General features: G+C 41.3%; 11 protein-coding genes and 1 long non-coding RNA gene across 34 annotated transcripts in view; 5 read left to right on the top strand and 7 right to left on the bottom strand.

Moving 5' to 3' along the window:
* Positions 1 to 10,916: 10,916 nt before the first annotated feature.
* Positions 10,917 to 19,245, bottom strand: LOC129157124 (uncharacterized). The gene is made up of 3 exons (XR_008560477.2): positions 18,126 to 19,245; positions 11,187 to 11,291; positions 10,917 to 11,053 (listed from the first exon to the last, which is right to left on the bottom strand). It is a non-coding gene; the product is annotated as an uncharacterized lncRNA (long non-coding RNA).
* A 4,754-nt stretch (positions 19,246 to 23,999) lies between these two features.
* On the top strand, positions 24,000 to 43,963 carry igsf8 (immunoglobulin superfamily, member 8). Its single transcript, XM_054736045.2, is given in 8 exon segments — positions 24,000 to 24,115; positions 24,219 to 24,387; positions 29,211 to 29,591; positions 31,709 to 32,161; positions 37,759 to 37,934; positions 38,011 to 38,263; positions 39,055 to 39,495; positions 41,905 to 43,963. Coding segments are annotated over 7 exon segments (1,887 nt in total). The 5' UTR covers positions 24,000 to 24,115; positions 24,219 to 24,332; the 3' UTR covers positions 42,033 to 43,963.
* On the bottom strand, positions 42,971 to 62,758 carry soat2 (sterol O-acyltransferase 2). Of its 3 annotated transcripts, XR_008560401.2 has the most exons (17): positions 62,299 to 62,758; positions 56,738 to 56,857; positions 56,344 to 56,402; positions 56,071 to 56,210; positions 55,928 to 55,981; positions 54,974 to 55,081; positions 53,740 to 54,022; positions 53,506 to 53,581; positions 52,749 to 52,833; positions 52,330 to 52,375; positions 50,860 to 50,989; positions 50,091 to 50,188; positions 47,708 to 47,806; positions 47,502 to 47,637; positions 46,951 to 47,096; positions 45,893 to 46,013; positions 42,971 to 43,359 (listed from the first exon to the last, which is right to left on the bottom strand). XR_008560401.2 is itself a non-coding variant. In XM_015959134.3 (16 exons), exons 2-16 carry the CDS (start codon positions 56,814 to 56,816, stop codon positions 45,954 to 45,956), a joined length of 1,599 nt encoding a protein of 532 aa, XP_015814620.3. In that variant the 5' UTR covers positions 56,817 to 56,857; positions 62,299 to 62,758; the 3' UTR covers positions 43,497 to 45,953. The 3 variants fall into 3 exon arrangements, 2 of the variants coding, with proteins under 2 accessions (XP_015814620.3, XP_015814621.3); XM_015959134.3 differs by lacking the exon at positions 42,971 to 43,359 and having other exon boundaries at positions 43,497 to 46,013; XM_015959135.3 differs by lacking the exon at positions 42,971 to 43,359 and having other exon boundaries at positions 43,497 to 46,010.
* Positions 62,759 to 64,063: 1,305 nt separating this feature from the next.
* kif5ab (kinesin family member 5A, b) lies at positions 64,064 to 150,941 on the bottom strand. Of its 4 annotated transcripts, none has more exons than XM_015959136.3 (29): positions 150,480 to 150,940; positions 114,152 to 114,239; positions 110,338 to 110,411; positions 110,019 to 110,123; positions 109,635 to 109,683; positions 108,602 to 108,657; positions 105,393 to 105,480; positions 105,142 to 105,266; positions 103,648 to 103,752; positions 100,479 to 100,627; positions 99,051 to 99,199; positions 94,692 to 94,918; positions 93,612 to 93,680; positions 92,612 to 92,818; positions 90,445 to 90,591; positions 89,917 to 90,105; positions 89,367 to 89,484; positions 88,044 to 88,108; positions 87,556 to 87,665; positions 85,752 to 85,853; positions 85,198 to 85,258; positions 85,025 to 85,096; positions 84,806 to 84,910; positions 80,708 to 80,924; positions 78,343 to 78,595; positions 74,394 to 74,455; positions 71,421 to 71,448; positions 71,086 to 71,198; positions 64,064 to 69,497 (listed from the first exon to the last, which is right to left on the bottom strand). In XM_015959136.3, the coding sequence occupies exons 1-28, from the start codon at positions 150,606 to 150,608 to the stop codon at positions 71,099 to 71,101; spliced, it is 3,249 nt and encodes a 1,082-aa protein (XP_015814622.3). In that variant the 5' UTR covers positions 150,609 to 150,940; the 3' UTR covers positions 64,064 to 69,497; positions 71,086 to 71,098. The 4 variants fall into 4 exon arrangements, 2 of the variants coding, with proteins under 2 accessions (XP_015814622.3, XP_015814623.3); XM_015959137.3 differs by having other exon boundaries at positions 71,086 to 71,168; XR_011520123.1 differs by lacking the exons at positions 64,064 to 69,497; positions 78,343 to 78,595 and having other exon boundaries at positions 71,086 to 71,168; positions 150,480 to 150,941.
* A 1,120-nt stretch (positions 150,942 to 152,061) lies between these two features.
* dctn2 (dynactin 2 (p50)) lies at positions 152,062 to 169,769 on the top strand. The gene is made up of 14 exons (XM_015959139.3): positions 152,062 to 152,254; positions 152,511 to 152,579; positions 154,857 to 154,953; positions 157,522 to 157,583; positions 157,724 to 157,822; positions 159,772 to 159,932; positions 162,757 to 162,910; positions 163,109 to 163,174; positions 163,380 to 163,418; positions 163,549 to 163,626; positions 164,343 to 164,414; positions 165,869 to 165,971; positions 166,820 to 166,911; positions 168,976 to 169,769. Exons 1-14 carry the CDS (start codon positions 152,219 to 152,221, stop codon positions 169,057 to 169,059), a joined length of 1,212 nt encoding a protein of 403 aa, XP_015814625.1. The 5' UTR covers positions 152,062 to 152,218; the 3' UTR covers positions 169,060 to 169,769.
* Positions 169,770 to 175,730: 5,961 nt separating this feature from the next.
* ddit3 (DNA-damage-inducible transcript 3) lies at positions 175,731 to 179,466 on the top strand. The gene is made up of 4 exons (XM_015959142.3): positions 175,731 to 175,864; positions 177,024 to 177,085; positions 177,460 to 177,668; positions 177,787 to 179,466. The coding sequence occupies exons 3-4, from the start codon at positions 177,513 to 177,515 to the stop codon at positions 178,549 to 178,551; spliced, it is 921 nt and encodes a 306-aa protein (XP_015814628.1). The 5' UTR covers positions 175,731 to 175,864; positions 177,024 to 177,085; positions 177,460 to 177,512; the 3' UTR covers positions 178,552 to 179,466.
* Positions 179,464 to 194,017, bottom strand: mars1 (methionyl-tRNA synthetase 1). Of its 2 annotated transcripts, XM_015959140.3 has the most exons (22): positions 193,780 to 194,017; positions 192,165 to 192,255; positions 191,586 to 191,664; positions 191,152 to 191,283; positions 190,994 to 191,069; positions 190,653 to 190,828; positions 190,238 to 190,347; positions 189,933 to 190,049; positions 188,548 to 188,751; positions 186,688 to 186,889; positions 185,727 to 185,801; positions 185,330 to 185,500; positions 184,324 to 184,419; positions 183,684 to 183,801; positions 183,297 to 183,510; positions 182,324 to 182,455; positions 182,121 to 182,225; positions 181,761 to 181,956; positions 181,141 to 181,212; positions 180,844 to 180,870; positions 180,462 to 180,575; positions 179,464 to 180,076 (listed from the first exon to the last, which is right to left on the bottom strand). In XM_015959140.3, exons 1-22 carry the CDS (start codon positions 193,880 to 193,882, stop codon positions 179,924 to 179,926), a joined length of 2,763 nt encoding a protein of 920 aa, XP_015814626.3. In that variant the 5' UTR covers positions 193,883 to 194,017; the 3' UTR covers positions 179,464 to 179,923. The 2 variants fall into 2 exon arrangements, with proteins under 2 accessions (XP_015814626.3, XP_015814627.3); XM_015959141.3 differs by lacking the exon at positions 180,844 to 180,870.
* Positions 194,018 to 194,387: 370 nt separating this feature from the next.
* On the top strand, positions 194,388 to 256,095 carry arhgap9 (Rho GTPase activating protein 9). 6 transcript variants are annotated; one of them, XM_054752264.2, is made up of 23 exons: positions 194,489 to 194,601; positions 197,946 to 198,009; positions 204,862 to 204,944; positions 207,254 to 207,579; positions 208,702 to 208,900; positions 208,983 to 209,377; positions 213,288 to 213,560; positions 214,490 to 214,579; positions 224,491 to 224,556; positions 227,392 to 227,538; positions 227,718 to 227,810; positions 229,158 to 229,219; positions 229,454 to 229,541; positions 230,001 to 230,096; positions 230,405 to 230,503; positions 243,541 to 243,646; positions 243,994 to 244,113; positions 246,525 to 246,623; positions 247,905 to 247,982; positions 248,261 to 248,314; positions 249,040 to 249,177; positions 250,530 to 250,635; positions 255,292 to 256,095. In XM_054752264.2, exons 4-23 carry the CDS (start codon positions 207,364 to 207,366, stop codon positions 255,476 to 255,478), a joined length of 2,712 nt encoding a protein of 903 aa, XP_054608239.2. In that variant the 5' UTR covers positions 194,489 to 194,601; positions 197,946 to 198,009; positions 204,862 to 204,944; positions 207,254 to 207,363; the 3' UTR covers positions 255,479 to 256,095. The 6 variants fall into 6 exon arrangements, with proteins under 6 accessions (XP_015814629.3, XP_015814633.3, XP_015814632.3 ...); XM_015959143.3 differs by lacking the exon at positions 197,946 to 198,009 and having other exon boundaries at positions 194,388 to 194,601; XM_015959147.3 differs by lacking the exons at positions 197,946 to 198,009; positions 227,392 to 227,538 and having other exon boundaries at positions 194,388 to 194,601.
* A 4,887-nt stretch (positions 256,096 to 260,982) lies between these two features.
* On the bottom strand, positions 260,983 to 295,237 carry LOC107385334 (zinc finger E-box-binding homeobox protein zag-1). Of its 2 annotated transcripts, XM_015959149.3 has the most exons (8): positions 294,995 to 295,237; positions 272,214 to 272,486; positions 270,307 to 270,516; positions 265,109 to 265,305; positions 264,429 to 264,540; positions 262,708 to 264,170; positions 262,419 to 262,602; positions 260,983 to 261,729 (listed from the first exon to the last, which is right to left on the bottom strand). In XM_015959149.3, exons 1-8 carry the CDS (start codon positions 295,050 to 295,052, stop codon positions 261,128 to 261,130), a joined length of 3,099 nt encoding a protein of 1,032 aa, XP_015814635.3. In that variant the 5' UTR covers positions 295,053 to 295,237; the 3' UTR covers positions 260,983 to 261,127. The 2 variants fall into 2 exon arrangements, with proteins under 2 accessions (XP_015814635.3, XP_070405474.1); XM_070549373.1 differs by lacking the exon at positions 294,995 to 295,237 and having other exon boundaries at positions 272,214 to 272,683.
* Positions 295,238 to 300,944: 5,707 nt separating this feature from the next.
* On the bottom strand, positions 300,945 to 355,789 carry gli1 (GLI family zinc finger 1). The gene is made up of 13 exons (XM_015959150.3): positions 355,648 to 355,789; positions 316,200 to 316,311; positions 311,685 to 311,923; positions 311,277 to 311,378; positions 310,983 to 311,181; positions 310,733 to 310,901; positions 310,537 to 310,644; positions 310,259 to 310,399; positions 305,764 to 305,913; positions 305,172 to 305,336; positions 304,084 to 304,326; positions 303,701 to 304,001; positions 300,945 to 303,607 (listed from the first exon to the last, which is right to left on the bottom strand). The coding sequence occupies exons 2-13, from the start codon at positions 316,268 to 316,270 to the stop codon at positions 301,083 to 301,085; spliced, it is 4,413 nt and encodes a 1,470-aa protein (XP_015814636.3). The 5' UTR covers positions 316,271 to 316,311; positions 355,648 to 355,789; the 3' UTR covers positions 300,945 to 301,082.
* Positions 355,790 to 377,206: 21,417 nt separating this feature from the next.
* LOC107385337 (inhibin beta B chain) lies at positions 377,207 to 381,512 on the bottom strand. Its single transcript, XM_015959152.3, has 2 exons — positions 381,023 to 381,512; positions 377,207 to 380,256 (listed from the first exon to the last, which is right to left on the bottom strand). Exons 1-2 carry the CDS (start codon positions 381,390 to 381,392, stop codon positions 379,475 to 379,477), a joined length of 1,152 nt encoding a protein of 383 aa, XP_015814638.3. The 5' UTR covers positions 381,393 to 381,512; the 3' UTR covers positions 377,207 to 379,474.
* A 3,966-nt stretch (positions 381,513 to 385,478) lies between these two features.
* The window catches only part of LOC107385338 (R3H domain-containing protein 2), an 80,953-nt gene continuing 58,931 nt past the window's right edge, over positions 385,479 to 407,500 (top strand). For 9 of the 11 annotated variants that reach the window (XM_054752235.2, XM_054752216.2, XM_054752226.2 and 6 more), the window contains exon 1: positions 385,479 to 385,749. The gene's annotated coding sequence lies outside the window, so the exon portion shown is untranslated. The other 2 variants (XM_054752192.2, XM_054752196.2) reach the window with 2 other exon arrangements.

Here is a 407,500-nt window from a genome sequence, read left to right as displayed (position 1 = left end):
AGACCACTTCTACCCTCACTAGCTTCTACACCAGTGCCCCCAGACCCTGACAGCAGCTGTTGCTGAGGTTTGGGTGGGAGCTCATTACTCCTTGGTGGAGCCCCGCCAAAAAAAGAAGGAAGAGATTTTTTTAAAAGGGAGTAAATTGAGGTTTTCTCTATTGGGTTTCTTTATTTTGCACGGGGCAAACCTGACTCCACGCGTCGTGTGATCTGTTCCATGTGTCGCGTGTGTGCCACTAGCAGTCAGCTCAGGCTCCTCGTCACCCTGGAAATCACTTCCGTTCACTCAATTTAATAAAGTTACCTCCTTGTCACGCTGAATTAGCCACACAATTCTTAATAAAATAGAGAATCAAACGTTTAGGATTTATTTTAGTGACTTGTGAACTCTTGATTGTTTCTGCCTGTGTTGAATTTTTATTTCTCCCGCAGAGATCCACTCCAGCTCTGTGGTCTGCCGCTCACAAGACAAAGCCTCCATCTTTCCAGCTCCTTTACTCCTAACAGAGGATTGTTCAAAGCTTTACATTCGATTTTTTTTTGGTGCCATAACGATGTGGTTTAGAAGGCTGGAACAATTGCTTATTTATGACAGACATATTGCACTGCAGGAGAGGGAAATTATCTTCAAGTGGGTCAAAAGAGTACATTTGTCTCCATGTTTGAGTCTGGTGACCGCGAGTATCAGATGTCCACGTCTTCTGAGTGGTTGTGTTGAACAGCAGTGAAGGATCCTTTTCCTCCTCTGTTGAAAAGGAGTTCGATTTGGGGGCTTAATGATGATATTTATCAATAGGAGAAAGAGGGATCGAAATAAGCTAACAGAGAAGACAAGGAGTCTTGGGATGAATCTGCCTTTGAGGCCGAGTCAAAACCAAAAGCTCCAAGTTTCAACGTGAAGCGTTAAAACAGTGAAAGTCTGGAAATGAATGCTGAAAAATGTGAGGAGAACATACAGAAATAGAATCGCATTATAGGTAAAATAAGCAGGTCGGACCTACACTTTCTTATAACCTAAAAACCCCTGAAATGAAAACAAAAAGGCCAAGCCGCACCATATGTGTGCAAGAGGAAGCTGGAGTCTTCTCTGCTTCAGACCACCCAATGCTTCACCCACATGCTCCTCTGAAAACCCCTGAGACTGAGCAGGACTGTATAAATCAACCTTCACTTATTTCACAAAGTATTGGAGCTAACTTTCATACTTTCAGTTCACATATTCTTTATGATTGGGAAAAAGACCAAACCGCACAAGTACAACAGACAAATTAAGGGGGGAGGGGGGGATTTCTTCTGACTGAGTTGTGCCCGGCTGCTAAACAAAGCATCTGACTTTAATGATTTAGTTGTTGTTTTGTTCAAGTAAATTCAAGAGATAAACAGTTGTTCCACTGACTTCTTCTGCTGGAGAGAAAATGTAGGAATTCTCCCAAAGCCCAAGGCGCTTCGACTGAAAATAAAGAAGAAACCTTCCTTCCCCCACTTGCCTGAAGCCACAGCATGTGGTCTACTCTGCTGCTGCTCTAAAAATGGAAGGCGGGCGGCCTCGGGAGAAGCCCAGAACAGCCTACACCGTAATGGCCGTGTGGGTGTGGCCCCTCGTACATGGCTTTTGAGGGGGCCCCTCCCGGACGCCCGCACCCCTTGCCAGCACCCAAGGGCTCCAGGCTGCCTGACCAGAGACACCGCGATGTGGCCCACGCTGAACCCAGGCCGAGCTGGGCTAGAGTGGGCTGGGCTAGCCCTGGGGACAAGGACATTCTCCACGGCCGCTCGGTGACAGGTCCCTGCACTCCTGCCCTCTGCTGGGTCAGAGGGGAACAAGGAACGTTTGTCAGGATCAAAATCAGCAGAAAGGTGGAAGAAAATATGAAGTGATGCTAAAATAAACACAATAAAACATGGTCACATGAGTAATGGTAAAAATTTAAAGTGAAAATTCAGTTATAAGAAGCAACTTATTATTTCCATGATCAGCTGATATGTTCATTTTAATAAAACCCCATTTTGATAGACTTTTACATTTCGAACACACTTTATATTTTTTACATTTATACATTTTTACATTGGCATTTTATATTATGTTAAGTTTATAGTTCATTTTATAGTTTTAACCTGTCTAATTAACATGCCTACATTTCTACTTTTGAATATTTTTTGCACCTTAAACTGGTTGTGTGTGTACGAAAGATGTGTGTGTGTGTGTGTGTGTGTGTGTGTGTGTGTGTGTGTGTGTGAGAGAGAGAGAGAGAGAGCGAGAGAGAGAGAGCGTGTGTGTGGCATCTATTTTAGCCTTGTTATTTTATTTTACTTATATTTTACTACCTCCTTACGTGAGCAGTTTTTTACGAGCACAAAGTCAGTTTCATTGAACAACCTGTGGAATAAATAAAATGATCTTGAATCATTAGTGTGTCATGCTGCATGTTACACACACGGCAAACTAAAAAGTGTTAATTTTCTGGTGTTGGTCCAATTTAACACCAAGAATAGTTCATTTAACACTAAAACGAGTTATATATTTGATATGTAACACTGACATGAGAGTTAAAACCCAGAGTTAAAAAGGAGTGTTTCCTAATCAACTCTGTAGGTGTCATTTTGGACAAAATAACTCCTGAAAATCTAACTCTGAACGCCCACAGCAGCTGTAACACCTGCAGAGTTCATTTGTAGAGCCCACCCTTTTATTCTAAAAGTTGGACTGGTAGTGACCGATTGGCTGCAGAGAGTTGCAGGAGCTGCAGTGGGCGAGGTGCATTGTGGGTAGTCATGTTGTTAGTTAGTTTGTTCTATTTTTGGGTGTTTATGCATGTTTATTTTGCGGAGATGTGTTGTTCTTAGTTAGCACTTTGTTAACTGTCGCAAATGCGGTTTTGCTTGTTAAGTCATGTTTGTACCATAAGTGAGGAGACCGGTCAAAAGAATGGGACTGTTGTGTGTTCCACTGTCACAATAAAATTGGGATGAGAGATTAATGCTATTAGCCCATGACTCTACTTCCCGTTATTAGTGATGGGAATTCCAGTTCTTTTTAGAGAGCGGATTCTTTTGGCTCAGCTCACTAAAAAGAGTTGGCTCATTTGGCTCCCAAGTGGGTCCTCAGATTATCTGTTGCGTAGAGTACATTTATAACCAAAATAATGCTAAACTATATGTAAAATGATTTACTAATGTAAAAAATTGCAATATATAAAATATTTATCATTTCTATGGATTTAATAACTGAACACTTTAAGAAATCTCCACTTTCCGACTGCTGGCGCTCATTTTATCACCATCTTCGTCGCACTCATCTCTCTCTCGCTCGCCTTTTTTCTCCTCATTCCCTCTCGTCTCCCTCCTCCCACATGTGCTCTGCTGTGTGTCTGAGTCTGATCCTCCCTCTTCCCCGCCCCTACTGCTCTGTGTGTGGACAGTCTGGACACGCAGTTACACATGTTGACCAATCGCCTGTAGCTTTCACCAAAGCAGGAGGGGAGGGGATGGCTCCCAATGATGAGCCGGCTCCCGTTGTTCACTTCAAAGAGCCGGCTCATAGAGCCGGTTCGTTCACGACCGACACATCACTACTTGTGATCCTCTCCCACTGAATGATTGCAATCATGAGGTGTAAAAGGCATGAGTTTGTCAGTGTAGCTCGTAGCTTCCTGGCATGGCACACTGAAAAGTATTAAAATTCATGATATCATGGTGGAGATTAATAACTTGAACATAAAGTGACTCTGAAAACTACACTGGTTGTAGTGTACACAACAAATTCAACATGCTCAAAATAACTCTATCAGAGCTCTTTTTTGAAGAGTTGGTACTTTAACTCTGATTTAGTGTTAGATACTTAACTCTAGAGGAGTTGGTTTTTAACAGCCATCCATTTCCTGAACCCGCTTTGTCCATGCAGGGTCGTGGGGTCTGGTGCCTATCTCCAGCGGTCAACGGGCAATCAGGCGGGGTACACCCTGGACAGAGAGCCAGTCCATCATAGGGCAACACAGAAACACAGGACAAACAATCATGCGCACACACACACACACACACACACACACACACACACACACACACACACACCTAAGGACAATTTAGACAGACCAATCAACCTAACATCATGTTTTTGGACTGTGGGAGGAAGCCATAGTACCCAGAGAGATCCCACGCATGCACAGGGAGAACACGCAGACTCCATGCAGAAAGATCCCTGGCTGGGAAGCGAACCCAGAACCTTCTTGCTGCAAGGCAACAGCTCTAACCACTGCGCCACTGCACAGCCTTGGTTTTTAACACTAAATCAGAATTTAAGTACCAACTCTTCAAAAAGTGTTAAATCAACACTTACTGGGGTGGACCCATCTAGACACATTAAAAGTGTTGAAATCAACTCTGACAGAGTCATTTTGACCATGCTGAATTTGCTGTGCAGGATCTGAACAAGCTACATGCAACAATGATAAAAAATAAAACACAGACAGATCATGCAGTCAAAAGTAGGAGCCTGACGCCAAAAAATGAGAGAATGGAATGAGCCGTTGCTCGTTCTACCCTTTCCACTGTTTTAATGTGGTTAAGAAAAGGCTTTAATCCTCAAAAAGATCTTTGGCAGGTCAAACAAACAGTACAATCCCGTGTACACATCCTGTTGAGCAGCAGTCTGTCATTGACAGAAACAGACGGCAACAAAGGCTAAGGAACCCTGTCCATTTAACGTCAGTTAATACTCCTGTAATACACAAAAAACTCACATGCTGAACAAATATAACACTTATTGATTTGGACTGCTCCTCAGTTGCTGACCGGGTTCATTTTTGAACATTTTACATCCGAATATCATTTTATTTTATGAGAATACCACATTTGTGTAGTTTTACTTTGTGTTTTCCATACTTTCTAACTAAAATACTTCTATAAATCAGTGCAACAGACAAACAAATGTCTTACAGACACCATTGTTTCATTTCAAATGTGCACATGTGATGGTAACCCGGCCTGAGCAGTGACAGAGCGATCTGGTGAAGCAAGCCAGCCAGCCAAGCTCTGGTTTGAATAAGCAGAACGGGACGGTAGGGGCTTGCTCTCGGTAGGTCAGCTTTTATTGCTTCTCCCCTTTGGTTTTAAACAGATCTGCCTGTTTGTGGAAGTGTGGCTGGCGGTCGGCTCCTCAGCTGGCAAGGCAGCGGCGTTTAAATGCTCTTTGTTGTGGTGGGTGGGGGGGTGGAAAGGCCCTGTGGTTGCCGCTGCACAATGATGCCTTGGCCTGCCAGCACACACACTCCCACACTAACACACACGCACTTCATAGACACTGAGACACACACTGATGTGCATGCATCCACACCTACACATGTTCTAATCCGCATGGATGCACATGTGTTCCCAAATGGGAACATTTCCCCCCGATGTGTCCTGGTTTCTGAAGGTGGAATAACGACTGCCTAATGGTGTAATAGCTCTGGTTTATAATGAATTAACTATAAGTGTTGGAGGAAATAAAGGGAGGATAAACAGAAGCAGCATGGCTTTGTATATTTGTGCTGTTGTAAGAATGAGCAAGTGTATAATTATCACATTTGGAGGGAAGAGCTTCTGAATAACAGGTCAGAGCGAGTTTAAAACGGGACGATGGATTCTCCACCTACTCCTAATCAGTGCAACAAATCACATTTTATCTAAAAAAAAAGGTGCTTAAGGTTTTCACCCTGTTTACTCTCCTGCTGCTTCTGCACGTGTGTTTATCCAAATCTATTCTCTCTTTTTTCTTGTGCTCACTGTCACGGTGGCTTTTGTGCTCAGCTGCGGTGAGTTTTGTATATTTTTGTGTAATTTACTCCTACAATTGGAGGAATGATGTGACCCCCCCCCCCCCACACACACACACACACACCACCCCTCCTCTCCCTCCTCCCCTTTCCCTCCCAGCGAGGCTCTTTTCCATTGATGCACTTACTGTAAAGCGCTCCCTCTGCCTCCATCGCTGACCACATCAACTTGGCCAATCACTGATGACTCATTATGCACGCATAAACAGAACAAAGCACAAACAGTCATCACAGAGTTGCAGCGTACGTTTGCACATGCAGTGCAGCTCAGCGTCTCTCCTCCAACCCCGTTTATCCCATTTTTCTTTCACCGTCTCTCTCTCTCTCTGTGTCAGCGTGCCTCTGTAACATGCACGCCGTGTGCATGCACACAGAGCGAACAGGACGCCACTGCAATTTTTGGAAATGAAATGGAAACTGGCACCAATTAGGGAAACCAATAAAGTAACCTCAGTTGTGTACGCCTGCCAAGTGGTAGAGGGGTTTCAACTGGAGAATATACAGTTACTTCCACGAGGCCCATGAAGGTTATCGTCCTGATTGCATCATCCCATTCGTTGGCCTCCTCTGTCTGCTTGAGCAGCATATAAAACATTTCATAATAAGATGGGATTAACTTGTTGTCAACTGATTTAAATCATATTTAGCTGACCTTTCACACTTTTTTCTTCCAAAAAGATCAGATTCAGCTGGTTCTATAATCTTTGATTAGATGTAATAAACATTTACATTCACAGGCAATGCACCCGCCAGCAGAGTTAATGACTCACTGCAACCTTTGGGGATGCTGAGATTAATTGGGTTTTGCAGAATGCTGCACCGAAAACAAGAAGAAGGAAAGGGAGCAGATGGGGCAGTAGGTTTAATCCTGCCTCTGGTGAAGAGACACAGTAATGGGGTAATGATGCAGCGGCCCTCTGGCGCTGATGTGGTGTTGAAAGACAGAAAAAGAGAAAGGAAAGAGAGACGGAGACCTGAGCTTCGGGTGAACCACTAAATGCTGCCACATTCATCCACAGCAGTGACGCCATGCCACACGCCAGTCACTCACAGGCACGTACAGTACACACTCACTTCATCCAGCCTTCTTCCTGTTTTTTTTCAAGAGGGCATGAAAATAGTTGCCTACAAAAACACCCATATGGCTGGTGGCTGGGATGCTTGTTGAAGCTCAGTTTTAGCACCTTGAAAACGAATAAAATGGCGGCCAAACAAGAAAATTCACAGCATCCAGAAGTGTTCCAAAGGGGAAATGTGTTGTATAACATAGAATAAACTAAATATGCAAACTAAAGGAAATCCATTAGACATCATTGTTCTCTGAACTGGTGATGTTTTTACACCTCAGATCTAAAGTTAAAAATTGAAATGTTTGCTAAAAGCGTTTGCTAACCAGGATAGATTCATTCTTATAATGTAAAGTGATGCTGAACTCAAGCTAAGTCAGGAAGAACTGGCATTTTTAAAGTAGCGTCAGCATTGCTTTTTTTTTCCCTTCCATTCCGCTTCACCAGCAACTCTTTCCGTTTTATGAATGCCAGTTGTTTGGTGACATCTGCTGATGTCACTTCCTACTGAAATAGAACCAATCAGCACAAGTTAATCACAGGTCCCTCCCAGCATCTCTGCCAGGGCTTTCTGGTACATTCCCCAGTTCATGCACTCATTTGGTGTCTGAAACGGCCTGGAAAGTGCTTGTTTTGGGTCAAGCCGTGAAATGAAGAGTTGCACATGCCGCGAAGATCCAGTAAAATTACCTGAAAGGTTCGATAGTGGATATATATCTCCAGGCTGGTCTGGGCACCGCTTTAGGTTCTATCAAATGAGCTGGTGAAAGTGGTTGAGGAGGGAAAGGACTCTAGGTTTCCCTAGTTGGACTTCTTTACCTGCACTCAAAACCCAGCTAGGATTAGACAAGCCTTACAGATCTGCGTCACACTGTCACTAAACATTCATCCTGACTCAGGACGGGGAAGGCTGTTGTTGGTTTAGGTTTAGCGTCCAAGAAAACAGCAGAGAACGTCTGCTGGTAGTAGCTGGTAGAAGGTAACCGTTAGCATTAGCAACACAACCACAAACTTGGGTTATTTGTGGAGAAAAACATCCCGGTTGCAAGTCAGTGGTAGTTGTGCTGCAGTTATCCAATCCGAGGCGAGGTGTCCAAATATGATGAAATAAAACTTCAAATCCTGCCATCTGAAGCTGTGACGTGGCTCACTGCTAGTTCTTAAAAATGGTGCACCAGTGTTTTTCTTCCCCAGAGTACAACTTACAAGGCATTCATTCCTACTAGAGATCACTGCAAATGTATTGGTGTGTTCAACAATTTTAAAACCTAATTTTGACTGGGTTTTAGTAACCTGTAGTTACATTTTAAAAAAGTATTAATATTTTCACAGTGACGTAAAACTTTTTTCCCCCCTAAACAGGTTTAGAGCTGGAGTCTTTTGTTTAAACACAACATTTTGTTTTATTTGTTCTCTAATTTTATCATAATTTTTAAGTCAAAATATGTTTTGGGACTTCGCAAGAAAACAGTTCAATATTTCTGACTTTGTTGAGATCGTCCCTCAACAAACACATTTACGTACAAAGTAAATCCACTTGAAACCAAACATTTTATTTGAACAAGCAATAGTTCAATTTTTGTAGCTTATTCTAAATAAAAATATTTTGAAAGATACATTAAAACTAGGTGTCCCTGATTAATAATTACAGATCTAAAATGGACAAAATAAAATAAATATTATAGCACAAAATAGATCAAGACCTTGGGAGGATCTAGACCTGTGCAACGTTTTACACCATATCTAAAAGCTAAACTTTTGGATGACATTTTAAAGCAATCTTGATTCGTATTAAAATAACTTTTAAAGTTTTTATCATTTTTGGGGTTTTTGCTGCTTTTTGACTCTTGACAGTGTTGCAGAAATAACAAACATATTTTACTGTAACATTAAATAGAAACCAATGTGTAAACCCTTTACCACCTTTTACCACAAGTCATTCCTGTATCTGCATCATTGCAGGTCTATGCACACACACACACACACACACACACACACACACACACACACACACACACACACACAGGAAACAACACAAAATGTGCAAACACCCAGCTGACAGTGGTTCTGTTCATTGAGTTGTAAATATATGCACCGTCACAAACATCTGCATGAGCATTCTTTTTATGATTACTACCTCCTCACACCGGCTCATGCATCCACACAAGTACAGTATTTTTGTATTATAGGAGGAGGAGTGTACTGGGTTGTTGTTGTTGGGTTTTGTGTGTGTGTGTGTGTGTGTGTGGGGGGGGGGGGGGGGGGGGGCTCTGTGTCCTCATGTTTGTTTCTCCAGCTCTTTTCACTCCCCTGTCCTGTCAAACCTCCTCCGTTCATCCTGTTCTAGAAAATCTAATGCTTCCTCTCTCTCTCTCTCTTTCTTCCCCTCCTTCCTCTTTCTCAGTTCTCTTTCCTTGTCCCTGCCACCCCCTCTGTCTCCCTCCGACAGTCTTTCTGGCCTCTCTGTCTCCTTCTCCTCACAGTTGGACTCATGTGGGACTGATTGAGCTTAAGGATCGAGCCCTCATCAAAGGCAGAGTGTGGTTGAATGCTAGCAAGCCACAGAGGCTCCGATCTCTCGATGGTTAATCAGCCTCCCTTTTCTCCCTTTCTTCCTCCTCCTCCCCTTCTTCACTCTGCAGCCCGGCATCACTCCAGCAGCATGCTCATGCAACACAGCCACCCTCTTCCTTTTCTGTTTTACTCTTCTTCCTTCCTCCAGCCTCTACACACATCAGTATTATGCTTCTTTTACTGCTGCCCTTTTCTTCCCATTCATCTCATTTAGTGCTAGCGCACTTCTTCATGTCCTCCATCATTCATTTCAGTCATTCACAAATGCTCTTTCCTCTTCCTCAGTCCCTCTTCAGGCTCAGCTCCAAGCCAAGAGGCTGTGGTTCGACTCCCCTCTTCATCTTCTTGCTTTTCTACCAATCACCATCCTCAAATAACTAATGACACAATAACTCACTCACTCCCTTTGAACAGGTGTTCAAACACTTTTCAAACTTGTTCAGGTGTAAAAACAGCACACTGATGTGAAAGAATTTACTAATTTGTGCACAAAATGTTGATTTTGAGTTTTTTTAAGGTTTTTGACCATTTCCATGAAAACCTAAACCATCATAAAACAATGAACTACTTTTTTGGTATTTTTTAACTTATAAAACGTAGATTAAATAAATAAAAAATGATTAACATTTTCCACATTCAGTCTGTAAAGAGTTAAAGATATCGGCCAGAGGCAAAATTCCTTTGAATGGCAGATGAAAAAGGTTTTTGGATTTTCGCGGCTGGAATTTTAAGAAAATCTGATGTTTGTTACTGGCGCGGGAAAAACAGAAACTAACTTCCGGTCTGGTGACGTTTCAGAAGGAGATCTGCTAAAACAGCGATAGTAAACGACCCCCGACTCTGGCGTTTCTGCGTTGTCACACTTGTTCTTTACCGGAGTTAACACGGTTAGTGCTGCGACAGTCATGCTAACGGGACTCGTCTGGATCCCAGAAGTGTGGTTCTAAATGTATTTATGGATGTAGGTTATTATTTTTTGATCAAGCCTATTTTAGTTAAAAATACGTGTAGGACACGGACATATGGCTCAGACCTTTAGCTGCAGCTGTAAACGCAATTTTCTGTTTTAATTAGGAACACGATAGTAAACAAAATACAGTGATTTACCATGCTAGCAACTGCAGCTACCTAGTATGACGTGTGTGAGTGACGTATGCAAAACACTTCTTCACTGCCTGGAGGTGAGGATTTTGATTTTCTGTAATGATTTATGACTAAATTCCTTAACAAAATGAAAAACTGAATCCAGTTCATATGTATATCGACGGTAAAGTTGTCATGTCTCGTGGAATGTGTTTAACCCAAGACATGCAGTAATCTGACTCGACGAGCAGGTAGGATGAAATTAAAGTCTTTATTTACCAACTGGAACAAAAGGTGCACAGGGAAGTCCTGTGGAGAGGGTGAGCAGTAGCTTGAGTCCATAAATGTTCGGGGAGAACGAGGTGAGGAAGCCGAGGTGAGCTCAAGTCAGTCCAGGGGTGATCAGGAAACAGGTTAGACAGCGGAAGGGATCCAACCAAGCACAGCGGAGGAGGATGGGACGTGGTGTGAATGCCCAGTCAGCAAAACAGCAGGTTGAGGCAGGTTGAATAGAATTCTGGAGAGAACAAACAACATCCAGATTTCAGGGTAATCCAAAGAGTAATCAGAGCGGTCCAAGTTCAATAATCCTTAATATCCATTATTCGAGTGACGAGTTCACAAAAACAAGAACGAGTGGCTGGAACTACCTATACAGGAGCAATCATCCGGCGTAATGAGATGTCACCATCCTCCTTTTATACCCGCGTCCCTGATTGGAGATGTTCTGCAGCTGCGGCCCCCTCCACTGTCACCTGTGGAAGATCAGTCAGATAGAGTGAGATGGGGTGATGTCACTCACCTCGGCTCAGGAACATCACAAAAGTGTAGTTATACTGTATTTCTACAATTTTAATGCGGAGTCTGGCCACTACCTTTAAAAGAACTGAGATTTTTTTCAATATTTGAATTGATAAAGTTATTTTAATTCTACTTCTAAGCTTGTCTACTAATAAATTATTTTCTTGAGCTTCCCAGATTGGTGGCTGGAGGTGCAGCAGTTGGTGTAAAGGGAGAAGAGCAGAGGGGAGAGGACGCAGCCTTGGGGGACGCCCATGTTAATGGTCAGAGTGTCTGAGACATACCGTCCCAGCTTCACGTGCTGTCTCCTATCTGTCAGGAAGTGGGTGACAGCTTGTCCCTGAGGAGAGCTGGGTAAGCTGTGAAGGAAATCCATGAACAGGATCCTAGCATGGGCTCCTGGTAAGTCCAGGTGTGCAGGATCAAATGAAGGGTTAGGTTGGTTGCTTCATCTACAGATCTATTGGTTCTGTTGGCAAACTGCAGGGGGTACAGTAGGTCATTATAATATATCCAATGACATTCCCAGAATAGAGAGGATGTTTAATTCTTCAACAAGTTCTAAGTTTGTTTCTAAAGGATTGGGACTAAAATACCTTAAAAGGAATCCATCCAGAAAGCATCCAATCTGATCTCCAAACCATTCCAGCTGATTTATTTCAATGAGGACGAGCAGTGACTGCACTCTGACCTTCTTTAAGATGATGCAACGGAAAGCAGAGCTCTGGGTTTTTCATTTGTCCAAATAACCAGGAGAAAAATCTTTGGGTTGTTAGTTGAATCTGTGGTTTGTAGGTGTTGCCTGACAGTCTGGACCGACATCACTGCTGGATGGTTTTACAGCGTGTGTCTGCTGCAGCAAGAATATTAAACTTTACATTCAATAGTGTGACACATGCTACTATAAAGATTCACAAATAGTGTAGTATGTAATATTTAATATTATGAACATTTTCTTTTCAGAGATTTGTTTCTTTTCTCTGATCTTTTGTTTATGAAAGAGGAATAAAAAATGAAAAGTTTCTGAAAATCAACAAACTTTTTTACGTTAAAGCAGGGGTCTGTAGCATATGTACAATCTTTCAGTTAATAATAATAATATGTTTCATTTAAAAAGCACCTTTCTGATCACTCAAGGACTCTGTACAGAATAAAAACACAAATCACTCACAAAAGTAGACATAAGTATAACATAAGCAAAACAAATAAACAAAGATAACTAACAAGGCACTCTAAAATTCAAGGTTGTTATATGGTTATGAAGAGGTGAGTTTTGAGTTGTTTTTTGAATTCTGTGAATGAGTTAATGTTCTTGATGTGAGGGGGAAGGGAGTTCCAGAGTTTGGGAGCGGTGCAGCTGAAGGCTCTACTCCCCATGGTGCTGAGACTGAAGGAGGGCACAGAGAGATGAGTGGAGGAGGAGGACCTGAGGGAACGGGATGAGGTGACGATGTGAACGAGATCTGTGAGGTAGTGAGGGGCGAGATTATAGATGGCCTTGAAGGTGAGAAGGAGAATCTTGAAGTCAATCCTGGTGTGCACTGGAAGCCAATGGAGCTAAATCCCTTTTCAATTTTTCTGAATGAACTTTGACTCCTGCACACAGCATATTCGTAGAAGAGTAGACGCCGCACCAACTGCTACTGCCTATGTTTGGCCGCATTTCGGGTTCTACTTTCTATAAACTCTATGGTTAACAGGATGTTTAAGCTAGGCTTTAACTCCGGAAACGCTCCATGGAAATCTGGAGCTAGAACGGCGAAAGAACGCGTTCATAAATCCGTTCACGCACGCCAGGACGAATACACTCACTTTTACATTCGTCAGGCAAAATACGAACGAGTTCAGTTCACGTTCACGAAAAAACGAACAAATTCACGAACGACAGTTCAATGAATGCGTTCGGGCACAACACTGCCCAGACTCCTCTGGACACGTCCAAACCGTCTCATGATTACTTAGGTAAAAGGCTGCTGAGGTTGGGACCACCAAGTAAGAAACTGAGGAGGACCAAAAGGGAGGTGAAAGAGGACTTTAGTTAGTTGATGTGAGGGTAGAGGATGCAGAAGGCAGGACAAAATGGAGACAGAAGATTGGCCGTGGCGACTCCTGAAGGGACAAGCCCAAAGAGAAAAGACATCACACATTCACTGATTTAGATCTGGAAATTAAGTTGTTAAAAAAAGTCTTAAATATATTTATTATACATTAAGTTTAGTTAAACGCAAATACATTCTAGGTCAAAGTTGGTGCACATGACATAACCTAGTGTATCAAATTGGTAGCCCTTCTTGTGGCTCAATAATTGGGAAGTAACTCTCAGCTTCGCAAAGGTTGAAGAGCCCTGGGCTAAAACATGTCTGATGTAGCGTAAGGTTGAACGCTACACTAATCACTTAGCTCCAAAACATAAAAGATAATTCCTTTTCGTTCCCTCTCCCCTCTTCCACAGTTAAAGCTTGAAGTTTACACTGACATTAATTCAATGCAGGTCGAGTTAGCATTCAAGCTAGGTTAGTGTGCTAAGCTGACTGTAGGTGAGTGCATCACCCCAGAGTGCATGCTGGGAAGCGGAAACATTCTTGTTGATCGACAGCTCCCTCTTGTGGCTACTCACTAGTCAACGCTCTAGGGTCACGTAATCATTCGTTTTGCTATAGAGGTCAGGTGATGGACTTCAAAGAACAGAGTCAGATAGTAAATTTAAGCATTTTTTTAGTTACTGCAAGTATTTTAGAACTACACACGCCAGCTTTAAATTTTATTTGCATTATAAAAGAAACATAAAAAAAACAATCCTCCCTTTATTCCTACGGTTGTATGAAATATCAAACATAAATAGTTTTAGTGGTTATGGTTTAAAATGCAGTTCACCATCCTGGATGCTACCCGTCTGTCTCGGCCTGTTTACCATATTGTGTGCCTAAAAGGATGTGTCATGATGAAGCCTAACCAAAGATTGATGTGTCATCCTTATGTTTGGCTGTGGTTCTTTTATTGTTGAAGAGAAATATCTTTGACTCATGACCTTGCTGGCTGGCTGGTTTTGGGCAGCAAAGCCACGGACTCCAGTCTGGTTTGACTTTCATTTGGGGACTATATTTGGCAGAGCAGGACGATGAGCTACGACTGCTAAGAGGGATTTCTTTAGAGTATCAAACTTAAGATCCTACTGACGAAATGAGAGGTGTCGATTTCTGATGTCATCTGGAAAGTTGTGCAGGTTGTCTTAAATATCCCAGATGCTCACATTTTTTTTTCTCAAAAACAAAACAAATATTACATTTTACAGGGAAAACATTATGGTATGTAATAAAATGTCTCTTGTTCAGGCTTGTTAAATTATACAGATGTGTCTTTCTGCTGCCAGATGTAGAATTTTAAAACAAACATGATTCCTGTTTGGTTTTGTGCTAGCGTTGGCATTTATAAACATAAATCACTCAGAGCATAAACTCAATCCGTAATGCAGCAAACCCCATGTAGGAATCTGCACATGTTTATCCTCCCGGTTGTCATTTCTCCTCTGCTCATGTATCATTACCTTCACACTCAGCCACGCACCATATCTGGCCCGTGTCCTGTCTTTGTTGTGTGAGGTTGTCTGAATCCACCAGATGGGGGGGGTGCGGGGGGGGGGGGGGGGGGGGGGTGACCAGGACTCAGACCACCGCACATGTTTCTAATTCCCCCTCTCAGACCTCGCCTCTCCTCTTTTGGCCTCCTCTTGCCCTTCCATCTGTCTTCCACTTCTTTTCCATCTTTGTTTCTCTTCATGTCCACCAAATTACCCATTGGACCTACTGTTTGTCTATCTGCAGCCATGCCTGTCTGTGTTGGCTGAAACCACCCCCTAGTCTGAGCCAACACCATGGGAGACCACTTCTGACATTTTACCCTGCAGAGTCTCCTTTTTGCTCATGTACACGGACAATTTGTTGTCATAATGGAACATGCATGCATGAATGCTTCACTTCTTTAATGCTCCATCAAATAATAACAATAATAAAAGTGAAGTGAAAAGGTGCAGTGTTTTTTAAAGGATGTACTTTCAACTTATTTATACTTAAACGTTTTGTTTTTATAATTTTTTTCAGGGACAATGAGTCATCTGTTCTCAGCTAAACTGACTGATCAGCTTCACATGTTTCCAGACAATGCGGTCAAAAGCTAAACATTGTTGTTGCATTCTGTAATAAAGAGAGGAAACCTAGAAAACCAAAAGCCCTCTGAGGAAAAGTTGTTAATATCCCATCGGCAGTAAATTAACTGAACATACTCGCTCTTTTATTTATTTATTTATTTCTTGTCTAGTAATGATCTTTTCACCACCACTGAAGCAGTGAGACATCGTGGTCATAAAACTGCTGACAGGAACGTTAAAGAAAACACACACTACACATTGTACATGTGCTTGGCTTGTGCTCGGCTTTGGGGTGATCTATGACCTGTAGGTGGATGTATTTATACATGTATGTATCTATAGGTGAGAGAAATAAACCCAGGAAGCGTTCGAGTCGTGCTCAGAAACTGTGGTTTCGCAGGAGACATGTTGAAATGATGGAAATGTGGAGAGAGAAACAAACACCAGGAGACAGAAGCCATGACTCACTTCACCAGTGAAAATAATCTCAGAGCAGAATTAACAAACCAAATGGACAAAAGGTGAGAATCTTTGTATATATGTCCGGTCTGAGCCAGCGCCACACACAGACTCATGATGAGGTCCCGGCGATGACAGGGGAGCAGTGACTGCACTAAAGTAATTAGAGACGGTCTGCACAGAGTCACAGTTTAGTCTATAGTGGCCTTAAGAGAGACAGAGTGGGAGTGAGTGCTCAAAGATGAAGGTCAGAAGGAGAAGAACGTAATAAAGATTCTCTCAACAACGCTCTGTGATTGGGTCTGTTTACAACTTTTAAAGGAGACATCTTATAACTTCTTTTCTTAAGTTATAATAGATCTATGGTCTATACAAAACATGTTTATGCGTTCTGTAAAGATGAAATGTAATGTTTCTTTGCACAAAATCCCTCTCACACAAAGTGATCTCAGAGATTTTTGGTCTTCACATTTTCAGTACCTTCCAAAATGAGCCGTTTCAGGGCTCTGTCACTTTAAAGGGGTGGAACAATGAAAAATCATTTTTTAATGATTATTTCTGATATAATCGGCCATTGAGTTTTTCATGCAGGCTGAACATGAAAATAGTCTCCGACAGTGTTGGGAGTAACGCCGTTTAAGTATAACGGCGTTTCTAACGGCGTTCTTTTATAGGTAACGGAATAATCTAATTAATTACTTTTCCTGCCGTTACAACGCCGTTACCGTTACTGGGGACGGAAGGTTGTGCGTTACTATGTGCTTGTCGAACGTTGAGCAACAGGCTTTCTGACCGCCACACTTCAGCTGCAGCCAGGGAGAGAGAGGTGTCGGCGCGCTAGGATGATGTCGACGCCAAAACAACCAAAACAAAGTGGAGACTCACCTCTCACATCAGGAAGAATCTGCGTGTTTCGAGCGTTATCCGTTCTTTCATAATCCGTTGTTGAATTGTGATCGGCAGGAGCTTTCCCAGTTCGCGCCTCACTTTTTACAGCAGCGGCCCACGTCAAGATGTCGTTTCTGTTACCGATAAGGAAATGCGTGCGTGCGTTAAGCAGCGCGGTGTAAGCTGTCATCAGCTGATCAGGAGCTAAGGAGGCAGATGTTTTCATCCAAGAGCCTCACGGCCCGTGAAGAACGAGGAAGACGTGATGAATATCTACGGCTGCAGACTCCCCGCAGATTCGCTGCTGCAGGTGGGAATCTGCAGCAGCGAATCTGCGGGTCTGCAGCCGTGCCCTTCTTGGCGTGACAGCGGGACGTCCCGAAGGTCCGCTCACCTGTTCACCGCTCAGACGTCCTGACCTTCTACCTTCCTAGATCATCCAGCTGTAACCTGTTTCTGATCATGTCTTTAGTCCCGCTGTAACACTGATGCATCAGTCTCACACGTCATGGAGCTCAGGTGTTATCAGAACTACCTGTGTGTGTTTACCACCCAGCTTCAGCTCTTCTGTGGTTGGGTCTGACCCAAGTTAGTAAATAAGTCCTCCATCAGGCTTGTGCCTCTTCTAGTGTCATTTTAAAGGATTTTATTTATTTATTTATTTAACCATTACTAGATTACCAGCAACAGAAATGCTGCTAAAAACACACAATTATGTGAAGCTGGAAAAATTAGAATACTGTGCAAAATTACATTTATTTCTGTAATTTAACTAGACTGAGAGACCGTTTAAAGGCTCGGGAACCTTTACAGGTGTTTCTATTTGCAATTTTAAATTTTAGCTGATTGGGGTCTTGTTAAATATCACACAGTGACCTTTTAATAGTCTAGATTAGTGTAATGTTCCTATTTGTAGTTCCTCCTGTTAAGTGCTTATTTATTGAAATTATTCAGGTTTATAAAAAACATTTGGACATACATTTTATTATGTTCCAGTCATTAGTCATTTATATTTCACTATTGTAGTAATTCTTGCATTCTTTAATGAAAAAAGTAACTAAGTAGTTACTTTTGTTGGTAATTAGTTACTTTTATGATGTTGTAACTCAGTTAGTAACTGAGTTACTTTTTTGACAAAGTAATCAGTAACTATAACTAATTACTTTTTTAAAGTAACGTTCCCAACACTGGTCTCCGACATCTATCTCCTGCTTTAGCTTCTGATAGAAAACAGACCTAGGATTAGAAAATCCTGACAGCGCTATGTCATACTGTCACTTAACACTCATGGACTCACCCATCTTGGCTCACGACAGGAAAGGCTGTTGTTTTAGCGTCCAGAAAATAGCAGAGAACATCTCGGCTAGTAAGAGCTAACTGTTAGCGTTAGCAACTCCACCTCACAGCAGAGCTTCTTCAGGTTTGTCTTCTTTGTGGAGATAAAACTTCAGTGTTGAAAAGCAAACTGACTTAGAAGAAGAGTCACATTTTTGTTATCCAATCTGAGGAGAGATGTCCAAATATCAGGATATAAATCTCCAAATCTTGTCGTGTACCACGCTCAGGGGTGGACTGGCCTATCTGGCATTCTGGCACTATCCCTGTGGGCTGCTTAGCCAAGTGGGCTGCTTGCCCAGCTTAGGCCGACACTACTCCACAGTTGGTGATCTGCAGAACATTAGCTACATGGAATCCTGAAGCCAACAGAGTTTTTCCAGGCATTTTTAGCAAGAAATGTGCAGTAGAGCGATGATGTAGGAGTTGTTTTACCGTGTTAGCATGTAGCTAATGTCCTGCTGATCTGGAAGGCCAGGGCTCCCGGTCGCAGCGGTCTGGCCCTGCTTGTAATTTAACAGTCCCAGTCCATAGATCTCACATTCGGCCTAGAGACGAGTCCGCGGGCGGCAACACACCCCACCCCCACCACTCTCCTAATGGGGAGGGCCGACTGAGGGCCAGCGATTCGTAAAAATGCCAGGGCCGAAATTTGGTCCCAGTCCACCTCTGACCACGCTCTCCTCCGGCTGACTCCTCCATGCTGATTCAGGTTCAGATTTTCATTATCAAAATCAACTAAATAAACATTTGAAATATATGTTGATTGAGGCAATAGAGGCCCACATGGCAGCACAAGAAATGGATTGTATTTTGATGCCCATTAAGAAGAAAAGTTTAGATAACAGTTGACCAAGTCTGCAAAACCAAACCAAAAACACAAACACAAAAAAACATTTATTTTCTGAAGTTCCTGCTTTGCTCCCATTTGAGTTTATTTTCAGCAGCTTTTCTGCAAAGGTATAAAATGAACCACCTTTATGTTTTCTGTTCACAACCAAAACAACATCAGATCATTTCATGAGATAATGGAGGAAAGCTCAGAACTAATCATTTGGACTTAAATAGATTGGATGGCTGTGTTTAAGTTGCCAATGTTTGTTTTAAAATAATAAAGTTTGAGTAGATACATTAAGTTAAACAAAAATAAGCTGTGGTAAATCCTGAGATATTAGCAATTTATCATTTGTTTTTGAGGCACCAGTAAAAAATGATTGTATTTTTTTAAGCTCCTCATTCCAATTCCTCTCCAACCAACATGTGTCCTTTTGCTTAAAACAATCTAAAGATTCAGGTTAGTATGTCAGATTTGGTAGTTTTACTTGGTTCTGCTGCACTCTAGAGGTCAGAAATTCACTGCACGAATAGACTGATAGAATTATGGATGAAAAGTCTTCTAAAATCTAGAAATACCAACAAATAAACCAAAACATGAATGAATTTATTGTGTGTTGTACAAATAATTAGTTCTTCACAAGCTGACAGCAAAAGCAAAATTAAACATTAAAGTTTTCTACCTTTTTCTTAAACTTAAACTGTCATAATTTGTTGATCCAAGAAAAAATGGTTTATCGCTGATGCTTAAATAAACATTCATTTAAAGATCATTGAAAAAAAACCTTATAAAAAAGCTTTCCTTAGGTAATGACGTAGTTAAAAGTAGCCAACCAGCTACAAAATGTCCCGTACTACAATGTAATATAACTCTTGAGTTGTAGAGTTTTAGAAAAACAAGAAATAATAAATAATTCATGTTGTGGGTTTGACATAATGGAGTAGAAAACCGCTTTTTTAAACAGAAATCTAAAATAATAGCAATCATGTTTGATGAGATATAATCTAAAACTGTACAAAGTGGAGAAAACAGCCTCATCAGACATCTGGCTCGCCTTTTTTTGTGTTTTTCCTGCAGCACAGAAAGCAGATCAGAGTAGATTTGGGGGTTTAGGTTCTCTGGATGTGGATCACACTACATCATGTTGAGTTGCATGTTCTAGCTGTCCAACTTGGTTAACGTTGTAATATATTAGAAACCATTAAACTGAGGAAGTTTACTCTGCATGAGTGCCATCCCACCATGCTCTTGCTGAAGTCTGCACATCCTGCTTGTTAATCCAGAATACCCTAATGACTTCTTCTGTGTAGCTGCTTAGCCATGCTGTGAGGTCATCCACGTTTTCACATGCAGCCTGACAAGGGGTGAAAAGTAAGGAGGAAATATAAACTAGATGGGTTGGAAGAGCCTGCAAAGAGTAATGAATCGTGGATCGTCCTTTAACCCTCCCACTGTCCTAATGCGTGTGACCCCGTGAGGAAAGTTGACCACTGAGCAGGGTTGATGGTTTATCCCTTGGGTCCATGTGACAGGGTAAGGAGTGAGCACCACCTCACCCCTGCCACATGGACCTCAAGGGATAAACCATCAATCCTGCTCAACGATCAACTTTCCTCACGGGGTCACCCATAAAGACAGTGGGAGGGTTAAATTCAATTCAATTCAAAGATACTTTATTAATCCCAGAGGGAAATTAGAGTTTCAGTACACACAATTCTGAGATCAGACATACATAGGCAAGACACATGAAAAGAATTGGTGACTGTGGTCATTCTCAACCCGAGTCGCGCAGCCTTAATAGAGAACAGAGGGGTTACATGAGAATTTGGTCAGGTGGAGGAAAAAAAGGCACTTCAGAGTTACCCTCCACAGCGAGGGCAGCTTTGCTATGCAAAAAAACACCTCAGACAGAAATGCAACACACTTCAGGCATTACACAACACAAGTGTCCACTTGGTGGGGTGGTAGGGTTTCGGGACTCTCCTCACGTCAGTGCATGCAGCCACAATAAGCAGCGCTCTTCACCTCAGTCTGGAAAGGGGTGGGAGGTTGTTGTGTTTACAGAGCACAGTGACTCCTGGAACGACTCCGTAGCATTCACAGCTCGCAGTCCCGCCCAGGCCGGGATAGGGAGACAGAGTTGCCATGGCGACGGCAGCATTCCACATTTATTCGGGGGGGGGGGGGGGTATATTCTTTTCAGCCTCACAGGCTCAAGGGCACCAGATTCAGATAAGAAATTGTTTTGGGGCCAGACAGAGATAATTTCTTCTCTGTCAGAGTTCCGCTGGCCCTCAACCTCTCAAAATCCAATAATGGCGTAAATTAATCTATCCCAATCCGTGCTGATTGATCCACTCGCTCCTTGATCGCATCCATCTTTTGTGCCAGAGCCTGAATCTCGGCCAAAGTTCCAAGCTTACGACTCATCTGGACAATTATATGAGTATGTGAATTCACAGTACGGTGCAATCCATCTCTGAGCTCCGGGAGAGAGCCAATATTCCTCGACAAGTCAGGTAACCTCCAAGGCCAAAGAGCAGGAAACCTGACACCAACACCACAAATGTCCAGACGTCTTCAGAATCCTCTACAAACAGCTGGAATAGGCAAATCAGGGGTCACTGTTTCCAGGAGTCCATAATATGCCCAACTGGATCTGTCCCAGAGGGGCACCTGGGAGCCCCTTCTCCCATTCTTATCGTTGAGAAAATTTTGTCAATCGCGTTGAGAGACCAGCTGACCAGGTCCATTTTTAATAATTTCCAGTTTCCAGAAAAAATGTAGAAGCTCCGTACACCCAAAGACAGACAAAGAGCCTTGGGATAAGAAGGGAGGAGGAAAAAAGTGTCTGTACTCTCCAAGAGCCGGAAGAAGAAACATAAGGAAACTGAACTTTAAGTGTCTAATAAACACATTTGTTTTGATAAACCTTGAAAGTTGTCTTTGCAAGTTTGTCTTTTTTACATCTCTGCTAATTCTAGGGGAAATGCCAAGTAAAGTAACGGTAATAATAAATATGAATGCTGTTTTGGGGTCTTGGATTAAATGCAAAAAAGAAACACATGAGATAAGTTTGGTTCAGACCACAGAGGCAATATCTGGGCTTTATCAACAGGCAGCTTTAAAAATAAATGCTGCACAGCCACCACACATGGATTATTTATGTTTTAAGTGCAATGATTCAAAACCTCACAAGGTGGGAGTGTGTACATGTGTGCATGTGTTTTATTTATAAATGATCACTAATAATAATATTTCTGTCATTATTCCATTTATTTATACACAGCCCCTGCTGTCTTATTTTTGTTGGGAGTATGGTACCAGGCTCTCTGATACGGGCTGATAGGTACCTGTATGTCCGGTGTCAGAGCTTGGTCTGCATTGCTGGCTGTAAGTCGAGCTCATTCCCATTGAGAGTTGGACTCTGCCAAGGCTGCCCTTTGACACTGATTCTGTTCATAAATTTTATGGACAGAATTGGCAGAGCCAAGGTGTTAAGGGGATCCGTTTTGGTGGCCTGAGGATCAAGTCTTTGCATTTTGCAGATGATGTGGTTGGCTTCGTCAGAATGTGATCTCCAGCTCCCACTGGAGCAGTTCACAGCAGAGTGTGAAGCAGCTGGGATGAGAATCAACTCCTCTAAATCTAAGACCATGGTCTTGAAACGGAAAAGGGTAGAATGCCTTCTCCAGGTCAGGGATGAGGTCCGGCCTCAAGCGGAGGAGTCTAAGCATCTTCGGGTCTTGTTCATGAGTGAAGGAAAGATGGAGCTCAAGATCAACAGGTGGATTGGTGCCACGTCTGCAGTGATGCGAGCATTGTGCCGATCTGTTGTGGTGAAGAGAGATCTGAGCCAGAGGGCGAAGCTCTCGATTTACCAGTCGATTTACGTTCCTACCCTCACCTATGGTCATTAGGGTTAGGGTTTGGGTAGTGACCAAAAACAGGGATTGTGGATATAAGCAGCCAAAATGAGTTTTCTCCACAGGGTGTCTGGGCTCTCCGTTAGACATAGTGCAAGAAGCCTGGCGAGGATCTCGGAGTAGACCCGCTGCTCTTCCATATTGAGAGGAGCCAGTTGAGGTGGCTCGGGCATCTGGTCAAGATGCCTCCTGGACTCCTCCCTGGTAAGGCTTTCCAGGCACATCCATGCGTGAGAAGACCTAAAGGAAGACCAAGGACATGCTGGAGAGACTATGTCTCTCAGGTGGCCAGGGAACGCCTCAGGATTCCCCCAAAGGAACTGGCCCAAGTGGCTGGGGGGAGGGCCTCCCTACTTAGGCTGCTGCTCCCGTGACCAGACCCGGCCGTACATAAATGGATAGATGGATGGATTAATTACAAATAATGATTTCACATTAACACCTTTATCTCACACGTAAGAAATTTTATTTATTTTCTTCAATTTTGACAAAGTGGAAATTTGTCAAACATAATCCGTCTAGTTATCTGTCAAAGTGTTAAAATCCTATTTATGCATTTCCACCCCTTCCCTTTGAAAACCACAATGTGTCAGCACGTTACCTGTTTAAAAAGCACACATGAATGATAATGTGATAAATAATTAGAAAATTATTTCTAAATAAAACAATAAAATGTCTACATTTGGCAGCAATGATAAAGGAAAAATCACTTCAACAGAAACATGTTAGGCTTATGTTTACAAAGATAATGAGAAAATATTAAATCACCCAAATACAACAATAAATGTTTAATTCACAAGGTCAAGAATATTTTCTTTCTTTGGTCAAAAGAGAAATGTGAAACATCTGAAGATGCTTTTATCACGTTTGAATCATTCAGTTTATCTAGTTGTGCTTGTCGCACCCGTGTGGCTATATTTGGTAACGCGCGTGTTTTCAAATCCGGTTCCTAAACTCGATTGTGATTGGTTCAAAATGTCATCGTCTATCTTGTGACTAGTGACGCCGGCTGGACTCTATTTTCTGAGCCTGATTTTACATGCAGGCCCCTCCCCTTTTTTTGCTACCAACCCTCCCCCTGTCGTCCTCCTCATCCACTAACCGCCCGAGATGTCTGCAGCTCTCCCACGGTTGGAATGGACGACAGCGTGTTTCTGCTCTAAAAACCCATCTGTTTATGGAGATGCGATGGTGCGTGAAAACGGTGCATGAAACCCGCAGTTTTGCGCGTTTCCTATTCGTTCATTTGCACTCAGCGCTGCCTCCCTCTCTCTCTTTCTCCACATCATTGCAGCTGATCTATTATTCTGCTCGTCCCCAGAAATAATCAGGCGGTGTGAGCTATGATCAGAGCCGAGGAGCAGGGCGAGAGAAATCTGGATCAGAACTATCCATCTGGGGGAGGAAGATGAGGATCATAATGAAGGCTCTGATGAAAACAGCGTTAGTGTTTGTTCACTGGGGTGAGTTCACGTTCATCTATCCCATCATGGACATGATGGTTTACTCAGTAACACCATTTGTTTACATCTTCTTACCACAGCTTTATTATACCGCTGCATTCTGCTGTCTTTTATGAATTATTAACTCACCTGAGGGAAACGGTATCACTCCCCAGAGCCATAAATCATTTTTATTACTTACCGTAACAAGCCCAGAACTGGGAGGATATTCCACAGCCTAGAAGTGTTTATTATTATTCAGGAAAACTCAGCAAATGAATGTTACTTCCACATAAGATGTGGTTTATTGAATCACTCTGCTGTAAAGTTCAGTATTTTACTATTTAATAAGTTTATTTTTACCATTTTAAAATAGAAGTTTCTGTTTTTACTTCTTGTTTTGTTTTTTGAAATGCATTTGTTCTATAATCAGCATGTCTCTTGTTTGTCATGTGGTCCTTCCTGAAGCTGTTTTAACCTGGATCAGAGTTTATAAACACTTAAAGCTTCAGAACCTACACAAATAATGACAGCAAAGACTTGCAACCCTAATATTACTGGTTGAGCTTTCCAAGTGTTGCTAAAAGGTCAAATAAATAGGAATTAAAGGAACAATCGGCTTTAACTTAAATAAAAATTATACAACTGATATTGTATTTTTTTATTGCCGATACTGATGCCGATATGAAGGAGACATGGTCGGCCAATGGCCCATACATATGGTCTTCCCCTAAATACATCACTAACGTTTTAACTTTTAAAATTTTTTAGTGACGTTTGGATCTTAGAAATGACCCACAGCGGAGACCTGACCCCAACTTTACCAACCATTGCTCTAGATCAGGGGTGTCAAACATGCCGCCCGCGGGCCGGATCCGGCCCGCAAGCGGGTTAAGTCCGGCCCGCGAGATGGTTGTGTAAACTTTATTTTCATACTTTACAATGTAGAGTGAAAATAAACTTAGCTTTGTGAGCAAGTTTTCTCTGTAATGAGTATAAATAAAACAAAGCTGCGCTCAAGGCTCACACAAGAACTTGAATCACATCCTGAAGTTGGCTGCCACTCAGGATGTGACTTCTGATGTTGATGTGCTGGTGAAAGCTAAAAGATGTAAAGTAAAATGAGTCAAATATACTTTAAGTGCTGCATGTAACTGATCTAGCCATGTGATCTGTAAGCTCTTTGAATCACTAAGGAATATTTTTTATTTATTGAATTTTTAGTTTTTTCAAATTTTCAAGTACACTTCAGGTGTTGTACTGTTTTGGATACACTGTCCTCAGGCTCCAGCTTTGTTTTATATTGATTGTATTAAAACAAAGAAAACAATTTGAAGTTGTTTTTAATTTACCGGTCCAGCCCACTTGGGACTAGATTTCCCTCAATGTGGCCCCTGAGCTAAAATGAGTTTGACACCCCTGCGCTAGATTGAACAGAATTTGGCTAATTTAATACCAACCTGAGCGGGTGATTGGATCCTCATATGGGCCATTCCCATCTGTACCTGGTCGGCCCTGCCCGGATAGCTCCAGTCGGCTCCAGCCTGGCCCAGTTGATTCCACACATCCTTGCTTAGGTATGCAAGGAATGCAGTCAGAGACATTTTCAGCTTCTAGGTAATCAGCATGATAATGAATTGAGCATGCCTTAAGCCCATGTGGGCTGATTCGACCCACCAATCAGAGGCTTGCTGTAATGGAAGGTGTGAATTTGCTGTCAGCAGTGGGTGTGTTGGCCCTGGTCAGCCTGAAGCAGACCCCCTCAGAAAGAGGGCTGAAAAACAGTCTTGTTGCACCCTGAAAAAAGGCAGGCCACCAAGATATGTAAGCAAGCTATGCTATCCGGGCCGGGCCGACCAGGTACAGATGGGAATGGCCCATTAGTCTGAAACTCAAAAATCGTATTTCTTTATCCAGTCTGTGAATGCATCATTGCTAATGGGCTGCATGGTGGTGCAGTGGTTAGCACTGTTGCCTCGCAGCACGAAGGTCGCAGGTTGGAAACTCGGCTGCAGCCTTTCTGCGTGGAGTTGCGTGTTCTCCCCATGCATGCGTGGGTTTCCTCCGGGTACTCCGGTTTCCCCCACAGATCACAACATGCCCTATAGGTTATAAATTGTAAGTCGCTTTCGATAAAAGCGTCTGCTAAATAAATAAACATAAACATAATGGTCCATTCACACTAACAGGTCTTTCATGTAGAGACCTTTACTTCCGGAATAACAATTTTCAAATTAATCAGAGATTAAAACTGGATTCTCTGAGATAAATAAAAACTGAAACAAAATGGGTATCGGCAGCTCAGAGCTGCAGAATAATCGGTGCACATCTTTCATCCAAAAGGAGGGTATCAGTGCAGGAAAGGACCAGTCATAATCAGCAGCTACCTCTCTGTGTTTTTAATTCAAGAAATACCCCCCCCCCCCCCCCCCCCCCCCCCCCCACACACACCCCATGCTGCGCCGTGTCTAATCCATACAGTATTGAGCATTGTGACTGCAGCGGCGGGCTTCTGCCCTATCAGTTCAGACTGAACCCAGCATTAATTAGGACTTGATCCGCTTAAGCCTGCCTCTAGTCTCCCATGTCATTATCTATGAGGGCGTTGTCATGGGGCTGCGTCTCTGCTTGTGTGAAAGCTCCAGTTGTTTCAGCGTATCGCGCCTCGTGCACAACACCCGCATGCACTTCTCTCTGGGTGTCTGAACAGTCTCGCCTCGTTTTTCTAGTTGTTCCGGTAGGAATCGGCTTTAGAGAGTTAAAGGTTTGGTCACCTATAGGACAGAATGTTATGGGTTAGCAGCTGAGTAACAAGCAGGTCATCAGCAGGTTTTACCTTGCTTTGCAAGTGTCAGTGGCTCCATCTCCATATTCAACAGATCAAATGATCTGAAACCAGAATTATTTTAGGCAGGATTTAGAGGAAGTGAAGCTAAAAAAAAGGATGCCCAGCAGTGGACAGTGAGTCTGGTGGCTCATTACAGCCCTCAGGCGCTCACTCACTATGTCTGCTTGTATCCAGAGAGGCGAAAACCTGCCATTTTGCTCGAATTCACTAAACATTAAGGCTGCACGAAAAGGGTTCATTTCATTTTCTCCCTTTCAGCATAAGTAAACTCATCTCACTCAGCGGTGTTAAACTTTTCAGCAGAAAAAACCCACCACTCGCAGCTCATTGAGTTGTGTCTCAGTCACTTGCTGCTCCGCAGATGTTGTGGTGAACTTTTCACGAGGAAGCCATACACGTCCAGGCAAATGATCATTATTGTGCAACATTTAGTAGCTTGTCTGCTTGTTGTTCAGAACACCTTTATGTATTTTATAGTTAGTTGCTCAGATTTGTGACCTGTTGTAGATCTAACTTGTGAATTTTACATGCTCATGTCAAAAAAATAAACTAGTGATATTTGATATTGGCTTTTTAAAATGATAACCAATATCCCGATGTAGTCTAATCCCCAATCCACAATGGGTGTGTCTGCGGTGCATCACAGCAGCAGCTCGTTTTTTTTTTTTACAGGAAGCAGCATCCTGATCATTCACAAGCTTGCAGTCTCTGTCACTTTTGACTCATTTAGTTGTTATTGTTGCATGTCAGCACCCACGCAGACAGAGAAGTATAAATCAGGCTTTATTTGTTTTCTATAGCCATAAGAAAACCATTAATCATTGAGGTAAACCGGGAAAAGAGAGGTCTTCAATTTGCTATGGAAATTGATATAAAGATATATCAATTAAAGATTGGCCTCTGGAGCAATGGAAGAAGGTTACATGGCCTGATGAGTCCAGATGGACCCTGTTCCGGAGTGATGGTGCATCAGGGTAAGAAGAGAGGCAGAGGAAGTGATGCACACATCATGCCTAGGGCCTACTGTACAAGCCTGTGGGGGCAGTGCTATGATCTGGGGTTACTGCAGTTGGTCAGATCTAGGTTCAGCAACAGGATGTGCTCCAAGAATGAGGTCAGCTGACTACATGATTATCCTGAATGACCAGGTTTTTCCATTTTCCCTGATGGCATGGTCATCTTCCAAGATGACAATGCCAGGAATTGGGCTCTAATAGTGAAAGAGTGGTTCAGGGAGCATGAGACATAATTTTCACACATAGATTGGCCACCACAGAGTCCAGACCTTAACCCCGGAGAAGGCTTTGTGCAGAGGTCAGACTCTACCATCATCAATAGAAGATGTTGGTGAAAAACGAATGCAACACTGGATGGAAATAAATCTTGTGACATTGCAGAAGCTTATAGAAACAATGCCAAAGCAAATACGGACCATAATCAAAGCTAAAGGCGTGTGACTTTTTTTTTTTTTTAATTTTTTGGGTGGCAACTGTTTTTTTTGGCCAGGCAGTGTATATATATTAATAAACAGCGTAATATGAGAATAATCTTTGTAAAACTTTGCATTTTAGCTTTGTTGGTCAGCTAGGAGAGCATGTTCATGAACGAGGGGAGCTGCTGTCGGTTGTAATTACAGAAGTGTCAAGAATAGCTTTAAAATGTGATTCCTGTTTAAGCCTCTAGAGGGTGTCGTCAGATAAAGAAATTCCTGATTTAAACTTTAATTACTATTTTGTCCGATAATTTCGTACATTGCAAAAAAGAATCAAACTACAGCTATTACAGGACTATGTTTTTTTGTTGTTGTGTATAATATTTACCAGGAAGTGCCCTCTTCAACTAAAGTGCAGTTCCTTTAAACGTCCCTCCTGACCCTGAACAAGAACAGTTTATGAGTTCCCTGCTGACTACTTACTAGCTAAAGCTTATTGATTAGTGAGTCCATGCACCATGTAATCCTTCTGATTTCATTTGCCCCTATGCATTTATCACACAGCGCTCCAGTATGCTGTTTGCCGTGATGTGACTCTTCCCACTGGACCTCTCTTCCGTGTGGCCGGGTTCCCCCTATCACTCCCTTGTCAGGTGTTTGCATACGAAGGTTCACGGACGCAGGACTTCGAATGGTTCCTGTACAGAGACAACGCCGGCGGAATGCAGATGGGCGTAGTGTCCACCAGGGACCCAGGGCTTTCGTACGCACCGTTTAGTTCCAGAGTGAGGAACGGGGAGGTGAGGGTGGAGAGGGACTCAGGGGACAAGGTGCGACTGGTGATCCAGAGGCTTCGGGCTGAGGACCAGGGGAAATATGAATGTTACACCCCAAGCACAGACAGCAAATATCTGGGGAATTACAGCGCTTCAGTCACTGTCAAAGGTGAGAAATGTTAACGTAAACTGCTATGAGTGTAAAAATGCTGCCTAATATGTTTTGTTTATTAATGTCTGATTATAGCCCCAATAGAAGCTGCCACTATTTAACATAAAGTCATAAAAATAGGTTTAATGTCATTCACTAAACCTGCAGACCATAGCAAATTTTTGAGATGTTACTAAACATTAAAAATTACTAAAATATCTTAATGACATACTTGTGCTGATGTGACCAACCTGTGTTGTTCCGGAAGTGCAGTTGAGGGCCCTAAAATACCACTTTGAGGACTGAAACTGGCCCACGAACCGAACGTTGATCACACTTGCTTTCAAATACCAGAAAATGTAATTTAAGTGGAAGAGTAAGTTTTCAGCAGGATCAGCATCCCTCCTTAAGGTTTTGGTTTTAAACAACAGGGGTCTTATTCATCAAGCTTGCTTACGCACAAAACGGGTCGGAAAAATGCGTAAGCAACTTTCCACGCAAGCTTTGGGATTCATGAAAGAAAACTTAGCGGAAAAATGTGCGCAACTTTCAGTTGACTAAGGACCTGGCTTACGCACATGTTGGACATGGAGAGCACCTGCACTGCTGCTGAGGACGATAAAATTATGAAATCCTGCAGCATTATCACTTGTACTGCTTCGTTTTCGCACAGAACAAGACCCCCCCCCCCCCCCCCCCCCCCACACACACACACACACGCGTGTACACACACACACACAGCCTGAAGCGCAGAATACGGAATGCAGAATATCAGCAGGGGGACAGATTGAGACAGAATGTCATGCGTCTGTGACAGTGTGTGTCCCGTCACTGTGACCTGATTGATCATGCGCCCTGCCTACTTGGACAAGGGAGATCTCTGTTTGGCTGACTGGTTAGCGCGTGTGATTTTTATCCGGGAGTCTGGAGATCGAATCCTGATTGGACCATTTATTTTTATATCCGCCACTGATCTCTCTGAAGAATTCACAACATTGACGGCTTCAGCAACGCTGTGCCACTCCGTGGATTTTCTCTTATTTGTTTTGCAAAAGCACTTCTATTCATTTCTCCACACCTACAAATACCTTAATTTCTGCTTGTGAAATAGGCTTCCTTGTTCTGCCTTGATCTACGGTTGCCATGTCATTGGCGGAGCGCTGCAACAGCCGGCTTATGTATATGCATGAGATCCACAAGGCACTTTGCATTGACTATTTATGGCAGTAAGTGGGCTTGGTGAGGCTGAGATGTGACTAAAATACAGCTGAGAAACATTCTCGTTAGTCTCTGATTAATGAAGCGGAGATTGCGTGCAGCTGTGCCTACTCCATGTTTGATAGATCACAAACCTACTTGGCGTAAGTAAATTTTTTTTGCTGAGCTTAAGTACGGTTTTAGTTAGGATTCTACGCAATGTTTGATAAATGAGACCCCTGCTCTTTTTTCCCCCTCATTTACAACTCGGCTCATAAGATTCTGAATATGTGGTTATTTTGGTAGAAAACCTCCTTTAAAGCAAACTGAAACAGCAGAGTGCTTTAACTTCCACAGAATTTCAAATGATGCCCAGCTTCTGTTGCAAAGAGATAATAAGGTTTCATTATAGTGTAAAAAGTAATGGAAACACATCATGGTGCTGTCTTATCAGCAACTCTACATGACGTCAACCAGACGAATGTTTTAGTGAGTAATCAGACCGTGTTTGACTTGGTACAAGTATCTCATTCCTGGTGCATGAGGAAGTTCATAGGATAAATGTCTGTTTTATATACAATTACTACAAAAATATATATATATACACACACACACACACACACACACACACACATATATATATATATATATATATATATATATATATATATATATATATATATATAATCACTCTACCACTGACCCACGACCTCTGGGTGTTAGTTTTGATGTTGAGCATCATGACAAACCTTTTAATATTCTTTCCTTTTGACCAAACCAGTGCTCAGATCCTGGTGAAAATGCCTGAAGTCACTAAAAGCGCTCTGTAAACACTGAAACAACTATAACAGTAAGAGAGGCAGGGGTTAAGTTAGTCATCTTTCCCCTCCTGTCTGGCTTTTGTAATTGTGTGTCTCTGTTTCCCTGTGAGCTTCCAGTAATTCCAGACACACTCCAGATCAGCTAGAAGCGCTCGCTGACGGGCCAACCCGTACCAGAGGGGGCTGAATTAACCCTGACCTGCTTGGCCAGCATCCAGTCAGAGCAGCTCACCCACCTGTCCATCACATTTGGGAAGCGAGACGGCGAAGATGCTTCGGGGGATGGAACCAAAGGTGAGGTTAGAGAGATCATCTCTATCGACAAGCTTCTGGGGGTCATTCCCGGGCAGCTCTACAAGACTCGCTATGATGATGGAGAGATCACGCTGGAGAAGAGAAACGGAGAGGGTGGGCAGGGGGTGTACGTGATGAAGATGATGGCGGTGCAGCCTGAAGACTCAGGCTCGTACTTCTGCGAGGCTTCGCAGTGGATTCGGGACCCAGATCGGTCGTGGCAGAAGATCGCTCAGAGGACGCTGGATATCGGCAACCTGACTGTTCAGCAGCTAGGTGAGCGTGAGAAACTATTCCTGTATTTGCTCTGAAATCTGGGTTTGATGATAACGTAAATCCACGAGGAAGCACGAATAAAAAATAAATAAATAAATAAAACAGTACTCATGGAAGCCCCAATCTGTGGAAGTGCATTACCGTCAATGTAAGGAAAAAATATAGACGTAGTATCTCGTAAAAAGAATGTTTCTCATTATAAAGTGATACAAATCTTGTTTTTACGAGAAAGTTTCTCGAATTAACATTTTTAATATCTTGTAATAAAGAAATAGCTCATAACGGTAAAACGCTGACATCTCGTGGATGTGTGAGTTTTGTCCAGAAGAAACAATATGGAGTCAGAGGGAGCCCCTTTATGCCTCTTTAAAGGCACATTTGGTCATTTTTGCTGGCTTTTTAGCACGCCCTAGAGTCCGTTATTAATTCACTGTCATAAAACCGAAACTGAAACTCCTCCTCGCTGTATGTTTGTTTTTTTAAAACTTTAATCTAACTGCTGAAATGATAATGATAAATGACCCGCACTTGTATAAGTGCCTCTCAGAGTAAGAACTCCAAAGCGCTTTACACTACAGTTTAGGGCTGGACAGTAAATCGAAAATGTATCGTTATCGAAATTTCTGACTCTTATCGTGATAATTTTTCCCATGTCAATAAATCTGATAATAAAAAAAATGAAAAGATGTGTGTAGGTTGGTAGCGTTCATGTCCCTTTAAGAAGCTGTACCAAATGTGACTCAACGCGATACACGTGACAGCCCCATCTAGTGGACAACTTTTGTTTCTGTGCATGCCTGTAGTTATCGTCCATTTATCGTTATCGCGGTGAAATCCTCAATTTATTGTGATAATAATTTTAGGCCATATCGCCCAGCCCTACTACAGTGTGTCATTCATCCATTCACACACACTGATGGTGATGAGCTACGATGTAGCCACAGCTGCCCTGGGGTGCACTGACAGAGACGAGGCTGCCAAGCACAGGCGCCACCGGTCCCTCCGACCACCACCAGCAGGCAAGGCGGGTTAAGTATCTTGCCCAAGGACACAACAGCAGAATTCTCTGTCCAGAGCCGGGATCGAACCTGCAACCTTCTGATTACTGGGCAACCCGCTCAACCTGTTGCTGCTCCAAATGTCTCCTCAGCCTTTATTAGTTTGTACAGGAGTGGTTCTTCACCAAATAGTTTTTATATGTTGTTATTTCAAAAAGGTCTCTTAGATTTCTTCCACATTATAATAAAAAGCGTTCTTGTGAATATGAGAAACTGCTATTATATTTTTTCCTCACACTGGCAGTAATATACCTCTGTACCTCGGGGCTCATAGTAAACCGTGCCAAAACTTACATGATCAGTGGATTTCAAGAAAGTATTTAAAACAAGTAAACTTACATGACATCTAGCAAACAATACACGAAGACTATGTTTTTGAAACACTGAAAAACTTAAATCTGGATGTAATGAAAAAAAAAAGAGCAACTAATTTACTATTAATCCACCCAAGGGATGAGAGATGAAACAGACATTAGAAATAAAGTAAGCTTGTCTTTTTACAAAAACAGAAACCTGGGAATAATCAGCGAGGCTCAGAAGGAATAAATGTCAATAACAGAGGGCTGGTTTTAGCTTCAGCTCTTCTGTTGTTGCCAGAGGAGTTCAGTCTGGACTGGTGGTGCTGCAGAGTTCATTGGACTCCATCCAGAGTTTCAGCTTCTGGATGTTTGTGTTGTTAACACGTGAACTCCAGCTGGCTGCCTGACCTTTCAGGATGAGTTGCTGTTTAAATAATTGAAGTATTTAAAATCAACTCAACTGAATCACAACAACCTAAGTTTATGAAGTTAAATGAGTGGCTTGTGAGTAGTTTTAGACAAAAATAATATGAAAAATCTTACAAAAGACAGACTTTTTTGTTATTTTACTGTCTTCTGTTTCCCCTGATCTATTATTTTCCTCCGGGCGTTTGTTCTAAACGTGTCTCTCTGTGATACTAAAGAAAGGCACCCACTGACAAGAGAAAGACGCCATCCTCTTGTTTCTTATCCAGCTGGATTTAATAAGTCGATAGCCAACCGGCTGCATGGCTGGATAACAGTCTGTGGCTTTGCAGCAAACCTGAATGATTATTTAATCTTTTTATTTTCTCACCTTGACTTCTTGTAGCCTACAAAGAAGATTGCTTTTTTCATGTCAGATTGACAGATTCGTTACAGCCATGCTGCTGTGTAATAATCCTACTTTAAACCAACCGTTAACCTGCAGATATGAGAAGCTAAATCATTGCACATTTATTATATATTTTTCTTTTAAAATATTTCAGCCGTTAGTGGGAAAACACACATTTTTTTGTCTATGCATTCTGCATTTTGGGTGATATTCTTCCTGTTTTTGTATAAAAATCAGGTCGATATTTAAGCATGCCTTGTTTTGGTTTCTTATAGACACTCAGTGAAGGTGCACTTTGACCCCCGTTGTCTGACTCAAACAATAGTCTAGTTTGTTTTGACAAATAACCGGTCTTTTACTACGAGGCATCTGTCCACACACAATGGATTAGTGTTGGTGTGTTATTAGTTTACCAGGCTATTATCAGGTTACATGTATGTTTGTGCACACGCAAGCTTAGAGGGAGAAGATGGATTTATGTGTGCTGGATGATTTAGTTTAAGTTCATGAACCATGTTTATTTGTCTGTTCTTGAGTAATTGTGATTATGTGGATGGGATAACTGTATTTACAGCAGATTGATCTGTGTTCTGGGTGTATACCATCCTAGTTCTACTGGCTTAAGATTAGATATTATCTACACAATAATAGTTATGTAGGAAATCTGATATTCCTAGAAATTAACTAAGATAAAAAGATTAAATAGTTAAGAAGAATTCATAATTCTGCATTGAAATTGTTTCTTTTCATCACAATCTTCCACTGATTTGCTCAGTTAATGATATTTTATATATCGATGTTTGATATTATTATTCCTTCTGAGATGATTACTGGGGATGTAGGAAAATATTGATATATTTCTTATGATACTGTATTGTATCATAAGTTCTAGGATGCCCCCTGGACCCTGTGGAGGTGGTGAGTGACAGGAGAATGACAGTTAAACTGTCATCCCTGTTGGATAATATCTCCCATCCCATGCAGGTGACTTTGACAGCTATGAGCAGCTCCTTTAGTGGGAGACTGCGGCACCCAAGGTGTGTGACAGAGAGATTCCGGAGGTCTTTCCTCCCCACTGCTGTCAGACTTTACAACAAATCTGTTGGATGAAGTTTTATTCTATTTCTAAGCTGTATATAGTATGGTTTTTATTATTATTATTATTTTTAACCCATTCTTAAGGTATAAATTGTCTATTGTATTGAGTTTATTTTATCTCATTACGATTGAACTTATTGTATTTTAGTGTTTTCTCCCTCTGCTGCATAACTTTTACCTTACTTTTACGTGGCTGTAAACGAAACAAATTTCCCACTTGTAGGACTAATAAAGGTTATCTTGTCTTATCTTATCTTATTGATATTTAAAATCAGTGTATCCACCTTTTTCCTGGGCCAACTCATGTAGAAACGATGATGCGAGCAACATCCGGTGAGGTACCGAAAGTAGAGCATATTGATGTTCATGGTGCGGTTTTGTTTCTCGTTGCAGTTTATTTGAACATTTCAACAATTTTCTAAAAACTATTTCCTTCCAGTAAATGTACTTGTGCAGCTCAGGAACATGTTGCGCTGTGAAAGTAAAATTTGTGGCTACAAGAGAGATGTTTGGAACGTGCGCCTCAGACTAAGAGAGAATGTGGCTGTGCAGTGCATGAGGACCCGGTCTTTCCCTCTCTCACTGCATTCTCAAACTGAATTAAAATTAATAAAAATTTAAAAATATATATACACAGACTGTAGACCCTAAAAATAGTGCTACTGTGTTAGCTTTGGCGAGACATATCATCCTCCCACTCTTCTATTGTAGTAGGCTGAGGGATCGTAACGGTGAGCTTTGACAGCTGGCGTTTCCACATATTTTACATTTCTAAAAAGGCCATAAAATGTGGATTAGTGCAAACGAATGACATCATCAATCCATGTAAACAAATGCTGGACTGGAAGTTGGTCACATATTTCATGCAAGGGCTCCTGGGGATGGGAATAAGGTGTTTACATAGATTTTATTGAGAATGCAAACATTTACTGTATTTCTTTTGTGTGGTGCAATTCAAACTCCACCTGCTAGATGACCGAACAACAAGATCTTGCGATAACACTGGATGTGTCTTGGAAGCATTTGACCAGTTTTCTTATAAAATTAAGTCTTAACGTAACACTGATTAGTTTCCTGCTCATCTGCCCTGTCATGAACAACCCAGCTGCAGCACGCTGTAGCTTGTTCTAACATGAGCCAACTAATACAAAAATAAACCACAACGTAAAAAGATCCACACGAAAATGTTATTACTTACAAGTCCAGTAGCAACAAAGCCAGGTCATTATCAGCCCATGATTTTGTAGCCTCCTTTAGCTCCCTCAAACTAGTGTAGGCCGCACCAATGTTCACTCTGGTTTTGGCTCTTTACTTTGCCTCCAAAGACATTGCTCTTACTTTTGCTTCCAGGCTCCGCCATGATGCCAACAGAAAAAGCAAACTCCCTCTTTTTCTTGTCCTTTTTATTGATGATTGGTGAACCAAAAAACCTAACTGTTAGCATAACAGCTAACAGTCGTAAGGCAGTTAAATAGCTCCCCCTATAGGTCACCTACACACTTCACAAAACTGTTGAGTGTAGTATCTGTCTGGTCATGGACGTAATTTGTTTTGGGGGGGGGGGGGGGTGACCCCCCCCCCCACTTTTTCCAAAGTCAAGTTTTGACCCCTGCACTTTTTACCATCCAAAAACAGTCTTACGCTATATTAAATTGACACTGGTTGAGCTCTAGGACCAGGCGGAAAACAACTGCTTGTGTTGAAGCCTGTTTCCCATTAGAGCATACTGTAAAGATACCCCCGTCCTCCCCACTTCTAAAGTGAAAATTACGTCCATGTGTCTAGTCAAATATGGAACTGATCAACAATCACTGAGATCAATGTTAAAGCTCTAGCTTAAAGTTTGAAAAAACTTTAAAAATTGCAAATATCCTCTTCCCTGTATTGTGATGTATTGCCATACCACTAATGACCAAGCAACAACTGCATGGCCAACCCCCTTCCCTCCCGAATATAAACAAATGGCAACTAGATGGAAATTAACATTGTTTGTTAATATCTGCCCGGTATTACTTTTTGAACCGATATAGATATGTTAAAAATGATTAGCATCAGCCAATACCAATTTTGATGCTGACCATGTATCCCTACTGTTTATTATAGTCAGTTTTCACTGAAAATTATCATTTTGGTTGTTTCAGTCATTTTTCTTGCTCTATGCTGTATGTCACTGTGAATGATGCACAGGAGAAGCCGCTTTGCCTTTCCCATTACTGCTGCATTATCTAACTTCCTGTAATGATTTTTACCATCATAGTCTGAGTGCCGTTTAGTGGTTTTTACACCCAGAAGGCTCAGATCTTTCCATGTATCTATTTCTCTCTACAGCAAAGTCTCTGAGTGTGACATCTTCACCCCAAGGGAACGTGACCCTCCAGATCGGTTCTCCTCTCATCCTGACCTGTGAGGTGTTGGGTCTGCCATCTGAAGTCAGCTCGGGTCTGCAGGTCCAGTGGATGAAAAGGGGATCTATAAGCAGCGATACACTTGGCAATGGAGTTGAGGTATCAAGAGCTGTATTCTGCTAAATTAAGAGATTTTATTTTGAGAATTGCAGCTCACACTGTGTGTGCTGTAAAGGTTGAGGTGGCCCGGATGAGACCAGATGGGATTGTTAGCTGGGGGGATGATCTCAGCAGAGCCAGTGGTGGCTCCATGGAGAAAGTGGCAGAGAGAAAATACTCTCTCAAGCTGTTCTCGGCCCGGCCCCTTGACTCAGGGGTGTATCGGTGTGTGGTGAGTGTGTACGCTAGCAGGAACTACCTTAATCCCTCAATGCCGGCAATGCTCACCCAGAGGTCAGAGGACGTCACCGTCAACCTGAAGACAAAAGGTGAGCCTGTGTTTTTCTACTTTCTCTTGGAAACTTCTGAACATCTGACCTCCTTCATATCTGGTCTTGTTATTTCTAATTTTTAACAACATGGAGTGTTCTGCTTGCCTGGCCTGCCAGACTAGTCCTCTGTTTAACTCTGCACAGAGAACCAGTCTGGTTACTCACAGGCAGCGAGGCACATGAGGGGCGGGACTAGCCAGCCCAAAAATAACCAATCAGAAAAAGGGTGGAAATGCCAGCTGTACCGTGCGACCCTGTCGTTTTTTAGCTGTAGTCAAAAATGGCATCTTGCGATGGCGCAAACATCTTTCTTTAGAAGAAAGGCTTTTAGCACTTCTACTTGTTGTGGTTTTAACGACATGTTCAAGCCAATTAGAACAGAGGAAAGAGCCACAGCGAACTCCGCCTCAGACGCCATGTCTATGAGAAACTTAGCATTGTGCTGATTGGCTCGGTTAGAATTCTCAGGGGGTGGGGTTATTTGAATAGAAGACTTCCCAGCCCCATGCTTCTGGCTGGTCAGGCTAGAGTTCAGCTGCTGCTGTGTTTTGATATGAGTTGGATATTTTGGATTGTTTGGTTACCGGTGTGTATTACCAGTAAGAATCCATGGTAGTTAAAAATCATGTTGAATTTCTGATACGGTATTGGAATCAGTTTTCTCCAACAGTTTGACCGGAAACATTTGAAGCTTGATTTTCTGAACATGTATCTAAATGAACTTCATCCATAGTCAGTCCATTGGTTTCATATTAAAACCTTCATAAACCATCCTCTTTTTACTGCAGATGTCTTTGTTTCGGCTGTAGCTGAGCTTCCCCGCGGCCCTCTGTTGAAACCTGGCAGCACCATCTCCTTAATCTGCAACACCACCATCAAGACCACAGGTCCCACTCAGGCTCAGGTCCAATGGTTTCGTTGGCCACTCCCTAAGCTGGTTACCAAAGCGCATGTAGACCCACTAGACCCTCCAGGTGAAAAGGATCCCACGCTCATTGCCGCTCTAATGTACAGCGGCATTGTGAACATCTACGTCAACAACAGCGAGATCAGCGTGGACCGGCTGTCAGCTGACAGCTACAGACTGAGGGTGCACATGGCATCGATAGAGGACCAGGGCCTGTACGTATGTCACAGTGAGGCCTGGGGGCAGGACCCACATGGAGGCTGGTACAACACCGGGTCCAAAGCACAGTCAAATGCAGTGACTGTTTACCTGTATTCCAGAGGTAAGAGCCTTTCTTTGCATGTGTTGGGTTATTTACTCTGAACCATGACCATAAACATGAGGGATTGTGTTTAAACAGAGCATTTATCAAACTTTTTGTTTTTTACAAACTGTATTTATTTGTTGTCCCACCAACCTATAACTGGGCGCTGTTTGATAAATCTAGTGCCTGTTAAGCAGTGCCGCTGTAGCTTTTAGGTTACCAGGCCAAGTGTTTTTCACATGATTCATCTTAGGTTTTCAAGACCAAACTAATGGATCAAAGACAAGGTCAAACTGAAAGTGTTTGGTTCAGCGTTGGCCCTCAGCCAGTTTAAATTCCAAGTACTGACCTTGAGCAACAACTACACATTCTGCCTCCATTGATTCCACTCTTGCCCCCCACCCCCACCCCACCCCCCAACACACACACACAGAGCAAATGGCAAACCTGTATACTTACACTATCTGTATAAATATAGTTTATAGTCTTTAGTCAGTCGGGGGCTTATTATTCATAAAATGTTTCTTTTTCTTCTACAATTGTTTAACTAAGTAGGTTATTACTTCTTTGGTGCTACAGTTTGAAAAGCGTGGATGCACAGTGGACCTGATCTCTTTGGTTTGGAGCAAAATGTGTTGATTTTTTTCTTAATATTTGGCCGAACACGATGCAGATCAGTAGCCTAGAAATCTAGACAAACCATAGAAGTAGAACTTTATTTGCTCTGCTGGTTGGTCTAGACTTGCTCCATTGTAGCCCCAGCAGGTTTATCATAGGCCAGGCCAATCATTGCACTATATGTTTGTAAAGAGATTTTGTTGGGCAGCCTTAGCACCATTATGACAGAGCTTTTTTTGTTTTGTTTTGTTTTCACGATGATGGTAGAGCTGCATCAAAGCAAAGCAATAAAGATGGTGCCGGTTCAAAAACAACACTAGTTTGAAATGACTTTGGACATCCTCAGGTACCAGACATCAGACCATGGAGAAAAGAATAAAAATACACCAGGTTTCAGTAAAAAAAGCCATCAGACGTCTGACTAAATAGTGTCACGTTCTGCCCCTGCCCTCCTGACTGTGTCTCTCTCCTGCCCTGATTAGTCCGTATTGTTCTCACCTGTCCCTCGTTAACCTGCCCATGTTTCCCTAATTAGCCTTCTGTATTTATACCACCTGTTTTGCTCCTGTCCTTTGTCAGATCATTGTTGCTTGTAGTCCTTGTGTTTTGTTCCTGTCGTTCCCAGTCCTCCATTAAAACCATTTTACTTTTACTGAAGCCTGCATTTTTTACCTCCTGGTCAGCTCTGCCACACATGGTCCGCCGTCATCCACATCCACATCGTGACAAATAGTATCAAACAAAAAGTTCTCCAAAAAAGTATCTTTCTGGCTAAAAGGTTTCAGGAAAAAGTGTCAGTGTTGCTGATGTGTTTTCTCCTGAAATACTTTTTCCTGAGATGTTTGCGTCTGATGGCATTTAGTGATGAGTCTTATGGTTTTTTAATGAAACCTGATTATTTTTCCCCTGACACCTTAGACCTGAGGATGTCCTAAAATGTACACCATAGGCATGAGAAGATAGGTACTTAAGTCCTTCATTTGGAAAAAGCATTGACTAATTTCCGTCACTATGAATGTGTCATGATGTTCATTGCTCTGATTGGTCCCAGCATTATCCAATAGCACGCAGAGACAGTTTTGAAAGACAACCGTAGATTCCTCCCCACGACTGGGCGCTGTCTATGAGTCGTGGCCAGACTGCATATTCACATAAATAGGATGACTTTCCTGACTAGCTGATCAGTAATTTTGTAAAAGATGAAATTACCACAACATTTGTTTAATCATAATTGTTAAGTTCCACTTGCAACAAAACAACCTAAAATCATGACAGTACCTCTGCCGTGCCAAGCAGTTGTGGGCTGGACTCCCTCACATTTACTTTTCAGTAGCCACAGCAAACTCTTGTGATTGGTGTGCTCATCTGTTAAATTGATGGTGAAGGATTTCTCTCAGACAGTCTGAGTTCTCGTTTTTATTAGTGAATTTTCCACAGGTCAGAAAAACAAATCCCTTTTAGATCACAGGCTTAATGTACGTTTGGGTCTCTGAAGCTAAATCCAAAGAGAAATGTATTAAAGATAGATTCCACAGGCCTCTTTTTGGATTTGACTCCAGAACATCTCTGACTTTATTGGATTTCCATTTACAAATCATCTAATTGTTCATGAAGTGCTGGGACTGGCATAGCCAGATGCCACCCTCATCAGCGGGCATCTTTAGAGAAACCCTTGTAGCTGGCAAACTAGAAGACCTAAAAAATCCAATCCAGATATTTTGATTAGATTTATTCTCTATGCCATGACGAATCCTGACTTTAGTGCTCATTGCCTTAATACAAATGTCTCCTCTCTTGTCTTCTGTTTAGCTACCGATCTCCTCCTCATCCCCCTGGTGGTCGGAGTCTCATCAGCTTTGTTTGTGGGCATCGTCATCATCGCAGCTGTGACCTGCTGCTTCATGAAGCGGCTGGCGAGACAGCGCACTCAGAAATAAAAAAAAGTGTCTAAACTGCCACCGGCCATCTGGAAACTGATGGGGGGTTTTTTCAACTGAAAAAGGAATTGCAGAAGACATAATGAAAGAGGAAAAAGTACCAGGAGAAAGGACTTGAGGACAAAATGAAGCGAGAAGCGACTTTGTGTTTAGGTTTAGACGTTTCACAGTAAACGCCAAAAAAGGTCTTTTTTAATTGTTTCAACAATGTTAGATGGTTTGCGATTCACCGATGGCACAGGTTTTGTCTCAGCTTGAGGTTTCAGGTGGAAAAGAAATATTTTTGTTACTTGTTTTTCATGTAATCCCTAACCACACGTCCCGTAATCCCTCCCTCCATTTTGTTAATGTGACTTTTCTATACAGCCGACTATTTTCTTAAATGTTACATGTTGATGCTTTATTTCCATACAAAGCTGGAGGTGTAGGCCACTAAAAAGGTACCACTGGTGCAGGTTCCCTTCTGCAGTCACACTTCTGTTTCACAGTTGCTCCTTCCTCGAATCGCGTGTTATTTAGGTGAAAACAGTGAAGTGCATGGTGTTTGTCACCCAGACTCAGACTCAAACACCCCCCCTCCTGCAGGCTGGTGCAGCTCTGCATGTTAACTCTGTCTGAGTTAATGAGGAAGAGGTTGGGATCCCTTTAGAACAAATGTTCATTTTATGCATTTCTCACCATTGTTGCTTCATTTTACTTACAGATGATGTTTTTTTAGAGGAAAAATTGCACTGAGCAGTAAAATCTTCAGACCTGATTTATTTTCTTTTGCATTGTAAGTGCTCTAGCACCATTTAGTTTGTCTAACTTGTGTTTAACATTCTGCTGCAGTCTCTGCTCCTTTTTTAACACTTGGACCAAAAAAGGCAAACTGGGATCCAGAGAAAGCCCTTTGGTGTCCTTTTACGTGGTTATCCATCTGAAAATTCATTCTTTGGTTGTTTTTTTTTTTTTTTTGTTCTTGTTTGTTGGATTAAAGCTTCCTCTGGTGCTGTCTAGTGACGACGATAAAAAGGCAGCTCTGTGACAAACATCTTGTTAATGCACTAAACATAAACATGCACTGACAAACAGGACTGTGTTGTTTCATGTTTGTGTTGTTTAATGGAAATGTGTCCCAGAAGTCAGGCTTTGTTTTCCTGCTGCACCCATATGCATGGACGTGTTAGTGAGGTCTCTTTATGGTCATCATCATCATCATCCTGTGGTTCAGGCTTCTTACTGATGCTGCCAGGACTTGTTATGACTAGAGCTCCCTCTGGAAGCCCACAGAACTCGGTTGGAGAGATCTGTGCACTTAAGCTGGATGAAATATATCCTCCTCTTCCTGTTGAAAGAAAATTTCAGGGTTCATCCACGGACTTTCTGTCTCTCTTTCTCTCATTTGGAGTCCTCCTAAATCTCCCCATCCTCTTTAGTTATGCTCTCAAACCCTGATTATCCCAGACTTTTGTTGTTTTCTAGCTTTTCTTGCTTTTTGAGCATCATTTCCCACACACACACACATGCACTCTGCAGCTGCAGAAGCAGCCGCTACAGGCTGGAATTTCAGATAACGGTGAGCGAGTATCTGCATGTTCATCTCTAATCCGTGTTTATGGCTGCACAGAATCCCGCAGCCCTTCCCCCACCTTGTATGTGGCTCACATACAATTCATTTCCATCTTAGAGAATTACATCAGTGAACGGTTTAGGCAAACTGCATGCAGAATATTAAAAATAATCATGTTTGTACCACAAGGGGATACCCTTTCACCAAAGTGTTTGGTTTTTTTGGATTGTTTACTTGATCTAAAGAACTGTTGTTCCTGAATGCATCATACTGCCACTGAAAAATCTTCATTAGAGCAGGTTGTTGCTCAGTTTTGTTACTTATGGTGCTTCAACAAACCTGCCGGCTGATAAAACCAATAAACCACTCTGGAGTTTTATTGTCACGTTGCATTTTTTTTCCTCCCTGGAGTGTGTTTTCAGAAAAGCTTTAGGGGCAACCATCTGAGTTATTGCAGAGCATTCTGTAGGGAAAATAATCCAGCTTTTTCCCATTTTCCCTTGTTAAGAAAAAATCCAAAACATTTCTTGTGGTTTCTGGAAGTTTCCATGTTGGAATCAGCGATGCAGAGGCTTGTGTTTCAGATCAAGATGCTTTAGTTTTTTGTGATGCAGACAAACCAGTATTTTAGCTGAAAATATTACTAAAGATGCTTTTCATTTATAATTTTTTTTTACTACAAATACTCATATTTAGAAAATATCTTACAGCAATAATTTCATTTTAGCCAGACATTCTGCATTCTGCTGTGATTTTAAAGATTGTTTCTGTACAAATCTAGATCCCTTTGGCTTCTTTACTGATAAATATGTTCTTGGACGTCAGAAAGTCTCTCTGAGTCAGAATTGCAACTTTTTACCAGCTCCAGCGTTCAACATGGCTACATAAATAGTTGCGGTAATCAGCACTTTACAGGGTTTGTGCATCAGTAATAACACACATTGAGTTTAAGTGTTTGAATGCAGTGTGATCTGTTGTTCTTGCCTGTCTTTCTGGTCTGATCACTAAGCAAATTTAGCTAATTGGTTTCTGAGCTTCTACTGGAATATGACCAACTTCAAAATGGCCAAAATATCTCATTACGGCCCACACATTTTGCAAATTTGAAAGCAAACTTCTGTCTCAATAACAAAGGTTTTGGCACATAAAATTAGAGCTAAGATACAGGCTTCCAGATCAGCTACAACACTGTTAGGATTTCTTGAGGTATAAAAAAAGTGAACAAATCATCTAAATGACTTCGTAGAAATGATCTGAGCTCATTTGCTTTGCCCTTGTGGATAAACAAATGTTTCAAAAGATTTGTTTGAATGCATAGTTTCTGTTTTAGTCTGCATTTACAACAAATGTGCAGACATTGAGTCTCACAATGGGAACTACATTAATATAAAAATTTTACACTAAATACCATAAACTGATCTAAAACTACCCTGGTTCTGTGTCTCTGTACTCTATCCATTCACAGAGCATTACATCACTAATGCAAATTCAGTACCAGTGTTAATCCTCCCGGACTTCCTGTATGATGTTGCAGACAGAGACTTTAGTCACGAGCTGATAAGACTGCAGGCTGGTTGGTTCACTCTGCCGGCCAATCCCTGATGATTACACATTAACCAAGTCTGAAATAAACATGTACTTTCTGCTGGCTGGGCTCTGTCTTTACACACACACACACACACACACACATAGTTAAATATATTGTTATAAATATATATATATATATATATATATATATATATATATATATATATATATATATATATATATATACATAACATGTGGGCATAATAAAATGATTTGTGCAGATTTTGAAAACACTTAATATAAAAACAGTAGAAATAAAACTGCAATGAGACATTTTGTCACAAGGACAATTGCTCTCGGGTGCTCACAACAATTACTTAACAAAATTTCAAGGATTACATTCAATATGAATGTAATTTATGCATTAAACAACTTTTAGCATGAAACAAATAGTTCTTTGGGTCTATGATAAATTATTCTGTAGATTATAAGTCAAAGAGGAGCTGGTCTGGCTCTATGCACGTCTATTACAAAAACTACCAGCACTTTAAAAGTAGTTTTAGCCTGTACAGGAGCAGTACACCAACTTTTCACCCTTAGTCTCTGACAATGTTCTGTTTCTTTCTGACCACTTAAACAATTTTCAAAACAAGGTTTTACTGTTTTCAAGTAACAAAAAATACATCTAAGTCTATTCGTGCAAATAAAAACAGAGTTATCCTGGAAAAATACAATAAAACAGAAAACTACTTGATGGTGCAAAAATACTTGCTGGCAGCACCTGTTTGCATGTATTATTGTCATCCTACTCAGTACTCCCGTATAATCAGTCCAACGTGACTTCATGTCTGGTAGCTGCAGGACCAAGATCGAGGCATCACCAACTCCCAGAATCCATCCTGCTAATGAAAAGGAGAAGAATTATTAAAGATGCAAAGCTCCTTCTCATCTTTCTATAATCAGAGTAATTCAGAAAGTCCCTGGCTTTTGAGGATTTCTGCAGGGAGACACTAAGCTGCAGAGGTTCATGGTAGAGCTAAGAGTGTTAAGTTCATGTGAGCCCATCTGTGATGCTAATCCTCTTTATCAAACATCTGGTACAAGAACGGGACATTCTAAGGGTTGAATTCACACCAGTCGTTTCTACTCACTATTAGTTTGTGAGCTTATTTGTGATCATTAAAGGTTGATGTCTTTTATTTATGGGGGAACATTTATGGGAATATAATTAGTGTGGAAGTTAAGATAACAAATAAGGGTCATTTCCCTATCTGATGATTGTGAATCATTAAAACATTCGTTATTCCTTTAGCTAACATTCATAGTCACTAATCTGCTGGTCTAGTTTTTGTACTTAAGTAATAAGTGTCCCGCTTGTCCCCCTACTGGTTAAAAGTGGAATTACAGCTCTCGTAAACAACTCTGTCATCAGGCTGTGCTGATGTTAACTCTGGTTTAGCTCTTTGCTTCACCTCTAAAGACATTACTCTCGGCTCAGCCATGCTACATGCAACGATGACGGGGCGAGCACCTAACTCCTGTGCCACCGTCGTCCCATTATGTTACGGTGCTTTAACAGACGTGGGACCCCATAACACTATCACAGCTTCGAAAATAAGCATAATAGATGATAATATGATGCTAGAACTTAAAAAATTAACCAATATTTTAAGGTGTAAAAGTTGCAGAATGTGTCTTTAACACTAGCACAGTAAAAAGAATTATTGCCTATTTCTTGAAAAGCTGATGTTTCTTTTTGTGCATCCACCTTAGATAATCTGAGGCCACCTTGTGGGGCACAAAATGTGAATCTGTCTTACATTCAGATGGAGTACCTACCCCGGTGCGGGGGCAGTGGATCTGGGCGTACCACTCCTGGCAGTACAGACACACCTGGACGCCCTGACCGAGGAAAAGACACGCCCACATGATGACGTTGAACACGGGGCTCTGACGTTTGTCATTCATGGTGAAGTTGAATGCCACTATGGAGAAGAACATGAAGGTGATAGGTTTATCAGTAATGTTTTGTTTGTGTTGTGGCTGGGAAGAAGAGAGGTCAACTAAGGCGTGGAAATAACTAAATAAGCAGAAACACAAAGGACAGAATATCCAAATCTGTATCAGACTGGGCTGTCTGGAAGAAGCTGAATAAGGATCTGAGATATTTTCATTCTGAAGGGTAAAATGGATTTATGGATTTAATTAACCAGCAATGAACAAAAGAGCTTTAAAATGTATCAGTTGTAATGATGCAGCCATAAAATATCCCAATATTTTCTCTTCTTGATTAACAAAAAAAGCCTTATTATATTCTCCCAAGAGCACAAAATAATTTAAATTGCTTCGGCGATGAAGATCATTCCATGAATAATAAGCACATCCCTCACCTCCAAAGACCGCAAAGAGGAGAAACATGACGGGGTAGAAGAAGCCAAAGCCCATGGCCAAGGCGTACTCATGCACAACGGCAGAAACGATGAATACGGAGAGCATGGCTGCTGCTCTGAATCTCCTGTTGGACAGCTGCAAGGATCAGAGGTCAGAGGTCAAAAGTTGTTCATCATCACAGGACATGTGATTTCATGGTGCTCACCCAGAGGAAGTCTCTGTAGCCGTAGTAATACAGCCAGTCATGAACCACCACGTTCCAGGTCCGGTAGTAGTTAGCAAAAGATGTGGAGTTCCACCAGTCCTGGGAAACAAAAGCCAAGGAGGCATTAATTCAGTATGACTGGATCAGAAGTAGAATTCATTCATTAATGCCTCAATAACTCACACATCTGCAATTAATCATTCACACTCACACACAAATGATTTCGATTCTGGTCGGTTTCAGGTGAAGAGGCAAAGCTCTTTGATTTTGCAGAAGCTACACGAGCATTACAAATCAATTACAGCCAGGTTTGAAGGTCAGGCTTTGGGCCAAAGACCTGGCTGTGGATGAGGAGATGAAACAAATAAAAACAAGTCCAAAGTAGGAGTCTTCTGTAAAATGTGTTGATTATGCGTGTTTCATAACATCTGAAGACAGAAATTAAACATTTTAGGAGATGGAAAATTGATTTTCATTTCAAAACCTGCAACTTAAAGGCCAAAAACCAAGAAACACACAGATCATCAAGCTAGATGTTTTGGATTACTGGTCCTCTGTAGTGGAAATGATCAACTCTCATCTTACCCTAACAGAGTTCCTGAACATACTCCTCTCTAACAAGGAATAAATTTAAAAAATCCAAGGAAGTTCATGAAAAGTTTTGCAAGACCTGTGTAACGGAATGAAATGACTGTTTTCCATCTAAAAGTCATCCCCCCCCCCCCCCCTCTCCTCAGCAAGAACTAATCTGCATGAGATATTGCTCAAGGTCTCATGCATCTGCTCATAAACTGTTTTCCTTTCAAGCCCAAGAGAAGAATGAAGACAAAGGACTCTCTTTTTAATAAATCAAAGAACTCTTTTTTAATGAGATAATCAAACAAAGTGTTAATCAATAATAAAATGTGAACCAATTTGTGAAAAGAAAATATTAATTTCTTTATTATAATCCTACAGAATATAATAAGTAATATAAATTTAAATGTTTCCACTAGAGACTGATCACACGTAGCGTTAAAACATGACACATTGCTTTTACTGATCCAATCAGAATCTGCCAGATCTGACGGAGGCGTGGTTTTGGTGGTGTTTGGTAAATCTGTCATCTTTTCATTCGACCATAGACCAAAACATCCAAAGTATAAAACTATGCCCACGTCATCACTAACTCCAGTTCAAAGCGTTCTAGAGAAGTTGACAAAGTGGCCAATCCGTAACTTTCCTCTTCAGCCAAAAGAACCAATGACAAGCTGGATAAAACCTGTTGCATTTTACCAGCCAAGCAATGGTTCTTTTCAGAATGAAAGCTGAACTCACTGACCCTCCGGGTCCATCTGACGCTGTCGACCAACTGTCGCTTTTTACCTGGAGACAATCCAAAGACTAGTATGTCGTACTGCTGACGCTGTTTCATTGGCTCCGGTACCGAAGAGGGGTTCGAGGACCTGGTATTCTGGATCTGTACGGAGGTCTCATTCTAAGGTTATGTGTGGAGCGACAAAAATGGCTTCTTATGTGTTTATGAATCTCCAAATCAAAGCTTAGCGCGAAGACATCACCTTCACTCCCATCAGAATCGTTTCTCCGGATTTGCTGGTTCTGAACAACATTCCACACTACACCATTCTCCGTCTCATTCACCTTAGTTACACCATACATTTAGTATTAAAGTTAGTCTAGTTTGATTTGTTTAGTAATAAATCTTTAAACCTTTAAAATTCGACTCTCTCTTCTGTTGTCTCAGTCAATACGAAGTGTTACATAATCCCTGTAATAAAAAGTTCCAATCTTCTGGTTAAGCTCCATCAGATTGATTTCATATTTTCTATGGAATCTCATGTCTCATGGTTCATTAAATAACATGTAAATTAACCCTTCACCTGCAAACAAATATAAAAAGATTAACCGCAGCAAAAATCTGCCTCTTCAATATGAAAATAAACCAAATATTGAATATTTACATATTTATCCAGTTCACCGAGTCACTTTTTTTTGTTTTTATCAGCTTCTAAATAAAAATGATGTTTATTCTAATTCTTTATTTACCTGGAGTCAGTAGATGTGATTAGCATAAGGACGTATTGTGCAGTTTCTGCATTAAAATGTGCTAATCAGGGTTTGCATCCAAGGTTTGTTAGCTAAACAAACAATAGTGGAGTTACTAACTCAACATGTCAGCTTCACAGTTTACAGGCCAACATCTAAGTATTGTTTCTGTAAGAAGTCATAAAAATACATTTATCAGCATGCAAGTTGGAAGATGCAACACTACAGCTATTGTTTTGGTCAGCTATGCAATCCCCCCCATCCCAAAAACAAAATAAATGCTGCCAATGATGCGTGCACAGGTGAGTTACCGTGACAGAAAATCAACATGTATCACCTTGTAGAACATCCTGTCAGCGAAACGAAGCAGCTCCCCGAAGAGGTTCAGCCAGCAGTGCAGGAAAGCGAAGAAACACAGCAGGAGGAGCATTATTCCTGATGCACAAAGACGAAGAACGTAAGTAAGTAAGTACTTCAAGTACATTTTATTTATATAGCACTTATCACAGACATAGAATCACAAAGTGCTTCACATAGATCAAAACAAAGTAAAACAAAGTCATAAAATCATAAATAGATTAACTTCATAAAATCAAAATGCTCTCAAAACAGAATTAGATTAACATCAGAAAAAATAAAGTCATAAAATTATTAATGTTCATAAACAGATGAAAGATAAAAAATTTGAGTTAAAAATAACAAATAAAAGATTTAGTTAAAAGAAGCTTCAAATAAAAGGGTCTTTAGCTGTTTTTTAAGTGTCCAGACTGTCAAAGCTGCGTAAGGATAATCCCAGAGTCACATGGAACATTTTCACATCCTTCCCAGGTTTCTATCAAGAGCTGCAACCCAACACCACCGGCATTTACTCTAAAAGCCCTTCACTTTACTATAGTAACAAACCTGCCAGACTTTAATGACCTTTATCTGATTTCATAACAGCATCTTCAATCTTATCAGATACTGTCAGAAACTGCAGTTAATAGGATGTAACATGTTTGTCAATGGTAACCCACTGGAGAAAAGAAAAGTAGTACAAATAGAAATGATGTCAGAGATTCACTTTAACAATCTAGTGTCTAGATTTTTATTTTTTGTTAGTATACCTGGTAATATGGAGTGGAACACGGCTAGAACCATCGTTCGTTTACTGAAAGGCTGATTGGTCTCGGGTCTGAAGACAGGAATGCAGAGACGGACCAGGATGAAGTAACCATAGAACAGACATGCCAGAATCTACAAATAAAGCATTCAAATTAAAATTGTTTGTTCCCATTTTATTTCCTTGGAAAATCTTATGAAACAGTTAAAACTCTCGTTCAATCATTATGTCAATAAATATGCAGAGGTCTCTAGTATGAATAGTTGTCTGTGAAAAAAAGTTCTGGCGCTCCTGTTTCAGCACATAGAAGGAGAGGAGTCAGAAAGCTGCGGACTTTGGAGTCTAAAGCCACATTCACACCAAATGCTGAACGGTACAGTCCGGTTTCTGAATGGACAGCCATTTACACCGACTGCGATTAGTGTGCTGAACATCATCCTAAATCTGCTAAACAACATTAACCTCACGTCGCTGTCATTAATAATTAAAAAAGCTGGCAAAATAATGTACCGAATGTTCCTAGCTGTTCCACATCTCACTTCCTGTCTGGCTCATGTTATTTATGTGACTGACAATGCTCTTGCGGTGTCTGGAAAACATAGACTTCATGCTGAAACTTTCCAGAGCTATGCATCTGGAACTGAACTGCAGTTGGAGTGAATGCTCTGACTGGAATCAATGCGGAAGTCGTGTGGAAAACGGACTGCATCCGTTCCGGATTTGGTATGAAGCTTTACTCATTAGCGTTCATGATATTTGTGTATCTCGTCTCTGATTGGGTAACAGCAATGCAACTCTTCCACTGCCTCTGTTTGTCCTGGAATGTTGGTGTTTTATCTCCACAAATAATACGAGCCTGAAGGAGGGTTACTGTGTTGTGGAGTTGCTAATTCTAACAGTTAGCTTCTACTAGCCAAGACGTGCTCTGCTCTCTCCTGGACACAAAATAAACAACAGCCTTCTTCATCATGAGCCAAGATGGATGAGTCCATCCATCCACTTTTGTAACCCACTTTTCCATGCAGGGTCACGGGGGGGGGGACTGGTGCCTATCTCCAGCTGTCATTGGGCAAACAGGTGGGGTACACCCTGGACAGGTTGCCAGTCCATCACAGGGCAACACAGAAACACACAGGACAAACAACCATCCACACACACACTCACACCTAAGGACAACTGAGAGAGACCAATCAACCCGACAGTCGTGTTTTTGGGTTTTGGAAGGAAGCCGGACCGGAGTATGGATGAATCCATTGATCCTAATTTACAGTGTGACATTGATCTGTGTGGCTTTGTCCAACCTGAGAGTTTCCTCGTCTATTTTCTATCGCCAGCTAATGCTGGAAATGGGGTACTAGATGTTAGCCTGCATGTGAAACTCAGAGTGGCCTACCATACTTCAAAAACAAGTAAAAAAAGATTTCTAAAAAAACTTGCTTTTTGACTACTTTGACTACAGTGGGAGACAACTTACCTTGCCAAGGGTAATGGCAACATATCTCCATCGGATCTGGTTGTTTCTGAGAGGAAAAGGCAGAATGGTAGACACAAAAACATCTATGTGCTGATTGCTCCAGTAAAAACCTCAGACAGCTTGTCTTGGGCTCTTTGAGCCATTACTAATCCCTTTTTTGCTGTTTTCCTTCTGATGGTGCAGCTACAATTATGTGGAAGGATTGATTGGGCTGTTAACGTTTTTAAGGTGGAACAATGTCAAAATTATTTTTAAATGAACACCAGAATAAATCTCTTTTGTGCAACAAATGACAACTTTTCATTTATGTTATGTCAATTCTAAGGTTCTGTCATTCTATAAATTCAATCTAATAACTATATGTGAATTAAAACTTGCAATATGAGTAAAAATACCGTTTCTCAGTCAGCATGACTTACCGAGGGTACGATTCCCGGTAGATAAGTGTTGGACAGAAAAGGAAGTACAGATAGCTGGAAAATGTAGGAAACCTGAGATTTTCCCCTGAAATATAGAAAAAGTTCAGTTTTTATCTCTAAAACACATAAAATTCAACCTGGGCTGCAAAATCTTTAATCAAGGATTACACCCCTACTGAATTACAAAAGTTAAAAATAATATTATAGAGAAGTGCTCCATTAATGCTTCTGATTTATGGGTTTTGCTTCATTGCCCACCATCAGGTGTCTGCTTTAAATAACAGTGCTGCTTAATTTATATTTACTGCATTATTAATCAGGATGTTTCCCTTAATCAAACTTCTGTGGTTTAAACTTCTTGTAAAAGCCTCATTTTGGATTAAAAACATTTGTGAGGCAAATAATCCAACAGCAAATATTTTTGCGTGACAAAAACATGTACACTGTCCATCCTTTCAATCCCATTTAATCTGAAAGGATTATGGAATTATGGCCAGCGGATTGTTGAGGGTTTGATGGCAACTTGCTTTTTATTACCTACAGTAACTTTAAAAGCCCATTAGGACAAGTTCATGAAACATTTATCTATTGTGTGTTTTCTTGTTATTGTTGGGATTAATATCAGCATAAATCATTTTCTATTTAAACCGCCTGAGTTTGGTTTTAATTGTTTTTTAGCCCGTGACTCTAGCAGTGTGAGTACTGATAGTGCTGGCGGAGTAAATATGCCTGACATCAAAGCTGCATGGTTTGTTACCTTTCTTTGGTGTGTTCTTTATAATGACTGGAGCCGTTTCTCTAATGAATGAGTAGGTTTTCATCATGAATCGAATCTGGGGAAGTTACAGCGTCAGCAAACTATGTATTATAAAACAATTTTCATTAAAAAAACACATTTTACAAAAACCATGGCTTGTTTCTGCTATTAAATGACAAATAAGCAGCCATGAGGCCACGAAAGAGTCTTAATTAGACCAACGTCCACACAAACCTGCTCCAGAATCACGATGAAGCGAGAGGCCGGTGGAAGCTGGTGATGCACGATGGTGTGGATTGGGTACAGTCCCAGAACGCAGGTCTGAATGACACACAGGATGAACCCCGTACCCAGAGACAGAGCCAGTTTCCAGGGAATTTGGTGATATAAAGAACTCCAAAGCTCCAGGGCGTAGTAGGGAACAAACAGGGTGTACACAAACATAATAACCCAGGCAATAGTGACAGTCCCCAGATTTCCAAAGGAGTAGGACAGCAGGTCAAACTCCAAGACCAACCTGGAAGAGCAAAAAAAATTACAAAAAAAACAACAACAAAAAACCAACAAATTTTTGTTTTATTCTGAACAAAAGTTGCCTAGCTTTTCAGATAAATGCATGAGCATGAAACAAAAAGACACTTTAAAAATTATTTTGAACAACCTTCTTGAGTCTAAAGCTGCTAAATGGACTGAATACATTTATTTAAAAGACCCTTTCAGGTTATAATAACAAAAGCTTTATCATAACGTTCACTCACTTCTGCAGAAACCAGTGCTATTCTTACTTCTGCTGCACACTTGTTAAAATGCATGTAAACTGAGAGTAAAAATGTCAGATAGCTTGCACACAGAGGAGCTGATCCTTCTTTGTTTGTTCTCAGATGAAACAAAACTATTTGAAACTGCAAACAGCAAACTAAATCGTTACTGAGCAGCCCGGAGTAAGAGGAGCAATTCCCAGAAGGATTGATTACGTTATCTTCTGCTGCCAGATGAGGAGCAGCGAGGAAGAAGCACAGTGTGGAGAAACAGGAAAAAAGAGTTGAGGAGAAAAGAAAAGTTTATTTTTTACAGGCTTTGGGCCATAATTGAGTTTCTTTAGATCCTAGAGTTGAAGAGGGGACTTCATCATGGCCATGAACATCTTAAGATGTGACAAACTCTAGGGAAAGCCTGAATGTTTTACAGCTGCGGTGAAGAGACGAGGCGTCGCTGTTGGACCGTATGGGACAACGACTGTCCTCACAGAGCAAGACGATTGCAAATCAATACAAATAAGTTGAGATTTATCACCTTTATCCTGTTATAAGAAGCTTTTATTGTGATGGATTGAATCCTTTTTCAGTTTGCTCCCTGACATATAACTTCTTCATATTTTGCTTCCTCAGATTTAAACATTTTTTTTATCTTAGTGTTTTTTTATTATTTTTATTTATCACCTCCCCATTCATTCTTTGGTGAGACTGACCTGCCCTGGTCGATGTAATCCACAGCCAGCGTGCTCAAACAGAAGATGAGGAGAACAGCGATGAACATGTGGTAGATGGTCCTGATGTGGCTGATCTCAAACAGCTCACTGAAGAAGAGAAGAAAAAAGAAAAATATAAATAAATTAAATCTTGTACACAACAAAACAATGAAACAAACAAACACACACAAAAAACATGAATTCAGTCGTTTTAACCTTGACATTTTCAGTACCTTCCAGAATGAGCCATCACTATGCCGTCACTTTAAGAAAACAAGCTGTTGCCGGCCACGCCCACCCATCTCCTGCTCAGGCTATTATAAGCTGAGAAGCTCTGATATTCAGGAGGGGCTAAGAGTAGAGCCACTGCTCCTTTAGCAGCAGCTCTCTCTTGTGTGTGAACGGTAGTTCTGTATTAATTTCCCCAATTGTGATGCCACAAATGGAGACTTTTTGAAACTGTGTGAAGCCAGTTGAGGTGGCTCAGGCATCTGGTTAGGATGCCTCCTGGATGCTTTCTTGGTGAGGTTTTCCAGACACGTCCAACTGGGAGGAGACCTAAAGGAAGACCCAGAGCACCCTGGAGGGACTATGCCTCTCGGCTGGCCGGGGACACCTTGGGATTCCCCTGGAGGAGCTGGCCCAAGTGGCTGGGGAGAGGGAAGATTAGGCCTTTCTGCTGCCCCTGTGACCCAACCCGGATAAGTGGACAATAATGGATGGATGGATGGGTTTTTTTTTTTTTTTGCGTTTCAAGTGTATATGGGGCAGTAGAGACCCACATGGCAGCAATAAAGTATGCAAATAATGAATTTTGCATATGTCCCTTTTAAATGTAATGAAAAGTAAAATTCGGTGTAGTTATAGACTGTAATTCTGATAAAGTGCAGAGGAGAGTATTTTTATTTGCAGATTTGGACATGGATTTGGTTTTGCTCCATCTTTAATACTCACTCCAACAGAGAAGGCCGTTCCATGAACACTTTCCCACCATTCATCCTCTGAGATCTGAGAGAAATCACACAGAAAATCAATCAAACATCAGATAATCCAGACTAACAAATTAAAAGATGAGATAAACTGTGCATCTCTCTCACCTGGATGATTGATTTTTGCTTGTTTTTCCATTTAACATTGACTTAAGGTGGGAGGGGGGCTCCATGGACTCACACAGAGCTTTTTCGAGAATTTCCTCCAGCTGATCCTGGACCTGCTTCAAGACTTTCATCTTTAGCTTCTAATCCAGAGAGGGAAAAGTTAAAAGTTCAGCTTTTCCGTTTTCTGAACGTCTCTGTCTTGTTTTTGATTTTTCCGCTCTTTGCTTGTTTCTCTGCAGAGACACTAATTAAATCTTGCAAAATGTAATTTACCTGTATAGATTTGTGCCATTGCCTCAGATCTTCCTCCTGCTTGTGTTCTTGGTTCCCAACTGCCAAAAAAAAAAAAAAAAAACAAGGAACAAGGAACAAGATCAAATTAACCACCAAGTCTCATAATTTGTATCATCCCCAGAAATGGTATGATGTTGAAGAACATGATCAAGATGAATCCTGCGTTTAGCATATTTTTACACTAAATTGACATGCTGCAATTTAAGGAAACGTGCAACGTTTAGGTTTGTCTGTGAAGGTTCTCAGTTTAGGTTTAAAAAAGATTTGAAAACCCCAAAACAGACAAAGCTTCCCACCAGTCCCTTCTGATCCTCTCATGACTTGTTGTTTTCTTTTCATTAGACAGAAATCAGAACACAGAGCTGGTCTGTACCGTGACTGGAGGCTTCATCTGATTGACAAGCTTTGGAGTTCCGATGCCGCGGCTCGTTTGTTGGCTCATCTGTCGTCATGGTTACGGCTGACGAAGTTCACAATGGGGCTCAGGTGGATTCTGCATAACAAAGATGCGTTTTAGTCTCACAGATGTGTTGTTTTCCACGGAGGCAAAAACTGAACCAGACTTTCATGTCACACTGAAGCCCTGATGGCTTCATGATTGTTTACAATATGGCAAGCCGAATGAGCATTTATTCTGATATCCGGATATCAGGCAGAATTTTCATGAACATGTAAGCCATTTCTGTCCACTAGTTAACTAGTGAGCCATTATTGTGTCAACTAGTTAACTAGTGACAGTCTAAATGTTACCTAGTTAACTAGTAAGGCCCAACTAGTAAGGCTCTAGTTAACTAGTTTAAATGTTTCATATCATATTAATTAACTAGTGTTGCTCAGCATGTTCACTAGTTAACTAGTGGAAAATTCAATGACCACTAGTTAACTAGTTCAACACGTTTATTTTTTACTAATCAACTAGTAACGTACAAAAATTGGTACTAGCTGACTACTGTCTGAATGTCAAAATCCCACTTGTTAACTTTGCCCAATGTGGCCAGTCGCTTGAGCATTTATTCTGACCCCGGCTTTCCACAGCAGCCGTCAGCAGCACGTTACTGCAGCAGCATGTCATAGCTGCTGATAGGAACGGCTGTGGTCAACAGAACCTTTTCCACTGGAGCCGTCGGCAGCCGTCAGCAGCGCGAGTCGGACGCGTCTCAGGAGCAGCATGTCGCGGCCTTTACGCGCCGGTTCTATTTCCTACGCGCGACGCCTCTGAAACGGGTCAAGTTCGACATTTTTGGGGAAGGAAAGACAGGAAATCGGACGCGGAAATGGCGAGAAGCTCCCGAGATTTTCAGAATAAAGAACGTACTGCCTTCCGGTCGCTTTACTTTAAAAAAGGTTACTAACTGTGCGGCCCCGTGAGAAGTTATCACCTAGCTAGCGGTCTCCTTTGTTTTTCAGGTCCGTATTGGCGATTATAAAACGGACAGAACATAAAAACACAAACATTTTGGAGCCATGTTGTAGTTTTCTCCTGCTTGTTGTTGTGTTTACTGACGAAGTCACTCGTGAGACTTCGTGCTCTGTCGGTGACAGCTGCTCCCCTGCTGATTCGCGTCTCGTGGGAAGGGCCAAGCAGCAGCTTACGCGAGCAAGACGTGCTGCTGCAGTAACGTGCTGCTGACGGCTCCCGTGGAAACCCAGGGTGATATCTTATCAACAGGCCACTAGTTAACTAGTGAGGGTAAAAATGTGCACACTAGTTAACTAGTGACAGCAAAAATACCCACTAGTTAACTAGTGAACACGTTATGACCCTTACTAGTTAACTAGTTGACACAAAAAATGGCTCACTAGTTAACTAGTGACAGCAAAAATACCCACTAGTTAACTAGTGAACACATTATGACCCTCACTAGTTAACTAGGTGACACAAAAAATGGCTCACTAGTTAACTAGTAAAGGCCAAAATGCATACCAGTCAGCTAGTTGAAGGTATTTGTGTCTCACTACTTAACTAGTGACGGTCAAAATGTACACACTAGTTAACTATTGGGAGACAGAAATGCTCACTAGCTAACTAATGGACACATTTTGGCTTTACTGGTTAACTAGGTGACACAAAAATGGCTCACTAGTTAACTAGTGAGCAAATCTGCTCTTCACTAGTTAACTAGTTGGCGTTTTGGGGCCCACTAGTTAATTAGTGAGCATATCTGCACCAAACTAATTAACTAGTGAGCAAATCACGCCTCACTAGTTAACTAGTGAGCAAATCCGCAACTCACTAGTTAACTAGTTGGTGTTTTGGGGCCCACTAGTTAACTAGTGAGCATATCTGCACCTCACTCGTTAACTAGTGATGCATTTTTGCACCTCACTATTTAACTAGTGGGCGTTTTGGGGCACACTAGTTAACTAGTGAGCAATTCTGCACCTCATTAGTTAACTAGTGAGTATATCTGCATCTCACCAGTTAACTTGTGGGCATTTTGGGGCCCACTATTGAACTAGTGACACTTACTTTGCACCTCACTAGCTAACTAGTGGGCATTCATACCCTCACTCAGGGGCGCCGTAAAGCGATGAAAGATTAGGAAGATTCTAAGGGCCCACAGCTGTCAGGGTCCCAAAAAAGTTTCAAAGTTGAATAAAAAACATAAAGTTTAAAAATCACAAGTACTTTACTTTGCAGTATTTTTTCTCATTTTAGACAGTAAACAAACAATCTTTTAGTCTTTATGAAACATATATTTATTCAGAGGTCCCTACTTTATTTTGACTAATTAATTTGAACCCTCCCCCCAACGGCATAAAATGGTACAGTCCACAAGGCCGGGGGGCGCGTAGCAGGCGAGGCGAGGCCAGCAAACGCAGCAGTCACTCAGACAGCAGAGTGCGCCAAGGCTGCAGTAAAAATTTGTCTGCAAAAACAAAGTCTGGGTCACAGAAAAGGAAAGAAAGAAAGGAGAAAGGACAGGCAGAAGAGAGGGTGTCAGTATGTCACACAGTTTTTCTCAAAGAAAGGTGACTTTAGTTAGTGAGTGGTTAAATTCAACCTGTTTGCTAGCTTTGATATCCACAGTGAGAGGAACTATGTTTCATCTAATGATGGTAAATGGGTTGTTGTCCTTGTCCCTACCAGAATCAGCAGCTGGTGATATGTCAGCAGGTGTCCCCTCACAACCCAATGAACCTCAAGAAGGTGAGCAATGTAGCATGCTAGCTAGCAGCCTCATTTAAGGGGGTCTGTGGGAATCACTTAAGGCTCTCTTCTCTATCAGTACTATTACAAAGGAATATAAAAAGGCTATTTTGGGTGATAAACACATTGTTTTTCCACATAAAGATAATTATAAATATCAATCAGTAAAAATGTATAGATTGTTTTGGATGCTGGGTAGGTTGAAGCATTGTTATTTAGTCTGTTAATGTAACATAAATTACTGTGAGATTATTACTGTGAAGCACCTTTTTGAAGGCACCATACAAGAAAAAACAAACCTCTTCATCTACTAAATACATTGAAATGAAATGTTTTGAATCTGACTGAATTATGGGAGGTTTTACAAGATGTAATTTGTTTATGTAGCTTTTACAATACAAACCAAAAATCAGCAATTTCCAAATAATTCATCAGAGATCAAAACTGAAACAAAAGCTATTAATAATTGTAATAAATAAACTTAATATAACACTGAACACAATAAAATATGACATCTAGTATTGATGATGGAGAACTACAGCTAATATCCTGCAGTAGTCTGTGCTGCATTTTCCCTGTTGTGCATTAATTTTAAAGACTGTTGTAACTTGGATAAAGATTTTGTCACAAATGATGGCCTATATTGTAACACATATATCAATGTCATTATGTACAGAGCCTGGACCCTCCCATTGTCAGGTTTGGTCAGGACAAAGAGTGGAAGTGAAGGAAGAAGGGAGAAAGTGTGACAGCTCAGAAAATGGAGAGACCCAAAGTCAGCTGAATAAATGTGATAGGGATTCCACCAAAGCAGGGTTTGAGTCCCATGACCCAGGTTTGTGGCCACCAAATTTAAAGGATGATGAAATAGAGAGTATTGTAAGAAATTTGGCCAAGAGACATGAAGATCAGAACATGCCAAATGATTCAGAGGCAAAGCCATTTTCTGACGAGCCCCCAGGGGGCCCAACTTGATAAATTTTCATTGGGCCCAAAATCTCTGGCAGCCCCCCTGCCCTCACTAGTTAACTAGTGAGCAGTTCTGCCTTCACAAGTTTACATGTAAGTGTCACACTGAAGTCACTAGTTCACTAGCTGAGGTTCCTTTGGCCAGCATGTTAACTTGTGTGCCACATGCAAATGTTTGGGGTGGGATTTTGTGAAATTCTGCACTGTGATTGGTTGTCATATTTTATTTGGACATAGGGAGCCAATAGAAAGCCTCATTTTGAGAAATTCTCCGCCTGCTAATTAGAATTCTGTGGAACTAGCTAACTAGTGTGAATGTAGGCTTGAACTAGTTTACTAGTATACATTTATGTCCTCACTAGTTAACTAGTTTGGTCAAAGGATGCACCAACTACAGTAGCTGAGAGGATTTTAAAGATCTGAGTGATCAACGGCCTCACATCCAGACATGAGAAGGTGTATATCTCTTATGCTCAATGCTGAAACATCTGCAATAAATGACATAGGTCCTTTTCTGTTTTCCTGATCTTGAAGTGCAGTGACATCACTGCAACAGGGCGGCACAAGAACACACTTACATGGATTCAGCCTTTGTAGTTTAATAATCAACATGAAACGATTAGGTCACTGGTTTATAGCCGACAGGTGCAGGAATCCATAAATCACGAGTTCTAAATGACAGTGACCCTTTAAACAATTCTCCATTATCATAGAAGCAGTCCCTGTGTAGTTCAAGCTTATCTGTGTGTGCGGATGATAAGGCTTCCTCTACAGATGAGGTGAACTGGCCTCAGGAGAGGGGTGAAAGACACACAGTAACCTCGTCCTTGTTAATCCATGCTGTTTGATCACTCCTCGTGAGAAATGCCAATTTAGCCGATAATCTTCAAACAGAGCCTGTTTGATTTCTCCCGCTCGCTCAGATGCACTCAGTGTGTTGGAGAATAACATAAATAACATCCCTACGCGCGGTTGTCAATGTCTATGATGCATCACTTGTAAGTGGCTTTGGACAAAAGCATAAACATAAACATCTCATTTCATCTAAAAAAAAAGCTTTTTGTGTTGTTCTGTTGTCACATTTAGACATTTGAGCAGAACTTAAAAATAAAAACCTGTATATGAGATGATTCTTATTCTGGTGGTTAGGGTTTGACGCTGGACTAACCTTTGAACCCACCAACTACACGCCAGCATTTGAGTGTGGTTGCTAAGTGAGGGAGTCTTACAAACTGTGTGGGTGTGTTTGCTTCTTCGTTTTTTTTCTATCTGTGTTTCAATAGATGCTGAAAAAACTGTAAGATGTGCTTCTCTCGGTCTTTTTGATCAGACTAGTGATTGTAAAAATGGGCTAAACTGGTGATTTGTGACCACGTATAGGACAATATCTCCTTTATTATAAGACAAGAAACGTGCTAAAAATGATAAATAATTTTACTTAGATTGAATTATATTTTGTACAGTTGTTTTAAAACAATTAGAATAAGAATCAGATCAAACATCTATTTTTACTCTGACTTTTGTAGCTCTATCAAAAGAACAAAATGTTAATAAAGTACTATTCTGCTTTACTCATAAAACCAAGAATAATGCAGAAAATCATCTGAACAAAATCCTTTCTGTATGAGCTTCTAGCCTTATTTTCTGTGTCTGACTTGTTCACAATTGTAGAACATGGATGACAGTTTCAGATGTTATCTTTAAATGAGTGAACCACTTCTGTTGCATCTAAAACAACGGCTCTATGACAACTGCAGAGCATGAATGACTAAAGTGACAGATGTCACCCTGCAGTGTCTCAGGTTTGTACTCACAGTCTGCAGGTAGAAGTCCTCAAGATAGAAGTCTCGTTTTCGGCTGATGAGTGCCTCTGAGAGGGACCTGCTGGCGTTCCGAATCTGTTGTGATTCCTGTCCTCTCCCTTTTCTCTCTTCTGATACTTTGAACTTTGGCCCCTTGGATCCTGGCCCTCTGCAGGCCACATCCTCTGCTGCCCATCCCCACATCTCCTTTGTTGGATGTTTAACGTCATGCAGGTGAACATTTCAGCTCATCCTGAAGTTTTGGTTATTCTAGAGGATCTTTTTCTGAAAATAACATTCTCAAGCTTGAACATATTTTACTTTTATGTGACAGATTCTGAACTGAAGCATGAAGGATTAATTATATTAAGTAGAATAAACAAAAAGTGAATACATTTGCTCATGAATTCATAATAGTTCTTTGCACTAAATCCTGCTCAAATGAAACAGTTCAGCAGTTTTATTCTTGACATTTTCATTACCTTCCAGAATGAGCCGTTTCAGGGCTCTGTCACTTTAAGAAAACAAGCATGGAGCTGGCCCCGCCCACCCATCCCCTTAGGCTGCTATAAGCTCAGAAGCTCTGATATAGGGAGGGGCTCAGAGTGGAGCCACTGATCCTCCAGCAGCAAGCTCACTCTAGTTAAAAGCTGTTGTGAGAAAATTTCTCAATTTGTGACATCACAAATGGGGAGTTTTTGAAATAGCTTGTTTTAGGCACATAATTCCTAAACAAACACTGACAAAAACACTTTTATCTCACTCTGAGTGTTTGGAGAAGCAGTACAGAGCCACATGGCAGCACAAAACGTGAGTTTCGCATAGTATATTCCTTTTAATTATTATTCTGAAAGACAACTGAGTAATTTTAACAAACTGCAGATGGTTATCACAACAGATCTGCCTCTGCATTTTAACATTTTTAACCCACTTTAACACAAATGTAAACAAGAAGATGCCTCAGTGTAATTGATTATTATTTGCTTAATTTTATTTTGCTGATCTCATCACACTGATTACATAAAATCACCTGCTGATCAGAGCAGTTATTTTATAATTGTAAAATCACCTGTATTACATGTTAGTAACAATCAATAATCAATATTTCAGAGCATAAATAACTTTTTTTTCTGCGTTTAATCCTGAATTTCTGTTTGATGACCTACTTTTTCTGCTATTTGGGGTTCATGGGACCTCTCAAACATAAAAACATATATGTTTGATTAAAAAGTAAATACATTTCCCATGAATAAGTTTAATAAAATAAAATGCCGTATTGCAGCAAACCCAGTGACCATTCATGAGCACACAAGGTTTAGACTGGGTTTAAAAGACACTGTGACATTTCATTTAAAAAAACATGCTAAGCAACATGATCAAAATAGAAAGTTTTATACAATATGTTTGTTTTCTGTCCAGATTTTCAGCTATTTAAATATTTCACTTGCACCAAAACTAAACTAAACAAACTTCATCTCCAAAATTAAACCCCATAAAAGGAGTGTAACATTCATCCTTGAGATAAAAGTTAATCTGGGGTGAAAAAAACACCAAACTGATGCAAGTTTCATTAGAATTGATAAAAAGTTTGTGTTTTTCCTGCTGATTTTCTTTTCTAAAGCAGGAATCGACTGCATTTGTTGTTGTTTATGAAGCAGTTTTATTGTTTTCTATTATCAGCAGCGTGTTTGTTTAACAGTTCAAATCTAGCTGCAGTCATACGACGTCACAAAGCATTTTATACAACTCACTCACAACAGCAATGAATAAGACAGAGTTTATGGCCACAGGATCGCATTTATTGAAATGGGATAACAAAGCTGCTTTTCAGCAGCTACAGAAAAGAGTACTCCATGCACTAAACCACACGCTATAAACAAACAAACAAACAAACAAACAAACCAAGCAACACACAACTTCACAAATTGACATTCTGCCCCCATTCTTTTTTTAAAGCACTCCACATTTCCTGCCGTGCCACTTCTGTATATTCGGTATCACAAAGAATTTACCTGGCCAGGTTGTTTTAAAATTGGTTATAATTACTGCGGAAGAATCAGACCAGTCGGACATAAAACAAAATAAAAATGTACATTTATTCATCCCAACACTTACAGCTAAATAAGAAGCCATAGTGCACATCAGGTAACCGCTTTTCACTGACAGCAGACTGATGGTTAACATTCAGTACGTGTTTCTGTAGGTAAACGTGACTGACTTAAAGTTCAATGACCTTTTGAAAAAAGTGAAACCCAACAATTGCAATGTTAAATAATCAGGAATAAAATAAAACACAAAAATATCTTTTATTAATTTTTTTTTTATTTCAGTAATCAGATGTGGAAAATATTCTAATGAAGGTATGTTTTGTAAAATTAATAATAAAAAAATATGGTCAAATGGACCAACTTACTAAAATGTTTTAACCCTCTGCAGGTGTTGCAGATTTGCACCGTTAAAACCTACCTACCTGGTTACTCCACGTACGTATTTCATGAGCATTTTTTAACTCAGAAGTTCCCCTGAAGGACTTAGTTGTTCGTCCTTTTATCAAAACTTATTTTGAGCCTGAGAGGGTGAAAACACAAAATTGCAGACAAAATAAACACAAAACCTGACCTGTGAGTCTCAGCAATCCTGCTGAGTCTGCAACTGTTTACACTGACTTCCACTTTGGGTTAGTAGGTAAAAGGTCTTGAGCTGTGGGACTGCGTGGAGCAGGTTGTAATTTGCCAAAATAAGCTCTAGACTTTCCAACAACTCCATGAAAAACAATGTTTTTTTCATAAGGTCCCCAAAATCCCCTGTCATGTTCTCCTGTTGGGTATTATTTTAATATTAGTAAGCAGCAGCAGCGGCACCTGTTATTCTTACTGGAGTTATGTTTGAAAAGATTTCCCATCTAAGTATTTAAATGAACAGTTGTAAAATGACTACAATTCCAAAACAATCATCCTTTTCTCTTCTCCATTACAGCAGTTTTACAGTATATTATCAAATGTACACATACATTGGACTACTCAAACCTACCCTGTACATCTTTCTACCTATAAGATCAATTGCAGTCCATAATTTCAAATTTTGGCCTTATTCATGTTTTATTTTGAAATTGATTTGTTTTCCAGCTTGCGCCTCATCGAATCATCCGCTCAAAGTGTCATTCTCAGTTCCACCAGTAGGTGGTGCTGATGTAAAAAAATGAATTAGATATCCTGTCTTGAACATTATAGTCACGTAAAATAAAAACAGATAAACACATTTTACTGCAACAGGTGCAGGTATGGTATCAGAGAGAGAGGGGAAAGGAGATCCAGCACCTTCTAGCATGTTAGCTAGCTATTTCCTGTAGCAAGAGCGACATCTCCCAGTGCCCCAGAGACAATAAATTCAGTGATGCTGATTGGCCAAAATGACTCCCTAGCAAACAAATGTGATTGGCTGTTTAGCTGTCATTCAGGGGCAATTTTACCAACACCCCAAGAGTGAAACTAGAGAATCTGTTTGAGGAAATTCACTGATTAATGAGAGACAGCTGGTTACATGTTGTGTAGATGAATCAGATAGCATGTAGGGAAATACAATTAAGAAAAACCGACACATTTATAAGTATGACTGACACCTGAGTAATAATTCTTGTACATCTAAGACATGCTGCATGAGCATCTCCACCCAACTGGTTGACATTCAGCAAGTGAGTAATGGATGTGACCAGCCAGACTGGTGTGAAGTATGAAGAGTATGGACATTCTACATGCTACTGCGACCCCTGAGAGCATAAAGTAAAGTGTAAAAGGGCCCACATCTGTTCTCTTTTTGTGTCCTTTTTAAGAACAATGCAATCTTCCAGTCCACCAAAACGAGGACTTCCTGTCAAGGTCCCTACAATCTTCAAAAATCTGTAGAAAAGCTGCCTTTAGCCAACTAGCTGGTTGCTATAACAAATCAACAGTCACTCATCTCAACTGGGTTTAATATGAAACCCAAGGGGACTAAAGGTCTGTGAGTAAGGGAGGCCAACAGACACCCTGGATCAGGGACCTTTGGGACCAACAACACCAACAGGAGACAATTGCAAGAGATTTTGAAACATTTTGGGATACTGCCCACATGGTTAGCTCTGTTGCTTCGTCCACAGATGCATAATTCTTGCAAAATGTACCTTAATCTAAAAGTGTCTGAGTTTTCCATGTGTATAAAATAAAACAACGTTTGGTATTATTAGAGATCAACGAAAAATAATGTTTTCAAACATTTTTCAAGGAGTTGAAACTAGAGCTTAAGTAATACACTGCAGAGAAGAGTTAGCTCAGTTAAACTTTACTGTTTTATTTTGGTCCCTGACTAACAGAAATGCATTGAATGTTTCTATGTGCACCTTTCTGATTTCCACTGTCATTTTCCAGTGTGCAGCTAGTGGTCATTGTTGAATTTGAGATGAGGGATAACAGAAACTCAAAAATTATTTGTAAAAACTGCATTAGAGACCTCCTTGGTCTTCACCGACGCTTACACACTCGTCTCATCCTGACTATCTGATCAGGAGGTCGACTGAGAGAGTTGGAAGTGATGTTTGTTACCAGAAGCACTTATCTGCTCAGAAATCTCCGACTGCACCCACTGGGGCCTTTAACTTATCTGCATTCTCAAAGGTCAAAAATAAAAACCGACTGGTTGATGAGATGGCATATCTCAGAGAGTGTGTGTGAGACAGAGCGTTATCAGCATATGATAACCTGCAGTAACCTCTGCGTCATATGTCCAAGGGAGCTTTTAGGTTAGAAGGTTATTGCAGAGCAAGATCCAAGCTTCAGTTTCACTCGCAAGCAAAAAATAAAAAAATAAAAATTAACCATATATCCAGAATTAGTCATCATCTTTAAAAAAAACACACACATCAGCAGCCACACACGTTCACTCACAAAACAGTGGAAGTCAGAGCAGTTATTCAAAGGAATGCATGTTAAAAGTACATTTAAACTTAACACAATCATTCACATTCAGCAACAGGTAGAGACAAAAAATATATATCAATTGCAAATAAATAACATTTCATCTAGAGCAGCTGATAATATAGGTTTATCTTTCTAACTAAATATAGCAGTATAAAAATAGTTGCTACATATTATTTTTTCCACACTTTCATGCTTTTGGATGAAATGTTTAACGTTGCACTCATAGTCCTCGGCAGGCTGTTTTCTGGAGATAACATTCAGCATGAAAGTCTCTTCTCAGCTCAAACAATCCGTCTGCTTCGCTCCTCAAGCTTCCTTTTAGCAAATGATTCAAAGTCTGACTGCTGTGACAACTTGTGCCGACCACAGAATACTTGAGTTCAGTACTTTTATCAACGTTCTGATCGACTTTGTTGTTCGGGTACATGGTCTCGCCCAAAAGGGCTGTGTCAAGCTGTACTGTAGACACGGGCTGGATAAATGCATTGATTTGTTGTACTTTCATAATAATACACATCAACTGTGAGAAAGTATCTCATATAAAGGTGTCAAGACAGGTTTTAGCTCTATCAGGAGCATGGACGTAGTTTTGACTTTAGAAGTGGGGGACACACAACCGGCATGAGGACCGGGGGGTGGGGGGGATGTCTTCACAGTAAGTATACAAAATGATGTATAAAACTAAACTACAGCCTATAGAGGCTCTTTTATGTAATGTCAGGATTGCAGAACTGTGAAGTACACAGATGGCAGGAAAACAAAAAAACTAATACTATCGATTCAACTTTGTTTTTCACCTTGTTAGTCATTTTCATTCCTACTCATTGTCACCATTTGACACTTGTTTTTTGAAAATCTGATCAATAGAGCTCATTTACATCAGATTCTAGCTGAACTTTTGGTCCGAGTGCTCAACTAGTGTATTTAATAAAGCATAATGGTAAAAAATTGCAGGGGACAAAAATCTACTTTGGAAACGGCATGCCCGGAAGTTATACTTATGTCCTAATCGATAAGTTTGTCTAAAATCTACTTTAAAGGGAGATTATTGTGTATTTTCTTAAGTTTCTGTCCTAGTTGTCACAGTGTCGACTGATGTGAAGGCTCTGGGTATGAGTTTCTAACAAAAAGAGCCTTGGACATTACTGTTAGACACGATTCATTTAGATGTAACCGATCTATTTAAATGCTGAAAAAACACTCTGTAACTTTTTCTTTTTATGTTTTAGTCGGCTTTAGCTGCATCCAGGTAAACAAAAGAAGCGCACACACAATAAACTGGTGACAAAAATGCTAAATATAATCACAAAAACACCTGCTTAGGTCAAAAATAGTTATTCAGTTCATGTTAAAAAACAATCAAACAACATTCTCAACTATAAACAACTTTTTCAGACTTTGAAACGTAATGAAACCATTATTTTGCATAAAATAACTTTGTAACATCATTGTTGCATTTGAACATAAATTAAATAAAAATAAACTTTAAACTACGATTGAAATTTCTTTTTTTTTTCCTAAAAATACATTTTAAAATAAAACCGTACATTCACAGCCTGCTCTGGTGAATGGGACTGAAAGACGGGACTTTAAATAGAACTTGGTCACGTTAATCTACACATTTCTTTCTGTTCTTTCTGTTAGACTCCTATACGAAGCTTATTTAGTTGCTGTGGAGATTTACACATTTCATGGTAACGTTACCTCACCAGGGCAACTCTTATTTGTGTAATTAAAAAAAATACTGAAGGAAAACATAAAAATGATCATGCAATAAAAATATAATTATCAATAAAGTGAGTGCTGTTCTTTTTCACTTTTTTTTTTTTTTTTTTGCACATTCTCACTCTTTGTTTTCAGATAAGTCACGTGTTTACTAAAGTTGATAAAGTTTTTGATGTGTCACTGCAGACTGCACTGGTTTCATGTCCCTCATGCTGAACAGCACTTCCAAGTGGGAGCCTGTCGTGCTCTATTTTTGGTCCCTTTTGTATTTCAAGTCATGGGGTACAGAGAGCAGCAGCAGGTGCTGGCTGCCAGGTATTTAAGATGCAGTGCTTGCCAAACTGTTACCCACAAACACCCAACAAACCGAGGAAAGAAGGGAAATCAAGGAATAGCAAGCAGAGGCTTGAAAATAGACACAGGAGGACTGTTTACAACAGGTGAGGATGGGAAAAAAGTTTTTTCTTCTTTTAGAGACGACAGAGATCATCTGCATGCAGATTTAAAGAGAAGGCTTCAGACAAAGTCGCCTGCCTGCAGAAACAGAGCAAAAGAGTGGCAGTCATTTTGAGAAAAACACATGAAGCAAAGCATGATAGAAAGGAAGAGACAGCTGCCTGTGACTCATGCTAGCAGCGCCAGAAGGAACATGTCATTCATGTCCTGTATTTTTACTGGAAGTTTGGGAACCGCACAAGCTCAACTCTGCAACCAGATTTAGCCTTTTGCTGCAAAAATCCTGTAGCAGATTTAAAATACAGTTTACAAATTAAACCTAAAATTAGCATCTGAGATCACATCAAAAAAACTGTGCCAAATATGAAAAGTTTCACTGCACAAAAAGTAATTTGATCCACATCCTTTAAAATGGCAGAAGGTTTTAACTGGACAGGGACTCTGAGGTCATTTAAAAAGTGTTGAGGTCAGGCGGATACTTTTTGTGAGATGATTTTGGCGAAAGCGTCTCAGTGTACACCAAGTTCATATAATTGCCCTTTTTTTTGTTGTTTCACTCAGGCAGCAGGCAGAGGTCCAGCTGGAGACTCTCCGATTATCTAAAACAGCGTCGGTTTTAAAACCGGCTCACATTCTGATGTTTCACCCAGCAGCACCATCAATGCTGCAATGGCAAATCCGGAAAACAAACTAGCTTCAAACGTTTTTCTCATGTCTCTTAACAACCTTCTAACATAGCTGTAAATATATTGCGAACTTTAAAAATATTTTTAAAATCGCTTTTTTCCAAAAGCCTCAGCCAATAGCATGGCTTGGACCAAACACAACCATTGGACCATCCGGTTGTCAGTCTCGCCGAACCGCTGCACTGCCGCATGTCCCTGGGTCCTCCATTCATTACACACTCACATATTTAGCAACAGGACACCACTGGTGTCAGAGGTTATCTGCTCAATAACATCAGAGAAGGAGAGACAGCTGGCTGCTACTACTTCAACTTTAGCACAAACTACCAGAGTCCATAAAAGAAAAACACCATTTGAAGTCACAAACAACAAAAGACGTTTGAGCCTAGAGAACGGTGACTGGTGTTTAGTAGGTTCTGGTGTCAAGTGGACATGGCCTGGGGATGATAGCCAACAGGAGGGGTGAATTTTCTGTCACTGTGTGTTTAAAGCTAGCTTGTTTTGTAGATTTTGCTACTGCAGCTTTAACCTCTGCTAAACTTTAATGCAGGAAATAAAGGTTGAGCCTACCTTCATTTTCTGCCTGCATCTAAATCTCAGTGACTGATCATAAGTTTTCTCAGTAAACTTGGCTTTAGGACAGAAACATTGTGCTTCCGTTGGTGACGTTAGATCCAGCCTGCATTTAGCAGATACCATTTCCTTTTCAGCACCAAATTGTAATGAATACCCAGGAACATCAGACTGTTTGGTAGAGTTTGGAAAAACATTTTCATTGAAAATGACTAAATTCTAAACAGATAGCCAACGATATGTAAAATTCATTAAATCCATTTGCATATTTGAGTAGACGTAACCTGTAAAGATTATGTGTTTCTAACCATTCATCTCCATCAAGGCTGTTCTCGATTTGTGATTCATCACATTGCAGAGAAAACAGACACCCATTAAAGATTACCGCTCTGTTTCCATTGTCTTACCTGCTCAGGCCCATTAGCTGGCTGAGCCTTCAGGCTTCAGCTTGTAGAGGTTGGCTGCTTCCTGATTGTCACAGACATCAGTTCTGGACACAGAATTCACATTCAGACACATGCTAACCATCAGGGTTGTTGCAGCAGGAGCAGCAGCAAGGCGGCAGCAGCAAGGGGGCAGCAGAGAGACACAGCAGTGAGGAAGGCTAATTGAGGCTTTTTCTGTATCCTAATGCCACCAGGGTGAACTTTTTAAAAATAATGACTGCCGACAAGTGATAAACAAAGATGCATTGATGTACTGATTATTACTGTTATTCCAAACTGTGAGATGCACGTCTTACCTGTTGTCATTGATATCTGTGGTGTTTCCTGTGAATGAAAAGAGTGTGTGAGGACACAGAAAGGTGCACAGTGGTTGGTGCAAAACAGTAGGGTGTGTGTGAGTGAGTGTGTGTGTGTGTGTGTGTGTGTGTGTGGGGGGGGGGGGGGTACAAAATACACCCATATATGGGTTTAATTATTGAGTGGTCGATGGGTTATGAACCAGCACCTGCATGGAAAATTTTTGTCATTGGATCAACTTGACAGTAAATCTATTATTTAGGTTCAAATAATTACAGGTTTTAACTTAGCAAGTAAGAAAAACTTCAATGTTGACTGACTGAGAAAATAATGGCCATCATCTGCCTCTCTTAAAAGATATACCGTATTTTGTTAAAGGGAAAGATAGTTTTCATTGAAACTATGAAATCTGAATTGTTTTAAACTCATTAAATTGTTAAACCTTTTTGTCACAATCCAGATGACTTAACACAATACTCTGACACTGCAGGTTATCACCACATTTTACATATTTAAACCATGTTAATTTCTATGTTAATTTGGCAAAAAATAAATAAAATAGACATCAAATGAATAAGTATTTTATTGAAAATTCCAATAAAGCACATCATTATTTGAGCAGAATTAAATTATTTCTTTAATCATTAGAAAATCACGGCTAAATATTTCAGTAAGAAGTGATTTTTAGATTTAGTCTGGAGTCTTGTCTCAAAGCTTAGAGCCAAACCTCTAACAGGATTAGTATGTTCATCCTAAAGCCCAGCCATGTCTTAGTAATGACATTTCTATTAGTTTCTTAATTTTAACGTATTGTTAATATAAATTGTTCAATAATTGTTAAAATAAACATGTTATGACTTTTTTCTTAAGTTATAATAGTTCTATAATCTATAAAACATGCTCATGAAGTTATCTGCTCAAAATCCCTCTAGCATAAAACAATTTCAACAGTTTTATTCTTGACTTTTTCAGTACCTTCCAGAAAGAGGCATTTCAGGGCTCTGTTACTTAAGAAAACAAGCTAGAGCTGGCCACACCCCCTCATGCCTCGCTCAGGCTTCTAAAGGCTGAGAAACTCTGATAGCTGCTCTTCCATTAGCAGCTGCTCGGTTCCATGTGAGAGGGGGTTATAAAGTAATTTACCCATTAGTGACGTCACAAATGGGAACTTTTTGAAACCGTTTGTTTTAGGCACATAATTCCAATACTGACTTTTTGCTTTTTGAGTGTTTATAGAGGCAGTAGAGACTCAAAAAAAAAAAACGTGCCAAGCCAAGTGAATCTGTATAAGTACTGCCTCGCTGCTGCCTTTATTTATATTCACACATCAAATATAAAAACTAAATGGACCACAAGCTTTAAAAGCTCCCATTTATTGAATATTTATTTTTAATATTCATTAAAAGCTGCCATTACAGGCATGTTTTTGTAGCAGAACAGCACTTTAGCAGAAAATCTGAGCTTGGTTGTTTTTTATTTTTTATTTCCTGCACCATATTTACATTCTGTGCAGCGTGTTGAGCTGAATTCATTCCCCAGGTTCCTGCGAGTCCTGGCAGCCATGTGTCACGGCTACACTCGGAGGCAAAGATTTATTTCACGAACTATTGGTGGGGGCCTTTTGTCTGACAAACTTATTGACAGCAAGATATAACAAAGAGCTTCAGCTGTTGTTTGATTCCCTGAAAGTCTGTGAGAAATGTGTTTGTTGTCGTGCGCAAAGGCGAGTTAATGTGATTTGTGTGTGATTTGATGAGATTGCATGCTTGACAGGGACTGCTCAATTTCATGGAGGAAAAAAACAAAACACACACACAAAAACCATTGTGACAGTTAATAAAAATCTTGCACTGTCAGGGGAATGCCGCTTGTCAAGGCTCCATCGAACAGACCGAGAACAAAAAGTCAAAACAAAATTTGGGCCCGAGCCTGGCAGATCCATTTGGCTTTGAGAAGTATATTTTCCCACAAGCTCTTATTGAAATTCATGACACTCAGTACAAGAGTGGAAATTGCTCAAGAGGAACGAGGAATTGTGGCCTCAGAGTTTTGACCTGGTAAATAAATTGAACTGAACACAAACTACTCCGGTAACAACAGGACAAACATTTAGGAATATAAACAGGATCCGCACAGCTGCTTGTGCTAAGAGCAACTTTATGAAAAATGTAGATCCGGCCTGATTAGACCCTAAAGGTGCTTTCAGGATAATGCAGTCATATCTGATGTTTAATAATGGCCACATACACTCGCAGCATATAATGATAAATTGGTTCCAACCCCTTTTGTGACTTTTATTGATATTCCTGGTGAATCAAAGAGGTGTGATGTTGTTGCACGATTCAACTATTGGGTCAGAGGCTGAGATGGGCCTCTAGCCTGTCTGCGTAATGATACCGCAGGTCTAATCTATCTCCTCCAGAGTTTGCTGCTGATAACACACACACACACACACACACACACACACACACACACACACACACACACACACACACACACACACACACACACACACACACACACACACACACACACACACACACAATCTGGAGATGTTTGACAAAATCTCCCAGCAGCAGGAGAATACCACAGTCGGCTGCACACATCCTTAGTGAAACATCTTGAAGCATATAAGTATATGGAAACTTTATGCAAAGAGGGCTGACCTACATTGAAACTGTCCACATTCGATGCCAATCTTTAAATCCAGCAAAATCGAGCCAGTTTCTTGATAAAAGTTTAAATAAGAGAAGGAAACAGGATTGTAATAATAGTGACAGGGCAGCTGTAAACGGTTGCAGCAGCCTGCTCTCGGAATGCTACATAAAACAACATCTAAACATAATGGCAGGTATGAGGGCGTAATGGGTGTCATTAAATTACACTCATAAAAGTAAGTAAATTCACCCCAGATGGTCAGGGTTGTAACATCACTCGTTATTTCAAACAGGCTTTGTCTGCAAGAGGCTCACCGTTTTCTGAATCGAGCATCTCTGAGGACTTCACCGACTTGCTCGCTGGTTCAGCTGGAAGCCTGAGGACAAAAAATAAATAAATAAAACTTAAATTAGTGTTGCTAATGGAGTTGTGTTTCAAAATCAATGCATTTATTCTGGTGTTTGGATTTATCAGCACAGCAGATGATTTAGGTGACATCAGCACCATTGGTAATTTTGTTGCTGAACAAAAAAAAAAAAGGCAACAAACAGAAACAGCTCTTCTTAGGGTCTCTAATGACCTTCTGACTCACAGTGATGCAGGGGACTGTTCTGTTCTGGTCCTGCTGGACCTGACTGCAGCCTTTGACACTGTTGACCATCACCTGCTACTGGAGAGGCTCAGAGACTGGGTAGGCCTATCAGGATCTGCTCTGGAGTGGTTCTCCTCTTATCTCTCTGAGCGCTCCTTTTCTGTGGCCGTCTCCAAGTTTAGGTCCTCCACCACCTCCCTTACCCATGGTGTCCCACAAGGTTCTGTGCTGGGGCCTCTGCTCTTCCTCCTCTATCTGCTTCCTCTTCAGCACATCCTGAGCTCCTTCAAAGGAATATCCTACCATCTTTATGCAGATGACATCCAACTGTACATCTCCTTCAAGCCCCATGAGATGTCTAAGCTGCCGCTGTTACACACCTGCTTAGACTCTATCAAAACCTGGATGGCTGGGAGCTTTCTACAGCTGAATGAAGATAAGACTGAGATCCTCATCTGTGCCCCAGACAAGCTGGTTCCCAAAGTCAGAGACTCTCTTGGTCAGCTTGCTTCTCACACCAAACCTTCCGTCAGGAATCTTGGCGTGACCTTTGACCCAGCTCTCACCCTGGATTCTCATGTCAGTTCTGTTGTTCGCTCTTCCTGCTTCCATCTCAGGAACATTGCTAAGCTGAGTCCCATTCTGTCTCGCTCTGAACTTGAGACAGTTATCCACGCCTTCATCTCCTCACGCTTAGACTACTGTAACTCTCTTTTCACGTGTCTGAGCAGAACCTCCCTGAACCGTCTACAGGTGGTTCAGAATGCCTGAGCTCGGCTTCTGACCAAGTCCTCCAAACACACCCACATCATCCCGCCTCTCCTCCAGCTTCATTGGCTGCCAGTCAACTTCAGGGTTCATTTTAAGATCCTGGTTCTGGTCTATAGGGCCTTACATGGACAAGCACCATCTTACATGGGTGATCTTCTTAGTCCCTACACCCCCAGCAGGTCCCTGAGGTCCAGTGATCAAAGCCTACTGGTTGTGCAGCGCACCAGGCTAAAGACCAAAGGTGACAGATCATTTGCTGCTGTGGCCGCCAGACTCTGGAACTCTCTCCCCCTGAGCCTGAGATCAGTGGACTCAGTGGTCTCCTTTAAAAAGCAGCTGAAGTCTCACTTGTTCAAGCTGGCTTTTGTATGACCTTCTTCATCACTCTCTTTATTCTGCTCTCCCCACCAATTCCACCTTCCTCAGGATCCACTGATTTCCCTCTTTCCTGTTAACTCTCTCTTTCTTAACATTTTTTAAATCACAATTGCCTATTTTTGCTCATTTTAAATATATTTTTAAATATTTTCTAGGTGCTTTTTTGTATTTTTGCATTTTTTGTTTTTGTGAAGCGCCTCGTGATTTTTATCTTGAGAGGCGCTATAGAAATGATATTTTCTTCTTCTTCTTCTAATGCTGAATGCATATTTTAGGGACGACAGAGATTGACTGCATGCATATTTAAAGATTCATTGCATGGGGATTTATGGGACGGGGGCAAACTTAGGAAAACAACCCTATATCGCAGTACAAGGTAAGAAAATCACTTGCATGGATTTCTGAAAACAAAAACAGAAAAAATCAAACATAAGTCCCAATTGCTGCTTTAGTGGTGCTAGAAGCCCAACAAAGCTAAAGGATCATTTATGAGCTAATTTCTCACAACCAGGATGGGTGTTTCTCAATCCCAAGGAACCTTGCCTTGATGCCTTGGTCCTGCCCAGTTGCCTAGGAGATACAGGAACTGCCAAGGTGTGTTCCAATGTTCATGTTCTAGGCATCTGTTCTCCGTTTGTTAGCCGTTTAGCCAGCTGAGTAAGGATACACGGGAGGTGCCTTGTGGCCTGGCCTTGGTCAAAAATTTCCCAGAATGCACCACAGTATTTTCAAAATGATGGCGAATCAGAAGCCGGCAGCTACTTCGGGGTTAAATTTCAAATAAGTTAACTAATTGTAGCTATCGGGCTGATATCTAAAAAATTATTTTTAATTTATGGTTGGCTAGTTGCTTAGTAGTTGCAGCTTTGGTGGCTAGAAGGTAGTAACTTGTTTACATATTTAATTTAACCAATACAATACACAAGGACAGTGTCATCGTGAGCAAGGCGTCTGGCCCCACAAGACGCCTTGACATTGAGAAACACCCGATGACTTTGTTTCCTTAGGATGAAGGTAATTTAAAATCTACCCATTTCTTCTGTTGAAGTTTAAAGGGGAACTACGCAGTTTTGGCTTGCTGTTAGAACCCCCTTAGTGTCCATTTGTAGAACCAAAAGCAAAACCTATTTCCTTGCTGTGCGTTCGTCTTTTTAACACCTTAATCTAAAAAGCTGTAATGTCTCCCCAGCCTTCATTAGTGTCTACAGGAGTGATTCATCACTAAATTAAACAAATCAGCTGTGTTCATGATGCAGGAAATGTGCTGGAACCAAACTGCAGCGCCAGGTATGTCAGCTCAATATTTTCTAAGTCCCAACAGAGCAGCTCACCAGTCTGAAGTTGCAAGTGGAATATTCTGGCCACAGAGGACGATAGAGGCTGGGTGGCCTTCCATTACCCTGTAAAGGGTAATTTTAGCCCATTTTAGCACACTCAAGAAAATTATTTAAAAATATGAAAAAGTTGAAAAGTGTGCCTTTAACAGGTGCTTCAGAAAGTTGGGTTTTACTTTTAAGCATGAACACATCAGAATGTCATCTGCAAAGAAGTGGAACTAAACCTTTTTTCTCAGAATGGACCCAGAAGGAAGCATGCATCATGAGAACAAGACAGGGCCCGGGGATCATCAAGAAAGCCTGTTTGCTGTGCTTTTATAAAATAAAAACCGATACCAAAATATTGGTTTACTTCCATTCACTCTTCTTTCTCCTCCAACCCCCATAAAACTCTGTTTGTCCTCCTTCAACTAGCAAGCTTCAAGGACAACAGACATCAGTAACGGTCTCTGGGACTTCCAGGTTTTCAGGCTCGAAGGTCGGACATGTTCCATATTTTTGATCCAGTGTGTTGCTACCACACACAGTGTGAGAACCTGACTTGGATTCTTTGCCCTGTATGGAAGTTGTACGGATTGAGATGGAGCTGAATACAATGACCGAAAAAGTTGCATGGTGTTCCCAATGTTAAAACTGATGCATTCATGTACAAACTCCCAGATTTCAATGTACGTTCAGATAAATGTAAGATTTTACTAATGAAAAAAAAAATCTGATTAAAAACCTAAACTCAAAGCCAGTCTATTCACTTTTTTCTCTCTCCAGGGAATCAGAAACTTGTCTTCATCACTGAAGGGTTGCCATGACAACCTCACAACTGTATACTGAGGATGAAGACTCTAGAAAGTGTGAAATTGAACCCTGAGTTCTAATTATCCTGTCAAAGCACCAAGTCAGGAAAGTGGTTAAAGGTTCTGAGTTGAGTTAAACTCATGAACCACTTTTCAACAATTACAGCAGGCAGCAGTTTGTTAAAAAGATTCATGAACAAAGGAAGCAGATCTAATTCTTGTTGTCTAAACCAGCTCACATTTAGCTAGTATCACATTTAGCTAGTATCTGAACCCTGAGGAAAAAGCGTTTAGTCAACGTATCAGATTATAAAATCATAGCGTTCAGATGCATTTCAAATTACAAACGTGTGAATCTGTAAAGATGAAGAAGTTAAAACATCATGAAGCGTACATGTTGTTCTGATCGTCGCTGTCACGTGAGTCGCTGTCTTGTGGGTCGAGCGGCTCTGCAGGGCCGTTCTGGTGTGAGCTGACTTCGGATAATCTGTCGTCTGTATCCGGAGGTGGTGGAGAAGCTGCTCGCTGGCCGTTTTTGTTCTGGAAAATGGCGTGGCAGAAAGGAATGGGGCTATCGTTGTATCCTCGGATGAGGAAGGGGCTGATAGGGGAGCAGAGGGGGTAGTGACCTGGACGAACGGGCTTGGCTGTGAGAGAAAACAGGAGAGAGATGCTCTGATCTGAGCATTTCATCTACAAATGACAGACACTCATTTTTTCCCAAAAGAATGGTGTTCCACATTGTAAAATTTATGACAAATGGTACTAATAAATGAACATATTCATTTACAACACAGTCCCCCTGTTATATTTAATTGCATTTGTATAATCCCCTAATGAAAACCATCATTTCCAAAACCCTCACATAAATCAATATCTCATTTTCTCTTTGCAGCAGCAAATGTGCCGCTCATTTCTTCACAGCAATTATCTCTAGTTGAACCAGTAATGGTAGGAGCTTTGATCAAAACAGATCCTTTTTCTGAGAATTTATATTCATCTACATCTGTGCTGGAGAGAAACTCCTTTCAAGCATTTATGTTGTCTTTTGTTTAGCTATCACTGCATCTTTCTGCACAGGTAACGACAAAAGCTGCATTTGCATGTGGTATTTCTACTCCTCGACTACAGGACAAGAACTGCTATCAGCGGAAATCGCTGCATCGTGCTCAGTCAACAAAAAGGAAGAGAGATGAGTGGAGGTGAATAGTACTGGGGATGCTGCTAGAGAGAAAGTCACAGCAGGACCATAAAACGAATGGCTGCATCATGGTGAGACATTCCTCACAGTGTGATGAAGAGGAGGGAGATGAAGTGTTACAACCATAAAGACACAAATGTTTACAAGTAAACAAAGACATATGAAAGAAGTTTAAATTTAGTCTCAAGTCTTCCGATAACAGCTGATCTGAATAGTATGCGGTAATTACTTGGTTCCTTAGCTTTGTTCATCCTTTTTTTTTTGTTTTGTTTTGTTTTTAATGTCCCGGAAAAACTATTCTATCCTCAGAGGTGTATTAAATCTGCTAAAAACTTATTTATTTTACATTTTCAAGTGTGTTTCTACGTAGAAATAAAGCGTTAGCCACCTCCTCAACAGCCTCTGTTTGAGGAAATAGAGATCACATCCTTAAAGACTGATTGGCTATTGCTGTCATCCTAAAAAAGGTCCAGACTCCAAAAGGTTGATAGCATTTCATATAAAACTGTTTATACTTATGTTTCTTCCCAGACAACCGACTAAGTATTTATAAATGAGCATTTGACAAAGAAACATGATTCAAAATGCTAAAACGTTGACCAAATGAATTCATGATGTTTATTTACAAATAACTGAGGGGAATTAGTATATGTGCTGCTGTTCAACAAACCTTATAGCTGTTTGAATGAAACAGAATTTTACTAAATATTTAAAGATCTGATAGCTGCAGATGATCATCAACTACTTAAGAATCAATAAATAATTTTCTAAGCTCAGTCTGTCACGTTGAGGGGAAGGTTAGGACCCAAAGTGCAGATTACCCAGACGACAAGAGGCTGGAGATGATGTAAAGTAAATATGCTTTATTTTGCAGGACGGACAAAAATAAATCCAAAGGCAGCGAGCCAAAAGTCCAAAAATCCAAAAACCCTGTTAACAAGAACAAAAGCTCACTGAGAGCACCAAAACCTGGAGACAAAAGCTCACATAGAGCACGAAACAATGCTGACAAACATACAATGGACCGACACAAAACAGAGACAAGACAGGGCTTAAATGCACAGGAAGGAGTAATTAGGGAAACAGGCAGCAGGTGTGTGGCGTGAGGGCTGGAGAAAGGCAGGTGACACAAATTATCTAAATGGGGAAACAGAACCAGTGAAGGGCAGATAAACCTAAACATAAAACTAAACCTAAGACTGAGGGAAGGACTCACACACACACATACACACACTGACACATACATGCACTCAATCACACATGTACTGAGCTGGGGAACAAGAGGCTGGAGATACAATTGGAAGGGCTGGGGATGACTAAACACTGGACCTGAGGGAATGATATGAAGGCCTACAAACAGAAGACACATAAATGAGATGGAGACAAAGGACACATGAGGGCGCTTATGAGACCCAAAATGGGAACCTAGAGGAAGGAGAAGACATGAGGGAAGACACAGACGCAGACCATGACACAGTCGTGCAAGCCAGTCAGATAACTTTGAAAGAAACCGGTGATGTAATCCCGAGGCCGTATCTGGCAAGTATTATTATGTTACCTATCTGTGCAGCGTGAGGACGGCGGAACGGATTGCGAGTCCTCATCACGTCCTTGATTCGCTCTACTTCCTGCTCGTAGCGCTGGCGGTCCTTCATGGCTCCCTCCTTTGCTTCCTTCAGCGCGCCCTCCAGGGCCTTAACCCGCTCAGCTGTAGAGCGAAGACGTTTCTCCAGTTTTGGAAGCTCACAGCGAAGATCTGCATTGTCACGTACCAGCTGTAGCACAGGTGGAGAGTAAAAATAGACCCAATCAAATCTCACAAGAAAAGAAATCAGTGGAGCTGGCAGGAAATCCTTAGCAATCACGTGCTTTACATATAAAGAAGTCTGGGAAAACATTCTGATATTAATCTAAGTGTAAAGCAACACATCGGTGCACTATTTCCAGGAACTAGAAGTGAACCACATCACAGCCGAGCTTCAGACAACAGGTTTTTGAACTCTTATTTTCTGATATTTGCTCACCTCAGACTGGATAACAGTAGCACAGCTCTACCACTGACTTGCAACGTGGATGTTTTATCTCCATAAATAACACAAGCCTGAAGGAGTTCAGCCGTGTGGTGGAGTTGCTAATTGTAATGTCCAGAAATGGTCAATTTTCTCCTACAGATTGACCTACATGCCACTGGTCATCAGCAGACATACGTCCCATCCTCTAAGGTGGATTTTACACTCTATCTTCCTAAAAGCCCAGAAGGATACTGCAACCTTGTTAACATTTCAGGAGGAACACGTTGTAAGCCTGTGTTCCCAAACAAAGCCTTCTCTGATAACACCGCAGGAGTGCCCACTCTCTCAATAAAGTGAAAGTTTTCAAGAAATGAAAATTGACAATTGTTATATGGATAATAATAATGTTTCGTTAATCTGTGCTTAAACCAATAAGGTTGATTGATCTGTGCTTGAATTACTGAAACATTGAATGTTATACATATATATATATATATATATATATATATATAGCAATCAGTATCCGGTATCTCAAGAAGGCGTGATGTCTGAGGTTTTCTTGGTAATATCCCTTAACATGGCATGCTCCGATTGGCCAAGCTGCATTCCAGCTTCCCATCATCCAGCATTCAGTCATGGAGAGCGCTTCGGAACGGCCGTCTGGAGCAACACCTTTAAACCTTGAGCATTTTTGGCAAGCTGCCAAAACCCTGCTAAAAGCTGCCTACCACTGACACAGCAAACTGTTCCTGCAGAACAAAGCTGATATTGTTCATGCATCCTGGCTCGCGACGGGGATGGCTGTTGTTGATTCAGTGTCCAGGAGAGAGCAGAGAAAGTCTTGGCTAGTAGAAGCTAACCGTTAGCATTAACAACACAAAACAAACACCAACATTGCAGAGCAAATGGAGCCAGGGGTCAAGTTGCATCACTGTTAGCCAGTCAGAGTCATAACATCTGATTACCAGGAAATACAACATCAAAACCTGCTATCTGTAGCTCACGTCTCCTCTGGCTCTCCTCTACCTCCTGAAACAGGAGCGCCAGAGCTTTTTTCGCAGAGAGATTGGCTCATCTGTTACTCATTTAACTAGAGACCACCACAAGTGCAGGGCTGACAACTCTCACTCACTGTGTGTGAGATACATGCAACTGACGACTGCCTCTACATGCTCTGACCAACCCCCACCCTCCCTTTTGGAGGGACGCAGTATGAGCGACAGGAGCGTGCACCCCTCCACACACTCTCAAAAACAACAGAGGGACACAACATGATTCTTTTAAAGCAAAAGAAATGTTGTGCAGAGAGTGGGTGTACTCATTTTATGCCCCATCAAGTAAAATCTGTGTGAACATTTTCTGAACTTTCTACGCATCGCTTGTAAGAGGAAATGGTAACGAGCAAGCACGTTCTGCTGCGACATGATCGTGCAAACTAATCTATATCCTGCAGAGATCCTGAACAGTTGAACGGACAGTTTTACACACAGGCAAATTTATCTAACCAGCAAAACATTCATGAATTCAATAAATCAACCCGAAACCCAGCAGCACCAGTTTATTGTTTGATAGTGAATCATTCTGGAAGAAGGGGGAAAAAAAAACAAGGATGGAGGAAAGACTCCCAAAAGAGATGAGTGAGATTATAGGAGTGTTGTGTGAGTGAGTACAGAAAGGTGGATGGACAGGTGATTAAATCTGTGCAACTTTTAGTTGTGCTGCTCTGTGCTGTCTCTTTGAAAGTCTCATCATGTTCCTTTGGGAGCTTGCTGATTTCCGACTGTAGCTTTTTTTTCAAATTCTTACAGTATCAGTGAGTTGTGGATGAGACTGAGACCCCTTTAGGATTGGTCTTCAGCCTGACGAACTGCTGCAGTCTGCAAGCATTTGGCACATTTAAAGTTAAGGTAAGTAGTTTAAAAAATTGAAAGTAACTTTAAAAATACTTAAATGCAATTATCTGATCCTGTTCTATGATATAAAAGGCAATCTTTCATTATTTTTATTTCCCCAAAGTCCCTTCCTTGGCCTCTACAGCAAAAAGTTGTTTACACGAGCCTAGATCGTTTATCCAATAGCGTTGCGCTTCCACAAGAGGGAGCTGTCAATCAGCAAGAATGTTACCCAGTTCCCCGCATGCTCTTCTGGGTGTCAGGATGTCAATTTAGTGCACCAACCCAGCTTAAATGCTAACTCGACCAGCACTGAAATAATGTCAGTCTGTAAACTTCAAGCTAACTTTGGGGAGGAAAATAAAAAGGGATTTATCTTTAGTGTAATGGAGCTAAGTGATAAGCGTAGCGATCAACCTTACTCTACATTAGACTATTGTTTTAGCGTGTTGTAGCATTAGCAGTGATCACAAGTGCCTGTTTCTTGACAGTTGTAGATGTTTCCCTGCTCGAACCTTGCAGATTTGATTAAAATGAGTGTTTAGCAGCTCCTGCAGAACCCGATGAAGGCTAATGCAGCAGTTAGAAGCTGGTGTGTCTGAGCGGGGCCACATTGGATTTCAGCAGGCCCAACGCTGTTGGGAGCTATAGCCATTCTAAATCTCCTCCTCCTCTCATTGATTCAATGGGCCACAGCTTTAAATTTGTGGAAACAGTCCATACAGGAAAATAAATGGTCTGAGCACAATCGTGTTGCTCAGAGATTCTGTTGTCAATCTTTGTACAAAAGGGGGAAATCCAACTTTTTTAATCAATACATTTGCAGTGGACTCTGACAGGAATGGATGCCTTTCAAGCCAAACTCAGGGTAAAAAAAAGCCCAGAATTGCTTGAATTAGCATGCACAAGTCTGCTGCAGAGAGTTCAACATGGCAGAATTTGGAGTCTTGTTTCCTGATATTTGGACATCTTGCCTCAGATGGATAACAGCAACACAATCTACCACTGACTTGCAACGTTCATGTTCTTTCTTCACAAATAAAACAAGTCTGGAGGAGCTTTTTTGTGTGGTGGTGTTGCTAATGCTAACGGTTAGCTTCTACTAGTCGGGACGTTGTCTGCTGATTCCTGAACATTAACCCAACAACAGCCTTCCCTGTTGTGAGTCAAGATGGGTAAATCCATGAATGTTAAGTGACAGTGTGACGTAGATCTGTCAGGATTTTCAAATCCTAGAGTTTCACATCTATTTTCTATCAGAAGCTAATGCAGGAGGCAGGTGTTGGAGACTATTTTCATGTTTGTCCTGCATGAGAAGCTCAGTGACCGATTATAATCAGAAACAATCATTAAAAAAATTTTTTTCAGTCTTCCACACCTTTAGGCTGTTTGTTGTGCCTGCTTAAGGAGGATTTCCTTTGTTTTCACCAGGAACAAGAATCTGCAACGTGGCTTCTTTTTCCTGATAGTATTATGGTTTACCACTTCCTGCTGTGCTGCTTTCAAGGAGACATTCATAAAGTTGAGGCCATAAGATTGATGCTGCTGGTGTGGCTTACACCCACTGGACAGCAGAGACAAATTATGCATCCTACAGCGCATTATAATTTGATTTTATCATCCTTGCACATCAAATTTTGCTCAGCCACTTCTCATTTACAGCCAAACATATAAATATGGTCCACTTATTAAGAGAAAAGAGGAAGACAGGTTCACATTTGGGTGCTTTCTCATATCTGCTGCTTGTGTTACCTGTTTGTGAACCTTTGTAAGCTGCTCCAAGTTGTTTTCAAGAAAAGAAATCTTTTGTTTTTGTGTGAGAAATCCTCCAGTATCATTAAGCTCCATGCATGCGCTCTGTCAACAGAAAACCAGATTGTCAGAAATGTGTTAGAAATGGTTTAGGAAAAGGATTAATGTAGCTCTTCCAAAAAAACACTTTCAGATGTTCTCTGGTTGAGTTTGACTTACTTTCCTAACTCGAGTTGTGAGGTCTTGAACAAAAAGTTTGCGTAGATTGTGAAGCGTGTGGAGCTCACGAGCCTGCAGAAGGTAGGAAATAGCAAAAGCAATTATTTAGCAGAGTATTTTGTGGATCGATAGCTAGGGACTGTGATGAACAGAGACAGTAAATGATGACTTACGACGGTCTCCTCTAGACCTTTGAGGTCCTGCTTTGACTGCTCGTGCCGCTCACAGAGAAATCTGCCGATAGATAACCAGACGGAAAGATTGAAATCTGAACCTCTCTGTGCCCAGATTATTAATTCATTCACAGCAGAATAATTCATGTCTAAAGAACAAAGGCAGAGTAGCCCGGCCACCCCGCCTGTGGGGCTGTTACCCCATGTGCCGTCTGATGCAATATGCTGCAAAGGTCAGTGCAGAAGAGGGACCTTAACAGCCAGCTGCTACCTTATTAAGAGAATGTCTAATGGTGACGCAAAACAAACCAGACAGGAAGAAGCGGACCATGAAGCAAAACTGACCAAAATACAGCCACAGTAAAAAAAATAAATAAAAAAGCACACAGTAAGAGACTGACAAAGCTTAAGCATGAGTGGATGATAAATGGAGGAAAGGAAGACAAATGACTGAGAATAAAAGGGAGACGTGAATCTAAGGAGGCAGCTTGCCTCCAGTCCTCCATATGGCGAGGTGTTTGAACGACGGCCAGGACCGTAAAGACGAGACTCACGTCAGTTCCTCCAGCTGCCGGCTCTTGTGATGCTCCTGAGTTCTGAGGCGTTCAAAGTCACCGTGCAGTTGCTCCAACTCCAATCGCTGCTTCTGGTTACAACTGAAAAACGACGTAATAATGTTACGATTATGCATTTATGGCACTTTTCTCAACAAAGCTGCAAAAAAAGTGATTTGTCACGACGGACAAGACGAGTTTTGTTGTTCATTATAGTCACAATGAATGACTGAGTAACATCACACACTACTGAAAGCTCTCAGTTTAGTTTTGAAAGCAGATAAAGGCGTCTGTGAATCACAATGGTCTGGGAGTCAACATGTCTGAGGTGTATTTAGGGGTCAAGGCCACTTAGGGCGTCGGAGGTGAGATGTAAGATTTTTAAATCAATACGGATTCTAAGCCAGAGCAGGAACACCAGCATGGAGGAAGTGTTTTCACGCCTTTTTGTCACAGTAATGAGTCGCGTTGCTCTGAACCAGCTGGAGTTGATGGAGGGAGCTGTTTATTTATATTTAAAATAGAAAACAACCAAATCTTTTGTCCCTCGAGAGTTTTGGCTGAGTAGAAATTTGAGAGACAAAGAAAATCCTTGAAATCAGTATCGCTTTAAAACAAATGGTCATTTTTCATTATCATGTTATTTATTCTGTTTGACTTGATGTGATGGCGGCAAACTAAAATGTTTGTTAAACTCCTCTGCTGGAAAGTACAAAAAAATCAGCCAGACAAATAAATGCTCTGTCCCTGAGTCTGAGGCAAATGGCTCCAGCTCAGTGCAGCAGAAATGATGAACAAGCACAATTTCTAAATGCAGGGTAGGAAATTTCCCCCCTGTATTTTCACATCAGCTGTGTGTGAGCCAGACGAGCCTCCTGGCATAGAACAGGGCTACTTGACTGGCCTAAAGGTATAATTAAGCCCCAACTAAAGCACTGACATTCCCTATAAGTCCACATTTTTGCAGCGCTTCACTAAATAGAGTATTCTCCACACCTGCTCATATTACTGTGTACATCCTAATCTTTCATATAAAAAAACATTCAATCTGCTTCAAGTTGTCATATTTCTGTAAAATGATCTGATCTCTGCTTCTGTTTCACATCCGTTCTACCTCACTGACATCCATCCATCCGTTTTCAAGCAGCTTATTCAATTCAAATTGTGCACACAGGATTAGCAGAGCTGCTCCAAATGAGTATTCTCACAAGAAATTCCTCACATCTGTTCCTCTACTGCTAACAAGCTTTCCCAGGCCAGATGGGGGATGTATTTCTATCCCCTGAGGGGGTCTGCAGTCTACCAAGTGGTCTTCCAGACCATCATGCTTGGTGCATTACGCCGTCACATGAAAAGACGGGCGTTTTCACTTAGTCTGAATCAGGCCAAAGCCTCCTTGTGCTGAGGTTCAGCAGCAGCTCTAAAGTCCTCCTACGCAGAAGCTTCCTCACCATAAAAGCCCCCCACAGGTATTCATCCCAACCACTCTAGAAGCTCTTCTTACAGCTCAGACGGTTTTTAAAATTCAGCTGTGAGGACCACTTTAATGATTCTTTCCATCTATTACAGCATTTTATTAACTAGTTCACCACAGACAGACGTAGCAATGTTCATTTGGTGCATTAAAGCTACAGTAGCAAATTTCTTAAATGACATGCTTTTTTCATAATTCTTACAACTGTACAGTGATAATAGGTTTAATAAATCTTCATCTCATATTTTTGGTAAATAACTGAACATAAATTATTTTCTTTCACAGCATGAAGGGTTTTCTGTATCAGAGAAACTGAAGTAGGACACTGACTCGGTTAAGTCGTCAATGATCTTCTGCTTCTCATTGATCTCGTCTCGAAGATGGTTGAGCTGCTTGCTGTGCATCTCTCGGTGCGACTGCATCTGCTCCTCCAGAGCTGTCTGAAACAAGAAGAAAAGTAAAGTGATTGCAAACCAGAGGAAGCAACATAAAGTAGGAAGGAAAGGTCAAACAAAACGGCTACTTAATCCAGAACTTTACGCACTAGATGCAGATCTGAAACTAGAGAACGATGCTCAGACACACACACTCATGAATGTTGGTGATATAAACTATTTCTGCCAGACGTTTGCAGCTGGATCTGTTTGCTTTAGTCAACCAGTTTATGAAATGGACATTTTAGTAACTGTAATCCAGTAAACCTGAATCGCAAAGCAGAGGCACGACCACAGAAGGGGACAAAAACATGTACACCTGCAGTTAGCTAAAGGTTGAGGCGGTGTACTGAAAAGCTAAGCTGTCACTGTCGTCATGGTTACCTTAATATCGCAGGAATTCTGGTGAGATGTGTGAGTCTCCTCACTGGTCATCTGAGACATGCTTTCTGAAACAAACATTTCCACGAGACGAGAACGAGAGTTAATGAGACGGCCAGGTGTAGCGCGACAGGAAGGTGACTTTGACCCCATGTGGCAAAAACAAAAGCTCTTCTTGTTGAAGTAGGTCAGACTGATCCAAGTCACGCTTTGGACAAGATAATCGTTAGTTGCAAATTACATCTTTTGTGTCACGCTAACCTGTTAGCAACTCACCGTTTGATGATGAAACACCTCTGAGCTCTGCAGAGCGTCAGGCAGCGTGATCAACATTGAAGCTGCAGACTTGTTCAAAGACAGCCTGGAGTAAAGTTAATTTATTGAAAACGTTTTTTAATCCACCAGCTAATCAATCTATTTCTCTGTGGCACCACAGAAGGAATAAGTTACTTTGCCTCTGGCCTGGTTTGTGAACTGTGTCAGTGCACTGGGAGCATCCGCAGTCGGCTGCACAAACGTTAAATGTGCCATCAATCTTTTTGTGCTGGTTCTGTGAAATGTTTATTTGTCTTTTTTGTTTCTTTTTTTCTGTCCTTGACAGGATATTGAGATCTGTGGTGCAGATCAAAGCAAAGCAAAACTAAATAGTTTTAATTAGGAAGTCCCTTTGTCTTTAGGGTCACCTTGGTGGTGTTACAACGCTGGAAAATTATCATCTGCTCATAAATTATTTTGATGAAACATTCTTTTTTCAGGGTGCTGACCTTTGTTTTAACTTCTGCAGCTGAAGTCAAATTTATAATCATTTGCATCTGAGTGGCGACCACTGTTTTTCACCATGTCACACAGTGTGATTGATCATTGCTCTAAAAGCTAAGGCTCAAAGCCTTAAAAAAGTAATAACTGGGATAAAGGCATACTTTTAAAATGACCTTATTTTAATTAATACATTAAAGAGCCTTAATTGGGTTGATTGACAACCCACGACTGGTTAAACCTCATGTTTAGACCCATTTTGTTAAATAAGTAACTTTTAGTTACTTTTCCCAACAAATAAAAAAAGGCAAAATTTCCCCATAAATTTGGAATTTGAGGACTGGCCCATCGTTTTGATTTTAATATCTCAAAATAATTATCCAAAACTCCTGAACCTGCCACAAAAACAACTCAGGCTGAACTAAAAAGATAAAAGTGCATGCTAATGTGCTAAAATTTTTAGCGCACCAACTTTTGCATTCACTGGGTCCAGACTCACAGATCTGCAGGATTGTATTCATGCTTTATTTTCTGAAATACATGTGGGACTCCGGGTTTCCTCTGCCGTACCTTGAGCCTGGAGTTTAGCCAGCTCCTCGGTCAGAGAATCGTAGCCGTCCTCCAGCTGCCTCTTCTTCATCTCCACGTTCTGCGTGTACTCTGTCAGAGAGCGAATCTTTGCCTCGTGCTGAAAGTCACAACATCAAGGATGCAGAAAGTGTAGGGATGAGCAAAAACCTCCACCCAGTAGAGAGCTGCACCAGGGACGAAGAACTGAATGAATCGGCTTTTTGTATTAAACATTCATGATAAGCAGTCATTAGGGGATTTAGTTTAAACGCCGATTGTAAAATTTACATTATTATTGCTTCGGGCAACCTGGTTCACAGACAGAATATTAATCACTTCATACTTTGAGAATCTGAACAGTGGGCAAAGAAAAAAGGGTTTATTATGTGAAAAATCTCAACAAAAACAAAGCAAGAGATTAATGAAGCTATGCTAGATAATAAATAAACCAACAGAGAAACAGCAGTGTTTCCATGTGGACTTTACTTCTCCATGTCTGTTTGTTTTATCCAGAACCTACAACAGCTGACTCATCAGGATGAATCTTCACCTGTGCGATGACGAGTTGACACGATGACAGCTCTCTACTCGTCTCCTCCATCTTGCGTTGACAATCCATCTGGAGGTTCTCCAGGTAGCGGCACCGCTTCACCATCGACTTCACCTCCGATTTTATCTTACTGATGTAGAGACGAGCAACCGTAAACTCCTCCTCGATCGCGCCGGTGATCTCCGCTGGCTGAAGATGAGCAGAGGAGAAAAGAGTCAATGTCTGATCTAGACTGAGCAGACTGAGTTGGAAGATTTTTAGAGTTTTAAAGACGGCTGGAAAATTAAAGAAGGGGGGAAATCTGAAGATGTTGTGTGCATAAACATGAGATTAACAGCATCGTTTAACAGATGCTCTGAACTGAGAGGTGGAGGATGACAGAGATTTACACATCAATCTAAATTTAACACATAAAGTGCAACTAACTGAGGGAATAATTGAATTTTAGATGTTCTCTCATCTGTAGTTAAAGCTTTTTCCTTCAGAATCTCATTTTTTTAAGTGTTTTTCTTCAGCAGCTTCACTCACCAGCTTGATTTCCCTGTTTCCCACTATGGTGCTGAACTCACGCAGGTCCCTCGTCAGCCCGTTGAGAACTTCAGCAATCCGTTTCCTTTGGTGGCCGCTCACTTCCTGGATACGTGACAGCTCTGCTTCCAAGGCCAGGAGGTGAGTCTGTGAGAGGGAGAGGGAGGCAAAAAATGGGGAGAGGGGACAGGAGGGGAGAAGAAATGTATGTGAAATAAAATGTACAATAAAACAATAACAGAGGAAGAGTGTAGCCCCCCCACCCAGTCACATAAATAAAACCACAGCTTTAAAAAAATCCTTAAATTTGAGATTTTCTACTTAGACTAAAATCCTGTTTTGATTTCCTAAGACCTTCGGTCTTTCATTGTTCAAATTCAGTTCAAGCCTGCCTTTTACTTCTTTGTTTCTAGTTTCCAGTGGTTTAGTTGTAAATAAACATTCAAGTGTTATAAAATATTGCATTTCATTTTAAGTCCCATTTCCCCTTTAAAGGGGATATTTTTTTTCATCTTCTGCTGTTTTCGTTTCACCTTCATCTTTAATTATCTTAAAACTTTGTTGTCATTTTTATGGCTTCTCCAGTTAAAAAATTAACTCAAGTGCTGCTGTAAAGCATCAGCTACAACGAATTTCTTTATTAACAAGTAAAAGGAGACAAGGTCAATAAAAATGTTCTGTTTAGATGATCTGAGATTTATGGAGACGTACTCAAGAGAAGACCTGATGAATGAAACAAATATAGTAAATCAAAAGATGGGTGAAGCGTGAGAGGGAGCAGATGAATGGCAGGGACAGTGACTGACGGCGTTGTCTCCTGCAGAACAGCAGAGCACCCTTTAAAAAGAAAAAAAAGAAGAAAACTGAAAAGAAAAACAAAGAGCTGAAAGGGCAGTTCAATGATAAATCTGCTCTGTGGCACCATATTTCTAAGCCAGAGCTGCAAATTGAAGATGATCAGAACTGTTGGGATGCAGAACTGGTTCTGATGATAAAGGATGAAGCTGATAAAAAGAGCGGAGAGGCTGGAGTAATATGATTACTGCTGCATCACTTTTCTTGTATCGACTTTTAGTGGATCCGTGTCTGTATTTGGTTTCCCGGCCTGTCAGGCTGCCAGGTGGCATCGCTGAAAACAACCCTGTCAGGTACGAGATGCATCGGAAAGGCCTGAAAAGCACGAGTGTTAAGTGGAGTGATCGAGGAAAAATCTGGGTGCTCTGGCTGAGTTTAGCAAATCAAATGGTGTGGTAAGTTGTTTTATTGTCAGCTCCTTTAATCAGTTTTGGGTCCATTTCTGAGTAAGATGGAGGTGGTGGGGGCCTGGCTTACTGTAAAACACGGAGTGAATTACAGACCAGGATTCCTCTCCTTCAGAACCAAACCACTTATTTCTCAGCAGGGTTTTAGGGAGCTGGTCTAACTCCAAAGGTCACTGGGTGAGAGGCGGGGGACACCCTGCACAGTTCACCAGTCCATCACAGGAGGTGATACACTCACTCACACCTAGGAACAATTTTGAGTCTCCAGTTAACCTAACATGCATGTTTCTGGTCTGTTGGAGGAAGACGGCGTATCGAGACAAAACCCATGTATGAATGGGAAAAATGTACAAACTATAAAGGCTAAAGTTGGAATTCAAACCAGCTGATTTGTTTTAAAAAAGCCATTGTAGACTTGCCTGTCCAAAAAGTCCTGAAAAGAAAGACTAGTTTAAAAGACATATTGTTCCGTCTTACACTGATGAACACGAATGACTTGTATAATAGTTTTTGTGTGTAACGCCACTGTTCGTCTGCAGCAGATTTTTAAGTGTAAAGTAGCAAAGGCATGATTACTAATTTATCCCAAACAGTTTTATTAGCTGACAGTTAAACTTTGGACAGTGTTGACATCTTCTATTACACAACAGAGCTGTCAAGTCCTCTGTGGTCACCTGCAGATGCCTCCTCTGAGGTTTGGAACTGGTGCCCCACAGATCTGATCACAGTTGCTTTTGGTGCAGTTTAGAGCTTGTTTTGCATTCTACAAATCTCTACTTGCATCACAGACCTGTAGGTCTACACAATATTTTCAAAATGCAACTAAATCTCTCTCAAATTCTGAGAATTTCTGCCACAGCAGAGAGTTACACGCTCACAACAAGCTTCTTGAAACTCTGACTCACCATCTTTTTAGCAAGTTCTTCTGCCAGGAGCTTGTTCTGCATGCTTTTCTCCTCAACCTCCAAGCTCTTCTGGTCGTAGTTCACCGCCAGTTCCTCCAGCGCCTGAAGCACCTCCTTCACCTCGGCTTTAGAGGACTCGTTCTCGGTCTGCAGCCTGCAGAGCTCAGACTGCACCCTCTCGCTGTCTCCCCTGGATGAGGCTAAAAGCTGAGAGACGCAGAGATTCAGCTGAATAGAAACTGTATGAGAGATTTGTTGTCGGAGCAACAAGTCAGCTGCAATGGACCACAGATTTTCAGGAGCTATGAGGGAGCTGGTTTTATTTTAGCACCACAGTGTTTGCTCTTCTGCTGCAGCCCACTGAGGGTCATTTCCCTGAATGAGTGCCATTAAACGCAGATGCAGCTCCTCCTGGGGTTCCTTCATATTCACCCTGTCACACAGTTTGCATGTGAACAAATGAATGGTGCTACACAACGATCTGTGCTCTGGTTATTATCATGTCGGCTCAACCCACAGCAGGAGCATTATGGGATATGAAAAGACATAGACATTAGTCTGAAGTTATAAACATTCACACTCAAATGATTCAAGAGTTGATTTTCTTCCTAAAAGGCATCTAATAAGTTTGTTTGCATAATCTCAAATCACAGGAGACAAGAGCCAAGATGTGGCTTTGAATGAATGTTAACTGGAGGTTGTGCAGTTGTGTTTATTTTATTATTCTGTGAGAAATCAACAACTGAGGAGCTGGTCTAATCTATTCTATTTGATACCGATGTTAATACAAACACATCTACAAATAAGAGAAAACAAATCCTTTACTCAAGTGCTTTTTGACACCTAAGAGTTTTTTTCCCGTCTCATTTGTCTCAAGGTCAAGAAAGCAAACCTCTCTAGTTGACTTCTATTTAAACTGTTGGCACACTCGCAGGAACTGCAGCCCACTGCGAGCCATTTAACCAAACCAATGAAAGCATGTAAAATCAAGATATTTTACCTCCTCCTGGTCGAGCATCTGCTCCTTCAGCTTCTCCACCATCTGGCTCTGGTGGTTGATCTCGTCATCCTTTAGTGGGACAGAGGAGCATGGAAAAGACAGTTAGCTTGCATTTAGTTGTGTGCACTTATACTGGTTCAGCTCCTCAGATTAGCATCTCATGAGTTTCGTGTCTGATCAAAACTTCCCAGGTTACCGCAGAAATGGGAAAACTCAGAAATAATTTAATGATTTAAATATGTGAGCATCAAAAAGAGAAGCAATGTTTATCAAATATGTTAAATGCACCAGTTTGCTGATCAAGGTTAAACATGCTAAGTCAATCACGGATAAATCAATGAAAAAGCTACTACTTCTACCCCAGTGCTAACACTTACTATCATTTCTACTGCAGCAGGCATTTGAAGAAGAAAAATTGTACATTTATGCACCATGGTGGATAGGAGGTCTCTCACTTGGGTTTTATTTATTTTAGTTTTTTTTTATAAATATTACTGTCATATTATAGTCTTCTTCTTTACCTAAAATATCAATATATGTATCCTGATTTTGCTTCTGCATGTTCAATCAGCAATCAGTGATTAAATAAATATATTTGGAGTGTCATAAAATGATAAAGCATAAAGAAAATGTGTGGAAATTAATTCAAGGTTTGCTGCATTCTAGTTTCTGAAGCGAGGACAGGGTCACGGTGGGGGGTGTTACCAATCGCCTTACCATGTTTGATTTTTGTTTGGCAAGAGGAAACTACAGAAAACCCATCATGCACAACAGAGATGATGCAAACGTCACATAGAAGAGCCCAAGCTGGGAGTCAAGCCTGCAGCTGTTTTGCAGTATAGGAAGATGCTAACCAACTGTGCCACAGTGCAGCCCAGTTTTCAAAATAAAACACTTGTTTTCCCCAATGGCGTTCTTTCCTGAAGAGTGCTGGTGTGCATTCATCACTTACTAAATGATGCTATGAATAATACATGTGTAATAAACTCTTTGTATTCATGTGTGCAATCTGAATTCCCAGCCACGGTGTGTAATCAGCTCTGCATCCATTCACAGACGATCCTCAGCTGCATCCATCACCTTATCGTCCATCTGCTTGTAAAGCTTGCGGATCTCCTCCTCGTACTTTTGTCGCTCTTCATGTGAGATGTGGACCACGATGGAGGATGCGATGGAGCAGGGGCTGCAGGGAGTGCATGGGGTGGAGGGGCTGCATAATTCGAGGGACGACTCCACCGGTTCTGGTGGCACAAAGAGGGAATCCTCTTCTCCTTCCCTCAGCTGCCCCAGCATGAGAGCATTCTCCCCTAGAAAGAGGTGACAAATTATATTTATATATTTTGTCAACGTGTTGCCCTTGACTTAATGCACCCCTAAGGATTGTTCCATAAAAGGGGTGCATCTGCAGCATGTCCTCTGCCTACTCCTGAACACATTGCATTATCAGGTTGGAGACATTTCTGTGCCATGAAGGAACACTACATAATATTATTACTGAAAGTCAGCTATGCTCTTTTTACATTCCAGTGTGCACGGTCAGGATGTGCTTGTTTATGGAAGAATCCCCCTAAGAAGATGTAACGGAATGAAATGATTGTTTTCCACCTAAAAGTCATGTCCCCCTCTCCTCAGCAAGAACTAATCTGCATGAGATATTGTTCAAGGTCTCATGCTCTGCTTCTAAACCGTTTCTCCTTTCCAGCCCAAGAGAAGAATGAAGACAAAGGACTCTTTCTTTTTAATAAATCAAAGAACTCTATTTTTGATAAAGCTAATCAAACAAAGTGTTAGTCAATAATAAAATGTGAACCAATTTGTGAAATGAAAATATTAATTACTTGATATTATAATCCTACAGAATATAATAAGTAATATAACTTTAAATGTTTCCACTAGACGCTGATTACACGTAAGGTTACGCCACATCACACATTGCTTTTACTGATCCATTATGAATCTGCCAGATCTGACGGAGGCGTGGCATTTGTGGTGCTTGGTAAATCTGTCATCTTTTCATTCAACCATAAATCAAAACATCCAAATTATAAAACTATGCCCACGTCATCACTAACTCCAGTTCAAAGCGTTCTAGAGAAGTTGTCGGAGAGGCCAATCCGTAACTTTCCTCTTCAGCCGAAAGAACCAACGACAAGCTGGATAAAATCTGTGCTGTTCCACCTGCTGCAACAGTTCCTTTCAGAATAAAAGCTGGACCATCACGACCCCGTTTTGGGTCTTGTTAGATGCCAATAAAACTGTCGTGACCTGGAAGTATCTCAAGACTGGTTTGAGTCAGCAACCGCTGCTTTTCCTACCGGCTTCGGTTCCAGAGAGGGTCAGGCTGGACCTCGACATTCCTGATCTAACGGGGACTTCCGAAAGGATACGTAGGCCGACAGAATGGCGTCTTAATGTGTGTTATGAATCTCCAAATCAAAGCTTAGAGCGAAGACATCACCTTCACTCCCAACAGAACTAATCGTTTCTCCGGATTTGCTGGTTCTGAACAACATTCCACACTACACCATTCTCCATCTCACTTCACCTTAGTTACACCATACATTTAGTGTTTAAAGTTAGTCTAGTTTTAATTTGTTTAGTAATAAATCTTTAAACTTTTAAAACTTGACTCTCTTTTGTCTCTGAGTTAATACGAAGTGTTACATAATCCCTGCAATAAAAAGTTCCAATCTTCTGGTTTAAGTTATCCACAGATCCATACGATTGATTTCATATTTTCTATGGAATCTCATGTCTTATGGTTCATTAAATAATATGTAAATTTAATCATTACAGAAGACTTAGATGTGGTTTGGTATTATCCTAAATGAGAAAGCTCCATGGATTAGAAGAGAAACATCTAAAAAATTCAAAGTCCAAATTTCAGTTCAAACTTATTAGGATTACCACGCCGTAGAAAAAAACACAGATAAAAGGGTAGAATTGACATCAACGTTATTAGGAAATCCCTCATGTTTAGCATTTAAGTGTTAATCTTTCCAGAAGAATGCTGTTAAAGACTCTTACAGATACGTAAATGTAGATATATGCAGCTTTTGGGAAGTTAACAAGTTGTGAGTCTCATTACATCTGAAATAAAACTAACTCTAACTAGGGGTGATGATTAAGCACCCATCCTGTAATCAGAGGGTTACAGGTTCATGCCCATCTCAGTTTGTTGCTGCTGTTGTGTCCTTGAGCATGTCTTGACCCTCCTTGCCTGCTGGTGGTGGTCGGAGGGACCGGTGGAGCCAGCATTCTGCAGCCTCGCCACCGTCAGTGTGCCCCAGGGAAGCTGGGGCTACGGTGGTCTTCACCACCAGCGTGTTAATGTGAGCATGCAGGGGTGGAACACTGATTGTGTTATAAAGTGCCTTGGGGGGGGGGGGGGGGGGGGGGGGCTATGTAAACACAGATTATTTACACTTACCACTGCATTTCAGAAAAAAACACCAACGGTCAAACACGGTGGTGGTAGTGTGATAGTCTGGGGGGTCTCTATAACTGATAAAACCATTAATCCACTAATTCACTAAATCCTGAGGAACCGTTTTTGACATTTTGACTTCAGATTGGCCGTTCATGCTGGACTTGTTTTATCTTAAACCAGATTCTTTAAGGCAGCTTTTAACATCTGTCAGATGGGGGTGGGGATTCCCTCACTAAATGGCATTATAACATCTATTGACATTATATTGATTGTACATATCAAAACAGACTTTGCTTGCCTATAGTAATTGGTGTTTAATTGCATATTTCAAAGTAGCAGATAAAAACACAAATGGAGCAGAATTGCCTGCATGAAACAGTTGCTACTGTCCCCAGGCCACGTAGACGAGAGCTTTTGGTAATTAAGTGCAAAGTGGAGGTCAACAGCATCAACCTGAGGGACTTTCTGACCACAGATGAACAGCAATGAAGAAATGACAGAGAGGAGAAATTGGGGCAAAGCTGCCATGAAAAGTGAGAAGCACTCAATTCTGAGAGGGGGACGTTCCACAGTAAAGGCATATGATGAAGCAATAAAGGAAATGATTTCCACCGATGGATGTTCAATAAAGATGCGTTAAAGGGTGTTTAAATGCAGGTCAACTGTTGAGGGAGTTGTCTCGAAGAGAGCAAATTTGATTCATGCCTTGAATGTCAGCTTATCTCGACCTCTGAGAGCACCGACATTTGAAAAGTCCAACTGGTGAAATTAGATGTCGGCCCATGTGGGCGTACATGTGATGAACAACAAAAACACTCATCAGAGGCACGCTGACACAAAACCACTTTGACTTATGACGTTTCTGGAGATCTGATGAGTCCATGTTGGTCTAAAGTGTATTAAAACATAAAGATGAAACATAAATTCAGCTTATTTTTGTACAAAGTGGTGGGAAATCCAATTATACAAAGTGTTAAATGTGTGCTAAAAAGGGTGAAGCCAGAAAGCTGCGTTTATGTGTTTTAGGCACGACTCCAACAAATCCGTCTGGCTGCCTTTTCCCCCGTATCGCCACTGACTGTCATGATCATGCCCTGATGTCTGTGTTTTCCTGTCTCCCTACAGCAGCAGTAATCTAAGCTGATTAATTCCACCTGTGCTGCTCCCTATTTAAGCACCTGGCTCCTGCCTATTGCCCGACCACGGAACCCGCCTATTGCCTTAGTCCCTGTCTGGACCGGAGCAATCATCTTTATCGGCAGCCTTCACCACCGAATGCTGCTGCTGTTTTCAGGAGGTCAATCACTCTTCTAATAAGTCATCTGAATCATCTCCCTCGCTGACTGTGTTCTGTCTCCCAGGACACGCTGTAGCAGACTCCAGTGGGTCCAGATCGCTGTATCAAGTCCTTAAATAAACATTTTAAAACTTTCTCTGTAGTATGGGTGTTGGATCCAGCTGATTGAAACTAGGTCTGACCATGACACTGACAGGTATTCAGATTACATCAAACAAGGGTAAGTCTGCACTGGCGTGGAATCTAAAGTAATGTCTGCAGGCTGAATTCATTCATGTTATTGAAAACTCCTCCATGCATAAAGAAGGCTGTGCAGACAACGCTTTCTCCAAACTGCCCTCTGCACCTAGATCTTCGACAAGAGCTGAGCTGTTCTATCATTATTTAACTTTTGATTTGTTTCTCTAAGCCATCTTAAATCCTCCTCTTGCGATGAGAGTTGAGGACAATCACTGTTTAACATTTATTAAGTGTTGGGGGGTTAAAGCCTCAGAGAGAAACAAGCTGTAACTGTTCAGCCCCTGAGCCGAGGCATCCATCTGCTGCAAGGGCATCACACTGCAGCTAGAACTCAACTTTGACCTGATAGTTCCCAACATATTCAGAAATAAATTGTGGCTTACGTGACTGTTTCAGTTTCACTGTGACTGATATTTAGCACACATGCCTGCTAGAACATAATTACATTCCACGTGCGGCAGCCAAGCATTACCATTCCTCCAGCAGTTCAGCTCAGCTTCAAGTCGCTGGATAGTCTCCTTCATTGACCTGTTCTTCTCCTTCTCCTTTTCGTACTTCTTCTTCCACTGCTCTGCTGTGAGCTCCAGATTCACCGTTACCGTGTTCCTAATGGTCTTGGCTCTAATTGGAGGGATGCAGTGGAGAGAAGAAAATGTGATGGAAGGGGACAGAAAGGTGGTGACGAGGGAAAGATGCAGGGGTAAAAAGGAGAGTAGGAAAAAAAAGTTAGGCGCTGGAACGGTGGCGGCTCATTGAAAATGGTCCAGCATCGCGTTAGTTGGTATGCAAATTAGATTTCTGCATCCATGGTGCAGAGGAGGAGGAGAGTCCATCAAACAGCTCCAAATATTCACATTCAGGTTAAACTTTTAGACAAACGTGAAGGAGGGGGGTGTTTTTCAGCTGGTAGCACAAATAAGTGGCAACACGGAGAGGAAGCGCGGTAATGAATTCACATTGTTTAGGACCTTTTACTTAATTTCACACTCCAGTGAGGGAACACTCTTGTCTCTCCATGAGTAAATCCTGATTTTTTGCAAGATCAACAATCTTATCTGAAAACTTCTTGTCAAACACAAAATAATGTTTGTTCAACGAAACTATGGTAATCTAAAAAAAAATGTTTTCATGCAATTGTTTTAAGCTCGCAATTACTCATTTGAACAAATCTGCTCTGGTCTCCAGCATGAATGAAGGTCTCGTTCTCTGTGGGAAAAAAGCTCTAGTGCTCCTGTTTGAGGAAGTAGAGGTTAGCCAGAGGAGCGGGGTCAGAAAACAGCAATATTTACAATATTCAAACATCTTACCCCTGACTGGCTAACAGCAACATGACTCTCCACAAATAACACAAGCCTGAAGGTGTGATGCTGTGTGGTGGATTTGAAAATGCTAACAGTTAGCTTCTACTAGCCAAGACAGTCCTCTGTTGTGAGTCAAGACGAGTCCATGAGTGATCATTTAGAGTGACGTAGATCTCTGCGGCTTTTCCTCGTCTAGTTTCTACCTGAAGCTAATGCAGGAAATACGGGTAAAAGACTATTTTCACGTTCAGCCTGCATGTGACACTCAGAGTGGCCGATCATATACTAAAATAACAAGTAAAAACGATTTCTCAGTAGCCTTGCTCTTTCAATCAGGAACAAGTCCGCTTCAATCAATAAGAAAGGGTCAAAGCAGGAAATGAGTAAGCAAGCAATTTTTATCGACTTTCTGTGAGTCCCTTTCAGCAAAAAGACGGAAAGAAATTGTAATTAGATTTAAAGAAAAAACACCAAATTTAGGTTTTAGATCCATTTGATTTTGTTTTTGCTTTTATGGGCTCATGCTGGCACTTTCTTCTGCAAAGAAAGTTCCCAACGGACACATGAAGTGATTTTTGATCTGACCAATGACGCATTACCTTTGGCCAAACATCAACGTGGATTTGGTCTCCACATCGTTGTAGCTGGAGGGAGAGCAACAGATAAACATGGTGGTGCGACAGTTCCCACCCAGAGAGTCCTGGAGAATGCGAGTCATCTTGCTGTCACGATACGGCACGTGGGATTTCTGTAAAAACGACAACGAGAATTCAAAAGGGGAAAGAAAAGGCAGAGGCGAGTATTGCAAAGACCGTCTGAGCTGCTGCGCCACGCTGTCTTTTTTGGCGTCAGCAGAGAGGAATAAAAAGAAAATATCGCTCAGTTTATGCCGCATTATTCTCAGTATTACACGTTTCACCTCTTAACGTGTGCGTCCTTGCTCAGTGAATGAAGAATAAATGCCGGCATATTTCTAACAGGTTGGTGAAGAATTTAAAGCTTTTCTATTCGAGTTTTCTGAGCGTTATCAAACAGGAGAAAGGGAATGCTCTAATTACACAAAGTTCCAAAAACGTGTAGGTCGGAGGGATTATATTACACACAAATATTAATGAAGGGGACAGAAATACAGCTGGCATGTCACCACATCAGAGTGCTAGGGACAAAAATGACAAACGTTGAAGTTATGTTAAAGTTTATTTAGAATTTCACCATTTAAATAAAAATAAAATAAGGCTGTGTTTAATGAAACATCTCTTGTTCAGTCTGAGCTGTTGAGTTTGTAATCTTGGTAACAAATAAATCAAGACTTGACATAAATGATGTTTAACGTCATTCTAAGCTTCCATCTTAAACCAATACACCTATGGAGTTTGGAGGTGATGTAAGTAGACACAAGGAACAAAAACTCTTGTGAGGAGATAATAGCTGCAACCACACCGTTTTTATTCACGCCAGTTTTTGTGTTTACCACACCTGACTAGTGCACAACACTACCTGGTGCACACATTCTCCTGAGCCCGTGAAACCAGTTTTTATTTGTCCTCCAGTGTCTCCCTTATGTGTGATGGTATATTAGGGTCACCAAAAGGAAAAACAACAAGGAAGTTTTCAAGCTAAAGTCAAAATGCTGAGAAAATAGTCCAAATGTTTACGTAAAAATTAGTATTTCAAGAATTAAGTTGTTATTTTGAGACAATACCCATAATGTCTTGTGTAAATAAACTATTGTGACTTTACTTGAGTGGGTTTTAATAAAATTAAAATTGTTTTTATCTCATATTAAAGGCTGATGCAAACATCTTCAACCCTAAACACCCTTCTCAACCACCAAGTGCTCCTTCACTACCCTCTTTGTACTTCAAAACCTGTGTTACAAGCCTGGGGGTTAAACTACACTCTGGCTTGACTTTGTCGCCTCTGGGTGACGCTACCATGAGATCCTGCTGAAAGTGATTCTAAAGAAACCCCATCTAGAGTCGGTCATCCATGCTGATTGACACAGACACATTAGCCAGTCTGCACTGGATTCCAGTACACCACAGGTTCCATTAAAGATCCTAACCTTGACCTACAATGCTCTGAATGGCTCTTCCCCTCTTTATCTTCATGAGTTGCTTAAGCCATCCCAGCATGCTCACTCCGGTCCTCCATCTGGTGGTGCCAAGTAGCCCTTTTAAATCCCAAGGGAAGAAAGCGTTTTCTCACGCAACTATGGAACGCTCTACCTCTTCACATCAGAATGGCGCAGTCACTAAATGAGTTTAATTCATGCCTAAAAACCCACAATTTTAGCACTGCATTCGGCCCTTGACACTACCACATTCCCCCTTTTCTCTAAGGCTTTTATAATCATAGGCTTTTCTATTTTTAGTTCTGCTTTTATGGATGGATGGATGGATGGATGGATGGATGGATGGATGGACAGATGAATGGATAGATGGATGGATGAACAGATAGATAAATAGATGAGGGACGGATGGACGGACAGACAGATGGATGGATAGATGGACTGACGGATGGACAGATGAATGGATAGATGGATGGATGGATGAACAGATAGATAAATAGATGGAGGGACGGATGGACGGACGGACAGATGGATGGATGGACAGACGAACGGACGGACGGATGGATGGAGGGATGGACGGACGGATGGATGGATGGAGGGAGGGAGGGACGGACGGATGGAGGGACGGACGGACGGAGGGAGGGAGGGACAGACGGATGGACGGACGGACGGACAGAGGGAGGGAGGGAGGGAGGGAGGGACGGACGGATGGATGGATGGATGGATGGATGGACGGACGGACAGATGGAGGGAGGGAGTGAGGGAGGGAGGGAGGGAGGGAGGGAGGGAGGGAGGGACGGATGGACGGACGGATGGAGGGACGGACGGATGGACGGACGGAGGGAGGGAGGGAGTGAGGGAGGGAGGGAGGGAGGGAGGGAGGGAGGGAGGGAGGGACGGACGGATGGACGGACGGAGGGAGGGACGGACGGATGGACGGACGGAGGGAGGGAGGGACGGACGGATGGATGGATGGACGGACGAACAGATGGAGGGATGGAGGGAGGGAGGGAGGGAGGGAGGGAGGGACGGACGGATGGATATTTAGTATTGAGCAAAACAAGGTTTGTGAAAGATTAAAGGACATTCTTAACATCTGGCACACACACCAAGTCTTCTTCTGTATCTTCTTCACTAAGGTCCTATCTTTTGTGCACAAGAAGCCAATCTGTATTTATTCCTCCATCCATGTCCTTTAAGGGCCGGTGGTGTCAAAGTCAAGTCCTCCCGGGCCACTACCTTAAATGTTTTAGTTGTTTTCCTGCACAAACACACTTCCTCAACACATCCTCAAGTGTTGTAGGAAACTGTCCACCTTCTCTTGACATATGGGGTGGTGGACTCCAACCAATGGAGTTTTCATGATCTGTGGGGGCTTAGTAACGATGTAACATTTGCAGAAATGAGACCAGAACTTTCCTCTAACTCCTTCCAATAAGGTCATCGTTAGACCTAAATGGTACATTTTTCTCAAACATCAATGAGTTGACATTTGAGGGCTTTGGTTTTTCCTTTAGTCATAGATAAATGTACGGTGCTGCTCGCAGCATTTGGATTGTTTTAGTCTGATACTTTCGACTCACTTATTGCAGCCAGAACAAGTACGATCTGTCTGCTGAACACCAACGACTGAAAGGCAAAAGCCTGAGGCAGCTACTGACAGATTTAAAGGACTACAGAAGATTTTTCCACCGCACCGTTCCTTCTGCCAACGCTGAGATGACGTTCCCCAGAGCCGACAGGGACTTGTTGATGTTCTTGGCCTCATCCAGCACCGCTCCCTCTGCACCCGTCTTACTGACCTGACACAAATACACAGAAATGAGACAAATGACTTCATTATTAATCAGAATTGTCTTTTATTCTGACGTTAAGGCTCAGGTGTGAAGAGGAAAACACAAACATTTCTTCTTCCAGATAAGTTGATGCAGGTTTATAAAATAAGAAGGAATGAATGACTATAGTTACAAATTTCAGCTTTAGTAAGGGCTAAATTAGTAGTTTCCACTTGGACTACTGATGTAACAAAGCTTAGTTAAAGAAGGTCATTCAGGTTCCTCAAATGAGAATTGATGCTGTAATTACTTGGTGAATAAGGCCATGAAACAGAGAATGAAGCCAAAATATTCACTAAAATCCATCTCCAATTTACTGATAATATTTATTCAGTCTATTTAGCTTTCTGTTTAATATACATTTTAGCTATTAAAACTTTTTTAATTGATTGAAGAAGTGAAATTCTGTTTAGTTTCCTGGTAATACTTCCATGTGCTGACTTAAACAAATGTATACGTAAGTCATAAAGTTAAGTGTAAAAGACATGTTAAATAAATGGCTGCAGTATGAATATTTAAAAGCAGAAGATGAGCAACGCAGTTAGATTACTCCCAGAGAGTCGTTTTGATAGAAAAAGACGAACCATTCGTGCAGTGTCAAAATTGTCATGGGATCCAATTACAGCAAGATTAAAAGGAAATTAATTATAGAAGAAAGAGAGCCGTCTCATCAAAGTATTTTCTGAAGCATGCAGCATTTTCCTGTTTACTCTGAGATATTTTGTACCAAATCATGATAAGAAAAAGAACCACATCTTCATCGTCCCCCTGGATTGACCAAGGGTCCTTACAGATGCACCCTCAGCACTCAGTAGCAACAAAGCACAGCCGTCAGCATGTGTGCAGACAACACAGGCCATTGCTGCTTCTAGTGAGCACTGTTCTATATTTTCTATTAGGGCTGTCAACTCAGGAGTGTACCCAGGAGCAAAAGTCCAGGTTCAGCAGCGTCTCTAATGTGTTTTCAGATTTCACTCTGGAATACTTTGATTTTTTTAAACTGTCTTGTCTGCAGCATTCCTTAAATTCTAAAGTTAAAGTCCCATTAGTCGTCACACACTGATGAAATCACAACTCTGCATTTGACCCATCCCTGTGGGGAGCGGTGAGCTGCAGCAGTGACTGCGCTGGGGAACTATTTGGTGGTTTAACACCCTAATCCAACCCCTTTTAGCTGAATGTCAAGCAGGGAGGCATTGGGTCCCATTTTTTAAGTCTTTGATGTGACTCGACTGGGATTTGAACCCTGATCTCCCAGTCCAGCGGAACTCCTTTCCAAGATGACGCATCTAGTTCTAGAACGTTATTAGCCTCAAATATGGTGTCCTAGTAGTGTTTGTTGTAGTTGTTTCTTACCTTCTCACTGCCAGCTAAATCAACCAGATACAGCTTCCCGCTCAGCTTCTGCTCCGTCTCCACATTTTCCTGTTTGATGTTAATCAGGAAAATGCTGTGACTGCGGGAACTGTGCTCATTCATGTCTGTTGAGGAATATAAAAAAGTTCATCAACTCTTACTCTAAATAATATTCTCCTAGAACAATTCTGACATGAAGTATCTGACAGTTTGAGTGTCGGACCATCAGGAAGATCAATGATGCGACTCACTGGTGACAGCAACGTGACGGTTGGCCTTCCCCTCATCTATCACATCCATCACTTCCTCTGGACTGGTCACAAAGCGCTCACTGCAGCCCTTAGCACATTGCAATAATACAGTTTATTAACATGGAGGGTGGTATAAAGACAGCTTATATGCAAATGAATGGTGCCTCAGTTATCACTGATGTGAAACTACAACTTTTCTGAGCTCTCAACAGGCCATCATGTGTGGTGTGGAATTATATTTAAAGTAGCATGGTAGGGATGAGTTGATATGGTAGGGGACCGCAGTAGCTCAGGAGGTAGAGCGGGTTGTACCTTTACATGTTGCAACAGTGTGTTAAACTAAATAAAAACCTTGATCTGTTGTTATTAAAGTGAAAAAATGTAAATTACTGAACAGGTGATTCAACCACCGAATCGTGTTGGTGCAGAGAAGCATTATTACTCTTTAGATCCTGTTTAATGGTAAATGGCCTGTTTTAGTATAGCACCTTAGGGTTCTAAACAACCCCCACCCCCCAAGGCACTTCACAGTCATTCACACACACACACACACACGCGTGCACACACACACACATTCACGTGCTGGTGGTAATGAGCTGCCGCATAGCCACAGCTTCCCTGGGGCACACTGATGAAACAACGTTGGCAAACACTGACACTATCAGCCCCTCTGACCACCTCGATAGGCATTGTGGATTAAGAGCCTCATGATTTTTTTCTTGAGAGGCGCTAACAAAAAGATCGTTTTCTTTTCTTTTCTTTTTTCTTTCTGTAGTGTCTTGCCCAAGGACACAATGTCTGCTACAGACTAAGCAGGAATTGATCTTGCAACCCTCCAGTTACGAGACGGGTCCTTACCTCCTCTCTCGCACCTGAAGCGGCTAAAACTGACGATGGGTGTTTGTTTGTTTTTTGTTTGGAGCTCCCAACGCGTCAGAAACAAACACTTGGTCACCTATCGTCAGTTGTAGCTGCTTCGGGTGTGAGAATGTGTTGCAATGATGTAAATCAACCACGAGTGGTAATTAGCTGAAATATTAAACAAATTTAATGACACACAGACGATTGAACTGATCTTATAAATACAGTATGATGATGTGGTGTGTGCTATTCCCATCCATCCATCCATCCATCCATCCGTCCGTCCGTCCATCCATCCATCCATCCATTTTCATCCGCTTATCCGGAGTCGGGTCGTGGGGGCAGTAGCCTAAAGCGAGAGGCCCAGACTTCCCTCTCCCCAGCCACTTGGGCCAGCTCCTCCGGGGGAATCCCAAGGCGTTCCCTGGCCAGGTGAGAGACATAGTCCCTCCTCCGTGTCCTGGGTCTACCTTTAGGTCTCCTCCTGGTTGGACGTGCCCAGAAAACCTCATCAGGGAGGCGTCCAGGAGGCATCCTGACCAGATGCCTGAGCCACATCAACTGGCTCCTCTCGATGTGGAGGAGCAGCGGTTCTACTCCAAGCCCCTCTCGAATGACCAAGCTTCACACCTTATCTCTAAGGGAGAGCCCGGCCACTCTTAGGAGAAAACTCATTTCGGCCGCTTGTATCCGTGATCTCGTTCTTTCGGTCACTACCCAAAGCTCATGACCATAGGTGAGGGTAGGAAGGTAGATCAACCAGTAAATCGAGAGCTTCGCCTTCTGACTCAGCTCTCTCTTCACCACGACAGACCGGTACAACGCCCGCATCACTGCAGATGCAGCACCAATCCACCTATCGATCTCACGCTACAGTTTTCTCTCACTTGTGAACAAGACCTCGAGATATTTAAACTCCACTTGGGGCAGGACCTCATCCCATTTCAGTAAACATATTAATGGTTGGATTATGGCAAAATTTATGCTATTCTTAAACAAAAATAAATCTTCGTCTTCGTCTTCCTCCGCTTATCCGGGTCCGGGTCGCGGGGGCAGCATCCCAATTAGGGAGCTCCAGGCCGTCCTCTCCCCGGCCTTGTCCACCAGCTCCTCCGGCAGGACCCCAAGGCGTTCCCGGACCAGATTGGAGATGTAATCTCTCCAACGTGTCCTGGGTCGACCCGGGGGCCTTCTGCCGGCAGGACATGCTCGAAACACCTCCCCGGGGAGGCGTCCAGGAGGCATCCTGACCAGATGCCCAAACCACCTCAACTGGCTCCTTTCGATCCGGAGGAGCAGCGGTTCTACTCCGAGTCCATCCCGAATGTCCGAGCTCCTCACCCTATCTCTAAGGCTGAGCCCGGCCACCCTACGGAGGAAACTCATTTCGGGCCGCTTGTATCCGCGATCTCGTTCTTTCGGTCATTACCCAAAGCTCATGACCATAGGTGAGGATTGGGACGTAGATCGACCGGTAAATCGAGAGCCTGGCTTTCTGGCTCAGCTCCCTCTTCCCCACGACAGATCGGCTCAGCGTCCGCATCACTGCAGACGCCGAACCAATCCGCCTGTCGATCTCCCGATCCCTCCTACCCTCACTCGTGAACAAGACCCCGAGATACTTAAACTCCTCCACTTGAGGTAGGACCTCTCCCCCGACCCGGAGGTGGCAAGCCACCCTTTTCCGGTCGAGAACCATGGTCTCAGATTTGGAGGTGCTGATCCTCATCCCAGCCGCTTCACATTCGGCCGCGAACCTACCCAGCAAGAGCTGAAGGTCAGAGCTGGATGAAGCTAGGAGGACCACATCATCCGCAAAAAGCAGAGACGAGATTCTCCTGCCACCAAACTCGACACACTCCACACCACGGCTGCGTCTAGAAATTCTGTCCATAAAAGTCACCCACTCCATACTCCTGGAGCGTCCCCCACAGGGTGCCCCTGGGGACACGGTCATAAGCCTTCTCCAAATCCACAAAGCACATGTGGATTGGTTGGGCAAACTCCCATGCCCCCTCCATCACCCTTGCAAGGGTATAGAGCTGGTCCACAGTTCCACGGCCAGGACGAAAACCACATTGCTCCTCCTCTATCTGAGATTCAACTATCGATCGGACCCTCCTCTGATTCCATTAATGTCAGTCTCGGGCCTGCCTTATCTGACCTTTTACCTTTGGGAGGACAGGACTGAATAAAACAAAGACAGATCATTTTTATGATCATAAAGCTTTATGGGATGTTAAGTGTCAGTTCCCTTTGTTGATTTATTTTCTTTTAACATGCACATGTCCCAGAAACCACATTACAACATGTGCTGCCAGCCTGAATCACATCTACAGTTGACTCACCTTCACATAGGGAACTCTGTATTTGTCTTCATGCACTGACAGGTTGTTTTTTGTCACTGTGATGGCATGAGGGAAACAACAAGAGAGGACACGGCTTTACTTGAAGCATTACACATTCATGAGTGCGTATGTGTGTGTGTCTGCATGTCTCAGCACAATTCTGTGACCTCCTGATCTTCCCTTCACATTTGCGAGTCAATTTTGTTCATGCACTGTGAAATAGCAGAGAACCAGTGGACATCTTCTGATGTTAATTAAGCTATATTTTTGCCACTGTGAGGTTAAGCTAAGACATATAGATTTTTAGCAAAGGCATTTATTTGTCTTCTTTAGAAGTCTGATTATGTTGTTAATAATTAAATTTCAAAGAGTTGCAGAGGAGATGTTTCCTCTGAGAGTTTGGGGGTGTTTTATAAACCCTATGATATTATTTTCCACACACAACTTCCTCCCTGGGGTGTTGTTCACATTGTTGCTTTAAATCATTCTACTCATTGTTGACTTTTTTGTGGCTCATAGTTTAAATGTTCCTCAGGCTCGATGAACGTTCATGCAGAGGTTTTGACCATTGTCTTTGCAGCCATAAAACATGTGACCCTAGGAATGTTACACATCCAGAGCCGTTCATTTACACTGGAGGTCATGTTTTTAGGTGATGCAACTTGATGACCTCCAGAGAAAATCTGACTGGAAGATTGAGCAAAAATATTAGACATGACCCAAGGCTGATCACTCTAAAAACTAAAGGAATGTAATGAGGAGTTTTGTGCATCAATAGCCTATTTCATGCATGAAAAATGAAATCAGAAGCCTAGTTTTAGCATTATTTTTGTCTGAATCTAAATAAAAACAAAATGAGGACAGACTCAAGCATCCACTGGTGTTTGTTTGCAGTCTGACTCGTCACACGTTGCCCCTGACGCTTTTGGGTAAAACTGTGACGTTTTTTCAGTTTTTTTTTCTTTGGTAATCCCATCGGTCTACTGTAGGATGTTATGGGTTATGTTTTCATATCTTAGGTGCATGAACATACCATCCAGTAGGTCCCTGATTTTTTCCATGTAGATCTCAAAATAGGAGACCTGCAAAAGAAAGCCCAAAAGCATCAAGGAACTTTTGTTTTTTAGCAAAGAGACAAATAGAAATCCAATTTGATAAATGAGAGGAAATAAATAGATGCCTAGTGTATCACACAAGATGCTACAGCGCTGTTCTGCAGTGAATTATTATCATTATTCTCTAATGTGTGCAAGGGGACAACACATTAAGATTCTGGTGTATTTATGATAGATTTTTCTTCTTTTCTTTTAGGGTTCTCAAAGGAAATCCCCACAAAATACGCCATAACATCACAATGTGTGTGCATGTGTACCTTTGTTGGCTGCATACAAGAACACACACAAGATCATTCACAAACCTTTATGTGAAACTCTAAGTTTTCATCCATGGCAAATATATGTTCAAAAATGTCCTGGGCGATCCGAGGCATGATTCCCATCGCCTGGGGATCGTGGAGGTTACCCTGAATGAAAAGCATGATAAGTCCTGACACATTAGGTAACAATCAATACTCTTAAGAAGTTAGTTTGCACACACAGTGTGGCTGAATTTCAAAAACTAATAACGAACGCATCGTGGTGGAGAGGCTAGGGAAGAGATGACAACGCTAAAGGAGAAATGCATGTGTGTGCCACAACAAAAGCTCTTCCTTTTTGAATTATTTAGCAGCGCAGTACCTCCATGGTGTGTGTCTTTCCCGAAGAGGTCTGCCCGTAGGCAAAGATGGTCCCATTGTATCCCCCAAGAACATCTGACATGATGAGAAAAGAACAAAATGCATGCGTTAGGGAGTGAAAAGAAAGAGGTTATAGTGAAAGACTGGCGTCTGGAGCATCTGAGTACAACAAGACGAGTCATACTCAGAGAAAGACGAATACATTTGACCTTTGATCCAAACTGAGACTCATAAAAATTTGCACTGAAAAGGGAACAGTATTTAAGCCCGAATGGCTGCTGAACAGCCTTAGTGAGTGCACACAGTTAACAACAACTACCTGAAGCTTTTAGCATCACTGGGAGCCGCTCAGTGGAGCTCCAAGCAGATATAGACGCATTATTCTCTCCATCCATTTGGAGCCAACATAAAAGGAAAAATACAACAAATGTACCAGCTGAAGTAATAAAAAAACACATTGTTAAATGTCATACTGCCGACACAGCCCGATAAACCTGAGCAGTAAGAGTCAAACAGGGCAAGAAAAACACATCATGTTGAAGGGCCGGTTGCCACGGGTGATTTGACCACAAACAAATCAGGAAATCTCTGAGCTGAAACCAGGCAGAACCCGGCTCCTCCTCTCTTCGCTGCCTGTCGGCCATCACAGCTCTCAGATCGGCAGCTTGTCTTGTTCTGCTGCCATGCTGCTTGAGATAAGACCAACGAGAGAGAGGTGGAAAATAAAACAAACAAAAAAGAATCTAACAAACATGAGTCTTCAAAGTGATGAAAAAAAGGGAGACTGGGACATCAGATTTTGGGAAGAGAGGAAAGCACCACAGATGGAGGAGACAAGAAAACATAAGAGATGAAGCGGAAAAGAAGTGAGAAACGGCATAAAGCAGAGACCAGTTCTCCCTCCGAGCTTCTGCTGACAACTCTCAGATCTCATCCTTCCACTTTACTAAATGCTCATCTTGAACTTTCTCAACCTGGAGCTGCAGCCCATCTTGCCTTTTTTATTTCATCTCCCCTCAGCCTCCTTAGTAATCTCTCCCTCTGTGAGTAATCTCGCATACCAGATCAATCATTTTCATGCTCCATCTAAAACTCCTGCAATGGAGTTTTGTGCTTTTAGGGCGGAAATAAAACGAAACGCTAACAAGAAACAAAAAAATAAATAAATAAAAAAAGAGAGAAAAGAGAGAGAGAAAAAAAGATGAAAGTTGAGAATAAGTCTTGAGCTTTAGGTTGCTTGCTGGTTTAATTGGACTTGAAGCCTTCAGGGTGTGCATTGTGTTAAAATAATTATTATGCATGAAGGATTTCTAGGGATTAATTTCATTGTTGGACAAATAAAATTATTTCAAAACCCACAGCCAAAGTTGTATTTCTCTGCAGGAAATATTATTATTCTCTTGCACAATAGTTCAAAATGAAGAATTTCTTTTCATTTGTTAATTCAGAATTTTCACAATAGTGATGAAAAAAAAACAAACATTATTAGTTTCCATAGAAATAACCTATTTAATGCTCCGTAGCAGCCTGCTAATATCACATGCCTCTGCATGTTTGTTGACATTTCTGCTAGACCTTACAAGGAAAGCATGGATGAAAAAAACCTGAGGTTTATGTTCAAATCAAAAAAATATTTTGACTGTATAAGAAGAAGAACGGTCAAAGCTATCGCAGCACTGAATATGTAGGACTCAAACAGCCCCCATTCAAACCATACACATCTCTGCATCTTTAAGGTCATTCATAAACAAAGAATCATCATAAAACTGTAAATTCAGGAACTATTCCCTGCTTTTTACTCAAATCTGTCACCACAATCTGCAATAAAAACATTTTTTTATTATTTGCTAACTCCAATCAATCATTCTTGTTTTTGATTTTATTTTTTTTCCTTTTAGTTTGCTATTGTTTGCATCCTGTTATTGAAGGTTTCTCCATTAACTCTTCCAGACTTAGTATTTCCAGTCAGTTGGGAGATTGTTTTACTGTCGACTTTCCCATGCAGCTGCAGTTGCCACAGCCTCCCAAATAGAGCTGAATTATTTTTCCTTATTGAGCAAATCCCATTTGAGAAGTTCCAGATGTTTTCTACAGGATTTGAGTCATGATGGGGAAAGTACTACATCATTATCAGGTCATTTAAGGCCCCAACTAGCTCATTATGAATAATTGCAGGCTATAATATTCTTACTCAGCCATTATTGTGGCTATTATATTCTGTTCATTATCCAGCACAGGTCTATCCACCTGCATGCTTAAAGTTTTATTTTATTTCTAACAAATATAATGCTTTAGAAATATGTTCCTATGGTATTAATTAGCCAGATTTTTGTGTTTTATCTTGAAAAAATAATTGTGTAATATTTTTATTTCACCTTTCTGTACATTCATGATGTTTCCAATTGCTTTCACTTTGAAACAAATCAAATTAATTTGTTTCAAAATAATATTAAGACTGCGCAGTGGCGCAGTGGTTGGAGCTGTTGTCTTGCAGCAAGAAGGTCCTGGGTTCGCTTCCCGGCCTGGGATCTTTCTGCATGGAGTTTGCATGTTCTCCCTGTGCATGCATGGGTTCTCTCAGGCTTCCTCCCACAGTCCAAAAACTTGACTGTTAGGTTGTTGGTCTGTCTAAATTGTCCTTAGGTGAGTGTGTGTGTGCATGATTGTTTGTCCTGTGTGTCTCTGTGTTGCCCTGCGATGGACTGGCTCTCTGTCCAGGCTGTACCCCGCCTGATTGCCCGTTGACCGCTGGAGATAGGCACCAGCCCACCGCGACCCTACGTGGACAAGCGGGTTCAGAAAATGGAAAAAAATAATATTAGGGGGACTTTTTATAATAGTCCTACGGTTGATACAAAACATGTTCATGAAGTTTGTTGCACTAAACCCCTCTCACACGAAGCAATTTCAGCAGTTTTATTCTTGACAGCTTCAGTACCTTCCAGGATGAGCCATTTCAGAGCTCTGTCACTTTAGAAAAAACAAGCTGGAGCTGGCCACGCCCACCCATCCCCGCCTCAGGCTGCTATAAGCTAAGATGCTCCGATATCCGGGAGGAGCTCTGAATAGAGACGCTTCCCCTCCAGCAACTTTCTTTTGCACATAAGAGGTAGTTCTGTTCTTATTTCCCTACTTGTGACATCACAAATGGGGACTTTCTGAAACTGTTTGTGTTAGACACATATTTCCTAAAACCAAACACTGACAGAAAACAGATGGATGGGTTAAGGCAGTAGAGACCCACGTAGCAGCACAAAAAGATGCAAAAGGGGAGTGTTATATGTCTCCTTTGAAAAAAAAATTCCCAAAAAATGTGGAATAGAGCAATGAAAAAACCTTGCTGTTTTTGACCATTAAATTCTGACACATGAGTAATCAATCCATTAGCAGCTTGTTCTCAGCTATTAATCACTTTAAGACACGCCCACCCTCATCATAAAAAATGTCATCCAACTGGAAAAACTATTAAATTCAATAACTGTTCAAGGTTAAACCATTCACAGTAGGACATGTGAGAAGGTCAGAAAACTCATAATATCATGCAAGCAGTGTACCGCCACAGCATGTATCCACTTAATGTATTCTTCTCCATCCATTTCACACCCAGACTTGTAGAAGGTGAGAACATCATGTTATGGAAACAGGTTTTCTGCAGCCTGCAAGGAGCAGCTACTGCATGCAGCAGTGAATGCGTTGTGAACTGACAAAGTCAACACAAAGATTGTACAGAAAATGATAACGCAAGGTCTGTCTCTTTATCTGTCACGGTGTTTGTGTCATTTGTGCATCTTGGCAAAAAGAGGCTCGTCGCTCACCTTTGACAATCTGTTTGGCACAGGTGTTGTAGACTTGTTCCTGTGTGGTGTTAGTCGGGAAGACCTGGTCAAACACATATGCCTTCCCCTGTGGAAACCAAAACAAACATGGTCAGCCACAGCAGAGACCGCTTGCAGAGTGTTTTAGATTACTGTCTGCACCCCGGCGTCTCCTGTGACTCGCTGTAAAATCTATCGTAGAAGGTTTGCACAGGAGAGGGTAGCTTTTCACATCATTTTTTTATTACCAACAGTAAAATGTAAACCTACGGCTGCACAATAGAGAGGAGGCACATCCTTATTTCCTTCACATGTTTGTTTTATAGATGCTGTGTTCATGTGAGCATTAGCTGTACAGTTCAAACAGCACAATAAGAGTCCTGATTTAAAAGCTACAGCGTGTGTCTAAGTGTGTTTTATGCTGCTGAGAAGCAGCATGTTTTAGTGCTGCAGCATTAAACTTTACATAGAAGACGGTTTGATCCCAAGAGAGACAGACAGCGCATTCCCTCTGAGCTGAAGCCATTAGAGGCCTCGGTCAGGGGCTTCGGTGCATCGGAGAGAAGAAATGGATTGCAGGAGGAGAGCAGAGGATAGAAAATGCAGAGAGGGCAGAAGAAAACAGATGACCTACTAAAACCAGCACCTGCATGGGTGAAAGGCAGCACAAAAAACAAAACCCATGAAAGACTTTTTCAATTATTTAAGTTTCTCAAGCAGAAACTCAGCCAGCTTGTTGGTGAGGCACTCTATTTTTTACTTAAGCGCTGGATTATCACTCAGTTTTATTTACAGCTGAATGTAATCATTCAACATGTTGACCAATGTTAACATGAACAGCAGCCAACTGATTTGTTAACAATCTGAGTTCAGCAGTCTGTTGAGGTCTGAGCAGCCTCGTCTGGTTAGGAGGGACGACTGGAACCGGTTTGGATGATGTGAAAAATAGAAAGTGGCTTTAGGCGATCTCTTATCAGGTTTTACTGCTCATGTTAGAAGTCAGTATTTGTGCTGACAGAAACAAACAGGGAGAGAAATTACAAAAGGAATAGACGTTGCATCCTCCAACCATGAAACATCTGAATAATTCTGTCACAAATGTCAGTTCTGTTTGCTTTTCTAGAGTGTTCTGCTGTCTTCATGCAGACAGTTTTTGCCCAAGAATGCCAACTACAAGTGCTGGCCAGTAAATTAGAATATCATCAAAAGGTTGAAAATATTTCAGTAATTCCATTCAAAACGTGAAACTTGTACATTATATTCATGCAATGCACACAGACCAATGTATTTCCGATGTTTATTACGTTTAATTTTGATATTTATAGGTGACAACCAATGAAAACATCAAATCTGGTATCTCAGAAAATTAGAATATTCTAAAGGCCAATGAAAAAATGTTTGTTTCTCTAATGTTGGCCAACTGAAAAGAATGAACATGAAAAGAATGTGCATGTATAGCACTCAATACTTAGTCGGGGCTCCTTTTGCCTCAATAACTGCAGTAATGCGGCGTGGCATGGACTCGATCAGTCTGTGGCACTGCTCAGGTGTTATGAGAGCCCAGGTTGCTCTGATAGTCGTCTTCAGCTCCTCTGCATTGTTGGGTCTAGCGTATTGCATCCTCCGCTTCACAATACCCCATAGATTTTCTATGGGGTTAAGGTCAGGCGAGTTTGCTGGCCAATCAAGGACAGGGATACCATGGTCCTTGAACCAGGTGCTGGTGGTTTTGGCACTGTGTGCAGGTGCCAAGTCCTGTTGAAAGGTGAAGTCTGCATCCCCATAAAGTTGGTCAGCAGCAGGAAGCATGAAGTGCTCTAAAACTTCCTGGTAGACGGCTGCATTGACCCTGGACCTCAGGAAACAGAGTGGGCCAACACCGGCAGATGACATGGCACCCCACACCATCACTGACGGTGGAAACTTTACACTGGACCTCATGCAACGTGGATTCTGTGCTTCTCCGCTCTTCCTCTAGACTCTGGGTCCTTGATTTCCAAAGGAAATGCAGAACTTGCTTTCATCAGAAAACATAACTTTGGACCACTCAGCATCAGTCCAGTCCTTTTTGTCCTTGGCCCAGGCGAGACGCTTCTTGCGCTGTTTCTTGTTCAAGAGTGGCTTGACACACGGAATGCGACACCTGAATCCCATGTCTTTCATGAGTCTCCTCGTGGTGGTTCTTGAAGCGCTGACTCCAGCTGCAGTCCACTCTTTGTGGATCTCCCCCACATTTTTGAATGGGTTTGTCGTCACAATTCTCTGCAGGGTGCGGTTATCCCTAGAGCTTGTACACTTTTTTCTACCACATTTTTTTCCGTCCCTTCGCCTGTCTGTTAATGTGCTTGGACACAGAGCTCTGCGAACAGCCAGCTTCTTTAGCAATCACCTTTTATGTCTTGCCCTCCTTGTGCAAGGTGTCAATGATTGTCTTTTGGACAGCTGTTAAGTCAGAAGTCTTCCCCATGATTGTGGTGCCTTCAAAACAAGACTGAGGGACCTTTTAAAGGCCTTTGCAGGTGTTTTGAGTAAATCAGCTGATTAGAGTGGCAGCAGGTGTCTTCTATATTCAGCCTTTTCAGAATATTCTAATTTTTTGAGATACCAAATTTGGAGTTTTCATTAGTTGTCACTTATGAATATCAAATTTAAATGTAATGAACATTGGAAATACATTGGTCTGTGTGCATTGCATGAATATAATGTACAAGTTTCACGTTTTGAATGGAATTACTGAAATATTTTCAACCTTTTGATGATATTCTAATTTACTGGCCAGCACTTGTATATTGTAACTTGTTATTCTCAGAAAAATTAAAAGAAGGGAAAGCTCTTTAATAAAGTTGCAGAAAGATAAAGGTTTCTGGTTCAATAAGCAGTGTTTAACTGCTTTAGAGATGTTCAAGCGAATCTTGTCCTAACGTAGAAGTGGTCGCAGCCGGCTGTTTCTCCTTCTCTGAAATAATTGAGCGGAGAACCTCTTACATCAGTAGTGTTCTGTTGAGGACACAAGTGTGTAACGAGTGGAGGACTCAGGGGAGTGCGGCGGTTCAGCGAGACCGACGTATGGTCCAGTAGTCGCGTTTGGTCTCCAACGTGTTATTAGCGGAGGTTTTTGGACAAATGCGAGAGAACCACTTTATTTTTTTTTAAATATTCGCAAAATATATGATATAAACTATATGATAAAAAGCATGAAAAATGTTGTGAGCTAATTTGCTTTCCAGATTTGCTATTGCAGCTTTAAATTAAACTCATTAGACCCTCCTGAAAACAAATGGTTGCCAAATGTTGATTAAAACAAGCTTTAGGAAAATTATAAAATTACTGGCTTTTCTACAAATTTATAAACTAACTGGCCCTTTTTCACTGCAGACATTTAGACTTACAAGAGTAGAGAAAGCCCACGCGTATTACCTGCTGCTGTGCATGCTGGGTGTTCTGTAAAGCTGTTAACGATCAGAACCAACCTAAACTTGTTAATGCAGCCATGTTTATTCCTCATTCTTGTGATTCAAAATGTCAGCCATGAAGTAGACCTGAGATGTGCTGCACCTAGACATTAGCTGTGAGCTCCTCTGCTTCACGGGTGTATCTAAATAACAAGCTAAACATGAAATAACCAAGTAAACGCTGTTTCGAGTTTGGATAAGGCACCAAGAGTCTCAGTGCAGACGTGTCTGCTTTCAGGGTTTGTTTAGAAGCAAAGATTTTATAAACTTGCCATTGAGATGAATCATGAATCTTTTCTCCCATTGTGCATTCAATGGTGGACTGTTTCACCTTCATTGTGCATTGTTATCCTCTCAGTAACATACTGAGGCAGAACAGAAAATTAAAGTTAATGCACCTGTGCAGGCATCGATGGTGCTGCAGAGCAGAAACCACTTGAGAGGGAGCGAGAGGACTCTGCTTTGAGAAATAATAACACTGTTGTCTGAAGACACACTGATACGGCTCTAAACCAGCTCAGTTTAGTCAGCGTGAGCTGACAGAGCATCAACAGTCCTGTCTTTTTGTGCCAACACAGCATGACCACAGTGTGAAAGTGGCAACTGAGAATAAAATACCTGCTTCCTAAACAAAAAAACCTACCGTTACACTCAGATGTGCAAGAATTTACTGTTTCTGCTCGTCAGCAACCTGATGCGTTTGCTGAAACTATTGCAGTTATAGGATGTTTGGGCTAAAACAATTCCACAGGTTGATTTTTTTTACTGAAACTTACTTTTTCAGAATGCATGAAAAGTTTACAAATCTGCACCAAGTTTCACACCAAGTTTTACTTTGCATGAAATAATTTGTTCTAATTCAACTGTATGACAAAACTCAAGCTTAATTTTCCTGCATTTCTACTTTCTTCTTAATGAGCAGAGTTGTTCAACGGCTGCATTCACGTGGTGTAATCACAGATGCAGGTAGAAACAAGCTCCCCATCAGATGCGATTAGGACGACTCTTTCCTTTGTGAGCTAATTGTACTACAACGCAGAGCACACACACACACACACACACACACACACTCACAGACACACACACACAAACCAGGTCAGATAACAGAGATGGAGGAGGGGGGGACATGAGACGATTTGGTCTGCAGTGGATGGAGGAAAAGGAGTGAGTTATATAAGCTGTGTAAAAATCAACCCCCTCGACAATAATTTGTTTTCCTGGCTCCACCATTAAACCACTAATCTGATCTGAATAAATACGATAATAGCTTCCACGTATCAGACACAGTGTAAGCTCACCATTTGCATGTCCATCCCCTGCATAGCTGGTCAGGTAGGAGCACATTTGATTGTTTGTTTTGTATAATTACACAGATGTCCCTTCTTCTATTTGGCCGGATGCTGACGGCCAGGGAGCGCGGAACAGGAAGCAAAGAGTCCTCAAACGTGAGTGTGTAAATGTGTTTGTGTGCTCATCCAAGTGAGTAAATATTACATTGATTTATGCCGGTACATGCAGACATTGTTCATGGCCCTCAGCATTGCGCTGTGTGTCCAACACCCACATGGCCCGTCCAGCCAGCAGTCTGCTGCTGTCTGCCAGAAAACAAAGAGCCAGGGGGGGAAGGAGCGAGACCACAGCTCCAGCAAGCTGCAATAACAAACACCAACTCTAAAGGACAAAAAAAAAACAGCCAATTAAAGGCAAAACTCAGCCAGTAAGGAGGAAAAAAAATCTGAAACAAGTGAGAGAATTAGAAGAAAAATGAATAATTAGGAAGAATGGGAACCATAATCAATATAGATGGGAACCAGGTGAGATAAACTGGAGTATAAGGTGTTAAATAGGAGCTCAATGGAAGATCCCCCCTCCCCCAGCAGAGAAACCTCTACAATAATCAAATAGTATCATCTTGGGGGGGATTACCTACATTCTCAGATGAGAATCAGCTCACAGCACACACACACATGTGTAAGGAGTCATTTGGGAGACAAAAGAAGCTGACTCCTAGTCATAAAACAGTAAGGGTCATGATTTCTTTGTGCAGGTAGAGCCCAAAGTGTGGGTAAGGAAGGCAGAAGTAACAAAATACCTAAGGAAAACAAAAGGCTGACAATGCAACAACAAAAACGTACAGCTGATAACGGCATGCAGGGAACAGAGAACAGAGAGGAGATACTGGATCTGCGGGGAGGAAACTGAAGACTATGTGTAATGGGAGGGGGGATAACTGCATGGCAAACAGCCCGAGTGATTGACAGGTGCAGGGGAGACAATGAGCAACACACACAAATAGACTAACTCCTGCTCCACACTGGAAGCATCAGCAGAGCGGAACATCAGTGGAACGGTTTACTAACGACTTTCGCTGCGTGCTTCTCTGCCATACTCCTCGCTGGACTCGCGAGATCACCAAATCCCTCGAGTTTATGCCATACGCCATTAAATCTAGAATAAGGAAATCACATTTGTTATCACTGTTTGATGTCATATCTTGATGTTCCTCTCCACTGCTAGGAAAACACATCGCTGCACTTCTGGAAGGATGCTGGGAGTAAATAAGCCATTAGGTCATTTATGTAATCTAAACAGATATGAAATCACATTGCTGCAACAGTCTTTTATTTTAAAAATTGCCAGGGATTTTACACTGAAACCTTGTGTGATTTCCTGTCTAGCCAAATGTTAACTGCAGAAATTGTCGTGTCCCAGAAGCGGCTCGCAGCAAAAACAGAACCCAATCCTACCATTAGGTGACGCTTCTGAGACACGCCTAAAAACCTCACGGCTGGTTTGAATCACCCCAATGGATTCTAATTTAAAGCACTGGCGTTCGGCTGCACTTCCAGGCCGCTGATGCTTCAGTTGTGAAACAGGGGTAACACTAACTTAACATTAGAACTAATATAAAAATACAAACTCCAGAAAACGTTAACCCATACCCTAACACCGTGGCAGAGAGATCTGGATTTTGAGATCAAAATGAGTAAAAAAATAAAATAACAAAGATTTGCAAAAGCATTACTGTAAGACCCGAATTGTAACACAATGTCAAATATTAAAATAGTTGATGGAGCATTTTTGTTGTCATTATGTCTCATTTTAACCACTAACCAAAATATTGGTTTTCAGAGCTTAGACAGATGGAAAAGAAAGATGGAGGTTATTCAAAATTCACTTGTAAAGGAGGAATAGTTTCAGGATGTTGATTAGAGCTTTAAGATTAAGTGGCCATTTTTTTCAACTGCCTTTCCTCTCTCCCTTTCATTATCTTTCTACTACAGTTTTATATTAACCTTGTTGAGGCTATGGAGCAGGCCTGCTGCTGGCAGCGGATGTTTGTAAAGAGCTACAAAGATATTTGCTGACTCTGGCGATGCAAGTGTAATTATTTCAATTTTGCAACAGGTGTTTGTATTTAAAAACAATAAAATCAAAAAACTTATCGTGCCACACTCAACCAGCCACAATTCCGCAGACATACTACATTAGCAAAAAGCAATTAATGATGCATTTGGCTGCCAAAAATCAATTAATGCGCCAACTTTATTTAAATTAGTGAGTTATTGTTACTCATGCACAGCCAAACTGTGTTTTAGCAGATTTGTTTTATCTGACTCGGTACTGATTTATTGTTTCTGCATTCAACAAATAAAATGTTCCTAATCATTCGAAGATTTCTGGAAAAGTGGCAAAGCAGCTACAGCCTGAATTTCCAACATCATATTGGACCATACAGCTGTTGGTCTCATGGAACTGTATTCTAGAGTCGTTAACCCCCCAAGGCACTTTACAACACAATGATTTCTTCACACATTCACACCCTGGTGGTGATGTAGCCACAGCTACCCTAGGGTTCACTGATGGAGGTGAGGCAACCGAGCGCCGGCCCAACTGGTCCCTCCGACCACCACCAGCAGGCAACATGGGCAATGTCTTGCCCAAAGACAGCGACATCGACAGACTGAGCAGGGCTCGAATCTGCAACTTTCCAATTATAGGGCAGAAGGATGCCATCGTTGCTCATTTTTTATTCATTATATTTGTTCTCTACTCAATAACATCAGAAAAGGAGAAACAGCTGGCTGCTACCACTTAATCTTTAAGACAAACTAACAGAGTCCCAAAAAGAAAAACACTAGATGAAGTCACGGACAACAAAAAATGTTTAGACCCAGAAAACAGTGACTGGTGTTTTGCACTCTCTTGTTTCATCTGGTAATGTGGGTTTCCGGTTCAGGCAGAAGCGTCTTAGGAAAGACACCCGAGGTGAGGGGTGAGTGTTCCATGACAGAGTTCACATTCAAAACTTAGTTTGTTCTGCAGATTCACTCTAGCAACTTTTATTAGGGGATATACTCTGAAAGGCTGGTAGAGTTGCTTAATGGTACTTGTAGTTAACTCGTGCTGATTGGTTGTAAGTAAGTAGAAAATGACATCAGCAGACATCACTAAACAACTGGCACCAGTAGAGTAGAAGGAAAAGAAAGTATGTAACATTGATGCTGCTTTGAAATCCCTGTTTCTGAAGTGCCAACTCTGAGAAATGTGTCGGAAATCCCCCTGGTTTCCTTTGCAGAGCCCCGTAAAAACAAAATTTCTTCTGATCATTGAACACAGATTTTAATGTTACACAGCTGCTTTCCCTGTCCCCAAAACGGATTCATTTAGAGACAATCTTTTAAAGAGGTCCTTCGCTGATATTTGAATAAACTTGCAGTGGTCTAGTTGGAAAGAATGCCTTGTGTACGCCTGTTTCAGCATGGAAAATTCAGCCAGAAAAGAAAGCAGCTTCAGAAGGCAGGATTTGGGGTCTTATTTCCTGATATTTGGATGTCTTGTCTCAGATTGGCTAACAGCAACGCGACTCTACCACGGACTCTGTTTGCTCTGCAACGTGGGTGTTTTATCTCCACCAATAACAGAAGCTTGGAGGGGTTCTGTCATGTGGTGGAATAGCTAATGCTAACAGTTAGCTTCTACTAGCCAAGGCATTCTCTGGTCTTCTTAGCAAAGTCCTGAAAGGGACGATTTTGTATGGAGACACAACATCTGACAGGACCGAGTCATCGTATCTCCCAGAGATTTTTCCTTCCCAGAATTTCCTGTAACTTCTTCAGTGGAAACACGGCTGTGGGCTATGGGGAAATGAGTTATTTATTACATGATTTTATGATGTTTTATGTGTTGGAAATATGCCGACTTTTATTTCTTTTCAACCCTAAACTTATAACCACATATTTCATAGATAAGTAAAATAAGGCCGCATGATATTTTAACTTAACCACTCAGTTGTTTCTCAGGATCAACTGCAGCGAAGGTTCCAACAAATCCGCTTTTGCATCAACGTGAACCTCTTCAGGTGGCTGAACAAAGACAAAAACAGCCTTTTCCATGTGTCAGAGTCACCTGCTTCATTTCACTCTGCCTTTCATCCACCCTAACCTTTTCTCTTCGAGGGTTTCCAGCTCTGCAATTACCTTATACCACATCCTGCCAGATAACTCACATTACTCTTACGGCCACACGAGGGCATTTGCCAGGAAATTGTTTTAGTGTTTGATCAGTTGGCCGAGCTGCTTTGTGTTTCTGCAGAGGACAGCTTTAAAAAATACATAAAAACATTGCATGAGGTGAATTTCTAGTAGCTGAAAGGAAACGAATCAAGCACTTGACCATTTATCACCTTTTTAGAGAGGACTCAATCTCTGTCGCATCCTTTCTCTCATTGAGTTTTCCTCTAATGTGCCCCTCCCACTAACACAGATGAATATGTTGAGAAAAGAGCTAGACAAGCTGAAAAGTATGATTGTCTTCCTTGAATAGACTAGTGACCTTAAAGAGAGGATTTTGGAAACATTTCCATTATTTTTTCATTTAGACTATTACTGGTTTTGAGTTACCAGGAGAGGAGTGGTTTTACACTCCCTAATCAAAGGCTAGGTGTGTCTTAATCAGCCTTTATATCTTCATTACAAACTCATTAATTCTTCTCTTTGCACACACAGACACACACGCACACACGTATATAAATGCACATATAAGCATGGTGAGACTGACAGGGCTGAGAGGACTTCAGGCAGCTAGTGTCTGCCTCATCCGTCAGGCTAATCAGGCTCCGAGCAGCTGATAGAATCATTAGCGGTTCTCTCGACAACACAAACCCCTCCACAACTGCAGAGACTCCAGCCGCACATTATTACCAAACATTATTGAATTTCCTGTACACTCTGCCGACAAGTCTAAGCAAAGACAACTGGCGCTGTGCCTTTAGGGCAAAGCGGCTCAAAGCCTCAGATTTACAGTGTTTAAGTCTGAACGCAGAGACCCAGCTGTGGTTTATTGTACAGATTTCTCTTAGTTAATTGTGTTTTTATCAGGGAATTTAGCACTTTTTTCACTCAGTCACAAGGGAGCCAAGAAGTAATACTTAAACAGTCGTCTAATATTTTGCTTCATCTCCTAGTCTTGTTGTTTGTGAAAAATGTGCACTAAACTGGAGGGGTTAGCTGCAGTTAATAGTAAAATCTTCAACGTTACCCGTCTCCATCAGTGGAGAAACATGAGACGGAGGATTAAAGAACAACAGAGATTCCTTTCATTTCTCTGCCTTGTGCCTTTCTCCACCATCCTCTTCCCTGTGGCCTGAAAATCAATTTCTGAGCCACATATTGAAGAAAGTTTTAATTACAGTAAAGAAGCTGGAAGAGAGATATTCTTGCAGCAAATATTTCACATTTACACCCACATTTTAGGTAAACGTCTACTTTTGTCACAGATGCAAAATGCAGCGATGAGAAATTAGGAATATTTATAAAGGTGCTGCAGCTCAAATTAAAGACTGACTTTAATGTGTGTGTTAGAAAAATCTTGTGAATTTATGAAGGAAGAAATTTAAAAAATGAAAAGAGGAAATGTCTGATTTTTAAGAAAATAAATCACGTGAACCAGAATTTCACCATCAAACTGTAAAATGTTAAAAAAAAGGATCTCTTGTTTGATCAATGCCTTTCCAGTGATCACTAGTAGGAATGACTGCCTTGTCCTTTGTACTGGGGGTAAAAAGCACTGGTGCACTATTTCCAGGAACTTGAAGACCGCTACATCACAGCTGAGCTTCAGACCATAGACATACATACGTAAATGCCCCATTGAGTGCTGAACAATGTAACAACGTCACCGCCATATTGGAGGGGCTCCTCACTCTCCAAACCCAGCGCGGCTAATGCAGGAGATAGGTGTAGGAGACTATTTTCATGTTCAGTTTGCACGAGGTGCTCACCCCGTAATCAGAAGGTTGCAGGTTCAAGCCCCGCTCAGTCTGTCACTGTTGCTGTTCCCTTGGGCAAGACACTTAACCCACCTTGCCTGCTGGTGGTGTTCGGAGGGACCGGTGGCACCTGAGTACAGCAGACTCACCTCTGTCTGTGCCCCCCAGGGCAGCTGTAGCTACAGTGTAGCTCATCACCACCAGGCTGTGAATGTGTGTGTGAATGGGTGAATGACTGTGTTGTAAAGGGGGGGGGGGGGGGGGGGGTTCCAGGACTCCAGAGGGTGCTATATAAAATACAGACTATTTCCCATTTTAAAATGAAATTCATGCTTATTATTGTATAGTTGGGGTACAGATCAGTTTATTTACTCTCTATGGAAGCCCTAAGTGGACATTCAAGCAGTTACTGGGTGAGAGGAGGGGAACATCCGGGACTAGTGGTTGCACATACAACCAGTCACACACTTTCTCACACCTAGGGGCAATTCGGGGTTGCTAGTTAACCTGACATGCATGTTTTTGGTCTGTGGGAGGAATCTGGAGCATTCAGACAAAACCCACATATGATTAAAATCTGCAACCTTCTCACTGCAAGGCAACAGTGCTACCAAGTGTGCTGAGTGTGTGCGTGCATGTGCGTGTGCGTGTGCGTGCGTGTGTGTGTGTGTGTGTGTGTGTGTGTGTGTGTGTGTGTGTGTGTGTGTGTGTGTGTGTGTGTGTGTGTGTGTGTGTGTGTGTGTGTGTGTGTGTGTGTGTGTGTGTGTGTGTGTGTGCAACAGAATAGCGAGTGACTGGACAAGGAGAGGAGAAAAGAACTGACAGGCTTTAAAAAAATCTAGAGCAGACAAAATAATATCTGACGGGGATTTCCTTAAGGAACTGAAGGACCTGCAGATGGCCTATTTTTCAGTTGATCCATTAACTCAATGCCAATGTTTAGCTAAATCTCTCTGAAAAAACCATGTTGTAGCAAATATACTATTTTATGCATGTCAAACCGTGTTAGGGTGACAATTTGTGCAAATGAAGACAAGAAAAAATACTGTTTTTGTGACAAGTTGTTTGATACAAAATATGTTTTACTACATTTTTATTATGTGCACACAGTTTTGATTTGGCCAATCAAATTCCTAGTTCAGTGGCTTAAACATTAAAACTGGTACAGACTCAAAATGAGATTTCGTTGGAGATTTTTACACATATCTACATTTTTATTTAAAGTGTGTAAAAATATAATAAATTGAAGTTGTCTTTCTTTTTTAAATGCACTTAAAGGAAAAATCAGACGCAATGGAGCCAGCAGGAGGGAACTGTGACAGCACGAAGAAAATGATACCTGACTCAAACAGAGAGGAAATGCAGAAACCACTGAGAGGCTGAGGATAAAAAAGAAGGAAGGAGAGAAGGAGGAAATGATAAAAACACTTGTTAGAGGTGACAGTTCTCCCTAATTAGCATTTGCCGTTCAGTGACTTCTGATGTGACGCTTTAGATTTATGTTAGAGAATTACCGAAATCCCACAGACGACCAAACTGAAACGAGTTATCCAACATGAGCTGAGTGATTTCTGCCTGAAGGAAAGAGCTTCACAACCTGAGACAGTCTGAGAGCTCCACTAAAAGCCGTCCTTCCACACCGTGGGAATATCCCATGTCAAAGGAAATATCCAAGGTCTTGGTGACCCAAGAGCCGCAGCCACCGGCTTTAACGCTCACAGCTTCAGCTCAACCTCCCAATAAAGAAACAAAGTCAAAATTAATTAACACAAGTTAGGACTTTCCCAGCAGCTATGTCTCTGATCAGTTCAACTCAGACAGCATGGAATGATTTCATCGGCATTTAGAGGCACATAGAAAAATCACATCACTACTTTCCTTATAATATTTAAGTCAGGTTAAGAAACCCTTAACCGAGTATTTAGGCTAGTTTCCACTATCGGAGCGTCTGGGTAATTTTACTGGACCACCGCAGTATACAAGTGTCTCCGTTTCACCAGGCCGGCCCAAAAGGACCGTTTGCTGGGCCTTTTCAGGAACCAGTGGAACACCTGAATGAGGTACTTGAAAAGCTCCGGTGGAGTCACTGGGCGGGACTTATGTATAACTCATGCTGACTGTGGTTAACTCAGTAGGAAATGACATCGGCAGAAGTTGCCAAAAAAACGACATTTGTAAAACTGAAAGAGTTGCTGGTAAAGCAAAAAAGAAGGTGTTGAAGCTGAAATCACCATTTCTAAACTCCCAACACCCAAAAATCCAGTGGAGCTCCCCCCACAACCCCACAGAGCGCTTCTCCTGGTCATGTAACACTGCTGCTCTCCCCGCCCTCGAGCTTAAAATTTGGCATACTGCGATGGACTAAAAATGTTAACATTATTAACGTACGTGAACACCTTTTAGCACTGAGCAGTGACGCTGCTCGCCGCTGAAGCAGTGGTGAAATGCTGACTTCCCTGATTGGGCTGATTTTGTGTGACTGAGAGGCATCGTGTCTCCTGATCACTTTTCTCCCTCCCAGAAATGACCTGGAACTGCCGTAGTGGAAACTCGGCTAGTAAGATCTCTGCACTCTTATTCAATTACTAAAGAACCCCTCAAGCCAAACGCATCGACTGATTAGAAGTCTGAATTAATGCTTGAAAATAAAAGTAATGCAGTAAAGTCATAAATTAACTGCAGACATTTTTAACTTCCTGCCAAATTAAAATAGAGATGTGTTTTAACTGATCTTTGTTACACACTGTATTTCAAATTAGATCTAAATTCAAGGTCCTTGACACCATTATGATTCCCAAAAGACCCAGAAACACCAACTGGTCCAGCAGTTGTTCCAGTGACCCTAACCATTAGTGGGAGCTGTGTTAATGAACGCATGTAACAGAGGAAATAATAAATCAGATCAGGAAAGAGAGGAGAGATTAACACAAACCACATTTTTACTATGTAGTGCTCGCTGGATGCAATTACCAAGTCCAGTAAATGTGAGATGTGGAGGGAATTTAAGGGTTAAAAGTAAAGAAACCAAAATGAGTACCAATTTGAATTTCCTTTATAAATCAGCATCATGGTTAGGAGATCCTCCCTGGTAAGGACTATTCAGGGGTTCTAAAGAGAAGGGTCTGCCGGATAGTTGAACCTCGGATTCAGGAGGAGCCATGTGGTTTTTGTTCTGGCTGTGGATCACTGGATCAGCTCCATACCCTAAAAGCAGGGTCCTGCAGGGTGCGTTGGAGTTTGCCCAGTCTACATGTGTTTTGTGGATTTGGAGAAGGCGTTCGACCATCTCCCTTAGGAAGCCCTGTGGGGGGTCTCCTGGAGTATGAGGTACCTGGCTCCTGTGATAGGGCTGTTGGGTCCCTGCATGGTGTGTGTCTGAGCTTGGTTCGCAGGGCAGTAAGTTGGACTCGTTCCTGTTGAGAGTTGGACTCCACCCAAAATGCTCTTTGTCACCGATTTTGTTCATAACTTTTATGAAAAGGATTTCTAGGTGCAGCCAAGGTGTTATTGGAGTCTGTTTTGGTGGTCTAAGGAGTGAGTCTCTGCTTTTTGCAGATAATGTCTGGTTAGGCTGCTGCCCCCACAATCTGGTGCCAGGTAAGCGGAGGAGAATGGATGGATGGATGGATGGATAGGATAATGCTTTTTTTTCATCAAATTCATCGCAAGTGCCATAGTAAGCAAACTTCTTTAGACTTAAAAGTCAGGACCAGTTCTTAGCCACAAAAATGGTAAACGGTAAATGGCCTGTATTTGATATAGCGCCTTCTAAAGTCTTGAAACCCCCCAAGGCACTTTACAACACAATCAGTCATTCACCCATTCACACACACATTCACACACTGGTGGGGATGAGCTACAATGTAGCCACAGCTGCCCTGGGGTGCACTGACAGAGGCGAGGCTGCCGAGCACTGGCGCCACCGGTCCCTCCGACCACCACCAGCAGGCAACGTGGGTTAAGTGTCTTGCCCAAGTACACAACGACAGCGACAGACTGAGCGGGGCTCGAACCTGCAACCTTCTGATTACGGAGCGAGCACTTAACTCCTGTGCCACCGTCGCCCCTAAAAGACCTAAATACTATATATCTGAATTGGTGTGCACCAAGATGTTCCAAATCTCTGTTGTCTGATGTTCATCAGCTGGTTAATACAATCAAATCAGATTTTAAAATATGTTTTTTATGTTTTAAGAGCTTTTTAGCTTTATTGAAGTATTTTGTGTGTAATAAATAGAAATCACTAGTTGTTTCCTTGGTTCCTTAGCTTTTAAGACACAAAAGACTGATGAGCTAACTGCCAGTATGAGTGCAACCAAGACTAAAGTATGTTGCTGCTGTATTTTTGTTGATTTATTTTATAAACTTGTACACTGTCCTCAGTTGTTTTTTTTTTTATTTAATGCACGCAGAAGCAAGGTCAGGCAGGAATATTTAATATTTATGCCAGACTAACCGTCTAATGTCAAACTGACAAATAAGTACAGATTAATAAAATAACATTTGCATAAACCACCATAAAATTTAGGAGATTTGAGCTGTTTTGAGAAGCAATCCACTTTCAACGTGGATCTATTTGGATTAGCCATGATCAAGTATTAATTATTTATAACTTTTACATAGAAAATCACTTCAAAATGGCCCAAAAATATCATTTTAAGTCACTGTTTTAAAGCATGGTTCTCTAGGGGGGGAAGGCGGGATTTGGAGTAAAAATCTAACACACAGTCAGTTCAAAGAGCTGAACTGTAAATAATTAAAGCCAGCAGAAGTCCTTGGCATGGAGCATCCCAAAGATTAAGATACTCCATTAATTTACAGAGGATTTTCATTATACAACCAAACTAATTTAAAAAAAACCAACTGCTAGCGGGTCTGGAGATGTGCAAACACGTGTTAGAGCATGAGCCGTCAGATACGATGTGTTGCCCACAGATGCTGAGGGCGAGCACGAGGATCAGGCAGCATCCAGGGGCAGGGCCACGACTAATGGGAGGAGGATGGGCCATGACACTCTCCGGAGATAAAAGCTTGCTGCAGTCACAGTTCCTTCATAAAAGGGTAGAAATGTGAAGGAAACGTGTTGACACACCAGGATCTATTAGAGCAAAAATAAAAAGAGCAGCCAGCTAGCATCCTGTCTCTAAATAGGTGTCAGATGAACCTTAAAAGGATTTTTTAAATAGGTCCATCTAAGGAGATTAGAATGAAAACTTCTGTGTTCAAGAAAACTTTTCAATTTTGCATCCTTGTGATGTAAACTTCACCAAAGTTCCTTGATCCTTTAAAATTTCTGTCTCCTGACTGGTGAACGATTTCCCCAAATGTCGATAAAACCTGTTTGAAGCCTTCATCAAAATTAACAGGATGAACGAGCCCGAGCTTCCGCTTCAACATCGCTCCAAAACTGATGCTGAGTCATTAAGATATAAGCAGCAGAGTCACTGCTGGGAAACGCAGCTTTGCACAGAGAAAAATACACTGTTTAAGAGGAAGAGAATCATAAAAAGGGGCAAGAATGGAGGAGAAGAGACGGTCTGATCCCAAGAGGCAAGCAGCTCCGATTCTGGAAACAAAAAGAGGGAAGGAGTGCAGATCTCGACCTGACACTGCAATCTCCTTTACATTCCTATCTGGATAGGGTGCATGCACGGGAGTTATAAAATTAGAGCTCTAAAGTGTGCACAGGGGCAGGAGAGCAGGGGAGCCCTTAGACCTCCGTTTAAGATTTGATTTTACGTTTGTTCTGCAGACTGTTAAAGCTGTTGCAACGACACATCCTAGAGGAGAAATGACTCCAGTGGAACTATAAATAACAGGACGAATGAGACAGGTAGATGATATTATGCCATTCCCGACATTCCGCTGTCAACAGTTTGTTTCTACAGCAGCTGTTTCCCCCACCTACTTTCTGCCTCAGCATGTGACAGCAAATGAAACAGAAAATCATCTCTCAGCTGAAGATGACAAGAAAACACCACAGCCCATCAGAAATGATTGTTGTCTTGGCAACTAAGTAACTAAGTGGTTGCTAATGAATGATCATGTCTGTTTGTAACCAAATTACATGCCTGCAATAGCGTGCCATATAACTCAATTTCACTATTAAAGCTGACAATTTAGAGTAAAAGCATTACACCTTACAAGACAGTTAATCCTCAGCCTTGGACCTGCCTGACTTGTAAGCATGAACAGATAATCCATAGAGTTATAAACAGGGTGCAGAATATAGGAGAATCAATAATTCATTATTGTGCACATTTCAAATGGGTTCATGAACACAAGTGGGTGGAGCTAAATGGTTGTGTTTAATCATCTGTCATGGTCAACAAAAACAAATCGAGCAATTTGCTGATGGCAGGAGGGTCAGTGGGGTCAGCTTTTATAGTACAGTAGAAACCATAACCGGTTCATCATCATTTATGTGTGATTCCAAACAAGTAATCCAGAGCTTTATTCACTGAATGGCTCATTAAAATGTAGCTACAGCCTTAAAACCAATGATCCATGATAGACGGGTCACAAATGTTTAAAGACAAATTAACTCGCTGTTTAAAAGGCACTGGAGATTTCACCTTCTATTGACTTTAAATTGCTTTTTTCAGTCATTTTAGCTGGTGTTTCAGTGTAAATGGTAAAAATAATCACTTTAACTCCTGTTAGAGAGATTTTGAGCAGCTTCTGTTTGAAGAAACGGACATCAGGACCAAAGAAAGTAATTGTGCTTCCACATCGGCCCAATCCAGTCCGGGCTGGATGACATCGGGTCCGGGTCCAGCACCGGTAGGGTTTGTTCACACACACACTTCTCAGGAACATGCACCTCTGAGCAAGTGGACGGGGCAAAATATGTGTGGAGAAGTCCGTGGTGTCCCCCACAGTCCCTGTGCAACCTCTGATGATCTGTGCTCAAATTTTAACTGAGAGAAGCTCCTGGAGCACTGTATCGCTCCATTTTATCATCTCAGCAGGTTCTGTTAACAAAAGCAAAACTTACGGCCCATGTTTACTTTCATTTTCAACAAGTCAGATCCAACATTAACTCATTCATTCATCTTCTATAACCACTTCTCCTGAGTAGGGTCACAGGGAGCTGGATCTATCTCCAGCTGCCACTGTCTCTTAGTAGACGCACCCTCTTGAGCTAATACAATCATGTATATGTGTACATGTGTTAGTGTGTGTGTGTGTGTGCGTGCGTGTGCGCGCGCGCGTGTGTGTAATGGCCGCCACTGTTTTGTGCTGCTGTGATGCATGTTAAGCGCTTCCCTATGCAGCACCTTGGACAGCTGCTTTGCGAAGGGACCAGCTCTGATCCAGGACCATGGACAGCACCAGAGCTGGGGTCATTTCCAGCTGGGCCGTATTCCCCTAATGAGCCTCCTCCTCAAAAACAGTCAGCTGTAGTTAGTCAGGGGAGACGAGAACTGTTTGGTGGTTAGAGCAGTAACTTGTGCTCGCTTTGTCCCCTTTGGTTCTTGGCTTTGGTCTGAGACTGTGACAGCTTTTGATCTTAAAACTCAGTTCAGTTTAGTGTTTTGTAGTCTTTTAGTTGTTTGAAATAACTTCTGGTAATTTGGTAAATCCAGGTTGTTTGGCGTTTAGAGAAGCCTTGTTACATTACCTTTTTAGAACAGCCCCCCTTTTTTTATCCAGAGTCCTAAAAAGGTATATCCTTTGTCTACACCAGAGGGAGCGTGGTTATTTTGGGGTTATTTGTCTGACTTGTGAAAACCCCAGTGCTAAGGATAATTTGGTTTTGCCTCTGCTCTTTCGGCATTTGAACTTAGGCCTAGTCCACACGTAGCCGTATTTTTTTTTTTAACGAATATCCGCCCCTCCAAAAACTTGCATCCACACCCACTCGTTTTAAAAAAAAACTGTCCACACGTACCCGGATAAATACGTTGTTATGGACATGCCAGACCTGTAGGCGGCAGTACTTCCCCCGTTCTTAACCTCGTCCTTCGTCTGTGGTCCTCTGCAAGGAGCAGTAATTCCGCTTGCAAAAACAAACAAGCAAAAGGCGCTTGGACAATTGATAAAGCGAGCGCAGCTCTGAGGCCATCCATGCTGTCGGTTAGTGTAAACACAGGTCGCACACGTGATGTCAGCATTTTTTTGTCGCGGAAAGTGACGTTGCGGACCTTAAAACTCCGGTTTTGTCTGTCCACACGCAGACACCCAAAACAGAGAAAACGCTGATCTTCACTTTGGCCGGAGTTTTTAAAAAGATCTGTTTTCGTGTGAAAAAACTCCGTTTTCGTGTGGATGACAGGCCAAAACGTAGAAAAATATCTATGTTTTGGCAGAGCCCCGGCTACGTGTGGACAGGGCCTTAGTTTGGTTCTTTTGTTTTGATTATAATCTTTTCCCCCGTTTTGGGTAAATTTCAGTTGAGGGTTAGTATATTCAGATTTAGTTCAGGCTTTTAAGAAAAGCCTCACCTTTAGTTCCCCTTCTTTCTCTCTTAGGTTAAATGTACAACCCACAAATAAACCTTTTGCTAATTTAACATCTGACTCATCCCTCTTATGTTACCTCCTCCTCGTCTTCCGGGGAGGTGTAACAACATCTCTCTCTCTCTCTCTCTCTCTCTCTCTCTCTCTCTCTCTCTCTCTATATATATATATATATATATATATATATATATATATATATATATATATATATATACCAAATTCCAACAGGTGGTCATCGGGGCACTCGGGTCAGTAACCACCAAACTGGAGGAGTGGCTAAAGCAGATCCCAGGAAACACATTAGACATCTCCGTCCAGAAGAGTGCAGTTCTGGGAACAGCTAAGATACTGCGCAGAACCCTCAAACTCCCAGGCTGTAGGAGGCTTTGAAGGATGAGACCACCTGCAGAGGGTGGGATTGGAATTTTTTTAAACATAAATATGCACCATATACTAATTTTTCAAGTTTCACCTGTATTTATGATTGAGGGGGGAAAACATTCCTTGTAAATTACTTTATTGCAGAAATTAATAAAGGTGTAAAGGTTTAAAATAAGCATTTAGGAAGAAATGCAAATAAATTTAGGATATGAAGATGTCTTTGGATGGCATTGGCAGCAATAGACATTTGGCTGCACTGAGACTAGTAGTTAGCTCATCGATCTTAACAGAAATCAATTGCCACTTGTATATAGAAAAAACTTTTAAATTGTCTAAAAATCCTCTTATATACTTTGAAAATAAAGAAAGATATGACAGCTAGTTTGGTCATTCTCACGTTTAACAGGGCTTCAACTACTACTACTAAGGACAGTCTTCAACAACAAAACAGACGGTTTGCTTTTGTTTGCATGCATGAGAAGCAATGACAGTGGTTCTGTTTGTCATCCAGAGCCCTGGTGAGGCTCTAAAGACTGCAGATTAAGGTGCGTTACTGCACAAGGAATAAGGCATGATTAACAAACATATGACAGGAAAGATACATAATTCAGATTCATAAGCTATATTTCTAATATTATGCAGCTACTAATATGATGCATATAAAATACATTCTATTTTAATGAGCTTAGCCTGCAGACAGCTCATATGGAAACATGTGTAATATGTAGATTACATAAAACGGTGAAAGAAAAATTATGTTGCTTCAACCATGGCCAGAATGTGATCGTTAATTTATTTATAGAAACGAAAGCATGATTCATTGTGGCGGCCGTTTTAGTGTGCCGGCAGATTAGGAGAGACAATCTGGACCTTGTGACACTGCGTAATCGCAGACAGTGAAATACTAGAGACAGCTGTGTCACTCCAAACATAAAGGTTGTGCCTCAGAGCGCTACAGACTGAACAATTATTACTGTCACACACGCCACAGAGCCCCATGGGGCTCCACAGGTGGGTGTGCATGTGATGATAGAAAACCCCTGAGGAAAAAGAAAAAAAATAAACAGATTTACATTACAAGTAAGATAACTTCCGCTCTTGTCCGAGTTTGAAAGGCAGCAAAATAAGGATGATGAGAATTTCTGAAAATGCCTCAAGGATCAATAGCAGAAACGTGACCGCCACTGTATGATCTGCAGTTCTGTTAAGCACAGAGCCGAGAGCTGCTTGAGTCTTTAATTAGAAAATCACTCTGTTGCAGATGAGTTTCTGTTCTAGCAGGGAACTCATCTAATGGAAGGTTTAAGTAAAGTCACTGGCAATAGGTGGCATTTACCCAACCGGCTCCAAATGGCAGACGGATTCAGTCGGCCATTATCAGAAGCACTTGGAGACAATTAGAGCTGAGGAGTTGGTGGACACCAACCACTGGAGCCTCATCGTGTGATCAGAAAGATGGCTCATACTGAATACTGACACTGATTTATGTCTGAAACAAGCAAGCCTCGAATCAGAAATCAGCTTTAAACTAAACAGCATTAATGAAAATTAAAGCATTCACTACTTAAAATTTGCATTAGCGACCTTTGTGCCTAAAACAATCTTTGTAATTAATTCTGCATAGAAAACACAGTGTAAGCAGTAGAGCAGAAGGCTTTTGCTTCAGCTTCTTTCCTTCCAGATATAATGTTTATACACCTGTGTGTGTGTGTGTGTGTGTGTGTGTGTGTGTGTGTGTGTGTGTGTGTGTGTGTGTGTGTGTGTGTGTGTGTGTGTGTGTGTGTGTGTGTGTGTGTGTGTGTGTGTGTGTGTGTGTGTGTGTGTGTGTGTGTGTGTGTGTGTAGCAGACTATCTCATGAAGCTCTGACTAGAAGTTTGACTCTTTAGCACCATTCAGTTCAGAATAGGTTTTGCAACTACGGTAGCCCACACACATCAAAAAGGCAATATGTCATCGACAAGGGGCATACTCCGGCTGCCAAACATGAAGCCAACACAGAAGTGACAAAAACTGCAGTTCTTCTTTCATCCGCTAGGGGCTGGCTCCAGAAAGGAGCAAGTTCCCATTGACTTCCATGTTAAAAATGCTAACTTCACAGCAGAATTAAACAAGTTTACGGCCTGGTTTAAAAAATCATTTTAGTTTTAATATGTTGGTAAGTTTACCATCGTGACAGCTCTGAGGGGGTGACTTTTTTGTAACTTATCCATTAAGATGTAATTAGTAGGGATGTTTCCTTTTGATTGATAGGTGTCAGATGAGCTTTCAGTGCTAGCAGCTTGCCTCCTGCTTGTCCCATGGAAGGCCTCATGTTTAGAGTATCAGTCTACAGGGCAGAGGGTAGCAGAGTCACTCAAATGTGGTTTTCTGGCTAAAAGCACCCGCTAACATCTGTTAGCTGCGGTTAGCTCATAGCTACATCGGCTCAGAATTTGATGGTCTCAATCTTCTACCCCCAAGCTCACAGATTCACTCTCAGCTCCATCTTTGTATTTTCCAGGAATGACAAGATGCGTTACACAGCCAAGATAATGGTGGAACTACCCACTGGGCTTCAATTCAGCTCTTCAGAAACCGACGGGTAACGGTGCGGAGGATCCATCCATTGACGGATTTTAATGAAATTCTCTTAGATTAATTCATGGATTTTCACCTGCAGGTGATTCCCTTCTAGAGTCAATCTCAGCACCACAGCTGATCAGCATCAGCAACAGAAACATATGGCAAGCCAAATGAGCATTTATTCTGATATCAGGATATCAGCCAGAATTGTCATGAACATGTAAGCCATTTCTGTCCACTAGTTAACTAGTTAGCCATGTTTGTGTCAACTAGTTAAATAGTGACAGCCTAAATGTCAACTAGTTAACTAGTAAGGCCTAAATTCTCTCTAGTTAACTAGTTAAAATGTTTCATATCTTACTAGTTAACTAGTATTGCTCAGTGTGTTCACTAGTTAACTAGTGGACAGATCAATGTCCACTAGTTAACTAGTTAAAACACATTTAGTTTTTACTAGTCAACTAGTAAGGTACAAAAACTCGTACTAGCTGACTACTGAATGTAAAAATCCCACTTGTTAACTTTGCCCAATTTGGCCAGCCGCTTGAGCATTAATTCTGATATCTTGTCAACAGGTCAACTAGTTAACTAGTGAGGGTCAAACTGTACACGCTAGTTAACTAGTGAACACATTTTGACCTTCACTAGTTAACTAGTTGACACAAAAATGGCTCATTAGTTAACTAGTAAAGGCCAAAATGCATACCAGTCAGCTAGTTGAAGGTATTTGTGTCTCACTAGTTAACTAGTCAGGGTCAAAATGAGCCCACCAGTTAACTAGTGGGAGACGGAAATGTTCACTAGTTAACTAGTGAACACATTTTGGCTTCACTAGTTAACTAGGTGACACAAAATGGCTCACTAGTTAACTAGTAAAGGCCAAAATGCATACCAGTCAGCTAGTTGAAGGTTTTTGTGTCTCACTAGTTAACTAGTGATGGCCAAAATGTGCACACCAGTTAACTAGTGACAGAAGAAATGCCCACTAGTTGACTAGTGAACACATTTTGGCTTCCTAGTTAACTAGGTGACACAAAAATGGCTCACTAGTTAACTAGTAAGGGCTAAAATGCATACCAGTCAGCTAGTTGAAGGTTTTTGTGTCTCACTAGTTAACTAGTGACAGTTCAAAATGTCCACATGTTCACTAGTGAAGGCAAAACTCCTAACTAGTTAAGTAGTTGGAGTAGGGCAGTGCCACTAGTTAACTAGTGAACCATTAATGACTCACTAGCTAGCTAGTTGATTGTAGCAGGCTCACTAGTTACCTAGTTGATGCATCCATTGTCCAAACTAGTTAACTAGTGAGGACATAAATGTATACTAGTAAACTAGTTCAAGCCTACATTCACACTAGCTAGCTAGTTGCACAGAATTCTAATTAGGAGGCAGAGAATTTCTCAAATTGAGGCTTTCTATTGGCTCACTATGTTAAAATAAAATATGACAACCAATCACAGTGCGGAATTTTGCAAAATCCCACCCCAAACATTTGCATGCGGCACACAAGTTAACATGCTGGCCAGAGGAACCTCAGCTAGTAAACTAGTAGTGGCTTCAGTGTGACACTTACATGTAAACTTGTGAAGGCGGAACTGCTCACTAGTTAACTAGAGAGGGTACAAATGTCCACTAGTTAACTAGTGAGGTGCAAAATAAGTGTCACTAGTTCACTAGTGGGCCCCAAAACGCCCACAAGTTAACTAGTAAGGTGTGGATATGCTCACTAGTTAACTAGTGAGGTGCAGATTTGCTCACTAGTTAACTAGTGCACCCTTAAGCGCCCACTAGTTAACTAGTAAGGTGCAACAAAGCATCACTAGTTAACTAGTAAGGTGCAGATATGCTCACTAGTTAACTAGTGGGCCCCAAAACGCCAACTAGTTAACTAGTAGGGTGCAGATTTGCTCACTAGTTAACTAGTGAGGCGCAGATATGCTCACTAGTTAACTAGTGACGTGCAGATTTGCTTACTAGTTAACTAGTGAGGCGCAGATATGCTCACTAGTTAACTAGTGAGGTGCGGATTTGCTCACTAGTTAACTAGTGAGGTGCGGATTTGCTCACTAGTTAACTAGTGAGGTGCAGATTTGCTCACTAGTTAACTAGTGAGGTGCGGATTTGCTCACTAGTTAACTAGTGAGGTGCGGATTTGCTCACTAGTTAACTAGTGAGGTGCAGATATGCTCACTAGTTAACTAGTGAGCATATCTGCACCTCACTAGTACCTCACTAGTTAACTAGTGAGCATATCTGCACCTCACTAGTTAACTAGTTGCATCTAAAAACACATACAAGCTGACCATTTTTGTCCACTAGTTAACTAGTGGAACAATAGAAATTTCACCAGTTTACATGTGTGGCAGTGCAGCAGCTCACTAGTTAACTAGTGCCTGAAACACAAATTATGCATATTCTAATGAGAAGGCGGGCAGAAGACTCCTGTTGGGTATAAGAATCCCACCCAGTCTAAAACGTATGTGCTGTGGCCTCACAATCTGATGGGTGTCCCTGAGCGCCAAGGCTTGCACTCATTAGTCATGGTTTGACACCTACTGGTTGGTCGTTGCGGCGGGTTCGAATCCCGCAGATGGCATTCCGCAATTGCTGTAACATTATTTATTTTCTCTTTGTGTTGTAATGTTCAAAGTTTTATTGTTTTACTGCTTTTATTCCCCCCTCCCAAATCAAGTAAAGCACCTCGTTTGGTGTCGTGTAAGGGAGATCAGTTGGCGAGTTCAAGTCCCATTGAGGAGAATTGGAATTTAGTGTGCCAGTAATTTTATTGTAGTTCATTTTTGTTTGGTATTGAAAGTTTGGTATTGAAAAAGGCTATATTAAAAATAATTATTGATATATATATATATATATATATATATATATATATATATATATATATATATATATATATATATATATATATATATATATCCATCCATCCATCCATCCATCCATCCATCTTCCCAAGAAATAGATCAAATGACACTGAGGGAAAAAACTGTGGTTATTTTGGAGAGGGTGCTGGCTGCAAAACCACAAAGGCGGAGCTGCACCCCGCCCATTCACGCAAACTCAGCCTAGCCCACTGACTTCCGTTTTTGTTTTCAACTTTATCGCAAACTGACCTGACCCACATGAATTACGGCTGTTACTAGTTTACAGTCGTTAATGCTATGTTCTATACTCCAATTAAACAAGATAAATATAACTTGCTACATGACAAAGACTGAATATATCTCGAAATGAAAAGGTTTCTTTTAGCGAATATCTGCCTACAGCTGGTCTAATAAAAGTGGTTTACAACAGCACTTCAATCTATTAAACAGCCTCTGGTAGTCTAGTGGTAAAATCGTCTGAGTTGGTTTTTGCTTTCCCCTCAGCTGATGCTGGTTCGATTCTCGGTGGGGTCATCAGCAGTCTATTTAGCCACATTCAATTTGTTTATATTTTAGTTGTAATGTTTCTTTTCAGCAAAATATTTATGTCGCTAAAAGTTCTTTGAATTTGGTCGTTCCTAAACAGCATTTTAGTTGAAACTCTGCTCACAAATGGACTCACACTGGCTAAATAAACGAATAAATAAATAAATAAACACATTATATGTTAAACGGTATACCAGTAAATTGTTGTAAACATAGTACTGGCAAGTGTAGCTAGAAATGAAGAAAAGAGGTTGTAAACTACCTAAAACTTACACTACTGGGAGGCGAAACAGCATGTCAACCTGACTCCATAACCACTACACCACCACATCTGTTATAAATCAAGTGGCGTTACATGTAATTGTGCTGCCCAGTGTGTCTCTGAGATGGGATGTATGGTTTATTGGCGGTGTCTCAGTAGAAGTCATTTCAGAAATAATTTGTCAGAAAATTCACAGAATATCCAGATTTGAGAACCAAGACCAGACCCGCTTCGGGGGAGGAGACCAAATTGAAGCTGAGATGGGAGGAAAATGCATGAATGAGGCTAAAAATGGCTTTGGCGTGTTTCTTATGAGGAAATGACAATATAACATGATTAAAAGTTCCAAAAGTTAGATTTTTAATTATATGGAACCTTTACAAAAACTGTTCAATTAACTTCTCAACTCCGTCCTCAATCTCGCATTTTTTAGCTACAACACCCTCTTTGGTTCCAGAATGCTATCAAGTCTGACAACTGGAAGGAATTAGACTGACTCTAATGGAATGGGCGGGGCTGATTCTGGAATGGGCGGGGCTGACTCTGGTGCAGCTCCACCTTCTGGTGCAGCTCCGCCTTTGTGGTTCTGCAGCGAGCACCACTTGTTATTTTGAGCTAGTACCAGAAGACAGTGTAACCTTTTTTAGTTCTCTCCAGTCAAAACAAAACTTTAGACTTTTTTCTTTTTTAAATTTAACAGGGAACAGCAATCAATTGAACAGGGAACTGCAACCAGTAGTCACACAACAAAATAAAATCACACAAACAAAATAAAGTTACTCTCCTTTTTTCTTGGTGTCTGAAAAGGGCAGGGAAAACCATCAGACTCCAGTCACCCATCGAATGGACTCTTCACCCTCCTGCCCTCTGGGAAGCGCTACAGGAGCCTATGGACTAAGACTACCAGGTCCCGAAACAGTTTCTTCCCCACAGCTGTCAGACTCCTAAACTCTGCCTGCTGACATAACACCCCAAACCAGCAGCACCCTACATAAACTCTGTAGAAACAAGAAAGCCCTGGAAATTGATGCAGAGCGTCGCGGGATATGCCTGACTGGTCATATATATTACCTCTCATGACACTGACCTCTGACCCTATGAACTTGTGTATGTGATGAGTTTATTTACCTTTGATAGGGAGTTATGACCTCTGATTTTGTCAAAATCCTTCAACCCGTTCAGGAGATATTGCACACAAAAGCCAAATTTTCATATATACGGCCTCACACAACCTTGACCTTTGACCCTATGAGGTTTTGTACCTCATGAGTTTATTTACCTTAGATAGAGAGTTCTCACCTGCGATTTGGTCAAAGTATTTCAACCTGTTCAGAAGATATTGCACACAAACACCAATTTTTCATATATACGGCCTCACACGACCTTTACCTTTGACCCTATGAGGTTGTGACCTGATCAGTTTATCTACCTTTGATAGGGAGCTATCACCTCTGATTTGGTCAAAATCATTCAACCCGTTCAGGCAATTTTTGATATATATATGACCTCACACAACCTTGACCTTTGACCCTATGACATTGTGTTCCTAATCAGTTCATGTACCCTTCATAGTAATAAAATACACAGGCGAGGGTCAGACTCTCTGGAGGACGCCATGTTGGATTCTATGTTTATTTAGCTGTATTTATGGTTTTGCTGGTGGTTTTTGACTCCTTTGAAAACTGTGCAACAACACTCTTCTTCTTCTTTTTCTCGTGTGTTATTTGGCGGATGGCACTCAACATAAAAAGATGCATTTCTCAAACAATTAATGTATTGGAGCGTGAACCTGAGTCATTAATCTCATATCCTAATTTGAGAGTTACAGCTAGAGTCCAGAGGGTTTTGTTGGCTTTATGAGCATTAGTTAGTAAGGTCCTCACTTGAACAAAAAATACAGCTTGTTTGCAGTGACTTTGGTATTTACTACCCCCTATTGCCAGAAATCTACACACTTTCCCTTTAAGCGCGTTGTCTCTTTAAGACTGGTCCTGGGTGACATTGGAGTTTACAGCGAGGCCGTAGAAATTCTCTGTCTGGATATTTATTGTGGAGATTAATGGACTAAAATGGGTTGCTGCACCGTGACTGTCTTCTCCTTTTTTTGGAGAGTAAAAACTATATTTTGGTTTTTAAATGCTGCCGCTGCACCGTGTTAAGAAATCATATTACTGGTTGGTTCGAAATGGGTTGAAATGTTCACATTTCTTCTTTGCTTTACATGCTGATCACTAAAGCGTGCTTTAATTAATATTGCGTTTTCGTAAAACGTAAGAGCAAACAAGGGGGATTTTAATTGACAAAAATAATAAAATCAGCACATTTCCAAGCCAACTGCCGTTAACATTGGCACGTCGGCTTGAAAAATATCTCCTTTTTGCCGTAAATAACACACATTTCATAGCTGTTGTGGGTTATGTATGTGTTCATCAGTGCTTGAGAACTGTAACTTTGGGGAGCGGGTCGTAATTGTGGGCTTTTAATGCGGTGCTGTCTGTGGCGAGGTGTTGGTAGGGTCTGATCGGAGCTGCAGCCAGAGCGTTTCTCCCGACCAGCGGCTGCTGGGAGCTGGTCCACGGTGAAGCAGCCCACGCAGCCGAACGAGGGCTTCCCGGCTAAGAGCTGACCGCAGCGGCCCCGACGACCGCGGGCCAGCGACCCGAGAAATAACATGGGGAGTCCTGCTGCTGCCTGCTGTTGTTTGTTTTCCGTAGTAAATACCTGAATATGCAGAGACTCAACAGGTCATTCAGTTGTGTGGTATCATTCAGATGATCAAATGAAATGTTGCAACATTAATATCAGTTTACCTGATCTTGATCAATAATCACATTGATGAATTGGTGCATGAATAACTACAGACCCTGCTTCCTGCAGCAGCTTTTTCTGCTCTAGATTTATGATCTGCTATTTGTATATTTCAACGAAAAAGACGGAAATGGCATTAATTATTTAGATTTATTTGTGGATTTTTTTGTCGATGTTAACCCTGTTGTGTCTCAGTTCATGAAGCTGTTTTCAATGTTTCCCGCGATGCGAGCAGCTGATTGTGCAGCAGATGGCCGCGGACATGATCAATTTCGAAGTGCTAGTTCTGGATCAAGAGAAAGCCTGCTGTGCTGTGCCGATGATTTTATTTTGCGAGGATGGATTGAGGAAGGGGGACACACATGCTTAAATATCGACTGTCGGCAATAATCAGATTCATACTCATAAAATACTTGTTTACATGTTTGTGTGTGTGAGTGTGTGTGTGTGTGTGTGTGTGTGTGTGTGTGTGTGTGTGTGTGTGTGTGTGTGTGTGTGTGTGTGTGTGTGTGTGTGTGTGTGTGTGTGACTCTGCCCACTAATCCGTTACGTATTTTGTTTCTTGTTGACATAAATACAAAAATTATGCAAAAGAAAAGAAGTGAAATAATGTACAAAACTAAAGTGTATGATCGAGTATCGAACCCGCGACCTTCACCATTGCAGGCGAACGCGTTAGTCACTAGACCACCAACACTAGGTGCTACATCTCCTTGCAAATTTATACCTTTAAAACACTATGAGTGCTGGCAGGCTTTACAGCAACGTATGTAAAATAGAGCCTTTTTTATTATTATAAACTTGTCGCTTCCGTACAAATGTGAAACAATATATCTGACGGAGATTTCTGCGGAGTTTCTGCACTTTCCTGTCAACAGAAACAGACATGCTGTCTGCCGCTGCCTTCCGCCTCCAGGCTTTTTCAGACTAATAACTGAAAACTAAAGACTGCACACGTTAACTGAACAAAGATTACAGCAATACACCACAACTTTCTCGCTACAAATATCGTCAAAACATATTTATGTGCTCAAACGATCTTAGTTTATCAAATTTTCTCTTAGAACAGCCTGAACAGAGTCCGCCATACTTTCTCTGTTTCTCAGTCCTACATGGACCAATCACATAGCTGTTCTGCATTTCTTCATTTGCATGTAAAGGCCGGATTTGCTCACTAGCTAACTAGTGAGCAGTACAGCGGTCGAACTAGTTAACATGTTACACAGAATGCCAGCCAAGTGTGTATTTATTCAAATTCCACAAATTTACTAGTTTTAGGGGCATTTTTCTGCAGCTAGTTAACTAGTGACAGTGTTTTGTGTTCACTACTTAACATGTAAGGCTCAGTTTGCCCTCTATAAGCTAGTGAGAAAAAATTATAATGCAGATATGCTCACTAGTTAACTAGTGAGTGCTTCCTGTCCCATTACAAGTGAACTAGAAAGGCCAAATATGTCATCTAGTTAACTAGTGAAGGTAAATTTGTCACTAGTTAACTAGTAAGAACACATTTTTACATAACAAGTAAACTAGATTGCTCCAAAAACAGCAACTAGTGTGCGTCTTGTGCGCACTAGTTAACTAGTGAGCATATCTGCACCTCACTAGTTAACTAGTGAGCATATCTGCACCTCACTAGTTAACTAGTGAGCAAATCCGCACCTCACTAGTTAACTAGTGAGCAAATCCGCACCTCACTAGTTAACTAGTGAGCAAATCCGCACTTCACTAGTTAACTAGTGAGCAAATCCGCGCCTCACTAGTTAGCTAGTAAGCAAATCCGCACTTCACTAGTTAACTAGTGAGCATATCTGTGCCTCATTAGTTAACTAGTGAGCAAATCCGCACCCTACTAGTTAACTAGTTGGCGTTTTGGGGCCCACTAGTTAACTAGTGAGCATATCTGCACTTTACAAGTTAACTAGTGATGCTTTTTTGCACCTTACTAGTTAACTAGTGGGTGCTTTAGGGCACACTAGTTAACTAGTGAGCAAATCTGCACCTCACTAGTTAACTAGTGAGCAAATCCGCACATCACTAGTTAACTAGTGAGCATATCTGTGCCTCACTAGTTAACTAGTGAGCAAATCCGCACCCTACTAGTTAACTTGTTGACATTTTGGGGCCCACTAGTTAACTAGTGAGCATATCTGCACTTTACAAGTTAACTAGTGATGCTTTTTTGCACCTTACTAGTTAACTAGTGGGCGCTTTAGGGCGCACTAGTTAACTAGTGAGCAAATCTGCACCTCACTTGTTAACTAGTGAGCATATCCGCACCTTACTAGTTAACTTGTGGGCGATTTGGGGCCCACTAGTGAACTAGTGACACTTATTTTGCACCTCACTAGTTAACTAGTGGACATTTGTACCCTCTCTAGTTAACTAGTGAGCAGTTCTGCCTTCACAAGTTTACATGTAAGTGTCACACTGAAGCCACTACTAGTTCACTAGCTGAGGTTCCTCTGGCCAGCATGTTAACTTGTGTGCCGCATGCAAATGTTTGGGGTGGGATTTTACAAAATTCCGCACTGTGATTGGTTGTCATATTTTATTTTGACACAGGGAGCCAATAGAGAGTCTTAATTTGAGAAATTCTCCACCTCCTAATTAGAATTCTGCGCAACTAGCTAGCTAGTGTGAATGTAGACTTGAACTAGTTTACTAGTATACATTTATGTCCTCACTAGTTAACTAGTTTGGACAATGGATGCATCAACTAGGTAACTAGTGAGCCTGCTGCCATCAACTAGCTAGCTAGTGAGCCATTAATGGTTCACTAGTTAACTAGTGGCACTGACCTACTCCAACTAGTTAACTAGTTAGGAGTTAAGCCTTCACTAGTTAACTAGTGTGCACATTTTGGCCATCAATAGTTAACTAGTGAGACACAAAAAACCTTCAACTAGCTGACTGGTATGCACTTTGGCCTTTACTAGTTAACTAGTGAGCCATTTATGTGACAACTAGTTAACTAGTGAAGCCAAAATGTGTTCACTAGTTAACTAGTGCACATTTATGTCTACCACAAGTTAACTAGTGTGCACATTTTGGCCATCACTAGTTAACTAGTGAGACACAAAAACCTTCAACTAGCTGACTGGTATGCATTTTGGTCTTTACTAGTTAACTAGTGAGCCATTTATGTGTCAACTAGTTAACTAGTGAAGCCAAAATATGTTCACTAGTTAACTAGTGCGCATTTATGTCTACCACAAGTTAACTAGTGTGCACATTTTGACCCTCACTAGTTAACTAGTGAGACAAATACCTTCAAGTAGCTGACTGCTATGCATTTCTGCTTTTACTAGTTAACTAGTGAGCAGTTTTTGTGTCAACTAGTTAACTACTGAAGCCTAAATGTGTTCACTAGTTAACTAGTGCGCATTTCTCCTGTCACTAGTTAACTAGTGGGCACATTTTCACCCTCGATATTTAACTAGTTGACACAAACATGTCTAACTAGTTAACTAGTGGACAGAAATGGCTTACATGTTCATGACAATTCTGGCTGATATCCTGATATCAGAATAAATGCTCATTTGGCTTGCCATAGAACATGGTTAAAATCCACAGGTTTACAGATGTTGAGCTAAATTTAGCTGTTCTGTCATAGCTGAGTGATTTACAACAAACACACAGACACACCACGCACGTACACAGAATGCTAGACTGCACATGATTCAGCGCTCCTCAGGCTTGAATTCGTCCTTTATTTCTATCCCAAATGTTTCCCTGCAGCAAAAACATAATTATCAATAAAAACATATATTTCACAACATGTTTTAAAAATGGTATTCATTTAAAGTCAAGAAGCAGTGATCTGACAGCTCTGTTTGCAAGTTTTGAAGGCAGTTTGATCCAAAGTCAAAATTATATCTTTTTTTTCTGCTGTTCACAAATAGTCCTTGGTTTCCCGATGCAGACTGAATTCCCATTCTTTCTCTCTGAATTTTTCTTATTTTTATCTTTTTTTAAATCTCCCAGCATCACCTGAAGGCTTGTCATTGATGATTATGAGATCACGCTTGAATAGACAAAAAATAGGCTTACTTTGAAAACATTGATCTGACTGAACCTTATCTTGGCTTCCCGCTCACATTGGAAGTTTGCATTCTGTAAATCGCTGCATGAATTTGTACAAATTGTTGTGATTGGTTCATCAGTTCAGAGAATTTAAAATATCTGTTTGTTTATTTTCTCATGATGCAGCTCTCATTGTTCTTATAACCAGATGCTTTTGCTCAAAAGTTTAATTTCTAAGAATTTAAAGTAACAAAGAGCAATTTCCTCCACCCTACTGGTTGGAAGTGGAATTACGGCTGTCATAAACAACCCTGTTGTAGCTAGCGCTAGCAATGAGATGACACTAACACAAGCCAACTAATAGGGAGCCTAAATCTCCTCTCTTTCCGGTCGGCTCATGGATCAACGGGGCTTAAAGAGCTATTTTCTAATTCGCTTTACTTTATGCCCGGAATCGCACATCGCATACATGTCGTACTTCAATTTAAATGAAGTATAATGATATGTGTTTCGACCACGCCAGTCACACACTTAAAGATTTATCAGTTTGTAAAAATTTGTAATTAGCATGACTACAAATCAGACGACGATATATCGCATATATGACATCACCACAGATACTCCTCTCCCCTAGCGTAGCTGCAAGTTACCACATGGCCAGATTTATGGTGTTTTTTTCCTCCTGAAGGAAGGATTTGAAGTTTGTTGAACTTACAGCCATTTTTCTCAGCTTTTATTCGTGTCTGGTTTGATGATGTCAACTTGGTGCAGCGCAATTGTTTTGTACATAAAACCTAAAAAGACTTTTGCCACTGTTTGAAAATAAGTGCATTCTTGGCATCAGTATGTCTTTAAAATTCACAGACATCATATGTGAAATCCGTGGCATATAACAAACGGGATTAGAAAATAGAGTTTTTAGCCCCATTGACTTAAATTCGTTTTTTTGTTCTTCCGGGGAGCCATGGTCCGTAAGTAGATGGACGTGATTTAGGCTCCCTATACTAAAATAAACCATGAAGTAAAAAGATCCACACTGTTGGGCAAAAATTATTATTACTTACAAGTCATGTAACAACAAAGCCAGGTCACAATCAGTCTGTGATTTTAGCCTCCTTTAGCTCCCTCAAACTAGCATAGGCCGCGCTGATGTTCACTCCTGTTTTGCTTCACCTCCAAAGACACTTTTTTTCCACTCCAGGCTCCACCATGATGCTAACAGAAAAAGCAAACTTTTTTCCTTCTTGTACTTTTGATTGATGAACAGAAAATGCTGACTGCTAGCATTACAGCTAACAGCCATAAAGCATGTAAAGAGCGCCCCCTAGGGCACCTACCTGCTCCAGAAAACTATCAAGTGTGTCTTTAGGTCAGCAGAGGGCTGCAGAGTGGTGTCAAATATGAAACTGGTTAGTTTCTAATTCAACGATCACTTAGATCAATGTTAAAGCTGTAGTTAAACTATATTGCTACTTTAATTTCTTTCATATTTTATGATGCATTTTTGGAGTTGAAGTAAATCCCCACCACTTTTGTACTAATAAGCCTTTAAAGCCTTTACGGAGATAATTTCAGACCACAGCATCATATACTTTTCTGTAATCTTTAATCTCTTCAAGTCTCCTCCTGACTACCACCGAGCCAAGCCATCACTCAACAAGTCAAATCAGCGCCACTGTCTGTTATCGAGTCCTGCAAGGAATGTGGGCCATCAGCACAGCCCAGACTGGAAGTGTTTATATCAGCCTTCACCATGTCAGCATTAACTTGCTCCTATTGGGTCCTCAGAGTGTGGCTGCTTGCCTGTTGGCCAGATTTTTTTTAAATCCTTATCAAATGTGACATTTTAAATCTCAGGAGGCACATTCTTTCACAATTTTCTGAGACTCTGCTGAAGGAAATACAGAAATACAAACTCTGAAATACACTTACACGTCTAGATCATTTCACATGCATCACATGACTCTATTCATGAAATGTAAATCACCCTCCTGCTGTTATATTTACATTCATCTGAATAGAGGAACATCTGAGAGATGCTTAGAAGGTGAAATGACTTATAATTTAGTGGAACAGTTTGTATTTCCAGAGTTTTTAAGCCCTCTGCAGACAAAAACTCTAAAAGGAAACAAATATGTTATTTTCAGAGGAATTTTTGACAACAACTTCAAAAGGGGAATATGAAGCGTCTGAAACGATTCGCTAAATCGGTTCAACCTGTTTTTTAAAGTTAAAAAAATAAGCAGCATAATCCTAAGAACATTTTCTGCAATTTTGTAAAACTTCTGCTCTCTGCCAAGATTCTCAGAACACGTTGGAATACAACAGCTGAGACTGATGCAAAAATTAATCATTTCAAGTCGTTACCTCAAACTGTCATCCTCCAAAATCCTTTGAATAGTGTGATAATTCACACACAGCTCAATTAAATTTCATCAGCTGGAAAGACCCTGCTGCTAGAATATGAGATATGCAAGTCAATCATGTAGAAAGGTGTGTGTGTGTGTGTGTGTGTGTGTGTGTGTGTGTGTGTGTGTGTGTGTGTGTGTGTGTGTGTGTGAAAACCGATAGGGGTTTCTGTGTCCCAATCATCACTGCAAGTCAGCCTTCAAACCAAAAGGGTGTGGATTTCTTTCTCTCTCTCTCTCTCTCTCTCTCTCTCTCTCTCTCTCTCTCTCTCTCTCTCTCTCTCTCTCTCTCTCTCTCTCTCTCTCTCTCTCTCTCTCTCTCTCTCTCTCTCTCTCTCTCTCTCTCTCTCTCTCTCTCTCTCTCTCTCTCTCTCTCTCTGTATGTGAGTAAGTGTGTGTGCACAATTATAGTGAAATGCTGGCGATTTGATGAGTTGGAAAACCATCTCTATGCACATTTATGCATGCATGCCCATTTCTGCACAGTATGTGCAGAAAATTATAGCCTTGACTTCAGATGTTCAACATTTGCATTTAGAGCGCTGCAATCCTCCTCCCTCCCTCCATAGCTTCAATTAATTTTGCTTAAATGTCAGTGGTGCTGGATCACAATCGCACTGTTAACCTCAACCTCAGGTGCTCATCCATCAACCAAACAAACATCTTCAGCCTGGTTAATTTCCATCACCAGCACTGATAGTAATCATCAGCCTCTGTTCAGTTTGTCTGAAGCAAAGCCAAAATCCATTCACTGATCTGTAGCAACCCACAGAGCATAATTATGACTCGAGTTAGATGTGCATCACATGATAATTCACCGGCACATTAAAGAATTAAGGGAATCAATAGCCCAGTGGTACTATCTGAGATGAGTAGCAACAAAATCCAGAAGATCAATGAAGAAGAGGAGGAAATAACGAACCAGAGGATCAAAAAAGGTGGGGTCCATATAGATTCAAGAGATTAATCTTTTTTTCTATTTTTATGCACAAATAGAGACATGTGACCAGAAAATAATTATGAATATGCAAACACGCTTATTTTTGGCTTATTTTAAAGGGCTTTCCCCTCTACAAACCTGATTTAATGTCAGATTTTTAGCCTCCAGCTGCAGCACACTGTTGCAGCCTGCCAGTCATACCGATGAAGACTATAGTTAGTTTGACTCTTGTCAGAAACCTTTTTTCCTCCTTCCCGTCCAGCAGCAGCTGATGGTGAGTGTGGAGCGCGGCGTCATGAAAACGCTGGTAGAGAAATGATGAGAAACAACTCACCCCGAAGATGACAGTGTCTTCTCCTTGGAATATCGGGATGAACTTGTCTCCGCGGACAATTTCCGACTCGTTGAGCGGACGAAATCGACACAACACCTTGATGTTGCATTCAGCGTTGGTATCAGCCATTGTGGAAGGAGAATAGTAAATGCGATTCCAGATAAACGGGAGCTTTATATTTTTTATGATAATATTAAATAATACCCCTTTGCAAATCGTTTTTCTATTGAAGCAGCCGAATATGCCCACATGCAATGAGTTTTGGGATGCAAAAAGAAAAATAATTGAATTAATATGAAACTAAAACAAAACAATTTGCATGCTGCGGTGTTTTCTTGCCCTCAGATCAAAATCGTGCCGCTGAGTGGTGGAGAACACCTGGAGACTTGTGAATCAGGAGCGCATACTCCAAAGGGGTCCGGCGTGTCTGCAGGCTTCTAGCATGCCTTGCATCACTGCCCTCTCCGTGGGGGCGGGGCCTGTTGGAGTAGCGACTCATATCCGCTCTCATCAGCATCACTAGAGAGCAGCGAGATGACGTTATCTCTACTCACTGAAAAGTTCCTAAACATACTTTTCTATTTGTCTGGGTTCCTTGGGTTGCAGCTCGCCCCCCAAAACTTGATTGATGCGGCCAGCATCTCCTTTTCCCACTGATAACACTGGCATGGCATGGCAGTGCAGTCATGTGTGAACTAAAGGCTCAAGTTGTTTCTGCAAGAGATTCAAAGGGACTTGATGCATTGCACTAAGATGAAACCACTGCTTAGGATGAATGTTGCAGACTTGGGTCGACATTTGAAGATAATGTATTACATTTTCTGTCTCAAGTTTATGACTGGCCTATATGTTTGAGGAATTCAGGAAACAAACTCAGTCTTATTTGTGATTAGTCAAACACTAACTACTGTATCTTACTGTTCGACTAAGATTTTCCCTAATTAAATAAATTATTAACCCTAAAATCGGCATTTTATCTCTTAGCAAATTTATAGAATATAGGTATTTATTGTTACATTCTTTTTTTAATTGTACCGTTTGCTAAACAATGTTGTATAGCAATGAAAGAAATAAAATTATAAGGCGCAATTGTAATTTACTGACTATCTTTAAACAAAGATAAAAGTATTATTAAAATACATTACATTATTTTTTACACAACTGCCTTCCTTTAAAATTCTTGTTTATATTCCACAACAATCATCTTCTTGAATTTACAATCTTTGTTCAATTGATTTAAGTTTTTCACGCGTATTTTTGGCGCCACCATGTGACTTGAGTGGTTAAAATTCAAAACAAGACTTTTCAAACCTAAAACAAACTAGAAAAAAAATGTTGTTGTTGTACGTTTTTATACTTTGTTCAAGCTATTTTGTTTCTGAACAAAACCAAAAACAATCCAACGTCCCATTGAAAAAGAAAAGTATGCGCGATGACGTTGAAACACGTTTGTGGGAGCGTTGGTTTAATCTGTTTTGTTCAACCCGTCATGCTTTCAACCATGAACAAAGATTTAAACACCGCCCACGTGACAACCAAGTGAACTAAATCGAGCACACACACGCTGTCAAATCAAGCTAGTGACATCAAGCCTGCAACTCTCCACCGGCTTACTGCTGGCTCATCCAACGTTAGCCTTTGTCTTAAATCCAGACGGTGTATCGGTAATTTGAACGAATTAGGGACCGTAGTTGTATTTTATTGTGGTTTTCTGATCAAATTATATCTTCCTGTTGACAATGGCTGATCCCAAATACGCAAACCTACCAGGAATTGTAAGTGGCCAACGCTAGCATCATAAGATGGTGATGTTGGCTAGCGTTGTTAGCAACTATCACTGTTGTTATCCCCCTTATTGTCTAGGATTGTGCATTTATCATTAACAAATTAGTTTTTGTTGGGATTTTTCTGTTTATGTGTTGTCTTGTTATGTGACCAAATAACGGTGCTAGCGTTAGCAGAGCTGTGTTGACGAGTGGGCCAGGGCGTTGGCCAGGCTAACAAAAAGTCTAATCACATTTTGTTTTATAGGCTTTTAACGAACCCGACGTGTACGAGACCGGTGACCTTCCAGAGGATGACCAGGCTCAGTTTGAGTCGGTAAGTGCGTAAACTCATAGTAGGTCTAGTTTGCTGCTAGCTAACAGGCTAACCAGTGTATAATAGACCCCCTAGTATTTATTGTGTTTGCTTCTATGAAGGACACAATCTTATAATTATATATTTTTTTCCTTTGTATTCAGATCAAATAGTTTTCAAGTTTAAACTATATGTATTTTGTGCATGAATTATTTTAAACAACCATTAGAGAACAACAATGGTCCTCATTGTTGGAGCCTTAATGGTAACATGTTAAACCTAAGGTGAATCATAAAATATTTTTTTTCATCCTAATTGGCTCTATCTATCTATCTATCTATCTATCTATCTATCTATCTATCTATCTATCTATCTATCTATCTATCTTCTGATCATTAAAAATTCATGCACAAGAGACATTAGACATTTGATTCTAATGAGCTTTCGAGGAATATTGGCTCAATCCCGGAGCTCAGGGATGGATTACACCGTGCTGTGAACGCACAAACTCATATAATTGTCGAGGTGAGTCGTAAGCTTGGAACTTTGGCTGAGATTCAGGCTCTGGCACAGAAGGTGGATTCGATCAAAGAGAGAGTTAATGGGACAGCACGGTTGGGAATAGATTAATTTACACCATTATTGGATTGAGAGGGGTTGGAGATCAACAGAATTTTAAGACAGAGAGGAAGTTCTCTGTCTGACCCCAAAAACAAGTTCTTATCTGAATCTGGTGCCCTTGAGCCTGTGAGGCTGAAACGAATACTCCCCCTCAGAAGAAATGTGGAATACTGCCGTCGCCATGGCAACTCTGTCTCCCTATCTCAGCCTGGGCGGGACTGTGACCGGTGAAGGCTGTGGAACCATTTCCAGGAGTCACTGTGCTTTCTAACCCAATTACCTCCCTCCCCTGTCCAAACGGAGGTGATGAGCGCTGCTCATTGCGGCTGCATGCACTGATGTGAGGAGAGTCCCAAACCCTGCCTCCCCACCTAGTGGACACTTATGTTGTATAATGTCTGAAGTCTGTTGCATTTCTGTCTGAGGTGTTTTTTGCATAGCAAAGCTGCCCTCCCTGTGGAGGGTAACTCTAATGTGCCTTTTTTCCCTCCACCTTATTCAATCCTCATGTAAACCCTCTGATCTCTATTACGGTAGCGCGACTCGGGTTGTGAATGACCACTGTCACCAATTCTTGTCATGTGTCTATGTCTATGTATGCATGTCTGATCTCAGAATTGTGTGTACTGAAACTCTAATTTCCCTCTGGGATTAATAAGTATCTTTGAATTAAATTGAATTTTAATCTAAATTATTTTTGAATATCATGATTCACATAATTTTGTCCTGTCAGTTGTTTTTAAAATGACCCAAATCACATGATGAACTAGAATTTGGCATCCAAAGAGGGTGACTACATTTTTCTGTGAACCATCTTGCCACCCCGAATGAGCGAAGAAGGAAAGAAATTGTCTCCAGGGTTTGTAGCTGGAACTCTGAGAACACTGCTTTCTTTCTTCTCTTCCTCAAACTCCGGCCTGGTGTTCCTGTTGTGTGCATGGCATATGATAACCACATTAATCCGTGTTGTTTCTCTCTCTCCCATCTACTTTTTCTCCCTCTCCGCTCTTCTGTTATTGTCTTTAACTCTTTGGAAACTCAAGGAGCTGGTAAGACCCTAACTAACTCTCCCCCTCCTCGACTTCTGTGCTACTGTGTGTTTGTCTCTTCTTATCCAAACCTATGTGCACAATCATGTCACTTACTTGTGTCGGTGGTGTTTTAATCCCATGTTTAGCCTCTAGTTCACAGTAACTGATCACTAGAAACATTTGATCAGATTTTGCTCCCTAAAATCATCACATAGTTGTGATTTAGAGAGCGTAAGTTGTGCTTCTTCCCATTCATTTAAAATGATTTTACCATATTAGAGTAAAAGCTACATGTTAAAGGATTGTACCACCAGGTAAAGCTTTTGCAGTTGTACACATATTTCATGCCTTTTTCTCTAAATTATGTTCAAATCATTGATTACAAAGCAAACCACAATGCTTGGGAAGGTTTTCTAATGTAATTCCTGAAGCCTTCTAGCTTTAATATACTAATATCTGTCTCTTATTTGGGGCATTAATCAAGCGATTGTTCCCGTTTTATCAGCGTGTATTTGAAGTGGCTTTGGACATTTTGCCTTACTGGTTCAGCAGTCTGAGTTTTGTTTAATTTTCTTTAATTTGTGGTCTCAGTAGTTTTTTTATCCTGTCTTCATGAGTGACGCTGTTTGTGACTAACCTGTGACAGGAGGAGCTCTGCAGCGACAGTGTGGAGAGGATCGTGGTCAACCCGAACGCTGCGTATGACAAGTTCAAAGACAAACATGTCAGCACCAAAGGACTTGGTCAGTTTGTGTGAGATCATTATTATTGTTATGGTATTACAATATTTTAACTTAAATCATGAACATTTTCTGTGTTTTTATAAGAATTGAACTCTTAAGTAGGTGATTGTCTGTTTTAAGCTAGGGGGGATGGGTGTTGCTAAAGGTTTTCTAATATTTCTGTGGTTAATGCCTTAAATAATTTGAGCTACTGTGTAATTTAAAGCTCCCTATAATACATTTCTGTTGAAAAAACATGTTTTACATGACTATATATATGGAAATCTTATATAAATCTAACAAAGTGAATCATTAAGGTCATATCGTTTATAGAGCACCTTCCACAACCTTAGCAGCAGCCCAAGGTGCTGAACACATCCATAATAGGCACAGTAATCAACAGTAATATAAATCAATAAAAAGTTTTAAAAACACAATAAAAATAGAGGTGTTAGTCTTCACTTGTCTCCCGATGCGATTACAATTATTGGGTCAACGATTCAATTTGATTCTGCATCCCGATGCATCACGATTATTTCATATTGATTTGTTTTGATCGATGAATAGACGATGTCAGATAATTGCTTTTTATTTATTTATTTTTTTAATCAAAAACGTAATTGACACAACCTGCCATCCCTCAAAAGCTCTCCATTCACAACAGGTTAGGACAAAACATTTTAAACGTTTAAGAAGATTTAACAAAGTAAAACAATCTGTTTCCTCGTTCAACACCACGCCTCAGGCTGAGAAAAACACGCTTTGCAAAAACTCACAAAATCTGAAAAAGTACTGAAAACCTATAGGACACATAATGTAATAATAAAATACATAATGGGTTCATATATGAGTGTTTAATGTCTCTGAGCAGCTTCAAATATTTATGCCACAGTTCAAGTCTGTCAGAAATAACACCAAATGAAATGTTTGACTTAGTTTATTTTATTTGAACCCAGTGGTTCATTTCTGAATTGTTGGAGAATGAATCAAGTTCTGTTTGATGCAGAAAATAATAAAACATAAAACTAATTCTACACTTCCAATAATATTTCAGATGTGTGTTTTATTCTTGCTGATAATAACACCAGCAGAAGGCTGTGGGCTGGATTAGGATTAAATTACCCAGCTGATGGATGTCCTTCACTAACCAGCTAACTACAAACCTTTCCACTAACCTGTCCTGTGGGTCCCTCACCATGTAACCCTCATGTCCATGCTGTCTCTGGAGGAGCAGATAGGAGACAAGATCTCCTGTAACCTAAAATGAACCAAAGCTTCCTCCCAGTTTCTCTTTAAGCTGAATTTAAATATCATGAAACAGAAGAATAAAGTGGAACAAAAACTTCTATCTTCTATTACTCTCTCCTTTTAACTTCACCATGTCCCTAAATAAAAGAGACGGACGATCACGCTGCAGCCGCCGTCATTGACCCCGCCCCCTCCCCAAGACCGGATCTTCTGACATCACAACACTCGGTCTGACTGAGCGCTTCCAGGAGAAATAATAATTAAATTATGAAAATAATAACGCGTATTTGGAGAAGCGTCCTCCGATCCTCTCTTGTGTGAGCAGACAGTGTCGCTCTCTCTCTCTCTCTCGCTCTCAGTTGCTGTGAGAGCGAGCGGAGCGCGCCACACGACAATCCGCTCAATTAACATAATTCACGGTCCAAATCCAACAGAACCGGTCGGGCTGTTTTGGTTCCGTTTCGGTCTCAGGTTACAACTCTAGCGCTCAGCCCTGCAGTACCACATTAAGGCGGAACCACTTGGTAAATGTGGAGGACGCTCACTCTGACAGATTTGGATGCGGCGCTGGTGCCGCCGTTAAAAAAACAAAACTACGTTCCACTATAATCGATTATGGCGTACTCTTCTACGATGCAGAATCGTTTATGTCCGCATCCCGATGCATCGATTATTTGATTATTTCTCAGCTCTAAATAAAAATAGCATAAAAAACAAGTAAAAATTATAACAGTTAAAATCAAGGCAGTGTTGCAGTTCCCAGTGCTGAAAGTCAGCAACAGGGCAACACTGCACACAAAAGTTTCCCAAAACAAGAAAAATACAAATTCACAGGAGACGGGCAGCGTGCCACATTCACCAAATTCACCAGCTCTGAATGAGACATTTTTTTGTTTTGCTTTTTTAACTTTTATATCAAAACATTCATGTATTCATCAGCCTTTTTATGAATGTTTCCTTTGCTGCACCTTCTGCACTGTAACTGCTCACCATTTAGCTTTTTTCTGATTCCTAAATCTGAAATTATTTTATGCATTTCAATCATGCTGGTCTTTGATTTTAATGTCCATGCCTTTCTCGCTAATTGAATTGCCTCTGTTTAAATTAAAGCTGCCTTGCCTAAATTATCACTTACTTTCTTACTTGAGTTGTTTCTGACATAATGTGGGTTTCTGAGTCTGATTTTTAGTGTTTTGCCTTTTTCTATTTTAAAATCAAGGCAATAATTCACTTCCATTTGATAAATTCTCAATAATGTAACTTATAAAATCAGCATATTTATCCCTTTACAGCATTTACTCATCCTTGTTTTCTTCACAAGCTTTGTCTGTTTCGTTGCAGACTTCTCAGACAGAATCAGTAAAAGCAGAAGAATCGGTTACGAGTCAGGAGAGTTTGAAATTGTGAGTACACTCTGTCATCTCCACTAAGGTGATGTCATTCGTGAATGTTTTTTAGTTATGCACGTCTCAGGGCAGCGGTTTTTCACCTTTTTACTGTTGTTTAACCTTCACCCCTCGTGTCTCTCTAATTTCTTCATTAGCTGGGAGAGGGCTGCGGAGTGAAGGAGACGCCTCAGCAGAAGTATCAGCGTCTGGTTAATGAGATTCAGGAACTGATGCAGGACGTGGACACCATCCAGGTAGCGTACCGACACATTATGGCTAAAATAGCAGTAGAAATGGCAGTCTCATCTAATCTGGTCCTAAATCTTAATATCTACGTTTAGGTTTGTAGGCACTTCACCTCTAGACCTTCCTCCACATAAATGTGAGGCCCTGTAATCATGTATTTAAAGAAAAAGCAGCTTTTCCTTTGATTCTCAGCCAAACCTGAAACCCGACAGTTTCATCCCACGTGGTTGATGACGCTTCTGGTTCATGTTTAAATTAAGTTTTGATAAAAACTAATTGAGTTTGTTTTTGGACTAACAAAGTCACCATCAAGAAGACCGTAATTAACCTTTGCTTGACGTTCATTTTGTCGCACACACTGCAGTGTCTGGTTGTTCAGGCTTCCAGAGAATAATTACAATTCAGGCGGTGTTCTGATTGTTTTAAAATGTCCTTTTGATCAGAGGCCATGCAGATCAAAATGCACACAGCAAGAACACAGCAGTTTGTGACCTTAATGTAAAAGTAATAAAACACTGTAGGAGGAGGCAACATTCTCCATTAAGAGTCCAGTTTAATATTACATTCTGTTCCAGAATATAACAAATGTGACCTTATTTGTCATTAAAGCTGCAATGGCAAATTTAGAAAACTAATTGCCTTAAACCATTTGTTTCATGCCTCATAACAACGTTCCAACTTTGTATAGTTATAATTATATTGTGGAGGGAAAAATGAATGAAGTGGTTCTCTTGCATTTGTCTAAAAACCTCCACCAATAACACGTTCATTCTGAAAGCAACTACCGGATAGCCTGGTAAGCAATCCTATACGTGCAAATATAATCTGGCCACAGCCCATTGACGGCTATCAGTCATTGGGCGGGGTTTACGAATGTCTTTCACACGGTCTCTGCATGCTATTGGATAAAAAAACATGTTTTACTCACCGCTACAGATGTCAGTCAACGAGGCGGTCCATCATACTTCATCATAGAAGATGCAAATACATCCTTTTTCTAAATAAAGTTAAGTACGTCTGTCTGCTCTTGACTCAAAAAAAAAAAGAGCCCAAGTTTACATTGTCCGAAGTTGATGCCAAAGCCATCAAACAAGCCATCGCCAGTACTATCTCGCCCACCTGGCTGATAGAGCTCTGTGATTGGCCCACCAAACAGATGAGGTGCTTTTGGGGGCAGCAGTAGATGAACAGGTAGAGCAGGTTGTCCAGTAATCGGAAGGTTGCAGGTTCGTTCCCGGCTCTGGACAGAGCTTCTACACACCTGATTGAAATGAATGAGTAATTAACAGGCCTGTGCAGAGTTGAGGAGAGGATTAAATTCCTCCATTCGGGTGTGGCAAAGCGGGAAACACTGAAACCTAATAGGATGGTAGCCCTCAAGAACACCTGGTCTAGATTCTAGGCCAACTATTGGACCATTTGGTTGTCGGTCTCTTTGGACCACTGCACTTCCGCTCTTCTCTGGGTCCTCAAGTCATTAAGCACTCATGTATTTAGCAACAGAACACCACTGGTGTGGGAGGTTCTCCACTCAGTAATATCAAAAGAAGAAACCGCTGTCTGCTACCACTTCAACTTTAGTTCAAACTACCAGAGTCTCAAATATAAAAACACCAAGAAGTTACGGACAACTAAAGACGTTTAGACATTAAAAATGGCGACTGGTGTTTAGCCCCATTCTCATTTGATCTGGCATTGCGATTTTCCGGTTCTTGCAGAAGCGTCTCATGGAAGATACCAGAGTGAGTTTTCCATGACCATGTTTGCGTTCCAAACCTAGCTTGTTCTGTATATTCTCTAAAGCATCTTTAATTATCTACTTGTAGATTTTTAGAGGCTTTACTTAGTTTTTACTAGAATGTAAAGAAGCAGAAGTCCAGTACAAAACAAAAACACCAACTTTGTTTTATAATGTATAATCCATTTGTTTTCTTTTGTCCTTGACTTTATTTTTCAGGCTACAGCGAAGGAAAGTTCGACAGAAGAGCGCCTCACCCCAGTGGTACTCGTCCAGCAGGCGGCACAGCTCAAACAGCTTCTGGTCACTGCTCATCTGGACTCGCTGCTTGGACCGCAGGCTCACATCAACCTGGCTGATCCCGATGGAGCTCTTGCCAGGTTAGTTCAAAGTAAACTTTGAAAACCGAAAACCTACAAGAGGAAGCTCCATGTTCAAAACCACATGAGCTTGGTTTACTTGTTCAATCAAATACAAACTATTACAAATATGAATGAAACCAGATCACTAACCTGTGGATAAAAGGATGTTTTTGTTTAAAAAAAAAAAAAAGAAAGAAAAGAAAACCCAAACAGATTATAAAGAAAATCAGTTTTGGAAAGAGTTGTTATTGTTAGTGTGGTTATGTTATTGTGTTACAAGTGTGAGCTGATGCTTCTTGAGCCAGGTTACCCATAATAAGAGACTCGACTTGATCCTAAACAGAAATTTTAAAGATTATTAAAGGTCTCATTCTCTGAGAAACCATGTAACACTTTTTCTTTTTGAAATACGGTCGGTCACTCTGAGTTTCACCATCATGCAGAACCTGAAACTGTTCTTTAACCCCAATTGCCTATTCTAGAAATCTAGACAAACCGTAGCAGTAGCTAAAGATTTAGCTCTGTGTAGGGCTGTAGCGAAGCGTCAATGACATCGACTGCTCGATTCTATAAATTAGTCGACGTCAGATCTGGTAGTCGACGCACCACGCCCACTTGTTGCATCCCCAGGAGTTTGTAAATAGAGGTGGAATCTGCCTGTTTTTCCTCTAGTTCACCCTCTTCTCCGCCTTCACTAACATCTCCACCAAATACCGAAGACCCGGAACAAAGTCCGTCCACTACTAGATTCCTTTCCTGTTTTGCCCGCCTTCGTCCCCCGGCAACGGACAACTTCCAGGGTCAGATGCGCTGCTCCGTCTCTATCGCAGATGTAGAACATCACCGGGAGCGTTTCTCCCTTCATAAAGGAGCTTCTTCAGACGTTACGAGAGCTGTTTTTGTTGTAGCAGTCTCTCCTCCGTGCTGGTCTGTTTGCTGCTGGGTATTTTTGGTTTATTTAAACTTGGTAACTTGAACTAAAGCTACTGTTAGCATCTTCGCTAACAGCTTCTTGCGTTTGGATAAGCTGTTATGTTTTGGTTTGGAGTTAATCTTTTTTGTGGTGCAGATCTCTCTTTTATTACATTTAGAGTGTTGTGGGTTTTCGGTTTAGTTTAAAATATCACCTTGAGTTTGGTTTAACCTCCCAGTTTAGAGTTTGGACCTTTGGAGATCCTTATTTTGGTCCGGAACTCCATAATCTTTGCCCAGCGGGACATCCCTACTTTTTTGTACTTTTGTTTTAATTCCCCACAGGCAGAATTAGTTTTATTATTCCCAACCTGTGGATGGAAAGATTTATGTTTTTTTGTAGTTGTAAATAAACCTGATCATCATTTTAACTTTTAAATCCCTTCCTTTTTGTACACGAGCCAAACTCCCCAGGAAGAGTCGTAACACCACTGGCCTCACACACATAAGTGACCAAAACAAAGCAGCATGGAGACAGTCCGTCTCCAACCACCTCTCAGGCAGCAGCCTGCACTCCCAAGTTCTACATGACACCAGAACATAAACAACCGCAACACAATAAAAGCAGTGTTATACAAAATGGAAGGCCTGTAGCGTTTATTCTCGTACAGTACCAATTGATCACATTTTTTGAGGAATTTATTTGAGATTTTCTGTTTTTTATTACTTGTGCAATAGAAAAATACTAATAATTAGATTAATCGTCTAAATAGTCATTAGAATAGTCGACTATTCGAAAAAATAACTGTCAGAATTATCGTTTTAAAACTAATCGTTTACCCCCAGCCCTAGCTCTGTGTAGGCCACGCTCCAAATGAAGAGTAGATCTAGCATTGGCCCGAACAATTTTGTTTCTAGTCAATCACAGTGCTCTACATTTGCAGAGGGGCATATAGCGGGCTTAGCACCAGAGCTACAATGGACGAAAATGAAAACGTGTGCTCAAGAACGGCGCTCGTTTGAATCAACTTTGGACGATTTAGACTTGGCTTTTCTCTGAGAGATGAGCATATAGAGGTACTGGGTCCTTTATTTCAAAAAGGATGTATTTGTGTTTTCTTCTTTGACGATCTATTGCCGAGTGCCCCTTTGACTGGTTTCCATAGTGATGAATGTCAAGTTGCTCATTGCTCTCACTGGTCCCAGTGCTGTCCAATTGCGTCTGAAGACTGTTTGAAAAACAACCACAGAATCCGCCCCACGACGGGGGTCGTGGCTAAACTAGATGTTTACATAAATGGGATGGCTCGCCGGGGTAATGTCACCAAAATTAGCTGCAGGAAGGAAATAAACAGAAAAACGGTCTGTCAGAAAAAGCTATGTTGCAGGGCTGTGTTGGTTTAGCGGCCATGAGACACCAGAGTGGGCAAGTGGAAGCTAACCATTAGCATTAGCAACTCCACAACATGGCCGAACTCCTTCAGGCTTGTGTTATTTGTGGAGATTAAAACATCAACACTGAATTTTTTTTTACCCACGAAAGATGAGCAAACGGAGGTAGCAGAAGAGTTGTGTTGATGTTAGCCAATCAGAGACCAGATGTAAGCACATTATGAATATTAACGAGCAAGACTCAAAATGTCATTTTCAGCAAAAGAGCTGGGAAACATGCCAGCACTCGGCTTGGGACAAACCAGAAGAGGGCTAGAGTGATGGAATAGAAGCATTCTACACTGACTCAGAAAATAAAAGAGCACTAACATGTTTTATTTTATTTTTTCTTTTAAAGCAGCTCATTCTCTCCGGTTTGTAGTTGGGACACTGTTCTTAGACTAAGATGAAGACCGACTCCAGACAACGCATAAGGCTGATGACTATGTTGAGCGTTCTGTATAATTATTTTGTTTCCTCCTCTCTCTCCTTCCTGCAGGCGTCTGCTCACCCAGCTGGAGGTGGCTAAGGGCAGCCGTGGCAGCTCTGCAGGAGACTCCAAAGCCACTTCTGCAACAAAAGGTCCAGATGGAGTGGTGCTCTACGAGCTGCACAGCAGACCGGAGCAGGAAAAATTCAACGAGTCTGCCAAGGTGATGTGGAGGTGGAGATAGCAGAGCCTGTTTGGATGAATAAATGTAGTCATTTCAGCTGCCCAGTGTGGGTTTTTCTGTTCCTCGTGAGTCGATGTCAGAATAATTCATGACGATAAACAGGATAGGAAATAAGAAGCAAAGTGCGAGCCTTGTGGGATGCTGTGTTCACCGAGTCTGCCTGTTCCTTCCCTGTAGATGGCAGTGCTGGAGAAGCGTCTGGCTCAGTTGGAAATGGCTGTTGGCTCAGGATCAGACAAGCAGGTACACACCGAGCTGCTCGCAGTGCCTACACACTTCCTCCGAAATGCTTGTCACAGTTCCTCCCTACAATATCCGTTTCTCTGCTTTCAAACCACAAACCTTTTGGGTCTTTTTCCACAAAGTGAACGTGAAATAAAGTTGATTGTTTTACGGAAAGGCTTCATTTTGCTGTGGTGAATTTATTTTCCCCTTGTTTATATTGTAGGGACCACTGAATGCTGGTGTGCAGGGAGGCAGTTTGATGGTGAGAAACTTTTTTTTTGATGAAGTAAACTCTGTTCTACAAGAAAACTGGGTTAGACGTTGAAGACGTCACCCGATGTAGAAACAGATTTGAGGCTTATTTATGTAACGTGTGCTTATCTTCGTTTCAGGACACCATTGAGCTCCTGCAGGCAAGAGTCAGCGCCCTGGATTCTGCTACTCTGGATCAAGTGGAGGCGAGACTGCAGGTGACCACTCCCAACAGAGCACGCAGCCATGAGATTGTAGAAACTGTTCTCGTTTCTCCTTGCATCATTTGTTGTTTCACTTAAAACTTAATGATTAGAATTGGTCACTCATGCAGGCTGAACATGAAAATAGTCTCCTACACCCTACATCTCCTGTTTTAGCTTCTGATAGAAAATAGACAGTGAAACGCTAGGATTTAAAAGGCCTGACAGATCTACGTCACACTGTTGCGTAACATTCACACACTCAAGGCAGAGAAATATTTTTCTTCCATTGTCAAACATCTATTTGATCATTTTTGCTCAACAGAGATCAGACGGAGGTGTTGAAAGACACGAGTCCTCTAACGTACGCAGCTCTCAGTCTGCTGTGGCTCCATGAAAATTATTCTCATCACATTTAAGACTCATATTGTTATATTGTTTCACCAGCTGTAGTCTGTTGACTGCTACGAGAGGATAGCAGACTACATTCCTCTATCTGCACGTTGCAGCCCACATTTCTGTAGTAAATGACCTCCCAGCTGCGTTTTGCTCGCTAAAAACGTTGCGTTTGGATAAACATTTGGATCGGATCTACAAATAATGTTGACGGTGAATGCTCCCTACATGGGTGTCGATGTTAACCCGGAGCCATCACTTATGTTTTCTTTCTTTACCCGCCGGCCTGAAAACGATGCCTTTTATGTCATTTATCCTTCTCTCTTCTCTTCTAGAGCGTCCTTGGGAAGATGAATGAGATTGCTAAGCACAAGGCAGCGATTGAAGATGCTGAAACACAGAACAAGGTTGGTAATCTAGCATGAATCCGTGGTAAGTAAATGTTTGGTTAATAAAAAATGACTTGTGGAGCTGTCGGTGTGTCTTTTTGAAAAGAATCACCAAATCTGTGACATCTTTTATTGCAAAGCATCTACATCTCTATTGATTCAGAAAAGGTTTCCTCTTCTAGACTGTTACATGAAACCGCCCAGTAGGGAGCAGCCTATGTTCCCAGAATCCCACCCTGATTTCCTGTTAGTAAACTGGTCTAGTTTTTACATTCCCAAATGATTGTAACATTCAAAGAAGAGTCACAGGCACGTTCTGGAAGTCTCTAACATGAGACTGGAGAGTCATTTTTAACGCAGGGACGTTGTTTGTGGCCATAAAATGAAATGGCAAACTGTAATTTAACAGCTGCTTAAACTTTCTGTTTTGTTCATCCTGCCGTTTAGACTGAGTGAACAGATGTAGAAAGCACATAACATTTAACTCTCAGGCAGCCTGAGCAGCATGTCCTGCATAGAAATTGTTTAATAATTTTTTTTTTCTAAAATAAAGAAAACCTGAAATGCCCAAAGTCATTTGAAATGTATACAGTTAAACAGGAGTGGAGCAAACGGAGCAGAAGCTGTTCCCAGGCGTATGACCGTGACCCCAAAGGCCCTCTGTGGGGGAGACGTGGGGACTAAAGGGTGGATGGCCCTCTGGTAAGGGGGCCATCCACCCAGATAACTACTAAAAACCTCATTCTAACCTAAACATTCAGCTTTTCATGAGTTAAATAGAAAATAAACCAGTAAAAGGTTCCTCTGTGTGAGTGTTGCTGAGCTCAGCCTGGCTTGATCACACATTACTCTTCTACACCATTTTAATGTTTGGGTTTGAGGAAACTTGGATACTTTTCTAGTTCTTACACCACATATGACCCTAATTAGGTTGGAAATAATAATGGAAGGAAGTCTTCACATGATGATGCTCCATTTAGTCCAGTAGCACATATTCGCATGAACCAGTTACATTTATCATTGAACAGGAAGACTAACAGGCACAAGTTAGTCTAAACAAGCATCAATTATGCACAATGCAGTCTGCATGAGACGACAAACAAAACTAAACAGGATAACACCATTTAAACATAAAATATAATGGAACTTACTACTTCACTCATAGAACACACACAGGATAATAATAAAGGTACGTATCTGTCGTATTTCAGCAGATATCAGCGTAGAAACACAGCCAGAGTGAGCACTAGTTCCAGCAATGATGCATTCAGGGACATTCAGACATACAGCAGTTTGCATAAAGGCTTTTGTACAGGATTGATTCTGAATCTTTAAAAACAAGAATCGTGATTCAGACATGAATTGTTTGTTTTAAAGGCATCTGTGGCATACCACACAGGTGCATCTCATTCTTTTAACACGAATAAATCTGATTGTTTCTACATTTGTGCTTCTGTACTTCTACCCGTCAGGTGTCACAGCTGTATGACGTGGTGCAGAAGTGGGATGCCGTGTCCACTTCCATACCTCAGGTGGTGCAGAGGCTTGTTGCTGTGAAGGAACTGCATGAGCAAGGTAAGACGCATCAGATGAATCCATCTGTCCATTGTCGGTACCTGCTTGTCCATGCAGGGTAGTGGGGGGCTGGCGCCCATCTCCAGCGGTCTCTGGGCTAGCGGGTGGGGTACACCCTGGACAGGTTACCAGTCCGTCGCAGGTCAGCATCAGATAATTAATTGAGTCGAGTTGCTTTAGCTGTAGTTCTTTTATTTCATGAGGAAGAAAAAAATCGTTAACTGAGAGAGAAAAAAAATAACCTTGAAATGACGCCCATGAGGGTTCAAGGGGAGCATGTATGTAGGATAGTGGGGGAGGAGTTGGGGTAGTTTCGATTCCCCACAGATCAAAACAGGGAGTGAACTCTGATCACGTTTCAGGCTGCATCTGATATGTCCTGGTTTGAAGGATTTGCATCCACTGTGGAAATTTCTGTGTGAAACAAAAGATTAAAACAAAGAGGAAATGAGATTCAAAGAGATAATGGAGTCTTACCAAACCATGTCTGTCAAAAAATAATAACAGAGCAGAAAAATCAGAACAGAATGAAACCAAATCTTTACCAACATTTAAAAGAATTGCTTTCGGAGAGATGGAGATGTCTGATTCTTGATATCACATTTTTATTATTTAGCTCATAAAAGCATAACTTTATCAATAGATTATTTTGAGGATGATTTTCTGGGAGCAGAATGAGGTCCTTTATCATTCTGCTCGTCTCTGCAACGATCCGTCACAGTTTGAAGCAAAAGTTTTCTTCTCTCTGGTGAATTTAGACAAACAGTTTTCTCCTCTACCAAAGATGGAAGTACTTTTCAGCCATCATTTATTTAATGCTGGAATTAAACGTTTCATCCATTTGACAGCCATGCAGTTTGGCCAGCTGCTGACTCACCTGGACACGACTCAGCAGATGATCAACAACTCTCTGAAGGACAACAACACCCTGCTAACACAGGTAGGACTATCACATTGCTGGTGTGTTTGTAAGACAACTACTGAGTGAATCTACATTTAAAGTCTCAACAGCATCCTGTGTGGCTTTCCTATCAGCTCCTTTCAGACCACAGATGAAACTCGAGCCCTAACTCTGATTCTGTAGCCGTTTTGTAGCTGCAGCTTCAGAAGCTATCCACAACGGGGGGGGGGGGGGGGGAGTTCTTCTCCTTTCCAAAAACAATCACAAGAGGGATGTAGTCTGTGTTTACAGGGAGTCGGTCTGAATCTGCGCCGAGGTAACACTACACCTGTGTGTGTGTGTGTGTGTGTGTGTGTGTGTTTGTTTTTGTGGCTGAGATGGTAGCAGATTCCCAGCCTGAATCATTGTCTCAGTCTGTCCCTGAACTTTAAAAGCATTCAGCTAGCAGTTAGCATTTTAGTTGTACTTACCTCTTTGGCCTATCCATTGGGTGGTCATTGTGTTATGGAGTCAGTTTGAAGAAGTAATCCGTCTGAAATCTCATTTCAGCAGTGGCGGAAGTTTAAGCAGTCTGTGAAGTCATGATCACATTCTGGCTCGTTTTTCAGAACTCCTGACGATAAGATCCAACTATTTCTGTCGATTCTTCAGTAAGACTGGAGAGGGATCCTGTTCCTCTTGCAGACAAAAGTCTGTGTTTGGGTTCTAGGCTTTATTTAAAGCGTAAGAAATAAATCACTTCATAACTGTAGAGATTAAACTCCCCACTAGCTACATGGAGAGACTGAGCATTAGTGTTTACAGTCCAGTGGAGGGGGGCTCCAGATTTGAGATTACCTAGATGGGGAGGAGCGGGGCATGGTTACGCAATAAAAACCCATCCAGTTGAACTGAGCCTGCTGGGCACAACAGATAGGATTTGCAGTTGAGGCAGGAAAATGCATGCATGAAGCCAAAAGCCACTATAGGCATGTTTTGCATGAGGAAATAAAGAAGAAAAAAAACTATGTGGTCACAAACTCCAAAACATGGCTGCTCGATTATGGAAAAAAAAAAAGGTGATTATTTGGACTGAAATTGAGATCTCGATTATTTCACATGATCTTTAATGTTAACAACACAAATAGTCAAAATAAGTCAAGCGAGATATACGGTGCAAACATTTGCAATATAAAAATTAAGAGAAAAAATGGAAACTTCTTTGTTGTAGTGAACTTCCACAATCTGCTGCATAATAATTTAGTCCTGTCCAACGGTGCCATCGGGAGTGTGTACAGTAGCACCATGAAACGTGTCGCTCACATAGAGGAACTATTTACCAGCATGAGAAACTGGAGGTGTGGCGAGAGAACGTATGAAGACAGTCAAGTGTGTGTCTCGCGCTCATCACGTGAAACTTTACTGCCCTGATAAAATATAAATCCACTTCAGACATGATGTGTGTCTCGAATTAATTTTGCTTCTAAAACAAATGATTTTGTGAGTAAGTAAGATCCGCGATAAGGGTCAGTTGATGTGACGTGATAATGCGCAAAGCATTCCCTTTCCTAATATCTAGGACACAGGCTGGGTGTTTGGCTAACCTGCAGAGAATATTGACGACAGAGTTGGAGAGAAAAAAGCTAAGGGTCATCAGAAATGCTGATTGTTCGCTAGGCACTTTGGGAGAATAAGTCACAAATGGGGTCTTAAAAGTTGTTAGAAATAGTGAGAAACTTGCTAAGTTGGTGACACTGTGTGGGAGGAGCGCTTGATTTGCAACTTGAGGCAGCGTGTTAGTAAACTGCGAGAGGAGAAATTATCTACGCATTTTGCTTTTATGATCTGAAGCATTTGTGTCTCAGACCAGTCGCTAAAGCTTAGCACTAAACTTTAATAACAAACAAAATAAACAAATAAATCCTCCTGAGCGGTTAAGTAATTGATCTAGTTTAAATAGCTGGAACTTCTGTTTGTGCACATGCTAAGTGGCTAAATCCAAATCTGTCTTAGCCTGTTTAACTGCAAAGCTCAAGCTTGGTGTGTTTTCTTCTTCTGACACATCTTGTTGTCCTCACTGTCTTCCTTCGTCTTCTCATTCCTATTGCCTTGCTGTCTCCTCAGGTCCAGCAGACGATGAAGGAGAATCTGGTGGCTATCGAGGAGAACTTTGCAGCACTTGACCAGAGGATGAAGGTTTTTAAGTAAACGATGGCAGAACGTGACTCGGTCCAGGAGAGACTACAACATGGACAATGAATATTTGGTTAGAGAGCACAGCTGGGAGGGGTGTGGGGTGTAGTGCTGTCCTCTCTCCCGCCCTTGGCTTCTGCCTCAGCCTTTTTTCACTAAGTGGGACGTTCTCTAGATGGAATAACAAGAAGGAGACCAAATGTCCACCCTCATGTCCTCTTCCTTTCACTTGCATCCGGCTGACATCATTTGAAACTGTTTGTAAATTTGAAACATGACTGCAGTGCTGCTGTTTTCGACCCCCTGTTGTGACGTTTTAGACTGGATTGCTTTTATCTGTACCCATATGGAAGATTCTTTCTGTCCTTACAGAAATTCACACTAAAGGATGTTTTCTGTAACTTTACCTTAACTTAATGAGTCACATTTGGGTTGTTGGAGGATGCAATATTGAGAAACTGTTAACTGTAGTAGCGGGGATACGGTGTGAGTTTCAGACTCCTGCTGTGGAAGGAAAGCTTGTAAATACGCCCGACTCATTGTTTCCTCTCACTCGGTCGCCTGTAACTATATTACTATGACTGAGACCAAACGCCACAGACGAACTTTTACTCTGTTTGCCCGTTGCAGCTTTACTGTTTATCTGTGGTCACCGATGCCCATCAATAAATCAGTAATACACCAGGCTCCTGTTGAACATTATCTAATAAAATAGTTCAAAGCGGCCCGTCTGTGACGTCTATGGGTTACAATTAAACCCGATAGTTTTTCATTTACAAAAATGACCCAAATAAGATTAAATAAGAGCAGGTGGTGGTGGTTATACGTTTGTAGCTTATAAATAAGAAAGTTTAGCTGTCTTAATTATTTATGACCACTGGGTGGCAGCATAGTACCAACTAAAAGGCCTTTAACTCTTGGAATTGTTGTTTTGTGACCACAATAAAATGTGTTGCAACAAAAATCAACTCCTCAGCCAGTTGTATATTTATATGCAACAACATTTTAGTTCTATAAATTTATTTTAAATGGGGTTAGAATGATCAGTATTTGCTCTGGAAGCACAACCCAGAAATATTGAGTAGACTTTAGAAGACAGTGCTCCATATCCTGGTGTCATTGTTTACGGTTTTGTCGTCGTAAACAAACACTGTTTGACTTCCTATCGGCTTAAACCCATGAAAGGAGAATATTCTCTTTTCAATGGAGAGAATGCTCTGATCCGCCGCCTCAGTCGATTATTGAGACGTTCTTCGTTGTTTCTGAGGTCAGGCTCAAATATCCCGTTTGCATTATCAGGTTTATAAAAAGCAATAAAACAAAAAGCTGGCTCATGTTTGATGTCAGGTGATGGTATTAGTGACCAAGGCCGGTGGATAACGGCAGCAGGGTGAGGATCAGGTTGCCGGGGCGTGTTATCCAGACACCACAGCACCTGAGAGTTGAGGAACGCTGCGGCAAGTTGATCAATCACTGAGCTTCCTTTTGCTATTGATCTTAATTTAGGACTAAAGTAGAAATAAAATACTTTTTATTGAAAGTGCCAAGATCTCATTCATCTTTTATTGCTGTGGAATGCTGAGTCAGGGCGTTAGCTTTCCTCAGCATGTGGCTCAGAGACGACTGTCCTGCTGAAAAAGATTAATGTAAATCACAAGGAATCAGATCCATGGGAAAGCCCCGTCGGATCATTTAACGTATAACGTTATAAATATTTTAGGAGCAGAGGACTGGGTCAGCACCGCTCCATCTGTTAAAGCTCATTTAGACACAAAAGCAGACCTAAAAGACAAACACTTTAAAAAGGTCTTAGTCTGAAAATAATTATAATGTATTTTTAATTTAAAAAAAATGTTGAATTAACTGACATGTAGAACCACCAACCTATTACTCAGGACAAAGAAAATATCTAACATGGCTGATGAGACAGAGCTCTAAAATGAGTTTGTGCTGATGAAACGAGGAAAACTAAAAAAGGCAAAATGTTGGAGTAAGAACCGGGATTGTGTGTATGTGTGTTTTTCACTGCCAGGATACACACCCGCTCAGACAGGTATTTAATGTTTAACTGTGTATTGTCTTCATGTTTTTACCTCTGACACACAGCAGAATGAAGAAATCACACCACTTTCACGTAACATTTCGTGATGCGCTGAAGGATTTTTATTATAAAGCACAAAATCTAAACACAACTGCCTGTCGAAATAATTTTAGGAGAAAATTAAAGCTTGGAAAATGTAAGACATCTTGAGATTTCAATTATATAAGTTAAAAACGATAATAGTTGCAACAAGGGGAACGAAATTCTTGTCGCAAATCTGGAACTTAAAAACAAAAGCGGGAAAAATAATAAAATAAATAAGAGCTGATGTCAGATATGTGAAATCACAGAAAGGACCTCTGCATCAGTTCCGTCAGTCAGATTTTCCTGAATGGGTTCAGACGGGTGAGGAGCCTGTTGTGAGGCAGAGAGGTGGGCAGGCGTAAGCAGGGTGAGCGGCCCAGAGTCGCGGGGCAGAATCAGGCTGGTAGCGAATGAAAAGAGGGAAGATAGAGCAGGCAGGGCGAAGATACGTGAGGCTCAGCGCTAAACTGGCTTTAACTAATTAACAAGATTGTCCGTAAAGTCGTCCCAAAGCTTCAAACACAAGGTCAACAACTTAGTTGTTAAACCTGTAAGGTGTGACTGGTTGGATGGGTTCTCGCTGGTCTGATGTCATTTAGAACTTGCTAAAAAAGTTGATCTGGATGTCTCAAAAATAAAGATGACAGGAGGTGAAAGCCCACAAAAACAAATCACTGGTGGTAAAATCTGTCTGCAAAACGTCCCATTTGTGTTGCCCTAAATTCTCTGAGAGCACCGTCTCGGGACCACGGCTTCTAAAAACGACGTTTCAACAAAAAATCTGTGGATTTTACGGAGTCTGCGGCACGACAACAAGAGTTTAAGTCAACATGAAGCTGAAGGGACAAAAACAAGATGGATTTAATGTATCGCTTACAGCTGCATCAGTTGGTCTCAGTTCAGAGAAGGATTCCGACAGCTGGTGTGTGTGTGTGTGTGTACGTGCGTGTGTGAGTGAGTGTGTGAGAGAGAGAGAGAGAGAGAGAGAGAGAGAGTGTGTGTGTGTGTGTGTGTGTGTGTGTGTGTGTGTGTGTGTGTGTGTGTGTGTGTGTGTGTGTGTGTGTGTGTGTGTGTGTGTGTGTGTGTGTGTGTGTGTGTGTGTGTGTGTGTGTGTGTGTGTGTGTGTGTGAGAGAGAGAGAGAGAGAGAGAGAGAGAGAGCGAGTGAGTGTGAGAGAGAGAGAGAACTGGGTGTGGAGCCTTGACCAAGGACACTGGGTAGAAAACGGGGATGTGATGCTGTGGCTGGAAATTCCCCAGACTCTTTCTGTCTGTAAAACAAAAGAAATCAATAATCAGGATCTGATTTTTTAAAGGCTCATCTCTTCAAATATCAACTCACATTTTTTAAATTGTTGAAATATAGAATTTCTACTAAAATCCTGTTTTAAAGTCACAGCATGTAAAACACAAAGTGGATGGGAAGAGAAATCCCAGCAACTGAAGTCAGATTTGTTTTCTTCCTTTATTTTATTACTAATATAAATGAACACAATATTATGTTGTGTCTGATTAACGTATCTACTATTATCAGGCTGTTTCATCACTAAGCCTCCATTGTGTGGTGATCATGACAGGGAAATAGTAAAAACAGTGAAAGACAAACACATGAGGAACATATAGCATTGTGTTCAACCACATGCTGTTTCACACGGACAGGATAGTTAGGAACACTTGTTTACATTACCTGAGAGGGAAATATGTGTGATTAAATAATAAAATAACACAAAATAAATACGATATCTATTTAAAAACTAATATTCTTTTACATGACACGTTTTAGGGGGTAGAAACAAATAAATTAGAACCGAGTTGCCCATGAGCAAGTTTTAAAGTACAGGAAGCATCCATGTGGGGTTTTCTAATGACACTTCGAAGACAACGGGACTGACAAAACAAACAGACGGCCGGGGCGGAGAGGGAGGGCTGTGGAGAAAGTATGCTGAGCTACTCGGCAACAGCCACTCAAATCGTGACGTGTTCGCGGTGCTTCCTGCAGCGCTTTAACCCGGGTCCTAGAGACAGTATTTGAGCTTTCTATTCGCTACTTGACGCTGTTGCTATGGGGCTGTGCGTGTTGAGCCGCGCACGTTCTACTGTGCGTAGAAAAAAAAATAACTGCGCGTGTGTGTGTGTGTGCGCGCGCTGAGTTTGGGATTAGGGCAGAAAGTGTCAAGAGCGGGCTGAAGAGCCACCCATCAAACGTGTAACATGATGAAACTTGATTTTATTCTGTCACTTTCTTGTTTACCTCTAACAGCTTGACTGTCTATGGATATTAATTGTGTGTGTGTGTGTGTGTGTGTGTGTGTGTGTGTGTGTGTGTGTGTGTGTGTGTGTGTGTGTGTGTGTGTGTGTGTGTGTGTGTGTGAGAGAGAGAGAGAGAGATAGTGACCTTGTTGAACTTTGTGGTTTAACCCTAGGTCCTGCTTTGATTCATAGTAATTATAAAACTCATTTATGTTTAGATAAGTTATCATAAACCCATACAAACTAAGTGGTAAGTGTAAATTAATCTGCTTTAAACAACTATTATAATGAATAAACAAAAAATGTAGATGGACAGTGATGTTTGATTTCATGTGTGTGTATGTATATATATATATATATATATATATATATATATATATATATATATATACATATATATATAGACATACATACATACATACATACATACGTGTGTGTGTGTGTGTGTGTGTATACATACATGCATACATACATACCTACATACATACATACATATATTTTAAGGCATCCTATAGGCGGTAGTGCTTGTTTTATTTATGAAAATGTTAGAAACTATAGATTTTTTTAGGCTGATAATTTTCACAAACATTCATCAGAAAATGGATAAACATTTCGATCATTACTGCTAAAGTAACCGTCGTGTAAGTCGGAGAAATATTGAATAAAAGTTTCTATCACTGGGTAATGAATTCTTCTAAGTTTCATCATCATCCGCTGAAAATAAAAGCATCGCACTAAAGAGAAGGGGGCAAGCTCCGGCTCGCGCCAGACTGGGCGTGTGTTTTGATGTCTCGCGGAGCTGCAGTGATAGAGCGCGCGGTATGAAATGTTTGAGACCGAAATCACGCACGCTTGTGAACGTCTGAGACATATTATAGACACTACTTACCAATAAAACGACACAACTATAGAAACGCGTTGTTTTAAAGCGGGAATTAAAAGTAGTTGCTGTATGGAAAGCCGATTTATCATATAACAGTTAGAAAGGAAATTTTCTAAATAAATATTTTAAACTTATTATTCCTAGTCACGATTTGAGCTTACCTTAATTTAATTTAGTTCCATCTAGCAAATGTCAATTTTCCTAAGATAACTTATGTTGCGTTTCTTTTGACAGCTACAGATATCCAGGTACATTGTGGAAATCCAAAATGTTTTTTTGCGTGGAAGAAAACTTTTCTGAAGATACAATACACTCATTTTGAATATTAAAACAATATTTGTTAACATTAATGGATATATGCTGTGTAAATGGCCACATAAAATGTAAGATATCAGTCAATGTCATTTATTGTCATTTCTACCACATGTGCAAGACATACAGAGAAACGAAATTAGAGTTTCAGTACACACAATTCAGAGATCAGACATACATGGGCAAGACACATGACAAGAATTGGTGACTGCGGTCATTCGCAACACGAGTCGCGCTACCTTAATAGATGGAAAGGGAATTACATGAGGATACATTTAGCATATATTAATGTAAAACTTGAAATGAAGCTTTTAACTTTTACGTTATTAACACATCAATTTTATTTTTTCAAGCTAGAATCCAGTGTCGAATAAAATTGTTTTAGTTAATGTTACTTAAAAGTGTTGTTCTGTTATATGTTACAACGGCCTACCATACTTTGTTTCCTTTCTCTCCGAATGTCGCGCTTTGATAAACCCGTGTGTAATGCTTCATTGTGACAAACTTTAGGAAAACATCTTGAACAAAAGTCAAGCAAAAACAAGATGGGGATGGCAACATAATTAATAAACACGTCACGACCATGTGTGCGCTAAATTGATTGGCCATATCACTTTTGTTTTCCTAACATTTAAAAAAAAAATTAGTGAAAAAATCGATTCAGCTTTTCTGTTCCGGAAAACAAAACAATTCTTCGACATTAGATATCCATGCATATATGTATATTTTTAGATTTTTGTTAGAGCCAACAGTGTTTAATAAAACATGTTCTGATTCTGCTGGTGTTATCCCCAGCTAGAAATTGGTTGCCAAGCATTGCATCATTCCTTTCATGTGACTCCCATACGCCCCAAATTCGTCCTGGCCGTCTTACGACTGCATCACAACTGCTGCTCGTACAAACTATACAGGCTGGAGTAACAACCAGCTGTTTTTACTTTAAACTCCGCCCACTAGTCATTCTCAGCCAGCTAATTGGATGTCGCCAAGGAAAAGATCTTAACTCCACTCTTTTGATTGGACCAGGTCAACGTCACTCGTTCTCACTCAACGTAGGTTGTAGTAAAACCGACTTCTCATGCATAGTTAGGTTGGCCTGTTCCTCCATATAAACACCGCCGGGAGTTTCCGAAAAATCACATTCAGCTGTCAAGACAGAACAATGGTTAACATGAGCTATCATCAATTTTTACTAAAATATTTATATTCAACTTCAAGACAGTCGAGAAGGCGAGCGAATAAAAGAAAAAGGGTAAGCGAGTGTTAATGTGAACCTTTGTGGGTGTGAGTGGCTCGATGTTTTTCGGTGTTTTGTGAACTTCGTTGGTCTCGGCGGAAAGAAAAAGCTCGTGCAAGTTTTTGGCCGGTGTCCCAGCACCGTTTTTAGAACAGCAGTTGTTTAAATCAATCACAATCCACGCGATGCTGTTTTTATGAGCTGTCTGCGTTGTTTGTCTTAGAAGTTGTGTTGGCTTTTGACCAAGAAAAGGCTCCGTCAGATACTGAAAATAATACTTTCCAGGCATAGTTGGACTATTAAAAATCATACGCAGTTAACATCAGGCTGTAATAATGATTAATAACCAGAAAAGTATTGGGTGTTCTTTTTTTTTTGTCTGCTGTTTTGTGTAACTCGTAACGCGTTTGAGCTGACCATTCATTGTAGTTTTTCCCAGTCCACTCTCTCCTTTTCCTTGTTTCGCCCATTCCTCCTGCTGGACTCGCATTTCCATGACGTAATTGTGTTGGCTTACAGTTCTCAACTAAACTCGGAGAAAATAAAAATCATATTTTGGAATTTTTTTTTATTTATGTGTGTTGAATCTTAACACTCCAGATAAGTTTAACAAATCTGATAACAATAAGGACTTTTTTCGTTATATCAGAAATAAAAACGTCCCAAATGTTTATCAATTATGTTTGTTTTACTTCCAAATCAAATCAGAAACTAAAACTTTCCCACTTTCATGCCAGTTTTTTGTGTTGCTGAGGCTGCTGATGTTTTCCAGTCTGAGTAAAGGGAGATGGAAACAAACAAAAAGGCAGACCATCACGGATTCATGTTTCTCGTCTTTTAACCACTTGTTTATCGAGCTGAAACCTGTCTTTGTGAGCCGTAAAAAGCAGGGGGCGCAATGGAGAGCAGTCTGCCCTTTGTTTACAATAATTATGTTGCGGGAATTAATTTCTTCCGTTATTTATCTTAAAATATTTTGTAAATACCCTAAACAACATTTTTCTTCTATTCTCTCAGACAGACAATTTCAAGCATCTTCCACTTTCTGTCCAAGCTTGCTCAGTTTGCTCAAATCATCAGTTTCCATTCTGAAACATCAGCATATTTCCCTTTTCTCATTTAACAATGAAAACATTATTTTATAATTGTTGTTAACCTGTTTTTTTTCTTTCAGAACTATTGGGACACTCTATCTCCAACAAATTGTCAGACTTGATTAACGGAGACTTCCTGAAGGTAATTTTTTTTATATACTTGGATCATTTTTAGTGATTTCATTTAGTTTTGTACATAAACGCTTTTGTCTAGTTGAGACTTTATAATTTGTGTATTATGTTATACTTTAGTGCCACTCTTTTGCCATGTAACAATTAGAATTGCACAACAATTGCCCTAAAATAAATCAACTTGATATAAATGACAATTGTAAATAATATATTTGTACTTTCAGCTTTTCTAATCAAACCAGTTGCAGGGCAGTGATTAGATTGGAAGAGGTGGAGCTCTTTTTGACATGTCTGTTATATATATCGTGCAGCTGCTTTGCTCTTTCTTTTCATCCGTTTTGATTCCTAACCCCCTCTGGTTCTGATGACTGCTCCCGCCCTCAGGTGCAGTTTAAACTGTGTGGCCGAGTGTCTGTGTGTTGCGACTGACTGGCGAGATGACTGCCGAGTGGCTACACCTGCCCCCGCCGTACCCCCCTGGAGTAGGGCCGTTATATGGTGCAGAGTTGGAGGCGTGGTATGAGGACCTGCAGGATATTCTGGGCTCTGATTCGGGAGGGGCAAAACTGGCACGTGCCCCCACATGCACCGAGGTCAGTAGTTGGAATCTAAATTGATCCAAACCCTGTGATTATTTTATTTTACTTGGAGGTTAAAACTAACTAGCAACAGTTGAGGGTAATAATTGACACTTCGTCTTTGTGCTTTTAGAAGGAGCCCGAGTTTCTGGATGTTCTGGAGAGTTGTTCTCTGACGTGGCTGACTGATGGAAACCAGACATGGACTGAAGGTGTCCAGAGGACAACAGAGGCACTCCACACCGCCCAGTATCACTCTTCCTCCTCATCATCGTCCTCTTCATCATCCTCCTCCTGCATGAGTCCAGCTGTTGCAGAGGAGAGGCAGGTGGAGGCTGAGAGAAGTGGGGGTAGTTCGACAGGAGGTGGCAGCGACTTGCTGCCTCCTGAATTCTTTGAGTTGCTGAGTGAAGGAGGGGTAGGAATGGTGGATCAAAGCGGAGCAGTAATCAGCGGTAGCTATTATTATCATCAGCACCATCACTCCAACAACGTCCATCCTGCTTCTCCTTCAGCCAGTGAGGAGGAACTGCCCTGTGTCCCAGATTCACCCTCCGGCTCCTCTTCAGCTTCCCAGTCTCCATCTCAAAATTGTTCTCCTCCCTCCTCACCCGTCTCCTCTCCCTCTGTTTATTCCTCTTCCTTTTTGGGAAAGCGTAAGAGGAGCACCAGCGAGAGGGCTAACAGTGCCTTGTCCTCATTCTCCACCTCCACACAGCGCACACAATACTCCTCTACCAAAAAGAGTCGCAAAGAACGAGAACAGGAGAACGAAAGGAAAGTCCAAGAGTTGACCGAGCAGAATGAGCGCCTGAAAGCAGAGATTGAAAGGCTGGGAGAAGAGGTTCAGAGGACACGGAGAGCTCTGATTGAGAGGCTGGTTAACACCAGGAAATGATTAGGACGGGATGGGAATTAAAAGAAAACGGGTCCTACAGAATTGGAATATGCAGTGGTGGGAAAGTCAAATGCAGTGGTCATGAAATGCATCATAAAAAATGGAAACCAAAGATATTTTTTTTTAATATATGGGAGGGTTTTAGGAAGAGAAGAGAAGGCACAAAGGAAGCGATGAAAGTCAAGACAAGAAAAGGTTCAGAGACAGAAGGGCTGCTACAGCAGTGCGGCAGATAAAAGGACACAGCATGTGTGAAGAAGAGAAGAAAGCTTGAAATGCAAATGGTGCAGCAGATTTAATGAATGTCATTTAGTGGAATGAAAAATGGATTCAAACGAGCTGGAGAACACAAACGTGTGTGTATGTCACGTGTGTGTCACAAAGGAGCTGTAGTTAGAAAACTCACTGTATTTCCACCATTTTGCAATAAATTGTAACTCCTTCCTTAAGGGCTACAATCTGGCTAGCAGAGATTATTTGCCCCAATTTCTGGAGAGTTGTGGAGCTCAGGACATGTTTGAAAGTGCCCAGTCCAGTGTTGAGTACGAGCGATTTTATTTTTTTTTTACTTTTAAAAACAAATCCTGCCTTTAAGTTTTCTATAACCCTTGGCTTGTGTGTTTGTAATTAGAAAAAGTAATCCGGCTAAACTTTTGAAGCTGACCTTTTCTATTTTCTGGAATCTGTGGCAGAATTATTTCTACCCCGATTTACTATTTTTGTATTGTGTATATACAGTTGTACTGTAAAGGTTTGTACTGTAAGATCCTTGCATACTGTTATTTTATCATTGTAGTTTTTTTGTCAAATATAATGCATGGCTTTTATTGATGGCATCCAAATCATGTATTTTACCATTTTCATTGTATTCATCGCTATTAAAACTTTGCAATAAAACGCTGTATCAAAGCATAAGTTGTCTGTATATTTTATTGGAAAAAGCAGGATTCAAAGTAAGCGAGGTGGAAGACAGTATATAGATCCAAAAAGGGTATTAAAGCAAAACGGCGGCTACAAAAACCACCTTTAGATGTGGAACACATCTTCCAACGCTAATATCGTATGCTGACTTTATCACAGGGAGAGTATAAAATCAGTTTCTTTTGGTGTGGGGATTTGGAAAAATCCCTCCATTCTGTAGCTGCATTCATTTGACTGTCTCTTTGTGTGTTTTCATTTCCCCGTCGGCCAATCCAGCATTTCATTAGTCCTTGGTGCCAACACCGCATTGTCTTGGATCCTGTCACGGCTTTGCCTTGAGCTAATACCCTCATCTCCTCGTGTACATCTTGTTCCCGTTCTCTGTCGTCAAACCTCAAACCGTCCTTCCCCTGACTAACCTGAACTTTTGCTTTCCCTCTCTGTTCCTGCCTCACTTCTTCTTCTTGCCCGTCTGAGGTGCAGGTGCAGCGTTCTTCCCCTCAGCAAGAGCCAGGTGTTTCTTAAGCTCCAGAAGTTTGGACACCTCGGCTGCGATCACGTCCTTCTCTGCCTTCTGGGCTTTAAGAGCTCGAACCTTTTCTCCCTGTGGGGGGAGACATTGGTGTTGAATTAAAAGACTAGGTGTGTAATCCATTATGAAATACCAAATCATTCGCTAAGCTGGAAATATGTGGGTGTTTAAATAAGAATTTCCGGCTACATTTGTGAAAAATTAGTCATAAAAAAACAAAAACGTTTTAATTAAATATTTTTCTATCCATTAAATGTAAACCAACACAAAACGGTTTTCCAAACTGAAGTTCTGTCGTAGAGTTTAAATGTAATCATAGTTGACTGTGCATGGTCGGTTATATAAAAACGTTATTTTATTTTTCTATAAGATTTTATGATAAAAAACTAATTTCATTGTGCGGCTATATTTCAATTTAAAGGATCAGTGGTGTGTCGGTGCCAGCGAGCGCTCAAACCTGCTCAGCCACAGCTTTAGTCAGCTGCTCGGCTTTCTCCGGGTCCACTCCACCCACCACCTTCACCTCAGCACCAGGAGCAGCAGGAGCGCTGACGGAGCTCTGAGCTGGTTTCTGAAGGAGTACAGGAATGAAAAACCTCATCAAGCCTTTGGACGGTTAACTCGACTTGCTTTGTTTTAGACAATTACACTCAAAATTCAAAACATCAACTAGAATTTATGAATCAGTACATGTGAATGAACGAGTCACGCTGGGATGAGTGAAAATCCAACATATATAGATGTAAAACAGGCTGCGAGTGTTAGTGAGGGCGTTGGGTAATCAACACTGACAGCAGTATGAGCGTGGACCTACTCTTCAAACAAACGTCACTCAATACCTTCTCATTAGACGCTTCGTCTTCAGGCTGGAGGCAAGGAGGTTTAGAGAGGGATTATTTTTATTTATCTGACGGATGCTTCATGCATTATTTACACATCTGCCTTTTGCTCAGTATCATGTAAAAGAACTGACACTTGAGTCTGAAGCTAATTTTAATGCATGATGACAGTCTGAGCCCTGTGACCAGTGATGTATTATAATCTTTATTTTACTCTTCATAAACGGTGGATTTACATCCTTACATGACCCGACTGAAGTCATGTGCACACCATTAGGGATCATGAACATCAAATACCTGCTGTCCACCAAATCTCTTCTTCAAAGCTTCAATCTGGTCCGTCTCCAGTTTCTGGAATAATGGACTGACCTGGAAATAAAAAGGAAATTAAAGTGAAAAATTTTAGATATATGTAAGAATGACTGAAACTAATCTAAACATCTCTGATATACCCGGGTAAAATCAACGACTAAAGGTTAAAATTTTGCTCAAATGCTAAAGATTATGAAAATAATGATGACAAATGTGAAAGTTTTGGTCACTATCATAAAAAACATGAAGAACTACAGCTCTCTGGTGCATGAGCTTTGTAAGACTTTTACTGATGGCGTGTCCTGCTTCTTGTCTACAGCCTGCAGATGCCAGTCCAGCTGTTTGAATGCAGTGCAGACAAGTCACCACAATTAGACCTGAAGGGACAAGTGGCCTGAGAGAAACTCGCTGTTGGCTGGAAGGCTGAGACCTCCTCACACTGCCTATCTCGTCATTCGTGTGTGTGTGTGTGTGTCTTCAGAGAACCTTCCACCGTACTGAAACACTGTTGCATTCTCGTTGTATCACCCAGCTTCCAAATACCGGTAGTTTGTGTGTCTGTACAGGTACGACTTATGCATGTTAGATGTGGAGGTCGTACTCACAGTGCCGATGCGATGACCGGCACTCAGAGCACACACAAAGGTGCCGGTGCCTTGCAACATGGTGCCGATACAAGACTGAGGAGCGTTGAGTTGATCTCTGATGGTCTGGCTGACCAAAGGCATGTAAGGAAAGAGCATCACCGACAGCAAGCAGGCGATGTTTACAGAAACACCCGTCACAGTGCCAGCACGCCGCCTGGAAACAACAAATAAGTCACCTCGGCTGTCAGACGTCGTGAATGTAAAGTGTTTGTCTTCTTAAAGATAAATGATGGTGAAGAAACGAGGACTTCTAGCGAAGTGCTACAGATCTACCCACATTCACCTACAGATAGTGGAAACTGTTTGAGCGTGTCTCACCTGTCCGACTCTCCTCCTTTAATCTTCTTCCAGGGTTCATTCACCTGAATGTACTGGTTGCCATGACGAGAAATGTTCAGGATGTGTTTCAGAGCATCACGAATTCTAAAATAATAAAATTAGAAGTGATAAATTAACAGAAAAGCTGTGTGAAAACTAAACCAAGCTACGTTTCCATCTCTGCGGGTGTCGCTGGCTCTTACCGGACTTTGTCCATAAGCTGGATGTACTGCTGCAGCTCCCAGCCCACCACAGCCAGGAGCTTCTTCTCCTCTCGCTGCAGATCCATCTCTGGCACACATCCCTCAAAGAACTTGGTAACAAACATTCCGGCTCTGGAAGGGAAAACATAGCTTGTTTGAACAAGTTCAAAACAAAAAAAAAATTATACATTTTGTTCATATATTATTAACAATAGTATGATGCAAACTAACACGTGTGTATGGAGTCACATCCCACAGTATATGTTGCCAAACTGTCACCTGAAGATTTTCACTACATAGCCATAAGAGGAAACAGTTGCTCTAAAATCAACCATAAAATATGAATTTGTTGTCACAGATAAAGTTCTGAATCAGAAACTGTATCCAGGGGAGGTCAGGATTTCTTTTCTGAAGCAGAATTGTTTCCACCTAAGGCAGAATGCAATTTACAAGATATTTTTGAACCAATTAGGCATCAGCGTCGCTGCCCGAGACCAATTTTTGAAGATCAAGGTACTGTGGAGGGAAAAAAGCCGCTCAGAAACATCTTTGAAGTGGGATTTAATCCTGATCTTTTAAAAATCATTTGAGGCAATGTAATTGGGGCTAAATTACACCATCCCAAACAAATTTAGAAATCTGGGGTGAGCATCTTGTAATAGCTAGTGCTGCAACTGACTTTTTCCAAGGAGTACGACAATTTGAGAACTAAGTTGTTAATTAGACTTGATGACAGTGTTGCCTTACGTTGGGAGTGAAAACAGGAAGAAAGTGTGAGCAACACCAGGTGGATTGTGCAACACTTCATTCCTCTGATGATTGTGTAGAACGAGTAGAATAAAACCCACCGAGTCATAAATCAAGGAACAAAAATAAGTTGGGTTACGCAGTCAAAATGAGGGATCGGTTCAGTTATTCTAGTTTTACTGAGGAAACTCGTATTCTGACTTAATAAACGAAGACTAGCACTGACCTGTTGATGAAGTTTCCCAGATTATTGAGCAGCTCCGAGTTGTTCTTTAGAGCCATGTCAGCCCAGGAGAAAGCTGAATCTTGTCCCTCTGGACGGACATACAGCAGGTAGAACCGCCACACGTCTGACGGGATGCCCGTGTCTTTCGCCATGTCACCAAACACACCCACGCCACGGCTCTTGGAGAACTTTGTGTCCTCGTAATTCAGATATTCTGAATGGAAAATTTACAGATCAGGCCAAAACGCTCACCAAGAATACACTTTCATCAACTCAAGATACAAATCATTCATCTTTCTCTTATTTTAAACCCAATCAAGCATCTAAAATGAACCCCCAGACCCAGCTAAATGAGGGATCACCCTTGTGTTCATAACAAGTGCTAACCGGTGGCAACCAGGTGATTGACCAGAGTGTAGTTGTCCTGGGCTCCCAGTAGGGAGCAGGGGAACACCACGCTGTGAAATGGCACGTTGTCTTTGGCCATAAAGTTGTACAGCTCCACCTGGTGGCAGAAACACAACATAGCACCGTCAGATGACATCATATTAGATCATCATGAGATCATCCAGTTCAAAGAGGCTTTATCCCCCCCCACACACACACACACACACTTTTTCTCCCTGCAAACACGCGGCATCACACACTCATAAGAGGGGCTCAATCCTGGGGTTTTACACGGAGGGGGATGAGACGAGTCAGTGAGGATTATGAAAGAGCAAATCAGACTTCTGAGCCATCAGGTTTCAGGTCAGTTGACTTGTTATGTGTACACAATCATGCTTGACAATTAGCAGCTGCTTCCTGTTTGCTGTGGGTGAGCGGCGTACTTAAAATACCAAGCTCAAGTCTGAATGACAAATGTCAAACCAGTCCTCTATTTAAGTAAAGCTGGAAATAGCTTCACAAATAAAAACGATCTTTAAAAATAAGCTGACATCTGTGTAACATTTCAAAACCTAATCAGATGTGTTATTTATGAAAAAGGAGGTTAAAGACCTGACGTTTTGTGTGTGGAGTCTGGTACCTGCTGAGGATTCTTCCACCACTTGTCCCATTCATTGGTGTAGCTGGCAGTAATGGACAGATAACCAATGGGGGCATCAAACCACACATAGAAGACCTGCAGGGGGAAAAAGGCCAAACTGATGTGTTTTATTACAGAAATGAACCGTATGTTACATTACAAAGGAAACATTCGGTGAATCCTACAGGCATGAAACGACCTAAATATCAAGTTAGACTTTAGGGAAACTGTTTCTGAGCTGTGTGCTGAAGTCTTGAGTCCTCTAATGCCACCAATTAGCAGCAAAGCTAAGCTGGCACCTGGGAGCCTTAGGTCGTTTTAAGTGGTCAGACTGTGGCGGTAATGTGGAGCAATCGTGTCCTTTTCATAAAAGATTACATGATGGCGGTAAACCGGAGGTATGGGGCAGGTCTCTGCACATCAGACTTCCCTTTAACTTGAACTTGCGTTTTATTGCAATTGAAGCTGCGCTCTATGTTTTCTCACAAGCCGCTCCTAAAGGCGTCTGTCCTCTACAGTCCCAGGGAGCTGTCAGATGATCTGAACTTCAGATTGAACAAAGAGAAGCTCTTGGAGCTCTGCATCGCTCCAGTTTATCATCTCCGATGGTTCTGTCAACAAAAGCAAAACTTATGCCCGTGTTTACTTTCATTTTCAATCATTTAGCCGGCCGAAGCTCGGCAGTAACTCCCCACGTGATCATGACACCACCATGCTGTTGTGCCAAGGCGTAATATGCATTCACAAGTCAGGCATTGTGGCACTATTACTATCAAGTTAGGGTGGAACAAATGGCTCAAAATTCCTGCACTGCCATGGCGCTTTCATAAGACACATCGTGGCGGCAGTTTTATGCTGATTTGTTGACATGATGTGTCTTATTAAAAAGCCTCGAGTTTAAGAAGCAACAACAAAAATCTGTTCATTGTGCTATGCAGAAAAGAAACCAAGAAAATGCAACAGATGCAGAGTCTGTAGTGCATGTGCATAAGAAACCAGTTCAGACCTTCTCCTTAAAGTCAGGGTGAGGTACCGGCGTGCCCCACTGCAGGTCCCTGGTGATGCAGCGCGGTTTGAGTCCATCTCTTATCCAGGACCGAGTGATCTGTTTGGCGTTTGCTGTCCAGTCTCCTGTGCTGGTTGATTTCTCCAACCACTGCTCCAACTGTCTTTCTAGCTGCACAAGAGAAAGGGAAAAAAAACTGAGTAATTTACTTGCAAAAACAACTATTCACTGAAGAACATCTTTAGAAAGAGTAAGGCCATCTATAAAACAACACTGCCAAAGAGAATTCTGCCTTCAAGCAGCTCTCTGTGAATGCAAACTTAAACTTATAAAGGAATTACTTAGTCGTCAAACGAGCGCCCAATAGTTGCAGAGCAGACAAAGAAGGCACGCTTACCTTTGGCAGGTCCAGGAAAAGATGTTTGGAGGAGCGGATTATTGGAGTCTGCCTGCAGACCTTACACTGAGGTTCCTGCAGGCAACAGCAGCAAATATAATCATCATTTAGATAATGGAACAACTATAATACTGTTGACATCTTCTATTTGAACTGCCACCATACCGGGGCAGAGTTTAGTACCCTTATAATCATAGGAGCTATATTGTCTGGTGCACCTTGCTCCTGGTAGCATCTCCTATGGTTATTTGGTTCGAGGCAAAGGGCAAAGAAGAGCAGTTCAGAAGAACTGCGATGGACAATGAGAGATAGTACCTGGCCTGGGTGGTTTCCAGAGTCCCAACATGCAGCCAGGCCAGGAAATGGCTCAAGGGACCAAGGCCGTGTTAACCTGGTCGGCTGGGATGAGGTTCATGACCCCCAAATATGACAACAGAAAAAAAAAGGTTGATTCAACTCTGGGTCAGAGGAGAGGTCCTACCACCAGTGCAGGTGTTAAAGTGTGTCAGGGTCTTCAAGAGGAAAGAAGATCAAGAGACCGACTGGTGGATCGGACCAGCGTCTGCTGTGGTGCGGACAACAAACTGGTCTGTTGTGGTGAAGAGGGAGCTAAGCAAGAAAGCAAAGCTCTCACTTTACTGGGTGATCAGCATTCCAACCTCCACCTATGATCGACTGGGTAACGATAAAGAATGAGATCGCCAGTACAAGCCCCTGAAATCCGTTTCCTCTGCAGGGTGGCCAGATTCAACCGTAGAGATAGGACGAGGAGCTCAAACAAGCAGGAGGGACTTGGAGTAGAAACCCGGATAAGCAGATGACGAGGAGGACGGGGTTGACGTACTATACCAATAACATAAACGATAAAAAAGATAAACCACCCTGTTTAGTTTAAAGGACTCAGAGACCTGATTTTGACTCTAAAGTCTCCAAAAAGAACAATGCGCTCCACCTCACTCACCCTGAGCTCCACAGCATTAATGAGGCGCCCACACTTGTCACATTGATCTCCACGAGCTTCGGGATAGCTGCAGTGGGGACACGTGCCCTCCACGAAGCGATCTGCCAGGAAACGCTGACAGTTCTCACAGCGTAGTTGCTCTACTGTGTCTTCTACCAGGAACCCATTTTTATGGAGTCGCCAGAAGATGTCCTGAGCTATTCTGAAAATGGACAAAAAGAGGTGGGTGTGAGAGTACAAAGGACATTTGAAAGAGTCTGGCTCCATGTTAAAAACTGTGCCAGTACAATAACAGCTGACTGATTTGTGGATTACTCAGTCATTATAATAACCACAGTTTAGTCTTTCAGCTCAGTATTGTGTCACTACCATTACTTCCTGTTGTTGATAAGAAAATTAGGCAAATGCTCCAGGTGAATTCAAAAGAATACACAGCAGTGTACTCGGGGAGAACAGCTCCAACTATTGATTGTGGCAAAAACACAAAAAGTATTTTAAAAAAAAGTTGTTCGCTATTAAATCTAAAATCTAAGACCTAAACCACGACACTCTTCTCCTGAATCAGGTTTAAAGTCTTTCATCTAACGGCTGCTTTTATTTCTCAAAGAACCTGGTGTTGCAGTTTGCTGTTTGATGCTTTTTAAGTTGCCCTATATCAAAGCAAAGGCCCCAAAACAAGAGTCTGAATCCCTGAAATCATTTTCAACACACAAGCAGGAGGATTTAGAGCTAATCTTTACCAAAGAACAACTTCCCATTTGAGTGCCATATTTCTGTTACCTAAATACTCAAACAACTTAATAAGAAAAAATAATTAGTACAATTGCGAAACTGTTAAATTAGTTACATATCTGAATTATTATGTCATTTTGCAAAGAATAGACTAGTTCTTACTTTTTTCTATATTTAATTAGAAACTCTCAAACGTCTTACCGTTTAAAAATTGATGCTACTTTTTGAGTACTTTATTTCCTAACATGTTGCTACTTAATTACTTATTAAAATAAATCAATAAACGCTTTAAAGGGGAACTAAACCACCAAATAGTTCCCCAGCATGGCCGTGTCTGCAGCTCACCGCCCCCTCGAGGATGGGTCAAATGCGGAGGACAATTTTCACAACACCACACCAGTGTGCGTAACAACTATGGGACTTTAATCTTTAGGCAGTTTTGGCTTGCTTTTAGCATTTCCTAGAGTCCGTTAGTAGAATTGAAAGAAAAACCCATCTCCTTGCTGTGCGTTTGTCGTTTTAACACCTTAATCTCACAGCTGAAACGTCTCCCCAGTCTTCCTTAGTGTCTACAGGAGTGATTCATCATTAAATTAAACACATCAGTTGTGTTCATGATGTAAAACATGCAGGAAACACACTGGAACAATACTGCAGCTCCAGGCAAGACCCAATAGAGCAGCCCGCCAGGCTGAAGTTGCAAGTGGAGGCGACAGGACTGGGTGGTCTATCATTAACCTCGTAAAGGGTCATTTTAGCACATACTGGCTTAAGAAAATGAAATAGTTTGAAAGTGTCCCTTTAAACTGAGCAGTGGTGAGTAACCTACATCCAACATTAACACTGAGATTAATACAAGTGTATTTCCCTGGTTGAGAAGCAAGATTACACTAATCCTGCTTTATGTTATGTAATTTTGTAATAAGTGAGTAAGAATCACATGGAAATATGTTGATCCTTTCAGACCAAAACCAACTCATGTAAGCACCAGACCTCTAAAAGAACGTTTGTATTAGAGTTCTCTTTTTAAAGAGTTGTTGATGGAAGAAAAGGCTTGACTAGAATTCCTAAAACAACAACAATTACATTTTTCATCATTGACGGCCTTTAAGAAATCCGCTCACTCACTCGGTCTGTTTCTCTGTGGTGGTTCTGCCGAAAAAGTCAAAGTCGATCTGGAACCATTTGTAGATGCTAGAGTGAACAGCGTGGTACTTGTCGCAGATCTGTTGAGGTGTCAGGCCCTCCTCTCTGGCTTTGTTCTCTGTGGCCGTGCCGTATTCGTCTGTGCCACACACAAACAGCAGGTTCCAGCCTCGCAGGCGGCCATACCTACAAGAGGTGAGGTTGTTTTTGTGGCAGAAACATGAATGAGGATTGAGAAAAGCTGCTTTGGTTTCAGGTGGTGTGTGTGTGTGTTTAATCAATACATTTGCAGTGGTGTCTAGTTGGGAGGGGGGTCAGATTCACTTGTTTCAGGAAGTACAAGTCAACAGAAAGTGGCTTCAGACGACAGGATTTGGAGTCTTTTTTTCCTGATATTGGGACATCTCACCTCTGATTGGCTAACAGCAACATGACTCTACCACTGACTCCGTTTACTTTGAAACATTGATGTTTTATCTCTACAATTGACACAAGCCTGGAGGAGTTCTGCTGTGCGGTGGAGTTGCTAATGCCAACAGTTTGACTTTACTAGCCGAGATGTTCTCTGCTGTTTCCTGGACCCTAAACCAACGACAGCCTTCCTGTCGTGTGTCAAGGTGGGCGAGTCCATGAATGTTAAGTGACAGTGTGACGTAGATCTGTCAGGATTTTCTAATCCTAGAGTTTCATCGTCTATTTTCTATCAGAAGCTAAAGTAGGAGATAGGTGTAGGAGACTATTTACATGTTCAGCCTGCATGAAAAACTCAAGAGTGACCAATTATAATCAGAAATAATTAAAAAAAATTCAGTGAACTACACCTTTAATATTTAGCGAACATCTTGTGTATGATTGGCTAACAGCAACAAACCACTTCTGCTGCCTTCTCTTTGCTCTTTTTTATGGGCAAATAAACGCAACGCTGATGCTTTACCTCCACAAATACCACAAGCCTAAAGGAGTTATGCCATGTTGTGGAGTTGCTAATGCTAACGGTTAGCTTCTACTAGCTGAGAAACACTCAGCTTCTGCAGGCGTGAGCCAAGATGGGTGAGTCCATGAAAGCTAATTTACAGTGAGACGTAGATCTGTGTGTCTTTTCTAACCCGATAGTTTCCTTGTTAATTTTGTTTTTACGACTAATGCAGGAAAAAAGGGTAGAAGACCTTCAGCATGTATGTGACACGTAGAGTGACCAATCGTATTTCAAAAATAAATATTACATGTTTCTCAGTGAGCTTTAAGATACTGCGTGTTATATTATGGGTGTGTGTATTTTCATTAAATAATTGATTTTATTTATTGTTTTTCCAGCACCATTTACAGAAAAAAATAAAAATAAAACAATTACAAGACAGATTTCATACCTGGAGAAGACATCAGCACTGAGAACACAGCCAATGATATTACCCAGGTGTGGGACATTGTTGACATAAGGCAAAGCGCTCGTCAAAAGGATGTTTCTTTTGCCCTCTTCTGGCAAACTGATGGACAAAAGAGTTAAATTTGACATTGCTTCATTTTCTGTAGAATATATAAACTTCAGATTTCTGTAAATCTGTCCTTTATACTGTATGTAGCCAGGTGTTGACGAAACAATGCCAACGTGTTGTGTACAATAATGCATAGAGAATGTCAAACAGAGTAGTTAATAAAGGTATAAAATACTCACAGAGGGTGTTGTCTTTCTGTGGCCAAAGAGCAGGAGGTCAGACCTTTTCTCCAGGTGAGAGTAGCTGCTTCCATTTCCTCCTCTGAGACGGCGCGCTCACCTTCCTCACTCTAACAGACATTGGTTTAAAAAAATTGGAACCACGAGTTTATGAATTCAGTAATTGTCAAATCATAGTAATGCATTTCATCTCAGATCCATCAAACATTCTTATTAAAAACTATATTTAAAGGAATAAGTGATGTGCTGTCTGCATGTTCTACATCCAAATTAAGTCACAAATTAGGATTTTTGCTTTCATTTAGCCTTGGAGAATGCGCCTGAGATGAATGTAAGCCTTGTTTGGGTTTGGATCATTTACTGTTCTGTAAGAAAGCATGAAGTCCAACAGTTTCAGTGATGATCTGGAAGATACCTCAGCAGGGCTGCTGTTGCTTGGCTGTGTGTCTCTGCACTGGAAGCTCTGGGGCACAGACTGCTTCTGCATGTAGTTCTTCATGGCCTTTCCCTGCAACACTTTCTGAGCAGCAGACTGACAACTGTGCATAGCAGCCAAATGGTCAAACCAAGCCCTGACAAACTTATGTTCACCTGAAAAAGTGTGTGTGTGTGTGTGTGTGTGTGTGGGGGGGGGGGGGGGGGGGGGGGGGGGACAAAGAGGGAGAGGTGAAGGGTTGTAAAAAATTGTAATTTAAAAGTATGAGAAAGTGAAGCTAATCCATAAAACATCACACAGAAGTAATCATTAGCGCTTACCCAGTGCTAAAGAAGAGTCAGATAAAACGGGGTATAGAGCCGCCCACAGGATGACATCAGCAACTGAGACAGACTCCTGAAACACATCACAGCTGACTTAGCTTTAATCATTCAGGATAAATGCTGCAGCACCAACACGATATGGTTTAATACTGTACCCCAGTTAAATGTGGCATGCTCCCTTTGCTCAGGCTTTGATCCAGGAAGTTTAGGGGACTCTGAAGGACCCTAGACACCTCCGATCCTTTTCCCTGTACCACGGCCATGTGAAGAGCCTGATGCAGAACAGGCTGTGCAATTGAAAAGTAATTTAAATAATGTTAGGTGCAACTATAAACCAAATATATGTGACAGAAGTAAAAAGGAACAACATTATTTTAGTTCATCAGTCAGATTCACACCGTTTCTATTTTTTTATGCATTAATCAGTTTTAATCATTTAGCTGCATGCATTTACGGTGTCTGCCTTGCTAGCATCGCGAGACCTGATAAGAGGATTTTGTACGATGCATCTGTTGAAATACATTTCAAAAACACATCTATTGTTGTCTACAGACAGCCTGTTAAGTCAGGTTGTTTAGTTAGAGTTCACCTGAAGAACTATGGTCTCCCATTCCAGCCACTGGTTGCTGACGTCGTTGGACTCTTGTCCATTCACTTCAAAGAAGTATCTAAAAGAGAAGGACACATTTGGGTCATGCAGCTATAACATATAAATGTAAATATTTTCCATGAATCAGAACTGGGAGAAATGGAAGAGAGTTTTAAAAGGAGCGTGCATTACAGAAAGACAACGACCTAGTTGAGACAATGTGACAAAAATGCACCCAAAAATTTGCCTGAAATGACGTATCATCTCCTTCATGACCCAGTCACTTATCGAACATGTTACTAAAAGGTCGTACGTAGCAACTCAGTGCAACTGTAGTTTAAAATCTGCATATTTTCTGACAATTTTGAATCCCCAGCCAGTCGCGTACAATCACAGCCCAGACAGATTCTGGATTTATGCTCTGACAAATCAGGGTAGAAATTATTTTATTCATTTGCTTTTGAATAGAATTTTTACATCTTAGAGATGTTTCACAGAAGAAGACATAAACAGTCCCACGAGTCAACAAATGATGCTGAAGCAGCAGAACTAAACCAACTAACAACCCATAACACTGACCTGCATATAGCATTAGAGCTAAAAAGGTGTTGTCCACTGGGCAGGAGAAGAGCTGGAAACGATGGACGGCTGAGAAAAGGGACCACTTTCTCTGGAAAAGTGAGAAAAAAATACTTATTTCACTTTGTGGTTGATATTGTAAAACTAGTTAAACTGTATTTTGTTATTAGTAATGCTAGGTTATGTGTTTTTCTCTAGGAAAGTATGTATGGATACATAGTTAAAGTGGAACTATGCAGTTTTGGCTTGCCTTTGGCACCCCCATTGTCTGTTTAGTAAAATTAAAAGCAAAACATTTCCTTGCTGTGCGATTTGTCTTTTTAACACCTTAAACTAACTGAAGTGAAACATAGAAAACATGGAAGAAAAGCACAAACACATATCAAGCAAGGCAGTGATGATCTGAGGTTGTTTTACAGGACATCACAACAAACTTTCTCCACAATAAAGACAAAGCCTCTGAGTCATACAAATGACAATTATCTTTGGTTATTAAAAATAAACATGGTTCAATTCGAGCTAGAGTCATTATTCCACATTCATACATACGTTATTGCTACATAATCATGTAGCAATATGTGTTTTAAGATCTGATCTACAAAATCTTATGACCGAGCCATTTTAATTCAGTTTATTTATCAGTGCTCTGTGGTGACTGGTCATATATCACACTGTGTTTGTTCTTTATTTGTCTGATCCAGATATATCAGGGCCAAGTGAGTTATCCTTATGCTTGTTTTTCCAGTAATAGTCACTTAAGTATTGCTTTGATGGTGGTGTTCCTTTAACTAAATTTACACCAATAAGGATAAATATCAACATATTTAATTCCCTTTTTAAGCAACCAAGAATATTTGACCCAGGGTGTTGGTCATCAAGTTTGTTTGGATCCAGCGTGACCTGCATGGTGACAAAAAATGACCATATGGAAAGTCAGATCATTTGTTTACTTAAAGCTGCTGATAGGTTCAAGTCCACTTAACTTATTTTGAATTAACATTTTCACCAAGAGCAAGCGTTGTTTAATGACAACTAGTTTAAAAACGTGTTCTTAAGATGAAAAAAGTGTGTGCTGTAACCATGTTTATGTCGATGGTTGTAACAAGAGTCTTCACTGTTTTCAGCTATTTTAGGGGTTATCTTTGAATTATACAGGATGACATTTTTGAATATTTCTACTAATTAAAATGACTGGACCTTCCAGCGTTTTAAAACAAACCACTGATCATTAAAATGTGGACAATTCTCGTTTAAAAACCACCACAGTTTTTTCTACTTTTAATTTAATCTATTTCAGTCTAGCCTACCCAAAAGGCAAAGTCATGAAAGCTAAACAAAGCTTAAATGAAACGATACAAACAAAGCGAACACAGCAGTTTTGTACAGCAAGGAGTCGTTTCCAGTCGTTTCTCATATTTACAAGAATGACACTGATAGACAACCAATGAAAGCTACTTATCCAGCTAGCTCACCGCTACTGTGTTAGAAAGGGCATTCAAAATACACGTTCTGATGAAATTACGAACAATGTCTAGCCAGCATTGTGTTTCCTAAACGATACACGTAATTAAACGTACAGTTAAATTCACAGAAATATGCTAACTAGCTTTCCTACCTTCGTGGCTGATGTACTGAACGCCGCAGTGAACTCCTGTCACTTCCAGAGCAGCTAACACCTTCAGGCAGTGCGGGTTGCCTTCGCTAACAAACAGCTTCATCGGACCGGTGGCAGCTTCTCTGTTACAAAACTGGACGCGGGCTTTATTCTTTGTGCTTTTTCTCTTTCGGATGAAAATGACAAGTGGCTTTGACTGGTGGTAACTTTACCGGCTAGTGGTGTCCACGCTGATGCAATAAACAACGTTCGAGCTGTTAAAAATGGTGGAAATGTAGTTTTTACGGCTGTTTCTGTTTGTTATAACAAACGGCACCTTTATTGTTCTTGGACTACATTGTCCACAAACTCTTTCCAGTTATGTGTCGTAAATTTTTAAAGGGTTGTTTGTTTTAATTAAATATTACTAATTTTAGTGGGCGGCTCGAGCAATCCTTCGTGTGCGTAAATTACCGGACGACGCTGTAGATTTAAACGCGCCCACCGCAGTTTTGCATCTCCAGTCTTCTGATTGGTTTATAACTCAGCACCGTAGCCAATCATGTGCCATCAAAGCCCACACAGGGCAAGCCATTTTTTTATCCGCTTAAAGAGCAGGAGGGGTCTGTCATCATGGGACGGAAAAATAACTAGTTCCTACGAGTTACTGTTTATTTGAAAAAGTACACATTGGAGTTGTGTACTTTCGCTACAAATGACCAAATTATATGAAATTGATAATATTAAGGAGAAAAGGGAAGCAAACTTCGGACGCTATCGCAAATTTCTCCATAGTTCACACCAAAAACACAACTGAGCTGTCAACACGCACGTCGCTGCAAGGTGAGTAATTCTGTGCATCCCATGGGATAGAAATATGCGGGTGCTTAGATTGGAAAATTATTTTCTGAAAACTCAATTTTGCAAAAATTGACCTCAGTGATGCTCATCCCCGGTTTTGTCGTGTAATTGCAAATCAAATATTATAAATACTGTTGTTTATTTTAAAACATCTTACACATTACATCAAACGTTTCTGGGCTCCATTTAAAATACATGCTTTAAAGCAGGCTGCGTTTCAATAATGCAATACATGCTTTTGGTATTTATTCAGTTTTTATTCATAACTTTCAGTATTTGTGTAAAGTTGACTCAATTCCCCTAATTGTTAGATTGAGTAATTGTGGAACAGCCAACCTGTAAGTTTAATCCCCAAACCGTTTTCTGAATAAGAGTTGTGTGAGCTTTTTGTTGAGGGCTCATAAGCTATAAGGGCCAGCAGCAAATTCATTTGTTCCAAAACAAGTTGTTTTTTTTCCACTCCACAGTTTCGAAACCTCTTCAGGCCTCATATCATAACTGCTCACACTTTGAAAAAGAGCCACAGAGGAGTGCGTTACCTTCAGACACTTCCTGTGGAGGAGTGAACAGTTTCCTGTTTATCAACCCTTCCTTATAAATGCACCTCTTTCAAAATTCGACACACTAATTCTTCTAAAGCCTTCGGATTAGGCTCTGCACTTCCCCACAAGACCAAGGACACAATGAACTCCATTCATTGTCATCTTTCATAATGTTGCACTGATATGATACATTTTACATGTACCACATTTTGTGCATAAATATTTGCATGCATCTGCCTGCAAGTTAGCCCATACATCTGTATGGACAGGTTAACCACATGGTGTGATGGAAATGGGTTGAGTGATGCATTGCATTTCTGCTGTTCCATAATCATCCTTAAGTTTGTGCAAAGCTGATTTTCTCTCATTTTTTGCCAGCTCGTGACGACACAAGCTTGAAAGATTATCCCAATTTGCAACCTTTGTGATTAAAAGTGCCCTGTACCTCGAGTGGCATTATGAGTTACAAGTCCACTATAATCACTAGTTTGCCTCACCCACTTCTGTGTGCTCATTGTGTGCCTGACACTGTGGTGCTTTGTGGGGTGAGATTGGTTAGTTTGTAGTCTCCGTTGTGAGGGAAGATTTTAGATAACGTGTGACAAACAGCGCTGGGCTTTGCATGATTCAGACCAGGAGATGGCCACAAAAGAAGTGAGCCTGTTTACAGTTGGTGAATTTAATGGAGCCTGTTTAATTTCAGCTTGAACGCTGGTCTTTTTTTTATTTGATGGACTTTGCAAAACGCTTGAGGCAGAATTGGTGTATTTATTTTTGGTTCTAAAGAAACAGAAAAGGTTTATATATAGTCAAACTAGCAACAGTTTTCCAAGTTTTCTGATGCTTTATTTTGACATTACCTGCACTTCATTATCATCTGTCCATAGAGCCATCCACCCTCATAAGCCCTCTCTTTAACTACTTCCACTCGCTCCTCTGCTGGGACCCAAAGGCATTCCGAAGCTAGCCTGGATATGAAACTTCTCAGGTGTGTCCTGGGATGATCAAAGGACCTCCTGCAAGCACGACATACCCCCCAAAAAAACATTCTTGGCTGGGAGTCATCCAGGAGACACCCTAACTAAATGCCTGAATTAGGGGTAGACTGATATATCAGTCGGCTGATATTTGCTGTATTTTTATGCATCGGCTGATATTAGTGAAGCCAATTTAAAGTCAGTTGCATCCTTGGGCAGCCAGGTGCTGTTGCAGAATTTAATGTAAATATATGTATATGTTCACTAATAACATCTGCATAATAGATACTCTAAATTAACTTTATTTAGCTGTCTGACTTTAACACTGAGCAGTGCACAAAGTTAAGATTTAGCAGTTAGTTAAATTCAGAGATCAAATATTTATTCAGCTTCAGAAACTGTGCAACAACTATGTTGATAATGGCAGTTTGCATAAAAATAAGGCGGAAAATATCTCGATAGGTCATGAAAATCAGCCCATAAAAATTGGCAGCGCATGTCTCCTGCATATCAACCTCCAGCCTGAACTTTCTCAGCTGGCTCCCTTGACCATTTTTAATCATCAAACATTCACCAGCCAACTTTAGAGATGAATCAGTGTCTTTCCACCATTGAGAATGAGGTCTGTTCAATTGATCAGATTTTTTTATCTGACTCTACAGAAAACATTTTTATTGGCACAGTTTTACCAGTGAAGAAAAGTAGTTTTTCCTTCAAAAGGCATTTGTCAAAGAGCTTTTTTAGAGAACTTAGCCCAAATCTGCATGATGTGCTAAGTGACGTTCAAAAATTGAAGGGAGCTAAAAAAAGTGCACAGCAAAAGGATAATTAGAAAACCTTCTACATCTGAGTCACCTTCTTATGAAAAAAAAAAAAGATTCCTGCAAAGACCTGACGAGGACCTTACAGATCTGTTGGGCCCTTTTTGATCGATGGCTCATCAAGATTTCAGCCACCAAACAGGAAGTGACGTCTGAGGAAGAGTAAAAGAGAAACACCGAGGTTTACTGGAATACTCAGAGATGGGCAGAAATTCAGTGGTCTTATGAAGTGGTCACTTATTTTTTGCTTGTTTGTTTGTTGTCAGAATGAAGGGGTCAGGAGAAAAGTGTCATCTTTGAAGTATGGTTGAGTTTTATCGTGTTTTTGTTCAGTTATCTTTAAAAAAAAAGGGGGGGGGGGATAAGCACTGTCATTTTGGCTTTTGGCACTAAGGAATACTTAGTTTGAAATTTCTATAAAACTGGACACAACTAATTGAATATATATCTGAAGAACATTAAGGTTGAACAAGTAGAAATCCTGATTGTCTTTTGATTTTTGAACAAATATAATTCTCACGTCTCTAGAAACAAAAGTATTTGTCATTAAAAAAAGGGCAGAAATAAACTTAACAGCAGTTTGTCTTCATACACAGTGACATCATTTGAATTTATAAATTGATCTTAGAACTGGAACAATTTATTTATTAAATGTACAGAACACTTGTTTAATCAACACATTTGCAGTGATTCCTTGTAGGAATTAATGCCTTGTAAGTTCTACTCGGGGGGCAAAAAACACGGTGCACCATTTTCAGGAACAAGAGGTGAGCCACATAACAGCTGAGCTTCAGACGCAGATTTTAGTCTTATTTCCTGACATTTGGATATCTCGCCTCTGATTGGCTAACAGCAACGTGACTTTACCACTGAACTACATTTTCTTTGCAATGCTCATGTTTTACCTCGACAAAGAACACAAGTCAAGAGGAGTTCTGACATGTGGTGGAGTTGCTCATGCTAACAGTTAGCTTCTTCTTGTCCAGACGTTCACTGCTGTTTCCTGGACTCTAAACCTCAAACAGCCTTCCCCTTCGTGAGTCAAGATGGGTGAGTCCATGAATGATAAGTGACAGTGTGACGTAGATCTGCCAGGCTTGTCTAATCCTAGAGTTTCACCATCTATTTTCTACCAAAAGCTAATGCAGAAGATAGGTGTAGGAGACTATTTTCATGTTCAGCCTGTGTGGAAAAACTCAGTGACCAATTAGAATCAGAAATAATCATTAAAAAATGTTTCTCAGTATGCCACACCTTTAAATGACTATTAAGACTTCAGAAAATAAAATATCATTATGAAATCACTTTTTTAGAAGAAAAATATAAAATTTTAAGTTTTTGTTGACAATCTTCCACATTTTTTTAACCGTATCACTTTAGGCCTCATTCATTCCAGAAAAACAATAGTTTTCATATAATTAAACAAACAGACTGGCAGGTTCCAGGGGCAGCGCTTCAGCTGAGTTTTAATGTTTGACATGTTGTAACCCTTGTTGCTATTTGTGTAATATTGCTTTATTGAATAAATATCCCCCCCCCCCCCCCCCCCCCCCAACCCTCTGGAGGAATCAAAGCTGCGTCTGTGTATTTAGACCTCTCCTCTTTGGAGGTTCAGCTCTTTTTTTCCTTGTGCCTCGGCTTCACGCTCACTTCGGCTGCACATCGCTGAAAGTGGGTCTTCGACTTGCCTGATAGCTTTTGACAGCTCACTCTTATCCCTGGTGGATCAATGGAGCTCAGCGCTCTTCATTAGAAACATCAATGTAGTGCACATTCCCACAGGCTCAGCAACAACCCACCAGCTCAGTCAGGGAAAATGAATACATTTTTTATTCTGTAAAGGATCGGTCTTGACTTACGTGCTGCTTTTTTTGTTGTTTCATTTGGGTAGAGACAAGAGAAATCTACTAATTTAATCATGAGCTTGTGTTCGTTATTACAGTTTTAGTGACAGTTGCTGTTTAGGCATAAACTTTCAAATTACGATTAATGCACGTTGAATAGGAGATTGTTTTGCGCATTACAATTAATTTGTTTTTCACTCAAACACAAACACACACATACACACACTTGTGCAAAGTTTCCTTTGCCTGCATTTTTCATTTTTCTATTTTAAATTGACTTGGTCAAATAAGTAAATGCAGCTTCAACAACTTTGATTTTATTTTCCGTTCACGATTACACAAAATATTTTTCTTCATATCTATTAGTGTCAAAACTCATTCTTCTATTAATTTTTCAATAAAAGCAACTAAAAATGGAGATGATCTGTTTTTTCTCAACATTTCAAGCACAAAATACCCTGGCTAAAAAATAAAGAAAAATCTGGAAATTGACATTTTTTGACCAAAACAACAGATTTTAAAATCATTTCATTTTTTTAAGTTTCACATTTTTAAAAATTAAAGATGTCATTACATTATGATAATAACTTAATCAAGTTATTTAATTGGCATAAAATTCTGATGATAATAATAATTCAGCACAGTTTTTGCATCAAATTCAAGTTGAGATAAAATATTGTATTGCTTTTTTTGCTGTGATGATAAGGAAAAGTCATTTGATCTTACTGAAATGTGGTTATCACTTTTTCAGCACACAGGCCGTGTTTTTAATCCCTGTAAAATTCATCAGCTAATTTAAAAAATGTAACGCTTAAATCAATTCTTTCAAGAGATTAAAATGCCTCCTGGACAATCCCGCTGTATTTTGCCTGAAGCTTGAAACATGGGTCCTTCTGGTTGTTTTTGGTTTAAAATGATGAGGGAAACGGGAACTTGAGTGTTATTGAAGCGAACTGCCATGCGTCGATGGCAGCTCCAGGGTTCATTGTAAACACAAGTATTGCGTCAGCGATCGCTTGAAATGATGGCATCACACATGTGAAATATTAGTATGTGCACCAAGAAAAAAAAAACATACTGGAGTCACTGGTGATTGCAGCTGGTCACAGAGGTTGTTGTCACGATGGCAGTAATGAGTCTGAGCCAATGGCTGCCTCGCTGTCATCATCTGCTTTTTGATTGGCTCTTTGACAGTTTACTCAGCTAATCATGGGAAGAATCCATCCCACCTGTTTGGTAACATGTACACACACACACACACATTCTCACACACACTCAGGAGCCCAGACTTTCTTGCTTTTGCCAGCCCACACTAGGAAACAGTGTGTGTGTCTGTGTGTCTCTCTGGTCCTATCATCAATAATGCACGGCTTTGGGAGGATGAAAGGCTGTTTTGGCTTGAGGCATGTGCCTCATATGTGTGTGTGTGTGTATATATATATATATATATATATATATATATATATATATATATATATATATATATATATATAATGGAGAGAGAGAGAGAGAGAGAGAGATAATCGCGAGTTGTTCCAACTGTGCATCCACAGACAAATGAATGCTCCGTCACACAGCTTCCAGCGATGAGGCTGCTCGTCGCTCTGAGAGTGGCCATTTTGAAATATCCCGTATGTCATTAATGCCCACCATGAGAGTGTGGTGAAGTTTTTGTCTGCGTGAGCATTTGTTTGTTGGCAGATATGTGAAAAACCGAAGAATGGATTTAGAATGCTGAAAACATCGTCATTAGAAGTGTGGCTGAGATCCTTTTGGAGTCATCTTGAGCCGAGATAGCGGCCACAAATAACAAAAATGGCTTCAACTCTTGAGATTAAATTTGACGTGGCAGTAGCTGATAGTCTTTCTATCAGACACACGCTAAGTGCTGCCAGATTGTGTGCAATTTTATGATATTAAGGGGGGTTATGCATAATTTCTATGAAGTATATCAGGTAGGGATGTAAGAAAATATCTATATGGCAACATATTGTGATATTTTTTCAGCACTATTATATCGATATTCAAAAGCAGTGTATCGAATTTTTGGAAGAATTTACATGCAAGCATTTGTGTATTTTCTTTTCTTTTGGTGCAGTTCAAACATCGACTGCTAGTTGACAGCAGTGTTCAATGGGTTTTGTTTTAATCATTGAAATGTAAGTCCCTCTATCATTGTTTAGATACGTCATTGGGCTGCATGGTGGTGCAGTTGTTAGCACTGTTGCCTCGCAGCACGAAGGTTGCAGGTTTGAAACTCGGCTGCGGCCTTTCTGCGTGGAGTTGCGTGTTCTCCCCATGCATGCGTGGGTTTCCTCCGGGTACTCCGGTTTCCCCCACAGATCACAACATGCCCTATAGGTTATAAATTGTAAGTCGCTTTGGATAAAAACGTCTGCCACATAAATAAACATAAACATCATGTTAAACATGTTAAGTATCAGTTTGCACTGTTTATTAAATTTTCAAATAATTAATTTAGTCCAAAAATGTCGCTAATATCTTCTGACTGAATGTTTCGCAATATATCATGAAATATTGTTTCGTCTATGATGATATGTATCGTGTTGCCAGAATTTTGACAATACACTTCCCTAATGTCAGGTATTAATCTCTCTTTGATTGCAAATCCAATTCATAGAGTCCACACAAACCCATTGATTTATTACCAAACTGCCCTCAGGTGTTCTATGTCCATGTCCTGGCTAGTCAGAGTTGTATTTTGTTGCTGGTAAAGGGTGACAGGTGAGAACCTGCACCTTTTGTGCATCTGTTCTTCTAATTCTTTTATTAATTCTGAAACCCTAGATAGGAAAGTTTCAAAACTAGACATCAATATTGGTAATTATCTGTTTAGCCTTTTACTCTTTAAAAGTAAAAATTTGTATTTTGTTCAACTTTAAGCTAGAGCTTTAACATTGATCTCAGGGATTGTTGAGTTAGAAACTTGACCAGTTTCATATTTGACACCACTCTGCATCCCTCTTAGCTTTTCCATTGCCTAATTTAAAGTAATTGCCATATTTTGCACAGATAAGTAGACAACATAAGAGATGTGTGATGTGCAGTTGGTACTACTCACAATGATACCCGATGTTGTATCACTTGGTATTGCCACATCAACCACAACGGCTGTCTTCTGCTGTTTGTCCACCACCACAATGTCCGGTTGGTTGGCCATCGCCATTTTGTCGGTCTGGATCTGGAAGTCCCACAGGAGCTTGGCTCGTCGTTCTCAACCACCTTGGGGGTGTTTCCCACTTTGACCTTGGGACTTCCAGTCCATACTCTGCACAGATGTTTCTGTACATGATGCCAGCCACTTGGTTGTGGCGTTCCATGTTTGCCTTCCCTGCCAGCATCTTCCACCCTGCAGTTATGTGGTGTTTATTTTTTAAAATGATCAAATTTATTATTGACATGGGAAAAACAGTATCGATTAGAGTCAGAAATTTCGATAACGATAATATTCGATATTACCCAGCCTTACTCCTGGGTAATAAGAAGCCTTTATAGGCCATGAATTTGGACTAAAGCAGCTGATATCAATTAGTACTGATGTATTTCAGGTGATCTCCTGGTTTTTGATGCACCTCATCTTCATGTGTGTAATGCTTTTTCCCCAGCGTCTTATCACTTTATTACGCATAACTCAATTTACGGACTTAAATGTTTAGAGTCTTTACATGAATTAAATCCTTGAGTTGATGTTGACGTATGATGGAAATGCTGTGTTAATCATCCCCTTAGAAATAGCCTTAGTGATGAAAATGCTGATGTGTCAAATCCTTTTTTCCCTCGCTCTATATATATCATGGGTAAGAAGGACAATCTGGAACATTTCTAGTCTTAACTCCTCTTAACCCTTTGATGCATGAATTATGAAATCTTCAACCATGATTTTTTTTAACAACTTTTTTCATTCATAGTTAGGTGTGAATGAAACAAATTTCAACAAATATTTTTGGTAAAATTTTATAATTTACAAATAGTTTATTACATGTCCACCTCAGTGGACAGCGTGCATTCTGAACATGAAATATGTTGGCTTGGCTTACTGAAGTCCAAATGGAGGGGCTCAAATGCAATAAAGTCTTCAACAGCTGTGCTTAATAGCAAAAACAAATTAATAACAATTTTGAGTACCTGTCCACTGTAGTGACCATTATGCATCAAAGGGTTAAAATAATTTTTTTGCTTTAGTTTAGGCTAAAATCATGTAAAATATACTGACGTTGATACTGATATGCCACTGTGTTGTGGTTTTTTCTACACGTACTGTATGAGGTGATGCAACGCTGAATGTCACAAGCATCACCCCGCTACAAGACGGGGTTAAAAAGCCAGTTTAGCGGGCAAATTGGGATGTTTGTTTGTGTATAGTAATCAGTCACGAGCAGGATTCTTCACGCCACCGAGAGGAACTCAGGCAGTTGTTTCTCCCACACAATCATTCAGTCCTCCCCAAACTTAAAAGGAATCACTTTTTACTTATTGTTGTGGCAATTAACCGAATACTGAAGAGTCTGTCTTAAGTGCTGCAAGTTTTCCCCTTATTTTCCTGTGATGCCTTTGGTTATAGACATTCAAATGTAAATACAGTACGGCATTCATGCATATGAGTGTGTGTCTGCCCTGTATATTTGAGAGAGTGTGCAATAACCCTTTGAAGTTGCTCATACACTCTATATTCCTCCTCTTCCCATGTCTCATGTCTCTTTGAACACCATGTAGGCATGATTATTAAAGCCGCTCTCTTTCGACTTCAAACATATGGGATGAATATGGATGCGATTTGACACCAAACCCTCTACCAACACTTCGCCCGCGCTCCTTCTCCTGCCGCGCCATAAAGGGTGATAGGCCCAGAACGAAACAACCTCTGTGGGAGTTAGAGCTGTCATTCATGGGCTTGTCTTTAAGCAGGTTGAAGCAGTCGTTATGTAGCTTATCTAGAAAGACGTGAAGCTTTAGGGAAGATTTGAACATTGAATGTTATACTTGTATAGCTGTGTGTTTTCTGGTGTCGTCTCAGGTGATGTCTGGTTGTCTCATCTGCTTAAAGATGCACTCATGACATTAATAAGATAACCAGATGGCTGCCTTCAGGTGGTTTTGCATGCACACCGAAGTCCGTAAACTACATGCTTATATATCAAAATTCTGCTTTTCCTCTCTAGAGGATATAAAATATTGTTATGCCTTTCTCTGATGTCACAGGAACCTTTAAAACCAGAAATAAAAATTTCTCTCAGTATGAGGCGCTCATTTGATTCTGTTTAGATGTTCATCTTTTTATGTGGAGGCAGGCACAGGCAGCAGAGGAACTCCATCCAACCAGCAGCATAAATAGTGCATGGTTTATAATCCACAACATGCTTAATCCTTGGAATTTTTCACATTGTTCATTTTGTGGAAACATGCTGCACCACCTTTGTGCTGCTGATCTTTCTATTTTCTGATCAATGCACAGATTTAAACACAGAAAATCAGACAAAACTTGTAAAGTTAACATATAATATATGACGGATTTCATGATCCATCCATCTATTCTCTAATGTTCAGTAGCTCAGTTTAACAGCCACCTCTGTGGTTGGATCAATATTCCAATCAATCAGCTGGATAGCTGGTTTGGTCAGCACACTGCAGGTTTTAATGCTGTATTTCTCTCCATTGCTTGTTTTGTGAAATTCATAATTTATTTGCATGAATGAATCACGAAAGTCCTCCTGGGTTGTCAGCTCCGTCTTCTTCTGTTATAGGGAAAATATTACATTATTAAAGTTAAAGGGAAAATACTGGCTAAATGAGTGAAAGTAGGGTCAGGGAGGGTTTACCCAGTAGAGGCAGAGTAATATGTCTGTGTAGGATTATCTGTGTTATTGCATGCATGCAGAAGGAGTGACTGCAATTTGGTTCCAGCAGAAGGAACTGCTGCTAGCTTTTTTCGCCTTACCTTCTCCCAGAACCCAATTAAACAGAGCTAATCCTGTGTGTGTGTGTGTGTGTGTGTGTGTGTGTGTGTGTGTGTGTGTGTGTGTGTGTGTGTTTTGGTTAGGACTCATCAAAAAGAAGCTTCAGACTGCAGACTAAACGGGTCACCTCGCTGACGTAGACACCCTCCCTCACTTCAGGACCATGGTGAGTTGCTTCTGCTCTCTTGCATGCATGCATGCGTGCACAAATTCCATACTTTTCATTTCTGCAAGCCAGTCTTGACACATGTGGGCAAACTCAAAGCTCTCCAACAAAGACAGACAAGCACATGCAGAACTCATTCTGAGTTTTCCCCCTCCTCACTATGTTTTTTTTCTGCTACATTACCTAATAGTGCAGCTGACACCCCGTCATAAGCTTCATGCCCTCACTCCCTCCCATATGCTACCATTGCCGCTCATCAGTCATTACAGGGTGCCTCTCTCTCTCTGTCTGTGTGTGTGTGTGTGTGTGTGTGTGTGTGTGTGTGTGTGTGTGTGTGTGTGTGTGTGTGTGTGGCACCATATGGCCTGCTCTGTAGTGTCGCGGTGTGTGAAAACACTCAGCTGCTATGAGTTCTGCAAATAGAAACACTGTGTTGCCTTATTTCTTCTGTTGTGTTTCTGCGCCACACTTGGGCTCTTAAATTGATTCTATATTAGACATTAAAGATATGAAGTGTTTTTAAAAGAAGCCATTATGGTAAAAGTGTTTTAAGCATTTTGTCAAACACCACATACTGTAGTGAATCAAACAAAACATACTATAATTAAAATCTTTAGTCACAGAATGACGAGGGCATGCACCATTCAACCCAAACGTAACAGTTTGGATATTTTGAATTCATCCACAACAAGACATGCTCCTTGGTGTCTGTAGCAGTTTTATGTCATGTTTTGGTACGTGCTTTTTTTTGGCAGGAAGATTTATTAGTTTCTTTTACTGAAGAAAGACAGGAAAAGGCAAACAGGTGTGCATGAGCTTCATTAAACCTCTTCCTGTTTGTGCAAGAAGATGAGCTCAAGATGGACAGAGATAAAAAAAAGTGGCTATTTTTGCCAAACTAACTGGAAAAACGTGTAGCCGATCTGACTAAATAATGACAAAAATACATCTTGTTAAGTGCAGCATGGTTGTTTGATCATTAAAGTATAAGTCGGTGTTTGCTTCAGCCATGTTTGCTCACAAGTGAGTGATCATCGACATATAATAGCTGTGCATGCAGCAGAAGGGATCCTCTTTTAGCTTACATAGACTGTAAATAAACTGGCGTTACGCCATTTCAAATGGCAAGATGGAGAGGATGTCACCATAACTATTGAATCTTCGAATGTATTTTCGGTTTCCTGTGTTCTTCTAGCTCAGATTCTCTGTCCCTCGTGTGTTTAAAGAGTTGCAGAAACCAGGAAGATTGTGCGGTGCTTATGTGGTCTTTTAGATTTTATTTGAGTCCTGCGTTAACCTTTTTTAGCTGACACTCTTGTGTTTTGTGCATCAGGTTTTTTTATCGCTCTTCCTTTTGCGTCACGATGACGTCCAGGTGAGGACGGAGTTGAATGAAAACCACCAGCATCAGCAGCTTCATCACAAGCCTTCACTAGTTTCTGGGTTTTTTGTTTTTTTTTCAATAAATTACACCGAGTTCTTTTCAGTATCTTTTGTTGTTGCTGAATTGTATGTATTCTATTTTTGAAACATATTTTTAAAACTGTTTCAGCATGGCTTGGCAGTGAGCCAAGTGTTGTCCTGCCGTTCGAGCACACATACGCCCCCTCTCTTCATGCGCTGCTGTGGAGGGGGTTTACAGTAATTCTCTGTAGCGATGGGGGTTAAAGATTCGTCCCTGGCCTTTAATAACAGTGAGATTATCAAGCTTCAGCCAGCTATCTCTGCCCTGCCCTCCATCAGCTCACAGCTTCATCCCGCTCCATTCATTCCTCAATACTCTTTTTTTTTGTCTCTAGTTTCACTTTTTCTTCTCTTGTCCAGCATTTTGCTGCTCCTGACATGGGATGACTGTTGTGAGGTATTGAGATGATCCCATTTCTGAAGGTGTGTGTGATTTAGTTTTTGCAGAATTGCGTGGGTGCACAGTGTGCAGCTGTATTTCTGTATGTCTGGCAGAAAGTTAAACGCTCTGTTCTTATGTAAGCGGGTCTTGGCTGGGTAAAAGCATGGCTGTAAGACTGAAGGATGCTGGCTCAGGTGCAGAGAGGGAAACGAGTGCTATTTTAGGAATTCTGCTCGCTTCCATCTAAACACACGAGTTATTCACTCACATGGGCCTCTTGGTTCTGAGGGGATAAAAGACAACAGAAAAGAGGTGTTGCCCTTCGTGCTCTGCTGTCAGGCGTACTAAAATTAGAACAACACATTTTAATTCAGTTTCTTGACAGTTATTGCAAAAGTAGTGTTAACTGCATTTTCCACCTGCCATGATAATACTCTGTATTTCTTCTCCCTTCCTGTTTCAGAGCATGGCACTGGCCTGGTTCCAGTCTCACCTGTCCGGCACAATCTCAAACTCCTACATTCTTCAGCGTTCCCCCGGCAAATCCAGCAGAACAGGACTGTGAGGAGAGCCATGCTGTCTGGTACGTGGCGTCGCTCTGTGGGTCAGGCGCAACCTGCCAACATGGTGAACCCCGGCGGCGTGACGGTATGCGGGGTCCCCAGTGGTACTGTGGTACTCGAGGCTCAGTATGACTACAGCTATCGTGGAGCAGATGGACGACAAGTTTGCATACGAGAGGGCGAACGATTTATTCTCCTGAAGAAGACAAATGCAGACTGGTGGCAGGTGGGACAACATTTTGTTTCTCTTATGCCAGTAAAACCCAAAGATGAAACAAATACATGCATTTGGTAAATGAACACGTCATTGTTCTGACGTTTACTGCACTTGGCTTAGAAGCTTTCATGACTCATAATGAGACTCTGGTTTGTGAATGGCACCATGCAAAAGGAGGTTAAATATAGTAAAGGGGAAACTGACTTCACTTGTTTAACAGAAACTTCCCTTTTCTGACCTTTTAGCAAACAAACTCTAACTTGTGCATCCACCAGTACTGAGAATCTAAATCAGGTGCATCACTAAGAAATGTATATCTACCACAACTCATTTAGCTGCTTTGTCTCTTTTTACTTACTGTATGTGGGTCCTTCACACTACGGTCAGCTCCATCTGGCCCTGTTAAGGTCATTGCATTTACATTGGCGTTGTCCGTGCAAAGTCAACTGCTTTTTTCAGCCCTGCTTCCCGTGTGGATCATTTCATGCTGATTGAATTTTTTAAAGAAATACAAGCACATTAAAAAAGATTTAAACCTGTGATTGGAAAGTCAGCTAGAGTATCTGGAAAATACACTAAATGACAGAGAGGAATAGAAGGCCATCCCAAATCTGTGCAGGATATTTGTTTCCTTATTTAACACCGAGCCAGACCCATAATCTACCCACATCTCAAAGAAAATCTTTCAGATCAGTAGCATGTACGTTCCAGACAGAGAAGGTTTGAGTGAAGAAGTCATCAATGTTAAACAGGAAAAACGACGTCTAACAGAGAAGGTGGCGTTTGGTTCCACCTTTCCCATGATGCAACGCAGCCTTGAAGCTCCTCTCCGTGTGGTTTCACAACCGTTCACAACTTGAGGGAAATGACCCAAACTCCAAAGTGACAATGACCTAAATGACTCAGAGCAGACAGGTATAGCAGTGCGATCGTCTCTAACGCTCTTGATCGGAACTCAGGTCTTTTTTTGATAAGTGAAGACGTCCCCTCGATTCCAGCACTCAGGATCATGTTGCCTTTGAGATTCCTGCTCTGACATCAGCACTCTTCTGGGTTTACTGCTGCTTTGTTGGACTAAGTGGATTAAAAAAAAAACATTCAAAGATCTTTTTTATGTATTTATTCTGACAGGTACGTAGGATTGGAGCAGCCAGTAAAACAAAGCCACTGTACGTCCCTGCTACTTATGTGACGGAGGTGCCTATCACGCCGATGCCCTTGCCCCAGCGCCTGGTCACATCTGACTATTTGAACTCCAACATCAGGATATTTCCTCGAGTTTCACCCTCCCCAAGTCTCACAGAGACGGGCAGTAATGTGCATCACCAAGGTAACCCATTAAACACAACAAAGTAGACCTAGAAACATCCCGGGTTATGCTTGATTACTGATTTTGTTTGTGCTCCTCTCAGTAAACAAACCCATCTATCACTCCATGGAGAACCTGAACTCCAGCAGTGCCTTCAGGAGGTCTGAAAAGAACACCAACATGGGTGGAAACCGATTCCCCACCCTTCCCCTCTCTGGTTTCACATTTACTCCCAGTTCTTCCAGCTCCCAGTCATGCCACCTCACAGTCCCTGTGTCCCACACATCATCCATGGCTCAAACAGCACCACCAAATCCCAGGGTGGTCCCTACCATCACCCGGAGCCAGAGCTCCAGCAACCTCCTTGAAAACATGATGGAGAATCCCTACGATGAGGTGGGGGGAGGCCTCGGCAGTCACATCAACCACAAGGTGCCCAAGAAATCCTGCAGCCAGTGGGACATGGTGGGGACTTCGGGCCAGAACAACCTGCTGCAGGTACGGTTCTCAGATTCACGAAGATACTCAGGGATCATGCAGCAATAGCTAAAAGGGTTAAAGTTCTTTAGTGTTGCTTTATCAGAGACACTTACTCCTACTTCACTCTGGAAGCATCCGAGGAGCAGAACGGTGTACTCACGACTTTTGTGGAGAAGCTCCTCTGACGTGCTCCTCGCTGGTCTGGCGAGATCACAAAATCCCTCGAGACTTCAAAGGTCACAGTTTGTTTATGCTATCTGCCATTAAACCAAAAAGAAGAAGATCAGGTTTGATATCACTGATGATGATATTGTTCCTCTCCACTGCCAGGATTAAAGCCATGAAAAACACCTTGCTGCACTTAGGTCACTTGTATTAACGTAATCTACATAGATATGAAATAATATAGTTTCTTTTAGTCTTTTATTTTGAAAATTACCAGTGGATTTACACTGAAACCATGTGTGATTTCCTGTCTAGCCCTATGTTAACTGCTGAAATTGTCATGTCCCAGAAGCCGCTCGTGGGAAAATAAGAATCCGGTCCCATCTTCAGCTGAGCGGCGCAGCGTGCCGCTTCTGGAATGCGCCAAAAAATGTCCGCGTTGCAACTGGTTTGAATCACCCCCATACACTATAATGGATTCAATTTGAAGCAGCAACGTTCTGCTGCCGTTCCGCGTGACTGATGCTTCCTGTGTGAAGTAGGTTAGAGACAAACAACTAGTCACATTCTCACTCTCACATAGGAAATATTTTGGGTTCCAATCAACTTAAAATGCATGTTTCTGGTCTGTAGGAGAAGTTCAGAGTACCTAGATAAAACCCATTCATGCATGAGGAGAGCATGCTATCTCCATGCAGAAGAGACTGCAGCCAGGATTTGAACCTGCAACCTTACTGTGAAACAACAGTGCTACCGACTGTGCCACCATGCAGCCCACAAAATATTATTTTCATTATAAATCCAGAATAACAGAGTAAACAAGTGTAAAAATAGAAACAAAATCCGGTGTGTTTGGGTTTAATTCTGCCCCGTGGCTGAGGTCAGAGCTGGCAAAGGAGGATGGATTTGATTTACACTTGTAGTTGTCTTTAATAATCCTCCTACAGCAGCAATCAAGTTAGTATTGTGGTGACGCTAGAGCCTCTCCACGTTACATAAGAGGGGATTACACAAGCAGAGAAATACTCAAGGTTTCGCTGCTGCCAGCAGAGGGAAACTCCCTCCATTGAGTGTCCAAAGCGTCTCTCCAAATAGAGTTTCATTTCCACCGAGCTGTGTGTGACTTCCCTCTGTAGGGAGGTCAGTGGTAATGACAGCGCTCCTTTTCATGATCACTCACTCACTTCCTCGCTGTTGCTTTGTGCCTTCCTTTCACTTGCTTCCTACTTGAATGTTTGAGCCTTTAATACCAGAAACCAGGATTAATTCAGCCACATTCATAACTCCATGTTTTGCAAATAGAAACCGTTTCTTGATGGTAGAAAGTTGCAGATGTTTCTGCTGCTTCTGCTCTGATGACATATTATAGAGTAGATTTAATCCGAGTCTTCAAGGAGGGATTATCCTCTGAATTTAAGGAGATGAACTGATTTGTAGATTCCACCCATCCATTGTCCACACTAATCCTCGCAGGGTTGTGGGAGGCTGGTGTCGATCTCCAGCAATCTCTGTTCAAACAGGCGGGGTACACCCTGGCCAGGTCCCCGGTCCAACCATCGACATATATACTGGACAATTCATTTCCATAGACTCCAATAACACGTTTTTGAGGCTAAATGGGAGGTGGCCACCACCGCCATTTTGACCGTGTCACAGGTTCCGTCAAGCCCAGACAATTCCACAAAAGGGAAGAGAGGTGGAGCTGAGGGTGTGGCTGTAAGGCTGGGATCAACTGACGACACCCGGTCGAACTAGCTACAAGCTAACCTGAAGCTAACGCGGAGGTGGGAGCTAAGCTAACGGAGGTAGCAACCTAGCTATAACCGGAGTTAACTGTGCACAACACCAGAGCTTCTGAGTCAGAGATACGCTGGGCTGACCGCTGGGTAAAACCGGGTGGAACACAGAGGTCTCCCGAAAGCTGCTGAAAGCCGGCAGCCCGCGCAGCAGACAGAAGCCGCGATCAGACAGAGATGCACCGAGCTGCGGGGAGGGGAGAATCGGGTGGAAAACATCGGTCTCCCGAGAGCTCCACAAGCCGATAGTCGGAACCCAGCTCCACCAACATGTTATATTTCAACCCATTTTCTAAAGTGCAGCATTATGTTAAATGCACTGGGTTTTACCCTATTACATTTAAATTTCATGGTTAAACAGTACATGTTAAAATCTAAGCTCAGCTCGGCAGTGACCTAAAATACATAAATATAATTTTACTTACCGAAAAAAATGAAGTGGAGACTCCTTGGACGCTCTATTAGTGCAATTAATGCCACAGCAAGTCATTTTGTCCAACAATTGCACAAAAAATATCCAAAAAAGAATACACAAACACAGAGACTCAAAATCCCGGAACAGTTTCCAAGCCAGACAGAGGCTCTACTGAGGCCTTTCCACGGAGCTAGCTCTGTGGTCATGTGGGTCTGATGCTCATTAATTATACAGAATTTTAGGCTTTTAATACACTTAAACGAAGAGTGAGAAAAAAATTCACCCCCCTCAGAGTTGTCATGAGTGTAAACTAGATCATTTAAACAAAAAAACATGTTTTGGTACCAGGCTGTAAACATGTTTATTTCTGCTGTGAAATTGGTATTTTTAACATGGGAGTCAATGAGGATTTGCTCGCTTCTGACACCAGCCCCCAGCGGATGAGGGTGGAACTGCAATTTTTGGTATTCCTGGGTTGGCTACAATTTTTGAGCCACATTGTGGGGGCTTGGGTCCAACACAGGGCAACACAGAGACACACAGGACAAACAACCAAGAACACACACACCTAAGGACAATTAATATAAACTATGGATGGACAATATATCGGCATCAATATCGGTTATCAGCCATAACACTGATTAATATCGGATATCGGTATCGGCCTTAAAATGTCATATCGGTGCATCACTAATAGAAACAGACATGTTTTTCGATTGTGGGAGGAAGTCACAGTTTAGTTTAGTTTAATCTCCCCTGACATGTTTTCACATATTTCACTAAAGATAATCTAGTCAAAGTAATTTTGTGTTCTTCTTGTGGATGAAAATATAAACCTAGTCTAGGTAGGAAAAGAAGGAAAATCAAGTCTGTTGTGGAGAGAAAAAGTTAAAGTAGCTCATTATTCTTTTACTTTATTATTAAAATTAAGTTTAAAATAAAACACAAAGCACTTTTCAGGCCTTCATTTCAATGAGACATGGCCTCATTTGACCCCGAGAATGAGGTTCATGTTATCAGGGAGATAATTACAAGAAAGGTGTTGATCAGAGGAGTGAAAGATGCAGCACTGCCACTTGGAGTAAATGGAGTAAAGAATGTTTACACACGTGTGGAACACGGACATCTTTGTTCTTAAAGGCATACTATGCAAAATTTTCCGAGTTTTAAATCATTTTCTTGAGCCAGCATGTGCTAAAATGAACCTTTACAGGGTTAATGAAATGTTACTCAGACCACTACTGCCCTCTGTGGCCAGAAAACTGCATTTGCAATTTCAGAGTGCCGTTCTGGTCTGTTGGGCTTATAAAAAAAATGGAGCTGCCATACCTGTTGCTGCAGTCTGCTTCCAGCATGTTTCCTGCATGTTTTAAATCTTTGATTTGATTTGTTTAATTTAGGGATGAACCACTCATGTAAGCACTAATGAAGGCTGAGGAGACACGTAAGCGGTTAGATTAAGGTGTCAAACAGACAAATGCACAGCGAGGAGATAAGTTTTGCTTTTGGAGACCTCCTAAACCTTTTTTGGGCATCTCTTTCTACATTCAAGGTCCCAACAGAAGCCTATATGTCCCAGCTGTCGTGGCAAGACTCTCCTATTTACACCGAAATGCAGCCAGAGAGGCGTCAATCCCAGTCTGAACCACCCTGCCCCGCTCCGGGTCAGCAGCCCGTGCAGGTCATGGAGCCATGGGAGCAGTACTCTGACCTAGCCACAGGTAGATGCTATTACGTCAATAGCATTACCAAAGAGAGATCATGGAAACCTCCTCGGCGAGCCCGTGCTCAAATCCCCAACAAGATAAAGAATCCAACACAGCAGGTATTGATTCACTGCTCCTCCTGAACCCCTGTGCGGCCTCTTACTATCGAAACCGTCTTATAATGTGGTTATCAGTGTGTGAGCCGGATGAAAGGTGGGAAGGTTGGCAGGGTCAGGACTCTTACATGCTTGTGTGATTTGTCTGCATCAGCACCAATGGGGACATTTGCACAGAAGTCTCCACAGAAAAGCCTGGATGGTATTCTCTCTTTGTAGTGAGACGTGTCAGACAGGCTAATCTCAGGCTAATCGTAGTCCACGAGGAGTGGAGGATCAATATATTCATATATTGGAAAAATGTTGACACATATTAAAAATGTCTCTGATTCCAATAATTAAGATAAATGCATTCTATCTAGGAAAAAACATTTTGTGACACTTTTTACTAGAGGATGTCGATCATTTATGTTAATCTAAAAATTAACAGAAAACTCAGCTTCTTTAACATGTTTTATTAGCTCATTAATGCTTTCCTCAAATTTGTTCATAAAAAGCCCCAGAGTGAATATGTGGAGGGATTTTCTGGTGCATTAATTTTAGGGAAATACAAAACCAGTTTGTGACACTATCATGATGACCTTTATGGCTCTGAGACTTGGATCCGTTTTTGACAGTAACTTCCCTGGCTGCTGTTAATGAGTCATGCAAACTGTGTTGTGGGGGAGGCATCAGTACTTTTTAGACTTTTGAAATACTTCGAAATGTAAAAAACTTTGGTCTGTGCTGAAGCAACATTTACATTGGTTTGTGAAAGTTCGGGGTGTGATCTTACTGTATCTGTCATAATCAGATATACTTCATTGTGGTGTGTGTGTGTGTGTGTGTGTGTGTGTGTGTGTGTGTGTGTGTGTGTGTGTGTGTGTGTGTGTGTGTGTGTGTGTGTGTGTGTGTGTGTGTGTGTGTGTGTGTGTGTGTGTGTGTGTGTTTAGGCTGCTCCAGCACAAACTCAGACGTTGCCTCGGGACACCAGCCATCTGTCGCTGACACTTTCTAAGACTGGATATAGAAATATACACAAGGTAAACTCTTTGCCACCTTAAAACCATTGTTATATATAGTTTAGCTTACTCTAAATCATCGTCACTAGTGGAAAGGACATATTTAAATGAAGATCTGGAAATCAATAAGATGCTGGGATTTTACAGAGGTGATGGTAAAGTTTTTGGGATGTTTGTTTTTAGTCAAAAGTGAGCATCTCTTGCTCTCTTTTCTTTTCTCTGTGTTTGAAAGAAATGCTTGGGTCTCTGTATAGGTAGCCTAAAGAGATATTCCACCCATTTGTCTGTTGACATATTTCCCAGCATTAGATAAAGGGGAAAAAACAATTTTTAACCAGCCCAGCCATTCTCCTGACCCGGCTGTACTACTTTAGCTTTAGCTTAGCGTAAAACACAGTAAGTGAATGGGTCCAGCTAGCATTGTGAGTTAAAAAAAAGTCCTTAAAATCATTCAGTTTTGATCCCAATTCTGCTTGGTGACCTAAACAACCAGACTGACTGCAAGTGAAAATAATTAGTAACATAAAGGAATCACAGGCACTATTTTAGACTTGGGACTACTTTATGACAAAGCACAGTTGTAAGCCTCCGCTGAAAGGTGCAAGGAAGCCCCAACCTGCTTCTGTAGCAAACGCACAGCAAGGAGATAATTTTTGCTTTTGGTTCTACTCAACCTTCCTTTAATCTAATGAAATTTGTCAAAACTTAGTTTGCACTGATGAAGAAACACTTTTCCCCCACATCAAAGTAGCCAATTAGTCTGTAGAGCCACTTTAGTGTTTAAATATCTTAATCTTGCTCTTCAGAGGTGTCAGTATCTCATTGCTCTTCCTTTAGTGTTAATAATTAGTGTTATGAATCATCTTGTGTAACGCTTAAGTGCAAACAGCTGCAATTTGACATCTGCAAACAGAGATAGCACCAACTACTTAAAGACAATCACACCCTGCCCACCTTTCCCATGAGAGTTTATTGTGTCACTCCTTCCAGATCAGATCTGCGCCAAGCACTGACGCAGACAGAAATCCTGCATGTGGTCAGATTAAAAAGGAGATTAGATCATTCTAGATGTCCCCTCATTGACTGACCTAATCACAACCCACTAACACACACTTCCTCTCTAATGAGTTTTTCTTTGAAAGGCTCCTAAACACAAAAACAAGCTAATACCCTCTGAGCTGACGGCGACAAACAGAAACATTAGGGGCAGAAACAGAGACAAAGGAGTGTTTATAATGTTACAAGATGCCATCGTAGTAATAATCAATTATACACGTGAGTTTTGAATAGATTTTATGTGTGGATTCTGTTGTTTCAAATGTTTGAAGAATGTAAGATTTGACTGAGATTGATCCATTCACCAAATCTGGGATGACATCTGCAAACTAAATCAACACAAGCTGCATGATCCAGATTGCTCGAGATAAGCATTTTTACGTCTGAAAGCTACATTGCCTCAGCGTTGCATCAGTGTTTCAAATTTAATGTTGTTCATCTAAAAAAAAAAGTAAGCATATGATCAAAGCAGTGATTCCCCTCCATCATGTCAGCCCGTGATGCCTTCTGTTGACCTATATGTGTCACTTTTTATTCCGCGGTACATGATGTATAATGCAAACTGCACACACTGTGAGTTTACGAGCCAGGTGTTGAAACCCAAGTGACCCATTTTACCTGTCAGCACAGAGAGTTGGTCTGGATTTTTATTTTTAAAGATTACTTCGTTACTCGTTCGATTTTGACATCAGCCCGTTATAATCGGCTCGTTTTTGGAAGTTTACTGCAAACGTTTTAGTTAATTTGTGCAGCTCTTGTAAGCTGTCAGCTATTGGGTTAGTAAATGATTAACTGACCATCAGATAGGTTTAAACAGTAAATAACAAAATCTATATTAGTACATTGTATTTAACAAATTATTGAACAAATGACACTTAAATTAATATTTTAAAGGTTATTTCTGTCTAGGGGTCTGGTTCTTTTTTATTTATTATTTTTATGGGGTCACAAAATCTAAAAATCAATAGATCATCAACTATATTGCAGTCCACTTTGGTAAGAAGAAAATAACCAATATAGTGTTATACCAGATTATACCTGTACACACACACACACACACACACACACACACACACACACACACACACACACATACACACACACACACATAAATATATACAGTATATATATATATATATATATATATATATATTTATATATTTATATATACTATACTTATATATACATATATACATAATGAAAAAAGTATGTGAATGCTTGGATTTAATTGGATTCAACATTATATGACCAATTTGTGCATAAATTCATATAATTGCAATAGGTTAACATACGTTTTCTTAAATATTCATACACCTATGTTAATATTTTCAGACCCAACTGCAGCAATTGTATTCCAAAGTAGAGATGAATAAATAAAATGATTTCCTTCATAAAAAAGATCACATCATTTTAAATTTATTTTAAGTCAAGCAATTTTTAACTCATTCTGGCATTGAAATGATAGACAGCTGTTTGCAAAACATTTTTAAATGATTTATTCTCCAATTTCCTCATAAGTATGAGCAGACTAACCTTTTACTACTGTTATTCTAATGCAGAAAACCCATGCACACATGGCGAAATATCAGATGAGAAAACTGCTGCAAAAACATTCTCGTTGCCAGTTTAAATATAGATTCGACTCAGTTCAAGACATTCTTGGTCCAAACTGCAAGAAGCAACCAGAGAACAGAGCTTCAGGGCTGCAGTTTGCATCAACTGATGCAAATCTTAAAATTAGACATATCAGCATCCAGACATGTGACAGCGAAACATTTTCAGGTTTCTGAGAAGTTAAAGAATAATATTATATTTATGTGGAACAGTGGAGATCAAGTTAAAGCCTGGAGGAGTGAAACTAAAATCTTGTATTCGATTGCAAAAGGTCTTTTGGATTATTTATCAAACTCTAGAGCAGTGGTGCACTGCTTTGAGTACAACACCCACATGTGTAACATCTTAGAGCTATCTCTCAAACCACCACCAGTTTAGCAGAATGACCTAAACAAAGCTTTGTTCATGCTTGAAAGAAGTCGTGATGAGTGAGGAAGTGGAAGTAGAAAAAACATGTCTAATTTTAAGTTTTTTTTTAATTAATTTGTCTGTAGACTTGGGTAGGGTTAGGGTTAGGGTTCTCAGTGCTGTAAGGAATATTTTACTTAGATTGAAGAGTGTGAAGTGGACATAATTAAGTTCATAAGGCAAACTCCTTCTCGTCAGCTGTGAGGGAAAATCAGGATGATGGTTCAGGATTAGAATCCCATCATCCTCAATCATCTCAGAGCTTCAGGCTTTACATTTGTCTTCAGAAGAGCAAGATATCTTCTGATCTGCTCCAAACATCTCCTCCAGATGTTTTCAATGCCACCAGTGCATCCTGGAATGTGTGCTGTGTTGTTTTTCTACTAGAACTTTAGCAGCTCAGGCTAGCTTTAGCAGTAGTTTGGCGTGTCACTGTTCTGTGGTCATATCAGCAGTTTTGCTTCAGTAAAAAGTTATTTTAACAGGTTGCAAACACATGATGCTTCTACTAAAGTGGATTGTTGCCAGTTTTTGCATGGCCTCGAATGCAGCTTATGTTGCACACCTGTGACCTTTTCTGTGACTAGACTAAACTCTTCTGTTAGTCTAGCTCTAAACGACTCTGTCCAAACCTGGTAGCAAAGAAGGAATCAAAATACTTTAGTTGTGACCCTTCTTTAAAATTAAAAGCCCTGACATTTAACTAAGCAATGCATATCACCCACCACCACCTTTCATGCAAGAATTTTAATGTTTAGTTGTCTTATTTAAAGAAGCGTTTAATTTTTTTTTAGCAATCTGTGTCACATCTCATCTTTTGCAAGGTCTCACATGATATCCTGAGATATCCTGTCTCATCTGTAATGTTTGTGTCGACTCTCAGCTACTACCACAGGCACATTTATCTATCTATAATAATTGACTCTGTTGAAGAGATTAACCTATATGTTTTTTTATTGCTATAATCATTGCCAATATGTAGAGGTCATGGTCAACCGATTTTCTTGGCCTATACTGAGAGGTTTTCTGTCTTATTTGCATGTTAAAAAGGCACTAATGCCAATGGATGCACAACATTTCTCATCAAGATTAAAATCAAATTAAACTGACTTTAACATTGTATGAACGCATTTATAGACAAATCAATAAAATACTGTTTATTTACAACTGGAAACTGTTCTTTGAACCTCTGTATAACATATAAAACTTTGTTGAGGCTCAAAATGGCCCAGGAGCCCTGATAATAGCCAAAATCACCCCTTAAATTAGGCTCACATAAAAAGACTAGTTTCCCCTGCCCACTCTGTCAGGATATGAATAGTGAATGAGCTGCATGTTGTTCGGCCGATTTGCCCTGCTGGCAGTTGTGGGCGTGAACGACTGATGTCTGGGTATGGGGTTTTGGGATGCGAACGATGTGGGAGTGTGGACGAGCGAGGGACTAAGTGACAAGAACAAGTACCAAAAGCTGTGGATGTTTTTTGCATTCATTCATAGTCTGAATATTTCCATTGCATCCTGGAATGTGTGCGGTGATTTTCTACTTGAACTTTAGCAGCTCAGGCTAGCTTTAGCAATAGTTTGGCGTATCACTGTTCTGTGGTTAGCATTACCATGACCAGTGTTTATATATGCAACACTAAAGTGGGTTGGGACATGCAGATTTAAAGGAGTGTGTCTAAGTTTATGATGCGTTAAACCAACTGTTCTCAGAACAAACCGTTTCTCTGTGGCCGTTACAACCTTGCTAACTTAGAAAGGAGAGCAGGTCAGAGACAACATGGACGTTTGGTATGGTACAGTAGACACCCTAGGCTGCCTATATTCAACAACAAGGTAAATGTGGTTTAAATTCTACTGCCTCTTTAAGCAGATGTTTTTCACGATTGTGAATGAACAATTACATAAAATTCTGCAGCAGACCTGGGCCACCAGCATATGTGCCTGTTTTTAAATCAGCTCCACTAAAGTGGTATTTCAGCCAATTCCGATATATAAATATCGACCAGGCATACTAGTCTATCCCTACTCAGTTACAACTGTTTTTGCTAGTATTGCTGTGGTGGCCATCTTGAATTGCTAACTCTACACACACACACACACACACACACACACACACACACACACACACACACACACACACACACACACACACACACACACTCACTAGTCTAGCATTTGTTGTGAGGACTATCATTGACTTTCAGTCATTTAGTGACTGGATTGTGCCTAAAGCTTGGTTTATGCTTGACACATTTACTTTCCGCTTGGTGATGCGGCTCGCGGATGGAACGCGCTTCACAACTTGCAGCGTTTATGGTTCATGTGGCTTGTCTCTGCGGTGAGCCAATATTCTCCCAAACTGAACGGGGCAGCATGGAGCTCTACGGCATGCATCCAACACTACACCATAGTAGAAGTAAAAATTACTGTTGTTTACAACATGGCATTCCAGCATTTTTAACGGCGTTCTCGTCTTTTCCGACAGTGCGAGCTATTTCTCTCCTAGAATTATTAACAACATGTTGATCACGGTGATCTTTGAGAGCTGAATCATAGAAATGTCTGTATTTACGAACCTCTGCCATACTAGTTCTTGCCAGTCCGCCATGTTTATCCGCGTCCGACCGTCCGCGTAGTTAGAAAATGGGCCGTGCGGAGGCGTGGTGGAGGGGCGTGGTTCTTAAAATGATGCAATTTTGCAGCGCGAACCTCGCGGACGCGTCAAGCATAAACCAAGTTTAACCCTAACCCACCTCTACATTGCCAATAAACATTCAGTAAAAATGAAATGAAGTGAAATTTGTAGTTGCAGATCTATTTCAAACATTTCTTTATGTAAAATGTGTGCACTACTTCCTGGTTATACTGTGAATTAACAGTTTGTTTAATTAACTCCTAACATTTTACCAATTAAACCATGCTGAACTTTTTTAACTCTGTTCAATATTACAAACAAACCAATTCATCAGCCTTAAAACACTCAAAATAATTTTCACACAATGAAAGGTTAACGTTATGATTAGATCATTTTTACTTTCATTGTGATAAACTATTAAAATATGCCTTCCTGTTGCGAGAACACTTGAGAAAAGTAGTCGGGCGGTGGTTAATGTGGCAACGCTGTCCAAGTGCTGGTAGGATGACTCATCTGAGCTCACACCTTCCTGATGTGCTGTTGCTCATGAGACAGGCTGATAAAAACAGCTTCCCTCTAGAATGGGGAAGTAGTTATGGGCTGGAACGTGAAGAACAGACGCATTTTTTGTTTGTTTGTTTGTTTGTTTTTCAACTTTGGCACTTAGATGAAAATGCATCATGACATGAAACCACTGGAGGCTGAAGAGTACAAGTTCACAGTTAACCATCGCAGGAGCACTCCAGTTGCCCCGGCGCCTATGACAGGGTGAATATTCGTTATGAGCGTTTCTGCTGTTTATCTTGGTTCCCTTATATGTGTTGCTTACCTGCGCTGCTGGTTTTGAATAAGCTTGTTGAGCGGGACATTGTGTGTTATCTTTGACTACTGTGATGTTTTTTTATGATCAGAGTTGTCGTCGCTGATGTCGTCTTGCTACTCAGAGACTGAGCCATTAAACACCCTGAAAATGTCTTTGAGTCAAACTAAAGTTTCACTCTGGCTGAGTAGCAGCTGCCTCATTCACTTGAAGTGGGTTCACACATGTGAGTGTACTCTTGAGTCAAAGATGGCAGAATGTGAGGAACGCACAAACGTTTCATTGCTGGTGTAAGATTTACCTTCATGTCTGGTTTTAGCTTAAAGGTGTGGTTAACTGAAAAACATTGTTTAAATCTTGTTTCTGATTATAATCGATCACTTTGAGTTTTTCATGCAGTCTGAACGTGAAAACGATCTCCTACACCTCTCTCCTGCATTAGCTTCTGATAGAAAGTAGATGCTGAAACTCTAGGATTTGAAAAGCCTGACAGAAGAAGAAGAAGAAATAGTTTCTATAGCACCACTCAAGATAAAAATCAAGAGGCACTTAAAAAAAACAAAAAAAATGTAAAAATATAAAAAAGAATTTAGAAAATGGTTAAAATATATTTAAAATGAGCAAAAAATAGACAATTGTGATTAAAAAATGTTAAGAAAGAGAGAGAGGGAATAGGAAAGAGGGAAATCAGTGGATCCTGAGGAAGGTGGAATAGGTGGGGAGAGCAGAATAAAGAGAGAGTGGTGAAGAAGGCCATACAAAAGCCAGCTTGAACAAGTGAGTTTTCAGCTGCGTTTTAAAGGAGACCACTGAGTCCACTGATCTCAGGCTCAGGGGGAGAGAGTTCCAGAGTCTGGGGGCCACAGCAGCAAATGATCTGTCACCTTTGGTCTTTAGCCTGGTGAGCTGAACAACCAGTAGGCTTTGATCACTGGACCTCAGGGACCTGCTGGGGGTGTAGGGACTAAGAAGATCACCAATGTAAAATGGTGCTTGCCCATGTAAGGCCCTAAAGACCAGAACCAGGATCTTGAAATGAACCCTGAAGTTGACTGGCAGCCAGTGAAGCTGGAGGAGAGGCGGGATGATGTGGGTGTGTTTGGAGGACTTGGTCAGAAGCCGAGCACAGGCATTCTGAACCACCTGTAGAAGGTTCAGGGAGGTTGTGCTCAGACACGTGAAAAGAGAGTTACAGTAGTCTAAGCTTGCGGAGATGAAGGTGTGGATAACTGTCTCAATTTCAGAGCGGGACAGAATGGGACTCAGCTTAGCAATGTTCCTGAGATGGAAGAAGGAAGAGCGAACAAGAGAACTGACATGAGAATCCAGGGTTAGAGCTGGGTCAAAGGTCACACCAAGATTCCTGACGGAAGGTTTGGTGTGAGAAGCAAGCTGACCAAGAGAGTCTCTGACTTTGGGAACCAGCTTGTCTGGGGCACAGATGAGGATCTCAGTCTTATCTTCATTCAGCTGAAGAAAGCTCCCAGCCATCCAGGTTTTGATAGAGTCTAAGCAGGTGTGTAACAGCTGCAGCTTAGACATCTCATGGGGCTTAAAGGAGATGTACAGCTGGATGTCATCTGCATAAAGATGGTAGGAGATTCCTTTGAAGGAGCTCAGGATGTGCTGAAGAGGAAGCAGATAGAGGAGGAAGAGCAGAGGCCCCAGCACAGAACCTTGTGGGACACCATGGGTAAGAGAGGTGGTGGAGGACCTAAACTTGGAGACGGCCATAGAAAAGGAGCGCTCAGAAAGATAAGAGAAGAACCACTCCAGAGCAGATCCTGATAGGCCTACCCAGTCTCTCAGCCTCTCCAGTAGCAGGTGATGGTCAACAGTGCTGCAGTCAGGTCCAGCAGGACCAGAACAGAACAGTCCCCTGCATCACTGTGAGTCAGAAGGTCATTGGAGACCCTAAGAAGAGCTGTTTCAGTAGAATGAGCTCTACAAAAACGTGACTGGAAGCTATCATAGATGTTATGTTCATCAAGAGCAGCTGTGAGTTGTTTAGCCACAACCTTTTCCAAGATCTTGGAGATGAACGGAAGTGTAGAAATGAGTCTGAAGCTGCTATGGAGAGAGGGGTCGAGACTCGGTTTTTTAAGAAGCGGGTGGATTACAGCGTTCTGAAAGTAAGCAGGGACCTGACCAGAAACCTGAGAAGCATTAATTATAGAGAGCACGCTGGGACCGATGGACTGAAAAGCATTTTTAAACAAAGATGAGGGTAAGATATCGAGGGGGCATGCAGAGGTCTTCATAGAGTTAACTAGTTTGGTTAACTCAGGCAAAGAAACCGGAGCAAAGCTATCTAGGATGATGGGCCTGGTTGGAGTCGGGAGAGGCAGAGATAAGGCTGAAGGAGAGATGCTAGATCTAACCTTATTGACTTTGTCCACAAAGAAAGACAGAAAGTTCTCACAGTCTGCAACAGAGTGGATGGAGGCTGTAGGAGAGGAAGGAGAGACGATGCTGCTGATGGTGTTAAACAGCACTTTGGGGTTCCTTTTGCTCTGGGACACCCTAGCGTCTCTGACTGCAGAGTTAAAGGATGTCAGAAGATCCTTTAGGTGCAGCAGATGGATGTGGAGATGGGTTTTCTTCCACAAATGCTCAATTTTTCTGCATTGGCGCTTCGGGCTGTGAAGGCTGTCATTAAACCAGGGAGTAGGGTTCACTGCAGGAACTGATCTGGTTCTGACAGGACAGATGTTGTCCAGAATGGAGAGGCAGTGCTCGTTAAAACTGAGAAGTTAAGGAATCTGGGTCGTTATTAGAAGAACAGGGTGGATCAAAAGCAGCAGGAAAATTGCTAGCTGTGCTCTCATTAAGAAAACAACTACGTCACATTGTCACTTAACATTTATGGACTCACCCATCTTGGCTCATGACGGGAAAGGCTGTTGGTCGCTTAGCGTCCAGGAAAAAGCAGAGAACGTCTTGGCTATAGAAGCTAACTATTAGCATTAGCAACTCCACCACACAGCGGAACTCCTCCAGGTTTGTCTTATTTGCAGAGATAAAATATTGACATTGCAAGTTAGTTGTAGAGTCATGTTGCTGTTATCCAGTCCAAGACGAGATGTCCAAATATCAGGAAATAAGACTCAATATTCTGCTGTTTGAAGCTCAGCCTTGATGTGGTTCACTTCTAGTTCCTGAAAATGGTGCACCAGTGTTCAGTTCCTGTAAAAATTAGGTTGAGCACTTCTTCAGAATTTCGACCACCAGGTTCATGACTGACTTACTGTTGCATTCACGAAAAAATAATCAGAAATTACAAGGATTTTTTTATTGTTTTAAACATCAATTTAACAAAGAAGGACACACTTTTTTCCTATGAGGCTGATCTATGTTTCCCATCATTATTTTCATACCTCTTCTCTTTTCATGCAGCTGTCACCTGATTTCCTCTTCGAGACCCACCAGAGAAATTCCAACTGTGGCTGGCAAGTGACACAGGTAAAGCTAATCTCCTCCTGAAGTTTTCTTTTTTTGCCCCAAGGCATTTAATGCATTCCACCTTGACTGTCACCTTGAAAAACAAAAGAGAGACAGACTTCTTTAACCAGTTTTACATGTTCTCCCTGAACAACAAAATGTATATGCCTAGCAAAACGAGACATCACAGGAATTTGATGACTTTGTTTGCCAGCTTGACTTTGTCTATTGATACAAATCTGCCTGGAGTTAACCTTGTGCACAACATTCACATCATGCACAAGGACTGAAAACTAAGTCTTTAGCTGACAACCCGTTGCATTGTGTTTGTTTTGCGTGCCTGACGGCATGGCTAATCCTAAGTATTTTGTTGTTGCTCAAAGAGCTTTTGATAGTGGGTATTAACTCAGTAGAAATCAAAGAACTCACATTTTAAATTTGCAAAACCTGCATCTCAACTCTATTACTGTAGAATACATTCAAATAATGCCAGCTATGCTCATTAGATTCTCAGCCATCAGCGTTTATGCACATTAAAGTAGTGAAAGAGCAACTCATGGTGCTAAAAGAGGCTGTTACTAAAGCAGTTCCTACTGCAACATGTTGCGTCACAGTGGGGTGTGGGTACACTTGGTTTAAAGCCCTTTTACAGCCAGGCTCTTTAGAGAGAAAAAAAGCAGATTTGGCTCTCAGAGCTAATCCTCCATGCAGGAGGAGATGCATTAGTAAGGATTTTTAGTCTGATTGTTAAAATTAGGATGCAGGGATTTGGAGCCTAATTATGGGTTTTGACACATTAAAAAGGTGAAGTTGCTAAAACGTCTGCATGTGTCTGCAGTCATACAGAGTTGTATGTATATGTAAGGAACTAGAAATGTAAAACATTTGCATGGAAATTCTGATTCTTGCACCGTGCATGTCTTTGTCTCCCTCTATACCACCTTAGTAAATCAGCTTGTCATCATTTGTTGATGTTAAGGGTTAGGTCTAGATGCCCACTGGATGAATGGTTTTATCATCTACAGTATGCATGGGATTTTAGACATTGATAATAAATCGGGTTGTGAAGCAGATGTGAATGTGAAAGAGATGCAACTGAAACATTTGTAATTTAGTTTATTATACAGTTCATAACATGTATAGTTAAGGTTTAAAGGTCTCTTTAAGACACATCTAACAGAATCAAACTCGGTCAGCGTGGACTTTCACTCATCTTGTCTTGATTCTACAAAGGCTGTCTCCTTCTCCCTACTTCTTAAGCCTTCAAAAAACACAATACACCTGTACTCTGAGATAATTAGGGTGGAGATGGCCCAAAAATCAAAAAGGTGCAACTATACATTTTTTATTATACGATCGAGCTGAACCTTTGTAGCTTTCTACATAAGATGAAGAATAATAAATCAGATGCTGCATTTTATTGCAGATGGTGAGTGGCTGAACCTAGAGAGATAATTTCTTCCTGCAACATTTCCAGTCAGAAATTACAACAAACCTGGAAGAAATGCAAAGATTGTATGGACTAGTTGTTCAGCTATACTCTAAAAGAGGACAGCCAGCTTAAAGTGAAGGTTAAAGAACAAAATAGATTAAAGCTGGACTGCATGTCTATTTGAGAATGCATGTCAGGTTTTTACATCTCTGTATAATTCACATATCCCTTTTATTTAAATGAGGTCTTATGCATATATTTAAAGAAAACCCTACCCGTATTTATTTAAATACCTGCTGTTTGCAACATGCATTCAGCATGCAATATTTACTGTCTCTTGAGAGCGGACATATCTTTGTCCTAGTTGAGGAAAAGGGTAAAAGAAAACAGGTTTCTGCTGGAATTATGTCTTCCCAAAAAGAGGGCAGGTGTGTCAGGAAAAATATAATCCCTCGTTGCTTCCAGTGATGAGTATTAGACATTGTTCTACTAATAAACTGTCATGTTCTTCTGTACAATCAGATTTTTAAATTACAGAACAATTTAACAAAAGTGCTACACATTCAAAATGTCCCACTCTCCTTGTTAGGAGAGAGCCAAATCCACCCAATCGGCCAGAAATTAAATCAAGGATCAGTTTCTTTGTTTTATTTTTATTTTTTTTAAGTAAATGGTAATGCTGGTTTAGGAAAATGTCTGTTACTGATTTGGAATCTGAACATATGTCTTTGTTTTTCATTCGCGGAGATCTTCAGCTCTCTCTGAGGAAACGTTCTTCCCTCTGACATGTTTGTGCTATCATGATGCTTCTATCTGTAGATTTGGCTGTGAGAACAACGGCAGTCAGACCCTGAGTGCAACCTGCTCAAATCTGATAAACTTCATAGATCTGTTTGTTCCTGGATTTAATACTCAACGTTTCCTGTTATTCTTACACAGTAGTACTAAAAGAGCAAAGCAAAGTCACCCTTATTAAAAAGTGGGTTATTGTGGGACTGAGGTAATGTGTTTTCTCATGATTTAGGGGCAGATCTTCTATCATTGAGATGTAAATAGTCAAGCTTCATAACTGCATAACAATAAAAATATCCTGCTGTCACCTGACATGAACCAAAATAAGAATATAAAAAATAAATTATATTGGCACAAGCACATAACCCTGTGGAACACCACGACTGCGTAAATTTGACTTCAATTCAATTCAATTCAATTGAAAAATACTTTATTGATCCCAGAGGGAAATTGGAGCCAGGCTGGTTCTGTTTCCTTAACCCATTGCCACATTCAATCAAGTTGTGAATTATCATACTGAATGCAACATTAATAGTTAAAAAGACACAATCAAAACTATTACCTCATCATATGTTATTTTATTTTTGGTCTCGTTTGTCTGTTGTTTGCCACCCAAACCTTTAACCTTAAAGAGCATGCAGCGTGCCATCTCCTCTGACACCCTGAGCACGATGGCATTCACTAATGCAACAACCCAGCGCCTTAACTCCTCATCCCTGCATGACACCAAGCTGCAACTCAGCCACTCACAGTCGATGATTCTGCCTGAGAATGGCAAGGTAACCACCTCCTGACTATGCACAAACATGTACACAAGTGCACAAGCTCATTAACTGCGAGCAATGTTTACTCAGAGAATCAAACACACTTTTTATGCTCAAAGAAATAGGACATAAGTGGACACAAATTCCCACAGATAATTGAGCACCACAGATGATGTTCTGTTTTTGTTTTGCAGCTGGTTCAGCAGCACAGAGATTATTCCTGCAAAACGATTGTTGTAAACCCGCCGTCTCCTCAGAGTTCTCCAGACAGTGAAGTCGGCACACCGGTGAGAAAGATGTTGCATTAAAAAAAAAGTAGCAGATGGTGAAATTATTTCTTCACAGTTGAGGTTATATTCACCTTACACGCAGGTCTGGAATCACACACAGGCTTCTGGGGGAGCCCCGTGACTCACGGGGCTCCCCCAGAAGTGCTCAGGTACAGGATAGCATCTTGCTAGCAAATGGTAAAATTTGGGCATTCTGATGTTTTTCATTCACAAAATAAAAAAGAATTGTTGGATCGGGGACAGGGGCTGCAGCTCAGGTAAGCTCATGTGAAAATCTGGGCCTGTCTGTGAGAATGCCGCAAGTCCAGTGCACACGGGGGGTGTCATTTTGTGTCCCCGTGGGTGTGTCAATTGAAGACTTCCAGGGGAGCCCATCACCCTTTCGGGACAACGGTAGCTCAGGTGGTATAGTGGGTTGTCCATAAGGTTGCAGGTTTGATTCCAGCTCCAACCAGAGAATGCTGCTGTTGTGTCCTTGAGCAAGACACTTAATCCACCTTGCCTGCTGGTGGTGGTCGGAGGGACCGGTGGCGCCTGTGTGCGGCAGACCTCACTTCTGTTAGTGCGCCGCAGGGCAGCTGTGGCTACATCCTAGCTCACCCCCACCAGCGTGTGTGTGAATGGGTGATTATGGCCATTTACCATTTCGAGGGAGCCGGGCCCACCCTAGCTCACCCATAATTCGAACCTTGCTCGCATGCTTTTCCCCTTTAACTCATCAAGGTTCTCCTGAGATGCTGCATCCAACAAAACAATTCCAAAGTGTTTTAATATTTTCTGTGTGTGCTTTCTTTGTGATCAAAGGCAGGTTAAATTTATTAACTAGATATGTTTAATGTTTTAGTCTGCCTGCAAATTTTATAGACGAAATCAATTCAGTTTGGTTTTTAAAAGCAGCAAATGACCCACCTCCAACAATTGTCCCATTTTCTTTTTTTTTTTACAGTCTACAGTACACTGTCTCCCCATCAAGCCATCCTTAAATTAGCTCAGATATCTTTCTGACGGGAAATCTCCCTTCCATTTCGTTCCTCTTTATTATAAACTACTGTATTTAAAACTAATAGTAAAGCTTCAAAGTAAGTAATAAATCTCTCGCATCTCAAATTGGGCCATACCGCAGTGGGAGATCTCAGAGCAGCTCCCCTCCTCCTAGTTTTTGAATGATGCAACCGTCAAGTTAAATGGCTTGGATGCAGTACATAACCCAGAGAAACAAACTGTACGTAAGGACAAATATGTCCTCATAGACGTCGGTATATTCCAGCCATCTCCACCTTTTTCAAGTCACAGCATGAGTGGGAAAATATAAGTCAGTAATAGTAATGAGTGTTTTTGTTCTAGGAGCTGGAAAAAGCAGGCCTCTTGAACAAAACAAAGATTGCAGAAGGAGGCAGAAAGCTGAGGTGAAGCTGTGTGTGTGTGTGTGTGTGTGTGTGTGTGTGTGTGTGTGTGTGTGTGTGTGTGTGTGTGTGTGTGTGTGTGTGTGTGTGTGTGTGTGTGTGCGCGTGTGTGCGTGTGTGCGTGCGTGTGTGTGTGCGTGTGTGCGCGTGTGTGCGCGCGCGCGCACGCACGCGCGCAGATTAAGACCAAAGCCACCATGACCACTATACAGATTGTGTGTTTTTGTGGGGTTGCAGGAAAAACTGGAGCCCTTCCTGGGTGGTTTTAGTCGGAAACAGTTTGGTTTTCTTTAAAGATCCAAAATCACAAACACCTTCCAGCTGGGTAAGAGCTCACGCAAACAGCCCACAAGCGATACAATAATGTTCCAGTAATAAAAATAGCTTTCAAAATAATTCAAATAAGCCAAAGTTTTGTTTTTAGAGCAATTATCCAACTGCCATGGCTAACATTTTGAATATTGGAGGTTTTACTGAATTGTGGATATTTTTTGAAACCCACATTTGAAATTGTGTGCATCATTTTAAAAGGATTGGCACTTTCAAAAAATATTTTCATTCTCTGACTTATAACTGGTCTTTTAGAAAAGTAGCACACATGTCATTTCTCATGTGTAGGTTTATGTTGAGGTCAATAGATTCAGACGAGATGAGGCAGAATTAGAGCTCTATACCTGTTTTTATTTTTTTTAATCTACTTTTAGACACAAATATGGGTCGAGTGTGTCAATGGACCACTGAGAAAATAAGAAATGTGTTTTGTGCTTGTGTTGATCCAACTCAGAAACCAGGAAATAGTCGTCCCGAGAGCAGCGTGGATTTAAGAGGAGCGCACCTGAACTGGGCCAATGAGCTGTCCAGCAAGAAAAATGTTTTTAAGGTACAAAAAAATAAAAAGTTTAAAATATCGAGCAGCCATTGTAAAACCCTAAATAATTTATTTTCATTTTTTCCCCCAAAAAATTCTGTGCTTATTTTGAGATTTTTCCATCCTTTTTTAAGTGCTTATCATGATTAGGAAAGCTGACTTTCATAATAAGAGTGAGGTCAATGCCACCCACATGAAGGAAATTAATGAATTGGAAAAATATATTATTATTATTATTATTATTATTATTATTATTATTATTATTCATTATTCATTATGCAACACATTAACACACAAAAAATGTCTATTTTTATCTTTAGTTGAGAACTGTCACCGGCAACGAGTTCCTGCTTCAGTCAGAAAATGACATTATTATCAAAGAGTGGTACGACACCCTCAAGAATGTCATTGACAAGCTGGTAAAACACACACACACACACACACACACACACACACACACACACACACACACACACACACACACACACACACACACACACACACGCACACACACACACGTACCAACTAATTTACAACCCCCCACTTTTCTCTTAGTAGTTCAAATGGATTCCCCCTTTAAAGTTTAGTTTGCAAACAGTCAGACTTTTATCATCCTTGCTTCAATTCTTTATTTTGGTTTTAACACCAGATGATTTATAAACAGACTAAATTCACTGGCTCATTAGCGTCTTTTGTAATTAGCTGACATCTTACCAGTGGTATTCTGGCTGTTGATTTTTACCTTTACAGGAGTAGCAAATGAACAAAAATGTTCTTATAATTTGCATTTAAAAATCTGTGTGTTATTTAATTTTGTTCAAATAACTGAGCTATTTGAAAGTAGTAAGCAGACAAATACTGGTTTTACAGTAAACACATTTAATTTGAAGAGTCTGGGGGGCCGGCGACGGGGAACCAGGAGCCGGGACTGTGGGAGTCTGGGGGCCGGCGACGGGGAACCAGGAGCCAGGACTGCGGGAGTCTGGGGATAGAGGACACTAGAGGACGAGGACTAAGAGGGGACTCTGGACTAAGACTAAGAGGGGACACTGGACCACGACTAAGAGGGGACACTGGACTACGACTAAGAGGGGACTCTGGAGACTGAGGGTACAGAGAGGACACTGGACTACGACTAAGAGGGGACACTGGACTACGACTAAGAGGGAACACTGAACTGCGACTAAGAGGGGACACTGGACTAAGAGGGGACACTGGGCTAAGACTAAGAGGGGACACTGGACTAAGAGGGGACACTGGACTACGACTAAGAGGGGACACTGGACTACGAGGAAACTCTGGAGACTGAGGGGACAGAGGGGACACTGGACTACGACTAAGAGGGGACACTGGACTACGAGGGAACTCTGGAGACTGAGGGGACAGAGGGGACTCTGGACTACGACTATGAGGGGACTCTGGAGACTGAGGGGACAGAGGGAACTCTGGACTACGACTACGAGGGGACTCTTGGCTAAGGCACTGAGGGGACACTAGAGGACGAGGACCAAGAGGGGACACTAAAAGAGGACGACTAAGAGGGGACACTGGACTAAGGCTAAGACACTGAGGGGACTCTGGGCTAAGAGGGGATACTAGAGACTGAGGGGACAGAGGGAACTCTGGGACTGGTGGGGACGTAGACTCTGGGACTGGTGGGGACGTAGACTCTGGGACTGGTGGGGATGTAGACTCTGGGACTGGTGGGGACGTAGACACTTGTGGGGACACTTGAGACCGGAACACTTGTGGGGACTCTTGAGACCGGAACACTTGTGGGGACTCTTGAGACCGGAACACTTGTGGGGACTCTTGAGACCGGAACACTTGTGGGGACTCTTGAGACGGAACACTTGTGGGGACTCTTGAGACTGGAACACTGGGGACGGGGACTCTTGAGACTGGAACACTTGGGACGTCAACTCCGAGACTTGAGACGGGGACGTCGACTCCGAGACTTGAGACGTGGACGTTGACTCCGAGACTTGAGACGTGGACGTCGACTCCGAGACTTGAGACGTGGATGTCGACTCTGGAACAGGAACCTCCGGCTTGGGAACAGGAAGGACTGGAGCCTCTTGGACGGGCTGTACAGGAGCCTGTGTGTCCTCCGGGACAATCGCCGAAGCAGGATGCGATGCATCCTCCAGGACCATCGCCGAAGCAGGATGTGATGCGTCCTCTGGGACCACCGCCGAGGCAGGATGCGATGCGTCCTCCGGGACCTCCGCCGAGGCAGGATGCGATGCGTCCTCCGGGACCACCGCCGAGGCAGGATGAGATGCGTCCTCCGGGACCACCGCCGAAGCAGGATGCGATGCGTCCTCCGGGACCACCGCTGGACCTGGACAGGATGCGATGCGTCCTCTGGGATCACCGCCGAAGCAGGATGCAATGCGTCCTCCGGGACCACCGCTGGGATAGGAAGCGGTGCGACCTCCGGGACCACCGCTGGGACAGGATGCGGTGCGATCTCCGGGACCACCGCTGGGACAGGATGCGGTGCGACCTTCGGGACCACCGCTGGGACAGGAGAGACGGAGCCCCTCGGACAGACGGAGGTGGGACCCCTGCTGGACATGGATGTGGTGCAGATCCTGGGACCACCGCTGGACATGGATGCGATGCGACCCCGGGAACTACCGCTGGACCTGGACAGGCAGAGCCTCTCGGACAGACGAAGGTGGAATCTCAGCTGGACGAGGATGTGGTACGGCCTCTGGGACCACCACTGGACGTGGATGCGATCCGCCCCCTGGGACCACCGCTGGACTGGGGCAGGCGGAGCCTCTTCAAAAGGCGGAAGTAGGAACCCCACTGAGCGTGGGTGCGGTGAGACTCCTGGGACCACCGTTGTACGTGGACACGGTGCGTCTCCTGGGACCACCACTGGACGTGGATGCGGTGCGCCTCCTGGGACCACCACTGGACATGGACGCGGTGTGCCCCCTGGGACCACCACTGGACGTGGACGGGACGGAGGGACTTGAGGCTTGAGCTGCGTAGCTGCAAAACCTTGTGTCTGTGAAGGCCATGAACTAGTAGAAGGTCTCTGGGACTGCCACTGTTGCGTTGTCAGAAACCCGCTGCGCAAGATGGCTGCAGCAGGCCTGGACGGAGGAGTGGGATCTCTGCGTGGCAGTGGCTTGATGGCCAGCCGCGTTCCCCAGAACGGTGACTCCTGCTCCTTCTCTATATCCATGAATTCCAGGAGCGTGAGATATTCCATGACAGGTATGAAGAAAAAAACAATACTCCCAAGTGCTGTGTCAGCGTCAGGTCAGACTTTTGGCCAGATTATTCTGTCATGAGCTGAACTCAGAAGACCCGTAATGACGCCAAACAAAGTTAAAGTATATAAAAAAAAAGTCTTTTATTTATCGTGGAGTTACCAGGTGGGCAAGGCTGGAGACAGAGTAGGAGAGGAGGCGAGGGTCAAAACCAGATAGATCCGTGAATGCTACAATGAGCAGGCAGGAGGCAGAATCCAGAGAATGGGTTGAGGTCGAGAATCCAGGTAGTCAGAGGCAGAGAAAACAATCCAGGAAGGGAGCAGGCACTAGGGTTGGTCAAGGAACAGAAACAAGGTCAGGATCTATGGTACAGGCAGAGGTTGGAGTGCTGGAGAATTTACTGGCGCGAAGTCTTCAATAATCTGGCAGAGACTGGGTAGCTGAATGGATCTTTTATAGCAGGGGAAGCAGGTGAGTGAGATGAGCTGAGGAGTCAGGAGCAGGTGAAGAGGATGAAGCCGATTACAGGAACAGGTGAGATGAATGGAGTTGATGGTGGTTGCCAGGGAAACAGGGCTTGTCAGGAGCTTGGTGAGGGGACCAGGTGAGCTGAATGAAGGCTGAAAAATGAGAGTCATAACACTTCTACCCCTATTTCCTTGTTACGCCCCCTCTCTGCAGGTCTAGGAGGATGAGGGGACTAACACAAGAAAATAGGTGTAAAAGTGTGTGTGAGGATAAAGGACGAGGAGGTTCGAGTAAAAACAAAAGGATTTATTAACATAAGGTGTCCGTGGGTAAACGGCATAAATAAGGCTTCGTAATAATAAACTACAACATAAGCAGTCTCACTGCTTATGACAAAGTTTTTCTGCCAAAACGCAAAATATCCCCGGCTCAAAAGTCCTATGGGGATAAAAAGAAAAACACCACAAAGGCTTAACCCTTAACAAGGTGTGTGAAAACACACTCAGAAGGTACCCAGGCTAATCCTGGATCCTTAGTAGAGAACCTAAACATAAATGAGCGAGGGAGAATCTCAGGCTACTCCTGGATCTCTATCAATAACCTTAAACCCAGCAGGAACGGTGTAAACAGCCTTAAACCTGTCTGGTAACGGTCGCTAAAGTGTCCGTGAGCTAAAGGAGAATCTCTGGCTACTCCAGGATCTCCTCGATGTCTGTTGCGTTCCTCCTTTTAAAGAGCTGGGAGCTGCTTGATCGCTGATGAAGATCAGCTGCTGTCTCTGCTGGCGTGCCTCTCTCCGAGGTCCTGAAAGGGCGCTGGAGCGCTGGAGAGTGTGAGCTGGCCGCTCCTGGCGCTGTCCCTGGTGCTGGATCCCGTGCAGCGGGGACAAAAGGCTCAGGCTAGGATGAGAGGACGGACCGAGGGGACGAGGGTCGTCACAGCCTCCCCCTAAACAGCTAAGAAAGACAGTCATTAAAAAGGATTGTCTTTCTTAAAGAACAAGCTCTAAAAACCAACTCAGAGAAAAAAAAACAATGCCTATGGAGAACAAATCTAGGATTCATTTCAGGTTGACAAAAAAAAAAAAAACGGATGAGTCCCCACTGACTGCCTAACATTTCTTCTCTAAAAAACTTCAGTCTAGGCTTCATGTGATTGCAGGCGGGCAGATTAAGCACATGTTTTCCGAAGAAAACATACTAACCAGCAAGGAAGAGGGGTGGCCAAGCCGGCCCCTTTTCCTCCTGGGGTGCTCCCGAGATGGTGCCCAAAAGGACACCAACACTAGCCGCGACACACAACACTAATAAAAAAAACAAACAGGACATACCCCAAAGGGGGTATACCTTTAAAACCTACCTGGGAACTCACCGCTTTGTTTAAGTTTATCTGTAATATCCATAGAATAAAAGAAAGGCACTATTCTACAAAACCACGAGACAGGCAATCCGCAACCACATTGTCAGCTCCCTTCTTGTGCCGGATGTCTAAGTTGTGGTCTTGGAGCAGGAGGGCCCATCTCATTAATCTCTGGTTCTTGTTAAACATTCTGGAAAGGAAAACCAGAGGGTTATGGTCTGTAAAAACAATTAGGGGCCCGTTGCTGGAGCCAACGTACACTTCAAAATGCTGCAAAGCCAGCAATAGAGCCAAGGTTTCTTTTTCCACTGTGGAGTAGTTTAATTGGTATGTGGCAAATTTCCGTGAGTAGTAGGCAACTGGGTGGTCAATCCCTGCATCGTCTTCTTGTAGTAACACGGCCACAACCCCTACATGGCTTGCATCAGTCTCGAGTTTAAATGGTCTGGACAAGTCAGGGGCTTTTAAAACAGGGTTACTACAAAGTAAAACCTTACAGGAGTCAAACGCCTTTTGCGCACTTTCATCCCAGGTAAACGGAACCTTTGGACTCAAAAGATTGGTTAATGGGGAAACTACACTGGCGAAATTCTTACAAAAACAGCGGTAGTAGCCAGCCATTCCAATGAAGCGTCTCAATTCCCTACGCGTTTTTGGCTTGGGGAACTCTGTGATGGCCTGTATTTTGTCTGCTAACATTTTTACTTTCCCATGGCCAACCTCTTTTCCCAGAAACTGGACCGTGGCTTTAACGAACTCACTTTTAGCCAGGTTAATGGTGAGTCGAGCATCAGCTAAACGCTGAAAAAGGGCCCGCAGACCCTCAATGTGGGCTTCCCAAGTGGAGGTGTGGACAACGATATCATCAAGATATACAGTGCAGTTCGATAAACCAGAAGTTATTGAGCTCATCATTCTTTGAAAGGTTGCCGGGGCATTTCGCATTCCAAATGGCATAACTGTGTATTGCAGGAATGCGTCCGGAGTTACAAAGGCAGAGATTTCGGAGGCAGCAGTTGTTAAAGGCACCTGCCAGTAACCTTTGAGTAGATCTATTTTCGTTATAAAGGATGCATCTCCTATTCTGTCAATACAGTCATCTACTCTGGGCAAGGGATATGCATCTGGCACTGTAACAGAGTTTACCTTTCGATAATCAGTTATGAAGCGGGAAGAGCCATCCGGCTTCTTCTCAATTAAGCAGGGCGAGCTCCACGGACTGCAACTGGGTACGGCCAAGCCATGTTCCAACAAATAACGCGTTTCCTGCTCTAACAATTCACGTTTTACCGTATTAGCTCGGTATGGGTGTTGTTTTATGGGTTGAGATGTTACCACAACGACGTCGTGACTAACCGCAGTGGTTCGAGAAGGTACATCTGAAAAGAGGCAAGAGTACTCTTGTATCAGACTCATCAGTTCGTGTTTCCTGTCGTCATTCAAGTGGTCCAGGATATCTGGTAGCTGGGCCAAAGTTAAAGAGTTAGCGAGTCGGGGGCCAACAACAGGTTTTAACTTTAGGTGGATGTCCTCCTCGGGAATAGGAGTGAAGGATGCGGCTGCGCACACCGCAGCTTCAGAAACCTCTGATGGTGAAACCTGAGGGGAATGGTACAGCTTAAGCATGTTAATATGACAAGCCCTGGACTTACGGCGACGATGAGGAGTGGAAATGCTATAGGTAGTACTGTTTATTTTTCCCAGCACTTCAAATGGTCCATCGAATCTAGCTGATAAGCTAGTGCCAACCAAAGGATTCAATATTAAAACCTGATCACCGGGGTGGAGCTCCCTGGCTACAGCTTTTCGATCAAACTGCCTTTTCATCTTCTTTTGAGTTATCTCCAAGTTCTCCCTAGCCAGTTTATTTGCATGTTTTATTCGCCACAGAAATTTCTTGAGGTATTGATTGATCTTTTCCTTTTTAGACTCCTGGACTCTCAGAAACTGTTCCTTGAGAGCTTTAAGGGGGCCCCGAGGTGTGTGTCCGAACACTAATTGAGCCGGGCTAAACCCCAAAGAATCCTGGGGAGCCTCTCGGGCGGCAAACAACAGAAAGGGAACTCCTTCATCCCACTGATTTCCTGAACTTAAACAGTACTTTTTCAGCATGCTTTTAAAAGTTTGGTGCCAGCGTTCTAAAGCGCCTTGGCTTTCTGGGTGATAAGCAGAAGATACCACGTGGTGGATACCCAGTGTTTGGGCCACCTTCCTAAACAGCTCTGACTTAAAGTTGGTTCCCTGATCGGTTTGTAGAACACGGGGTAACCCAAACAATGAGAAATACTGGGTTAAAGCCCGGGTGACAGTTTTAGCTGTTATGGTGGATAACGGAAAAGCTTCTGGAAAACGGGTGGATGTGCACATTATGGTTAACAGGTATTTCTTACCAGATTTACTTCTGGGCAATGGACCTACACAATCCACCACAATGGTGTCAAAAGGATTCCCGATTACAGGAATCGGATGGAGAGGGGCTGGAGCAGGCAGCTGATTTGGTTTTCCAGAAATTTGACAGACATGGCAACGCTTACAATATTCAGCTACGTCCCTCTTCATGCCAGGCCAAAAGAAATGCTCCAAAATTATCTGGTACGTTTTCCGGATGCCTAAGTGTCCTGCCCACTGACTTTCATGAGCTAAACTCACAACTTTATTTCGGTACCTTGTGGGAATTACAATCTGATTAATAGTACCCCAAGGTGCTCCTTGGGCGGCAGGATTGTTCCAAAATCTCATTAGCACGTCATTCTGTAGAAAATAACCGGACTTTTCCCCATCAGGATTCTTAATATCCTGAAAAAATTTCTTCAAGCTGTCATCACGACGTTGCTCCTCTCCTAAGGTCATCCGGGGTAAAGGCAGACACCCCGACGTGAGCGACACGTCTTCATCCTCGGTGTCGGCGGTAATGTCCGCATTGTGGTCGTGGACGTGATGGTCCTCTTTATTGTGTCCATCATCAAAGAGAGAGGATAACTGTAAGGTTTCCTCCTGTTTACGTGCCTGGGCACGGGTTATGACACATGCAGGATAAATTCCTGGCTGCTCCTTAACGCACGAACTGGTGTCTGAGCACGGGTCGTTTAAAACTTGGAATGGAGGGACCACATTTCCTCCAGCAACATCGTTTCCGAGCAGGAGATTTACTCCAGCGATCGGCAAAGATGGGCAAACCGCCACATCAAAATAACCTCTGGCTAGCTCGCAAGAAAGAAAGACTCGGTGTAACGGCCGAGAAATCGGCTCACCATTTATTCCGTTCAGCAGAACTGACACGCCCGTTGCACTGCTCTCGTTAAAAATCATGACATCGCTAGTTATGAGCGTTTGTGATGCCCCAGTATCGCGCAAGATGATAACTGGAGCTTGGTCAGAACTTGACTCATTTAGCTGAACCACACCTTTGGACAAAAATGGTTGAAAACAGTCGTTTATCTCTGTCACGACCTGCTTGTTTTTCGTTATAAAACCAACCTCACGTGAGGGGGAGGTTTTCCGTTCGTTTTTCCTTTTTAATTTGTAACAGTCTTTTACTACATGCCCAGACCGATGACAGTAAACACATCTTGGCTGGTGGGCGTTTACCGAACCGCTGTGAGCAGGCCTCATCATAGGAGGCCGTCTGGCATCTCTGGGTGGCAGTTCGCCGCTAACGCGGTGCGTTAATGAATATTCATCCGCCAACAAAGCTGCAGAAGACAAAGTCGCTACCTTTTGTTCATTCAAGTATAAAACGGTGCGCTCCGGTAAACATCTCTTGAACTCCTCTAACAGGATTAATTCCTTCAGCTCAGTAAAAGAAGACACTTTTGATGCTGCAACCCACTTTTCAAATAATAAAAGCTTTTCTCTGGCGAACTCGACAAACGTCTGATGTGGCTGTTTATTGGTTAATGCTCGGAATCTTTGTCGGTATGCTTCTGGGACCAGTTCATAAGCAGTTAACACTGCACTTTTCACACATTCGTAATCTAAACTGTCAGAAAGGGACAAAGAAGACATTACCTCCTGGGCTTTTCCGGTGAGCTTGCACTGGAGGATCAACGCCCACACGTCACGAGGCCACTCAAGAGCTGCAGCAATGCGCTCAAATATCTGGAAGTAGCTGTCCACCTCAAACTCCCGAAAAGGTGGCACCAACACAATGCATTTACTTATGTCCAGTCTCTGTTTTATTCCAGGGGTAGTTTCTTCTCTTGTGGTGTCGGGTTCTGTCACAACCTTGTGCGTGTCAACATGTGGGTCATTTTGTTGGGAAATCTCGGCTTGTCTCCAAGCCTGGGCTTCCAGCTCAAGTCTTTTTAGCTTGATCTGAGTGTCGGCTTCCAGATCCATTCTGCGGATCTCCAGCTCCATCTCCATCAGACGGCGCTTCTCCTTTTCCTCGGCCTCATACTTTAGCCGAGCCATTCGGACTTTCAGACGTAGGTTAAAACGCTCCAGCGAACTCGGAGTAGAAGCTGGTGATACAGGATCAGACTTGGGCAAAGTTAGTGGTGAAGAAGGGGTCTTACTGTGAGCCGGCGGGGTCTGGTAGCCGGGAGCCGTCTCCTCGGGTGCCGCCGAAGATGGTCCTGCTCCGTTCTCATGGCTTGCGGCGTCATCCGCACGCGGGGAAAGGACAGGAAGATCTCCAGTCCCTTTTGCAGGCAACAAGTTCAAGTTTTCCAAGGCAGCAATAACTGTCTCTTTTAGAACCTGTTTCGTCATTGTGCGGGTGCCATGGAGATCAAGGTGCTCAGCCACCTCCACCAGATCGCTCTTGCGGCAGGCCTCGAGCGCTTCCCGCGACGGTGCACGCAGAAACTCCTTTAAAGAAAACATAATTATTATAGAGCTCACCTGGGAAGAGCTAAAATCCAGAGAGTGAAACCACCAAAATGAAAGAGTCCCAGGGTACTTAACATACACTTAAGCGCAATGGGAAAAAAAAACGCGGCGCACAACCTATTTCTTTATTACCGGGCAGACTTAGATTAAGTTCCAATTATTTATAACTCAAATAAATCCCGGACGAGCCCCCATTATGTTACGCCCCCTCTCTGCAGGTCTAGGAGGATGAGGGGACTAACACAAGAAAATAGGTGTAAAAGTGTGTGTGAGGATAAAGGACGAGGAGGTTCGAGTAAAAACAAAAGGATTTATTAACATAAGGTGTCCGTGGGTAAACGGCATAAATAAGGCTTCGTAATAATAAACTACAACATAAGCAGTCTCACTGCTTATGACAAAGTTTTTCTGCCAAAACGCAAAATATCCCCGGCTCAAAAGTCCTATGGGGATAAAAAGAAAAACACCACAAAGGCTTAACCCTTAACAAGGTGTGTGAAAACACACTCAGAAGGTACCCAGGCTAATCCTGGATCCTTAGTAGAGAACCTAAACATAAATGAGCGAGGGAGAATCTCAGGCTACTCCTGGATCTCTATCAATAACCTTAAACCCAGCAGGAACGGTGTAAACAGCCTTAAACCTGTCTGGTAACGGTCGCTAAAGTGTCCGTGAGCTAAAGGAGAATCTCTGGCTACTCCAGGATCTCCTCGATGTCTGTTGCGTTCCTCCTTTTAAAGAGCTGGGAGCTGCTTGATCGCTGATGAAGATCAGCTGCTGTCTCTGCTGGCGTGCCTCTCTCCGAGGTCCTGAAAGGGCGCTGGAGCGCTGGAGAGTGTGAGCTGGCCGCTCCTGGCGCTGTCCCTGGTGCTGGATCCCGTGCAGCGGGGACAAAAGGCTCAGGCTAGGATGAGAGGACGGACCGAGGGGACGAGGGTCGTCACATTCCTGCATTGGCCGCTGATAGAAAACAGACAAGGAAACACAGATTAGAAAAGCCGGTGACATTTGCACATCAAAATGTTAAGTTATCCTTCATGGACTCATCTTGGCTCGCAACGGGAAAGGCTGTTGTTGATGTAGCATCCAGGAGACAGAGCACATCCCAGCTACTAGAAGCTAACTATTAGCATTAGCAAGTCCACAACTTGGCAAAAGTCGTTCAGGCTTGTGTTATTTGTGAAGATGTAAATGGCCTATATTTGAATAGCACCTTCTTAGGGTTCTACAACCCCCCAAGGCACTTCACAACACAGTCATCTACCCATTCACACACACATTCACATGCAGGTGGTGATCGTGACGAGCTACGATGTAGCCACAGCTGCCCTGGGCCCCTTAGAGACCACTGCAAATGTACTGTTGTGTGAAGCTCATCTCTCAATCTGGCTAACCTACTTCCCGAAACAGTGCCAGTTTTTTTCACCACAAATTCTACTCAAGACATTCATTTCTACTAGAGACCACTGCAATTGTGTTGAAAAAAGGAGTGAACTTGGTCAATAATAAGACACTTTTTTTTTCCTCATGACATCGATGACGCCCTAACCCAGAAATCTCGTTTTTTGAACATCGATGTTCATGAGCACTAAATCATTTCTGATTAACCATTTGGATGGTTTCCTGCTGATCCAGTCTTTGTTTCATCAGGTATCTTCTTGTTTTCTAAGAATCATTTATTAAGTTATGGCAGGATATTCACTTAATGTGGACCATCTGTAAGGTTCTTTTGTCTCCACAAAGATACTCCAGATTTTGTTTATGGAGACCCCTGGCCCTGCTGGTGACAAATATCCTGAACCCTCTGGAGGCAGGCGTTGCAGATTTGCAACGTTAAAACCTGGTTACTCCACATCAGTGTTGGGATTAACGCCTTAATGGCGTTATTAACGGCGTTCTTTTTTAGGTAACGGAATAATTTAATTAATTACTTTTCCCACTGTTGCAACGCCGTTACTGGGGACGGAAGGTTGTGCGTTACTATGTGCTTGTCGAACGTTGAGCAACAGTGTGAGGCTTTCTGACCGCCACACTTCAGCTGCAGCCAGGGAGAGAGAGGTGTCGGTAACGCACTTACAAACATGATGATGATTGGCCGGGTGGGCGGAGACCCTCAGTGTTCTCACCGTCACTGCATGCTGTAGACCCAACAGAGCAGTGATGGGAATAATCATAATTTAAAATAACCGTGTTACTTAAACAATATTTCTTTCAGTAACGAGCAAACTAATTAATTACAGTCTTCTTTTATCAAAACGTTTCTGTTACTGATAAGAAAATGCGTGCGTTAAGCTGTGCGGTGTGTTGAAGCTGTCATCAGCTGATCAGGAGCTAAAGAGGTAGATGTTTTCATCCAAGTGCATCACGGCCCGTGAAGAACGAGGAAGACGTGATGAATATTCTACGGCTGCAGGGGTGGATCTGCAGCCATGCCCTTCTTAGCATGACAGCGGGACGTCCCGAAGGTCCGCTCACCTGTTCACCGCTCAGACGCCACGATCTTCTACCTTCCTAGATCATCTAGCTGTAACCTGTTTCTGATCATGTCTTTAGTCCCGCTGTAACACTGATGCATCAGTCTCAGACGTCATGGTGCTCAGGTGCTATTAGAACTACCTGTGTGTGTTTACCACCCAGCTTCAGCTCTTCTGTGGTTGGGTCTGACCCAAGTTACACATTTAAGTCCTCCATCAGGCTTGTGCCTCTTCTAGTGTCATTTTAAAGGATTTTATTTATTTATGTAACCATTACTAGATTAGCAGCAACAGCAATGCTACTAATAGACAATTATGTGAAGCTGGAAAAATTAAAATACTGTGCAAAATTACATTCATTTCTGTAATTTAACTAGACCGAGAGACCATTTAAAGGCTCGGGAACCTTTACAGGTGTTTCTATTTGCAATTTTAAATTTTTGATTGATTGGGGTCTTGTTAAATATCACACAGTGACCTTTTAATAGTCTAGATAAGTGTAATGTTCCTGTTAGTAGTTCCTCCTGTTAAGTTCTTATTTATTTAAATTATTCAGGTTTATAAAAACATTTGGACATACATTTTATTATGTTCCAGTCATTACTCATTTATATTTCACTATTGTAGTAATTTATAGTAAATTAAGTATGTTCAATTAACCCATTTTTCTTGCATTCTTTAATAAAAAAAAGTAACTTAAGTAGTTATTTTTCTTGGTAATTAGTTACTTTTATAATCTCGTAACTCAGTTAGTAACTGAGTTACTTTTTTGACAAAGTAATCAGTAACTATAACTAATTACTTTTTAAAGTAACGTTCCCAACACTTCTCCTTCATGAGCATTTTTTAACTCAGAAGTACCCCTGCAGGACTTAGTTGTTCGTCCTTTTATCAAAACTTATTTTGAGCCTGAGAGGGTTCATGTCTGATTACTCAGATGAGCAGAACAGCTGGATCGGATCAGTTAACAATTGCTGCGAAACTTTCAGAGTCATTGGAATGTTCCTAAATTTCCTCAAAGAGCTGTTCTTCCTCTTGTCCTCACAGATCATTTCCTGTTAAACTTTTTTGGTCCTTTGTACTTCCTAGGATCGTGAAAATCCGCTGGACAATGTCCTTCAGTTCTCTCTGAGGAAAGCGGGCAGCGTGGAGATGTTGGACCACAGCAGCGACGAGGATGAGAGGCGAGGTTCCTGTAAGTAGTCACCACCTCACATTGACTTCCTTCATGTCACCCCCTCCCTCGTCTCCAGCTCACATCTTCTCTTTCACCTTCACTCTTCTCTCCAAACGTCTTCACAGGCTCATTCCATCCCTCCATCATCTCCTCCATCCAACCTACTTATATTCTAGCTCAGCCCTCGTGGCAGATAATCCCACCGTCGGTGCTGTCTCACCTCCGTCGTCATCCGGCCCTCCCGCTTTTCATTCTCACCACCATTCCCCATCATCTCCTCCTCTGCCCCACAGTCGAACTTCCCGCACTGACCTCCTCTTCCTTGTCTTCCCTCCCCGATGCCCCCTCTACTCCTCCCTCTGCAGTCCCTCGCTCCGTGTCCAACCTGGAAAACACGGAAAGGAAAAGAGTGAAGACTCGGCTGAAGAAGCTGATCCTGAGGAGACCTCCTCTGCAGGCCCTGCAGGAGAAAGGGCTCATTAAAGGTGAGACCGGCTGTGGTGAAGCATTGTTACAGGGCCGTCCTCCATTCAGAGGAATTTTAAAAATGATTTATTCATATTAATTGTGCCATTTAAGTGAAATAGATTAAAGTTTTTGAGGCAGGCAGGAAATGTCGGCATTTATCCTGCAGTGATGTGACGTTCCCTGGTGAATATGTGATGCAATCCTCCTCATCTGTTTAGTAAGTTTATTTTTTTCACTCTACCAATAAAACATAATTTATTCATCTCTCTTAAAGCTAGAGTGGGCAGTAATATTGTTTTGTTATCTGGTAAAAATTCTTTAATAACCTTTTAACAAACTGCAATTCAGGTTCTATCAGAGGAAACCAAACTTCTCTTGGTTTTGTTTTTGAACTTTAGATCATCCGCAGACTTATGGTCCTGAGACGGAAGCGCCTGTAGTACTGCAACAATAAATTAATGAATACATAAATAAATAACTAACAAAGGGCATGTTTATTAATATAAAATCTGTTGGAAAAAAACATTAAACCTTGGCTTATTATGAGCAAGCTCTTTAACTAACACATATAAATTATTTTATCTGATTAAGAAAAAAAAATTGAAATTATAAAAAATAGAAATGGTCTAATAAATAACTTAATAACTTATACTGTTAATATAATTATTGCAGCAAAGTTAATACAAGAATGTAAAAAATGCAACAACAAAGTTATTAATCTAAACTAAATTAGTTAAGTAAACTGAACCCTATTTTGTTTTATTTCTTGTGTTTGTCGTAACGACTTTAAACTTAAGTTGAAGCTCTGATCAGTTGCATGTTTATTTAGATCATAGTGGGTCTGCACGCTGAGCTTCATGATCATTTTTTGTCCTCATCACAAGAAATTGAACCAATTTTACTGTTTCAGTCATCAAATGAGGATTAATTCCCGATGTTGTTTATCTTTTCTTTTCTGTATTTTTTGGTTTTCTTTTCTCACTAGTTTGCCAATTACCGTAAGCATGCTGCAAAAATCCTCAATCTAAATACGCTACAGGTCTATTTCCGGGTTTGGTTGCCATCCTAGCAATTTTAACCTGATTTTATTTAAACAGCATCTGTGATGTTGATACTTGAATAAACCTAAAGCTGATGAGTTCATACTCAGATGACGACACAAACCAGGATTGAAATCAAATTAAATGAGACATGGCTCAAAGCATAGCTAGAATTTCTGATATGAAGTAGTTTCACACTTGCTGATCATAAATTGTTTGTCCCTTAAGACAGTGGTTCCCTAACTAGGGTCGGGGACCCCCAAGGAGGTCCCCACAAGCTCGTCTGTGCAGAGTTTGTGAGATTAGTAAGATTTTATTTTTTAAAAAACTACATTTATAAAATCCCAATAACACACTCTAAGGTATACTCCATAAAAGTTATGACTCTGTGTCAGTGTAAAGTTTGTAAATGATTACATTTAGTGTGTGTATACGTGTTGGGGATAACCGCTGCAGTAAAACACCATCATTGGCAGGAATTTGAACCATATTAAAAGCTTAGATGCATCAGAAATCCACTCATTTTAGATTAGTTTTCTAAAATTTGAGCGTGTTGATTTCCCGTAACAAGTCTGTCTTTTATTTAATGTTTTTAAGTCAGATCTAGCATTTACATATAGATCAGGAAACTCGTGGAGTTTCGTTTAACAGCTCGGCACGCACATGCTTTATGGGTTGCTGACAGACTTTAGCAACATGACTGGTTGAGGATGGGAAAATTATGTGCTACAATCTTACCGTGAGATTATTGGAGGTGTGGCCTCACATAGGACATCATTTCCCTTTTTATTATTGTGACGAATAACCTGACATCTAAAAGCAACGTTGGAGCTGTCTGGACAACCTTGTACAGTGATCCCTCGCTACTTCGCGGTTCGTTTATCGCGGATTCACGACTTCGCGGATTTTTTCTTTGGAGCCTTATTCAAGGGAAATTCGCCGATTCGCGGTATTTTTCTATGCGAAATATCAAGAAATTCCTGTTTTTTTCATCAATTTCATCATAAAATGCACTTTTTGTAATAAAACTACAAAAAAAACAAGTCAAATTTTTTTTCTTGAGTTTTACCCACAAAAAGAGAATGTGATCATATGATAATTCAATATAGTACTGTACTGTAAATATGGTGTCCCTACTTCGCGGATTTTCACCTATCGCGGCCAGGTCTGGAACGCATCTACCGCGATAAACGAGGGATCACTGTAGTTTACAGTGGATGAGCTGCATTGCATCATTCAGTGAGAGCTTACATGTATGCTACCTGAAGGCTTTGTCCCAGAATCAACACACAATGATTACCTTCAGCTTGTCGTTCTTAAATTACATATTAAAATCTGCTATAATAACCAAAAGCTGTGTTTTGTGTCCATCTGTCTTTGCCCCTCAGATCAGGTGTTTGGCTGCCGTCTAGAGATGCTCTGTGAGAGAGAGAAGAGCACCGTCCCTCGCTTCGTCAGGTTGTGCACCGAGGCTGTGGAGAGCAGAGGTACAGTCGCTGGTACCTCCTGCTGACGTGATCTCAGCTCCACGTGAATGCTGGAGAAATTCCTCTCAAACCTGTTCTGAGCATCAGCTGACAGCACGCCTGAACTCGCTGCTCTCACAGATTTGTTGTTTCTGAAAATCCTCTTAATGGTCCAGCAAAAACAACAAGAAAGGGAAAAAAAATCTTGACAGTTGCCTGCCAAGGAGAGATAAATGAGAGACAATTGATTTGTGTAGAAAGAATGCAGCGATAGATATTAAATGTGCAGAGAAAAAAATCTGAATTTGTGACTTTAAAACTAGCTTTGATTGCATGAAGATGGCCAGAAATGAGCTTTAAGGGTAAGGCACTCACATTTAGGAGTAATGGGACATTAGCAAGAGTATTCCCTCTGTAATAATAACTTTTACAATGTTTTTAAACATAAATATGTTTTATTCTCTTGAATAATTGAAGAACAATTAACTACGTAAAGCCTGTTTTAATCTTCAGTGATATCTGTAATTTAACGTGTCAGATGATTAAGAAAAAATCATTACATTTCTGTTTTGTTCTCACTCCAAAGACTGTGGAATCTTTAATTTAGACAAAATTCACCTGATTTAATCAATAAAAAAAAGGTTTAGATTTTTTTTTTCAAAATAAGAGCACAGTAATTCTAAAATTTTGTTTTATTTCTCTTTTACAAACAGAATATTTATAATGAGTACAATTTCACTTTACATCTTTTATTGACACTTGTGTAGGAGGTTCTTTATAGAATTAATGCAATCATGCAAAAAGCTATTTTGTATATATATATATATATATATATATATATATATATATATATATAGATAGATATATATATATAGATATAGATAGATATAGATAGATATAGATATAGATATAGATATATATTTTTGATTGAATCTTTATTTTGAACTTATTAAAAAAACAGTACATAAAAATAAAGGAAGAAAATAGACAGAGAAAAAAAAATATATGTATATGTTTAGCTGACCAAAAGTACCGAACCTGTGCTTTTGCTCCACTTTGTGTCACATCTTTGGGGACTTACGCAACAGCTTCCTTGGCACCATGAATTATTGATTCCCAGAATATGTGGCTGCTGTGTCCAGCAGAACAATCCACTCAGCTCAGACTGGGCTCAAATCTGATGATACCATTTCATAAAAGTGTAAATGTTTAATCATGTGAGAACTAAATTAAGAATTTGTCTTTTGGAACTGAGGAGTGAAGATGCTCCCCGTCTAACCGGCTCTCTGTGATGTGTTGCAGGACTGGAGACTGACGGTATCTACAGGGTTTCGGGAAACCTGGCTGTGATTCAGAAACTTCGCTTTCTGGTTGATCATGGTGAGCATGAAGCGGAGGAGAGGCAAAAAGAAATGATAATTATATTAATTCTCAGCAAAGCGAAGTGAAAACAACCTGTTATTGGAAGCTTGGGGGAAATTTGATCTGATTTCTCTTTTTCAGCTGCCTTAAAATGATCATAGTCACCATTTGAGGCTATTTGATTGAACAAAACTCCATTCACAGCCCACTCCCGCTCTGAAATCTCCTAAAATTTGTTCTGATAAAGCAAACGCAGCAGAAAAAGACCCTTTTTTTGTAACTGTTGGTTTTTGCAGAACGGGCGCTGACCACTGACGGCCGTTTCATGTTCCCAGCGGAGTTGGTTCAAGGTAGATTCAGAGGCAGACGATGAAAGCAAAAGCTTTTACTTCTTACTCAGCCTGCTTTTGTTTTCCTGTGCATCATATGCTGCAGAATCTGAACACCTCAGTCCAAAGGTCCACAGAATGCCCACCCACAGAGCTGAGTGTCAGAGCCGCGCCGCCGCGCAGGCCGGCACCAAGCAGCATTCTGCTTTTATTCTCTGTTGTTGTTGTGAGACCGTTTGCTTGATGCGCGTGTCCCTTCAGGCTCTTTGTGCTTCAAGTTTTCTGATGTAATAACATGCAGCAGGTTGTACAGCCAGTCCTCGCGCGGTATGCTGGTGCCACCAAGTGGACGGAGCAGGGAACCGTCAGCTCCAGGGTCTCTCTGATCCCACAGCATTGTCTTTGATGTTTCTCATTTTAGGATAGGAGCTCGTGCTTCCTTGCACTATTAATGTATCGATACGATATCTAATTAAATTAAATCTCTTTTTTGAGCTCTTTGATCTAATTTGAGAAGCATCAGTCAGGCTTGTCTGAAGTGTGCATGCGTGGGTGTTTCCTCACATCTTTTATTCTATCTTCTTCTTGCATCTACAAGCCTTCATGTAAACTCACACTATGTTCATGTTAAATTATGCCATTTAAACTCGTTCACTTTTTTTAAGGATACGTTTAGATTTAATTTGCCGTATTAATTGTTTCCCCCCCCCCCCCCCTCTTCTGCCCCTCTCATCCCCATCCCTCAGAAGAGAAGCTGAATCTGGACGACAGCGTCAGGTGGGATGACATCCATGTCATTACGGGAGCTTTGAAACTTTTTTTCCGCGAGCTCCCAGAGCCGCTCGTACCCTACGGCTTCTTCACCGACATTGTGGAGACAGTCAGTGAGTGACCCCTCTTTCAGATCTGTTCTTTTATGGACGAAGTCCCAAATAACAAAAAGGTAACCTCAGTGTGACAGCTGTCTTTAATCAGCATCAGAAATGCTTAAAACAGCATCTTAACAAACAAAACAGCATGTTTTATATTTAAGCCGACACATTTAAAGCACAGTTTTCTGATCCAGTAATAAGATCAGCTATGTAAACTTCTGCAGAGCCTCCAGATGCCTGCAGTGAGTGTCTTTAGATTTAATCTCATTGTTTTATTATTATTGCATCGTGTTGATCACACACGCATAGGGGAACTATTAATACTATTATAGTCATGCTGGAAGTCCAAGTCCTCTAAGTACTCAGTTATCTGTCATCGCTGTTATTTAATCTTTTTTATTTCTTTCATTAATAAACAAACAGACTCTTTGTTAGTCATTGCTCAGTGCATTATTAATCAATAATAAACAAATTGACACTTTATTAACACTACTCAGTGCATTATTAATCAATAATAAACAAACTGACCCTTTATTAACATTACTCAGTATATTATTAAACATTAATCAACAAACAGGCCCTTTATAAATGTTACTCAGTCTGTTATTAATAAATAATAAACAAATTGACACTTAATTAACACTACTCAGTACATTATTAATCTGCTGCATGGTAGCACAGGTGTTACCTTTGTTGCCTCACAGTAAGAAGGTTGCAGGTTCGAAATCCGGTTACAACCTTTCTGAGTGGAGTTGCATGTTCCCCCCATGCATGCGTGGGATTTCTCCGGGTACTCCGGTTTCCCCAACGGATCACAATATCCTCAGTAGGTTAACAGTTGTACATCGCTTTGGATAAAAGCATCTGCCAAATAAATAAACAGAATTGTCTAATTAGGCAAGACAGCTTTATTTGTGTTGCATTTCACACACCGAGACAATTCAATGTGCTTTTCATTAGCGAGAATAACAAGAACATTAAAATCAACTTGACAGCACAAGTAAAATACACAAATTTAGATCAAATAAATCAGGAAAAAGACAGAGATAAAGGGTGAGCAGTTACATTGCAGAAGGTGCAGCATAAGAAACATTCATTCAAAGCAATGAATACAAGAAAGTTTTACATTTTCATTTAAAAGATAATAGAGTTGGACATTAGACATCCTTTAAATTCTCATCTTATGACAATACACTCGTTTTAATTTTGAAAAATGTAAAATTGTGATTTCATCATGCAGCTTTTGTAACTGAAGTGGGATCAGATGGGCTCGTGACAGCTTTTATATGTAAATTAGAATGTAGGTGCCTATGAACCACAAAAAACCTCACACCTCACATACCAAATCCTAATCTGTGTTGCAGAGATGTCAGACTACATGGACAAAGTGGACCGCCTGAAGTGTCTGGTGCTAAACATGCCTCCTCCGAACCACGACACGCTCCAGTTCATGTGCCGGCATCTCCGACGGTGAGATGACGAGAGTGAAATGACATTTAGTTCATGTTTGCCGATGGCTTCGGTCACACTTCCTATAACTGAGAAGGAAAGAGCCCAGAAGGCCTGGCTCCCCTTCCTGGTATATCTGACCACAAGGGGGGGCCGTTCCCTTGTGGGTCCCTGTTATTCTCTGTCAGCGATTCCTCAGCCTCAGTGCTTGACATGTGCCAGGATCACACTGTTGTTAAGTTTGGGTTACTGCGAAGATGAAAAGGCTGGCGGAAGATGAATGGTGCACGACACTCCAAGAGCCAGTTCCTTTTACAGTACATAAAATGTGTGTTTTTACCGCCTATGGTTTTCCCTTCCACTCCAGGGGTGAGCGTTCGTGTTCTGAGGCTGATGTTTGTGCCAGGGTGTGGTGGGCCCTGTGAATTTGTCAGCGCTGTCTTTCTCTTGCGTGCCATTCCTTTCTCTGGTTCTTATTTATTATCTCTCAGCTCAATCACCACACCCCACCCCTTCTGTCTTTCTCTTTCTGTCTCCTCTTCCTCACTTCCTTTCCATCCTCTTTTTCATTCCTTTTTCCCTCTTCATTATTTTCTCTGTTCCCTCCTTCCTCTTGACTCTCCCTTTTTTGCCTCGAAGGTCCCATGGGAGCCTTGTGGTTCGTCTGCTGGAAGGCACACCGACACCACCGCCGCCACCACTGGAACCTCTCTTTTCACTCTCCTTGCCCTCTTCCTCGCTCGTGTCTTTTTCCCCTCTTCCTTCTCTTTTTTTTCTCCTCTCTTTTTTAATGTGGAAGTTTTGAGCAATTGCTGGCTTCTTCTGTGGTTGGTGGGAATGGCATTTTTAGAAGAATGCCTCATGCTGTGGCTTTAACCCATTCCTGAGTCCCCGCTCGAAACACACACACACACACATCCCGATATAGGTGGAATCAGGCAGTGTGTTTAGGACATTTTAGGGTACACATCTGCGGTGCAATACCTTCAGCCATCCTCCTTACATGCCTACACTCCCAGTCCCTTTAATAGCTAAAGTAGCAGTAAACACAAGACATCTGACGCCGTCGGTGTTGTCCTATCTCAATGTGATTGGATGATAATGATGCAATGAACTGATGAGTCATCAGCCTAACCCTGGATCATTACATGATTTTATGACACTTGGTTAAGACATTTTGCTCAAAAGTCACAAATGTTAACCTGGTGGTGGCCCTCTTAGAAACGTCATAGATCAGCAGACCAACAACATCAGCCTGAAAGCTGAGTCCTCAGGTTTATCACTCATACAGTTTCTGTCTCAGTCACAGCTCTTAAAGCTACAATCTAGAGTTTTTCCCCTTTCAGGATTTATATATGATTTTTTAAAGAACATTCTATAGTTGTATGGTGATACAATGTAGGCAATAGGTCATTTTTTAAGCCCATTCTCCATCCTGTAGAGCCCCATGCAATTTGAATTGAGCGCCACTCAGCATTAGCTAATAGCGAGGGACATATGGTTACGTACAGATGTCAATGTCAAATAATACATTATATATATATAATGACATAACATGAGAATAATAATAGTAAAACATCGTGTTTTAGCTCTGTCTGCCGGCTAGAGAGGCATGTAGAAACCGCAGCTTAGGGTGCGATACACTTGTCAGGCACTAGATGGCACTTTGGGTTGTAGCTTTAACAAAAACTGTGAGTATTTACCAACTAAATGTAGGTCCATCATTGTTTCTCAAATGTGTCAACTCAAGTCACATTAACTCCACTGGTTTAGGGTCAAGTCACTGATTAGGACATTTAAAATATTCATTCTAAGTCAATCCATCCATTTTTTCTCTGCTTTTCTGGGGATGGAGTCACGGTAGCAGACGCCTAAGCAGAGAGGTCCAGACTTCCTTCTCCTCAGCCACTTGGGCCAGCTAATCCGGGGGAATCCTATTCCCTGGCCAGCAGATAAGCATATTTTTTCCAGCATGTCCTAGGTCTTCTCCTGGTTGGATGTGTCTGAAAAACCTCCAGAGGAAAGCATCCAGGAGGCATCCTAACCAGATGCCTGAGCCACCTCAACTGGCTCCTCTCGATGTGGAGGAGCAGTGTACAGGTGCTGGCCAGTAAATTAGAATATCATCAAAAGGTTGAAAATATTTCAGTAATTCCATTCAAAACGTGAAACTTGTACATTATATTCATGCAATGCACACAGACCAATGTATTTCCGATGTTTATTACGTTTAATTTTGATATTTATAGGTGACAACCAATGAAAACATCAAATCTGGTATCTCAGAAAATTAGAATATTCTAAAGGCCAATGAAAAAATGTTTGTTTCTCTAATGTTGGCCAACTGAAAAGAATGAACATGAAAAGAATGTGCATGTATAGCACTCAATACTTAGTCGGGGCTCCTTTTGCCTCAATAACTGCAGTAATGCGGCGTGGCATGGACTCGATCAGTCTGTGGCACTGCTCAGGTGTTATGAGAGCCCAGGTTGCTCTGATAGTCGTCTTCAGCTCCTCTGCATTGTTGGGTCTAGCGTATTGCATCCTCCGCTTCACAATACCCCATAGATTTTCTATGGGGTTAAGGTCAGGCGAGTTTGCTGGCCAATCAAGGACAGGGATACCATGGTCCTTGAACCAGGTGCTGGTGGTTTTGGCACTGTGTGCAGGTGCCAAGTCCTGTTGAAAGGTGAAGTCTGCATCCCCATAAAGTTGGTCAGCAGCAGGAAGCATGAAGTGCTCTAAAACTTCCTGGTAGACGGCTGCATTGACCCTGGACCTCAGGAAACAGAGTGGGCCAACACCGGCAGATGACATGGCACCCCACACCATCACTGACGGTGGAAACTTTACACTGGACCTCATGCAACGTGGATTCTGTGCTTCTCCGCTCTTCCTCCAGACTCTGGGTCCTTGATTTCCAAAGGAAATGCAGAACTTGCTTTCATCAGAAAACATAACTTTGGACCACTCAGCATCAGTCCAGTCCTTTTTGTCCTTGGCCCAGGCGAGACGCTTCTTGCGCTGTTTCATGTTCAAGAGTGGCTTGACACACGGAATGCGACACCTGAATCCCATGTCTTTCATGAGTCTCCTCGTGGTGGTTCTTGAAGCGCTGACTCCAGCTGCAGTCCACTCTTTGTGCATCTCCCCCACATTTTTGAATGGGTTTGTCGTCACAATTCTCTGCAGGGTGCGGTTATCCCTAGAGCTTGTACACTTTTTTCTACCACATTTTTTCCGTCCCTTCGCCTGTCTATTAATGTGCTTGGACACAGAGCTCTGCGAACAGCCAGCTTCTTTAGCAATCACCTTTTGTGTCTTGCCCTCCTTGTGCAAGGTGTCAATGATTGTCTTTTGGACAGCTGTTAAGTCAGAAGTCTTCCCCATGATTGTGGTGCCTTCAAAACAAGACTGAGGGACCTTTTAAAGGCCTTTGCAGGTGTTTTGAGTAAATCAGCTGATTAGAGTGGCAGCAGGTGTCTTCTATATTCAGCCTTTTCAGAATATTCTAATTTTTTGAGATACCAAATTTGGAGTTTTCATTAGTTGTCACTTATGAATATCAAATTTAAATGTAATGAACATTGGAAATACATTGGTCTGTGTGCATTGCATGAATATAATGTACAAGTTTCACATTTTGAATGGAATTACTGAAATATTTTCAACCTTTTGATGATATTCTAATTTACTGGCCAGCACCTGTATCTACTCCAAGCTCCTCGTGGATGACCAAGCATTTCACCCTATCTCTAAGGGAGAGCCCAGCCACCCTGGGGAGAAAACTAACTTCGGTCGCTTGTATTTGCGTTCTCGTTCTTTGGGCCACTACCCAAAGCTCGTGACCATAGGTGAGGGTAGGAATGTACGAGGAATGTAAGTATTTAAACACACTGCGATTTTGCAAGTTTTCCCCATTTGGAAATAGGGGTCTGAGGGGTCTGAGATTTACATTGCAGATGTATTCCTACTTCATACAAGTGGTGGAGAGAGCTGAGCCATGAGTTGAAGCTCTCGATTTACCATTCGAGCTACGTTCCTACCCTCACCTATGGTCACAAGCTTTGGGTAGTGACCAAAGGAATGAGATCGCGGATACAAGCAGCTGAAATGAGTTTTCTTTGCAGGGTGTCTGGGCTCTCTCTTAGAGATTGGGTGAGGAGCTGTTCCTCCAAATCGAGAGGAGCCATTTGAGGTGGCTCTGGCATCTGATTAGGATTCCTCCTGGACCCCTCCCTGGTGAGGTTTTCCAGGCTTGTCCAACTGGGAGGAGACCTAAAGGAAGACCCAGGACACGCTGGAGGGACTATGTCTCTCAGCTAGCCAGGGAATGGCTTTGGATTCCCCTGAAGGAGCTGGTCCAAGTGGCTGGGGAGAGGGAAGTCTGGACCTCTCGGCACTGCTGCCCCCGCGACCCAACCCTGGATAAGCAGAAGAAAATGGATGGATGGATGGATGGATGGTTGTTAAAAGTAAATGTATATTACTCTTTTAATAATCACAACAGCTGTTGACTCATCAAATTAACAAATTTTTCTCTAAACTAAAATTTGAACCTTTTTATTTCTGGGAGAGGTGGCACCGCTACACATCCAGCCTCATCTCCATACACACACCTTCTGTTGTTTTAAGTGATTATCCTAAATTAAGGTGGTATTTATTTGTTCCCTGCAGAGTGTTGAAACATTCAAACACCAACAGAATGACCACCCAGAACATCGGCATTGTCTTCGGCCCGACGCTGATGCGCACAGAGAGAGACACTGGCAACATGGCAGTGAATATGATCTACCAGAACCAGGCGGTGGAGCTTATCCTCAGCGAGTTTGACCACATATTCGGAACAAGAGGCCCCTCTTGATCTTTTCCGACAGGATGGGGAGGTGGCGGGTCTCCTCGCCTCGGCCCGGTTCTGCTCTTCCAAATCAGACTAAAAACATTGCAGCAAAAGCTTGTAGACTCAAATGGTGTGAAATGGATTTTACATCAAAAGATAATTATGGGGTGAAAAGAACCAGGAAAGAAAGCTGCTAATCATGACATCTGGCCTCCATAAAAAACCATGTTAAAACAATAATAGTAAAACAACCCCATTTTAGCTGCAACGCTCGAGCCTTTGAGTGCAGATGTGGAGCACAGTCCCGGTGTAGCTCGCTGCTGGATCAGACGCTTCCTCCTCACTCCGCCTCCATGTTCCAGACTTCATCAGGGTGAAGAAAAAGAAGCCATAAAAGTGATAAATCCCCCGCAGCCCGCCCAGTGTTTTATCCAGTTATTCATCAAGCACAAAGAGGGGGGATGTGTCCTAATGTAGCACTGAAGCAGAACTTAGCAGAACCATCTCACTGTGAAGGATGTTGGGACAAACGGACAGATCCAACGGGAGAATCCTGCAAGCAGGACGAGAAACGAGCCTCCACCGACACTCTGCTGTGTAAAGGTTTAAATGTGATTCCAGTGAATGGATGATGCGCCAGCGGAGCAATAAAAGTTCCTCTTTTAGTTTCCTCTCAGTCTTGTCCAAATTCAAATCTATTTTATTAGTGCAAACTCCTTGTGTTAAATTAAAATGTGATGTTGTAAATATGTGTAGGGTGTGTGACCTTCAGAGTTCCACGTGAGCGTGTTGTTTAAAAGTTCTTGATTGTTATTTTTCCTCCCAATAAACGCACGTGAACAAACTGATGTGTTTTGTCATGTTCGCTCAGGATGTCTGTCAGGTTGTTTGTTGCATGGCGGTGGGTTGCGTGACAGATAGCGGAGGCGTGTGGAGGTATGTGGGCCTCTGAGACCCGGCGGGTGGAGCCATCCCCCATGATTGGTGCAAATGCTGCTTTTAATAACAGAACAAAAGGGGAACTGGAAATGCATATGTTTTAGAAATGTGGATTTTCCCCCTCGAAACCCTCTCACTCTGTGGCTTTGGTAATTTTATATGGACTGTGGGTTTGGCAAAAGACAAAGAGCTTAAAGGAGGCACTGCTGGGGGGCGGGGGTGTTATTAAATATATTCCTTCACTTTTTGTTTGTAGCTTTTATTTTTTCACGTATGTGAGCTGATTGAAAGGGGATGAGGCTGTGTGAAGCTGACTGATGAGGAGTTGTCTCAGCTTCGCTCCAGAGGATGTCCTCAAAAATGATTGACTTAAACATTTTCAGCTTGAATAGACAAACCTCACTTGTTTATTTAATCCAAACACATGTGTGCAATTTATACACTGCAAAAACTGATTTCTAAGAAAGTCAAAAAGCCTCATTTTTAGACTTTTATCCTATTTTTAGTCTAAAAAATGATAAATTATTCCCTAGAAAATGCATTACTTACGATAATGTTATTATTTTTCGATAAAATCCAAATTTTCTTGTTTTGAATTTAAAAAATGTGCCAATGGGGTATGCAAAAATTACTAAGCTAGAATTTCTTAAACTAGCAAATAAATTTAGATTCTTTTGTCTTCGACTACCCCATTGGAAGATTTGCTTTACTCAAAATTGAAAATTTGATCATATTTTAAAGGAAATTTGTAAGAATTCTGCAGCTAAATAATCACAAAACAGTCTAATGTTTCAGTCCTGTAGGAACAAAGTTAACACTCAAACAGATTTTCTTTTTAGGTGGCTTGGAGAAACAAAAGAGGGATGTAGTTACTGTTTACTATCAGTACGCCTGTGAGGTTGCTGAGTCTGTGGCGAGCTAACGCAGCAGCACCTGCATTTGTAATTCGACATCGGTAGGATAAAAAGCAGACTGTTTACGCCAGTAAACAGGAGTGACCCAGAAGTTATTTCTTGTACCCCTAAGAAGCCACTGAATCTTTTTGTTTTACTCTAATATCGGGTAAAGCTGGATGGAGGCTAATGTAGAGCTAACATTACTAATGGTGAATTAGAAGCAAAGCGCAACTCTAAAAATATCTCAAGCTACTTTTTCAATTACCAACAACTTGATATTACAGTGAAATGTGTGTGTGAAGTAAATAATGAATCGCTAGCGGTGTCTTCCTTTAATGAGTCGTTCAGAATAATAACAGCAAGATGGCAAACAAATGCATTATTCTAAGGCTGGAAACACAATACCGTAATATTTGTAGTAAGTGCTCCCTATTGTAAACACCAGATATGACTATGTATTTATCAACTTGCTGCGCATGACTCGTCTTTGCTTGTCATCTAGAATCTTCTGGTGCTGCTCTGTTGCTGGCAACAGCCATGAAACACACAGAACAGGAGTGAGAGAATCACTTTGTTTATAAAAATGGATGGCAGTACACACATTTGACCACAGGATGTCATTGTTACTTCATTCTTACATATTGCACCTTTAAGAACATTTAACTTTTTTCAAGTAGTGACATTGTTGCAGATCAGAATCTTTTGATTATAAGACACATGAATAAAATAAAAATGTCTAAAACCAGAGCTTTTTTAGTTTCTTGAAAATCAATTTTTGTAGTGTATAGTAAAAGATTCTTAGCTGGGCAAGCCCTCCCTATATATGGTAATATATAGTCTGCCCACGACCCATTGATGGAGCTCAGTCGTGAGGCAGGATCTACAGTTTTTGTCTCTGCGTGATATTGGACAACAAACAACATGACAGAGAGAAACTAATTATTTTTCCAAATAAAGGACTTTAGTACCTCTATCTGCTCTTGACTCAAAGTCTAAATTTTCCAAAGTTTAGGCCAAAGCCATTTCCTGAGGTTCCGTCGGTCTAGATTGACCTACAGAGCCAAACAATTCTCTTTGTTGACTATCTATCTAGATTTCTAGACTAAGAGGGTGTGTCTTCCATCTTCAGAATAGATGTTTGCATTTGTTTTAGTGTGCAGCAGGAAATCTGACAGCCTTAAAGCAGCAATGGGGCCAATATTTAAAAGAAATATGTATTTTTGCCCACATCTCTGAGGCTGTAGGGACTTCCTCTAGCAAAGCTTCAGTGGAATCAAACTACTGCAGAAAGAGCTGTGATGTGTTTTATATAACTATCAAAACACTTCTCTGTCTTAATCAGCACTTTGTTTGCAGAGCGGATCAAAATCCCTTGCATCATCTTGTCCCTTTTTTCTTCTTTTCCAACTAAAAAACACTTAAAAAATACATATTTTGCTGCTGGATCAGTAATTGTGAACAAACCATCATCCCCTCTGCAAACCTTTTGGAAACATTTGCCCCACAAACACATTATTTTGACACTTGGACCGATGTAACAAGCTTACATTATATATTCTAAACCATTCTGCATCTGCATGTGGTTATTTTGTTTGCTGCATCGCTGAAACAAAATGGTTTTCGGTCTGTGTAGTATTTAGAGAAGTTGTGGGGAGAAGTAAATCAGAAGGCTGTAAAATGTTTACATCTGTTAGAAGCTTTTTCAGCCCAACGTCTCTCAAAACTAATTTAATTTTCACTAAGTTTGACTGAACCCACTGAGAAAGGGTGCTCTGTAGTGGATTTAAATTCTTCATAAAACTCTTTGTGTCTGGAATTAATTAGATTAAAGTACTGTTTTATTCTCCTTTTTGTTTATTTTAATTTTAATGCTTTTTCTTTGTAGAATTTAATGCTTTCTGCCTTGTAAATTAACCACAGATTGAATAGTCGAAAAGGTATTTGTATAACCCCTGCTGATTTACACCTGTTAAACTTATAAGAACATTACTAAATCATTTATGAGTTGGTTCTTTCTGACTGATGGATGTCGTGCATCATAATTTATCATTTCAGTCAAAACTGTATTAAATGTCATGTTCCAGACAAACCGAGCATCATTTGGTGCTGCTATTGACGCTGGTGATAAATAGTTTCACCTGTCATGGAGCATTAATGTTACAGTGAGCTGCTTGTTTATGCAACTCACTGTTAAATTTAAGCTCAAATATCAGAGCTGCTGCTCCGCACGCGGGTTCACGGGGGCAGGCGGCCTCTGGTGAATCATCATGCAAATTCACTGAGCCACGAAAACACGCGGTGTATCAACATAAGCTGGTGGAAACGGTTTACTGTGTTGAGAAAAAGGACTGGCTCAAGTTGCAACAAGAAAATCTGAGTGCTTGTGGTAAAAGTTCACAATTTACGGGTTTTAGGTGTAAATATGTTGGAAATAAACCTACATTTATTATATTATAGTGTCCACTGTGCATGGGTGTTTAAAGTCTCATAAACACTTCATCATGAGATCGTGAATCAGGACAAAGGATGCAAAAATGTTGCTTTTTTAATTAAAAAATAAATCAAGATACAAGATTCTGGTGACAACTTATGTACATTTTTATTACAAACATTGAAAAAATACTGCAAGAGTTTAATATGAACCTGTTCGGTTGTCAAAAAAAAGGAATTTTAACAAAGTAAGTGTGCAGAAATTGAGTGGATGTGTCCTTGCCTGTTATTTTGCCTGAAGATAACAGGTAAGGAACTATGCTAGAGAAGCATAGCGTGTGAGTCTGTGTGTGTTACATATGCATATCTTTGGTGATGAAACACACACACACATTCACACACAAGTATCTTTGGCCCGAAGTATGCATGAATGCTGCAAGCTTAGTCACACCGCGTGCACCGCCGTCCTATCGCACCTCTAGTCTGAGCACATCTGAGGCGCAGCAGCCAGAAAAGAGGAACTGCAAAATGGAAGTTTGCATCCTGAGACTTGACCCTCACCCTCGCCACACCTCAACAGACAAGTCCACACATGTGACACGATTATTTGTGGGTGTAGAAATAGACATTTTAACACTTCCCAAAATCAAGCAGCTCTGTGTGATAATCAGACAAACAGTGCAAATCGGTTCTGCTTCCTGGAAGGGAAACCCCCCATCTTCATCCTTTGTGCCCATTAACGTTTCACCGATGCAGAAATGACCGTCCTCCCGGGGAGACGTATGCTGCTAAATGTTCAATCCATTGCGTTCTGGATGAAGCATACATAAACAGCTACCTTCCCTTTGTTCCTCTATTCACCTTTAAAAGATGGCCGTGTACCCTAGTCTGCCTAGAAACAAGAGATGCTCCCACTTTTTGAGTTCACACCATAAATCCCACGATCAATGTTTCAATACTGTTGTGCAAAAATAAATCTGCAGAAGGACGTTGCATTTGAGTCTTTTTATCCTCTAAATGGGTTTTTTGTCCACCTAAATAATTTAAATTTGTGGTTGAAATACTTCAGATGAGTTACATTAAAATGCTCTAGGCCCTCAACGCTGAATTGCAAGAAAATGTATGTTTGTGCAACAGGAAGCAGCGGTGAGCAATTATCATTTTTGCAATAAAAAAACAGATATGAGCAAGGACACAGATGAGTCAACACACAAAAATAGCAACACACACACACACACACACACACACACACACACGTACAACAGCACTTTTCCTGATACAATACTGTAATTCTTTTGGCTTTGTCCACTGTAAGGCCACGTTTCCTTTGGTCGGGTGTACGTATTTCCTTAAGACACAGCTTATTTGGTATAAGTGGGATTACATAGTCAAAAGCCTCATGGCTTTTTTAAAGTCTGCCTAAAAGTTTAATCCTTGGTAACTCTGCTATATCCAAATTCAGTTCACATTTGTTCAAGTCTTGGTCCTGGTCCTCAGGGTCCCTGTCCCACGTGGGGATCCTATTGTTAAAATGGTTTCCTATGTCACAATTGTTTTGCTCATTTTCTTGTCTGTTGCCTCCTGTTGGTGATTCCTGGATTAACCTGCTTCCCAGCGCTTCTAAGCTGCTGTGTGTTTTACTAACTCTTTCCTCCTCCTCCCCTTCTTTGAGCACATCCAGTCCTCCATCCAAGCTGGAGTCGCTGAGGAAGGAGTGGGCAGTCTGAGCGTCCTCTATGGATGGAGGTTTGTGTTCAGCGAGGCTGCTCACCAAGCCTGCTAAAGGGGTGAGGGCCATCTCTTCCTGGTCTTGGTCTAGATCCTGGTCTTTACTGCAGTATGCATAGCGGTGGTTCATGTGCTGGGAGTAAGAGCCTGAGTGGGAGAAGCGCTTGCCGCACTTGTCACATTGATAGGGTTTCTCTCCAGAGTGCAGTCGGCTGTGTTCAATCAGATGATGCTTATGCTTGAAGGCTTTATTGCAGATTTTGCACTCGTGGGGACGCTTGCCTGTAAAAAAAACAAAGGGATGGCTTTATTCTAAGAAAATTATATATGCTGTTCATTCATTATATATATATATATATATATATATATATATATATATATATATATATATATAATGTTTTGTTTTACATTTTTCATATTTATTTCAGATGTTTTTTTAAGTCTTATCCATGAGGAATGTCGCCAACTCTGCATCAGTCTAGGTATGTCCACAAATGCACTCTCTGTGATTGATATCTGTACATAAGCGGATGTCTAAGCCTATTGGCTAATGCTGAGCAGCGGTCAAGTCAAATTGCATGGGGGGGGGGGGGGGGGGGGGATTGTCTACAGACATCTTTTATTTTCCGTGACCTACTTTTACACAATGAAAGTACAAAAGAGCTACTGCCATACAATTTATACGCATTGATACTTTCCATGTGTGAATCGGGGTATATGTTAAAAACACCTGGGGGCGGAACTTAAAGCCTATACTGAACCAGCCACTAGGGGGGCCACTTGTTTTGGTTCAGCTTTCTTTTTTGTGTTTCATCCCTGTGTGTAGTTACAATAAATGTCTATGATCTTATAATGCAGATCTCCATTCATGGTAGACTATTCTCTTTAATGTTTTAAAAAAATACTGTAATTATGGTCCATTTGCTATAAAGGTCACATGTGTAAATACAGATATTGAATGAGTTGCAGACCTGTGTGCTCGTATTTATGTCGCAGTAGCGAGCTGCTCTTCTGGAAGGTTTTTTCACAGATGTCACACGCATAAAGTCCCTCATCTGTTTTCTTCAGCCTCTTCCTTCCCGGCCCCCCTTCTCCTTCAAACCCATCATCAGTAAGAGAGAGGTAGTCCAGAGCACTACGTGATAAGGCCTCACCCTTCACAGAAAAACATTATGCGTTATATCATATGTGTGCTTAAAGCATCTTTTTCTTGTAACATGACATGAACAAAGTTTTACATTTGATTATAAAAATTCTTACCATGAGGTTTTGTCTCTCCTGGTAGATCTTTTTCAACATGGCCTCTGCATCTGCCTCCATCATGTACGCCACTGGAGAGAGGAACCCAGGACTAGCGGGTGACTGGCTGAAAGGAGTCTGTATCATCCCATCATGGCTGAAGAAGGGAAACCCATTGTATATGGATCCAGGAAACACTGGAGGTCCAGTCCCACTGAAGACTGGGTACTGGTTTAGGGGTAGATGCGAAGTAGGGCTTGGTCTGCTGAGTTGTTGGGTCCTGAGGGTTCTATCTTCTCTTCCTGAGATCCCGTTAGAGGTTTTGTTCCTCTCCTTCTGCTCTGAGAGCTGTTTAGGCAGGGAGAGGTCCAGAGGTTCATTCTGGGCAGGCCAGGGACTGCTAAGTTCTTTCTGCTGTGGGGAGATTTCAGGAGAACAGCTAATAGGGTCGAGGCGGAGAGGTGAGCTGAATCCTGAGGAGGACAATCTCTTCCTTCTCCTAGGTGATGAGGTCTCTGGGGAATGGTGCATTAGGTGGCTCGGGCTACCTTTATCCTGCGTGGAAAAGTACATGAGTGAAGGCGGTGCATCATGGCGGGGTGAAGGAGACTGCATCGCAACTAAAAGCTGTTGAGGTACGGAATGCCAGCTCAGCTTCTGCAGCGGCGACTTGTTTCCAGAGAGTCCATTGGTTACTTCATTTGTTTTGGTGTTGTCTGGTTTGAGAGCAGATCTAGGATAGAATGATGGTGGCAAGGAGTGGTTGTTCCTTCGAAAACCTTCAGGCACCTCAACCGCATCTCGGTTGTTCTTACAGAGGTGGCGTTCATGTTGCAGGAGCGAAGCCGTGTTATGGAAAAGCTGTGAGCACCAACGGCACACCAACCCCAACACATCTCTGCCGGCTTCGCCTGATCTCACTGCTCCTCCTCTCCTATCAGGGGACGCCTTTCCCTCAAACCCTCCCACGCTATTGCCCACCCTACTTTCCTCAACATCCTCCTTATCTTCTTCTACTTTTTTGTGAAGCATCTCTTGTAGCATCTGCTCAAATTTGGTCCCAGAATTGAGATAAGGCATTGGAGTCGTCCCTTTCGGGATAGTGGTTCTCACAGTGAGCTCGGGTGAGCCGTCCCACAGCCTGGACATGTCTGGCACGCTGGGGAAGCTTGTGTTGTTCTGGCTGACATCCTGCAGCAACGTCTGGTGACAATCTCCTGATATTTGTCCCAAAGACCTGAGATGATCCTGAGTTGGCGAAGAAAACGCAAAGCCCTTGCCATTACTGGATCTGCCCCCGCCAGCAGAGGGAGATGATGGGAGTAGACGGTGGAAGGAGACTTGACCGTGCCCGTTAAACACACTACTGGCACTTCCTGAGTTTCCTCCACCACTAAGGCACTTCTTGCTGCTTAGATGTGAGCTGTAGGAGCCCGAGTGAGAGAAACGTTTCTTGCAGTTGGAGCACTCGTACGGCTTTTCACCTAAAAGATGAGACATGGAGAGATGAGCTAAACGCAGACATGGGTGCATTAAAAATACCTTCAGCATGGGTGTGATGTTCATCTATAATTAACGTGTCCCATAATGAATTATGTCAAGTTTTTTTTCCATCAGCACATGCATTTTGGTCCTAGTTTCATACCATATAATCAGACAGTAAGTAAAGGTTAGCGGTGCTCTGGGAACAATAGCAGAATGAGGGGTGACTGCTGCTGTTTTGATCTTATTTTGTTTCTCACCACTGTGGATACGAAGATGCTCTTTGAGGTGGTGTTTGTACTTGAATGCTTTCCCACACACCAGACATTTGAACTTCCTGGCCTCCATTCCTGGGTCCAAAGTGATGGCACTCTAGGATAACAGCACAACGTTGTCAGTGTCATGCCAAATATAATCCCACCATTCCTGTCACCCCAAGGCCTCACCCAGACTTTTCCCTGACATTTTCTGAGTTATGTCTTTTATCTCAAATTTCAACATGTTTTTTTAATTGTATTGCATCATTGGGCCATTTTTACATGCTTTTGTTTCTTTTAATTTCTTGTTATTCTGGACAACTTCTGCTATGAATGAACCAGTTTAACTTTGTTGATTTAAAATGTGCTCATGATTGACTTGACCTCACATATTGTTGATGCTTCAGTAGTTTTTCACATCAAGGTTACCACGGTAACCATTAAATCCTGCAAGCAAAACCATCAAATCTAAACCAAACAAAGTTTTAGGACCTTTTTCCTTCGTTAACCCTTTTCAGGCTCAAAATAAGTTTTGATAAAAGCACAAACAACTAAGTCCTTCAGGGGTACTTCTGAGTTAAATAATGCTCATGAAATACATATGTGGAGTAACCAGGTAGGTAGGTTTTAACTGTTGCAAATCTGCAACACCTGCCTCCAGAGGGTTAAAACGATTCTCTCACCTTGTCATGCATTTGGTTGTGAAGCTCCAGGTGCTGCTCCATCTGCGACCTAAGGGTGGCAGTGTATCCACAGAGAGGACAGACCAGGTGCCCCCCTTCCCTCCCCTGACAGTATTTGACATGATCCCTCAGAGACACTCCTTGCTGGTACACTTGGTGGCAGAAGGGACATGCCTGCTCCTGGCTCTTGACGGCATCTAGAGTCCACCGAGAGAAAACGTTTTAAACAATCCACTTTGTTTCTTTACTTTTCCCTACTTTCTGAATGTTTTTTTTTACTCTGGGACCTCAGTAATACCCCAACATTAACCAGTTCAGTCAATAAGGAATCTGCCTTTATATCACAATGTTGGATTTCGTGGAATCATTAACACAGAGGAAAATAACAAAAATATTCTCACTTTGAACCCCCAATTTTTCTTTCATTTTTAACTGAATCAACTCAGAAGATTATATATATATATATATATATATATATATATATATATATATATATATATATATATATATATATATATATATATATATATATATATATATATATATATATATATATATAACTGTCACTGATCTGTGTTCAAATAGGACTGACGTTTAACATTTAACTCAACAGGTTAGCTGCAGAAACCTTCTTGTTTCTCTGTCATTTTCTTCATAGTTGTAACCACATTCAGATATTTTGGTTTTAATCAATCAATCAATCAATCAATCAATCAATCAATCAATCAAAGCTTTATTTATAAAGCGCCTTCCGCAACACTGTCAGGAACACCAAGGCGCTGAACATGGTACAGTAGAAGGTAAATATATTGAATAAATGTAAAATAAAAGCAATTCAAATGACAAAATACAAATTACAAAAAAGGTGAAACATTCTGGTACAGGACAAATGTGTAAAACAAGGGATAGAGTGAACCAATGAAAACTGTGAAATAAATTCAACAGAAAAGAGGGCCAAAATCAAACATGTTCAGGAAACGCCAAGCGGAGGAGGTGTGTTTTTCGGCGACTCTTAGAGAGACTGGCAGAGATGGGGACAGCCTAACTGAGGGTGGCAACTGGTTCCAGAGTGACGGTGCTAGGACTGACAAAGCCCGGTCCCCGCGAGTACGACACCTAGAACAGGGGACAGCGAGCAGGCCTTGGTCAGAGGAGCGCAGAGCGCATGATGGGGAGTGTCTGTTCAGGAGTGTGGCTAGATAGGGGGGACCACCACCCTGGAAGAAATGATAAACAAAGACGAGGATTTTGAATTGTGAGCGATAGCAAACCGGAAGCCAGTGCAGGGAGGCCAGAACCGGACTGATGTGGTCCCGTTTCCTGGTCCCAGTCAGGAACCTGGCTGCGCTGTTCTGCACAACCTGTAGGCGACGCAGTGATGACTGACACAACCCTGCATAGAGAGAGTTGCAGTAATCAAGCCTAGAAATAACAAAGGCATGCCGTACCCGCTCTAGGTGGGCTCTCGACAGCATATGCTTGATTTTAGCAAGGCGTCTCAGGTGAAAGAAACTGGACCGGATCACAGAATTGATGTGAGCATCAAATTTAAGTCCAGCATCAAGTTTCACCCCCAAACTGGTAACAACTGGTTTTGAGTAGGGAGAAAGAGGGCCAAGATCAACATAACGACCCACATTCCTGCTGTTGGGGTGAAAAACAATGAGCTCTGTCTTTCCCTCATTCAGATGTAGAACGCTGGCCATTAGCCAAGACTTCACCTCGTTAAGACAGGACACAAAGGACTGGATAGAGTGACCTTTCTCCTGACACAATGGAGAATAAATCTGGCAATCGTCAGCATAGAGATGGAATGATAGGCCATGTTTACGAAAGATTGACCCCAGAGGAAGCAGATAAATGGCAAACAAAAGAGGACCAAGGATCGATCCCTGCGGAACCCCCTAGCGGAGCCCCTCCCAAGATGAAAAAACATCACCCAGTTTAACGCAGAATGTCCTGTTGTGGAGATACGATCTAAACCAATCCAGAGCAGACCCTTTGATCCCAACCCATCGTTCCAAGCGATCGAGTAGAATCGCGTGGTCGACTGTGTCAAAGGCTGCCGTCAGATCTAACAACAATAGCACCACAGATGTACCCTGATCTATTGATAGATGGATATCATTTAGGACCCTCAGTAGAGCTGATTCTGTGCTATGGCCAGACCTGAACCCTGATTGAAAAACCTCAAATAGATTGGATATATATATATATATATATATATATATATATATATATATATATATATATATATATATATATATATATATATATAAAATAGACGGATGTGAGGCTGCCACACAAATTATGACTGAAATGCCAGATATCACTTTTGTCATCCTTCCTCTTTGCAGAGTACCAGTCTGACTGGTTACATACATCGGTAACGCTTCCTTTTACAATCCCCTAATTACTAAGTACTTATATGGTAATTACACAGTAAGTTAAAGTGTATTATTGTGTAATTAAAGTGTAAAATTGTAATAAGGTGTAATTATTGTGTAAAGCAGCATTTAATGGGAATGCTTAATAAAATCAAAACTAGAATTGAACCTGGGTTACATGGTAATGACTGTTTAAGAACTCAGAAACAATGAGTACGTTTACATGCAGCCAATATCCGGGTTATGATCGGGTTAAGGTCGGCATTCGGGTTTCTGAGTTGATCAGAATAACCCGTTTACAAGCATAAATAGAAAGAGTTACCTCTAACTTGCATAACCCGATGTAAATGCGGACGTTGGGGTAGCGTCAGGACATGTGGACTACGTCCAGACGCAATATGCGTCATTTCCAGTTCTTCTCGTTCCGGTATCTGTGAAAACAACAACATTATTCCCAGTTCGGAAGAGATAGCGACCGCGTTTGTTTGCGCTTTAGTTTCCTCGTCACTCCGAAAGTGTGGTGCTGTGCTGCGACTCGCCATTTTGCTCCCAACTTGTTGTTTACTTCCGGAGTTCTGGCGCATACAAGACGTCTCGCTACTCTAAAGACCAAGATTCCTTGCAAACAGAGCATGCGCAGAACACACGCTTTGATGGGGATATCCCGGTATGCGTTTACACGACCAAACATTCGGGTTAGAAAAGGGTTACCCCAGGTGTAGTAACCGGGTTTTTAAAAACCCGGTTATAAGCATATCCGGGTTTCTGGCTGTGTTTACACGGACCTGCGGAACTGGGTTATTGTGAATATTCGGGTTTTAAAAGGGTTACTGGCTGCATGTAAACGCACTGTATAATACACTTTAACTTACTATGTAATTACCATGTAAGTACTTAGTAATTAGGGGACTGTAAAAGGAAGCGTTACCCATACATCTTATATCTACAGGTTCTAAACTGATAACTGACCCAGACACTGAAGTTTGCATCTTCCCGGCTGAACAATTATGCAAAACTGAGTCGTAGCACCCCCCAAGGTGCTTTACAACAATCATTTACATGCTGGTGATAATGAGCTATACCAAGGGTGGGCAATCCTGGTCCTCGAGGGCCACTATCCAGCAGGTTTGAGTTGTTTATCTGCTTAAACACCAGTTTGAATCCGCTGGTGATTAACATGCTGCTGCAGAGCCTGATGAGCTGCTGAACAGGCGATTCATCCAGGAATCAGGTGTGTTGGAGCAGGTAAACAACTAAAACATGCTGGATAGGAGGAGCCCTCGAGGACCAGGATTGCCCCCTTGAGCTACACTGTAGCCACTACAGCAACCCTGGGGCACACAGACGGATTTGAGGCTGCCACACAAACACACACTCGGCTCTGCCAGTTCCCTCCAACCACCACCAGCAGGCGGGTGAAGTGCCTTGCCCAAGAACACAAGAACTACATCAGACTGAGTTGGAGGTAATGGGTTAGAGGGCACAGTGACTCCTAGATACGGTTCCACAGCCTTCACCGGTCACAGTCCCGCCCAGGCTGGGATAGGGAGACGAGTTACAATAGCGACGGCAACATTCCACATTTTTTCTGAGGGGAGAGTTATCACTTCAGCCTCACAGGCTCCAAGGGCACCAGATCCAGAAAAAATAATGTTTTGGGGATAGACAGAGATACTTTCCTCTCTGCCTTAGTGTTCTGTTGGTCTACAACCCCTCTAGATCCAATAATGGCGTAATTAATCAATCCCAATCCATGCTGATCCATCCACTTTCTCCTTGATGGAGAAGCTTATGACTCATCTCGACAATTATATGAGTTTGTGCGTTCACAGCACGATGCATTCCATCCCTGAGCTCCGGGATTGAGCCAATATTCCTCGAAAGCTCGTTAATTTTCAAGGTAAGCCAGGTAACCGCTCAGGCCAAACAGCAGGAATCCCGACACCAAAACAACGAATATCCAAACATCTTCAGAATCCTCTACAGACAGTTGAGAGAGGCACATCAGGTTCCATTGTTTCCAGGAGTCCATGATATACCCAGCTGGCTCTGTCCCAGAGGAGCATCCGGGAGCCCCTTCTCCCGTTATCATCGTTGAAAAAATGTTGTCAATCGTGTTGAGAGACCAACTGACCAGATCCATTTTTAATAATTTCCAGTTTCCAGAAAAAACGCAGAAAGCGCCGTGCACAGACAGGACAAAGAGTCTTGGGATAAAAAGGGAGGGAGAGGACAAAAAAGCGTCTGTACTCTCCAAGAGCCGGAAGTGTTTCCTTCTGTGTTTCATTTTGATTTCTCCCAAAAAAAAAAAAAATTAAAACATTTCCCTGTAACAACATCCATAACATCTCTGTTTCATTGCTCTATAGTTCACAAAAACTGTCAAGAAAACATTGTTTCAATATTGTTATTCATTTCAATTTAATTCTGTTTGATATTTACTTTTCTTTCATCACATTCTGCACATTTGCTCACACTACTCAATCATTTCATGCACGGACCAAATTTTGCATGTACAGATGAGTTAAATGTGAGAAAAAATAAAATTAAATTAAAAAGAATTACATTTAAATGTGAGCAGGAAATTTTGATTGCTTTGAAAAACTTTTTGGTGAATCTTCAGTGCTTAACCTGATGTGAAAAGCCACTAATTTGCTTTCTCAGAACGACATTTGCATATAAAATCAGATACATGCATTATCACAGACATTTGCTGTCTGCTTCTTAAACAGCATTTCTTAAAATGAACCACAAATGTCTTCCTTTAAAAAGAAAATATTATATTGAAAGCAGCTTTTGATATTCGCTCACCTGCTCTCTCAGGTGAGAAGCACTGGGCTCCTGGAGACCAGATGGCAGCAGGAAGCTCATTCTGCCTGATGCTCGGATGGAACACCGCCGACGTCCCGTTATGGCTCAGGTGGTCCAAAAGACTAGCTGAGGGGGAGGCCTTCCTCAAATTGGCCTCAAGTTCATAGTGATCTAGATCATCCAAAGCATTCTGGGAACCTGAGTTCTTACCTGAAGGACAGGGAACATAAACAAGAAAGTGAAAATGTTTCTAAATGCAATGTGTTCGCTGCATCTATCAAAATTCCAAAACATGCAAAAACTCAATTTTATTGTTTGCTTTACAGGGGCAATGGTGGCACCGGAGTTAAGTGCTCGCCTTATAGTTGGATGCATAGATGGTTGCTTTAAAGGCAAAAACTGTGACTGAAATGGCTGCAGGAAAAGTTGATTTTCCTTTTTTTGCATTTAGTCAGACATTTCAGTTTATTTATACAGTGCAAATTCACCACAAGAGTCAACTCAAGGCACTTTGCTAAGTAAACATTCCTGCTGAACCTACTTATCAATACATTGACTTGAGTTCATTATGCCGGTTAGTTAAATCCCCAGCACTGCATCGAGTCCTTGACTTGTGTCAGAGACACTAAGCAAGCAGGTGCGGGGACAGTGGAGAGGAAAAATCCCCTTTAACAAAGAACAAACATATCAGTCCTTACATAAACAGTTTTGTGTAACCTGTGTTTTAAAAAAGTGATTAGTTGAAAATTTCACATTAATCAAATAAATCAAAAAGCCATTTTTGGCTGTTCAGTTTAAAGTTTATACCCGTGATGCTTAAAAAATGATAGATTATTGTTATTTTTATATGCTGCTTCTCATCCAAGGAGCTTTATCCTCAGATGAGAAACAAAAACCTAAAGAGCAAGAAAAGAAATGTAAAGATCTTTTAGTACTTGCCAAGCTCCTGAAGACTAAGAATGGCACCAAATATGCAGCAGTGTTTCAGACTCTCTTGTTTTCATTAGTTGTGGCTTTTCTAAATGTCATTTAATGAAATTGTATCGCTGAGTCATAAGTGTTTGTGTCGTTTTGTGAGTTATTGTGGTCGACTGGTTGGTTGCTGTTGTTTGCGCAGTAATTTTTTTGGTTATTAAGGTTGTTTTAGTTCTCTGTCGTTTGTGTGAGCGTGCATGCTTTGTTCGCTTGTGAATCCAATCGTATGTGCAGAGAAAACAACGCCATGCGGTTGAATCTGTCGGGACAGAATTGTTTAAAAAAATGACATAAAACAATAAATTTATAGAGCCGGTGGATCAGATTTCAAATAAGACTTAAAGGATTTGTGTTGCTGGGCTGAGAGACGGGCGGGCGGGCAGAGAGACGAAGCCCACGATGTACACAAAGAGGAGAAGGCGCCTCCTTTCACAAGTTGGGCCAATCAGCTTTGCTTACAGCGACTCTGAGGAAGATTTTTCAAATGTTTGCAGATGTTGGCATCCTCTGAGCTGTTTCTAATGTGGTGAAGGGAAGAGCCTGTGTGGTGGAGGGCTGTAAAAACTCAGCTTTGCCTTCATCAGTTAAGTCCAAATCAAGAGAGGCGAGGAAGCTAAATGATTGTTATAGTAGGCAAGCCGCGCGAGCCTTTGATCTCTGCTAAATAAAAAGAGAAAGCCTCACATCGTGCGGCGCTGATTTCAGTACCGTAACGTCACCTCTTTGATGCATGGAAATATTGTGACATTGTGTGGGATGAGTTCTTTTGTCATGCTTTCAGAAAGCAGCCTTTTCAAAGAGACGAGTGAAAAGAGGAGCAGCTTGTAGGGAAGGCTCTGTTTCACAAGGAGTCAACGTGAAGGTCTGAGAGGCGTCATGAGGAAAGGTTGTTTTTTGCATCAGAAAATAAAGTTGTTTACAGCAGAACTTACAGTACATCCTCAGAGGTTCCTGGTGCCCGTCCCTGTCAGTGGCGTCCTCCTCCGCCTTGGCCTCTGGCTCCACCGCGCCCCAGCAGGTCCTGCTGCCAGGGCTGAGGCTGCACGGCCGTGTGGACTGCGAGGGGCTGCTGGGCTCCTCCGTTGCCTCGCTGGGTGTCAGGCTCGCCTTGTCAGGGCTCTCGTTACAGTCCTGGGGCTCGAAGCTCCACAAACCCGCCTCATCCTCTTCCTCCGATCCCACAGAGCTCACCTGCTCAGCGTCCACTGTAACAGAAAGACCTGCTCGTTTAGATTTTAATTCATAGACTTTGTAAAAGGAAACTCTGAACGTGAATGAACATATTGTCATTACTGAAGTCTAGTTTCATGTATTAGTTTTTTCTTAAAATAAAATGTGTGTGTTGATTAGTATAAACATCCCAGTTGCATGGACGATCAAGAAACGACAAAAAGAAACAAGGAACTGAAATCAAACAGGGAGGATAAAACAAAAAATATACAAAACTTTAAATTCTCTAACATTTCCACGTGTGATTTTAAGAATAAAGAATTTACTTTATTATGATTTATTTTTACTTCCATTTGAGCGTTTTCTCTCTCTCTACTGTTTAAATAAGTCTTTAACAAGCTAATATGATTCTGGTCATGTTTAATATTTAATGTGGTTGTTTTTTTTTAAACTAACAGGTTTATTTAAAAATATCAAATTTTACTGAAAAGCAGGGTTTTTTTGTAAGCACGATTACATTAACAAAATAAATTTTCAAGTGTTGCTAAGTCACTATAAATGTGCTTTTCTGGTCAAAAAGCTTGTTATATTTTCAGAAAAAAAATCTATTTTATATTTTCTGTGTTTTTTTAATTCTTCATTCAAAACTAAATCCTAATTTATCAGTGGCCATATAAAGAAAAATCCACAAAAGTGTTTTTTCTTATTTGTTTAACTTTTTTTATCAGAAGTTAATCCATTAGATTTATTTTTCATTTCTTTTTCCCCTTGTCGCTTTTCTTTCTCTTTATTTTTTCATTTTCGTATTTTTAAAAATGGAATTCATTTTGGTAAAAAAAAAGTTATTAAAAGTGCTGAAAGGTGAATAAAAAATTATGTTATAGTCCTAAAACATAACGTTCAACTTCTATTCAAACATTGTGATTGTTTTTAGATTGATCACAATTTTTATTATGATCTTTTCATCTTCTGTGCTTCATTAAGATTTTGTAGCTGAAACGTTCTCCACCAAAAGGTTGCTCAAAATGAAAAAGGCTCATCATAAAGTACGCAAATGTGCTCATTTTGGCTGGATTTGTGTTTTTATACAAGAACACAACATTTAGATAATCCAGCAGAACAACAGTTCAGCTGAATAAAATAAACATCCCATAATCTCTAAATACTCAAACTGCTGCAACAACTGGAAGCTGCTCTTCTTTTTCTCACGACAAAGACAATAAACGACAAACACATGCCCGAGATTTCTAAAGGCTCTTATTCCCAAATGTTTCTTTTGAGAATGCAGCTTTCCTATCGCTCTGTTGGCATCATCGTTCTCCGTCTTTAAGAAAATCACATCTCTGATTGTTGCAACAAAGTTTGAAAACAACAGAAACCCGCTGTACTTCTTACGTTTTCCTCTCAACTCAAAGTGCCTCTTTGTCTTATTTTTATAAGATCAGACTGAGAAAAAAAGATTCACACAAAACAAAATCAATGTTTTTCAATTAAAATGTCAATAGCAATTGCTGTTGGGTTTCTTTCATAATCATGAAGTTCTGACTGCGCCCTGACAGGCGGGGGGAGTAAATGAACTATTATTTCTGTTTTTAGACACAACTTACAACTCACAGCACACATGAAAAAAGGCCAGCTCCTTTTTTATAACGACTGATTGATCAGTTTTAGATGGAGAAGACAGAAACACTCAGTCTGATGGCGAAAGAGCACCAGGGGTCTAGAGGGGGGGCGGCCCACAATCACAAACACAGAAAACAGTCACAAGTCAGTGTGTGTGGTTATTGTTCGCTAGTTTGTTCAACTAAACATTTAACTCCCACTCAGGTATCGCTTTGCATCGGCTCCTTAGCCTGCTGCACCTTCACTGAACCCCCATTTAAAATACAGAGTTGTGATTCACCGGGGCCTGGCAGTCAGAGCACACTCCGCTGAGCGTACCAACAAAGGCAGGAATGACTCGTTCTCATGGGGGGTGAAATTGGTCATCAAAAACGCCATGATGTAACGCAGCGAAGCCCGAGGAGCTCAGGCCAGCCCTGCCTGACATTCCTGGGATGATGGAGCACAATGAGAGGGGAATCTGGTCTGGATTAGGCCCCAAATTGGCTTTAATTTTCTCTTTCATGACAGTGAGTGACACTGGGTCGATGTGGGTTGTCATTAAATGGCGCGAAGCATGGATGGCTTTCATTATCTTGATTTATTTTGAGCAAAACTTCATCCTTCATGCAGGTTTTTCCCCAGCTGGATGGAGGGGTCGTTAGGGAGAGTTTTGAGGGTAAAAAGGGTTAAGAGGGGATTAAACATGGATATGGGCGAGTCATGAAAAGATGAAAATTAGAGCAGAGGAAAAGTGTGTGTGTGTGTGTGTGTGTGTGTGTGTGTGTGTGTGTGTGTGTGTGTGTGTGTGTGTGTGTGTGTGTGTGTGTGTGTGTGTGTGTGTGTGTGTGTGTGTGTGTGTGTGAAGACTATGACCCACATTCAGACATTAATAACCTAAGTGTGCTGCATCATGTTTGACGACGTCGATCACCCTGTCTTCTGGGGCTGTTTCTGATAGTTTGACAGGAACAGATGAAATAATTGGGACCAGTTTTAATCTGTCTGCTGCGTTCCTGTCCCGACAGCAACAGAACATCTTTAAAACCTCACAACCCGCCTGCCAGAAGCCTGTTTTTAGGGTTCAGTCATAAAAGCAAGAGATGTGCTATTTTAACGCACAGTGACATTTTTGTGATGTGGTGACGTGGGATCTGAAAATCTGATGACCAAAGTAGTTCTATTGGTATTTACATAACTGAGTCAAACTTTCAAAAATACGTTCATTAACACATTTACACTTGGGACACAGTAAGAAAGCTCACACGAGAGAGTTAAACACAAAGTGAAGGAAAAGGATGGATTCTGTACAAATCCAGATGCGGCGCTGGCCGAACTTGGCACGCTTTATGTACCAGAGGGCATCTACTGTGCAGCAGCAGCAGCAGCAGCAGCAAGCTGAGCTGCAGTTTATTTTACGATGCACACATGTGATTTGGTATTGGCTTGGTAATTACGCGGCTAAATGGGAAGCATGCAATAATTACCTCAGAATTACCTTGTTTGTTTCATTTGGTTTTAAACGGCAACAAACAAGGCCAGACTTAATTTACCGCTCTGTGTAAATGTTGGCCTTCTGCTTATCCAACATAATAATAATGGTGATGATAATAATAATAATCTGGAAAATTATGTTCTCCCTAATATACTTAAAAATAATGTAAAAGATCCACATTTTACTCAGAAAATTAAAATAAAAAAGAATTGTACTCATTCTTGGAATTTTGTTAAATGTGTAAACTTTTAAATATATATGCAATAATTCTGATACAGCTGAGTTCCTATTTTGATGTACAAAAATAAATAACTTGCATTATTTACAAACTATTAAATCATCCAAAATAAAATAATAGATGTGCAAAGGGGCGATCAGTGAGTTTGGCTCAATAATTTAAAAGTATTAATTAAAACAAATTAGAAACTTTAAAGATTAAAACTAAAATATTATATGATTATCCAACAGAAGCAATTTAAAACAAATCCTCATTTTTAAAAGCATTTAGCATCTATAACAAAATATGTAACATGATAATATTAAGGTCAAACTTTTCTACATTCTATGTGAGACAAAAGGCTTTTCTCCACGTTGGTAAAACGTTGCTGGTCCCACAGACACACAAACTTATTCTGAACTGGATTAATGACCACACCAGGGTCACCGACACCCACACGTTAAGCACAAAACAAGAACAGGAAGATGAGCAGTGTCATCTCTACAGTACCTACAAGAGCAGACGAGGCAGGTCCACATTCATATCCAGAGTGAGTTTTATGCCGACAGACACCATCTCTGTCTTTCAACACAACGCAGGAATAAAAACATTTAAAATTCTCAGAGTGACTGCTGTCCTACTCATACCTGCTGACTGACATTCTCACAATGACTCAGGGGAGGACGGCAGCTAAGAACAAACACCTCCCACCTGATCTGCTTCATCTCAGCAGCAGCAACTCATGACACTGCCTCTCAGGGCGATGATGCCTTCAGATTCCGGCACCTTGGCCAGCTCTGCTTGAGTCGTACCTGCATCCAGAGTAAGACTGAAAAAGCAAAATCTGCAGACGAGCTGACTGAGTTTCATCTATCTCCACGATATGCCGGGATTCCATCTAAATGAAAACGACTGTTGATCTTAACAAAAGAGTGGTGATGCTTTGCTGTTTATGGTTATTAAAAGGAAGAGAGCATTTTGGTTAAATCTTTGTGGAAAAAAAACCACAAATGCTGTAAGCTGAAGGTTTAAGTTCTGCAGGTGCAGCTTGTTGGCAACACACACACACACACACACACACACACACACACACACACACACACACACACACACACACACACACACACACATACAGATAAACACACACACACACACACACACACACGGATAAACACACACACACACATATACAGATAAACACACACACACATATACAGATAAACACACACACACACACACATATAAATATATATATACACACATATACACACACATAAACACACACACATATATATACAGATAAACACACACACACACACACACACACACACACATATATATATATATATATATATATATATATACATATAAACACACACACACACACACATAAATATATATACACACACATATACTCACACACACATACACACACAGTGATCGCAAACTGCTTCTGCGAAGAATCCGTGAGACTGAAAGTGCAACACTGTGATGGAGACCATACAGGCTACATGGAGGGATGGGCGCAGCTTGAGCGTGCACCAGTGCATGTTTAGCATGTAAGTCACACACACATTAATGAAGATGATAAAGGAGGAGAGGAGCGGATCGAGGTATTCGAGATGATGTGAAAGAAGAGGCAGAGTACAACAGTGTCAAACTGTCCCTGACACAAATCCTCCGCCTGTGAAAACACACATTACAGAGGGAAATTCCCTCAACACAAACGTACTTACAGGCGCACAGATGAAAAGCAAAAAGGCAAAAAAACGTGACAAGCAAAGAAACATAGTGAACACAAACCCAACAGCAAGGATTCATGTGAAAGTGAAAAAAGCAACACACCCAGTAGCTTCTGTAGATGTCCTCATTAGCAGACATCACCCCCGTCTGAGGGTCTGATCTCACACAACACACAGCTATGGCCTCATGCAGATCTGCAGGGAGGTGAAAAACAGCACAAATCTGCCTACAAAGAACTCATCTTTAAATCTAAAACCCTTTCACCTTTGTGAATTTGAACAAATCTGCTCAATAACAGCCCTTGTGACACAGAATCAGACCCCTCTGAGCCTTTTATTAGCTTCAAAGCCACTGAGAGATCTAATGATGCTCACGAAAGCTGATCCATCTACAGGTTGTGCTTTTTACTGTAATGTGTTGGCGTTAGTTTCAATTTTCATACAAAAGCTATTTCGGAGGATGCAAATCAAAATAATGCCCTCAGTGACACCAGCTGCAAAAGATGGCTGCCCCGAAAAGGGCAAGAGGCATCTGAGAATCGATGGATATCAGCTCTGCTCATCTGTTACTTTCTATCAACGTGTCACATCACGGCGCTGAAACAGAGAACCACGCATTCTTCGTGGAAAGTGGCCCTAGTGTGACTTGAAAAGGTTAACAGATTAAAACAGCAGCAAACAAATGACCATACAGTAAAATCACCAGTTAACAAAGCTCTTACTTACTGTACAGGCTGAACATGGAAGGAGAGACACATCTACCTCATGATGAAACTGAGAGGATAACAACGCGCCTGCTTTTTTTCTCTATCTGACATTTTCTTTATCTCACCACTAGAACCATAAACACATTTTTTTTATCTTGTAGAAGTCTCATCTCCACCTACTCTACTCATGCATGCTGCATATCTTTGATATGTCATGCTATAAATAATAAGCAAAATGACACATTTTAGACTTTCTAGAATGTCCTACAGGAAAGGTGTCCAATTAGATTATGGCCTAATTGCACCGCAAAGCTGTAAAATATGAGCCGATGAAGAAGTGTAAAAACAAAAAGAGGGCCATGTGATTCCTAGTATTTGCTCAAATGCACTTTGTTGGTCACTGTATGTAATGTTTAAGGGATTTTTATTAGGTTTCTCAGCATTCAGTGTGTTCTCATAAAGAACATTTTGGTTTTAGTTACAGGGGACAAATTCTCACCCCAGGGCTGGGCGATATGACGATTTTAGACCGTTTTACGATCTACAAATCTGACGGTCTGTCATTTTTGAGAGACCTTTTTATCACGATTCACAGCTCTGCTGTTGAAATTCTGCCTCTGAATGAAAAGGGAACTTACCCCAGGCGAATGACACACCTTTGTTTGACCCTTAACCAATCAGAGTTAGTCATAGTAATATATTAGAGTCCATCTTGTTTTCACCTGTGTGTGAACAAACATGGCTTCGGCCGCGGCTGAGAGCGACAATGAGGTTTTCGTTCTGAAGAGGAACGCCTCGTCCATTATATGGAACTGGTTTGGTTTTTCACCAGATGACAAAGAGCAGCGAAACGTCATTTGCAAGGAGAGCGTCAAGGCAAGTGATGGCAACACCACAAACTTGTTTAATCACTTGAAAAGAAGGCATCCCAAACAATACAATGAGAGCCAGCTGGCAGCTAAAGCTAAAAAGCCTGCGGCTACAGCGGCAGCGGCTAGTGCTTCTTCCTGGCAGCAAACGCTAACAGAAACACTCACAAAACTCACTCCTTACGGCAGAGACAGCAGACGATGGAATAGTGTGACCGATGCAGTGACGTACCTCTTGGTTAAAGATTTGTGTCCCGTGCGAACAGTAGGAGTGGGATTTAAGAAAATGATAAAAACATTGGATCTGCGCTACGAGTTTTCCAGCTGCAAGTATTTTTCGAACACAGCCATTCCACGCATGTACGCTGAATGCAAAGTGAGAGTTGCAGAAAATATTCAGAATGCGCAGTTTTTTGCTACCACAAGCGATCTCTGGTCCAGCAAAAAAAAAACAATACATTAATGAGGCAAGAACTTTTTAAACTTGAGCATACCTACACCCACAAGTCTATTTTTACCTGGTTAAAACCATCTAGCTTATGTGCACTTTTTAAAACACTGGCCAGCAAACATTTGGACGTTTAATGACAGTTGAACGGTCACAACTGTAAAATAATATCACAGGAATTAGGAAAGAATAATGACATCAACTCTATGTTCCTTGGCCGGACTCGAACCTGGATCTTCCAGAGTGAGAGTCACCCGCTCTCCCAGCTGAGCTATGACAGCAACTGCTGAATCTCAGATTTTTTTTATATAGATAGGTAGAGAGTAAAGTGCGGGGTAAACTAACCAATCAGAGGACAGGGAAGATCTGCCACAGGCCACGCCTCCAGAGTGCCAAAAGGCCTCACAGCCGAGCGAGCGGAATTGGAAACCGAGCGCGCAGAGGCTGCCGAGCGCACGTTTTCCTCTGCCGTGTGCTCGTTGGCAACGCGCGCACGCAGGTTTGTCACTTGTGCACATCCTTGTGCGCTCACAGACACAGTTTGCTCCCTCTCAGTGCACAAATGACCTCTCGCCATGTATATTTTCGCTCGCGAATCCCGTTCACGCGCGCGCTGCCATGTATATTTTCGCTCGCGAGTCCCGTTCACACGCGCGCTGTGGACCCAATGCGCGTGCACGGGTTGTGGCACGGGTCTGACGCGATAGTAGACATGCACGCTACGGGTGCGGGCGGGAGTGTAACACACACGTTGCGGTTGCAGGCGGTAATGGTCAGAAATTCAGCGGAAGCGGGCAGGAGCGGGATGAAGAAAACAATCCCGCGCAGGGCTCTACTGCTGCGTTTGTGTTTCAGTTTTTTTTATGAATTCGATTAAAAATAAAGGCGCCCGGCCCGTGTCCGAGGTAATTACACAGTCGTTGGCCCGAAGTCCGGCCTGAGGGCCGTCGGGCCGGGCCAACCCGAGGGCCTAGGGCTTCAGTGCAGGGCTCTAATAAGGAAAACATCTTCGTCAATTTGTGTTCATGTGAGAACAAACCTGCTGACGGAGAAGTATAAACTAGTCTTGAGCGAGGGATGGGTGGGTGTGGCCAGCTCCAGCTTGAGCCCTGAAACGGCTCATTCTGGAAGGTACTGAAATTGTCGAGATTAAAATAGCTGAAATTGCTTTCTGAGTTATGGGATTTAGTGAACTTCATGAACATGTTTTTATAGACAATGGAACTAATATAACTTTATTTTAAAAACTCATATCATGTCCCCTTTAAATGAGCTTTACTGTAGGGATGAAAATAGATTAAAAAACAAAATTTACACGGTTTCTGATGCATCACAACATAGCCGAATTAGGTTTCTCTGCTAAATAAAAAAACAAACATTTATTATGAAAAAAAATAACAATAATAACACATTTTATTCTGATTCTAAAGTGTAGCAATTAGCTGTTCAAGAAACAGAATCACCAGAAATGAAGCAATCAGTTTTCCTCTTTGCAAAAACGAGGTAAGGTCAGAGCGACGAGGTGTGCAGAAAGACTCTGTGGTTGCCTGTCGTCTTCCTTCAGAGGTTTCCTGTGTGCTGCTGCAAGCATGTTTGCCAGCATGTTTACCTGTCCTGTCGACCACCACAGTGACATTAAAGAAAATGCTACCTTGAATAACACACACCTTTCAAGTGAACAGGAAAACCCTTAGTGGCTTTATTGTTCTACTTTTGAGCTTCACAAACTTGCAAGAGTGGTGTTTTATTCTGCCTTGTTTTAGTCATTTGTACTTATTTCAATATTAGGAGGAAAAAGTTCATTTTAAAGATGAGACACACCGACAGCATCATTCTGAACTTCCCTAAGATGTCATGCAGTACTCCTCAGACGGAGTCACCATGCGTCTCTCACAATTAGAGGCAAACGCACCAAATTGCTGCACACATGTTGCATGAATAAGAAGACGGTGTCAGTGCCATTGCTCTGGGCGTGCATCATCTGCTGCAGTGGAAGCGAGACTCGTATTTGTGAGAAAGGTTAGCTCGGTTAGAGGAACGCGTTATTTGGACTTGGCCCTCAGCCTCCTCCTGTGGCCCCGCTCGGGTTTCCGTGTGCCAAGGGATCGGTACAGGAATGCAGTAACGGTCACATAGGGACCCACACGCTCACCGCATTGTGAATCAAAACCCAAACTCTGCTTCATTAGGCTCCTGTCATTGCAGAGACTCTCACACCACTCTATAAATACCCCGTCCCCCCCCTCCAAATTTGTTTTTCCCTCTCCCCCCCCCCATCCTGCACATGAAAATGACCCAGCCTTCTGATGTGGCTCCTTATTTTGTACGCTGGCGCAACAAACCACACAATAGCGGCTCCTTTTGAATATTAAAACATTCCCCTGTCGTGGTACAAAGGTTCTGAAGGTTTTTTTTAACAGTTACGAGCTAAATAAAACTTTTTTTTTCCAGCCTAACAGTTGAGTGAGGAATCTGGTTAAACTGGAGCTGAACATCTGACCTGAGGCTTAAACAAATATGCCGAGTGTCCCACAGGCCTTGTCTTTACCAAACCTTGGCATGAATAAGGAATTTTGAGAGATGTGGTGCTCTTAGAAGAGGCAAAAGCACACTGCGCCGACGTCCAAAATGTATAATTAGTCAAAGCAAATAAAAAACAACACAAGCTGAGTTTCTGAGGAACCAATGTGAGGATGTAAAGGTTACGAGCCGACCGCAGAAAGGCACAGAAACACTTTAAAATCCTTCTGCTGTTGAAGAACTCGGCTTAATGCTCAGCAGCTAAAAATGAAACAATAAAATCAGAACAGTGACACATCTTCCAGATGAGCCCTTTAGCTCCTGCCTGGCTAAGATACAGATGTGGCGCCATCCTCTGGCGCTTACCGACATCACATCCTCTAATGTAGGTGCATCAGTACGGACCCAGAAGGTTTTCAGAGACCACATGTGACCTCGAAGGGTCTGAAACACAGAAAAGATGCGCCATTCTGCTTTTATTTTCTTTGTGTTGGTTTCAAACGTTCCACAGATGCCATCACACCCTCAGCCTGCTGCTCTCGCTCTACTGAGTGGACCCATAAACTCATGCAAAAGGAAGAACACACATGAACAAACTGGTCTTTTTGTGGTTATAAAACTCCCATTTAGAAGATGAGCCTTGCTGCATATTATTTACACACTTCTCTATATTGGTTTCAGCTTGATTAATGTGCACATGTGGAGTGAAGTGCATGTGAAGCCTTGGAGGACAGAAAGAAATAATTAAAGTCATAAAGAAGGATGCAAAGACAGCAGAGCTGCAGAATCGTGTGCATGTCATTACTGACCTCGCCCGTGTATGAGAAAAGAGGGATGGCAAAAAGAGAAAGAGAGGAAGAAAGTGTAAAACCTGAAAAAATGTCCATTTAAAAAAAAGAGACTCGACAAGAAAAACTTTTAAAAAGCAAACTCTGGGAGTTTAAGAGGATCTTTGATGTGTATCAGAAGAGGAAAACAGTCTTGCGACGACAGTAATTTTAAGTCGAAGCAGAAGGCAGGCTGAATGGCTGCCTTACTTGCTGCCTGGCTGACTGCCTGGCTGACTGTGGTCTTTGATGGCGCTGGCTGTTTGAAGTGGTTTTCGGGGGATGGGAGCAGCGTGTGGTGTCAGTGGGACAGGGGAGGTGCTCGTGGAGTTTGGGGGGGGTAGGGGGTGGGGGGGGGGTGGAGGTGGCGCGTGATGGCGACTGTACAGGACTGGAAGGAGAAGAGAGAAGAAAGTTAGGGAATGAAATTTTACAAAAGTGGAACAGCGATAAAGGACAGAACTGATGGAAATGGAGACGACAAAAGAGGTGAGTAAAAAGTGACAATGAAAGACATCAAGGGCTTCCAGGTCCCAGTATCAGAGCTGCACACATTCACACCTCCATCATGTCACTTAGGTGACGTTAACTTCCCTCTGATTCGCTGCCAGGCTGATTTCTCCTTCCATTCATGTTTAATCACATCCCAACTTTCCTTGAGGTCCTGAAGCTAATTACACAGCAGCGGTGGAAAAAGAAAGTGATTCTGTTTGACTCTGAAAGTTTTTTCCTTCTTCCCCTTTGTCGGCTGCTGACCTCTCTAATAAATCTCCTTCCTTATAGTTTTTCATTTTGCAAAGCTGCCATTTACCATGAGAAATTCTTAAAGCAGATGAGATAAGACTATCTACGTGATGGAAACAAGGCGATAACCAACAGTGTGGGCCACTACATGCTGTTTTGTTTCCTTTTCTTGTAAAAGAAAAAAAGAGGAAAATGTGTTTATTTCACATGCAAAGATGCTGTTCTTTATCGTGCCTGAGCTACAGACTGAAACAACATGCAATATTTTTGCAACCCTGTCTAAATCATAAATCTTGTGATCTGTGATGCATTTTCACCACATGTGCTCATCGAATCCACCGTGAGAAACATCTGCAGAGGCAGATGACGGTGTGAAACTGACGGTGCTGTTAGGTGCTTGATTGGGAAACGCACCAGAGTGAGAAATGGGAGCTAGACTGATAGAAATGTTTTCAGCACCTCGATGTTTCCACTGTTTCAGGTGGACCGAAAGAGAAACATGTTCTCTCCTAGATGGAATGTGTTTCCTCCTCCCTACAGAGAGCGTGTACAGTATCTCTGCCTGTTTGGGTGGAGGGAGGAGGTCAGATGAAGGTGGTACCAGGTGATCACAGGTACAGGGAGTTTACCGACCAACATTTCCTGCCTTGTTGGTCCAAGTTTTAGTTTATCCCTCTCACCTGGACTGATAGAAGCTCTGGTTGATGATTGCTGATAGAATTTATGATGGTGGACTGAACTGATCACACAGATGTTAGCAGAACTGTTTGTGTTTTTGGAGTTCTTAACAGGCCCAGCTCCGTTTTTGGTCATGAACGCTGTGAGGTTCTGGTTGCACATTTCTGCATTATTTTACTGAAGAGTGTGCTGAACTTAGGAAAAAAAATAACAAGTGAATGATTAAAAAAAAACACGGGAATGTAACAAGAACCAAGAGAAGCAAACACATCACTCCTGTTCTTAAATCTCTACATTGGTTAGCATTAAACTACAGAATCGATTTCAAGGTACTTCTACTAGTTTATAAATCGCGCAGTGGCATGGGGCCAGAAATACATGTCGGATCCATCCATCCATTTTCTGAACCCGCTTTGTCCACGTAGGGTCACGGGGTCGTGGGGGCTGGTGCCTATCTCCAGCGGTCAACGGGCAACCAGGCGGGGTACACCCTGGACAGAGAGCCAGTCCATCGCAGGGCAACACAGAGACACACAGGACAAACAATCACACACACACACACACACACACACACGTGCGCACACACACACACACGCACGCACACACACACACACACACACACACACACACACACACACCTAAGGACAATTTAGACAGAATAATTAACCTAGCAGTCATGTTTTTGGACTGTGGGAGGAAGCCGGAGTACCCGGAGAGAACATGTCGGATCTCCATCCTGAATCTATGGCCAGCAGGGCTCTGCGATCCTTAAGACACAGTCAGCTGATAGAACTCCACGTCAGAACCAAACACTGTGAAGCTGCTGTTAGCTACTATGCTGCACACAGATAGAATCGCTTCTCAAATGTGCCCCAACCTTAGTAACTTTTAAATAAAAATTGAAAACGTTCATGTTTTCATCAGCATTTAAATGAATGTACCTTCTGCACTGTAACTGCTCACCCTTCAACTTTGCCTTTGATCTTATTCTTAAATCTAATTATGTTTGTGTATTTAAATTAGATTTTAAAATCTGCTGTTTAAAGTTTTCACGTTGATTTCAATGTTTTATGTTCTTCTTGTTCTTGCTCCTGGCAAGCTTGTGGAATTGCTCCTGTGTGTGAAATGTACTATATAAATAAAGCTGCCTTGCCTACAGCTAAAGATTCCTATGGTGCATCACTATTAAGCTGATATAAATACTGTAATTTTTACTTTGTATTATAGATTGTATTAACCTGGACACATTTCAAATAATACAACAATAAAACTAAATATGAAATTAATAACTTTCTTGGATTATAATTCACATGATTATGATGATTAAAACTTCAGTTTCAGATTTTCAGTTTTAGACAATTTTTGCTTTTGAATTAGCAGAATTAGCATAAATCAAAACAACTAAAAATCACTATATTTATAAATCAGCATGTATAAACATTGCATTCCAACATTAAACATTTGAATCCAACAGTTTTAAACAATTAATGAAAAATTAGAATATGATGCAAAAGTTCATTTACGCCATTAATTCACCGTAAAACTAATATCTGAGACTCATTCCATGCAAAGCCAGATACTACAAGCCTTGTTATAATTGTGATGATTATGGCTTACAGCTTATGAAAACCCTACAATCAAAATCTCAGTTAGAATATTGTTAAGAGGTTCAATATTCTAGTGTCATGCTCTAATCAGCTAATGAACAAAAACAACTGCAAAAACATCCTGAACCTTTTAGATGGTCTCTCAGTTTCACCTTAATGTCCAATTGTTCTAATGTCTTAACAACTAACATGTTTGCCTCAAAAGCAAAGCTGAACACTGATTACTACTAATAATGTATGTGAGCTTAATGTTGTCTTAAATTTAGAGATGCCACATTCTCAGAGTTGGATGCAAGAAAAAGGACAGTACAATAGAAAAAAGCTGAGTAAAAGACAGAGCGTTAAACTGAAGAATTGACCAATACTTCCTACTGATGATGTTCTCTTGCTGTTCAGAGGTGATCAAGGCAGAACCTAAAATTGTGACACACACCACGTGTCAAACTTCCTCATTCACCCTGCTGTGTGTGTCTATTTGTAGCTGACCGGCTCCACATGCCTGCCAGGCCGCTCTCTTTTTTCCTGTCGACTTCTCTTACCTCTTCTCTATGGCTCTGCCACCCATCTGGGCCTTGTAATACATGACAGCTGAGGCAAGGTTTCCAAATTTAATTTGAAGTGTGATAATAAAAAAAAAAGCACACATCTATAAATTGTGAGCAGCAAATCTTTCTGGCTGGATCGTTTTTAACATCCTTCTTCTGTCAGACATGTGCTGCTTATCAAAAACAGCCTGACTGCAGTAAAAGAAGATCCACAAATAGACCCAATGATGTGAGGTGTTCCCAAAGAAAGGATGAAAAATGAGAACAAAGCATCTGCATAAGGCAAAGTTTTATCTGGAGTTTAGAAACCTTCACGTTCGGGGTTTTAAGAGAAATAGGAAGTGTCTTATACAAATACCATGGGTGTTAAGAGTGGGATGGAGAGATAAAAACAAAGCCAAGCACCTTTAAACACACACGCAGAAGTCGTGAGCTCTGTGGTAATTGGGTGTTATCTTACAGTTAAGATTGTGATCCTTAGACAGATACCCAACCTTCTACTTCCAGCTCAGGTCTCATGGACCGTCCATATTTGTCACTCTTCTAACAATGTGCGCTAAAGGGACTCTTCCCTAACATGTTACATGTGTTTATGTGCAAAAGCATAAATATTTATTATCTTTCTCTTTGCAGACAGCTTCCTGAACAGCCTCTGCTCAGAGAAATGGAATATACGTCCAACAGGAACTGATAAGCTAGCTGCTAAAACCAAAGAGTATCATAAAACAGCCCAGATATCCAAACTTTTACATCTGTCAACGCAGACACGGTTTTATAAACCGCTGCAACCAGTTTTGCATCACACAGTCATTTAAATGAACTTCAATTGCATAAATGTCACCAGCAGCAGCTAAATGTAGCAAATCCAGCAAGAATTTCTAAAGACTGCTGCCAGAATAGCCATTTAAATAAAAATAATAATAACAAATGATGAAAGTTTTATGAGAAAAACTTTTGCAAGAACTGCCATTCTTTTTTTTGGTAAATTGGAGATGTTTTAAAAGTACATTTTGGTCTTGGCTGTGCTTAGACTAGCTGTTAGCTGCTCAGGACTGTGTTTATTTCTAACTTTTAAACAGAAACAGACTTCAGAATGGACACAGTAACAATAGATAGTTTTAAACCGATCTCTGTGATTGTTTGGTTTGAAACTTGACCAGTTTCATAATCGACACCACTCTGCTGACCAAAAACCACACTTGATAGTTTTGTGGAGTGAGTAGGTGCCTTAGGAGGCGCTCTTTGTCTGCTTTACGGTTGTTATCTGTAATGCTAGCGTCAATAAAATGCACAAGAAAGAGGAGTTTGAAAGAAAGAAAACAATATTTTATATAAAGACTCACGATAAAAATCACTAGGTGCTTCACAAGACAAAACATTTTAAATATAAAAAAGGTTTTTTTTAATTATTAAAATATATGGTTAAAATGAGAAAAAACTGTAATAAATAAATGTGATAAAAGGGAAAGAGAAAATGAACAGTAAATAGGGAAATGAGCGGATCCCGGGAAAGGCAGATTTGGTAGAAAGAGCAGACTAAGGAGAGGGGGGTGAAGGTCACTCCAAAGCCAGCTTGAACAAGTGAGTTTTCAGCTCCTTTTTAAAGGAGACCACTGAGTTCACTGATCTCAGGCTCAGGGGGAGAGAGGTCCAGAGTCTGGGGGCCACAGCAGCAAATTATCTGCTTTTTCTGTTGGCATCATGGCGGAGCCTGGAAGTAAAAGTAAGAAAGTAATGTCTTTGGAGGTGAAGCAAAGAGCTAAAACCAGAGTAAACATCTGTGCGACCTACACTAGTTTGAAGGAGGTAACGGAGGCTACAAAATCATGGACTAATGGTGACCTGGCTTTGTTGCTACTGGACTTGTATGTAGTAATATTTTTGTCCATTAGTGTGAATCTTTTTACTTCATAGTTTATTTTAGTATTAGTTGACTCATTGAGTTAGCGTAGTGTTAGCGCTAGCTACAGCAGGGTTGTTTAATACAGCTGTAATTCCACTTTCAACCAGCAGGGCACAGGAGCAGGAAACTGTCCTGTGTTACTGTCCTGTGTAGTGTTACTACACTAGAATATTATTTATCTCTGCTCAAGGATCATATTCAAACAATATTTTAATGTTTTTGAGCAAAGCCTCATTTTTCTGCAGCAATTTTCCTAATGGCTCCAAATGCAATGGGTTACCAATGTGTAACACATGGTCGGAAACGGAACGGCCTCAGCGGCATTCAAACCATCAGAATGAGTTTGTAATTAACTAAACGTGTGAATATAAAAGACTCAATCAAGAGAGTTCTTGTTACTGATGTGGATACAGTGTTTTACACACACACACAAACACACACACACACACACACACACAGCCGCAGTGGGATGAATCTGTGGACTGGAGCTGTGGGAACATGGGAAGGACGCAGCGATTATCCCACGTACTGTCACCCTGCTCTGTCTCTGTCCTCACACATCTCTCAACAACAAAAAGATCTTTTTTAACTCCAAAGATCTGTCAGCTCCATCAGCTCCCCACCTCTGTCATCCTCCTCTCTCCTCATGCCTCCATCCCTCACCCCACCCGTTGGTTCTGACGCCTGAGCCAAGCCTCTTGAAGAGTTCTGCTAATAAACTGTGGTGCCTGGGCTCTTCATTGCTGTCTCAATCTCCCCACCCCACATCTGAACCAATAGATCTGCTGTAAAAGCAGGATCAGTCCAAAAAAGGCCGGCCAATCCACTCAGCACGGTCCGGGTATGTCGGTCCTTGGCGTTCCAGGGCTTTCCCCTTCTCTCTCCTTTCTCCCTCTTTTTCTTTTGTTGCTTGAGTCCTTTGTGTACAGTGTGCCATGCTCACTGTGGCAGCAGAGTGCCCAAAAGCCCCACACAAACACACATGCATGCGTGCACATCGGTGCACACGCACAGTCAGAAACACACAGCTGGGCCCCAGCTGCATACAAAGACTCGGGTTTGGAAATCAATGAAGGAGAAAGAAGAAAAGAGGGAAAGGAGTTTAAATAAATTGGCACTTGAAAAAATAAGAAAAAACAAGAAAGGCAATGATGAAAATGGAGAGAGGGAGATCTTAAAAAAGACACAATCACTCGACAACAGGGTGAGGCTTTTGATGGAGACGCAAAACACAGCGTGCAAGACAGATAAGGAGTCTGTTCAGTTCTGCGGATGTGATCCTGATCGAGCTGATGCTGAGCCATCGTAAAGAAAACAGAAGAAACATAAAAAGAGGAAAATAGGGAATAAAGTAATATGGTCTAAAAATGACTTCAAATATTTGAGAATTAAAATGCAAAAACTGAAACTATTCATTCACAAATTGTTTTAACTTTCTATGAAAATCTTCTACCTGGACCGTTATCGACGTTGCCTGGACCCTTGCCTTTGTTTCGACGAACTGGACGGAAGAAGAAGCGTGGAGTGGACTTTCCTCTGCTTCGCCCTCTCCAGAAATGTAAGCCCTGTTCCAGTATTAAAGTGGGATTATTCAACGCCCAGTCACTCTCAAATAAATCTAGTCTAATACAAGCTTATAAAACTGACATGAAAATTGATGTAATGTGCCTTACTGAGACTTGGCAAAGACCAGATTCTTACATTGTATTAAATAAGGCCTGTCCTTAGGGGTACATTTACCTGGAGAGGGCTAGATGTACTGGACATGGGGGAGGTCTGGCAGTAGGGATGAGTACCGAATTCGGTACTTTTTAAGGTACCGACCGAATTCCACAGTACCGACCGAACACCGATTCACGTCATTTCAAACGGTGCCTCGTTTCGGTACTGCCAAGACAGGTGCGCATGCGCAAGAGCGTTATGTCGCCGGTCCCTGCGAGCCAGTTGTAAACAGAGCAAGCATGGTAGAAAGAAGAACGCACGCTAAAGCTTGGGTCCACTTCACTAAATGTGATGGGTAACTGGGTGATGAAACTAGCGACAGACAACGATCTAAGTGAGACATCCTCATCTTAATCTGCTCCAGTAGGTAAATAAAATGTTTAAGATAACGTTACCTTGATTTGTTAGCTTCCGTTTCGCTAATGGTGCGTTCGCTTTCTCCTCGGAACTCCGAATTTCCGACTAGAAGAACATGAACGCGCTCTAAAGTTTGGCTTTACTTTACTAAATGCGACGGGTGAATGGGTGAAGGTAAAACCAGCGACAACGATCTAAGTTTGATCCATCATCGTTTTAATCTGCTCCAGCAGCTAAATAAACTGTTAAAGATAACGTTAGCTTGATATGTTAGCTTCCATTGCCACCGTTATCAGCTAATGGTGCGTTCGCTTTCTCCTCGGAAATTCTAACTTCCCAGTAGGAAAAATCATATGAAAAAGGACGGCAAAAGGAATGAAGATACACAGTAAATTTAGTTCACAGTAAAGATGTTTGCTTCAGTTTAATTATCAGCTTATAAAACTACAAGGACGAAGTTAAAATACAAACTTGTATGTTATTTATCATGATATTTATCAAATATGGTTATATATTGAGAAAAATATATATTTAATTATAAAAGAGAATTAAAATAATAAACACTCAAAAGTATCGAAAATTGGTACCGTTAAGTACCGGTATCGACTCGTAGGTACCGGGAATTAGTACCGGATCGATTCAAATGTCAAAGGTACCCATCCCTATCTGGCAGTTATTTATGTTTTTATTTATTCATTTAGCAGACGCTTTTATCCAAAGCGACTTACAATTGATAACCTATAGGGCATGTTGTGATCTGTGGGGGAAACCGGAGTACCCGGAGGAAACCCACGCATGCATGGGGAGAACACGCAACTCCACGCAGAAAGGCCGCAGCCGAGTTTTGAACCTGCAACCTTCGTGCTGAGAGGCAACAGTGCTAACCACTGTGCCACCATGCAGCCCAATGATGTATCTGAACTATGATAGAGGGACTTACATTTCCGCACACAGTACGGAGACGGCACTGGTCAGAGTCGTTAATGATTTACTTGTGGCTGCTGACCAGGGCTCTGTCTCACTCCTTGTTCTTTTAGACCTTACTGCCGCCTTCGACACTGTGGACCATGATATTCTTCTCCATCGGATTCAGACCAAAGTTGGACTGACTGGAACCGTTTTCCAGTGGTTCCAGTCGTATCTCACTGGGAGAACTGATTATGTGGCTTTGGGGGAGACACGATCATCACCCCACAACATTACTTGTGGGGTCCCCCAGGGATCCGTTCTTGGCCCAATTCTCTTTATTATATATATGGTCCCACTTGGGGATATTTTTAGAAATTTTGGGATATCCTGATGATACACAGCATTATCTCAAAATTGATTCAGTTTCCTCATCGTCTACACTTTCTGCTCTTAGTGCACGCCTGGATGCGACAAAGGCATGGATGTCTGAAAATTTTCTCCAGCTAAACAGCAGCATAACAGAGGTACTGCTCATTGGTACTCCTCATCAGGTAAAATCGTCTAACCTAAAAAATATCACCATATTAGGTAGTAGCATAACATTTTCTACATCTACCACTAATCTCTGAATCAAACTGGACCAACATTTATCACTTGAAAATCATGTCCGTCACCTTTCTAAAGTATAATTTTTCCATCTAAAAAACATTGCAAGACTTTGCCCGTTTCTTACCCAATCAGATGCTGAGAAGTTGATCCATGCTTTTGTTTCGTCTAGGCTAGACTACTGCAATTCTTTACTTACTGGAATTTCTAGTGGATGCCTATATAAACTTCAGCACATCCAGAACTGTGCTGCCAGAATTGTGACAAGGGGTCACAAATATGACCACATTACACCTGTACTGAAGTCTCTTCAGTTGGTTACCAATCCCCTATAGATTTAAATACAAACTAGGTCTCCTTACCTATCAGTGTATCCACAGAAATGCTCCTATTTATCTTAAAGAGCTCCTTACTATCCACATCACCTCAAGAAATCTTCGCTCTAGAAATTCTCAATTCCTGCAACAGCCCAGAACAAAACTTCATACCATGGGAGATCGAGCATTTCAAGCAGCAGCCTGTGGAACACACTCCCTGAAACATTGAGAGCACCTCAGAGTGTTGAATGTTTTAAAAAACATCTGAAGACATTTTTATTTACACAAGCTTTTCCAAACTCATTGGTAATGCTGTTGTTTTACCATGTGTTAACTTAGCATTGTATGGTTTTATGCTTTATTTTGTATTTGTTTTTATTCATTGTTTTTAATTATTCCTTACATTGTTTCTGATTTCCTACTGTAGCACTTTGAGATTTCATTGAAATGTAAAGTGCGTTACATATAAAATCTATTTATTATTATTATTACCATTGAACATATTTATGTGACTGACTTTTGGAAACGTTCACAGCTGCAAAAAAATGAAGAAATCTGCAGAAAGCCCACTAAATCTAACCTTCCTGCTATATCGACTGGTGCAGCCTGTTTTCTAACATGTATGTTTCCTTTTCTCGACTGTTTCCAATCTGCTCTGGAATGAAAAGTTGTAATTTCTTCACATCGCTTTATGTTGCTGAACATTGACGTTTTTATGGAGGGAGACAGAGACATAATCAATAGGCGCCTTGGAGAAAGAAGAAAAAGTCAGACTGGAGTTTTCATCTTTCTTCTGGTTTGGAAAAGATCCCTAGAATCCTCGTCTTATGAGTCAAGACTGCCAAATTTATTTGGTTTTATCAAAGACCTTTAAACTCACATTCCAAATCCTGCATGCAGCTTTTAACACACACACACACACACACACACACACACACACACACACACACACACACACACACACACACACACACACACACACACACACACACACACACACACACACACAACAGATGCAGGCAGTTCTGCAGTGACATAAGGATGCACACACAGACACATTTGCAGAAACTTTCTGATGCATGTGTGACACACGTTCTCCACATCAGCTCGCACCTAAAACGAGAAGATCCACTAATAAATATAGATTTTTTTAGCATGTATATTGAATTTCCTTTTTTTTTTACTGTATACTTTTTCAAAACTTTATTTAACAAGAAACCAGCAGCAGGTGATGCTTATCTCTCTCCGCTGAAGGAACTGAACTGTCCTGTGAGCTGTCTGATAAGTCAGAGTGCTGTTAGCTTCTTTCACACTGGTGTGACACCACTGCTTTGACAAACTGCTGCAGCGTGCACATGTGTACACTCGAGCACATGTTAAAGCTGAGCAGCTAGAAGAGGATCTGACTCTGGTGACTGTCCACTTAGCTTTACAGCTGTCGGAATAAAACGAGAAAACTCCGAGAGAAATTTCTGACTCCGTACCACAAAAAGTTGTGTGTTAGTTTAGAAGAGCAAGCCTTCATATTTGTGATTTACTGATTTCTTGAACAAAAGATGCTCTAAAAAAATAAGCTAACCAAAATGTTTTATTTCTGGTTTAAAATGATCAATTAAGTGCAAATTTCAGAAAATATCAGTAATAATTACTAATTAAAACTTAAGCAAGGACAAATATTTAATATATATTAATGGTCATATTTAAGGATGGAGAAACAACCCAGAGTTCAGTGCTGAGGATCATAAACATGATTTAAAAAGCTAAATAATCCTGGGCATAAAGAAATTAGCTTCACTTATTTACATTTACAAGCACTGCTTCAACAGTTGCTTTTCAAATTTATTCCTTTCCCAGAAATAGAAGTTTGGTGTGTGTGGTTCTTGGTGACCTACAGGTGGGTCCCGACCCCAACTTTGGGAACCATTGAGAAAAGAGAAAATGTTGAACGAGTTAAATCAGGGGAAAGTTCATTTATCTTTTTGGTGATCTGAAGTGGAGAAAGCATATAATTTAAAATAAATCAATGTTTTAATATCATTACTGGTTATCAGTAAATATATTTGATAATGAGCTCTAGTAAATATATTGCATTACTCCTGTATCTATATTAAACCAATTAAAATGCTAAATTAAACTGTGAATTTGCAAAACCCGCCAGTAAAAAAGTGTCACATTATACAATCACAAATTGAATCCACTGAAAGATCCAAACCCCTTGCACCCAAACGTCACATAGAGATTTAAAAACTTCTGCAAAATGCAGGAAAGGTCTAAATATCTACAGAGACGATTGGGCAAAAGCCCTGAAGCCCTGAGGATGTATGTTTATGCACGAGTCCAGGTGTGAAGCTCCTGAACCTGACCCAAACTAAAAGTTTATCTCTGCAGTTTCTCCTCGAAAACCACAAAAACGTGACAGAAATATCAACTCAATGTGCGTAAAAACTCCAAAGTGTTCAATTGTTTGTCTTAACCCTCTCAGGCTCAAAATAAGTTTTGATAAATTGACGAACAACTAAGTCCTTCAGGGGTACTTCTGAGTTAAAAATGCTCATGAAATACGTATGTATTTGCAACTAACGGTTGCAAATCTGCAACGCTTGTCTCCAGGGGGTTAAAACGAAACTATCAAACTATCCAAAGAAGCAGAAACGATGGACTCTTCTGCAGCAACATCTCCTTGCACCGCATCCCTCTGCAACTTTGTTGAGACTTTCCAGTCCCTTACCTCGGTTTCTCCTCGGGTTGGCTTGTTTCCGCCGCTTCCCCCGGCTCTCTTCCGCCATGATCGCGCTTTTGGACGGGCTAGAATAAAAAGCTGTCCCGTGAGCGGAGCGGATGATGCGTCCCGAGCGCCTGCCTGTCTGGGAGTGAGTGGTGTGTTGGAGGCATCGCCTTCGGTCACAGCAGGAGACTCGGAGCCTTGATGGGACTCTAGAGGCGAGCAGGAGGCGGTGAGTGATGTCAGAGCAGAGGCTGGACCTGAGGTCACCTTTCTCAAAGAGGAGCAATAATTCCATTTTTTTCTTTTTCACATTATGACATTTGTGGAGTAAAGCAACTTTTCTTTGCTGCAAATGAATACATTTTGGTAATTTTATTAGAAATAAAAAAATCTGCAAGTTGCTGGTTAATGAGCGCAGGTATGCTCCCCCCCCCCCCCCCTCCCATGTTTTATTGACCTTATGCATGACACACCTGCGCTTTAGTGCCCTGTTGAGGACCCCGTCCTGCGCCCCATTCACCCCCTGGATGGTTACAGGAAGTGGTGCGCTGACAGCGCTTTGTGTTGCAACCTGGACCGTAATCTGTTTTGCCATTAAACAAAACAGCAAACTCTACAGGACCCCCACCTTGGCTTTTCTTGTGCCCCCCTCCGAACATTTCCCCCCACCTTCCAGACGGCTTCTTTTCTGCAGGACGCATAATGGATGCTGCTGTGAGGCATAAACAAACAAGGATCTGACACTGGCACAGATTACCAGATTTAAGGACAGAAGTGAAAGGATTTAAACCCGTTTGGAAGGGGGACTACATATTCCAAAACATGCATGAAAATTGCACAAAGACAATCTATTTTAAAATTTCCCCCCTCTCTCTTTTACTCAAGATAAATGAGTAAATATTTGCTTTATTTTTTCCTGATTTGTGTTTGCTGGGGGTTTGTGTCCCTAATGGATTCTGGAAGAGAAAGCATCCTGAAGGTGGGGAGGGAGTAGGAGGACAGAGAGGTCAAAGGGGTCTTTTGTGTTATGAAAAGAAGGAGGATGAAGAGGTGGATGAGGCGGGGGCAATAAACTTAGCTACAGAAGGTTACAGAGGTGCAAAGGTGCAGCAAAGGTCCTGGGACAAAATAATTTGTATGCATGCAGGAGGGTGTTGGCCCCCACACCCTGCACTGAAACAGACTTTAAAAAGTCATTTTTGACACACTAATGCACCCAATTTTACACCAGTAAACAATTGCAGCTTGTTAAAATGTGTTAAGACGAGCAACTCAGATTCACTTCACTGCTGCAGCAATTAGTCTACTGGATATATATGTTTATAATAAACATGACTTACAACTGCAAAATGTAAAAAAAGAACTTATAAGATTTCAGTTTTCAACTGTCCGTTTTAAACAACGGGGAGCTCAGAGGAAGCAGTCCCACTGTTTTTTTTTTTGTCCCGGTCTGTGGTCTTCGGGTTCAAAGCATCTTGCACAGGGAGCAGAGCCCTTACACGGCATATTAAGCAGGAGTTAATTATATGCCGACCTAAGTGACAAAAGGGAAGAAAAGCCTCCCCCTGAATGAGCAGACAAGAAAAGAGAGAAGTCATTATGTCACCCACTTCTTTGCATTTGAAAAACTCTGTTCTTATTTTGAGTTTTCCATTTGTTACACTAGAGGAGGGAATCAAGACATGCAGCACTACCTTTAGATCACTCTATGTAATTAGGAATCTACTAGAATTGTGCAAAAACACTTGTGCATATTTTCTGAAGAATCAAACAGTTTAATGTTTATAAAATGTTCATTTTCAATTAAAGAAATAACCTTCCTGCAACTTTGATCCTTTTACAGTGAGTTGTCTAATATATAAATAAGATTATTCTTGAGTGGATTTTTAGTTCAGCTGATCATATTTCTAATTTAATATGAGTTAAGGTAACTCTGACCCTTTTATCTTAATGAAATTATTTTTACTTTACCTGAACTAAGAGACAATAATTTGAATTCTTGCATTTAAAAAAAAGGAAAAAAATCCAGGTAAAAATAAAACTTGGTTGCTGTGTAACCTCGCTTTGTTTTCCATATGAAGAGTCCCCTGTAACATTCCTCATGAATTTAAACATGATCACAGTTTTTCCTTCTATTTTTAGTACCAAATGTACCAACCAGTAGCATCCTTCCTCTTATTCATTCCATATAGTTTGTTGTTGATTATGTGACTGTCAGTCAAGTAACAAAAACTCAAATAACATAATTTCCTCACTTATAGCACATTGCTGAAACAGTTCTAATGAAGTGAACAACTCAAAAAAGTAGGTTTCTTCCTCTGTTGTTTCTGTCTCTATTCCACACAGATGGTTCAAACATTTTAATCATAAGTAACTCACTTTTATTTTGGTATTATGCCAGTAAACTCTTCCAAACACCCAGGATTCCTTTGTGGAAACTGAGCTATTGTTTCAAATCACAAATGTGGATATGGCAGATTGCAAATCAGTAGTCCGTCAGGAAAACTTCCCTCAGCCTCGGAGCAAATGAGTCAGCTTTAGCATCGCTGCCAGGCTGTAGTGGCTGCCGTGCGTCTGCTGTGCCATGCCACAACACCACAATGCCCGTATAGTGTGAGCACACTGGGGCCCCCGAACCAGGAAAAAACCAAGGTTGTACAAAATAAAGGTACTGACCGAAAAAAAAAGTAAAAAAAAAAAAAGAGTAAAAAGTAAAGGGAAAAATATAAAGTAGCTCTCAAAGCTGTCATAACAGACACACCCAAATGCCAGAGATAGAACATATTAGGAAAAAAAGAAAAAGAAAAACGTTCAGATCGACACTCATGTATGAGTATAGGTTTGTTTTTTGCTTGGGCTACAAAGAATGGACCATATGCACGCACGCTTTTCTAAAAATAATTTAGACTTTCAGTGAAATTGATATTTTAGTTGGTTTTAAAGCTCTCAGCTGATTATGTTTAGTGAGATGGTTGAATTTAGCTTTAGCTGGCAGGTGTTCCGTTGGTGGAGGGAGGGAGCTGCTGGATTCATACAACACATTACAAAGGTTAGAATTGGCAAAAGCCATGCTTTGTGGAAGTTTTATTGAAATTTAGCGTCAAAATAAAGAAGTTCTAATGAAGTCAGACATCGCTTGATGCTAAGTGATGAAGTTTTAATGACACTAATGATGTTTAGCTTAAATTTTAATGAAGGCTAGCCTGACGCTAAGTAAAAAAAAAGTTATATTGAAGTTTAGCTTAGCTTAGCCTGATGTTAAGTGATAAAGTTAAAATGAAGTTCAGCTTAGCCTGATGCTAAATGATGAAGTTTTAACAAAGTTTAATTTAGCCTGGTGCTATGTGATAAAGTTGTAATGAAGTCCAGTTTAGCCTGATGCTAAGTTATGAAGGCCCAAGACACAAATACACATTACCTCATTTTATGGCCCAAAACATTGGGAAACAATTTTGTGAATGATTTTTAATGGTTTACTTGGACTTTAACTTCTTAACTGATGTTTCTCATCACTTCTTCATAAAGCTTCTGAAAGTGCAGACTGCGTTGATAATATTATACAAGACAGGTTGGTGTAGTTTTTCTTTTTTTACAGCATTCAGCAGCCCACTGTGCAAATCCCTACTGACCACATAGACTCAGTCCAGGCACTGATGTCACAAAAAGCAGCCACTTTTAATGCTCATCCACTTAATCTGGGCAGCTCACTGCAGTCTATAACAAGCCGCCGTGAGGTCCACTTCTAACTCATAACAAAGACTTTTCCAGTCAGTTAATGGGATGAAAATAAAGGGACAGATAAATGGGAATGAATTCAATCTTCTGGTCCAATGGGATGAAGTTTGAATAATTAGGAGGTAAAATTATGCAAAACCACTTCAGTTGAATAGCGTCAAAAGGTCATTTAAAGAGTGTGTGCAACATTTATTAAAAGCTATGGAAGATGCAGATGTACCATGAAACTTTTTCCACAGGCTGTGCTGCACTCTGCAGGATAAAATAAGTTACTGCAGTGAAACAAATGGCCTTCCACCATAATGCTAATCCTCACTTTAGATTAAAAAAGAATAAAACGATGCACCAGCTCATGAAAATAGACGGGACAAACAAATTTCTGACAAACACTCTGCAACCATATCAAACTGCACCTTTATTTCTTAAAATGGTACATTATAGCACAATATGTATAAAAATGTAGAAAACTGTTCACAAAATAAAACACTTCACTTTTTATCTAATAAAGTTATTGCTACTAATATAGCTTTGTTGCTAAAAAGTGATATTCTTTTGCCAGCAAAAAAGTCAGAATGAAAGATGACAGTTACAGACACATCCCTTTCACCCTCTCTCTCTCACGCACGCACGCACGCGCACACACACACACACACACACACACACACACACACACACACACACACACACACACACAAAAGGCAGCATCCATAAAGTTCATAAACATAAGATTTTGTACAAAACATTTCATACATTCTATATAACAGCACTAACAATGCATGTTGGTTTACTGATCTCTAGTGTTAGTGTTGACTCATAATACTCACATTTGTGCATTGTTTTCTTTCGAACTTTAAAGTCTTTGGTAGGTTTTGCACTTGTTCCAAAATAAAGAAATATCCATTTGTGATGGTGCTTGGTGAACTGACGTGACAATACTGTGATTTGGTGAAAAGTCATGGGAAATGCTTTAGTGAAGCTCCCACTGCACGTTGGCAGGCTCACGTCGATTAACTGTCTAAAAAATCTTAAGTAAATTCTCTATTGTGGTCAAAAATGAGGTTCATGTGAGTGGTTGAGAAGGAGGGATCTTTCATTGCTGTACTGTAGAATCGGCACAAAGCCACTGAATATAATTAATTAAACAAAAAGCTGCAGCTTACATCATGGGATGCAGCTTGGATGTTTCTGAATCGAAACCATACAAATCCATGCTTTTCAATGTCCTCTAAATAATTTGGCTGAATTTTCAAAACAGTTCCTCCTCTTGAGATTAGAGCCTTTATGTCCTATAAACGTACACCAGTCTCTAAATTACAGTCAGCTTTGTTGAGTTTTCAGTCATGGATGAGCTGTAGGTTATGTTTGAGTTTATTACGCACGTCGACAAACTGACATGAACATTTATGCACGTTGCTTGTTATACGTACCTTAGAAAAGGCTAGGTACATGCTGGTATAAACACAACAGAAAAAAAAAACAAGTACACAGCTGCTTTTAGGGACAGTAAACACATGGAGTGCAAACTTTCTGTCTGGAAAGGTAAATACAAATATTCAAAACAGGACCTGAGTGTCTGTGTGTGTGCACATGTGCTGTGATACAACATGCGATTCGATTCCTTTACACTGGTGCATAAGTAGAAATACTGATATGTGTCGTCGGATTGTGTTGATACTAAAATAGGTGAGAATCCAGAGCAAAACACGCAGAATTACTAGCTCAGAAAAACAAATCTCAATCACTAAAAGTACAGTTTTATCTTTTCAAACAACCTGGACGTTGAGCTTCAAGCAAACTATTAAGCAGACTATCAAAAGACATAACTATCCAATGTCTCATTGTCATAAACAAAATTTGTGTAGAAAAAATAACATATTTACACGTATCCTTCCTTGTTCCTGTTACCAACGCCCTTTGCAAAAACGATACCTGTTCAACATTGTCAGTAAAAATCACAACATTTGTTTTATTGTTAAAAATGTCATAGAAGACCATACCAAGGCAGTAGAAAACAAATAATGATGGGGCACGTTTGGTTTTAAGGCTTTTTGATGGTAATTTGCATAATTTTTTTCAATTGTGAGGAGGCCGCTAAAGTAGATTTGTCTCATTTATCACCCATATGAGAATATGATTAATTGTCATGAGTCCTTATTAAGCAACAGGTCTCATAGATCAACATCATTGTAGTTTGGGTTTTAGTCTTAAAAGTGGCTAATATCACACAGCGTCGATCAATCTTGTTCTTCCGTATACTCTCAAGTGACAAAATGTGAGTTTGAAAACCCAGAGAAATTTGAGGCCAAATATATGTATTTTTTTAGTCTAATCAAATGCCTAGCTGCTCCATAATTCCCTAAGACAGAGTGTTCAGGTACTTATTTTCTCCAGCTAGTGAAGTAAGCATGGACGTCATGTCACCAACAGCCATGTTTGATAGACCAGAACCTGGAGTAAGGCTGACAAAAGTCTGTGGGATGGTGAGGCGGGAGGAGGTTTGGGAAGAAGATCCCAGATGACCCTGAAGGTTATTGTTGACCGGACTAAACGAGGACGAATCTGCATCATCAATAATGGATGTAAAGTCTATGCGGGCATTTTCCAAGTCCAGGTTTTCTAAGGCATTTGAAACAGGACCAGACTCGGGAAAAGGGGCCATGGGGGCCGACTTTGAATCAACTACGGGGTCTAAACTGGACCCAATACTATGCTGCTGGTTAAGACAAGGTCTGTTTGGGGGCTCCAAGGTTTTCTGCACCTCCATGTTAACCTGACCTGAGTAGTAAATGTTGTTGTTGGGAGAGAACATTTCATTTTGAGGGTGCAGTGGATGCTGGACTGGGGGAAGTCGAACACCTCTTCTGGGGCTCGAAGTCGAGTGAACAGGGCTGACGTGGGGGGAGCTACCAAGGTAGCTTCCTCCTACCTGTGACGAGCTGTTCTGACGACTGAGAGGCTTTGGCCCCTGAGGGGGCCTGGGTACCACCATTTCCGGATTATAGCAAGACCCTTGGATACCTGTGAGATGCTGGTCTTTAGGTGTAACTGACGCAGACCCCCGGTTGTGGGTGGTGGGGCTCATAACCAGATTCCGATCAGGAAAAGAGGAATATGACTGGTTGGAGTAAAGATTCTGATTCTGCTGCTCTGGACTGTGTTGCATGATTGCCGTTTGATCCATGTTGTCAGAAACAAGAGGAGGTTTAATGCCACCCTGTTGGTGCTGTTCTTGTTGTTGCTCCCACATAAGCGCTTGCTGGGACTGCACATAATTCCTCACCATCATCTCCTTCACCTGCATCATTGGGGTCTCTGACCTCTGACCCTCAGATAGTGCAGAACCCGTGCAGCCCAAGCTTACCCCTCCTGCATTGGGGAAACAGTTCTGGTTTGGCCCTTGAAAGTCACAGCTGGGATGGCTGGAGCTTCTCATTGCTCCTTGGCCCATTTGTTGAGGGTAACCCTGTGTTTGCTGCAGGAGCATTTGTTGCTGTTGGAGCTTTGCACTTTGACAAGAACCCACTCCACCCAAACCAGAGGGGAACTGCTGCTCAGGCTTGATAATGAGTTTGTGAGTCCCATCAGTACTGTTGTAAAGCCCTGTCTGATTACTGAAATGGGCTTGTGTCTGCTGAGGATGTAAATTGGGATCTGAATACGGCATTGATCGCTGGTTCTGAATAGTATGGTTCAAAGTTTGGATTTGGTTGTGGTTTCCATTCCAAGAACTTCCACTGCCTCCACCCTGGCCTACATTGGGGTAATGTGGGCCTGTAGGACTGAGCTGGCAGGTGCTCATGCTGTATTCAGCTTGTTGGAGGAGTGCATTCGACATGCCCTCCTGCTGTGCGGGCCTTGCTTGGCCCAGTGAACTTGCACCAGCTCTAGAAAGGACCTCCCCTCCATGGCCTTGGTAGTAGGATGAGGCAAGAGAATCATGGCTTGGGGACAGCTGATTTGCAAGTGGACCCCCGGCTCCAATGGTCTGATTTTGCTGCTGATAGCTCATGAAGTTTCTGTCTCCAGGGGCAACAATCATGGAATGCTCCCTTGTATCAACAGGAGTGAGATGAGGCTCCATACCTATTGCTTCCATCATAACGTTTTCTGTAATGCTAGGTGGCCGAGGGGAGTAAATGTGACGAGAAAGACTGATGTCAGAGACATGCTGCTGCAGTGCATTTCTTCGGCCCATCATGGCTACATTATTAAGGCTATTGAAGCGTTTTGGAAGTGCTTGGGACTCTGCTGCTACTCGAACCGGATCACTAGCTCTCCTGGAGTTGTTACCTGGGGCCTGGTGAGGGTAGATGACACCAGTACCATATTCTGTATTGGCACTGTGTCTACGAGGACCACCTTGCTGCAGGAAAGGAGGCAGATGTTGCCCCTGGTACTCGCTCAGGAGACCTCCTCTTCGAACTGGCGTGCCTGGCTGGTCCATGTTAGGTAAAGGAGTGGGTGGTGGCCCACCAGTTGCTGCGGCATATTTGGCCTTTAGATTGTATTGCTGCGCTGGTGTTAAATTTGGGAGACCTGGTAGTCCTCCAGCTCCAGGATAGGGACCCCCTCTGCGGTTGCTCTCGGGTGAGAGGGGTTCTCCTCCATTTTTTTCTGGGCTAAGCATGTGGCATCCTCCCCCTGCTGTTCCTCCCATTTGTGAGACCTCACTGGAGCGCCGGCTGGATAGGTAAGGAGATGCCATGGAGGAACGGCGACTCACAGTGTACGCAGAACTCATGCTGCTTGTACCACTTCCTCTTCTATCATTAGCAGAGTTGGCAATGGTTCCACCTCCAAGCTCCTGATTGGACAGCTCCATAACACGTCGGTTGGAAAGAAGTGGAGAAGGTGCACACATTCCCATGCTTTCTCCTGAACCTAAAAAGAAACATGCAACAACAAATCAAACCTGTGAAGGTTTCTATGCTACTGCTCATCATAAAGATTCAAATTTTGAGCATAATTTTGTACCAGGAATGACGGGAAGCTTGTTGCTGGCACAGCGACCGGGAGGTGTCGGTCTTCGAATTTGCTTTAGCTTGTCAATCTTAAGGTTCTCCAGCCTTTTCAGAGCTTGGGCAGACATTCCCATTGTTCCTGGCTCCCCTCCTCCGCTTCCACCTGTAACTCCATCCTCCAATGCTGTAAGATCATCCAAGCTCCCTGCTGTGTTTAGGTTCATTTCCACTCCGCTGTCATTGTTGTTGGTGCTCCCCAGTGGAGAACGTTCACTGCTGCAGGATGACTGACCACCAGGGCTTGGTTGGGACTTCTGAAAGAAGACAAGTTTTTAAAAATAAGAAATGAAATGGAGTTCATTTAGTTTTTTTATTTGCTGAAATATTTTAGTTCACCAGAGAAGTCTCGGGGGCCAATAGTTTACAGTCCTCCCTGCGCGCCTCCTCCTTATCCAGCAGCAGCTCAGAGTTTGGACCTCCAGGGGTCATAGCGGAGCCAGGTGGTCGAGGGCCTGTGTCCCCACGATGTTTTTTGGTGATGTGAGCCTCGGGGCCGTGTACCGTCTTCACATGTTTACGCAGAGAGCTGGGGTCTGTGTATCGTTTAGTGCAACCAGGGATCTTACAAACATAAGGTTTCTGTGAAGGAGCAATGCACCTGTCATTTCATGCAATCTTTGAGTGGCTACTTCTCTATGACTACGTTTACATGCAGCCAATATCCGAGTTATGATCGGGTTAAGGTCGGTATTCGGGTTTCTGAGTTGATCAGAATAACCCGTTTACAAGCGTAAATAGAAAGAGTTACCTCTAACTTGCATAACCCAATTTAAATGCAGACGATGGGGTAGTGTCAGGACGTATGGACTACGTCCAGACGCAATATGCGTCATTTCCGGTTCTTCTTGTTCCGGTATCCGTGAAAACAACAACATGTTTCCCAGTTCGGAAGAGATAGCGACCGTGTTTGTTTGCGCTTTAGTTTACTCGTCACTCCAAAAGTGTGGTGCTGTGCCGCGACTCGCCATGTTGCTCCCAACTTGTTGTTTACTTCCGGTGTTCTGGCGCATACAAGACGTCTCGCTACTCAAAAGACCAAGATTCCTTGCGAACAGAGCATGCGCAGAACACACGCTTTGATGGGGATATGCCGGTATGCGTTTACACGACCAAACATTCGGGTTAGAAAAGGGTTACCCCAGGTGTAGTAACCGGGTTTTTAAAAACCCGGTTATGAGCATATCCGGGTTTTTGGTGGTGTTTACATGGACCTGCGGAACTGGGTTATTGTGAATATTCGGGTTTTAAAAGGGTTACTGGCTGCATGTAAACGCACTGTATGTGCCACATTTTACATTCCTGATTATTATTTTAGTTTTATAAGTAACATTATGTTTCATGTTCAAATTTCAAACTTTCTATGACTGAAAAAGCACTTCAAGCACTTTTTTAAGTAGTAATTTTAGAGCTGTCTGTAAGAATACCTCATTAGAATGAGTTCTGTTCTGATGTTTAGCCCGGTCTGAAGCATTGGAAAAGGCTTTGTTGCAGCCCTCGTGTTCACACACATAAGGTTTCTCTCCGGTGTGAGAGCGAAGGTGGGTCTTTAAATTCTCCAGGCGAGAATAGGCCTTGTTACAGCCTTCGAACTGAAACAAAAAATATAAGCTACATAAGAATAAATGCATATAAATGCTTTGGTGACAAACTATGACAAGATATCGGTGACAACATATTTGAGTTACAGCACACTGGATATCTGGAACAAAATTTGTCCTGGGAATGTTATTCATTAAAGCTAAGCTAAGTTCAGGCTTTATTACATTCCTTAACGTGGATAGAAAGTGTTTTTAAAAGCACCTGTAAAAGGATTATAAGATAAGACATGAAAAGGCAATTTTTTAATTTCAATACACAAAACCTAAAACCTTAAAAATTGTTTAACGTATGTTGTTCATAAAAGTGATATTTGTTCAGAAACCTGCTGATTTTGGGAGGGGGGGGGGGGACATTCAAAAACAGTAAAAGAAGAAACGCAAAGCGTAAAGAATGAAACAGAAGGTTGAATGTGCTTACAGTGCACTTGTGTGGCTTCTCTCCTGTATGCCTTCTCATGTGAACCACCAGCATGTACTGAGCTTTGAAAGGTCTCTGCTCTCGAGAACACTCCTGCCAGTGACACACAAACTCCTTCTTCTCTCCATGGATGTGCTCGTTGTTGATGTGCTAAAAATTCAACGGCAAAATACCAAAAGCAACATTTGTCAAAGTCACATTTATGGAAGGACCACTGAAATACAGCATACAGCCTGACTTATTACATCTTTATTGGACATCTTGTCTTATTGTAGTTTTTTGTACTTTTAGTTCATTTAGGGGTAGGAGTCGATTAAAAAAAATCTAATTATTCTTGATTAAATACATGTTAATCACTCACAAAACTTTCCCACAAAGCAATTTTGTCATTGTTGAATATATTCATTTTGTTCTTGTTTTGTTTTCTACTTATTCCTTTATTATCATATAAAGTGTTAATGTGATGATTTAGAACTAGAGTGACTAAAATGTTTTCTTTCAGCATGGAGGAGACAAGCTGTGCACAAAGTGGTGCAGAGCAAAACTAAAGTTTTGATAAAAGTATGAGAGGTGTGAATAGCAAAACAGCAACTATCTGCCTGAAAGTAGATAAGAAACAGAAGTTCTGTTATGAGAAAGTGTCTTTAAGACGTTGCTGGGTATAACGTAAGTTTGTGAGCTCACATCAAGGAATGCTGTTGGGTGAGAAGGAGAAATTGATTAGTGTCTGTATACTGACTGGAACCGCCTAAAAACTTCAATAAAAGTCTGAGTGGAAAAAAGAACAAATCATAAGGATTTTTGACAGTGACCCTGTAACCTTTCCCCTTTTCAAAGCCAAACTTAACCTTGTGTCTCACTGTGTTGTTTTTAATGTGATATTTTTCTAACAGAAAATGGTCCTTCGAGCCGGATGTGTCGCTCCCCCTCTGAGGAATAGACCGATTTCCTGACAAGTCTGTACAGCCTCAGAAGTCCCACATCTCAACTTGGCCATTAGATCATCTCTTCCCCAAAGGAAGGAGGGAGGCAGACACATCTTTTTGGGTAACGAACTGTGTTTGAAACATTAAGGTGAGATACAAGTTCCATTAATAGGAGTGTTTGATCTTGGAATATGAGAACAGGCTATAACTCAATGAGATTTTCTGCAAAATGCAAACCATTGTGAGGTTTAAACAGTCACTCTGTCAGACAAACCAACAGAATTATCAAAAAAATGGTCAGAAAGACTTTAGAGTCACACTAGACACGTTGTTTGTGACTGAATGTTTAAAAAGTTAGTTAGAACAGAGCTGCAGCATTTTCCCAGCCTTTTGTCTGACTACTTTCAGATGTTGTTAAGAGCAAAATGCCATTCTGTCTGGTGCTTTTATTGCTGCAAATGTTACAATATTAAGAATTTAGCCCACCTCGCCTTTCTAAAGCTTCTGGCACGCAGAAAACGCACAACCTGCCAGCAGCACCAACACCAAGGACCAGAAACAGTCTCTGTGCTGTCACAGACTTCCTTTTACCTCAGAAGTAACTTGCTTTTCATTGCAATTGAAGTCCCATTAGTCATTATCACACACTGGTGAAATTACATCTCCACATTTGACCCATACCTGTAGGGCTGCAACAAACGATTATTTGGATAATCGATTAATCGGATGGGGTCTCGACACGATTAATCGATTAATCGGATTACATGGGGAAATTTTTAAAACTGCTAGGGAAACGTTATTTCTCTCCTTCCTTCACTTTATTTAACACAACATTACTAGAAAACAGTTCAATAGCAGAAAAACAACATGCCATCACCTAAATTGTCTTATAAGGTGTATAGACAGAGACCCTAAGCTACATCTATCTGTGACCTAAAATGCTTGGTCCAAGTTAAACAGCTTAAGGGCAATTCTCATGTGTTTTGTTTGATCTCATCTGTTGACATTTATTTTAAATGTAATTAAACATAGGCTGTGAATTAATCAAAATTGATCACTATTTCCAAAAATGACTGAAAAAATACCAAATAAAGCAAAAGTAAATGAATGCCATCCTCCTTGCGATGATGCCCTGGGCAACTGCCATAAAGTCACATCAAGAAATGCTGCTGATCATTCCAATGATCCCAAATGGACTCACATTAGGCCACATGAAAGCAACTGAACCCAAAAATATATTAACCAGTATATAACTGCACTCTCACACAACACGCCTGCAGCAACAGTTAGGACTCCTCCCTCCCTTTTAAAAGCGTTTTTGCTTCTGAGGACATTGTGGTTGTAAAACCACATGCTAGTAGTCTGGCTCCAGTGTGATCAACCAGTTTCTGCGGGAATGTGACGGCGGAACCAGGGCCAGATTAACACTTTGTTGTACCCTGGGCAACAATATTCAAGGGCTCCATCATCACAACCCAAGGATCACCATAATGTGGTCACATACAGAATATTTTACTGTAATATGCAGTAAATATACTCAATACTTGAATGCCTGACAACACGTAACCTGCCCAGAGTAACCTTTGACCCACCTCGTGTGGACTGACCAATGAGGAGAGGGTCTTAACTTGAGGCCCTCTCTTCATTGGTCAGTCTGCATGAGACTGACTCTCAACTGACGTTCAGTCATAGGCAGCGAAGCGTCTCTGTGCAGCGCAAAAGCCCGGGTGGACAGTTTGTTTAACATAGGGTGATCATATTTCCATTTCCAAACAAGAGGACAGGGGATCTGTGCCTATGACGTCACACTATGGCAACGCCACACAAACCATGTTGGGACCCATTTTTTGTAAGAACTAAATTAATATCAGATTCTGCCAATTAAAGGGCTCTAAAACAATTCATATGTAAATATTTTGCATATTTAATGCAAAATCTAATTTTTCTGCTTTAGTGCTGCAACAAGGTTTTATTAATAATAAATTATTATACCTTTTGTTTTACTACAGCATCGGTAAGCTTCCTGTGCACAGATTATTAAGGATGCTTGCTTCAGCTGTGAGATTAGACGATAGGATCAATGAAAAAATAAGTTGTCACACACTCCATGGAAACTTTCAGAGAATCCACAAATAGTGGCTTTCACATGGTTTTGTTACTTTTAAAAAGTTTAGAAAAGCAGCAGATGAGACAGCATGTCTGATAATTTAGTTTTTCATCTGATAATATTAGAACATGTCAGTAATGTCTGAGGGGCTTTTATAAACACCGTATAACTAACACTACTGGAGAGGGTATAAATTACACAGAGGCTTCTGGGGAGCCCAGTTATGGGGGGGGGGGGGGGGGGGGCATTTTGCTTTGGCCCCCAAAATGTCTTGAAACGGCCCTGGGTGTGTGACTGAGTTTTGAAGGTGATCTGAATTGTATCAGATGTATAAATATAACATGTGTATAACTTATTGTTTTTTACTGGTAAAAACGTGTAGTGGAGATAAATCTACCTACATTTTACTTTTCAACACTTTGTTTTGTTTTCTTGTTTTTATTTAACTATTTTCCTGTCCTGTCTGTCTCTCATCTTCCTGCATCTCCTCTTAATTCTTCAGAAAATCTGTTGCCTGGATTCTTACCTTTTCACCTCATCAGTTACTTTTGAGCAGATCAAAGGGATCTCCTGACCACACAGCGGAGAGTGCGTTTTCGATGCTGCGTGAGGTGACATCACCACAGCACAGGTGATGAGCTCCGCAGTAGCGCGCTTCAGGCACAAATAAGACAAAATAGAGAACATGTGCGGACATGAACGATCTGTGCTAATTATAGTTTTTTGGTTGAACCACTTTGAGAATGGACCGTGTGCTGGAAGCAGCTGCCTGGATCGCTGCACAACAATGCGGAACCGGTTCGCAGCAGCGCAAGTCTGCCGGCTCTCCCTCGCGCTGATCTGCCGGTACCGGCTCTCCCTTGCGCTGATCTGCCGGCTCTCCCTCGCGCTGATCTGCGGCTCTCCCTCGCGCTGATCGACTCTCCCTCGCGCTGATCTGACTTGCTCTGGTCTGCGCGCAATGGCGGGCGGGAAGGGGGGGCGCTTTTGGAAGAGTTGTGCGACACAACGAATCGATGACGCAATTCGTTGCCAACGCTTTTAGTAATCGATTTTCATCGAATTTATCGATTCGTTGTTGCAGCCCTACATACCTGTGGGGAGGGGTGAGCTGCAACAGTGGCTGAGCTCGTAAACTGATTGGTGGTTTAACCCCCAATCCAACTTCTCAATGCTGAGTGTCAAGTGGGGATGCATTGGGTCACATTTTTAAAGTCTTTGGTATGACAGGAACATGGATTTGAACCCAGATCTCCCAGTCTTATAGGTCTGGGCTTAGCGAACATCCCAGACATGATCATGACACCACCCTCTGTTGTGCTAATGTGTTGTCTTCATCCAGAAGTCTGCTGTTGCAGTAATATTACTACTAACTCAATGGAAATAATAATAACTTATAGTATTACGGTAAAAGAGGCTAGTGTGACTTCCTGTTACTGGAAAGGATTTGTTTTTGTCTTACATGAACCAGCTGGTCTTGTGTGTCAAATTCCTTGTTGCAGCTCTCCCAGTGGCAGTTAGTCTCGTAGACGGCCTCCAGCTCAGGCTTCCCATCCTCCTTGTCCAAATCTTCTCTGCCGTCCAACAGGCCCATCAAATGATCCTGTTGACACAGTTCTGGGTTAGTTATTACCCAGAAGTGCTTTACAGTCTTACAATATGCTATTCCTGGTGTTCTTTGTTTTTAACGCAATTTTACAAACCGGCACAAGTGCAGATACTCCATAAGATGTCACTTACCTGAGTGCCTGTAGATGAAGGACTGGCTATGTCTGCCTCCGACCTCTCCTCCAGACTCTTAACGTTCAATCCGTCCATCATTCCTCCAAGACCTGGCTCTGTTTTCAGCTGTAAAAAAAGCCCAAGACTGATTATTTATAGAAGCTGCTGAATCCCGTTTGGACAATTTGAGGTGTGAATTAAAAAGCTCTCTTACGTGTCCATGCTTGGGTGGAGCCTGGAGCCGAGGATTGTGGGGAGGTAAGCGTGAAGCTTGGCAGGGACCTGGTGTATGGCCACCCAAAGGTGTAGCCCCGTTTCCTCCGTACATGGACCCTTGTTGTCTGGAGAGGCAGTTTACGTTGCTGGAGTAACTCAGGGATGGACTATGAGGTAAAAAACAAGTTCTATTTTTCAAATAAAGACCACTAAGCAAAGACCAATGTTGGGAAATACTTATGTCATACCTCATGGCGCTCACAGAGAGATGCCCGTAGGAGCTGGCACCGTTTGGGTTGCAGCGAGAGTTGACAAAGGCCACTAAAGAGTTGGGTGAGGTCCGAATGACAGTCTGCAGGTCCACGCTGGCATCAGATAAGGGTGAAATGGACAGAGCTCTCTTTTTACTCAGCTTCAGCATGGAGCGAGGAGTGGAGAACCTGGAGCCTAATCCAGACAGACAATACGAGGGTTTTTAAGGTAAGGATTTTTTTTTGTGTGTGACAGGATTCATTTTGATTTTAAACTGGATCTTGTCTCACCATCACCAGACCCAATATGTTCCGAGCTGGGCTGAACCTGACAGAAGTTCTGATGAGAAGACATCATGTTGTTCTGATTGCAGTAGGGGGCGCTGTTGCAGCCTGTGGGGTTTAGAGACAGAAGTAGGAATAAATCAACAAAATGATTTTAAATCCTTTACATCTTAAGAGATAAGAAGATATGGAATAAGAAGACAGCAATATTAATAATCTTTATTTAAAATATACCTGCACATTACAGTCGAGCCTCTTCTTTTTATTATTCTAAGGCACATAAGATCTTAGTGTTTTGATAATGGCCTTCCCTCAGTAGGAAAAGCAGCATTCCAGCTTAATTCTCAGGTATCCTTAAGTCCTAATCATTAGCAGCTTCGAGAGTAAGAGGATGTAAAAGATACTCCGGCTCACCGTCTGTGGGCGGCATGCCCCTCTGGCCCATTATACTGTGAGGTGGAGGGGCTTGAGGGGGCCTCATGTATTGATCCAAGCAGTGACCATTCCCCTGCCCTGGTCCCGATCCTGATCCATGAGTCATGCTGGGAGCCATGGGATTATACATTGTGTGGCAGTCTGGAGGAGGCCCTTCAAGGAGCGGGGCTCGCAGAGAAGACACATCGCTGTAGGGGGACTGGTCAGATGGCACTAGGCTGAGAATTAAGCCAAAATACACACAGAATGTTGGTCACAGACAAAACTGAGATGTATGAAATATATCAAAGCTATGAAAATTAGGTTTGAGATGAATACTGAGCCCAAAAATCCAAACCAAGAGAAGATTTTCACTCATTGGCTTTAGATAAAACTGCAATGCCTCACTCCAACCACTAGATGGTGGATTACCCTAATCTTGGTCTAAACTATGGAAATTGACTAATGTGGGGTTTTTCCCTCGCTGAAGAAGAAAAGATGGAACTTGGAACTTTCCATTCTCCTCACAAATGTCAGCGGATGCTCTGATGCTTCTTCGGCGTAGTCTCCATTTCTCATTTCTCAGTTCTCTCTCTCTCTCTCTCTCTCTCTCTCTCTCTCTCTCTCTCTCTCTCTCTCTCTCTCTCTCTCTCTCTCTCTCTCTCTCTCTCTCTCTCTCTCTCTCTCTCTCTCTCTCTCTCTCTCTCTCTCTCTCTCTCTCTCTCTCTCTCTCTCTCTCTCTCTCTCTCTCTCTCTCTCTCTCTCTCTCTCTCTCTCTCTCTCTCTCTCTCTCTCTCTCTCTCTCTCTCTCTCTCTCTCTCTCTCTCTCTCTCTCTCTCTCTCTCTCTCTCTCTCTCTCTCTCTCTCTCTCTCTCTCTCTCTCTCTCTCTCTCTCTCTCTCTCTCTCTCTCTCTGTATTCCACACAGGAGCTTAATCTGTCCTCTCTAATCCACTGTGCAGCCCCCCTCAAATTTACCTCCCGCCTATTCTTTTTTCTTCCTTTCTTTTCTACCATTCATCCCATCAGTTGTACTTTTCAGTGCCCCCCTCTGTTCTTTCTGTCTCTTTCTATCTTCTCTTCCTCCACCCACCCACCCCCTCCTGCCCAGCCACCTTTCTCTCCAACTCTCCCTGCTTCGCCCTCTCTCTCTGGGTAACCTGAGTGGGGCGCGAGGCAGTCATGCAGAGTGCAGCGGGGCCTGGTCAGCCTCTAATTAGCAGCTGTCAGAGAGAGGCAGAGTCCACCCGCAACCTGGGTGGCATGAGGGTGGAGGGGGTGAGTGGCTGAGTTAGCACTGCGTCCACAACAATTGCACATAGAGCTGGACTTCTGCATCCTCGGAATATGTGCGAGATGAAAACCGGAATGGTTTCAGAACCTCCAGGATGAAACAGGATGTGTATTTTTTGAAAAGACAAATTATGAATAAAATAAAAGGGCATAATTAACTGACTCTGTTCAACTTTAGCAGAGAGCAGGAAACAAATCAATGGTCGTAAGAATACAGTAATACAATGCCAGATGCGGCCCGCGTGCATTTTTATGTGGCCCGCGAGAAAAATATCAAAAATATATTAAAACTGACCCGCTGGCAGATTTTACCGCAAAGACTTCAACTCCCATGATTCTTTGCAGCGTTAGCGCAGAGACGAAGCGCCCCCTCCTTTGTGTTTTTTCCAGTGTCTGCTGCCGGTGTCTGCAGCTCCGCTGTCTCGGACAAACTAAACACTCCTCTCACTCAGCGCTGAGTTTACTCAGCTATTTGCCAACGTTGAAGCCCAGAAACAGAGATTTTAACCACTCAGTAATGTGTTCACGACTGAAAGAGAAAGTTTTCCAACTAAATTCCAGACAGAGCTGATATAACTCCTGCGAGCAGCGACACGCTGAAATCAGCATGACTCTGTGGCTGCCGTAGTTGTTATTTTTCCTCCCCGACACACAACAACATGGTCAAGCTGCTCAGAAGCTCTCCATGTTCACCAGCACAAACCTGTGTGAGCACCTGTTGTCATTATGATGATGAAGATGAACAAAATAACAGGAGTCTCCTCCTCAGCTCAGATCAACCCCATGATGCAGGCATCTGGCTGGAACAGGTGAGCATCACAGTAAACCAGTGGAGCAAACTGAGCTTTAAATATGTTGGTTTTATGCTCTTTTTCTGCTCCAAAACATGAAAGTTAACAGGTGAGATGTTGCATTTTCATTTAAGATAAAATGATATTTTTATTTTGTTGTTGGCATGTGAGAAAAGATTTAACCTACAGTAAAACAGGAAGTGGAAAGGCTGCAGATAGATGAATAGAATAGAAAATCCCTTTATTGTTCCTCAGTGGGGAAAGCTAGACGTCACAGCAGCGATGACACTTATTACAGGAGAAAAAAAGGAGAATAAAAAATAAGAAAAATGAATAAACAAGAAAACATAAATCCTGAATAGATTTTAAAAATGCTGAATATACCACAAGTAATGAATACCACTGATGCATTTTATTTAAAATTGATTTGCTTGTGTGTAATTTGGTTATTCACATTCGGTGTTAATGCAGAAATATGTTTGTTTCCCAATTAAAAGGTTCAAAATCGCATATATGTTGATAAATAAAATGTGCAAATTTGCCGTCACTTTTTCAAAAAATATTAAGTTTGGCCCACGACTTTGTCCCAGATTTTCATTTCGGCCCCGTGTGAGTTTGACACCCCTGCTGGATACCGGCCCTCCAGGACTGGAATTGAATACCCCTGGTCTACAGTCACACATTTACAGTATTTTATGTACAATGCAAAAATGCACTTTTATTTTGGAAATTGCTTTATTTTGAAGTTCAGCTGACATGCCATTTTCCACCTGTTTCTGCACATCAAATGTGTTACATGATGAAGTTAGCATCTTAGTGAGCAGTCACAGTGAAGAAATCGTCCGGAAGCATTTAGCAACCTCAACAATGCGTTTAAAAAATTTACCATAAAGCAAAGGAAATCTTCAAGGCAACCCATGCATCTTTATGTAAAAACAATGACGTCATAACCTCATCTCTACCCAAATCAACAACCCCCCACACATATAGCAACATGACATAACAACAACAAAAAAATCAGTGGAGAATCTATGATTTATCTGAATGTGGTACCATTAGGGGCAACAATATTTATAGAGGGGCCAAGTCTTAAGGCTGATTTATACATCTTCGTCAGCTCGAGTGTGGAGTCACGCACATGTTGTCCCTTTAGACTTCTCTATTGCCTGGCGGGTGTCACAAATAAATTTCCCTTGGCAGGACAACAGAGGGCATAGAGCTTTTCTGAGGTATCCTGCCACCAATACAGTCACGTATCCAGTTCACGATAGTGTGTTTACATTGTTTTAATATATTTCAGAGACTTTTTACCACTGACTTATTTGTCCCTCATTCTCCTCCACTTCTTCATGCGACCAACACCTCTAAACCCACGTTTTTTTGTCATTTCCGTCCACAAAAAAAAACCCTCAAAAAACACTTGCTGCATATCTTTGTACTCCTTCAACCACGGGTGAATAATTATTCAGATTTTTGGAGTTTTTCCATGAGGCGTTCATTCTGTTCTGTGTTTGACGCTAAATATTTTTATTTTTTTGACAGGGCAATTGCGGTGCTTTTGACTGATTTAAAGGAAGCGGCATCCTGACCAATCACAAGCTTGCAGTCACTTTCAATGGATGGGCATGTCTCCATCAGCCTCTGCAAGCCTGTCGAAGAGCCCTTGCGCCGACGCATAATGACATTGCATGTCTTCATAATCACAGAGACGTGAGTAAATCAGGCTTTAGTTAGTGGGGCGCACTGGGCAGCTGTGGCTACATCGTAGCTCACCTCTACCAGCGTGTGAATAGGTGAATGACTGATTGTGTTGTGAAGCGCCTTGGGGGGTTGTAGAACCCCAAGAAGGCGCTAAACACATACAGGCCATTTACCAACACAATATTTTACTCTGGAAATTCCTGTATGGGTCATTTGCACCACTAGTGTTTAGACTTGGAATTGATCCACCAATAATCTGATCAATGAGCAAAGGACAGATGAGTGAAAGGACAGGGGCACTTCAGGGAGCCAATCAGATCTCAGAAGACGCCAATGCCCCTGTGACCCCACTCCTAGCTTTCTTTCCTACTTTTGATGTAACTTAACAGCAGTATTAAAGTGCAACATACAGGTCTGGAATAATTAAGACAGCGGCGTGGGTCACTTTGTGTGGTTTCTTTGAATCATGCTTTAGTGTAGGGGTATTCTAATGCTCCTCGACGGACACAATCCAGCAAGTTTTAGCCATTTTCCTGCAATAATGCACCTGATTCAATTAATAATTCCCCTGTTCAGCAGGTCAAAGTTTTCAGACGCCTCAAAAACATGCAAGTGAGCTGATATTTGCTCTACGGATGAATCAACTTGTATGGTGTTAGTGGTAAACATTGGTCTGTGTTGTCTGTTGGGCTTATTTCACATTAAGGAACACGCGTGAGCTGTGAACATACCCTCTGGAAGGCTGACTGGGAGAGTTTTCATAGTAATACAGCCCCTGATGTGGCTGCATGTCCACGGGCATTGGAGCTCCTCGGACCTACTGCTCCCCTGACAGCCTGGGCCCTGGAAGAGACAAGAACAAGGTCAGAACGAAGAGAGGAAAACTAAACAAACCCGGCAAAATTCTGCAAAGTTAAACTACTCACAATTGGGGTTGGGGGGGGGGGGGGGGGGGGTATGTGGGATTTTAATAACAGACCAAACTAAACTAAGAACAACTGTTTAAGGAGAAAATAAACAAAAAAGCCTGATTCGTGCTTATTATAAAAAGTCTGTTTACTCCACTTCTGTGTGAGTAGAAAGCTAGAAACAGAGCATCATTAAGTGTTACAAATACAGAGTGTGCAGAATTATTAGGCAAGTTGTATTTTTGAGGAATAATTTTATTATTGAACAACAACCATGTTCTCAATGAACCCAAACAACTCATTAATATCAAAGCTGAATGTTTTTGGAAGTAGTTTTTAGTTTTAGCTATTTTAGGGGGATATCTGTGTGTGCAGGTGACTACTGTGCATAATTGTTAGGCAACTTAACAAAAAACAAATATATACCCATTTCAATTATTTATTTTTACCAGTGAAACCAGTATAACATCTCCACATTCACAAATATACATTTCTGACATTCAAAAACAATACAAAAACAAATCAGCGACCAATATAGCCACCTTTCTTTGCAAGGACACTCAAAAGCCTGCCATCCATGGATTCTGTCAGTGTTTTGATTTGTTCACCATCAACATTGCGTGCAGCAGCAACCACAGCCTCCCAGACACTGTTCAGAGAGGTGTACTGTTTTCCCTCCTTGTAAATCTCACATTTGATGATGGACCACGGGTTCTCAATGGGGTTCAGATCAGGCGATCAAGGAGGCCATGTCATCAGTTTTTCTTCTTTTATACCCTTTCTTGCCAGCCACGCAGTGGAGTACTTGGACGCGTGTGATGGAGCATTGTCCTGCATGAAAATCATGTTTTTCTTGAAGGATGCAGACTTCTTCCTGTACCACTGCTTGAAGAAGGGGTCTTCCAGAAACTGGCAGTAGGACTGGGAGTTGAGCTTGACTCCATCCTCAACCCGAAAAGGCCCCACAAGCTCATCTTTGATGATACCAGCCCAAACCAGTACTCTACCTCCACCTTGCTGGTGTCTGAGTCGGACTGGAGCTCTCTGCCCTTTACCAATCCAGCCACGGGCCCATCCATCTGGCCCATCAAGACTCACTCTCATTTCATCAGTCCATAAAACCTTAGAAAAATCAGTCTTGAGATATTTCTTGGCCCAGTCTTGACGTTTCAGCTTGTGTGTCTTGTTCAGTCGTGGTCGTCTTTCAGCCTTTCTTACCTTGGCCATGTCTCTGAGTTTTGCACACCTTGTGCTTTTGGGCACTCCAGTGATGTTGCAGCTCTGAAATATGGCCAAACTGGTGGCAAGTGGCATCTTGGCAGCTGCACGCTTGACTTTTCTCAGTTCATGGGCAGTTATTTTGTGCCTTGGTTTGTCCACACGCTTCTTGCGACCCTGTTACTGTTTTGAATGAAACGCTTGATTGTTCGATGATCACGCTTCAGAAGCTTTGCAATTTTAAGACTGCTGCATCCCTCTGCAAGATATCTCACTATTTTTGACTTTTCTGAGCCTGTCAAGTCCTTCTTTTTACCCATTTTGCCAAAGGAAAGGAAGTTGCCTAATAATTATGCACACCTGATATAGGTGTTGATGTCATTAGACCACACCCCTTCTCATTACAGAGATGCACATCACCTAATATGCTTAAATGGTAGTAGGCTTTCGAGCCTATACAGCTTGGAGTAAGACAATATGCATGAAGAGGATGATGTGGACAAAATACTCATTTGCCTAATAATTCTGCACTTCCTGTAAAATAAAAATCTCAGAAATAATTCATGCATCGTAAATGAGTTTTTCTCAAATTGGAAAAACAAAAGAAAATAAGCTTATTTCCACCAGGAAAGGTGCAGCAATGTGAAGTTATCAGAGTTTTTGCCTTAAACCTTAAAGGACAAAATGGTTTAGGGATGCTTGCAACATGCAACAGATGGAAAGTAGAGAACAAGGGTGCCTTTTAGTGTGAAACTAATATTGAGAAGGGATCTGTCAGCAGGACTGAATGTGTAAGGTAATTCCAGAGAAGAATATAGAGAAACTGCTCTTTACATCAGCACATCAGTGTATGTTCTGTGGCCACTAAGAAAAAGGATTTGCAATAAAACAATAAAAGGACAGACAAAAATCCAGATAAACTTAAATATTTCTGTATTTTCTGTCACCAATGTTGCTATGATCATAGTTTGAAGAAATCAGGCTTTAAGATTGAATTCTCATTGTGAGCTCTTCAGTTTAAAGCTCTTATTCATTCCTTTTTTTCAATAAATCTGCTGGTGCATGCCACATGGGGGTCTTGTGAGTGGTTTCCTGTGGAAAAGAAACCTCTGGCGCTCTTGTTTCAGTAAGAGGAAGTTAGCTGGAGCAGAAAACGGCAGCATTTTGAGTCTGACTTTTTATTCATGATATTTGAACATCTTGCGTCTGATTGGCTAACAGCAACACGACTTTTCTGTTTGCTCTGTGGAGTTACTAATGCTAATGTTAGCTTTTACTAGCCATGATGGGCTCTGCTCTCTCCTGGATGCTAAATCAACAACATTCCTTGGTTGTGCACCAAAATGGGGGAGTCCACGAATGTTAAGTTTCAGTAGGGCTACACAATATATCACAACTAAATCGTTATTGCATTATCAGCATGCACAATGTGCATATCGCAAAGAACAGATAAATATCGCAATGAATGGTCATCTCAAATATTTGCTACACATAATGCATTCTGCCAATAAAATGGAAGCATGATGTTTTTTAACAGATCAAATAGAGCTCCTCACTCATTTGGCCAATTGGGTGGGTTCTCATAGGTTAGATGCCCGCCCCTGAGGTGGATGGCACTTAATTTCGATAATGCAAACACCTGAGTTAGCTTTGTTCTGTTCTTTCTGCTGATTCTGCTTTTCCCGGGATCCACTGATTGCCTTTTCTTGTTCATTTTCTTTTTCCCTTTCCTCACATGTTTTGCTTTCTCATTTTTATGATATTTTTGTCTTTTTTTTTTTTTGTTTTTGATTATTTTTGTTCCTGAGTTAAGTTTGCATTTATTGCAAGTAATATCGTCATCACAATATTAATCGCTGTAATCACATATCACAGGTTTTCCTAATATTGTGTAGCCCTTCTTTTCAGTTTGACTTTGATCTGTGTGGCTTTTCTACTCCGAGAGTTTCCCCATCTATTTTCTATCGGCAGCTAATGCAGTAAACAGGGGTAAAAGACCATTTTCAAGTTCTGCATGCATGTGAAAGTAAAAAACAAATTCTCCGTGAATTTGTTCCTCAAGAGACAAAAGAAGCTCAGCCCAAAAGATTATGTGGTAGTCCAAGTGTTAAAAGGGCAGCAGGGACCAATTTGAGTCTGCGAGTCACCTCGGCAAGGTTTGGTATGAGAGGTGGTAAAGTGTGGATGACGTGTACGGTCCAGCGCCAATGGCTCACGTTCTGCACGGCCCTTTGGATGTGTCCACGATAATTAGCTGGAAGTGCTAAATAGAGATCTTACAGAGCACCTCAGCTGTTCAAAACTAATAAATACCAAAAGGGAGGGGGACCCCTAGCCAGATACACACACACTGTCACAGCTGTTAGCTTCAACAGGGGGTAGCATAATGACCACCAAGCTTACAAGGAATTTGTGTGAAAGAGAGTGAACCAGTTTAGAGGAGTAAGCCCAGTAGCAGATGTGTGTGAGAAGACTTTCTAGCATTTACAGGAACAAACGTGCGTGCGTGTGTGTGTGTGTGTGTGTGTGTGGATAAATGGCTGTAAATCTCATAAAAATGAATAATGCATAAGCCCACCTGCACATAAGCAAGCAGGATTTTTTTTAGTTTAATGTTTTTACCAGTGCGTGTCTCCTGGGAGTGAGGCAGTACGTATGAGTGTACTGTTGTAGCTTCGTGCCCAAACTAAACTGGGCAATTAATTAACATGCAACAAACAGTAACTCACTATCTTATGAGCAAAAAAAGATGTCTGAGGAGCCTTTTTGATTCGAAACCATGTTTCCATGCAGAATTTCGGACTGTGAATGCAAAAAATATATATCAAATTTATATCTATTATGGCTGTTGAAATATCAAAACACTTCAGCCAGAGCTTAAAAACTTCCTTCAGAATTACAAGCCCAGCATGTACCGATGGATGATGTCATCTGCAGTGCTGACACAGGTGTAGTAGTCGCTATTTCAGGTCCGTATTTTGCTCTCTGGTGTAATTTTGTGGTGTTGGTTTTGAAAAGAGATTAAGAAGCAGCATATTAAAAACCCTGAATCGTAAATCAAATGGCTGACCAAACAAATCTGCTGCGCTGTGGCACAAACCAAAGAGCTGAGGAGAGGACAGGATGTCCAGCCACCTTCTACACCCAAAACCTTTGTGTCCAAACATTTCACTCACCCTCTAACATCCCACACAAACAGAACCAGCAGCCCTCTCAAATCTCTCTTGGGAAAAGTTGTTTTGGTAATTTGTTTCAGATGAAAAATGGCCTCATCAGCTGAGCAACCACATGAATCTATACGAAAGCACACACTGGATGTCATTTACCAACACAGCACGAAAGAAAGAAAGAAAGAAAGAAAGAAAGAAAGAAAGAAAGAAAGAAAGAAAGAAAGAAAGAAAGAAAGAAAGAAAGAAAGAAAGAAAGAAAGAAAGAAAGAAAGAAAGAAAGAAAGAAAGAAAGAAAGAAAGAAAGAAAGAAAGATTTTATATAGCACCTGTCAAGTTAAAAATCACGAAGCGCTTCACAAAAGCAAAACATTTTAAATATAGAAACAAAATTGTTTTAATTATTAAAAATATGTTTAAAATGACAAAAAACAAAAAATGTGATTAAAAATGGAAGGAAAGGGGAGAAAAAATGAATAGGAAAGAGGGAAATCGGTGGATCCCGGGAAAGGCGGAATATGTAGAGTAGAGGGTGGTGATGAAGGTCACGCAAAAGCCACCTTGAACAGGTGAGTCTTCAGCTGCTTTTTGAAGGAGACCACTGAGTCCACTGATCTCAGGCTCAGGGGGAGAGAGTTCCAGAGTCTGGGGGCCACAGCAGCAAATGATCCGTCACCTTTGGTTTTTAGCCTGGTGCGCTGCACAACCAGTAGGCTTTGGTCACTGGAAACACGAGGAGAGACTGAGCAGATTTCCGGTGTTGCAGACATACTAATATTTGGCGTCTCACAGACCCAAATCGATTGGTCGAACAACACCATGGCGTGAACTGTAACTAGCTTGATCTCTGATGATTGGTAGGGTAAAATCCTGAAATACTAAGAGTCCCTGAAACGGCACACCAACACCATTTATGATGCGATGGAAATCTATATTGATTATTTCCTATATTAGATTTTAATGCCAACATCAGCTGATAATAATGGTAGGCTTATAATAATAGACAACGCTAATGAAGACCTATTAAAAAACAATCTGTGTCTCGTATTGCTGTGAAAGCCACAGGAAATCCAACTTTTCGGACGATTGCTCCAAAACCTTGAATCTTTTAATCAGACTGTCACGCAAACCCCAAAGTGTGTACCAAAGCATAAAAGTTACATCCTATTACACCTTCTATGATAATCAGGTAATGATAGTTGACAAATGGTAAGTGGACTTTATTTAGAGAGGTATTTTGATAGTTACTGACCTCTCTAGAAGGTTTTTACACTGTAAACCACTTTTATTCAACACAATTCATAGAATGGGGGCAGTGGTGGTGGTCAGCATCCTGCCCAAAGGCCCTTTCTCGTGAAGTGGAATTCCAATTAGCAGGCTTAATTTTTCCTACTGTGACAGATGCACTAACCCAAATCTCAACCATTAACCCCAACCCTATCCCCTAACTCTAACCCTATAGTAATTTGTTATTAAAATACTACAGTCACATATCTTTTTAATTGATTAAGCCTACTTTATAATTCTCTGTATGCGTTGGTAAGGATACACTCAACCCCACTCTCCATCTTTGCCGTGGCTCTCTAACGGACTCGCAAGGATGGACGGAGTACAGCTCACTTTTCTAACCATCCATCCATAGCGACGGAAACCGCAAGCATGTGATTGGTCAGGATGCCGCTTCCTCTAACTTTATCAACAGCACCACCATTCTCCCTCAAGAAAATAAAACGAGAGCCAAACATATCTAGCGTCAGACATGGAGCAGATTGAAGAACGTCTTGCAGAAAAAATCTGACGATATAAACATTAATACGCCCATGACTGAAGGAGTACAAAGATACGCAGCAAATCTTTTATTTGTGTCTGGTAATTTAGAGGTAGTGACTGGATGAAGAGGATTGAGACAAATTTTACCATGTAAAAAAAGTCGCTGAAATCTATAAACACATTATAAACAACCTAAAGACGTGACTGCATTCATGGCAGAATACCCCAGGAAAGCGCTAGCCCTCTGCCGTCCTGGCAGAGAATTGCTTCACAACACTTGACACATCAACAAAGTATAAAAGGAAAACGTCCCAGTCAATACGTGTGAGCTCACACGTATTGACAGAGAAGTATAAACTAGCCCTTACTGTCGAGTTGAGTCGAAAAGAAGCCACTTTTCTGCAACAAAAACACCAAAAATGGAAGAATTTTCCACAAAAGGTCCAGAGAAGGGACTGCTGAGGATTGGTACTGCCACCACTCACTGTCTTCTCTGTTGTTTATCTGATGGCTTAAAGCACAATTCTCCTATAAATACAACAAAAATGTTGAGACTTTTGTAATATAGGTCTTCAGCTATCCTATAGATTCAGGTTTCAGGTGATGATCTGTGTTTACGTTAAACAAAAAGGAACATTGTTTAGGTTTGCCCCGTTTGTCCATTTGTGACGTTCTAATAAAGTGGGGATCCTCCTCCTTCCTAGGAAGTCTCCAGAGAGGACAGGCATTTTCACAGGTCACTGGTCGTGTCAGACAAAAGGTCTGATCTGGCGTAACTCCGCTCTACTGCTACACTCCTCTTCTCCTGGGTGTAACTCTAAACTGGGGCTCACACATGCCCCCCTCCTCAGCCAGTATATAAAGTCCACATGTAATGACATCCACTTTGCTCCTAATCTTATTTCATCTCTCTTCTCCACTGGGAAAGCTGGAGCTTGGGAGTGTTTTTTTGGAGTAACCCACTGCTTAAGTCAAAATTCACACACACTAAGTCAACTAAAATTAGACCAAACAGTTAACCTTGGAGTGTGTTTCATGAAGTGTAAACACCCTTTTCAAAAGTTTTCTGCTTTTTCTCCTCCACCCTCTCCCTGCAGCCGTCATCCCATTCCGCCTTTTCCACTGCTCTGTATCTCTGAACTATCTCTTGCTCCCTCGTTCCCCCCCCCCCCCCCTCCCTCCCTCATTCCCTCTCTGCTCATTCCTGCGCCCTCGCCCCTCCCCCTCCTGGCGGAGCAGCAGTCGAGGTGGGTGTTCTCTGGCTGTTATGACTTGAGAGACGATAATGGCAGCTATAATGTAGCCAGCCGTTCCTGATGTGGCTGGGTTTGTGGGGGATTCTGTTGTGCTTGTGCTGAGGACGGAGTACTGCAGAGATGGAGATGTGGGGAGAAGGTGGAGCTTATGCCTACAACCAACCACAGTGCAGATTTCCCTCATTTGTTCATTCCTCTTTAGTTTTTTCTTGAGTTCTTTCCCTCCCCACACACTAAATGTTTCTGACCCTGTTGTTTTCCTTTGGTGGTAAACTTTGTTTTTAAGTTCTGCCTTTGTTGTTGTAACCCCCCCAACAAAGACTCCCCTTTGCACGTTATTCCCCCACCAGCTCTCCCCTGGGCTTTTTTACCTCGTTCACCCAGACTTTTTGTGAATTCCTCCCAGCTGCTGTAATGTGATGGTGTGACCACTGATGGAGATGTCACAGTAATGTACAATAAGCCTTACTCACTGACTCGCTGCAAGGGAGATTACTGTCAAATCTGCTTATGAACAGCTGTTCAGAGTTTGAGTCAAATGATTTTAATGATGAAAAGTCTTAACTGGTATTTTCAAAATAAAATGAAGTTCAAAAACGTTTTGTGAAGCAGGACTTACCTGGCTCAACTTATGTAATTTCTTTACAGACTCTCAATATCACAAAGGGCCTTAATCAGTAGCAGACGCAAAATGCACGGCAAAAAAATCATCAGCAATTGGATGAATTTAAACCACTCCAATAAAATCCCAACTAATGGAGAGTGTAGTTAGAATATTGATAACAGAACATTTATTGAAGTTAGAGGTTGGCAATATAATCTACAGGGAGTGCAGAATTATTAGGCAAGTTGTATTTTGAGGAATAATTTTATTATTGAACAACAACCATGTTCTCAATGAACCCAAAAAACTCATTAATAACAAAGCTGAATGTTTTTGGAAGTAGTTTGTAGTTTTAGCTATTTCAGGGGGATATCTGTGTGTGCAGGTGACTATTACTGTGCATAATTATTAGGCAACTTAACAAAAAACAAATATATACCCATTTCAATTATTTATTTTTACCAGTGAAACCAGTATAACATCTCCACATTCACAAATATACATTTCTGACATTCAAAAACAATACAAAAACAAATCAGCAACCAATATAGCCACCTTTCTTTGCAAGGACACTCAAAAGCCTGCCATCCATGGATTCTGTCAGTGTTTTGATCTGTTCACCATCAACATTGCGTGCAGCAGCAACCACAGCCTCCCAGACACTGTTCAGAGAGGTGTACTGTTTTCCATCCTTGTAAATCTCACATTTGATGATGGACCTCGGGTTCTCAATGGGGTTCAGATCAGGTGAACAAGGAGGCCATGTCATCAGTTTTTCTTCTTTTATACCCTTTCTTGCCAGCCACACTGTGGAGTACTTGGACGCGTGTGATGGAGCATTGTCCTGCATGAACATCATGTTTTTCTTGAAGGATGCAGACTTCTTCCTGTACCACTGCTTGAAGAAGGTGTCTTCCAGAAACTGGCAGTAGGACTGGGAGTTGCGCTTGACTCCATCCTCAACCCGAAAAGGCCCCACAAGCTCATCTTTGATGATACCAGCCCAAACCAGTACTCCACCTCCACCTTGCTGGCGTCTGAGTCGGACTGGAGCTCTCTGCCCTTTACCAATCCAGCCACGGGCCCATCCATCTGGCCCATCAAGACTCACTCTCATTTCATCAGTCCGTAAAACCTTAGAAAAATCAGTGTTGAGATATTTCTTGGCCCAGTCTTGACGTTTCAGCTTGTGTGTCTTGTTCAGTCGTGGTCGTCTTTCAGCCTTTCTTACCTTGGCCATGTCTCTGAGTATTGTACACCTTGTGCTTTTGGGCACTCCAGTGATGTTGCAGCTCTGAAATATGGCCAAACTGGTGGCAAGTGGCATCTTGGCAGCTGCACGCTTGACTTTTCTCAGTTCATGGGCAGTTATTTAGCGCCTTGGTTTGTCCATACGCTTCTTTAAACCGTAAGTAGCTAATCTCTTCACATGAAGTCCTGACTGTCTGATTTAGGTAAGCCACTGACTTTCTATACACAAGCCTAAGTTAAAAAAACGATAACAGAATTTTATGCAAACACAATTGCAGACGTAAAATTACATTTCACTACGATAAATTTATTACTGTTTTTGCACACCCTTTGCCAATTATAACTATATCGGTGGTCATTTGAAAGAACTGGTGTAGAATAGCAAGTTCATTTTATTCTCTTTCGGCCATGCTAAGTGCCGTAACTTCCTATGACCTGTGATTTTGTTCGGTGAGCATTTTTAATCCCACCTAGCTTTTGAAACTAGTTTGGACCCCGTAAACACAAAAAATCTTAAATCTTTAAAATTTCAAATCTAAACAATTCGTCCAGGTGTTTGTGAATAACAAGAGGTCGAAACTGAACAGATTTGTGAGCTTCGGAAGGTTAATTCAAACAAATGAAGATCAAACGGCTCCAACATGCTTTTATTTATTACCTTTGATTTAAAGGTAGAAAACTCCAAAGAATTAAACTGACAGATCAAATCCTTTGCTGTTGTCGACACACTAACCTATGTCTCACCCCACTGATCACACATTACGTATCCCTGTACTGTAAACTCAGGGAAAGCTGTCTGCCTGCTGAGGCTCTCGCTTTGTATAAAATAGCAGATTGAAACGTTGATCTCTTGTTGCTACACAGTCAGAGTGACTGCTGACAGACATCGAGGCACTGGAGGGATTCTGCGAAAGCATCTCAACCTGACACGCAGCAGCAGGATGGAAAGAGAAGCAAAAGAAAAGGAGAGTAAAGTAAGCAGGAGAGGATTAAAAACACAGGTTTGGTGCCTTTTTCTGCTGTTGTTGTAAAGCTGATTACAGTTTCAGTGCTGCTGGTTTGATCACTCTGTGAACTGATTGTTTTTAGGATTAGGAGCGGTTCTTTCACTGTTTTCATTTCACCTCTACAAGCACCGATTTGTCCGGCCAGCTGCTGAGCAGCTCCACCTCCTCAAAGGCAGTTAGACTTTTCTCTTCCAACAGCTTTATCAGGACGACAGATGTGCTGCTACCAACACATGTGAGTGTGTTTCCTTCATCCTCAGCCTCCATCATAACTCACTGCTCCTTCGTTCTTTCATAATCCCACTTTTTTCTCCGTCCTCTCTCCGGGCCACCCACCATCCTCCACATACCGGTGGTTTTTCCCTCTCCTCCCTCCTCTCATTACTGCCATCACGCCCCGCCTACACACACAAACATGTACACCTTTCTCCGAGTTTAAATCTTTGTTGTTTTGTCCCATTGCTTCTATTACTTCTGTGTAACTTCTGTCTGTGTCAAACAGGTATAGCTCCAACAAAAAAATATTCCTTTCAAAGGTGTTTTTTTTGCAGAGAAACAGGAAGTAACGAGAGGAGCAGAAGGGAGAGAAAGATGGATGGATAAAGCAGACGAGGAAAGGTTGATTCATGCAGCTGGCTCCCAGCTGTGGGCCAAGGAGGCACACAGAACCGCTTAGTCTATAAACAAGTCAGAACCCAACCCCCGTTTTTGAGAAAAAGAAAACAACAAAGAACATTTCTTACTGTAAATCCATCAATCCTTGTTAACTTCTTCAAGGCTCCTGAAAATCCACTGCCATTTGCTTCAATTAGCACTTTTGATCACCAGCTCACGAAAGCTAAAAGGTTGGTGATGATGTTTTTGACTGTTTCTCAGCACGCAAAATATCACTCGAACAACTGAATAAATTCTATTGTAACTGAGAATGTAACCAATAACTGGATGTGTAAGCAGTGGGTAACATAACAGATGCATTTCCCAGCAACCTCTTTGGCACTCACGGACTATAACGATGGTTATTAGCTGCCTAATACACTTCGCGGAAGTTACATGATGATTACACATCCGGTGGAATGTCTGGGTTGGAAGTACATCTATAACTTTTGAAGTCAACAGAAATTCAAGATGTCTGCCACAGAGACTTCCCAAAAACAAAACAACTCCATTCTCAGTTTTACAGATATTATGTGGTAGTATCTGGGAGTTATTCACAACATTCCACTCCAAATGCTAACAGGTCTCGCAAAACCTCACAAGACTGCAAAAGCAAATTTACAAAACAAGCTAGCTTTTAAACACCGCAACATGACTCTCCCCCCTCCCGTCGGCTATCCTCCCTAGACTACGTCTGCCGGATACCAGAACCCACAATGCCACAGTAAATGAGATTGCACTACACACCAGTAACCATTTCTTGGTCCAAACAGCTTCTGTTGTCCACAATTTCAAATGACGTTTTTCTATTATGAGACTCTGGTAGTTTGCCCTAAAGTTGAAGTGGTAGCAGCTGGCCGTTTCTTCTTCTCTGAAATTCTTTGAGAGTAGAATCTCTCACACCAATTGTGTTCTGTTGCAAATTGTACTAGAATGTAAGGTATGGTCGACCCAGGTAAGTGAGGGGGTTCGGTGAGACAGACAATCAAATGGTTAAATCTTCCTTTTGGTCTGAACCGTGTTATTGTTGGAGGTTTTTAGACAAACTTGAAAGAAGCACTTCATTTTCGTTCCTCCACAATATAGTTATAGCTGCATTATTAATACAATTTTTTTCAAAAGTCAACACAAAATTGCAGCTTCATCACTTATCCATCCCCTTCAAGGATTTCTCTGTCTTTAACTTTTTTCTGAGTCGAAAATCTTGCCGCAAGGAGCATTTCATGTTCAGAAACTCCAGGACTCTATAATAGGGAACCCACGCTGGAGAACAAAAACCAGATAATGACCACTTCAGTTTATAGAAAGACCACAATGGTTATAAGAAAAATAATAATCTTAACAGTCTTGGGTGGGCAGGCGTATTCATAGCTGGCCTGTTACTACTTACAGTATATTTCTTTGCTGTATAACACAGCTGGAAAGGAGGATAAAGCGGAGGAGTGGTGAAAAAAAGAGAGATAGAGGCGCTAAAGGATGAAGGTGAACAGTGTGTGTGTGAAGTGGTGGATGGCCAAAACATGTGTGTGGCTCTGAGGCTGAAAAGACACAGTAAAGACACTACATGAGCATGCATTTGTATGTTTATGTGTGGTTGTGTGTTTGTATTTGGTGTGTGGGAGAAACCGCAGCTCAGTCAATCCAGAAAAAGATTGCAGCAGATGACCACAGCTCTGAGAGGCTCTCACAGAGAGGAAGCATGAAGATACAAGACAGGCAACATGTTTATAAAAACCATGAGGCAGGATTAATCAAATCTCTGTGGAATCTTTCTGGTCTAAGCTTTGACAGGTTTTTCTTGTGCAGGTGAGAAAATCACAGTAATATAGATAGACAGAGGGTAGAGATGATGGGGTGAATGTTTTATGTTAAATCAAGACACTATCTGGTACAGCAATTGTGAGACTCATATATGGAAAAGGTTCTAAAGCATTCTGTATAGTTGTAAGTAAAATGTGCTGCTCTAAAAGCACTAATAAAAATTTTCATGATCACTGTTAAAATGTATTTCAGAGAGTAAGCAGAGTCCGGGGACTTTGTGTTGGGCTCTCCAATCTCTGGGGCTGAAGTCACTTAGGTATTGAAAATGCTCCTCGGTGGCAAGGCTCTGGGGGGTGGGTGAGATCCACCCAGTGTCCCTTAAGGCTCTGGATGTTGTAGAGCTGTGTTGGCTGACGCAGCTCTACAACATTGCGTGGACATCGGGAGCAGTTCCAATGGACTAGCAGACTGGGGTTGTGGTCCCCCATGTAAAAAGGGGGACCGCAGGGTGTGTATATATCCAGGGGTTCTGGAGAGAAGAATCTAGGGCTGGGCGATATGGCCTCAAATCTATATTGCGATATAATCTGAAGCATGTGCGGTAACGATATATATTGCGATATATTTTTTCCTTTGTTTATATATGTCAAATTGGCATGCTTTTAAATATCCTCATGTGGCAAATATATGCCACATGAGGCATATAGATCTCCTCCTCCGCCCACTCCATGCTTGCAGTCACTGCCATTCTGTTGTCCCAATGTCAGCAGGGTGCACATCTCAGTGACGTCATGTGTTATTGTGATATCGCGGTATGGCGATATAGCCAAAAACTCTACCATTACCCAACTTTATATCGCTTCTACCTTATATTGTTTATATTGCCCACCCCTAGAAGAGTCCATCATCAAACCTCAGATTCAGGAGGAACAATGTGGTTTTCGTCCTGGCCATGGAACACTGGACAAGCTCTGTACTCTTAGGGGAGTCCTGGAGGGTGCGTTGCAGTTTGCCCAACTAATCTACATGTATTTTGTGGATTTGGATAAGGCATTCGACCGTGTCCCTTCCTGCGGGGGTACTTCGGGAAAATGGTGTAACAGGCCATCTGATACAGGCTGCTAGGTCCCTATATGACCGGTGTCAGAGCTTGGTCCGCATTGCCAGCAATGAGTCAAGCTTGTTACCGGTAGCAGTTTTTACAAAACAATATCATCAATTTGCCGCAACGCCATGGCGGCATCAGGGGGCCTTAAGTTGTTTATAAGTGTTCAGACCATGGTAGTAATGTAGCACAATCATGTCCTTTTTACAAAAGACTATGCAATGGCTGTTTAAGGGGGTATGTAGGCGGTCTATGCGCTGCCGCGGACTTGTTGTCTTGGACATAACTTGCTTTTTATTGCAATTGAAGCCACAATCATTACGTTTTTTTGACAAGCTGCTCCTAAAGGTGTCTGTTCCCCACAGTCCCCATGCAGTCTCTGGTGATCTGACCTCCAGCTCTAACGGAGAGAAGCTCCCGGAGCGCTTATCATTTCAGCTGCTTCTGTTTACAAAAGTGAAACTTATTGTCAGTGTTTACTTTCACTTTCAATATAGTTGCCAGTCAGTAACGCCCCACGTGATCATGATACCTCCCTCTGTTGCGCCAAGGCGCAACTGTCGTTTATGAGACAGATAATAATCGCAATATTACTACCAAAGAAGGTGGAACGAACGCCACAGAATTTGCACATCGCCATGTGTGTATAAGACACACCATTGCTGTAATACTACGCTGATTTGCCAGCACGGTGCATCATGTAACGAGGGCTGGTGAGAGTTGGACCAAGGCTGCCCTTTGTCACCGATTCTGTTCATAATCTTTATGGACAGGATTTCTAGACACAGCCAAGGTGTTGAGGGGATTCGTTTTGGATCTGTCTCTGCTTTTGCAGATGATGTGGTCCTGTTCGCCTCATAAGAATGTGATCTCCAGCTTTCACTGGAGTTCGCGGCCAAGTGTGAAGCAACTGGGATGACAATCAGCTCCTCTAAATTTGAGACTATTGGGCTTCGCTGTTCCACTGCGGTCAAATATCTGCGAGTCTGCCATTATTGATGCTCTTGGCTCTAGAAGTGTTGACACAGAGCCAAGAGCTGAGTCGACGCTTCGGCCAGAGATTGTCAACTTGGCTCTGTGTTTAACGTGAGGCCCAGGCTGAGGCCTTTCCCCAGTGGGGACCCAACTGGTCGCCCCTGGGTCCCAGGTTGCTGCGTTCTGGGCTTGGCCGGCTTAGGGGTGGGAGGCTACGGGCGGGCCTGTAGGCTTGCCGCTGTTATCTCCTGGGACTCTGCCGGCTACTGGCTACTGTACCTCTTCTCAATTTGATTTTCCTGAGTCAGAAAATGAGAGAAATGTCAGCCATATTTCGGAGGGTCGGGCTATTGAGGGTCAAGCACACACTATTGAGAAGCAATTAAGACAACATTTGCAAGATTTTTCCAATGATATTTTTCAGTCCCATGTGACCCAGCCATGCTTAACACTCCGTGGAAAAATTGTGATCCCAACTGAAAACTTGAATAATTCTTAACTCTCTATGTGCAGCCTAGTGAAGCACTGGCTTCAAGTTTACTGCAAGGCTTCTAAAATCCACTGGGATGTTGAAAATGTTCCCATATTAACACTTAATTAGGTAAGAATTCAATTCTAAAACAGTTTAGGGTTTAGGTGTGAACATGGAGGTCAGGGAAAGGGGTGGTTGCTGGGGGTCATCCAGCTGCTCCAGCTTAGGTGTGTGTTTGTGTGTGTGTGTGTGTGTGTGTGTGTGTGCGTGTGTGTGCGTGCGTGCGTGCGTGTGTGTCTAAGTGAGAGTCTCAAATTCCCCACAATAGCTGTAATTAAGTGGCATTAACATGACTGAAAGGCAACAAATCAGCTAATCAGATGGTTGTTAACTGAAGGGATAAGAAGCTAAACTCCGCCCACTACACGACCACAACACACACACACACACACACACACACACACACACACACACACACACACACACGTAGCTAAATTAATGTTCATCTCTACTCTAACAGTTATATAAGAGGAAAACATCAAGCTAATTATTTTATCTCAACGAACACACAATTCGCTATATCGAAAAACATAGATGGAGCATTTTTGATCCAAGTTGCTGCTGCTTTAAAGCGAATTGTGTAACAGATCCATCTGTTGGGAAAAATCATTGTCCGTCATTTATTTATCATCTACTTAAAGTATCTCATGAAAGGACGTTATAATAAAAATATATAATTAAAAAATTTGTATTTGAGAAACATTCAGCATTTGGCTGCAGAACTAGCCCATAGAATTATCAAGCCTTTATATCTTGCTAATATGGTGCATTAAAACAATAATCCAGATCAGCTGTTCTGAAAAAATGCAAATCTGCACTGGAACGAACATTTTAACCATCTGTCAAATGTTACAATTAACACCAGAGAAATGCTGAAAGACGTTAAGCAATGGCTGAGTCTTTCTGCTATTTGTGCATGTAAACACTGATCCTATCTCACCCATGAGGAAGGGGCCCCTTTTTCTCCCCATCTCGGCTTCAGATTCCCGTCTGCATCATCCTGCAGCTCAGAAGCACATGGATCACACAAACAAACATCTAGTGTCCTGGGTACACATTCAGACATGCATGTACACAGTATACACAGCACCTAAATATTTACTCATAAATTGTATTACAAATCTTAAAATGATTAACATAAATCTACAAGTATGAATATACAAATCTACCTGGTGAGAGTTGAAGGCCCAGATGACTCCTGCTTAGTGGAATCACATTTGAACAGATTTCTTCCTTGTTTATTTAATCATAAAGGAGTTTTTAATCTTTGGATTTTAGAATAACAGCAGCATGCTTATAGATGATATCTTTAAAATAGTCAACTTAAAAGAGAACTAATGGCTTTTTAAAGTTATAATATTTCTATAGTCGATACAAAATATGCTTATGAAGTTCTTCACACAAAAAACCCCTCTCACATGAAGCAATTTCAGCAGTTTTATTCTTGACATTTTCAGCACCAAAAACAGTTTCAGGGCTCTGTCACTTAAAGAAATAACAAGCTGCAGCTGGCCACGCCCACTCCAGCTCAGGCTGCTATAGGCTAAGACGCTCTGATATGACATAGGCACATAATTCCTAAAACCAAACACTCTGTGTGTTTACAAGCACATCCAAATTGATCTGAAGTAATAAACTGTGAGTCTTTCTCCCCGTTTACATGATGTACATTAGATAACCAAATTCTCAAATGAAGTTGGTTTCACTCCGGTATAGTAGGACAACCCCACACAGCAGGACATCATGTTCTAGACATGAGTTCTTTCGTGTCGGCATTCTTCTGGACAGCTTATAGCAACACGAATAGTAAACAAACACTGGCGAGAGTGAAGGAGACAAACAGGAAATGTTCAATGGTAGAAGGAATGGACAACGACGACGCTGGAGTTCAGATTACTTGGTACGTACGATCTGGGTGCTTCAGCGCGATTAAAACCAGTTGACCTTCAGCAAGACTACGGTGTTTACATGCATTGAAAAAGCAACGTTAGGGCAATAGTTCCAGTTTCAGGTGCACATGTAAATGACAGAAAATACTGACAGAAGAGCAGATGTACCCATTTTTCACATCTGAAGTGTTTATAGAGGCAGTAGAGAAAACTGGGTTCACAATAATCTGATCTCATTTCTGAACAATCATAAAACAAACGGACTGAATAGTATTTATTAGATCTAAAACCTGATTTCAGATTAGATTTTGCACAAAATTTTGCACAAAAGTTAAAATTATGAGACAGATCAGGCAAAGGAGGTGTAAGTGTGTGTGTGTGTGTGTGTGTGTGTGTGTGTGTGTGTGTGTGCGTGCGTGCACGCGCTGCCAGTGAGAATTGTTCTGTGACCTCCCACCTACACTGAAGTTTCCAAGAAATCTCAAACTACCTTCCAACCAAAGCCTAAAAATGTCTAAAAATGTAAAAAAGACCAAACAAACTATTATTAAACTTTTCCGCTGAAGTGAATTTATTCACATTGGGTTTTTTCTAGAAGAAAAAAAGCATAAAATGATTCCATAAAACATGTCGGTGGAGATGTTGCTGATTGTCAGACTCAAAGTCTGTGTGGTGTTTTTGGCTTCCTTTAAAGGTTGAATGACAAATCAGAAAAGAGGAAAAACACAGAAAATGAGCAGAAGAGTCACAAACCAGTTGAAAGCTACACTGATAAAAATTATTCTGTTGGAGTTTGTAAATAAGAAAACAACTAAAACCCTCCTCTTGGGCCACCAAAAGCTTCTCATTCATTACAAGCTGTAAACCTAGACAAAGAAAAGGTTTCTTGCCCTTTATCTGCATCTTCATTCTTCTGCTGCCTTCAACCCTTCAGGAGGAACCAAGGAAGCTGAAAGGGTTCACGTCTAGCTGTGGGCTGAAGCCCCAGCGTCTGCCAGGGGGCACCTGAGGAGGGGCAAACGTTTACGGCCAAGAAAACAGGGACATAACTAAACTCAACAGCCTGCCTGAGAGCAGCAGGGTCTGCACTGAGTGCTGGTCTAGAGCCCTTGGTGGGTTTGTCATGTAATTGAGTCAAATGTCCCCCCCCCCCCCCCCCCCCTTCACCCTGCCTTGCTGAAACCTTGAGGAATAATTAATGTTCTCTCCCTCGCTCTTGCTCCTGGTCTTCATCTATCCATCGTCCCCTCCTCTCCACTTTGCCCCCCTCCCCAGTTTTCCGTTGTCCCGAAGGATAACTGTGCTGTGAGTAAAAGGCCGTCATTTAGCGAGGGAGGGAGGTCTGCTGAGGCTCACAATCTTCTTTTCAATCCAAATCTTTCTTAGCCCCAGCCTTGTCTTCTCTGCTGCACCCCCCGCCTTTATTCCTGCTTTTGTTTGTGCCGTGGGATGAATTTTAAGCACTCCGCTCCCCATCTCCGGCCACAGTCCCTCATGTTTCTTTCCACTCTGCTTCATTTGGCTTCTCCTTGTTTCCACCCAGCTTCATCACACCTTTCCTCCCATCCACTGCTGCAGTGACCCCCCCCCACCCCCCCAAAAAAAAACCAAAAAAGAAAAACTAACAAAACTACAAACAAGAACACAACTCTTCGATGGTGAGTGAAAGTTAGTATTCTCCCCTCTCAGCCTAGGGTAGGCCGTGTGCTCTAAAAAGGCTCTGGGAGAAGAACAAAAGGAGGTAAGGGGGGTGGTTATTTAATGGTGGCGGGGGCAGCGGGACAGAGAGGGCAGGATTGCATTCTGTTTGTAAAGAGCGATCATTTTTAAATGCCTTCTTCATTCGAGGACACTTTGTTTGCACAAGGGCTCTAGTGTTGTGCTCCTATTGTGGCAGCTCGTCCCAGGGGACGAGAACCACAGGCCAGAACCACATTTCACACATTTCACACACACTTTCCGATTAGCCCTTACTTTGACAAATGCTGCAACGTCGACAAGTGAGAGTAAACATATGCTAATAAGACGTAACACTACTAATATCCTCTGAAAATAAAGAGTAAAAGGTAACGTCCACGACAGATAACCAACACAAAGCTTCTCGAGACGTTTCAACTTTCGTCCAGTGTCAAATGAGCCGGCTAAAACTGGAACAGGTAAAGGTAGAGGTTAGAGAAATCATCGTTTTCATGGTAATGTTTGCTTTGTAGAAGCTGAGAATTTCAAATGAAAACCAACATGTTTTTGTCAATATTCTGGTTGGCCAACATTGTCCAAGGGTCAGGATGTCTACCAAAATCATGAAAATATGCATATTTGTGACAATGATGTCATATTAACTGTATCAGATCAACATAGTCCGAAGAAATGTGAGAATGTGAAATGTGTGTGTGTGTGTGTGGGGGGGGGGGGGGGGGGGACGGGGGGGGGGGGGGGGGGACATGATTCAGTCTGTTGGCTAACAGCCATGAGACCCTTCCACTACCTCTATTTGAGCTGATGTTTAATCTCCACAAATAACACAATGCCATATTGTGGGGTTTCTAACAGTTAGCTTCTACTAGCTAAGGCACACCCTGCTCTTCCCTGACTGCAAAAAGTCAACAACAGCCTTCCCCCGTCGCTAGCTAAGATGGGAGGGTCCGTGAATGCAAACGTACAGTGTGACGTAGATCTGCGTGCCTTTTTCCTAAACCGACCCTTTCCGCATCTGTTTTCTATCAGCGACTAATGAGGGAAATAGGGGTAGAAGACTAATTTTGCATTCTGCATGCATGTGAAACTTAGAATGCCCAATCACATTAGAAGAACAATTACACTTTTCTCAGTGAACCTCACTTTTAAGTAAAGAAGATGCTCAATGTGTTGTGAGCGGCTCCGGCTACAAGGGAATCAAATCTTAGAAAGACTAATACATTGACTGCGTTGTAGTCATTTTTGTACACTGAAAGGTCAAATCTGCTGTAAATGTTTATTACTAGGTATGTGCAGCCAATAAAGATTTTCTAAAAGTTAAATAAAAAACTTTCCAGTCAGAAGAAATGGTCACTAAGACACACAAACAGGGCTTTGAGTGTGCTGGTATTGACTTTGAGCTACTTCCACGTCGAAATGCATCTTAAAATCTGTTAAAGGGCCATCTTGCATTGGGTTGACTCCAAAAGGTAATCATATGTAAAAATGCATTAATTAAAAAAAGTGTGAAAGTTTAATTAAACCACCCCAGTGGTTTGTGTGATATTACACACACACACACACACACACACACACACACACACACACACACACACACACACACACACACACACACACACACACACACACACACACACACACAGGTAAGAACATTATCTTCCATCTTTGGGTGTTCCACAAAAAACAATCTTACAGAATTAGTTGTAGAATTTACAGCAAGGCTTATTTTACACATCCTAAAAATCTCTCTCTTTTTTTTTTTTACAAATTGTTTTGTTTTTCAGCTTCTCAAAGATGGCAGAACAATTGTACTGCTTAATGCTCGTGTTCGATACTCCATCCTTTCATCTGTTGTTCCAACAGACAGAATGAAATCCTGACTGCCTCCCTTCCCCGCTCCTTCCTCCTTCCTCCTCTCTCCTCCATCCACAGTCCTCCTTGTGGAGTGTTTGTTAGGAAATCCTGAACAAACTGCAGCTGTTTGTTCTCTTTTTGTCAATGACGGTTTTTATAGACTTCTACTATTGACAATCGTGTGACTCCTGTTGGCCTCGCACAAGCTGGGTAACGCTGTGTAAATAGGTGTAAGTACACACACGTTCACAGTCTGTCCAAAAAAAAAAAGACTGTCGTCCAAACTACCCACAATTCACTTTGGTGAAACAGAGAGTAGAACTGGAATAAATGTTTTAAATAGGAAATGCTCAAAGACTGCAGGCATAAGGAAATCAAAAAGGTTGATAACTGCTGGTGAAAACCACAGCTGCAGGAAACACATGTTTAGCAAGGCCTGCTTTACTGTTTCTACGCTTTAAATATGTCGGTATTGGTGTTTACTGATGAGTGAGGCTGAGTTAGCAGCTGGAGAGCATAGAGGGAATTGTTAGTGCATTCTGATGTGTCAATACCTCTTTTGACAACTTCTGATTTAATTCAAAGAACTGCAAAAATAAAACTCTTTTAAAGTTAATTTTAATCTAGGTCAAATATCTGTTATTGCTGGTAAGTCCCACTCAGCAATGGTAAATTCATGGACTGGGGGAAAGACATGATCTTTAATGCTGCTTGGCAATAGTATATTCATTGCCTTGACCAGTGGTTCCCAATGTTGGGGTCGGGAATCCACTGTGGGTCACCAACAACTACACAGGTCTTGAGATGATTTCCGGAAATCAAAATAAATTTGAAAACAATTGCTGAAGCTATATTTCTAGCATATTTGTTACAAAAACTCAACCAAATAGTCATGAATGGTAATGTTAGCATTGTCAAATTAGAGATATCTGGGGTCAAATAGAATAGAATAGAACAGAATAGAATTTTCCCAAAGTGGGGAAATTCACTTGTACAAATAAATCACAAAGGCAGTAAGCCTTCGAAAAACAAATAGCATAAAGGACACAGGCATACAAATGTACATCTGGGTATTGCACAAGTGATAATCCTGACAACTGCTTTATGGGCCTGAAGTAGAGAGGTTTGGAAACCACTTGTCTAGGAGGTGCATCATGGACTTAATTAGCTACCATTTAGTGTAAAGTTTAGGAAAGTGAATCTTAAATAAATCTGATGAAACTTTTGAATTTGCAAAGCACAAATAATTGCACAGACATCTATCCCTGCCCTATATTTTCCAGGAAAATAAAACAACATTGAAAGCTATTGATTCTTATTTAATGATATAGGGTTCAGGAACCTATGGCTCACAAGATGAGGCTCTTTCGATGGCTGCATATAGCCCACACACAAAAGGTTAACATTTTTGGATGGACCATAGTAATTTTGGATGGGCCTCAACTAAACAAGTTAATATCAATATAAGTCAATACAAGCAGGTACAGAAACAACACCAACAATCAGAGGTCACGCTAGACCTTGGTGTAGTCATTTTGACTGACAGATTTATTTATATATATTCAAAGTCAAATATAACAACATACACACACACGGTCAGAGATTAAGAGTACCCTCTTTTAATATTAACAAAAAATGGGGCAGTTTCATTTTGTCTCAAATATTCACACATTTAATTTGAAATTAGGCATTTTTTGGTACCCAGTGTAAAACACTGATTAATTCCTCCTAAGCAGCTATGCAAAACATTGAATCAAACAGGGCATCGAATGAGATGCAAATAAAATGCACTCAGCAGCCATCGACACCACAATGACCTGTCACCGGTGCAATCGCTGGTATGAATCCAGTGGACTTGAACAGAAGAGAAAAAGACTCTTCAGATTCCTCGGTCATGACGCAGAGCAAAAACAAACTAGTTGGGGAGGTAAGCCCATGCAGGCGAGAGAGAGAAAGAACGAGGCTGACAATAACACACAGGGTGCAAAGCACAGCTTCTGTGTCAATGGAGGAGATCATAGATGCCAGTATGAGGCTCAGGCTTCCACACAAAAGACCCCCAACTGAGCCAAAACCCTTAATACCCCAACTCCCATTTCACACATCTTCTCAAAGCAACCTCGCAACCCTCATCCATCTAGCCCCCCCCCCCCCCCCCCCCCAACTCAGTTCTCCGGCCGAGCACTGTGACTCCACACAATAGTGTGTGGCTCTTACTGGTGTAACTGGGGGCCGTCCAGGGACTCACAGGGGCCATCAAGATACCTTGTCATTGTGTATTGTAGGACAATAGCTACATCTCAGGAGCAACGGTCAAAGCTTCCTCTGTCCTGGCAGGAAGCTGTTAATAATGACACTGGCATCGAGTGTCGGCAACAAATGGGTGATTATCATCTGATCTAAGGTGAAGCGTGTAGCTGATAATGAGTCTTTGTGTTTCAACCAGAGATACCAGCGAGCGCCTGTTGTGTCACCATTTAAATGATGACTGCTGATTGGTAGGACTTAGGTTTTGGACTAGAAGTTTGATAACAATTTATCTTAAGTTTGGATGTGACTAAGTCTTCACAATGATAAAAATAGACACGTTTCACTTTTGTAAAAAGAAAACTGAGTAATTAGGAAAAACATTAGCTGTGACCAGGTAGAACATTGCCGGGCTTTTCTGAGTAATACGATTAACTAAAAGATTGCGCTTGCAAGACTGCTTGTCTTGAATATCAATAAGAATTGTGAGGACTTTAAAATTGGGATATATATGTTTTTATTGTCAACCAAACTGTCTTTGACCTTGATTTCCTCAGACTAATCTAGCAACATAAGAGCTCATTGCATCTGTTGCCGAGTGGCTTTATCGAGTTGGCAAACTAGCCGTTAGTCATGACCTAGCTTTGCTCCTCTTGTCTCTCAACTGGGCTACTGGTTTCCACTCAAGCAGGCCCCCTCCTCCATTTACAAGGTACTTCAGCAGTCAGATGGTTGCTAGACAATGTGCTTGGTTATGTGGGTTATGTAAAGACCCTCCTGCACACAAAAGCCAATGTGGGTGCCTGTGATGTGCAGCTCTTCAGAGGCCCGGGTCAGTTAGCAGGAGAGCTCTGGTCCCAACACTCCAAGTTAAAAACGTTTGCTCTTCAGTCTGTTTGAGGAGAGACTAGGAGACGAGAGGAGAGAAGGGGTTGGGAGAGGGTGGTCAACTTTATTTTATTCTGGTTCTCATAAAAAAAATGAATTTTAGGAAAAACTTTTTTCTCTACAATGGCAAAACAGAATATTAAAAAGAAAGTTTGTAGTATGTAAATAATTAGAATTTCACCTGCTGCAAATGGCTATTTAAAGGATCTCTGTTTGAAGAATCATAAATTAGCTCTGAGCAGAAGTCAGAAGTCCCACAGATGGCTAGCTCTACAGCAAACGACTAAATAGGAATCTAAGCAATTTGAGGCAAAATCTACAGCTGCATACATGTCTGTCTATCTGTGACATTTTTGTGAGTATTTTTGTTTTAAGGAGGTAGCAACTTTAGCTTTGGCACTGTCAGATCTAGCTGTTAGCTCATCAATCCAGTCAAAACAAACTCTTCAAACAGGGGTCTTTCAGAGAGCTACTACTATTGCTCATGAATCTTCAAAATGGTAAGTAAAATAATTTTGTGGAAAAAATTAAAAGTGTCATTCAGCTGATGTATAATGTATATTCTTAATGCTACATTATCAAGAAACATGCTTTATGTGACGTGTTCTGGGTTACAACCTAATGCCGATGGTTACAACTCATTTAACAAGAAAAAGTCTCCTACACCAATTTCCTGCATTAGCTTCTGATGGAAAATAGACGGTGAAACTCTAAGGGTTGAAAAGCCTGACAGATCTAAGTCAAACTGACACTTAACATTCATGGACTCATCCATAATGACTCACGATGGGGAAGGTTGTTGTTGGTTTAGCATCCAGAAAACAGCAGAGATTGTCATAGCTAGTAGAAGCTGACGTTAGCATTAGCAACTCCACCACACAGCAAAACCTCTCCAGGTTTTTGTTATTGTTGGAGATAAAACATCAATGTTTCAGAGCAAACAGAGTCAGTGGTAGAGTCGAGTTGCTGTTAGCCAATAAGAGGTGAGATGTCCAAATATCAGTAAATAAGACTAAATTTTGCTGCCTGAAGCTACTTCTCCAGCTGACTTGTAAGTCCTGAAACAGGTGCATCTGAACCCCCATACCCCCACCCCAATAATAGTTGTTTTTACACCTGGCAAATTGTTGGTGTGTTTTTTTTATGATGTTGTCCTAATTCTGCATCAGTCAGAGGCTGAAAACACAATGTGTGTGTGTGTGCAGAGAGGCAACAAAAGACTGTAAGAGAGTACTGACACAATGGTAAACCACACACCTCAAACACACCACCAGTGAACTCTGATGGCCAACCAGTGATGCGGTGAACATGTCACTGTGTGTTTAAGGGTTCATCAAAGACACACACACACACACACACACACACACACACACACACACACACACACACACACACACACACACACACACACACACACACACACACACACACCACAGAGTGTCTCTAAACAAGTGGAACCACAGCAAGACGTCAAAACCTCGACTGTAGGAAACTGAAACATTGTGTTTCTATAAAAATACAGAATTAACCTCAAATATGTGTTAGGTGTTAATGAGACTGCTTTTTTTTTAGATTAATTTGATTAGAAAACAATGTTGAGCGTAAATATTGAAGCCACACTATTAAGGGCATACTATTATTTTATGCCCTTTTAGAAGTAAAAACAGCATCTGTATTGCGTATATTTGATGTTTTGCTATGTTTTATGTGACAGCAGATGAACAGGATGAAATCAAGAGAATTTTAAGCAGGCAAACAAGCCAACTACAGATATAAACTACAGATTGAAGAATAAATCATAAATCACTGGTGAATAAAAAATGCTTTTTAGCTCAGAAAATAAAGCTATTCTTTATGCAAACACTCATTTCCTGTCTATGAACATGTATGTGCCTATAAACTCTGTTTACTTCCCATTGGAACTAGAGATGTTGAATGTTTTCCAAAACTTTTTCAATTTCAATCATTTTTCCACAGGGGAAAAAGAAGACAAGTCACAAAAGCAAAGTGTGATCAGGCAACCTGAGAAGAGCCTGTTCCTCAACCAACTCCAACGCTAATTGAAATTTCCATCATGTCCCAGACAGTCACCTCCACACAAAGAGAGAGAACACTCTTATCTCTGAACATCTTAAAAACTCTCACAATTACACAAGGAGAGGCAGACAGACGCAGGCTCCAACAACGACATCCCATCACCGTCGCATTAACTCGGTCTGCACTCTGCAGACACGTTTCAGCATGTATGATGGGGGGGGGGGGAGAGAGAGAGAGAGAGAGAGAGAGAGAGAGAGAGAGAGAGAGAGAGAGAGAGAGAGAGAGAGAGAGAGAGAAAGCACTGAGCCCCTAGGCTCTGTTCTATCCAATAGGAAGCCAGATTGCGATCTATGACACTCAAGATGAGGCAGATGGCACATTTGCTAAAAAGCTGCACACGTGATTTTCTGTTACTTAAAACTAAATATATTTACATCATGACTATGACAAACTAGTAAACATGAGAGGGAGTAAATGACTAAAAGACAGTTGCGGTGAAAACCAAACCACGTTATGTTTTCATCACATTGTGATGCCTATGGGGGTAAAATAGAACTAAATCTTGTTTTATTTTGTTTTCTGTTAACAGGTTAGTCGCGCTTGCAGAACCAGAGTACCGATGAATGTGACATAGAACAGAAACTCTCCCTAATGTCGCCTTTTTAAAAGCAAGGTCTGACATCAGATTAGTATATTCCATACAAAATATACATTTCAGCAGAAGCTGTTTTAATAAAAATCAGGCCGGCAGTCAACTGATCACACATCATCAATAAATGTTACCTATAAATAAACCTGTGCATCTCTTAATTTCTTAATTAAACATAAAAGATTTTACAATATTTCTAACAGATGGCATAATGTGCCAGTGTTTGCCTGTAATATGCAGATATTTGATTGGATTAACTTCACAACTACTTAAAACTAGGGATGCACCAACATGAAAATCCTAGGCCCAAAAGGGAAACCGAAATGAATGACTGTCAATAATTAAATAAAATAACAACAAAAAATGTTAATAAAAATAATAAATTATAAATGTAAAGGCTTATAACTGACAGGCCTGAAGGGGACTGTAAAATTAACCATTTAAGTGTCAAAGTCACAATATTGTGTTTAACAGGCCGCAATTATAATCCCTCATGAAGTTACTACTTTACACCAGAAGATAGTGAAGATGTGTAACTTCAATCTGAGCAACACATTTGGGTGTTTCTATAGAGCATTTTGAAGTTTATAGAGTTTAAAACTGCCTCCCGTCAGAAGACTCCTGACTGAACAGAGGAGACGAGCTGAGCTCACAGAGGGAGAATATTATTATATATTAGAGAGGAGAAACTCACAACGCTGACAGGTCTGTTCGCTGTTGCCTAATCTCTTTGTCTGATATTGGCTGACTCTAATTCTGAAGATTCACGCTCTGATGAAGATATTCACTCGTCCAGTGACAAAGAAGGGGACACTGCAGCAGCAAGAGTGTGTCGGCTTCATGAGAGTAAACACGCTTCACATACATGATCCAAAGCTTATTTCACCATGTTTGGGACATGGTGGGTGTAGAAAGGATGGAAAAAAAAAACCCGCTAATAGTGACAGATGTAGCGGGAATGTAAAAGAAGGGAAAAAAAACGCCAGGGAGGCGCGGTAGATGTGAGACTGAAAGTAAAAAGTGTGTCACATAATTCATACGAATATTCCAGCAATTGTAATAAAACTGCATTAGTAAAAAGGAGAAAAACTTTACTTTTGACATCAGTACGAATGTACGATTTTTATGAAGCAAAGAGCAAGTTACCACATGAAGGCAGAGCGAGAATAAACTAAAACCAGGTTCGCCTGACGGACTGTTCTGATTTTGCTGCGCCATGTCTGCAACAGAATGGTGACCCAAAACACACCTCCCAAATGTGTCAGAATTATTTAAAAGATAATAAATTCTTACTGTGATGGAGCAAACAGCCCGTTCTTCATGTCTGAGCCCTATTGAGCTGCTGTATGAGAACAGGTGACCCAGGAGGAAGTGTGGGGTGTAATGTCACAGACATCATATACTGGGACGCCTTGTGGACTAGCGCTGCATAGTGCGTGCTGCCATCTTGGATGGGTTTCCATATAGCCCAGGTGCATTTATTTATACTAAGGAAGGTGCTTTCCAGCTAAAAAACAAAACAAAAATAAAACACATTTTTTGTGCTTTTTCTCAAAAATCACACATATGGCGTGGCATGATGATTAAAGAATAAATAAACAAAATAATCTAAAATATAAAATTCCAACAGGAAGGCTAGAAAAGTCAATAGTAATCCCACGTGACCTGTTATTAATCTTTGTGCTGGTTGTTGCAACTGTAGATTGCAAAAATAAATCAATCAATAAATCAATAAATAAATAAATAAATAAAAAAGAGACGTAGTTGCCCACTCTGTGTTGACTCCAGTTGGGTTTGGAGAGTGAAGGATCCATCAAATTTGGTGGCAATGCTGTTACTCTCTTCAGTGCCCAATGGGGCATCTATGTATTCATGTCTATGTGAAATATCACCAGATTATTCAGAAGAGTTGTCAGAATACCTGAGGTATGCCAGACCCTAATCCTAATCTCGTGTTTTTTGCATTGAAACACACAAAATTATCAAATAAACCCAAATGTTTAAGTAAGTTTCCATCAAAACAAATCACATTTTTCACTCTTATATGATAATAGATTTGTCTATAAGAGGACAAAGTTTTATACTTTTAAAGAATTAAATAAATGTTACAGAACAGAAAATCACCAAATACTTGCACAACATTTACATCTGGAAGCCTTTGCTTACTAGACGCTCAAAGGCAAGCGCACAAGCATTCATATTCACACAGAAAGGACAACATGCACAAGCACTTGCCTCGTTTCTGCTCCACAGCTGCACAAGAAGACTCCAGTAGACAAATAACGTCTCTCAATAGGATTCTGAAAATCCAAATTGTGCCCATTCTCTACGGCTTGACAAAATCCCAGTCTCATGAGGTGTTGCTCTCAGACACGCTGGGAAGTCAAAGCCGGTATTTATCAGTTAGTCTGTCAGCAGATTAGAAGTTTTAGTGCAGGTGCCAGCTAATAGGGGACGGCAAATTCACCGTTACAGAACAACAGAACAGAAACAGATACGAGATTTATCCCGTTAAATGAAACTTACTGAAAGTAAAAATTCAACCCAAGAATGTTCTCTCGTCTTTAACTTTCTAGACCTCTTTTTATCTTTTAAACACTTTTTGCTTTTGGGACAGTTTTGGACTTTTTTCTCAAATTTTTACAACGTTTTTGTTTTGCAAGCTTTTGGAGAAAACCTGTAAAAGATTCTGCATCGCAGCGCGAGCTCAGAGCTTTGTAAGTTTAGCGTGAAAAGAAAAGCGAGCGTGGATCCCCGTTGACCTACTCTGCATTCAGCTACATCTGGTCCCATGAGCCAAGGATAAATGCCCAGCATGGCACTTCGATCCTCCCTGCAGACCACAGAAGAAGAAACTCCGTCTTCTAGCCTCTTCCTTTCACTCTGCTTTGCCCTCAGCCTGCTCTTTCTCAATGCTCACTGAAAGACAGCATTTCTCCGTCACCTGTTGCTCTTCTGTTGTCTCACCACCTCAACAAACCTCTGCTGGCAGGTGCATTGCTGGACCCCCTCCCGGAATATAAAAAGAAAAATGCCAGAAATGAGGACAAGAGTTAAAAAAAAAGGTACATCAAGAGGAGAGACAGCATGGACCTGAAAAAAATAACAGCTGTGACAAACGTACTGTGGTTTGAACATTTGTCTGTGCTAAGTGCAGCAGCAGGTCAGTTCACAGCATGATCAGAAGCATCCCCTGTAAGGACCATTTCATTATTCCACAACTGGAATGAGAAGATTGAATAATAATGCCTCTTCTATTTAAAAAAAAACAACAACTTTAATGTATTTATGATGCAGGTTTAGGTTAATTAATCTGCTGCTTAAAGTAAAACACAAAAACAAATTTACTTTAATAATCAATGTTCTGGTACTTTTTAAAAAAAGAAATTGTAAAATATGTCAAGCCAACATGCAAAATGCAACTCAGCATTTTCTCTTTTATTAATCAATGAAAAACGGGACATTTTTTGTTTTAAGCTGAATTATAATACATCAAGGGTTTGACATCAATACATTTCAGTGAAATTTGCCTTTAAAATGCGCAGAATGGCATTCCACTTCAGCTCATGTTTTGTTATGGTGTTAAATCTGCCACATCCCACCTGCATCAATCCAGTTATAACATGCAGGTAAGCTATTTTCCTGAGACTTCTCCAGAAAACAATGACCTGCAGGGAGCTTTGTGCGTGGCCTAAAGCAGAGACTAAAGAAACAACAAACTCCAGTATAACCGTTTAACTGACTGCTGTGTTGCTTCCATTTTACTTAACTAATTTGACTCCAGTTTACTATGCACATGAAATATAAAAACACTAATACACGTATTAACCCTGAGCTACTCCTAAACAAATCAACACTTGCTTTGTGTTTCACCACGCTTCCTGAACTACATCTTCAACAGCTCTTTTTGTCATTAGTTACCAGGAAATGAGGTCCCTCCTCGTGTAATTAATGGGCCCAATTATGTGATGGAGGAGTGGTCTGCCACTAACAGCTGTACGGCAGGCCTGTCAGCGGGGTCACCACCTGTGCCAAGACCTGGGTCGCCCCCATGCAGCCACCCAGACCCTCTTTTCTTTCTCTTGCAAATAAAACTTTAATGGTTTACAAGCTTCCTAATAACCATAATACCTTCAGAGTGAATTAGCTCCCAGAGCAGCCAGAGGCTCAGGCTGAAATGGTAACTACTAACCCTAACTTAGTCTTTTTTCTGATTCTTAAATCTGAACTTAATTTGTGTATTTAACCTGGTCTACATTTATTTGTGTATTGTAATTGTGCTGTCACGTTGATTTTAAAGTTATTGCTATTCTCAATGGCACATTGAATTGCCTCTGTGAATGAAATGTGCTATACAAATAAAGCTGCCTTGCCTAATACTTTGGTTTCAAAAGTAATTTGTGCATTTTTATTTTATAATCCTTGGCGTTTTTATTCTTGAGTTGGGAATTGGGACGGCAGTAGCTCAGGAGGTAGAGTGGGTTGTCCAGTGATCAGAAGGTTGCAGGTTCGATCCCGGCTCTGACCAGAGAACGATGCTGTTGTGTCCTTGAGTAAGATACTTAAGGTTGGTTTATGCTTGACGCGTCCACGAGGTCCGCATGGCGAAATTGCGTCATTTTAACAACCACGCCCCTCCAGCGCGCCTCCGCACGGCCCAAACTTTTCGCACCGCGCATCTAGGAAATTTTCTAACCACGCAGACGGTCGGACGCGGAAAAACAGGGCGGACTGGCAAGAACTAGTGTGGCAGAGGTTCGTAAATACGGATATTTGTATGATTCAGCTCTCAGAGATCACCGTGATCAACATGTTGTTAATAATTCTTGGAGAAAAATAGCTCGCACTGTCGGAAAAGACGAGGACGCTGTTAAAAATGCTGGAATGCCATGTTGTAAACAGTAATTTCTACTTCTACTATGGTGTAGTGTTGGATGCATGCTGCAGAGCTCCATGCTGCCCCGTTCAGTTTGGGAGAATATTGACTCACCGCAGAGACAAGGCGCATGAACCATAAACGCTGCAAGTTGTGAAGCGCGTTCCATCCGCGAGCCGCATCACCAAGCGGAAAGTAAATGTGTCAAGCATAAACCAAGCTTTAGACAGTCTTGCCTGCTATTAGTGGTGGTCTGAGGGACCGGTGGTGCCAGTGCTCAGAAGCCTCGTCTCTGTCAGTATGTTCCAGGGCAGCTGTAGCTACTTCGTAGCTCATGCCAGGGTGTGAATGACTGATCGTGTTGTGAAGTGGCTTGGGGTGTTGTAGAACCCTAAGGCGGCGCTATACAAACACAGACCATTTACCATTTGAGTCATGAAATCTGAAACCTTAATCTGGACCTGCAATACTTCACATGCTGTTCTGGGCTCTTTTTCTCTTGAATTTGAATGTGTTGCTTTTTGAAATCCTTTAGCCTACTTGATGTTCTTAGACCAGTTGTGTTGGGGTGAGTTTTTAAAACTACACAGGTCTGGTAGGAATCAGGCTTAGGTGTACATAATGCAATGGGAATCAGCTTTCCAGATAACATGGTTTATAAGTTATGTAGTTAAAACATTTAAAATAACTTCAAAAATTCCTAAATTTGATTTTATATGGGTTAGGGTTATATATATATATATATATATATATATATATATGTGTGTGTGTGTGTGTGTGTGTGTGTGTGTGTGTGGTGCTTAGCACACCAACCTAACTTGAACGCTAACTTGACCTGCACTGACTTAATGTCAGTCTGTAAACTTAAAACCAACTTTGGAAGAAGAGAGATGGGAACAAAAAATGTATTTATCTTTTGTTTACTGGAGCTAGTTGATTAACGTAATGTTCAACCTTACACTACATCAGACTGTTGTTTTAGCCTTTTTTAGCATTAGCAGGGGTGTGCTAGCATCACGAGTGCCAGATTCCTGCAGGTTTTAGGTGTTTCTCTACTTGAGTATGGCAGATTTGATTAAAACGAATGCCTAGCAGCTCCTGCAGAACCAGATTAAGGCTGCAAACGGTTAGAATCAGGTGTGTTCGAGCAGGAACATATCACAAACATTCCTTGTCTGTTAGCGCTTAAATGTAGTTTGTGCGTGCGAGCGTGGTAAGAGGTGTGGCTTTCAGCTCCTAGAAGGGGAGGGAGCTATAGCCGTTCAAAATTCTAAATCTGCTCCTCCTCCTCTCCTTGATGACATCACGCTTTTAAATCATCATTAGTAAACTTCAATTTGTTTGTAATCGGGTAAATCTGTTTGCTGACTTGCAACACTGAAGTGAGACAAAATGACACAAACAGACATTTTTTACTGTGAGCCACATCTGACCATGAGCCACCAGAAGGACAAACGCTTTCCTTCAGCCTTCATCCTGACATCAGGGAACCATTCAGCAGGAGAGATCCCAGTCCAGATGATTGCCGACATGAAAAACAAAGGAGACAGGACTACACCCCTATCTGAGCGCATCTTTAACTGAGATTTCTCTGTTGCCTTTAAGGACAAATGTCTCGAAAAAAAATCCATCTTAAATGTTTCAAAAATCTTTCAGTCCTGCTGAACTTTCCAGAAAACACTCCAGCGTTCAAAACATGAAAAGATGTCTTTAAAGCTAGGGAGACGCCTTCAGGAACACTGAACACCCACAGCTGCCCAATAAGAAAGGCCAGCGGCTGGATTTCAGTCAGCGAGGGCAGGGCCAGGCAGTCAGTCAGCCAGTCAGGACGGTTAAGTTGTAAATGCGTTCCAGCAGGAAAAGCTTTGGAGCAAGGCGAGCTGTCTGGAGTCTGCAACTTTCCCCTGCTCCAGCTAGTGCACCGCCCTCCCTGCAGCCCACCCAAGAAGAAGCCCATGGGCATAAATTTGAGAGGCTGACTCGCTGTGGATTTAAAACAATCTGCATCTCTCTCTCTCCCTCTAACTCCTACACATCCACTATGAAACGTTTCACCCTTTCATTCTGCACTGTCGTCTGCCCTTCTTTCCTTTCCAACAAATTCCACTGTTAATGAAAGTGGAAAGTTCTTTCTCAGCGTGAGCCAACAATATTATTTTCCGAAAGGCTTAATTAAGTTTGCAAAAATACTTAGCAAATGCACAGGACACATATTTGTGTGTGTGTCCTGCAAAGAATGAACCATTTCCATCCGCACTTAAAAGGAGACCACAACAAAGTTTTGTTAAAACAAGATTATTACACCACAGAGAATTGACTCTTTTCTTCCTGAAACTAGATATTTTCTAGAAACATCCTGGACACAAAGAACACAAGCTAGTTTTCATTTATTTTATGGCATTCTGCCAAAATGACCTTAGCAAAGAGGAAAACGGTCACCTTTTGAGTCATTAAAACGAGTAAACAAGCACACCGCCTCACTTTCGTTAATTGTAAGCTGCAGCCTTGACTTGGTTCCGTTTGGTTAGCAGATGCTTCGCTTTGAAGTGGATTTATCGTCCTGATTCTGCCACACAATCAACACGTGTTGCTCATAAATTATAACTAAGGTCCAAAAAGGTGTTTTTCGTTCTGCGGTCCATACGTCAAGTCAGACGTGTTGTCATAAAATGTGAGGCTTTTTGACAGTGGATGAAGTGACCTTTGACCCACAGCAGATTCCTGTCAGCATATCAGTGACTTCTCATCCTGCATTTGGCTTGCAGAGCCATATGTGTGTGCGTGTGTCACTGTAATGCAAAAAAAGTCCCACTTCCTGTTACAGCATCTGATCTGGTTAACGTGCCATCAATTAGGCTTCTCACAACAATCATTGAAAACCAGAAATGAAAGACATAAAGTTGTTGCACGAAGGCAGAGCAGCAGAGAGACGTAGGAGAGGGGGAGAGAGAGAGAGAGAGAGAGAGAGAGAGAGAGAGAGAGAGAGAGAGAGAGAGAGAGAGAGAGAGAGAGAGAGAGAGAGCAGATGAGTGGAGGTGAAGGGGATCAATTATCCAAAGAAAAAGGAAACATCTGGAAAAATAAGGAAGGTAATGAAAGAAGAAGAAGAAACACAAAGTAAAGCTCATGTTTTAAAATCTTGGAGGTTGGGTAAAACAAGTTCTTAGACGTGCCATTAAGATAAAAAAAACTTGCAGACATTGGCAAAGCCACCCTCCGGCTTTAAAACTTTGTTTTGCATCCCTACATCTTAGAAAGGGATAGATAATTTTGGATGTGATAATTTTGGATGTGATAATTTTGGATGTGATAATTTTGGATGGACACTTAGTGGCTGTAGTGGGAACACGCCTGCAATCCATCCATCCATCCATCCATCCATTCTCTTCAGCTTAACTGGAGTCGGGTCGCGAGGGTAACAGCCTAAGTCGAGAAGCCCAGACCTCCCTCTCCTCAGCCACTTGGGCCAACTTTTCCGGAGGAATCCCAAGGCAATCCCTGGCCTGCCGAGAGACATAGTCCTTCCAGCGTGTCCTGGTTCTTCCTTTAGGTCTCCTCCTGGTTGGACGTGCTCGGAGAACCTCACCAAGGAGGAATCCTGGAGGCGTACTAATCAGATGCCCAAGCCTCCTCAGCAGATCTACTCCGAGCCTCTCCTGGATGACTGAGTTTCTGACCCTATCTCCGAGGGAGAGCCCAGACACCCTGCAGAGAAAACAAATTTCCGCAGCTTGTATCCGTGATCTCGTTCTTTCGATCACTACTCAAAGCTCGTAACCATAGGTGAGGGTAGGAGCGTAGATCAAACGGTAAATCGAGAGCTTCACCTTCCGGCTCAGCTCTCTCTTCACCATGACAGACCGGAACCACACCAGCATCACTGCAGATGCAGCACCAATCTGCCTGTGATCTTGCGCTCCACTTGAGGCAGGACCTCATCCCTGACGCGGAGAAGGCATTCTACAGGATATTCAAATTTACATGGTGTGCTGCAATGACAGAAACCTAAAAAAATAAGTATGCAGATGTTCTCTCATTAGAGACAGCCTCCGTATCATCGGTAACAGAATAACAGAGCATATGAAACAGTGCCGAATTCGGCATGATCGGTTAGAAATCAGATGTCAATTGATTAATATTTCCTCACATGTAGACATTAGATGCAAGTCTCTCAAGAATATATGACAAGCAAACATTCTTAGGAAGTTATCTCATCTCAGATAAGAGTTGTTGTCCAGAAGACCCATCACAACACACACCACATAAATATGCCTCTGCACTTTCTCCTCCACATCATCCTGCTCTGCAGACTTCATCACAGGTGAGACAGCTCCTTAAAAAGGCAGAAATTATAACAACAGGTAAATAAAAAATTGAAAAGCTTGTTTTTAATCCCTTTCACTGCTAAAGGAAACACAAACGCGTTCCTCCAAACGAGCGAACATCACAGGCAGACGTAAAGCCTCATGTTGCAACTTCACCGATGAAGGCAGCAGCCCAAAGCATCGTAGCCATGGCAACCTCGTGAAATAATAAACACCGCCTCTTCTTCACTTTTTTTTTGCCCGCCGACAGTACAAGACATGAGTCATCAGCAGTCGGGAACACACACATTGAAACACACACACACACACACACACACACACACACACACACACACACACACACACACACACACACAGCTAAACACACACACACACACACACACACACATAAACACACACACACATGAGTGCACCCATTCTTGTGAAAATGAAAATACTTTCTGAGTGAACCTGCATGCACGATGCACACCTTTAAAAAACGAATTAAAGACATTACAAGTTAACAAAAAATATCTAGACCAGATTGTCTTGAACGTTTTTGGATACGACCACAAACTGAGCTGATTTAATGCAAAAAGGAGAATTACTGCAGGTTGTTTGTGCAAACAAAAGCTCCTCACATCTCACATGGAACCCATTAGCACTTGTTTGATTTCTAATATCAACCACATGAGGCGATAGCCAGGCATGCTTTTGCGCGCGAACACACACACACACACACACACACACACACACACACACACACACACACACAAATGCATGAAAGCCCACCACCCAAATTCAAACTAAATGGACGGCCGACTGGGAAGCTCCAACTTTTCGGTTAGCAGCATCTTGTGCACGTTTACAGCGTTCCCTCAAGCAATCGTTTGTGCAATCTGCTGAAGTAGATTGCCAGCTGCAGCATCGTATGCACATTCCTCCTCTAGTCAACAGGTAAATTTTGCAAAGAAGATTTCTTTCTGGAGGAAACATTATGGGCCGCAACAAGATTACGACTAATTGAAACAAATTTGCTTCTAAAATTGGTTTAGGACTGCCGCTCGTCGTTACAATCAGGATTTGATTGTCTCTTTAGTTGTTTTAGTTGATCTGCAGATGAATGTTTCAGGGATAAAATGATCTAAAAACTGTTAAACGCTGTGGGTGTTTTGTCTGAGCGTAATTTATTTTTAACTAGAGACGGTTTATTTAAATCTCCTCTGGTGCATTTTTCCTAACGGGCCTCTAATGGGTGGGAAACGTGACCATGAACAATGATTTTCAGAAAATTTCCCATGACTGCAACATTTCCCCTCTCTCTGATGAGTGCCCTTTGGATAATACAATTGAAGCATCCTAAGTGTTTAATGCATTTGCCCTCTGGTGTAGGCCCACCACTTAATAACCCCCCCCCCCCCCCCTTTGCTTCATTCCAACACCATTTAGAGTATTTAAATGTTTAATCTGCAAGAGATGTCACAGATTTTTAGCACGTATTTATTGAGGCTATTTGTATCATCTGATAAGAAAATGAAAGTTTTCCTAACAAAACAGCAAATCTGTTGACAAGACAAAAGGACCCAATATAAATGAAGTTGCAGTTTGAAAACCACAACAACTCAACCTGATGAACCCAAACGAGCCTCGAAACCGCCAAAAACCTCTCAAACAATCGCTACGTGTGTGCTGAAGCAAAGACAAGGAGCAGATACAAAGAAAAGGAGCGAGTCTGGGTGATGTGGAGCATCCCGGGCCCAGCGGCACACCCCGAGCTCAGCCTGGTCCGAGCCAGGGCCGGCTCAGACAGACAGCTGCTATTAAACCCTGATTGTTTCAGGTTCAGAGGGTGTGAAAAGGTCTGACTGAAGGGCTGTGATCCCAGTGAGGGTGGTCTTTCTCCCCCTCACCTCCCTTCTCTCTCTCTCTCTCTGGAAGGTGGGAGGAGGGGGTGGCTTGCAGAGGCATCACGTGACGCGTTTCTCGCTGCGCAGACTAAAATGGAATCTGTTCAAAAACACACCACTTGTTGCCGTCTTGCCTCTGGTTGCACCTGTGTCACACGTTCAAACCCCTCAGAGGTCTGATCTTTATCCTTGTCACTGAAACACATGCTTCCATGTCCTTGATGACAAAATGCTTCACGTTTCACTCAAGCAAAACTCAGATTGTACTTAGGCAAGCAGAAACTTGTCACTCCTCTGATATGGCCGTGATAAACCTCCTCAGACTGACCAATTAGAGGTCAGCTGCTTCCTGTATGCTTTATTTGTTTAAGGGCATTCCCATTAAAGAGGCCTTTGGGCTCAACACACTTGATAAAGACCAGAGAGGGCAAGGAAGCTCCCCTGCAGAGCTTTTCACACTTAGCCAAAGGACAAGTGCACTTTTCTTACTCGTAGAAAACCACGAGCAAAGCAAACATGATGGATTCAGATAAAAAACTAAAACTGTATAACTTAATAAAACGCAGTCTGAGCACACATAAACGTTAATGTTAGCCTCAGTCCTAAATCTTCTTCTTTGTGTGTGTGTGTGTGTGTGTGTGTGTGTGTGTGTGTGTGTGTGTGTGTGTGTGTGTGTGTGTGTGTGTGTGTGTGTGTGTGTGTGTGTGTGCAAATACTGTTAAAGGAGGTTGTGACTTTGTGTACGTAGCACTTCTCACTGTCACATTGGAATAAATAAGGGTTTGGCCTTTCTATTGAGTCCAATGTTGACGCTCTTCAGTGCCAGGCCGCCAACATGAAGACCAGCAGACTAATCTTCCCACATTAGCAGCTACAGTCAACTCTCTCACAGATAATTAGATTAGGACCCATAATCTACCTCAGGTTAGAGATGGATTATGGCAGACTCCAATGCACTTTTTTCATTCTTTTTTTTTTTAGCCTTTTCCAGTCAAACCACAGAATGAAAACCAACCAGTCACTGAAACGTCACGGTGTGGTGGGTGTCCAGGCAGGAACTCCCATGTAGAACAGATATTGGCACCTAAAGTATTTCAGGTTACAAGAAACAGCTGTTCTCTGGTTGCCCTGCAACCTTTCTCTGTAAAGGAAAACCTCACAATGTGAAGGCAATCAGAATATATATATATACACTTAGTGGCTGTAGTGTATATATATATATATATATATATATATATATATATATATATATATATATATATATATATATATATATACATATATATATATATCGTGGACTGAAAGCCATGAAATGCAGCAAGACAAGCATTTTGTGTCGAACTGCAAACTTTAAATATCTCAAGGACATTTTATGAAAAGATGGGAAACATTTGGCAGCTGAAAAAATGTCTAAAGGGTTAAACAAATGACATGCGACTAAAATCAGGAGTAAAAAAGAAAAGAATAGAATAAAACATCCACCATCTAATCCAGTGTACACATTTATGGGTTTTCTTATATATATTTAAATTGTCACCCCCAAAAAAACGTTTTACAACTTTTTAAGACCAAATCAGCTCATTCAGAAAATGATCGATTAAAAGTGTGACAGCAGCTTGTCCTACCTCTAGTTCAAGGAAAACTCAGCATGAAAATCCTGAAGGGATCCCCAGATTCCCTGGAAGAAGCTGAGAGGATCCAGAGAGCTGAGAGTTCCCAGTAAAGCCTCTCGTCTTCTCGCTTCCTTTCTTCTGTTTTTATTTTTGTATCTTTTAACTTTTTTGGAAACTGGCGGATAAAAGTCCTCACACAAACCGACGCAGTGTCCTCCTCCAGAAGCGCGTCTCCGAACTTTTTCTCGTTAGAACTCGTTAAAAACTTCGCTTTACGCACGCGGTGACGAACCCGAACCCCATGTTCGGCTCTGGAGTCCCGCAAGGCGCCTCGGAGTTTTGGCTGCACAGCCAATGCGGGAATGCGCACCCCTTCTCTCCCCCCTCATTCCCTCCCTCCCTTTTCTCCAGTCTGTGGACCACCCCGAAACAGGAAGTTCACTTTTTGTTTTTCTAAAAAAAAAAAAAAAAGGAAAGAAAGAAAAAACACCACGTTGCCTCACTTTTCTCCTCAAAACGAACACGCGCACCCCAGAAACAAACTTATTTCTCTCCTTTTTCCAGTTTAAACGCACATTCCCTTCAGCTCATTTAATCAGTTATTTTAGGACATCCCAGCTCCTCAGTGTTTATAAAATGCTCGTAAGGACTCAACTGCGTCTATATAGAGGCAGCTGTTATCTAGTAATTGTAGGAAATTAATCTATAAATGTTTGTGTTTACTTGAACAGTAACTTCATACAGCGTGCGTGGCTGGGATGCTGCAGGAAAATCCACCACAAAACCCGGACTGGATTCCAGGACCGGAACCCAGAACCTTAGAGCAGGGGTCACCAACATTTGTGAAGCTGAAGCTGAGAGCTGCTTCACGATTGTGAAGGGCTTCCAGGTTGATGCACCAAGTGTTGTCATCTTCACATTACTGACCTTTGAACTAGAATAGGGTTGAGTCTAATGAAGTGTCATTTATTTAAAGACTTTATAACAACATTTTTATTTATTTGTTTTTTTTTACTGATATTTTCTGAGGATAAAAATCCTGAAAAACATTTAGTTTTTGAGAGGGTCCTCAATCAATACAGTAGCAAAATTAAAGGACAACACAAAATCAGGTTGCTAAATAGTAACAAAACACACAGACATTCCCATTTACTTCCCTTATCTTTTCCTTTTCCCTTTTTCTTCTTTTCTTCTTCTTTCCCACCCCCATTTACCTGTAAGTATGCAAACTAAACTATCCAGCCACAATAATGTAACCAAACTCACATAGCTAGCAAATAATACATTTAAAAACAGTTACAAGACGGGACAGACATGTAAATAAACAGAGTTCTTAAAAAAATAAATAAATAAGTAATAGCCTGTATATGAGCTGGTAGATTATTCTAGTCCAGTGGGGCTTTTACACTCAAAGCCAGTCTTCTCACTACTTAAAAAAAAGTACAAAAACGGACAATTGTTCATTAAATAGTATTATAGTGGCATCTGAAATGCACCAGATACATTTAGATATGCTGGAAAGTCAAAGAAAATACAATTACAAATGTACATTAACTACTGGTATCTATGTCTGGCTTTTTAGGATAGCCACAACAGGCTTTCATACATGCTACAATAATGAGTTGTAAACAGACAGCACTACACAAAACAACAAATGCTGTTATACACAACATCAAGAGGATAAAGACAGGATGCAGTGGTGTTTTAATAGATTGTATCTGCATAATCGTAAATAGAAAATAGAAGCTGCACAAAGCTCTAAAAAAATGAAAACATGCAGTCCCAATCAAACACTGCTTTTCTAAAATGGGCGGGGATATGTGTGCGTGTTTGTGTGTACAAGCACACTCATGTGTGTGTATGCGGGTGTGCATGTGAGTGCCTCTGTGTGTGTGCATGTGCGTGCCTCTGTGTGTGTGCATGTGCACATCCAACATGTACGTGTGCAAGTGTATGTGTGCTTCTGTGAGTGCATGCGTGCATTCATTCACACTAGGGATGTAATAAAATATTGATATGGCAAAATGTCTAGATATTTTTCCTGCAATATTATATCAATAATTAAAAGCTGTCTATTGAAGTTTTGGAAGAATTTACATGCAAACATTTGTGTATTTTCTTTTCTTTTGGTGCAATTCAAATGCCGACCGCTAGTTGGCAGCAGTGTGCAATGGGTTTTGTTTTCATCATTGAAATGTAAATCCCGCCGTTATGGTTCAGATACCTCATGTTAGACATGTTACGTATCAGTTTGGACTGTTTATTGAATAAAATCAGTCTTCAAATTTGTTAATATCATCTGTCTGAATGTATCGCAATATATTGTGAAATATTGTATCTTCCCCCCTGTATTGTGATACGTATCATGTCACCAGAATTTCACCAATACAGATCCCTAATTCACACGTGTGTGTGCATGTGTGCATACATGCTCACACACGTGAGTTCTTGCAGGTGCGTGTGCATGCAGGCTCGCATATGTGTGTGTATGTACACGTGTGTGTGCACGTGTGTGTATGTGTTAACTTTGTTTTCAGGATTAGGAAATATAAACTTAAAAACAAACCCAGCAGCAGAAAAGAGATGCAGGAGATGGGAAATAATTTCTTACTTCCCATCAGAACATTCTGAATAAAATTCCACTCAAATCTTTCATGGAAATATTGAATTTCAAAATTTAGAAAAAGGAGATCTGCAGATGGGTGAAAAAGACTCTAGATAAACATTATTCGTTTTGCTTTACAAAAATTGAAGAAATAAACTACCTGAGTTTATCGTGTCTCCTTTTGTTTTTAGCCTACTGTAACTTCTACTTATAACCTACCTAGTCTACAACCTCTCATATGATATGTCAAGTTCTCCTTTTCCAACTTGTCTCCAGTTTTAGGAACATCCTGACCCATCACATGAGAACCAACAGTGTTTATGATGAGAGAATCTCTGCATTCACGCAGCACTTTTATTTTCAAAGCAGCAATGAAAGCTGAGTCAAAGCCTAAACAGTTGGTGACGCGAGCCGAGGCTGGAGTCCATTGACAAAATAAGGCCAGTGGTTAAATCAGATTTTGTCAATGAAATTCGTGGGCTTTAGTCCCAATATATCTGCTGCTGTATGGCTGCCAAGCAGGGACACCCTACAAACCATCCCACAGATGCTGGAGCCGTATGTTTCATCGGACTGAAGGGAGAACCCAACACTGGCTTCATTCTAGATTATCAATGAGTGGGATTAAAGGTGGGGGGAATCAAGTCCTGCCAGCACAAGTGTGGATTGCATTACTAGTCTTATTGGATCATGCTGTTAATTTGGAGTCATGTCCTGAAAGCTGTAGAGTATTTTTAACCAGTTTTGTTAACATGCAAAAAGTTTCAAAAGTTTTAAAAGTGATTTGTTTCTGATTTCTTTAGCAGAAACATGTTTATCAGCTGTTTAGAACGGATGGTTTTAATTTACAGCGCAATAGAAAAAAAGAAAAGATAAGTGGCGCCCCCAAGGGGTGGCCAGTGGGGCCATGGGCACCCCTGAAATTGTTGGCCACCACATTGGTGTCCAAAAATAAGACCACACACACATTCATGTTCACACAATCTTGTTAAATAAACATTGAATGTGTGGGAAACTTATTTAATAAATACATTTGCAGTGGTCTGTGGTAGAAATGAATGAATGAGTGATGCAGTGCACTACTACAGGCTGAACTCTCCCAGAGTAACCACAGGAACCAATTTGGTGAACCACCCCAAAATCTTTACTGGGTCCCCCATGAAAAATTTCCAGGAGCACCACTGGTGTTTATCACTGCAAGTATTTATTTATTTTTTTTCCAGTCAAAAATGTTCAATAATTTAATTCTCATAGGTGTTAAAAGTTGAAAAAAGAGCCATGATATGCAAACATAATTTTAATTAAATTGAATCATCAGTTAATGTGTTTGAATTTGCAACAGAATATTGAGAAAACTTTTCAATTTCCATCAATGACTCGAGGAGAGGAGCGATGAATGGGACAGAAATAAAAGTTACAGATGTCCACCTCCAAAGCTCGTAGAGGGCTTACAGCTCTGAATGGATTAGAGAGCAGGTAAGTACTGCAGTAAGTTAATCAGAGCAAAAGCTTTCAGTCATGTTGTTCACTTAAGAAGAAAACCGAGAGTTGCAAATGTTGCTGTTTTTACTGAAAATTGGCTAAAGTCTGCTAAATATTTCAGTAAACTACATTTTCATCACTAATCCGACAATTTCGTATCCTTATTTGCAACATGAACGTGAACAGAGCATGGAATCAAAATGCTGCAAATAGAAAAGTAACATTAAAACATATTATTTAAACATTGAATAAAATTGTTATGTGCATTTAGAGTTCACACAAGGATACAGGTTTCAAGACCCCCTGAAGGCAACAAATGAACATGCAGGTTAGCCAAGTGAGAAGAGGAGAAAGCATCTGCCATTAAGCCTCTGTGCATCTGGTCACCATTCCCAGTGCAGCAAAATCCACCAAATCTTTCACAGGATTTGTTTTTCCATTGCAGATGGTCCTTTGCACATGTTTCCTCCCATTGGCCCGGGGTCCAAGCTGGCAATGCTGCAGCCATGCAGGTATCACATATAAGACTGGGCTGTGCCTGCATCAAGCCTCCTTTGAACTGAAGAGAGGACAAAGACTGCATCAGTAACAGGAAGTCTGCATCAGGGCTGTCAGATGGAGAGGTAAGTTTTGCACAGGTCTTATGTTTTATCATGAATTCCATCAATTTATTTACTACAGAAATTTTAACAAAATGTGTAAATAGATTACAAGGATGCATTTGCGCTTTTATTTCAAAGCAAGAGCCTAATAATGGAACTAGAAAAACCCTGAAGAAATTTTGAAGGGACCTTCCAGCTGGGGCATGAGATTGTAGGATGCAGAAAAACCATGTTGAAGTGTTCTGATGTGCCATGCACCTATGTATTTCAGGGGCAGGCCCCAAACTAGAACAAGAGCATGAGAAAACTATCAAATAGCAATAATTATGCAGCTGTAAGATAATGTGTGGGTAAACATGACAAATGTGTAAACATTTTTAAAACACATGAATAATGTTTTCCACCCATCACACTTTTATAAGCATTAAATTACATGTTTGACAGACATTCAAATTCCATTTTTATTTACACTAATGACAGTATAGGAACATAAACTGAACAATGGAAATCGCATTAAACAATAATTTCAAGTTTAAATTTCTTTCTTAGCTGATAACTGGGTTGCTGCATCACTAGATATTCTGCTGCACTGAAATAAATTCTTACAGATTAAGATTATGTATTTTTTTCTCTGTGCTTTTCATATAAATTCAATATATACACATTTCTTTTAAAAATCCATTTTCTACTTGTTATAGAAGCCATAAGACTTAGGATCAAGGACATTGTATTATGATAGAGATGGAGGAGGGAAATATTTCTAATGTACTTTACGTTTAGAGTTGTTTCTGCACTTCTGGTCTTAAGGGCAAATCTAATGAAGTGAAATGTATTTTATGGAGTTACCAAAACTGGTTATATTATATTATATTATATTATATTATATTATATTATATTATATTATTTTGATCCAAACTGTATTTCAGCTCATATTTGTAGTAAAGACATGAACTTACTACTTTGCACAATTTTGCAGGTAAAAAAGATCTAAACCGTCAGGTTTTCCTGCATTTTGAGTTGTCACTAGAGGGCAGCATTTACAAAGAGAAAATTGGACAAACGAAAGTGCCATAGTTGAAGGTAATGACTGCTAGAATGTGTGTGTGTGTGTGTGTGTGTGTGTGTGTGTGTGTGTGCGTGCGTGTGCGTGCGTGTGTGTGCGTGTGTGTGTACTCGTCTATATATCAAATTGAGGCCCAATGACAAACTGTTCTCATTAGTAGCGAAGTGAGGACATTTTGCCTGGTCCTTTGGTACAGTGTTACAGACCTCTACTCGTTAGTTTAGGAGGTATGGTGTGAACTAGGTTTTAGTTAAGGGTAGGCTTGGGAATATACTGGTTATGGTTAGAGTTAGGTGTTGACCTTAGTTCCAGTGTCATTAGTTATTGAAAGGAGGTAAAGAGAGGTGTGTTGAGTTATTTAGAGAGGCTGAGAGAGAGAGAGGGGGGGGGGGGGGGGGGTAATATATGTGGTTGCCAACATGTGGTTTGAAAGGAGCTCTGGTTGTCCGAGGCACAGGCTAGGTTAGGTTCAGTAAATACAACTCAATGAATTCCCCCTGAGTCAGTCCAGTGACCGAAACAGTTTAATTAGGGAATCACTGGCAGTGCACGGGCCGCCGCATGTCACTCAGGAACTCCTTTCCATTTGTTGGTTTTTCCAGATTGAGAGTGAGAGCAAGAGAGAGCAAAAGAGAGTGTAGAGACCAGGTAGCAGAGGTGGCAACGTGTTTATGTCTTAACCACAACTGAGCCGGATTAGGCTTAACCTGGCTCCCCCAATGCCCCCTCCCAAGTAAAGGAGAAGGAATGGGAGAATAAAAGAGGGTTACGCACAATCTAATCACTAAATGAATGAAAGTCAATGACAGACCTCACAACGACTGTATGACAAGAATGTTTGTGTGTGTGTGTGTGTGTGTGTGTGTGTGTGTGTGTGTGTGTGTGTGTGTGTGTGTGTGTGCGTGTGTGTGTGTGTGCATGCACGCGTGTGGTGGGGGCATAAAGAAGCTACACTATATCATTTAAATAAATTCTAATAATTATTCACTGAGCCGTACGATACGATTGTATAATTGGGACCCTTGGAGCATGTTTTCCTTACACAACAATTGACAAAGAAAAAATATTAAATGTAATGTGAGCTGCTATTGTTTATATTATTGTCATTTATATGTTTTAAATAAAAGATTATATTATACATTTGTGAATGTGGTTGTCTGATTTTTATGACTACAGAAACTGCATCACCTTAACACATCACCATTTTGGGAGACAGCAAGAAAGGATACGATGTCCTCATTTGGGAATGTTGGGTACGTATGGAGTTGGACATCATATTGCAAACTAACTGTATACTTATAATCATCATAGACTGCACAAACTTAGATGTTTTGATTCACTCACCCATTGTTCCAGGGATGTCTGGAACAAAAAAAAGAATTACATAACATCAAAGACTTCCAATTCAATGTAAATCAAAGCATTTCAACATTTCAGTTAACAAAGCAAGTCCAATATTGTCTAAACTGAGAAACTTTCATACCATCACTAAAATGCCTAAAATGTGCTGTAGTTTTTTCACTAGAGGGCAGCACACTCTAAAGGAAAATGCTACATGTGTGCTGTAAAAAAGCCTAAAATGTCAAATTTAATCACATTTCTGAAAGCATCAATTTCTCTTTTATCTATTACAATGCCTTCTGTGATACAGTTTGAATATTTTTTTGACCAAAGTTATAATATAAAGTTGTTATGTATTTATTTAATGCTGTTCAGTACCTAAAACTGCAGTAAGTCTCAGCTGTTTCAACTATCAGCAACTACGTTACACAAAATAGATGTTTGCATTCAGTATCTTAATTGGATGGATTCTGTTTAGTTGCCTTTGACAGAATTAGGTCTCCACAGGAAATTGTGTGGGGTAAGACCTGAGTGAAGGTTAAAGTGGAACAACAAGAACATGCAGTGACATTAATTCCCTTAGCTTTGCTGATGCAAGTTCCTGTTGGATCATGAACCGTTTAAATCCAGAAAACATGTCCTCATTAAAACACTTTCTCAGAACCCAGCCGCTTTAAAAAATATCAGGATTCTAGAAATGTTCACAGTCGAAGAAAAAGGTTTTCACGTCCTGAATGAGAATTTCAATAGCTTTATGTCCAAAAGTAACAAAAAAAAAAGTTTTTTTAGATCAGTTTGTAATATTCTTGAAGCCACTGCGTGTGGAATGAAGATCAAGTAAAATCAACATTTACTGTTATTTCCCTGTGACTATTGGACATACAAGTGAATTAAAAATTTGTCTCTTGCTCGTCTTTGAAGTACAGGTAACGTAAATATATATAAAATGTAAAAATAGTAAATAAGGGCATAAAAATGTAAAAGTAAAATCAAAGATCATGAACTGACCAGCAGCTACCTAATTTACAGAATTGTGCAAATAGTCATTAGAGCAAGGATTCAAGTTTCAAGTTTAAGCAACACACACACACACACACACACACACACACACACACCAAGCAATGTGTCCATGGTTACACCGTGATTGCTTAGTAAATATTCTATTTGGCGAGAGATAAACTTTATTGTATTCATCCTAGTGAATCTATTGTTAAACGGGTAAACTAGCAGTAGCACATCCAATGTCAAGGAATCAAAAAGTTATCAGGAGAGGGAGAAAGTTTAAGTGGTTAGCAGCAGTGTGCTAGATGATGGCCCCCTCCATGAGGCCACCACAGCTCAGCAGAACATCACCGTTGCTTCCTCTGGGGAGAAAAACACTTAGAGAAAAAATAAAGTTAATAGCTGAAGAAGCAGGAAATAATGCAGTTAAAGAGCAGATTGTAGAAGAAAGTAGTAGAGTGTGAAAAAGTGGTCAGTGTATCCTCCAGCAGTCTAAGCCTATAGCAGCATAAATACAGAGATACCTCTGGATAGCCTGGCCTTTTAGATGGAGGCAGGGAGAGCCGTCTTTACCGACTGTACACTCCATCTTCCTCTACTCCCCTACTTGTCCAGATCTAAGCTAACATCAGATTTTAACCATAAGCCCGATCAAATAAAAACGTTTTGAGCCTATTCTTAAAAGTAGACAAGGTTTCTGCCTCACGGACTAAGACCGGGAGCTGGATCCACAGGAGAGGAGCCTGATAACTAAAAGATCTGCCTCCCATCCTAATTTTAGATATTCTGGGAACCACCAATAAACCTGCAGTCTGGGAGCGAAGTGCTTGGTTAGGAACGTATGGAACAATCAGATCACTGATGTATGATGGAGCTCGATTATTAAGAGCTTTATATGTGAGAAGAAGGATCTTAAAATCTATTCTGAATTTAACTGGTAGCCAATGTAGGGAAGCTAAGACAGGAGGAGAGATATGATCTCTCTTTCTAATTCTCATCAGAACTCTAGCTGCAGCATTTGATTTCTTAGTAAATATTCAATTTGGTGAGAGATAGACTTTATTGTATTAATCCTAGTGAATCTATAATTAAACGAGTAAACTAGTAGTAGGACATTCAATATCAAGGACAGTAAAGTGTTATTATCAGGAGAGGGAGAATGATTAAATGGTTAGCAACAGTGTTCAAGACGATGGCCCCCTCTATGAGGCCACCACAGTTCAGCAGAACACCATTGTAGCTTCTTCTGGGGAGAAAAACACTTAGAGAAAAAATAAAGTTAACAGCTGAAATTGCAGTAAATAATACAGTTAAAGAGCAGAGAAGAGAGTAGTGGAGTGTGGAAAATGGTCAGTGTGTCCTCCAGCAGTCTACGCCTATAGCAGCATAACTACAGAGATACCTCTGCTCTGGATAGCCTGGCCTTTTAGATGGAGGCAGGGCAAGGGAGAGTCACCAACTGTACACTCCACCTCCCTCTACTCCCCCACTTGTCCAGATCTGGGCCAAAATCAGATTTTAATCATAGGCCCTATCAAATAAAAATGTTTTAAGCCTAGTCTTAAAAGTAGACAAGGTGTCTGCCTCACGGACTAAAGCTGGGAGTTGGTTCCACAAGAGTGGAGCCTGATAGCTATAAGATCTGCCTCCCATCCTATTTTTAGATATTCTGGGAACCAACAGTAAACCGGCAGTCTGAGAGCGAAGTGCTCAGTTAGGAACATATGGAACAATCAGGTCACTGATGTGTGATGGAGCTTGATTGTTAAGAGCTTTATATGTGAGAAGGAGGATCTTAAAATCTATTCTGAATTTAACAGGCAGCCAATGTAGGGAAGCTAAGACAGGAGGAGAGATATGATCTTTCTTTTTAATTCTCATCAGAACTCTAGCTGCAGAATTTTGGACAAGCTGAAGACTTTTAACTGCATTCTGTGGACTTCCTGAGAGTAATGAATTACAATAATCCATTCTTGATGTAATAAATGCATGAACTAGTTTTTCAGCATCACTTCTGGAAAGGATGCATCTAATCTTAGCAATATTCCGAAGGTGGAAAAAGGAAATCCTACAAACCTGTTTAACGTGGAATTTGAATGACATGTCCTGGCCAAAGATAACACCAAGTTCCTTACTTTGTTCTCGGAGACTATTTCAATTGAATTCAGGTCAGGTGATTGACTAAGCAATTTCCTTTTCTGAATTTCAGGTCCAAAGATGATAACTTCAGTCTTGTCTTGATTTAAAAGCAAAAAGTTTAGAGTCATCCAATTTTTTATGTCTTCAAGACAAGCCTGTAATCTAACTAACCAATTAGGTTCATCAGGGTTAATGGATAAATATAACTGAGTATTGTCAGCATAACAGTGGAAGTTTATCCCATGCTGTCTAATGATTTTACCAATTGGGAGCATGTATATAGTAAAAGAATTGGTCCAAGCACTGAACCCTGTGGTACTCCACAAGTAACCCTGGAGTATGAAGAAGATTTGTCATGTACATTTACAAAATGATATCTATCAGACAGGTAGGATTTAAACCAGCCTAGTGCTGTTCCTTTGATCCCTGCAACATGTTCAAGCCTTTCTAAAAGAACATTGTGATCAACTGTGTCAAAAGCAGCACTGAGATCTAACAAGACTAGAACAGACACAAGATTCTTACCTGATACCATGAGAATATCATTTGTAACTTCACTAATGCAGTTTCAGTGTTGTGATACTCTCTAAAACCAGACTGAAATTCTTCCAACAGATCATTAGTGTTTAAATGCTAACACACTTGGATGACCACTATTTTCTCAAGGACTTTGGATAAAAATGGAAGGCTGGATATTGGTCTATAATCCATTGGGTCATCTGGATCCAGAGAAGGCTTCTTAAGTAAAGGTTTGATTACAGCAACCTTAAAATCCTGTGGTACGTATCCATTTACTAAGGATATTTATTATATCTAGAATGGGGGCAGTAACCAAAGGAAATGCATCTTTAAATAATTTGGTTGGGATTGGATCTAAAATGCAAGTTGAAGGTTTAGATGAAGCTAATATTTTTGATAACTCTGAAAGCTCAACTGGACCAAAACAGTTCAAACACAGATGCGTCTGTGAAGGTTCTCAGTCATCCAGGTCATTGTAGTCTAAGGAGCTTTGAAAGAAAAGTGTCTGGACTCAAAGAAGTCCAGACGCTTTTCTTTCAAAGCTCCTTAAACACAGATGAGGTTCTACAGTTACCTCTGATGCTGCCTCACTTACTGAGGAAGAAGAAATTGCATTAGGGAGGATGCTAATGATTTTGTTTCTAATATAATTAATTTTACTTGCGAAAAATCCCATAAAGTTGTTGCTGCAGAGGGCTAAGGGAATAGATGGTTCAGAGCTATGATTCTGTGTAAGTTTGGCAACTGTTGCTCTGAAAAGAAATTTGGGCTTATTCTTATTCTCTTCAATTACCGATGAAAAATAAGCAGTTCTAGTTTGTTGAAGCTTATTTTAATGAAGCAAAAGACTATTTTTCCAGGATAAGTAGAACTCCTCCTGGTGTGTAGAGCGCCATGTTCTCTCCAGTTTTCTAGAGTTTTGTTTTAAAGTTCGTAAACAAGAATTTGAGCCAACTTCCTGTGCCTAATTACCTTATTTTTTAAAGGGGCAACATCATCTAATGCCACACGTAAAGAGGAAGTAACATTATGAACTAAAGCATCAATTTGTGAAGGGCAAGGCAAAAGAAAGGGAGGGGAAAAAGTATAAAATTATATAGTAACATAAACTCCGTGTGACCTCTGACACAGTTCTTTACTTTTACCAATCAAACTTAGAGCCAGTGAAACTTTTGATGAAGAATAAAAGCTGGGAACATAAATATCTTACTTCGGTTTTCTGTTTAGTAGGAGACAGCTGACCAGCTGATTCTTCAAAAAGGTTCATTTTCACATTGTTCAAGTACAAGGATTAAGATTTCTTAGAAACCCATTCATTCATATGTACCCTGTAATATATCAAGGAGTTGGTGCCCATTTCCAGCAATCATGGGGTCAAATGTGGGGGGCGCTCTGAACAGGTCGCTGGTCTTTCACAGGGTCATATATGTATAAAGTTGAAACTCAAAAAATGCGTATACGGTGCAAAGTTCATTAATTTCAGTAATTAAACTTAAAAGGTGAAGCTAATCTATGAGATGGACTCATTACAAGCAAAGCCAGATATTCCAAGCCTTTATTTGTTATGATTGTGATGACTATGGCTTAAAGCTTATGAAAACCCCACATTCAAAATCCCAGACAAGTAGAATATTCTGAAAAGGTTCAATATTCCAGACTCAAAGTGTCCCACTCTAATCAGCTAATGAATCGAAAACACCTGAAAAGGTTTCCTGAGCCTTTAAAGCTGTTACAGCAAATCTGCAAACAAGCTAGGTCTTGAAGGCAAACACAGTCACAAAACACTCGCCCCTCTCCTTGGACGCCTTCCCTGGACCCCTTCGTCCACTGGAACCAGAACCCTCATTTTTGTAGGAAACAAACCAACCAGTCGCATTTTTCTAGGTCTAAATGTGTTTCGTTGTCTGTGACTTCAAATGGTGTTTTTCGTTTTGGGCCGGCTGTTTCTCCTTCTCTGATGCTATTGAGTGGAGAACCTCTCACACCAGTGGCGTTTTGTTGCTAAATATGCAAGTGCGTAATGAATGGAGGACCCAGGGAACTTCGAAAGTGCGGCGGTTCAGCAAGACTGATAGAACATTGTAGGACTTGATGATATGGTATAAAATAAATTTCACAATATATTGAGAATTTCACCTTGAAAATGATAGATGAATGATAACTAAATGTATGTGCAGAAACAAAAGTTGTCCACAAGATGGGGCTGTCACGTGTGTTACATTGAGTCACATTTTAACGTGACTCAAGGGGGTGTTACATTGAGTCACATTTTAACGTGACTCAAGGGGGTACAGCTGTACCCCCTTGAGTCGTGAAATTGGGTGATATGGTATAAAATCAATTGATTGCCCAGCCCTAGAACATTGTTAAGAGGCATGGAAAAAGGGTTTTACGCTAATTTATTTTCCAAATGTGCTATTGCAGCTTTAAATGGCCCCTCAGTCTAATTTACTGAAAGAAACAACCACACAGCTTATGTTTTGGAAAATCAACCAATGTTACCAAAGATATCAGATCTTGTTTGTTAACGTTAGTGAACACTCCAATACAGCCTCTCAATGGGTACGTGCAGTTTGATGTAATGGCTAAAGTAATTTTGTCAACCCAGCCTGGGAAACAGCTGGTTGGAGTTTGATGATGATTTGACTGTTTAGTCAAGGTGATACCAACAACATCTAAAACATTTTAACAGGACCAAAAACCAGAAATCTTATCACATCAAACATTGGCATAGAAAACATAGAATTCAGGCTAATTAAGTAGATTTCCTTCAATATCGCTCTTGTAGTACTCTCTGAAATGTAATTTTAATTCAATATGATGAACTCTTCACAAAAGTAAAAACATTAAAGCCTAAAGGATGTCTTTTAACCCCTCTGTAAACATTTACTTAAACAATCAGTGTCCCTTTAGGCTAAGGCAACTTAAATGAAAGTCTAGTTGTTGAACAAAGCAAGCACTAGGGGCAGCAGTAGCTCAGGAGGTGGAGCGAGTTTTTCATTAATTGGATGGTTGTAGGGTCAATCCCGGCTCCTAGCAGAAATAAAGAAAATGACACAACAGCAAAGATTTCTGCTGCTGTGTCCTTGGGCAAGACACTTAACCCACTTTGCCTGTTGGTGATGGTCAGAGGGATCGGTGACGCCTGTGCTCAGCAGTCTCCCCTTTGTCAGTGTGCCCCAGGGCAGCATCACCACCAACATGTGAATGTCTGTGTGAATGGATGATTGATACACTATAGTGTGAAGTGCTTTGGGGTCCTCTGACTCTGACTACATAAGTGCAGGTCATCATTATCATTCTCATTACATTGCAGAAGAACTAGGCTATGCCTTTGGGAGTTGAGGTAGACAAGAACAAGTTCTGCCTCCTTACTTTAGAAACAGAACACAAAGTACTGCAAATGTGAAACTTCATCCGTTTGATTGAATACAAAGAAAAATTCTTCCAGAGCTTCAGCGGAAATGCTGATACTACCAAAGAATGTGCTTTGCCACTATTGAATTCAGAAGTGGGTAGGTATTGCAAATGGTAAGGGTGTATTTCAAGATGTATTTGACACTTCAGTTGAGCTCTTTAGCTCCTAGGATTTAGCCAGTGAAAGCCGACTGCAACATGATAAGCTTGAAGCCTGACCAATTTTTACTGCATGCTAAACGTAAAACATATAGAGGTTGAAGAGCACCTCCAACAGAAAGTCACAATGAACTCTAGATTTTAAACTGATATCCTTGGTGCTGATTCACAGGTTTGTTTAAACTTCTTTGGATCAGCCTTAATGCAGCTTATACATTAAACATACATACCAAACTCCACTATAAAATTTGCTTTGCCTCTGCAGTGTATAAATACACTACGATACCCTTAAAAGACCAATTTAGTGGTTTGACTTTCCCCTTCAAACAAGCCTTGTGAAAAAGACTACCCTGATGGTGGAGGCTTAACCATTGACATCACCGGTATATAAATGGTTTTCTTTTACGATTGCTATTAAAGAGGTTGTTTCTACATAGCTAGCTGTAAAGTACAGACAATGATTGGTCACCTGCAGCATGCCATGCCCAAATTGATTAAGAACATGTCCCACTAAATAGCTTATGTAGTTCAGTCAGGCAAATTCCTGGTACCTTTACAGGTTTCGCCTTTACCCGTGCCATTAACCCCACGCATATAACAGAGAGAATACTGTATGAACACTGGAATAATTTGGACCACCATCCTGTGTCAATTTGTGATATTACCCAGCTGGTTCTAAAAGCACTTATACCATGTTTGTTTGTCTTACCTGGAATGTGACATGCAAGGCATTCCTCAACCACTGTTTGACAAAACCATTCTTACTAGTTGGTCTGATGGCAAGTCTATAAAGATTTTTAAATTTCAGATCGTGTCTCTCTTTTTTCTGGCTGTTTCAGGGTCCCACATCACCAGGGAAATGCCGATGGAAGTATCTAGAGTCTGCATTAAAGGTTCAATCCGCCAACTCTACCAATTCGCCTTACATGTCTGCAGAGCTGGTTCTTCAAGAGGTGATGCTTTAAAGGGAGAAACTGCTGGTGAGATTAGTAAACGTATACATACAACATCTGAGTTACCATATCTCAAAAGGTTATAATCAAAGGGGGAAGGCTTTTTATGTGTGTAAAACGTTGGTTTTCGCTCTAAAAGGTTTAATGAAAAGAGACTCCAGGAACAAATGTGACACCTTAACCTATTTTGATGTCCCCATCAATTCTTCTTCACTGTAGTAGAGTTCTTTCTAAGATTATTCAAATATTCAGTCTCTGAAACACCATAACAACAAGGTATATTGTTTGTTTACCCATATTGGATGAAGAGAGACTGTGGATTATTTTAAAGTGGCAAGTCTTCTGCAAGCAGATATCTGGTAAGTGCTGTTGGCCATTTGGCAGAGCACTTCGTCTTGATTGCATTTAATAGTCCAATCATACTTTTGTGAGACATAGAAATGTGCATGATGTCATGTGTTGCATTTAGGAACTGTCTCTGCCTTGACTTGCAAAATTAGTGCTTGGAAGCAGTCCTATCTGGTGATGTATGTACAAGCCTGGAGAGACATTTGATGGTTGCTAGTGTGCAATCTTTCCGCCAAAACAAAAGTGGAGGTTTACAACAGTCTTTGTTGTTGTCTTGAAGCCTTTTAGTTAGTTTGGTACTGGCTTTTTTTTAGCTTCAAACATGTTACAGTTTCTTTGTTTATCCATCTTCAAATGGGACATATGAACATTTACATTTGCAACTATTAAAAACCCTTATAATTGATTTTGTAAAAAAAAATTATTTTGTTATTGTTCACTTGTCTTTTCAGCTTTACCAGAGGTTCATTGAAACATACTTGCTGGAATAGAAAGATCAATAAACAGAGGTCATGCCCAGCTGTGCTACCCACAACCAACTGATCTAAAAGTGTTCTCTGCTCTAACAATACCAATGTTTTAAGAATAAGAGCAAAAGATTTGTCCATTGTCATTTTTACCATTGCACTGAACGTTGACCACACAGCGGTACTAAAATATTAACTCCTGATTCGGAATCTTCCCATTTCCATTCCTGTTCGTGCATTGCTGTTGAGTCACAACCTGCATTGATCAGTTTTCTTAAACAGTATTTTTATTTAGAAAAACATACTAAAACATGGGCTGTCTGCAACTGCTAATGGCATCAATAAATAATTAGGTCATGAAATCAAGTAGCTTATTTATTTATTTATTATTTTGAAAAAGTGCTAGACATCTGACTTAAGCACTTTTTACTAATGTATGCTTACAGTAGTAAACCTTACAAGTAAGTAAACCTAGTGCCCTCTGCTGACCAACCTGTAAAGAGTTTAAAGAATTATGAGTTCCATCTTTTCCACTCTTTTTTTGGGAGGACCCTAAAAGACAGTAGTTACACTGATCTGTCAATACCCAAGAAAAACTAACTCCTTGTATGTTTTATTTCTTATTCTGGACCTCCAATATATTGACAGATTAACCCCAATGTAATGCTGTCAAATGTCTCTAAATATTTGAATGAATATGAACCCGTTGTGTTTATTCACAGTATCTTAGCTAATCTTCCAAAATACGTGTTTTTCATTTGTCATTGTTACAACAACTTAAGATTTGGGAATACTTTGATCTGCGCATGTCAGAGTACATAGCACACTCACAGTAAAGTAGAGGTCAGTTTAATAGGATTTTTTACAGTAGTAAACCTGAGCGAGTGGACTTGGGGCTTCTTACTTAAACAGTGCCACTAGGGGGCAAGAACTGAGTTCTGTGTTAAATTTTGTAAACTCAAACGAGTGCACTGCCAAGTACAGGCCAGGTATTTTTTCTGTTGTCGACTGCCACACACACACACACACACACACACACACACACACACACGCGCGCGCACACACACACACACATATATATATTAATATATACACACACACACACACACACACACACACACATATATATATATATATGTGTGTGTGTGTGTGTGTGTGTGTGTGTATATATATATATATATATGTGTGTGTGTGTGTGTGTGTGTGTGTGTGTGTGTGTGTGTGTACATTTTTTTGCTAAATATAAATTTATATATTCATAAAGTGCTTTCAGATCTTGATTATGTGGTGCTGATCTCAAGCTTATTTTATCGATATAGTTGTTTGCTTGGAAAAATTGCACATAAGGGATTATGGTTTTCATATTCTGAGATATTCTTACTGATATGACAGCAGTAGTAGTAAAAGTATATTCATATGAGTCTAAATACCAATCTCAGGATTTTCTCTATGAATCACATAACTTGTCTACAAACAACCACCGTGATTATCTTCCTTACTGTGAGTAAAGCACTGACTGACTCTAAATTGAGGGTGAAGGAGTTGGTTCTGATGTAACACAGAGATATAACAGGTTAGTGGGACTGTCGTAATGGGATCATCCTGAGGATTTGAAAGTTATTTGAAGTGCCGTGTACGTTGGAGCTACAGACAGAAGTGCAGGTCCAAGTTCTTTCAGTTATCGCTGTAGACCTCAATCTCATTTTCATAGTTCAAGATGGAAAATGACAACTAACCCTAGGATGTTGGCCCAGTAGACTACAGATAAGTTATAGTATTACACTGAATATCAGCAGGTGTTAGTGTTGCCACACAATTGTTTACAAATAAAAATAAATATGAATGAATGAATCACTCTGTAACTCAAAGAATTAACCAATCTTTCATCCTGCTATATGAATAAATGTTCTGCAGTGTGGGATTTGATTTGACCGTGTCAATAGGGAGTTTGATGGGAACATTTTTGGTAACACTTTACAACAAAGGTCCATTAGTGCATTATTAAGCAGTGATAAACTATTAAATAAAGGGTTAGTGTTAGGGTTAGGGTGCGTAACCATATTATGTAATGCCTCACTAAGCAGACAACCCCCGGCTCTTTGTCCTAACCTTAAGAACACCTAATAGTTAATAATAGTGGTATCCTTTATAAAGGGACCCTTTGTTTACTAATGCGTAACAATGCACTAAGTAATGTTTAGTGTAATATTACCAAATTTTCACTTTCCAAATACTTTCGAACTTGGTTGAACTAGATAACCCTTAGAACATGCATGCGTCTGGCTCATGACCCCCACATGAAAGGATCACGGAGCTGTTTGTGCACAAATCTTCTCACTGACCTTAAATTTGTTGTTTACCTGAGGACGGAGGAGAGAGTGTGAGAGCCGTTTTGTACCCTGTCCTGTCATGACACCGAGCAAGACGACTCTGACTGATACTTTAACCCCCAGCAGAGGATTTGTGGGATTCTTAGTGGAGTGGAGGATTAGGGTTTTAGTGGCACACGGCACACTCTGGGTCTGTGGGTCAGTGTGTTAGTGTATCAGTGAGTCAGAAGTCTTTTATTTTTCACCAAAGTAGGTCAGCTATCTGCTTTCCATGGGTGGGCCTAAAACTGGAACTTCCTGGTGTCACCTGCTCACATGTTTACATCAAACTCTCCTTATGCTACATCCATCACACGTGCACTCACATTCTCAGCTTCCACCCATGCTCTTCAACTACTCAGTGGCACAAGAGTTTTATTAAAATCTATTAACTCAATGACCAATAACATTTAGGTACAACATAGTAAATGACTTAGTTTTAACCCTCCCACTGTCTTTATGGGTGACCCCACGAGCAAAGTTGGCCATTGAGCAGGAATGATGGTTTATCCCTTGAGGTCCATGTGGCAGGGGTGAGGTGGTGCTCACTCCTCACCTCTGTCACATGGACCCAAGGGATAAACCATCAACCCTGCTCAATGGTCAACTTTCCTCGCGGGGTCACACCCATTAGGACAGTGGGAGGGTTAAAGCTGAGAAATAGCATTTCAGAGCTAGCTGCAAAGGCTAATCAAACATAAACAATGACAAAACTGTAAACACATACAGAGATTAAATTACAAAACATTTAGGCTGTGATGTGGTGTAATATTTTACAACACCAGACAAGATAAAATTACAGTTACATAACTGCACTACATGAAAATTGCAGCAATGTTTTGAACGTATGCTTTTTCTTTGGTCAAATTGCTAATCCAGCCCTCTGTCCAACCTTTCATCCACTCATCCAGTTTCTTCTGGTTATTCAAGGTTGCTTCGGACAAATAACGGATCCAGGAGGGAAGCCTGGACCTTTCTAATAATCCTGGAGATCCCAAGGAGTTCACAGACCAGAGGGACTACATAAATGCCCTGAAGCAAATTCTGAGTCTTATCCCAGAAGGTCATGTCTGAAGATGCCCACGAGGATTCAGGTGCCCAAACCACCCAACATTGTAAACTGGCCTCAAAGTATAGAGGCTTGGATAGAAAAAACAACCTTGATGAGGAAGGTGGTCAAACCTTGGACTTTGGAACCCAAAAAGGCCTCCAGGAAGCCATGTGGCAGATGAGGGAGCAGGTATCTATTTAATAATTGAGAAAACCAAAACAGAAAGTTTCACCCATGAGGTCCATAACCTAATGTTACTGGCTCCGTGGCCTAGTGGTATGGTGCTAACCCTGAGACTGAGAGACTGTGGTTTCAAATCCATGGTCAGGTCATACCAGAGAATTTAATATTGGGACCCAGTGCCTCTTCAATTGACATTCAGCATTAAGGGGTTAAATTGGGGGGTTACACCACCAAATAATTCCTGAGCGTGTCTGAGTCTGGAACTCACCGCTCCCCCGGGATATGGGTCAAATGCGGAGAACAAATTTCACACACGGGACTTTAACTATACCTTCAATAAAAGTTTGGTGCACAAATACACAATTAATTTGAGAGACGACACACCCCAGGCATACGACATATACATAGCATACCAGACACATTTTTATTTCCTATAGCCGATGTTTTATAGAAGATTTAGATTAACTGGAAATCTCAGATTATCCTATTCTGCGGAACGTTTCTGCACAAACTGAGTTTTCTGAAAACTCCCACTGATCAGACAGCAGATTGCTATTTTATTTATTGATTCTTTGTCTGCAACAAGGGTTTTGTGATTCAAACATTAAATTGTCAAAAATCTTTTCGGTCTTTCAAAGACAGAAAGCAAAACCTTATCAGCGGCATCACGTAACCACTGAGCTGATTTATTACAGCTTTGTAGATGTAGATTTGTATGGATAAAAATCTTGTTTGATCAAACAAAACATTTTAGTGCCAGGCATTGATTATAGTCCATTTTGGATTATGTAACTTGACCACTGCTGTTGGCCTTTCAGGTGAAGTTGGGAAACATTTTTCAGAAGGGGACATTATGTTATGACCTACCAAATTTTAAAGCACAACCAAACATGTAATTTTTTGTAAACAATTTTATCCATAAACATTTTTTGTACTTTTCCATAAATATCTAAATTAGTACTCTAATATCTGAATCACGGCCCATTTGCTTTACCTTAACTAGACCTAACAGAGGTGTCATCGTTTTCTTGTTTCAAGTACTGGTGACATTGTGGTCGATGGTTTAGATTCTGATGTTTTCTCAATGCAAATGCAATATAAGAAAATAAATATGTGCCAAGAGAATGTGACAACTGTTTGCGCATCAAACACAGACGGTCCATAAAGCCACTCTCAGTGTTTGCATGAGCAAACACACCCTTTGACCCAGACACAAAACCAAAATGATTACAAGACATATGCATCGTTTTTTTTTAGAAAGGCTTCATTTAATGACCACTAGTTCACATGCATTAATTATAACAATAACAACAACAACAACAACAACAATAATAATAATAATAATAATAATAATAATAATAATAATAATAATAATAATAATATTAATAATAATATTAATAATAATGAGTGACTGATTATAATCAGAGAAAAACAATAAAAAAGGTTTGTCAGTGAACCACATCTTTAAAACCTTGAGACAATGATTTAAACACACACACACACACACACACACACACACACACACACACACACACACACACACACACACACACAGCAGCAGCTCAGGAGGTAGAACGGGTTGACCAGTAATCAGAAGGCTGCAGGTTTGATCCCAGCTCCCACCAGAGAATGCTGCTGTTGTGTCCTTGGGCAAGACACTTAACCCCCCTTGCCTGCTGGTGTTTGTCAGAAGGACCAGTGGCGTCCGTATTCTGCAGGCCTCGCCTCTGTCATTGCGCCTCGAGGCAGCTTTAGCCACATCATAGCTCATCTCCACCAGAATGTGAACGTGAAAGGGTGAATGTCTGATTGCATTGTGAAGCACTTTGGGGGCTTGTAGAACTCTAAGAAGAAATACGGACCATTTACCATTTACTTATAAAACACACATTTTTATTAAAATACATACTCAACTGAAATCAAATAGTTCAAAATATCATTACAAACCATTGTTGTTTCTGATATAATATACAGAATTATATAAAAATATAAACAATTAAACATTTGAACTGACAAAAATATACAATCCTGGCTCTGTTCCCTCTTCCATGACATAATCTGTATGCTGAGAGCCTGCAGCGTGTTTAAACACAAAGAAAGCTCAGGACAAATGCACGCTTGCTCTCTGTCAGACATTTTAGGTCACGCCTCTCTCTACATTAAATACCCGTCAAGCAAAGTTAGCTCTAGAATTACAGTAGGCAGATAAAGTGCTTGGTTTGACTGCGCTAAAACGGCACTTAAGTGTTCCATCGAGTCCTGGGACAGTAAATATACACAAAACAAAAACAGACAACGAATCAGAGGAAAAAACAGATCCATGATTTCACAGAGAAAGGTGTGGTGAGGAAATTAGGCCAGCGTTTAGACCCATGCATCGCCATTGTTGGATTTCTTGTCTGAAAGGACTTGTTTCACCTCATCCATGAGACAAAGTGGGTTTGGTGAGTTCCTCTGTTACAAAACCAGATAAGGAAACTGTAATTTGGAAGACATTTCTTTTTCATACTGCCAGTAAATCTCCAGGGAATTACTAAATCCCTGTTAGCAAGGAGGCAAGAATCACCTGCAGGTTAAATCAGATTTAAATTGCTCTATTTAAGCATAAATTGCTGTTCATATGAGTGTGAATTTGATTTAACTGGTTTCTGTGGTACTTTGATATTTCTTGATCCTTGACATCAAGCATGCCTGACAATCTTTGACTTGCTCCCACTGGAAATTCCCCCCAAGAAAAAACAAACTATTGTTAATGTCCTTCACAAACTTCACGCCTTGAATATAAGCAATCCGAGATAAGGCGGTGATATTTCTAACCTGTTTCCACTTTAAATCCTGCAGAATATTTATAATCTGATGAGTCTGAGGGTTTGTTGTTTACATTCAAACAACAAATGAGCTCTGGTGCTGCAACAGAGGCGTTTCCATAAACAGATACAGCTGGCTTGGTTGTAACTGGAAAGCTACTAAATTTACATCATCCCAGGAACTTTAGACTTTGAAAGCTATAAATGCCAACGTGCAACAGCACATGCTCGTTGACCCACCTGCCGAGCAGACCTTCACATCAGCAGGCACTGAAGCAATGTTTGCTCACACTGCTGTGAGATGACCTTGGGTTCATAAACTGTCAGAGGTACCTACATGACTCACCCACTTGAGTAAAGAATAGAGTGCAGATGTTGATATCTAAATATTGCAAACACACTCACTGCAGCTGGGACTGACCGTAACTGCTCGGACCAGATCCATCCAGCTAAGAAATGTCCTTCTGAAAATTTGCACTTGAAAAGTTAAAGAAGAAGGCACACTTTAGATCAAGGATCCCAACAATTCTCCTTAAAAGCTTTGAGTTAAAATGGCAGCAATAAAGAAGAAAAGATGCAAATGGTAAAGAACAAATCTGCAGAAATGATTGGAGGCAAAGAGGAAGAACGTTCTTTGATCTGGTGGCTTTGTCATTAAAAACAAAAACAAAACAAAAAAAATCATCCAGCAGCTTAACTGGTCTGCGTGCAGTCCCGACCAGTAACCTGCTAACATTATTAAGAACATGAACATAAAATAAAATAAATCCAAAAGACATCAAAGACAGACCTAAACTTAAAACATCAACATTTGTTGTGGAGCTGAAGCTCCACATCCAGCATAAACTGGCAAAATGTATTAGGCTGGCTTTAAAAAAATTCATATATTTGTTTAAAAAGCAAATAAATGTGATTTTTAATGACAGATTAGACTATCTTAGCATAATTTTAAAGTCAATGTGGAGGGTTTTGGAGCATTTGCATTCTATTTTAAAAACGTGATATTTCAGTCTTATTACTGTCCCAGTAATATGTTGCATTTGTGGTCATAATTCCTCTGATATTTAATTTCAACGCTACCATCCTGAATGTCACAACACAGTTTGTTTCTTGTAAAAAGAGCTCTATAAATATAGATTTTTTGTAGTAAATTACAAGAAGATCATACAAAAATAAGAATTCATTTGTAATTTTTTCTGTTTCTCGCATGGAAACTACAAATGTAGGCTGATAGACCTGTAGCGTTTATGAGTTTTTGTCTCTCCAAGTCTTTTTTTCTAAAACAAAAAACATTCTAAAACATGTGACGATAACAGCATCTCCTGTTGTCTTCTATGTGCAGCCGCAGGACTCTACTATCATGTCGGAGACGTCGGTTTTGACGATGCTGTGCTGAGAGTTGAAATAGACCATGGAGAGCGGTCGGCGCTCAGTGGGGATGCAGCACGATGCCGCGGCCGTGTTGATGCCGTTGACTTTCAGCTGGCTGAACACTGTGGTGTGGAACGAGGACGCTATCCCTGGAGAACCGGACAGATGCTGCGGACACTGACCCATGCAGTAGTTCATGTGGTACCCCTCAGGTGCAATGATCCACTCATCCCACTGGATGTCCTTGAACTTGATGTAGAAGTCCTTCTTACAGCACACTGTTACATGCTCACCACACCGCAGTGACCGCTTCCTGATCAGGTGCTTGGAGGGGTTGTCACGAAGACGCACCTGGGCCACCATGAAAGGCTGGTTTGGGGAGTCACCAGAAGCATCTAGAGAACACAGGTTCTTCCCATCTTCTTCGCAGCTGACCTCAAGCTGTAGCTGGTGTTCACCTCCATCCAGGAAAGCCTGCAAGGTGCGGGTGATGGGAAAAGTGTGCCAGTTGCTCTCCTGAATTTCCAGCATCTTCTCTATCACCAGGGTGCGGTTTGATCCCGAGGCTTCTCCAATTGCAGAGAGGAAGACCCGGGCTAGGAGACGGGAGGTCCGGTGAGGGTCCTGAGAAGAGTGGGCGTAGATCCACAGAGAAGACTGGAGGACCTGGATGCTCTTGCCACGTTCCTGCAGGAACTGAAAGGTGAGGCTGAGGCTGGCTTTATCCCCATTGTCAGAATTATCTGTGAAAGCAAGACAAAGTAAAAACAACACCATGTTAGGATTTTTCAACATTTAGTGAAAAAGTAAACATAATCATGTAAAAGCAAACAACATATCAGTCTACCTGAAATAATGCATCAGAATGTGCTAAAGTTTGGGGTAATTTGTTGATTTCTGAAAGAAAATTGATTGAATTTTGTGATTTGAGACTCTAACCCCATTAGTGAATGAAGGTACAGCTTGCAGCGATTCTTTGAGGTAAACTCAGTCTTGTTTCATCCAGAAAAGGCACACAGAGACTGACACTTCAGTATCTTATTACTTTTGGATTCATTTATGTAGATTTTGCATCTGCTGCCTTCTGTGGCACAACTTTACCTCCAAAAACAAACTTCAAGTTTGTTCAAATGACACGTTGAAACATTAAGTAATATCACCCTAACAGTTTACTTTTGAATTTCTGGTTTCAATGTCTAAAGGACAAAATATTATTTGTGCATTTGTACGTGAACATCCATATTTTTAAAGATTTTCCACAACATGTGTGGTGCATCTAATTTAACAAAATAAAGTTTTCCCTTGGATAATTTAGATTTGGGTTATCTCCAGGATGAACGGTCCCAAACTGTGTAAAACATATTAAACATCCTTTAGACATTGAAACAACCCGAGGTTTATGTCTTATTGGGAAATTCTGGCTCCAGTTTGATTTTACGCACGGAAAAGGCGCTAAACTGCTTCACCAAAACAAGTTTAAGGTAATAAAATAATGATTGCCAGACTTACTTATATCTGCAAAGCTCACTATTTCATAGCCTTGGTCTTTGGTTAGGGAGTTGTTTTCTAGTTCAAGGGTGCCATCCTGCCTGACGCGACCAGAGTGCAGTTTACGCAGCGCAGTGAGGAGCGCGACCCGGGGCACCGTTTGGGTGATGTTTGGTCTCTCTCTCAGGTGCAGCTTGTCCAAAAGTTGCTGCTTGGCAAACTCTACCATCATCCTCTCCTCTGCTTCTTTCTCCATCCCCGGGATGCCACAGGACGCGCACGCAGGGGAGCCGCTGACCCTGAGACCCTTCAACAACAAGGTTGTCAGTAAAACAAACGCCGTGAGTGAAAAAGACGGTGTCATCCTCCGGCGTGAAGTCATTAGTTGCATTATTGCGCTCACAGTGAGTAGACAATAAATAAAAAAAATGTATATTTTGTTGAAATCTTATTTCCTCTGAGTTTTCCAAACGTTAATGGCTCGTGTTTGCAGCTGGACGCCACGAGGACAGCAGCTGAGAGAGCAGAGTGGCGTCTCAACCTCCTGATGCTGAAGATATCTGGGGTAATCCACCAAAACGGGTGACACGCTGGAGGGACGCACCAATGAGCGCACCGCGGAAAAACTGGCAAAGCATCAGCCTGTCCTCTCACAACACACACACACACACACACACACACACACACACACACACACACACACACACACACACACACACACACACACACACACACACACACACACACACACACACACACACACACACTGACTCACAATCACTTTGTTCAGGATTTACGGCAGTCGCCTGTATGATCTCATTTTATAACAGAATGATTTTACTATTTGGTACCACGCTGTCCCCTGAATGCGCAGATATAACATCTCCGCAGACCAAAGTTGCAGAACTGCGCCCTTTAACCCAGTTACTGAACAACCGCGAGGCAAAAGCCCAACGATGGCTCAAAATGTGAGAAAGAGCTCGGGAGCGGCTCTTCAAACAGGTTCTGTCATGTTTTTACGCAAGGTGGCACTAGGTTATCATCATGTACAGCGAAAAGATGACTGGCGTCTCTGTGCGCGCGCAGCTACCTAAAGGAGAGACACAAAGGAAACTAGCATTAAGCTGCTACAAGTTTAGGTTGTTTTTGGTTCCTGCTGCTTATTCACCAAATAAATGAACGGGAAGAGACATGAAATATAGTCTGAAACAAATCATCAGTATCCTCTGTTTGAACTGCAGCACAAGCCTTAAAAATATATAAACTCCAAATAAACCATGCCTTTTCCACACTGATAGAAAAGACCTAGTGACACGCACACTGGCATCAAGAAATGTTGTAGGTTTTGAATAGAATAGAATAGAATAGAATAGAATAGAATAGAATAGAATAAGACTTTATTGTTGTACCGGGACTGAAGCTGCTCTCACAAAGTTGCACCACTCTCGGAGTAAAACATGAACAGAAAAACATGGTGAAATATGATAAAAACACATTAATTGATAGTCAAAAATTGTTTAAAGTGTCCTCTGTTTAAAAACTAAATCGTTGCTTTATTTATTTATGCCTCGTCTTGTGTATATTTTGCCGAACATTAAACTGAACCAAATAACGCCTGCCGACTTGTGGAGAGTTGAGGTACTACAACTGTCTTGTGAAACAAGTTACACCAGGTAATAAAATATGAATGAAGTAACTATTCTTCACAGGAATTTCACTTTAAGCTCATACATTTATTTTAAAAGGATGACCCAGAATTAGAATAGGTAAAATGATGTAGAAATGTGAAGTTTCTGCATATCTTTGATTGACTGGTTGATTGATTGATTGATTGATTGATTGATTCATTGATCGAATCCTTCCTTCATTCATAAAAGCTACACCACAGGCATGCCATTGTATATTATATGTGAAGGAATTGCAAGTTTTTCTAAGATTTGGGCAAATTTTTATTATTATTATTATTATTAGTAATAATAATAATAATAATAATAATAATAATATGTTTATGTATTTAGCAGACGCTTTTGTCCAAAGCGACTTACAAGTGATAATCGGCATGTTGCTCTTGAGGCTAACGACAACAATAACAACAACAACTTGACATCAATCATGGAGAGGAGGGAGCAAGGAGTGGACAGTAGAGAGGGGGGATGGGTGCATAATAATAATAATAATAATAATAATAATAATAATAATAATAATAATAAAAGGAAGCTGGGCGTGAGGATCTCTGTCACAAACATGAGACCGATCCGAGTGAATCACGAAATCAGGTTGAAACCTTAAAACAGGAGCTCCATAATTAAATCAGGGCTCCCAGACATCATCCATCCATCCATTTTCTGAACCCGCTTTGTCCACTTGGGGTGGGGGGGTGGGGGGGGGGGGATGGGCTGGTGCCTATCTCCAGCGGTCAACGGGCAATCAGGCGGGGTACACCATGGACAGAGAGCCAGTCCATCGCAGGGCAACACAGAGACACACAGGACAAACAATCACGCACGCACACACGCACACACACACACACACACACACACACACCTAAGGACAATTTGGACAGACCAATCAACCTAACAGTCATGGTTTTGGACTGTGGGAGGAAGCCGGAGTACCCGGAGAGAACCCACGCATGCACAGGGAGAACATGCAAACTCCATGCAGAAAGATCCCAGGCCGGGAAGCGAACCCAGGACCTTCTTGCTGCAAGGCAACAGCTCGAACCACTGCGCCACTGTGCAGCCGCTCCCAGACATATCGTAGAAAAAAAAATCTAACATATATCAAATTCCTGACAGCTGAGCAGGACTCTTTGCATGAATGAAACAGATGAGATCTTTGCATGAACACACCATAACACATCCACAGCAGTTTGCAGAGGCAATGAAGTACAAGTCACTCACAAAGAGGTACAAATCATAAGTTTTCACTGCCACAAAAAAGGCAGACCAGTTAGATGGAACTCCTTGAAGAGTTCAGGGCTCATGAAGAGACAAAGTCAAACAGACAGATCACAGAAATAATGGAGGCTGAAATGAAGGATTTCATTTTAAAGGTGCAAAATATTTCTACAACCAGGAGGAATATTTTCATCAGACAGAAGCTGGTTTATGGAAAGAGCTGGAATAGAGGGTTTCATAAACGATCAAACTCAGGTTGTCACGGTTAACAAAAGGAACTTCATGATGAAATCCAGGTTACTGTTGAGAAGGAACTACAGAACTATCCCACCAGTATAACAGCTGATCCAGAGCCTGCCTGCACAGCCCTGGACACCACAGAACTTCTTCAAGCCGGAACTTTAAAGAACATAATGAAAATTTAGAAATGGGGCTTGGTGAGAACTTTTCTATCCAAGAAAAGCTCTGATGCCAAAAACAAGAAGGCTTCCTTTGGTTCAGACATTATGGGTTTGAGGACACCAAAGTCATGGATGAAAACGAGAAGCACTTGTTCCATCAATCCCAACTAAATGACATCCTGTTCCTTGCAAACATCCCCACAAAAATCTCCATCACCCCTCACTCGTGTTGATCAGCAAGTGTGTGACAAGGAGGTTCATCACAATCTGAAAAAGGTAGCATAAGGCTCACTTCACCAGTCAGAAAACACATCACCTGTTCAAGTTTTTTCTGTGTGGTCTTGTGTTGCACAGGAGTTTCTCCGGGTGTTTCAGGTCACATTGGTGAGACCATGGAGCAAGAATTCCATATGGCTTTGAGGAGATTACTGTCCACCATCCGGCGTCTCAGGAGGGGAAAGCGGTGTGCTACCAAAACTGTTTACAGTGGTGATAGTGTGCTGCTGACCTCTACTCAAGACATTGTGGATTGATGGGCAGAATCAATTCAATTAAAGTTTATTTATATAGCGCCAAACCATGACAAGAGTCGTCTCAAGGCACTTCACATAATAAACATTCCAATACAGGTCAGTTCATTGAGCCAATCAGAAAAAAAGTTTCCTATATAAGGAACCTAGCAAATTGCATCAAGTCACTGACTAGTGTCAGTGACTTTACAGCAATCCTCATACTAAGCAAGCATTTAGCAACAGTGGAAAGGAAAACTAAAAAAAAAATTAATTAAATAACGTAACTAAAGTTTTTAAATTTTTTTTTGCATTGAGACAGCTTCAACAAATGTTCGTCATAAGTATATACACAGTATATATAGTAACATATCTTTTGGCAGAAAAATCTCTGGTCTGAACATTTACATTATTTTCAGTGAAACTTTGATCAGGACATGCTCGTTTGGCTGACATCTTTTCTTTGGTCATCTATAAATCTTTAAAAAATATATAATTTTTTAAATATGTACGAATTCAGGGAATCTACCATATGGCAGAGATTTCAGTACAAATGGACTCAGGAAAGAGGATGTAAAATATGTTCCCAAAAGTTCCTAACGCTTGATCTTGTTTTCACAACTTTATTTCCTTGTACCCTGAACGTCTCCGTACAACGGCGAAGCACGTCGCTGACGTCAGCTGTCGGTGAGGGGGAAAAAGTGACGCCGACACAAGCCGGAGCCGAGAAGGGGAATAGTGTTTTGTTTCTTTTTTTCTTTCATTTATATCATTTTATTATTTCTCGTTTTGTTGGTATTTCGCATGATTCCCGCTGCGGGTTTGACTGCTTTGCTTTTCAGCGCTTGCTCCCTGTCGTTAACTTCCATGCCGCTCTCCCCTCACGCGGCGCTGTTTTGACAGTCGGGTCGCTGTGGATCCAACTCAAGCTAGCAGCGGTAAGTCATTTTGAAAGCTAGCAAACCTAACCCCCTCTTGAAAATAGACAGTGGTGGGACTGATTTATAACACGATTCACACCGCTATATACAGAGGCTCCTTAGTGGTTTGCCAGTTATACCATGAACCATTATGTTATTTTAACGCTAGACATGTAGCATTTATGCAAAAGAAAAGGCTAGCTAAGGGGGCTAACATTAGCTAGGTGGCTAATTATACTGTTTGTAGGAAGCAGGCTAAAATTGAGCTAGCTATTGTTAGCGTGTGGGTAAGCTAATATTTTCAGTCAACCGCACGACTGTCCATCCTGCCATCTATACTCAACAGTGACAACTGGACGGGGTTTCTACATTGATTTAAAACATACGATCACCAAACGGGTAAGCTGAACTGCGAAAATGACTTTAGATAATTTAATAATCGATGTTATTCTATTTTAGTCTAATGTGTAACGTGAAGCACCATCTTTAAAGTCCGTTTTCTCATCAATGGCAGACGCGAGATGGCCATGTTAATATTCTTGTAAGAGAAGGGTGTTGCGGTCTGTTTATGAGCGCATGTTTGACTTAAGTGAATCCAAATGAAGTAACTTTTGAATGAACCAGAACATTGAAATAGTCAAAGGTTTATGGTCAGGTTTAAAGAACGGTGGGTATTTTCAATCAAGCTATAAATGTTCGCGTGTCTACGAAATTGCAGCGAAAAAGAGTAGATGCCAACTTATATGAACTGAAATGTTCATACAGATGATTGAGACATAAACTGTAGCATCAGGCTTTCTCATCATAAAACGTTGGTCGTTTTATAGTGGAAAAACGGTAGATGCAATAGTTATAAGCAAACGTTGAAGTTTGAATTTTATAGAACTTAATTATCCAATAATTTGTGGTATTTTAGGTTCAAGTGATAGCATTTTGGATTAGATTTTTCATAACAAAAATGTTGATAGAAGAATTGTTTCATAATGAAAACATTCACATTTTCTCAAATATCAAATATGATAAGATTTCCACCTATCCATTTTCTTTGCTTGTCTGGGTATGGGTCTTGGGGGGCAGCAGCCCTAAACATAGTCCCAGACTTCACTTTCCCCAGACACTTGGGCCAGCTGAGAACCATAGTCCTGTCTGCATCCTCGGTCTCCCCCTAGGCCTCCTCCCACCTCACCAGGAAGGCGTCCAGGAGACATCCAAACCAGGTGCCCAAGCCACCTCAACTGGTTCCTCTTGATGTGGAGGCTTCAGCAGATCTCTCCAAGCCCCACCTGGATGACCTAGCTTCTCACTTCTTAACCTTCCCACTGTCCTAATGGGTGTGACCCCACGAGGAAAGTTGACCATTGAGCAGGATTGATGGTTTATCCCTTGGGTCCATGTGGCAGGGGTGAGGAGTGAGCACCACCTCACCCCTGCCACATGGACCTCAAGGGATAAACTATCAATCCTGCTCAATGGTCAACTTTCCTCGTGGGGTCACACCCATTAGGACAGTGGGAGGGTTAAAGGAGAGCTCAGACACTACATAGAGAAAACTCATTTTGACCATTTGTGTCCACGATTAGAATTCAGTTCACTAAATTATAAAGAGGAATCTCACTGTACCTCTCATTATTGAGAGCTTTGCCATTTGTCAAAGAAGGAGAATGCTGGAACGAACAGTTTGCAGAAGTTCACGGTAGGGGTTGTATTAACTAGTCGACTTCACTGATCTGTAGGACTTTTTATGCCTTTCAGCTAGGGCTGCAACAAACGATTATTTGGATAATCGATTAATCGGACGGGGTCTCGACACGATTAATCGATTAATCGGATTACATGGGGAAATTTTTAAAAACTGCTAGGGAAACGTTATTTCTCTCCTTCCTTCACTTTATTTAACACAACATTATTAGAAAACAGTTCAATAGCAGAAAAACAACATGCCATCACCTAAATTGTCTTATAAGGTGTATAGACAGAGACCCTAAGCTACATCTATCTGTGACCTAAAATGCTTGGTCCAAGTTAAACAGCTTAAGGGCAATTCTCATCTGTTTTGTTTGATCTCATCTGTTAACATTTATTTTAAATGTAATTAAACATAGGCTGTGAATTAATCAAAATTGATCACTATTTCCAAAACTGACTGAAAAAATACCAAATAAAACAAAAGTAAATGAATGCCATCCTCCTTGCGATGATGCCCTGGGCAACTGCCATAAAGTCACATCAAGAAATGCTGCTGATCATTCCAATGATCCCAAATAGACTCACATTAGGCCACATGAAAGCAACTGAACCCAAAAATATATTAACCAGTATATAACTGCACTCTCACACAACACGCCTGCAGCAACAGTTAGGACTCCTCCCTCCCTTTTAAAAGCGTTTTTGCTTCTGTAAAACCACATGCTAGTAGTCTGGCCCTGGTGTGATCAACCAGTTTCTGCGGGAATGTGACGGCGGAACCAGGGCCAGATTAACACTTTGTTGTACCCTGGGCAACAATATTCAAGGGCTCCATCATCACGACCCAAGGATCACCATAATGTGGTCACATACAGAATATTTTACTGTAATATGCAGTAAATATACTCAATACTTGAATGCCTGACAACACGTAACCCGCCCAGAGTAACCTTTGACCCACCTCGTGTGGACTGACCAATGAGGAGAGGGTCTTAACTTGAGGTCCTCTCTTCATTGGTCAGTCTGCATGAGACTGACTCTCAACTGACATTCAGTCGTAGGCAGCGAAGCGTCTCTGTGCAGCGCAAAAGCCCGGGTGGACAGTTTGTTTAATGTAGGGTGACCATATTTCCATTTCCAAACAAGAGGACAGGGGATCTGTGCCTATGACGTCACACTATGGCAACGCCACACAAACCATGTTGGGACCCATTTTTTGTAAGAACTAAATTAATATCAGATTCTGCCAATAAAAGGGCTCTAAAACAATTCATATGTAAATATTTAGCATATTTACTGCAAAATCTCATTTTTCTGATAGTGCTGCAACAAGGTTTTATTAATAATAAATTATTATACCTTTTGTTTTACTACAGCATCGGTAAGCTTCCTGTGCACAGATGATTAAGGATGCTTGTTTCAGCTGTGAGATTAGACGATAGGATCAATGAAAAAATAAGTTGTCACACACTCCATGGAAACTTTCAGAGAATCCACAAATAGTGGCTTTCAAATGGTTTTGTTACTTTTTGCAAGTTTTTAAAAGAAGCAGATGAGACAGCATGTCTGATAATTTAGTTTTTCATCTGATAATATTAGAACATGTCAGTAATGTCTGAGGGGCTTTTATAAACACCGTATAACTAACACTACTGGAGAGGGCATGATTTACACAGAGGCTTCTGGGGAGCCCAGTTATGGGGGGGGGGGGGGCATTTTGCCTTGGCCCCCAAAATGTCTTGAAACGGCCCTGGGTGTGTGACTGAGTTTTGAAGGTGATCTGAATTGTATCAGATGTATAAATATGACATGTGTATAACTTATTGTTTTTTACTGGTAAAAACGTGTCGTGGAGATAAATCTACCTACATTTGACTTTTCAACACTTTGTTTTGTTTTCTTGTTTTTATTAAACTATTTTCCTGTCCCGTCTGTCTCTCATCTTCCTGCATCTCCTCATAATTCTCCAGAAAATCTGTTGCCTGGATTCTTACCTTTTCACCTCATCAGTTACTTTTGAGCAGATCAAAGGGATCTCCTGACCGAAAAGCGCAGAGCGCGTTTTCGATGCTGCGTGAGGTGACATCACCACAGCACAGGTGATGAGCTCCGCAGTAGCGAGCTTCAGGCACAAATAAGACAGAAAATAGAGAACATGTGCGGACATGAACGATCGTGTGCTAATTATAGTTTTTTGGTTGCGCCACTTTGAGAATGGACCGTGCGCTGGAAGCAGCTGCCTGGATCGCTGCGCGACAATGCGGAACCGGTTCGCAGCAGCGCAAGTCTGCCGGCTCTCCCTCGCGCTGATCTGCCGGTACCGGCTCTCCCTCACGCTGATCTGCGGCTCTCCCTCGCGCTGATCTGCCGGCTCTCCCTCGCGCTGATCTGCCGGCTCTCCTTCGCGCTGATCTGACTTGCTCTGGTCTGCGCGCAACGGCGGGCGGGAAGGGGGAGGGGGGGGGGGCGCTTTTGGAAGAGTTGTGACACAACGAATCGATGACGCAATTCGTTGCCAACGCTTTTAGTAATCGATTTTCATCGAATTTATCGATTCGTTGTTGCAGCCCTACTTTCAGCGACTAGCCGCTGTCATGTGATAATGAGCGACAAGATTCAGTCCTCGGAAAAGACAACAGGTGACGAGCCCCTGCGCATGGGAGGCAACGTGCTGTGCCAGAGCGTCGGTACTGACGCCCACCGTAAAACGGACATTTAACCAAATTGTGACGTTTACCCTTTTGCAATTTAACCTTCCCCTCACCCCCATCCTAATCTTAACCAGCGTGCACATGCAAAGCTCTGACCGTTGACGCGCTCCAGACATCTGCGTCCTGAGCACGGCCACAGTAACATCAAATTAGTTGTCGCCACCTCAAAAACAAATTTAACGCGATCGTTCATGTCGGCTCATTTCCTTTGTTGTTTTCTGTCTTTTATTTGTGCCTGATGCGTTTTGCTGCTGTGGAGCGGGGCACATCACCTGTTTTGTCCTCCAATAACTTCACCTCACTGATGCGGTCGGCGAGCAGCGAGCACTCCACTGTTTTTGCGGTCGGTAGATCTTTTAGAACTGCAGTTCAAAGGTAACTCATAAGGTGAATATATATGAACCCAGGTAGCAGTTTTTCTTTAGGATTGAGAGGAGATGCAGCAACATAATAAACAGGCAGGACAGAAAAATAGTCAGATAAAAACAAGCTAGTTTTTGTACCTGCTGGTTGCAACAAACAGACACCACTGAAGGTAATCAGAAGTGAGGAACAGAAAATAAAATAATTATTTTAATGTTTAGAGCAGCAGGAATTCTTGAGAGGCTGCAGGCGCACTGCGCATGGGGAGGGGGAGAGAGCTGAAGTGGAGCAGTATAGATGCAGAAACTACCGCTGTTAAAAGAGATGTGTTTAACTTAGAAAATGTGGGCGCAATATTAATTGTCAAAAACGTCAGCGAACCCCCCCGCGCCGCTTCAGGTGTATGACGTCATCATCGACTAGTCAACGTCGACTCGATTTTCATTACTTGACAGTCGACTTTAAAAAAATTAAGTCGTGCAGCCCCTAGTTCACGGAGGTTCGCGGCATAATTTTAATGTTCTGTTTGTCTTGTCCAGTCAGCAATGTTACACAGCTTTCCAAAAGCTCACTAACTGAGTTGTGTTGGGCCACTAGTGGACACATATTAGCATATCCTTCTGTGTCATCAGTAGTGGATAGTTAAATTGTGTTAGAATTAATTTAGTAATTATTATTATTATTTTCCTCCAAAAGAGAACCCCCAGTTTCCCCATTACATTCTGCATTTATGCCAAGGAGGAGCCTTTGAGTTATTTATTGTAGTGGGCAGGCTAATAAACTTATTCTTGTTTTCATCACCAAGTGTAGGAAGTGTTTGTAATACAAGTTATTTTTGCTGTAAAATGTTAAATATTAAACAAAATATTAAACAAAATATTAAACAACTTTTAAAACCCTTCCAAGCGTTTGTCCTGGTAAAATAGCACACGTGTCAGAGAAAAAGCTCTATAGCCTTTGCAAGTTGTTTAGCAATTGATGATTCTAATACAACCACATTAAAAGTTGATATTTTCATGATTTTATTTTCATTAATGACAAACTGTGTTTGCGGTTCAAGCCTTTCTGATTCTCTGGGTCTTTTTTAATTATAGCTTTTCCACATGTAGAAGTTCCAGTGTCAATGTATGTTTTAGGCCACTAAAGCAGTTGCTCCAGTCCTGAAAAACTGGTGCTACAGCAGCACCAACACCTCGCTGGTCCAGAGCAAAGAGCCACTTGCGTCAGAGGCTTGGGGAAGATTAACCAGATCAACCACCACTATTGAGTTCTGTGTTTAAGAATCCAGATCAGTGGGGATAGAACAATTTAAAAAGTGGTTAGTAAAAATGTGGAGTTGAGTCAGAATAGTGAATACACAAACTCAAACCTTCTCGCATTTACCTGTTGTGTTAACATAAAGGCTGTCATTGCTGCCTAAATTTGATTTCTACATTAGCCTTGCCCCCCCCCCCCCACACACACACACACTCTTCCTACCAGATTTCTTTTAGAACATTTTAGTTTGCTTATTAAGCCTAGTTTAAGCTTTGTCGTCGGTACAGAGACACGCAACACCATAATGCGCCATTATAGCTTTGTTGTTCTGATTTGATCTATTTCTGTATTAAGCTCATTATGATTTTATGAGTTTATGCTTTGTTTTGTTTTGATCTATGTGAAGCACTTTGTGATTTTCTGTCTGTGATGAGTGCTTTACTAATAAAATTCACTTACTACTTACATTGCAAGGGCTCCCCAACAGGCTCACAAGGACGAGCAAAGTCGAGCCCACATTTCTAAACATCCGTCTAACGAGATGGAGAATGCAAACTTGTGACTGGCCAAGATGCCGCTTCCTTTAAGTTCGTTCAGAGCACTGCTACTGCGCCCTAAAAAGAAAATGAGAGCTGAAGATATCTAGCAGCAGACACTCGCGGAAAAACCAAAAAAAAAAAAGGAACGTTTACTCACCTGTGACTGGAAGAGTAAAGATGCGTAGGAAGCATTTTATTCGTGGATGGATATGACAAGAAACATGGGTTTAGAGGTGACGAGCGCATGAAGAGTTGGAGGAGAATGAGGGACAAATTTGTTCCTGTTAAAAAGTCTCTGAAATACAAAAACCACAATATAAACAGTAAAGTAGTAATAATAGTAAATACACTATATTGGACCAGATTCAATTCAATTCAAAGATACTTTATTAATCCCAGAGGGAAATCAGAGTTTCAGTACACACAATTCAGAGATCAGACATGCATACATAGGCATAGACACATGGCAAGAATTGATGACTGTGGTCATTCGCAACCCGAGTCGCACTACCTTAATAGAGATCAGAGGGTTTATATATGAGGATCGAGTCAGGTGGAGGAAAAAAAAAGGCACTTCAGTTACCCTCCACAGGGAGGGCAGCCTTGCTATGCAAAAAACACCTCAGAGAGAAATGCAACAGACTTCAGACATTACACAGCATAAGTGCCCACTAGGTGGGTTGGTGGGTTGGGACTCTCCACACCTCATTGCATGCAGCCACGATAAGCAGCGCTCGTCACTTCCGTTTGGACAGGGCAGGGAGGCAGATGGTAGAGGTGCTGAAAAAAATCGATTCAAGTCTGAATCGGGATTCTTATTTATAAAGATTCAGAATCGATTCACAAAGGTTCAGAGTCGATCCCAAGAACTCAAATGTTTGGCATATTACAGGTTTGAGATGCACTTTTGTCTGTTTTTTTTTATCTTTGTTAGGAGAGTTAGTACTCCGTTTACTTTTGTGGTCCCATGAATTGAGATGATTTATTTTTGAATCTGCTGATAAATGGGTACTTGAATGTAATTTTTTCCATACTCATTAATTTGTGATATTCTCATATTTAATTTCTAAGTTGATAAGTGAGGGCTCAGGATTACTCATGTATTTATTATCTACAAGTTATTGATAAATGAGAGAACACATTTTCCGTTGTAAGAAATCTAAGGCACTTTTTAAAAACAGGTTGAGGACTCATATGTTAAACTTGTTTCCACACATACTTGAAAAGTATTTGACCGTATTACTTTCAAAGCTACTGTTAGGTAACTAAAGATTTGTTATATTTTACAAGGTAAGCCTTTTGGTCAAAAGATTGCTTCTGTTTACAGTTTTAGAATCACTTTATTTTACATTGTAAATTTGCATTTTTTTTGAGCATGACCAGTTTAAAGTAAAATAAAAATGTCCCATAGCTTTAACTAACTTGTACAACAACGTAGTTAATCCTGGAACTGACACTCTTTGTTAACATTGATTGTGAATTGATTTAAATCAAGAATTGTTTGTGAATCGAATCGACACCCAGAGAATCGGAATCGAATCAAATCGTGAGTTGCTCTAAGATTCACATCCCTAGTAGTTGGGTTTAGAAAGCACAGTGACTCCTGGAAACGATTCAACAGCCTTCACCGGTCGCAGTCCCGCTCAGGCTGGGATAGGGAGACAAGAGTTGCCATGGTGACCGCAGCATTCCACATTTCTTCTGAGGGGGAGTAATCACTTCAGCCTCACAGGCTCAAGGGCACCAGATTCAGATAAAAACTTGTTTTGGGGCCAGACAGAGATAATTTCTTCTCTGTCTTAAAGTTCTGTTGGTCCTCAACACCTCTAAATCTAATAATGGCGTAATTAATCTATCCCAATCCGTGCTGACCCGTCAACTTTCTCCTTGATCGAATCCACTTTCTGTGCCAGAGTCTGAATCTCAGCCAAAGTTCCAAGCTTACGACTCATCTCCACAATTATGAGTTTGTGCGTTCACAGCGCGGTGTAATCCATCCCTGAGCTCCAGGATTGAGCCAATATTCCTCGACAGCTCATTAATTTTCCGGTAAGCCAGGTAACCACTCAGGCCAAAAAGCAAGAAACCTGACACAAACACCACGAATATCCAGACGTCTTCAGAATCCTCTACAGACATTTGAGAGAGGCAGATCAGGTTCCACTGTTTCCAGGAGTCCATGATATGCCCAGCTGGCTCTGTCCCAGAGGGGCATCCAGGAGCCCCTTCTCCCGTTCTCATCGTAGAAAAAATTTTGTCAATCACGTTGAGAGACCAACTGACCAGATCCATTTGAATAACTTCCAGTTTTCCGAAAAAATGCAGAAGCGTCGTACACCAAAAGACAGACAAAGAGCCTTGGGATAAGATAGGGAGGGGAGGAGGAAAAAAGCGTCTGTACTCTCCAAGAGCCGGAAGTTAAGAGTATACCCCAGAAAAGTGCTACGCCCTCTTTATTCCTGACGGGGAAATGCTTTGCAGTACTCTCCAGGAGACAGAGAAGTTGGAGAGTGAAATGTCTACCTCAATGGCTGTGCGTCTCTCTCGTGGAGCTGACGTAGAAACATAAACTAGGCTTTAATCTAGCAGACATGTCTGAATCTATGGAACTCTGGGTGTGTCCGAATCCACGGGAAGGATGCTTGTAAGGTTGCATTTTGAGGTCGATGACGTCACAGCGCAGCGATGAATACTGTCCGAATTCCAAGAATACTCATTCTCGCGTCCTCAAACGCGTCCTCGCTCCGCCCACATTTCGAGGACGGGTCTGTTGTATCCTCACAGAACAAAGCTATCCCAGGCACCGGCTGTGGATTTTCAACAGGAAGAGAAAATGGGGAGAGCTACAAAGTTTTAAATGTAAGTTTGTTAAAAACTAGCTGTAGAAACCTAAAAAGCTTAAAGCGGTTCTGTTTATAGACATGAATTGTTTGTATTTTTGTGTTATAAATGACATTTTAGGCAGAAATCAGCCAGAACGAGTTTGTATCGCAGGTCCCAGTTATTCCCTTGTGTGTGTGTGTGTGTGTGTGTGTGTGGCGAATTAAACTTGTCATTTGTTTTAAGGACAACGGAGCAAAGAAGCGTTTTTAATAAGCTTAGAGGTGAAGAGTGAAGCTGTTTACACACACAACCACAGAAGTTCTTCTGTGAAAAGTAGTTTTACATTCAGGGATTTACACAGCTGACACGTTTTAATGAAGTAAAAAGTGTTTGTGTGAAGAATAAAAGTTTTATCTTCTCATGTGGATAAATGTAAAAATGTGTTTATTGCCTTTTTGTCACCTGTGGTCTCTGATTTTCTCTGTAGGACTGCAGGTGTCCAGGGTCAGGAGAGGCTTTACCTGTTGGTCATCCTGGGAGAGAGGCCTTCTACTGTCATCATGTTAATGTTATTTAGCTGTTTGATATTTGAACACGTTTATCAAAACAAATACTAACTGATAACTCTTTCTGGTCATTGATTTTATCACCAGTTTTATTATTACAGATGTTTTTGAACATGTTACATGAACAGAAAATGTAAAGATGATAAGGAGACAAGATTATTTATAATACGTTACACTTATTTACAGATCAAAACCAGTATGGACCGGTTATGTACGGTTAAAGCAGGATTAACCTGACTCTTCCTGGATCATTTATTTAAACTGAGTGAGCAGGAAGTCTTTAACAGTGCAGCTGGATCTGCTGCAGGAGGATCCAGACGTGGATGGAGGGCTGGAGCAGACCCGTGGCTGGACGTTTCTGGCCAGAGGAACATCATACAGGACGGTCTGCAGAGAGCTTTGGGAAGCTTCCTCTCACTGTCCACTCCATCGTCCATCTACAGGGCCTACATTGAAAACACTTCAGTGCTATTTTATTAAAAAGCCTGTTAAAATGTTTTACCCCCATTTGATGCTAAATAAGTTCTAAGGTCCAATTTACATTAGAAAACATCCTACTGCATTTAACATTTATAATGCATTTGGTTTATATTAATTACCTACATGATAATACTGTAGAAATATGTTGTGTATGTTTAACAAGTTCATTCTGTAGCTTAAAACATACATGAAACCATCTAAAGTTAACATGTAAGTCCTGAAAGCTTCTAGAATAAACAAAGTTACTTAACCTGAAAACGGTTGTGAACAAACGCTGCTGATGGACGTGAAGCTGCTGCAGCTCCTTAATATTCCTGCTCGATTTTCGCTAGCTTTAGCATTTTTCCTTTGCGTGTAGCTGCCACCACGGCTGTGACGGGACCTACAGGCCACCGTAGACGTGAAGGCTAGACTGTCCGAATTCAGAGCCGCTGGGTTCCGGTCTTAGCAGTCTGGCAAGGACCCGGCTTTGCTAGACCGGCGAGGACCTGTTCTCATAAGCATCCTGCCTGTGGATTCAGACACACCCTAGGATTGGGACATTATTACATTTAACTTGTACTAAGTTTTGTAACTTGTAACATGTTTGTAACTGTGACTTTTGTTTTGTAGCATGTAATTCATGTTTTGTAACACGTAACTTTCATTTTGTAATGAGTAATTTTTGTTTTGTAACATGTAACTTTTGTTTTGTAATGCATAACTTTAATTTTGTAGCATGTAATTCTCAAGTACAAAACATTTTGTCCCAATTCTAGCTTGCTTCCAACAAGAATTGTCTTCGACAGGAATTCAAGACTCATGATTGGTTGGTCAGACAAAGCCTGTCATTGTTTTTTTGGGAAGGAAGCTAGATTTGGGACAAAATGTTTTGTACTTGTAGACTTTAGTTTTGTAACTGTAGACTGAGATGTGTGTTTTGAGAGTTGTGATTTGAAACTTGTACATTTATTGTTTTCTGCAAGTTACAAAATGAAAGTTTCATGTTACGTACCAAATGCTACGTGTTACAAAACAAAAGTTACATCTTACAAAACGAGAAATACAAGTTAAAAAATGGAAGTTGTGTGTTACTAAACAAGAATTACATGCTACAAAACAAAAGTTAGTTACAAAACATGATGCAGCTTACAAAGCTTAGTACAAGTTACATGTAATATTGTCCCAATCCGAGTTCCATACATACGATGTACATTGGTGATATGGTGATGTTGTGACGAACCTAAAATTCATATTTTTGGCCTGTGGGAGGAAACCAAGGAAGGTGGAGAAAACCCACATGTGCATGGGGAGAACATGTTTACTCCATGAAGAAATGCCGCAGCCAGGTTTTAAACCTGCAACCTTCCTGCTGTGAGGCAACAGTGATGCCAACAATGCCACAGTGCAGCATTTGGCGAAATTTGCAACTACGCTATATGATTTGTTAACTGAATATCACAAAATGGTGTTTGTTATTCCTGTATCTCTGCCTTGTTCAGTAAGAAGTGAATGTTGGCCTATAAGAGGGAACACACACACACCACCTGTGGCTTTTAAAACCAAAACATTCAGAAACTACACAGGATATAGAAACATGTTTAGTAAAATATAAGATGACATTTTTTTCTGCATTGCAGTCTTTCAAAAATGTGATATTACTAAAGCTGTATAGGGTGATGTAACAATGTTTTTCTCTGGTGTCTCTGGCTGTGAGTAAAACCAAATGTCTCAGGGAGCTCCAACATTGAAATGGATTTAGTACCAGTCAGCACCAGTACAAGTTTTAATTAAATAAGTGTGCTCGGTTTGTGATTGCAGATACATTTCAATTACAGATATTTGTCTAGATCCTTGCGTTGTGGAACAGCATGTTTTATATTGTTGCTGCTTTAAGGGAAAGATCATTGAGAAAAGGATAATCTATAGTAAGATCTGGTGGATGTGAGTCATTGAATCTACAGTCTGCTGTTGCTAAGGCCACCAGTGAGAGATGGAACATCCTGCTTCTCTTTCAATATGTTTTCCCCTTGATACCCTGCAGGTTGTGGACATATGTACTCTCTCTTCTCTGTTTTGGGGAAATATCAATATAACATACAGGTTTATGAGGAATTCATGTCAAAAACAGCCTTATTTTGGTTGGCTGTAATAAAGGAGATACATTTTTATAACAGACTTTAATAATATCTACTCTTAATTTAACAACTATATGCCAGGACAGTTACTGCAACACTATAGTTTAAACTAATACTGTGAAACTATGTAACCACTGTCTAGTAAGAAGTAATCAGTTTGTGTCAACCAGGTATCCATTTCTGCCTCTGTCTCTGAATCAGTGTTTGCAACAGCATAAGAAGAGTGGCGTTTTCTAGAGAGATTTGATGAGCTATTTATAGATCCCTGCCAAAGCACCAAGTGTGGTGCTGTTGCTGCTGCTTCTCTTCTCTTTACTGCTCTTGAATCTGTTCATTTACCTCCATCTTTATTTGTTCCACCTTCTTTCATGTTCTGTTTTCTGAGCTCATTTACTTCTGAGTTTTCCTTTAAGAGCTGTTTCATTTCATGTTTCCACTTATGTGTTTTTCATTACTTTCCCTTTAAATGAATTATTGATCACAACAGAAGGGAAGTGACTGGTTGCCTTAAGTTTAGCTTTAGATTGAGCCTTGGATTGGCTTTAACTTATTTGAGTAGCGATGATCCAGACACACAGATGTGGAAAGTCAGTGTTGATGTTTTAGATCCATATTCTGGTTGAAATAACACTTGTAAACAGTATAAAGAAAGACCACGTTCTAGTGTTCTGTCTTGTTTGAGTGATGCAGGTAGAAGATGAAACGTGTGAGATGCTGCTGTTCATCTATGGATTTTTCTATTCCCCTTTCTCCTTCTTTCTACTAACTAAGCCTCATGCTTTCACTCTTGTGAAACGGGCTACCTAGCTGTTCAAGTCCAGAAGCAGCTGGACCGGCCCTAGGGCATTAGATGGTATTAGTTCATTGCCATCCACTTTATCCCAGTCATGTGGTCAACCTAAGTCAGATCTTTCCCCAGGGTCATGCTAGGACAGCAAAGTCATTAATTGGTTTGATGTCTCAGCTTAGGTAAGGTTAGCATATTCTTCACAAAGTATTGGGTTGCAAATTTTTTGCCTGCAGAAATAAGTATATAAGATTAATCACAACTAGTTTTGTTTTGGATCTGAAGGAAGCAAGCATGTGTACTTGCTCAAAAAGACTCTTCACTGAGAAACCATTTTTTCACTCATTGTTTTTGAAAATGATCGGTCACTCTGTTAGGGCTGGGCAATATAGCGTGGTTGCAATATATCGTGGTATATTGAGGAATTTACTTTGATAACGAAAAATGGACAATAACTATATGTATGCGCAATAGGGCTGTAGCGAAGCGTCAATGACATCGACGGCTCGATTCTAAAAATTCGTCAACGTCAGATCCGGTAGTCGACGCACCACACCCACTTGTTGCATCCCCAGGAGTTTGTAAATAGAGGAGGAATCTGCCTGTTTTTCCTCTAGTTCGCCCTCTTCTCCGCCTTCACTAACATCTCCACCAAATACTGAAGACCCAGAACAATGTCCGTCCGCTACTAGATTCCTTTCCTGTTTTGCCCGCCTTCGTCTCCAGGCAACGGACAACAACTTCCGGGGTCAGATGCGCTGCTTCGTCTCTACCGCAGATGTAGAAAATCGCAGGGAGCGTATCCAGGGGCGGTTCTGGACCAAATTTTCCAGGGGGGCCACAGTGGGGCCAGTATTTTTTCATGGGGGCGCAAGAAAAAAAAAGGGAATAATTAGGGCAATATCAAAATTGTTTTTTGTCTCCGCCATATGACTAATTTTGTGCTTTTGCACAATTTTGCCAAAGGAAATTCCTAGTACTGTGAAACTACTCACTTTTTTGTTCTCTTCTTTTTCATATCTATCTTAACTATATTTTGGGGATCAAATGTATCAAAAATTTTCCTTTACTTTTTTCCATCTATGATCTGCATTCCCACATTCTACATGTCACCAGAACATAACCACAATAAAACCAGTGTTATACAAAATGGAAGGCCTGTAGCGTTTATTCTCTTACAGTAACAATTTATCAATTTTTTTGAGGAATTTATTTGAGATTTTTTGGTTTTTATTAACTGTGCAATAGAAAAATAATCGTTAGATTAATTGTCTAAATAGTCATTAGAATAGTCAACTATTCAGTAAAATAATCATCAGAATAATCATTTTAAAAACAATCGTTTACCCCCAGCCCTAATGCGCAAAAACAAAAGTTGTTCACAAGATGGGGCTGTCACCTGTGTTATGTTGAGTCTCACTGCAATGTGACTCGAGGTAGTACAGCTTCTTAAAGGGACATGAACGTTGCCAACCTACACCCATCCATCCATCCATCCATTGTCAGAACCCGCTTTGTCCACGTAGGGTGCCAATCTACACACATCTTTTTATCTATTTTTTCTTTAAATCTATTGACATTATTAAAGTGATATCAGTTAGTCAGAAATCTTGATAACGATATTGTTTTGACTATTAACCCTAGTTAACCCACCGTAAAACGTCTACAACATCACCAATAAAAACAAAAAGACAATGGCAAAAAAAGTTTAACTGAACGCTCGCAGCAAAAGCAGAAACAGTGACAACAACCATTAGGATTGCTCCATTTCCACCTAGGAAGTGGTTGAAGTCTCTTGTGTGGGAATATTTGAGATATTTTAGGTATATTCCCACACAGGAGACTTCAACCACTTCCTAAGTTGAAATGGAGCAGTCCCGATGGTTGTTGTCACCAGTTGTTGCTTCTGCTGCATTCACGCGTTAAGATTCACTTTTGTCCATGTGGTCGCGCTATTGTCTTTTTGTTTTTTATTGGTGCTGTTGGAGATGTCTTTACGGTGGGCTAACCAGGGTTAATAGTGAAACTGGTTGATCCCTGCAATCCCAGCTGACTGACATCTGTAGCGGTGAGTTTGTCAAATTGTTCGTTGTCCAGTCGAATGCAGAGGTCCTTTGAAAGACAATAGTAGATTCCAACCCATGACTGAGATCTGTCGATGGGTCCTGGCCAGACTATATATTCACTTGTATAGGATGATCTGCTAGGCTACAAGTATTGTAATTAATTTTAATCTTTTTTTTTTTTCCACAAAGTCCTGCAGCAATTTCATAATGTTGTGATTTCTGACGTATATGGCAATAAAACCCTTATGATTCTGAATTCCCTTTAAGTACTTAACAACTATGAACCAAGTGTTAAGTTAGTTATTTATCTATTTTGATGTTCTCCATCACTCCACCTCTATAACATAAAGTGTGGTCATTCTCAGGTGTGTATTTTGTAGTGATCATCCATCCTGTTGTTATCTTCCTCTTTGCCATTTCAAGATTACATTATAATGAATAATTCCGCTTTACTGTAATTATTTTAACCTCAACACGTAGAGCATACTCCGTTGTTGTTTTGACTTGGCTACACGGACTGTTAGAACACTGATATACAGTCACACAGTTCCTGTAACTTTCAGAGCCTCCTAAGAATTGTTTTATCTTCAAATAAATATTCATCACAATTATTTTCATAGTGAAACATAACGGGGAATGCTTTGTGAAGATAAAAGGAAAACCCCACTTTTCCAGATTTTTCAGCTCAAATTTTGCCTACTAAAGCTGGATATGCGTGCCACTAACTACCCATATAACAGACATCTTTAACCTGTGGAAAGTTATTCCCATTCCTTTGGTTGCTGAACTTTTGACTGCTTCATTTTTATAACATCTTTCAGCTGACGTTTGCAGTTAAGTGGCTGCAGGGGGTGCATGTAAATATGTTGCCTTGTGAGATTTGGGTTTTTCCTTGCTAATGAGATGGCTTCATTATTTTTCTCCACTGCCTTCCCTTCAGACTCCCATCTTCTCAGTGTCATTGCATTTAGACAATTGCAGCAGTGCTCCTGTTTCGCCAGCAGCTGTCAGTACTTGAGGCTTATTAAGTTCTGCAGGCATGGGCTGCAGACAGAGATTTCAGATATTTGCAGTGAATGATGTCTAGTGTGTGCCCCCCGAGACAATGTGACGTAGTGTCATTGTAAAAAATAAAAGAATACCAAGCCTTGAATTGTAGCTACGATAGCATGAATGTATTTGTGAGCTGTCACTATGGTGTGCTGCTGCTGTATCAAGTGACGTGTTAGCTGATCTAAGCAGCCCTTTAAACAGCTGGGCTTCTTGAATGCACTGGTTTGGCCGTCATTACAATTATATTGTTACACAGAGGCAGAGAGCAAACAAGATGTGTGGGAGAGAGAGTGAGAATCCACACGAAAGGGAGGGTTTGAGAAGGGAGCACTGCAAACTGTGCGCATAAGAGCGATAGGAGAAGAAGGAGCCGGCTTGCAAGCAAGGTTTTCCGTTTTCACTGTTGTGCTTCATTCAGAAAAAGAAAGGGGGCAGTCAAAATAGACTTTTTGTACTATTTTCTTGAAACCTGTTTAGAAAACCAAGCTGAGATGCTGCACAGGAGGAAGGGCACACAAAGTGTGAAGATGAAGATAAGTACATAAAGCTGAAGATAGTGGCAGAGGTGAACTCTCTTCAACCACTTTATACCTGCTGCAGCAAATGGAATTTTTGCATTTATGCTACAGGGACAGGTAATGCTACTAAAACCGTGGTTTTGATTCAGAAGCTGATTCTGCTGTCTGTTGATGATCACGTAGTTATGAGACTCCTGTTCTTACTGGAGACCTGGAGTACAATATTTATGAACAATGTGTCTTTTCTGTGTCTTTTAAGTTCAGTCACTTGCTGATTAGATGCATCTTCTGCTGTAGGTTTGGTTTAACATGCTGCAACTTCTTTCAAAGTTTTCCATAACATAGCGAGCTTTATGATTATATTAGTTTAGACCATAGTTTTGTATTATGTATATCATTTTGTATTTGTAAAAGTAAATCAAATGTATTCAGTCTGCCAAAATGAGAATGCAAGTCATGTTTGATTTGACTTAAACATTAAAGGTTTTAACCTGATCTGAGATTTTAATCTTGTTTGTACATATTGGTCAGTTTGTGTTAACATACAGTTTGCATGTACAGGCACACCTACTGCTTTTAGTGAGGCAAATGCTGAGGTAATAAGGATTTCCCTTCCTCTGTCCCTATGTGGGAGGGTGGAGGTGGCCTAGTTGGGTGGAGAGTCACCAAGAAGTAGGCGTTCCTCTGAAGTACTGTCAGTCTGAGGAGGAAGAGAGGGAACGAGGGGGGGGGGGGGGGGTGTTTTAGCAGAGTGAGGATTACATAAGGCATATGGAAAATTCTGTATTGATGCCCCTGTTATTTCTTTTTGTTTACTAATCTTACATAAACATGGTGTCATGAGATAGCTTTGCTTTCTCTTCGAATAATTAGATCTGTTTTTATACATTTAGGTAGAAACTCCCTTTGATCAGTGAAGCCTATTCTGATTTATACCTGCAAATGTCTGTGTATTTGCCCTTTATTTGAGGAACACAGTGTGCAGGAACAGAGAGAACGGAAAAGAGGCGAGAGAGGCAACACAAGCGTGAGAAAAAAGCACAACAGAAGCCTCTTGAATAAAAAATCTGTAACTAAAAATAGCAGCCCATCCTCATGGCATGATTACCGTTTCAGGTTTAGAGGAGCTGGCATTCCCCTCTTCTTTGCGAGTGTGATGTATCAAGCCTTGAAAAAAAATCAGACCCACACTCATCAATTCCTCCCTTTTATTCTTTTACTGTTCACTTGGCCCAAATCTGTCTGGTGCTGGGTCTGGCCTGTTTATATAATGCCTGCCTTTAGTTGCGCATATGTGCATCTGTTAACAGAGAATGATAAATCAATATGTATTTGTGTTCTCAGCTATTTCTTCTCTTTTGTTTGCTTAATGTTCTTGAAGTGATGAAATGCTCCATGATCCTGTTTTCTTGTTGGTTGGAAATGGAAAAGGCAAGTGACCACCACAGCAACCCCAAATTAGATAGAAGCTCCCCATTTGGTGTCAGGTTGCTGGAGCTAATATTGTTTTGATGATCCTGCTGTCCTTTAGTCCAGAAAGGAGGGATGGGGATGTGCAGGGAAAACTAAAGTGTTTAAAATCTTGGTTTTTAGCTTAAAGGTTGTTAGCTATATGTATGTCGATGGTTTTTAGACTAAAAAGTCTTGAACTAATGTGCAACCTACGTTGTCCATTCTCAGGTGGACATTCAGCTCTCCCTGGTTACATTTACAGGTGCATCTGATGCATCACTTATTCATATGACTTTATCAACAGGGAGTACATTTTTCTTTAATTCAATTTTGTCACTGAGATCTTTCAAACGGTTCTCAAGGGAAAAATGTTTAATGGGAATCACTTAAAAAGTTAACGTTGACTAGGCAACTAAGAGATGAACATTTTAGAAAGTACCTTTTTTATGCAAGTCTATGTATGTTAATGAAACATACAGAATAATTAATATCAATTAAATAAATTGCACCTCATCTTTTTGGCCTCATTGGTAACTACAGTAGTTAAGATTTCTAAGCCAAGAAGAACAGAAAGTCTCTCTTTATGTTAGTGTTTCACGTACCGAATTTATTTTAGCCAGACTAAGTAGTTTTCTGCAATAACAATGTTTCTTGCAGTGATCTGAGCCTAACTACATGTTAATATAATGCTCATAACGCAAGTTGATCATTTTTCTTACTTTTATCTCTTCAAAAAATTCTTTCCTACAGCGCTGCAAAAGTACTAAAACACCACTTACATGTAACACCTTTTGCACTATCTTTAGACAGTTTCACATAAGGGGAAATGCTCTTTTTTGCACCACATAGTTTGGTAAACAGTGACTTAGGACTGTTTATCTTTGGGTAAACAGATGTATAGCACATTTTTATAACCGAATAGTTTTAATGTTACAATCTATAATTTTAAAGAACGTTTATTGCATTCCTTCTCAAACAGTGCTAAAATAGGTGACGCCAATTAGTAAATAAAAAAACCCATTTGGACTTTTCTCTTTAAAAAATACTGAACTAAGCCAGTTAAAGATCATTCTGAACATGAAAAAACTTCTGATCCTACATATTCTTGTGCTTAAATTTCATGCTCAGAAAAGTAGGTTTACTAATTATTTTCTTGTGAAAGCAAATGTTTTGCATATTAATAAAAGTTATATAATTTTACTAGATTCTTAATGTAATCAATAAAAATATTTCAGGTAGCAAAATTTAAAAATTCATGTTGAAAATTGTCTATTTGAAGTTGTATGCACAATTTCCAATAATCATTACGACTGCTACGAGTTTCGTATTTCCGTCTAAAAAGTGAGCATGTCCGTGTGGTCACTTTATCTAAATGCAGTAGATATTTACCATTACTCCTGTTGCAGAAAAAAACTCATGTGAAGAAACTGAGATATGCCTTTGTAAATGTTGCACGTTAATAACAATTCGCTCAATTTTTCACTGTTTCATGGAATCTGTGTGCAGGAGTGGATATGTTTTTTGGCAGTAATGGTGTAGCTAAACCGGTTAAGTTCCCTTTCAGTCAATTCACTTGGTACAACAAAGGTACTATGGGACATCACGTCATTGTGTCGCCTGGCTGAAAATGTACATAATCAAGCCTAAAAAGGCAAATGAGTGTGATGCTAGGTCATGGCCTGTGACAGAGCTCTCGTCATCCTGGCCAAAGTTGCTGTCAACCTGCACTGTGCCTCCAGACCAAAACTGTGCTGTAATTGTACTCGTATTCAGAAAATAATCAGTCACAATTGCCTTTTGTCCTATTTTTCTCACACAGCATGCAGTCTCCCTCTGAGCATTAGCTTATAATCACAGTACTACACATTTGCAATGAGAAGTCTAGCAACCAAGTTTGTTATTTGGCAAAAGTTAGATGAACTAATTTGTTAGTATTACTGCCATGAGAGCACTATTTATTGTGCATGTTTCATAACAAGCAAAACAAAAACCAATATCCAAACCCCAATCCAAAAATAAATCACTTTTTTTTTATCTCCTGAGTCTTCCAAATACCTTTGTTAGAAAAAAATAGCAAGAGGCTACAGTAATGTAATGGTGATCACTAGGGTTTTCAGTTAATCCATTAATTCAGTCCACATCCTGCCCATTATCACTAGTGCATTTACATTCAATACATCTACAGATAAGTTTATTGTTTAAAATAGATACTATTTTTTACAAAAAAAGCATAGCCTAGGCTACCTGACATTGTTTACCACCAGTCTCTGAGCAATGAAAAAAAACCTGTTGTAAAATTCACAGTGACCCATTAGAAACAGCAACTATAGTGACCATTATGTTGCAGGCAGAATAAAAGAAGAGGTTGTATTTTGCATTACATCATGGTGAACATGTGAGTACATTCCAAAAGTCTGTGCACACACTTATACAATGCAGATGTTGCAACAGGGTTATTTTTTCCAGTGAGGACAGCAGGTGAAAACTGAAGATGTGAATGTTAGACAGGAAACAAGAATGCTTTTACTGCTTATGTAAGGCAGTGCAATGTGGATATAAATATAAGTCTAAATAAATGTTACTGAAAAGTGAATTAGTAGTATTGGATTGATGCTTCTACACACACTTGCACATCAACATTAGAAATTAACTGATTTTCTCTTTTTGCTTGTGTCAAATCATTTATGTTTATTAGAAAGTTCATCAGCACTAAACCAGATCATCTCTGTCTTCATGTGTTTAGACAATGCTCTAGGGAGGAGATATTTGTCAGTTTGCACTTTTGTGAGAGGGAGAGACAGAGAGACTCACCTTCTGATTACTTTAAAAACCCCACATGTCTATGTGAACATCTGCAAGCTATGTATGGTTGTATGCATTTGTGTCTGCAGTTGAGCTTGGTTGTCCGGCCTATAGCAAAACCCCCGTTCACCGCTGTTTCTGTTGCTGGTGTTCCGGTGTGCTCTTTTATTTTCCTGTATGCAAGTATTTAATGGAAAATACAAAGGGCCTTGTAATTGGATAAATCAGTGGGGTCGAGAGTGAAAGGAAGGAAAAATATGGGGGTGTTGAGGGATATGGCAGCTTTTCTCTTGGTGACAGAGCTTGTTGCCATGGAGCTGGTCTTCCCATTGGTGGAAGTCTGGGCCAATCACATAACAGTGCAGTTTGTTTCATCATTGAGAAGTTTTTCCGTCTCTTCCTGCCTCGCTACCCCTTGCTCTTCCTTCTTTCTCTCTTGTCTTCTCTCCCCATCCTTCACACTCTTTCACTGCTCTTTGTTTTCACACAAAAAGAAGCTGATAAATTACATAAGATTTATATTAGGTGCAGTGGCTGCCACCCAGTTTC

The sequence above is a fragment of the Nothobranchius furzeri genome, chromosome 3 (genome assembly GCF_043380555.1).
Source record: "Nothobranchius furzeri strain GRZ-AD chromosome 3, NfurGRZ-RIMD1, whole genome shotgun sequence".
NCBI classification, from domain to species: Eukaryota; Metazoa; Chordata; class Actinopteri; order Cyprinodontiformes; family Nothobranchiidae; genus Nothobranchius; species Nothobranchius furzeri.
The sequence above is the reverse complement of the archived record's forward strand: the minus strand, read 5'-3'. Positions and strand labels throughout refer to the sequence as shown.

Coding starts and splice junctions, on each gene's coding strand:
- LOC107385337 (XM_015959152.3), bottom strand. CDS start 381,392: ATGCAACTAATGACTTCACGCCGGAGGATGACACCGTCTTTTTCACTC. Junction 380,257..381,022: donor AGTGAGCTTTGCAGATATAA/GTAAGTCTGGCA, acceptor TTGCTTTCACAG/ATAATTCTGACAATGGGGAT.
- kif5ab (XM_015959136.3), bottom strand. CDS start 150,608: ATGGCTGATACCAACGCTGAATGCAACATCAAGGTGTTGTGTCGATTT. Junction 108,658..109,634: donor AATCAGGGACCTACTGGATG/GTATGTTCATGC, acceptor ATGCCATCACAG/TGACAAAAAACAACCTGTCA. Junction 92,819..93,611: donor AGATGCTCGACCAGGAGGAG/GTAAAATATCTT, acceptor TGCGTCTCTCAG/CTTTTAGCCTCATCCAGGGG.
- dctn2 (XM_015959139.3), top strand. CDS start 152,219: ATGGCTGATCCCAAATACGCAAACCTACCAGGAATT. Junction 152,580..154,856: donor ACCAGGCTCAGTTTGAGTCG/GTAAGTGCGTAA, acceptor AACCTGTGACAG/GAGGAGCTCTGCAGCGACAG. Junction 159,933..162,756: donor CCCGATGGAGCTCTTGCCAG/GTTAGTTCAAAG, acceptor TCCTTCCTGCAG/GCGTCTGCTCACCCAGCTGG.
- soat2 (XM_015959134.3), bottom strand. CDS start 56,816: ATGACGACAGATGAGCCAACAAACGAGCCGCGGCATCGGAACTCCAAA. Junction 52,834..53,505: donor AAAGAACACACCAAAGAAAG/GTAACAAACCAT, acceptor TCTATATTTCAG/GGGAAAATCTCAGGTTTCCT. Junction 47,097..47,501: donor CCTCTTTGCGGTCTTTGGAG/GTGAGGGATGTG, acceptor TCTTCTCCATAG/TGGCATTCAACTTCACCATG.
- gli1 (XM_015959150.3), bottom strand. CDS start 316,270: ATGCCCGTGGACATGCAGCCACATCAGGGGCTGTATTACTATGAAAAC. Junction 311,924..316,199: donor CCCAGTCAGCCTTCCAGAGG/GTATGTTCACAG, acceptor CTTAATTCTCAG/CCTAGTGCCATCTGACCAGT. Junction 310,400..310,536: donor CTTCATCTACAGGCACTCAG/GTAAGTGACATC, acceptor CTGTGTCAACAG/GATCATTTGATGGGCCTGTT.
- arhgap9 (XM_015959143.3), top strand. CDS start 207,364: ATGCTGTCTGGTACGTGGCGTCGCTCTGTGGGTCAGGCGCAACCTGCC. Junction 243,647..243,993: donor GGATGAGAGGCGAGGTTCCT/GTAAGTAGTCAC, acceptor CTCCCTCTGCAG/TCCCTCGCTCCGTGTCCAAC. Junction 244,114..246,524: donor GGAGAAAGGGCTCATTAAAG/GTGAGACCGGCT, acceptor TTTGCCCCTCAG/ATCAGGTGTTTGGCTGCCGT.
- ddit3 (XM_015959142.3), top strand. CDS start 177,513: ATGACTGCCGAGTGGCTACACCTGCCCCCGCCGTACCCCCCTGGAGTA. Junction 177,669..177,786: donor GTGCCCCCACATGCACCGAG/GTCAGTAGTTGG, acceptor TTGTGCTTTTAG/AAGGAGCCCGAGTTTCTGGA.
- LOC107385334 (XM_070549373.1), bottom strand. CDS start 272,571: ATGACAATATGTTCATTCACGTTCAGAGTTTCCTTTTACAAAGTCTAT. Junction 265,306..270,306: donor CTTCTCACCTGAGAGAGCAG/GTGAGCGAATAT, acceptor GGTGGACTCTAG/ATGCCGTCAAGAGCCAGGAG. Junction 261,730..262,418: donor ACATAAATACGAGCACACAG/GTCTGCAACTCA, acceptor TTTTTTTTACAG/GCAAGCGTCCCCACGAGTGC.
- mars1 (XM_015959140.3), bottom strand. CDS start 193,882: ATGAAGCTGTTTGTTAGCGAAGGCAACCCGCACTGCCTGAAGGTGTTA. Junction 191,284..191,585: donor GGGAGACCATAGTTCTTCAG/GTGAACTCTAAC, acceptor TCAATTGCACAG/CCTGTTCTGCATCAGGCTCT. Junction 181,213..181,760: donor CCGGTCATCGCATCGGCACT/GTGAGTACGACC, acceptor TTTTATTTCCAG/GTCAGTCCATTATTCCAGAA.